Source organism: Phalacrocorax carbo, chromosome 3 (assembly GCF_963921805.1).
Source record: "Phalacrocorax carbo chromosome 3, bPhaCar2.1, whole genome shotgun sequence".
Taxonomy (NCBI): Eukaryota; Metazoa; Chordata; class Aves; order Suliformes; family Phalacrocoracidae; genus Phalacrocorax; species Phalacrocorax carbo.
In genome coordinates this window covers 128,749,424-129,225,920 of record NC_087515.1, presented here as the reverse complement: position 1 = coordinate 129,225,920, position 476,497 = coordinate 128,749,424, and the positions used below count along the sequence as shown (strand labels likewise).

At 50.3% G+C, this 476,497-nt stretch overlaps 4 protein-coding genes and 1 long non-coding RNA gene across 22 annotated transcripts; 2 read left to right on the top strand and 3 right to left on the bottom strand.

Moving 5' to 3' along the window:
* Positions 1–15,624: 15,624 nt before the first annotated feature.
* Positions 15,625–233,481, bottom strand: DTNB (dystrobrevin beta). Of its 9 annotated transcripts, XM_064448417.1 has the most exons (22): positions 233,301–233,481; positions 231,920–231,992; positions 214,732–214,799; positions 210,768–210,848; positions 208,588–208,801; positions 203,480–203,565; positions 193,631–193,785; positions 186,727–186,832; positions 172,488–172,654; positions 160,844–160,968; positions 128,810–128,887; positions 112,812–112,901; positions 106,045–106,132; positions 88,999–89,084; positions 86,953–87,066; positions 83,059–83,155; positions 76,249–76,269; positions 35,917–36,076; positions 29,440–29,529; positions 26,215–26,268; positions 22,294–22,329; positions 15,625–20,199 (listed from the first exon to the last, which is right to left on the bottom strand). In XM_064448417.1, exons 3-21 carry the CDS (start codon positions 214,796–214,798, stop codon positions 22,325–22,327), a joined length of 1,884 nt encoding a protein of 627 aa, XP_064304487.1. In that variant the 5' UTR covers position 214,799; positions 231,920–231,992; positions 233,301–233,481; the 3' UTR covers positions 15,625–20,199; positions 22,294–22,324. The 9 variants fall into 9 exon arrangements, with proteins under 9 accessions (XP_064304487.1, XP_064304479.1, XP_064304480.1 ...); XM_064448409.1 differs by lacking the exons at positions 208,588–208,801; positions 214,732–214,799 and having other exon boundaries at positions 233,301–233,480; XM_064448410.1 differs by lacking the exons at positions 208,588–208,801; positions 214,732–214,799 and having other exon boundaries at positions 26,215–26,265; positions 233,301–233,480.
* Positions 233,482–233,717: 236 nt separating this feature from the next.
* LOC135312724 (uncharacterized) lies at positions 233,718–251,503 on the top strand. 6 transcript variants are annotated; one of them, XR_010372403.1, is made up of 6 exons: positions 233,718–233,908; positions 236,451–236,544; positions 239,383–239,881; positions 242,321–242,501; positions 243,254–245,093; positions 247,455–251,503. It is a non-coding gene; the product is annotated as an uncharacterized LOC135312724 (long non-coding RNA). The 6 variants fall into 6 exon arrangements; XR_010372404.1 differs by having other exon boundaries at positions 233,719–233,908; positions 243,254–244,746; positions 244,993–251,503; XR_010372407.1 differs by lacking the exon at positions 247,455–251,503 and adding an exon at positions 237,077–237,255 and having other exon boundaries at positions 233,722–233,908; positions 243,254–243,542.
* On the bottom strand, positions 249,148–376,253 carry ASXL2 (ASXL transcriptional regulator 2). 5 transcript variants are annotated; one of them, XM_064448401.1, is made up of 12 exons: positions 376,018–376,253; positions 345,601–345,683; positions 326,390–326,498; positions 319,555–319,714; positions 287,795–287,910; positions 281,120–281,246; positions 274,345–274,485; positions 272,713–272,876; positions 269,265–269,361; positions 264,590–264,695; positions 262,125–262,842; positions 249,148–260,053 (listed from the first exon to the last, which is right to left on the bottom strand). In XM_064448401.1, exons 1-12 carry the CDS (start codon positions 376,243–376,245, stop codon positions 257,627–257,629), a joined length of 4,476 nt encoding a protein of 1,491 aa, XP_064304471.1. In that variant the 5' UTR covers positions 376,246–376,253; the 3' UTR covers positions 249,148–257,626. The 5 variants fall into 5 exon arrangements, with proteins under 5 accessions (XP_064304471.1, XP_064304472.1, XP_064304473.1 ...); XM_064448402.1 differs by lacking the exon at positions 345,601–345,683; XM_064448403.1 differs by lacking the exons at positions 326,390–326,498; positions 345,601–345,683; positions 376,018–376,253 and adding an exon at positions 325,359–325,560.
* A 21,542-nt stretch (positions 376,254–397,795) lies between these two features.
* KIF3C (kinesin family member 3C) lies at positions 397,796–412,776 on the bottom strand. The gene is made up of 8 exons (XM_064448400.1): positions 411,298–412,776; positions 406,586–406,687; positions 406,363–406,485; positions 406,139–406,257; positions 403,522–403,638; positions 403,141–403,249; positions 402,046–402,221; positions 397,796–401,141 (listed from the first exon to the last, which is right to left on the bottom strand). The coding sequence occupies exons 1-8, from the start codon at positions 412,708–412,710 to the stop codon at positions 401,048–401,050; spliced, it is 2,253 nt and encodes a 750-aa protein (XP_064304470.1). The 5' UTR covers positions 412,711–412,776; the 3' UTR covers positions 397,796–401,047.
* A 13,945-nt stretch (positions 412,777–426,721) lies between these two features.
* Positions 426,722–476,297, top strand: RAB10 (RAB10, member RAS oncogene family). Its single transcript, XM_064448399.1, has 6 exons — positions 426,722–427,262; positions 454,384–454,444; positions 465,974–466,112; positions 470,539–470,628; positions 471,143–471,244; positions 473,209–476,297. The coding sequence occupies exons 1-6, from the start codon at positions 427,136–427,138 to the stop codon at positions 473,290–473,292; spliced, it is 603 nt and encodes a 200-aa protein (XP_064304469.1). The 5' UTR covers positions 426,722–427,135; the 3' UTR covers positions 473,293–476,297.
* Positions 476,298–476,497: the final 200 nt, after the last annotated feature.

Genomic DNA, 476,497 nt, shown 5'->3' with positions numbered 1-476,497 from the left:
CCGTGCCTTGCCAAGACGAACCATGCCGTGCTGTGCCAAGCCAGACCATGCTGTGCTGAGCCAAGCCAGACTGGGCCAAGCCAAGCATAGCCAAGGGCTGTGTGGTATCAAGCCACACCAGGCCAGTCTGGGCCAAGCTGAGCCCAGACAAGCCAGGCTGGGTGATGCGATGCCAAGCTGAGCTGAGCTGAGCCAGGCTAGGCCAGACTGGGTCAAGCCAATGCAGGTTCTGAGCCAGGCCAGAGCACGGCGAGCCAAAGTGCGCTGGACCAGGCCAAGCCAAGCCAAACTGAGCTGCGCCATGTCTTGCTGGGCTAAGCTGGGCTGGGCCAAGCTGGGCTGGGCCAAGCTGAGCCAAGCCCAGCAATCCCATGCAGTGCTGGGCCAAAGCCACCCTGAGCTGGGTTGAGCCCAGCATCTCTGAACCATGTTGGTGGCATGGGGTGGGTCCAAGCGGTGCCAGCCTGTGCTGAACAGTGCCATGCCGTGCCAAGCAGTGCCAAGCCTTGCTGTGCAGCACCAGGCTGTGCAGCACTGTGCAGTGCCGAGCCGGCCGTGCAGTGCCGAGCCATTGCATGCCAAGCTGAGCCGTGCCGTGCAAGGCCATGCGATAAAGACCATTGCTGAGCAAAGCGGTCTCGTGTCATACCAGGCCATGCAGGGCCAGACAGTGGTTTGCAGCGCCAACGGGAGCAGTGCTGTGCCAAGCTGTGCCATGCAGCACCGAGTGGAGTTGTGCAGTGCCAAGTCACGCACTGCTGTGCCAAGACACACCAGCTGTGTGCCGCAGTGCTGAGCCGAGCTGTGCCATGTGGAGCCAGCCGTGCAGTGCTGAGCCGGGCCAAGTTGTGCTGAGCGGTGCTGAGCTGTGCCTAGCTGTGCCGTGCTGTGCAGAGCTGTGCCAAGCTGTGCCGAGCTGTGCCAACGTGTGCCAAGTGGTGCTGAGCTGTACCAAGCTGTGCCATGCAGTGCTGAGCTGTGCCATGCAGTGCTGAGCCATGCCATGCTGTGCTGTGCGGTGCTGAGCCGTGCCAAGCTGTGCGGAGCAGCACAGAGCTGTGCCAAGCTGTGCCATGCAGTGCTGAGCAGCGCAGAGCTGGGCCAAGCTGTGCCGAGTGGTGCTGAGCCATGCCAAGCTGTGCTGTGTGGTGCTGAGCTGTGCCAAGCTGTGCTGTGTGGTGCTGAGCCATGCCAAGCTGTGCTGAGCTGCGCAGAGCTGTGCCAGGCTGTGCCAAGTCGTGCTGAGCTGTGCCAAGCTGTGCTGTGTGGTGCTGAGCCGTGCCAAGCTGTGCCATGCAGTGCTGAGCTGTGCCAAGCTGTGCTGTGTGGTGCTGAGCCGTGCCAAGCTGTGCCATGCGGTGCTGAGCTGTGCCAAGCTGTGCCATGCAGTGCTGAGCCATGCCAAGCTGTGCTGTGTGGTGCTGAGCTGTGCCAAGCTGTGCCAAGTCGTGCTGAGCCGTGCCAAGCTGTGCCATGCGGTGCTGAGCCATGCCAAGCTGTGCTGTGTGGTGCTGAGCCGTGCCAAGCTGTGCCATGCAGTGCTGAGCTGTGCCAAGCTGTGCCAAGTCGTGCTGAGCTGTGCCAAGCTGTGCTGTGTGGTGCTGAGCCGTGCCAAGCTGTGCCATGCGGTGCTGAGCCGTGCCAAGCTGTGCCGTGTGGTGCTGAGCCATGCCAAGCTGTGCCATGCGGTGCTGAGCCGTGCCAAGCTGTGCCATGCGGTGCTGAGCCGTGCCAAGCTGTGCTGTGTGGTGCTGAGCCGTGCCAAGCTGTGCCGTGCGGTGCTGAGCCGTGCCAAGCTGTGCCGTGTGGTGCTGAGCCGTGCCAAGCTGTGCCATGCGGTGCTGAGCCGTGCCAAGCTGTGCCGTGCGGTGCTGAGCCATGCCAAGCTGTGCCATGCGGTGCTGAGCTGTGCCAAGCTGTGCCATGCAGTGCTGAGCCATGCCAAGCTGTGCCGTGCGGTGCTGAGCTGTGCCAAGCTGTGCCATGCGGTGCTGAGCCGTGCCAAGCTGTGCCGTGTGGTGCTGAGCTGTGCCAAGCTGTGCCATGCAGTGCTGAGCCGTGCCATGCGGTGCTGAGCTGTGCCAAGCTGTGCCATGCAGTGATCCACAGCTGTGCCCTGTGGCGGTGACCCCCCGTGCCCGCCCTCAGTGCCCCCCCAGCAAGCCCAGTGCTCCCACCCAGGGCCAGTCCCACAACCCTCTAGCCCAGACCAGGGCACCCCTGGCCCCATCCCTTCTCCCCACACTCGTGCCAGCCATGCCCCCTCGGTCCCCTGGTGTTGGGCACTGCTGGGATGTCTCCGGCAGCTTCTACTGGCTGGGCACCCCATGCCGGCCCTATGCTTGGGGGGCCTGGATGGAGGCCGCCCCCCCATTCCTCTCCCAGCCAGGGGCTGCCGGGGGATTCCAGGGCCAAGCAGGGACCGGAGCATCCTTGGGGCACTTTCCCCTGCGAGGTGTTTGCCTTGAGAGGCTCAAAGCCCAGTGATGGGCATGGACACACCGTGAAGGTTTGGAAAGCAGCTGATGAATAAAAGGACTTGGCAATTAGGATGTCGGAGTGTCGTGACTCGTAATCACACCTGAGGTTTCCCGGGGGCTGATTCAGGTTCCTGTGGCACCGGCAGTGCTGTGGGTGCTGGGGAGGGACTGGAGAGCCGGGCACTGCCAGGGCTGACCCGCTGGTTGGCAGCAGCTCAGAGGGGAGATGGGCTCTGCTCTGGGCCGGTGGAGAAGCACCCAGAGGTTGGGGGCTTAGAGCCGGGCTATGAGGGGCAACAGAGACCTCAGAAGAGCCGTGGGTCAGCGATAGAGGAAGGGGGACCTGGGGAGCCGTGGGGAGTGCGGGGGAGGCTGCTGGGTCCCTCCAGCCGCGGTGGGTGCCCGGGAATGCTTGCACTGGTGCCCTGGCACCACACACACTGGGCACGGGCTGCACCATCAAAGCCTCTGTTTGACCGGGGCTGCACCCCAAAGCCAGCACTGAAGGGTCCTGAGGACGGGGTGACCTTGGTGGGGGGCCAGCCTGCCCCAGGGAGCAACCCGGCACCGCCTGGACGAGTGCCTGGGGTCCCAGGCTGGCATCGACGGACCCCCCCAGGGAACCCCCCAGCAGCGCCCAGCAGCCCCACTCCTGCCCCCAGTCATGCCATGCCGCTGTGCTCCACTGCGCCGGGCTGCAGCCCCGAGAGAGCCCTTCCAGGCAGGGACCCTGGCTCGCCTTCAGTGCTGGAAGGCGCCTAGTGCACATGGGGGCACTGTAAAATAAGACATTAATTAGTAATAATAATTAATGTTGCATTCCCCTGACTTAATAGGGCTGTCTCTGCTGCTGCAGGGGAAGGCTGCTCCCTCCCTCCCTCCCTCCCGCTCCATGAGCCTCTTGCAGTAGCTCTTGAGCCTGTGCTGGCGCTCTGGGCTGGCAAGGGGCTGGTGCCCACCGGGAAAGGCTGCCTGGCTCTGCCAGACGATGGCCTGCCTGCTTCTGCCGGTACCTCCCTGTGCACAGCCAGCGGCAGCACCCACGGTACCCGCTCTGCACCGGCAGCAGCGGACCTGGCGCGTGCGTTTGAGCCAGCACCCGGTTGCTCGCCGGGCTGGGATTGACCCCACTGGGTTGGCAGCAGCACCGGCTGCCGATGGCCATGTCCGTGATTGTGCGGCCCCAGCACCGTGTTGGGCATCGCCCCGCGGTGCTTCCAGAGCGAGGCTTGGGTGCAGCGAGCCGCGGCGTGCCATCGCCCAAGCATGTGAGATTAGGGATTTGCTCCCTGTCATGCCAGCGTAGCCCGGGCCCGGCGGCGGCATGGGGTGTGGGATCCCTGGGGCGAGCAGCCCTGGCAGGCTGGCACGAGGCAGGGGGTGTGCCAGGACGCTATCATCGGCTGATTAAACCCCAGCGCCTGACCAACCCCGGGATGCAGCCGCCTTGGGAGGCCGGTGAAGACCCTCACTGCGCTCTCCCCACGCTCCCCCTGCAAATGGTGCCGCAGCTCAGCCCCAGCAAAACCCATTTCTCCAGTTGCTTCATATGCCCCAGGCTGCCCTGCTATCTGGGGATGATCTTGCTGGAGCGGTATGTGCCGTGCTGACGGCAGCTGCCATCGCTCCCTCCCAGCGTGTCTCCTCCAGCGTGCTGCTGTGTCGAGCCGCAGAGCCTTCGCTCCCCCCCGGCCGGAGCAGCCGCATCCCAGTGCCTCGAGCCACCGCGCGCAAGTTGGCTCTCCCCAGCCGCACCGCGCCGGCTGCTATTTCAGGATGCTGGCACCAGTGGCGGCTGCGGTAACTGCGCGCCTGCAGCCAAACTCAGGCAAACTCAAACCCCAGCCGTACCCCCTGCATCCCCTTCTCCATGGACATCCCGCTGTCCCCCTCCGGCCACGGCGCGGGATGTGCCAGGGCTGGCAGGCCTTTCCCAGATGGCTGCCACGGCCACGGCGAGGGGTGCTCGTGACGCCGGCGTTAGCGCCCTGCTCGGGTTTGCTGCTGCTGCTGCACGTGTGCTCCTGCTCCCCGCGCCTGGCTCCGGCAGAGTCTGCCGCGCTGCAGGAATGGTTTTTTTTTTCCATATCCCCAAGCCCCAGCCTAATTGCAGTGCTGCTCGGCACGCCCGCCCTCGCACGCCGGCACAGCCGCGCTCCCGCCCTGGCGCAGCCGCCCTCGCGCCCCGGCACACGCGCGGCTCCCCGCGCCTCGTGCCGCGGCACTGCCGGTGACGGCGCCCGCGGCGCTGGCCGGCAGCCAGCCCGGCAGCAGCCCGGGCACGCACCGCTCCCGTGCAGCGCACGCTGCCCACGCCGCTCCAAGGGGCAGCGGTGCCTGCGGCACGGAGCTGCTGCGCTGGCGCGGAGGGTACGGCTGCGGGTGGGTACGCCAAAATATAGGGGATCTCTGCACGTAGGAGCGGCTGGCATGGGTACGTCTGCATGGAGGTGTAGCTGCCCGTAGGTACGGCTCCAGGTGGGCACATACGCGTGGAGGTCTAGAGCCGTAGTTACAGGTCCGTGGTAAATCCGGTGGTGTGGCTCCAGCGGAGGTGTGCACACACGGAACGAGGGCTTGATTAGGGACAGCCGCACAGGAGGTAGGTCTGTCTGTAGGTACATCTGTATGTAGGTAGGGCTGCTCATAGGAGCGTCTGCATGTAGGTACAGCTGGAGGTACGTATACCTGCATATGTGTGCGTAAGAGTACAGGTGGGTGTGGGTGGGTATGGCCGTGGGCGCATCCAGCGTGAGGGGGTATGGCATTGGGTACGTATGGCTGCGGGCTTGTTCATGGAGCTCTGGCATCTCTCCGTCTCCCGGAGTAGCCCACAGCACCGCTCAGCAGCCGGGCGCTGCTTGTCACATATGCCCAGCGGGGGACGTCCCCGGGCCATGGGGGAACCCCAGGCAGTGCCGCTGCCCAGGGAGCCACCACGGGGACCGTCAAGCACAGCGGAACCGGGGCGGGAAGCACCATGCGTGGGGCTGCACGTGGCACCGGCTGCTCCACGGCACCGGCTCTGCTGCACCCGCTGCCCGGGCAGGGCTGTCCCACCACGCTTCAGCTCCGTGCCACCAGGGTATCTTCCTACCAGGCCCACCAGAGAAGAGCCTAGGGGTCACATGCCAGGGTTGGGGGTGAAACTGATAGCTCAGCTCGAGGTCATCCACACCAATGCACGCAGCACGTGCATATTAACAACAAAAAGAGAATAAAAAAGAATCTCCATCCTCTATTGGACGTGGAGGGGAACATTGCCACCGAGGATGAGGAAAAGGCTGAAGTACTAACTGCCTTTTTTGCCTCAGTCTTTAACAGTAAAGATCAGTTATCCCCAGGGTATTCAGCCCCTGGAGCTGGAAGGCAGGGATGGGGAGCAGAATAAACCCCCCATCATCCAGGAGGAAGCAGTTTATGACCTGCTGCTCCACCTGGACACTCACAAGTCCATGGGGCCAGATGGGATCCACCTGAGACCACTGAGGGAGCTGGCAGAGGAGCTGGCCAAGCCACTCTCCATCATTTACCAGCAGTCCTGGTTAACAGGGGAGGTCCCAGATGGCTGGAGGCTTGCCAATGTGACAACCATCTACCAGAAGGGCTGGAAGGAGGATCTGGGGAAGTACAGGCCTGTCAGCCTGACCTCGGTACCGGGGAAGGTCATGGAGCAGCTCATCTTGAGTGAGCTCACTAGGGAGCTGCAGGACAGCCAGGGGATCGGGCCCAGCCAGCACAGCTTTGTGAAAGGCAGGTCCTGCCTGACCAACCTGATCTTCTATGACAGGGTGACCCACCTGGTGGGGGAGGGAAAGGCTGTGGGTGTGTCTGCCCGGGCTTTAGCAAAGCCTGTGACGCTGCCTCCCAGAGCATCCTCCTGGAGAAGCTGGCGGCTCATGGCTCGGACGGGTGGACTCTTTGTTGGGTAGAAACTGGCTGGACGGCCGAGCCCAGAGAGTTGGGGTGATGGAGCTAACCCCAGCTGGCGGCTGGTCACGAGTGGGGTTCCCCAGGGCTCAGTGTTGGGGCCGGACTTGTTTAATGTCTTTATCAATGATCTGGACGAGGGGATCGAGGGCACCCTCAGTGAGGTGCAGATGACACCAAGTTGGGTGAGTGTTGATCTGCTTGAGAGTACGAGGGCTCTGCAGAGGGACCTGGGCAGGCTGGATCGATAAACTGAGGCCAGTTGTGTGGGGTTTCACAAGGCCCAGTGCCGGGTCCTGCCCTTGGGTCACCCCAACCCCAGGCAGCGCCCCAGGCCTGGGGCAGAGGGGCTGGAGAGTGCCCGGCGGAGAAGGCCCTGGGGGTGCTGGCTGACAGCCGGCTGGGCATGAGCCAGCAGTGCCCAGGGGGCCAAGGAGGCCACCAGCCCCCGGGCTTGTGTCAGCGCTGGGGTGGCCAGCAGGGGCCGGGCAGGGATGGGGCCCCTGTGCTCGGCACTGGGGAGGCCCCACCTCGAGTGCTGGGCTCAGGTTTGGGCCCCTCGGGACAAGAAGGGCCTGGAGGGGCTGGAGCGTGTCCAGAGAAGGGCAGCGGGGCTGGGGCAGGGTCTGGAGCACAAGTGTGCTGGGGGGCGGCTGAGGGGGCTGGGGGGGTTTAGCCTGGAGAAGAGGGGGCTGAGGGGAGCCCTTCTCGCTCTCTGCAGCTGCCTGAGAGGGGCTGGAGTGAGGGGGGGGCTGGTCTCTGCTCCCAAGTCACCAGGGACAGGACGAGAGGAACCGGCCCCAGGCTGCGTCAGGGGAGGTTTAGGTTGGATGTGAGGGAAAATGCCTTCCCTGCCAGAGGGGTCAGGCCCTGGCACAGGCTGCCCAGAGAGGTGGGGGAGTCACCGTCCCTGGGGGGGTTCAAACACCGTGCAGCCGTGGCACCTGGGGCCATGGTTTGGGAGGCCTGGGGGTGTTGGGTTGGGGGTTGGCCTTGGTGATCCTGGAGGTCTTTTCCAACCTGAATGGTTCTATGATTCTATAATTCTAAATGATCAATTAACAACCTTCTCAGGTTCATATTTTTATGCTTGTTTCCCTAAAGAAAAACTTCCCTGGGACCAGCTGGGTCTCCTTAACCTGCGCCTAGGCCAGGCTTTTTGCTAAGACCAGCCTTTCTTCTGGCTAAGCAGAGGACATGGTGTTGCTTACGGCAGTGTTAATTATTGGTATAAACATGCCCGCGCCGCACCACTGGCCAGGACAGAGGGAGAGGGAGGCCGGGTTTCCCCTTCCAGACCATTATCCGTGTTTTTTCCCCGTGTTTCCCGCTGCGGTGGGTGCTGGCGGCTGGGTTGGAGCAGGGGGAAGCAGCAGCGCTGGCAACTCCCTGGGCATCTGGGCTGCAGGTGACGCAGGCTTGTTCCCCCGTCTGTCCATCCGTCTGTCTGGCAGGTGCGGTGGGATGCTTTTCATCATGGTGCTTCCTGCATCTCTCCTCTCACCCGTCAGGTTTCACCCTTGTGTCTGCTCTTGCTGACAGATTTTGGGATGGAAAACATTACCCGCCGAAAACAGAACGTTTCTTTCCCTTTTTGCTCTGAAATCCCCACTGAAAAGGAAAAGTCGATATGAAGAGCATTCGCTGGGTCTTGCCTACGCCGCTCGTTCACCGGGACAGGCACGGGGGTAGGTTGGGCTGTAAGGTGGGCTCCCACCTGGCCCGTGCCGGCGGCACCCCGCGTGTCCCCACTGCCTTGGCCCCAGTATTCCCAGTGTTGTCCCCACTCCTCCTGGCACTATCCCCTACCTTGTCCCCACTGCTCCCAGCGTTATCCCCGTTGCTCCTGGCACTGTCCCCTTGCTGTCCCATTGCTCCCAGCACTATTCCCAGTGTTGTCCTCATTGCTCCCAGTATCAATCCCCACATTATCCCCCGTGCTGGGGGACGAGTGCCGGGAAGGGGCTGCGCATCCCCGCAGAGCCCCGCGCGGAACGCCGCTGCGGCAATGCCGTCGTGCTGGCCGGGTGCCGCGTGCCGACGCTCCTCGCCGGTGGGCATCGCCGAGCCGCCTCCGCCACCGTTTCGGCGTTTGCCGAGCCTCGCTCTCGGCGACGGGAAAGCTCCGGCGGCGTGCACCCGAGCGTGCCGCCTCTCGCGGCAGCGCTGCCGGCGGGGCCGTGGCGCGCACATCCTGTTATCGCCGCTCAGGCGCCGTGCCAGGCGGGAGGAAGCCGTCGCCGACCGCCGGGAAGGAGGAAACGGCCTGGGCCGGCGTGGGGCACCGGGGACGCGCGGCCCCCGCTCGCCGAGGGACTGGCCGGCTCTTGGCCGCCTGCACAGGCCAAACCTGGGCACCTTCCCCGGGGCTGCTCGGTCACTGAAAAGCAGTGGGTTCACTGGTGGGGAGGAAGGCGGTTTTAGTGGCGGTGCTTGGCAGTGGGGAAACGGCATTTACTGATGGGAGAGGGAGGCTGGACGCCGGTGCTGGCTGGAGGCAGCTGAGTTAAATGAGGAACTGTGAAAACTGGACAGAAGATTGTTCAGGGGTGCTGGAAACTCAAGGAAAGGCTCTGTGCAGCAGCGAAGGGGATGCTGGTGGCATACGGGGAACAAGTGAAATCCTGGCAGAGGCATGGGAGCCTCCCTGGGTAACACCACTGGCAGGAGAGACGCGGCTCGTGGGCTCTTCTGCTCCGGCGAGGGGCTGGCGGTGGGCTCCGCAGAGGAGGAGGATGATGATGGCCACGGGTTGTCCATCTTCCCATGCCAGGTCTCAGTGTCTCTGCGCTCGAACACGGCCATCCTGCTCCGTGGTCCTTGCCACGGGGGAGCCGGCGCCTCCCATCCCCTCTGTGTTTTGCACCTTTGGGGGGTGTCTGCAAACCCCAAAGGCCCTTGGAGAGCCCGGGCAGCCCTGCGGCCGGGGGTGCCCCTTGCTGTGCCCAGATACCCCCGCGGCCCTTCGGCCTTTCCAGCCAGCACACCATTTCCCACGGCAGGCTGCGGCGCCCGGCGTGGTCCCGGCTGCGCTCCTCCACGGGGGCTCAGCCGGCAGCCGCGGCCGCACCGGGGAGCGCAGCGTGCTGCCTGCCCGCCTACCCGCTCCCCTGCCCCGGCAGCTCCTCCGGCAGCCGCTAACTTCGTTTCGGCTAATAGGTGCAATTATCCCTGGCTTAAATCTCTGCGTGACAGGGAGGTCAGGGCGGCTGGAGGAGGGCAGCACCTCCCGGCACGGCCATAAATCTCCAGTCCTGTGGATGGTGCAGCACTGGGGACCAGCCGGGCCCCAACCCGCTGCCTGCTCCTCCGTCTGCCGGGCTTAATGCGGCTGGAAGCGGTGCTCACCGGACTCAGCGCCCGCTCCGGCCGTGCTCCTGCTGCTGCACAGGGCACCAGCCACCCATCCTGCAGCCCCCGGTGGAGGTGGGGGTCCCCGGGGTCCCCCACGCCGAGAAGCTGCGCAGCCCATTGTGCCGCATGCCCCCGGCAGGTCGGCCTCGTCACCGAGAGGAGCGGTGGCACCACGTCCCGGTGGCAGGTGCCAACGTGGAAGGCAGCTCCCTCCGTGGCCTTGGGTGCGGGGATTGGATTAATTAATCTCGCTGAGAGGGCGGGCGCCAAATTAAGCCGGTGACACACGGTCAGCCTGTTAGTCAGCGCTGCCGCAGAGGGAGCAGCGGCTGATCCTGCCTCGGCGCGGGGGGAGCCTGTGTCGCGCGCCGGGCAGCCGCGCCGCGATGTGCCGGGCTGGCAAGTGGCCTCACCAATGCGGCGGCCCAGGGTGGGGGCATCACCGCTCCCACGGAGCCGAGGGGGTGCAAGGTTCAAGGAGCTTGACACGCTGCCCTGGCGGCGCTCACCGCAGGCTCCGGTGGCTGCGTGGGGTGATGTTGGGGTGGTGAGGGCAGCAGCGGCCATGATGGTGGGGAGGGGTCCCCCGAGAAGAGGCAGAGGCACCACGGTGGGGGCCCATGTTTGCCCCCTGCTCCTTGGCGATGCTGCCAGCCCGGCCATCACCGCGCTCGGGGTGGCTTCTGTTGCTGCCCGCACCCCGTGGGTCCCCCTGCCTCTGCTCGGGGGGGGTGGGTTTGGTCCATTTTAGAGTCCCTCTGTCTGGGTCTGAGCACCCCCAGACTAAGCAAAGCTGAGAGCCCCACTCTGCGGATGGGGACCAGCCCATGGAGCTGTGGGGACGCAGGCGTGACACCGCCATGGCCAGAGGGACCCCAAGGGATGCAGGTGTGACGCCACCATGGCCAGAGGGACCCCAAGGGGCACAGATGTGATGCCACCACAGCCAGAGGACCCCTGTGCTCGCAGCACTCCTGTGGCTGAGCATCACCAGCATCCCGTGCCGTGTCGGTGCCACTGCCGGCATGCGGCTCCCGCAGTGCCGCTCCTGTTGCCGCAGCCTCACGGCGGGGACCAGCCGCCAGCCAGTCCTTCCCCCTCCCCCCCGCCGCCTCCCGCCTGACCTTGTTTTCAGGACCGATGGCTCCTCGTTATGTAATTGCTGCCAAATTTCTGCACAAGCCCACAGAAATGGCCGATGGTCTCGGCGTCCCGATGCACGGCGGGGGGGCCAGGACTGACCCCGTGTGCCCCAGTCCCTTGCCTGGGCGTCCCCAACCCAGCGCCATGCCTGTGGCAGAAGGATGCTGGCAGGGTCTCGGAGACACCCTGCGTGGCTGCAGTGGGGCTGTGTCCCCAGGTGCCACCAGGGCTTGTGCCACCCCCTGGCACGGGGCAAGGCAGCAGGTGTGGGGCGCGGGGAGCTGGGGTGCAGGCGCTGCTGGGGCTGCCTGGGGGTGTGGGGGCACTGGTGGCACTGGGAGCACGTGGCGGTGGCCTGTCCCCAGTGGGACACAGCGTGTGTCCCATGGGGGTGTATCTGTGCAGGACACGCGTGTGCGAGGCAGCGGGTGTGTCCGTGTGCCACGGGCGGGCGCAGTGAGGAGGGGGCTCCATGGCACCCGCAGCCGCACCCCCCACGTCCCACACCGGCGCGGTGTTTGCCCTGCGATGCCCACCGATAACCGTGCTCGGCGCTCCCCTTCCTCCCCCATAAATCATGGGTGGGAGCGGGCTGTGGGGCGTGTGGGGCAGGGAGGAGGAGGAGGGCTGGGAGGAAGGGCAGGGCATGGGTCACACCAACAGCTTGTAGCAGAGTGGAGGAACCAATTCCCTCGTGATGGATGGAGCTGGAACGGCCGATGAGGCCCAGGGTGGCCATTAAATGGTGCAAACGAGGAGCAGCCCCGGCCCTTGGGTCAGGCGCTGACACCGAGGCCCCTGACACTGCGTGGGGGGAGGCAGGGTGCCCCTGACCGTGCCCCACGTCCCAGGGGACCACACTGGGGGCTGCCCTGGTGGAGGGGGCTGCAGCTGTCTGAGCCGTGTAGACGTGGGGCCAGCCACAGCTGGCCTTACCCCCCCAAATTGGGGCAGTGGCCCCCAGCTCCAGCACCCATGGGACCCCCCTGCCCACCCTGCATGCCCCGCTGCCATGCCCCTGCCCCCCGAGCAGGGCCCAGAGGGGGTCCTGTGGGGGGGGGAGAGGCACCCAGGTCTGAGCCCGGCTGTGGGGCTCACGGGTTCCCTGGGCTCTCCCTGGGGGCACATGGGGTCCCTGAGGTCTCCTTGGGGTCCACAGAGACCCTGGGGTCTCCGTGAGGCACATGGGGTCTCTGTGGGGTGCATGGATCCCTGGGGACTCCATGGGGCACATGAGATCTCTGCGGGGCGCATGGGGTCCCTGGGGTCTCCATGGGGCACATGGGGTCTCTGTGGGGTGCATGGGATCCCTAGGGTCTCCATGGGGCACATAGAGACCCTGGGGTCTCTCTGGGATGCACAGGGTCTCCCTGGGGCTGAGCCCATCTGCTGCCCCATGCTGAGCAGGAGCTGATCCCCCCCACTGGGGCTGGGAGTAATTGGGTTTAAATATGGCACTAATGAGGTGTGAAAATGGTATCACCTGTAGGACAAGCCGAGGGGCAGGGGACGGGGACAGGGACACAGGTGCCACTGCACAGGCACCCTGGCTGCAGCCTGCAAGCAGGTCCCCCGTGTCCGCACACAGCACCCGCAGCCCCCTCAGCACAGCACCCACATCTCCTTGGGAAGGGGCGCGGGGCAGGCGGGGGACCCTCCCCGCCCCCGGGGACGTGGTGTGGGGGCTGTGCCTGGCAGCAGCTCAGCGTACGCAGAGACCCCACCGTGGGTCCCCCCACCCATGCCATGCTGCCCAGCGCGGAGGCAGCTGCTGGGAGCACTGGGAAAGGACCGAAGCGGTGGCTCGGTGTCCCCAGGTGGCGGCTGGCAGGTGTGTGGGCAGCACAGGGTGGGTGCAGGCAGGGACCTGGGGACGCCGGGGATGCGGGGGCACAGGCGGCGCGGGGGAACCGGCACCGAGCACGGTGCCCTGTGTGTGCAAGAGCTCACGTGCTGCTGCACGCGTCAGTTTCGACGCGCGTCCGCGTCTGTGAACACACGTACGTGTGTGTGTGCACGCTCGTGCATGACCCCGTGGGGACCCTGCCCACGGGGGCCGTGGGACTGTGCACACACGAGGGCCAGCTGTGAGCGTGCACAGGCCTGACGGCGCGGGTGGGTGAGCTCACGGCGCGTGGGTGAGCGTGCAGGCACACGTGCGCACACAGGCACGCAGACGAGCGGGCCGGCAGTGCGTGGGGGAGCGTGAGCACTCCACGAGTGAGCAGGGGCTGACGCAGCCCTTGTGCCACGTCCTACCTTGGGCTCCCCGTGCCCGCAGGCAGCCGCCGTGCAGGCGGGGCTCAGCCCGGCAGCGTGGGGTCCCTGGGTGGGGGTCCCAGGGCTGTGGGGCTGGTCCCTGCGAGTGGGAGGTGGTGGGTGATAGGGACCTTCCTTGGTGGGGGCTTCGTGGGAGAAGGGGGGATGTGGGGAATGAGGTAAAAAAATCCTCTCCGCCGCAAGCAGGGACAATGTTCCAAGCGCACCGGCTGTGCTCTTGGGGTCTCTGAGGGGTGCCAGACAGGGTGGGGGTGCACCTGTTCCCCCTCCCCCCCCGGGGGGGATGGTGATGGACAGTTAAATACAGCTATTTAGGGCAAGGGGTGTGCTGCCTCCATGCCCCCCCCAGTGCAGGGTGGGAGGGAGCAGTTGGTGGGGGACAGGGAAGGGGACATGAATGGCACCAGCACACTGCCACCAAAAGCCACCTCTGTCTCTGGGTGGTCCTGGGCACTGCTGATGGGTTTGGGGGACACAGCACCCATTGGTGTCTCCCCACACTTGACCAGGGATGGGAAACAGAGGCACCCCAGGGCTGTGGGATGGGGAGCAGAGGCATCCCAGGGCTGTGGGATGGGAAGCAGAGGCATCTCAGGGCTGTGGGATGGGGAGCAGAGCTGCCCCGGGGCTGTGGGATGGGGAGCAGAGGCATCCCAGGGCTGTGGGATGGGGAGCAGAGCTGCCCCGGGGCTGTGGGATGGGAAGCAGAGGCACCCTGGGGCTGTGGGATGGGGAGCAGAGGCATCCCATGGCTCTGGGATGGGGAGCAGAGGCATTCCAGGGCTGTGGGATGGGGAGCAGAGCTGCCCCGGGGCTGTGGGATGGGAAGCAGAGGCATCCCAGGGCTGTGGGATGGGGAGCAGAGGCATCTCAGGGCTGTGGGATGGGGAGCAGAGGCATCCCATGGCTCTGGGATGGGGAGCAGAGCTGCCCCGGGGCTGTGGGATGGGGAGCAGAGCTGCCCCGGGGCTGTGGGATGGGAAGCAGAGGCATCCCAGGGCTGTGGGATGGGGAGCAGAGCTGCCCCGGGGCTGTGGGATGGGGAGCAGAGGCATCCCAGGGCTGTGGGATGGGGAGCAGAGGCATCCCAGGGCTGTGGGATGGGGAGCAGAGGCATTCCATGGCTCTGGGATGGGGAGCAGAGGCATCCCAGGGCTGTGGGATGGGGAGCAGAGCTGCCCCGGGGCTGTGGGATGGGGAGCAGAGCTGGTAACACATCCTGTGCCACAGTTGGCAGTCGCCAGGTCTCTGCTGGAGGTCGGTGCCGCTGCCCGGCATGGCCGGCGAGGTGCTGGCCGTGGCCAGGCAGGAGCTCTGCCGGGGCTGGTGCCCGTCCTGGGCCCGGGCAGCTGCCCGCAGGCCGAGCCCAGCAGCGTGCTTGTGCGGGGGCAGCGGAGCGGGGCGTGCGGCAGCGCCCCTGCGAAGCTGCGCTGGGGTCTTGGGGGTTTCTCACTCGCGCTCTTCCCTCGCACTAGGCTGAGGGGAGCACGAAGCCGCCCCAGCCCTGACAGCCCCCTCTGCTATGGGAAGGGTCTGTGTCTTTCCCACCAAGACACCTAATCCCTAAGACAAATGAGTGCCTGGAGCTGGGCGGCACCATGCCAAATTGGGGCCGGGAAGTGGAGGGGATGCATCTGTGCCCATAAAGCCGCGGATTCCTGGGGCTAAGGTTTCCTCTCCACATGCGGAGCCTGGCCTCCACCACTGGCGGCTCTGCCCGGGGACGGCAGGAGCCGGGGGATCCCTCAGCAGAGGGTCCGGGCGTGGGTGCGAGGCATCGCCGTCGGGGCCGGCAGCACCAGGGCATCCCTGTGGGAGAGCCCGTGTGGGCTGCGAGCCACCGCCAACCCAGCGCACCGGGGCTGGATGGGGCGTGAGCCTCCCTCCATCACCGGCTCCGTGTCTGGGGGGAGCAGGGGTGATGACAGCCCAACCATGGCAGGGGCGTTTTGGGGGGGGTCTGGCACCTGGTACCCCAAACCCCACCTCCCCCAGTAGAGATTTTAACGCTGTGTTGGGAGGGGATGGGGGCTCCAGTGCGGATGCTCCCACCCCGGTGCCTGCCCGCCCTCCGAGCCTGGCCCTCGCCCTTTCTGCCTCCACCAGATGTGCTCGCAGGGTTTGCAGTGAGGGGGAACATCTGGCGGGGCGGGGGCAGTGGGGATGGGGCGCCGGCGCCGCGCTGATGGCACAGATGTGGCGGGCGCCGCGGCCCCGAACACAGGCAGCTCTGTCTGCTCCCAGTGACCTGCGGCCATGACAAATGTGGGTAATCTCCTGGCTCTGCCGCTCCGTATGGACCCGCGGCAAAGCGCCGGCAGCTGCGCTCGTGCTGCACCCTGCTTTGGACCAGTCGTTTGCTATTAAAACCGATTTTTTTTGCTTTTTCATGAACATCTCTCCTTTTTTTCACGTGGTGAAGGGACAAGGCGCTGCATAGGGATGAGATGAATTTATTAAATATTTGGCAGATGACAGAACATGGCTTCCAGTTTACAGGTTTCTGTTAGAGACATTCCCCATGCTTCCAGCATCGGCTCCAGCACGGGTTTGCCAACCGCTCCCCGGGATGCTCCCGCTCGCTCCCGTGCTCACCCCGGGGCACCGCCCGGGCTCGGGGAGCCTCCGAGCAGCCAAAGCCACCGCCCTCCTTTCGCACACCGCCGACAGACCAGCCGGCTGTGGGACGTACTGCACCCCACCCCACGAGAACTGGGGGTTCCCCTCTCCTGGCATTAACCCCAGCACCACGGCACCGGCTGGGGATGCCAACGCAGGGACATGGCTCTGTCCGGGTAAGTTTCCCATGAGAAAACATTTTTAGGTGGCGTTTTGCTTTTTCGCTCAGGCGGGTTTTGCCCTAAGGAAAAGGCAAAGTTTCATCGCAACCCAAATCTGATGGGGGCTGCCGGCCAGCCCTGCCCGGTGGGACAAGGCACCGTGAGCCCCACAGCTCTGCCCCAGCCCGTGCTCAGCCCGAGTGGGAATTGAAGAGGAGGTTTAATTACAGCCGCCGTGGCTACGCCGCAGCGCCGGCAGGCCTTCCCATCACCACCGAGGCAGCGGCCCCGCGCTGGGGACCGGCCGCCCCCGGGAGCGGAGTCTTTCTCCCAGGAAAACCCGGGCGAGGCGGCTGCGGAAGCGGTGCCGGACCCAGCAGCGTCGCAGGCTGTCGGGGCGACAGCAGGCGGTTTGGTCAGTGCTGGCGAGGGAATTACAGCGCAGACAGGGCAAAGTCACCGGAGAGCAATCAGCAGCGCTTCCCCTACGGCCTGTCTCAGCGCCCTGTCCCCAGGATTCAGCAGCAATGCCCGACACCACGGCCCCTGCCCTGCCTGTACCGGCACAGCTCTGGCAGCACCGTGCCCGGCGGGGCTCTGCACGGGGCCTTGCCATCCTCCCCGGGCTCTGGATACGGCCCCGCTCTTTGCTGGTGACTCCCATTGCTGGCTCGTAACAAAAAATGACCATCCGGTTGCATAAAATAAACCCCCAAATTTGAAAGGAAAGAACCGTATCTGTGGTTATTTATTTTTTACCGGCAGCCTCAGGGCTGTGGGCAGACGCGGGGCAGCGGAGACGGGCAGGGAGGCTCCAGCAGGCGTGCTGGGACCCAGCAGATCTCCCGAGAGCAGCCCCGGCACGCCACACGCTGCCTGCAGTGTCTGTGGGTGCTTACACACGCACGTGCACACGTGCACACGTGCACGCACATGGCTCTGACCCCGGCACATTTCCCCGGCAGCCTCCGGGATGCAGCTGAGCAAGGGCTGGGGCGAGCGGCCGGTCCTTCCAGCACGGTGCCACCGGCCTCGGGAACCCCCGCGCACGCTGGGGCTGGGCCAGGACACAGCCTGGGGACACATATTAAAGCCTGAACTCTTCCTCCCGGGGGGGTTTAAGGCGATTATTCCAAAGGCAAACAAAAGTTCATAAGCAGGTTTCAAAGTTACCCTTAGGCAAGCTGGGGTGGGGGGTGGATTTTCCCCTACACAATGCCCCAGCCTGTTACTGGAGGAGGTGCCTGGTGTTACTGGGGTGCAAAATGGTCCCGGGCATCCCGCCTGGCACAGGAACCCCCTTGACGGCCACGGCACAGCTCGGACCCCATAATCCGCGCTTGTCCCGGTGCTTCCCAGGCCCCGCTGGACCAGCCCGTGCCCCAAGCCCTGCTCTGAGCCCGCGCTGCCTACCCCAGCGCCAGACTGGTGCACGGCGAGGGCAGCCGCCGGGGCAGCCAGACAGCCTGCGCCGGCTGGGCTGCACCAACAGGGTCTGGGGACCGGTGGTGGCCTCCCTAAACGACACCCTTGGGTGACATGTCGCCACAGCCCGCCCAGGGCACCGCCAGCCCCGCTAACCACGCTCTCCTGGGCATCGCCGCGCCCCGCCGCGGGGACCCTGCGGCGTCGCTCCCGTAACCTCGGAGCCGACGGCAGAGCGACGCCACGGGCAGCAGGCTGACGAGGACAAGCGCAATTAAGCTCAGGCCTTGGCGATGCACGCAAGCAGCCCGGCCCCGGCCAGCGGCTGCCCTCGCTCCCCATCGCTCCCCACCGCTCCCGGCGCCTGGGTGCTCTTGCTGGCTGCAGGGTGCACGTTACCAAAGCCGAGCCGGCAGGACCACGGCCTTTCCAGAACCCTCTACATCGGGGCGGCACAGGTTCCTCTCGTGCCAGCGGCAGCTTGCCGGGCGAATGCCGTCCTCCCGGCAGCAGCCAACACCAACCTGCAGCCCCAGCCTTGCAACAATACAAAGCATCTGTGAAAACACTTTCCCAGATAAAATAAATGGCACCGTGGGTGAGGTAATGCAGAGCTTTGGTGCGCAGGGTCACATCTAACACGCACAGACGATATCCCGGCTGCCTCAGTACAAAACCCCGCCGGGTTTTCCGAACCGAGCCCAGACGCCCCCCGGGCTGTCGCCGTCCCTGCGACCGGCACCGCTGGCTGCAAGAGCCCCGCGGGGTGGGCGTCCCCGGCGCCTGCCCTCCGAGTGCCCGGCCAGCCGGAGCGGCCGTGGCAGGTCCCGGCGGTGCCACCCGCGCCTCCTCCAGCTGCGGCCGGACCGCAGGCTCGCAGAGATGCTCGCGGCCGAGGTGGCGGCTGCGGCAGGAGGCTTTGCCTCCCGGCAATCGTGGTAGCAAAAGTGAGAAAGGAAAGTCGCAGGGTGAGTAATAACAGGAAAAAAGCAGCAAACGTGATGCTCCCCTGTGATCCAGGCTTCGTGAGCAACGTGCTTCCCCGGCGGCTACAGGAGATGTGAATTCATCCCTTCCTTCCCGCTCTGTGCCATGTTTTGGGCACTGGCACCTCTCTGGAGGCAACGATTTGCACCCCGCCATCCCACAGGCTGCCAGGGGCTCTCCCGCCACCGCGCCGGGGTGCCCGCGGCGCCTCCCCCCACCTCCGGCACCGCCGCCCGTGCAGACGCCCAGTCCCCGGAGGACACCCGCAGCTCTGACGCCGGACCCGGGGGGGCTCGGCTGGGCACCCCCAGGTTCTTGGCCGCACGAGGTGCCAGGAGATCCCGCCGGCGCGACGCAAGCCTCGCCGTGCGCGCTCGCCTCTGGTCAGCGGGAAGACCCCGATGCCCGCGCAGCCGTAATGCCACCAGCTGCCGACGGCCTTCGCCGCCCCAGCGGGTCCCTGAGCACTGCCATCCGCAAGACATTCCTATTTTCAGTGCTCGAACCCGCCCGTAGCCGCAGCCAAAGCCGCTGCAGGTCCTAATTCAGCAAATTCAGCCGAAAAACGCACATGAAGCCTTCCCCATCCCTGCGAGCGCGCTGTGTTTGGCAGGCTAAAGCTAACACGCTGCACCAGGTTATCATCACTTTCCTTTCCTTCTTGACAGCTCATTCACAATATTTATATTCAACTAAATCTGTGGCCACCACGTGTGTTTATTTTCTCTCTCCCCAAGGGCTGTAGGTGCCCAGTGAGCACTTTCCACCGAGAACCGAGGCCGCGTATCGGTTCAGACAGGAAGAAAAGCTGAGGGCTGGCTTCAGGGTTTATCGCTCCTTTCCATTCATCACCCTTGATAAATATTTATAGATGCATTAGGGCACTCAGCTCCCTCCACTAAAAATAACATTCCTAAACACCAAGGAAAAAAAAAATCGCAAGTGATTGGAACTGATTACAATATTTTCTAAGCAGCTATGGAAGAAAAGCCTAGCAAGGATCAGAGAGCGGTGAGCCGCCAGCCCCAGACAAACAACTTGCTTATTTCGCTTGATTTTAAACAAAACTGCAGTCGCCTCCTGAAAACGAATGCAGAGGTGCTAACCTAAGCCTAGCAATGGCCGTCCCTGAATTCCCTGCTTGTAAAGGGGAATGTTTTAATGGCCTGAAGAGACGCAGAGCCAGGAACACCGGGAGGCGGCGGCTGGTGGCCCGGCCCTGCTGCCGCTGGGACGCCCCTCCTGGCGGGGCACCCCCCGCCCGTGACGCGCCTTGCCGCTCACCCCCAGGACGACAGGCGACGTCACGCACGATGGCAACCAGACACTGATAGACAGCGGTGTTTTGAGAAGGTGGGTTTTTTGAAGGCGGAATCCCCTCCGTGGCACACGCGAGGGGACCCCGGAGCCTCTGCACCCATTATTTCATGCAAACCGAGGGGCATCAGAGGAAACAATCAGCGTGTGACGCGACGATGACACCATTTGGGAGGCAATCAGAAAAGATCAGCACACTTAGCAGGAGCGGGGAGTATTGGCTTTCCCTTCGTGTCTCTTTTTTTTTTGTCAAACCTCCCATAAATTGCCGAGTTTGGTGGGGCACTGTCTGATTATTGACACACGGAGGAAAATAGTACATGCAATGACCTAAGAGGCAAATGCCCACGGGGAGAGCCCTCCAGGCGGTTCAGAGAAAGTCGCTTTCGTCAGCGGGTGGTTGAGGTCGGTCACAGTTGCACGATGGTGAATGTATCAGCTGAAACGTGCCTCTTCCAAAGGATGGGGAGATGTCTCTCGATCGTAAGCGCAACCCTCCGTGCCTGCGCCATTGGAAACACACAACACGCGTCAGCACCTGCGGAGAGCAGCGCTCCAGCCTGCCTGTTCATGGTTTTGGAGACCAGCTCGCCCACGGTCGCCGGCCAGGAGCCAAGCTCCTCTGCTGGGACCTCCCGAAACTGCTGGTGGGGGCTGTGCACCTCTGGGGCCACCCCCACATGCTCGGAGAGGACCAAATGTGCAGCGCCCCACCGTCCCTGGGGGGGTTCAAACACCGTGCAGCCGTGGCACTTGGGGCCATGGTTTGGGAGGCCTTGGGGTGTTGGGTTGGCGGTTGGACTTGATGATCCTGGAGGTCTTTTCCAACCTTGATGATTCTATGACCATCAAGTGTCCTGCTGACCCCAGAGCTCCTCACCTTGGACCCCAGACAACGTGGAAACGTGAGCTCCTGAGTCAATGACACCAGGACACCAGGACCATGGTGCCGTGGCAGGTGTCCCCAGGTCCTGCCAGCGAGGGCCCATGAGGTGACATGCCTGACTTTGCAAGGCGAGGTTGGTGCTGGGCATTTTTCCCCCCGAACAGCCAAGATCTGCTAACAGAAAGGCCCTGATGGTGCCTCCCACCCCAGCCCCCTCCATGACCAGTGGGCGGCCCGAGCCACCGGCCGCCTTGGCCGAGCCCTGCCATCAGCAAGGCTCAGGAGGACCCAAGGTCCTGGCACCACAAACGGGAATGTGAAAAACTTGAAGATGAAACACCACAGTTTAAAGGATTTTTCTCTTTCACGGACATGTCTTTTTTCGTTCTTTCTGAAGGATAAAGAAACCTGAAGGTAGTTTGTCTCTCTCATTTTTTCCGTTGTCTCTAATTTAGCCCCAATCACCGCCAGTCCTTGCTTTGTTGGAGGCACTGCTGGGCTTCTCAGAGAACAGGGAGCTGCCCATCTCCAGATGAGTGGCTATGGGGTGACCAGGGTCAAAGCCATCCTTTTCTCCAAAGCCATTAGAGTTAAAGGGACATTAAGAAAAAGCCACACACAGCCAGTATAAACAGCTCTCCGTTGCTGGCTTCCTCTCTAATGGTATAATTTCACTCCTTCTTAAGTTACCAGATTGTTTCCCAGATGAGGCAGGACTTGAATTTCTAATGTAAAAAACTATCAGAAAAACTCTCAAGCCACTTGTGGGTTATCTCTACCCAGCACTAAAATGGCAGGGAGGGCAAACTCCCTTTTTTCTCCTTTGCAAATTACGGCTAGAGGATAACCGTGGTGGTTTTTATCATGCAAAACTGTGTTTCAGATCCATCACGCCTAATTCATCTGGCCCACTATCACCGCGGGCTGGGTCCCAGCTGGTAAGTTAAAGATAAACGACTTTCTCCTGTCTGGTTTCTACAGGTAACTGACCTGCGGTGTAAAGGACAAGGTCCTGGAAAGACGGTCACCTACCACGCCCGTCCCCATCCCCTTCTGGCTAATTACGTGTGTGTCCACGCCACGTTTTTGTGCCAGGAAAACCTTCTCCCCACCGGGAATGGTGAAAGATGGGCATTGTGGCCAAGACAAAGATCCAGCGAGTGTATGGGGAGTGTGGAAACCTGATCCGGTGCCCTCCTACAGGCTTTTCACGTGGGCAGAGATAAGGGTCTTATTCAGGTCCTTCAGAGGCATTGTCACCACCGGGCTCGGGCTTTCTCCCGCACGGCTGTCTCTGCTCTCCAACCACCTGTTTGTCTGTTGTGCCTTATTATAACCCACAGCGCGGGCTCTTTCAGGGTGGAGATTGTATTTTTAGTACATCTGGAGAGTGTCCACCACAATAGGGTCCTACTTCCCGGCTGAGACCTCCCAGTATAGAAGCAATACTAATAAAATAGGAGATAATGCTGCTCTCTCTGAAGTTATTGACGTTTTCCCCACTGTCTGCAGCAGGAGCGGAATTGTGACAAGAAAAAAACTCAACATCCTTTTGAATGGAGCCATGGGCAGGCGGGGAACCCTCCTTGCGCAGGACCAGGGGATAAAGGACAAGGGCAGGAGGCGACCATGCTCTCGGTCCTACGCATTGCAGCGCCGCATGCAGAGCAGTGCTGCTGGAGAGGGCAAGAAAAAAGATATCCGTCCTTACCTGAATTACTGTACAGCCTTCAGTCGTCTGTCTAACCTGCAACACAGGGGGAAAGGCACGTTTAGAAAGTAGGTAATTTTATTCCCTGCACAATGAAAAATCTACCCTCCCCGTCTGTTGCCGCTCTAAGGGGTAACTCTGCAAACTGCAAACAGCTTTACCGGCATCGGGATAGGTGGCGAGTCCTCTGAAATACAAGGTAGGTAGAAAAGTGCCCCTGAACCCCAGAAATCCCATCGTCGCTGGGATCACCCAGTCCAACCCCCCACTCAAAGCAGGGTCAGGCCCCGCAGGCTGCCCCGGACCTTGACCCATCAGGCTTTGAGTATCTCCAAGGACAGAGACCCCACAACCTCTCTGGGCAACCTTGTGCCAGTGTTTGACCAGCCGCACGGTAAAAAAGTATTTTTTATGTTCCAACAGAACTTCCTGTATTTTGATGGGTGCCCGTTGCCTCTTGTCTTCCCTGGGCACCACTGGGAGGGCTCTGGCTCAGTTTTCCTTACTCTTTTCCATCAGTTATTTACACACGGTGATTTGATCCCAGCTCTCCCAGCCTCTCCTCATGTGATGGATGCTTCAATGCCCCAATCACTGCCATGGCCCCTCGCTGGGCTCTCCCCAGCCTGTCCACGTCCCTCCTGTACTGGGGAGCCCAGCTCCGGACCCAGCACTCCCCGTATGGCCTCCCCAGCGCTGAGCAGAGGGGAAGGGTCCCCTCCCTCGACCGCAATGCCTTGCCTAATGCAGTCCAGGATGCCGTTCGCGTTCGCTGCACATTGCTGGCTCGTGGTCGACTCGGTGTCCACCAGGCTGTGGACAGGGCTGGGCGCAGGTGGCCTCCAGCCTGTGCTGGGGACTGGGCTTGTGCCCAGGACTCTGCACTTCTCCTTGTGGAACTGCAAGAGGCTCCTGCCGGCCCGTTTCTCCAGCTTTCTGAGGTGCCCCTGGATGGCAGCACGACCCTCTGGGGTATCAGCTGCTCCTCCCGGTTCGGTCTCATCTGCAAACCTGCCGAGGATGGACTCTGTCCTACCCCCGCGAACAGATGCCTGCGCGGACTCCAGTCCTCATCGGTACGGGCAGGTGTATTTCAAGCTGGATATTTCTGCCTAACAAATTGTATGGGGCTGCAAACCATGCCCTTCCTTCCGGCAGTTTGAGAGAGCAGATCATGGCACTTTAGTCCCTTTTCTAGCAGTTTGGGGGTTATAAATTCCAAATGGCCAACACATGGAGGGACCAGCTCACGGAGAGTCTCGTTTTGGGTGATACTGTCATGGGTCCATCTCTTGGTGACCAAGAGGAGCACGCTGTCCTGGAGAAAGGCAGCAGCACCACGGCAAACGGTGGCGGCGGGACAGCCCTGCCCAAGCAGGCGTCCGACCCGAGACATGTTTGGCGCACGTGCAATCCATGGCTACGTCACGCCAGGCTTCAAGGAGGGGTAGCGCAAAGACAGCGTGGAGGCTGGCTGAGCTGCCGCCGGGTGATGTCTAACGTGACTGGATGGACGCGGCTTGGCCAGCTCCAGACTGTGCTCTTCTGTGCCTGGAAACCCGTGTACACATCTTCTCTGGAGATCCTGCTTAATTTGTAATCCTAACCACAAAAGACGCAGCCAACTTGGAGTCTTCCCGAATGATTTCATCCTGCTAAAGCCGTACCACGCCGCTGCTATATTGAGCGTACGAATGCAAGGCTCTCCAGCGGGGAAGCGAGCTCTGAGGTTGATTAATTGGGACACAGAGAAATATGAAATAACTTTGCGAAGAAACTTGTGAGGAAGCCCAAGGGCAACGCTGTCCCTAGGAAACACGTCGCAGCAGTGTCCCCGCGAGGACCGGCGTCTACGCTGGTGCAGGAGTTGGGGAATACACGAGCTATAAGTAACTTTAACTCTTGTCCGCTGAGGATGGGAAGAAGTAACGGGCTGGCGCGGCAGCTGGGGAGGGCTTTGCCGAGATGGGGATGCACGCCCAGACGCTGTGCAAGGGATGAAGTCGGGGCAGGTGGGGCTCGGTGTGGGCATGGGGCGCTGCCGGCCAGCCCCGTCAGACCCTGCGGCCACGGGTCCCTGCAGGTGACGGGGCAGCGAGCAAGCGCTGCCGCAACGCCCGGCCTCCACGTAGCCCGCACGAAGCCCGACTCCCCGTCGCCACCGCGCTTGGGTGCCTGGAGGAGCTCCCATCGTGTACGCGCTCCGCGGGAAGGCTGCAGTTTATGTATTGATCGTTCCTTGATTTTTCTGCCAGATTTTTATCTCACCAACTTTGTGACACGAGGAAATCGCTTACTCTCTGGCAGAGACAATATTTACATTCCACACAAAGGCTCTTGGGCCAAGTTCTGCTTTTGGTTACACGTTTCTGTCCGCCCCCCCCCAACTCCAATGATGCTGCATTGAGTAACAGAGCTGAATGTGTCTTACTACATCTCCGCTACCATACATCATACTTCAGCTCCTCAAAATCCCCCTTTCCCTACTTCCCATGCAAGATACAATGCACATTTGGAAAAAAGCTGAAGGGTCATCTGCTAAGCATCTAAAATATTTAACTGAAGAGGAATGTTCTAGGGCAAAGACAGCCCTGTGATTTAGAGCCAATGCGATTCTGCTTTGAAAACTCCTGTTTTAGCTAAAATCAAACTCACTGCAAAGTAAAGCGCAAAAGCAAAGCAAAGTATAAGCTCTTCCTACACACTTATAACATCTAACGGTGATGCGCTTCTTCATGCAAACTCAAGATGTCTAATACTGATGGCCAAACCGCCAGGAAGCGGAGCGTTTCCAAACACCCGAATGCTTTGCAGAACTCGCTGGACAGGAAAGCTCAGGAAAACAAGCTCTTTCGGTGAGAAACGTGAGCCCTGTCACTTCAGCTTAGCCAGAAGGAGAATGTGCGCACAACAAAAAAAAAAAGGATAAAAAGTTCCAGTTTGTTGATGCTGAAATTAGTTTTGGCTCAAGCGAGACAGAAATGCTCGGGCTGATTCAAACCTGCCCAAGTCTGTTTCTCGCGCTTCGGTTTAAAACGCAGAAAGCAAAGCTCAAGAGGCCCCGCGCAAGGTCCCTTCCCGAGGAGGCTCTGGGAGGTGCTCTTTTGTTCGCTTGTGCAGCGCAACATGAGGAACAGATCTCCCGCAGACCCCTCCAACTCAACCGTACGCTGCACGGTTGTTTGCAAGTCTCGGGGCCGCGTTCCACGCCTGCGATGATCGCTTCCAGCCCCGGGAGCAACTGCTAGCACGTGTTACGGATTCACTCGCGCCGAAGGAAGACGTGGTCTGGGGTGGGGGGGGGTTAGTATCTAGACCTGCGATCCGGGGGTAGCGGAGATGAAAGGGGCGTCCCGTGAAACCCCGCTCCGCCGACGGCGCTGCCTACACGGGACTGCCATCAGCAGAGCAGTGCTGCTCATTTGTCCCGCCAAGGCCACGGGAGGCAGTGGCCCAGCAGATGACGGTCCCACCGCTCAGGAACTTCACTGGTATCCAGCCCGCGCTTTGGTTCTTTTCTAACACATTCATCTGAACTGGATTTCTCGCAGCACTCAAAGCAACTCCTCCTCCTCTTACCCATTTCAAAGATCCGTGCACGACCCTTGCTGAAAGAAAAACATTCTTGAACGCTGACTACACGCGCTGAAGAAACCCTGGCCATGAGGTCGTCTCAAGCCGCGGCAGATGTTGGAGAGAGCGACCTGGCGGCGTGGCGATGGCCGGCGCGGGCAGCTAAAGCTGTGCCGTGCCTGCAGGTGACGGGAGAGCAGCGGCGGCTCCGCGGGCTGCTCCCACCCGGGGCCGTCTGCCCTCAGAGCCCTCTCCTGGGGCTCCAAGCGGAGACGCCGAACCGATCTCCTGCAGAGGAGGAAATCAGAGCGTGCTCTACGGCTCAGAGACCGTAGTCTGTCCCCTTACCTCGGTCCTTCCCATTCTGCATTTTTGCTGTTTCTTCTTCATCTTCTTCCTCTGCTTCAAAAAAACAAAAAAAGAAAAACAAAGCGCACATGAGACAAGGTGAGAGAACAGGTACTCGGGGAACTTTTCTGCAGCAAAGGAAGAACCGGCTTTTCAGGCAGCGCTGATTTGGAGGGGAAGGAGGACGAGCGTTCAGGCTCCCGCGGAGGTCCTGGGTGGAAGCACCACCGTCCTCTCTATGGCACGGCGCCTGTTGGCTGCTGGTGCCAGAACAGGCCCCACTTCATCCTGGTCGGGTGATGAGAGGCTGTAGGGTGCTAGCTGGAAGCAGCGTCTACGCTGTCCCAACGAGTGCACCGCTGGTGGACTGCTGCCTGGCCCAGGGAGCGTTAGGACCAAAGTCCCTTGTGCACGCTTATTTTAGCACTGTAAGAAACCAAGAACTGCACGATATACACCGTGGGAAGGAAGGCAGGGCTTCTAGGCTGAGGTCAGATCTAAGGAAGCAAAATGGAAATGGTGCAGGAGAGGTGGAAAGCCGGGAGGGTCCCTGGCGGCGCTGCAGGGTTTGCCCACGCGAGGCGGTCGGTGGCGGCCAGGCTCTCGGGGGGCAAAGCCACGTAACCGGGGACAGGCTGTGCCCCCGGGGACGGGCGCTCCTTTTCCACCTGAGAGCTGGCGGTTCCTTATATTTAACTCCAGTTACGCTGAAGAGAGTTTATGGCCAGGCTCTTATTTATGTAGCAGAGAGCGGGAGCAGAAGGTCACATTCTTCTGCAGATGGTGGCTCATATCTCTCTGCGCAACATTTCAATGAGACCTGTGTAAACAGGTAACAGTTATTATGAGCAGCGGTATCACTTCTGCCTACTTCACATGCTGCTGAGAGCAAAGAAAGGGAGAAAAACCCTGCAATAAAAGGCACAATTTGGAAAACTGAAGCATTTCGAATTGATCTGATCAAAGGGGGTTTTATAAATATTTGCTCTCGCTGTTGCTTTGACAGCAGGACCGATGAGACATGTGGGAGCCGCAGCCTCTGCCAGCTCAGCGATGGCTACCGACGAGTCCTTAATGCGAGATCACTGACAAAACCAAACGCATTTTTAATAACAAGAGACGTGCCCTGGAGCTCGGCAGCCGCTTCGGGTCCTGAGCGCGCCCCCCGTTCGGCAGCGTTGCAGGGCAGGGGCTGAGCCACCGCCAGCAGCACCGCGCCTGGTCCCGGGGGCTCCGCAGCGCGCGTCGTTTTAAGCTCAGTCGGGGCAAAAATGGTATCGGTGTTCCCTCGGCAGCACCGGGAGCGTGAGGCTACCAGCACGGGAGAAGGCGGACGGGGGGCACGATCAGAGCACCTCTGGCGGCCCGTTTGGAAGGGGTAACCCTGGGCAGCGTTGCCTTTCCAAAGGGTTCTGTCTCCCGAGCTCGTGCAAAGGTGCGGAGAGGCAAACAGGGGCGTGGGTGGTGCACGCACCAGAGTCTCACAAAAACGCTCACAACACAATGCCTGCAGCTATATCGGGCGAGCCTGGGGCTGGAGGAGGTGTCTACTCTCACAGCTTACCTCCGGGACAATATGTGTTAAATCCCACTGACTCTCATCAGCTGAGGATAACTCATGCTTTTCCTAATTTACACAAATGAAATGATTTCAGACACTTTCAAGGGAGCCTCTGCATATCCTCAAGTAGGAGACTGTAATTAATTCCATTTTCACTCCCTTGTGAACCATAACTGCTTTGCACGATCCCTGACAAGCCTGAAAGGGCCGTCGATAGCGCAAACCTGGGCTGTTTGCATTTGCCAAGCTCTCAGGGATTTCAGAGGAGGGCGGGAGAGCCGCGGGTCCAGGCGACGCTTCAGCTCTGCCGCCAGCCCCGGACCAGATCCTGAGCTCAGCCTTAGCGCTGCAAATGCGCTCTTCTATTAAAAGCAAAAAAATAAATTACTGCAGACATCTGTTTTGGGCAGAGGGTCTGTTCACCGGGTTTCAGGCTAGAGGGAAGAGAGCTGTGTGCCTTGAGCATGGTGATTTATTGAAGAAACACAGGGCCCGTCCCTGCAATGGCACCAGCGATGCTGCTGTCATACATGAAAGACTTTATTAACTCACAGCTGCCTTTGCAGCCAAGACACAGGTTTTAGACCGGGTGAATTTACTGCTTAGCAGTAAAATATCAACCTGGTTTATAACTGTGGCTTCTCCTTTAAGGGCAGTGGGAACAAAAAGCCTAACTGGTTTTAATACAGAGCTTGATAAGTTTATGGGGGGGGATTATGTGATGGAACTACCGGACACAGCAAGGGGCTGGGGGAAGTGCAAAGCAGAAACCATGAGGTTCACTCTGAAGACAGAACGCCTTACTTCTTTCTTAAAAGAGAAGGCAGCCCACAAACAAGCTGCTGGAATCCCAAATGATCGTATACTCCGTCGCCGACAAAGCTCGAGGGCCACGGGACGCGTCCCTGGACTAGAGCAGAAGCTGCTCCAGCCCCACCAGGGTGTTCACCTCCACCGGCACAGTAGAAAGGCACGAAGGGAATAATTACCTTTTCCCACATCGCTGTTTAATCCTTTGTCGCAATCGGCCTCACGCAATTGGCCTCTCTCTCTATATACATGATATATATTTACCATGTGTTTGTGGTTGTGGCATCTGACGGGGATTCACTGCAGCGGAGCCTCGGCTGCTGCCCCAGGATCGCCGCCACTAAGCAGTAGTTTGGGGGGGGCTCACTCAGATCTGCCCTGGCTTGTGACTTGCCGGCTTGTGTCGTTAAGGAGCTCTGCCCTCCAGGCGTGGGGCTGGGCAGTGGCGCTTCTCCTGCCTGGTAGGTGGTGCAGGACGTGCCTGCAGGGCGCTCTGGAAGAGCCACTCGGTGCCGAGGCACGGATCGATACGCGCAGAAGCGCGGGAGCTAGATCTGAGTCTGCTTCATGAATCAGCAGCGGTGCCGTCAGCCAGGTTTGTGTCTGCACAGTAATGCCTTAACTATCAGCGATAAAATCAATGGAAAGCCTGTTCAGAAGGTATCTGGAGTTCTCAGTGATGTTAGCTATAAAAATTATTTTTCGTTTTATCGTTGGAAAAAAATGAACACAAAATCTCGCATTACGCTTTAAACAGTTGCCATAAAAAATAAAAGGTGAAGACAAATCTCCAACTTGTGGCTTCGAGCTCTCCTTTCCCTGCTGCGCGCGCGCGTCGCTAAATCGACTCTTACCTGAATGAAGCTCCTTCACCAGCGATGACATGGTGTTGGTGATGGAGTCGGCCGCTACCAGCAGGTCGTTGCGGAGGTTCCTCCTCGTACCTGGGAGCGGAGCAGACACACAAACAGCAGGAATCGCACGTGCCGCGCTGCCACTGCCCAGCCTCCTCGTGCCACGATGCTCGGCCACGCGTCCCTCACCGGCCCCCAGCAGGGCCCCCCCGCACCCCAACCCGGGGCAGAGCCGGGGCGCCCCGGCGTACGGCCGGGCCCCACCAGAGCTTCGCGAGAGGTGGTGATTTGCTCTGGAACGGCCCCGTTCTGCTTGGCCGCCTGTCTGGCTAATTAGCTATCACACCGCTCTGCCCCCGACAAGGACGGCGCGCGCGCGGCAGCTCCAGGGCAGACGCTTCTCCCCGGGACCGGAGTCGCTGGGTGCTGGCGGTGGCGCAGATGACCCACGCTCTTTGTGCAGAGTCGTTATCGCTGCCGGCTTCCCTGTTGCGATCGCTGTCGCTGAGGTTTGAGGGGAATAAAAGATAACTGAATTCTCACTGCGCCGCTGGAGGAAGCAGTCCTCTCCCTCGGTGTGCCACCCAGCCGGGGAGCACGGCACTTCTTGCGCCACGGACACTTGTCTTGTGCCATCCTCTGCTCGAGGGACCCGCTCGCCCCATGGGCATCTTGAACACCTGCCACGGCCCCACAAGAGCGACGGGGACCGGCGCGGGGCCACCGCGCTCTGCAAAGGGGCCGTCAGACCGGCTGCTGCTCGCGAAGGAGAGGAGCGAGGGCAGCGGGAGCTGCCGCCTGTCGGGGATGGCGCTTGCTGCCTTTCGCTGACGCTGGGAGCACAGCGATATAATTCGCCATCTACTCCGGTTCCCCGAGCCGGTCCCTCCGGCAGAGCCAGCCGTATTCTCGAGGCAGGGCACCCTGCCGACCGCAGACCGATTTTGCAGCGCCCCAGCGCCCGGAGACGCCGCGGACGTGACTCCCCGCCCTCGCTGAGCCCCCTTTCCTCCCGCACCTCCCTGCGCTGCGCTGTTTCGGTTTTATTCGGAGGCTTTGGACAGCGTGGGGTCATGTTTTCTGCCCCGGCAGGCGGTCTGTAGCCGTGGTTTCTCAGGTTGCCGAGCCGATGGCCCTGAGCTGAAGCTTTGCCTGGAGCAGGTCCCTGCGAGGGTTCAGGGGCCCCACCTCAGCCGTCCCCAAGCTTTAGCTGCTCACAGAAGATGGCTTTAGGCGGCCTGTTAGCCCACGCAGGCACCAGATGTCCGCGCTGGTGCAGCCTCCAGGAGCACCGCTTTGATGCCGAGTGCCTGACAGGGCTCTAAGATCCCGGCGTTTGGGATCCCGTCCTGCCATTTACTGCAGCAAGGGCATGAAGACAACACATGTGGACTCTCCGGAGACATTTGATGTGGCATTCTGCAGCTGCACTGCGCTCTGGTAATGACAACTGTACATTACACGTTTACTTTTGTTTGAAGTCGCGCGTCTCTCTCATTCCAGACGTGCCGCTTTAATCTCCCAAATGCTGTGCTGGCTTTTCCTCCGCCCTTGGCGGGGCTGCTGCCGGAGCGCCTGCTCTTACATTCTGCCTAAGGATTTTAGTGCTGTTTGAGCGCTGCCAGAGCGCGTTACCCAGCTGACGTGCTTTCCATCAGCATCTTCCTCCTCCAGGTTAGGTTGCCAACCGACCAGCACCGCTCCCGAGGCAGCAGCAAGGCACTGGGCGATCCCGTGCGTGCACAGCCGGCAGTTCCCGGGAGAAAAATGCAGATTGTGGCCAACAAGTCTGGGACCTGTGGCTTCAGGGGGATCCTCTGCACCTCTTGCATGACGGAGGCTACTTCACCCAGGTCTCTAGGAGTCCTGAGCCCTGTCGCTGCACGTGACGGTGAAGCGCGGCCGCCGCCCTGCCCGCCGTTCGGGAGTGGAAGGGTATAAAACACCGGCCTATCTCCGCTGTGAAACAGATGGATAATGTTAAGGAGCTCGTCTGGACATCTACGTGCAGAAGCCACCCGAAGACCTCCTGGCTGGTGGCATTAAATTATTTTATTATGTGAAAACATAGAAATTTAATCCTGTTTCCTGTGTTCTCCACTTGCCTTGGATTTGCCTGATTTTGCATGATTAATATGAAATGGCACTAATTGTGCAGACTGGCTTTCCGGAAGGATCATTCCAGGAAACTTATTACGGAGCCTGTTGGCCATTTTTTTTTTTCTTGCAAAAATTTTTCTAGTAGTTGAAAGGAATAAGCCATCACTGTGGTTACCCCGAAAGGAACTTCCACCTTTCTGTTGGCAGCGGTGGATCGTGTTCGCATCCGAGAAATCCTGAGGGACTGTTTTGTTCTCTTTCAAGACAATAAACAGCAGCATTAGTTTTCCAATTAGACAGTGACCGCTGTATCTGACTATTTCAACGGAGCACCATCAGGGAATTTTATTCTAATACCGTATTACTGCGTTCTCCCTCCGGCCAAGTGAAAGATCAAGACATCACCTACGGAGGAAACTTATCTGATCTTAAGACTATATAAGCAAGACCACTGAGAGTCAGCTCTTTGAAGGTTTCCTCCTCCAGACCTCCCCGCACTGAGGGAAGCTCGCAGAAGGCTCGTGCCCTGGGAGGAAGGACAAGACGCTGGCATTCCTGCCCGCTCCCAGGTGGCGGCAGCAAGAGGCGGAACCGCACCGCGATCTCCACTCCCTTTTCCTCTCCTCTCCCACCACGACATCTTATAAGAAGCTGGTGGACATGCAAAAATTAGCAAAAAATAAATGTGTTTGTTAAAAAAACAACAATAAAATACGTGTCCTGCAGGCATTGCCTACAGATTTTTCCTTCTGGGGAGTCACCACCACTGACACCGGGCTGTTGTGATGCAGGCGCTGCACAAGCCCTCAGCCCAGCCCTGAACAGTTTTATACAACACCTGGTTCATTGCGACATGTACCTGAGATGCTGTCAGGTGTTAAAAACCTCTAAAAAACCCGCGTTTTTCACTTTCGGCAATCTCAACAGGTCCTGACGAAGACGATCCCCTTATGAACCAGTCCTTCAGGTAAAAGGCATGAATGGGCCCTTGATTAATTACATCAGCTTCTAGCAGAGCCAGGAGTTTGAGGAAGACAGCTCTAATCACTGTGAACCATGCAGAGGGAAGTTTGCTTTGTCATGGCTTTTGCCTGTATCTCCGAAGAAAAAAGCAGATGGATGGAGAGCAAATTCGGATGCCAAAGCAACACTGTAAAATGAAAAAAAATCAAGTAGGACTGTTAATGTACTACTCTAATCATGTGCTCATTACTCCTAGCAGCGGAAAGGAGATCATTTCATCTCTTTGTGCTTTCCTAATTAAAAAAGGAAAGGGGAAAATGATGAAGCAGATAGAGCAGATTTTCCCAGTAACTGGTAGGACTCATTGCGCTGCTGTTCCACTTTACGCAGCCTGGAAAAAGAAAGCCAATCTGCAGAGGGGGGAAGGAGAGGCAGCTGCCAAAGAAATCAGTTGAGAGCTCTCGGCTGTACCATCAAACTTGTTGTAGAGATGAAGAGGAGGCGACTGGACCACCCACAGCAACAGATGGAGTGTTGTGCCTCTGGTATTTGGCATCTTGCCTCCCTGGAAATGCCTGCTTCTGCTGTCGTTTCTGGAAGTGTTTAGAGAGATGAGGAGCTTGTTCCTACCGATGGGATCGGAAAAAGACATATCCTTCTCACAGATGGGCGGTAGAGGCTCGGTGTTTTCAGACGGACGCGCTCCATCACCTGACCTCTTCACCGGCTGAAGTTCTGGAGAACAAGTAAGAGCCCTTCCCTCTCTCGGCTACGCTGGGGGCCAAGGGCTCGCACTCCTTGCTGTGGCACTCCGGCGTTAAACACCAAAGAAGAGTATTCACTGCTGCTTCCTGCTCCTCTGCTGCCATTTTGTAGCCTCTTCCCTCACCTCCTTCTGGCAGCAGCTTATTTAGGCAAGGACGATTGCTCTAGAAGGTTCTTTCCAGTGATCAGGTGACAAACGCAAATTGCTATTTAAAGTCTGTTTGTTTTTGAGATACATCATCAGTTCTGCGAAGTTTGTTTTCATGTTTTCTTTGTTTTGAAAAGGACATCCATCTGACGGAGGTATCTGACACTAATATTCACGATCTTCCCTACCCAGAACGAGAAAACACCACCTCCAGTTTTGTGACTCCATATGATACAACTTGTCATCTTTTAAAGAAGTAAACAACCTGGCCTCTGCAGCAAGCCGAGGGCTCGCTTACGGCAGAGGACCAACGCGCAAGAGAGGCTGCAGCACCCGGGTGCCTCCGGCTCCAGGACACCCACACCCAGTGGGATTCCCCATGGAGTACCAGGAGGTCCATAGGAAGAGCTGCTGCCCGTTGGTCGTCTCTGCCCGCAGACAGCCGAAGCCCTTGCCGGTGCATTAGGGAGAGGTGGACTCTCTGTCTTTCTTTTATCGTCATTAAGAGTGGATGTCCTTCTCCAGAAACGTGGATCATGTCCAGACACAACTTCCAGAGGTACCCAGGACCAGGTCCTGCTGCTGTTTTTCTCACAGCTCTACATCCCAGGATGTTTCTGGAGTACTAAAGATGATGAGTTCTGGACCAAAATGGGCAAAAGAGAAGAAAAGAGCACATAAAACACGAGTGACACCGCTCCTGAGAAATACAGAGTATGGGGACCCGTTCCTGCTGGGGATGGCTTCCTTCGCCATGAGCAGAGCTGGAGTAGGTAGGACTGAAGGACAACCAATTTCCCCCTGCTCTGCAGTGAGATGGCCCCTGAGGGTAAAAAAATATTTGCCAGGTTTCTTGACCTCAGACTGACAGTTGTGTCTTCGCTTGCCGCCTTCCGACATCGCCAGATAGCCCAGCCTCCTCAGTACTGGAGGAAGAAGCAGTCGTCTCCAGTGGGCTGAACAAGTTTCCATTTCACCTGGTTGTCTTCAAATTTTGGAGTCCTTCTTGAGCCGGCAATGGCTTTGACATGGAAAAGTTTGACTTTTTTGAAACGCGTGACTGTAAAACTTTTTTTTTTTAAAAAAAAGCAACAGCGGCTAAGTATAAACTCACACTACCTACAGAAGTTGGGGGATAAAAATACGTATGTCAACTGCTGCCCTGATTTTCTACAAAGCACGATAAGCTGTATTATTCACAAATGGACAGCTTACCCATTCGATCCAACCACACCGATTTTACCACAGAACTGGAAGAGAAGGTGGGCAGGGAGGAACGCGGCTGAAACTACCTGATAATCCAGCACTTCTGGTGCCTACTTATGGAGCAGTTGGCAGCAATGAGTTTAGGCCAGAAAGTGGTATTTTTCTCAAATGCATATGTAGAAAAAGTGCAAAAAAAGGAGCTCCGACCATTGGAGCAAGAAGTTCATTGTCCTGTGTATCCTTCTGCTTCTTCATTATGGTCTCTTCTCTTCTCTTCTCTTCTCTTCTCTTCTCTTCTCTTCTCTTCTCTTCTCTTCTCTTCTCTTCTCTTCTCTTCTCTTCTCTTCTCTTCTCTTCTCTTCTCTTCTCTTCTCTTCTCTTCTCTTCTCTTCTCTTCTCTTCTCTTCTCTTCTCTTCTCTTCTCCTTTCTCTTCTCCTTTCTCCTCTCCTCTCCTCTCCTCTCCTCTCTTTTCTTCTTCTCTCTCTCTCCACTTCTCACGTCCAGCACTTTTCCCTTCTCCCCACAGGGCTGCTGCACGTCTCCGGCAGAGCGCGCAAGCCATTTTGCAGGTGTGCGCGGCAGCCAGCGGCTCCATTAGGGACACCGAGTTGGGCTGCAAAATTTCATCTTCCTTTCGGCCTCACCACCGGCAGAGCGGCGAGTAGCTGTTGGCTGAACGCTCTGGATAACAGGGCTGCTTCTTTTCCTGGTTTTGCTCATTAGACTGTTGTTTTCCCTTTTGCAAATCATAGCACAGTTCAACCACCACATATGTAAATACGACCAGTTTTTAATGCCTAGCTGTTAAACCCCTTGCGGGCGTAACTTTCTGGGATGGAAGATCCCTTCCCTGGAGGGAGGATCATCATCACAGAAATAATTTCATTAAGTTAAAAAGATTAAAAATGTGCCCCAATCAATTTTGGTCCAGAGCACAGGAAAGGGGTTCGTAATTATTGTCTCAATATTGGTGAGTTATGCTCCTGTTGCACACAGGATCATCGAATCACAGAAGGGTTTGGGTGGGGAGGGACGTTTAGAGGCCACCCAGCCCAACCCCCTGCCGTGAGCAGGGACACCTTCAGCCAGAGCAGGTTGCTCAGAGCCCCGTCCAGCCTGGCCTTGGGTGTTCCCAGGGATGGGGCATCGACCACCTCTCGGGGCAGCCTGGGCCAGGCTTTCACCACCCTCAGCGTGAACAATTCCTTCCTTCTCTCTAGTCTGAATCTCCCCTCCTTTACACGGCGATGGCAGGATTAACACCAGCTGTGGCCCTGCTTTCTGCGATACTCACCTTGTGTGAAAGCTTCCTGCACCTCTCCCCCGACACCTGCGAGCGAGTCCTGCGGGACGTGAGTTGGGGTAGAGCCGGCGGAGGTGGATCTGACGGGCATGGGCATGGGGCGGCTGCCTCCGTGGGTGGGCGAGGAGTGTGCCGAGCCTGCTGCTTGCGCCTGCACGGGAGACACGAGACACAGTTTTCACATTTTTAACTTTCTTTTGGGTCAATGTCTGAAGATAATTCTGTAAACAACAACAACAACAACAAAACCTTAAGGAAAGACCCTTCACCAAAACACCCAACTTGAGTAACGTGATGACGACCGGTGCCGAGGGAGGACCCCGCAGCGGTGGCACGCTGGGCGCGGCGCAGCACGCGTCGGGCTGCGTGTGGCATCACAGCTACGCCGACCCACGGCCTCCGCACCATGCGCGTACCCTGTCTCTGGTCAAACACCAGTTGGAGAAACCCCAGGAAGGAACCGGGTGACCTTCCCGGCCGCGTGCTCTGGAAGGACCCGACAACCGCTTTGCACCTGCTCATCCTTCCGCAGGCGGCAGTGAGGAGACCCCCCGAGCTCTGCGGTGCCACCGAGGCGCTGCTCTAGGTCCATCCCCTTTTAAAATCTATTTGAATATATTTTTAATATATTTTACGTATTTTTATTTATATTTTATATTTATATTTATATTTTTTTCTTTTATTTTACATTTTATTCCAGCCAAACCCGCCCTCTCTGCTGCGCTGCTCGGAGGGCCTTGCGAGCAGCTCCGCGTCGCGGGTGCCGGTGCCTTCCCAGAGGAAACTTCTGGAGCTCCCCTACAGCTCTCCACGGGTGGCGAGTGACGGTACCAAGGGTCTTTCAGGCACCGCCTACCTACTCAAAGTCTGCTGAATTTCGTAGCAAATCGCGAACAAATAGAATGGTTTTTTCCCTGCGGTTTGAAGGCTCAGAGAAAACTGTTGCAATATTCACTTGGGCAAAACCCCCCTGCCTTCAAAGATGACGCTGCCCCAGCAAAGCCTCTGGAGCACAACCTGAGGTTGACGAGCAGGGAAAGGAGGGGGACTGACGAACGTAGGAAGAGGAGATAAATATAGGTACTTACTGACATGCACTTATTGGCTCCCTGTTTTCAAAAAAACCATCTCACTGAAGTACTCGGTGCATGGTGCCAGCAGGGGCGAGAGCAAGGGGACATCGACCGAGTGATGCCCCTCGCTGGGTGTTTAAGGACATCCGCAGAGAGCTCGGTTCCCGTCTCCTTCCTCCGGCCACCCGTGGCAGAGGGTCTGCGCAGCCCAGGCCCCTCGCCCCGGGCGCCGCTCGCTCCCCCCGCACCCACCCTCGCTGCCCGGGAGGCAAAGACATCACCCTTCTCCGGAGCATCAGCCGTTACTCACGAGAGCTTTGACTGTGCACGGTGCTGCTTTACTGTTAATAATCTGGTTGTTCTCTGCAGCCACTCGTGTCTGTCAACAACCTCTGAACCCTCTTGCTCAGCTGCAAAGTTATTAGTGATCAGTTTTGTCTGGCTTTGCCGGCGAGGGTTTATGATCTGTGACTGTATTTATATTTAAGCACGGTCCCTACGCTGCCGTTGATTAAAGGAAAGCTACTCATAAATAATTGCCCACTAAGGGCATTAAAACCACACAACCCCTCTGAGCAAATACCTGGTTTGTTTGTGCCGTTTGCCTTGTCGCCTTTTTTTAAGCCTGTTCATCGTTTGCTCCCTTTGACGTGCATCAGTTACCGGGGCAACCCGGCCGGCGCAGCGGCGATGCCGCGCGGTGACACCGCCGGCGGCACGGCCAGCACCCGGTGCAGCCGGCCCTTGCGCCGCTGCAGGGCGCAGCACCCGTGACCGGCACGTTTCCCCCACGCTCGCATCAAGTGCTGGTCCTGCTCTCAGGTGCTGCCGGGTCCTGCTTCCCGCGGGAGCGCCAGGAGCGGGACGCTGGCTGGGGCCGCGCGGGGACGGCTGCAGCTCCGGCTAATCCCGGCCTCCCTGGCAGCCTGAAGTTGATGTTCTTATTAATACAAAAACCTAGTCATGTGTAAAATTGTCATTTTGAAACTGTATTAATAATAGGGGGATTCAAAGAAGTGAATAAAATGTTCTTGCGGCACGGGTGTCTGCAGGGGAGAGGGCTGCGGGAGGGAAATGACATCTTTCGAAGATAAAATCATTAGAAAACGCACATGCCACACCAGCAACTTCACTTCCCTGCACCAAAACCTCAAAAAAAACCCCAACACCTTAAAAGAAGACCTGAACGTGCACAGAAACAGGCAGGAGGGTCTGAATTCGCATAAATTTGTGGCAAAAGATGCGCGCCCGCTGCTCGGCGCTCCCAGCCCGGCACGCGGGACGCGGTCACCCATCCCACGGCTTTGGTTCGGAGGAACCTGCCCGTGGCCTCTCTCGCCCCCAGCCCGAGCGCCAGCCCCAGCAGCCGCTCAGGCGAGGAGGCACAGCCCGCGGCAGCGCAGGGCTAAGCCCCGCGGCGGAGGCAGGGGCGAGGAGCCGGGGCTCGCCCTGCCCCAGCAGGGAGCGAGCGGAGCGTTTGGTGCGCTGAAGCGTGTTCCCCAGGTTGCACCTCGGGAGCCCGGCACGGGGTGCTGTTACCCACCCGAGGCCCACCGACAGCGAGGGAGCGCCGATGAAAAGCCGCCTAGAGGTTGTGTTGCTTGGAGAAGCAAGAGTTCAATTAATAGAGTAAAACCCCACCGCTGAGCTCCTCCCCCCAAAACACATTCGCCTAAACTGCGAGGGGACAGATTTTACCCTGCGTGGCAAACTCGACCCGTCCCTCCCGTCTCCACATCTGGCTCCCGGCGGCTTCGCAGATGTGCTTGGGCCAAGGGGACACCTCGAGCCCCAAAACGCCGCTGGGCCGGCAGTGCAAGCCCGGAGAGCGGCACCCAGACACCCTTCGCCTCGGCGGGGAAGGAAACCTTTTTCTCACCTTCATTCTTCTTTGAGACACGCTGCCTACATTTATATTCTTAGAGTAAGTGCCCGAGGACTTGATTTCTTTTTTTAAAATTTTTTTTAACCGCTGGGCACGCAGATGGGCCGTGCTGATTTGCATAGCGCAGCCACCGGCGCAGAGGGGCTGGGAATGCCCCTCATCCGCGCGATGATGCGGTTCCTGGAAAACTTAGTGATTTTGAGAACAGCTCGTGAGGTCACACGTAGATGACGTATCTCGGCAGGGAGCAGTTACAGGGCAGAGCTGCGTTTCCCTGCTGCCCCTGTCCCCATGCCCACGCCGCCGCGCTCGGCGACCCCCAGCGATGCACCCCACAGCACTCAGTACTTGGAGGAGGATCTGAAAGTTTTCGGTTCAGTGAAGGCTTGAAAGTCACCTTTGCAAATAAATAAAAAACCCCACTGCCTGCTGGAAACACGGCTGCTGCTCAGGGACCACAGGGCTGCAGTTCCCAGGCTGCTGGTGCTCCCAGAGCTGCACTGGGACCCCCTCGTGGGCTCCAGAAGCTGCAGTGGGACCCCCCGCGGGCTCCAGAAGCTGCAGTGGGACCTCCTTGTGGGCTCCAGAAGCTGCAGTGGGACCCCCCGCGGGCTCCAGAAGCTGCAGTGGGACCTCCTCGTGGGCTCCAGAAGCTGCACTGGGACCTCCTCGTGGGCTCCAGAAGCTGCACTGGGACCCCCCGCGGGCTCCAGAAGCTGCAGTGGGACCCCCACGGGCTCCAGAAGCTGCAGTGGGACCTCCTCGTGGGCTCCAGAAGCTGCAGTGGGACCCCCCGCGGGCTCCAGAAGCTGCAGTGGGACCCCCCGTGGGCTCCAGAAGCTGCAGTGGGACCCTCCGCAGGCTCCAGAAGCTCCACTGGGACCCCCCACGGGCTCCAGAAGCTGCAGTGGGACCTCCTCGTGGGCTCCAGAAGCTGCACTGGGACCCCCTCGTGGGCTCCAGAAGCTGCAGTGGGACCCCCCGTGGGCTCCAGAAGCTGCAGTGGGACCCCCCGTGGGCTCCAGAAGCTGCAGTGGGACGCCCCACGGGCTCCAGAAGCTGCGCTGGTGGGTTGGCCCCAGCCAGCAGCTGAGCACCCACCAGCCGCTCGTGACCTCCCCACCAGTGGGATGGGGGGAGAAGTGGCAAAGCGAAAGCAAGGCGAGCTCGTGGATCGGCCTGGGATGGATCTCCTAGCCAAGGAGGGACGGCCGCTCGCTCCTGATGCAGCAGATGAATGAAAAAGCAGCTCGTGGCCAACACCGACACCAGCCCTTCTCGTGCAGCGTCTGCCAGGAGACAGGTGGGACGCGCCGTGGCCTGAGCTACACCTGCACAAGGCCCTCCAAGGTCACGCCTCTCGGAGGAAAGAACAACTCTCTCTGAGGCCACCGTCCCCATGGGGTGGCCGTTCCCTTCCTGAGCGGCAACGACACCTGAGCGGGTCCAGAACGGGAGGGGAGACCTGCAGGCGCCCCTCTGGGCACCGCTGCGGGATGCGGGCTCCTTTCTGCTCACGGCAGAACCCGGCGCAGCCTGAGCACCGGCGGAGCTCTCCCATCGCACGCCAGGCATCAAAGGCACGGAGAAAAGCAGCAGCCACCTCTGCAGGACCCGAGAGCCAGAAGCAGCACCGACGTCGTGGACGCAGCGGGCAGAAGGTTTGGGAAAGAAGAGAGATTGAGCCCAAAGCAAACCTGTAACGATGCATTCACCGAGTTACAGGCTAATTAATGCCAATTCAACCTCAGCGACGGCCTCAGGGTGCGCGTGGGGCGTTCCCTGCTGGCTTGGGTAAGGCTCGCTGAGGTACCCTGCGGGAAACGCTGGAGCCAAAACCTGCTCTCTGCAGTGGGTGGTTGTACTGCCAGCTTGAGCTTACACATAAACCAGTACCTGCAGGAGAGGGAATGGGTGCTTCTCAGCCTCAGGGCTGCATGTGGTTCTCTAGCACTTGTTAATATCTGGTTTTGTCTAATTCCAGATAAAACAAAACAAAACAAAACACAGTAAAATACAATACAATACAATACAATAAACTAAAATAAAGTAAACTAAACTAAACTAAATCTATTTCACATATTGATCTCTCTCTTGCACTTTATGCACATAGCACGTGTACGTAAAGCACATGTAGCCTTAACGTGCTTGTGTGCTTTCCCTCTGCAGCGAATGATGAATCCTGTGGAAAAACGATGCACGTGGAAAAATGGTACGTGACCTTTGACTGTGATGTATATACATACAGAAAGCAGAAATAAGAACGTATGAGCTGGCGTTTCCTAACCGTGAGCAACGCTTGTGCCACCCTCAGCCCACGGCTCTCGGGCAGCCTCCGGGACCCCGACGGCATCTGCAGCCACGAGCTCGAGGTGGACCCAGAGGAAGACGCTTGAGGACACGAGTCGGAGCCAAGGACGCTGACGGTGACAGGGAGCCTCACCAACAGCTGGGCTCACACTGCACAGCGTGAAACCAGCCCTGTCCTAGAAAGCACTTTATCTGCTGAGAAAGCAAGAACGGCACCTGGGGCGGGGGCAGAGGGAGCGGCACAGAGCCCTGCCAGCGGAGGCAGCCGCCCCGCAGCCCGCGGGCGCTACGGTGCGGTGCCGGCGCTTGGCCCGCGGCAGAGGAAGCCGTGGGAGGACGTGGTGGGTGCAGCTGCGCCTCTGCAGGCGCGGGAAGTGAAGCGGGACAGCCCGGAGGCGGCACGCGGCCGCCAACGGGTGCGCTCGGGGACGGCTCCCAGGGCCGAACGAGCTGCGCCCAGGGGGGTCAATAAATCACTCTCGCAACCTTCTCCAGCGGGCTGAAGGCAAAGGGAGTTATGGAAGGGATGACGCAAGGCCCAATAAATATTGGGGTTGAGGCTATCCCTGTCGCTTTTGAAGCTGGGGCTGTTGTTTCAGTGTCCCTGTCCCCCAGCACAGGCTTCTGCAGCTTCGCCTGGTGAAGAGACGGGTCTAGTGAGGAGCCGTGCACGGCTCCGCTCCCGCAGGGCCACCGCCGCAGAGCTCACATGATGGGAAACTCCGGGATGCCTTTTGTAAACAGAGCGGAGGCAGACTGGAAAAGGTTTGTAAGCTCCTCTCTGACTCTGTTGGAGTTGCAGCCTTAGAAAATCCCGGGACTTGTTGGCTCGTTGCATGTTCTTCCAGGAAACTGCACCAGGGAGGACACAGAAGATGGATTTCGATTTAGAAAAACAATGAAGGAAACCTCTGACCCAGCTCCTGAAATGTTTGGGAGCTGACTTTGATTTATTGGTCCCAGCTTATCAAGTCTTGTATACAAGAGTTCTGAGGTTTAACTGAAAAAACTCTTAATATTTCCTGAAGAAAAGAGGCAGAGCTCCGGCCTGCGCACCAAACCCACGTCAACGGAGGTGCGGGAAGCAGTGACCATAGTAGCTTTCAGCAGGTATACAAAATGCTGCTGCTCCATCACCCCGCCCATCCCAGCAGTTTAACTGGAGGTCCCCCACCTCTCTGGTGACCTGCTGTCAAATTTCCTACAACCACCATGAAAAAGGAGAGTTTTAAAGGAGAACGGGATGAAAAAAAAAACAAACCACTGAAAAATTCAGGTTGGAAGGAGCCTCAGAGGGTGTCCAGACCAACCTCCTCTTCTGAGCAAGGTCAACTTCAAAGCGTTGCTCAGGGTCTTCTTCAGCTGGTCTTTGAACATCCCCCCAGAATGCCCCTGCCACCGCTCTGGGCAGCTCACTCCAGAGTTTAACCACTCTCCTCGGAATTTCTTTCCCAAATCCAGCCGGAACCCCCCAGCCGACTTGTGGTCATCACCTCTTGCCCTCTCCACGCACCTCTGGGAAGGCTCTGGCTCTCCTTCCTGCTCGGGCGCCCGTTAGGAGACACACGATTACAGCTGGATTTCCCTTTTGCCTCCTCTTCTCCAGGCTGAACACAACCAGCTCGGATGTCACCAGAGGGTTTTGTAGGACAGGGACATTAGGAAAAGCTTCTTCCCGGGGAGCTCACCAGAGAGGTAAGGGACGTCCATCCTCAGGGGTCTTCAGAGCTTGCCTACATGAAGCCAGAACTATCTTGAAGCCAGAACGTGATCCAGTGCCAGCGGCAGGCCTGCTTCAAGCAGAAAGTTGAGCTAAAGACCCCGCAAAGGCCCTATATCTCCGTGATCAGAACATCTACAGATGTTCACCGAGCAACTAAGAAATCTTGCTTTGCATGAAGCATACATTGATTTGAATTCATTAGCATATTCCTATGAATAGATTAAAATAAAAAGGGACCATTTATTTTAAAACAAAACCGAAGAGCTAACAGGTTTTAGGTAAGTGATTTAGACAACTAAACATCTCATCATGCCCCAAATAACTAACGCCAGCAAACACGGCAGAAACAGAACAAAAACCGAGAATACGAACACATGGTCTACAACTCCCATGTTGCGTTCTGCGCCCTTGCTGGAAGAGATGAAGCAAGCCAGAGGATGTCAAAAGGCATCCAAGGAAAAGCAGGGGTCTTCATTAGAAAGTGAAATGACAACGGGTTTTTTCTTCTGCATATCATGCACATTCAGTGTCTAATTCACATTTACCGTGCTTTTCTTTGTCTTTACTTAAGAATGATGAAATGGCTCTTGAGCCCAGCTTCCCCACGTCAAGTGTCATGGGGCTCAAGCTGAAGAGCTTTTATAACACTCGCTGTAAGTAATTGGAGCTCTTCTCCATGCTGCAGGGGCTTTCTCGGAAACAAAAGCCCCTCTCTTCTCACCCAGGTGTTCTCCCCATGTCAAGGGCTGGGGGGGCACGGCGAACCGAGCCCCCCACAGCTGACGCTGCCCGTGGCTTTCTCTGCAGCTCTCTTCTTGTTCAGCCCCTCAGGCCCTCTGTATCCCCGCGTTTTCAAATACCATTGACATCACCCTGCTTGAATTGGCAGAGCAACCTCTGCTGATGTTATCGCATGCACCGTGGCCACAAAGCGTTATGTAGCAGGGAAGAAAAAACACGCTTTCTGCATATTTCACCCCAAAACTGTCAAGTAGGAAATCAAGCTATTCTTTCCATGGATGTATAGGTCACCCGCCTAGCCTGCATCATCTGTGTTTGAAATCTCATGCGTATATACAACCCGAAAGCCGCAGTGCCCTTGCATTCCTCTGCTCATTTTGGGGCTGAGCCAACTCAATAAATAGCATCGAGAAGCCTGAAAAACAACAAGCCGAGACACTCCTTGCGCTGAGGTTAATTTTGTTTAGCAACGTCTTGAAATATTGGGGAAATTTATGAGTCCTGAAGAGTGCAAATATTTTACGGCACAGAACCCGACGGAGTGCCGCAGGCAGGTGGGGCAGATGGCAACCCCCGGCCAGCGACCGCTCAGACAGGCCAACAAATGCAGCAGTTTTTATCGACGGGGAATAAATGACACAAGCACAGCGGATGTCGGGCAAGTTGGTTTTGCTGAAAACAGGCCTTGCCAAATAACACTTGATTTCCTTCCTTGAGAAGATGATGAGTTTTATTGACGGGGATAATTATGGAGAAATAATATCCTTCGTAAGGCATTTGATTCAGTAATGTGTGACTTTCTGATGAAAAAAGTGAGCAGTAGGCAGCAGCAGCAAAGTGCATCCTGCACGGATTACGCAAAAGATGACTGTCAGAAAATGCACCACCGAAGGGCACGTCCCATGGAAGGCGGCTTGGGTCTGGCCTTCAGCGTAATGCGTCGCCCCAGCCCTGCCGGACTCTCCCGCCACAGCCACGTGCTGTGCCTCGGCGCCTCCACCCCGACCGCTCGCTGGATCGCTTTCCCCATTCGTTTTTTCAGTTCTCATGTACACATCGACGCCCCACCGCTGAAGCAGGAGCGAGCCCTTTGCGCGCGCGGCCGTCCCCAGCATGGACGTGGAGAACCTCCTGCGTTAGAGTCTGTCTATTGTAGAACCAACCTACTGGAAAGCTACAGAAAGCTTTGCAACTGAAGTAGCAAAACTAACCTGAGAATACTCTATTTTCAGGTATTTTTTCTGCAGTCAAGATAGTGGAATCTGCTGTTTACAGAGGTGTGGTGCAGCGAAAGGGCGCTATTTGCTGACCCAGAAATGAACAGTATCATAGGAAAACACAGCTGTAAGAAAACACCTCGTCCACCCCTGTGCACCGCAGCTGCACCCGCTCTTCATAATCCCCTCCTGACAGATGTTTATCCCACATGCTCTTAAAAACCTCTTCATTCAGATTTTCCTAAAGTCTAAGTGAATCGGCTAAACGACATTTTCAGCGAGCGGAGCCCGCGGCACGGCCCAGCCCCGTGGGGCAGGGACAGCCGCTCTCCCCTCCTCTGTGCAGCGATCTTTTCGGTGCCTGAAGCCTTCTGAACCTGCTCCCACTCCCCTCTCCCCCAGGTAAACAACTCTGGTCCTTCAGCCCTGCCGGCTGAGCCAAGGCGCGCTTCCTCACCGGCCTCCTCCCGGCTTGCCGCGTCTTTTTGTTGGGGGTCGGTGGAGTAGGAGGCTGGTTTGTGGGTCTAGCGAACCCCCAAGTCATCTCTAGTCTTTTTTTCTTTAGTACGGTGACAGCACTGACCTTGGCACCCACCACGCCCCCGGTGCTCCTCCGCAGAATGGCTGCTCTCCTCCCAGCTGCTTCGCGTGTCATAGGCATGCAGCTGACTCTCCCGCGCACGTACCGCATGCACTCCTTCGTACGTACTGAAAGCCAGTGTTTTGTTTCCCTCCAAATATTCCCGCAATTTTCCAGGATAATTTCGAATTCTCATCCCCTTCTCTAAAGCCCCAGCAATCTCCTCCTGCTTGATGTCAGGAGCAAATCCAAGTCCCTTGCAGGAAGGCTGAATAGTAATTAATTCGGGGCAGAAATAATGAACTATAGCGGAATTTCAATTTACACGTCTTTCTATTTTAACAGAAACCCCTTGACAACTGATCTTGGGGAAAACTTTCCCAACCAAATTGATGACTGCTTTGCATGAGGCTCGGCTAAGCCTACGCTGCTCCAGCTCCGCGGGAGGGAACGCGGCGTTTGCTCTGGAGTGGGGCTGCAGAGGAGAGCTGCAAAGGGGATGCTCACTGCTGGCTGCTTCTTCCTAATAGGCATCCATCTGAATCGCTTGAACCTGTGATAAAAATTGGAATGCTGCTCAGCCGGTTTGGTGTAAAACCGTTTGGTCTTGTCCTTACGCCTCCTGCAGAGGAGTCGGGGAGGTGCCAGAAGCGCAGCTCGCAGGTACCAAACCCTGTTTTCCTGGGGCACCCCCGGAGCCGCCCTCCCCGCTCCTGCCCCGCAGCCCCTCGTGCAACTGAATATTGCGGCTGCAGTCACCGGGGATGTACTTTTCCTGCAAGGTATTTCTACAGAATTTGGGCCTGCGTCGCCATTCGCGGTTTTCCTTTTTACCAGTAATTTAAAAATTGTTTGTGTCAACCAGCAACGGAGGAGAAAAATCCTTTCAGTGCTGCAAATGGAACTATCGCTGTTGCTGCCTGAATAATTCCAGCTCGATCGAAGTGTGTGCTAAAAATAATTCAACGCCCTCTCCGCAAATAACTCTTTGAGGAAAATATTTAAAACAGAAAATAAGGTCAGTAAATCAGACCCCCACCGGTTCGTCTGGGTGACCTTATTCGTGCAGGAAAATTGAATTTTACTGTCCTCTGTGGCACATCAGCCGGGGCTATCGGCTCCAGCAGGCCTCACGCTGCCTGCCACTCTTCTCCAAGAACAATCGCGTCAAGGAATACATAAAAGGCTTATTACTCGGGTAGGCTAATAACCTTTCTGAAGCGTTAATAAAATCCCACGACTAAAACCTAACACAGGGCTGTTTTCACGGCAACGGAGGGAGAGAGGTGCGACGCCCGCTCCCCCGGGGCCCCCCGCTCCCCCGGGTCCCCCCGCTCCCCCCGGCGCAGGGTGGCTCACCGGGACAAGGACCTCCATCCCGCTGCAGCCTGTTGCAACGCGTCATGCTCCGGGTTTGCAGAGGCACACGCTGCTCTGAAACACGGCGTGAGAGAAGTGGCCTGCACGGACCGAGTGTGCTGCTGGCACCCCGACACCCATCTGCGCACCTATGCCCCTATCTATATAAAATAAACATACACGGTCATGGAGAGGGCTTGCGGGGGTGTGCGTTACACACACACAAACACCGACCCCCGAGCCAAGGCTGCCGGGTTCCGCACCCCCGCTGACGCCAACCCAGCGACGCCGACGGCCTCACCCAGCGGCGCGGTGCAGCGGCCAGGCAGGGTCGACGGGATTATTAGACGGCACATCGCCTGTCGCACCAAAAGGTTTGCTTTTAATTGTTCAAAAAAACCCCCCACGTAATTAGATCAGATACACAAAACCACCCAGCAATACCGCGGGGGCTGTGAGACAGGCAATCTGTCGGGGAGGCTGAGCGTGCCGGGGGGGGCCGTGCACAGGGGAGGAGAGGGGGCCAAGACTGCACGTGGAGCAGCCTTTTTTTTTTTAAATCACGGTGTTAATTAACAGCTAGTTTGCTTGGGAAGAAGGTGGCTCTCCCCTCCTGACCGCAGCTCCAGCCCTCGCTGCAGGCGAGAGCCGTGCGCGGGGCTGGGGGCTGCGGACAGGCGGGCGAAACCCCCGCGCCACCCGAGGCCGCGTCGCAGAGGCCGAGACCACGGGGCCGCACCGCAGCGACGATCGTCAGTGCTAAATTAGAATCGCTTTGCCAGAGTCCCCCCTCCCCGTCCCAAGGGCAGGGCCCCGTGGCCGTCGCCCCCGTCCAGGCAGCGCCCCGGGAGCCGGCAGAGCCTCCAGCGGCGCGAGCAGCTAATCCTGCGGCAGCCAGGCAGGGCTCAGCGCATCCTTCTGCCAAACTGGGAGACATCGAGCCTCAGCGATATTTCCACTGCTGTTCTGGCAACCGTCTTGTATTACTCAGCTCTTTTTACAATTTGCTTTTTCAGCTTTAATTCTAACGCCCGGATAACCCGTGGCTTCGGGACAGCTATTTTATGCAACGTCGCTGGCGCTGCTTTGGGAGGTGAGTATTTCCAACGCGTGTTACCCGCCGAGCCGGGGGAGCTGCTTCGCGGCGCTGCTGAACGCGCCGGCCGCCCTGCCGCCTCCCTGCGCATCAGGCAGGGCGAGCCGCGTAGCAGCGCCATGCACGCGCCTTGCAGAACTCAACACCGGCTCTTATACAGGAGAAGAGCGACGAGGATGATTCTCCCTGGATTGTGATAGAGAAAAGGGGGAGAAAGCAGAGAAACGTCCACTTGACTTTTCCATGGGTCACGTTTAGAAGAACCCGCGTTTTCCAGCAGTCACCGCTGAGCAACCAAGTCCTGTGATCAGTATCGGCAGCTCCTGCCTTTTTCACGGCAGTTACCGCCCTGAGGATGCCCTCCCTGTGCGCTGCTATCGCTTGGCTTTTTCCGAGGGGGAGAAAAAAGAAGAAACCCCGCCTTCTGCGGAGCCCAGCCGCCGCTCCGAGACCCCCACCGAAACAGGTCTGCCCCGTCCCCAGCTCCGCCGAGTGCGAGATAGCTGTTTGAACCCCTCCATTCATGAAATGTTGTTTGTTTTCATTCCTCTCTATCCCTCCAGCTGTGGGATATAGAGCAGGGATCAGGAAACAATAAAATCTTGGTTACCACACAGAATGCCTCCTTTTTCCTAGCTCCTTTCAAAGCCTGACATTTTTGCTTTCATCCGCCATTTCCACAGTTATGGGGCATGTGCTGCCGCCCCTTCCAGCGGGGCCTCATGTGGGGATCCCATAACTGTGCTCAATATGTACCAGATCGCTCCCCTCCCCGCTCCAGCATCGCCTCCCACCCCGCCGCTCTGCGCTCTCACTTGCAGCCGTTCCCAGGACTCCTACAGTTTCAATTCCCATCCGATTCCCTGACCGACTTGCATTACAAAGGCTAAAAGCAAGTGTTATCTTTCAAAATCATCCGAGTTTTGTTTTCAGGCTTCTCAGCTGGCACTTTTATCCCTTTAACGCATCAGCATCACCAACGCGGCTGGAAAGCCTTCCGCCGCGCCTGCCGAGGCGAGCAGCGCCGCTGCCGTGCAGGAGGGGTGGAGGGGCCTCCCCAGGCCCCCCGTCCTGCAGCACCAGCCCTGGGGGGCTGCACCGGGACAGGGCGAAATGTCTTAGTTCTGGGAGCATCCGGACCAACCACCGGAGCCACTGTCTGCGGCGGCGGCTCCGGGATTTCTCAGATCTGCAGGCGTTACTGGGGAACACGTGAAGTGCCTCGAGTCCGATTTCCCGCCCGTTACAAAAACAGCTAGAAAAGCTCTCCCAGAAGGCGGATCCGCTCCACCAGCCGTATGAAGGTGATCTGTAACTCTGCCTCTCGGCATGGCTACACCCTGGCAGCAGGGTAGCGAGGGTGTACCCGTTACTGCCATTCGGGCACGGCAGAGAAGCCGCCTCCCCTAGGAAACATCAAAAGCTTCTACTGGGGCCTCGTGCTGAACCAAGCAGGTTGTTGAGAGCACACCTCTTGCAGCTCTGGCTCCACGCCCACCTCTCCACGGCCACGCCAGCCTGATCAGTGTCGCTCGTCGTCTGAGCAAGCGGCCACGGACCGGCCCAACCGCTCCAACGCGCTGCGCCGCCGCCGCGCGGCCGGCGGGGACAAACCGGAGGCTACGCGGCACAACGCTCGTCTCTGACGTCTTCCTTCCCGAGATCAAGCTGCTTCTCCCTCCGCACAAGCAGAACTGCTCTTAAGGAGGGAGAAGCGTCGCTCGTGGTGGCTCTTGGGCAGGAGACAGGTACTAGGATGGTGGAAGTCACCCAGTTAAAGAGCTCACGGGTTCTTATCCAACCACAACTAATGGGTCTCTGAACAGATCCAGCGCGATGAAAGTCTTCCTTGGCAATAAGAGCATGAAGCTAAAAAAGGCAGTGTATGAACAAGTTTGCACATGAGCTTCTAAGCCGGCAGGGGCATGTGAATTGCAAGAAAGTTGGACAGGAACCACAGCTCTGTCTAAATGCGTGACAGGCGCTGACAACAAAGAAGCACCTCTGTAACCCTGGATGAGCCCTGCTCCCTTTCCACAGACCAGAAAAAAACACCTTCCAAAGCTCGCAGCTCCTGGGGGCCACACCAGACAACAAGATACACATCTAGAAGCACAAGCTGTAACACCGCAGCCAAAGGATAAAGGCCTTTTGGCTAGCCTGACGTGATAACTGTTGCCAAAGACACAACAAAGAGAAAGATAAGGGAAAAAAAGAGTGTGAGAAGCTGAAAAGACAGAGTGTCTGACTTGTGTCCATGAGACAGAAGCTTGAAATCTTCAAGCCAGAACACAGAGTCCTTCGACGATGCTCAGAAAATAAACTACCGAGGAATCTGCCCCAGGCACCACACAATAACAGGCTACAGGAGATAAACCTGGTATTTGGTTTTGTTCTCTGAAACAGTTGTCAGCACAGGTCAACGAGCAAAGCAGGGTTGTGATTTGTGGCTCTATATTGCCGTAAATGCGAGAAGAAAATGGGTTCTGCTGAAAGACAACCTGCAGGCTGGAGGATGCACGAGGAATTCCTCAGGGATTCATCTATTTAATATTCTAATTACGTGCACAAAAATAACTGCACTCTAATGAAACTTCCTGATGACACAAAGGTTAGGATGACTCATTAATACAGAGGCAGAGCAGAATATTACACACGAACCAGAGGCTCGGAAGGATGGAAATGGCGTGGGGTACACTCACGCCCAACAGAGCAAGGGCTTCTGATGCCCACAGGATGACAACTAGTGACTCGTTACCAGGCGAGTGCGAGTTCCTGGTTGCTCATTCCAAGGTAAGGACTAGTTAGAGGACAGCGTAGTCACCTACGCAGCCCAGGGCACACTCTGCAGGCATTGCCACTCGCGCTCACGCCGGCCCCAGCCGCCCACGGGGCAGCCCGCAGAGCGGCGCGCAGGGCCCGGCTGGTCCTGCTCCAGACAGAGGAGTTTGAAACGGAAAAGGAGAGAAGCGGGGGAGACACAAACTCTGCCTTCTGTCTTCGCAAAAGTAAAAGTACTCCCGGCACCCAGGAAAACTCAGACTGTGAAGCTGTGCTGTGAAAACTCAGACGTAAGAACACAGATAGTTCTCTGGTTACCCGAAAGTCCAAAGAAGAAGCAAAAAAACCCCCCAGAAATCGTGGTTAGCGGGTCGGCAGGAACCGATGGCGCTGACACCGCGATCACAGAGAGCTTGCGCGCTTGGCCTCTTGAAATCCAACTTTTTCCTGTTCAGGAAAGGTGAAGAACGTGAAGAGGAAAAGACGGGCGGGGGTGGCAGCACACCTTCTCAGGTATTTTTCCTTTCGATGTATCGTTAACCCAGAACTCCAGATCTTGAACGCAGCGGGTCCGTGAGGAAGCTGATAGGGACGGAGAGCGCTGATGGGTTTCAGTGTCACAGCAAGCGAGGGAGCAGGACGAGCTCTTCCTTAAGCACCTACTCGCAAAGTGAAGCTGCACGGTTTGGGAGGATTTAAATTTGAGACGGGTCTGCGAGAGTTGCCCTAGGAACCCTCCTAGAGTTTAGAACGGTTAGAAACCACAGTTTTCTTCCACCAAGTGCACCGTCCCCAACAGCAGACCGCTGCCTGGACGTCAGGGTGGCGAACAAAGACAAAATAATTGATGCTGGGGAAACCTGTTGTTGTTCTGGGACCAGATTTTGACTTGGTCGCAGCACGGTATTTCAGTATTCAGCACACTGTTCTCTGAAAATACTGGTTTTTAAAGGCAGCAGGCTGGATAACTCGAACCTAAGAGTCCCTGAAGAGTTGCTTGAAGAGTGTTTTGGCCTACTGATATCCATTTTTAATAAATCTTGAAGTAACAGGGAAATTCCAGGCGGTACATTAGCATTTTCCTGGATAATAATAAAAAGAAAAAGCAGAATGATTGGGTAGCTAAGGCCAGTTAGCCTAATGTTAAAAACAGGCAAAATAATAGGAAAAAGCTGACAGGAGATTATAATCAACAAAAAATTGAAGGACTGTAACTGACGACCATTAACAGGACCTTTCAGTTGGCTGCTGCGGCAGAAGAGAAGGGCAGCCAGTGAGTACCGAGGGTGCCAATGGTGACGATTCTGGAACACCGGAGCAAAAGACTTTTAGAGTATTTTAGAATATCTATTCAGAGTATCTACTTTTCAGAGACCACATCGTAAAACAGAGAGTGAGGAGGAGAAGGTGCTCACCAGAAAAAAGCCAAGCAGGGGCATTAGCTAAAGATTTGAAAAGACTAGCAGACATCTGCCTTCTCAGGTTATCCAAAAGATAACTAAGCGCTGACTTTATCTGAACAGGTAGATACATTCACAGGATGAAAATACAGCGCATCAGAGATGTTTAATCAAGCAAGGAAAGGTAAAACCAAACCCAGCTGAAGCCAGACAGGCGCATCCAGCAACGGAGACATGCTTTTCAACACCGTGTGATGCAGCAGTGGGGAAACTTGCATGGCCAACCAACGGTCCTTTGTACCGGCACGTTTTCGCAGTCACGTTAGAGACATTTCTGGCTCAACAATTTAATACAGAATGGCATTTTACCGGATTCAAAACCTGAATTAACCAGGTGTTCTGTGATAGAAAGGACATCAGACTAGCTGGTCAAATGGTCGCTCGCCTGCAGGGGTCCATGACCTGCTCAGGCTGGTTTCCAAGATGGGCACCTGGACTTTTGGGCAAGAAACAAGTGCCATGGGAGAGTCTCCTGGTTTCGGCTGGAGTAGAGTTAATGTTCCCCCTAGTAGCTGGTGCAGCGCTGTGTTTTGGATTTAGTATGAGAACAATGTTGATAACACGCCGATGTTTTAGTTGTTGCTAAGTAGTGTTTACACTAGTCAAGGACTTTTCAGCCTCCCATGCTCTGCCAGGTGCACAAGGAGCTGGGAGGGGACACAGCCGGGACAGCTGAGCCCAACTGGCCCAGGGGACATCCCACACCATATGACATCATGCCCAGTATATCACTGGGGGGGAGCTGGCTGGGGGGCAGCGACCGCGGCTCGGGGACGGGCTGGGCATCGGTCGGCGCGTGGTGAGCAATTGCGTTGTGCGTCGCTTACTTTGTATATTCTTTCATCGTTTTTATTATTTTCTCTTCCTTTGCTGTCCTATTAAACTGTCTTTATCTCAGCCCCAGGGTTTTACTCTTTTCCCCCTATCCTCTCCCTCACCCAACCAGGGAGGGGGAGAGCGAGCGAGCGGCTGTGCGGTGCTTAGTTGCCAATGGGTTAAACTACGACAGGGAGCCTGCAAGGGTCCATGCCAGTCTGAGAAGGAAGCCAGGGGGTAACACCGCCAACGCTTCCCTAAGGAGCAGCCAGAGAGCCCGGGGGCTTCCGGATAGGGACCCCAGTGCACCGAAAAGCCGTGCTGGTCCTCCGCCTCCCGGGGGTTTGCGTGGCTCTGGGGCAGCGCGGCCGTGCAGGTGGTCACCCACCGCGGCAAGCACGGGCTTGGGAAGGGGGGAGCTCGTGGCGCAAGCAAACCCCGCTCTCACACACTCTCTGTGCCACGCACTGCCTACCGTCTGATCCTTAGGAGCAGGTGAGGCACATTAACCTAAGAGCACCGTGAAATCTGTGCGTGCGACATAATTTTGACATTTCTGAATATTTGAGAACCTTTGCTATGCAAATGTGAATGTCTTCTGAACATAAACGTGCTCACTGAAAGGTGAAGTTCCTAGCCTTGGGGACTTCTTCAAACAAACCCCCCCATTTTCTACATTTAGGCAACACAAACTTGAAGGAGGGCACGAAAAACAGTGGTAGGGGAACAGTAGGCTTCCCAAGGAATTGAAACGTTTCAGTCACTTTAAAAAGGCTGCTTTGAGCAAGAAACACCTGCTTCATGGAAAAGATAAATGACACAAACGTATCAACAGAATCTTGTTACTTTCAAAAGAGAAAACGGTTTCTTACAGTACCATGCAATTACTGAAAAATCTGGTTTCTCTGAGCTTGCAACTGTTGTGTTACTCAGTAAAGCTTGAAGGAAGCCATCCAGAGAGGAGACTTCTCAGCCAAAACTCTTCTTTTAGACCCAATAAACACCTACATTTGCTTCATGGTTTGGATCAGACTTTATCTGACCCGTCTGACAACAGCACGAGATACTCCATATTCCAGAGCAATATGTCTCTCCAGGAGGGCATGTTCCTCTTGATGTGTGCAAGGTGCCCATCACCAGAACGCTATTCCTCCTGGGCTATTTGTTTTACTGCACTTATTTCATATACTACTCACTACAGACTAATGCTATGTGGAGTGAACAAATGTATTTGCCATAGGGGAAGAAGCCCAAGGCTGGGCTCCCAGCCTCCCCGACACGTCGCTGCCCATCCAGGAAGGACGCGGAAGGCGCAAGGCGAGCCCCGTGGGTGAGGAGCCAGCAGCGCGCCTTCACAGCAAAGGGCAGCCACCTCCTGGGGTGTGTTAGCAGTCAGCAGGGCCAGGGAAGGGAGCCGCCCTCCCCGCTCAGCACGTGCGGGTCATGGAATCGTAGAATCATGGACTCATGGAATCACTGAGGTTGGAAAAGACCTCCAGGATCACCGAGCCCAACCCCCAACCCAGCACCCCCAGGCCTCCCAAACCATGGCCCCAGGTGCCACGGCTGCACGGTGTTTGAACCCCCCCAGGGACGGTGACTCCCCCACCTCTCTGGGCAGCCTGTGCCAGGGCCTGACCCCTCTGGCAGGGAAGGCATTTTCCCTCACACCCAACCTAAACCTCCCCTGACGCAGCCTGGGGCCGGTTCCTCTCATCCTGTCCCTGGTGACTTGGGAGCAGAGACCAGCCCCCCCCCCACTCCAGCCCCTCTCAGGAGGCCCTCTTCCAGCGGGACCTGCTCCGGGCAGGAGGCTGGACTGGGGACGTCCAGAGATCCTCCCACCTACAGGAGCATCATCCCGAGGAGATCTTCAGAGCCAGCTCATGAGTGAGGAGGGAGAACCATTAGCAGTTTGCAACGGGGATCGCCACTTGCCAGGAGGGCCGTGTAACTGCTGCAAGTCACTGGGTGTAAACGCCCATAAAGAGACCCACAGTGGCCATGGGGTGGAGGAGGAGAACGGTAATTCTGGTTCCAGATTGAGCCCTTGAGACCTTACTGACGTATGCAGAGGAAAAAAGGTATAGAGTCGTCCCAAGGGGAGGCTGATGTGGGGTAGTGATGGAAACAATTACTAACTGCATCTGAGAGTTAATCGTTAACTAATGATAAGGCTTCAGATGCTGAAAAGGGACAAAACACTGGATGGGTTTACAAGGTCTTTCGTCTGCTGTTTAAATCCGTGGCTGTCAGGTCAGAGAGGAAGCGCAAAAGCAACAGAGCACTCGATGTTTTTGCAGGACCTCAAAAAACGTGGCTCAAGGTTTGAGTCTGTTGGCAAAAAGGAGAGGAAGCCAGTGAAGACAGAATGTGGGCGAGGACAGAAAACTCAGGAAAATATTTAAATTCTTCATGGCTTCCATCATTTCCTGGAACACTCTCCCGATATTTTATGCAGTCCTCAAGGACACTGGAGGCTGTGCTTGGGAAGTTCTGCGTTGGTGACAAACACTGCCAAGGCAGGTGTTGCTGTAGCCTAATCTGCCGCCAAAAAGTCCGCACAGAGCTGTGCCATGGAAATGGCTGGAACAGGCGTGATTAATTTAGAAATACAGGCTGTAGCCCCACGTATATGTTCCAGTGTTGGCCCCGAAACAGAGGCGCTCGGGCCAGCAGGAGCAGGGAGCACACGAAGGCTCTGCAACACGCTGCTTGCAGGGCAGGGACTCGGAGCCGCCTGGAATGTGAAAAAATACGGCATTTTTCACGAGGGAGATGGTCTGCAACCAACAGCGCTGACAGGCTGCAGGGACTGGCCAGGAAGGTTACTATGCCTACTCGGGCTCCAACAGTCAAGACATAAACAATGAAATGTGGCCCTGCTTTGGCTAGCTGTCCCTAGCTGAATCTGTGAAGTCCTCAAGTCTCACCTTTTGGGGTTTTATGTGAAGCTTTATGCAATTGAAACAGCCAGAAGTTAACACTGGTGGAGCAGGGACAGAGCCTCCGTGCTGCTTCGCGTAACTGAAGCAGCGTCATCAACATCAGGGTACGGAGATGACTGCTGCAGAGTCCACGAAGGGTGACTAAGAAAAGCCACGTGCTCCTTCGGTGTTCCCAAGAACTGCGCACAAAGTTTTCGCTTTTTCATCCACTCTTCTTCTGAAAACCTTCTATGTGCTGAAAATCGAGAGAGAGATGAAAACTACTTGTCAATGGACTATAAATAGAGACCCTGCTGAGCGCTGGGGGAGGCAGGGCTTTTCGCAAAGTCTAGTTTCGCTTAGCGGGGCCGACCTCCTGAGGCCATGCTGAAGTCAACGGTGCGAGGGACAGCATCCTCCGGAAGGTGATTCAGAGCAGGGTGCTGGTTCAGCCTCTCTGGCCTGCTCTTCGGGGGACCACTGACTGCAGAGAGTCAGCAGCAGCAGCCTCGTCAGCCAAACTTAGCGCTGGGAATGCCGCTCGTGTTCTCCGAGAAGCACCGGCGTGATGCTGCGGGGAATGTGGCAATTCCCAACGTCCACGGTCTCTGGCGGTTTCAGTGTTTGTGCTGGGCTGTGCCGCAGGTCGGACGCTGAACTTCCTCTGCACCTCCTCACCCTGAGCTTCTCCCAGTCTAAAGACCTAAATCCTCAGAGAGCCACGCTCTGGGTTGTTTTCAGTTGTGAAAACGTGTATAGATGGAAAAATATTATTCCCCTCTTCCAGTTAAAATGAATTAGACCTGCTCACAGTGCTCTTATCCCTGGGTAACGAGAATACAGCGAGGACCAACCTGCGTTTCTCCAAGACATGGACGGGGAATGGGCTGCACTGAGACCAACCTACACGTATTACATGAAAGGATCAAGGGCCTAGAAGTTGCCAGATGCTGTGCCTCAGCCCTAGGCTCCTTCCCCTGCGATGCCTCGGCGGTTCAACCACCCGGGAACACCCCGCAGGTACTGCAGGCTCTGAAGGCGCGTGAGCAGGACCACGAATCGCTCCGTGCAGCGAGAGAGAGGGTCCCACAGCGTCCGGGCGCTGCCACCGCCATGGCCGAGGGCGCTGAGCTCTTTTCCAGGCTCTTTATTCTCTCTTGTTCCTGGAGAAGGATTCGTCCTTTCCTCTCTACTGTCCACATCCTAACGCTCCTCCTGAAAGACAGGTGTCAGACGCGGAGCTTAGGTGTCACAGAAACAAGGAAACCTCTCTGGCCACAAACTCTCTCAGAAAACGTTACTTTTACGAAGACAGTGACCACGACGCGCTCGGTCCCGCGCAGCGGCGCCGGAGCCAGTGCCATCGGTTTCGCTCTTCCAGCGAGACACTGCTCGAGTCTCTGCCTTCTCCTCCAAGACGAGGAGAGCTCGCTACATGGCGGCGGGGTGTGCCTACAGCCGATGTACACAGCCAGGCACTCGGAGGGAAGATTGTTAGGACGATGTGTCTTTCACTGACGGCAGACTGGCGCAATAAATAGTCTTGACAAGGATTCAGAAATGCCTATTTCTGAATAAACTTAAATCTAACCACTGAATAATGAAAAACGCGCACGGTTTGATTTCTATATCTGAATGTTTTCTCTGAATAGCTGTAAAGTGGTTAAAATAGATTAAAAGATAAATGAAGTGTTTGATGAGAAGGCTACAATACAACCAGGAACACAGCTTAAGGAAAGCATATCGCGTTGCTAATGCAGCTTTGTGAATTTCTGTAGAAACTGATCAAAGTACACTTTTAAAACCCATTTCAGGAATACTGTGATTACGAATAGATATTTATTTTAGGACTGAGCAAAATTGCTGCGCTACAGTGAAATTTGTAGTTCTTTGGATAAATACACCTATGCTTTATGCAGAAAATGGAAGGCTTACAGTGCTCTTAACTAGTCATTTCCACACTCTTTGAAGCCACGGTCTTATAAATTTTCATAGGTAAGTAGCAGCTGGTTACTTAGCAACTTTCACTACTTTTCTGAAGCGTGCTACCTATAAAATTCTCAAGGATTTGTCATCCTTTTTTAAGGATGGCTTTTAACAGAATCAATAACAAATGCAGATCAGTTGTCTGTAGGGCTTGTCGTGCAAGGATGCTGCAAACACTTTGCAAGTGAATAACCTCATCCGTTTGAGTAACCAAACGCTCTGCGCGTGAAGGTACTCCTCGGTCTGTGCCTCCACAGGCAGTGGCCTACACAGAGACCAGGAAAGCGAAGGGGGTGCCATAGGAAACAGCCAGTGAAGCTGCTTAGTCACTGAGCCTGCAGTACAAACCTCATTTCTCCTCCTCCTCCTCCCTCCCAGCAATATTAGCGATGCTCAGCGGCTTGGTAAGCACGGCCACGCTGGCCGCCTGGCTTCGGGCAGGCAGCATCCCCGAACGAAGAAGAGAGGATGGTCACTTACCTACCGAAAGCGCCACGTAGGGAGGCCGGATCTCGGGCGGGTGTTTAGGTGCCCCTCGTGCATGAGCTGGGAGGAATCTTCTCTCGGCTCCGCGGGAGCCGGCGCAAGCCCGGGCTCCCTCTGCTCCTCGGCACGGGCACGGCTGCACCCGGGACGGCTGAGACGCCGCTCCTGGCACGGGGCAGACGCCCGCATTAGCTGCGGGCTTAGGAAATGAGCAATAGGAGGGATGCTCGTGGGATTCACCCTGGTCCAACAGCCCTGTGAGGGCAGGATAAGCACTGGCTCCTTTCTTCGGAGGGTGTGGCAGCGCGAATCCCGCGAGCGTGCGCTCCTGGACCCATAAAAAGTAAACTGGACTTGCACCTTTAGTAAAAGGTGGAAGATTTACTAGATCTAAGAGAAATCTGAGGCAGCAGAATCCACTTTAGATGGTGTCAGCAGCATCAGCTGCTATGTGAATTTGAGCTTGAAGAACTGCTCCCCCCAAGTGTGCTGAGACCCAAACCAAGGACCGCACGTTCAGCAAAAGGCAGTAGGCTGCTCCATTGCCTTACAGCTGCTGGAGGCATGTTTTTAAAAGCAACCTCCTCGTGGCCTGGCAAAGCTCCTTTGATCTTTGGAAGGAGTGGCTCATGAGCTAATTAATAACACACGGACACGGAACATGACGCGTCACGAGAGGCTCTGATGCGATGCCTTGGTCTTCCGGTGAGCTGCAAATAGCCACGAAAGGAAGGGAGATAATCTGAAAGGCATCGTCCTGTCGCTGTAAGAGAGCGAGGCCCAAGGAATGGCCTGTGCAGCTTCTCTCCTCCCTCTCTGGAGTGTGTTTTCTGATGGAGAACTCCCAGCTGGTCACCTAGATGGTCACACCAAGCACGATGTGCGTGCTGGTGTATCACCCTGTGTCCCAGGCACAGAACGCGCACTGACGAGGGGGTCAAACCTAGGTGTTGTGCCTCTGATAGGAAATTTCTTGCCGATTGAGAGCAGACCAGTCCCTGTATATTTTGTTCCCTAAGACGATATCATCTGTTCCTCACATTCTCCAGGAGCTTACACAGGAAAATAAGAATAGGGCATATTCTGGCCATATCACTTCTGAGCTGGAGGACAGCAAGGAGCAAAGCGAGCATTACCATCCTGAACCTCAGACAGAGGCACCTTTTTTTTTTTGCATCTTCTTGGGTCAAGCATCAGAAAAAAAAAAGCTCTCTTCCTTCTTTGAAAGAAAAAACCACTGGGAATAAAACCCGTCGTTAGCTCCTATCTACAGCACCAAGCATATGCTGCTTTGTAACAAGCGCGTGTAACAAGCATCACTTGAGAGAAGAAGGATCACGAGAAGCGCAGACTGGCACGCAAATGGAGACGGGAGGCACAGGCAACGGCTTCTGCCCCTTCGTGTCTGATGCCACGGGCAGAGCGGTGAAGTTTCTTAAATTTCATGCTCCCTTATTCTCAGATGGTTCACAAAACCAGCATCAGATTCACAGAGCTGTCAGCTGAGCGGCATGCGCGGTTGCGGATGACACAGACTGATGATCTCTGCTGTATTTTGGGTTTTTCCCTGTGGGTCGAGCAGCAGTTGCCTACGACGCTGTGAGAGCAACGGCTGCCGTGGCTGGGCTGGTGGCCCGCAGGGCTTGCAGCAGGGAGCTGAGATGTCGGCGAGGCAGTGCACATGGCAGCGCACACATCCACCCGATAAACACCAACTCTAGACTTTTCCTCTTACTCCCTTTCCAAGGGAAACCCAATGATTGCATCCCTGGTGTTCTCCATCATCATTCCATGCTGCTCTTGGTTTCTGAGATGCCTCCTGCTGTCTGACCCAGCTGCCTCGATAGCTCCCCTGCATCCCTCATTACCACCTCAGAGTCTTAAGAGGAAGAGAATCACCCTGCTCCAGTTTAAATAAAAGCTGGGCTTGGCTCTTGTGGTCTGGCAGCTTGCAGGCGGGGACGCAGAAGAACTCGGGCCTTTGCAGCCACCAGCCTTTAGAGGCGCCCCTCAGCAAATGGGTTTCCCTGCAGTACGGACACATCCAGGGAGCGAGAACGGGGACGGGATAAGGTACACAAACCCTGGCAGCCGGGCTTAGCGCTGACCTCCAACCATTTGAACGTGGGTGCCTTGAAGGCCAGTACTGCGGCGTGGCTGAACATCATCCACATTATCAAATCTCTTAAGAGGTTTCACTGACGATGACCAGGGCCGTGATCAATAGAGTCTCTAGAACTCATGAATTCTTCTAATAATCTTCAGCTGCCTGCTGTTTTTTAGGGTAGTACAGAGCTGGGAAAGACTTTCTAGACATCAAGCCTGACCCTCTCTCATCATGTATAACCACCTCACGTAATTGTTCTATAAAGCTATGAAGAGCTTTGGCAATGGCTTCCCTGGTAGGGAGGCTGGGCAGGATGGAGCTCAGCGCTTTGCCAAAGGCCACTCCTGCGGTCCCAGGAGGCGATGAGCCCAGAAGGCATCTCCTAATGTCACGGGTGACGTGTTGTCTGCAACCGTTCTTGACAATGAAAGTAAGTCTTTGGATCTGAAACGGGTGGTGAATATTCCTGATATCCTTGCTATCAAGATGATGTTGTTCTTGATATTGGCCAATCTCAGCAGTGGGAGATCTGGGGACCAGAGGTTTCCAGTCTCCTACACTGAGGAGGAAGAGGGATATGTAAAGGGATATCTGCTTTAGCCTGGAGAAGAGGGGGCTGAGGGGAGCCCTTCTCGCTCTCTGCAGCTGCCTGAGAGGGGCTGGAGTGAGGGGGGGGCTGGTCTCTGCTCCCAAGTCACCAGTGACAGGACGAGAGGAACCGGCCCGAGGCTGCATCAGGGGAGGTTTAGGTTGGGTGTGAGGGAAATGCCTTCCCTGCCAGAGGGGTCAGGCCCTGGCACAGGCTGCCCAGAGAGGTGGGGGAGTCACCGTCCCTGGGGGGGTTCAAACACCGTGCAGCCGTGGCACTTGGGGCCATGGTTTGGGAGGCCTGGGGGTGTTGGGTTGGGGTTGGACTTGGTGATCCTGGAGGTCTTTTCCAACCTGAATGGTTCTGTGATCCTGTGATTTGAAGATAGAGGCTGGGCTGGAGTGACCCTGAGTGTCAGCATCCAGCCCAAACAGGTCAACGCCAACTACTGAAGCTGTACATCAATGGATGAGAGGGACTGCAGAAATCTTTGAGAGCAGTAGCTGGAGCTAAGAACTTGCCAATCCGACCCCACCAAGGGCAGTACTGACCGAGGCTGCCACGATCGCTCCGGCCACGCGCAGACAGGGCGCACCCGATATCTGGATGCGCAGCAACGCTCAGCAGAGTCCGACCTTGACACGCATGAGTGCCAAGAGCATTCATAATGGCGTAACCCAACTTACAAGATGTAAATCTTCTGGAATTCTGTATTTTATTTAATCTGATGAACTCATTAATGTTGTCAGAAGCAGGATTAAACTGCCAATGATCTGGAGAACGGCGGCTGCTAGAAGCAAACATGTAATGTTTTCAAATGAGCACAGACGATGGGGTTTGACTGTACCACGGGTGCACTGCTGCTTTGTTTTTTTCAGTCCCAGGAGGCTACTGGGATTCAGATCTTTCTTAAAGCAAGCACCCCCCCTCACCTCCACTTGGTGAAACTATTTCAACAGAGAAAGGTTCAGAGAAAAGAAAATTAATATTCACGTGAGCAGGGTTTTTCCGAACGACATCAGTTAGAATAGCGAGATTTTCTATTTCTCTGTTGTTTTAATTCTCTGTGGATTTAAGCACATCTGCTTTAGGCTTGCAAAACTGTACGGGTATTTACAGTAGGCAGACTAAATCACAAATACAATACAAGCATTTCTTTCTAAACCCAATTTGGATTACATGACGATTTTAGTAGTTAGAACAACTTTCATTTCACTTTGATAAGTAAAACCCCCAAGAGGTTTCAGTCTGAAAGCATCGTGAAAGGCCAAATCTACAGCTGGAACAGATATTTCATACAGTCAGGCTCTTAGGTAAGACTATTCTGAGCTAGCACTACAGATAAATTGATTGCAGGTATGGTTTTTTTTTTCATTTCTGTAGTACAGTGTAATATTTACACCAGTGTTTGATGATTTGAAGTTTTTTGATAGCTAGGTTGTAAATACATGTTGTTGCAGTGCAGTAGCCATCACCGTACAAGAGGAAGCTATCATGATAATGGCTAACATAACATCTGAGTAAGGAAATATTGAACCTCATCGTTTCCAAGGTCTTGAATTCATAATATTTCTTTAATACTAAACAGCACTGCATCTGTATTTTCCAGGTTCTTTACCTTCCTTCTAGCATGCTTCACATCAGCTGTAACTACAAAAAAAAAAAAAAAAGGTAAAGCGAAACCACACAGCTCAAAGGTTTTACCCTTTCAGGAGCACCACAAACGGTCCCGTTTGGCAACTAGCTCCACGGCCGGCCAGCAGGCCACCCAGCCACCTTCCAGCCAACCCTCGAACAAGCTAGAGCAAGCCCTGCAAAGATCTCCTCTCAGCCGCTCCACCAGGGACGCTTTTCACGGGCAACCGAATCAAGACCGACGTGACAACAGCCAGGTCGCCGCCAAAATGAAAAGGCAACCCCCCCTCTATAGGTGTTACGCGCTCGTCAAAAGCAGGCTCGCTGGCACGCAGCTCGCCGGGGCACGTGATCGAGTTAGGCTCCCGTGACACGCGCGCTGGTGTGAGACCGCGCGTTGTGTCCACAGTTACGGGGCTGAGGCTTCTCAAAGCCCTTTCGCTCGCTCCAAGCCGGGAGTGCAAAAGTGTACTTGTGGGCTGGGGAAATAAAGAACAAATTGGAGCGAGGCCAGTACCTCAGAAGAAACTACCAACTTCAAAAAGATAAAAGTTTACAACACAGTTAGTAAAAGAGTGATTTATGCTCAGAGGGATCATTTTGTCGTATCAGACCATTCCTAAGCCCTTGTGCTGCATATAACATGCTTTAACAAGATGTTTCAGGACTCCCTTTGAAAAAGACAACCCTTATAAAGAGACAAGGTGGAAAAAGGGATAGCTCCTTACAAAGGAAAGGGCCGAAGTGGAGCAATAAAGCCTGTGTAACAGATGATGAAACGAGCCCCAAATTGCTGCCATCTGTTAGCAACCTTTGCCCAGTGAAATGAATTTCATGTGAGGTCAAGAAATCCCAAACTGCCATTTCCTCATTACTATTAATAAGGGCCAGGTGCCATATAAACCAACACTGGATCCAGATGTCCTTCATGTGGCTTTGATTACCCTTCTAGGCTTGGATGATGATAGGAGGGAAAGTATTACAGATGCACACAGAGGAACACGTTTAGTATTAATTTCTGTGCAATCAAATTACTGGGCATTAACAGCATTACACACCTTCCACCCTACTGAACGTCTGCAGGTCAGCTACGTGGACGGACGGCGCTCCTGCAAGGCGTACAGCCGGCAGTGCTTCGGGATGCAGTTACGGCATCCGCGGCTCCAACGCGGGCTTCTGCCGTATTTTCCATGATTGCGTATGAGAAGCAATCCTTTCTAGAAGTGACAGCCAGGATACAGGCAACTGCTCTCATTTGAATTTCATCAACATCTTGTTGGAGAGTCTTGAATGTCTAAGAAAGCATCAGCTTTCCCTGCCTCTGAAATGGACACACTCAACTGAATCCAGAGAGATGTGAAAATGTACGGCTACGTAGCTTGGTTAAGATTGACACGCTGTGGGAAAGCGAAGCGTATCCCCTATTTATGGCATCAATCCGCTGTATTTGGGTGCCAACCCAGTGCTGCAGCACAGTAGAAGGAGTCAGTAATTGCAGAGAATTAAGTGTTAGGCTGGGTCGTATCCTGAAGGAGGGGGGCGCACGCGCTGTCTGCACTTAAGCTTATTTACATACTAGAGCAGGTCCTCGGCTACAAAGTGAAGGAAAAATTGTTTTTTCAAAGAGTCAGCATGGCTATGAAATTCAGCAGGGAAGCAATACATGTTTCACATCCTGGACTCTATAGGGTAATCGTTTAACCAGTTACAGTCCATGCTCAAAGAAAACAGGGTTAAATTTTTTCAGAATTCTGTCTTCTAGCTTTCAGTCTTGCCAAACTCATCATCAGCATCGCATTTCTTAGGGACCAAACAAACACCAAGCGAAATTATATCTTGCCAAAACAAATGCAAATCCTTGTCGTACATCTCCCCAGTCATCCTAATGGTATCTCCGCAACGGAAACACAACATCTTTAGGCTCATGAACATCTATCCCAAAATGTGGCAACAAATGCTTTGGTGGAAACATCTATGTGAAACGAAAAATACCACCAACACACCACTCAATTCTCATGAACAAGTGAGAAAGGCCAGAAACACCCATGATGTGGGAGAAAGTCTTCAACAAAAAAACCAACCCACTCTGACCTTGTATACGAGCTCTTTAATGGTGACCGATGAAATATTCCTACAGGATAAGCTTAAGCACTGAATTCCTGGTTCTAAATAATCACCGACTCTGGACAGACATTGCTCGTCACCCTTTATCACCTTCTTGATCCTGATCCTACAAACTATCCTTTTCTCTTGCTGCTCCGAAGGGGCACGTACCTTACCACGTCCGTCGCTGCACCTCCCGAACCGCAGGTGCTCACTGCCTGTTTGGTACCATGGGGTTTAAACGATTGCCACAAAAAGGTCAACCTCAGGAATGGCATCCAGCCTCTTCCAGCCCGGGTCAGTAGTCCTCAGAGGTCAATGAAGGTGTAGTTACGAGAGCTCCTGGCTTCATCTTTTTTCTAGGGATGCTGTTTTCAAGTAGGGCAGTTTCAGCGCTCTGATTTGTACCGTGGCCCTTAAAAACTGCATGGACATAATTGCTGGAGTGGTGAACACCGGCGCAGGAAAAGGAATGTTTCAAGCTGACTTTGCTGTCTAGGACAGCTTATTGTAAAGCTGAACCCTGGGCATTTGGCAAGCATATCTGGGTATTTGAAACGTATTAGTAAACTGCCAAGAAGCAAGATTTCTCATAGAAGCGACTCGCAGAATAAAGCCGTTGTTAGTACGCCCCAAACCGAGAGCCCGTGCTCGGACACTGTTCTTACTCTGCGGTCTCTGGGCCATCGTCCCGACTACGGCTTGGTCATGTCACCCATGCGGAGACAGCTCAGATCGGGCGGTGGTTATGAGCTCGAGCACCGCTGCCATGCACCTCTGCATCCAAGGCAAGTTTAGGCTTGTAGAGATGACGCTCTTGCGTGCTGACCGCTGCTTTGGATTCACTCTGGTTGAGTCCAGCCTGGGAGCCCTGGTGCGGAGCTCCCAGAGCTGGGTGCTGTGCGGTGGTGCTTGCGGTTCTGCAGCAAGCAGCTGGGGTCTAATGCATTATTAGTCCCAGCAGGTCAGACCCAAGCTAAGTCTGAGCAAAGCCACAGTTTCTGCAGCAGCTCCCCCGATCTCCACGTTTATCTGCTGGGGCGCATCGCGATGCCTGAGCTGGCTCCTGTGCTAGGCTGGTGCGAAAGGAGCCCCTGCGAGCCTGGGCTTCCCGGGGAGTGCAGGAGCACCCCAGGAGCTCTGCTGGAGCTCGCCCGCAGCCGGCAGGACGGGCGCTGGACCTGCACTGGGGAGGGCGGCACAGTGCTAGGGCACGGGGCTGCCTCCGCACCACCTCCCCGTTGCAAGACCTGGGCTCTTCTGGTGCCCGGGGCGCCCCAGGGTCCACTGCAGAAATAAGGGAGAACTGGCTGTATTTAGCTGTCCTGAAGAACATGGGGGTCGGACTAGATGACCTCTAAAGGTCCCTTCCAACCCAAACCGTTCTATGGTTCTAAGAAACCCACAAAACAGGCGCTACATTATATACTACATTATATATTACATATTCACCCTCTTTCCTACACACCACCTCCCTCCAAAGCTGTGCCCCGAGCCCCCGCTCCCTGGGGCAGAGGGTCTCTTGGGATGGGACGGCTTTCCCATTTCTGCAACGGCGCAGGAGCCTGTGGGTGGGAACAGCAACCAAAGCGGGGTGTGAACCAGCCACTCCGCCCCAGTGAAACGCACCTCAACACCCTCCCGTCTGCCACGCGGCGGCGGCACGGCCAGCGGCCAGCAGCGCTGCCGTGCCCAGGGCGGTACGACGTGCCTCCTCAAAGCAAGGGCCTCTCCTGCAGCCGCCGCGTTTCAAATTTATTAACATCAAAATGGGACATCAGAGGGAGGGGAGAATATTCTGAATGCAGAAAAAAGCTCTTGGGGCTCCTGGAGCCCCTCTGAGCACGTGGCACACGACCAAGCCTTGACTTTCCTTACAACCGCCCACGATAAATCTATCGGAACTGCTGCGTGCGAGTACCGCGCGCCCTGGTGTAAACGCTCCAACGGCGCTTCATTTCTAATCCTCTTTTCACAAATAACGCACATTAAAACAAACGAGTATGCAAACAAACAGAAACCTCCAGAAGGTAAGAACTGAAAAATTTTCACGCTGGGCGGCTCCTTGACAGAGGATCTGTTTAGAAAATAAACCCACCCCCTTCAGCTGGCGTTGCAGTACGTTAGAGCGGATAAGCATATCTTTCCTCCACGTCGAAAGCAAGTGTAGCTGCAAAGCTTTTGCGCAGAGCTTTGTTAAAAATGGTAGCGGCTTAAAAGCTGCGACTTGGCACATGTGCCTCTCCCAGCGAAGGCTTGGAAGACAAGAAACTGAACAAACTCCTGCCTGTTTCTAGCTGTGCAATCCAAAACGTGATTAAGTAGAGAGGAATGCGATTCAGGGAAGGCATGAATGGAGCGGGACTCTGCAGAGCCACTCTGCCTCACGGCCGTTACCTCGCCACGGGACAGCGGGAGCACAGGGAAAACCACCCTTCTCCCCGACAACTTTCCTAGCTGCTGTTTTGGAAAACATCTCTGGTTACTACAATTCAGGATTCAAAACATCTACGTGCTCTCTACTGTTTTAGTTTGTGTTTGACAGCACTTACCCCCTCGTGCTCTTTGTGAGCCCTCCAAAATGGGACAGAATGACCAGATCCCCTCTGGACTGATGGCAACAGGCCGTCGTGTCCCCCGCCGAGCGTGAGGAGCGGCTCCCGCACCTCTCCACTGCCCCCCTCCAGCAGCAGGCTTATGCCAAGCCACCAGACCCAACCACTGCAGGTCTGTGTCAATTCGGGAAGGCTCTGGCAGGCTTCCGCAGGGTTTGGCCTCCGCCGTCCACTAGACACAGCGTTAGAAACACAAGCAGCAGCCCCCTTTCCTCTGCTGCTGACCGAGCCGCGCTCGGTCCTGTTAGCTCTGCCCGCTGAGCTCGGCGCGGATGGCAAAGGGCGGCAGGGGAGGGCCGCGTGAGCCCCGAGGAACTCGCCAACGCTCCGCTGGTGTGGGGAGAGGGATTTTCCTTCACCTCAGGCAGAACCCGGGTCTTCCGCAGACACCAGCCCCACACCTCGGTCTACATTTCAGTGCGTTCATCCCACGGCGAGAGGAAGCACCACCGCGTCAGCCAGGGATTTGTCTCTCACCTGACGCTCAGCCGCCACAGGACAGCGTGATCCATCAGAGCAGAGAGACTTCCAAGAAAGTAACCCATGGCTGTTCCCTGCCAAGCCTTCCTCCTCGTACCCGAAAAAGTCAACTGCTAGGGGCAGCGCTGCCAACTGAAGAGCAGGGAGAGGTCTTCTTCACCTCCAACAGCTGGTGTCAGCACAGGCCCAGCCTTCCCTTCCGAAATGTCTACTGACAGATAAACGCCCTGGGTACAGAGGTCTGGTTCCCTACATGACTTTAAATCTTTAACATCTAAATGGCTCCTTCAGCAGCCTTTCTAGGTTTGATACCCTCCAGGAGGTCCATGAACATGGCTCTTAGTGAGGAGGCACCAACTCAAGGCTTAGTCTAAAGCTATCTCTCTCTATATTAGTGAGTTGAACCATACCCAGGAGTGTTTCTGGCACTGGGACACGGTAATTTACAGTACCTGGGTGTTAGAACGCTCCCTGGCACGGTTATGACCCATCTCAGCCGTCGCATCCCCAGCAGTTCCAGGCGCACCGCTCCCAACACTGCACGCAGCCACCAGGTCCTGGAGGCCAAGCAAATCTGCTAGCACGGAGGCAGGCATCCTCATGCCGGTTGCCCTCAGCGTTGGAGAACCCTTCCATGTGCATTTACTAGCACAGACAGAGCCTGCACGCTGCAAAACTTGTCAGCTTAACCAGAGAAGGCATTTAGGGCGGCCAGCGAGGTGGGTAACCAGACTTAGTCCCTTCCTTAAATTTATCCTGAATAGGCAGTTTTGTCTTATTCTGTATTATGCTACTTGGGCTGTCCACTCCCACCCTCCAGAAGGTGGTCCTCCACGTACTTCAGAGAAGTTTTCCAGTTATGAGTATAAATGACTGTCATTCAAGCGGGTCGGGTCACGTTAGCGCTAGAGCCGGCGGACACGAGCCGTCAGTGCTGAGTTTGCGAATCACCCGCAGAGTCCAGAGGCTCACCCTGCAGATGAACGAGGCCATGCGGCGTGAGCAGCTGACTGCGGTGTCGAGGCACTAGGAGGAATTCCTCCTATCTTTGTTAAAATGCATGATGTTAACGTGCATGTAAAGTGATCTTAAAATGCATGATGTTAAAATGCGTGATGGTGGGAGTCACCCAGACATAGCATCACAGAATCACACAGAATCACAGTGGCCCACCCCGGAGAGGCGTACAGGACCTCTGGCTGATGCAGAAATGGATGCAGAACTGAACAGCAGCCTCAGATTCGGATATCAACACGATGAGACTTCTTCAGCTGTTACAGGGCTCTTCGCCGTTGGGAATTCCCCACTCCGTGTCTGCATCTCTCGGGAAGAGACGCAGGTATCACCTTAGCTTGCTGCCTGGGCCCAGCTTCGCCGCCGCCGTTGGGTAAGAGGCTCGCCTCATTAAAGGTACGTGCGCTGCTGCCCCTGCTCTGCTCAGGCTGAGCGAAAGGTATCATCTCTACTCTCCATCTGAACGACGGCAGGAAAGCAGGAACTCCTGACTCCCTCTCCATGGGGTTAAGGAGCAACCCTCCCACGATTTCCATGACTTCACAAGGATTGCTGGGTGGGAGCGTGTCCACTTCTTCTGATTGGTAACATAACCTCGAAATTCATGAGCTGAATCTGCTCTGCTATCCGTATGGTTCCCACCATCTTCTGAAAGGAAAAGATTTCCATTTCAGTGTTTAAACGCTCCCATGTGAGCTCCTCTGCTGTGAAGCCATTTCTGTGCCTGTTTGGCATTAGAGGAGGTCTCTTGTGCTGGAGTATGAGCGCTTGACGCTCTTCTGGATCTGTTATATGAATTGTACTACATGCCAAAGACATCATACATGTGATGTACATCTTTGTGAATTCCTTTAACGTTCTTCCGAATATTGAAGAGTGCAGCTCCAATGGCTGCTCATTTGTGTTAAAACAAAGACGTTTTAACATTTAGCAGATTATTTAAGCCTCTCACCAGCTGTGACATGAAAATGGTCCTGTTGTAAATTAGGATCTACGCTGGCAAAGATCTTTATTAGCTGGGACTCAACAGCCTTAGCAGTAGTAGAGAATAGCGTGGTGGACTATGAATAACATGTGGCTTAATACTCCATTACTGGAATAATACCTCTACACAATGCACTGTTCCTCAGGGGTGTGACCAGGACTGGCCCCACTGATCCCAAGGGATGGTCCTGCAAAGGCAAAGACAGGGCAGAAACGTTCAAACCGGTGACAGGAGACCAGCTCTGGACACGGGGCACAGAAGTTATTGGACTTTCTTGTAAATATCACGATCAAAAATAGTGGCTCTCTCCTGATACAAATCCCTTACAGCTTGCCATGGTTTTCTAACCAAGACTGGCCAAGAGACACTAGGCCTAGCTTCTAGGCCTTCTGAGGACATTTTTGTGACCGGAGTCTGGTCTCTCAGATGTCACTGTGCTCACCTAGTCGCTTGCTGGAGATGCCAGTTTTCTGTAGGCACTTGGTGGTAACCTCAGCAGCCAAGTCACGCCTCACCAGCCTCCCACGAGCAGCACCGATCTCTACTCAAAGCTTAGCGCCGCAATCACTCCCCACCAGGTTCAGTGCCTGCTGCTCTGGGTGCAAAGCTGGCTGGCGATGACAGTCAAGGCGTTCGAAACGGCCGTGCTACCCTGGACACCTTCGCCCCTGGAACACAGCCTGCGTTGTCTCAGCTAAATGCAGAACGAATGAGATGGCAGTACTGGGTTTGCGTGGAAGGGTTTGGCAGCCGGGGGACTGTGGGGGTGGCTTCTGTGAGAAGCTGCCAGAAGCTTCCCCCATCGCCAATAGGGCCAATGCCAGCCGGCTCCAAGACGGACCCGCTGCTGGCCAAGGCCGAGCCCATCAGTGATGGTGGTGGCACCTCTGGGGTAACAGATTTAAGAAGGGGGAAAACCCCTGCGGAATTGCAGCCGGAGAGAGGAGTGAGAGGAACAACCCCGCAGGCACCGAGGCCAGGGACGAAGGAGGCGGAGGGGGTGCTCCAGGTGTCAGAGCAGAGATTCCCCTGCAGCCCCGGTGAAGACCATTGTGAGGCAGGCTGTGCCCCTGCAGCCCGTGGGGGTTAGCAGCGGGGCAGATATCCCCCCACAGCCCGTGGGGGTTAGCGGTGGGGCAGATATCCCCCACACAGCCCATGGGGATTACCGGGGGGGCAGATGTCCCCCCGCGGCCCGTGGGGTTAGCGGTGGGGCAGATATCCCCCCGCGGCCCGTGGGGTTAGCGGTGGGGCAGATATCCCCCTGCGGCCCGTGGGGATTACCGGGGGGGGGCAGATATTCCCCCCACAGCCCGTGGGGGTTAGCGGTGGGGCAGATATCCCCCCGCGGCCCGTGGGGTTAGCGGTGGGGCAGATGTCCCCCCACAGCCCGTGGGGGTTAGCGGTGGGGCAGATGTCCCCCCACAGCCCATGGGGGTTAGCGGTGGGGCAGATATCCCCCACACAGCCCGTGGGGGTTAGCGGTGGGGCAGATATCCCCCCCACAGCCTGTGGGGGTTAGCGGTGGGGCAGATATCCCCCACACAGCCCGTGGGGGTTAGCGGTGGGGCAGATGTCCCCCCACAGCCCGTGGAGGTTAGCGGTGGGGCAGATGTCCCCCCACAGCCCGTGGGGGTTAGCGGTGGGGCAGATATCCCCCCCACAGCCCGTGGGGGTTAGCGGTGGGGCAGATGTCCCCCCGCAGCCCGTGGGGGTTAGCGGGGGGGGCAGATGTCCCCCCGCAGCCCGTGGGGGTTAGCGGTGGGGCAGATATCCCCCCACAGCCCGTGGGGGTTAGCGGTGGGGCAGATATCCCCCCCACAGCCCGTGGGGGTTAGCGGGGGGGGCAGATGTCCCCCCGCAGCCCGTGGGGGTTAGCGGTGGGGCAGATGTCCCCCCACAGCCCGTGGGGGTTAGCGGGGGGGGCAGATGTCCCCCCGCAGCCCGTGGGGGTTAGCGGTGGGGCAGATATCCCCCCACAGCCCGTGGGGGTTAGCGGTGGGGCAGATACCCCCCCCACAGCCCGTGGGGGTTAGCGGTGGGGCAGATGTCCCCCCGCAGCCCGTGGGGGTTAGCGGTGGGGCAGATATCCCCCCCACAGCCCGTGGGGGTTAGCGGTGGGGCAGATATCCCCCCCACAGCCCGTGGGGGTTAGCGGTGGGGCAGATATCCCTCCGCAGCCCGTGGGGGTTAGCGGTGGGGCAGATATCCCCCCCACAGCCCGTGGGGGTTAGCGGTGGGGCAGATGTCCCCCCCACAGCCCGTGGGGTTAGCGGTGGGGCAGATATCCCCCCACAGCCCGTGGAGGTTAGCGGTGGGGCAGATGTCCCCCCGCAGCCCGTGGGGGTTAGCGGTGGGGCAGATGTCCCCCCACAGCCCGTGGGGTTAGCGGTGGAGACCCCACACCGGAGCAGGTGGATGCCCAAAGGAGGCTGCGACCCCGTGGGAAGCCCATGCTGGATCAGGCTCCTGGCAGGAGCTGTGGCCCCATGGAGAGAGGAGGCAGGCTGGAGCAGGGGAAGAGTGTGAGTGTAAGGAGTCCTCTCCCTGAAGAGGAAGGAGCAGCAGAGATGACATGTGATGGACTGACCGCAACCCCCATTCCCCATCCCCCTGCGCCACTGGGGAGGATGAGGTAGAGAAATTGGGAGTGAAGTTAAGCCTGGGAAGAAGGGAGGAGTGGGGGGAAGGGGTTTTAAGATTTGGTTTTATTTCTCATTACCTCACTCTGATTTGATTGGTAATAAATTAAACTAATTTCCCCAAGATGAGTCTGTTTTGCCCATGACGGTAATTGGTGAGTGATCTCTCCTTGTCCTTATCTCGACCCATGAGCCTTTTGTTATATTTTCTCTCCCCTGCCCAGCTCAGCCAAGAAAGCTGATCCTCTTTGACCCATCTCTGTAAATCTTACTATCAAGATGGAGAAGGTGGAATGGGACTTGCAGCCTTAGCAGTGAAGGGAAATCAGGAATTTCTACCGTGGATGCTGACACTACTGCTCGATGTGCTGCCAGTCCTGACTCAGCGATCGTTATCCTACCCGTTATTTACCCTAACCCTTCGTGTAAATTCATGTTGCCGCCACACAACCAATCCATCTCATCAGGGACTGAGAGGATCATCACTTTAGATCACTAAGACACTTGGGCCTTCTCTTCCACAGGACCCAGATGGTGCTCCACATGTTCCCTCGTATGTGGTCCTGCTGTTCCTGGACTAGCCTGTAGACCTTTGTGAGGTTCTAACCAGACTGGGCCCTTCTCCTCTAACTTCTTTTTCCTAGCCAGATGCTTGTAGACACGAGGATGGGGCTGGCTGAGCACACAGTAGACCCTTTCCTAGCTACTGTAGTGTTTTATACACTTGTAGAGTGTATAAACGACACTAGAGCCACCAACACTGGTCTCAAGGTTCTCAAGAACAAAGGGATGTTTGATAATATTTTTCAAGTTCTTCACTTGGCTGTGTTTCTTTAACTGTCACAGACATTCAGCCCTTTATCAAGTATTTCTGTTATTGGAGTACATGGATGATCATGAACTCCTGAAGACATTTGGAAGCCAGTGCATGGTCCAATGAGTTCTGGACTTCAAGCTGGAGATATGCCATTACCTCCCTCCCAGAACAGGGCAGATACCAACACGGTGTGTGATGGGTAGGGTTGTTACCCACCACATGAAGCCCAGCTGGAGGCAATCGCCGGTGGTGTGCCCCAAGGTTTGATAGAGGAGCCAGTAGTGTTTAACATCTTCAGTAATGACCGGGCTGACAGGGCAGCACGCACGCTCAACAAGTCTGCAGGCAGCACAGAACTGGGAGGAGTGGTCGATACACCAGATGGTTGCGCTGTCATTCAGAGGGATTTTGAAGCTGGAGAAACGGGCAGATAGGGACCTCATCAAGTTCAACACAGGGGCTAAGTCCTGCTCCTGGGAAGGGATAACTCTGCATTAAGTGCACTCTGGGGCTGACTGGCTGGAAAGCAGCTTGGCAGAAAAAGACGCTCGGGTCCTGCAGAGAAGCTGAACACGAGCCAGCAGTGTACCCTTCCAGCAAAGAAAGCCAACAGCATCCTGGGCTGTGTCGGGAAGAGCGTTGGCAGCAGGTCGAGGGAGGTGATCCTTCCCCTCAGCTCAGCACTGGTGAGGCTGCATCTGGAGTGTTGGGTCCAGTTCTGGACAACCCAGTACAAGAAAGATTTGGAGAAAGGCTGGAGCAAGTCCAAGGAAGAGCCAAAAAGATGATTAAGGAACCAGTGTATCCACCATATGAGGAGAGGATGAAGGACCTGTGACTGTTTAGCTTCAAGAAGAGGAGGCTCAAGGGAATCATATCAATGCACACAAAGCCCTGGTGGAAGAGGGTAAAAAACCAGAGCCAGACCCTTCTCGGTGGTATTCAGTGAAAGGACAAGAGGCAATGGAATGGAAATACAGACAACGAACGGAGATATAGGATATTCTGCTTTAAAATAAAGAAAAACATTTCTTATGGAGAGGGTGGTGAAGCACTAGAACCAGTTGCCTACTGAGGCTGTGGAGTCTCCATCTTTGGAGATACTCAAAACCTGATGGGACAAGTTCCTGAGCCGCCTGCTCTGAGCACGGGGGGGTGGACTAGCTGATCTCCAGAGCCGCCTTCCCACCTCAGCTCTTCTGTGATTTCTGTGACTGTATGCTTCTCGGCCAAGTGGAGCATTGTATCCTGGGACTTCCAGCTTTTTCAGGCGGCACCTTTGTAGTTAAGGGGAGAGCAATTTCAAGCTACTTCAGCCCGTGCAAACGTAAGGATGTAAAGTTTCCATTCTTACACATCAGTAATGTCTCCTTTGGTTGGTCAAAACCTGCCTTCTTGAGGCTCAAATCCTTTTTGGCTCATTCACCATTGATTCCAACAGACTGGGATGGGGCCATGAAACAATGTGTTGACATTATTTTAGCAGTCAGTTTTGGCTCTCCTATCCTCCTACTAGCACAGCATTCCAGGGAAAGAAGGGAGGTAAAATTGGGCAAATTCTTCCTTTGATCTCGTATTTACCCTTTTTCTTTACCCACAATCAAGATGAACGTCACAGCACAGGAAAAACGACCGTAATATAATGCTGCATTTCCACACAGATGATTATTCGTAGCAGTGACGCTGGGTGAGAGAACGATACACGGCACAGCATTCCACTTGCACAGTTAGACGTTGGAGGACAGGGGTGGTGGTGTCTTGTTTTCCTTCCTTCCTCCAGGAAATTCCTGGAAGATCGCTGCCACATGCTGCAACCTGGTCCCTTCACTAAGCCAAGGAATTTCTGCAAGGTGCCTTAGCAAACCCGGGGATAAATCTTCACTGGCAGCATCCACTAAGGGTGCGCCGCGCTCCAACACAAGACGCACACTTACCACCATCTTCTTTTTCAATTGATGACAGGAGTCACCAAAAGCCAATTTCAGCACACGTAGCACTGACGCATTTTCAGCAATAGAAGTTACCCAGAAATAGATATTTCCTTACAAAAACTAAGCCACCAGAATTTCCAATTCATGTATCCAATATCCAGTTTGGGGCTCTGATAAACAACATGTAAAAACCCTCCAACAATGGGAAACACACGATTAATCTTCATTAAAGCTTTGTGTATAAAGAAAACCGTGTTCGAAAATGCTGAAAAATTTGTTCTGCTGGAGAGAAGACATTGAACATCTGGCTATTTCCGAGAAAAGCAAAAGGGCTCCCTCTGGAGTGGATTCCGAAATTAACACAGGATTCAGATTTTCACAGGCGGGCAGAGAAAATGAAAATCAGGAACAAAGCAAATGCGTTCTTGTCTCTTGTTAGTTTACTCATCCTGTTTACAATGAGCATACTGGGACTAATTCAAGGAGACCATATCATGACTGAATGATATGGATCCATGCCCAGAATATTAAGTCATTAATTAGTTTTCATGCATGGACTTGTATGTGGCAAGGAGGCAAATTAAAAGATTCCTGAAGAGACAAGAAAGCTTTCTTAGCATGTAAAATACTCCAAAGAATTTCCAGCAAAATAAATTATGAAGCCAGCTGAGAATCCACATTTTCAACCCTGGATGGCCATGCACAATTCTATGAAAACCTAATGAATACAGCCACCAGTTGTGTACCCATAGCAATAAACTTAATTTGAAAGGCAGAGAGAATATCTTTAAGGACATATACAAAAACATGCTCTACTGCAAACTGATGAAGGCTGCTTTCAAATTTACAAGTGAGACAGACCCCACATCCCCATGGTTTGTTCACGTACAAGCCAATTAACAGGAAATTGTTTGCATGCAGAAAGAAAAAAGAGTTAGATCACCTACAAAGTGAAGCCAACTTACTGCCTGCTTTTGCTCTTCTTCCTATAAACGTTGGCAAAAGAAAAAGGTGAAGAGAGAAACAGGATAGATTAATTATCATATGAAAAGGAAACATACAGACACAAAATACACAACAGACCCCACGGAAGAACAGAACATGGCAAATTGTAGAAACATCTGCAGGCACGAAAGGAAACAAGGATGTTAGACACAGTGGCCGTGGGGGGGGGGAGCAAAGGCGTCATCTCTTCCAGTCTCAAAAGAAGACTCTTGCCTAAAATGGCCTTCAGCGTTGGCGAAAGTCGACCGGACGGGATGGATACCACAGCACGGACAGCTCGGTTATCACGTAGGATAGCCAGTGGGTATCTTTTCTTTCATGCAGAACCTTTGCTGGCTTCTCGTCCTACGCCAGCTCGGGCGTGCCTGCCTAGCTGTCCCCAAGGCAAGAAGCATCAGCCTACCATCCTCTGAGGTCTGGAAATACCCCCTGCAGTGGGCAACCGGGGCACGGCATTCGGCTCCCCGTGGGCACAAATCTGCCGTCACAGAGACCCAAACTGTCATAACCCGAGAGGCAAAATGGCTCCTTTCTGGGCAAAACATGTCCGTTACCACCGGCCCTGCCGGGACCTCTGCAGGTGGGCTTCAAAAGGGCAAATCAACGAGCGGTGGGCAACCGGGTCTGGAACGGGAGGGGAGAAGCTGGGAGGCAAAAGCACCAAAGGCGCGGAGCAAGGACAAAGATGCAGAGAAACGAATTCCTGGGTTGCAGTGCAACGTCTGTCTGTACGGATCACTACTAATTTGGAAGACCCAAAAAGGTGGAATATGGATGAATTTATCTTCTTTTGAATCAGAGAAACATGCACTGTGATCCTGCCGGGCAGTGGGGTGACGTTCTGACTATACGAGCGTCCCTGGGAATGAGCAAAACATCACGTAGTCAAGAGTTTTTTTTCATAATTCAAAAGTTTTCATGGATTTTGCCCTCGCATCTATAACAACCATCACGAGTCCTGCGGGCTGGGCCGTCTGTGGGCTCGGCTGTGTGGAGGAGCTGTGGTGCGGGTAGCAACACCGTGCATTAAAAGAGAGGCTGGCAGCATGTTTTTGGTGACTCTCACATACACAAAAAGAGCAACTACAGCTTTTCCTGGGCACCAGTGTATGTTCCCTCCAACGGTGGCCTTGCGTGGCCTGCCAGTGCAGAGGGCAGCACGACCACTGGTAAGCACATCTCCCCAGAAATTCAGGTCATGGAATTAAAATTCATGGAATAAAAGCTCCTTCTGGCCTTGAAATCCATGAACTCATTTATTCATCTTCCCGCATTTATTTCCAGTCTGAGCAGGATTAACCTGAACCTGCCCCATAAGTTAGAGCTGATTCTTCTCACTGACCACCGTACTAAAAGGGATTTTCCTACCTGTGCAAGGGGGCCCTACAGAGGCATCTGGGAATGAGTGCAGAGAAGCCCAAGCTTCCAAGCAGGTATTTTTGGTTTTTTTCTCCCAAGACTTGGTGTTCCTTCAGGTGTGTGTTTCGGCACTGAGGTAGCAGAGGTAGGGTACGGCCCCACCGAACCACGGCTCAGCATCAGCTGCGGAGGCCAGCGCTGCCCTCCCCACACCCCCACGTGTTCCCAGTTCCTCCAGCCGGCACCGGGGCTCGCAGGCCCGGATGGTAAGCCAGGCCCGGGAAAAGATCTTAAACGATCTCCACTCTACAAAAAAAGTTGTTAGTTTGAAAAATGAGGCTTTAGCATTAACTACAGATGTGAAAAAAAAATCTCAGGAGGCGTGGAGCTTTGCTAGAAGGACTGAGCAGTTATTAGATAAATCATCAAATCAGCTAGTGCGGAAATTACCATTGAGGAAATGGAAAAAGTGAAATGGGATACGGCTGCCAAATATCCGTGTACTGAAAGCAAAAGCTGCAAGAAGGCAGACGATCAGCACTGCCGACTACTTATTAGAAGAATGTCAGCTAATGGCACTGGGTGTCTTATAGAAGGCTTCAGGAGAAAAGGGAAAGCCAAGCCAACCGCCTGGATGAGGAAAAGAAGATAAAAAATCTTGGAAGAAAGTCACTGATGACAGTACTGACGGGTCAGTGGGCACCGCTCCGCCCAGACGGACAGCCCGCCTCTTGCGTGCAAGGGGCTCCATCTGCTTAACTGAAGACCAGCAGCCGGGAGGCCGAGAGATTAGCAGCCAGCGGGAGCCCTACGGCGGCCACTGCAGCAGCCCTGCAGACTCGGAGGCTACAGAATTAAGCGAAATTGTGCAAGGGCCTGTTCTCTGGCATGATCTGCACACATCCTCGCTGTTAAAAACCCTTGTCACCCCGATCAGGGTGCCCTTATCCAAACTGCCGGCCCTGGAACGGGTCTGGGTGCCTGACAACCACCTGGGTGGTGGATGGAGATGGTTTGGGAAAGCTCTGATCCAAAGGCACGTCAGCGACCACACCACCAGCAGAGCGGGTACGGGTGGGTCCTGCCCAAGGAACGCTGCCGGGCACTAACGGGCTCGCCCGGACAGATACAGCCGGGGCCTCGCAAGTGCGTGGGACGCCATGGCAGAAGATGACAATGACAGCACTTAGTGAAGAGATGAAGGACCAGAACTTCTCCTTCGGGGAAACCCACCATCAAATTCCTGTAACTGAAACCTCCTGCAGGAGCGTCAACACACGTTGGCAGTAAGGTGTGGAAGGACACTCGCCGCAAAAGCCAACCTTGACTCTATATTCCGACGGCGTGGGTAGGTCACCGTGAGGGCTGACAGACATCAGGACACTGACCACAGGGTTTTGACTGCCCCTGCACTAGCAACAAACAGTCGGGGGCCTTTCTCTGCTCTGAGGCCAACTATCACAGCACGGCTCGCCCTGGGAACAGCCTCCAGAGAACAGCCACGTCCTTCCAAATATAGGCTTTCGTCTCTCTCTGTTATTTCGCAGAGGGGGCTGAGGTACCAAACTTCCAGATAACTGAAGTTAGGTAAGCTGAATCCAGCTCTAAACGGTGAAGGCAGCATTAAAAATGTAAAAAATACTGCATAAGAAAATGGAAAAAACCATAAAAGCTTAACAGCTGATATAAATTATAAATGAAAATTTTTGAAGTGCACCCAATGATGAGAGAAGCTAAAACCTTGCGGGAAAAATTCATGTCTGGCAGGGCTAAAGCCACCAAAAACGAGACTTTGAGATGAACGCAAATATCAGAAACAGAACAAAGCCTTGAGGTGGCGTACACTGCTTCTTGACAGTCATGGCAAAATTCTTAATATGGGAGGAGGAATCAGTATTTCTGTTCTGTGTTTGACTAACAGTACTTTCCCCTTGTAGTTTCTATCAGGAAACGGTGAACTACTTTCCACTAATAATGAGAAAAGGTGTTAAAAGGTATCTATGAGAAAAAGTATTTTTAGATCAGCAGGCCTGGGTATCTTGTGGCTGGGATTCTTAAAATAATTACATGAGGAGTTATCCGGTCCAGTGAAGGTAATTTTTAATAGATCTTGGAATACCCAGGACTGGAATGTGCTGTATTGCGCCGATATTCAGAAAGGGAGGTGAGACGACTTAAATAAGCATAAGCGTCTTACCCTGTCATTAATTTATTCAAAGTAACAGAAATGCTGATATAAGACTCAACTAATAAGTGATATATGAAGCATTATAACTTCACGGAAAAGAGGTCTTGCCAAATAAATCTGATTTTGTTATTTGGATGTATTTCAAGTTTGGCCTCTAAAGGACTGGCACAGATGAAGTATATTTTCATATCTGCGGTTTCTTTAGAGGCCAAACTTGTAACACATTGTCATTAACCCGTTAGAGCTGTACGAAATAAATAAAGCCCTTGACAGGGAGTAAGATCCGCATAACCGACAGCTTTCAAAAAGCACTCACCGGCGCAGAACGGCACAAAAAGGAAAATAGTGATGAAGAGCAATGAAACTCCTCCTGTAACTCCCCGTGCAGCATTGCTAAGATTCAGAGAAGAATTCAACATAGGGTTTGGTTTTTTCCCAATTTAAAAAAAATTGTATTAAAAATCTGGAGAAAGCAAAGAAATCAACCACAAAAAAACCCCCCCAACTTTAGTACAGTATTGTGACAAGCTCAGAAAAGCTCTACCTGTTTAACTGATTTAGCAAAGAAGATTGAGAAGTGCCTTCACTGAGATGAGTAAGTAGCTGCGTAGGAAAAAAACCAGGGGTGCTAAAGTACTCCTTAATTTAATGGAGGGAGAACCACATGTACCAAAGCCAATGGGCGTAAACTGAAGCTAAATACATTAAAACTGAAAATGAGGCATAAATTTTGATCTGTGCAAGCAAATTTGCATTGGCAGTGAATTTTCCATTTTTGATTTCTTCAGTTTAAGAACAGATGTCTTTCTGGAAGATGCTTTAATCAAAGGGAAGCTGCCAGGCTCCATAGAAAGCTAAGAAGGGGAAAAGCAAAGAGCCATATTATGCAACATGTAGAACCAAATAATCACGCGGTCGCGGGCTCACAGGATAATTCTGGTTGGAAGAGACCTCAGGCGGTGTCAAGTCCAGAGCAGGGTCAAGTGAATCTCAGAGCAGGTTTCTTTGAGGCCCATCCAGTTGGGTCTTGAAAACCTCCAAGGATGGAGGTGCAGCCTCTCTGGGCCCCTGCTCTGTGGCCTGAGCATCCTCATGGGGAAGAAGCGTCTCCTTATATGCAGTCCTATTTGCCCGTAGGGCTTTGAAACAATTTCAAGAACTGGGGGAGTTAACTAAAAGACGCTAGATTTATAAATGAAAAGTCTAGTAAGAGCCACCTTCTCAACTAACCTTCTGTATAAGAAGCCTAGAAGATGTCATTAAAGCTTATGTCAAGCTCAGGATTGAACTGCATGATTCAACTCAGCGAATGGTTCCTAAAAACATTAGTTTATCACATGTGAGTCAGTTGTGGCTCCCTTCCCGCTGCTGCAATCCTCCCGCCTCCCCCCTACGTCTCCCCAGTCGCAGCCGCTGCCGCTCGTGCTCGTGCGCTCTTCCCCTGCGATGTCCCGCGGCACCCTCCGCGCTCTCCTCGGTGTGTTCCTGGCGCCGACGTCCTCCGCTGCGCCGCGCAACGCCACGCTCACGCGTCCAGCCAGTCGGGCAAGAGGCTCCACACGCGCTTTGGGCAGCTGGGAGAGGAGCATGACGGCCAAGCGGGCAGAAGAGGCCGGCGTGCCGCCCGCCCGCGTCTCGCCCCGGGGAGGGCAAAGCTCTGCGGGTTGCTCTGGAGCCCGCACGTTGCACGGGCCCACGGTAGCGGGCTTCTGAGGAAGAAGAGCAGAAAGCCAGGCCAGCCGAGAGAACAGCCGTTCGCCCTAACGCGATGACAGCGCTTACGTCAGGTCGAGTTTGGGAGAATTAATTTGTAAAGGCTTGCGAGTGCTCTCAGTATAATAGGGTCTACGGAAGACTCCCATCAGAGCTTGTCACCACATTAAAGCAGATGTCCAAACCAATTCTGTTATAAAGGGGCTCCTCAAATGTGTGCGAGAAAAATGCTCAGACTGGTCATCTGAACCACAAAGAAACAAACTGGCTCTGACGCAACAACTTTTTCTACTTTCCTAAATGTGTAATTCAGTCTTGGATGCCCATTTTCAGAGACTTAGAAGGACTTAAAAGGACACCTCAACTTAGGGTTTCAGAGACTTAGAAGGACTTAGAAGGACACTTCAACTTAGACTTAGTGTCTGAAGAAATCCAGGTGAATTTAGCAAGTGATTGTCTTCAAATTTTTAGGAGACAGACATTAACAGGCTGAACAGGAAAACAATTACCGTGTGCAGAACCACTGGCTTAAAAAAAAGTACTTCCCAAACATGGATCCTAGCGATGTGCCAGGGGAACTAAATAAAAAACAGGCACCTCTGAGGAGTATTTGATCATAGCCTCTTGCAGATACATTCCTACTCCAGAACCCAAGCCTAATCTGAAGAGCGACTGCACTTCAGACTTACGAGCGATGTGAATTCATTATCACTTTCAAGTGCCGACAGCTCTGAATTTTTCTGGAACTATCAAGTTGTGCCTGTAGCTGATCTACAACCCCCCGCGCTGCTCCTGCAGGTGTCATTGCTGCGATCGCTCTCCCGCTTCTTCCACTGCCTATAGTACCGTCGCTGCACCTTGTCTCAGACCAAAACCTCTTTGACTAAGGACCATGTTTTGCCATTTGCTTCATAAAGAGGCTCTTGCCCAATTTAAAGATTGGAAAGAATCTTTAAATAGTATACACATCATAGTATTTCAGACTATAGTCATCAACCATGAGCTCAGCTCTACCAGGGCTCCATAAAAAGTAATAACGCTCTCACCAGGAACCCGAACAGCAACGCACGTTACAGATCGGCGCCGCCGCCACGCTCAAGCACAACGCGCCACAGACATTGCAGGGTCAGCGAAACACCGCGCCGCGCCGCCGGGCGCTCGCGATCCGCCCTGCACTAGCTAGAGTTTCCAGTTCAAGTTGGAAGAACTGAATTGGTACCCAGAACAGCACGCAGCTGATTACCAAATCTCACACCTCCTTAAAGCTTTCCAAATCTGACGGGTTCTTGATATTTTAACCAAAGCAGCGGCCTATGAACCTGAAAACCCGTTAACCATCTGCACCGACGCACAGAGCCAGACTGGAAATGACTTTTTGCAGATTCCTTCTGCTCCTCGTGAAGTGTTTATACCGGTGCGACAGCGAAGCGGGCGTCTCAGAGCAGCACCAGTGAATCCCAGACCTGGGGAAGAGAAGGACGGGCTACATTTCTGACAGGAGGTGGCTTACTTTGAGCAGTTTCATCAGCCCTTCCAGCTGCACCATCAGTTCTCTTCTGCTTTCTTGCAGTGCAGACATCCTCTGCTCCAATTCATCCTTCCTCTGTCTGTTCAAGGTACATGAAAGAAAGAGTCAGAAAATAAACTTTGGGTATTTCAAAACCCCTTCAGGAAGTTCACCTGTACAACCGTGCCTTTGGTTTTCATCACTGCCCCCTGCTTCCAGCTTAAGAAAAATAGAGCAAAGCACTGACCAGGAAACCTATACATAACAAGCAGGCTTTTCACTTGAAACCCAGAAATCTGCACTCAGCACCTTGGCAGCAGGAAGCCCTTTTCACGAGCACTGCGTTTTGAGGGAAAAGAGCCCACTTTTTTCTTCGTTTTAAGACCTCACTTAACGTCAGGCCCAGGCATCCTGCAGAGCTTTCAGACAAGCCAGAATGACCTACGGGAGGACAGACGGGGAGAGGGAAAAAACCAAAAAAGAGAGAAAAGGCTGCAGACGTTTGGAAAGGAAAAGCTATCACCTGCCTGGGTGGAGGCTCGGCAGAGCTATTTCTGTCCACCAACGTGACGTTTAATCTTTGACATATTTGCTGTTCCAGAACCCAGGTAACAAGAAAAGGAGACAGTAAGTGACCTTCCCTCTCCTTGGCATCAGAAAACCCCTGTATTTCTACAGATGCCTATCTCTGAAATATTTAAGGGACTATGACTCTTTGGTTTTATTTTAGATTAAAAAAAAATAAAGAGGTGACTAATACAAGGAGAATATAAGGAGAAATTCATACACCCCAAGCAGAAAACTGCTGAGACTACATAACAGACTTGGCTTGGTTTTATACTGGTTCTTAAAAGGCTGTGAAGTATTAACTATCTTGGGTATTTCTTTCAACACCTTTTTGTATTTTGAAGGATGTGGTTATTAAACGCTGAAACACACCACAAAAATAAGGGAATAAAGAGAAGATTACGCATGCCTGGTCACCTAGGACGTGTTAAAAATCCACCACAGACACAGCTTCACCTGTCTACACGGTCCTTTTGCTCTCTCTAGGTCAGTTCAAAGTCTGTGGCTTTTATTCTACAGTTATTTAATATAACATTCTGGCTAACAACTACAAACAATGTGAAAACCAACATATAAAGAAGTACAGCCCTCCAAATGTAGCTGTTCATGACGAATCAACCTCAGTGCGTACGTCTGACTTCGGCTGACGCGATTCGATTTCTTTTGCAGTGACCTCCCGTGAAGAACGAGGAGGTTCTGCTTGGCAGTGAGAGAGGGTGCCCGGTGTCTGCGGAGAAGACGACAGGAGAGCGCCCAGGGACACGGGGCGAGGCGCAGCGCGAGGCCCGCGGGGCCGGCGGCAGCGGGGCCTCGGCACCTGCGCACGGACCAGCGCAGAGCCACAGCGCGGGGTGGGTCGGAAGGGACCTTCGGAGGTCGCCTACTCCAGCCAAGCGTGCCGCCCCGGCCGCAGCACCCCGCGGACGCGCGCGCAGAGGCCGAGCGCGCCTGCGTGACAAGGCGGGGACCTGCAAGGACGACGGATCCAGCCGGGCTTCCTCCAAGGCTACATTTGCCAGCAGCGTGGTAGAGCTGACTCATCTCTACGGGCCGCAGATTTTTAAACCCGGGACGCGTTAATTTTCCATGGATTATCTTTCTGGTGCTTTCACAGCCTCAATTCTACACAGCAGCTGAGACCATGTGGTAACGTGCGCTTCCATACACGCAAAGGCAAGGTCTCCACGTACTGCTCGCGCAGGCCTGGGGAACGTCTCCTCGTCAGCCGTGGCTTCGTGAAGTGCTTTCGCGTCGCAGGCGACCTGCTCCTTGTGAGCTTCCAGCGCGGTGCTACGCAGCCAGGAAAATGAACGTGCGCTCCGAATTTACTAATGAGAGTGACGTCTGGTGGCAGGAGAGCTAACGCTAGGTCCGTCTACATCACCAGTGAGACTACGCCTGAGGCAGCGCAGCCGGCATGCTCCAGCCTACAGCGAGGCGAGATGCAGAGGGCTTAGAGAGCCCTTGGCAGCGAGCTAAAGGGAGAGCTGGAGATGTGGCAAACCTGCTTTATGGAGAAACTGAAGAAGTTCAACCTGTTTATGCAAGATGAGGTTAAGAGGGGAAGGAATCAAAAAATCACTAAATACTCACACACAAAAAGGAATTTTGAAAAAGACCTTTTTAGCCCAGTAGGCAAAAACATGGGGAAAGACAAGGTTTGGCAAACGGCGCTAGGCTTACGAAGGTTAGCAGTAACGGCCACCGAGCACAGGCACGGGAATTAACCAAAGATCGCATTAGCAGTGTCGGGGCCGTGGTACTCTTCCCATATCCAAAATGACAGCGTGAACGCCTGCCTCACGCGGCTGCTGTAGCCCAGTCAAGAAGGGATCTGCCCGAGGCTGCAGGGAGAAATTTCCCAGCTTGTGTTTCACAGAAGGCCAGGCTGGACAATCGGGATGACTTGACAGGCGTTACATGCTTCATTCAACCTTTTTTTTGTTTTCGTAACTCTTCTATTTGCCAGTTTTGTCCAGAAACGGCTACAACGATCGTTCAGCTTTCTTCTTCTTTTTTTTTTTAGCAAAATCCAGGCCGTGTAATCCCTCCTGGTGAGCTCTGGTTTGCTCCCAGTAACCTGTATTTTTGCAAAAACATCTTCAGGAAAAATGTGTAGGGACTGAAGACTCTATCGCTGCTCTTGCGATTATTGCCTCGCTTTAAAAAGCACATGCTTTATTTGTGATCCGAATGTGGCTGGTCTCTAGTTTAAGCTCTTGGTTCTTACACCTTTCTCTGCTGGGTCAAACACACATCAAGTTGCCCCGCAACCTCTTTTTTTCTCCACCTCTTGCATAACATTTGTGGCAATCTTCCGCACCCTCTCCAGTTTTTTAAACATTTTTAAAAACTATACACAGCTACGTAAAGCATAAAGCTAGAAAACCTATGAGCTATTAGCATTAGGCAATAGAAGGAAAACTATCAGTTACCAAAATGTGTATGATATAGCTAATTCTGTACTAAAAGGTAACGGACGAAGCTGAAAGCCTTAGATTTTGCAATAGGGGGCTGGATTATCCCTTGCAGACGCTGCCTGCTGTTGCAGCAGTTCCATCCCAAGAGCTCCGCACTCCATGGCGAACCTTTGCGCGCCCCTGGGAAGCACAACAACCGTGCCATTTCCTACGTGGGCAGGAAAAGTTGACCGCAACGAGCGAAATCCAGCAAAGAGCTGCTGCTGCTGCCAAGAGCTTAAATTTCAGGACCTGCTTTAGATTACAGATGGCATTTTTGAAGTTTGAGCTCTGAATCAACTAGTAATAGAAGATGAAATAAAATATAGCTGGGGAACGCCCTTGTGACTACCCAAGCTAAGCCACTTTATTCTATAAATACTGACAGTTTTCCCCCCGTCACTTCAAAATGCAAAGCTAATCAAAGAGGCTTTGAAGCCTGCTCCCCACCTCTGGATGTATGCCTGACTATCTGTAGGTATGAACTTTTGGAGTTTCACTGACTGATCAAATAACTGACATTTATCTTCACCTCCACTCCTTTGGACAATAAATGATAAGCAGTTAATGCCATTTCTGCTCGTTTTTCCTATCCGTTTCTTCGTTACAAACAGTTTTCTGAACTATACAAATAGAATTCATTTTAAGAGACCGTTTTATTTACTTCTAAGCCCATTTTAAAACAGGCAAATTGCAATATGCTGTCAGGCTTCAGAATCCAGCACTTTAAAGAACGCTTTAAGGTCAGCGGGGACAGGCGGGTGTTACCCTCTCCCCAGTAACAGCCGGCGCTGTCTGGGCCGCAGGGCCGACCCCACGGGCTGGCTGGGCTACGCACGCAATGCACACGAGCTCTAGGTATTTCTCTCACCGTAGCAGCCGGAGTTCAGCCAATAAAGTTGGGTTCTGCTGGGCTTTCTCCGGGGTGGGTTGCGAGGCTTGTTCGTGTTCCAGCCTGAGACGCTGAATTTCTTGGAGTATCTCTCTATAGAAACGACAGAGGGAAGATTAAAGAGGAGAAAGGTCAGCTTCTGCACTGCTCTTAAGTACTGTCACAGCCCTTCGAGCACTCTCTCTGTCGGTCCCCGGCCTAAGCATGGCAGTTTTGTTCACGTATGACTGGCACGGACTCAAACCCAAGACAGGTAAGTTAGCACAGTCCTATGAATTGCTGTAATACACACAGAATATTTATTACTTAATAAGAAGTATGAAATCACTTATGTGCCATAGGCTGGCAATGTCTCTCCGAAACCTTTCATGCAGACTGGGCTAGAAGACTCTTCCAAGAAGAAAAAAGTTCCATCTTCAGCATAATCTGCATCGCACACGCTGTAGGAAGGGCTCTGAGGCGGCACCACCAGCATCCGCAGCCGTGCTGGCACCGGTTCGCTTCCCACTCACCTTTCCAAGGGCCCCCGGCAGGTCAGCAGGAATCAGGAAAATCACAGCTCATAGTAATAGAGACAAACTTGCAGGTCTCACAAAGGGAAGGTGATCAGCCAGCAGCCCAATTAAGGCTGTTGTGTTCTGCGTAGCTGGAGGTGAGGGAACATAGCACTGACAGCCAAGGATTCACTTATTGAAATGGAAATGAAATCCTTCTGAGAGTGAAGATTACAATCTCTCATTCTCCCCTTGCTCTTTTCTAAAACTGCTGAGCTGCTCTCCTTGCAAGGGTTCATACCAGCACTGATTGAGATCTCCCTTATCAGTGATCCTGATGAATAATTTCAAATACCTGCGAGGTCTCCTGGTAGCGTAGTGAAGCTACGAGGCTCCCACGGTGCAGGGATCGAGCTGTTCCCGTGCTCTCCAGGAACCCGTTCTCCTCCAAGCTAACCTTAAGAAGCCTTTTTACCGGGCGTGCTGAGGGTGCCTTGGCGAGGGGCCGCGCAGGCAGCAAGCGCACGCGCGCCAGCGGAGGCGCAGCTGGCGCACCGGGCGGCCCGAGCGTGGCTACGAGGCCAGCGCGCCATCGGGCCCCGGAGAGGCTCGCGGGCCGCCTGCGGGCGGCCGGCGCCGTACGGCACGCGGGGTTCGCAGCTGCTCAATGCCCTGCTCTGCACAGCTGCACCCGCGCAGCTTCTCTTAGCCAGAGAAACATGAACTCGAGCCGTGGGTGCTGATGAAGCAGGTAAGTGCGAATACAATATTATGATAGAAACCAGAGAGATCTCTTCTTAACTGTCCCTCTGGAAAGAAGAACCATTGAATCATGTTGGGTTTGGGTGGGGAGGGACCACTAGAGGCCACCCAGCCCAACCCCCTGCCGTGAGCAGGGACACCTTCAGCCAGAGCAGGTTGCTCAGAGCCCCGTCCAGCCTGGCCTTGGGTGTTCCCAGGGATGGGGCATCGACCACCTCTCGGGGCAGCCTGGGCCAGGCTTTCACCGCCCTCAGCGTGAACAATTCCTTCCTTCTCTCTAGTCTGAATCTCCCCTCCTTTAGTTTAAACCCATCTCCCCTTGTCCTGTCGCTGCAGGCCCTGCTAAAACGTCTGTCCCACCTTTCTTATCAGCCCCTTCAAGCCCTGAGAGGCCGCAATAAGGTCTCCCCGCAGCCTCCCCTTTATTCTCCTGCTGCCACCTGAATGGCTTGCCCTGCCGCGAGCAGTTTGCTGGGTTTGCAGGTAGCAATACCAGAGAGCAACGCAGCTCCTGACGCTCAGCATCAGTGAAGATGATTTTAAGAAGATCAGTGAAGATCAACCCGCTCCCTGGGGAATCAGGGCACCGCAGCTGCATCCACACTGAGCTAATTGGTTAATGAGGCAGCTACACCTTCCGACAAAAGATCTAGGAAAACAATCTGGTTAATATAATACAAAAGGTTAAAAACAACAAAGCACAGGACTGACGGCTCTTCTCTCCGCAAATGTTGTTCCTAAAACAATACTGATCAAAGCTTCTTTTTACCTGTTTTTGTTTTCCAGCTCTGCGATCAGCTGTCTTTGCTGTTTATTGGCATCAAAGCTGAAACCCAGGTCTGTGGGTGGGCGAGGCTGGTGGATGAGGAACAGAGAAAAATTAGACAAGATATTAATTACCTGTTACCACATATGACACAGTCTGGATCCGGCCCCGTACTCCCTGAATGCCGTGGTACAATACGTACAGCCCAGGCTGCAAGACTATGGAAACAGCTGTGCTGAGACGGGCTACGGGGGCCCATCGAGATGTGGTGTTACAGCGGCCTTGGTCTGATCTCAGGGTGGGTGGCTGCTGAAAGGGCCACCTGGCTCATCAGCCTCGCTATCCGCCTGGAGGACTTAATTCGCCTTTTCTTTTTAAAGACCTTCAGAAGAAAATACATCATACCTATCTGTTCCTAAAGCACTGACAGAGTTCCCTGGGAGGAGATGCAGCTATACCTTTTATCATAAAGCCTTCTAGTGAAACACTAACCTTCTCATACATCATCTGGTGAAGAAAAGATAGAATAACTTATAGCTTAGGAACAGGATTATTCAGACATTAAATTTAAGCATGATCACTGCCTCTGCAAAATTTGATTCTTCTCAACTCCTCAAAAGCATCAGTTGAAGGGAGATTGCTGAATAAATGCATTTTACCAGTGAGCCCTGACCTTTGTGACCCTTGCATGTGGCACTTTTCACCAGCAGCCATCACCCCTACTGAGCAATTAAACAAGAACCTGTAGTTTCTGGGAGAGCTGGGCTGGATGGTGAAGCAGCCAGTTAGATGGAGCAAGAATCATGGAATCATTAAGGTTGGAAAAGATCACCAAGTCCATCCCCAACCCAACACCCCCAGGCCTCCCAAACCATGGCCCCCAGTGCCACGGCTGCACGGTGTTTGAACCCCCCCAGGGACGGTGACGCCCCCCCCTCTCTGGGCAGCCTGTGCCAGGGCCTGACCCCTCTGGCAGGGAAGGCATTTTCCCTCACACCCAACCTAAACCTCCCCTGACGCAGCCTGGGGCCGGTTCCTCTCGTCCTGTCACTGGTGCCTTGGGAGCAGAGACCAGCCCCCCCATCACTCCAGCCCCTCTCAGGCAGCTGCAGAGAGCGAGAAGGGCTCCCCTCAGCCCCCTCTTCTCCAGGCTAAACCCCCCCAGCCCCCTCAGCCGCCCCCCAGCACACTTGTGCTCCAGACCCTGCCCCAGCCCCGCTGCCCTTCTCTGGACACGCTCCAGCCCCTCAAGGTCCCTCTTAGGAAGAAAGAGAGGGAAAAATTACAGGGTCTTGTACTGTTCAGTGCATTTTTCCAGTGGAATCCTAAAGGGCTGCTGAGGAGGTCTAGTACAGCCCAGAACCATCCTTCTGGCCATCAGTCACAAGAAGTTGTGTGCTTGGAGCTGGGGAGACTTCTTTTATCATGGACAGGTCTCCTTGGCTAAGAAAAGCCTGAGGAATGAGATGGTGGGTAGGGTCTGCTTCTCCCACCAGGTCACTGCAGAGTCACAGAATGGTGGAAGGCACCTCTGGAGGTCTCCTGCTCCACCCAGAGCCGGTTGCCCAGCGCAGTGTCCCGGCAGCTTCTGAGTATCTCCAAGGCGGGAGACCCCACAACATCCCCGGGCAACCTGTGCCAGCACTCGGGTACCCTCACACTGAGAAGCATTTCCTAACGCTCAGAGGGACCCTCCCGTGGCCCGGTTTGTGCCCGTGGCCTCTGGTGCTGGCACTGGGCACCACTGGGAGAGCCTGGCTCTGTCCCCTTGACACGGGTTCGATCCCCCTGAGCCCTCCCTGCGCCAGGCTGAGCAGCCCCAGCTCCCTCGGCCTCTCCCCACAGCACAGATGCTCCAGCCCCCAGATTAGTTTTCCTTATTCTGGCGGTCGCGGGGTCCCGTGCAGAGAGGCTGTGTTCATATCGCCAGCGCAGATGATTAAGGCCGTGGTGCCTCTGCCTCGCACCGTGTCCTTGAGAAACGGCGTGTTTTCTGACACAGCAGAGCACTTCTGTGCTCAGCTTCTGTTGTTTTGTTCTCATCTGATCTCAAGATTGCACAGATTTTTACCACAACATTTTCGGAAGGACCTCAGATTGGGATCCTCGTTTGAGAAGACACTTTCACAACCGTTTTTTGGAAACTATTTGGGTAGAAAAACAGAAACCGGATGGGAGAGCCTGGTATCCACCAGTGCTCCTGGAGACAGAGTGGAGAGTGACAGACCCAGGACGAAGGGGACAGACACCGCGTCGGTTTCAGTTTTGTTTCGCTGTGGGTGTCTAGAGCCAACCCTGCCTGGAGTCAGGCTTCAAGTGCAGATAGCACTTCTCTTCTTCGGGCCAAACCCACACGGTGCGTGGGTTTGCACGGGGCAGCTGCGCCTTGCCTGACCGACGCCTGCAGGCTGCGGTTCTGTGGCCTCCTGGGTGACCCGAGGGCCGCTTCGGGCGTCTCCTAATGATGTGGAAATTGCCTGTGTAAAAACTGCTTGGTAAGGGAGGTCCCAGGCAAGAAGAAACAAAACAGCTTGGGAGTTAAAATGAACAGTGTGAAAACCAAAAATAAATCAACCAAGAAACTGAAGTGCAGAAACACTGTTTGTTGCAGAAGGGTCAGAAAACCCCCTCTCCCCCCAGGCAGCGGGGGGGAGCTGACGGCGCTGGGTGGGCTCTGCTCTCGCACCGAGGAACGGGGCTGAGTGGGCGAGGAGCTGGGATGGACCTGCCGAGGCAGCTGGGGCAAACCCCCAGTTCTCATCTCATCTCATCTCATCTCATCTCATCTCATCTCATCTCATCTCATCTCATCTCATCTCATCTCATCTCATCTCATCTCATCTCATCTCTCATCTCACCTCACCTCAACATTCGGGGTAGGCGCGCAGCGTAGGCAGCAGCACTGCCACCACTCTCTCCATCTCGGGGTGACCTGAACAGTCTTGGTGTAGCTAACACTGACATCATAGAATCATCAAATCATAGGATGATTTGGGTTGGAAGGGACCCTCAAAGATCACCTAGTTCCACCCCGCTGCCATGGTGAGGGACACCTTCCACCAGACCGGGTTGCTCAAAGCCCCGTCCAGCCTGGCCTTGAGCACTGCCAGGGATGGGGCATCCACAGCTTCCCCGGGCAGCCTGTGCCAGAGCCTCACCACCCCCAGGGTCAATATGAGTCAGTCATACGGGCTCCCCCGAAACAGCGCGTCACAAAGCCGAGGCCCCACGGTCTCTCCCTGCGTCCTGGTACGATCAGCTACGAGGGCAAGTGCAGGTGAGATGTTTCACCTGCGGCCTCAGGAGGTTGCTGAGGGTCTGGGGCTCTTGGGGCTCCCCCTGAAGCATGTGAACCTTTGTTCTGCTGCGAAGTAGGACTGTGCTATAAAAACACAATCTTATCCTTAATCTCTTTCTTCAGAAATCCCGTCCAAAGCCTGAAATCACCCTCATGACCTAAAGTACTCGAGTCCTCGGGAGCAAAGATAACACTGCAGAGAACTTAGAGGAGACACATCCCTCACGCTGCTCACTTTCAAACATCGCTAGTCAAGGGGACTTTCTGAAACTGTACAGTGGCTATGTCGTACGACCACTGAATGTTCTCTTATTTGTTCTATTGCTTCCAAGAGCCTGTTTCATTTTTTATCGTAACTCAGAATCAGAGAGTTGTTGGGGTTGGAAGGGGCCTTTTGGGACGGTCTGATCCAAAACCCCTGCTCAAAGCAACGTCAAGTACAGCGGGTTGCTCGGGACATTGTCCGGGTAGATTCTGAATATCTCCAAGGATGATGATTCCACAGCTTGCTGGGGTGACTCGTTCCAGTGTTTGAGCACTTACACCATAAGAAAGCTTTTTCTTTTGTTTAAATGGAAGCGAGCCAGTGCCCACTGCCTCTCGTTCTGCCACAGCACCACCGAAGAGAGCCTGGCTCCAGCGTCTTGCCTGCAACCACCACATGTTAATACACAAAATGACCCTCACTAGTCTTCTCAAGGCTAAACAAACCCAGAAAAAAAAATTGAGGCTGCCGATCCTCCACCAACACCTAAACCCTCCAGGTTCTTAAGCTTAAAGGGCACCTGACGCTCAGCCTGAAAGATCACAAAGGGGATGCCTACGTGGGTGAAATAAAAAGCACCAGGCAGAGGCACTGGAATTTGGTCACCCATATTGTCAGATACTTAGTATGGCCCCTGCCTTAATTTTAGCTCAGACTAACCAGCTCTCTCAAGCAATTCTCAGCATGGTCTGGGATTTACCCTAAGCTGAGAACTATCTGCAGCAGGTGGTTTGTCCGCAGCTGCCCTGTTCCGGAGGGTGAGAGCGCTCAATATTATAGATGAGGGCACCAGAACGTTTAATGACTGCTGTACACAAAGCCTGGGTGCCTGCCGTACACTTGGCTATTGAGAAACAGCACTTATCTCCCACCTGACCTATTTGACAGCGTGGACTCGGGAGGAGAGGTGTCTAAACTCCTGCATATTCAAAAGCGTATCACAGAGTCACCTGAGACAGCACTGAGCCTGCTGAAAATACAACAGAGGTACGTGTCTAATTGCTACTGCACTTGTCCAGAAAATATCTGACACCCGTTCTAGATATATCTGACCTTGAACGGGTAATAAGACACAGCCCCTGTGCCGCATTCCCCACCAAAGAGGCATCCTGGGAGGCAGCGGCTCCATCCTTCCTGCCAAAGCCCAGCCGCAGGCGGCAGCGGCGGTCAGGAGGCAGCCCTGGGATTCTGGTTTGTGCTCTCTGGGTTAGGTTTTATTAAAAAAAAAATCTAATAGTGGTCTAATATTAAAAAATATTAACTTCCCAGGTCATGGAATTTACAGCCTTGGGGTAAAAACTCAGATTAGAAAAGAGAAAACAGACTGAAGACAACATAGACAGATGTTTCCAGTAGCCGGGGCATGAGGAAATTCATCAGCTCTTGGGACGTAAATAAACCTGAGGCGATCTCAGAGCTTTTGTGTTCATCTCTGAGAGCACTAAGTTTTATAAGGTGACGCTCCAGACACTAGAAGAGGCTATCCATGAAGCTTACACCTAGAAACAGTGTAAGAAGGAACCGGCAACTACAGCCCAGTCAGCTTAACCTCAGTGCCTGGGGGAAAAATGCAAAATAAAACCACTTGTAAATACTTAGAAAACAGGCTAAGTAATAGTCTCATGGAGTTTTTAAGAACAAACCATGCCAAAGCAAACTACTCTCCTTCCATAGTAAAAAACCAGATCCTATGTATAGGAGAGAAGCTATTAACACAATCCACTTTCACCACAGCAATGCTTTTGACATCCTCTTGTGGGGTTTTACAGCTTTTCTCTTAGATTTAGTACCATTCAACATTTTCATTAACATAATGGATGATGGAATAAACTATTTACTTCTTACAGCCGCAGACTGTATCACTCTGTGGCGAGCTCCCACTGCTTTATTGGACGAGAGAAAATACAACATATACTAAAATACAAAATTATTTGAGAAATTGGAGAAATGGTTTGAAAAAATAGGTTGCATTCTATTAAGACAAGCACAAACTCTCATATTTACTTTCAGCATGTCAACTACGTAAACACCCAATGGACGAGGCAGCAGTTCTGCAAAAACGGGCTTGCAAATGAGGTCAGTTCACAGCCCAAACATGCGTCGATAACCTCACGCTGTCGCAGAGGCCAGGAACGATGTGTCTGAAGCAGGGTATGCGATGTGCTACAGCGCATGACCTACCCCTGGTCTCCGGCTCAGGCAAGCTACCATCTCCAGCCTGAGCATTACAATTTAAAAGAAGCTAAGGGTCAAATGGAGAAAGAGGATGAAGAAGAGGAATGATCAGAGGTCTGTAAATCATGACAATGAGGAGAGACTAAAAGAATGAAGAGAATAGAAGAATGAGAGGGGTCAACGTAAGAAACTTCAAATACAACACTTGTTGCAAAGAGGCAAGTAATATATTGCTTTCCATATCCCCTGAGACAGGAGAACGAGTAGTGGGCTCAAACCGAGCAAGGAGGCATTAGAATCATAGAATCACAGAATCATTCAGGTTGGAAAAGACCTCCAGGATCATCAAGTCCAACCCCCAACCCAACACCCCCAGGCCTCCCAAACCACGGCCCCAAGGGCCACGGCTGCACGGTGTTTGAACCCCCCCAGGGACGGTGACTCCCCCACCTCCCTGGGCAGCCTGTGCCAGGGCCTGACCCCTCTGGCAGGGAAGGCATTTTCCCTCACACCCAACCTAAACCTCCCCTGACGCAGCCTGGGGCCAGTTCCTCTCGTCCTGTCCCTGGTGACTTGGGAGAAGATTATGTTAGGATTCAGGGAAAACTTTTTATTGGTAGATGAATTTACACATTGGACCAAATTTCCTTGATGGATTCCAGCTGGAGTGGACTCCATCCATTGAGGTTTTTTTAAAAATAATTTGATAAGCATCTGCCCAAGAACGGTTTATGCGTAGCTGAGCTGACCTACAGCGGCAAATGCTTGTCGGTAGGTCGTAGCTGTCCTGTCGTCATTCGGAACCAGGGAAACCCCTCAAGTGTCAGGGCACTCCAGCTTTGATAACGCGGGCGCAGGCTGCATGTAGGGTATTTACATTTATACCAATCTATCACTTGCAAAGAGATAAGGCATATGATCAACTATTCAGAAGTGATGGCCACCTTTAACTTTCACGCTGCAGAGAGCAATGCTGTTTGTCTGGCCATTTCCAGCCTCTGCCCGTTCCTCAGAGGTCACTGTTCCTCTCAAAGAACATAAGGGAGAACCTGCCTCTAATTGATAATCAAAGCTAGGCGGCTTTCTTCTCTCTCGTTAGATCCGGTGTCACCTTCTGGTTCCATAGCTGAAACTTCCCCTGAGGTAAACAGCAATGTCTCAGAACACTTCATCCCCCCTCCCCCCCCCCTTTCAAAAAAGTAATCTTTCCTCTAAAATACACTCAGAATGTCCTGTAACTCATATTTCTACCAAATCTAAAGATATTAGAGACCTTTACTGTTTTCAGACTTGTGAACTAGATACGTAGTTATTTGAATCAACAACTTCCCATCTCTTCTGTTTTGACTGAAGGAATTTTTTCTTTTATCCTTTAAAGCCCCCCAAATCTGACTCCCTTCTACCACCTTTCTGCTCCCTTCACTTCTCAAGCTCTTTGATTAGGTTTTCTCCATCACTCTTCCTTTTTTGTTTTATCATTCTCATTACTGGTCTTCATTCATTTGCTTCATAAACCTCTAGAGACCTGTGAGAAACCCCAGAGTATTTCATAGAAACTTAGGAAGTAACTGACCATCGCGTTCTCAATAACAAAAAAGTAAGATTAGCCAAGAACTCAGATTTTTTTTTCTTTTTTGGTTCTTTTGTTGATGGGAGGAAGTCTTTGCATTTATGCTGCGTGTTCAGGTGGCTTTTCTAGTAGCTCAAGCATTGCATTTATTTCAAACTGGCTTTTCTTCTCCAACTACAAGGCCCGGCAGTCTTACACAGCACAATCGTGCCGCACTGGTACAAAATCTGACATCCTGCCACGAAGCCACACCTGAGCCCAGGCGTCGAGCGTGCTGGGCATCTGTACGCGCTTCCCACACATGGGAGGTCATTTCGGTGGCTGAAAATTCCTGATCAGTTACTTTGCTCACAGGATCAGTAGCCCTAATCTTTCCTTGGCTGATCGTTGATCACTAATCCCCCAAGCTCCTTTACAACCCAACTGTGAGATATAAGTATTTTCTCTGTGACAGGCAAGTATCTTGCTGAGCCTGTATATAAATAGAACGTCACAGTGAAGGAGTTTGTCGCTGCCTTTCTCAAGCCCAGATGACCACAGGCTGTTTTATGGCGTAGACAGTTTAAGGAACCCTGGTTCATCCTTCGCAGTGATCTCAGGATGCCCTTACTCTTCTGGAAACATCAGATCTCATGGGTGAGAGGAAGTATTGCCCGGGGTAAAGCAATTCTGAGGAATGACTGAGAAGCTGCTGGACACAGTGTGGGACCTGTTATTGATCCAGGTGTTTCAGATTAAATTCATATGGGTATCGCATTCTCTCTTGTGGATGCGAGGATTTCAGAGGCACCTTCTAAATACGACTATTTGGAGATAATGGTAAAGTATGAGGTATCATTGAAATGTGCAAATACCATTCTGGGCTTCAGGTGGGACACTGGTAGGACACCCCGTATTCCTTTAGTGAATGAACTCCTCTGGCACCCACAGAAGGAAGCCTAACTATAGTCACTGCTCTCACTTCTGCCCAGCATTTTATTAACACCAAATTCTTACTGTTTTGGGTGTATGGTATAGGATCGCCATGGCAAATGCTATTCTCACAAATCCAGGGAGACAGAATTCGTTAGAGCATTTGCGTGCTACTCTTTACTCTGATGAGACGTACCTATCCTCTCTGTGAAGTTATAGGCGGTTCTTAAAGCCTCTGCACTTAAAAGAAAAACACACCAACCCAAATCATTCATTTACTAGTCAGCACTCTTAGGTTTGCACTCCATCTTGCTGGACAGGTATGAATGACTTGTGTCTCTCAAGATTTATTGCTGTAATTCCTTCCTTTAAAAAGCCTAGCAGGTTCGGCTCCGTACCAGGGGATGCAGCCCCTTTCTACTCAACTCCTGCAAAGGCTTTTTACTACAGACAGCAAAGACCTGGTGGGAGTCAACAGCGTAAGATGTAAGGCCTTCAAAAGTACTACACCCCCCCTCCCATTTTTGCATGTGTGTGAGAAAATGAATAGAGTTTATATTATAATTTTGTCCCCTGTAGCTTTCCTTCTCAGTAAGGAATAAATATCTCAGGAAGAGAATAATCCCATTACAGCATAGAAGCAACATGGGGATCTTTTCATGGCCCTGTTAGATGCAGCTCCCAATTTTCTGACAACAACATAGTATGACCAAACTCCCAAACATGATCGATCCCTGCAGAACCAACCCACAAGGGCTTTGCAATATGGTGGAGCTTGAAAAGGAAACAGACTTTTTGACAGTGAATTGTAACATAGGTCTCTTGTTTTGTACCAAACAGCAGCAAGACCAAAGCTGGAGCCTTTCAAGCTGAGGACTAACAATTTCAAAGCTAAAATGTTGAAGTTTAAAAGCTAAGCGAACTCTCCCACACAGCTGAAGGTACGATTACCGTTGTCTTCTGCCTTCCTGGTGCTCAGCAGCAAGGCTGGAGCCTCAACAGTTCTAAGATCATCCAAATGGCAAGCCTTGTTTTTTCTCAGCAAGAAAATTCATAAGATGATGATCATAAAATCTACTTAAAATCCTTAATATCACATAGGAAGAGTAAAACCTTCTAGCACTGTAATTTAGTTTTCCTGTGAATGGGCCGTTAAACCTGAGAGAGCACCACGCTGGAGCTTCAAGTCACAGAATCACAGAATATCTCAAGCTGGAAGGGACCTGTAAGGACCATCGAGTCCAACTCCCTGTCGGACTGGTATTTGTAAGAAGGAGCATGCAGCCCTCACCTGCAGTATCCCTTTTCTGGGTGACGGAAGAGGATTTAACGGTAGTGTTTAACCAAGCCCCACAAAGCCAGCGTGGCAAGCCATCGCACTCCTCCATCCCCCGATTTGGAAGAAACTGTCAAAGAATGGTAAAGCTTGCGTCTCATGGGCATCAGATGCCAGGTTCCTTGGTGCAAGGACCTCATAGTGTCATGGAAAGCCTGAACCAGTACTTCACCTGCCTATCCCCCTGGTATCGGTGTTCTTTATGATCCACAGACAAAGAACAGGAAACAAATAACAAAAATGGTTCATATAACTGGTGTATGCAGAAGAAATGGCCCAAACCCAAGCTGCAGATTCACCCTGCAAAGATGTACAGCAGGAAATCTCGTTTACTTGTTTGTTATTTATTTAAAAAATACTTACTAAATAATGCTAGAAGCCTAAAAGTTACATGAAGGGAACATTACAAATATTATTTAGGCTGTAGGTAGCTTTAATGAGATGAGATGATGATAGGCTTTTAGCAGCGCTTAATGCTGAAGGAAGAAGAGCAACCACACAGTTTTCAAAAAAGAGCAACGTGGGCAAGAACCTAATTATTGTAACTCATCCACATAACTCAACCTAATTATCCACTCATCCATAATTGAGTATTATATTTATCAGGTGCTCCTGCTTTTCCTAGCAGCAAGGCTGCGTAGGTCAGCAGAGCCCTGCCAAGAGTCCCTGTGGACCCCTGCCCCTGCCGAGAGCCACGGGCTGCACGTGGTGGGGCACCCTCCATCAGAAGTCACTGGGAAGCAGCAGGCGCGTGCGGCTCACAGACCAGGTACCGACCTGTGCTTGTACGAACCGCCTGCCCGCGTGTGTCAGCCGGAACGCCGGAGGATCTGGGAGTGCGCTAACAGCAGAAAAAGGGGGCGGAAAAAGAGTTGAGGTAGAGGAGGTGGGAGAGGAGATGAAGGAGGTATTGGCTTGGAGAAAGGGAGGTGTTGAGTAGGACACTGACAACAGAGGGCCTAGGGTTGCTTTATATATATGGCTGTATATACATATATATATGTGAGCCAGCAGTGCCCAGGTGGCCAAGGAGGCCACCAGCCCCCGGGCTTGTGTCAGCACTGGTGCGGCCAGCAGGGGCCGGGCAGGGATGGGGCCCCTGTACTCGGCCCTGGGGAGGCCCCACCTCGAATGCTGGGCTCAGGTTTGGGCCCCTCGGGACAAGAAGGGCCTGGAGGGGCTGGAGCGTGTCCAGAGAAGGGCAGCGGGGCTGGGGCAGGGTCTGGAGCACAAGTGTGCTGGGGGGCGGCTGGGGGGGCTGGGGGGGTTTAGCCTGGAGAAGGGGGGGCTGAGGGGAGCCCTTCTCGCTCTCTGCAGCTGCCTGAGAGGGGCTGGAGTGAGGGGGGGGCTGGTCTCTGCTCCCAAGTCACCAGTGACAGGACGAGAGGAACCGGCCCCAGGCTGCGTCAGGGGAGGTTTGGGTTGGGTGTGAGGGAAAATGCCTTCCCTGCCAGAGGGGTCAGGCCCTGGCACAGGCTGCCCAGAGAGGTGGGGGAGTCACCGTCCCTGGGGGGGTTCAAACACCGTGCAGCCGTGGCACTTGGGGCCATGGTTTGGGAGGCCTGGGGGTGTTGGGTTGGCGGTTGGACTTGATGATATTTTCCAACCTTAACGATTCTGTGATTCTATTCTATATTCACCTAAAATACAAGCAATGGTCCCTTCAAGCAATGGCCCCTTCTTTTCGAAGTTTGCCGTCGCCTTGCATGCAGGATTACCTATATTCAAGTAAAAGGGCAGTGTTGAGGCAGGATCTGATATTTATGTGGAAGGGGTTTTGTAAGGGAAAGCAGGCAAGAGGGCTGAGGACGTGGACACAGGATATCGTTTCCAGTCCACGATTTTATCAAAAAGCTGATGCTTTGTAGGAAATACCAGAGTATTTCTTACCTCAGACTGATAATCTGAACAGATCAGCAGAGGGAGACAAACAGATCAAACAGTTGTGATCTTGAAAGTTGTGGTTTAAACGAAGTTTGGCTTGTTTTCCATTAATTACTTCACTTTACTCCTCCAGCCTCCTTTTCTCTCTTTTGCTTTCTAGCTAACTGGTCTAGCAGAGCCAGCCAACAGCTATTTTAATGCACAGCACTCTGCTGTGACCAAACCGGCAGGCCAAGCATAGCCCTGAGCAACTTACATGCAATAAAAGGGATTTTGTCTTCTGACAACTGGCTTGAAGAAAACAAGAGTAGCCCAGTCAGAGCTTGTTTGAGCGAAGACAGACTGAGCTGCTGTCTAGCAGTGCGTAATTGCACTGGTTGCATGCCATCAGCCTCTCCCGCACTACGGAGCAACTCACATGGATCAAGTGACAAATGATGCATTCTCCTTCCTTCTCCTCCCTCCCCATTTATTTTTCTTCTTTAAGAAGAAACAGGCTTGGATTCCAAGAATTAACTCTGAGATATGCCTCAAACTCTTTTGTCCCAGTAAGACTTCAAGCAAAGGCATTTCCCCTAAAAATGTTAAGGGACTGTATTTGCATTCACATGGCGAATGACGTTCATTACAGCAACAAGCCTGCAGAAGGCACTTCTAACTTTTTATCTAATTTGAGAAAAAGCAGGCACTGACGGCCCGAGTCAGACCCATTGCTGCACAGCGTCCAATGTCCAGCAGTGACCACTGCCAAGTACTTCAACGAATAGAGTATGCAGCTTAGCACGAGGCTGTTGTAGCACGAACAGTCTGTATCTGGGATCCTCTTCGTTTCTAGCAGTCAGCATGTTAAAAATGAAGCACATTACATCCAAGAGGTAGGGCTGGAGAGGACAAGAAGAAATAATTTTGCTCACATCAGTCTCTCTCAAGTATTCCCAGCAGATACTGGTCTATGTTGGTTTGACAATCTCCATTGACAAATATTCCATAACTCCTTTGGATGGTTTTTTTCCCCATTCTCCACTTTCATTAAGGCCCAGATTCATAGAGAATATAGGTGGGAAGGAACCTCTGGAGGTTTCTAGTCTATGTGTTGCTCAAAGCAGGGCCAATTCAGAGCAGGTTGCTCAAGAACTTGTCTAGTTGAGCTCTGAATGACTCCAGGGAGGAAGATTCCAGTTCTCTGGACAACCTCTTGGACAACAATATTTGACCATTATCATGGCGAAAAAGTTTTGTTAATATATAGTTGGCATTTCCCTTCCCTCCTCCCTTTTACCTGTTTCTGTTGCTTCTTGTCCTTTCAGTGTGCACCTCTGCGGTGGGTTGACCCTGGCTGGTGGGTTGACCTTGGCTGGCCAACAGACCCCCGTAAGTCTGGCTCATCAAGTGGCTACAGACAGCAGTGAGATCCAAATCCCAAATTTCAAATCCTTTGAAAGCAAAGGATTTACTTTCTCTTCTGCATCCTGAACATACCAGGCTCTCCTCAGATGTCAGGTACTACAGCCACCAACCAGCTCAGTGGCCTCTGCTGGGCTTGCTCCAATACCTTTCCCGCACTGCGGAGCCCCAGACCAGGCACAGTACTGCTGATGCGGGCTCGCCGGCTCTGACTGGAGGAGGAAGGTCTCTTCCCTCGGCCAGCGCCCCTCACTCTCCTGGCTGCACGCTTGCCAGTGGTGGGCAGCCTTGCTGCAGGGGCACCCTCCTGACTCCTGCTTCCCACCAAGATGCCCGGCTCCTCTTCCGCAAAGCTGCCCGTGGGCGCTCAGCCCGCGCTGCTGCACGCTGTTACCCTGTCCCAGATGCAGGACTGGCGCTGGGCTGTGCTGAACTTCATTATAATCGTCAGCTCATTCCTCAGCCTGTCAAAGACTCCCAAGCTAATGCCACACGGCTGCAGCGACTATGTGTTCCCTCGTTTAGAAGTGAGGCCACCAAAATGCTCCGAGGGCTGGAGCCCCCCTGCTGCGGGGCCGGGCTGGGAGAGCTGGGGTTGTGCAGCCGGAGAAGGGGAGGCTGCGGGGAGACCTTATTGCGGCCTCTCAGGGTGGGGACAGACGTTTTAGCAGGGCCTGCAGCGACAGGACAAGGGGTGATGGGTTTAAACTAAAGGAGGGGAGATTCAGACTAGAGAGAAGGAAGGAATTGTTCACGCTGAGGGCGGTGAAAGCCTGGCCCAGGCTGTCCCGAGAGGCGGTCGATGCCCCATCCCTGGGAACACCCAAGGCCAGGCTGGACGGGGCTCTGAGCAACCTGCTCTGGCTGAAGGTGTCCCTGCTCACGGCAGGGGGTTGGGCTGGGTGGCCTCTAAAGGTCCCTTCCCACCCAAACTGTTCCATGATTCGATGATTCTATGATTTATTTTGAACAGATCTGACTCCTCCAATGTACCTGCTATAAAGAATACATTACATGATGCGCCTCCAGCAGTGAAGACTGATGCAGGCAACTCATTGGGCTTCCTTGCTATGGTCTTTTAAATCCTGACTACTCTTTTGTACCCCTTGATCACCAAAAAGTCTTACTGATTCCCTAGTTAGACTCCTACTTTTGATGGAATTGGAAATCTTTCTACCATAGACTTCAGCATCCCTTGTGAAGTGCTCTTCAGTTTCTTTTCCCACCTCTGAATTTCCTGTTAACGTTTAAGCAGCTGTATTTATAGGCTTTCTTCTTCTTTCCATTTGGGCAAGCTCTCCATTTCTTGAACACCTCCTTTCCCTGGGGTATCCTCCGTATTGACCCATGAAAAGAGTTTTTTTATGGTTTTGTTTTCCTTTTGGATTTTGACACATAGATTTCCTGAGCTCTAATACAGGATTTTTAACAGCCTCCAGGCAGCTTACAGGCTTCCTGCTCTTTGGACTGATCCTTTTAGGACTTTTTCTAATAGTTTCATTTTTACATAGTTCTCTTTCTTGAAACTGAATATCTGCATACGGGATTTACTTGGCGTGCTCTCTCCTGCCGGTAAAGCTAAGTGTGTGACGGCTGCTACTACAGATCAGCCAGCACAGTCCACGCCGCTCGAACTCGCCCCAGTGCACCACTCAGGACCAAATCCTGGAGCCCAGCTTTCTGTGGGTTTTGCGGGTTCTAAAACTAGTTTTTCAAAGGAGCCTCTCCCTCGAAAAGGCATTGATTTAGCCTCTTTGTGGGTAGCCAAAATCTCTCATTGTTACTTACCTGCCCTGAATTCGCAGCTTATCTTATCTCACTCAACATTTCCTGATCACCACCATCATCTAATCAGGGGGGCGGTATTTCTTTTCTGTTATTAAGAAGTTGGAATTTCAACCCACTAGGATTCTGCAGCTTTCCTCTTTTTCTGTCATATTTTTATGCCGTCACACTGTGTGTTTCCTTGATGCACAACACCATTCCCTTGCCTGCACGTCCCCCTGTGCCGCTCCTGTAAGGCTGGTAGCCTGGCCCCATATACTCGATGAGCACCTTTATCCTACTGCATCTCTGAGATTTTATTATATTGGGGTTTTCATTTGATGTCCCCCATTTTAATTCCATACAGGAAGAAAAAATTGTTCCTTCTGTTTTGGTTTTGAATTTCCCACCCTCTAATTTACTCCTGTCTCTCTGTTTTAACGTTATAAGAAGAGTATTTTAAAAAATGGCTGTGGCTGACAAATCTCAGCCGTTCCATTTCCCACACAGGGCACACCCTCAGAAGCGAGCCCCGCAGACACGGCCACTTGGACACTAGTCGTACAACGTGCTGGCGAGGGAAGGGGGAACTCCTGTTGGCAAGAAATAATTAGAACCTGCCACGAAGCAGAGCACTTTAAACTCAGATTCCTTCAGAATATGAAAAATATATCCATTTCAGCTGATTAATATTTCTGGACCGTGAATATTTCTGGGCTGTGGACACAGTAAATAACCTTTACACCCCTTGCTGCCAAGCTTCGGTCGCAATGGAAACACACTATTATTACCCTCACATCCTTCCTCCACTGCACTTCAGTCCCTGGCAGCGCTTTGACATCGACCCTATGATGTAACTTACTTGGATGAAAAGAAAGCAGCAATTTGTCACGGGTCTTTGAAAAGTCTCAGTAAACTCTTAAATGCTGCTTTCTTTACATCCAAATAAGTTGCTTCATTTTTGACCTCTTGCAGAACTACGAAGCACACAGACAGGTTGAGGTGGTTTACAGATTTTTAAACAACCAAGTTCTTTCAGAACCAACACGGTGACTCTTTAGTTTTCATGATACTTCTTTATTACCACCAGAAAAAGTCAAGTCATGAGTCAGAATTCTTCCACATTCTTTCAGAGTGAAACTGATTCAGCACTTACTACCTCAATAACTTTAATTTTATACGATTACATAGAAATCCCCTCCTTTTCCATCTAAACCAGGAAGTTTCACTGTATTGCTTTTGTATTTCAACACGAACGTAGATCTAGCGAACTGAATGACTTCAGAAATGCAAATACACCGTTTGACCGAGATAATGGGAACTGACAGCTAAAAGCGTTTGAAAAGCATAATCCTTTTTCATTAAAGTTTCACGAAAGGGGAATATCCGCAGGACAAAGTCAGATCGTTGGCTGAACACGCACGAGGAGGCACAAGCCTACCTTGCTGGGAGGCACTTGGAAGTATTTATACGACAAATACGTAATGAAAAGGAGAATGAGGACACTGCCGTTGAGGCGCCTCTCTAGCCACGCTACCGCGCTAAGATGCTTAGGAGGGGTCGTCGCCGCTGCTGGCGGCCGGGGAAGAGCAGGGCTGCATCTGAAACGGCGCATGGCTCATAACGTGCTTTGCAATAGCGATCACGCAGAGCAGCAGCGAGGGAGCGGCGCTGGTGCAGCCTGCTCAGAGCCGCTGCAGCAGGCCTAAGGACGTGCACCTTCGACAGACGGGAAGCACAGCCAGGTTTGTGAGCACGTGCTAAGCCAAGCTGCTTCTAAGCAGCAACACTTGGTGGAAATGCGGTAAACGGCAGCCCTGTATCGAGGGAGACCAGGAGCGTGGCAGATTGCTCCTGCAAACACCGCTCTCCTTTCGTACGGCTAAACCAGCAAACACAGGCGTCTCCCCTCCAGCTAGACTGCAGTTATTCTATGGAATTTCAGTAAAGCCTTCACTGCCATGATCTCCTATAGCAATTTTCTCTTAAAGCAGCATTTATTTTTACCAATTTAAAACTGGTTGGGTGTTGCCTTAATTTCTTCTATTATAAGAAACTGCAAACATAAAAAATACCTTCCTTTCCCTCTCAGGCTCCTTCCCTCTGGAATAAATATTTTCCATAACGTTTGTGCCATGAGTTGTTTTCCTCAGGTATCTATGCATTTATCTCCTCTCTAGACTAAGTGGGACTAATCTGCTTATTCTCGTCTCCTCTGACCTCATTTCTAATCACTTCTGTTGTCATTCCCTGCTCTTCCCCCGCTGCCTGAGGACGCAGTAGTTCTGCTGGAAATGAGGAAAGCGTACCGCTCTTTCGCATCAGCTGAATAAACAAAAAATGACAAATTCACGCAGCTATTAGCATTAAGCCACTAATTAGACTCTGAAAAACACCTTCCATATTCCACGGTCGGTAAGGAGGGACGAATATTCACTTACTGCATTTCCAGCTTCGGCAGCCAGCCGGGCGGCGTATCTGGCAATCAGCCTGTGCTCCTCGTCCAGCCTGCCGGGGCTGTCCAGGACACTGCCGGGGAAAAGCCAAAACACCCCGTCAGTATCCGCCGCCTCTAGGTATTACTCATACCGGGGGATGACAGAGAAAAGGATGTATTATTGCAAAGGGATGGTGATGGGAAATAGAAGAGTCACGCTGGAAATAATCTAGATCGTTCCCTTTTTTATTCCGCTTCCAAAGCGGGGGCTCCTCTCAAGACTCTCTGCCTAGCAGCATTTTCTCCAGGATTCACATATTCCAGTTCTAAATGATTAAAATGATTTGTGTTCAACAATTCATAAATACGTATCATTAGGAACAAATTTATTTGTTTCTGAGGAGCTTTTCTGCACACCCTTTTGGTTCGCTCAAGGTAAAAAGGGGCAAATAGCTGAATGACGAAGGAGAAAAGCTTTGTCCGCAGGAGATGTGGGATGACAAGTGTCAAAGTCAGGATGATTTACAGGAGGAAGAGCAGGGGGAAACATGCTGACCTGAGAAGATCAGACTCTAACAACATCGACTTAAATGCAAATAGTACTTTGCAAGTCAGCCCGACTTACACCTGACTTAGTACCACCTTACAACACCCAAACGTGGCAATCTGAGACATGGTCCTTCACACCTCAGCTAGCAGAGTTCTGGCTGCCTCCCGTGGCCTCGTGCAGACAGGGCTTAGCTGTCTTGAAAATGTTGCCGAAAGAAGTATTAAAAAATATTTCCAATCAGCAGCAGCAGCGGCGACAGCACCAGGAGGTGAGAGCAGAAAGGGACATGGAATTTTGAAACAGGAAAAGTAGAGACGGCAAACGGGACGGATCCCCAAGATTAGGAGGTGAAATGCAGCACCTGGATCTTCCTAACGCTTAACACCAGCATCATCCCCTCTGGCATCTAGTCTGGTAACCCAGTTAGGGCCTGGAGTGCTGAATCGGTTTCCACTAATCACAAATAATTGTCTTTTTAACTAGAAACACACAGTGGGGACAAACGATAATTTTCAGGCTGTATTAGTTGAAACCGGCCGACGTTAAGACCTATTACCAGCTCAGTCTGGGTGGCACGCTGGCCTGGCCACAGCGAACCAGCAGGGGAAAGCCAATGAAAGAGCAACTTCCTAAGTCAACACCCACCCGAACGGTTCCGTAGTTGCTCGTTGTCTTACTGCTGCACAAAGAGTTCTCATCACAGCCTCCCTTCCAAAGGGAAGCCACTGAATTAGTTACAAAAACCAGAGCATCATGAACCAAAACCAGCCAGGGTTCCTGGGGAAAAGAGCAGAGCGCTCCGTGTTGCAGCACAGCCTTCCTAACGCTACCCTCGCCGGTCCGGGTGGGGATCACAAAACCCACGCTGGCTGCCGTCAGTCGCACAGCGCCGTACCTGTACGCGCTTACGCGGCAGTTCAGGGTCAGGAGCACGCCACGGACGGCAGCAAAGGCAAGGAGACACATAGCTAAAGAATTTCCATTTCTCTCAACTTAATTTCACAGATTTATGTTTGCATTATTTAAATTTCACAGATTTATGTTTACCTTATTTCAAGAACCAAATTTATAGCGCATACATGATGTTTATTTTAAAACGTAGGTGTAATTTCTTTTTTGTAATGCCAAATTTAACAGCTGGATCTCTTTTAAGACTGTGAAAGTCTGCCAGATGATGTGTTGGAGATGGCACAGAAACACTGGACTGAATTTAACAGATGTACGGCTACGGTTGACACAGATGGGCCTACGATGAGTATAAACTGCACCGTTATGTCTCTGCGTTTGGCCTGCTGGATTAAGGCCTGAAGATACCGAACTAAGCAGCGCAAAGGAAGGAGCTGGCAAAAGGTAGGCTAAAAAAAGTGGGAAAACAGATTTGAGAGAAGAAAAATGAGAGTCTTTACACTAGGCTTGACGGACTTCTCACACGCCTTCATGCTAATTCATTTTCTGATTTTTTTTTTTTTGTTGGAGGAGAACAAACTTTCCCATCCCACTTTCTGAATTTGATATGGGCTTTGTTCAGCTTTCCTCTGCAATTTTGTCTGTACATGGCTTTTTTTCTGCTTTTATAAGAATACAGATCATTCCATCCCTTCTACCCGTTCCATAACTGGTATCTCCTAACGCCTCTCCCAGCTCCTGGAACTATGACCTCTAGAAAATAGTAGTTTTAATTTCTGTGGAGACATTGCAGGGATTCCTACCCTGGAAACCTTTCCTTGCCAGGAGTCCTGCGGAGCTCCCCGTCCTTTGGGACAGCAGCCGCACCGCAAACCGTGAGCCTTCCCCCGGCTGAGCGAGTCCCATCGGTATCCAGTGCTGCCTGTGCGGAAAGGTCCCGGAGCGGCAGCCGGCACAACCTCCAGGACAGCAGCTCAAGAAGAACAGGAAAGGCAGCAAGGGGGAAGAATAAGCCTGGCTTAAGCCCCGAGCTCAGAAGGCAGGAGGGTACGTGGGTGAGAGTGCAGAGATTTTCACAGCAGCAGAATTGTGGAAAGGTAATATTACAGATTTCCCTGTCATAAAAATCCTGTGCCAGGTGGTTTGGTCTGTTTTGACAATGTCGTGCTACTTATAGAGCACCGATGAGTCAATCTGTGAGCTCTCCCGCTTCTTCCTTCGGAGACGCAGGTTAGAGCTGGCACACGGACAACACGGACGGACAGGTCTGACTAGGGGAGGCTTTGGCACGCACACGGACGCGCCATCCTCGGGACAGCCCGCGTCTGCCGCAGAGGCTCGGAGAGAATGAGACAGATTCAAACTGACTGGAGCCACAGAACATGAGCGTGAGGGGGGGGGCGGGGAGGGTGAAGCGATGCTGATTTTTAGGTGTCAGTAGAAACGTTTGAGGCAACGTGGCAAACGCACACAGCAGGCATTGCTTCTGCAGTGCCTCCGAGCTGACCCAAATGCGGGCAGGCACCGAGAGCGATGCTCGCAGCCTCTGCCCTCCACTGCTGCGCCGGCAGTAGTGTCGGGGCACCGTGAGGAGCCAGCGAAGGAAATTGAATTGGCTTGAGAGCGGCCTGACAAAACAATAACTTGTTTTCTGCCAGGGCAGTTCCCCGAGCCAGCTCAGCAGGCGGCTGCGTAAACGCGGGAGGTAACGCGAAGGCGGGAGCGGGCGCACGGCAGGATGAACGGGGTGGGGGAGAAAAGGGGGAAAATCAGCACCCCGCGCTTCGGTCGGCTTGAGACTCTCGTGAAACCATGCCCAGCTGTGCTGGTTTTGGCTGCGAAAGAGTTACTGGGGGCAAATGCAAGCTGTAAAGAGAAAGTCGAGATGCCAGCGCCCTGCTGTCAAATACTAACACAAAAATGAGCTTGGACAACTGAAGCATTGGCAAGGGATGGGCAATCAGTAAAGGATGTAAGAGATGATACATCATGGGAGAAGGTTTGAGATCTTCAGCTCCTTCCAAAACTGCTTAGGCAGAGGACAGCAAAAGAAAGCACAGCTTATTCTTGCAGCGCTGACCTGAAGGGCCACACGTCCCAGGTGTCAACTGATGGTGAACCACGAGTAAGGATCTTGGGGACAGAATATCTTTAAGAAAAGTGACTTTTTCCTTTCATTCTCCTTTAAAATCAGGAGTGCTGCAGAAAAGTGCCGTTTTGGAGAGTCAGGAATTTAAAGGAAACCAAGTCAAACGAGCCAAGCAGCTAACCACCCATCCACCCACCTAGCTCAACCGACCAACAGTGAAACGCCCCAGTCCTGTGGCCAGCTGTCTTCTGCAGGAAATGCAGAACACGTAATACATAAAAATAATGACATTCCAGGTAGGGCTACTTAATTTTTCTGGTGAAAATTGGAGCTCAAACACAGGCTTCACAGGGACTGGGGAAAAGCAGGCTTGCTGAATGATGTGGAACGTAAGTTATGAATGCTGAGCTTAACAAACATGTAACAAATAACTGTCCAAGTAATAAAGCACAACTCATCAGCTCCGTAAGCTTTCTGGCTGAATTCGGTATAACTTGCTGCGCTCTGCAGCTGTCTTTGCCTGCAGCACATCCTCTAGGGTGGGGATTTTCTATTATTTCTTTGAAAAGCACTTAACCAATTTGGCTTGCTACCACAATAATGCAGTAGGTAAAAAAAAAATATTGTAAGAAAGATAAATGAAATCCACTGAGCTCTGTTTGCTATATTCGTTATGTAGCTTGGATGGACTTTTTGGCTGGAGGATATCAGTGAATTAAGTAATTTTTAATATGATGAAAAATCTCAGGGGTCCAGCTAGCCATGTCTTAAAGGCTCTCAAAGTTTGGCTGGAAGACATGAAAAGAGGCTGGGCGATAAAGAGCACAGGTAAGTATACACAAAATCAGTGACTGGAAGATAGAGAAGTTCAAATTTGAAGTAGGACTCTTTTTTTAAAAGAACCAGCACAATTAATCACTGGGACAGATTGTCAAGGAACTGAGCAGCTTCTCCATCATGGTGTCTCTGAAAGCAACACCTTTAGAGACACAAGGTATTAGGTTCAGCACAGGGGTGGACAGGGGAGATGGGTTTAAACTAAAGGAGGGGAGATTCAGACTAGAGAGAAGGAAGGAATTGTTCACGCTGAGGGCGGTGAAAGCCTGGCCCAGGCTGCCCCGAGAGGTGGTCGATGCCCCATCCCTGGGAACACCCAAGGCCAGGCTGGACGGGGCTCTGAGCAACCTGCTCTGGCTGAAGGTGTCCCTGCTCACGGCAGGGTGTTGGGCTGGGTGGCCTCTAAAGGTCCCTTCCCACCCAACCTACTCTACGGTTATATGAATAGGGCAGGGGAGGATGGGCTGGGGTAGGGTAGACTATTTCAGTTGGAAGGGACCTACAACAATCATCCAGCCCAACTGACTGATCACTTCAGGGGTGACCAAAAGTTAAAGCCTGTTATTAAGGGCATTGTCCAAATGCCCCTTAAATGTCCCAATGCCTGGCCACTGGTGTGAGATGACAGAGGAGATGCTCTAATGGTCTCTTCTGCTCCTGAAGGCTGCACCGCCCTGACAGGAGCGGGGCCGTGAGGAGCATGAGAGCAGCAGCTGGGCCAGAGGAGCAGTCCTGTACCTTCCCTCCAACAGCAGCCAAGAGCAGATGCCAACAGGAGAACAGAGGCGGGAAAGCAAGCGGTGGTTATGACTGGAAATGCTGTCCGTGAGATTTACTGTTATCTCAATCAGTCAGAAACAGAGACGGCCGGCAAGGGCTGGCTGGAGCACACTGAGGATCTCCACACAGCCTGCCAAAAGCAGAGATATACTTTTATGTGAGATCTGGGGGGGGGGGGGAGTGAGGGGTGAAGATCAAAAGAAGTGGCAGCGGAGCATGGATTTAATCAGGCTCTCATGCTGACTTGGAAGACACTCCCATGCACAGTGAAAGTAGGATTTAAATAATTTTCTTTGCGTTTGGATCCTTCCAGGAGTACACTGCTACTCTGGTAACAGCACCGAGTGATGTTTTTTTCATTTAAAGACCTAAAAGACTGAGAACCTCTACTCAACTGGTTGTAACATGGCAGCTATGAGCTACGTACAATATCTCAATCTGTCATGTCTTCTTCAAGATGCACTCCTTTGTATCTCAAAATCCTATGATTACAGTAATTGAGGGAAGGTGAGAGTCTGAAATTCCTTGGGTTTTATTGTCTTGTGGACAATATTATGGGCTTTCAGTTGATAGCAGGTGATAGCAGACAGCAGTGATTCACTAGCAAGAAAAAAACTGACTTTCCCCCGAGATCTAGATGGCCAGAATGCACTTCACCAATAACAGCAGTGGAATACAAATTTCTTCATGAGAGAATAATGAAATCAGACTCTAAAAATATTATTCAGAGGACGGCAACATGGATAGAGCAAGGCCTTTACAAATAGCCTCCAGACCACTAAGACTCCTTTTCCTTTCCTGCACAGCTCTGGCTCTGTAAAGGCACAATTTAATTAGGTCCAAAAGTGGAATATGGAAAACCTCCCGGCTACGTCCTGTGATGAAATGGGAGAGCTGTGTTTTGGGGCTTTAGGGTAAAATTTCTCCACATAGACACAGATGTGAAATATAAATGCGCACAAATACTAAAGCTGAGATAAAAGACACTAATTCTTCAAGGCATTAACAGTTTTTGGAAAGGCACAGAAAGAAACAGCCGTGTTAAGCAGGTCGTGGTGAGGGGACTGAAAGCGCTTGCTTGTTTAGCCCAGGAGGCAAAGATGGTGACAGGATGGGACACCTGCCTGCGACCGCGTTCGGGGCAGAGGGGTAAAAGCAATAGGAGAAAGAAGAGCAGTTGGCGTTATAGGGCCACGTTGGCATGAGAACTAATGGGTATGAGCTGGCTGTGAAAAAAATTTAAGGTGGAAATTAGGCAGCTTCCTAGTGGTGAAAAATGAGATTCTAGAATGGTCATGGAGAGAAAAATCATCTAACCCGTTTGGAACGATGTTAATCCGTTCAGGTGAGGGACTCTGTAACACGGTGACTGCGACAGGGCGGGACTGGACACAAACCGATCCCTTCCCGCGTGACGTTTTCCCCCTGCGCGCACCTGTGCGTGCACGCACACGTATTTGTCTGTTTTCAGAAGATTCCGGAGAAAACTAAATACATTTCCCTCTGTTTGCCAACGGAGGCCAAATACCTTTGACTGGAACACCTCTCCCCAGAGGAAGCAGCGTTACTGTACCCGTCCCTGCTCCAGGAACGCCTTCCTAACACTAACCGTGCACCACTCTGCAGCCGGTTCACATAGGTTGCTATCAGTGCATGCTCGTCTGCTAACGGGCCGGCAGTGTCCGGGTTGCACTGTAACCTAGCAGCGATGAAGGCAAAAGAGAGCAAACAAAACATAACATGAATACAAAGCAAATAATTAATGAATGTTAACGAAACAAACAGTTAAAAATTAAGGCAAACTGATGAGCAATTAAAAATGTAAACATGTTTCCGCAAGTCACGGGAAAAGGATACCTTCCACAGTTAAAGATTAAAACACAGATTAGAGGAACATTTGGGTGCCTAAACGTGCAACGAATAGAGCTGTGGAGCTTCCCCGCGCTGCTGCCCCCGGGGAGAGCGGGCCCGCCCTGAGCACCGCGCCATCGAACGCGCCAGGCAGCCTCCGCTGCGGCGGCGACACTTCCAGCGGGATCCGCGGTCTTCGGGGAGCCGCCGGGAACCGAGGGCTGGGCACAGCCCGAGCCAGCTGCCCCGGGGGTCTGGAGCCTCCGACCTGACCAGAACTTACCCTTCTGCTCTCACACAGCTCCAAAAGTAACCCAAACCACATCGGGTTGCAGCTTTGTTACTATGGCCAAGATCAGAACCGAAAGCATCTTCTCTCTCTCTCATAATAATAAATGAAAATATGAAGGAAGTGATAAAAACAAAAAAAATCAGAGGTTGGTATCAACAGAACTACCCTCTGGCAGGGATTCATTAAATACCATCGTATTTTTTTTTGTTTTGAGGACTCATAAAAATAAACCTACTAGAGTTTTGAATATTTCTACGGATGGAGATTGAACGCAATAAATATTTGTCAGAAGTAATCCCACACAGATAACTGTCTGTCTGTACGGCCCCATTAAAACGTGCTGGGCTCCACCGCGCTTGCGACAGCAGCGTCTCCAAACCCCTGAGGGAATACATCAAAACGGCTCTGGTTTTACCGCAGGCATCGCACACCAGGGCAGCCACGCTTTCTCCTCCCTCCCAAAGGCGGGAACACCCGTGCCGCGACGCTGGCGCTCCTCGGCTCCACCGCGTGAAACGGTGCACGTGTGTCGCCCCGCTCCCTGCTGGGAGACGAGAGGTCCCGTGCAGGTATGAGATCAGGCTGTCACCTAAAAAATGGTTCTCGAGCATATATCACTCTTATTTTACCATAATACGTATTTCTTCCTCAAACACAAGTGTACGAGAAATTCCGTTTTCCATTTCTACATCGGGTATTCAAGCCGCTCTTTCCATTTATAAAGCGCAGTTAATTCCTTCTCCACACGTGTCCAGGAAGCGTGTGTCTCAGAAGCTTTTATAAACATGGTATTTATTGCTTTCAGCATCAATATACTGATACTATGAAAACAGAATCCTCATTTTTCAGACGTACAAACTCTTCTCTTCTCTCTTACGTGCAGCAACATGTCAGAGAAGTCTGCCAGAAGCAGAATAAGACCTTATAAAAAAAGAGGCAAAACGGAATTACCCACACCAACCCCCCAGGCAATGAGCAACCTTCATAATAATGGGCTTGTAATAAGAGAATTTGCATTAACCACTGCATAGAAGGATTCTTAAGCAACCTACACCTCGTGAAGCCTGACCACCGGCAAGTGCGGAAAAGCTTTACCTTAGGTACGGTTTATAGCGGGCACATCGCCACAACCACAACAATTAAGATTCCAAGACCTTTTTCATTATAAATCATTACACACGCTCTTCTGAAGAGGAAGAAGCCCAGCAGAAATGACCACATTTGTACCTCAAAATGGGAATAGCCGTAAGAGCGATTAGCAGTCCTCGTTTTGGAAGAAAAGTGAGCGTTAGATTAAATTAACGTGTGTCTGAACACCGTTCCTAGCACGTGTCTGATTCTTCCTTCACACCTGTGAACGCGGGGACGCCTGCCCGGCGGCAGCCCAGCCCCCTCCGGACCACGGCCCCACGCCTCAGGAAGCCACGGAAGGCAGGATTTAGGAGCACGCTGGCAACCCCCCTCCGCTCCCCCCAGGATGGCGCTGAAAGAGGGCCACCGGCGGGGGCCGCCCTCTGCCCCTGATCAATCTGCCACCACGAGCAGCAGGTGCATGGCGGGACGCATTCGCCGCCGCGCTGGGCAGGCTGAGCCGACTGCAGCGCACAGGTATCGTCTCGTCGAGGGGAATATCCGAGTGTGGTGGGCAGGAGAAGGCGCAGGGCTTAGCGGCATTCTGCGGCGTGCACCGGGGGACTGTGGAAATCTTGTAGGTATGCGAGCTGCTTTCACGGAGCGAAAGAAGCATCTGAATATAAAAGCCGGCGTAGGTAGTCCTGATCTGCAAAACTCACATAAACAGAGGCTTCGTGGTTCAGAAGAAAGTACTGAACTCGTATGTGCCGTCCCAGTGCCTTCCTGGCTGAACGTGCCGCTGTATTTTCAACTGCTGTTGCACCCACATAACAGCAGTTTCAACCAGTCCACATTTACCTAGTTTATTTATGAAAATACCGTATGGGACAGTGTCAGAAGCTTTATGAGTCAATACATTTTAAATTAGTCCTTCCCCCTCCTTCCCGAGGCCACCCACCCAGGCAGAACCACCCAATTTCCATTCTTTGACACGATTTGTTCTCGACATAGATATGTCAGCCCTTTTTATTCCCTACCCCTCTACCTGGGCACGGACCGATTGTTTTATAACGTTTCAGGAATCTGAAGGCATCCCTTCGACATCCAGACACGTATTTCAGCAAAAACACTTCTCGATGTAGCCTGAGAGCAGAGACGCAGCCACGTTCTCTCTCGACACAACGCCACCCCTTGTCCTTCCTCCTTTTTCTTCCCTGATTAAAATACAGCTGCATCGGTTCCTTGACTGAAGGGCAAAAGGCCGATGGCCCGCGGTGCCTGTGCCACTGACGGCGGCTGGCGGGGACGGGGACGCTTCGGGGTGGTTCTGCTGCAGGCGCAGCCACAGCTCTATTTGCGCCTCCCTGAGATCGCCTTTGAAACCTCAAGTCTGGGAAAGTTCATTGTTGAAAAAACACCTTCAGAAAGTAACTTTCTATTTAACCGGCGCTTTGAGTCATATCCACATCTTCGAAGAAAACCTTTCAGAATCATGTGGCCTGAATTCGGACAGGGGTCAGACACGCTGACCTGTGGGCTGAGCGTTTGTTTCACTCTCCTTTTAAAAAGAGTTACTACATCACTGGTAGGGAAACTGAGAACTATACTATTACCACAGAACCTTTTAGATTTCAGAAGATGGTATCAAAGACAAAATACCACCTCCTCCCCCCAAATTAGCCACACGCTGTAGCTGAATTCTTTAAGGCAGCATTAAAATGCAATTTTATGGTGGGTTTCCCACACTTTTTGTATAACAACAGCCACCATACGCAAAACCAGCTTACACCATGCAAAGGGAAGGTGAAAACACAGCAAGAAATAACGTTAACCATGCTCCTTCTGAGGAAAGAAGGGAAGCAGTATAAAGTAGGCAGAGAAAAAAGAGGTCAGAGGAATCTGCCCAGAGCTGCAGGACGCTCCTCCTCGTCCTGCTTCCCAGCGGTGATGGGTGAAGGTTTGGGCCTGGGTGCTCGGACACGTAACTGCACATCTGTGAGAACGGGGTTTGAAAGGTTCGTTGGCTCCTGCCCCAGTTTTCACACCCTAAGACTTGGCTCTGCAGCTTTATAAGCAACTCAATAAATTACTCAGGTATTTAAACGGTGCTTTTGGTGTCTTAAAATTAATTTCTGTTCTGAAAATCTACTGGGAAAGCCAAGTAAAATAGAGAATTTATTTAAAATCCTGTAATTTAAAGCAAGAAATCCCTGCAAATTTCTATTATGCTGGCTCGCAACTTTAGAAATCTTTGCAAAATTGCGCACTGCTGCTCTGGCTACTGAGGAGGGAAAGAGCTTTTGAAAGGGCTGCCAGGACATAATCTAGAGGGATCTCTTGTTTTCTGTCACATTACTTTCCCCCATGATTGATTTAAATAGCTGTTAAGGTCAAAAAGGATAACCACCACCATTCTCTGCGTAATACAGACTGTGAAATTTAGCACAGTAATTTCTGAATCAAAGCCGTGCTTCCGACTGACCTGCAGTGCTCTGGGCAGACAGCGATGTCATCGGGCTTAGGCTTAAAGTCATGGGGAAGCCACCCCTTTCCTTGAACTCTCTAAACAACCTTCGTAATTTCTGCAGACCCCCACCTCCAGCTGTCGTACGCAGGAAGGACAGCGGGCGGGTATCCCGGCTGAAAATCACACGGTATCACTGTACGGGGAAACGCGATGCAGTCCAACAGCAGCGGCATGTGGATGGTCATCATTAAATAGAGAATCCAGGGGAAAAACATGATCTTGTAACACTTGCATTTTAGGAGACACAGGACAGGGAAGAATGAAGAGCCAGCAGAGTGGCTGCAGAAGGACAGCAGTGATAAAAGCTGTTGGAGTGTGTATGTTGCTGTTCAGTTACTTGAAAAAAAAAAAAAAAATCTTAATCAGGAAATTTATAGAAAACATGTGGAAGTGTAAAAACAGACGACTTGAACAAAACCGAAGGTATCGGCATCGCAGCACTGCCAGGAGGTGGAGGGAGGGGACCCTTCCCCTCTGCTCAGCGCTGGGGAGGCCATACTGGGAGTGCTGGGTCCGGTGCTGGGCTCCCCAGTACAGGAGGGACATGGACAGGCTGGGGAGAGCCCAGCGAGGGGCCACCACGATGGGGAGGGACTGGAGCATCTGTGCTGTGGGGAGAGGCTGAGGGAGCTGGGGCTGCTCAGCCTGGCGCAGGGAGGGCTCAGGGGGATCGAACCCGTGTCAAGGGGACAGAGCCAGGCTCTCCCAGTGGTGCCCAGTGCCAGCACCAGAGGCCACGGGCGCAAAGTAAAAAATTCCACCTGAACACAAAACCCCCACATTTTACTATGAGGGTGGTCAGACACCGGCACAGGTTGCCCAGAGAGGCCGCAGAGTCTCTGCCCGTGGAGGTATTGAAAACCCGACCAGGCAACCTCCTCTGACTGACCCTGCTTGAGCAGGGGTTGGACCAGGCAATCCCAAGGGGTCCCTCCCAACCTAAACCGGCCCGTGATTTCTGTGGCTTTGTTATAGAAACATTGAGGTGAACTAGGCTGACAAATCTCAGCGCACACAAAGATCAGGTAGCTAGGGAAAAAACAAAAGCGTAGGCAAAATGGAGTAAAAAAGAACTAAAGAAGAAACTAAGTGTTTGAACGTGATGAGAAAGGCGATAGAGAGCAAATCCAAATTCTCAAATACTCGGGTGTGCACAGCCCGCAGGGTGCTTGTGATGGGCAGCCTTGCCCCCCGTTCCCTTCCCGGCCGGCAGGGCGTTCTTGTCACCACTGCTCTGCTGGACCCAACAGCCCTGGGACAGCAGTTGGATAGCAGTGAAGCCGTTGGGAAACCCGTCATGAACCGCAGGAAGAGCTGGAATGAGTGAGAAATGTTACATCAGCAGCAGCACAAAGATAAACTGAAGCAGCACTACTGGAAAAAGGGAAAAAACTACAGAAAAGGTGGAAGTAGCTGATGTGAGAAGTGGTGTAAAGGTAGACCAAAGCTTTCACGACAGAAGCAGGTTAGAAGATACCATCACAGCAGCCGTAGGATTAAGCACAGCTGCCTTGCCCGCAGGTGCTGTGCCTCGTGCTCCGACCCCGCGGTCCCTCGAGGCGCTGGCTGGCCGCAGGACGGGACGGCACAGCGCCGTGCCCGCACGCCCTCCCAGCTCTGCGCTGCCCCCAGACCGTCTGCGTGCCAACAGCACGAGGGGAACACCCTTCCCATCTAGGTTCCAAACCCAGGATTTTTTTTATATTTTATTCACATATTTTCCTCTTGATCTCGAACCTTACAGCCACTTAAGAGCAGTGTACACATCCCCCGACTGTTCCCCTTGCTGATGCTTTTTGACCGCATTTTTCTCCCCATCAAACCCTCCACGCTCTCACCTAACGCATCTCCCTCACAACCCACATCCCACAGACTCACCATCGCACCTGCAGGACTTTAAAGCACAAGTTAAAACCAAATACCTATAGGCATCTAGGTATCAGTTTAAATAATAAGTACTAAAACACAGATTTTTTTGTTTGAAATTGTTAGTCTGATTCCTTACGCTGACCTTTCTCCTCACCCTTCCTTCCTCCTCGCTGTCCCCTTCTCCTTCACCCCCCATTGCGCAAGGTTACACGTGAGCTGGGATCTCCCTTGCCTCTAGACAAAGCCATATTTTATCCTTTTTCCAGAAATAAAGTCTGTCTGGTGTTAGGCAGGCATATACGTGGTGTTATGGAGCAAGCCCGCGCCTATAGCAGCAATCCAGACGGTGCCAGCTGCCACAACCCACCCAGGCTCATGCTATTGAACTCTCTCCCCCCAAAACCTTGCTGCGGCTGAAGCTATGGCTAAAATGGATCTGGGATCGCTAGAGGTCACACAGGTCTAAGAAGCAGAATATAAGAAAAGGAATGTACTCCACCTGTCTCAAAGAAAAACGGCGGAGCGGACAATAACAGTGGTTTCAGTCACTTTCGGGTGGAATTGGTGACTGGGCAGCTAGAAGGAAATGTCAGAGAGATGAATGTGGACACGGCAACAGGGGAGAAAAAAGGCACATTGGAAATTGTCAGAAGATAAATTAAGCTAGCCAAGCAAATGAAAATCGCTTTGGGTTACAGAACTTAAAAAAACCAAGGGGCAGCATCAATGACATAGACACGGACTATATCAACGCAGAGCTGATGGCAGAGGAAGGTTTCTGCAGGTCTGATCAAAAAGCGGGAAACTACCCAGTCACGCGTACGTTAGCAAAGCCAGAGAAGGGCAGGGCTCGGGCGGGGGGTAACCAACGGTGCCGGAGACAGCAGTTAAACAAGGACGAGCAAGAATAAAGGCAGGAGGAGTATGAGGGACTAGGCAGAGCAGGGGATCAGTGGCAGTAGGAGCAGAAGGCTGAAAAAAAATCCAAGCTAGTGGAAATAAAGCCTCTCACATAGGAAAAAAGAAAGGTTTTGGATATTGTCTAGGCAGGTGACATCATATCCCTCCCTTTCAGCCTCAGTTCTTAACTTGCAAATAAGGTTTTTTTAGGCTGTAAGAACATGCTTCACCTGACCAAATGCTACATCTCTAGTCTCCAGGCTCCTTAGAAATCAGGAAAAAAAGAATGCAATACTGTGTTGGATTGCAGGTAGCAAATACGGTGACTGCTTTTACAGGCTAGGTTGTTGAAAAGGACTTCTATTTTAAAGACCTTTATCAGTCCAAGGGAGAAACTTTTGCCTCCCTGAGCACACATTACTAGAGGCTTCTAAATACGAGCTCGCTGTCTGCGCTCCCTTTACAGGCAAGAAAACTGGCATTGCCAGGCTGTTCTCATCTCAAAGCGGACGTCAAAATCAGATCTGCTCTGTCCCACTCCAGAAGCGTTTATTTATCCGCATGAACCACGCAGGGCGCCTGCTGCAGCTAGCGTGGGGGGGAACAACGCTGCAGACAACCGAGCGGTTGAGATGGTTGTCGCTCTTACGCTTTATAGGACCCATAACGGCAACAGCGACGTATGGAAGCCTTGTAGGAGAAAACAGAGCATGATCCATCCACCTTTTCAAATATCATGTACATTAACAAGACCGAAATACAGCGCATTTGAATTCTAACGTGGATCTGCACGAAGCTGCGTAACCTACAGACTGACCACGGCTGCTGAGAACACGAATGATGTAAAAGGGTATTCAAAGAGGGAAATACACGTCATTAACCTAATTGAGGACAGGTTGTCTTTGGGAACAGAATTACTGGAAGAAGAATAGTGCGCATTGACCACAACAGCAGGAAAAAATCTATTCCCGAAGTAATTTAAAATAAATTAGCTAAAACAAATAACATTTAATGGGCTTGGCCTAGTCTTACAGAACAGACATAATGACCTCCATTTATTTAGAAAGACTCGTTGGCTGTAAAGATCGGAGAAGTACTGTGTTTTGTTGTATCATAGGTAACAAACGTAGGCTAGGTTGCCTTAAAGTTTCCCCTTTATGTCTCAATAAATGCACGGGACAATGCAAACATGCCACTGTATCCACTGGCCTTTTTAATTTGGAAACTTACATTTTGCAAGATGAAAAATACCAAAATTGTAATGTTATGTATGTAAATGTGAAAAAAATCCACAGCTGAGCATGGCCTTGGCTATGGTTCTGTTCCCAGAACTCCCTGCTTACGAGAAAAAACGTTCTCTGGCCTCATTCTGTCTACAGCATTTTAGAGACGACAGAAAGCTCCCTGCCTTGTGCAAAATACAGTTATGGAATGGTGGGATCTGAGGAGTTCATTGCCCCTCTGAATATTTCCCCACTGAAAGGGGAGGATGAGGAGGCTGGAAAAAACAGAGGTTCCTCTGAGAGATGTGCCTGGACTGAAGAGGAGCACTGATGAGGGCTCCTTTGGTTTGTTCGTTTTTCACTTTCTAGTTCACAAAAAAAGGGAGCTCAGGCATTAAAATCCTGTTCTTTCAGCTCAGTCTTATTCCCAACAAGACGGTTGTCAAAGGGAGGTTATTTTTATATTTTTAACAGCGGGAAGTCACAAAAAGAGGTTTCCATCCTGCCCTGCCCCTGAATGGCGGCGTCCGCTGCGTCCTGGAAGAGTGAGAAGCTCCGCGGCACAGCTGGTCCCGTCTGGTCTTTGGCAGCCCTCGTGCAACGAATGGATGCAGCCCCAACATGAATCACAGAAGGGTTTGGGTGGGAAGGGACCTTTAGAGGCCACCCAGCCCAACCCCCTGCCGTGAGCAGGGACACCTTCAGCCAGAGCAGGTTGCTCAGAGCCCCGTCCAGCCTGGCCTTGGGTGTTCCCAGGGATGGGGCATCGACCGCCTCTCAGGGCAGCCTGGGCCAGGCTTTCACCGCCCTCAGCGTGAACAATTCCTTCCTTCTCTCTAGTCTGAATCTCCCCTCCTTTAGTTTAAACCCATCACCCCTTGTCCTGTCGCTGCAGGCCCTGCTAAAGTCTGTCCCCACCTTTCTTATCAGCCCCATCTTTCTTATCAGCCCCCTTTATATATTTAAATATATAAAAACCACAATAAGATCTCCCCGCAGCCTCCCCTTCCCCGGCTGCACAACCCCAGCTCTCCCAGCCCGGCCTCGCAGCAGAGGGGCTCCAGCCCTCGGAGCATTTCTGTGCCCCCTCTGGCCCCGCTCCAACAGCCCCGTGTCTGTCCCGTGCTGAGGAGCCCCGAGCTGGAGGCGGCGCTGCAGGGGGGTCTCACAGAGCGGGGCAGGGGGGCAGCACCCCCTCCCTCGCCCTGCTGGCCACAGCCTTTCTTCCCCAGGGACGGCCTGGACCGAGGACTGCCTACTCCACCTCCAGGAGCCAAATCGGTGCCTCAGTTTCTCGAGGCCAGAGCTTTGGAGCACAAGCTAGAGAAATCTCTCTTTCTCCCACAGCAAGAGTTACCGATTCCAGCCTCTCTTCCACGGGTGATAACGTATTTTCTGGCCGCAGACTGGCTTAACTCTTTTTGCGGAGGTCAGTATGGAGGAGCCGTGGCACAGAGCCGAGCTCTGACCGGCTCTGGCCGCAGAGAAGCCTGGGGATGAAGCAGAAACCCCCTGTGCCTCCTAGAGAGACCCAAACCCCCACGTGCGCATCTGTGACGAACAGATTAAGACTGGAGTGAGGCTGGTTTTCACAAATAATTTAGTGCAATCCACAATTCTCGCTAAATTCCTTCTCTTATTAAAAACATTACTAGGAAGCACATGAAAAAGGCTTTTCAAACTACATACATCAATCAGTACGGACTTGCACTGAGGTCCTGCATTAGCTATACCTACCCAGACAGCTCTATCTAGCTATATCTGTATCTGCAGGCACCCTGTGAACAGCAACTTCTTAACAGTATGGGTGCAACAAAAAAATTGCAGAAGCACTTCTCTTTTTTCCAGCAAAATCATGTCCAGGTATCCATTTACTATTCCTTCCAACTTCCAAATGTTATTGTGCTTTGCTGATGCCCTTTTCATGTTTTTCCAGTGCTGAGGTCATTCAAAGACAGGCTGAGCCCTCTCTCTCCTGTTTTCAGGATGAATTTTTTTGTCCACAGACAGGCAAACGTGTAACTTCTAACATTTTCATCCACTTCTTATTCCAGGTATATAAAATAAAGGCAATTTTAGGAACAAATTTGGCTTTCAAAAAGAAGGCAAGCCACTGAGAAGTGCCCAGTTTGAACAGCTTCGGCACATTAAAATGCGGATCCGAACCCCATCCAGCTCACACAGAACAACCTCGGCGACCCTGCCATCTTTATTTCATGCTGCCAAGATGTGAGAGCGCCTCCAGCTAGGGAAATGAGGCCCTTAATTTTAGTCAGTGATGGTCTTTTACATCATGGATTAACCTAGAGCAATAGTAACTGTAATAAATCTTGGGGAAAACACTGCAATCAGACATATGTGAACCGACAAAATAGAAAGACAAGAAATCTTCAAGGGGGAAAAACCTGTTTCTCCTGCCTTACCTCACTCTATTATTAACTGCCTGCACCTGAACATTTTCCAGGCTTAAAGAGATGAAGGACACAAAGACAACACTGACGTGCGCTTCTACGCCCCTGACAACTAGATGACAGATGAACCAATAATGCTTCAATGTATTCAGCGGTTCAGTCAGTGAACTGAAACTCGAAAAAATCGGAAATACTTCATGATATACGGGTGGGCATCTGCTGAGACAAATACAGAGCCCCCGAGGCAAGAGCCAAGTATTTTAGCTTTTGTGCTTACTACTAAACACACGGACTCTGGAACCACCCAGGTTGACTGGCCGTATGCCGAGGCTATGCAGAAGCTAGTGGACCTTGAAATGCCCTTCTAGGCAAGGCTAAAAACCCCTGCTACTGGACGTATCGCCACGTACAAATATTGGTAACCTAGCTAGCAAATCACACCTCTGCCTTCCTTAATACACTAAACAGGCAGTGCTCCTTCAGCATCACATTTCCAGCTTTCAGAGATATCTCTAGCTCCCTCTCAAGTAATTTTGAAGTGTCTCCATATTCTTTTTTGAATATGTATACTTGACCTGAGCCAAAGTTTTAGCAATATCAAGTAAGAGCTTGGTAATGGTTTTTGGTGTGGTAATGCAGCATTTCCTTGGTGTGTGTGGACACAGCCTGGTTAAGATAATCTATGCTACTCTGGAAGTACTTTTCAGTGTAGTTTGACTCGGTAATGCCAGCAAGCAAGCCTTGCAGCGACGGAAACAGCTTGGATCATACAAACGCTATCATCTGAAATGGCTTTCACTGATCGCTCCTTGCAGACCCTCAGCTGAACAAACAGAGAAGCTCTGATAAAGACCTGTATTTCTCACTATTATGCGATTAAAACCAACCCAACCCTGATTAGACTTGGTCAGGTGCACGTAGCCACCACAACTAGGTAGTTTGCAAAGAACAAAGGCAGGAAGCAGAGTCCGAATGACAATACCTTTCCAGAGATGTGTCTGGGTCCCACTGCGAGCCTCAGGTACATCCCCAGGGGCTTGTTGAGTGGTTATGGAGAAGTGTGCATTCTGCAAGCTGAGAGCCTGGGGAGCTGGAATGATGGAGGCAAACATTACTACCTGAACCTGAGGCAGCCGGTCCGTACCCCCCAGGTCCAGGAAAAGATAAATACCCCATTCCTTCTCTGGAATAAGTAAGTATAGAGAGAAGAAGCCTCTTCCCATGAATTCTTGCAGAATCTGCTAGATGATGTAACCTTTCCTAACAGAAAGTGGGATCCTTGAAGAGGGATGAGCCAGGACCTTGGTAAGAGGCAGGTACTCACACGGGTATGGTGGTCACAGATGATGGCATCTACCACGTATTTGCTGCCTGTGATCTGTCATGATGTCTGACAGAAGATGACACTGGAAAGTAAGATGATTTCACCTTTCTAAAGATATGTTCTGGACTGGTCTGCCGCCATTCTGCACTTGTGTGAATGCCTCGCCTCTCGGGAAGAGCAAACTGTGGACAAAGGATGATGCAACGATCATTTTGCAGAATCACATTGTTTCTCTGGTGTTTATTCCGTGTTTATTCCATCTTCTTTTCTTAGCCTTTGCTGGGGACAGTATCTGTGAAGTATATGTACTATAGAGGTCTTCATCCTGAATTACCCCAGTGCAGCCTTTGAACTGCTGAGGAAATGGCTCATTTATCAGGGTACAGTAAAGTTCTGTGCTTTTAAAGGGGAAGTCACCTATAGTTACTTGCATGCTTTTCAAAACACGAGCTGCTCGCAGTCAACTGGACGTTGTTCAGTAATAACTGTGATCCAGGATCGGCCCCAACGGCTGAAGGAGCCTATCTTGACATTTTTGTTACCACACAGCTTTCTTGACGATCTCACTCCGCTCCCTTCTACAGATGTGAGAGGTCTGAGTTAGCAAGTGATAACTGCTTCTCATGAGGAACTTCTTCAGCAAGTCTTGGGGGTTGACAATCGCAGGGTGTGCAGAGGCAGATGACAAGTCATGTGTCCAAACAGCTCTGATTGCTCAAGTCTTTACTTCTGAATTATTGTTGGTCTACCTGATCTTGCCTTGGACAACAGACAGCAACAGACAGAGACCTTGCTCCTCTATAAATACAAAAATGCTCCAAGCCAAAGGGCGTTGCTGATTCTGAAGCCCTGTTGCTGATTCTGTCATGTCCTCACTAGTCAAAATACTAATCGTAGTAGCACTTTGAAGAGCTATTCATGTTTCCCTTAATCACTGCAGCTTCTACATCCAGTATTTCTGGGATTCTTGTGATCAACTCCAGATCTACGCATACCCTTGCCCACATCAGAGAAGAGAAAGATTTCTTTCATTGCTCACAAAATCCCTGTGATTCACACAAGCAGAAGAATATGGGACTGGAACACTAAAGTGGGCTCAGATCTGACTCTTAGGTGCAGTTCTGGTCATGCCACATCAAAAAAGAAATGTGGAAGAAGGAGAGGTACTGATAAGGACAATGAGCCTGATCCAAATTACAGATTACCTTCTGTGCAAGGAAAAATTAAGTAGATAAGGACTCGTAGGCTAGAAGCAGGTGGGATATATACAGCCTTCAATGGCATGAAGAAGGTGAATTTTAGAACAAAAAAGGAAGAGCTTTCTTAAACAGGTCATAATTGTAGAACTCACTTGTGGATGCTGCACTTATGAAGCAGCGGCCTCTATAAATACTGCAAATCAGGAAGTAAACTGATGAGTGCTGCGAGATGGGAGCGAGTGCAAAAGCCAAGAGCAATTTTGACTTACTGACTTGACTTAATGACTTACTGCTTATAATCTTAGCTAAGCATCTGCTACTTGTCATCACGGGTGACAGGATACAATATCAGCATGAAATTCTTGTGCCCTTAAAACCCCCGACAATGTAGGCCTTGTCACAATCTAATTACTGTTCACCTTCAACAGTACTTTATCTACTAATATCTACTTACCATAAGCTGTTGATTTTCTTTCCCTTCATTATCCCAGACAAAAATGCTGTTCTGCTATCCCTTATCTCAACAGTGTACTGTAAGGTCTACGTAGCCAAGAAAACAAGTTGAAGAGTCACGTCGTAGTATCCAGCCCTCTTCTTATTTTGGATTAGTGTTTGCTATGGTATTTTCCTAGCATTTTCTGTGGTGCCCCCCCTCAAATTAAGGCAATAGGTAGCCTAGGCCCTGCTCACAGAAGAACAGAAGCATACCTGGCAGATTATGATCTGAAAGACGTATCCAGAACAAGTTTCTGGATGTTGACATGAAAAAAAAAAAAAGAAAAAAAAAAGTGTTTCCTTAGGTAAAAGTACTTAAGGATCAATGCTGGTACTTGGCAATAAAGCCAACATTCGTTTCATCTTCTCATTTGCTCTTTTAGCAATAAAGCATTTGTTCCCATGTGCTTGAACTAGATCAGCAGCTGAAAGGCACATCTGTGGAGGATTGCTCCACCCCCCATCAGAGACCATCCTGCAGAATATTCGGTGCTAACCCTGTATTTTGCATGAGTTGTGGTATTTTGCAAGGCAAGGAACACAGAGATACTTGCTGTGGATAATCTTGCCTCAAGTTTCACTCTGTCTTCTTCCAGATCAGACGTGATTTTTATAGATAACACAGCAGGCACGCTCTGAGAAAGAAAGAAATCACCAAGTGGAAAGGAGAGGAATTAATAGTTCCTGGGACTACGTTATTCCATGAGAGAAAAAGGCACCTACCATGCCCACTGACCATAACAGAAACCAGTCACGTACTGGAAAGAGGCAAAATGTTAGTGAGCCAGGACACGACAGGATGGCATCAGGAAGCTCTCTACCAGACAGGTGAGTTGGTCTTGGTGACTGTGGAATTACAGATTTTTAAAATGTGAATTACCCAGTTTGGATTAAGGAAATGGGAAAAGCTGGTTAAACAAAGAAGTAGAAACTAAGGAACTAGGTGAGCCCTACCCAAATGAACTGCTGCTCCTCAGTCAGATGGACAGAGGGTCGCACCCTTCCATTCCGTAAGAGCTTTGCGCAAGAGGAGGCTGCAGGAGAGCCCTGCAGGCGTTGCTACTCAGGCGGTGTTTCAAGTCTGTGTGCACAGAGGACATGCGTGCCTAAAGCAGGATCTTCTCTGATAGAGATTTGAAGGCGACTGTTGTCTGCACTACGGTGAACAAACGTGGACCCCAAAGCAGCGACAATGCAGAAGAGCTTGCCCACAAGGTTGCTTGCAATGCAATAAGCGAGATGTTATGGGTCATGTGCTTAAGGACAGCCTGCACGAATACCCTGCAAAGCACTGGCTTTGGGAATTGTCTGCTCTCGCAGCCTCCTCGCTTCTAATTCAGCAAAAGGCGTATTTCATAGAATAGGGTGTATCTCACAGAATCATAGAACAGCCCAGGTTGGAACAGACCTCACAAGGTCACCTGGCCCAGCCTCCACGGGAAAGGTAGCCTAGGTAAGATTACCTGGCACCTTGTCCAACCGTGTCTAGAAAACCTCCAGTGATGGGGACTCCACCACACCTCATATTTGGAGTCATCCCGTGTACTGCATGGTGTAGTGCTTGCAGACACCACATGGGATGGTTTCCACGCGGAGTCTGAAATAATGTTAACGTAGCCAGTTCAAAACTGCACACACAACTGATTTTTTTTTTTTTTTTGTCTTGGAAAGTAGAAGGAAAGTACATGGATCTTTGCTTAGTTCTGTTTGAAGGGCTGCTGCTGAAAATGAGGGATCTGGCTTGCCTCTTGAGTACCACTTTGTCACTAAAATAGCGACAGTTCAGCTCCTCTTTCCCTGCGGGGAACTTTTATTCATTCACGGCTTCGGACAAGTGAAGTCTCCAGTGAACCACCTTGCTATGCTCCCTAGCGTATCTTAACAGGCAAGAAAAGCACAAATACGTGATTCAACTAGTTTTCTGTATGTTTACATACATACATCCATACGGTAATTTATATATATCTAACTAAGTAAATGTAAACCCAAATTCAACTCAAACCCAAATGCCTCTAGTAGACATGGGCAACCTGAAAGCATTTCGGCAGCTCAGCTGTGTTTGGTGCGGGGAGCAAGTGCTGACGATGGCAACGCAGTACGCTTGTTACGTGAAATGTCTCCAGCAGAACGGAATAATCCCTTGTAAGCGGGGGAGCCTATGATACAACAAGACCAGCCTTTCTCAGAACAGCTTTGGAAGTAATGCTCTATTTAAAAAGAAAAACAAAAACCTCTTTAGCTCAGTTTGGTTACGCTCGTAACAACATCCATTCCAATAAAAGAAGATCACTCTTCAGAGAGAACAAAATGAAGCACCACGAACAATTCCTTATACTATGAATGCTGCGTACACGCTTTGAAGTGGCGTTATCTGAAAGCAATACTCTGCGTTTTTTTTACCTCTCATGGAAATAAGCAACCAATATTGCAAGGCACGCATACCTTTTTGTGGGTGTAGGTGCTCCAGAGGACATGTGGGTCACCATGGTGTCATTCATGTTAGTCAGAGGCCGAGGAGGACTAAAATGGAAATGTTTACTCCAGTTAGTGATTTAAAAAAATAAACAAAAAGGAAACAAAACCAACACTAGGGAAAAGGACATCGCTGTGCACAAAGGTACTTGAAGAGCTTCGTCTACTCTGGTCTAGTTGCTTTTTCACAGTTCATGCGTTACACCAAAATGAAGATAAAACTAACGCTTGTGATTACATAACTGACCTTCGGCATTGTCTAGCAGTTCAAGCAAATGTAGGAACCTTTCAAATTAGGGAAATTATTTGAAATGTTTAAAGAAATTAAGCAAAGAGTTATTATAACAAGCAATCATTTATACAGTGACCACATACACCATCGGCTTCGGTTTTGTTTTAGGAAGTTAAAGTTAGTTGGAAAAAACAAATCGATAGAGCCTCGTGCTCCTTACTGCCCTATAAAATACAACCATGGACTGATGCTCCCATGACTTGCTTTTTTAAACCCTGAAAGTTTCCCAGTGCCACAGCGCCGCGGCCACCCAGGCTTTGTGTGCTTGTGGCTGTGCAGGGAGCGGGAGGACATGAGGAGCCCACACGGGGCGTCCCCAGAAAGCTCTGCTGCTGGATTCAAGCCGCTGGGAGAGAACTACAGCAGCAACTATCACAGCATCAATATTTGCCTACGTTTACCCTCCAGTGATATCCAAATACATCCATCACCCTTTAAAATGAGACTTGCGAAGACGCGCAGCGTTGTCTGTGCACAGGTGAAAGCTCAGCTTGCACGTCAGGCAGCACAGGGCTTGTGCAGACCCTAACGGAGAAAAATGCCACGCTTCCCCCCGTGCTTTCGTGGAACATGGATTAAATTCTTCACAGGTTTGTATTTGCCATCATCGCAGCATTCACTTTCAGTAAGATTTACTGCAATAGTACTGACATCAATTCTTACCAACTTCAGCTTCCTACAGGACAGCGGTGCAGAAGGCGTTTGACCCGACGGCGTTCGCAGCTTCTGCCCTCCCTGACACCCCCAGTGCGGCCGCACGGAGCCTGCGCCTCTCTCGGGTGTGTGAGCACCAGGAGTCGCCTTAAGACTCATTAGCTTATTTCATTCAACAATTTTCAGAGCCCAGTAGTCCGGAGAATCAAACAACCATTAAAAACGTCACCTGGATGTCAAACACGTAAAATCACAAAGAATATATATTCCCTGTGTGTCTTACTGCTTTCCTTCTCCACGTAGGATTTGAGTGCAAAAGCGCTTCAGTGCTCAGTCCTTGCTCAGGAGAGATTTGCACAGAAATAATTACGCTGCGTGTTTAAAGTTAATGTTGCTCTAAATATAACATTACACCAAGAAATGACTTGGTCATAGGACATTTAATAAACATGCTCCTTTGGAAAAGGAACTTCTTGCTGTACAAAAAAAGCAGAAATAGGATTATAATGCACTGGAAGGCTGACAGACGTGCCACGCCGCGGCACGTTCAGGCGCCGTTAATATTGCTCATGAACGTACAAATACATCCTGTGGTAACGAGCAGTTAATTAACAGTGCTTTCCCTCTGCCCCTTTATCTCCCTACTTATTTCTTCTTCACCGAACGCAAGGAATGCTCTGTCCACATCCACACTGCAAAACTCCCCTCTTTCCCTGAAGATTCAGTTGTCGGCTTTGCATTCCCCTGACACGCACACCACAGAACCGTACGTGCAGCTGTGAGAGAACAGCTGCAAGAAGCAGCAGCTTTTGCAACCCAAACCATATTTTTCAGCAACAACTCATTTCAGCGTTTCTGTGTGCATTAGCTGTTTTTTTTCCTTTTTGGGGAGGACAAACGGTTTCCTTAAACACTGTGCTCTTAGAAACAACAAACACCACCTCAGTATTCCTTATAGAATCACAGAATCATGGAATCACTAAGGTTGGAAAAGACCTCCAGGATCACCAAGGCCAACCCCCAACCCAACACCCCCAGGCCTCCCAAACCATGGCCCCCAGTGCCACGGCTGCACGGTGTTTGAACCCCCCCAGGGACGGTGACTCCCCCACCTCTCTGGGCAGCCTGTGCCAGGGCCTGACCCCTCTGGCAGGGAAGGCATTTTCCCTCACACCCAACCTAACCCTCCCCTGACGCAGCCTGGGGCCGGTTCCTCTCGTCCTGTCACTGGTGACTTGGGAGCAGAGACCAGCCCCCCCCTCACTCCAGCCCCTCTCAGGCAGCTGCAGAGAGCGAGAAGGGCCCCCCTCAGCCCCCTCTTCTCCAGGCTAAACCCCCCCAGCCCCCTCAGCCGCCCCCCAGCACACTTGTGCTCCAGACCCTGCCCCAGCCCCGCTGCCCTTCTCTGGACACGCTCCAGCAAATAATTTTAGGGTAAGCGGATAATAATTCCAGGGGAAGCGAATTCCATCGCAGGGTGCCGCGTGTGGAGGGGGCGAAGCGAGCCCAGGGCAGAGCGGGGCTGACCCCGAAGGGCAGGTGCTGCCCGCGGCCGGCCTTCATCGCCTGCGCGGGGGCTGGACGGGGCGCGCGGGCCTCGGAGGAGGGCACCCGCACACTCACCGTCCATGAGACACACGCGGCAGCACGAGCTTTCACAGAATTCCTTTTAGTTTAAGTAACAAATTGAACACAAGGGCGCGTTTTCCATTACCGCGCAGAAGCTCACCTACGTGGGTCTGCTGTTTTGAGTGAAGGGTAATTATTTTATTACAATATTGCTTTTACATGACTCTTCTAATAAGAATCTCGATGTAATTCACCATTTACAATCTGGTTTTAGTATCATTACGAGACATTTCCACAAGTTCATTCCAGTTCTGTAAATACCAGCGTCCTCGATTTTCCAGCTAAATCCTTGCTAGCAGTGATAAAGGCAAAGAAAAAAATTAAAGACGAACATCTGGCTAAAAGATGTTCTAGTAGCACAGTTCTGTCTTCTTTATTACGTACAATAAAGCCCTTTACAGTCCAGGGAATTTTTGAGGCCATTTATATGTTTTTTTAGGGAATATCTTTTCAAAACTCTGTAACCCTGTCAAGGCGGCGCTACACCGCCTTGTATAACCGTGACAGAAGAATCGTATTGTTCACAAAACCAGGAGGACGCCGTAGCCGCGTGCACAACACCACTGGAGTAACAGGAGCTGCTTTCATGAACCTGGGACTTTCAGCGCAGGTCAACCTTATTTTACCCAAACTTCTCGTTTAAAGGCAACGTAAGTGAATTCCCCTTCTGAGATGCTCATGACAGTTGGCATCTGCTACGGCCTACCAACCTAACAGAAAAGAAGACAAATATTCTTGGCTCAGCTACTGAGGAGCGATTTTTCTGCCTTGATAATCTCACTGGAAAATGGAACTGTCCAGACGCATCCAGAGGAGCAATCCCCAAAGCATCGTGGCAGAGAAACTCCGAGGATGCACTCAGGAGAAGTAACTCCTCCCCCGCTCACAATGTAGCTGAGACACTAAAACTAAGGGACTTGGACGTAGATCAGGAACAGCTCACAACTTCCTTTCAAAATTTCTCTTTTGTTAGGTTAAAATTCTCAGCTTTAACTTATCTGGCGTTTAAGGTGTATTTAATCAGCCAAGGGTGCTCTTGGGAAGGAAAGCACCTAAAAATAAACAGTGAACTAAGAGACCTCTTTCATACCTGGCAGCTGGGACAAACGTGGCAGCCATAGAAGCTGAGAAATCAGACTCCTTAAACTCTCTTTTTTTCATGATGCTTACAAGGAGTGACGTTAGCCGAGCAGCTGGGAGGTCAGAGATCAGCCTACGCCAGAGAGCATAGATCAAGACATTGGGAATCTTTATTCCCATTCCACGCGTGAGGTCCACGATCTACGTTGCACAAACCTTTAGTAGCTTGAAAAACGCGACAGTGTCCTTTGCAAGACTAGGATGTTTTTTTTTACTTAGCCGGTTGCTGGTTAGCACAGAAGCAGGTGCTAACCCGAGACATCTGAAATGCATCCCTCTCCACGTAACCAGGCCTAGAAATAACTGAGGAAACTGCAGCACTGTAGGCTCAAAGCCAGGACAAGGACTCATCCTGACAACTGTACCGGGGGAAGCAGCTCATGACAGGGCTGCTCCTTTGGCCGGGGCTACGCAGAAGAAAACTCACAGCTCTGGGCGCTTCCAGCACGGTCTCCTTGTGTTTAACGTATTCAGACTCTGACGAGGGACCGTACACTTCCATGTACCGAAGCGTCATATAGCAGTGGCAGATGCTATCAGAACACAAAGAAGTAGCAGAAATTTGTGGAGGGCTTGAAAACAGGGGTCATGAGAGTCCTCCGCATTCGTTTGGGAAGGAAGGAATAAAGACTGGACAGAACATCGCGGGTATGCCATCACTTCGGAGCCATTGTAAGCAATGTACCCACCTAATTCCGTTTTACACAAATGTCACAAAGTTAATTCTGAAGCTAAAATACCTTAAATTGTCTTTATAGAAGGTATCACAGGTTTGAGCTTTCAGCCCCAGCACTTGTTTATTTTTTCAAAGCATATTTCTGTATGAATATTACCTCCGGCTCTTCTGCCATGAGCAGCTCCCTCCCTAAGCGGCCAGTTTTGGCTACTCCTGGAAACAAGATACTGGACTAGACAGCTTTTTGGTCTAACCAGGATGGATGATGGATGATATTCTGTTCTTAGATTTCTCCATCATCTTCCTAAACATGTCAACAAGCTTTTATGAGTAATTGCCATAATTCTAATAAAATTAACAAAGATCTTGACTTATCTCTATTGTTAGCATTTACTTTTACTAACTACTGTCTCCTACCTGTAGTAAAACCTACGAGATCCAGATGTACCTGAGGTTGCTGCCACATCTATTCTCAGTAATCTTGTCTAAATATGAGAGTAATCTCGCCTAAAAATGAGAAATAGATTAGTCACTGCTATTTTGTATGAACAGTTTTCCTAAGTAGGAGAATCAATAATTATGCATTCTGAAGAAAAGCAAAATTAAGCCTAGGTCTAATTACTCGCTTGTCTTCTTTTGGACTTGGTTGATGAAGGTCTAGGACAATTCTGAGACCTCACAAGTCTAAAACCTCAACAAATAAAAGGAACTAAGTCTTGAGACTTTTTGCTGTGCTGGACAATCACCCTGTACAGGGACCTTTACAAAAAAGCGACAGTAAACAATATGTTACGCAAACAAACCAGTTCTCCTACCTGAGACTGCTGATGCGCAGCAAGGCAACATTCATCTGCTTCCAACAGAGTGCAGAGACTCGGAGATTGCCGAGCTCAGGAAAGGCAATGTGTACTGGAGGGTTAAGGGCTGTCACAGCAGCCGATCGAAAAAAGAACCAGAAGGAATGCTCATCGGATCTGGAACTGATGAGTCTGAAGCCGATGACTGACACCTGAAACTCTGAAATCTGAAAAGATTTGACATGGAAAAATCCATGTCAAAAGTGTAACGGATACCATTTCCTACCTTTATTCAATGTTTTGTGCGTAAGAACCAGTGTGTGTGTCACATATAACAAACAAAGGCAGCGTTTTCCAGGTGAAATGATTGGCACTGTAATAAATGCCAGTATTTGGTTAATTACCATATAATAATTCCTGGAATTAAGCTGCTTTTTAATTAGGGATGGAATTAGTGGGGATCACTGAATCATAGAGTGGTTTGGGTGGGAAGGGACCTCTAAAGACCGACCAGTCCAACCCCCTGCAGTGAGCAGGGACATCTTCAACCAGGTGATGTTGATAACAGCATGGTGTCCGTCAGCCTTGTTATCTTTGTCTAATACCGTAGCTATTGCGTTTATATGGCTACCAACCGAACAGCTACGCATTTGCTACCTTTAGAGCTGAGTTTTGCTCTATAACCTGAAAAGTTCTAAACTGGTAAGATTTTATAACATATATTATCAGTCTTCTTGACACTGCTTAGGAACCCTGCTCACAGTTCAGGCTGTTTCTTCGTGCAAAGACAGTTACAAAGAATTACAACTAAAACTGCACCGACACAGGAAGGTAAGCACAAACCAAAGGTAGGTAGATATATTAGATATATGAAACTGAAAAATCATACTGACAGTACATCACACTACAGAGAGTGGCTGACCATAGTCTATTATTGTGGCTGTTGTCATTACTTTACAGGCATGCTGACGGACTTTGAAGGAGAGATTTAAAGGAAAACAGAGAGTTTTGTGGATGTCTGCAGGTAAAGGTTAACTTAAAGCATTTCTAGGTGCCAGGCACGCTGGCATCACAGGTAGCAGACACTGAAGTCAAGACCTCGATACTGTAAGAGAGATTTGCATGAACTTAAACACAGAGATTGTAACCAAGGAATAGCAACCAAATCCATAGGGAATCCCAGTCTCTTTATTAACTGAAAACTCCACCATAAATGTAAATAACAGCTGATGAAACATAGATGCATAAAACTGTAAGAATAAAAACACCCCAGCTGGCATGACAGTCTGTTCACTTTTCTCAGATGAGGTGTAGACGGGAATCACGGAATCACAGAATCATCAAGGTTGGAAAAGACCTCCAGGATCATCAAGTCCAACCCCAACCCAACACCCCCAGGCCTCCCAAACCATGTCCCCAGGTGCCACGTCTGCACGTTTTTTGAACACAAAAGCAATAAGCAATAGGAAAAATCAATAAGGTGAGATCGATTCCTTTTCTGGGAACTTTATGATTTCTCACATAGCAGTTTGGGAGGTACAAGTCATTAGAATTCATTAGAACTGTTTGCTCCTAACAACGCATGCACTATTAACCTTTTTGCTTAGTACGTCCCTCCAGGTGAGAAAGACACTGACTACAAAGTGCAACCTGATTTAATATAATTCTTGCTTCCTTGCATGGCATTTGCACAGAAGCAAAGAAATGCCTTAACAGCTCTCTCGAAGTCTGGTGGGAGGCTCCAATGAACAACCATGTAAAAACTAATCTCTTTCTATCATAACGTATCAGGAAGGATTCAAAGCAACAGAAGCGTGACCGGCTTTTCTTACATCGTATTCTTGGAAGAACTATGTCAATACATTTTGATAATAATGTTACCTGCGCTGTCTTAGCTTTTGTTCTCAGGAGAGACCAAAATGATTCCTCCAAAGAATAGTCACGACTAAGTTACCTACAGTAAGTACATCCCCCGTCTGTTTGCAGTGCCACCCAGTTCTCCCAGAAAGACAAATGCTGTGATGGGTTGAAGTGACAGAAGCAAGGCTGCGCCCCCAAGAACATACTCTTTCTTTCCTGTTTCTGTCTTTCCTGACAGCTGATTTAAGAAAAGAGATTACCTCTCCCTTGCCACTCCTTAGAAAACAAGGCTGCTTGCTGGTAACCTCAGTTAGGCAACTCCATATACAAGGTTTCCATTATTTAAACTTAGGGTTGCAAAAGCAGATGTTGCTCAGTACATACACACGCAGATACATGACGTACCACAGAAACTGTGAGCCCAATCGTGATGCACCCTTACCTTCGCCTACAGGCGTTAGCGATCTGTATGTGACTGCGGTCAAACTTGTACTGACATTTGCTCGAGGAATGCTGTTGGCATTTGGAGGGAGCACACTCTAGCCCCTAAACTCTCACGAGCCAACAGCTCTCGACAAGAAGGCCCTGGAGGGGCTGGAGCGTGTCCAGAGAAGGGCAGCGGGGCTGGGGCAGGGTCTGGAGCACAAGTGTGCTGGGGGGCGGCTGAGGGGGCTGGGGGGGTTTAGCCTGGAGAAGAGGGGGCTGAGGGGAGCCCTTCTCGCTCTCTGCAGCTGCCTGAGAGGGGCTGGAGTGAGGGGGGGGTCATGTAGGCATGGTGCATGGTTTAGTTGTGGACTTGGCAGTGTTGGGTTAATGGTTGGACTCTATGATCTTAAGGGTCTTTTCCAACCTAAATGATTCTATGATTCTATGAACTGCATCCACGTCTGAGGCCATGTTGCTGAGGACGCCACACCAGTTTATCCTACTGACAATAGCTCAGACCAAATTTCAGTAATCCTGGACTACTACCTACTGCTATCACAACCTCCTTTCCTCACAACAACCTGAATACTGTGGGCATGAACACACTGTGCTATACCACATCGAGGACTGCGTGTATGTGAAACTAATGTTTTTCCCAAGAATATCACCTGAAATCTTGAAGTGCAGACATGTACAGAGCCCGTTCTCCTGGCCATGCCTCCCTCCTTTATTTTGCAAGCTCAGTGCTAACGCCGATAGGAATGTGCATCACCGTTCTTACATCATCACCAGCTCAAGCCATGCTCGGACTTGTGCTACAGTGTGTTGTGGCAGAAAATGCTTGTTTTCTATGGGATCCTCCGCTCTTCACGTGTTAATGCACGTGGCTGAGGAACTTCAGGACCGGTGCTCCTTCCCTGTACCTGCTTCACGCACAGCCAAACCACAGGTGATCCACAACTGCTTATTCTGACTTAATGATGGTCCTACTGTTGCAGAAGGACTGAGAAAGACTCAGCAATGTGATGAACAGTGCTTCAGCAGCAATTCCTGGTCACTGGCAGGCAGGGATGGCTCCTGAAGGGGGCTTCACAGGGTGGAGACGTCTTACAGCTGCTGTTACTAAGGGTTTGTGTGCGAGGACTGTAAGTTCTAGACCAGGACTAGAAAGGACAGCCTAATGTGGAAGAATCCCATTGTGACACCAAGCTGGAAGAGGCAATGGCAATGCCAGTACCCTCACAAGAAGAGAGTGTTGTGCAGAGATGTACGAACAGATTATCTTGCCCCTTCATTATCCGGAAACAAATAAGGATGAGGCAGTGTCACTTCTGAAGCAGGTTGATATTCCCACCAGGAGCCAGCTCTCGTACTGCTACTGCCTCGTGGCACACCAGCGTGGTGACTGCAGCTCCACTGAGGCTGTTACAGTACTGATATATGAGACACTATAACCTTTTTAAGATGATATTTAGTACATTTAACAAAACAGATAACGCGTTTTTGATACACAAAGCTTGCTGGTTTGTTTGCCAGAAGGCGCGCGTGCACACTTCCTTCAGAAAGGCTGTCGTTCTGTCGCTGGGCACAGACTGGTAGGTTCATCAACGCCAGCAAAGGCATTATTATGCTTGATGCTGGGATGATATGCCATTTATTTTACTGGGAAAACATGGACATTATTCACACCGAAGATGATTAGTGGGCTGCCTGTGCTTCCTGTTATTCTAGCAGTCTTGTTTATCTTTAAGATGATGAGATACAGGATCTATTGCTACTGTTTTGTTTTTAAGCTTCCTTTCTGGCCAATTTTTCTCTGTAATAATCCACAAGCCAAAACTGGACATACTCTTCCAGGCTACAGTGTATAAAGGTGATTGATCCTGTGTTTTGCCAGTTGACTGACGACCCTACCAAGCAGTGGCAAAGGAAGACAGATACAGAGACAAACACTTGAAATGTACTTTGCCTGAGAATCTCCCTTCTCCTCTTTGAAGTCTTCCCACCTGTCACAAGTAAGACAAGACTTGGTTTATGCTCGATGCAGTACAAGGACATTGGGTCGCTCCAAGGAGAACAGTGTCTCTCCCCTACCTGGTATGATGCCAGACACTGCAATCAGACAAAAAGGCACAAGCCACAACCATGAAAAGAAAGTGTATCCCGGCCATTGAGGTCCGTGCCAGCAACTCTGGGACCCTGCTCACTCTGGCAAAGGGATCGTTGGATCTAAATGACCAAAAGGAAGGGTGTTAAGGTGGGGAGAAGGTTCAAGGGAGCAAGTAAATGGTTAGCTTCCTCCCTCACTGAAAGAGGATGAAGTCATTTTACTCTACACAAAATGCTCTATAAGAATGATACAACCGAAATCTTCCTCCCTTGCATTATAAATTCTCCAAAAACAATGCTAACAATGGGAGACACCATTTACCGAGTTACAGATTTAGAGCCCGCTCCAGCACGCCCCATTTTTGAACTGTTCCTATGGTTTATGTCCCACAAATCTTGAAGAACATAGTCTGATGGCCTGATCCAGAGCCAGTTTGGCCCCACTTATATTAGTAAATGAAACAGTGCCAGGAAGTCTTCCAATATCCTGGACCGGGATCGTCTGCACGTTTAATTGTTAGCAGACCCTGGCGCAGTTCTGGCTTGAGTCAAATAGCTCTCTCCCAAACAGTTCCTGGGAGTAGTTTGGGAGTTAGCAGGAGCCAGGAATGACTCCCAGGAAGCAGTTCAGATGTGGCCAGATCCTTTTGGAAGGTGAGAAAGATTAATTGCATGGATGAGACGATTCAGAGCCAGCTGGCTTCACTGGCAAAGAATGGTTCCAGGCACATTCGAATTACCAGCAGACGCAGTGCTGTGACTTGATCAAGGGCTTATTCCTTTGACTTTGCATCCTCAGTGTTTCCTCTGATATCAAAGCCACCCAGCATTTAATCAGAAATCTGCCAGTGGATGGTGTTTGATCAGCAGCGATGACCCAGGCAAACCCCTCCCGTCAGCAGTAGCACACAGGGAACGGACAATCACGAGCTAACCGATGATCTCTGGCACTGCTTGATCACCAGCTTGGAACTGGTTCCTGCCCTTGGGTATTTCAGGTGACAGGTTCATTGAGGTTGGAACGGACCTTTTGAGATCACCTTGTCCAACCTCCCCGTCCAAGCTGGACCAGCCAGAGCAGGTTGCCCAGTCAGGTTCTTAGTATCTCCAAGGACAGAGACTCCATCACCCCTCTGACCAACCTATGCCAGTGTTCAACTACCCTCACACACTTCATCGAAAACCAGGCAGTTTTCCCATCTTACATCAGAGGTTTTGATCTGACTGATGTGGGACGATCTGCAGAAGCAGAGCAGTCTGCACCAAGGCACTCACTAACACCAAAGGACTTGGAGTTGATGATCCTTATGGGTCTCTTCCAACTTGAGATGTTCTAGGATTCCGTGATTATGAGTCTACATGTGCTCAGGGGGCAAGTGGTGAGTCAGCAGCTGGGGAGACCAGAACATATGAGGTTCATGCACTTTGTAATGGCCTTTCAGGCCTGACTTTACACCAGCTCTAGCTATTATCTATCCAAAATAGGTATAAGTTAAAGAATGTCTTAAACCCATGCTAGGCAAGAGAACATAGTTTCAATGAACACATCGATACGTATTTCAGAGCTCTGTGTGCGAATGGCAAGGACTCTGGGGTGGACAATGTACATAGCACGGGCTAACTGTGCAATTCAGACATTCATTAAATTCAGAGGAGGGCTGGCATGAGCAGACTGGGATATTGCGGAACGCGGTGGGACACTGAAGCTTCAGCAGTAGTCCGCAGAGCCACTTTTAAATAGGATTAGGTGCAAATGGTTTCAGACCTCGTACCTAAACATTGTCCTTGCTGTTCCACTCTATGTGCCTGAAGAGTTCAACGATTACTTGAAATGCTTCTGGAAGTTCATTGCGTCAGATACCTACTTGCTTTGAAATTCATCATTCCGGCATTAGTAGGTCACACCATACGCTTGGTAACGGTGAGCGCTAGATGGGTGAATTTTCTGTCCAGCGTTCTCTCTACTGAACAAATTTGTTCTACTGTTTCAGAGGGTGATTCTTTTAGTGCTGTATGAACTCTTCCTTTGCTCTATGAACTCTTCCTTTGCTGTATGAACTCTTATCCTCTAATTACTCAAAAACTATCATTAAGTGGGCGGAAATGAAAGAATGACTTCTTTTGTTCAGTGTATTATATATAATCAAAACCATAAATAAGGCCCATTATTTATTATTAAAACCTAAATAATGATCTCCTGCTGCCTTTTCCCTCTGACTACATGCCTGAGTAAGCAGAATATAAGATCAATACATCTGTTCGACAGGAGGCACTGAAGGCAGGCCAATGAGGAAAAGGAAAACCCGTTTGAAAATGCAACAGCTGATAATAAAAAATAAAAGTTCACATCCAGAAGCAAAGAAAGGGGTGCAAGAATTACCCCTTTTCACAGAATGAGCAGACTGGGGACGCAAACAGGCTTCATCCTGGGAAACCGACTGCAAAGGGCGCGAGGGTCGGCGGCAGGCAGCTAAAGGAGCGCCCTGGTGAGACGCTGGAGCGACCAGCCAAACGCAGTGACCACGTGCAGAAGTAGGCGAGCGGTTTCTGGGAACTGCGGGCTTTCTGTTGCGCTTGGCTCTGCCAGGGTACTGATGGAATTACAGTCAGGCTTAGGAGCTACAGTTCAAGAGATGGTTCAGCAAAGAAACACAGGAACAACTAAAAGCTGGAAAACATGCTTTTCACAGAGAGAACCGTAATTGCAAACCTCCTACTTAGCAGACGATTATATGGCGATTTGATGGCAACCTACATATAAATTTGATTTATTTCTAATAAAACCAAACCGCAGTACACAAGCAAAGACAGAACAAAATCCAAAGAGCAGAAACTCCAATGAACGAAGCGCAACAAAGCACATGAACTACTCCCATGGCTGCGGCACCCGCTTCCTGCTGGAAACTTTAAAGCTTTTTATAAAATACCTGATTTTTTACTTTGCACAGGAAGTAATTCAAAGAAATCTTCTGATCTCTGTTGTATTTGTGGTTCAGGTTAAACGTCTGTGATGATTCACTTGGCCTTCATGAACACTGAGTTAGGAAATAATTGCAGTAACATCTGTGTATACAGTTTGAGCTCTTTCGCCCAAAAACATGAGGGAAAAACCTCACAGCAGGGAAAGTTTTGGAAACATTTGTTTGCCATATATATATGTGTGTGAGATTGCCTACAGTGATTGAAGACAAATCTATGACACAAACCCCCATCAGACCCAAATGTACGAATCACCAGCCAAATTCAAGAGGCGAACATGCGAATTCAGAATTACGCATTGGCGGGCAGCTACGGCCCGTGTTCTCAAACAGCGAAACCAGGAGGTGCTGCAAGGGCGCAGGTCCCTTCCAAATGACACACCAACGCAATACGCTGCCTGTTGTTCTCCCTCTCATTGTACTCTCTCTTCATTCAATACACTGCATGATAACATCTCAGAAAGCCTGAATTTGCATGGTCACACCATACGGTTTGAACAATGCAGTGGGAAGATGCTGCAGAGATGCAAAACAGACCTCAGAAATAAAATCACTGTATTTTAAGAAGGGTTTGTTGTTCTTCTTTTGGGCTTTCTTTCCTTTTCACCATCTGTACATCAAAACCTCACGGCCAGGTCTGCAGCCGAGCTTGCCGCAGTCTTTGTCACCCCACAGAATTCCCATGGAGCAACTCTGGCTGACGCCGGGCAGCCAGATTTAGCCCCTCGGGCAGCTGACTCTGGATCCTGCACCATGCACAGCTCGGCTGGACTCCAGGATCAAGGCCAAGGTTTCTGATTTCTCTTGGCAGAAGGACTTAGGAGGCAATATCTCAAAATGCTGACTGCACTCCAGCTGTGGGCTGAAAACTGAGCTGTGACACTACTTACACCTAGAAAACGGAGGAGGGTTTCTGGCTGCTTTTGTAGGAGAATATTGGATAATAATAAATGGGTTTTTTTAGAGGTACTACACACAAACCAGAAATATGTTAAATCTTTCCTTAGTGGGTTTTCTGAATTTTTTAAATCTTGGGTAGGGGTATGGACTAAGACACAAGAAACTACCTCCTCCCTCCCTATAAAGAAGGGAAGGAGGTGAAGGTTGGAAAGTAGCAAGCGATAGGACAAGAGAAAACGGCCTCAAGTTGCACCAGGGAAGGTTTAGACTGGATATTAGGAACAATTTCTTCACCAAAAGGGCCATCAAGCACTGTCACAGGCTGCCCAGGGCAGTGGTGGAGTCACCGTCCCTGGAGGTATGTAAAAGATGTGGTGCTGAGGGATGTGGTTTAGTGGTGGCCTTGGCAGTGCTGGGTTTACAGTAGGACTCGATGATCTTAAAGGTCTTTTCCAACCTAAATGAATCTATGCTTCTATAAATAGTTTAAAAGTCTTACTGTGCTTTACTTCAGGAAACCCTGATAATTAAAATATGCCGCTAAAAAGAGGACATTTTAGAGAGAGTTGAACTGCCAGAGCTCTATTTCTATTCTCAGGCTATTTCAGATTAGATTTCTTCAATTTCAGATGAAAAGGGCATTCTGTCACGCAGGCAGGCAAGACTCGGAACCAAGGCTTCTCAGCGTTGTCCGACTTGTGCTCTTGCAGAGACCGGCTCTACCTTTAGGGACAGCGGCACAACCGTTTTCTCCAGCGAGTGCGTGCCACTGCTGGGCTGGTAGAGATGCACGAGCCACAGCAGAATACGGCTCACTCTTCTGCAAAAGCAATGGCTGTGGCAAACTAAGAGGAGTAAAGGACTTATTTCTGTTGAAATGAGCAGACACAGCTGTACCGCGCTGGGAGCTATGAGTACATGAAGGGAGCAACAAGGCTGAAGGCACAGACTTGGAGTACACAAGGCTGTGTTATGGACATGGAAACGAGCAGGCCGTGCATCGGAAACGCCAGGAAAAAAACCCAGACTCTGCACTGGAAAAACAGACATTTAAAAGTGCAACAGATTTAGCTCCAGTTTCCCCAAAGGAAATTTGCCACTGCTGAAACAGAGCTAAATTGCACTTGGGAATTACATGATGCAGCTCTTCAAAAAATCGGGTGGCTTGACTTGGCCGCAGGTGAACGGGTTGATGAAACCACGTCCTCAGGAGCGGCCCCAGACCAGGCGCCGAGACTTTACACAGCTGCGTTGGGGGTAAAGCTCGGCCGGCTCGGCGCACAGCTCCCAGACATTCGCGGCACTTCCTACCTCCTCTCTATTCAAGCGCTTGCTTTATCTCATCGGGGAGCCACGGAGGGAGCTGGTCAGGGCCAGTCTTGAGCTTTGATGTCACCTTTGAGATCCCACAATAAAATACCAGAAAACTCCAGCAAAAAGTGGGGAATTGTTACCTGTTGTTTCTACTGTTAAATCAAAAAGAAAGTCTGTTTCAAGTCAAAGTGCACTTTCAGCACAGAAGAGAGGCCTAAGCTTCTGGTACTTAGTTTGTTTTCTGAGCAGGGAGCAAAAAAACCCCAAATCGGGGCAACTTGACTTAACAGGACATGCAAACCAATTAACTGTGCAGATGAAACAAACCGGAGAATGGCAACGCACTCGTGGCTGTCCCTGAACGGCAGAGAACCGGATTTAAAATTCCCTGTAGCCCTTTAGCTGTTCCTTAAACTAGCCAGGCTACAGCGTTGTTTAAAGATTTCTAAAGAATTATTGCATTGTAATTGACGTCACGTATCGGACTGCAGCTTCAGGACGGCACCGAACACTTACTCTGCACAAACTTTTGTAAAATTCCAAGCACCAGATGACTGTCAGCAGTCCCTGACTGGAACATACTGCCTTCTGACAGGGCATTTATAAGCAAAAATTAGGAATTGTTTAAAAATAGCTGCTAACACTTTTCCAATGAGAGCACCAAGGGCAAATACATCCCTGGCTATGCTGAGCCAACGCTTTTCTTCCTATAAAAAGGGAACCTAACAGCCATAGTATTAAATTGCATCTCACCAACCCATTCCGGTGCAAATCATGTGAGCAACTTTCAAGAAAATTTGCGCCTATATATTACAGATTAATTTCTCCCTTGTTCTTGTTGCTACTTTAAACAGTAGAAAACAGCCAGTTCCTGTTCTTATACTATTCAAGAGTGGTTTTTTTATTTGTGGACTAAGAACGAGAAACAGGTTCTCTGCTTCCCTTTAAAATTCTGAGCTAAGTTTTTTATGTGTCTTTATGGAGCTTTTACATCTCTTTTTTTAACTGTGACTAATCATCCTAATGCCACTTAGCAGTGAACCAGCCAAAGGCTATCTTCGTGCAAAGGGAAGCAGAAAAAAAACCTAACAATGTGTAATCCAACAACAATTTAGGTTAAAAATGTATAAGCCAAAAATAGCAGCCCAAATATTTGCCGAAGGGAAACATTTTAGACATGTTTGGATACGATAATGCTTCCCTACCTGACTCTCTGCTAAAGCTGGGGTAACAACCTCCTGTCACTGAGCCTGGCTTTGCACGCGCTGGGCGAGGGGACTCCAGGATTTCAGCCTTTTGCTCTCTCCTCTGGAAATCTGCACATTCGGGTTGTCTGAGCAGCAGGAATGATGAACAGGAGGTTTTGATTTTACAGGGTTTGTAGGAATTTTTAAAATAGTTTAAGATGTATGCTTCTGGCAAGAGCATCAGAAACAAATGAAAGGTGCTAAGAAGTTAAGAAACCAATCACAAGCCTGAAAATATGCACAGATATTTGAGATTTTTACAAAAAGATGAGTACCAAGGAAAATAAATCCCTGAGCACTATAACACCACCTCCTGAAAATGTATACAATGTATTGCTTGTGAGCAATTTTAAAATGAAGTCTTCACTGGTTTTTTATGTAATAGCCAATTTATCTGCATGCAGCCTCTCTAACAAAAACATTAAAGAGCGTTCTTCAGCTGGCTGCTGTCTCTAGCACATAAATGGAAGAGCAGTAACTGTTCAGAGACACCGACACAAATACGAGTTCCTTATTATGCCTATTTATTTCCACTAATTTGCAATACGCGTATTACTTGTCATGACAAAATGCCGTGGTAAACTCGGCTGTTTTCCACTAAAATGTCACAGGGGTATGCATGAGCTATTAATAATAATTCTTATTGCAAACAAGGCATCAAGTGAGATATTACTTCATAATGACTTTGTTCTTGCCCTGTTCAAAAATTACTAACAGGAAAGATGGAAATGAAGCATTCAGCAAGTTACCCCTTGCAGGCTGTTCCCTAAGACGCCCCGTGCCGCGTCCCTCTCCGAGCTGCTCCTACGACCTGTTTATGACAGCCAGAAACAAATAAAACCTGACAGCGCGGTCACGCTACCGCTCCTCGCTGGCATCCCTCGCGCTGGTCCGTCACAGCTCCCCGCAAACCACCGCAAACAAACAGGGTTACATTTCAAGCAGCATCCAGGGAAGTTAAGTCTGCCTTAACGATGCGCTCCTGCATCCCGACGGCAGGCTAAGACCTGGCTAGCATTTTCATGCTAAAGCAGCGAGGAATGCAAATCCCGCAAACCTTTGTGGTCGTGGCGAACGCCTCCCCGGTCCTCCACCGAGCTGGCATCCCGATGCATCCTGATGCGCGGCCGTCTCTAAGGAAACGCAGCCGCCACGTGACCCGGCACCTCCCGGGCACACGGTATGTTATCCGACAAAACGTTTTTAGGCTGGGTAAGGCAGTCAAGGATGAATTGTCCAGCCACAAAAGGACTGGGGATTTTTTGTTTTTTAAATTCTTTTTTTTTTTTAAATCTAACCCATTTTGACCCGTTCAGAGGTGAAGGGACAGACGTGCCCTCTCAGCCAGAAGCAGCACACCGGCGCCTATGCAAACTTTTTTACCAAACACCTTATATTTCACTACACTCTTCCCCTTGAATAAATTAATATAAAAGCACAAAACTTAACTCTTCAAAATACAATCTTCACCGAGAGAAACACAAACGTAACAAAGGAAATGCCACGCTGAGACTAAAAGGCCGGCTTTTGGAGGAAGAACATTGTCGTGGCTCGCTAACGGGGCTGCTCGCATCAGCTACGGCACGTCCCACGTGGATTAAAGAGAGTACAGAGGAGTTTCTCTCTCTGTGAAATTCTAGGTCCCCAGTTATTTGCCGTATAGACGTTTGTGATTTTAAAGCCTTCAGCGGACCAGACTTCCTATTTCAACAGAATCCCAGGCTTCAGCGGCATCAGGAAACCCGGGGCTGTTTAGTGCTGGCAGCGCTGGTGAGGGCTCTGCCGCCCGCAGGTGCGGGGTAGAGCGGAGCTGCCGCCACCACGTCCTCGGCAACGCTGAGCAGCTACAGAAGCTTCAGCGGAAGGAAGGAAGCAAGAGAGGAAAGAGCAGCAGAGAGGAAGGCCACAAATAAAGACCGACTAGAATATAAGCACAGGTCTAACCAATATACACACATTAAAATGCAAACTCCGGTACATTTTGACCTAAAAGAAAAATGAATATGTGACCCATAAATTGTAAGTATAATAGAGGTTGCTCTGCCATGCAATCTGACCTTCTGCACACAAAAACAAAAGCCCTGCCTACATTTCACCCACTACTCCAGCACTGAGACAAGTTATTTAGGTTTGTCTAAAGCCTAATTTCAACAAGTCTCGATCTAAGGCGTCAAAGGGAAAAAGCCACAGCAGCTTGCCTTGGTTGTTTATTCCACTCCTATCTTGATCATAAAAAGCAGATTCTTAAATGAAATTTGTTTGGCTTCAGCATCAATAGCTTAAGCATTAAAAAAAATCTCAGCTCCTTTTTCAAGTATAAAAGGAACTATAACCAATGCTCTGTATTCTGCCCCAGAATGACAGCATTATTTCCAGAACCATGGCTGTGAATACGTCTATTATAAGATAAATATTGACCATACTCCATAACGTGATGGCAGAACATAGTACCTTGACAACACCGCATTGTCCAGGAACAGGTGAGAGCTGCTTACAGCCACTGTAAAAAGATCATGACAAGACTGACATACCATATGTATAAAAAGGAATTAAAAAACAAAAGCCAAGATTATAACCCCGCCACTTTGAGGTTTCTATTCATTTGCTGGATAATGTCATAATAACCTTCTACCAGCCTGAAACCAAGAAGAGACTTCTCTTAGCCAGCAAAAAAAAATGTACTTGCAGCCAACCATGGAAACAAACAAAAAGTATTCAAAATAAAGAAAAATTGTGTTCGGCCATGGAGAACAAGGGCAGCTGCAGTCCAGATGAGCAACCCAGCCAAGCCTTTCTACTCTGAACTCTCCAACTACAACAGTGGCCAAAATGCTTCAGGAAGAGCCAGAAAAACCCGCAGTAAGAACCGATACCTGCTATGGGGCCATTAGGCTGCGAGGGACGCCGGCCCAGGATTAAAGGCTGCTACAAAATCCGGTGGAGCGCCGCTTCGTGTGACCCAGAAGAGCACGGCGCCTGCGCAGAGCAGCAAAATGGTTTATGAACCAAACACTGGGAAATTGCTGCATCCTTCAGGAACAGCTGGCTCTGAAGAAGAGCACGTAAATCCAGCAAGAACCCCTCGCCCGGCGTGGCACCCGGAGCTCCCGCACGCGAGGCAGCTCTTCAGCAGTCTGCAGTCCAACGGCCATGCACCCTGGGACCGACTTTATGTCTAGGTCTATTAAGAAAACGTGCATGGGGTATCAGTCAAACCAAAATGTGGAGATAGCTAAAAACATCTTAATTCTGAAGCAGTAGTGATCAGGACGACTACAGAAAATACAGAAACGAGCCTCCTTCGCTGGGAAATGAAGGAAAAATCAATGTAGCAGCTGGTGAATTCAAAGGCATACCGAAGAGAATATAAAAATAAAGGAAAATATGCATTTCAAACATGCTTACCTTTATGATCCTTTTATAAAAAAAACAAAGATGTCATCTGTCTCCTGTTAAACATCTTTACATTTTTTAAATGTATATTCATGTAATTTTGGTAAAAAATGCCTGTAACGTGACAGAAGCAGACATCATTCCTCAGCAGTGACAGAATGAGCATGGAAGTTAAAAATAAGCCATCGTATTGCAGCAAAATAAATTAATACTGAATGCTTATGCAGATCTTAGGAAAATAGAGCAATTCTCAAAAAATGCAAACAGAAAAAACAACAGGATGCCGAGACCTCACAACTCTGTGCAAGCACCTAATCAGTGACGGTAATTACGATCTGCTTTTCAGTGCCTCGCATCACAGAATCATGGAATCATTTAGGTTGGAAAAGACCCTTAAGATCACAGAGTCCAACCATTAACCCAACACTGCCAAGTCCACAACTAAACCATGGCCCCAGGTGCCACGGCTGCACGGTGGTTGAACCCCCCCAGGGACGGTGACTCCCCCACCTCTCTGGGCAGCCTGTGCCAGGGCCTGACCCCTCTGGCAGGGAAGGCATTTTCCCTCACACCCAACCTAAACCTCCCCTGACGCAGCCTGGGGCCGGTTCCTCTCGTCCTGTCACTGGTGACTTGGGAGCAGAGACCAGCCCCCCCCTCACTCCAGCCCCTCTCAGGCAGCTGCAGAGAGCGAGAAGGGCTCCCCTCAGCCTCCTCTTCTCCAGGCTAAACCCCCCCCAGCTCCCCCAGCTGCCCCCCAGCACACTTGTGCTCCAGACCCTGCCCCAGCCCCGCTGCCCTTCTCTGGACACGCTCCAGCCCCTCCAGGCCCTTCTTGTCCCGAGGGGCCCAAACCTGAGCCCAGCACTCGAGGTGGGGCCTCCCCAGGGCCGAGCACAGGGGCCCCATCCCTGCCCGGCCCCTGCTGGCCACCCCAGTGCTGACACAAGCCCGGGGGCTGGTGGCCTCCTTGGCCACCCGGGCACTGCTGGCTCATGCCCAGCCGGCTGTCAGCCAGCACCCCCAGGGCCTTCTCCGCCGGGCACTTCCCAGCCCCTCTGCCCCAGGCCTGGGGCGCTGCCTGGGGCTGGGGTGACCCAAGGGCAGGACCCGGCACTGGGCCTTGTGAAACCCCACACAACTGGCCTCAGTTTATCGATCCAGCCTGCCCAGGTCCCTCTGCAGAGCCCTCGTACTCTCAAGCAGATCAACACTCACCCAACTTGGTGTCATCTGCACCTCACTGAGGGTGCCCTCGATCCCCTCGTCCAGATCACGGATAAAGACATTAAACAAGACCGGCCCCAACACTGAGCCCTGGGGAACCCCACTCGTGACCAGCCGCCAGCTGGGGTTAGCTCCATCACCACAACTCTCTGGGCTCGGCCATCCAGCCATTTTTTTACTCGGCGAAGGGTCCACCCGTCCGAGCCATGAGCCGCCAGCTTCTCCAGGAGGATGCTCTGGGAGGCAGCGCCACAGGCTTTGCTAAAGCCCGGGCAGACACACCCACAGCCTTTCCCTCCCCCACCAGGTGGGTCACCCTGTCATAGAAGATCAGGTTGGTCAGGCAGGACCTGCCTTCCACAAAGCCGTGCTGGCTGGGCCCGATCCCCTGGCTGTCCCGCACAGATCGTGGTGGCATCGGTGCAAGCGTGGAAGGGCACTTGCTGGGCGCACGCAGCAGGCGCAGGTGGGCTCCCCACGGCGGGGCTCTCTGACCTCTCCCTCAAGCGGGTAATGCCACGTGGGTGTTTGCACACCAGGCTGCTCGGCCACGGCAGGGGAACTTTGAGCTCCTCAACCTGCTGGGTGGAAACACGCAACTCCTTGCTCCGCGGGAGCCTGGCTGTTGCTATTAGTCACGTGTACCGCCAGAAACGGTGGCCGTGAAGGATGGGGATGGGAATCGCTCCCAGTATAAAGGTTCAGGGGACAAAAGAAAGCGGTGACACGGACTTGTGGGTTTGTGCACACACACCACGCGGCTTCACCTCCGTGTGTGCATGCACGCAGACACGCAGCAGTGCAACGATAAAGCCTCCGAGCTCCCAGTGCAGAAAGCCAAAGTTTCTCTTGGCTGTTCCCGATTACAACCTGTACCGACGGAGAAGGAAGGCCCTTGCACAGCTCCCAGTCTTAGTGCTCTCCCTTTTTCACATAACTCCCACTTCAGATGAGAGAGAAAATCCTCTCAGTTACCTGGTTTATCTTTTTCTCATCCGTTAAGCACAGAAGGGTAACTGGGTGCTCTCTCTCCTGTTCCTGGTAATCGAAGGGAACTGTCCGCCAATAATTTACATGCTGCCGGTTCAAAACTCTGAGCCCTGTACAAGAGGAATCTCCTCGCCCTTGCCTCCTTGGCCAAGGAGGAGCTTGTGTCTGTCCTTTGCTGCTGCTGCCAAGAGCCGCACCGAGGGATCATCGAATCACAGAAGGGTTTGGGTGGGAAGGGACCGCTAAAGGCCACCCAGCCCAACCCCCCTGCCGTGAGCAGGGACACCTTCAGCCAGAGCAGGTTGCTCAGAGCCCCGTCCAGCCTGGCCTTGGGTGTTCCCAGGGATGGGGCATCGACCGCCTCTCGGGGCAGCCTGGGCCAGGCTTTCACCACCCACAGCGCGAACAATTTCTTCCGTATATCTAGTCTGAATCTATCTGACGCAGGGTGCTGCTGCACCCCCGAACACACCGCCCCAACACCCCATGAGTGAGGGAATGAGAGACCGAGGAGCTCTGACGAGCGAGTGGCTGCTCCCTCGGCCCTGCCCTCGCCCTCCCTCCTCTCTTCCCATCCCCACAAGATGCCTGCAGGACTCTTCCCTGGCACACCATCCCAGCCACCGCCGCGCTGGAGCTGCTCCAGCCTCCTCCGGCTGGCGTGGCCGCAGCAGCATCATGGCTACACTCAGGGTGCTGAAGCATCACAGGGAGGGTGGGCAAGCTTTCACCTACCTTTTGTAAGGGAAAAATGCCTTAAGCCCAGAACCCTGTAGCGCTGCTAGCTCTTACCTCACAGCCACGGCAGTCTCCCGGCGCAGCCGTGCTCCCGCTGCGGCGAGGGCACCGCTTCCGACAGCCCAGCCGGCAAAGGCAGCGCTCGGGAGGCTGCTGTAGATCCGAGCAAGCTCCGGCTGCTTCACCTGACGCCGGAGGCTTCGACAGCTCCCTAGTGCAACTTCAGGGGTCGGATTCCACAACAACAGCTTCACCAATTCTGCTGCCCACCCTGAGCCTCCCGCTTTATGAACCACCTTTTACCCGGGCTCTGCTGCCCGTCCGAAGTACGACACACCACTGCTGCCGCACCCGCTGACCAAAGGTGCCGGAGTTTGCCATAAAGTTTGTGGCTTACTGCTACAAAACTGAAAATATGAACTACGTAATATCAACACAGGCTTTTAAAATGGATTCAGGACTGTTAGATCTCAAAAACATCTGTCAGTTTGTCATCCTTGAAATAAAATGATCTTAGTGGTTTTTCACAGCTGCTCTAGAAGATTTGAGACTTCAAATTATGGGTTCAAAGCACACAAAAAATGAGCCTTGATAAACTGTATGTCAATACTTTGTTTTAATGTTATACTGTACTTAAATAAGGCCAAATGTAAAATTATACATCTAGGACATAAAATGGCAGAGTAGGTTCAGAGAATAGCGCTCTATCTCCAAAAGCAGTGGCTACAAAAAAGGATTACAGACCACAGTGGACAGTGCAATTCACTGGAAGCCGGGCTCACCTGATCCTCCAACACATATACATGGAAATGTGCTAGTGTTTAAGTAGAGAAACAAAAACAGAACAAGGGCTGGAAACAGAACATCGTGTAAGAGGGAAAAAAATGGAAATAAACCACAAGTACGAAACAGGAAGGAAGACTGGCCTTTCAAACAAGCCACTATTTGAGAAACTGGGCATTTATAACCTCTAGAATTCAAGAGTGAGTGCCTTTATGGAGGGTAACCTTTCCCCAGTACAAATTACTGGGCTCAGGAGAGAAGGAAGGTGGTGACATTTAATGATCAGTATGATATGGGAGGTGAAACAGGCTGATTTAACGTTTTCTGACCTTGAGTTCCATAAAAAGTCACCTTTGATGTATGTTTGCAAAAAATACTGTCAACCTAAGCATATTTCTCCTTTTCCTTTGTGTTCATCTAGATTTTATTTAATACATCTAAGAAGCCGATCTAGATCAGCAACCCTTGATTCTAGGCGAAAGGATCTATATTTTCTTGGAGGTTCTGGAGACCACGAAGCTTTTACAGAAAACTTCCCCAGCTGGAAGAAGACCTGTGATTTGTTCGCAGTTATCACAGACATTCTGCAGCCGGACAGACAAGCCTCCTGGCAAGGATAGAGGAGTATAAAAACATTGCTGATCACATCAGCCTCTGCTCCGATCCAGGGCGAGGTGGTTTCCGCAGCGAAGTGGTCTGTAACGTTCCACAAACCTGCTCTCCAGAAGACACCAGCCCTGCTGCACCACCCACCTGAGGCAGCCACCCCCGCCTAGTCCCTCAGGGTCTGCTTAGGGACCCTCCTCCTCCTGGAAAATTGACCATTAACCTCCACTTTTTGCTTCCCTAACCTTTAGTGCTTCTCAGTACCTCCAAAGACCTTTTTTCCAATCCCACGGTACCTTCATATCTTTAATAGCCTTTGACAAATTATCCATTCGAAGGCTTTTTGAAAATCCAAATACATGAAATCCACTCAATTCCCTTTATCCGAGGTCCTCCGCAGAGGACTGCCACTGCCGAAGCAGCCCGGTCACCGAGCGAGGCAGATTTCATTGAGAGGGGCTGGAAACCCTAAGGAATCGTGACTGCCATTTACAAGAGTTGTTATAAAACAGGGCGGGGCTGGGCTCCTGAGGGTTTCCACGCAGGAAACAATAGCGAAGCATTTTGCTTTGCTCTATAACCTACTGCAATGGGCACGTCCGGCAGTTACGTGCAGCTAATCAAAACCCAGCACGTTATCCTCTTGCTGGGAGCATTGCTTTTTGAGACGTTTCAAACAGAGTGGTTTATAAGGACGACCAGACGTAGAGCAGCGCACAAGACATTAACCCGACAGCCAAAGAGCACGCGGTAGCTGACCGATGCCCAGGGACGGGGGGCCTCGAGCCCCAGCGGCCAGCGTCACCGGTGCACATCCCTCTCCCTTCTCCCCTGGGGAAAGAGCACGAGGGCAGCTCACAAGCGCGTCGCCTTTGAGCCACGTGAGCGTCTCCGATGTACCGCACCTCAGACACGAGGTGTCTCGGCACCTCTGAGCCCCAGAGCCTTTTGGCAGCTGCAAGAAGAAGAGACGATTTCCACCAGAAGCAGACCCACTAAATTAGCCAGCGGCGTTTAAGCCCCACTGTTAAACTCTGCAGAGGCAATAGGCAGCCTGGGCTAGGAAACAGGCAGTTTTGAAAGCTTATCGGTTTTTGGTTTCCACTGTAATTCACGTATTTTTCAAGCTTTTTCAGTAGAGCTGTCCATAGCAGCAGCAGCAGATAAAGGGATATGATTTTTGACAGGTCACTGCTCCCTCCAGGGTTTTGAGCTGCAGCAACAAAAGAGACCCAAAGCCCTTGCTGCCTGAGAAAGGGTTCGTGGGGAAAAGAAGGGAACAGTCAATAAATACTTCATTAATTGTCAAACAAGATAAAACTTCTGGCCACGTATACCTGATGCTCCAGAACCACCTTTGTGACCTGCACACCGCTGCTCTTAGCACGACTCTTCACAAAGATATGACAAAATTTATTTTCACGTGCAAATGCAAACCTTTTACGCATTATCATTGCAAAAATTTCTGGGAGGAAATATATTCAGTGCCAAACCCGAACCTCTTCCCAAGTCAGTCATACCACTGCTGGCAGGGAACAAAAAGGTCACCGTGATTTCTTACGGGAAGCAAGCGATGCAGAACCGTGCTCCATTTTAAATTCAGCAATTTCTGCCTTTCTCAGAGAGTGACGCCTATTGTCTCGGTCTTTTGAACTCAGGTAAATCTATGAAGTGTCACTTTGCTAGGAACAGGATCTAAGGCACATTCTAACTTAACGTGATGTGTAAATAAAATAACGTACCAGGGAAGAACAAGGAGGCAGTCCATCGGCAGTTTTCCCCGTTTAGACCCCACTGCTACACCACTCTTCCATAGTAACGAGAAATTGTACTTTCTTAACAGCCAGGGCACGGCTACATTGCACTGTATGCAATAGATACAATTGTATATATATTTATTTTTATATATATATAAAAATACAACATGTACGACAATGCTGGCTAGCATGTGTCAGCCACATCATCTTCTATGCAGACAGAGCAGAGTATTTCCCCCCTCTTCACTGTACTGAAGTAAATATCAGCTGTATTAGTAAATCCCACTGATGCCGTTACACATCCCCCGTGACCCGGCAGCTCTCCGAAGGGCTGAGCCCAGGCCTGACTGCAGCAGCCGTGTCCGGGAGGCGCCGGTGGCAACGCAGGGCCGGCCCCGCTGCCCTGACGGCTGCAAATCCCCGAGCTCCGGCGCGCATCGCCAGCTCGGCCGGGGGTGGCGAGGGCTCGCCCGAGGGAACCAGCTACGGCTCCGCAGCCCCAGCCGCCTGCTGCGCTCTGCAGCAGCTTGTAGCCGCAGGACTTGCCAGCTGAGCCGGGGCGATCGACAGAACTCACGTGCCCCCAGCTTCCCTTCCGGGGCGGCAACTTCCACACACCTGGGGTCACCTCTCCCCTGGGATGCTGGCCTTGGCCGACCACAAGGAAGGCACGCTAACGTAAGCACGATAAGGCCCCTGACTTATTTTTTTGTCAGCCCTGCCAGCAGGGGCATGAACACTCTGTGAATCCCTACAAATGCCTCCTTATCCCGTTTTTCCTGATCTGCTGAAGGGCTTAAAGAAGCCTCTCCAGTCCTCTAACACAAGAAAGTTGATCTGAAGTAATCCGCAGTCCTTCATCTCTCTGTGGCTTCACATATTTGTCGCCTGGAGAGACTCGCAGCGCAGAGAGCCCCTTTCTGTGAGCCACCGGAGTGGGACGCGCGTTTCCTCAGCTGCCAGCGGCCGCGGCACCGCTCGCTGGCACGAACCCACCCTCGCTGGTGTCACGCCGAACTCCCCCGAGCTGCGGGGAGGAGCGGCTGCGGAGGTGACACACGCCACGTCGTGCCGCCTCTCCCGCGAAGACAGCGATTTCTCGCCGCTCGGGGCGGCGGCTGCCGTGGCCGAGCGCGACGCAGCCCGTCCGTCACGGTGGCAGCAGCCGCGCCGCCGAGGACGCCTGAGCTCAGCAACGGCGCAAGGACACCCTAAGCGCTGCAGTGTTTGCTGGAGGACGGTACCGGCAGCGGGAGCTTTTGCTGGCACGCTTATTTCAGTTAAGAACGGCGATGTTTCGCGTCCTGTGCAACAGGGTTGTGTCACCGAAAGGATCTGTCTCAGATATTTTAAAATCAAGGCTTTAATGGGAAGGGTTTGCGTTTGATGGGTCCAGAGCCAGGGGAAAATGATCAAGTTCTACCCTGAAATAACACCGCAGCGAAGGAAAACTTGAAATGATTTCTCCCAGGAAAAATGATTCACATCAAATACACTCTCTCCTTTATCAAATATAAACTAAGAAGAGTTTTTTACTGCCTCTTCATTTTTTTTCCCCATCATACAGTTTGTAATTCCTTAGAAAAAGGGGGAGCCTCTGGAGCCTGTGGGTTCCCGCAATCATATCCAGAAAACCGACACCTAAAAAAGAGCATGACTCACACAGAATTACTCTACAGCAGCCAGGAAACTCCCACCTGGACACAGCTTACACCCTGGAGGAGGATGCAGGGAGAGAGGCACAGAATGCACAGAAATAGCAGGAAAGAGCATAATTTGCATTTTTTGTATTACTGACCCAGCACAGCTGCAGGGATGCAGGTGAAGAGAGGTAGAGGGCGTTTCAGAAACACGCACTGATTTTTTAAACGTAATTAAAGCAAATCACAATTGCCTTGTGGGGCACATGTAGGGAGCTCTAGCAGCGGGTTCTGTAGAATTCCCGACTCGGAGGCTGCACTACAAATTTTGTCTGCATTTTTCACATCTCACAAAGCTATAAGGAAACACTGCAATAATTGAGCTCCTGTCAAACACAGAACATAAGACTGACTGGAATTCTTATTTGATTTAAAAATGCTCTCCTCTTGGTTTTAAAGTTTCAGTGGTGGAAATTCCATCACCAGTTTTGATTTCGGTGATCTATTCTAACAATTATTTACTTACATTCACCTTTAGAACCATATTTCTTATTTTTATTCTGAATTTGCCTAGCTTCAACTTCTGGTCTGTGTCTTTTGTTAAGCCCATCTGCTAAGGCTCCCTGGGATTATATTTAATTTCTCTAGGATAGATATTTTTAGAAATATCAAATCATTCCTTCACCTCTGTGTGTTACACTTATATCACTTGAGCCTTTGGATGTAAAGCTATGCGTCTTCCCACATCTATTTGCAGCCCTTTAATCACTTTCATTGCCCTTCTCAAAGCCTCTGGTCTCTCACCATTCGCCTTGACTGCAGGTGCTGTAACTACAGAGTTTTCTGACATGGATCCTGCCGCCACCACGCACGAGGGCTAAACTCGCCTCTCGGCGCTCTCAGATCCCGCCAGCATCCTCGGTTACAAAATCACCCGTATTCAGCCAGCTGCATCCTCCAAAACTGCTCTGGAGTCATTCTGCCCTTCGGGTCTCCTTCGTTCTGCCAATGTTTTTCTCATTTGCCTACCTAGCCCGTCAGAGTGATTTTATATGTTCTCCTCCTGGCCATGACAACGAAGGCCAATGGCTCAGGAGCTTGGCTTGACCACTGCAGGACTCCGCTTGACAACCCGCCCTGTTCAGCAACCTTCTTCCTGCAGATATAGTGAGGACAAACAGCTAAACAATTTTTTTTCCAATCTGCTGTATATGTGCTGTATTAATTATTGTTTTCTAAATCATTCAATGCTCATAAATGCATTATGCCAACAATATCACTTTATTAATAAAAATTAATCTCACAATAAAGATACAAGCTGAGCCTGACTACACCAAATTGCCAAAAGCCTACGCTTGATTGGCACGAGTTACCTTTTTATTGACTGATCAACAAAACAGCTTATCTACTGCTCAATTATTTTATTCACCATCAAAGTCGTGTTGGTAAACAGGACGTGTCAGAGATTGCCCTGTCTGACTTCATCCCCCGCCGCCTTGGAAAAAAGAAGTGAGATCATCTGAATTTTCTTCCCGTGCCCTGGGAACTTTCCAGTGCTCCAAGAAATATCAACGATCCGCAGCCAGTATCCAAATTAAGAAATTCTTTCAAAATGTAGCTTGGACTGAAAACGTAGACGATGCAATTCGACATCCTTCCGGATTATCTCTGCAAGGTAAGTATGCATTACCTCTGGAAGGCAAGTGCCGTGCCATCAGCTCAGGGCACAGCTGCTGCCCCCCTGCCAAAGTGCAACCTGAAAACTATTCTCCAATAGCTTTTAAACCATTAGTTTACCTCCTTTGCCACCAATTTTTGCCTTTCCTCCTTCCCTTGACAAGTGTAGCTGGTTTTTGTTTCCCTTCCAAGCCTGGTTTTCCCTGGAACATTTGGCCAAATACTCTTAAGCTGTTCCTAGTTATTAATATTTTTACATTCACATTATTTACTCAGCTGAAGTTGATTTTAGCGTTGCGAGACAGTCTCCTCTAAAGCATTTGTTAGATGCTGATGTGCACCTCATTTACATGAAAAAAATGTAATCAGGTCACGATCACTGACACCTAAGTAACGACTCACTGTGGCCCTGAGCAATTCCTCTTTATAAGTTGAGTTTTATCAAAGAATCTCCGCTGGCTATGTCACTTTTCACACTTAAAAACTCGGGGGGGGGGGGGGGGGGAAGGGTTTGTATGCTCTTTTTTTTTGGTAATTTTTTTTTTATTTCAGTGGTATCACTAACACAGAAACCCCCAAAGGTCTTATATCGCTTACATAAAAAACCCAGGAGGTCTTTTTAGTCCTACGCTCGTATTATTCTCCTGTGATTTAGTGTTTGATATAGATCACCCACTGACATCACTCTTACACCAGGCCGTTACCTGTTGTTCTGCAGTCGCCCCTCTAGCACCAGGCACTATTTCCCAACACCTCGGCTTCTTGGGGCACACTTTCCTTTTAATGAAAGCGGCGGCACAGAGCAGATGTCTCCGAGCTGCCTTGCTGCTGCCAAGAGCGCCTGGGCAGCGGTCCCGGTGGCTGCAGAAGGTGCCGTGCCCCCACCCACGCGTCCCCAGGGCCGGGCGCTCCTGCCAGGCTGCCCCAGCACCCTCCTGCCCCCCTCCTCACAGCCAGCATCTCCCCCGCTGGCTGCTGCGGCAGGCAACGGCCTCAGGAAAAGGGCAATGCCGTGTTTGTAAGCTGACCTACGGCCTCTTCCTAACGGGAAGCAAAAAGCAAGCCTGGAGGAACTTCTCTACCAGCACCTTCCATGGGTCACGTATTACAAATACGAAACCCAAAAGCAAGCCACCCACTCCTGCCTTTACTGTTCTTCGTCGAGCTGAGGACCGAGACTTTTTCGATCCACTACCAAATCGGTGAGTCCTAGCAAAAGACAGAAGTCATTCATCAAACTCGGCAATCCCTGTCAGAAGTAAAACTTCGGCTTGTGATTTTGGGACCGGTTTCCACAGCCTTCCTTCACGCCGGCAGTCACACCACCACTGCTCCGATCATTTACATACACTGTACCTATGCAATTACATAGTCTTTTAGTTTTTATAGAAGCATTACATTGTAAGCTACTCATTTTCTCTTGTGCATGTTAGTGCACTTTAACACAGAAGCAGCACAGAGGAAAATCTAGAAAGAAAAATGTGAACGGATTCATGATCTGGTAAGGTTTTAAACAGGAAATTGTTTTCCATGAGGCTGAGCAGCACCCTTACTGCCGAAGTGACAGCTCCACGAAACATCCCTGCCAAGGCATGGAGGCAATTCCGTGGACAATGTACAACCTTGTCCTTGCGGGTCTGAGAAGCCGCTCACTGAGGAGAGCACAGACTTCACCTCCGAACTGAACAGCAGCATAACAGACTGGGTGTTTTATTTTGTTGTTTTGGGTTTTTTTTAATGTTGAGTGCAATTTCACAGAGAAAATCAGAACAATTATATTTCATTAAGTCAGATCAACTCCCCTCACCGCACAGGACTAAAGCAAGCATTGTAGAAGTCGGTAAATACTCAGTGATGCAAGGACCACAAAAGCCAGTCATGCAGCTAAGCCGAAATTGGTAAAGCTCAGAACCAGGCTGTTAAGGAGTCCTGCATCGCAACTACTCTTCCACGTCACGTTACGGATCTTCTGTGCTTTTCACAGAAGAAAGCCACAGGAGTGTTTTACCACACTACGAAAAGCTCCATGAGTCTCTCGTTTCCAACACTTTGACCAGCTTCTTCTTACCGGCTGCCACAGCTGTTAAAGGGAGCGCAGAGGAGAGCCAGGCCACCGACACCACGCGGCACCAGGAGGGGCCAAAGCAGCACATCCTAACAGTGAGCTGCCAGAGGCTTTAGCACATTCAGATTCGAATACCTTTGTTCTCCATTCAGGAATTGTGACAGAGAACACAGTTCACGAGGAATCTGGTATTTATGATGTCAAAAGATGACCAGGGGAGCATAGATTCCGCTTACTGCAAATTACTCAATACTCATGAAAATGGGAGTCCTCCACTTCACATGAAGTACATCCTTTTGCTTTGCTCCTCTCTTCTCGCTCTTCTCTATAGCACGTGCTTAAATTTAGACATAGGAGAAGGCTGAGACTTTTTCTCAGCTGTAGAACATTAAAACAGATCCATTTAGAAGCCTAGTTTATTATACATATTCTGTAACAGCATTTGTTTGGGTCTTTTTGGTCTCAGGTTTTACTGCTGACGTGAATACTGGCAAACTGGGGAAGCAGCCCGATCTCAAACCGGTTCAAACCAACACCGGTACAACAGTATTTCGTTACAATCATTCCATCGGTTCGACAACAAGGTCAGGATGAAAGGGTAACAACAACGCACTGAGCAGAGACGCGCAGCAAACCTCTCAGCGAGGCAGATGAGAACGTAAAGCCAACGCTGCCAGGCAGCAGCAACAAGCCAAACCCCGCTACTGCTAATATTGGGCAATGTTAACTTGCAAGTAAATACGTTTAACGTTGGTTTGTTTATATAATTTAAATCTACGATAAATATGAAAACAGAGTCTGATCCAATACGGAGACGTGCAAAAGACCGACGAGCGCTTCGACGTGCTGATAGGTGCAAGCAGAACACACAGTCAGGCCTTGGTCTAACTGCACGCAAACGCGCGCTCTCTCTCCTTCCTTGTTAACAAAGCAATACATTTCAAGCAGTTTTTCAGAGCAACACTTATAACAGTTACAGCACCGCAACTTCATAATTCGAACCTAAGGGCTCCGTTCCGCTAGCCCGTGCCAAAGTCAAACGCAGCCACAAACACCCTGCTCTGGATCTGCGATTAAGCGAAAAACAGACCGAAACAGATACTCACACTATATGTGCAAGATCAAGTGGCTTCTCTGGCTGCTCAGGGAATACGGGACGAGGCGGTTCTCTGCTTGGTACGCAGCCCAGCGATTTACTAATTGCATGGCTCAGCTTCTTCGCAGGCGATTTCTGTGTTTGAAAAGAATGACAAAAATGAGCTGACCGTTACGAAGAGCAGGGCAATACGTGCCATCAGATAAGGAGAAGTGTAAAAAAATGCACAGCGCTAGAATATTCAGAAACGTCCAGTTACATTATGCCATGCCTGAGAAATGAGCGCAGACACTACCTAGGTGAACAAGTTTTGGGGGTTTTTTTTGTACTCCAGACTGAAAAATGAAAGTCATTTAACACAAGTAAGATGAGGAATAAACCAATTATCTGGTGCTTCCACCAGGAATTAAATCAAGGGGTAATCATACCCAATTAAGGGATTTCTTATACTTACTCACGACGCCTCCTGGACACAGGCGTTGTGTTTCGGGGGGAGGGCAGGGGGAGAACGAAGGGCCTGGCGCATGAGCAGGTAAATAACCTGCACGCAGACTTTCCAACCGCCAGCACCCCCTTCATGTCCCATCTACGGAATCCATGCGGAGCTGGCGCCCTGCGCCCTCCCTCCGTCCTCAGCAACGACATTGCTTTTGAAAGACAAGTTTTGAATTTTTTGTTCATTATGGGCAAAGCCAAGGGGAAACACAGTGCTAAGACAGGTATAAACGACCGGTTTCTTTACTTCCTCTGACACATTCACTTGGTTGTGCTAACTGATCTCGCAGGAACAGCTATCCTGGGATCATCCAAGGAAGACCGAAGGGCTGGCGGCAAGCGTTGCCAAACACACAAGAATGGATAGCTGGCCTGAGTCATGCGCTTAAAATGCGTTCTAAGTCCAATGTTGACTTACAAAATGAAGCCTTAAAATGTAATTACACCCACCGAACTCACGCCAGTGATGTGGGAGGCCAGATAATGCTTTTATGAGAGCTCAGAAGGAACCCATCAGCTCTGTTTTTCTGATCTAACTCACTAACAGCCCATGTATGTGTAACCTAGTGGCTAATTACTCCGATGTAATTTTTTTACTACTCCTGTAAGACATCCCAAAGAGGAATTAGGACCAATTCTCAAGGCACATGCAATTAAAATTCAGATTAACAGATTTATATAGGAGACAAGGCTACTCAGGACAGGAGTTGCACATATAGTTGCAGCTAATATAAATTAGTAACTAGCAATTACTAACAATTACTAATATTTACTAACAATGAAATAAAAAATTAGAAATTAGTAAACCAGTGAGAATCTTCAACTCTGAGCCTCTTAGCTTTAGCAATATAAAACAGGCAATAAAGGCTTTTCTGAGTGAGGAACCTATGTGTGAGGAATTGCTCCCCCTCTGGATTGACATGGTTTGTAGTACGCTGGGACGTGTTTTCAGTATAAAGTAAAATACTAATATCACTGGAAAACAATGAAAAGAAAAATTCCATTCAAATTAGAGAAGGAGGATGAGCTGGATGCCTGTGAGAACATATTAGGATAGCTGGTTCTTAGCTGAAGATTTATTATCCTCCTTCAATTACCTTACAACTCAATTTCAATGTTAACCGAGAACTCTAAAAACCATGATGGAGGCTGCCTCTGAATTCGTGATGAATGTAGTCTTGAGGAACAGCAGAATTACTTGTGACCGCATTCTTCCCTGGAGCACACGTAGAGAAGATTCAAGTGGTGGCCTCAGTCAAATTCCATCGGCACCTAACACTGCTTCCCAATGCGTACTCTGGCCTGGTCGCCGTGTTAAGACTGTACTGCTTCACAATTTAATCTAATTATTCAATAGGTTTAAACCAATTATTCAATATGTTGTAGCCTAATTCCTTTCAGATTCTGGAATTTTTATTCATCAGCCCACAGATCCGACCTGTGAAGCAGCAGAATGCATGAAGGCCACGGAGAGCAAGTCATCTCACCACCCTCAATACCAGGTGACGTGGGCAATTGATCTTCCCAAGGTATTATCTTTGGCTCTTGCAGACAGAAAGTCTTGGCCCTACCAAAGCGCCCCTGCAACAATCTTGTGACGGGTATAAGATTCTTGTCTCCTCTCACCAAGAAAGGCTTCAGTAGGAAGGATGTCAAGATAATTAACTGCCTCGGGTGAGTCTCCTATAGGGTGCTCTGTAAAACAGCACGTTCAGAAGCACTTCAGCTTACTAATTCACTAAATAGTAAGTGCTAAAAAGACTTACTGATGGTAAGCTGATGGGCGCCTTTTTTCTTTTACTTTTTTTTTTTAATGTGTTGAGAAAACCTGGTAGATTGCAACAGTGGATGATCCTTGCAAACAGTGTTGAAGTGCTTGGCACTCTCGCTACGTCAGGTTCTACAGATGGTCATCAGCCTTTATTTATTTTGAAATCCTACGAAAAACACAATCCAATCTCTGTGTTACTTCTCACTAAGTCCACAGTAACATGTAAATTATGCACACAAACATGATGATACCCGAAGTAAAATTCTAGTTTTCCTAAATGAATTCTTCCACATGTTGAAAATTTCCACACCTCTTTGTCTCTCAGTTTGTTCCCCACTCCTCCTTTTAGAGTATTTCCTACTTTACTCTTTACCCTGTTCATCTCTTGTTTTCTGCAGAGACCATCCATTCTCAGCGTGCCTTTTCTGCGACCTTTTGCAGTATTTCTAGGCTATTTTAAAGGGTTTTTTTTCCATTGTGGTAACAAACACTACAGCCTATTGTGCTACCCCCCCATTTATTTTGTCAAACAAACGCAGTGCTGTCTAGAATGCTTTACAATCGAGCCACTACTGCAGCTTCACTTTCCAAAAATTATAGGGGAAAGATAATTTCCATTGATCCCAACTTGTTGATGATGCTTCTCAGTGCAGCTGACAGTGAAAAGAGCACAGCAGCCGGAACGGGCACGCTATTTCACAGGCAAGTATACCTCTTATGGGCATCCCGTTTCCCTGAGAAGTAGCTATTTATTTTTTTTTCTCAATTAGCTGAGTTCTACTTGAGAAATTTCTAATCAGAACCACCTCTCTCTCATCGAGTGTCGCTAATCTTGGCCTCCTGCCTGTTCGACGTCGCCCATGAGCACCTCTGCAGTCTGCAAACATGGAACACTCTCCCCTTCGAAAAAGCAGAAGGCACAAACAGAAAGCCCCGGAGAACATAACCCTCTCGCCCAGCACCACCACTGCAAACCCCCAGACAGCACAGTCCCTTCCCCATCACGGACACCGCCGCTGCAGACCTCCCCAGGTAACGCCCCTACGTGCCCATCACTGGTGCTACTGCATTTTTACGACCTTCTTCCTCCCCAGCTGTTCATCTTGGTTCTTCTCGACTTCAATCTATGTTTGTAAATAGCTGGGGGCAAACTACGTTTTAGGAAGTATCTGTAAGTTATGTTACAGCAGGACCTCGGCCGGCTCGGATCTCGGATGTACTGCTGCCAAATCCCCAGGATTAATAAATCTCAACTCCAAAGAAGCAGTTACAACTAATAAAGAATTTCAGACTTTGAAAAGTGTTTCACACTTCCTAGAGTCCAGTTTATGGTCTTATTTATCTTCAGGTTTAGATGGGAAAAGAGTCTGGTGTGCCTTTATTTTCAAAGGCTTTCAACCACTTAACATTCCCTTCTGCTACAGAAGCGTAACTGTAGAAACCAGACGACGACGTGCTGCTCTACCTCCGGCTTCATCCCCAGCTCCCCTGGGACAGGCTAGCAGGCAACCCATTTTGTTTTACTTCCGAAGCGGGCACGGTACGTGACTCGGCAGGACCTGCACTGCTGCGGCCATTGTACCAGTCTGATGGTAAGTGTGGTTGACGATCCAAAAACAGTCAGGCGTAAATGAAATACGTGCTCTTTATCTGGCCACGACGTTTCAGCGACCTTCCCGGACCCAGGCGTTCACGTTTTTGGTTTTCCTCCATACAGCAGTTTTTTCTTTCCCCTTTTACTGATCACCTTATCGCCAAGACATTCACGAGAGGTTTCTTCTCTGCATTACTCCAAAGGGTTCACGAGGCGCAGGTATCGGTTTTGCTCCAGCAACATGCCAGTAGAACTTTGCAGTTCTGAGGCTGTTACCAAGGAACAACTGCAGCGCTTCCTCTTGCAGAATTCCTGCTTTTCAGCACAACAAATCTTTTTAAGTTTTATAGCCTTTCTGAGACTCCATCTTCAACAAACTCAGCCTTTGACATATTTAGACATATCAGTGGAGGATACTTACCTTCTTCCCAAGTCTATCAATAAATATTCATAAGAAAGAGTTTCTGCTTCTTTCTCATCATGCACAGAATAATTAAACTACCTTGTGAGAAACAATTTCCACCAGTTACTGTTTGCGGAATCAACGGGGCTTCTACGTAGCCACAGCTCAGCAAGTGGTTACTAGACTTCCCAATGGATCCCCTTCTTTTTGAGCCGGTTATCCGAGATATGCACGTTCAGGTTTCCTGCCCTCTGAAACACCACCTAGTTCAGAGTCAGAGGCGACTACTGAATTACGTACGAATCCAGGTATTCCAGCACTGCTTCTGTAACACCACTCCCACCGCCACTTTCTAGATGATACCTTTTATTAGATTTTTCAACCGAACAAGCAGCTGAGGTCAGAACAGGTCGGACGACTGCTATAAAAGCCGCCTTCCTCCAGGCACGGCGCTGGCTGCCGCGCACGCTTTCTGCAGCTACTGCAGTGCTGAGCTGCAGAACTGCATTCCTCAGTGGTGCGAGTTCATAAGTAGCCGCAGTCAAACACAGTTTGCGTGATCCAAAACAGGGTCCACCTACCAGAAAGCACATCTGGCTTCTCCAGCTTCCAGAGAAAGCTCAAATAAAGTAAAATAAATACTTCTGAGAGGCTGGAATGTTTGTTCCCTTTGTAACATAGGAAGTTGAAGGAGACCCTGCTCTGTGCTGTACACTCTCCGGCGACCTGGCATTCCACTTGCACAGCCACAAGGTAAGGTTAAAACACCTTTCCTATTAAGCACTGAATCTCTCCCTCTGGCATTCATCCTCAGTTTTTATCAAACGCAAACCAAACACTCGGGGTTTGGTTACTTCAGTTAATGTATCATTGATACATCGGTCAAGGACTGGCCTGGATTCTACATTTTTATTTAATAAATGATCACAGAATCACAGAGTGCCCTGGGCTGGGAGGGACCCACAAGGACCATCGAGCCCAGCTCCTGTCCCTGCACAGGACACCCCAAATTCACACCGTGTCTCTGGGGGCCTTGGCCAAGTGCTGCTTGAATATCGCCAGGCTGGTGCCGTGATGCCTCCCTGGGGAGCCTGTGCCAGGGCTCCACCACCCTCTGGGGGAAGGACCTTCCCCTAATGCCCAGCCTCACCCTCCCCTGGCCCATCTCCCTGCCGTTCCCTCGGGGCCTGGCGTTGGTCACCAGAGAGCAGAGACCAGCCCTGCCCCTCCTCCTGCCCTCGGGAGGGAGCTGCAGAGCGCCATGAGGCTGCCCTCGGCCCCCTCTGCTCCAGCTGAACAACCCAAGGGACTCCAGCCGCTCCTCGTACGGTTTCCCCTCTAAACCCTTCCCCAGCTCCGTGGCCTCCTCTGGACACTCTCCAGTAGCTTTATATCCTTAATGTACTATCATGTTTTATCCAATTTAGTTATATATACAGCATGAAAAATATAACTTATGCAGCGATGCCTGTGTAAGTGTGCAACTCATCTGTAAATAAAAGTAATTTTAAGTACTAGGAACAACTATTCAACTAACTTTTCCCAGCGAGGCGGAGGCAGAGGTGTGAGCACGGAGCGGGCAGCCACGCACGCTGCTCGCAGCTGGAAGCGCTGCCCCGCGGCCGCGCGCGTATCGCCAGCGTTCGCTCGCCATCCCGGGAGGTTAGGAAATCGCTGCAAAGGGACCTCCCACAATAACGTGGCAAGTGCTGAGCGTGTGCGTCCTTAACCCCGTCTGGACAAAAGCGAGTTGCGCCTGTGTCCGGACAAGGGCTACCCTTGGAGCCGTCTGGATCTACACAATCAAACATGGCTGATGCGCATCGAACGCAAACGGACTGACCACCTTCTGCTGGGAAAACCAACGTGGTTTTGACAGTTATCACTGAAAAACTGCGCTATATGTGCAAAAGATGTGAGAAATCATCAGTTAAATGCAATTGTGATATTCCATGTGTTTGGAAACCCGTCGCATCTGTACTGTGTATCGCCAGATCCTTTTCATTTCAGAAAGGTTTCTAGATCCTGTCTCTGTTCCCCTGCCTTCCTGTCAAAGGCTACATCTGTTAAAAAATAATACTTCATTGTGAAATTAAAAAGCCAGAAACTACAAACTACGCTACCAAAAGTTATCTTTCCACCTTTTTCTAATTGTCTATTTATAAACCACATCCACCTCTACCAAAAGGGTCTGGCAAACACTCGTTACAGCGGGCTCAGAAATTCGTAGGCAATAAAAACTGAATTGAAACTTGGTTGGCAAGAACGCTTGTTTGAAAACTGAGGTTTTCAAGTTATCTGTTCTCTCCCTCTCTCCCCCCACCCCCCACGCCCTCCAGTATCTGCCTCCTTTTACTGGTATTACTTGTAATATCAGAACTGTAAACTACACGGGGTGTAAACACGAAGTAAGGCAGCGTATCCACCCTCCTCTACTGAACACGGGTAAGCGAGCAGAAAAACTTTCCGGGTCAGTGCACAGAGGACTTTCCCCCTTCTCCCAGGAGAGGAGCGGCGCTACGCAGCCAAGTGGACTGAGCAGAAAGAAGCCAACAGGGTAGGCGGATAAATTAATTTATTATTATTAATTAATTAATGAATCATTTATTAATACCTACACGGAAGCGGTTGGCAGAAGGAAGCTGAAGCACCCAGACCTGCCTCCAGCTCTCCGCAGGGAAGGTGCGGGGTCGCCCAGCGCCAGGGCCTGTCACCTGCCTGTGCGCGAGGGCGGCGTGCCCTCTGCTGGAAAACGCAGCATGAGGGAAGGAGGCTTTTCCACGTCATTTGAAAATAGGAGCCCATGTGATGGTGGAAGTCCACACACAGACAGCAACATGACAGGGATGCAGAGCACGTTATTTAATACCGTGTTCCTTTTCGGCTTGTTTCTGGGGGACCGAATAAAAACACATTCAAAAATTTGTAATAACTTTAAGGTAGTCTAAACGGGAAATTAAATGAACCAGAAATATGAGAGATGTCATTTTGAGAGGAAAATCTTATTAACGGCTACTTACAGTATTGTTAGACCATAACTCGGTAGATGAAAGGGTCTGGTTTAGATTCGATTAGTACCCACTGTAATGACTTCCCAACGGAAGCCATAGATATCATCACTATAGAAACAACTAAACATTTGTTCGGGTTGTGATACACACTCCAAAGCCACCACCTCAAGGGTGGTTATAAATAACAAACATTCCATTATTTATAGCAGGAAGGGCATTCTAACTCAGCTACAGTTGATAACAGGCCATCAAAACTTACAGCCCAGGGTATAAGCCTGCAGGGTAATTTGGCTATTTTAACATTTTACCTGAAATTTATAGCTGACAGAGACTGCTGAAGTTTAGCAGGCTACACAAAAACCAAACAAACAGCATGAACAATGACTAATCTACACACTTTCCAAATGAACAATTTGATTTGCAGTTCTGCTGCGCGTACGTAACTAAACGAATCAGTGTTTAAAGCCATTTAATAAAAACAAAATTGAAATAGGCCAGAAGGACAAATTTGGGAAGTGTTTGAAGCTTCCCCCCCCCACCCCAGAGAGGCCCCAACAAGCAGTGTCTTCATGCGGGAAGCTTCCTCTTTCAAAAAAGGCTCCTACCTGAACATACACATACATATAATCACTATAGCAATATATAGTAATATATATATATAATCACTTAATTACATGAGTTATAGTATCAAAAAATTATCAAAGGCACTTCAGAATTTCAGGAAAAAAAGAACCTTATGAAAATACTTATCATGAATTCTGGGTCTTAAGGCTCCAAGACTGAAACTACACCATACAAGACTAAACTAGATCTGGCTCGATTGAAAACCCAGGAAAAATAAACTTTTTTTATTGTATCAGAGTACCAGCTAATCTCTGCAGATCTGGTCAGCAGGGGTCTTTGGGTCTTCACTCAAGAAAGTACTACTGAGTAAACACTTGAGTAGGTCATGCTATTTCAGCTGAAGCCGCACCATTGCTGAGCAGAACGAGAGTTATTGTGCGCGTTTTGCAGTCACGTCTTCCTTCCTAGACACCAATATAGCTTTTTCACAACAGTCTGACATTGCTGATGCAGGTTTGGGTCATAAGCAACCATCTTCCCCAAGCTGCCTTCTGCAGACCTGCTCCCCAGCCACGCATCCTCCATGAAACTTTGCGGGTGCTTAGTTCCACCTGGCAGCCTGGCAATTTTCTGTACTGAATCCCAGACTGGTGGGGGTTGGAAGGGCCCTCTGGAGCTCACCCCGTCCCACCCCTGCTGGAGCAGGCACCCCCAGAGCAGGGGCACAGGGCCGCGTCCAGGCGGGGGGTGAATGTCTCCAGGGAAGGGACCCCACAGCCTCTCTGGGCAGCCTGTGCCCCTGCTCTGGCACCCGCACAGGGAAGGGGTTTGTCCTCATGTTCAGGGGGAGCTTCCCGTGTTCCAGCTTGTGCCCGTGGCCCCTTGGCCTGGCGTTGGGCACCGCTGAAAAGAGCCCGGCCCCATCCCCCTGACACCCGCCCTTCAGGTATTTATAGGCACTGATGAGATCCCCCCTCAGCCTTCTCTTCTCCAGGCTGAACAGACCCAGGTCTCTCAGCCTTTCCTCACCAGGGAGATGCTCCAGCCCCTGATCCCCTTGGCAGCTCTGCGCTGGCCTTGCTCCAGCAGTTCCCTGCCCTTCTTGCACTGGGGGGCCCAGAACTGGCCGCAGCCCCCCAGATGTGGCCTCACTGGGGCAGAGCAGAGGGGGAGGAGAACCTCCCTCGCCCTGCTGCCCACACTCCTTTCCATGCCCCCCAGGACACCGCTGGCCCCCTTGGCCCCAAGGGCCCGGTGCTGGCTACCAAACTGCATCTTTTTTTAAAATGTAAGTGATCCAGAACAGACGCCTTCAAATTCATTCCCTTTGCTGGATGTCCTTCATCTTTTTATCAGGTTCAGCTTCGCCCCTGTACCAGCAGTACTGGTTACCCGGCTGGAGAAGGCAGAAGTGTCCGACTGGAGACTGTCGTAAAAAAGGCTCTTCAGATTCCCTGACCTCACCAACTGATGGATTTCCTTGTCTGTCATTTACCTGGCAGTAATAGAGTCCAAATCCCAAACTAAGATATATTTTAAAAAATTAAGACTAATTTTCAATTTTCAGAAAATCAAAACACAAGACTTGCACAAGTTAAAAGGATTTAGAAAAAAATATGTAAGAGACCTCTCTCTTAAAAGATTCCTCTTCCTTGCTCAGTTTATAGGAGACAACCCAGCCTGTAGTAGTATTTTATATATCCCTGAATTTTTTAGTCTATTTAAAACACTTTGTTGCTTAAAGAACACAGGAAACTGTTAAAAAGGCTCAGAAATAAGTTTTCAGAGCTAGAGCCAGAGATATTACTTTAGACTACAGGAACATAAATGCTCCTGATGATTGCCTTACTGTTTACTGAAATCCCTCAAATTTCTCCATTTTTGTCCTTGATTTCCTTCTTTTGTCTTTGCTTCACCTTCAGGCAACCTTTAGCCTCTTAATTTCATCTGTCTTCGATTTGCATTCTGACTACGCCGAACAAGAAACGTAAATACCTCCCGCACTCTTTGTGCCTTTTATTCTTTCGGCTCAGGCCCAGGCACAACCCCACGGCCGTACGGCACCACCTCCTGCACACGTACCGGATTTACGAAGCACAGCTCTGAACAGCGCTCCTTCCACTTCACCAGCGGCTGCACCTTCCTACTAGTACGAGCTACACCTTGCTTCTCTTCAAGTCAGCCAAATTGGCTGCTGCTAGAATTCCTCTACAGACTTCGGGACCCACTGTATTTATGTATCAGTGTTTTCATTGCATAAGATATTAAAATCTAGTCTCTTTTGAGGTTACCAACTATCATTACTTTCTTAAATTCTTTCCTTTTGTCTTGTATAAACTCTGTTTCCAGTAATCACCTGCTTCCAGTTCTGCGCTTTGTTCAGTGTTGTTTCTCTATGTGCAATTCCCCCTCATTCTTTGACACGAAGAGTACGGAAGGAAGGAGTTCCAGGGCCGCTACCTGGTCCTGACGGCCGATAATCTGAATTCTCCATCTCCAAAGCAAGGTGGCTGCACCCAGCTGTCCGGCAGGCGTGGTTCCTCGCCTGCGTCAACTCCTAAACCTGACCTTAGGGGCTGCTTGGGAGCGTGCTGCTTGGTCCACGCTGAAACTAGGGATTGCTCTGACAGTCCTGCACTTCGGGTCACGCAACCGCCTGCACCGCCGCGTTTACCAGAAGAGCGATAGTCCGAATATCCTCCTCCTCTGTTTATATAACTTCCCGCTCCTCCAATTCAGAATTACATCTTAAAACCCACCCATTCTGTACAGCCTAGTAAGAATCAAAGTTAATACTGAAAGACGACGGGCTGGAAGATTCACAGATCCTAGTACCAGAACGGGGCACGGTCCGGCTGACCTGGCTCGCTGCAAGCACGGGCCAGCGGCTTCAGAAGGGAACAGCTACACTAGAGTCAGTCGTACTATTTAGATATGCCTTTGTGCTAAAAAACGCAGGCTGGGTTTATGTATACTGAAGGGGCTAATAACCTACCCGTAGTTCAGATTAAACATTCCAGAACTTTATTACCCACAGAGTTAATAAAAGGACAATATTTAAGTCTGAATTTTCCTATCTTTGCCTTCCAAGTACTGAATGGCATTAAGCCCCAATTTTCTAAATTAAACAGTAATACTATAATGACGCTTCCTCATGAAGATAATTACTAATTATAATCCAATCATCATCTGAACTTCTCTTTGAATAAGTAAAAGGTTGGGCTTAATCTTTTGTCATAAAATAGGTTTTTATATCTAAAATTGCCTATTATTTCTTGAGATGTGATTATCATATAGTCACCTAACAATGCTATTTCTCATATAATTTAAGGGTTTTTAGTTAAGAATTTTCAATGCATATATTTACAGTTGTCAGGACATGACAATACTAAACTTTTCTCTTAAAGAAACACTGTCCTTAGAGATGCCACTTGGATAAGGCTCCCGGCTAAGCACAGCATTCCTGCTAACTGGTTTACCTTTCTGGGGAGGAGAGGTATTGCAACCTTTACGTCTTTCTAGGCTAGAAGAGAGGAAAACATAAGAAAAGTAGGACTGATGCGAAGAGGGGAAGAAACCACGTGTTAAGGTCCTGAGAAGGATTGCGCCGTCTTGTGTGCTTTAAACAGCGTGGAATACAATGACAACCATCAACAAATTAACAACATCATTTGCAATAAAAACAGTACAGTTCACCTATTTATATACTTTTGCTATTTGAAAACCTTTAAAAGCCCTACCGTACAGTTCTGCTATAAAAACTTTAACTTCCAGAATAAATCAGTTGTTTCAGCATGATAAACAAAGGTGAGTTACCCAAGAGGAATGCTCCTTCATCTGATGCTGGTTGCTATGAGGACCATTTGCATGGCCACGCCAAAAACAGTTCTGACAGAGCTGGTAGTTGTGGCACTGCTGGCATCGGTACCGGAAACCCATCATGCTCTCGCAGCGGCAGTACGAACATTCCACGGGATGGAAGACTTGGGGGAGATGGGGAAGGGGGGGAGGGGGGGAAAAAAAAAAAAGTAATAAGCGAACTTTAGGAAAACCTCAACCATCACATTTCATTGGAGCTTCCAAAACCCGCCCCCAGGTTCTTAACCACAAACCACCTTGTTGTTCTGGGCAGGCCATGGATTTTAAGTGCAGAGCAGGTAATTTCGGTAAGGTTAACTGTAAATTTCACTTGTCGATAACACAGCAGTTCCATCTGACAATATTTCAGATGGAATATTTCCAATCCAATGTAAGTCCAATATTTTTTCTTCAGATTTCTCCCTCCTCAGATACGGTCAGCCCCAGAAGTCTCCACAGAAGGCCAGCACCCCTGAGAATACTTATGAGTGGACAGGGAAAGCAGAAAGGCTACATTCACAAAGGCTGATTTCTGCCCAAGGAGACGGCTTTGCCCTGGGTCAGCTGAGAGAGCTCTTCACAGAAGAGGCAAATTCAGACCACCGCGATGGGCTTCTGCTCCGAATCACTTCTCTGCGAGGCACCTCCCTCGCTCTTCCCCGACGCTGAGCTGCCTCTTGCACCTCTACAGCTTAAACTGAAGAAATCCCCAACCTGCTTCTAAATCTTAACATCTCGAGAACTAGAAAATTAAATTAGGTGTGACCTGCAGAGCCACCATCAGAAGCAGGCAAAAAAAAAAGCTTCTACCCATGAACAAACAATCACAGACTCACTCCGTTTAATAAGTCTTCAGAATAAGCAAGAGAGGAACGTGAGAATGAGGTAAAGGAGATATCCTACTGTGTCAAATGCATCTTAAAAGGTGAGGCACGGGAAACAGCATGGAAAGGATGAAGGTGGAGGTGAATTACAGGAGCACATAGCTTAGCATCGCTGTGGGTCTACTGCGTAAGTAGTTACAGGCAGGTACAAACAACTGTGCTTTGGAGAAGACCACAGGAAAGAAGAGCAGCTGAAATTTCAGCCCGTCAGCTGAAATTCTTAGACATGGCTATCAGAAACTCCTGAAAGATGGAAGAGAAATAATTCGAAAGAGTCTGAAGTTTTGATCTATGATAAAGGTTTTGACTTAGCTGTTCTAACGGAGGCGTGGTGCAATACCGCACGGGGCAGTAAAGTCAATGCAGAGAGATACAGCTCCTCCGGGAAGGTTTGGCCAGGTAAACAGTGCAGAAGTGCCTGGTACCTCAAGAGCGGATGCACATGCCAAAACCGCTGAAAACACATGGGTGACAATTAAAACAAAGACATCTTGAGCCTTGACCTGGTCAGGACCGAGACGATCAGGCGGATGATGCTTTACTGCAGCACGTAGCAAGGCTGTATAAGGCAAAGGACCTGACCGAGGTAGGTGATTTCAATATACAAGTTCCCAGTAGGAATGGACTGTAGAGGAACTGGTGACTTTTTTTTTTTTTAAATAGAAAACTGAGAAAAAGCACTGAAAAGGAAGGCTTCTAGATTTGTATCAAACAGTAGAAAACAACTGGTTGAAAAAGATGACAAGTGACCTGAAGCCAACATGCCAACAGAGTAATTTTGCAAACTTCAGGAAGCAGAGGGGAGAGAAAGTGACTTCAGTGCAGACCGTTTCAGTAAACTCCTGAGAATTAGTGGTAAGCTACAGGAAGAAACAGCTCAACAGGAAAACTGAGTTAAAAGAACTGCCAGTTCCTTAAAGAAACGATGCTAAAGAAACAAGCATAAACTATCTCAGTGCAGAGAAAAGAGCAGACTCTAGTAAAAGACCAATGTGGCTAAAACAAAGAGTTCCTCAACATCCTAAAATTCAAGAGGAAGCCTACAGAAGCAAAACCTGGGACAAATTATTAATGAGGGTTAAACAAATAATTCAAATATTCAGAGACAAAGTCAGAAAAACGGAACGAGAGAAAACTACCAGGGGATTTAAAAGGGATGTTACAAGAATTGTAAATAGGATCCTTAAAAGGGTGTGAAATCATACATATGTAACCACTGACTTCTCTTGTTATTTTAACTTGTAGAATACATACTGGAACAAATAATAAAGCCAAGTACTGTAAGCACCTGAAGGACAGAGAAATGAGCCATGGACATTTGCCAAATCAACCTAATGTCTTTCCGTGACAGAGTAATTGACCTTGAAATAGGAAAGAGGCATCAAACGCTATCAATTTGTCATTTTACTTCAGCAATTCTTACAAAACTGGTCTCCCATGACATTCTCGTGACAGGAGAAACACAGAATAGATGAAAAGACTGGAACTTGGATGTGAATCTCATTGGAAAAAGACCAGAGAGCAGTTAATTGTCAAAACGGAAAGATCGAATAAGCAAAGGGCTTTATTCCAGGTCACGCACTGGTCAATATTTTTCACGAACATGTTGAACGATCATCAAAAATGTCCAAATTGGGGCATCACAATTCCAGGAAGGTGTGGGTTAATTATATGTACGGGGAAAGCAATATAATTGTCTGAACAACAACATCTCAGCTAGGAGCAGGCTGGGAGAAGGTGTCAGCGAACATGCAAGAGGTGCTCACATAACCAGCAACACGTTCTCCAGAGCCAGTGGCCAAACCCGAGGTGCTGAAGGGTTTAAGCTGCAGTAGGAAAACACTCGTGCAAGAATATTAGGGAAAAACTTTCTCATCCTAAGGCTATTCAAACAGTGACCTCACCCCAGCTTCAAGTGCAAGGAGGTGTTGAAACTTTTTGACAGAGGATTTCAAGAAGCAACGAGGCAGATCTCTCAAGACTGTTTACACACATTCCTGTTTGCCTTTGCAAAGAGAGACGGATGAAGTCACAGGTTCCCAGAGCACCCCCCTCCCCCAGTACCCCTTCTGCTCGTGGCAGGGGTGCCGTCTCCTGCTAAGCTGCCGCATTAGGTCACCTCCTCGATGAAAGCCGATATAACGGCATCAGCCGATTGCAGCACATTCTGTCTACCTCTGCGTACCACTTGATCTTGCCTCCTCCCCACCTTTACAAAAACATCTCTTATCTCCTCTGGCTCTATGCCTTTAAAAGAGATAACTATTGATGAAACAGGGACAAGAGTCCTGAACCAAAGAATCAAAAGCTTGAAACTGATATGCTTGATTTAGGAAAGCAATAACAACATCCTGATAAAACACAACAAGAAGCAAAATAATAACGGTGACAGCACTCGGTGTGCTGCAAAAACCTCGCTCTAAGAATGATTGGTAAAGGGAAGACTGAAACAATCAGTATCAGAGATTATTAGATCATGGGCAAGGTATCTGGCTGCCAAGATAGAAACCAAAGAGCTGCGCTTTTTGTTTGTTTGGGGGGTGTGTGTGTGTGTGTGTGTTTTTTCTTTTTCCAAAAGTGACACAGTCGAGCTATGGGTGGGAACCAAGGAAGTGAAGTGGGATGGCAAGCTTCCTCCCAGTACCAACCTGCTGTCCTCCCCTTCTCGGCTTACTGGCAGGTGGTATGCCATGATCAAATGCAGAAATTACTCTCTTCCATTTTTTTTTTCTTCATTTCTGAATGCCATAAAATATGGTGTTGCAAGCTTTATTTCTCTTCCCTCCTGTTCTGATCACTTTCCACGCTCCCGTCTGCATAAATCCAACTGGACTGAAGCTGCCATGAAGAGGTCAATTGAAAATGTTTTTCACATCGTTGACATGCCCAACTCCAAGTCACACTTGAACCACCATGACCCTCCTGCCTGTGGACTGTAAGAGATCACCTCATGTCCCGATCCATTTTCCCTCTCTCCTTCCTGCTCTTCCTTTCCTTCCTGAAATGCTTGCTCTAATCAAAATGCTCATGCTTCATTTTCTCTGCCTCAGTGATCTGAACATTTTTGTTGTTGACACCTTCTCTCTTGAAGGTGTCCCATTACCCAAAGCTCCCTGCCACATATGGGAGTGGGAGTTTTAAGCTTCTTTCCACCTCTCACTGCAGCCAAGTCTTCAGTCATTCCCTTTGCTGGCTGCCAGTACTCCAGACTCAACCTTCCTGCTGGGTTTTTCTTGAGAGAGACAAGTGCTCCTGCCTCCCCTCACTCCGCCAGCTGACCAGTTCCCTACGGAAGGTGCAGGAAGGGCAGGAGAGGGAAGCAGCTCGAGAGACTGGACCATGAACCCAATTCTCCAGTCTGGCTTTTCCTGACTCCCAATCATTTATCTGCAGTCAGCAAGTTTTTGCTTTGCCTTCTTTTTTTCAACTGATACAGTCAGTGACTGTCACTGTATTTCAGTCTCTCCCAAGTGTTCTGCCCCTGTGGGACACATCCTTCTACTTCCCACCCCACCGGACCCACCTAACTCTGCTCAGGCTCCTGCACTGCAGTGTGACCCTGAAAGAAATCTTGTCACCAAACTAACCTCCCCCATCAAAGCTTGGAAATTCTTCCAGATGAAAAATGGAAGAAAGTGATGTGTCCTCCCTCCTCTATCACACAGATACTTCTAGGTGGCTTTCTTCTACAAACACCTAATTTGTTCAAAGATCTTGTGCCATCTTGTGATTTATCTCCGACTCCTCATAGCCATTCCTTCTTTATTATTTGCTTTGGTCTGCTCCCCTTCTCTCCAGCATCAAAACATGCACATGATTCAGGTTTTCAGATTCCAGAGGCAGAAACCAATTGCCTGTATTTTCTTCTCTAACTCCAAGCTCCCTTTGTCTCTGAGCTTCCTGAATACACGCTTACTGTCTGATACTCTCCTTCAGTTCTGATCTTAAGAAATCCCTCTGCCTCTCATGTTTCCACATAAGCTGTTGTGGTCAGAATCCCTTTTTGCTGTTTCGCACCCAAATGTAGGTATCATTGCCCCACCTCCAGTTTTTGAGCTGCAAACCCCAAATCCCATATTCACCCTTGTCTTGAAATCTCCATATACTGCCCTGGCTCTGTGTACTCATATTTTATCTTATATTTTGCCTCCTGATGCCAAAAACCAGTCTTTGCTCTGTCTGAACAATGCCCTTCCCACAGAGGCATATGATTAGGGCTTCCAAAATCTCATAGCAATGTAAGTAATACACTGCTAAAATAAAACAATGCAGAAGAGTTTTAGAGGAAAATTGTGGATCCATATTTTGGATCCACAAGTTTGTTTCAAAGTACTTTAATTTTAAGGTACATGAGAGAGGTAGGAGAGATGCAGGACTGCAGGACCACAGACTGGTCTGGAACTGCAGAGCCTGATATCCATGTTGTTTGCTTATGCGTGACAGAGGATTTCCATAGGAAGAACGGTATCGGTAACAGGACGTAGATAGAAATAAGTAGGGGGAAAGAAGAGAATCTTTATTAAATTGTGTAGGAGAAATACCCAAAGACATCAAAAAACTAGCAGTTAAAGGCAAATGGAAATATGACAGCTGCAAAACGCAAGAAAAGAAATCAAAGAGGAGGTAATAAAAGTAGAAAGCTAAAGCAGGATGAAGATGTAATAATTTGACATTCTTCGCACACAAATGTTTCAAGGAAGACCTGGAAAACCCCCCACTGTTCAAAACCCTGGCTAAGACAGAATTAACGTTGGAGGAGAAATGCTTTGAAGAACCGGCCATGACTATAAATACAAACTTCTATTATAGTATTCTCTTACATGTGGAACTAATAACTACAGCCGTAAACAAGACATCCTGCTACAAGGTTTCGTTTTGTCCCCGTGGACACAGGCCAGCAACACTGATGGGCGCATCCGTAACGTCTAAATCCTATCGCTCCGATGCCCGGTGCAAACGACACTGTTGGCTATGAGGCGGAAGCGCAGCCATCTGCTTAACTGCGCAACACCCACCACAGAAAGGCAAAGGCTGCAAATACTGCAGCCCTTACAAAGCTGTATGCAGCTTCACCACAGAAATCACGTCTAGCGTACAACGGACGCCCAAGCTCCAGGCTTCAACTCTGGCTTTCAGATTTTACCATGGAAACTATTCAAATGAGCGGAAGGAGAACGCTTCCAGGAGGTTAACGTCCGTAGCTAAATGCAATGACTAGAGGCCTGCTTAGGCGGCAGCTGAGAGCGGGGATCTATACCTTCCTAACGACTAACGCAGGAACCTGGCTTCCTCGGTCTAAATTAACAGTGGTGAACACACCCAAACCCTCCCTGGTCCTGCACCCCCCGCTGCCAAATCTCTGAACAAAACCTGATCTCTGGGCCTAAACGCGCCCTGCTCCGCTCCTCGCAATGGAACACCACTCTACCACCTGCGATCTGCGGACCACGTGGAGCTGATGGACTACTTCCCCGGCATCAGCTGGTTATGATGACCAGAAGCAGTCTGGCATGTGCTATGCAGCAGCCTACGTAAAAGGACCTTTCAAAACAACCCACGTTCCACCGGAAAGCTTAGGGACCAGCAAAACAGAAACGACTGAAGCGCATTGCAGAAGTTTTATCTGGAAAAGAAACGATGGGCTGAGAACCTCACCGAATGCTACCGGTGAGGCACGCTCCTGGCTGCCAAGTGAGATGACGGCTCTAACCAGGGCACGGAAAAACACAAGTGTATCACAAGACCCAGCTTAAGTTGTGCAAAGACTCTGCTGAGCAGTAGCTTAACACCCTCCTGTACTCTGTAAAAATGCTACAGGGAATTACTGACTTAAGCTACCCAAGTTATCACGGGCAGGCACTAACACACCAGGGCAGCACGGACTGAAAGAGCTTTGCCAAGGCTTCGTTTTGAAACGTGCTTCCAGACATTTGTCATCCCTCGGACGCACAAGCAACACCGTGCCTCTCAGAGGGGTATCAGCCTTCCCCCCGACAAGGAGGTCTCCAGCAGTCTGTAGCTTCCTTTTCCTTTCTTTAAAGCAATTGTCTGGAGAACTGGTCTTTAAGGATGAGAGTCCACAATCAGAAGAGTCTTTCTTGATGACAACTTACAACTCGGGCAGTGCAGGAAATCACCTACTGCTGGTACAGAAGATTTTAATGCCACATTTTTCTTACTGAGCCTATTTTTATTTCACCTACTGACAGCCCAAGGACAATGCAGACCTCCACGCAAATATCCAGATCCTCTACAGCAGACTGAAAAAGTTTTGGCTCCCGAGTATTCGTAAAACATTGTGCCAAAATCACACTAAGGGAGAAAGAAACACTAGTTTCTCAATGGATGTCAGCGATATATTCAGGGCAGGAAAGGACAGGCTGAATCAAAAGCACGGGTTTCTGTCACCAGAACTCTTTTACCACTGTCAGGATAACTCCGAAATAATTCTGAGTATGTTTGTAAACTTATATTGCATTTCTTAAAGGAAGCTGGAATTCACAGAAACCTGGGGAAGCACAGAACAAGAGAAAACGGTGAAGATAAGGCAGTTTTGCTTCTGGAAAGGCAGAGAAATGGCAACAGAAGCCGGCAAGACACTCAGAACACTGCTCGGCCGCTGCCCTGCCCGCCTGGAAGCAAAGGGGGGGCAAAGGCAAAGGGGGAAGCGATGGGGCACAGACACCGAGGGGTGTCGGAGCCCTGCAGCAACCGAGCGTGACCTCAGCCGGCCGCCGCTCGCCTGCCCACAAGGGGAATATTGTTGGCACAGGGAAGTTTAAAGGTGGTCCGTACCCTTCAACATCCCCATCAAAACACCAGCACGGCTGGCAAAGCTTCCTAGGAAATCACGTTCAAGAAATGTGAAAAAGCCAAAAACAAAAAATGGCATTATCAGCACCGTTCTGTGCCCTTTTTAGTGTCCCGTGTCCCCCCTCCCCCCCCCCCTTTTTTCAAAGGAAAGTAGGAAATTAATTCCTCTGCAAGGCTCTCTCTTTCCACGTGAAAAGTAGAAGATTTACCCCAGATGAGGCTGCTTAGGAGCTGCTAAACAGGAATTTTGTCACTTTCGGAAAGGTAGAAATTCTCAATCCTATTCAGAAATTATTGAAGTTATTTTGATCTTCTGGGAAAGTTCAAGCTTCATTTGTCACAGAAGGTGGCGAAAGCTTGAGTTATAACACCTGACTGAAGAATGACCTGGAACAGTTGGAAAAAAATGTTATAGAACATTTTTTAATTGGGAGCCCCTCAAGAGGAACTGCTTTCTCCCCACCACACGCATCTGGGTTTTAAAATCTGTTGCACTCCAGATAAGATACAACCCTTACCCTGGAGAGTCCACGAGCTAGCCATGCGTTTCTACAAACGTTAATATAAGCTTAAGATAACAGCCGTGGCAAGTTTAAAAGCTAGATATTCCTTTCTATATTTTCCCTTCGTTGTAAATGGGAGGAAGAAAAAACCCCACAGCCTGAAGGCTTCTTCCACTTGCATTTACAAAGGATGTTACTTCTACAAAAGCATAACTAAACAGATTAGGATGCCTGCACAAAAGCGTGCTGTCATTATGCTGCATATTAGCATGCAAATTGAGATTATGGCTCTCAAAAATAGCATGCTGCCTATTTGTTTAGATCAATACTAGCAATCCAGTGTTTATTTGATGCCTTGAGAAAGATGTTTTTTTTAACCTGCAAATGTTATTTCTCCAATAAAACAAGCTCAGTTCAGAGCTTAATTGCCTTTTGCTTATATCCGAGTTGAAAAGACAGCTAAAGAAATTGCAGGATTTTTTTTTTAAAGGTGTCAACCAAAGCGTTCAAGTGCGTCTGAAGTAACTCAGCAGCAATCGCCAGAGTAATTAATGAGAATATTTACAAGCTGTGAAGGAGACAAACATCTGGCTGGGAGGAAGAGGCAGGGAACAAAAGCACTGCTCTGTTGAGGTGCGATCCAGAGAAACGAACTTGCAGCGGACATCAGCGACTGACTCCAGAGCAAGGCTACCGCTGAATGCTGCAGGAAATGCCCTCAAGGCAGCAGTAGCAAAGACACAAACTTCAAGGATGGATCTTTAAGGAGCGAGCCGTTTTATCAGCTAAGCAGTGCGTACAGACCCGTGGTGGAAGAAGAGAACTTCAGGGAACGATGTAATGGCAATCACAGCTAGAGTCACAAAGTGACTCGACAGCCGAGGCTGGAAGGGCCCCGGAGATCCGCAGGGTCACCCGGAGCGGGCTGCTCAGGCCATCGTCCAGCCGGTTCTGAACATCTCTAGGGATGGACACTGCACAACCTGATGCAGAGCTTGACCAACCTCACAACAAAAGAAATTTCTTCTTGTGCTTAAGCAGAATTTCCTGTATTTCCATTTTGCCCTGCCACTGGGTACCACCAAGAAGCCTGTAGCTCTGTCTTCCCCCCCAGGTATCTGCAGACATTGATAAGGTCCCCCCGAGCCGTCTCCTCTCGCGGCTAGGCAGTCCCACCTCTCAGCCCATCCTCGCAGCACACGCTGCAGTCCCTTATTCATCTTTGTGGCCCTTTGCGGGACCCTCTCCATAAGCCCACGTCTCCCTTGCTCTGCAGAGCCCCAGTGGCTGCAGTGTTCCAGATGTGGTCTCACCAGTGCTGAACAGAGGGCAACAGGTGTCTCCCTCGAGCTGCTAGCTACGCTCTTCCTAAGGCAGCCCCGGACACTGTTGGCCTTTTCTGCTTCAAGGTGGCATTGCTGGCTGATGTTCAACTTGGTGCCCACTGGGGCCCCCAGGTCCTTTCCCACCAAATTGTTTTCCAGCCCGTCAGCCCCCAGTGCACACTCGTGCATGGGGTTATTCCTTCCCAGGTGCTGGACTTTGCAATTCCTGGTGTTGAACTTTGTGAGGCTCATGAGGAAAGAGATGAGCAAAATTATTTTTAAGGCCTCAATTTCTCATGAATCTGCAGTTGGAGAATCACCTGATACACGTCAGAACACTCAACTTACAGCCTTGCAAGCTGGGTCTGGAGAAACAGTTCAGCACCTCTAGTAAGGCACCTGCAGTGGAAAGAGAAAACCAAACCTGCGTAACACTAGAGAGCGAAGTTTACCTTGAGCAGGGAGGTGAATGATCACGAGCTGTTCTTTTGTCCAAGTTTTGCCTCAACCTGAAGGACCCGCCTTTATAATTTCCACTAGTAAAAAGGTGGAAAGGTGTCACAGTTCTCACCACTTCTGGTATTGGATCACAACATAAAAGAGGTTCATCAACTAGCGAGACCTTCACTAGCAACCCTCGTAAAGCAAGCTCCAGCATCGGGGCGGGTATCAGTTACCCTCCCTGCGTGACGGCTGCAGATTTTAGTTTACGCTGGATGTGACAACCTGCCACCAAGAAGTCGCACAGTGCTGAAACACAGGTGCCAGCTGCAGCTTAAAATTTATCAACTGACTGTACCAAATTCATTAAGGACCCAAATCAATGTCTGAAATTTAAGCCCTTTTAATAATTGTGGAGCACTATGAAGCAAGTGCAGTGTTTCGTCTGGGAACTTAATGTCTCCCATTTCAGCTCACCGTAGGGAGATGCCAATTCCTACCCCGTCCAGCGCTGCAGTTACCACGCTGCCAGGCGCGGAACAGAGCAGTCCGACACACACCACTGAACGGCTGGTCAGGAATAGAATCATAGAATCGTTCGGGTTGGAAAAGACCCTTCAGATCATCGCGTCCGACCACTAAACTATCACTGCCAAGCCCACCACTAAACCATATCCTCAAGCACCACGTCTACCCTTCTTTTAAATACCCCCAGGGACGGTGACTCCCCCACCTCTCTGGGCAGCCTGTGACAGTGCTTGACCGCTCTGGCAGGGAAGGCATTTTCCCTCACACCCAACCTAAACCTCCCCTGACGCAGCCTGGGGCCGGTTCCTCTCGTCCTGTCACTGGTGCCTTGGGAGCAGAGACCAGCCCCCCCCTCACTCCAGCCCCTCTCAGGCAGCTGCAGAGAGCGAGAAGGGCTCCCCTCAGCCCCCTCTTCTCCAGGCTAAACCCCCCCAGCCCCCTCAGCCGCCCCCCAGCACACTTGTGCTCCAGACCCTGCCCCAGCCCCGCTGCCCTTCTCTGGACACGCTCCAGCCCCTCCAGGCCCTTCTTGTCCCGAGGGGCCCAAACCTGAGCCCAGCACTCGAGGTGGGGCCTCCCCAGGGCCGAGCACAGGGGCCCCATCCCTGCCCGGCTCCTGCTGGCCACACTAGAAGCGGAGGCCGTGTCTCAGTGATGTACCTCCTTGGGGCAGCAGCCTAGGACTAGGGGAATCTTTGTGGCCACCTCTTTGAGGATTGGTTTTGGCTGGCTCGTAAGGCTGACAATAATCTGACCAAAAGCATTAGTACAACATACCACCACACCCAAATAACAAATGATCCTGTTCTAAACCAGCATTAATCTCTGCTTCTTTCATGGTTTTGCCTATGTTCTGGACAAGTTTTCAACTGAGACAGGCATTCCTATAAACTCCTACAAGCATTTATTTCAACAAAATTTATGTTTTTTTAAATATATGCAGATACAAAAACATACACAACCCTTGTAAGTATCTTCATATTAATTTAGTCACAGAATCCACAGCAGTAGCCATTGTCAGCACAAGCTTCACATCTTCCATCTTCTGCCTTTTAAACATTGAAAATGACCATTTGATAGGAGATATTCAATCCAGTTCCATGGCGACAATGAACTCTTGCCTATGTCCTGTCCCAGCCTAAACTGTCAAAGCCTCTGGCTTGTTTTTCATTTTGCAGGCACAGCTGTAATCAGAGCTGTGTCTTCCCTCAACATTGCTTTCCCTACCACATGTCCGAGTAACCCCAAGCTTGTTCCTTCTACTGTCTCTATCCTTCAGATTTGCTATTTTTACTTTCCCGTAGCCAGGCCCCCAACACCAAGCCTCCCTTAACTTCTTCTACTGTAGGGACATAATCCAGACTTGACCTCCCCCACCTGCCAAGCCTGCTGTGGCTTGCCACATACCTCTGTACAGCAGCTGTAATGGTTTCTCATCAACGCTTAAGCAGAGAAACTGCTGCCTGATCTGGGGCAAAAATACCACTTGCAACACAATAAGGGTTTCTGAGGAAGAAAAACTGTGGTAACTTGGAGGGCAAGAACACTGGCATGAATTATTGGTGGTAACGTAATTCAGCAAGCAGCTTGGGAGGTATCTGTACAAGAGACTGATAAGAATTAGAAACATAATAAACATTAGAAGTTATCCTGTCAAGTTATCTGAATGCTAAACCTACATGTAACAGGACTCCTGTGTGGAATGTCGGATTAAATCTGGAGACTGGCTGGCAGAACAGACGGATGGGGAGAATCTCTGGCTGCCTGGAAGAAAGCGTCAGGAAAAGGGGCGCTTATGCAACTGCTCCCAGTGAAGACGGTTAGGCTGGGATCTGCGTGTTCTAGCGCAGCCACGTCCCACAGTGAGGGCAACAGAAGCTGTCAGATAGTACAGGAACGCATGCACTAACCCACAAGGATGTATTACTCTGGGTAGCAATTTCCTCCCAGTACTTTCAAGCAGAAGAAAGGTCAGATTATGGATTATCTCCAGATCTTTCCACCATTTCGCTTCTGCCCAGACACTATGTTTAAACATTTTACCCTTGCCTAGGAAGCTCTGAGCGGTTCTATCCTGACCTGTAAGTCATATAAACACTTTTTGCTGCCTGCTCCCTTACTGTATTTACTCCACCCTGAGCGCTCTTCTTGGAGTAGAAGTCTATACGGATGAGAGGACAGAGGAAGAAGCAAGCAAAAAGTCGCTGCTGCTCTTCCATTAGTGCAACCTGTTACAGAAGGATGGGAAAGACACTGTAGTTTACCTAATACTTAATTAGATGAAGCTGCCCACCTTTTTCTTAAGTTTTCCCATAAGCTTTGTCTCCATGTAATTGTTCCCCTCAAAATTCTTTTTTAAAAAAATCACTTTTTTTTTTTAATGAGACACGCAGTTGTCAGGAAATGCCTGTGAACATATAGAACAATTGGGAAATTCACCTTCTCGTGCTGCAATAAAGAAGGAAAGGCCCATTGAGCACCGCAGTTCCAATCTTGTTCACTGCTGAACAAATGCAGATTAAATTCACGACCAGATACGCGTTGCAAGAGGATCGAGAGGAGACAGTGAAAGAAATGCCAAAAGCCAGCATCTCAAAATCACAGCAGTACTTAACCATGTCACAGGCATAAATGTCAAGAAACAGAGAATGGAATATAAATCACGCAAACGTCACTAGAGACAGACTGCCAAGCTGTGCCTGGGAACGGCTGGGCAAAACCAGGAGCCTAGAGCTTATCTACCTATGTCTTAAAAGGAGATTATACACCTTGCAATGACTGTAAATGCGCTACATGGAAAAAGAGGCAGCAACAGTAGGGCAGGGGTTCTGAAGGATGATAACGTGATTCTACTCTGTGGGGAAGGAAACAAAAGATGAAGTTTAGTTTATGGGTGAAGAAAAAAAAAGTTCTGTTTTTTTTTTTTCTCTAGAATTCACATACAAAACATCATACACATACACTGTGTGCAGCTGTACAGTAAATTAAACACACCACCTTTCTGGCCACTAAAAACAACAAATAGTTTCGATACACTTGCACAACCTTCTGCAGGAAACCTTTTTGCTTCCCTGAACTCCACAAAGTCCTCTCAGCCAGACAACTCCTTCGTCACCCTTTATCTCTGTTATTCTTCAGTTTTCCATCCTTTATTGCTCCTGAAATACTTCCCATAGGCAGTAAACCCAGGAGATTTTAGCTAAGAAAGGTCTGGAAGTGAGAGGAGCTCAGCAGGTACCTCCCGTTGGGAGCACTGAAGTGACTCATGTGCTCAAATGCTACCCAAGACAGACGTTTGAATGGGTACCAAAATCTTTGGGAGTTCGCACTTGAAAGCATGTATCAAAGCACAGCTCAAGTGAAGTTTTTTAGAAGTTTCAGAATAAACATGAACATTTAGAGAACATTGTTTTTCTGCTGCCTGCTTTTCCGTCTTCCCCTACCAGTGACGCTAGAACTCAAACTAATCTTGTTCTGCATTGCTGCTGATGACTTCACAGCGTCAGTCTTCATCCCAGGAACGCAGAACGCTTCTCACTCCAACACAAGTCTGGGCTTAAGTGCTCTGGGACTAAGACCGCTGGAGTGTGAACGATGAAAGCATTAAGTGCTTTGTTACGTGAGAAAGGATGGCATATTTACATCTGTTCACCAGAAACCCTGCTCTGACCAGGTGTTTTGAACAAGAAAATATTCCGTTTACCATTTTCAACGTGGGCAAGTCTGTGCATGAGAGGCAGCCACACAAGGCACTGAGGAGGTGGATCAGCCATCAATGTGTCTAAAAACATGTTTAGCATGATCTTTTTCTGCAAAAAAAATAAAAAAATACAACTTAATTATAAGAAAAATTTCAAATTTTTAATACCAAAAACTACTTCAGCCTTAAAAATCTCTCTCTGACACAACTTCTGTCTACCAGGAATACTCCATACGCTACAGAGAGAAAGACCACACTTCTTCGCAAAGGGAGTTTCAATCTATGTTAGGCAAACAGTAACAACACAAAGAAGGTACTGGTATAGACAGAACATCATCATGCAAAAATAAATAAGCAGATGGACAGGGAACTCCAGAAAATGGAGGGCTGGTCAGTCAGGACGGGTTCCCAAGCTGCAGTTAGAGATTCTTATTTCAAAGAGACTTACCACAAATGAGAGCGGGGGTTATTTAGCGACATAGAAAATGCTATTTCACATATACAGACAACGCTGAAAAAAGCAGACACACGCACAAAAAGGGTAGTTACAACTAATGTCCACACACAAACCCTATGGTAAACGTGGGTGGGTTTTTTTTAAAGGCAAAATAAGGCAAAAAAGAGGCAAGGGGAGAACTAAGATTCTAAGATTTTAGAAACCTGTCAGTGAAAAAGAGGTTGAAATCGTTAGGAGAAGGAAGCCAGCCATGTTAAGGGTAATATTTTCTACAGTTTCAAATTCAAGTGCGCAAGAGAAAGTTTCTGCTGCAAATACAAACAGATGGAGATAACTGGTAAGAAAACCAGCTACGAATGTTATGGATACAAAGAAAGACTACGTTGGCTTTCGCATACAATAAGCTAGATGCTTAAGGACTTCTCACAGGCAGAGGAGCAGCTGGTCAGGCGGCCCTTTCTTCTCACCTTAGCATATGGCACTGTTACTCCAAAACACATCCACGCCAGGGAGGGTAAGCAGAGCTAGGGGAAAGCCAGGCTGGTTTTCCGGGAGCTGCGAAATTAACCGTAGCTTCCACTTGTAACTACAGTGACAGAAGTTAAGGTGTTTTTGTCTGGTTTGGGGTGTTTGTTTTTTTTTTAATCAAAAGAGAAGGTTTATATTTAAAGCATCAACAGTTTGTGATTAGAGGCAAATATATACCTCTAATACCTCTGCAGCCTACTACCCTGGAGAAATAATATGGAATTGTAATTACCTATCCCAGTTATCATTAAGTAAAACTCCAAGAAATATTTAATCTCACTTCCTCCAACTTCTATAAGGTGCCCTTGTTCCGGCCTCTCTACTTAGTACATGAAAAGCTTTGCCTGAATAGTTAACTGCTGCCACAGCGAGTCCAAGAATTTCCTTTGCCAGACACGGCATCAGATGCGCAACCTGGAAGAAACTGGGTGCCTGGATCTCACCTGGCACTGCCAGCCTTCCCTCCACCACAAAGCCGAGTCCTCCTTCGGGCTGTTAATAACAACACACAGTCAACCTGCCTTCTCCTCTCCCTGGGGGTGAAGACGTGCAAAGCCTTAACGCACACACATCTTGGTACGGCCACGAAACACTCTAAATATACCAGACCAAGCCTTCTGATAGAAGGAGAACCACAACTTTTAACTGGGAATTAACTGATCGCGGTATGCGATGTCTGAGACCAGACCAGGCAGCTCGGGTAGCCGGGAACCACCGTGCCAAGGATGTTACGATGGCAGCAGCACCTGTAACTGATGCGCAGTTATGTTTCAAACCTTAACATAACCTCCTAGTTGCTTACTTGTACAGGTACTGAATAACTTCATAAATATGCCTCCAAGGCTCCCAGTTTTGACTCGGCTCTCATCTCTCATACTGCTTCATATACAAGAGTATGAAGGTTACTCCAAATACGAAATACTGCTCACGGACAGACAGGTTTTCTGGAGACAAGCCTCAGGACCCATTAGACATCACACCCATTTTTAAAAAGGGTAAAAGGAGGACCCTGGGAACCACCAGTGAGCCTCACCTCCACGCATGTTGGGATCACGCGCAGATCCTCCTGGAAAACACGTTGAAACATATGGAAGACGGGGAGGCGACCGGAGACAGCCAGCGTGGCTTCGTGAAGCACAGCTTGGGCCTGGCCAATCTAGCGGCCTGCTGTGACGTGACTGCACCAGGTGTGACCGAGAACAGAAGAGCTACGGATGGCACGTACCCGGACTTCCGTAAGGCCATCGATAGGGTTCAACACAACTTTCTGGCCACAATATCGGTGATGTACGAGTTTGATGGATGGACTGTTAGGTGGGTAAGGAATTGGCTGGATGGCTGCATGCGAAGAGTCACAGTTAAACTCCAAGTGGAAACCAGTAGCAAGTGGTGTCTCTCAAGGGTCTGTACCGGGACCAGTACTATTTACTGTCTTCACCAACGACAGACAGTGGGATTGAGTGCGCCTTCAGCAAGTTTGCAGATGACAGAGCTGAGCGGTGCAGTCGATTTGCTGGAGGGAAGGGCTGCCACCCAGAGGGACCTGGACAAGCTGGAGAGGTGGGCCCGTGTGAAGTGCAAGACCCTGCATCTGGGTCGGGGCAGCCCCAGGGATCAGCCCAGCCCGGGGGATGGGGGGATGGGGAGCAGCCCTGCCCAGAAGGACTTGGGGGTGCTGGGGGGTGAAAAGCTGGACACGAGCCGGCAGCGTGCGCTCGCAGCCCAGACCCCCAGCCGTGCCCTGGGCTGCATCCCCAGCAGCGCGGGCAGCCGGGCGAGGGAGGGGGCTCTGCCCCTCTGCCCCGCTCTGTGAGACCCCCCTGCAGCGCCGCCTCCAGCTCGGGGCTCCTCAGCACGGGACAGACACGGGGCTGCTGGAGCGGGGCCAGAGGGGGCACAGAAATGCTCCGGGGGGCTGGAGCCCCCCTGCTGCGAGGCCGGGCTGGGAGAGCTGGGGTTGTGCAGCTGGGGAAGGGGAGGCTGCGGGGAGACCTTATTGCGGCCTTTTGGGGCTTGAAGGTGCTGATAAGAAAGGTGGGACAGACTTCTATAGACAAGGATATTCCTCAAAGGGAAAAAGCTGGCTCCCTTTTAAGCAGTGAGAACCTTATGAGTTGTTAAAGCCTGTGCACGGAGTGATGCAACTTCCATGGAGTTCACAAGAGGGCAGCAGGGACACAGGCTTTGAGTTGGGTTTTTTTTCCCCCTACCTATACAGGTAGGATATTTTGCAACCAATTGTCCAAGGAGAATCATGCAGCATTATCAGTACCACATCTTGTCTGTCTGGGCATAGGCAATCTCTGTAATGGCTGAGTTGACGGGAAGGCAAACAGCAGTCCCCATCTCCTGGAAATTAGGAGTGTGTCAGAGAAGGAGGCTAGATAAAGCCCTTTCTTGTGGCTGGTCTAACATTTCCTACTGGGTTCAAAACCCAACCATGGAGCAACCACAGAAACAACACTCAGTCACCATCTGCGATGCAAACCCAGCCAAATAATCCGCCAGCAGGTTCCAAACTCCAAGAACGTAAACGGAACATTAGTAAATGTGAAGGCACAACCAGTCACGAGGGTCAAATGCTCCCCAGGAGAACAAACGCTCTTCTGCGCAGATACCTCCTGAAATCCCCTGCTTACTCTATCCTATTGTAATAGCTGTTTTTACCAATGGCTGTTAGCGTACCTACTTGTCTTAATAGCTCTGTAGTCTCAGGTCTTCCTGCAGGTGGGCGCAGCGGCAGGTTGTACCTGTGCTATTCTTATATTTAGAAGACTACCATAGGCAAAAACTGAGCCAGTTTTATTGTTACCCTGCCAACATGCTTGTTCCAACAAGATGTTAATGCACATATTTCCCCCACGAAATACTGGCACAAACCCACGTCCCCGAGCCAACACAGAAATATGTGATTTTTAACTCTCCAGTGATCAAAACAAGTTACACTGACCTAGGCAGCTGTGTATTAGACCCCACCTGTACCTCTAACTGTCCTGCATCCTGTGCTTAAACTGCAAACCCATCGGAGTATATTTACACCATCTTTTGCACACAAGACCACCTTGTCCTTAATAAAGATATCTGTATTACTCTAACAAGACTGCACATCCTGAGCATCCTTCCGACACTGTTAGGCTTGTGCAGTCAGTTCGGCTCTCAGCCTTACCATCCACAAAGTCTAAGTCAGCCGACGCTGTGGCAAAGCTCTTGAGTAACATATGCACAAATCAACGCCTGGCTAGGCCTGCTTGTATAGTTTGTGCTGCTGAGTTTCAACAGAATAACATGCAGTTTGGCTCTACAGAAGCCATGCTCCTGGCTCCCAAGTCTCTGAAGTAAACTTCTCAGCTCAGTAGAAAGGCTGCAATCAAACTGCTCTGTAAATGAGATATAACACAGACACGCCTCTGCAGTGACAGGGCAGGCTGTGCCATGAACACAGAGCGATTCTGACTCAGGCAGGGAATGTCATGGGGATACAAGATCTCTATGACAAATAGATGCACTGTAGCCAAGTGAACAAGGCTTAAGGGAAGTATGACATGATACCTTACATCTGTGGAAGCCCCCGCTTGACCAGAATAGTAAATTATTACTGGAAGCATTTTATACATCTGGAAGCCATCACAAAGAATACAGCTCCTGCCAAATGCATCCCAGTAAACTCCATTTTGTGTGGGCAATAAGTTAGAATTATTCCATCTGTGACCCAAGAAATGAAACAGAGTCATGGAGTGTATACAACCGCTGACACTTCTTTGCCTATCTGTCCTTTCACCACTCAAACAGCAGTAAATTATTAGCCTTTTGCACCTCTAAGTGGCGGCTCCCAGAACCAGGACCTCCATGAATGGCCAGGAACCACAGCTGGCCAGGAAGGATTTGTCCCTTGGTAGTTGAAGTAACACCAGGGAAGGTTCCCAGCACTGAAACTCAATCATGCATGCTTTTATGTTATTAAGCCTGTGCCTGGTTTAACCACTCACTCTCCCAAATGATTCCAGCATCCCGATCATGTGCTAATATCAGCTAGGAATCATTTTAATAAACAGTTTCCATGTAACCGCCCTGCTTGAGGGAATAAGAGAGTTGAATAGTATGGAAGTGGTTAGACCATTCCAGCTGGCCGTAGGACCACAAAACGCCCCTGGCACTGTTTCGTTAACTAGCACAGATGTAGCTTATATGTCCGTCAGGTAACTGCCAAAGTCTGAAACCCCGCAGCTTTACCAATGCCATCTGGAGAGAATTTCAGCAAAATGGTAGGCTGTAAGAGGAGGCTATCACAGAAGTACCTCCAGGAAGCTTTTTTCCAAACCTGGGAGGCATAAGAAAATGAAATTAAATCTAAGACAGATTATCTATCTACTTGCCAGGACCTGTTTGTTTCAATGCTCTCAAATAAATGAAAGAACTGTCCTGGGGTACAACGTATATTGGGATGAATTAAAAAACCATTACCGCTCTCTACAAACCTGGTCTTACACTAGGGATTTTCTTTTGCTGAATAAAGTTAGAGCAAAGGCATTTCTGAAAGCGAATCAATATGAAGAATTAGCTTTCTTGTTCGTGAGAGCCGAAGTCCAAGAGTGCCAAGGCGTGCTGCAGGCAGGCCACGTGCAAACGGGCAGGTACGACACCTCGCTTGGCCCCACCACAGTATTTACATCAAGAATCGTAGAAGTGTCAGTCAACTGTCAAGGTCCAGCTCCTACACTGGCCTCTCTTCATGGGTAAGAGAGAAACGGTCACTTCCAGAGCACAGGCCTCGAACGCAACGCGAATGCCAGCTCCGTTGCCTTTGCAGACATCGGAAAGGGCACGCAGAGCCTGGAATGCCGCGGCTGACTCTGAGAGCTCCGAAGCAAGGCTGTGGTTCTACGTTCAACAGCGGCGCCACTTACGTGACGCCTGGTTTGATCGGATCAGTCCCCCTACGTGCGCTGACATATCAGAAAGGGTGGCACATCTGTGGGAACGAGTATGGCCCACAAACGCCATGTATTGAAACAGAAAAAGTATTTATTAATTACACTGGTAGTAGAACAAAACTCCGTCCTCAGCAGGTCACAGAGGAGCCGGAGCCCTCATCATTTCCTACATCAAAGGCTGTTTCCTACTGTGCTGTATTTCAAATATACTAATTGCTAATTAACTTATATTTAGCAAAAGTGACTACAAATTCTAAATCTAAATACTTCAGAAATATTTCTTCCGGAACATAATCATGACCAGAATCTAACCATTTCGTTTCAGGCCTAAGATTCTAGGTTTGTGTTTACAGTTGATGTAAGGATCATTTATACTATTTACATTATCTCAAATTAGGAACAAATCCGTGGAACAATTAAATTACAACTAAAACATATAAAGAAATAAAACGCTCTTTTAAGATCATTACTATAACATCTACTCTAAACATTACACGCAATAGAAATAATTCAGGAAAATACAGCTATACCAATAAGCACAACAGGGAGACTGATTTAAAAATAAACTATGTGTACACAAGGTATTTATTTTGTACAGACCCAAGCAACCAGCAAGGGATTTGTTGAAACAAATGCTCTTAGCACAATGAGAAAGCTTAAAAAAGAAAAAAAGATCAAGGGAAAAGAGTAAAAATGCCATGTTTCATGTTTTAGAGAAGAAACAGGTCACCCTTGCTATTCTGATGGGGAACAGAAGTGTCCCTTCATGGAGGGGGAACAAACTAAAATTGCGCAAAATCCTTTAATTGCCTAAAACCTAGACACGCTAGTGTAAATATCCAGACTTTCTTAAAACTGCGTAGGTTATATAGCGTACGTTACCGGCCCCCCTCCCTCCAAACCCACCGAACTACAACGAAAGCAGCCGGAGGCCTTCAGAGGAGAGCGCTGTATTAACGAGCAACACAAATCCGGTTTTGTTAACCCTTACTTGCTGCGGGAAACAGGTCCGTACGGAATGCTCCGTGTATCCGAAGGAAGGCCCCTCAAACACAGCCGTTGGAAGTTTTAGAACTTCTTTCAAAAACTGATCAAACTTTGTAAATATCATTAGTCCGTTTGAATCTGATATTTGGGAGAAAATATCTGTAAAAAAAATATAATGAAACGCTACAGTTAATACATGCTTACTACCTAAAAGAAGAAAATTTATTTCAATCCATTTAAACCCAAGAAGTTTCTTTGTTTTATCCTGAACATAATTTCTTATCACTTGCTAACAAGACAAAACTTATAAATGAACATATTCGAACATGCCATGACATAGATCCTTCCGTTTCCTCCATCCCAGTCAAAACTGGCAGAACGCTCGGTAAATGCGGCGCGCGCCAGTGGCACGCTGGGTTTAAGTAACAGGGCAGTGAGAGAGCGCATGGGAAGCAAAGCAGCGGGAAGCCGGGGTGCGAGGACTGCCACCTCCAGGGGGACAGCCCGCGGGTCATGCGGCCGAGAAACGGGCAAGAGGAAACCCCACCTCATTTTATATCAGAGATGCTGCGCACGCTGCAGAGCTAGAATGGGAACTCCCGGCCTTGGCACAAGAAAAATGTTTATGATGAGGTGAGGTGTGCTTTTTAGTTAGCTGTGTGGGGCTAAAGAGATTTCTGAAACCAAAAAGAGGAGCGAGCAAGATGTTCAGCAATCTTGTGGATATATGGAAAAAGAAAGGTAAGGGAGGGGGGTCCCAGCCACTCCATGTGACCAGCCCCAAGCTCCCAGCTCCCATGGCTCAGGGAAGGTAAAAATATAGGAGAAGATGTGCAGATGGCACTGTAAGAAATTGATGTCATATAAAATAGGAGGACAGCTGTCTACAGATCAAGCAGAGCTGTCCTGGGATCAAAAAATCTCTTTGGAAAAGACAAATCTCTCAAACAGCAAAACTAGGTCTCCGATATCCTCGCAGTCAGACTGCTCTACAGAGGAAGATTTCTCTAATAAGAGCACTAATATTAGTAAGACCTGAATTTTCCGAGATGTGACAGACACCAGAATTCTTCACTGAACAGCCACTGAATCATCTATGAGGTTATTTAAGACAACATCAGTAATTAAACATCAAAAAGGGTATGCTGACAGAAAATAAGCTTAAATTAAGTGATCAAAATAGGTCCGTATAAAAAAAATTTTAAAAAGACTCTTTCAGAAAGGCATATTTCTAGTAAACTAGAGAAATGACTCCAGTCTGAATGAACGAGCTCATGAAGAAGCCTACAGTTTCGAAGGTAAGGGTGATCGAACTACCTGGCATTTGTATCACTGGCTGAACAGACAAGCTCGAAGTGAAGGTCTGAAGCCCGGCTGAATAATCTTATACGGCATATTAGGAATAAATATAGGGGAATTACATAAATATAGGGGGAATAAAAAAAAAAAAGGAAAAAAGAAGATAAATGGGGGTTGGGGAGGAATGCTGTATTTTAGAAAATTAAGCCAAGTGGAAAAATTAAATTTTACCTGAAAATTGAATGTAGAAGAAAAGTCAAGATCAAAATGCACACAGATGAAAACTATGGAAACAACTAAAACTAATGAGAGCCAAACTTCCAGAATCCTAATCCATCCCAGATCAGAATCACTCCAGAACAGGCAGATGCACAAAACCTGAAGGTCTAGTAATAAACCTATCACGGCGGGACTGGTAGAATATGACTGGAACATGACAGTACTTGTATTTAAAAAAAAGGACAGAAATCTTCTGGGTAAATACAGTCTATTAATCTGAACTCAGGAGTATGCAAGATCTAAATGATTTTATGGAGAAAGTTAATTAAAGCTACGGAAATAAATTGAAAATGAGCTAAAATAGAACAGGCTATATCAAGGGTAAATGGAAAAAGAAAACCAAACCAAACACCAAAGCCCAAACCCCACTAACCTACATGTTACGGTCGTAAAAATGTGGCTTTATAGTCGAAGTAAAGTTGAACCCATTTATGTGGGAAACTTTCACATGGGAAATTACCAGTGAAATTGGAAAAGATAAAGATTAGTAGGATATAATTACACAGCCACGTGGCCTCCTAAGGGGCAGTAAATTACCCTCAAAGAGAAAACCTCAAGCTGAACAGCGGCTAACAGTGTAACTTCTCAGGAGCTCACCTCAGGGTCCCAACAGGCATGTGCTAATAAAGTGCAAGGCATTGCACTTCAATTTTTCTACAAAATTTCAGTCCAAAGCTTCTATGCTATAAACACTTTTTGTAACCAGAGAGAATAAAAAGTTTAGAACGACAAAAACCACTGCTCAGTCCCCAAAACGCCAGTGTGAAATGGTACTTGTGCAACTCGCGATCTCCTTTTTCAAACGCTTAAAGTAAACGTTTTACTACAAAACCAGAGCTCACAATATAATCTATTAAGCCTGCCCAACAGCTCCCTCGAGAGCCTCTCTCCAGCTGCTTATACCTGCCAAAACGGACCGTTCTGCGTTTCCCAGCCGAGGCACCTGCCTGATGCTGCGTACAGTTTCAGCTGAAGGCTCTCCCATTTCTCTGAGCAAGTTAAAGCAACAAAAACCTGGCACCCTCATTCTCTAGGGTCTTGACCTTGGGTGTATCCCGCATCTCACAATTCCTATGAAGTTGTCAATTTTTATCATACAAGTTCATAAAATATTTGTTAAATACTAGCTTTAATATCAGTAAAAGCCAAGAAAATAAATTTATCAGATTACTCAGTTTGACTGTGCTTGTCTGTGTGTGCGCGCGCATGCAGTGTTTTCGGCATTAAACCAAAATATGTACTAAGGTCAAAAGGACAATCCCAGGAAGTACAGGCCAGCCGGTTCCTGGGAAAGTCATGGAACAAATCCTGGCATACTGTCCTGGTTGCTGACTGGGGCTAAACCACGACACACACGTTCCTGGACACAGAAAAGGTGACTGCGATCTGTCAGCATGGATCCACTGAGGCTAAACTCAGCACTTGTTAGACCTCCTCCAGGGACTGTGTCCAGTTCTGGGACCCCCCAGAATCAGAGGGCTGTTGAGAATCACAGAATATGAGAGACAAACTGAAGTGAGCTCTGTAGAGGGCTACGAGGATGGTCAGCATGCTGGAGCACTTACCTTGCGAGGACAGGCAGAGGAAACAGCAAGATAAGAGAGATCTGGAGAAGATAAGACACTGAGAAGGCCTAACAACACCACCCAAGCACCTACACGGAGATGTATGAAGATGCTTTTGGAGGAAAATTTAGTGATTGGGGTTTGAGAGCTAGGACAGATACTGGAGAGACGAGAGGATCTAAAGAGGCTCCAAGGACCAGCTCCTAGATGGATGAGCATCTAAGGCCAGGCACTGGAGGGATCCGTGTTGTACAGGCATATACATATATGCCTATATGCCACTAACGGACTTTCATCCTGATCAGGCCAAGGTGGGAACAGAACGAGGTCACTGGTGCTGCTCGTGTTCACATGGGTATTTTCCGTCTGCGTTGATCCGCGCCACTGCGTGCGTGTGCTCCTGCTGGGAGCGCATGCCCACCCTCCCCACCCACGGGCTGGGGACATGGCAATGCCACAGCCTCTCCTCTATCAGATCAGATGTTGCGGCACCTCCCACCATGTGTTGTAAAGTAGCGAGATGTAAGAAAGCCTGTATAAAATCAGGCGCTGAGCTTGTTCAGTTGGAATAGATGGGATACCACAACAAACCACGTATTACCACTACTACTACTTTGGTCCACTGATTAGGACCACAACAAATAACTCCCCTTTCATCCCCGCTCCTCCAAAACCCAAAATACCCTCTCCGCAAAATCAAACCCCCAATCAGGCCAATTCATCTACAGCAGATTAACTTTCAGGACACCTTTATTAGGTGAAACCTAGTATTTAGCACACATTCTTGTATGACTTTCTAGGGTGAACTTCAGTGAGCACTAAAGGCTTATCAGAGCCAGATGGTGAGAGGGAAAAAGTAGCTAGTGAGGCGAGGGAGCCAAGGAGCACCATGCAGGTAGAGCCAGTCGTCAGAAGTCAGACCGCCCTTAAAACGAGCAGGACAGAGTCTTGATGTACTTGAAGTTCTGTTTGCAATTTACTTGCAGAAATGACATGGAAGGAAGCACTAATTACTTCACAATGAATCTACTTCAATGCCAAAATGAAGTCATCCAGATCCACAACATGTGACATTTTTATATGGCATTTCTTGGGCTTAAAAAAGCTATGACAAAAATAGCGTCCATAGTAGTAGGCTGGGTTTACAACCCCTACCTTGCACACCACGGACAGGAACTCCTTTGCAAGGAGTACCATGTCGCAGGAAACAATATTTTCCAGAGACAGCAAAGTGGTATCACTGAACAACTCCCGTGTCATATGTGCTGTCAGACACTGTATGGACTGAAAAACAGTCTGAAAAACAGACTGAAAAACATTTGTTCACATTTTCAGAATTTTAAAAAATAAGCCTGTACATATGGAAGCACAGAGACCAAGTTACTATCATTCATATAAATTATGAGATGAGGAAAAAAAAAATATTAACAGCTTCCAGGATTTCCAAATAGCCTCATGTCCCAGCTGAGCCGGAGCTGACAGCCTGCTTAGGGAAGGCAGTGCAGGAGTGGGGGGTGGAATCAGGGGAACAAGGAAACTGGAAACAGAAGTTCGGTGATGAAATGGGTCAGTCATCAGAGAGACAGGTTGGAAAGACAGGAAAGGGAAAAAAACAAGACAGCATATTCATAATGATCAGAAGAAGAAATAAAGAATATGAGAACAGCTGAGGCAGATCAGATCAGAAGTCTGTTTATCCCAACAGCAGATGGCTCAGGCAAGCGCATTCCCCAGCACATTCCTCCGCTTGCTGGGAGCATCTTCGTGTTCAGCAACCTTTGATGAATTTGCCTTCAGTGAAATTGGCTCAAGGAGTAACCAAGTGGTGTAAATGGTCGATACCAAGAACGCCCTCTGGCAGAGTTTAAAGAAGTATTGTTTTTTGTTGTTTCAGTCTGTCACTGCTGATTTCAGCTACTGCCCTCTAGTTCTTGACTGCAAGGGGGAAGGAACAGCTGTTTTCTAGTCACCACTAACACATTGCTCATGGTTTTGTAGAACGCTATTCTTTCACCACCATTTTTCTTTCCAGGTTGCAGAATCCCGCTCCACCTAGTTGTTCTTTGTACAGAAAACTTTCTCTACCTTTGATGATCTTTGTTGTTCTCAGAAAAGATCTATCAGAACTGGCGAGGGCAGAGTACCAGCCAGGGCTGGTACAAGAGCAGCACTTATTCAAAGCCTGAAGACACCACAGATTTACACAGTGCCTTCATCTCTCCACTTTGCTCTTCACGTCCTTCCCCTCTGTAGCATTTCATAGGTTTTTAGCTGTCACTAAGCAGAGCGTCAACATCTCCATCGAAGTACAGCTCCAAGATCTCTCATCTGAGCAACAACTTTCCCAGCTCACTTCTCCGTGCATCGCGCTAGGACTGTGCTTCCCTCCTCCAGCACACGCCACTCTACATATATTCACACGAATTTCACCTACGTTTTTATTCCACAGTAACTCAGCATTGTCAGACGATGCTTCAACTCTTCGGTCTATTTTAGCTTTTAGTAAGCTGATTTACTTAGTATCAAATTGTCACCTTTGACTGTATTTTCCAGATCATTTATGACAGTGCCAAAAGCAGTTCAGGTCCAGCACTATCCACCAATCTCAATATACAGAAAGGATCTTCATTGCTCTTTTTTTGGTTCCTTTTAGCTGATCTTCTACCCATGCAAAGGCCCCACCCATCATCCCTTTCATCAAACTCTTACATGTCTTTAAGTGTTTGATAAGGGACCTTCCTCAATGCCTTTCAGAAATCCGAGAAGTCTGCATCAGCCAGAACTCCTTTGCCCATCTTTTTTTTTTCCTCCTTTAATGAACTCCTGTGGTTTTATAGGGCATCCCTTCACAAAAAACATTTCCCCCAACAACAAAATCTCATTTATCTACATGTCAACTAATTCTGTGCTTTATTACCTGCAGCTTGCCCAGAAGGCATGTCAGGTATACAGCCCTGCAGCTCCCCACGTCTTGCCTCCCAAACTTCACATGACCTTTTCTTCTTCCCATTCCCTTGCCCCTTAGAAAGTTTTTGGAAAGACAGGTAACCAAGAGCTAATAGCTCAGCTATTTTATTACCTCTCTTCAGTTCTGGTGATACTCAGAAACTTACTCTGCTAACAATACGACGCACTTCCCCTCTTCTCTGCCCCCGGAAGGTTTACAAAGGTTTAAATTCTAAATCTCAGATTTGCTCCCGCATCCAGGTAAAGCTACCCTACGACCTTGTCTGAGAAGTCAACAGCCTAATTCTATCCTGGCTTAAAGCTCTTCCCTCCTGCACAGATTTCCTATACTCCTAAAATCTCAATTCCAAATTAGCCCAAATCCCCTTTTCCGGGACAATTTTGTTAATTGCGTGCCAAGACTCCGCCTGTGTCTAACCTTCCACATGGCGCTGTGAGCGTTTTAGAGAATAATAGTGAGCTGGTTCCAGTCTTTAACTTTGTCTCCAACTAAGCAGAGACAACAACGAGCACACGAGGGGGGCAGAGGAGTGTCCACGGCAGATGGTGCACATGAAGGAAGTGCCTTGACCATACAGAGCAGTGGCAAATCAGCATTACTGTTACAGTTACAGATAAAGACATTTTCCTTTCCCAGTTCACTTGTAAGATAGCATACCTGACAGAACAACAACAAAGTCTCACCAAAACCAGGTGTTAAAGAGGTGTGGTTAACAGTTAGAACTAGTTAGAACAGACATAAGAACTAGCCCAGAAACCTCAAATGGTGGTAAGTCTGTGTGGGTTATATCTGAAAAGGCAAGGAGAAGAACCGAGATTTAACACTGAATTAAAAAAAAAAAGCCCTACTGTCTAAGCACGTAAAATACAAAGTCACATGCTCTTTGAAAATGATGCTCCACATCCAAACAAAAGTGCACCAAGAAAAAAGGGGCAGCAGATATCTGGTTTCCTCTCCCCCAACCATTTCTGGTCACGAGTGGGGTTCCCCAGGGCTCAGTGTTGGGGCCAGTTTGTTTTAATGTCTTTAACAGTGATCTGGATGAGGGGATCGAGGGCACCCTCAGTGAGGTGCAGATGACACCAAGTTGGGTGACAGTGTCAATCTGCTTGAAGGCAGGAAGGCTCTGCAGAGGGACCTGGACAGGCTGGATCGATGGGCCGAGGCCAGTTGTGTGGGGTTTCACAAGGCCCAGTGCCGGGTCCTGCCCTTGGGTCACACCAACCCCAGGCAGCGCCCCAGGCCTGGGGCAGAGGGGCTGGGAAGTGCCCGGCGGAGAAGGCCCTGGGGGTGCTGGCTGACAGCCGGCTGGGCATGAGCCAGCAGTGCCCGGGTGGCCAAGGAGGCCACCAGCCCCCGGGCTTGTGTCAGCCCTGGTGTGGCCAGCAGGGGCCGGGCAGGGATGGGGCCCCTGTGCTCGGCCCTGGGGAGGCCCCACCTCGAGTGCTGGGCTCAGGTTTGGGCCCCTCGGGACAAGAAGGGCCTGGAGGGGCTGGAGCGTGTCCAGAGAAGGGCAGCGGGGCTGGGGCAGGGTCTGGAGCACAAGTGTGCTGGGGGGCGGCTGAGGGGGCTGGGGGGGTTTAGCCTGGAGAAGGGGGGGCTGAGGGGAGCCCTTCTCGCTCTCTGCAGCTGCCTGAGAGGGGCTGGAGTGAGGGGGGGGCTGGTCTCTGCTCCCAAGTCACCAGTGACAGGACGAGAGGAACCGGCCCCAGGCTGCGTCAGGGGAGGGTTAGGTTGGGTGTGAGGGAAAATGCCTTCCCTGCCAGAGGGGTCAGGCCCTGGCACAGGCTGCCCAGAGAGGTGGGGGAGTCACCGTCCCTGGGGGGGTTCAAACACCGTGCAGCCGTGGCACCTGGGGCCATGGTTTGGGAGGCCTGGGGGTGTTGGGTTGGCGGTTGGACTTGATGATCTTAGAATCATTTAGGTTGGAAAAGACCTCTGTGATTCTATACCAGAGGAAAGATGCCAGATGTACAATGCAAACTAAAGGTCAGCTGATAAGATACAACAAAGAATAAGTAAAAGGCATGACAACTGGCATATAGCAAAGGTGTAAGAAGCAGCACTGTTCAGTGACAATGGTCAAAATCCTTTCCTCCAAAGTATATGAACATCAATCAGGAATTTTCATAAAGATGAAAGTTACAGTGGCAAAGGAAACAAGAGCCAATAGATTAAGGAAAAAGAAAGAGGAAGCTTCAAACGCTATGAAGAAAAGCGGACAGTATGAAAAGACAGAAAGAGAACATTTGTGCATTTAATGTAGTGTTAAGTTTTAAGACCAGACACACCTGTTAAATAGGACTATTAAATGAGGTGTCCTTAAGGTGAAAGCGTCTTAACCAGCCACCTTTTGAATCAATAACTCGGGGCTTAGTATCCACAATGATATCTAGCTCTTTGTCTGAAAACATCACAAGTTTATCAATTCCTATAGCATATAATTCCAGTGGTTAATTGCCTTTTCCACTAAAAGGTCACATTGCCATTCTCTTGATGTGTTCCCATATTGTCTTGCTAATTCTAGAAATAATGCTCCTTTCCTGTCCCAGACCTGTGCCAAACTGCTCATCTGCCATGACCTCCACAAATCTTATCCGAATTAAATCCAAAACGTAATCTTTTACTGAGAAGATACAGTCTCTAGCTTCCCCCCCCCCCCACCTGTTCCTGCATAGTTTATAGAGGTAATGCATTTGGTAAAAGTGCTTAAGAAGTCTGAAATATCCTCTGTCATATATGCCTGCGACCTTCATTTAACACTAATCGTCAGTCACCTGCAGCTTTGTTTTTCATCGGAGAGTTTTATAGTTAGTACCAGATTAAAAAACAGCATTTCCTGGTGCTGAAACATGTGTGGCCTTAATGTAAATACATGCATGCAACGATTTCTCACTACCTGTTTTTCAGACCTTGTCATATAGTTTAATTCAGCACACTAGCATTTCACATTGCTAGTTTTAAAGCAAATAAAATAACACAGCTTGACGATGTAGAAAAGCCTAAAGAATTATTTACAGCGAACGACAACCATGGAGATTAGGAGGCATGAATTATTACACGCTAACTTTCATAAAGGGAACTTAGGGTGAGGTGAAAATGACAAGACCTGAGCAGTAAAATCTAGCACCAAGAGCAAGATTAACTTCCCAGCTTCTCAGGGTGGGACTGAAAAGAAAAAATACCATAACGACAGCACCCGGTGCCACTGAGGAAGACAGAAGAGCAAGAGCCGCTACTAAAGGACAAAAACAATGCTTATGGAGACCGCTGATTCTCTGCTGATACAGCAGAAGGCTCATGGAAACAAGAAAAAAGGAAGTAAGATTGATGAAAAGAGAGTAAGAGTTAAAAAATAAGAAGTGAGCAGCTGGAATTACAGAATGAGAGATGCAGAGAGCGCCTCACATGAAGCAGAAGATACACAGAACCCCCCCAACATCCTCAAAACAGGAGAAAGGGCAACAATTTTGACATTACTCTCAGAAAAATCAGACCTGGAGTTTTACATTTAAAACATGCCCAAACATTTCAAAATAAACCAATGTACTTGTAAAACCTATTCAGTACCAAACTCGGCATGTTTTATGGCCAGCAGATGGCACACGTAACAAAAGCATTAACACAGCAAGTTCGCTTCAGTATAAAGATCGCTGAATAAGCAAAAAAGTTAGCTTTTCAGAACTCCATGCAATAAAACACATGTGGCCAGTGATGGTTTGATTTGCTCGAAAATACTTACATCTTAGCTTGTCCAGTATTTTACCGCCGCACATTGTAGCTAACATAGCTTTCACTGAAAATACCGTCAACTTCCCATGGCCCTCACTGTGAAAAAAAATTACATGGTAAGTCATTACTACACAGGATGATGAGTAACAAAAATACTTGAGGCCTTGGAAGGAAACGCATAAGTGCCCTCCATTAACTATTAAGATCTACCAAAACTATTTAATGTAACATTAAACCAATGATAACACTAGTGGTTTTAGTATATTGGAAGAGTTAACAAGTGTCTAATCACAAATCAATTTCCTTGCAGAATTAGGAAAAATGCACAGACAAAGAGACTATCATTTGTCTTCTTCCTCCCATAACTGTCCTATTAAAAAAGTAACATGTTAATTTTTTCCATTAAAGCAATTTGTTAACTGGTAAAACATCTCACTTTTTTCTCCGCTACCCTTTGTTAGTTAAATATTTACTCCTTGATTTAAAGTCTGATGTTCAAAAACACATCACATTCTAAAAACAGCACGTAACTGACAGCTAGTGAAGTCCTATGATATCCTGAATGTGATGCGTAGAAAAGGAATAACGCGAACAATGTTTTATTCTAATTTAAGTTAATAAAGCTGCTGTGCTATCAGGACAGATAGCACATTTGGGGAATCATTCTCTAATATCAGCAAGAGAAAATGAATCTGTCTCTACGGAGAGTGTGAAAAAGCCCGTTCAGCACGGTAAGGCACGTCGCAACAGCCACGTGTCTGATCCCTGGTACTAGAAAGAAAGACAAGGATGTAATTATGAGGGAAGCAAGTGACCAGGAACACAGCTAAGGCTTGCTGGGTAAAGCACAGCAGATGCCAGCTCACGGTTTCTCCCAGCCCAGTGCTGGCCCAGAAGGCAGGCACCCCACATCCCGTGCCCCCGTCACCTGAATTTCTCCATCACCTTTCATAGTAGTAAAGGCGGGAGTCCGAGAACTTCCAGTGTACGATAGACAGCCACGGTGTGGCCATCTCGGGGTAAATCCACTGTCACTGTGAAGTTGGTAGAATGTTAGTTTAGTGGTGCTTAGGGCACAAGGAGTGTGTGTAAACGTGGGTCAAAGCTGTTGGAATTCTGAGCAACTTACTGCCAGACAGAAATGTATTGAGTCGTCGCCCTTAACTCTAAACGGCGACAGTGGTATGGACTGATGAACCGAGAGAGTTAGTCACACACAGAAGGAGAAAAAGAATTCAAATACGTGCAAGTAACTGTAATTAAATGGCAGATAATTTGTACTATCATCAGAAATACAATGATGGGGAAAATACCGGATGAGCGTTAGAAGAGAAACACTCGGATGCTTCTCAGCATAAACGAGATGTTTATTTAACAACCGCACTTGGAAGACTGGCACTTGGAAAGCGTTAAGAGTAAAGTTCTTTGAAGTAAATATTGGCTTGTGGTGCTGAAGTAGTGACTAGGTCTGATGTCAATGGCAGACGAGCGACCAGATGGAGACAGCAGGAAGTGGCCAAATCACTTTTTTCCCCTCCCACGCTCAGCGTTAATACGCACACATCCGGTTACACGCGCCCCATGGAGAGGTAAAGGCTCTCAACCTTTCTCAGACTGAGTCGCATCTGAAATATAATATACAATTTCTCTAATACAGACTCAGGGTATCTTTCAGATACGCCCTCTGCAGAAGAGGGGTAATCTCTTCTAGAGCTACAGCTGCAGGAAGATCTCTGGAGACGAATGGAGACTCAAGGCCATCACTTTGTTGATATCTAGCACCCTTTTAACTGCTGTTGAAAGAAACTAAACATGCTAGGTATTTATTTCAAGCTATATAAAGGTTATAAAGGTAATACCACAGGAAAGTTCTCAGCTATCCTACTTTGTATTTTCTCTTAAATAGCTTTCTCACAGGAATTAGTTGGCACTCTGTGTGTAAAAAAAACCAAACCACTTGACTGCATCTGAAACTGATGGTCTGAAAAGTTCATCCTCTTCAAGCTATGACCTCCACTTCTACCTGAGCAAATCTGACTAACCAATTCAAGTTTCCCTAAGTTACAGTCTCAGCCCCTCTCCCCCTTTTCTTTTCAGTAGACAATCATTTTCTCTCTCTCTCCCTCTCCTTGTAATACAGAGAGAGAGAGAGAGAGTGTTCAGCTTTGAATTAATTTCCAGAAAAAACAAGTCACTAGAGCCATCAATTTCTCCTCACAGGACGCAATCCTATCCTTGGAAAGATATCTTATGGTGCCTTCGGATGTCAGGCCTGCTTCTGCTGACAATCTGTTTATGAATCAAGAAAACCCCAAACCCCTCCTCCTGCAATCTGCTGGAGGTGTAGTTATTAAGCCAATTGCCAAAATCTATTTCTGTACCAATGCTATGCAATCTGCTGAACTCCCAAAGGGAAAAAGGGCAAAACTTTCAATATGATTTTGAAACTCCTGTAACAATCAGTTCTCAGGGCTGGAAACAGAACTGGCGGACTTGTTTAGAAAAGACTGGGTCTGTGTACACAGGGCTTCTTCCAGCTGTCTGAAGAAAGCCCATCCTCTATGCCCTCCTAAGCAGGCGGTCTGTGGCAGATGCCCACAGCAGTGATGGCCATGCCAGCCCGCCCACTGCTCCTGCCTCCAACCCGCCGCAGCCTCATCACCAGCCCCAGGCAGAGCTCCACGCGCTCCAGCCGCCCTCTCACGTGAAGAGCGACTAACTCCCCTCCTCGTCCGTCCCTCCTGAAGCACTCCAGCCGTGCCAGCCCTCCCACCGCGTCCTCTCCAGAGGAGTCAGGCCTCTCGTTCCTCCCGTTTGTCCCCCGTGCCGCACGCATTCCCGTGCGGCCACTTCGCAGGGGCACCCACTCACGCTCCTTTCCCAGAAAGGGCCGGAGCGCTTTCCGCGCAAGGCTGGCCTGTGGGCATTGCCTTACGTACACACCCGGGCCCCTTCCAGCTCCACCGTGCTGACTGTGAGGCACCTCCTCACCACGTCAGCCTGCACTCTGCTTGCCAGCTCACTGCCTCATTTGTTTGCTGGTCATCTTCTCCCTCCCCCTTACTGTACGCTCGTTTATTGCCAGCACACAGTGTGGTTTGATACCTATATTTTTAAAAGGAAAAGTAAGTTGGAGCAACTAAATTCACTGTGAAATCAAATGTGACTTCTAGAAATGATGAAATAAAAACCTGACTGCTCTGAAACAGTAAGTGCCAGAGCCGGTACTCTGGGGTGCCAGTAATGGGTCAGGGATTTTGGAAAGCCATGAGAGGCTACTGGGAAAAGCAGGCTAGAAAAAAAAACTTTCCAACACTGATGCAAAGCTCTGTGGAAGAAAGCAGTGAAGAACATCCCACCAAAGCCGTTCCTCCTCAGGACTCACTACTGATGCAGTATGAGCCAGCATTTCTGCACCATGATCAGCACAGCTCTACAGGTCCCAGCGAAGCGTTCTGTGTCAGCATCTTTCATACTTACCTAACACAAGCTCTAACTTAAGTATTTCCATGGGGAAGACACGAGTCAGATCTTTGATTCCTGTACCTGTTTGGTGGAATGCTGATGACTTTGCAATGCTGCCACCTGCACCACCTTGTAGAACATACCGGACCATGTGCATTCAGGCAACCTCACAGCTAACCCAATGGTGCAATTCCAGCACAGATGTGTATTTTTTTTTTTAAAAAAAAAAAGTCTGCCATGTTGATGAACTCCTGGAGAGGGAGCCTCAGCTCTGCCTCTCCTCTCACTCTTGGCTCTCCCGCTGCACAACGAAGCGCAGCATCCCAGCTTCTCTCTCGATCCCACGTGCCAGGCAGAGGAGGCCAAAGAGAAGCTGTGCACTGTGCTTGGGTTCCAGAAAAGGCAGAATTTGCAGGGCTGGGGGCAGCGGGGAAAAGAAACACGTCTCTAACTAAAGCCTCAATCTTTTCAGCCAGCCCCCAGAAACATGACCATTTCTATTTTTCAAGTCTCTATTTTCCTAGTATGATCTGTCTCAGAATAACTAAACCCATGAGCTCACTCTTACAACTCATCGCACAAGTAATACCAAATCAGAACTAAACAGGAAAATACACGCTTGATTCTGCTGTCATTCCTGCTTCTGTCTTCCTGCTCTGAGCTTGGTGTTGCTTTTATCTGTCCTTAGCAAGACAGGGACTGTTCTGAACTCTTGGACTTTTTCTGTGGGGAGACCTAGCTTCTGTTTGGTGACAGTAAGAAGTAGTCACGTTAGGAAAGGATCAAAGACTGGACATTACAAGCAGAACAACTATTTGGCATATTCAGTGCTGCAGACTGTCTTGGGTAAAACTCCTCAGTGTCTGTGACAGCTTTCTGGCTGCAAGCAGTTCTCTACTGCTAGGGGAGAGGGCAAAAGCAGAAGGAAGAGAAGACTGAAATAACAGCCGATGGTGAGAAAGATAAGGCGAAAAGTCAGAAGTGCTAAACAACAGTGAAAGATTTGCAGTTGCTACCCAGAGAGCCCAGAGGCCCGTCTACTCAAGATTAGCAGACCGAACCCCGAAGGCAGAGGCTGTGAAAGAAACTCATAAAACTGGCCCCAAGGAAATGCCTAGACAGTGCCCTGGACAAGAAATCAAGCTTCTCCCAGTCAAGAAATGAGAATTAGCCTTCATGGGGTCACAGCATGTTAGAACAGGATCCAAGCTGACTGTCAAAACAAGACAGCGTTATAAAACGGTCTTGTTGATCAAGACTCACTAGAACACTTTCACTTTTTAAAACAGCGCTATACCACCAGGAGGTTCACGTTATGTTCTATAGCAGCCTGCAGAGCACAGTTGCACTTCACCTTCAGTTCAGATACACGGCTTACAGCAGTCTGCCAGTTCCAGAAGGCACTAACTCATCTTCTGAAGAAAGCAATTTTTAAGACAAAGCATTGCTGCTGTGGCAACGCAAATCTCCGCAGGCACGGCTACGATATTAAATACACGTGCGTGTGTGTGTGTGTGTATGCGCAACACACAATTTCATGAACTTGTGAAATAGCATGCGGACAGTTTGCCAGAGACTCATGCAGTTGTTGGTCGCATTTGTCTAACTAAAAGAGAAAATTAGTTTAAGAATACAACTGGAGGAGTTACTAGCCTGTCATACGCTGCTATCATGAAGTTGAGGAGGAGGCTGATGGATTGCTCTACACTGATTTGGTGAGTAGAAGGAAGGCGTTTGTTTAGCTGGTAGTAGATGGATGAAATGATTGTTTCTAGTCGAGACACGTTGATCTCTGTGTTATGATCCAAAGTGTTAAGGCCATTATCTCGGAAGGCTTCAATCATATTCCAGATATCAACAAGATGAACTAAAAATAAAGGAAAAAAAATTAACTTCTATTCTGTAATGCATGCAAGCTTACTTTTATGGTACTGTTTCTGAACACTAGGTTAGCTTTTATTTTGGAATGAACAGTTACTTATTTGTATTCAAAGTGAGAGACAGATTCTTCATATTTATAACCAGTTTGTGTCAGCTAGTTTAAAGTAACAGAGCAGTGCCCAGCCATCTTTTATCCCACCCTTCAACATCTGGGTGCTCTGACAGAAAAATATAGAAAGGAGTAAAGGGATCTTCTGTCATCATGCAGTGCGTTTTAGCAGTTAGATATTTTCATTTGAGAGAGACATCGGCAATATTCTTAATCCACTACAGACTGGTTACAATAATTTTAAACATCCTTATGCTGACTAGTAGTCGAGTATTGAAGGAGGAACTTGATGTTCCAGTTAAACTATGGCTGTTTCCAGTTGATCCAGTTGCCAAATCCAGAGCATAATACTTTGTAAACACAGGTCTAGAGCTCCAAAGTGTTTCCCTAAATTACCCTGCCATATCTTAGTGCATCTCTAAGAAGTGTTAACAACGTAGAGAAAAAGCTTTCCAAAACCACAGTAAGAGATCTGCAGAACCACATTAAATAATATTTTTAAATGCTGCAAAGCCTGAAAGGTATGCATGACGGTGGAGGAGACATCCAAGGATCAACAGCAATCCATCAGTCAAAACTGGACGTGATCCAATAGTTACAAAAAGATAGACTTATTTGCTAACTGCACAGCTTCTGTTATCTTCCTTAACTTATGAAAAAAGGGTCTGAAGTAAGAGTGGTCTTTAATGTTTCTCACATAAAATTCATCTCCATATATCTCACATAAAAAACAGAGGATGATAAAGCCGAGCTGCCTATTCACACCAAGCATATGCCCCGGATCACCCTGTGGTCCAGACAAAGATCATAAATGCACAGACTCATCTATACATACACGTATGGTAAAGGTTACTCAAGGCATATGCATGGCATCAGTGAACTGGGCCCAAAGTGTGCAATGGACTATGTAATTAGCATTTCTTAATACCCCTCTACTGATTAAGAGAGATTTTTAATTCAAAAGCATGAATTAGCGACAAGAACTAACACTTTCCCAGGAACGACAAAGCAGTAAGCCGTCCATCAGGCTGAAGGCACTGCGGGTACTGCCACAACAGCCCTAAGAGACACACGCACACCCCCCGGGGTCAGCTGCGCTACGGGGGAGCTCCGGCTTGCAGCGTGCAGCTGCACACGTCCTCTGCCGGCCTCCTCAGCTCTCCTCCTGCCCTCTTCCACACCAGGCACACCAGTTCCACCTCACTGGGAGGAGGGACCTTTTCCTGCATACGTGAGTCTCTTCTGCTTTTTGCTTTGCCCAGTTCAAGGCTGGTGGCAGGACGCAAAGTAATAATCCAAGGGCGAATAGGTGATAATCTGTGCTTTGTGGTGAGCTGTCAAAGGACCATGGAAGAGACCAAGAAAACTTACACTGCCGAGTATGGTACGGGCTTAAAGAATTCTTTACGGTTGCTACATTTCATGTGTGCCACCACAATCAGATCCAGACACTCTCACGCTAGCGACTGTGTCGTGCACCACCAAGCCCCTCCCTGTGCCTAGCTGCCAGGCGGTCTGCGGCACACCGTGATGGAACAGGAGCTCCAGTAGCTCCACACTGCCTGCATCCAACACCTCGGGCAACTGAGATACGCCAAGCTGGCCCACAGCTTTCAAATTTTTGAAACGTTAAAGAATAAAACTGAAGATGGTGTAGAGTATTGGTCAGAGATGGCTGCCCGTTTATAATTATATACTTAGTCTCCGTTTAGTTTAAGTAACAACTACCATTGTCTGATAAAATGCTTGCTTACTTTTGCTATACTTAAAATTCACATGGGTAGAATATTTGAAACAATCATGCATGAGAAATTTTTGAAGATAAAGAGTAATTATAACTTACGATTACATCTTTTTTGTACAAACCGCAGTTTACAGGCTGTTCGATACGTTGAAAGTCTGATGACATCAAAATTCTGTGCTCCTATGAATAAAAAAAAGTTTGTGTTTTTCTTTCCTCTATTACATTCAGCTTATCCGAGAGAATCACTTCAAAAACGGTATGAGTGTTTCTTCACACACACCATCTTCGTCACATGAACACGACAAAGATTTTCATTAGGCATCTCGCAGTAAAGTGATTTTCAGCAGTGTATTATAAACTGACCTAAGCCTGGGGCTGATATGAGTAGCTTAAAAGGAAGCAAGAGTTAAGTGGTGAGTGCGTAAGGAAGAGGATTGCACTGATGTTGGAAGACACGTACACAGAAGATCAGAGACAAGGAAAAGGGGGGTTGGTACTCCTACCACCATCTGCTTTGCAGCCCCATCAGGACCTTGCTTTTGGTCTCCCAGATAGATCCAAATCAGGTAAGCAGCAGAAGAAAAAGCACAGGGGGCAGAGTAAAAAAATCTTCACCAACAACCTCCCACTTCAAGATGTGCAAGTGTTAGACCTTCAACCACCACCACACCACAAAAGACTTGAATGCTATTACCTATCACTTCTCTGCACCACATCTACCAGTTCCAGCAATACTCTGAACATTACAAACCTGAGCGATTTCAGGAAGTTGTGTCAACCCTCTGCCAAAGAGACCCGCACACCCCCTATACTGACCAAAGATGATAAATGATGTGGGGATGATGAGTGATACTGGTTTGAAGTCCAGTATCGATCATTTCTAATTTGGAAGCAGCCAGCAAGTCAAGTCTCAAAAATCCCATTAATCATAAACCAAAATGCCTTTTAAATGTCTCACATTTCAACAGCGTTAGTGGCTACATCCTATAATCAATATAGTTCTAAGGCATAGCCTGAAACAACCCAGCTGCACGTGGGCAATGGTGTGGGCGCACACGGCTCCTGCACCTCTCGCGTTCTCACAGGAGTGCCCAGAAGCAGGATCTGCCACAGCCTTCCATACTTCTCTCAAAAGCCAGAGCCCAGATGAATAGAGAACTGAGAAACGGGGATAACTGTAACTTCTAGAATCCAGAGTTCTAAAAGATACTTAAAAACAAAACCCAAAAACCAAACCCACATACTCCCAAAGAAGGCATCTGATTGCTGTATCGGGGGGGTCTTGCTCAAAGGTGATAACATATTCCCTCCCACATGCTGAATTCAGAAACCAACTTGCAAATACCTCATTTGAATTACCTTTGTGTTGGCACCCACTGACTCACAGTTGCAAATTTAAGAAAGTATTCTTATCTTTTAGGTATTTCATTACAATTTCGCAAACACAATGCCAAAGCATCTGCTTGTTCTTAGAGGCCTGGGTACTGTGTCTTGAAAGGGACATACAAGGATCATTTCTCTTCATCACCGACGTGGAACATGAGGTGAAGAGACACTCACGAGATCAGCGAGGCGGCTGACCAGCTTCCCAACCCAAGGCTCCCCATGATGGCTTACCTAAGAGTGGCACTAGACTAGCCAACATCTGAGGAGCCTTCTGCCTCACAGCACAGTGCAACAGACTTAAGTGGATTATTTCACAATATCATCTTCAGAAAACTAGCCTCTGACGTATTTCAGGGAAGTACTTGGCCAAGCAACGTAAACTGGAGCATTCAGATCAACGGCTACAACAAAACAGCTCCTTTTGTGCTTTCTATGCAATTTTATTTCAAAGCTCTCAGGGTGCATGCTTCTGTCTTTCAACCACAGAAAGCACTTCCACAGACCATGAAACTTCACAGAATGTTTTTCTATATAAAATGTATGTATCTAAATGTATGTAAAATATACACATCTCTGTGTGTGTGTGTGTATCTATCTAAAAGGTCATTTAACAGCTACATGCAAAAACAAGAACAAGAAGTCATCCATTTTCCGTTCCTGTCTTCCTGTGTCACATTACCACAAAAGCTTCAAGAAGATCATTCTTCTAAACTATCTGAAGGTAAAACGGGATGTGTTTTCAAGACAATCCACATAGCTCAGAATCACAGAATAGCTGAGGCTGGAAGGACCTGCTGGAGATCATCTAGTCCAACCTCCCTGCTCAAGCAGGGTCAGCTACAGCAATGTGTCCAAGACCCTGTTCAGTTGAGTTTTGAATATCTGCAAGGATGGAGACTCCACAACTTCGCTCGGCCAGTGCTCAACCACCCTCACAGTAAAAACGTCTCTTCTCACATTCAGACAGAATTTGCTGTGTTTCAGTTTGTGCCCATTGCCTTGTATCCTGCGCCTGGGCTGAGAAAACTCTGGCTCCACCTTCTTTACACCCTTCCATGAGATAAACTCTGTATGCATTCTGCAGTTCAGAGAAATTTGAACCGCTTGCACAGAATTCTTGCCTGTCAGACATCTCCATGAGTACCACAGACCCAACAAACACGTCCTTGGGTAGCATGTCCAGGGTGGGTGAATGTCAAGGTCTCCTCTTGTTCACATGAGCAATTATCTAAACGCTTCGGCAAGTCTGTGTGTTGACCAACAAGTGGTCACTGAAAGCATCCGTTTTACACATCGCATATCTACCCTGTGTGTGAAGCTCACCTAGAAAGGAGAACATCCATGTGTTCGCTTTATAGTGGAATATTCTACTGCAGGACCAGTGAAGCTTGAAGACCTTACACTTCTCATACTGGTATGCTAAAGAGCCTTACAAACTGAAAGGCAGTTTGGAACACCTACACACCGGTGCTTTCGCTGACGATGAACAGCAAGAACCACAGCTGCAGAAAGAGACACCCTATATAAAGATAATCAGAAGGATTCTGAATATTTTTCACAATTTAGCCAAAGCTAATAACTAGCAAGTTGATTTCTGTGCTAAATGATCCCAAGATGACTACAAAGCTTTAAAGCGATGAGACAAACGTAATACTCTGGTGCACCAGCCAAAGCATTTCTAGTGCAGAAGTACGACTGTCACTTTAAAAGGTTCTAATGGGATTTCATCCAGGATATCACACACAATTCAGTCGCCTTTGCTCAAGTAAAACTGAAGAGAGGCAGAGGAGAACAGGAGGTGAGGTGTACAGCAGGGAGACTACAGGAGCTAGCTTGTGCCGACTGTTGAACAAGCCAAAAAGGGACACAACGATAAACTGAAAGGCAAAGCAAGCAAGGAAGGTGGGGAGAAATACTGTCCAAGACAGGTCTCAGATGAGAGGAAGCAGAGAGAAATTGGCCAGGATTGAAACTGGTCCTGAAACTGTGAGATGCTTATAACCACAGTAAGCATGTTACTCTCCAACAAAATAGGACAAATATACTATTTGTTTCAAGACAGGCCTTCATCAGCCTGTAACTGGAATTATAGGACATGCTCGCCTAGCCTAGGCATTTCATTCAGTCCTGTGTTCCTGTAGCAAAGAAAAACACGATGATATGCAAACACATTATCTTTTACTTCTAACTGCACTCACCCTTTTAAAAGGCTATGTCTCATTCCTTTAAATGACATTATTTCTGGGGAGGCATGTGATTTCTAGTAACAATTACAGCCCCTCTTTCAGAGAATGGTCCCGTATAAAAAAAACACACCCCAAACTGCCTCTCTCTGGGTCACACTGGCACTGCGGTGCAATTTTTTTTTTTAAGGTAAAAGGTGATCTGTCTGTTGTCATTACTTATTGTAATTGTTGTCCACAAACTCTAGATATTGCCGTATATGAGAAATGTGAACATTCCTTAGAAAGGGAGCTTCACAGAACCTAGCAATGAATGACCTTCTCGGCAGCTGTGACCCTCTGCTTGCAGTCTCCTCCTGACGAGCACCCAGGAGCTTTTCACTACATGAGGCACTGGTCTCGTGGAAACAAGATGTAAATGATCTGGTAACACTATCAAAGCCAAGATCTCAGCAAAGAATAAATGACATTATGTCTTCCAATTTCTTACTTACTCATTTCCATGAACAGCTGTCTCTTCTCTGCCATTGTCCTCCTCCTCTTCCCACTCTCCTCAATCATTCTGAAGACAAAAACGGCAAACACTGTTTGTGCTAGAATTTCTGTTACAAGTGCAACTCACTGAGAACAACATTATTTTAGCCCTCAACTGAAACAGTTTGATTATATCTTGTAAATGAAAAGACCGATAGAAGACAGACATTTCCTCACAACGATCGTATTCCGTAACAGAGACACACTCTAGGCTTGTTAACACCTTTTGAAGTGGTGCACAATACAGGAAACATTAATTCTAAGCATTTTAGTTGCTAATCTTAAGTTTGCAAAACTCAGAGCTGCATACATACATATGTAACACTATCATGTAAAGAATCCCCTTCTGTTCTAAGAGATCTTGTTTGCAAATTACAAAGCGAGCAAGACCTCTCCACGAGCAGTCGAGCCGCTGAAGTGCAGAGCCCTACGGATTGCGCCTTAGACTCTGCAGCCCAAAAGGAGAAGGCACATTACATTCCCTTCCTGGGCTGGCAGAGATAAATAACACTCCTCTTCCCTGCCTAGGGTTTTTGTGGGGACCTTGGGTTTGGGGGTGAGGGATTGTGTTGTCCTTAAACAAAACTTTTAAGAATTCATTTAACTTTGAAACCCGATGCCCGAGGTCAAACCCCATGATTTGTCAGGGAAGTAACAGTCTTAAATATAATTAAGGTGGAAATTAAAAAACTGTACAGTTTGGTCACAGAGGCCTGCCTTTCTTTGGAAAACAGGTTAAAGAAGTGACAGCAACACAGTGGAACTTACTCCTCAGGGTAAGGAGGCACAGAGGCAGTTTAGTACCTCTTATGGCTTACTTCACTACGCAGTCCTAAAAGACAGGTGCTATATTTCAGTCAACTCCAGGGAAAAAAAGCCACTTAATTCAGTATCGGTGTAAAATTTCCATTACAATTACTACATTATGTTATTCTTTTGTTACCAGATTCACCAACTCACTAAATATGTTTTTTGAATATCTTTAAAAAAAAAAAGGGGTGGGGGGCAAAAATACCAAGCAATTATTCTCCAGTTAGACCAGAATCTAACTCTAAGGGAGTTAGTCAGCTCACCCTCATGCAGCATGGCAGGACAGATTTCATTAGGCTTAAATGTCAACCAAGGAAAAGAAAGTCATGTCTTGGCACTTCATACACTCTCTGATTAACAGTTTCCCTCAGCAGTTGTCCATTGCCTGTTAATTATCCTCTGGTGAAGCTCTCACAACACATTCGTCTTGAAAGCCACCAAAACCTTCTTCCTTAACTGTTCATAAAAGGAAAATAAGCGTACGGTGGTATAAAGTAATCTACAAATACATGTTATTTCCTTACTTTTTCCTACTTTAGAAAACCCTAGACTCAGAATCAACGTGCGTCTGTATTTTCTTTTGTTAAAGGAAAAAGCTCAACGGCATTTCTGCAGATATGTAAAGGTGGGGTTTTTTCAGCTTCCTAAAATAAATTAATTTTATTAAGCTAAATAAATGTATGCAGACGGACTGCCTTATCTCCTCAACCAAGGTTTGTCACAATGCATTATCTCGAGCTGTGCTCCACTGGAGACTGAAGCAAGGGTTCCAAGAGCCGGGCGCTGGGAAGCTTTGCCTGTGCGATTCGTTTGTTCTCCCCCAGGTCCCAGTGATCCTCATACACTGGCCCCAGCTTACGAGTTTTTGGAACTAATTACTATTCTCTTATTTCTTCATCACATGAAACACGCATGTCATCTTGAAGAATGCCAGTTACTGTACCAGTAATTAGCTTTATTTCAAGTGCTAGCGCCTCTCTAAATTCCACAACAGATGGACTCCAAGGGGTAGATTAGTTATTTGATCTTTTAATTTGTTTTTAGTAGAGACTATTTTATCAAGACATAAGGGACAATACCACTTGAATTTTCCGCAACACCAAAAAAAATAATCATGATAATGTTAGAACTTCCTGTCCTTGGGCTTTGGGTGCATGTGTCCCTCATTCCACCTTCCCAACCCCCTGCTTCCAAGGCAATCTCATTTTTCCGCTAAGCTGGAACCAGTCCCTGGGGAACTTGCCTCACATCAGAGCAGCAAGATGGAGCGATGCTAGAGATACCATAACTGTCATTTCTCCTCTCAATTACCCTCCGCAGCCCATGGATTACAGCTAAACCCACGAGACAGGCTTCCTACCGCGCTTTCACAGAAGGCACAGAGGCGTACTACTGACGGGCAGAAAAAGCATATGGCAACGCCAGACGCTCCCGTTCACCACCACCACTCGAGAGGCTGTGCAGGTAGCACAGGCAGGGCTGGGGCAGGGACTAAAGGCGGAGATGAAGCAGGGTATGACACTAATCCTGTATACTCAGGGCTGCAATTAATTTTGCTGCTGTCTGGTAACACGTACATTTAAAGTCCTGACATTACAAGGACATCAATCTCCTTCCCTACAGACACTGTATTGCCTTGCAGGTGTTAGGATTTGAGTTTTTTAAGAGGTCATTCAGGCTGCATCACAATCATAGAACACTATCATACGCAGTTCACAGCTAAATAGGTTAGACTGACCAAAATATACACTTTTAAATTTTTCGAGGAGCTAGTATTACCCTTCGTGCTCTTTGCAAGGCAAACGAGTGAGCTACCTGTTCAGCAATGTCCTTGAAATGAGATCTGAATAAGCAACTGCTCTCTCCATGATTATGAAGTGCTGCAGGGCCATTGCAACAAAGCCTGGCTGATCTATAGCTCAAGAATTATCTCATACAGAAAAACCATGTCCTAGGGAATGTTGTCTCAGGTCCTCCTCCAAGTCTCTTACCTTTCTTGCAGGGATCAAAAGACTTGAAATTTTTGTTAGATGAACAGCTCAACAATCCTGTGCCTGCTCACCAAAAATAATCAAATGCTACTAATTAGATTCACAAGCTCTCCTTGCCGGTTCTTTCCTGCTCTTATCTGTGAGGGGACAAACATCTAGGAAGTGATCTTCCTGGGCCAGTCAGTTACACGTTCTAAAGACAAATAGTCCAGAGTGGAGAGAGAAGAGACAAAGTGGCAGATATTTGGAAAAGTTGTGGAAATTACATTGGTCACATGGGATCTACTAGAATAACTGACAAACCCGTTCTGAAAGCCTGAACAATCAGATATAGAAGGATCCCTTACTGATGAAGCTGGAAAGAAGGAAGATGGAAGGCCTATATTCACCCTTGCACTTTAAACTTATCTCAAGTTCCAAACAGGAACGAACTAAAACCAGAAGAGCTGCAAGTACGCTAAGGATGCAAATTACAGTGCTCAACGTCAGAAAGCAAGAAAGGTAAACTGCAGTTTGCTCCGCACTGGGTTTTTTGTTTGGTTGGGTTTGTTTGAAGGGGGTGGGGGGCCGGTTTGGTTGTCTGGTGGGGAATTTTTTGGTGGGTTTTTTTTGTTTGTTTCTTTGGCTGGTTGCGTGTTTGTTTTCTTTGTTTGGTTGTTTTGGTCTTTGTTTAACATTTGTGGCAAAATGCATGAGAAAAGTGCCAAGAAACGTGCATGGATTGTAATGACAAGGCAGGCAAAAATTCTCAAGATGGATGCTCACCTTATAATGGATGTATCTGGAGAAAAAACACTCAACTATCCTTAGGTACCAACAGAGAACAATGTGAATGCGCTGGGGATTCTCCAGTACCACACGACATGTTTAAACAGGTACTTACAAGGGGGTTTTCATCCAGCTTTGTCCTTCACATTCTGCAATGAGCTGCTTCTACACACTTGGTATCTACTTAATCATTCTTTAACCCACCAACAAACCAGCAATGCTTGAGATAAGCAGCACACATAGACCAGTGCCTACCTTAGAGAACAGTACTGCATTTTTTACGCCCTCTTTAGCATGTGCTACCATTTTAGTACGTGCTAACAATATAGCATTCACTATATAATCACTCTATGCTGAAGAAGTCCCAAAGCCCTGCCTACAGTAACCAGACACTGTATTGCTACAGACAGGACAGCAGCAACATGCATCAAACTGTCAGCACTTTACACTGTCAAGAGAAGAAAGTTCTTATACATTCACAAAGCATCAGCTTTGGACCTGAAGACTTCCATAACAGTAACCCAGATCGTGTTTGTTGGACTTGAGTCATAAAAAGAACTCAGATGAAATGCTAGAGAGGGATTCAGAAGAAGAAACATGCTTTGTTGTGTTTAAAAGCCTCAAGTGTTCTATTGCAAAGTTCTACTAAGAGAATAATGGCATGCTACTAGGCCGAATCCAGCTTGCCAATGCAGTATCGCGTCTCCAAAAGGAGCCCAAAGTGGATGTGCAGGGAAGAATGCAAGAGTGGGGCAAGCACACAGTAAACTTCCCAAAAAGTCCCTTTCAAGTTCCAAAAGTTTGCAATGCCAAGGCTTCTGAGCCAAAGTCATTCTCCATGTTCAGTAGCCATCTCTTTCCCCGCCCTAAGCCTGTGCGCCCGTCGCTGTGCCACCCATAAACTGTTGACATTCACACCACTCTGCAGCAAGAATTCCCGAACCATGAAATCCACAGGTCAACACATCACCTCCCCAGACGTTCTGCACCTGCCTTTCCCTATCAGATTCCCAAGGCTCCTAGTTCTTCTACCAAGAGATATGGAACAGTCAACCACCATCCACCCTCTCCACAACATTCAGGATTTTACAGACCTCCCACATACCTTCTCCCCTGCTGCATCTCCTCCACACAGAGGGATCGCAGCTTATTTTGTCATTCCTTGTACCAAATGCACTTTGCACTCCTATGAGTCCAAACCAACACCCGCCTACCAAGAAAGCTGAGCAGCCAAGGAAAGGTCAAAAGAAGAGGGGTAACTAAAGCAATTAACGTGCACGTAGCTAGGAAAAGCCTAGGATGGAAAACCACAATAGACTGAACAAGGAGGTGGGAAGTAAAGATGAACCGGGATCATGGCTTTGCACAGGAATGACTGGAATGGCCGTGAGCAGCAGAGCAGAACGCACAGAATGTTGTTTGACTTGGGCAAACTGCAAGATGAGAGGTAAGGATCACAGCTGCTACAGGCAGCAGAAAAAAACCCTACCTTTTCCAAAATAAAGTGACTCTGAATTTCAGTCTTCCTCTATCAATGAAATTTAATAATAAAATGTGTTTCATTTTCCTGAAGCTTTTGGTACATGTACTTGAAGGTGCAAATGCCTACAAACATTAGAACTTGCAGATGAAGAACTGTCGTGGTTTAGCCCCAGTCAGCGACTAAACACCACGCAGCCACTCGCTCACTGCCCCCTGGTGGGACGGGGAGAGAATCGGAAGAGTAAAAGTGAGGTAACTCATGGTTTGAGATAAAGAGAGTTTAACAGGTAAAGCAAAAGCTGCACGTGGAAGCAAAGCAAAACAAGGAGTTCGTTCGCTCCTTCCCATGGGCAGGCAGGCGCTCAGCCGTCTCCGGGAAAGCAGGGCTCCATCACGCATAACGGTTACTTGGGAAGACAAACGCCATCGCTCCAAACATCCCCCTCTTCCTTCCTTCTTCCCCAGCTTTATATACTGAGCATGATGTCATATGGTACGGAATACCCCGTGGGTCACTTCGGGTCAGCTGTCCCGGCTGTGCCCCCTCCCAGCCTCTTGTGCACCCGGCAGAGCACGGGGAGCTGAAAAAGGCCTTGACCAGTGTAAGTCCTACTTAGCAACAGCCAAAACACCTCCACTTTATCACCGTTTCTAGCAAAAATCCAAAACATAGCCCCATACAAGCTACCACGAAGAAATTTAACTCTATCCCAGCTGAAACCAGGACAAGAACCCATGTGGGAATCCATATGGATTGAGAAAATGAAACAAGGAAGGAGTTTTAATATAAAACTACCTTAAGTATTAATCAGACTTTTATAAAGTAAACAGTAAACACTGTATCTTAGTGCATGTAGTTGAAGGGAAATGGCCAAGACTGGAAAGGGGGTGGTAAATCCCAACGTCAGTGTTTCTTTAAGTATAGTCTTAAATTGCATACACAAATACCAAAAATGCCAGATAGCTTTCTGTGGTTTTGGCCATCCATGCCTGACCTCCATCCAGTCTGAGACTTCCTAATGCCAGACAGTACCACTGTTTTCTATAGACTAGGCCTAATGATTTCTTCCTCCCTCACGCTTCCTGCCATCTACCCTTTGAGTGTTTCAAAGGTAAACTTCATCAGAAGAGTCTGTGCATTAAGATACCAAGTCTTGGGATTAGTAGCGTTTAATTAAAGAATCTGCCTTCTTCCTTCCCCAGCTCTAAATCAACACTTAGCCCCAGCGTAATCACACAGAACAGCAAGGTTCCCCAAAAGGTCCTTGCAGCTCAAAAAGTCTCACTTGCCAGCAGAGATACTTCAGCTTCTTGAAAGCCAAGCATTTTGAGATCCAGACAATACTGCCTGCTGTTTGTATAAAGCTAGAAATCAGACTCCTCTGAATTTCACAGAAAACTCTAAAAACATTTCTAATTGGGCTTAGAGATGTTATGCTTTAATTATTCTGAAAGGGCTGGAATTTTCTTTAAGATCAGGGTTGAGACTGTAGTACTGAACCCTGTCTTCTCTATGGTTCTTCTGTGTGATTGAGAAACCTGTAAAATTCCATTCTGCACTCTTGGAAATTTGTAGGGGTGTGGGTCTTGTTTCTTTATTTTAAACAGAAACATAAGAATGACCATACTGTGTCAGACCAAAAGCATGGTCCCTCATCATCTTTCTGCCTCTTTTAGGCTCATTACTGGGTAGCTCCATTTTTTGCTTCCTCCTGCCCCCACCCATTTCCATATCAGACAAGACATGACCAATCCTCGGACGTCATCTCTCTCCTAGGCAGAAGAATCTGCAGACTAGCTGCTTCTTGCACAGAAATCACTCATGGTTTATCTTTATCATCTTCTACCATCCCTTTTCTTGTTCCATCATCTGCTCTCAGAGATGAAGGAGAAGCAGCACAGAGAACTCCATATGTAAGCACCCCACTGCTCTATAAAGCAGCAATAACAAAAAAAAATAAAAAAAGCCAAGAATGTTAAAAGACTCAATATTCTATCAGCTTTTTTTTTTTTTTTTTTGATCACGACCGAGCATTGGTCTGAAGGTTTCACAGAACTCTACTAAAGCATTGGGATCCTATTCCTGAGGCTAGTTCAGAGCCTCATTCAGCAGACTTATTCACCTAGGACTGCCTCTATCCTCTCCCTTCTCTCACCCCTTTATTTGCATGACTTGACATGCCTCTACGCTGGACAGATAACAGAAGAGATTAAATTCAACTGCTAACAGAGTCCTTCTAATGAATTGGTTTGATTTTTTAAATGTGATTTCATTCAGCGGACACCTCGCTGTTCACCCTCTGGTCACTCACCACTTGTGATTATACACTGTTTTTTATGATAGAGTGAACCTGGAAATGCGAGATACAAGGAACTGATCTTAGACTCTTTAGCTCTATGTGTCTTCCACCCAAAAATGCAGCCTTGCTTTTAGACTAGAAGGATATGTTTTTCTAACCTCTGCCCTATCCTGAGGCATTCTTAGCAGTAAGATAATGTGTTAATCTGGTTTTGTTTTCCTCTCCCTTTCCCCACACCAGCGTTTTCCAAATTAGACATCTATATTTTGTGATATAAAACAAACCTATCTTCTCTCTTGCTAAAAAGACGCAGAAGTGATGGCCAAAGTAAATACTATACTCACAATTGAATTGGAAAAAAAACAACCAAAATCATCAGAGGTCCACAGATTGCTCCAAGTGCTAAGTGGGACTTGGCAGGTTTTCAAAGCATACAGAATTGATGCATGTACAGCTAACTGAAGAATAACACTAGGTTTTAACTTCTTTAGCTTTAATAACTCTCAATTCAACAAAAGACTGAAGCTTCCAGTACTTAAAGAAATGTGCCTGGACACAAACCATCTGTGCTGCCCCCAGTCTTTATCATAGGGGAAGAAATCTAAAATCTGATAAAGGCGTGAATTTCACACACTGAGGTGTTTCATGATGAACATCCTGTTTTGCTATTCTAGCAAAAGCAGTATCATCAAATACTCCGCTTCCAGTCGTGGTGATGTGACAGCGAGTCTACATTGTCTGCCCTAGATGATTTCCACAGGTATTTCTTCCTCAGAAAGCTTTTCGTAACCTTTAGCAACCTGGAGGGGACACCTGCATTATGCCAGCGCTTGGTTCACTTAAGAATAAGGACTAAGAGCAGGTTCAACCTACTGCATTTTTCCTTAAAGGCTGTTAAAACCAGCTGCAGCTGAATTTGCATGCCAGAGCCAATCTCTTCTGGCTGGATGTCTCCCAAACTTTCAAGGATCCTGATAAGCACGGAGAGCTGGGAGTAAATGTCAGTTCCACAGGTTTTGGTCTTCCCATCAGTTCTTGCTCTGACAGCATGGGCTAAATTTACACTCACCACCTAAGGTGGAAGTACAGAAAACTTGCAGGAGCGCACCAGCACTCTGCTCAAGTCTGACTCAGAGCGATACAGAATTTCCTCCCTGCAGCAACAGAACAGTGCTTGAATTTAAAGTAAGAATGGTGCTGGTTCTGGAGCACAGGTCTGCTTTATGCCAAGAGGCAGCAACTTTGTTTAAGGAAGATCTGAAATCAGTGCGATGAACCCAGGATCAGCAAAAAGTTTATCTTTTATGTGCCAGCAAAGTCAGCAGAGGTGCTAACACAGACTGCAGTCTAGAAGTCTCAGCAGCCAAGTACGCTTAAGTGAATCGGAAACGGAAGCTTAAGAGTTGCAGCTTCTGCTGCAGCCAGCACCTGACGCCGTGCAGGTTGCGATGTGATTCAACTTCAGAGATAGCGAAAGTAAGCCGCAACCTGCCCCAGTTCCAACTAGTTCTGTCACAACACATGTGCTCAACTCACTTCTCTAAGTATTCAGGTTAGAGGCTGTTGAAAATTACTGAGACATCGTAATTTTATAATTATAATTTATTTTTACTATATATAAGTATGTGTATATATATATATATGTATGTCTATATACATATATAAAAAAGGATTTTTTCTCCTACAATGGGAGTACTAACCTCAAGTCCCATGGGAGATTTTGGGTCAAGATGCCTATTATTTAGAGACGTAATGTTGAGCATCAGCAAGGAATGATCTGTACTGCAGTAAAATATTCACTAAAGAAACTTATTGTAATCATTACTAAATAATATTAGAAAAATCATAACATGCTGAGTTATTTGTATACACTTGTTGCAAAGTAATGTTCACCCTAAAGCACAAAAATTGTGTAAGATATAGTACCTTACAAAACTAGATGTTTGATGCAAGCCTTCAAGAAGTTTACTGTTTCCCTTTACGCATTCACCTTCTCCCTCTTTCAGTAGCTACAATAAGACTGATTGATTGCTTCATGAGCAACCTCTGTGATAGAGTTAATATAAAAGCTAATTTACATTCCATACCACTAAATGTGGAGAATTCTACAGTCAGTCACCATCTAAAATATCTTCAATAGCACCATAAACTCAAACATGTCTCTTATTTCTCTTGATTTTTATTTTTTTTTTTCCTCCTTTTCCTGTATACATTCCATTCTTCTGTTTCACAGTTGTCCCTTCCCCTTACCTTTAAAACCTCTCTCCCGCACCCACCACACACACATGCATTATATACGTGCACCTGGCTGGATGAAACCCAGCGATATAGAGTAAAACCTAATGACTGTTTTCCCTTTCGCTTGCCCTAACAGGTTCGGCCACTGATGACTCCGGACCACATGTTCCTGTGGTCCTTGGTCCCGCCAGCAGTCGAACACAAAACGGACCCAAGTGAGCCGCTCTCATATTGTTAGGCCAATACTACAGGACCTATATTAAAAGGTTTCGCTCTTCTTGGAGCTCATCAGCTGTAGGTAACGGCCTAAACAAGCAGTTTTTCCTCTCCAAATCAAAGGATAAGAGAGAGACTATATAATTAATCTCAGCTAATAGAGCAGCCTTTAGGCTGCTCTAACCATAGACCCCACCTAAGAAGTCACACTTCTGTTCCTCCCCAAGCACTGTTGTATTGACTTCCTTCTACATCCAAGACTATGAACCTAAACTTTAGCATTTGGGTTCCCTCTCTGCAATTCCGGTCCTTCCTCACTGCTTTTTGGTGACACTAATTTTGTCACTAAGTCAGTTAATTAGCTAGAGAATTTTTTTGTTTGTTTGCTTTAAAGTCAATTTTGGTTTACTCTGTATTTCCACCTTTAAGACGTACTCCAAAGGAAATTCCGATCTTTCTGATTTGATAACCATTTCCAGACATTGGTTTGCACTGAAACGCAGCCTCATCAGCCAAACAGAAGATCACAGAAATACAAGTTAATTTATGAATTTTTAAATTTTAGTTTTTTCAGATTCTTGGTGTTGCATTTTACTAGCAGAAATAATTTGCTATTACTGATAAGACAACTGCAGTTGCTCTGTGAGTGTAAAACTGTGCTTATACCTATTTATGTTGAGAAATAACTTGAAATTAAAAAAAAAATCAGAATACCAGTTTGGGGCATATGTTGATCTTAAATGTACCTGATATGCAGTGAAGGAAGTTTAGTAACTTTCTGCCAATTTTCTGATTAGAAGGAATGCATCCTCATGGGTGGTTTAGAGAAAAGCTTTCATCCCTTGTCAGTTCACTCGCTTTTAAAAGTATGAATGAACCCGTCATTGAGATGAAGATATTGAATAAAAATTCAGGGCCTAACTGTACTCGCAGAGAAAGTTATTGCTGTCACATCTCGTTTAGCACTTCATTTGTTTTGGGCTTCTAAACTTGTGTGTCTTCAACTGTCATTTAATTTAATTAATTTCAAATAATTTCTAAATTGCCATAAATGCTTTGTTAATTTTAAAGTATAAACATAAATAAATTTATGATATAAAAGTGCTTACATTTATTCATCTTGGACAGATTTCAGTAAAAAGATACTGAAGGATTTTTACTTCTTCTTTACTAAGAATTTGAACAAAAAACCCACAAAGATTGATTTCATTCCCTCATCTCCCTCTCTGCCTATCCAAAATACCTGATGCTGCCTTACCCGTTTCTTTGTTCCTCATCCTCTCTTGCTTCATATTCCCATCTCCCTTTCATCAGCAAACGTTAATACATATAATTGATTAAAAGTATTCCTTCGTTCCCCTATGCCTCTTACCAGGAAAAGAAAGCGATCCACAAGTTATTTCAGGTGGACACATCTAAGCCACTTAGACCAAAACCCAGGAAGATAAAAGCCTTTTATACTTCTGCAAGCAGACTGACAATCTCTTCTTTTGAAGTATATTTTAACCATTTCTGATAATCCTCCTAGTTTAACTTAAAACTCCAATTCTGTTCCCATCACTGTATGGGATAAGGACCTGAAGCATAAGCAATTCTGCACAAAAGTGCAGACTTCAAAACGTTACTTCCGTGCCCACAGCAACAGAAGTAACAGAGCATCTCTGAGAAATAATGCGCACCTTCTAGTAGCATAGTTTCCTAAAAACTTAAAGGTCAGGATCTCCGGCAGATTTTTAAGATAAAGCTTTCGTACAAGTATTGGACTCAAATGCTTGCAGAAGAGCTTTACAAGTCAACACTGACTTCAGTCTAGAAGTAAGGCGTAAGTGAAAAAACCCACTAGACCAAGAAAACGCACTGTAACGTCGCAGTGAAACTCTATAGAAGTCAGCGGTTCCTTTTTCTATTTTTTTTTAATACAGTGGATCAAGCTACTCCTAAAGAAGATTTTGCAAAAACATGCACATATTATATAGCAAACTTTCTTGAAAATGATCAAGCAGTTTAGGAAAAAAATCTAGTACTAAGAACTAACCACTTCCCTACTCCGTGCCTTGCCATTTCTGTTTAAACTGAAGGCTTTTTTCGAGGCATAAAATGCCATCTGTTTTGTCTGTACAGGACATTGCATGCAGCAACACATCCTCTGCCAGGCCCTCCTGCTTTAGCTTTCTGTTACGGAAAACCACCATAGCATTGATCTAAGCCCCAGTACAAGACCAGCAGTCTTACCTTCCCACCTAGTAAGCAACTGATAAAGGTTTTACTAGACACAAGTTAAACAAAGATGGAACAAGTAACAATATTTAATCACAGGTTTCTCTAAAAACCTTCAAAAGCTTTTAGTGCAATTTTAAAAGAAGCTAGAATTACCTCGAGACGAAATAGAAAAAATTCACATCCAGGCAGAGTTCCCAACCATCTGAACTACCGTAACACAACCAGATTGGACCTCACGTATGTGACTGCTTGTTCAATGCCCAGAGCAGAAAGAAGTCCCTGCCCGAAGGTATGTCTGGGTCAGCGCAGGGCTAAGGCTGATGAGACCGACAGTAGGCACTGCATGTTAGCAGCCTACTTCTTGTGAAGTCTAGGTCACAAAGCCAAAGAAAGCTTTAGAAGAATATTACAAGGTGTCATTTTAGGTACACAGCAATACATATTCATTTTTAGTAAACAGGGAATTGTTAAGCACGGGGAACAGGAAAACTGCAAGCTATGAAGGACAACGCTGCGAGCTGGAACACATGCTGCACAGACAGATCTGTTCTCCAGAAATCTAAAGAGAGGATGCACAGACGTCAGGACACAAAGTGCCTAGCATACAAAAATGATGTTCCTGAATATCCAGAGAGCCATCCCAAATTCCTGGTCTTGTTCATTGCCCAAAAGCCTGAGGAATAGAAATGGGTTTTTACAACCTGCCCTGTTGATTTTTGAGGCTGAAGGTAAAGTCTAAACATAAGATTTACCATAAGCCTGCAGACAAGAGCAAATTGTGAAGAGAATTAACCCCTTCTCAGCCAAAACCAGCACAGCAGTTAAAACTGTTTCCTTAAAATAAAGCAGTGTTAATGTCAGATAAGATAAATGAAATATTACACCACCATTTTCAAGCAATAAGAAGTTGGAAATACCCTAATTAACAGCTCACCTCTCCCTCTCAGGAAAGGAAGACTCGTCTTCTTTGTAACACTGGAGGGGATTTCTGTGCAATCTGTGCTTCCCAGCTTTTCCAACGGGAATCTTACAAAACCCTTTCTAGCCATTTTAATCTGCAGGTTCCCGGCACTGCTTGCTAGAGCACAAGAGAGAATTCTAAAATTGCCTCTTCACCAAAATGAAAAAGCTATTAGGAAATGTTTTGAGTTACATTTTTGCCCCTTTGTCTGTTAACCGAGACTAACAGATCAAGCATGGAGGGAGCGAGGAACGTACGTGAACACGGACAGAATGCAAGCTAACCCTGATCTCGGGTGGGCGGATGACAGCACAGAGCATGAACACTACTGTCCTCACAAGTCATCAACATCAGGAGAAGATAATACCACTTTCAGTACTGTCATCACCTCCAGTTCCCTATCACCTGCTACCATCTTCACCAATCACTAGCAATCCACACAAGAGCTTCCCTTCCCACCTCACTTCAGCTGTATTCACTTTTGTTCTAAGGTTTCAGCACACCAGAAGAAGTCCACACAAATGGCTCCTTTGGCACACCTCCAGAGACGGTAAATTCCCCTCAAAGGGGCAGCGACAAACACCTGGAAACATGAACTACGTTCACTCTCAGAACTGAATTAGGGGGGAAAAGTGCTTACCCAAGCTTAATTCTTTACACAAGGATAGTTTTGTCTCCTACATGAATTTAAAATGTAAAAGCATTTTCACCAACTTCACAGGTCTACAAAGTTATTTTTTTTGAAAAGTGTTAAAAGTTATTAATGTAAGAGTATAGAATATGGAATTTATATTAAACCTAAAAGTATATCTGCCATTTGCCACAGTCAATGGGACTAAATGTATGTTCACTTTCCCAGGTACAAGAAAACTTCAGCTTTGCCTGAGCTGCCAGAAACATGCCCGACCTCCTTCAAAAGCCTGGCTGTACCCAGGCGAGTTGTCAAAACCACCAGTGCCTCCCTACTGCCTTTGATGTGATCATTCTGTTAAAATACAAACAAATAAAAGAATAACACACAATAATTAAAAGATAAGATTTCATAAGCACTGCAAAAAAGTGTAATATAAATAAACAAACTCAAAGAATACAGTTGTGCTTGCTGCAGGGTATTCTGTCTGTCCCCAGAGCACCCCCTCCCTGGCTGTAACCACTGTGCCTACGCAGGCAGGTCGCTCCGCTCTGCGGTCCCAGCCAAGCCTCTCAGGGCTTGCAGGCTTGCTCACACTGCAAGGTATTAACAAAAAGAAAAAACAAATCTCAGACCGTATTTTGGTTGCATCCACGAGGTAACCAGGGCAAGAAACATTTTAACGTGCGTGCTTCATAGCACACCTACTTCCATATAATTTGCTTGTCTGCTCTGCCATCCAACCTGTAGGATCACAGAGCACCTTAACTGATACTATCACCCGGTCAAGTTGTCTTAATGCTTACTGCTGTGCGTAAGTTTCTTCTCACAGTTTATTCAGCTGTTCTAAAAAACTGCCCTACAAGCATTAACACAAAACACATTAAGTGCAACTGGGGGCTTCAGCCCCACCCTGCCTCCCGTCTAGCTCCTCTTTGTGGACTATATTCAAAAAAATCCCTTTCAGAATACTCAGTCCTTTCAGCTCTACACGCTCTTCGATTGCTCTTCTCACATCCATTACACACGCAGAACTCCGTCAGCTTCTTTTCTAATCATCTGCAGTTCAACGGCATTCCAAATACCTGACCAACTGCAGGCACAAGAAAGGAAAACCAAAATACAGCCACCTTAATTGATCGTGCTTGCCATTGTCTTCTGTAAAACTCAGAGCTTTTATCCCTTCGCTCTTAAATTCCTTTAAAAACAGGAAAAGTGACAATTAGGGACTAGGCTCCCTCCCAGTTTGCTTTATGGCAAAACACCCGCCTCGTTCCTCCACCTCTTAAACAAAGTGAAAAGCTGCACCTGAAAGCAGCAAAACTGATAAAGACTAAAAAAAATACCTCACACTTGCAGTCAGTCAGTAGCTACTTAGCATTATTATGATTTAAGTGTTTTGTAACTACAGTACACACTTTCTACATCCTATCTTTTAAAAATTTAGATATGAATTGGTTCCCGCTGTCATACTTCCACTCATTTTCAAAGAGATACAACTAACCAATAAAATTCCACAACAGATACCCCATTATAAGATCTCCTACCATTTCTTCCAGATTTAGGTTGCCTAAAAATCTTCACTAGTCTAAGTATTTTTATAATCTGTATTACTCAAGGACAGCTGAGAAGTTAAAATACTTTAATTCCTTCTAGTAGTCCTTGAAAGCCCAGAGGGCTGGAAGAGACCCATGAAACTAAGTTTAGCCACAGTTTATCAGTAGAAACCTGTTCAAACACTAAACCAGACATACACAGGACAATCATGAGTTCTCCTCCCTGGTAGTCAAGGGCAGAGTGGGGGGGAAGGAGTAACAACTTAATACAAATATTATGAATTAAAATCCTTATCACCAGATAACATAACCCTGAAACCACAGAGTGAAAGGCACGTGGCAGTGACAGATAACAGTAAGAGAATCAGGCTGTGCTGTGAGTGGAATGCTGAAAGCTTCACACCCACGGGGAAACTGTCTCCGTCTCCTCCAGGTGACGGACGTATTCTGTAACTACAAGGGTAGCATCAGCACTACAGGCTACCGTGACTGAACTAAGAGAATTATTTACCTTTCCTTTTAAAAGAAGGTCTAGGAAATAATCTGCAAAAAGTGCCTTACCTGAATACATCAGGTAGGTCCTATAAAAGCCACACGAAGCCAGACTCTCTGAAGTTGGCACACAGAGCATGTGCTGGGCACTCAGTAAATGCACCAACTAATCCCAGAGTTGTTGGTTTAAACTTCAAGACTTTACTTTCTCCCTCTTCAAAAACTGTCAGCTTGCACAAGATACCATAGATAACGTATGGCCACAACTACAGAAAGTTGTAAGTTGTCACTCCTAACACCACCCTGTGCTACCCAGTGCATAATAACATTAAATGATAAGGAGCAGAAACCCAAACAGGATTTAAATAGGCCAATACGGCCAAGGCAAGGACCTAAGCCTGACCAACGCTCTGGGGTAGCATCCTGGACAGACAAAAGCACAGCACAAATTTAAGGGGCAAAGGAATGATGTTGCTGGTAACACAGCATGAATTGACTAGTCTGGAAAAGAACAGGAGAGGCTGCAGCACAGGCCATGGACAGCCCTCACAAAATGTACGTGTGCCGGTGAGAGAGGTTACCGCTCACCCTGCCCTACGCTGTCCAGAGCGATCCACTCTCCTCTGTCCAGCTCCCCTAAAAAGGAAGTCTTCAGGTCAGTAGCATCTTTGCCCTTTTATCTAAATTCCCCATTCATCCAAAATAGCCTTTGGAGAAGAGGAAACACAAAAAGCAACAGCCTTAAGCCAACGCTTTCAGGTTACCTCCTTTCCTTTGAGCGTACTTTACGATAGTATAACCTACCTACCCGGGGAAGGGAGAAAAACCCCCATTCTTCAGTCCAGAATCTCCCAACTTTTAAAACCTGGAACTAAGCCCTCTGACTTTTTGAGCCTATGCTTTGGCACTGGGCAGCCACACCAGACGGAGCATCAGAATACGCAGGCAGTTTTAGGAACCAGAGTAAGAAAAGAAAACTGAAAGTACAAAGCACTCTTAAAGGGCAGTCATGCACAACTATTGACCAAATTCTAACTTTAAGAACTCAGATTTTGTTGGACATGGATTTTCAAGAAGCACGGTAACAACTTTTAAAGCATTCTTGTGCTGTCCAGCCCATTCTCGGTGGTGCACCAATCCCCTCTGAAATTAAAACATACTACACAGGTGCTCTGCCTACCACTGCAGGCCTCCTGGGTCCCCATAGGAATATCCAACAGCTTCACCTTCCCCATCTAAGGCATCTGTTGCACAAGAATCCAATTGCGTGGGCGTTTTTTAAATACAAGATAGCACCTCACACAGGACTATTTTTACATGCCCAACACCTAAAATGCAGAAAACACTACTTCAGACTGGGAGTTTGTCACAGACAAAGAGTTTCAATGTAAGTTATGTGAATGTGAACAAACACGCGACTGAAATCAGTGACGTCACACAAATTAAGTTCAACACCACAGGTAGTCACAACAGATCACGTTACCTGAATTACACTGAGAAGCCTCTCAGGGCAACTTTCCTGGGCTCAGTTCCTTCTTCAAACATTTAAAGACAATCTAAAAAGATTGAGGGAGAAAAAAACACAAGTTTTTTCCCAAAGAAAGACATGGTTTTCCAGAGACAAATAACACCACCTATTTTGCAGTTATGACTATGATTATGCTGCTTTTGCCCTGATTGTGTCTCCGTTTAATTACAAAGAAGCGAAGTCTGCAGATTCTGCATCTAGGCGAGCATCTGTCTGCTACAACATGAAACGATAAGACACAGCCAAAACCGCTTGGGTGCCAGGAACGCTCCTGCTGCCAGCCAACAGGCTCCACAAAGAGAACAGTGAGGAGGGAGAATGGGGCAGGTAAACCTGCAAGGCTGTCTCCATGGTATCTGGGGCCCCTTTATAAAATCATAGAATCATTAAGGTTGGAAAAGACCTCTAGGATCAAGTCCAACCCCCCAGTGCAACACCCCCAGGCCTCCTAAACCATGGCCCCAAGTGCCACGGCTGCACGGTGGTTGAACCCCCCCAGGGACGGTGACGCCCCCACCTCTCTGGGCAGCCTGTGCCAGGGCCTGACCCCTCTGGCAGGGAAGGCATTTTCCCTCACACCCAACCTAACCCTCCCCTGACGCAGCCTGAGGCCGGTTCCTCTCGTCCTGTCACTGGTGCCTTGGGAGCAGAGACCAGCCCCCCCCTCACTCCAGCCCCTCTCAGGCAGCTGCAGAGAGCGAGAAGGGCTCCCCTCAGCCCCCTCTTCTCCAGGCTAAACCCCCCCAGCCCCCCCAGCACACTTGTGCTCCAGACCCTGCCCCAGCCCCGCTGCCCTTCTCTGGACACGCTCCAGCCCCTCAAGGCCCTTCTTGTCCCGAGGGGCCCAAACCTGAGCCCAGCATTCGAGGTGGGGCCTCCCCAGGGCCGAGCACAGGGACCCCATCCCTGCCCGGCTCCTGCTGGCCACAGCAGTGCTGACACAAGGCTGGTGGCCTCCTTGGCCACCTGGGCACTGCTGGCTCATGCCCAGCCGGCTGTCAGCCAGCACCCCCAGGGCCTCTGCCGATGTCAGGAGCACCGAGGCGGCAGCGCCGCTCTCCTCCCCCAGGCCTCCCGCAGGGTGCTCCGCTGGGCGATCCCTCCGCTCCAGGCCCGCAGCCCTGCGCAGCTCGGCAAACCCCGCCACCCGCGGCCCCCGTCGCTGAGGCGAGGGGCTCCGGCTCGGCGCCGACGGCAAGCCCCGGCCGGCGGAAAGGGTGCGTCCTGGGCCCACCGGTGCCCGCCCCCCGCCCGGCCAGCGCGCCTCCGGGGAACCCTCCTCCCCGCAGGGCCCCGCGCCCCCCCCGGCGCCTGGTCCGTCCCGCCGAGCACGCACCTCTGCCGGGGCGGCGGTCGGGGGTCCCGGGAGCGGGAGGCTACGTTCGGGCTCCGGGCTGCGGCCGCCGCCTCAGCGGACACGGACAGCCAAACGCCTCAGCCTCCCCGCTCCAACGGTCCCCGGCCGCCTCGCGGCACCCAGCCAATCCGAGCACGCCTCCGCAGGGGCGCGCGCACACTCGCCAATCCCAGCCCGCACCTCCCTCACCCCCGTCTCCGCCCCCACCAGCCAATCAGCAGCCGAGGCCACCAGCCCCGCCCTCCTCCCTCTCCGTGCGCCAATCGCGAGGCAGACGCTGCTCCTGCGGCGGACGTGCGTGTGCTCACCCCCCGCGCTCCCCCCCTTTCCCTCAGCCAATCGGCGGCCGGCGCCGTCGCAGCGCGCTCCCGCCTCCGCCACAGCGCGCGTCTCCGCCTGAGTGCGCAGTGGCAGCGCGCATGCGCAGTGCGCGGCGCGGCGGGGACGGTCTGGCCGCGGTGGTGGGACGCCCTGAGGGGAACCATGAGGGGAGCTGGGGCTGTCGCCGGCTCCGGGGCTGCCCGCCGTGCTTCCAGAGCTGTGTGGAGCGTGGAGGCGGCTTCTGAAAGCCATTTAAAGGTCTGGAGGTAACTGTGGAAACGCCGTTCTGAGCCTGAGGCCGACCTGTCGGCGGGACAGGGAGGCCCGGCACGGCTGGGCTCTGGTGGAGCGCTCCGTTGTGTTGCTGTGACTCCAAAAAGCAAAGTCTGGGGGGTGTGTGTGTATGCATCTATATCTGTATCAAACCCCAACAGAACCAGGCGGTCTGGTGCCACTCAGCAGGCGCTCCTATGCGCTGAGCTGTGGCCTCTCTTGCCCTCATCAGTGTGCGTCAAAATCCTGTGGATTTTGTCCACAGGAGCGTTGGTGAGTTTGGGATTGGGCTGAGGCTCCGCATTAGAAAAGGCCCAGGGCCAGGGAGGGAGGTAAAGGCGTGGGATGGAACCTGCAGCAGTCAGCTCACAGCCGGCCCCTCAGCAGCCATCGCCAAAGCAGTCCGCAGGATCCTCCGCTGAAGGTCAGACGCTGCTGTAGTGCCTCAGCTCTGCCAGTATGTCTTGCTGTGATTATACCTTCAGCAGCCTTCGTGGGCTGGGAGGGCGGCTTTGGCTTGTAAGGACACGCGCGCTTCAAGGATGTGTCACTTGTACACAAAGGGAGTTTACTAAAATCACCCTGCTGTGTCTCACAGCTTCCCCCACCAGAGGAACAGCAAGTTTCTCAAATGACAGTCTCCCCTGCTCCATTCTTTGACCATCTGTCCCTGGCTGGATAATGCTATTGCATAGCAATCGGCTGTGTTACAGCTTGGCTTGCTGGCGGCCGATCGCAGTACAAACAGGCACAGCGATGACTGGGATGTGAGCGTGTTCTGAGGAAGATTGGAGAGGATGGGCATCTGCTCCAGGCTGTGCGTGCAGTCTCCCTCCGAGCAGTTTCCCTGTGCGCAAATGCCAGGATTCCTTCTGCAAAATGTTTTCTGTGCCTGTGGGAAAGGAACAGGATTGTTACGCTGTGTGTGGAGAGGAGGGACTACTAACATTTTGCATGTGTGGGAGGGAGATATTTTGTCATGAGGAAACAGGAAAATGAGGAAAAAAGTGCTGCTTAGATGTTCTAGCTAGTGCTGCGTTAATGTTTATTCTGAGCTGTATGTGTGCAAATGATAGTACATGGGGTTTTTTTTCCCCGAATCCTGAACTCAGGCCCACTAGCAGCAGTGGAACCAGATTAGCCAGATGTGGTCTGGAGGGGTTTTTTCTGCTGGCTGCATCTATGCTAGTAAATTAAGTAGCAGTAGGATGTAGGCATTGGCACTGGAATTTGATGGTACTGTTTAACTGTTGGAACAGCTAAGCAACCAGTGTATTTCAGTGTGTATATATAAGCTCCAGCCCAATTACTATTCTCCCAAACATCCTGCAGGCAATCCTGGGCGTCTTGCATGGGGTAGGGGCCATTCCTGGTAGGCACTTTGGGTAGAATCAGCCTTTTGTGCAGTCGGACAGGTTTCAGTAGCATGGCTGCAGCCCATTCCGTGCCATTTGGTCTCACGCCTGTGCATGACCCTGGGGCAGGCTTCACACACTGGTCTGAGTGCAGGTGCTGAATTCACTCAATATGGAGTGGTTTACCCGACAGTTTTTGCAGGGTGTGCAGTGCAGGAATCGTAACCTCTCCTTCTGTGACAGTGCCTTTTTTTTTTGTGGCTTTTTGCTGGACTGACACTAGTACATCCATGCCTTTATTGTACTGGGGAACCCAGAGCTGAACACGTTACGTCAACTGTGATCTCACCAGTCTCGCCTTTCCTACTGCTGATATTTAATTGCATACACTCACCAGTGCTGAGAGAGAGGAAGGATTGCTCCCCTCAATCTGCTGGTTACACTCTGCTTAGTGCAGCCCAGGATGCTGCTGACCTCCTTTGCCCCGAGGGCACGCTGCTGGCCACCAGGACCCCAGGGCCTTTTCTGCCAAGTTCTCTTCCAGCCAGTCATCCACCAGCCTGTGCTGGTACATGGGGTTGTTCCCGCACATGGAGTGTGGGACTTGGCATCACCCTTTGAACTTGAAGAGGTTCCTCTCTGCCTGTTGAGGACGCCTAAATGCTGGCACAGTCATCTGGATGATCAACTGTTTGTGTCCTCTGCAGACTGCTGAGGTTGTACACTGTCCCTTCATCTAGGATCACTGATAAAGGTGTTAAACATCTGGACCCAATACTGAGCCTCAGGGAACACCACTAGGACAAGAGGAACCGGCCCCAGGCTGCGTCAGGGGAGGTTTAGGTTGGGTGTGAGGGAAAATGCCTTCCCTGCCAGAGGGGTCAGGCCCTGGCACAGGCTGCCCAGAGAGGTGGGGGCGTCACCGTCCCTGGGGGGGTTCAAACACCGTGCAGACGTGGCACCTGGGGCCATGGTTTAGGAGGCCTGGGGGTGTTGCGCTGGGGGGTTGGACTTGATGATCCTAGAGGTCTTTTCCAACCTTAATGATTCTATGATTCTGTGATTCTGTGACTGGCCTCCAACTGGACTTTGTGCCACTGATCATAACCTGCTGAGTCTGGCAGTTCAGCCAGGGTTCTGTGCACCTCACTGTCCCCTTATCTAGTTCGTACTTCACCAGTTTCTTCAGGAATATTTTATGGGAGAGACTGAAAGGCTGTGCTGAAGTCCAGGTGAACACCTGCTGCTCCTCCCTCAACACAGATGCCTATCAGGTTGGTCATTTCACTGCAGACGGCTACAAGGTTGGCCAGGCATGATTTTGTCTTCACAGACTACTCCTAATCACCGTCTTGCCTTTCATATGTTTCAAAATGGTTTCCAGTCCTCCAGACTTATAGCAAATACCACTTTGCCAGGAATGGAGGTGAGGCTGGGTCTGCCTTGCCCTTCCTGATTATAGAAGTGACATTTGCTTTTGCCCAGTCCTCGGGAACATCCCTCCATGATGTTCCAGACATAGCTGGGAATGGCCTGGAGCTGGCATCAGCCCTCAGTCCTCCCGAGCGGGCACCAGCGGGGGCAGAACAGGCTGTTCTCTTGCCTTCTGAAGTGCTGTGGGTTGCTCAGTGTAGGTAGGACAATATAGTCACGCTAGCATGTACTTAGTCGCTTGGCTTAAAACCTTTCCTTGACAAAGGGGAAACCAAGCCTGGGCTGGGGCCCAAACCAAAGTCACTGCCTGGGAGGGGAGATTAATGGATATGGTTTGCACAAAACTCTTTCCATTCCTTCGTGGTCTTGCAGCACAGTTGCTTCCAAGATGCCAACATCCGTCTGCCCAGTATTGCTCTGTTCTCAGTGACAGCCTCTCCAAGCCATTCCAGGGGAAAAAGTAAAACAACAAAAAAAGAGGATCCACAGCAATAGCACACAGGATATTTATGCAGCTAAAGAAAAACAGCAGCGGGAAGTGTGCAGAGAGGGTCCGTCCTTATGTAGCGTAGTCCCAAGAAAGTGAGCTGACAGCATGAATGCTGTGTGCAAGAGCGCCCTGTGTTATGGAGGCGCAAGGGCTGAAGCCACAGGTGCAGCGCTCCAGAGCACCCCGGGCAATGTGCTGTGTAGGATCTTAGACCTAGCATGCTGTGGACACAAAGCTTTTTCTTCTGCTTCACCTGGGGACCAGGAGCCGCTTTCTAACATGGATTAGGAAGAATTTAGTCCATTATATAAGATAAAAATGTAAGCACCTGCAGGGTTGGAGGAAGGGTTTGTGAGCGTTAACAGTGCCCTCGTGATGGACTTTGGTGAATAGAGAGACATGTAAATGCCTGCATCTTCTTTGGGAATCTAGCCCCTTGAGCAGGGTTCATATCATCTGACTTGAGAAATCTAAAAATGAGATAAGTCTGATGGACACCTGGGGTCCCTTCACAGTCGAGTAAACAGGTCCCTTAAGACAGCAGTTTATTTGACCTGCCTCAAGCACCTGTCTTGGTGACTGACTTGCCCTCTGAATTCAGTCTGCGTTAACAGCATTCATAACTAGCTCAGGTTTGGACATCTAAATGAAAGATGCCAAAGTTAAGGCAAATTAATCCCATCTCACGTTTCTGCCATGGTATCAGCAGCTAGTGCACGCCACAGCCTCACCCTTACAGGGAACAATTTCTAAAGGAGTGCAGCAGGTACAGCTGTGACTTCCTGAATTGAGATTCCCCAGATTTTTTTTTTTCCCCTGCTGTGTTGAATTTCGATATCCTGCAGTTAACTGAAGAGCTCTGTAAAATGTTGCACTGTGCAGCACTATGTTCAGTCAAGGCCTCTAACATAAGGAAGATGTCAGAAACCAGGAATGAGCTCAGATGAGGGCCACCGTGATGCTTGGGGGGTGCAGCACTTGCCCTGTGAGGAGAGGCTGAAGGACCAGGGCTTGTTCAGGCTGGAGAAGAAAAGGCTGAGGGGGACGTGATAGCCACCACCTTGCTCCTACAGGGAGGCTGTCGGGAAGACGTAGTCACAGGAGGATATTCGTCACGGTGGTGTGTTGCACAAGGATGAGAGAAAATGGGTCTCAGTCAGATGGGACGTAAGGAAAAACTTTATTCCCGCAAGGACAGAGAGGTTGCGTCATCTCCAACCTCGGCTGGCCAGAGCCGTGAGCAACCTGGTGGAGGCCAAGCTGCCCCTGCGCTGAGCAGGAGGATGGACCGGAGACCTCATGAGGTCCCTTTCAGCCTGAATTATCCTGTCGTCCTCTGACGCGCGTGTGCTGCTCTGCAGTCCTTACATCCAATGGGCCACAGTAATTTAGGTTAGAAGGGGCCTCTGGAGGTCATTCTTGTTCAATCCATTACTCAGCTGAGGACCAGATCCACAGAGACTGCTTTAAAGTTAGATTGGACTGTTTCAGTTAGTTTTTTAAATAGTTTTCTCCCTCCAGAGATTCTGGTTTATTTAAGTTATATATTTAAATTTAAAACTTGAATTCAGCTAATGGAGTAGGGGAGCAGCTGTTTATGACGTTTGTCATTCTTTAGCATTTTATTAGAAAATGATAATTTCTTTTTTGGCGGATGGATTTTTCTTAAAAAACCCTCTGGCTTCTTTCAATAATAAAGCAATTTGGTCATCTCTCATTCAGAATTGAAGGAGATACTGTTTCCCAGTGACATATCTTTCTGTTTCATGTTCTTATAATGAAACCTAATTTCCCGCTTCCTTAGGAAAAAATAGGAACAGGAATGTATTCCCATTTTTAAGTGTAGTGCTGGAAAATGAGATTAATTTGTTGATTCTGAGCAGTGGCATAACGCATAGTGTTCCAGCGTCTTTTGCCATGTCTAGGGAGGTCAGGCCCTTGGTATCTCAGCACGTGCAGGACCTGGCCCGTCCATAGGTCTAGTAAAGTACAAACGTGCCTCCTTGCTTTTCTCTGTGAAAGGGGCTGGCAACCCAGAGTAAGTGGAATCTAGCATTACCACTTACACTTAGTGAAATATGCTTAGAAACATCCAATATGACTGAGAATTAAATTTATCATCACCGGTGTAAAATTTATGATTTTTCAGTTAATTGCTTTTTCCTGATGCTGCTGCTTTGTTTTCTAGATGAGGAATAAAGCATAGTTGGAGAACCTGTTTACATCACATCTATGTACTAACTTACTGGTCCGACTGTGTGAGAGACAGAAAATGCCGTACTCAGGAAATAAATATGAAGAAAGTCCCAATGCTTAGAAGCACCCCACTGTCATTTTCAACTGCTCCCCATTGTTACAGCATAGAAATACCGGCGCGTAGAAGCTAAGTATTAAAAAAATCGATTTTCCTGTCAGTTTGTGTACATCCAAATTCTCTTTGGATGTGGGCAGTTGTGTGCATCAAGAGGAGAGTAAAACCCTACAGATACGTCTGAATTCCAAGTGTCATTTTCTTTAAACGGAGAATAAGTGGATTGGAGCTGGTAATATCAAGCAGCTCTTGCAAGCCCTCAACGTTCCTCTTTTGGATGCAGAAAGAGCTCCACAAAAAAGCAGAAGAGGCTGAAGACATTCTTCCGTAGGAGTATGCTTTGATGATACAATTCTGACAGAAGTTTTTGTCACAGGTATGTACTTAGCATTCCAGAGTAGTGGTACTAGTTTAAAAATAGCATGAAATTCGGCATAGGAAATATTTTCCTTCTTGTTGATATCTTCAGTGTCGTCGTACGCCATTTTGTCCAATTGGGAGCAAAGCACAGAAATAAAAGGAAACGTCAGATGGTGTCGCCCCAGATCTGAGCACAAGACTGAATTTGCATTTCGGGGCTGTCACAAAGCGTTACGAGGAACAAAAGCAGACCCAAATGTAGATGACTGTAGATGTAGATGGTTTATAACATTCTTTACTTTTGTGTTCTAGAAGAAGAGTGTCCTGCTTGCTTGGAATACAGTGTTCATGGTGCACAGGAATAAATGGTTCTGAGATTCTGGGATTCTGTGAAGTCTTGAATGGACCTCTTTCTGTCCCGTGGAAAGACAAACATGCCCATTGTGCTTGACTCGTAACGTGGAACATGTGCCCATGACACATACTTGTCAAACCTGGCTTAAAACGCTTCTGGCAATGGGAATCACCGAATCCCAGAATCCCAGGTGGGAAGGGACCTCAGGGACCATCTAGTCCAACCTCTCTAGGCAGAGCACAGCCTAGACAAGATGGCCCAGCACCCTGTCCAGATGACTCTTAAAGGTGTCCCAACGTGGCCGAGCCAACCCCTTCCCTGGGGAGATTATTCCAGTGGTGACTGTCCTCACTGTGAAAAATTTCCCTCTGGTGTCCAATGGGAATCTCCCCAAGGGCAACTTGTGTCCATCCCCCCTTGTCCTCTACGTGGGACTCTGTGTAAAAAGGGAGTCTCTGTCTCCTTTGTAGCTGCCCCCTAAGTACCAGTACACGGTGATGAGATCCCCTCTGAGCCTCCTTTTCTGAAGGCTGAACAAACCCAGCTCTCCCAGCCTATCCTCGTATGGCAGCTTCCCAGTCCTTTGGTCATCTTGGTGGCCCTTCTCTGGGCCCCTTCCAGCCTGGCCACATCTTTTTTGTACAGCGGGGACCAGAACTGCACACAGTGAAATTCACACTCTCCCTAGGCAACCGAGGGCAGTGTGAAATTAGCCTTCCCATTAGAGAGTTCTGTCTGCGCTACTCTTTGTCCTTCCTCCTTTGCATATTGAGCAAGTTGACTCCCATCCTCTTTACAGTTATTTCTAGATTGCTGTGATGTTCCTCAAGCTTTCTCTTCTCACATTTATACAGCAGCCCTCCTTGCAGGGCATGCTTTCTATGCAGAAGTATTCAGCTGCTTTCCTCTGGACTCTTGTCCAGCCGGCCCGCTCAGCCTCGAGCTGTTTCATTTCATTTTTGTGAACCATGGTTCCCAAAACCAGATACATTACCTCAGGCCGGTGCCATCCTGGTACTGTGCTCAGGAAAGAACCTCTTCACTGGTCTCACAAATAATACTGCTCTTTAAGCAGCCCAGTATTCTGATTTCCTTTTTCTTGAGTACGATGTTTGAAACAACTCCTGCATCTTCTTACACAGCACTGCCGCCTGTCCTGTCCTGCTGCCGTAGGCGTGCGGGCGCGTGTTGGTACGTGCACGCACCTGTCTGTGCTGACTGCCGCTGCTACGCGTTTCCTACTGTTCCTTTAAAAACTGCTCAGCACAGATTGGAAGAGGAATCAGAAGATACATCAGCATCTCTTTGCTCTAATGCAGTGTCCCAGCATGTTTTGGAACATGCCCATAACTTCAGTTTAAAAGCCTCTATTCAGAGGCCTCCAGCAGAGAATCGGCTGTTCCGTTTTGTTTTCCATTACTAAATATTCAGCACTAAATGGAATTTTTAAAACAAAATGCCTATTAGGGCCATTCTACTCAGTTCCCCCACGCTCACGATTTAAGAAGCTGTCCCTTGGACCAGCTTCAGGCACAATAGGAGAAGGTTTTCAGTAGCCGTGATGGGGCAGGGCTAAACCAAATCTAACAGAGGTGAAGAAGAAATGGAAACAGAAAAAAGCATTCGAGTTGGTTAAGCTTTGTGTGGGGAAAGGTTGAAGGATTTGCAACGTCAGTAATAATAGAAGTTGCGTAGCATGTAAATAGCTTACTTTTTCCATTATTCTGAAGTAAAAAGAAGTCTTTTCCACAGGCTCTATTTGTCTTCTGTGTGGTTTTCTCAGCAGTACAAGAGTATTAAGGCTTCTGTCTAAAAGAACCGCAAAGAGACAAGACAAGGGGGGCAGTAGGAGCTGCCCACTACAACACTGAGTAATCGGCAGTGAAATCTCAACTAATGCTGAGGCAGCAAACCCAAACCAGAGTCACTGCAAGGGCAGATGTTTTCTCGAAGATAAATTGTGCAAAATATGGAAAAAATTGTGGGGCGGGGGTGGGGAAGAGACAGTGGCACAATCCTTTTATGTCCTTCCCCTTTTACAGCTGTTGCTTTCTTAGCAAAGCGGCAAAATGGCAAAATTTGCTTACAATTCATTTGCAGCCCCTCACGTCTTGAAACAGAGATGTTTCAGAAGATAACCAGTGAATTTAAGATCTTCAGCCGATACTTGGTTTTGATCCAGTCGTTGCCTGAAAATTGCCTGTCTGTTAAACTTGTGAAATCGATGGTGGAGAAAGAAGTTGGTAAGGGGTGACTCAAAAGCGGCACGTTCCACCAGTGGGTGAGTTGGACCCTCTTATTTCTGTGACATCTCCAAATGTGACATAGTGTGCAAAGCTTATTTAATTATTAGAAACACAGAACTGGAAAGAATCTCTTGGATCAAGAACAGCTCCTTGATGCCACTAGTGACATGTCTATAATTCACTTCATGAATTTATAAGGTTTAAAAACTGTTGGATTTGCTACTCGCCCATCAATTAGAAGTCCCCAAATCCTACTTTTGTGCAGATGGAAGCCATTTTCTAACTTTCATTCGGATTTATTCACTGTTCAGAGCACTCCAGTCCTATGCTGGTGTTTCTTTAGTTCCAGCAGTTTTTTCTTTTTTTTTTTTTAATGACGAGCAATAGGATCTACCATAGTTTTGTTTAATTTCTGTCTGGCAGAGTCTCTGTTGCCCTGGTTAGACTAAAAAGCTTCCACGGACCCTGCTGCACCATGAATTCGTGTTCTTCGTTGTGGCTGATCAGGGCTGTGCACTGCACTCTGCACAGGCACGCTTAAATGTGCTAGTACTAGTTACATTTACTTATTTACCAGTTATTTATGTCAAAAATTCTAAAAATAAAACTTACTGGTGGCTAATTTCTAGCTCATTCTGTAGTTTTTTATAGCCTCTGCAGGTAAGGAGCTCTAAATCACCCTTCTGTCATCAGCCGATTTGACAGTGCAGGGTTTAATTCTTCTTCCAGATGGCTTAAACCAACCTTGTCTCAGGTTTGTTTTTCTTTCTTCTCTGTTTTAAAACAGGTATACCACCCAGAACACTCTAAATGTGTATAGCATCCCGGCTTGGCAGCGTGCTGGTGCGTGCCAAATCAGTGGCCTTTTCTGAGGGGACGCGGCGATTACTGGTATGATCAGCTCTCGAGCGTCAGCGAGGGCTCAGTGCTCGTACAAGACAGAAGACCCCGACCCCGTCCCCTGGGCCTGGGTGAGCAGAGCCTCTGCCAAGTCCAGCCGACGATTTGGATGCGAGGCTGACTGTGGCCTGCTAAAACGCCCAGTGATTATATGGAATTAAAGGCTACTCAGCGTACTCGGGTCCTCGTTTCTTACATGCTTCCAAGGTGGTAACCGCCTGCCGACAGATTATGGCTCCTTCCATTAACTTGTCATTAAGCATCCATATTTTGAAATGCTTTCCTCAACTTGGACTCATCTATTTGACATTCTTTTGTGGTGTTGGTCTCAAATAGTTTAACCTTTCTGAATTCCTTTCATAGTTTTTATATAATTTCTCCCGATGAAAGCTGAAATTCCTCTTTGAACGTTGGCTCACTTTTAATTTTATGCTGTATCCCACTGTCGTTAGAAATTATGGCTGATTACCAGATCTGAGTCCAGGAAAAAGCACTTTTAGTACTTTTTTTTTTACTTTAAAAAGAAACTTCTCTACGCTGTTTGTGTAGGTCCCAGTCTACCTTGTAGTCCGTATTACTTTGCTGGATTCCTGAATGATGTGGAAGGCAAAGTCAAGAGTGTTTGGTCTGGTGCTGCCGGGAAATGTCTTATGAAGCACAAAACAGCCCTCCCCTGTTCTGGCAGTTCCCCATTGCTAGTCTTCCATTTCTTCGTTCTTCCCTTTTTCTCTTCTTCCCTCTTCGTTCATGTAGGAGCTGGGTGTTAATTCTGTGTTAAATCCTAAACACGCATATTCACTGTTGATGGCTTTCAGTGTTTCCTGTTTCCTTTAACTAATTTCAACTTGAAGAGCGTGGTTTTGCTCCGTGCCTTTCACCGTTACAGAGCCCACATTTACACGTTAAGGACCCTTTTGAGGCCCGTGCCCTCAGCCTCAGTGTCGTGTTTGCCTTTTCACCATTCCTGGTGTTTTATCTGCAAACTGGTGGTAACTCTTGTTACTTCTGCATGGTTTGTAGTAGATTATATGACTGCTCTACACTTTTTTAACACTATAATCTTCTTGTATCCTTCCTAATTTTGAGCAATTAGCTGATTATCTTCCACAGCCAAGCTGCTACATTTGCCCTTCCTCATTTTTCCTTTTCCTCTCAAGCAGCAACGACAGTGCTTTGTGAACCTCCCAGAGCAGTCAAGCGCCTGTGCTGTCGCTTGTGCGTGATCTCTGGGCACGCAGCGCCATCTGAAGAAGTCTTCAGCAGTCCGAAGGCTCTGCATTTACATCCTCATGTCAACTTTCCTCAACTTTTACGTGAAGTTTTGCTGTACCTGGCTGTAAAGAGAATGTAGTGCAGCCCAGAACAAGTATGACTAAAAGGGTGAGGTTGAGAATGTCCGCGCTGAGAAACTGACTAATGTTTTTGCTATCCTTCTATTTCTATTTACATAATCATGTCAGAATTTTAAATTCTGAATGCAAAATTTTGCACTTCAGCATCGCTCCTAAGCGCCAGAGAAGGGCCTTGTAGCCCCTGTGTATCTGCATCTCCAGCTGCTGGCGCAGCACCCGGTATTTGTGGTCATGCAGTTACCCGCGTGTCACAAGCTGCTCTTCCATCTCTCAGGTACTCCCAGTTAGCACCACCACGGCAACGGAGATAAAGTGGAGGCTGAGCTCAGGAGAGAGGAAACAATCTCTTCTTCTGTTCCTCTTCCGTGTGACAAGGTAATTACCTTGCTCGAGCCCTAAGCATGTTCCTTATCTATCTTTAGAAATGGATTCTGCGGCTTTTCCTTCACTTACAAATTTTTAAAGGCAATTTGGCAGAGAACAGAACAAGCCAGACGATGATTGTGAAATTGAAGCAGATCCTGTTAAAATACAGGTGAAATGTCTAAGTTCAATAGGACGTCCTGTGTATGGCTCCCTCCCTGGGCACAGAACTGTTCACAGCTGACTCATGACTGCAGAGGTATTTGGGGAGCTGAAAGAAAACGGACATGGGAAGGTACGGAGCTCTTAGAATAGAAGTACGAGAGGAAACAGCCCCAAGTTGCACCTGGGGAGGTTTAGATTGGATATTAGGAACAATTTCTTCACAAAAGGGTTGTCAGGCACTGGCACAGGCTGCCCAGGGCAGTGGTGCAGTCGCCATCCCTGGGGGCGTTAAAAGACATGTAGACGTGGTGCTGAGGGACGTGGTTTAGTGGTGGGCTTGGCAGTGCTGGGTTTATCGTTGGACTTGACAACTTGAAAGGTCTTTTCCAACCTAAACGAGTCTATGGTTGGTTCTATGACTGTATCTACCATTTACAAGCAGGCTCCAAAGTCGATGCAGTGGAGGGCGTGCACCCTGCATAACACCACCCTGTCTCCCCAGCAGTGAATAGCCAAATCAGCATTTGGAGAGTCAGTTTGCCATGCGGTCTGCAGGGAGAAGTTCTGAAACCTAGAAAAACAGCAGATGGTGACTGGCTTTATTTATTTATGCCTTCAACTCTTTAAGAGTTCAGGCTTCGCTGTTTCGTAACTGTGGGTTGTGGCCATCCTCTTTCTTCCCACGGGTCACAGGGGAGATCTACAGGGCTAAAAAAAGATTAGAGTCTTATTTTTTATTTAACAAGATATAGCAATTGATTAGTTACATGGATTAAAAAAGAGAAGACTAAAACTCAAGCAAATAAAGCCCAGTGATGACACTGAGCTGAGCGGTGCAGTCGATTTGCTGGAGGGAAGGGCTGCCACCCAGAGGGACCTGGACAAGCTGGAGAAGTGGGCCCATGTGAACCTCCCAAGCTTCAACAAGGCCAAGTGCAGGGCCCTGCACAGGGGCCGGGGCAGCCCCCGGGATCAATCCAGGCTGGGGGATGGAGGGGTGGGGAGCAGCCCTGCCCAGAAGGACTTGGGGGTGCTGGGGGGTGAAAAGATGGACACGAGCCGGCAGCGTGCGCTCTCAGCCCAGACCCCCAGCCGTGCCCCGGGCTGCATCCCCAGCAGCGCGGGCAGCCGGGCGAGGGAGGGGGTGCTGCCCCTCTGCCCCGCTCTGTGAGACCCCCCTGCAGCGCCGCCTCCAGCTCGGGGCTCCTCAGCACGGGACAGACACGGGGCTGTGGGAGCGGGGCCAGGGGGGGCACAGAAATGCTCCGAGGGCTGGAGCCCCTCTGCTGCGAGGCCGGGCTGGGAGAGCTGGGGTTGTGCAGCCAGAGAAGGGGAGGCTGCGGGGAGACCTTATTGCAGCCTTCCAGTACCTGAAGGGGGGGCCGTAGGAAGGATGAGGATGGATCCTTTATCAGGGAGTGTAGGGATGGGATGAGGGGTGATGGTTTTAAACTGAAAGCCAGTAGGTTTAGATTAGATATTAAGAAGAAATTCTTTACTGTGAGGGCGGTGAAAGCCTGGCCCAGGCTGCCCCGAGAGGCGGTCGATGCCCCATCCCTGGGAACACCCAAGGCCAGGCTGGACGGGGCTCTGAGCAACCTGCTCTGGCTGAAGGTGTCCCTGCTCACGGCAGGGGGTTGGGCTGGGTGGCCTCTAAAGGTCCCTTCCCACCCAACTTCCAACCCCTTCTGTGACTGAGCTGGAACAGCAATAATGTGAATAATGAATAGAACACAGTAGATGAAAAAGCAGTGCCAAGGACATGACATCACTTCTAACACAGCCATAACAATGAAAGGAATAGTTTAAAATATTCATAAATATTATGGAGCTCTAAAATCAAGTGTTTTATTCACGAACACTATCTGGACACTCCTGATGTCTGAAAAAAAAAAAAAATTTAAAAGTCTTATTTAGGAAAAGGGGACCATCAGGGGCTCCCTGGAGCATGAAGCCCAACACATCAGTAGCGACAGACCACCCCTGTAGCTCCGTGTATTCTCTGCTGGTTTACATTTTGTCACACAGCCGCTGTCTCCCAAGGTCTAGCAAGGCTTATCCACAGCTCGTGCGGCCCCATTGTCCTTGCACCAGTGCTGAGCAGCTGCTTTGCCCCCTTAATAGTTGTCCTGGTGACAGACAGCCTTTTACCTTTCGGTTTTTAACTCGGGCTTCTCACCACGTCGGAGCCTCTCCCTGATTATTCAGCAGCCTTTCAGTGCCCTTGTTCCAGCGTGGCTAGCCTGCCCTGCCCGCGGGCGAGTGGCACCACGCGGCGCATCTGCCTGCCCTCACGGAGTTCGTCGCTGCTGGCAGTACCGCACTTCCAGAACTGCTTCTCCTTCCCAGGGCTGACTCAGACCGACGGCTTACGATCACAGGGTAAGACTGATTAATACACCCAGGGCCTTCTCTCCCCGCCCCAGTTACTGCGCACCCACTCCCAGAGCAGAAGCTTGTGTTAGTTGTCCCTGAACACCTTGAGACGTGGGTGCGCATGGCTGAATGTCACGTCACGGCTTGCTTGAGCTGGGCTTTCCCACGTCCGCATGCACGTGTAGCCCAAGTTTGTGTCATCGGCTCAGTGTGCTGGGATACTCCCAGCTTTTGGGGCAAGTGTCACTGATGAAAGGCCTTAGAAAGATGCACGTCCAGACCGGCCCCTGAGGGATTCCACGAGGCTTCTCCATCCAACCTGGTACCCTCCTTTCAGCGCTACCTGTTAAGCCCCTTTGAACCAGTTCTTTTACTTTATATTTATCTCCTCAAGTTTTATTACTGATTTCCCACATAACTGTTTCTTGTATCATTTTTACTACTGAAGATACCCCTTATTTTATCTGATGAGAAACGATTTATCGTGCCACGCACCGAATTAGTCTGCACACCCCTTGGGCGGGAGCGCGTGGCTTTGTGTCCCACTTAGCAGCACGACTTCAGCATCAGAACTGCCGGGGCCTCGCGTACGACTGATGTAAGCGCCTCTCAAATGCCGGCAGCGCCGTGCGGCACAGGCTGCCACAGCTCTCCTGACGCTGCCGGTACCTGAGCTGCGGCGCCTCTGTCGGCCCTTTCAAAAAGCCATCGCCTGGTTGCGGCGGTGCGAGTAACGGCATCCTCAGTGAGCACAGGAGGAGTATTACTGCTGCTTTGGGCGGGGTTTGGGCCGCGCCTGAAGAGTATCGCTAATCATCGTTTCTTCTTTTCCTCTTTTTGCGGTCTGTCTCTACGTGAGGTGGTAGAATTGAGGGGGGGTGTCTGCTAACGCTACGTCAAACTCAGCGGGACGTCTTGTAGTCGCTCTTTGCAGGACGCAGATTTCTTTATGGCTCTTTGCTTCTCCATTTTACGGTCACTCTTTACGCTCCTGACATGATTATTCCCACGGGCAGGTTCACAGCCCCGTCACGGTACCTTTCCACACTTGAAATAGAGATTGTTGCTAGTTCTAATATATTCCGAGAAAAGAAATCCCAGGCTTCCTACACATTCCCAGGCGCCTCAGTCCCGCTGATTTTACTGACGTTAAGTGCAGTCAGCGTTTACCTGTCAGAAATCCACAGAGCCGGCTACAGAGCTATTTCTCCGAGTCCCTCCGTGTGAGAGAAACCACGGTGCCACCACCTGGCACAGGTCTCTGCCTGTTCCTCTCTTTCTCCCAAACCTACGGTTCAACGCCCCGAAACGCTTCAGGGCCCCAAGACGTGAGGCTCGAGGGAACTGCAGTGTTTGTTAAGGCTTTGTATTAAACCAAAGTTTTCCCCTCGAAATGTGTCGAAAAAATTTTCCAGATGTCCTCAGCTAATAAAGCCAGAAAAATGTAGTTTGTTGTCATTTATCAGGGCCCCATGAGAGACAAAGGTAATCGTTGGAAAATCAACATTAGCAGTACTAGCGACCATAAAATCATATGCTTTTTATTTAACATAAAATGAAACATTAGGAGAAAATACACATTTGTCCATGTGCTGAAGAACTACTGTATTTTACATTCATTTATAAAGCAGGTAGTTTTACATGACAAAAATAAGTGAGAGGAAGAGGAACAGAATCCGCAATAAGACGGAAGCCACAGGGCAGGCTTTTGCTTGTCAAAGTGCTATCTCCTAAGGGCACACAGATCTTCAAGTGACAGGTTAGGAACGGGCTGGTTTTAGCGCTCCTCAGATCCCTCGTAATGCTGGTGAGAAGCTAAGGTGGAATCTTATACAGCAAAATGAGTGGAAAAACTCGTTGACAAATCGCCCTTTGCCAAAATGCATAGCTGCAGCACGGCGGACCGCGTTCGTCCCTGCTGTATTGCGCCTTTGCTCGAACCGGCCCGTGAGGTTTTCTTAAATGCCTAAAAGTTACGTTACTGAACTACAATTGCTTCTTTTTTTAATTATTGTTTTCCCCTTACAAACCTCGCCACGGTTCTTATTTCAGTGTGACTTTGCGAACGGGCTGCGATAGGGTTTGGGCTTACAGTCGCGCAGAAGATTTGCGGCAACGGAAGGTGCTGCGAATCCAGCGAAGGCGGCTCTCTGTGGGGGTGCCCTTGGCACGCCTCTAGACGCCAGAGCGCGAAAAACCCGACTGAACGCTCTGCCCCTGAGGCTCGGGGCCACGCCTGGCCCGCCCAGCTGCAGGTGGGCTAAGAGCACCCGCACAGACGGGACAGTTCAAGTCGCGTCAGTCGGGAAACAGTCCCGCGGCAAGCTGCCGTAGCTGTGTGGTACTTACGTGTTTCCAGGCCCGCCGTGCCTGCGGGGCCACGCTCCTGGCCTCTGGGCTGCGGGGAGCCTGCAGGCCCGGCCTCCGCACGTTACAGCCCCGGCCTCCACGCGTTACAGCCCCAGCCTCCGCATGTTACAGCCCGGCCTCCGCACGTTACAGCCCCGGCCTCCACACGTTACACCCCAGCCTCCACGTGTCACACCCCGGCCTCCACACGTCACACCCCGGCCTCCGCATGTTACAGCCTGGCCTCCACGTGTTACAGCCCTGGCCTCCACACGTCACACCCCAGCCTCCACACGTCACACCCCGGCCTCCACGTGTTACAGCCCGGCCCGGCTCTTCCAATACAAAATCTATAACGCAGCATCCGAGAAGTCTTAACTGAAAGGTACGGGAGACAGTCGGTTTTACGTTTTAAGTCGGGACGGGAAGGAATGGGAGATGCAGCAGTACCAGGGGAATAAGGAATGTTTTTTCATTTTAAAAAAGTGCAGCAGATCAAAACACGTTGCTATTATATATTTTGTCTAACCCATATACCTTAAATACGAAAACAAATACAAAAGCTGTTAATTCTCAGGCCTGTGGTGACTTTGCAAGGTGAAACGCCACCAGAAGACCGAGGTGAAGCTGGTCTTGCTATGTACACTTCCTACCCAAGCGCCAGCCGTGCGTCGGTGCGCGCACGCGCACACGCAGCTGCGCCGCCCCCGCCCCCACGCATACGCGCCCCCAGGCCGCGGGCTTTCTCATAGTGCAACTGTTTATAGAGCGAAAGCCCCGCTCCGCGGGCCGGCGGCAAGTTTTGACCAAGTATCGGGTGCCACGGTCTGTTTTTTCTCAAGAGATTCCTATAACAATTGTAGCAGTATAAAAATACCAGTGGCCTGCCTTTTCACGGTTCGGATTTGTACTTTTAGACCGTGACTCATTAATGCGTCTTCTTTCCCCACATTCAGTTTCCTTCCCTGTAAGTCCCAGCAACAGAGAGCCGCTGTAAACACCTCCAATTTACAGACAGGATTCCTGCAATCGCTTGCTGGAGGAAGTGGAATAGCGTAAATGTCATCTGAGACTCGTCCGAGCCAAAGGGGGCATCACAGAGAAGGGGCCGCACCGTGCCGCCCGCCCCGGGGGCCCCTTCGCCTCCCTGCGCGCTCTGGGCGCACAACCGGGGCCAGCAATGGCAGGGCGGCCCATCTCCTCGGCTTTCAGAAACGGGGATGTACAGAAGGAGCCGTTACTTGTTGTTTGCTCTAATATAGTTCCGCGACGCCGCGCCAGGAGGCCGGGGTGTCTCAGCTTCACCTGAAAGCGCCGCTGCCTCCCCACCTGCACCCCTTCGGAGCCCGGCCCGCCCTGCGGCCGCCCGGTGCTGCCTGCGCCTATCAGATAGTGGCGGCTCAAGCAGGGCACCTCTAGGATCCCGTTCCTCATAAGCACTCGCTCCGTTTCTAGTAGCTGCAAAGATGTATCATCCTCTATGGTGCGGCTTTCGCCAAAATTCCTGCAAAGTAAAAAAAAAACAAACCAAACTCTGCTTTGATAGTGTTTCCTTGAAATCACTGGACTTTTGGTGTATTGTTTGCATTCCCAAGAGCGCCGTAAGATGCTCACACGAGAAATCCAGCTATTTATGAAAATTTCAGTGGCACAGCAAAACTGAGTAGCTTCTGGTTTGGTTTTGGTTGAGTAGCTTCTGTCCCAGTCTGTCTCTTTGGCTATAAAGGCAGCATTGCGTGTATAAAAGATCCACCTCACCGTCTTGTCCTCCCACCATAGATTATTCCGGGTGGGTACGAGGCGCAAGGGACGAATCTTAACGGAAACACAAACAGGACACAGGACTGAAAACGGTCAGTACGCGCTACCTGAAACCGCCGAACTCTTCGGGAAGTCATTTGCTCCTGAACCTCTGGCTCCTCCGCTACCCTGCAGCTGCTCGCCGCAGCTATGCCGTGGCGCGGCGCTCGCGCCCTCTCCCTCTGTCCTTTTCCTTTGTTCCTAAACACCAGTACATGCTCAAATCCAACCAGCTCAAATGCTTTTTAATACATTGAAAATGTAAAATAAAGAATATATGAAGTACATACAGTGTATATATACATATTTCAAATACTTAAAATTCTTATGTAAAATACGATTCTTCTATATCATTTGTGTAAAAATACATTTTAAAATGGTGTTGACTCGATTTTTCTGTACATACTCTCTATTCCAATTTAAGTCCCTTTTAGAAAGGCAAAAGACAGACAAAGGTTCCGTATCTCCTAAGCTGTGGTTACAGGCCTGTCGCCAAGACAAGAAAAGCACGTGGTAAACGGTATTGGATTTCTTCTTTTTAAGAATTCCCATTTTTATTGCATTAATGGAAAAAAACGGAATCTTTTCAGTTCTCCTCCTAGTAAAACTGCTCTGGGCCTTGCTGAGGAACTACATACTCCCGATACCCTGTTTATCTAGTTCATAAATCATCCTTTGTCAATTTTTTTTTTTTACAGATACTAAAATATATATTACTTAAAATATATTACTGTAAGCTCTTAAAACCGATCTTCAGTTATATCAAATGTATAGCATTAATTAAAAAAAAAAACAACCAAAAAACAAAAAACCCAACCTAGGTAACACAGAGAGTTCTGGATGTCATCATCCTCGCGAACGCTCCCGCTCTTCGCCCCGGGCGGCAAAGAGCCCCGACGCCCGCAGGGACGCGGCCGGCCGGGCCGCCTCCGCGGCAGCCGGTTAGCGGCGGGCGCTCCCCCACGCCAGCCGCAGCAGCGGCCCGGCCCCGCGGCCGCTGAGCCCCGCAACGCCGGGAGGCGGTTTGGGCGCACGTGCCGTCCCGTCCCTCCTTCCGCCGCTGCACCCACGTGGGATTTTGTGACGTGGGAGCCTGGAAGCTCAGAGCAGCGCCAGCCTGGTCGGCCCTGGCCGGGGAGAGCGGAGCAGCCTCCCCCGCTGTGCCCGAAAGCAGCAGAGCCAGCGGGGGCGAAGCCAGGCGCTCAGGGCCAGGGCCGGCTTTCAAGAGACTGAGCCTAAGTAAAACTGCCAAGTCAAGAAGTTCCCCCAGCGCTTCAAGCGCTCCTGGTGAGGCAGCTCCAACGCGGAAAACTACGGGAGACGGTTCCAATGAAGAAAACTGCCGGCCTTTCTGGGGAAAAGACCCCAGCCCGCTTTTCTCCAAGCCACGGTGCTTTCAGACACTCAAGCACGCTCTGCCCCAGCCCCGCCACCGGCCGCGCGCTCCTACCGCCTCTCCCGCCACCGGCACGGCACGTCCGCGTGGCTGCGCGGCGCTGAAGACTGACCGCCTCCGGAGGACGCCCGGGCTGGGCCGGTGCTCGCGGGTCGGTGGCCCCCCACCTTCCACCGGTTTAAACGAGCCGTCAGACCGAGCCTCCCCGCAGGAGGGAAGCTGGAGCCTCCCAACGCCACCCCCTCCTGCGGCCTGCCCGCCCGGCAGGGCCCGGCCCCGGGATGGCCTTTGCCGCCGCTGACACGGTGCGAACGCCCCGAGGACCCCGCCTGGCTGCTGACCTGACCGGGAACCTGCTGCCCATCGGCCATCTCTTACTACCGTAAAAAAGTTACAACTCCGCTGACCAGCGTTAACTGTTAAGCATCTTGGTTTTTCCTTTTGATTTAAGAAGGGACAACTTCACACCTAATTCCTTCCCCGTGCTACCAATCCCTCAGAACCCGAACGCGCTCGGAGCCGCCTTCGCTCCTCCGTTGCAACAACTTGTACGTGGGGGCGTTTGCACTGGGGAGACAAGCTCCGCTGATCAGTCTGTGCTTCTAGTTCTCGTGCTGCAGGACTCAGATGTGGCCCCAAAGGGACAGTTTAAATCTGAGGGTCTTTTCTTACTCAAGTTGCTTTTACTGCCGCAAACGTGGTTTTTGACATTAGGCTTTGAAAACATTTTATCTCGGATTTTTTTTTAATGACAGCGTTTACCATAGTGCTACTAATTTAATACCCGCGGAACTAAAGTCTAGCTTTAAACTACGTCACGACATCCCTTCTGTTGGTAAATCCAGTGTGAAGGCAGGTTTATCGTCTTGCTGGAGGGACAGCGGGGAGGGCAGATGATGGGAAGAGTGGGGACTGCCGGGAGGAGCCCCAGCAGTAAGGCAGCGGCAGGCTGATCCCGCGCAGCTCCTCTACAGGCTGCAGGATTTCCCCCTTCTAAAAGACATTATTCGATAACCAGCACCGTAAAACAGGCAAAGCTTTCGAGGTTTTCTGTCGACCTGTACTTATAGTGATTATTAAACTGAGCCCCATTATTTCTAATGATTTCCTAACTACTTAATGCCCTCTTGCAAACCTGTGGAGATTGTTCCATCAAGTTGCACCTAGTAGCTCGTAGCGTATGTTAAAATCAAAGACATGCAGTTAAAAGAATTTGATTTCTTAAAAAGAAATAGAATAAAAGTAGCCCAAGAAAAGTGCTGATCTGTTAAAATACAACTAAGGCACTGAACAGAGTTGTAAACTTCCAAGGCACCACGGGAGACGCCTACGCATCCCGACGCGCGCCTGGAGCCACGGGGATCCTCCCGCTCACCGAGCACCCCAACCCGGTCGGCCTCGGCTCGGCTCGCCTCGCGACGGCCGGGCAGGCGTGCTTCCTGCAGGGCCGCTCGGCAGCGGCAGCTTCTCGCGTTCCCGAAGGAGGCTCGCAAGAGGCGTGGGCGGCACAGGAAGCCGAACCCACGCGCGCCAGCAGACGCCCGTCGGATTCAAAGGGAGAACCAAGCTGGAACCGTGCTCGGGGCCGGCGACTGTTCTACAAAATGCCGAGAGGAGCAACGACACAGCCTTTCCCAGCAGCGGCGCAGCGGGCTGCAAAGCCCGCGAGCGCTAGGAGCAAGACGGCCGATCACAGCCCGCTGCTCCCTCATCATCTCCTCCTTCCCCGCCTTAAGCAGCCTCGTCAGCCTAGAGAAATGACACCGATCAAAGCCACGGTGTGACCGGAGCGGATCCAATTTTGCCAGCGAAACCTCTTTGCTCTTATTTGAGGCAAGAATGAATTTTTCAGTTTAATTTGCAACTAGCAACAATCTTTAAACGGGATTATACTGGGGGATCTGTCTTAGGCGGGCACGCGTGTCTGAGGACAGCACCGCTGTAACCTCTTCCGTGTCTAGGCAAGGCTCGAGTTAACACGGAGCAGACAGACCCTGCTCTCAGCACCCGGCTCCCCAGCGGACGCAGCTTGGGGCCGCTTCAAACCCATCCCGAGATCTAAAAAAACGGCAGAAATTCCTCTTGCGGAACAAGAGGTGGGAGCAGGCAGGGCCGGGCGCTGCCCCGAGCGGTGCCGAGGGACGAGGTTACCCTGTCCAGCGTCGGGGGACGTAACGGGAGAAGCCACCCACGTCACCGCTCTGCCCCTCTGCGCCGACGGCAGCGGGTTCCCGCACGCCGGGGGGCGGTTCTGGGGCTACGACCACCGCCAACGCGCGCGCGGTATGCACGAGAGAGCAATTTTTTGTGTAATTTCTTTGAGATTTCAGTTTTGGATTAAAAAAGATGGACTTTATTTCTAATACTTAAATCCTCTTCGCCACTGGATGTCTGAGCAGCGATGCATAATTAGAAAGCAGGGGTCACGGCTCCCCGCTAAACGTGAGATGAGCAAAACAGAGACCGAGATCCGCTGCAGCTCTCGCGAACTCCCGCGCGCTCATCCTGCCGTGGAGGACGCCACGCTGTGCTGGACAGGGAAGGAAACGCTTCTGTTATGACGTGATTAAGTCTGCGACTCTCTTTTCTTTGTCGCTACCAAAGAAATCACCTCCCGCTCCTTGGAAAAACGCACTGCTTCACAGGCAATTATTTCTGGTCTTTACCGAGAGCCGGGCTCCCAGGCGAGGAGAGGGGAAAGCAGCCGTGTAGCCAAACGGTGAGAAGAAAGGAAGGCTGAGGACCCCAGCTCGCAAACCAGCTGTCCCTCCCACCTATTTTGTTAATATTGCTTCATCGTAAAAAGGCCTTTGGATTCAAAGTGAATTCAGTGCTTTTCCATCAAAAAGATACATAGATCTGTTCCCTGACCGAGATGCAGTATGGCCCCCCCGCCCCGAACAGCGACAACATGGGACTGGACGTGGTTAGTGAACGCGATGCTCTTCGTTGCGCAAGAGGAGTGACACAGAGATCCTGGATGCGACGCGGGCGTGCTGCAATTCGTCAAAATGCGGGTGGGCGCGTGCTTCGCTAGCCAGCCTGTCGTCAACTCCTCTTGTTGAAAACAGAGTACCTTTTGTAACTGCTTTAATTCGGATTAATCGAAATGAATGAATGCACGAACAGCGAGGATGAGCGTCGCTAGCTGCGTCCTGCCGTCAGGAACGAGGGGTGCGGTGCAGCCCCCCTGCCCCAGCCCCCCCGCCCGTCTGCCCCAGCCCCAACACAACCCCGGACCTCAACTGAGCAAAATCCAAGCTGAGCCAAGCCTGATTTGGTATTTATAACACAAAGAGACACCCACAGCGGGCTAATGGTGAGGCCCAACAAGACACTTGTTCTCCTTTCCCTACACTTAGCTAAATATAAAATCTTCTATAGAAATTAGACACATCTGACTATCGTGGAGGTCTGAGTGAGCACAGTAAGCTTCCTAGGAAACAGCAGGACCGAGGGTGACACCTAGTGCACTTCGCTTGCGTCGTGTGCCGTAACGGCCGACGGCGCGTGACTGCGGGCTGGCGCTTTCCCGCTCACTCAAAAAGCCTCAGAAAAAAAAGCAGGTTTCTGCCGAGTCCTGACAGTCCAGAAACAAAACGCGGTTCGGCACATATTTGTGACCTCTGCTTTAAATGGTTCCTGGGATTACCGATAATCACGGTTACTGAGTTGCTTTAGTGATTTAAATTCTTGAATCCTATGGTTAGTACAGTTGCCTTTTCCTGTATTCACCAGTAGCAAATCGAGACACTACCTTCCTTAAAACAAGGTTACTGCAACTGAGTCCTCCTTGAAGAGGAGAGGATATGCAAATCAAAAACGCCAGCCAATATTGCACAACCCAGTATGCCTTCTGGAGACTGCCAGGTCACGAGTGAAAGGCAATTGCTTGGAAGGCCGGAACGACGTTAATTAATGCCTTCCCATTCTGAAAAAAAAACTGAACTAAAATTCAGAGCAGCAAAGCGAGCCCCGTTCCGGGGTTCCCGCTTCGGTGCTCCGTGATCAGTCAGTACAAACGCTTAGCTTCTTGATTATCCAGTTCTTCTCTTTGTCCAGAGAAGACCAACAGGCTATGGTTTTGCGGGGGGTTCGTTCCCCCATCTAGAGCAGAGCTCAGCAAACATGCTGGAGAGCAGGCTGGGGTTAATGAAACTGCAGTACAAGTCAAACACTATCTCCTAAAAGATTGAAAAAATATTTTTAAACAAAATAATGTGACATATTTACATAATTCCTTAAGTGCAAACTCTTGTCACAATTCACGTAGTTGAGCTCAATTTCGACTCACTGTACAAGAAGGTGCTCTTTCTTTAATGAAAGAAGGACTCTACTCTGTATTCCTGATTCAGTAACGTGTCTCTTGTGCAAGGCAGTAAATTTCCTGTTTCTTCCCAACATACTTCCGAAAGCTAAACCGAACCCGAGCCATCCTCTTCCCCGCTTCCCCTCCCGGTTACCGCACGACGAGGCAGGAGACACAGAGCTTAGAGGGGCCAATGCAATCATCATGGCAGAAGGCGCCGCAGCCCTTGCACATGATCATGGCTTTCAACCTGCAGTAACATTTGGAAGGGGAATCCTCCATGCTGTTGTCTTCAGCGAAGGCTTGAACGGGGATGGTCTGAGCGTGGGTGCCAGCGCTCATGGCCTGGCTGGTGGGAATGGTGGTTACCGTCACAGAAAAGGACATGACGTTCCCCATGCTGCTGGACAACTGGTTGCATTCAGAGAGCCCGCTCATAAGGGACCCTTGGTTCACGTCCGGGGAGGTGGAGACGTTTATCGTCCCGCTGTAACTGGGCCCAAGGAGCTGCGCTGCGGTGTTTCCAGACAGCTTTGGAGCGTGCGAAGGAGAAAGCAGCGGAGGCTGCTGCTGCGCAGAGTCCAAGGACGGTACGGAAGTACTGAAGAGCTCCGGACCGCTGTGCATTTTCCCCCTCATTGCGTGTGCCATTTGCTCTTGAGCGGCTTGAATGAAATCTCGCGCTAGCGTAGTGCCGTCAAATGCCTGAACGCTCTCCTTGCTGCCTGCCGCTTGCTGAGACGCGGCTGCTTCCGTCTGCACGGCCTTTTTAGCAAGGGTGCTGTAATCCGAAGAATTTGCGCCGTGTGACACCCGTTCTTTCTCACACTGAGCAGGAACCTGGGCAGCCTGGGGCTCCTCTTTTACGCTGACACGTTCCCGTTCGTCGCCAGTACTCTCGTCATCCACATCTCCTTCATCGCTGCTGCTGCCGTGGCCGGCTACCTCCTCACATTCCCCAAACTCTGTTTTGGGAGCGTCAGCAGGACTGTTCAGACACAAGCGGTTTTCAGGGTTCAGGGAGAAGCCTCTCCTCAAGCTCTCTGAACCACGACCGTAGGTGGAAATGTTGAGCAGATAATGACCAGACATAGCAGGCTTGGATGTCCTTCTGCCCGTGAAACCCAGCATAAATCTCTGGCTGGTGGAGCTGTTTTCTAACTGGAAACCTGAGTGAGTGAGGTTCAGTTGTGAAGGCTGAAGGACTGGCAACAAATTCTGCCTCTGGACCCTCTTGATGAGGGTCTGAAGGATCTGCTCCTGGGTTGTTTTGCTGAGCGCCTCGTGGCACTGGTGCTGGTCAAGACCGGGGTCCTTTCCCGAGGGGAGCGGAAAGGTCCTTGGAATGTGAGGCAGAGGCCTGTTCTGGGAAAAGATCTTCCCAAGCTGTTGTGTGGGTAAACCCGATTGTCTTTCGGCACCCTCGGCCCCAGTGCCGTTCCCCGCTACGCTTGTAGCGCTGGGCGCCGCTGCTGCCCCTTTTTCTTCATGAGAAGCTAACGGGACCGTTTTCATCTCCGCTTTGGTGAGAGGCTTCGGCAGGATTTGCTCCAGAGGGACGCTCTTGCCTTGAAGAAGCTGAGTGACCAGAGGGTTGTTAGCAGGAATACTGGAGCTTGGTTTTGGGAGAGCCCCACTTGAGCTCAAACTTGCGTGAGTTTTAAGGCTAGGCGCGACTGACGAAGCGTGGGAGGGGGGGACAGACGTAGCAGATGGGACCACACCTCCAGCCTGGGCTTCCGAGCGCGAGGACGTTAGCGAGGGCGTCAGAGGGGAAGGAGATTTGCCTTTAGGAACATCTAAGCTGGTCCCACCTAAGGCCGTAGGTGCTACCTTAGTTACGTTTGTGTTGGTATCTGCTGCCGACACCGTGACACAGACTGTTCCATCCCTGACGGCTGGTGCCCCGCAGGCCTGGCTTGGACCTGCCGGAGCAGAAGGTGCTTTCTCTTGTTTGTCACTGCTACCAGCATGTGGGGGGCCGGCGGCCTGACCGACCGTCACACCCGGGGGGCTCTGTTTTATTCTGTTGGTTTTCTCTAATGCCGATAGCGCGGAGGAGGAGGAGGAGGAGGAGGAGCTGGTGCCTGTACTGCTGGCTGCAGTTCTGGACGGCAGCGTGGAAGTTTGCTGTAGTTGTGCTCTAGAAGGACTGTGAGGTGGGGCCTGGTCCGCGGCCTGGGTCTCCATTTGGGTATGGGCCCCTGGGCAATGGGGAAGGAACCTTCTCGAACTTCCCCCGCTTCCAGTTCCTGCCAGTTCCAGTGCGTTCCCTCGAATTCCAGTTTCGTTGGTTCCGCCTGTTGCTGCGTTACCCTTCTCTCCTCCCCCGCCCGGCGGGCCCCCGCCACCGCCTGGGCCCGGCCCGGGGACGGCCCCCCCCGCCGAGGCGGCAGCGGCAGCGGCTGCGGCGGCGGCGGCTGCCCTCTGAGCCTTGGCCTGCTGGGCTTTTGCCTTGATGTCTGCCAAAGTTCTGGCCCCGGTTCTTCCCGGACTGGTGAGCGAGAGTGGGAAACGTGCCCTGGGAGAGACCTGGCCCGCAGGAAATGGCATCGGGGAGATTCTGGAAACAGGAATCTGGAAGAGAGGAGGAGAAAAGCACAACTGAGGTGTGGGGAACACTTAACACACGTACAGGTGTAGTCCTAGAGAAACAGTCATCGTTCTGGAGAAACCCCTCACCTCCCTCACTTGAGATAAGTACTGCAAGACGCGTACGATCTCTCGATGTCCGACACACCTATTTTAAGCCTGTTACAGCCTCAGTGCTGCAGGCGGGAAGCTCATCCCCTGCAGCCGCAGGCCGGTACATCGCACGCCGTTACTCAAAATCCAATCAAGCTCCCTCGGAAAAAGCTGCGAGGTGCTTCAGAACTCAACACCTGGCATCCCTTATCTAAGCTTCATACTTTTTTCATGTCATTTATACCCTTTTCAAGGTTTGTATTAACATTCTGCTTGATTTTGTGTTGCTTTCCCCCCCTGCGTATTTACACTTGTCTCCTCAGTGCAATAATACTCTCTCCACTGTGTCTCTGTAGATGAAAGGCCAATATTTCAGTCCTTTCTTCTAAAACAGGTTCTCCACTCCCCTCCTCACGCCACTTTACTTTCTGTGGGTTTGTTCTCTCTAGAATGTAAGCGATGAGAACGGGGCACTAACGTCAGTGCTCTTCGCTCTCCATCGCCAAGATTCAAGGTATTTCGGGGTGACATTTGTTTGCACAATACCTCGCTGCCTCCCACTCATCCTCCATTAGCCAGCGCAACACTTCTTTCTTTTCTGAGGAATGGCGTGTCTTCTACCTTACAGGGGTAACTATTTTTGATCGCCCTTAAATCCACCCTATTATTAAATCAAATCCCATGTTTTTGACACCAGAAGGCCAACCATTCTTCCTGTGTGATACCTCAGGTCTCCTCTATTGACAGGTTTCCCCCAGTTTTGTGTCACTAACCAATTTTATTAACGCTTTCCTACCTTTGGGCTACGCTCGTTAACTCAGGGAGAATAATGAGCCTTTTTTGAAATGCTGTGTTCGTACACTTCCTAGGGTAAAGGAATCTTCATAGGAGAGGAGGATTCTCGGGACATACAGAAATACAGAAATGAAGCTGTTTCCTTTTACAGCTTCTGCTGAAGGTCCCGAACCAGGGAGCTGAACTTCAGCCAGAGCAAATTCTGGCAGAAGAAGCCCAGGCCCTATTCTATGGAAACCAAACTTCTCTATTCATACAGTCACACACGGTGGTAAAAAATGTTCCTGTGCTGGTGCATCCGCTTGTATCTACTGCCGAGCCCAGCGTCACTGAAGAAAGGCTCAGTGTCACCTGCATGCTCGTTACTTACCGGCAGGGCAGCTCTGGCAGCCTCGCAGCTGGTGTGCGCTCCCGGCACCTGGACCTCAAGCGCCCGAGGGCTGCGCTGTCCAGGCCAAAGTGCAGCATCTCTTTGGTGCGTCCTCTCCACCTGCCCTACCCCCGTGGGGATGCACCCTGCTTCCTCTCCTGGGCACGTTCTCGCTAAGACCCAGCAGCCAAAGGGCGTTTGGAGTTGAGATGCTCCCTGGAATAGCCTTTCCCTGCTACCTAGTCTGGCACTGCACCGCATTCAGCGGGTACGAACGAGAGCTGCAGTACTTCTACACGGGTTTTTTTTTAACACAGGTAAATAATTTAGCTTCTAGATGTGATATAACAGAGGAAGCAGCTGGTAGCATTCTTTCTGGAGCTGTTACTGTACTGCTGGGGATACTCTCACAAAGTTCTGTGCGCTCCTGGGCTACAAACTTGCTCTGTTGTTAGAGTCCCACAGTTCCTCCGCAGCTCTCCCCACCATGAACTACAGCACTCCCTGGTACACCCGGGCTTGGGCTTCCACACAAGTGTTTGAGCCCATGAGACCTTTTAACAGACGCATGCGTACAAGAGAGACCTAACTGGAGTTACCTTGATTGGCCAGCCAGCAGGTCCTCTCTAGCAAACAGCTGAGCTTTTACCGTTTTGGATCAAATATTTCCACGGCTATAAGGAGGAGGCAACACGATTTACATGCACAACTAGAACTGACAAAGCGTTTCTGTGAGAGCCACCAGCTGCACTGACCCGTGTAAGGCCACGCTGCGGATCTGCCTCCGTTTCTCTTTACCTTGAGTGGGGGTACCCGCGGCACCGGGGTCCCCGCGGCGGGAAAGGACTGCGGCTGGGCCCGAAATGCCTGGTGGTGCTGACAGTTCTCCACCATCCGTGGCTTTTTCTCAGGAGTGGTTAGAGCTTCCTCGCGACTCTCCAACTTCCTCTTAGGGGCTTCCACGCTGATTTCCATTTCCTCATTTACAGGAGGCTTCTTTCCTGGTGCCTCTGGAGTCGTCGCTGGACTCTTCACGTTTGCTACCACTTCCCCTGCCTCGGGGCTCTTTGGTTTACTCGGGGCCGAAACTGAGGTACTGACAGTCTCTTTCACTAGCGCCTCCTTTGATGCGGCGTGCTTTCTCTCGTCTTCTGGCTTTTGACTAACAGCAGTTTGTGGTTTCTCGTGAACAGATTCTCCTTGGACTCTCTCTTTCACAGGGGGAGAACGGTCACTAGGTTTCTCTGCGCACCCACCCGGGGAAACCAAGGCCTCTGCAGGGTTGGCTGGTCTCGGCTGCACATCCTCTCTTCTCTCTTCTCCCCCTTTTTTCATCGCTGGTGCTTCCTGGACTGCTTGTGCTTTAGGCTCTAACGGAGGAGTAATCTCCTCTTTGAGTGGTGCCAGAGCCACCGGCGTGCATTTTGGCTGTTCGGCTGCTGGATTTTCAGTCTCCGTCTCGGCAGGGCTGGTGTTCGCTGTCAGTCTCTTGGACTCTTCAGGACTTAGTCCAGAGCTATCAATAAAACAAAAATTTTTATGTTGTAAAGCATTTATGCAAAAACATACCATCCTTATGAAAACAGAAGATTCTTTACACACCGCACCCTAAATAAGTCTCTCTCACACGTCTAATTCTATGCCGCGATCTTTGAAAACCTCCCGTACCGTTAATACTTCCACATGAAACAGAACTTAAAGTTTAAAACCAGCTAAATGAAATCCACGGAACACAGGTTAGATCTAGTCCTCTAGCTGGATGCTAATTTTCTAGGCTGCAAATCAAATTAATTTGGCCAACAGTAAATATTCCCTTCATTGGCCACGGCAGGCATCCCTCTGCGGCCTGAACCACCCCCGCAGGCTCCATCCGACTTCAGCTCAAACGGTGACGCATGCGGGAAGGCACCCTGAAGCGCCCCACCATTTTTTGCGGAGGCACAGCCAGTGCGAGCACCACTGCCCCAGCCCGAGCTGAGAACTGACGCCGCTGCCCTCCTCCGTCAGCAGAGAGCCGGGGCTATTTCCCTGTGTTATTCATCCATCTTTATTTGTGAAAGAAATGAACGAGCTGGGAATCTAATTCCCAGCGGGACGTCTGATCTAGGATTGGCTTCACCCATCCCTCGTAACGAAATACCAAATTTGGGATTTTTGCCCATACACATACCCACAGAGTCTGCTGAAGCCAGCCTGAGGACTCTACGGGATTGATTTCTGCCAGCCAAGTTCTTAGGAGCTAGAGGGAACTCAAGTCCTGCTGTTGTGTATGTCCTGCTGCCCCCCTAAAGCTTCAGGAATACGGCTGCCGCCTCTTCTCCTCCAGCGCAGAGCTCTATGCGCGTTTACATCCTGGATTTCAGCGCTGGGAGGATGGGGTGCGTTACCTGAGCAAAGCTCTCTGCCGGCACCACTAGGTCACCTGCATCCCCAGCCCGGCCTATCCCTTTGCAGGGTACTGCAGCCCGCTGTAGGCCTGTGCCCACACCCTGGCCCCCTCCTCACCCCTGAAACCCCAACCTGTCAGACCCTGGAATGATAAAAATAGAGTTTGCAATAAGCCAAGTGCTCTAGAGGGGTAAAACACCAGAGACAAATGGGAGGGACTGGCTGATGGTGCGAGGACAAGCATAAAGGCTGACTGTCAGGATGCAGGATAACAAATTCCTTATTAGTTATTTCTATGCATCTGTTCCTTTCCAAGTTTCTTAGTACAGTCATTTGCACAGAAACCTGACATCCTCTCCAGAGCCCAAAAGGACGGGAAAATCTTGAAGCAAAAAGAAACCCAGAGCAAAAGACTTGCAGACTCGGGAGTTTTACCAAACACGTGTCTGAGCAGACATGGGGGGAAACACAAGATTTCACGTCGCAGGTGGCTACTGCAAGGCAGAGTTCGCTGCAGCGCCACGTACCCGCGGCTCTCCGAATCCTGACACTAGAAGAACCCTAAGAGAGGAACGTCTCAAAGTATCGTAGCAAGCAGTGGGAACAGTTAAGATGTGAAGTCTAAAGGAGATCCCCGCCTAAGGAAAACAGCACTGCACTGGTCAAAGCGTCAGAAATGACGAGAGCAAACGCTCTGGCCCCGGTCACTCAGGCATCGCCTCAGCTCGGCGCAGTGAGGTGGAGCCAGCGGCCTTCTCCAGGCAGCAGGACTAATGAAAAGCCCCGTTTATCGACGGACAGCGCGCTACAAACGCAGCAGCAGGTACACCTGGGCAGGCGATGTGGGATTAAAAACAGACAGTTGAATGTCTTACCTCTGGCCATAGTAGCTCTCAAAAAAATGTTCCTTCCACAGCTCGACCTTCTTTTCCTTTTCTATTTCTTGACGTATTCTCAGCTGCATTTCTGGGGTAAACTCACCTGCAAAACACGATAAAGGGTATCGTCAAAAAGAGCTACGGAGAGACTGACTCAGCATAACCACAGGAGCCTTCACGCTTGCAGGCGAGCGCGCTATCGCACACGAGCCCCCTTCGCGGCTGGCGACACTGCAGCCGTGCCTGCGGCACCGCAGCCTTTCTCTCGAGCTGCAACGTGCTTCCCTGCTGCCGGTGCCTTGCAGGGGAGGGCAACAGCTCTATGCCTGACAGTCCCAGCTCCTTTCCCTGTCCGCGTCCACCCTGGCTGCCGATAGGAAACGAAATCTATACAGGAGCGTACGTTGTACGTATGCTGGCACTGCGTAACTGCTATTTTTTGAAGGACCTGAAGACATTGCCTATGCAGATGGCAAAGCAATATGGCACCTTGAAACGACAGCCGCGGGTGGCTGCGGTGAAATACGCACGCGAGAACATCAGAGGCTTCTTGCCCAGCACAAATGACAGAAAATATTCCTGGCAGCAGATGCTGCTCTGTCAGAGGCAGGTGGGAAACAACAGAAACCCCCCTTGCACAGATCTGAAGCGCACATTTCGCATGCACACGTACTGTGGTTTGTAAGAACTGCTTCCCAATGTTGGGTCTGAACCCTCCCGACGCGGCTTTGAACGACAAAGGCTTGTCAGACCATATGTTCATGTTTTAGGAGTTCATCATTAGGCAACAAGACAGCTTGGGGTTCTGTGCTCTGACGACAGGTACATGACCCTCAGCCCTCATTCATTCTCCAGGTTTATTCTAGTTCGTGCAGCATTTTGTTTGTGCTCTTTAGCACCAGAGCAAACAGTCACTAGAATCGGACCTTTTCCAACGCTGCAGTTACCAAGGAGAGGAGGTTCCTTAAAGAGATGAGCAGAAATTGGGTACTTCCATCACTGCACAGTTTGTTTCTCAACAATTCTCTCCCCTCAAATAAGGGGATCGTAACAAATTCTTGCCGAGTTTGCTCTCCGTGCAGATATCAAAGTTTGTCCAAAGGAAACTATGAGTGCGTCCCTTTTTAGCCCACTGTTACTTGTCAGTACTAAACGGCAACAGTCAGCTTTTTGTTGCAGCGAGTACAGAGAGCCCAAACCATCTCTGGTGCTTCAACTTTCTTCTCTATTTTTGTATAAACTTTGTCAGGTAAATAACAACAGAAAGTCTGCTGCATCGAAAACACCTGAATGCCTGCCTTTACTTAAGAGTCATTTAGCAACAAGGTATAAATTCTGACTTCTCCAAGGCCTTTGATACAGTCCCCCAGAGCCTCCTCCTGGAGAAATTAATGCGTTATGGCCTAGACAAGGGGTCTGTGCAGTGCGTGGGGAACTGGCTGACAGGCCGCACCCACAGGGTGGTGGTAAACAGCTCCTTTTCCAAGTGGCACCCTGTCACTAGTGGGGTCCCCCAGGGATCAATATTGGGCCCAATGTTATTCAACATCTTCGTAAGTGATCTGCATAACGGGATCAAGTGTAGCCTGATGAAGTTTCCAGATGACACCAAGTTGAGTGGGGAAGCAGACACTCCAGAAGGGAGAGCTGCTCTGCAGGGAGATCTGGATAGGCTGGAGGAGTGGGCCAGCAAGAACCTTAGGAAGTTCAACAAGGACAAGTGTAAGGTCTTGCACCTGGGAAAACATAATCTGGGAGTGCAGCACAGACTGGGATCCCCCTGGCTGGAGAGCAGCTCTGTCAAAAGGGACCTGGCGGTCCCAGTGGGCAGGAAGCTCAACATGACCGAATGGTGGCTGCTGTGGCCAAGAAGGCCAACAGGATGCTGGGTTGCATCAAAAAGGGCATCACCAGCAGAGAGAAAGAAGTCATCACCCCGCTCTACTCAGCGCTGGCCAGGCCACACCTGGAGTGCTGTGTGCAGTTCTGGTCCCCGCTGTACAAAAAGGATGTGGCCAGGCTGGAAGGGGCCCAGAGAAGGGCCACCAAGATGATCAAAGGACTGGGAAGCTGCCATACGAGGGTAGGCTGGGAGAGCTGGGTTTGTGCAGCCTTGAGAAAAGGAGGCTCAGAGGGGATCTCATCACTGTGTACTGGTACTTAGGGGGCAGCTACAAAGAAGATGGAGACTCCCTTTTTACACAGAGTCCCACGTAGAGGACAAGGGGGGATGGACACAAGTTGCCCTTGGGGAGATTCCAATTGGACACGAGAGGGAAATTTTTCACAGTGAGGACAGTCACCACTGGAATAATCTCCCCAGGGAAGGGGTTGGCTCGGCCACGTTGGGACACCTTTAAGAGTCGTCTGGACAGGGTGCTGGGCCATCGTGTCTAGGCTGTGCTCTTCCTAGAGAGGTTGGACTAGATGGTCCCTGAGGTCCCTTTGCACCTGGGATTCTGGAATTCAGTGATTCTGTGAAATTAACTGAATTTTTGGATTTCCATTGCTGTGGTTATGCCACCTTGGCCTCCCAGCTGGGAGATTTCATCAGTCTGCATCAGCCTAGGCCGGCACTGAGCGCAAGGCGCGGTGAAAACCTATGCAGTCGCTTGCAGTCAAGTGGAAGTAATTTACTTGTGAGCATCTACCTGAAGGCTGATGGGGACCCCGGCAGGTCTCCAGTGCGACGCCCAGCTCCAAGCAGGGGCAGCCTGGCCTCCAGCACTCACCCAGGGCTCTGGCCAGCCGGGTCTCGCAAACCTCCAAGGATGAGGTGGCACCACATCCCTGGGCCCCTGCTCCATTGCAGACTGTCCTCATGGGGAGAAAAGCTTCTCAAAGTATCCCATCTGTCTCATGCCTGTTTTCTCCCTTCCTGCCTTGTGCCACTGTGACAAGCCTGGCTCCATCCTCCTGATGCCTCCCTGGGCGTACAAGGGGGCTGCCCTCAGGGCCCCCCTCCCCAGCCTGTATCGCTTCTGGGGTGGGATCGGCCTGTCTCTGGCCTGCCTCGGTCCTGCTGGACAGCAGCCCTGCCCTCGGTGTAACAACTGGTCCCCCAGTTTCGTGTCCTCCACAAGCTCCCCCAGGGTCTCTGATCAAAAAGGCAAACAGGACAGTTGCGGAGAGCCCCCTGCAGCACCCGTTTGGCGCCAGCCTCCAGCCACGAACTGTGACTCCAGGCTTGACCGTCTAAGCAGCTCGTCGCCCATCTGGTTGTCCACCTGTCGAGACCCAGCCTCCCACTCGGGCACAAGAGCACTGTGGGAGAGGCTTATCAAAAGCTTTGCTTAGGCTGAGGTAACTGATGCACACTGCTTATCCCTTGTTCACAAATTCAGTAATTTTTAATGCAGCCAAGCTCTTCAGGTACAATTTACCCTCGGTAAAACCACACTGACTGTTTCTAATCACCTTCTTCTTCAGGTGCCCAGAGGTGTGCTCCAGGAGGGCTTGCTCCATGATGTCCCCAGCGACGACACTGAGGCCAACCAGGCACGTTAAATACCATTGTGGGTGACCCCAAACAGCACTGTAGGCATCGTCAGTACCCTGAGGAGCAGCTGAAGAAAGCCTACGAACTGCTCCGCCCACGGGGGCATCGTGCTTTATCACCTGAGCAGGGGTACGGTGCTCAGTGAGGATGCCAGCGGAGATCGGCAGGCTTCACCCTCGTCGCTGCAAGCTTTATCACTGCAGCGGGTTCTGCGGCAGTTTTCCTCTGGTGAGAGTCTTTGTGTACAGGTAGCTGCACCCGCTGGACGTGAGGGCATGAATGAACAGAAGGTCTTCTAAGAAACATTAAAGGGAAAGCACTAATGATGGTGGCTAAAACCGGGGGTGGTTTTAACAATTGAAGGGATTGGACAGCTGAGTTCTACACCTTCCTGCTTACTGGCACAGATACGCCTGTTATTCATATGGAATTGGATACATTTTCTATCGAAAAGCCTCATAAAAGTCAATCATCCAGGCATGAGTAAATGATATTCCCATCTTCTTAAAGTGAGCCATGACTGCGGCTATACCCTTCACGAAAGCTCCGTGGCAGGCTGCGTGGTTCAATTCTGCCGAGCAACGAGCGAGCGCACTTCTGGCGACATGACCTCATCAAATCACGGAACTAAGCACCTCTAAGCTCAAGGTGTCGATGACTGCTGAAGGTGCCAGAGCCCTCTAGATTAGTAAATGGCTGACTTTATGTTATATAAAAGGTTGTGGCTCAAAGGCCTGACCACACCGACCGTGGCCAGACAACTTCGCTGATGGCACCAAAGTGCATTACCATGGGAATATAATTTACCTTCTCTGCTCAGCGTGGCTGTGGCCTATATTCAGCTACCACAACTTGAGAATTACAGAGCTCTACTGCCATTGCAACGAGATTTTAAACACAGTTCTCCTTCTTTTCTTATCTTTTCCAGAGACTTGCTCGTTTTTCCACATGTGAAGTTCAAAAGCGAACTCACTGCAGCCCCGCCGTGACCTTGAGGCTACATAGCCCTAGGCTTGCACTTGCTCTCGCGGGCTGTCCTGACTACAGCTGTCTCCACCCAGGAAGTCACTCCAGTGCTTCAACTTCTCCATAAAATATCTTTTCTCTATCCCCAGCGCATTCACTAGCTGAAAGCCGCCCAGAGTTTTGCTCCGTTGTCTGGGGAAGTTTTACCTTCTGACAACCTCTCCTTCCAGCCTTGGGCAGCCGAAGTGAAGAACTCGTTGTTGAGCGCAGAGCCACTGAGCTTCATCAAGCCATCTGCCCCAACCTGCAACACAGGACAAAGCAAACAGCATTAACTAGCCGGAGAGACAAATGTCACATGTTGTCACATGGGGTCTGAAAACAGAGCAAGAGTCCCTGAAAAAGTCTCTCTGGAATTCACCTTCCACTCACTCACAAGAAAATAAACAGCCTTCTTAAGGCTGCGCCTAGCCAAGCCTGGGATCTAGGAGTGGTATATTTTCCTCATTTATATGTGGTATATTTTCCTCATCCTTGCTTCAGCCCAATCCTCTGTAGTCCTGCTGCTGCACAAACACACAGGAGCAGCAGATGGTGCAGGTGGCGAGGAGGAGGGCAAGGAAACAAACAGCGTAGCCTCTGAAAAGCTTCTGCAGATGCCTTTTGCCCTGCAAAATGGAGGCAAGATATCGCCTGACCTACCGTCCAAAGCAACAGCTTGGTCTTCTGCAAAGATAAGAAAGTGCACAAAGGAAAAGCGAGGACATAAAAGGTATCACATAAAAGTAACTTTGAAATGTGCGTAATGGTAATGATGGATGCTTCAGGAAAGAGGGATAAATGAAGCTCAAAACCCATTCCGCCTTTGAAATATGGTTAACCAAATCGGGCAGTCATGCTAATGAGTGGGATCTAAATGAGAAAGCACAGGGCTAAGGCTGGAACACACCACAGTGGGGAATTAAAACCAGGGTAATAAAACATCTACGAGGCTTGCTTTTGCTCTTTATCCCGCCGAAGTAAACGTGGAATTTCTCTACCAGGAACACAAAAACACCTGTATCATTCGGTGAGTTGCAAGAACTTGCAGCGGGCAAAACTGACGTGCTTCCATTTCTTGCATGAGTAATAAACCAGAAATCCACGCAAAATCCAAGCGTCCAAACGGAGGATACATCGCTGATGCCGGGAGATCCGTGCAGCAGCCCTTCAACGAGCAGGGTTTGATAAAGGGAAATGCTGCTGTTCCTGTGGCAGCATTTGCGACGCAGGTAATTAAAATGATGGAAGCAACCTGACAGAAGGCTTTGGGGGTGAGATTTAGTTAGCTTGAAGTTAGGAGCAGCCTTTACAGTGATGACAAAAGCAGAGGTTTATTTGCGAGTCCAAATCTCTGCTGACTGACTACGGGGAGCAGGGTTCACAAGCATCCCCCGCTGCACCGACGGCACTGCCGGCTCCCTGTGCTGTAGGACGGGCAGCTACGCAGGGCCGACGGGGCCGTGCCTCGAAGTGCCACTTTCTCTTCTACAGAAGCACCGGCTGCAACAGCTCGGACTGAGACACTGCCACACAGAACACACAGAAACGTGACCTTTCACAACTGGCGTGCCCAACGCCGCCACCTCTTCTCCTCTTTTCTACAGCAAAGCCTGGCATTTCTTAAAGCACGCATCACCACTCGACGTGGTGGGCTGCTCTAGGAGACTTACCACAGTGAAGTGCAGAACTTGGCCTCTCAGCGGCCAAGTGATGTTATTTAGTTAGTCAAAACTTGTTCTCAGTCAAATTCTCATTCAATTTAAGGACAATTAAACTTAAAAACTGGGACAGAAATGTCTTACCATCTGCTCTGAGGTTCTTGCCAGTAAACTCCAGCTGCAAACTCCATCACATCATATTCTGACACATACCTAATTATTACAAAGGCCACAGGACTTATAAAACAATTCTTTCAAATATTTATTGGATCAGCCTTGGACTAACGTGTCCCCGATGAATGCTGATTGAAGATGAGAATTTATGAGACAACACAGAGCGTTAGAAGCCCTCCTAACTCCAAACGACCCCCTGTAAGGCAGGCCACAGCGCAGGTGCCAGATCCGCAGGCGTTATTAACGTTCTGTGAGAACCAAATGAGCAGCACAGCTGTGAAGATGGATGTAACTTCACTAAACACGGATGGAACTGGCCGAGATGCGGACTCCTGGGGGGTGACCAAGGTGTGCAAACACAGGTGTCCAGTGCTGCTCTGGCCACCCAGAAGAGTACCCTCAAGGGGCTGGCAGACCTGAGACAGGACACAGAGGAGATGTCCCTCTGGAGTGGCGCCCTGAGGCCAGCTTTGGTATCCAAAGAACATTTAAAATGGCTCGAGGCACATACGTTAAGGCATCTGAATGAACAGCCCTACAGCTGAAGGGGAAGCATAGCGCAGAATCCCACTTTGCCCTGAAGCTCCCAGCCAGCAGGGTAGGAATGCTGAAGACAAACATGAGACAGAAGGTAAAAGGAAGGAAGCCTCCATGTTCTGTCTACAACTTTTCTGCCTTTGAGCATGAACAGACCGAACTTCACTTCCTCAACTCATTGTGTTTTTCCTCCTTTTACATACAAGTGCAACATTTGTTCTTTTCTGGTCTCTCGGTATCACCTCTGCCTTCCGCAAGTTGCTGCAGAAAACTGCTATAATGCTGAGATCACTTCAGGCGGTTCTTTCACGTACCCCTTTGGATGAAATCTGTCAGATCCAGCTGAGATAAGATAACTATCTTATCAAAAGATTCTCTGAGCTGCTCTTTCAATCCCAAAGGCTGAGTTCTGACCCCCGTCACTCACGTTAATTGTTCCAGTTATCACCAACTGTTCAGTGCTCAGTGAAAACCTTCACCTTTCTCCTGCGCCACTCCCAGAGCAAATAAACCCGTTCCTTCCCACCGAGTACTTTCCTGCTTCTCCAAATTCCTCTCTTCACGCATAAAGAGATCTTAGACAGACGAGCCACTAAAATAAACTGCCTTCACAGCCAACTCGTGCTGCAGGCTTGGCACCGTTAGCCGATGCGTGTTTCGGGTCAGGACACGAGCTCTGGAGCAGGTCAGGTCCACTCTGCAATCTGGACAGTGTGAATATGCGACCGAAAACTCATTCGGTTTTCACTTCACCGCATTCAGAATTTGACAGCGGTGACACAAGGTCATCAGAAGCCGAAGAGGCTGGAACTAGTTTATGGCAGGATCTCCTTCGGTGCTCTGTCTAAAAGGCTGCGGGGTTAATCCTGTACTGGAGAGTCTGGGAGAGGACAGGAGAGAGGAAGATGCTGGAACCTCTGCATTCCCATCGCTCCTGGCCCTCTTCAAGGCCAATGTACCAGACACATTGCTCTCGCTGCCGCTGGGAACATGGAGTTGATTAAACAAAATTAAGCCACTCTTTTATCAGCCCTGAATTCTTTTTTCTGGTAGCAACAGAGACCCAAACGCATCCCTGAAGAATTTTCCTTTTTTTTTTTTTCCCCCACTGTGCACAGAAGGAAAAGCCTACCCCATCAGACATAACAACAGCAGCTGGATGTCTGGCCTGAACGGCTTCTGGAGATGCTCCCCACTGACACCGAGGAGCCTGGCTTCTCTCCAGAACAGAAATCACAACCTACCTGCCTGTCCACCTCCGGCAGCAGCAGCAGCAGGCGCTGCTGGCATTCTGTCGGCAGAACAGAGAACGTGTGCTTGTTGATCAGCGCCCGCAGGTTCGTGTTCACGAGGATGGAGTCGGGAGTTTCCACATCGATTTCGGCGCACTTTGTTCTCTTCAGCTGCCCTGCAATGAACCACAAAGACGTAAGCACCACCTCGCCCCAGAGAGGGCGAACTGCTCCTCGGGACTTCACTCCACCTGAGATTTTCCAAATGCCAGCTTAGCGATCCATTTCAAACCCTGACTTGAAATATATGTTCTACCTTTGCACAGTCAGTTAAAAACAAAATGTGGGAGATCCTTTCCAACACGGAAAACATCTATACCTAGCATACTGTGGCCTGCATCAGCTCACCTGACTTTTGTCGGAATCCCGGCTATCTGGGGACTGGCAAGGAGTCGTTTTCAGGAGGTTTCTAGAACTGCTTTTAGCCACATCAATTTTCTATTTTAAGCCTCTAGTTAAGGTCAGTCTGCTCCCCAGCATTTCTTGTTGGACTTTCCTACTTTGCTCTCAGCAAAAGCATTTCAGAAAAATTCATCAGCTCGTTGTGCTTGCGTGGAAACCTCTACAGAGAACGCAGTGGAAATGCGCAACTGTTCTTCTGTGTTTGAAAGCCAGCGAGCCCAGCGTTAACCCTTGCGCTGCAGCCAGCTTCACGGGCGTGCTGCAGATTCAGGGCAGAATACTGAAGATGGCATTTGTGCTGCCTACTCTATTGCCTTTGGATTCATCCACTGCCTAGTAACAGCGAAACACCACGCGGCTCAGACTGAAAGTGGGTTATTAGCAAAATGGGTCATATTCAGAGAGACACCGCTCCCCCGGACTCCAGGGGTGACAGCCGCTATTTTTAGGGTAACAGCACCTAACGGAATCAACACCACGGAGGCTCGTTGCATTAGGGGAAGTTGGCTCTATTAGAAGTCATTTGGAAAATGGCTCTGCAGGTTTATAAGCTACATAAGTTGCAGAATTTCCTAATTACAGGGGACAAATGAAACGTGCCCTGGAAAGTGCTTCTTTTCACCAGTGATAACAGAAATCTAGGATGATTAGCATAGAGAGAGGCCTCGGAGCACTCCTAAGTTCACCGAGGTCAATTCCACCGTCGGTGTATGTGAAAGAAGCCACAAAAGGTCAGGAGGACTGGGAAAGTCCTAACCTCAGTGAATGGGAAGAAAGCCAAGTAACAGTGGGGTCTGAGGCACGGAGGTCTGGGAAGGGATGAGTCTGGGTCTGGGAATGGATAATGGATCTGGGAATGGATAATGGAGGGTCTGGGAATGGATAAGTCCATTACAAAGACTGCTAAATAATGCAAGCCCGTTTTTGCTTCGCAAACAGCAAGCTGCAAATTCACAGGTAGAAACCGCTGACGCTAAGGAATGAGAAAAGACTTATTTGCAGGTGTCAGGTTTGAGTTATTTATCCCAATTAGCACAGCGCACTAGCAGTACCTTCCAGGGTTGTCCAGAAGTCACTTTAGCAATGGAATTAATTACACATTTTATTCAATTTTGCTATTTAGGCTTTTATTCTGTCATCAGAGCAACCAAATCTCTGTAAGCAGAAAAATAAATCTCTTACTTGCATGGAGCCTGTCAGATCTCTGGAACGGTTTCTTCCCCAAGCCTGGCAAGGAGTTATCAAGCTTAACAGAGGGAGAGGAACTGGAGGTGGAGTTCTGAGGGCTGCTCGACTGTCCATCTGACTGCTTTCCTTCCCAAGCTGCACAGGAAATTGAAACATTTAAACACAGAGATGTACAAAGAAATATTACACGAGACATCTGTTTGGCCTGAAATAAAGATTCTTTAACGTGCATACCCTAATCCCAGCAGCCCTGGGGCAAGCACTTCTAGGATACTTATAGTCCTTTATTCTTGCAGCACTTACTTCCCAACAGGGCGAAAGTAGAAGCCCCCTGCGTAGGTATCGGACTATCACAAAATAAAGGGACAGAAGGACAGCCGTTTCATTATGGTTTGAGTCTATTTCCCAGTTAGTCCCATTGCATATATCCAATCCAGTGACGATCTTGTTAAAATTCCTTCCAGAGGCAGCTTTAGTTTCTGTTAGGATTCACTGTGAGGGAAAGTACCCTCATGCTTTATGTGTACGTTCTAGATTGTAACCTACTCCTGTAGCTTTTGTTCTTTCAGATGACCCTCAGAAATTCCTCCTCCTCTTCCACATACTCACGAGATATTTTCATGTCCCCCTCCAAAATCACCGCTTAGCCACACGAGGAAGATTTCACCACTACAATTTCTCCTTACAAATCACTGCCACCCACATGCTCTTTTGTATAGCAGCATTTTTTTCTGCCGGTGGGAAGAGCTTCTTCCCTAGATTCTCCCTGCCTCCCTTTCCCTCCTCGTTTTGACTGAGGTGAATTAGGAACAGGAGCTGGTCTTCCCTCTGCTCTCTTTAGGTCTGTGTGTGATAACAGGTACTCACTCAAGGGAAGTCCCACACCTCGAAACTCCACGACACAAGTGATCAAGTCACAGACTAAACGAATGCTGGCTCTGATTAATGACCTGCACTAATCAATTCCTTCACCCCATCTGCGCCAGCTTTGTTCCCCATCTGCCTCTCTTACTCGCCTCTCTGCCTGGTTCCTTTCCCCTTCCCTCTCTTCCTTACACCAGCTGTTCCAGTTCTGACTAAATACATCCCTGAAATTGTGGAATCGGTGTGTTGCTTTCTCTGAGAATATCACTCCCTCTCCACTTGTACGTTTAAGTTACTTCTCCGCCTCAATATCTCCCACTGCCCCGGTCGTGGGCTATTTCTGCGTACTCCCACACGGACAGGAGGGGAGAAAAGGACTCCACAGATGCTGATGAAAAACCTACAAAAGCCACTCGTGTTGCAGTAACATTCAAAGGCTTTTACAGTGCTCAGTCTAACTGGGGGCTGCAAAAACACACACTCTTCCTACACTAAATCAGTCAAATAAGGCCACAGCAAAAGCCGAGGAATGCAGCATTCCTGAGACCACATGGGAAATGAGTTCGATCCTTGACCTCTTCCTGTCCCTCACAGTCTTTCATGCAGGAAGGCTCTCGTGGCTGGATGCTGGCATGGATAGATATAACCCTTCAGGAAAGACGGGCAAGGAAGATGCATCAAGAAGGTTGTCTCTACCCACACAAGCCTGTGGGACAACAGGAGTTGAGTCCAAAGGTCCTGTGGGAGCCCACCAGTGCCCTTACAGGGCTTCTCTCCACCATCTTTGAAAAGAAGTGAAGATCGTGGGAGAACCCCCCACAACTAAGAAAGGCAAATGTCGCACCCACCTTCAGAAAAGGCCCAAAAGGCAATCTGAGAAAACACAGACTGGTCAGCCTCACGCTTCTCCCTGGGAAAATCGTGGAGCAACTCCTCTGGGAGCACGTTTCTGGTCACACAAAGGAGGCAATGATGACTGGAAGCAGTCAGTACGGATCTACCATGGGTAGATCATGCCTGACCAGCCTGATGGCCTTCTGTCATCAAACGGAAGAGAGGTGGGTGCCATTCACCTTGACTTCAGTGAGGCATTCAACACTGTGTCCCGCAATACCGTACGCGAGCTGGGACATGTGGGTCTGGACGGGTGGGCGTCCGGGTAAGCAGCGGGTGAGGTGGCCAGGCGTGGAGAGTCACACTCCGTACTCTGCCTGGAGCCTGGTAACGCGCGAGTGTCTCAGGGCTCCCATCCTGGTTCACGTTTTTGTTTGGGGAAGACAGCGGAGCACTTGCTCAGGTTTGCAGGTAACGCCAGACCCGCGAGGAGCAGAGGCTCTGCTCGGGGGCAGAGCTGCCGGCAGCGGGACCGAGCCGGGCTGGAGGAAGGGGCCAGCAGGAACCGCACAGGGACAAAGGCAAAGTCCTGCCCCGAGCAGGCGGAGCCCCGGCAGCGACAGGGGCTGGGGGCGGCTCCGCGGGAAGGGCGAGTGCTGGAGGCCAGGCTGCCCCTGCTCGGAGCTGGGTGTCGCACTGGAGACCTCCCGAGATCCCTGCCAACACCAATGGTCCTGTGAGCCTAACATACTTTCAGAGCAGTACTAGATAGGCTGGAGAAGTTGACACGCAGAAGCTTGCAACCGTAATGTAGCAGCAAAATATGGGGAAGTCGGAGGAAAAAAAACGGGTAACAAAAATTAAAGAGATGCTGGAAGAAAATAGTTCACCCATGACTGAGCAGATGTGGCAATAGTTTGGGAAGTGTGAAGCCAAAGTAAGGAGAGAAACTGATATGCCATGAGCTCCTGCCGCGGCCGGACACACAGTGCCTGGGAAGGCCAGACGGCAGGCCGCCAGCGGCAGGATCCTGCCCATACCCAGGGAAGGCAAAAGCTCATTAGATTCACAAAAAATGAAGACACCAAACAATACTTCAAGTACTCTAAGTAACACATGTTTGGAATACTTACTGCACTAGTCTATTTTAATAATTACTCCATGCTAGCTAATAATCTGACAAAATATCCTACCTATTTCAGTCCCTCCTAGGTCTCCCCTGCTCCTACTTCCCAAGTGAAGATGTGATTCCTCCTGGAGCGGGACAGGGTCCTGCAGGAACAGCATCTGCCTGTTGTGCTAATGAACCACTCAGGCTTAATCCTAGGCAGCAGAGGAATTGCAAATGGCTTTTAAACTCTCCTTTTACGCTAAAGACTTCATCCCCCCCCATTTTCTTAATACTGTTGCGGGAAATGGGTCATTTTTTGCTGGATTAGTTGTGGCTTCCTTCCTAGACCACGCCAGCCCAGGTGTAAAGGGCACAGGCACGGCTTAGGGCTGAATTTCAAACAAGATGATATTAACCTTCTTCCCCTCAACCTTTTTGAAAGGGTCTGAACTATAAAGCTGCCTGGGAACAACAGGCAACCTCATCAACTATCAAATACTTACTCTGCTATTAAATGATGCATGAAGTACAGCTGATGAATATGCCTGTTCAATTGGATGTATGGCCCAGAGCTGCAACCTTGCATATGTCTGAACAGATGTTACAAGAAACATTCCAGTGGTATATAACCAGCAAGCCAGGACAGATTGGTCTGGTTTTTGGTTTGGATTTGTTTAGAGCTGTTTGGAAAGGGAGAGTAAACAAACACGCTAAAACACAGAAAGAAGTTTATACTAAAAGAAAATCAGCATGAGACAAGATGACGTCTCCAGTAATGTAAAAGGTGGTAGGGAGAAGAAATCAAACAACCTGCACAGTGTGTCCATGGTGGATAGGACCGGAAATCTTGGGTTTAAACCCAAGGAAGCATGAAAACATCCTGATTAGAGGCCAAGAAAAATATTTTAAGGATAAAGTTAACAAGAAAGGTCTTGGGTTTTTGGTCTCTGCATGAATGGCATCCCTCAGAACAGACTGAAGAGAACATCCATCAGAAATGCATCACAGCTCCTGCTCTGAGGAAAGGCTATGGACTTGATGACCTCTCAGGGGTATTCCTAGGCCTAGTTTCTGATGGCTCTGTGAATTTTCTTAACATGACCAGTGAATTTCAGGTAAACATTCACATAATTACAGCAAGAATATCCAAGAGAAAAAAGCTTTGCAAGCTAATACTGTCTTACTGGTCTTGTATGACCCTCTCTGGCTACTTCCACACCAGTAAACAGGCTGGTGATGTTGGGAATTCCCCTGGCCCCGAGAACAACTGGCACAAACTGGCTGTGGTCGCGTCCCTATGCCTTCTGCCCCGCCAGGCGGGGCTGGTGCGTTCAGACTGCCTGCAGGGAACGATGTTTGGCCTGTGCTGAACACCAAGCTGTGCCAAGGACTGCCCAGGAGACTGCTGGTTTGCCCTGGGCCAAAGCTACGTCAGGGAATGCAGCAGAATGGATTGGCTGAGTTCCAGCTCTTGTGCCCAGCACTTTGGCAGGGATCAATTCAGTAGCAGAGACGCAGCTTCGTTCTCCACATACAGTTGTTTCTTGTTCTAAGCAGAGGCTTGTTGGCTGAAGGACTGACTGTTTGGAAGGGGAAGGAGTTTTGGGACTGGAATCAGGTTAACAGATGCTATAAGGATAATGAAGGTGCACCTTCTTTCTGTAAGGCAACGGTTTGGTATTATCCACATTATCAGGCTTTACCAAAAAGTCGTTTTAAGAAGACTGCAAATAGCTTAGGATTTGGGATTGGAGATGTAATTTTGTTGTGATCTCATTGCTTTCTCTCCCTTTTTTTGGGCAAGCCTCATGAGTGCCAGACTGAGCCAGTCTATCTGTGAGAGGACACCTGACAGAAGCCTTTCAGAGTGAGTGTTCGTGCTGCATCTTCCTCAACGGCTACATTTTAACGATCACCATCTTTCTGAGATGAATCAGGACCAGTCAAGTAAATCAAGGGTGAAGGATGGAAAAACAGAGTAATTATTGAGGGGGAGGGAATTTCCATCTCATAGAAGTGTCTGAGTTTGACAGACAGCATGGCATTTTACGCACGATAATCAGCCTGGCAGATGGAGTATAAGGGCAGGGACTTCAGAGGCGCACACCACTTAGGGACTGCGCATGCGCTACAGAAGATGGCGAAGCAGGCTCAGAACCAGCAGGACTGTGAAGCAGAGGAGATCATTGTTTTTCGGAAGAAATCTCAGCCTCAAAAAGCCAGCCCTCTTTTCTTCTTGTACACGTACTGCCTCTCCCTGCTCCGTACTAACACTGTGTACATAAACTCTCTCTATTTCTTAGGTCCCAACACCCCCCTCGCCGTTACGGCTGCACAAGGACTTAATGATAACAAATGGCTGAGTGATACAAGAACAGACACGATTCACTGTACAGAAACATGAAGTGATGTACAAAAAGAACTCCTGTAACCCTACACACATGCTGTTGGGCCCTAAAATAGAAAATGACAACTCAGGAAAGAGTCTCAGAATCTCTACAGTTCTGGGAAAATGCCTGCTCTTGGCTGGGTAAAAAAAAAAGCAAACTGAATGCTAGGAATCATTAAGAAAAGATGAACAAAATAGAGAGTACCAAAATGATGCTGTGCAGATTCAGAATGCTTCTATGCCCTGAATACTGGGCGCAGTTCTCATTCTCTACAGCAAAAAGCATATAGCTTTCCATACGAGGAACGAGAAAATACAGTAGGACTCTTCAGACTGAAAAAGAGGTGCCTACAGAAGTCATGAGTGGCAAGAAGTTGTTGAATAAACAATAGTTGTTCACTGCCCCTTTGATAATTAGAATGAATCCAATAAAGGTATAAAGAGCCTGTCTCAAAACGAACAAAAATGAGCAGTTTTTACCGTGCGCTGTTTGCCACCAGGCATTTGCAGAGTCAACATTCCCACCCTCCAGGTTAGGAAGGAAATCCCACTGAGCCCATGAAATAAAGACACCTCCTCTTGCTTTGGAGGTCCCCGAGCACAACACGCCTCGCTCTGGGAGAGCACAGCCACACGCCTGCCCTGCTGGTACACACTTCTTCATGTACGTGCTTTCAGCAGTCATGGACACGGGTCACCAGGCCAAACGGTTTTGATTTGATTTGATTTGAGAGCCCCCACTGCTCCAATTTCTGCCCTAAGCACAGGCAGGAGCAGAGTGGTGCTCAGTGGTCGGGGAGAAGGTACAGAGCCACCACCGGTGAGGTTTACAGATGACAAGCTGTGGATGGATGAAATAAAGACGGTTTTAGTCTACAAAGCTATTTACTTGTACAACATGAAAATCAGTCTGTAAAAACACAGAGGCATTTCTTGCATCTACAGGAAAACAACTCGAGTCACGCTCACAGAACCAGGAGCTTGTACTGGAAATCAGTTACCCTGAAAAGAATTTAGAGAAAACTAGAAGTAACTACCAAGAATTCACGATAACTCGCCAAATGCTGCTGCCGGTAAGGGAGCTAACGCATCGTTGAATGAACAAGAGAAGAGCAGTGATATCATTAATTTCTAATGCAGCCTAAACGCCGGAAACCTCCTGGGGCTGTTTCAGGTCAGAAGGTACGTCTTTGGAACAAGACATGAAAGCCACACTACAGAGTGAGAAGCTGCTTTGGAAAAAAAATAAATGCTAAGAGAAACACCACCTAATTTGCTCAGCCATGAGAAGGACGTGACCAGCGCACAGGCAACTATAGGGGAAGACATTTATCACAGAAAGCAGCTTTTCAACCAGACAATGGCACAATAAGATCTATTCAAGATCTATTCTTAACTGAATGCATTCCTAATAAAATCAAACCCAGGAAAATAGAAGCTAGACTATTTCAGAAACAAAAAGAATGCCATATGAAAAGAGCATTTTCTTCTCTCATCCCCCAAGAACAATACAAGGCAAGTTAAAGAGACACGACAGCAAAAGAACACGCAGGAGCATCGCTGCCACGTACCAGACTTTGCAGGTGCGGAGTCACTGGCTGCCTTGACGGCCTTCAGAAGGACGTGCTGGTTCGACGACACGGGCATGCCTGCTCTGCATTGCTGCTGCTGTTGCTTTTGCTGCTGCTGTTTCAAGGCCTGGGGAAGAGGACAGAAGAACATGACAGATGAGAAATTAAAAATATTCTCAGAAATTCTTAGCACACAGCACAAACCGCTCGTTTTACAGCAACCGACTGGTGGGTTCGTGATTCTAACTACGTCAAAAGTCCAAAATTACTTCTGCAGCACCTGCAGCTCACACTGGACATTGACACTGTCTATTTAAATGCACTACTACAAGTAGGAAGGTTTTCTGCCTTGCACCTAAAGCAAAAAGTTAATGGCTGCAGAGCACCTTAAGTTGTGTTGTTTCATGAAGAATGATCTCTAGAGAACACAAAGAGAAAGGATTCCAAATCTGGAGTTGCTTCAAGAAGTAGTTATATAAATGACTTCAAAGTAAAAGTACCATAACGTAATTCATTTCCGTCTCCTGGAGAAGCAAGAAGCAACTCACTAAAATCCTTCAACAGAGGCGCTACCCATTCAGAAAGACTTTTTCAATTAGGAGAGTAACAAAGATTAAAACACTGAAAGGAAGCAAATGAAATCCTTTGTTTCAGAAAAGACTGTTAAAGCAACCCTAACACAGCCAAAAAGGCATGAATAACTAAGACAAGGAAGCAAAAGGGCAATTTGGTGAAACTGCAGCATTTGTCCAAACCAAAGCATCTGTCCTCAAAAAAAGAAAGCCAAACCCAAATAGACTGAACAGCAGAATAAACTATGACAGATCGGGTGTACGGTGGAACTGCAAAATAGGAAGTAACGGGAAGTGTCATGCTGCACGTATACAAATGAGTGGGACTGTTAGCTAGCGATCACCACTATCTTTAATAATAATAATTAATAATGATGATGATGATAGAACTAGGAGAGAGAATCTGCAGGATTCTGCAGAGTCTGCCACATGAGAAAAACAGAACACAGACTGACGTTTAGTCTGTAAAGACACACGAAGGAGACTGACAACAAAAGGATACAGATAATGAACAGACATGTTAAATTCCTATTTTCCAATTTATTAAATAGTTCCTATTTAGCTGCTTCTACCACAGGTTAAAAAAAAAAGACATTCAGCCTAACTGAAACACATCGAAGTTGGAAATCAGTAAGAGGAAGTATCCCCTGCAACGCACAATTAACATCCTGTTATTCAGGTCAACAACTTTTGAGAAAAAGAAAGGTAAAAAGAGAGACCTGGCATTCATACGAGTAGCAAAAATCCATGAACAAGTTCAAGATAGCTTTTTTAAGTTCTTTGGTTGGAGATGAGCTGCAAGCAACAGCGAACGTCAAGGAAGTACTAGGCTATGAAGACCACTAGTACGTTCAGGGAGTTGTGCGAATCCCATACTTCCATTATGCAAATGGATTTCAAATATCTAAGGGTTTGTATCTTCACCTATTCTGTATGCCATTTAATTGCTGCGTTTCTCTTGGCTTAGGTAAAACAATTCTGCTTTTGTTCATCGTGTCACCTCAGTTCTCCGCCATGCAGCGCCTGAGGGGCCCACGCCAACGGTGGCGGAGGCATGTGTGGGAAGAGGAGGAAACAATTATTCATCAGATACCTCTTTTTGCATTCCATGTCAACTTCGTGCTCTGTTATAAACATTTGGGGGTTTCTTTAATGTATCTGCATTTATACTGAGTCCTGCCACAATCACAGGATAATTCTGGTGGGAAAGGACCTCGGGAGGTCTCCAGTGTGACGCCCAGCTCTGAGCAGGGGCAGCCTGGCCTCCAGCACTCGCTCAGGGCTCTGGCCAGACGGGTCTCGCAAACCTCCAAGGACTGAGGAGGCAGAACCAGCCTGAGCCAGGGGCACCACTGCTGGACTCTCCTCCTGGGGAAATGCTCTTCTTTATGTCCTGTTTTTCCTTATACCATTCAACTTTGCTTTTGCTCCTCACCACCCCGCTTCCCTCACCGTACTGTGGCAAGCCTGGCTCTGCCTTCTCAATTACCTCCGTGTATGTACTGGGGGGGGGAAGAAGGGGAGAGGCCCAGAGGCCCGGCTCCCCACAACACCCCACACCATGCAGAGCTCCCCACAACACCCCACACCAGGCCCGGCTCCCCACAACACCCCACACCATGCAGAGCTCCCCACAACACATCACACCAGGCCCGGCTCCCCACAACACCCCACACCAGGCCCGGCTCCCCACAACACCCCACACCAGGCCCGGCTCCCCACAACAGCCAATCAGGAAAGCGCTAACTGCCCCACGCCCACCAATCAGGAGGCAGCCTTCAGGCTGCAGCGGTGGCGGGTCTCTCAGGGCCTCCCCACAGCGACGCCCTCGCCCGCACCAGCCCGCCCGCACCAGCCCGCCCGCTCTCCCCCGACCTCCCAGCCTCCCTCCCACACGTTCTTCGGGCTTCGTTTGCCTTCAGGCTGTCCATTGCTCTCCCCAGGGCGCTGTGCCGCCCTCCACGGAAGGCAGATGTTCCTCAGCGCACGCAGGTGCGTTTGCACACAGGGCAGCTCTGAGGTAAACCCTGCCGTCGAGGGCAGAAACCGCCCCGTTATTCTAGAAAATCGAAAAAGAGCGCAATTCAAAATGGCGCCAATCAGTCGGGATCATCAGTACCTCCTTTAATCGCAATTTAAACAAAGACCTTGTGTCAGCAGCACGCTCCTGTCAGCTCCGCTGCGGCTGACAGCGGTGATGGCAGCAGGACCAGGAGCTGCTCCGAAGGACCCACTTCTTGCTCTGGACCTGCCTACGGTCACTGGTTAAAAACCCACGGGGACGCACCTAATGGGGGAAAAACCTGTATTGTACGGCTCCCTCCTTCACACAAAAGGTGACAAAGCGACTGTTCCCTGACAGGAGAGCTTTTGTAGGGTGTAGCCCAGCCCAGTCCCTGGCCTTATTCATTCTGTATACATGGCAACGAATAAAGGATAAAGATGAAAGCCAACGGTATAAACTTTATCAGAGCAGAGGGTGTAATTTCTAATCTTAAAACACCACAATGAGATCTGGATCGAGGGAGGGGACCCTTCCCCTCTGCTCAGCGCTGGTGAGGCCATACTGGGAGTGCTGGGTCCGGTGCTGGGCTCCCCAGTACAGGAGGGACATGGACAGGCTGGGGAGAGCCCAGCGAGGGGCCACCAAGATGGGGAGGGACTGGAGCATCTGTGCTGTGGGGAGAGGCTGAGGGAGCTGGGGCTGCTCAGCCTGGCGCAGGGAGGGCTCAGGGGGATCGAACCCGTGTCAAGGGGACAGAGCCAGGCTCTCCCAGTGGTGCCCAGTGCCAGCACCAGAGGCCACAGGTGCAAAGTAAAAAATTCCACCTGAATTCAAGATACACTTTTACTACAAGGGCGACTGAGCACTGGCACAGGTTGCTCAGAGGAGCGGTGGAGTCTCCCTCCTTGGAGCTATTCAGAAGCCATCTGAACACCGCCCCGGGCAACCGGCTCTGGGTGACCCTGCTCAAGCAGGGGGCTGGAGCAGAGGGGCCCCAGAGGCTCCCTCCAACCCCAACCACTCTGGGTTTCTGCGATTCTGTGAATTCTGATGGCGCTGGGGTGGCCGCCCAAGCTAGGCAAGGATGAGATGGAGGTCACTGGATTGGAGAGGATCAGAGGACAGAACTAGAGGAGTACCTGCATTTTCCAGCGACAGGTGAAAAACCACCCATCTTTCTAGATCTGGATTATAAATTTCAGAGTCTCAATGTGGTGGTTTTTCGTATCAGCACACACTCACAGTAACAAAGGGGGGTTCTCCCCATGATCGCTTCATTTTTCCAGCGAGATGAGCACTGACATGTCTCTGCCAAATTAGACTCAGATATTGCAGACCTCCAACTCAGGACTTTTCTGAATGGTTGTAAAGAATGCAGCCACCTGTGTGCTTATGCCACAACAGTGCACACGATATTATTTGGCTGTATTTTACAGTTTTAACTTTATATGTTTATGAATGAAATCCTGACCCATATTTCTTAAAGGACCTGATCCTTATTTTCAGGATAGCGGCAGCGTGGTGTTCCGAGGTTGAAAGTTCTCTCTTAGAAATCTGCTTTTTTCCCCTCAGTAATATTATAACTACTTAGCAGTTAAGAGAGGAGGGCTGAATGCAGCCAGCTGTCCTCCTCAGTGCACGTGGTCGAATAATGTGGGTCACAGACATAATTAAAAATATGAAAGCTTTCTTTAATTCTTGTTTCCCTCAATATCTTATCTTTTTTCCTACCACTCTACTCATAGCACCGCTGTCTCCTTCCTGCTATCTGGATTTGCTCCTTTTACCTACTTTTTATAACTTTTTCTGACCACAGTGGCAACTGTGTTTAGGAAGAGGTAGAAGATGCAATATTGGGTCAAAATGGCAGAATTCCAGTGGAACTAAAATTAGGTGAAGGATTAGACGTGCAATGTTCTTCATTTTACCCAAAGCTAGAGCAAACCTCGGACAGGTAAAATAGAGTGACTCAACGGTTATGGTGTTCTTTAGGCACACCTTTTTTGTCCTGTGTGCCTACAAGGCGAGTTATCTGCTAAGCTACGATTTGATGCTCTACTCGGGGCCATGAGAGCTGAGTTCAGGGAGAAGAGCTGTTGTGGGGGAAGGGGATGACCATCAGGAGCAGCTTTTTGCCTTGCAGAGAGCTGCAGAACTGTTACGTACGAACAGGGACGCTACGCGGGCATCGAGGCCTCCATGCAGTTCCCCTTTTCTCTTTCAGGGTTTCTGACTTTTTTCCCCCAAACCCATGAGATTAACCCTGAAACTGAGAACACTGTCTCAGTCTTGGAACTCACTGGCTCTGACATATTTCGTTACATTTGGCGACAGTGCTGGACCAAGGATGCTCGGGAAGTAGTCACCTCGGAATAAGGAAGCTGGGGGGTGGAAGAGGGAGAGAGCAGAGACAGAGGGGAATGTATTTACAGGTGGGGGAAGGCTGGTGGGAGCAGGAGCATGGGAAATTCAGAGATGAAAAGTAGAAAATTATTAGGTGTGTAAGGACAGAGGCTGGGGAGAGAGGAGAAAAGTAGATGGGGCATAGGTTTGGAAATGGTGTAATGTTTGGAAGTGGAGTGTGGGTTTGCCCAGAGGTCCCTTCCAACCTGTGATTCTGTGAAACTGACCTAGAGACCAGAGAGAGTGCTGAGCACGAGAGGGGAAAGAGGGCTGTTTATAACAAACCCTGAGTCTGTTTGAGCACTCCCTTAAAAGAGAAAAGCCTTTGAGGATGTTGGAGAAATGATTGCCAACCAGGCTTAAAGAAGGATGAGGAAGGGAAGGCAAAGACTAAAATTAATATCTTGCCGAATTAGTGAGAAGCAATTTTCTGAGGATTCACATGAAAGTGGAAGCTTGACTCTGAACTGCAGAAGAAAATCTACCTGAAGTGACAACACAATCTCACTTCTTTATTGCGGCTGTCAGCAGTGAGCAACATCACAGTAACACTGATGCTTCTGTCGAGAACCAGCCAAGTGGGAAAAGAAAGCAGAGAGAAGATTTCCTTAAGCTGCCATCTCATTCTGACACCGACTCTTGCTGGAAATAAAGCTCTGGTTTATCCAGTTGCCTCATCTTCCCCCGTAATATACTCCTCAATAATATGCCCTAATTAGGCCCTTGGCTCTCACTGCAGATCCTCTCCCAGGGCCACAGGCTCTCTCTCAGCTGAATGCCATCCTGAGTGCTGCTTCTCAGCTGGAAACAGTCAGGAAAGCAGGCTGGGCTGGAAAAGGTAAATCCTATCTGCAACACATCATGACTTCATCCGTCTGTGCCAAGCTTCCGTAATCCCTGGACTAGCACCTCCTCTGCAACCTGATTCCTAAATCCTTACAGATTTTTACTTTACTAAGGAGTAAATCTAACGCTGATAAAGCATTTCCTTTCTAAGGATCATGGGAAAATGAAACAATGCAGTTGGGGAAACACCTGCAAAGACGACGCTCAGAGGAGTAATTCATCTTGCGTTTTTCATTAGGACAAACAAATCATTTGAAGTACAAACACTCACCCGTTCCATCCTGCGTGCACACAATTAACACTCGACACAACTGTCACTCCCCAAGCATCGAAAATCATCAGCCCTCCTCCTTCTCTCGTAACACCCGGCAGAGGTGCAACGCAAAGTCAGTGTGCTCGCCTTCCTCTCCTTCCCTCCAGACACACATACACCCTGCACCCACAGGACTCCTTGGAAGGGAAAGTACGCCGCTAACTAGGGGAAGAAGGCAGTGGATTTGTTTCTTTTCCCCAAAAGGCCTTCCATTTACTAAAACAGCCTGTAGAACACTCATCAAAAGGTTGGGAGAAAAGAAATAACATCTTATACCCGTGCTCTAACAACAATAATTTGAAAAAAAAATCCAGATGCTTCTTTAGGGAAAAAGCAAAGAAGTAAATGGCACAATATTTGGAACCACCTTTAAGAGAGGGATGTTTTAGCAAAACCCTGTTTGCTATGAGACGGCCAGGAAGTCCTGACTGACTCCCCTGCAGAGCACAGTTTCACTGAGAAAGACGATTTACCAGAGAAACACAATTACTGCCGTGATCCCTGCACTAAAGTGGGTTTCGAACTAGGCTGCTTACCTGTTTGAGCGCCTTCTTGCTGTGCTTCTGGGATGAGGAGATGACTTTGCCTGTCTGGATGGAAGGTGATGGGCAGCCTGACTGAGGGGAGGACGTCTGTGACAGTCTAGATGACACTACAAGACAAAAAAAACCCATGACATATACATAACCCGACCTTTACACATTTGCCTGCAGCGCGTTAGCCAGACCTCGCCATTTCAGATCATCTCATGAGGCTCATGAAAACTGCACCTCCTGCAAATGCTAGTTTTTGCATGAAGAATCATTTCTATTTCCTCCCCACCACCCAGGCAGCTGTTTTCCTCTGAAAGCCAACAGCAGTTCCTGTGACCAGCTTCAGATTTCTCATCTCTTGTCCATCTCTGCTATTAATCTTATAAATAGCTGCTATCAAACAACACTGCAGCTTGAGAAAACCTTCAGGTTCACACAGGTTTAGCCAATTCAAATCTAACTGGAAATACAGACGCAGGCAACAGTTTTCTTCATGTGGAGTGCCCTGTGGTCAGACACCTAATTGATCAGTTTCTGATCAGATTAAATCTGAATCCCACACAAGAGCGGGAAGATAAATGACGTGCAAAGGAAGCAAAACATCGCTTGCTCCTTTCTAAAAAGAAATGTGGGAATATACAGGATATCCCAGTAAATGAGCACATATTCTCAGCGGATGAGCCTAGACGCTGAAGGGAATCTAGGCCTAGCTATGTGGAGTCTAAAGCAAGGCTTAGAGTTTCAGATGATTCAGACTTTTAAATGGCCTCATTATAACTAACAAACCGGGGCTGGGAATTAAATGACAGCTGGTCACATAGCTCGAATATACCTGTTTGGCACAGGATACTCAAGCTACTCTGCTCCGGCAGCAGTGCGGGGATGGATACGTGGCCGGCCAGGGAACGCATTCAGTTCCAGTCTCTCAGAATCACAGTTCTGCCTCTGTTGTCTCAGCAAATATATAGTCTAGGGGCCAGCAGCCAAGGTTAACCCACCACACGTACTGATATAAAAGCCAACCATCAGCACACCAGGGCTAGTCAAAGCTGTTTAGCTGCTGAGACCAAAACAGTACAACAAAATAACAGAGAAAAGCAAAATGCCGTTAACTGGGAAGCCTTACATTGCATGATGGCCGTAACTAAACAAACACCGTGCAGGCACAGCCGAGAACGCCAATGAGATACGGCCGCACCCGCAATGAACTCTGAAGGTAAATGGGTGAGACTGGCCATGGAGGCAGGCAGTTAAAAAGAAAACAAGGTGAGTTAGGAAATGCATGGTCTGCGCCTATATCTGCACATCAGCTTGTACAGACGGTCATGCCCACCGTCAGATCAAGGCAACAAAACGAAGGGTAAGAGAACCCCGGCCGTAAAGGATAATAAACAGACTCACAGGTAAACTATTTAAATTATTGCTTCCTGAGACAATTAGTTTTAGAATCTGCGAGGCTGGTCCTTCTGCAACTGTAAGGAGTTAAGCGATAACGACAACAGCCCTTCATTAACAATAGCACTGCGTGATCCCGCTCGGTGCCCAGAGAGAAGGGAAGCTCCCGAAAACATCGCAGCGACAGTAAGCATCAGAAAGCAACATTTCAATAAAACACAGAGAATTAGAGCAACAAATTATAAAAAGTAAAATTCGCACTGCGTGGCGCAGATGTTAAATGAAAGGAGCGAGTTTTTTAGAAGGCGCACGCAACGGAGATGAGGTAATACCAGATTCTGAAATGTCACTAAACCAGCAACAATGAAAGGGAATGGTAGGAAACTGGCAATTTAAAAGTCGCTGGCCGGACAACCGTACCCAGATGATACATGCACGTGATAAAAGATGACACGGTTGCACAGCAAGCACAACTACCACTTCAAAGGCAAAAAAACCCACCGATGTTATACCAAGAGCTGGAAAGCAAAGGTTATATCTGTACTTTGAAAGAGCAGTAAGAATGTTTGCAAACTTGCATTTGTCTCTCAGAGTGGTTGAAATTGCAGTTCAAGAGGAATAAGATGATGCTGGAAAGGTCATAGTCTGGATCAGCACCTGGAGCGGAAAAGCGGATCTCACAAACCCATCAGAATTCTTTGAACGCATCGATAAAGAGAAGTGGAAGAAAATAAGAGTTCACTCGCACTTCCAGAGATTTTCAACAAAAGGCTTCTAAAAATCATTTGGCTATTGTTTAAAAAACAAAGAATTGGCGTAACTCTGATGCTGGATGGGAGAGAAGGCAAAGAACAGAATCAAATGGTAATCAGGCAAGAAATTAGCAAAAATCCTGCAAGGTCACGTACTAAGTAGGGAGCATTTTAGTGCTTAGTGCTAGACTGGAAGGCAGGAGATGGTAAAATATTAAATATTCAGTTCAGTTAAGATCAGAGGGAATTGGGTGGAAACTCAGAGAACTATAATCCAGAGAACAAAAGACCAAAAATATCAAGTAAAACATCAAAAAAGGAGTAAGCAAATTTTTGGAGGAGAAAAAAAACCCCAAGATACTCATAGAACCTGTAATAATCTAAATGAACTATGTCATCTCGGGACAGGGATCCACTACGGCTGCCGGGTGTATGAGGACGGCCAGCAAGATGATGCAGTGTGTAAAGATGGGAAGGCGGCGTAGCTGCGATTCTTACAGCGCATTCTTCCCCTTGACTGTCTCACATACTGTACTGCTGATCACACACCGCCAGCAAAATTTGATGGGATTCAGGGAAGTCAAGAAAATGGTTAACGACGCAACAAAAACTAGGGATATTGAGGGATTTGATATTATTCTCAAAGGAAGGGCCATGAGCGAAGCTTACAAAACGAGACGATGCAGCTTCGCGCCGGGGCGCCCCGTTTCTGCGGGGAAAGCACCGTGCTCGCCGCCAGCGGGCCGCTGTCGTCACCCGCGGAGCCTGGGCTCGGCAGAGCCGTCGGCCTCACTCTCACACTAAGCAGGCAGGCGCCCAGTCCACCACCGCCGCAAACGCAACCCTCGGCCGGCCAAACGCTGCGCCCCCGTCCTCGTAACTAATCCTTGCTCGTTGTTGTTAAATACAAAGAAAACACAAGTTTGGTTTAACATTTAAAACCCAGGCAGAGAAACAGATTGACTGTTACTGGGGTTTTGAGACATCTGAATAGCACGAACATAAACCACATCCTCTTTGAAGCCTATCGCTGCTGAAACTACAAGTTCTGTGTGAAGTAGAAACATTAAGCCAAATACAGGCTACCCTTCTCCAGCCTCATATTCTATTCACATTTTCATTTTTATGCTGTCTTGGAACAAAAACTAATCTTTTCAAACCAGGAATGGCAGCACAGGCTAAAACCCACACCTGGGAAGACAACTCATCCCCGGAGCAGATAAAATAAAGCCGCATGATGATATTCCGCACATCCTCTGGCTGTAAAAGCCCTCAGTGCCACAACGGCTGCTGTGCTGGACTGACAGCTGTAACCACAACAGATTCTCAAGAACAAACAGGAGAACTTGAGAAAGCCGACCAAGGCGCAGCTGCTGAGCTCAGCTTTGAGCCCCCCAAGTGAAGGGGGATGGATGGGAGCATAGACCTGTGGGAACACAGCCCTGGGTCCTCGGGCCCCGGAGCTCTCAGAAAGGTTACATCCTTTTAAACCCTTTTCACGCTGCCAAGCAGAGGGATAACACAGAGACCCGCACATGTAGGGAAATATTCAGGCTCCTGTAAGGACAAGGCTTGACAAGCTGAGTTTGTTTCCTTTAGATTCGAAGAGAATGTCAGTAAAATTAGTTCTGTCTTCACTTCAGGCTTTCTTATAATTTGAGCAATACGTGGAGCTGAGGTTTTACTTCTCGATGCTCTTAAATCCTAAGAGCTGCAGAAATAATTACAGAATGTGAAGCGACACCTGGGAAAGCAGTGCATCCAGTAGGGCGCTCCAATTTTAAAATGCTCAGTGAGTTGCTTTGCGCTGTTTTTCGGTAAATAAGGATTTCCTTGCTCAGCTGAAGGTTAGGGAGGACTGTGGGCCAGGATCTGACAGAAACAAATTTCAGCAGATTTTGGAAATTAGAAACAGCAAACAGGATCCCCTCACCTCAAAGAGGCGTACGAGGGAGGGGATGGAGACGTCACCTTGGTACTAAGTGGTAAGGACAGAAACGGGACTAAAGGGCAGTGACAAAACACCCTCGGGTATTTGAGCGTGCTGGCTTGGAGAAGCAATCGAACACACGCATCCGTAGCCAGGAGAGCTGCAACCAAACAGCTCTGCACGCCTGGCCCGAAGTCACCGCGCCAGCTGGTTCATTCACGAGGTTTTTGCTTCCTGCTGTTGGTTTGGCTGGGAGAGGAGTTTGCCAGGTGAAATGTTAACAGTTCTCTGAGATTAAAGTAGATGAGATAAAGCGAACCTGTGTCAGCCAAACCTCACAACCCCTGATTCGCTAGATAAACTAAGAATGGATCCAATAGAGTCCCATGTTCTAGCTGCAAGAATAAACACCGGGGGACGACCCGTCTGCCGTCAATTACAGCTGTAATGCGGGGGGCAGAGACTCCTTTACGCTTCAGACTTGCCTGAAATGTCATTGACACAAGAGCATTTCTTCTAAGAAATGAAATTATAACAGAACTTTGATTATGTTAAAGGTCAATTCAATTAGAAGTTTCAGTCTGGTGCGATCTGATGACATGTTACAAGGCGTTGGGTTCCCTTAAGATTTGCAAACCCCAAACCATCGGTCAATCAATTCTCTTTCGTACATCTATAAACAAACTGCGCTAACAGCAGCAAAGAGACGTAGTAAGACTTTTTTAACAAGAATTTATTGAAGATGAGTGGTTAATTCTTTTAGAAAAATTGCAGTAAATTGCTGCAAACATTACACACAGGATGCAGACCAGGGATCCCTTCTAACAGAAACAGTAAGACAGTTTCATCAAGACACTGCTTCGTGCCTTTCCTTTTAGAGCCCCGACCTCAGCTAACACCAAGGACTTTCTGCTTCACCCTCATGGATAAAGGAATGTGATTAAGCACAGCCTCAAAGTGCACAACGAGGTACGATGTGACCACACGTCCGTTGTAAAAGCGTGCCACGCCACGTGTTTTCCCCGTGTTTCCAAAGGCAATGGTGGAAGCCTCCTGGCACCCTGGTACTTTGATCCCACCACGCGCTCTCCGCTGTCACCACCCAGCGTGAGACTGGCCTGCTGAAACCAGCTGAAGTCCATCCTACCACCAAGGACGCACTAAGACTCATAATTCCCACCCGGTGCTAGGTACCAGCACAGCTCTGTGCACTACATGAGACTGAAAATAACAGGAAGGTGAAGATGCTCAAAATAGTCTTACTTTTTAAATTTTTCTTGGATGTCTCATCTTGCACAGGTCATTTACCTTTTAGGGTGTGAAAGTAGCGGGATATTTGTTTGAGATCCCGCTGGCTTCCAGTACTCATCTTCTGACTTGGCTAAGATGATATTTAATAATAATATTCTGGCTAATGTTTGTTTTTCACAAACAGCATCAGACAAACAACAATGAGAAAATACGTGGACATAGCTGATCCTGCTCTGGGGCAGCAAAACTGGCTGTACAACTGGAACGTCCCTTTAAGCTCAACATGGCTATTAGACAGAACTACAGAGATCTTGGCTCACTCAGCCAATAATTTACTGTTTGATTTATTGCCTTATCCTGCCTTGTCAGCACACCGAGCGTGGCCGGCTGCAGGACGGGGCTGCTCAGAGCAGAGTGGTTCAAGCCAGTGCAGGACAACACCTGGAGCGGTCCTGAGCCACAACACAGAGGGAGGTCTTACAGCGAAACAACGGGGATGATGACAGAACGCATACTTCTTTGGCAGGCACTCAGGCAATTCCTAAATCAAGATTAAGATTTTCTTAAACTGATGTACCAGAAATGACTGCTGGGTTTCTCGGGCTTGTTTCAGAAGAGCTGCAGAGGACAAGCGAGCAAGCATGAAGAATGACCTTGCATTTATACAACCGTTTTATTTCAGTGGCTCCAAAAGAAAATTACTCTTGGGGTCATTCGGCTTAAGGTCAACCTCGGCAGTTCACTCCACCAGCTACTGGCATAGGGATACCTGGACTAACATGCTCCCTGTTAAACAGCGTGAAACAAAATAAAACCATTTAAAAAAGCACTATAAGTAAAGGAAAAATACGTCTGCAATTGTCGGGAGAATTTGGGAGTCATACTGCTTTCAAATCAGAAGGAAAAAAGGTACAACAATTTGCAAAACCAAAATTAACCTGACAAGAAAAGTCCTTTGTTTGAGCTACAGCCAAAGGCAACCAAAACCATCCTGCCCAAATACTGCTAGCATAAAACCACTGCAGGGACCCTGTATTTTGACACTGCAACAGGCTCGGTGATGTAAGCAAAGGGCACGGCCTTCTGACCCGCTCACACAACGGTTCCAGGAACGGTGGGGTTTTACGGGGTCTCTCAGCCTTCATCTTTTAAAGATCAGGGCTAATTATAGTTTCAGGTATACTATGCAACAGAAGAAACTCTCATCTTTTGGTAAGTAAATCAAACTACTTTGGAGCAACGAAATTGCTCTGCTAAATTAATACTCAGAGCATTAGATTAAAAAGATCTACCAGGAATAAAACGCCTTTTGCTGGACAACCGCTCGGTGAGCATCACCTAACAAACTGCTCTGGCTGCAAGCGCTGCAGAAACCAATGCCATCTCATGAAAGGGTAACACACCCTGGTAATTCGTTCCACCCATTAGGAGTCTGAAATCTGTAATCCCGCTGCCGGTGTAAATTTGATTTATCACCTGGCACAGAAGCAGCGCTCTTCTGTACACTCTTTGGGCATGAGATATTTACTCTTTGCCTTTAAAAGGACCAAAATGCAGCATGCCCCAGACACAAGACGTGTCCCACAGGCAGGTGCTGCCGCCAGCCCTGCGCCTGCTCTCGTCCCTCTTGCAGCAGAGCTCGGTGCAAAGCCACGTGGGCTCACGGACTAGGTACTCACTTCTGCGTCCCGGCCCGAGCTCAGGAGGAGGAGCTCTACTGGGGTTTTGTCTCTGGTTTTGTTTGGGCTTGGGAGAGTGTAATATGAAAAGAAGTTAAAATAGTAGATCCAGAGTTCCTGCTTGAGGGTTTTGCATGCATTTCCATGGGGTTGTCTGCCTCGAAATCTACCCATTCAGAAAGAAAAGGCTGCACTTTACTCATTTGGAAAGAAAGTACAGTCAAGCTGAACTAAAAATACAATACCCCCCCTTCAACTATGTGCAGTCATAAGCTTAAAATAACCCAATTTTAAACAGCTAATGGGATCCAGATGTATTACATGAAAAACTTCTAGTGAAAGCCGTTAAAACACAGTTTGAGAAGCACAGAAATGACTCTGGTTAATCCAACGCTCTTCTTTTCTACAGGTAAGCAGTTTATCAGAATGAGGATGGGAACTCGACCTTGAATTCATATCAAAACAGTATCATACTTACAAGCGAGACAACCATTTCAGTAGAGTTCTCCCCCACATGACTGTTCCGTGCTAAAATAAAGGAAGAAATAATGCCCAAGAATACTGTCCAACTGCAACTTCCCACAACTCCCCCTCCTGCACTTACCCGGGTAAAGATGAAACTTGTACTGCCCTGACGGGGACTACGCGTTCCTGTTACCAGACTGTGCTTTTATAAACATAAAAAAAGATCAACTCTTTGCTTCGTATAGAGAGACTGGAGTGTATCTTGCACTGACAGCTCTGAGAAAACAAGCTGAAGTACTGAACAAGCCTGCGTCTGATCACTCATACGCCTCCATGCTCCGGGGAGCCCACCTAAGCTCTCTGCCTTCTTTCTCTCCCAATTTAGAGCTTTCTTAAGAGTAAATTTATTCATATACCTGCTTTCTTGGTTACCCTGGGCAATTCCTCCACTCTGGGAAAGGACATCAATTCAATACTAACACACCCACAAGAAAGAGGGGGAAAGAGAAAAGGAAAGATACAGATCTCTGCTCTAGGGAAGAAATAAAGTTGGCGCCAGGCAGCTCTCCCTATGCAGCTTGACACCACGAAGAGAATATCGGATCACTTAGAAAGGTCTGAACCTGAGCCACCAACAGTGGCCAAACATTCTGCATCAAACACTGGACAGACTGCCACCAAACCCTGCTCTGTGTGTCCATGGCGGCTCTTCACCAGAGGGACGGGTCAATGCAGAGCTCTTTGGGATGCAGGACCGACCAAGCACGGCTCTTCAGGCTGGCCGTGGTACTCTGAAGCCCGGGCACGGGAACATCCATCAGCATTATAAACGTTTCAGACATCATCTCTGTCATAAAGCCTTATCAGCTACGGAGATCTCCCAGTTAGCAAACCCCAGGCTTACCCAAATGACCTAAAAGGTTTCACCCCAGGCATGGGGAGGGCACACGGTTACATCTATTACTCACAGCATGCAGCACATCTAGGAACAGCAGCCACCGACTAGAAGACCCTGCTGCAGACAGTAGGTGTGCAAAAGGAATGAGAAGTCCCCAACGCAGCATATGCAGAATCTCATTATAAACCAAATTAAACTAACAGAAACAGTAAGAAGAAATGCTCAGTAATTTCTACCCCTACCGCTTCCTAAGCTTAAGCATTTTCAGGTTTTCTTGAGGACACACGGTGATGACAAAGGCAGGAAAGATGCAGCTCCCTGGGTGTTCAAGAAGTCAAGCACAACCATCAAAACATTCTGAATTTAGAGAGATTTCACTGATCCAAACAACATTTTTCCAGCTGTCATACTGGAAGGAAGAAGAGAAATAAAGGATTGTACATAAGCTCATTAAAAAATGACAGCTATAAGTGCTAATTACCTCAGATGACATCAAATTAGCCAACATCAATGAGGAGTTCTGTTGTTTGGTGGGCCTTTTTGTTTAAAAAAAACATTATAGCAAATGTGTGCCTTTAGGAAAAAGCCAAGACTGTAAGGGTGAGTGATGAACCCGAGTTACTCGCGATACGCACTATGGAGGCCCAGGTGGTTGGCTGAAGCAATCGTTCATTCCCCTCGTTGATAAACACCCAACACTCGCTGAAAGCCATTTGACAACCGACCTTGGCAACTGCCACTGCCTGGTCTCAGTACGTAACTGCAATGATTTCAGTGTTTGCTTTTTACTTTCCCTAAAATACAAGTTTCCATGTCAAGAACAATTCCCTCTTCCCTAAAAAAATACCTTTGGGGCTCAAGGAACTTGGCAGTTCATCTAAACTTCTCTCCTCTTAGACTCTGAGAAGCAGAAGTGAAATAATTCAGGTCAAGGCCAGTTGTGTAAAACCAAGAACTGAATCTCACGGTCCATCCCATCAACACTTACTGCTACAGAAAAGTCAGGTGTTTGTGTTTTTGGTGACAGCACCCATGTACTTCAGGCCTGTCCCTGCAGCTCACCACAAAGGCAGCAGAGACAACCCATCCCAAATTCGTAAACAATACCTGTAGCGCTTCATGGTAAGACCAAAAGAGAGAAATCAGGCTGCAAATAACAGCACTGATGAAGAACAGAGTTACCCTGGCATGGTGGCAGCACTGCCTTCTTCACAGCCACCCATCTGATGACAAAAGGCAGCCAAGTGGCTCCTGCTGTGAGGTTGGTGCACAGACAGATCACAGAGAGACTTAGAAACATAGAACCATTTAGGTTGGAAAAGACCTCCGGGATCACCAAGTCCAACCGCCAACCCAACACCCCCAGGCCTCCCAAACCATGGCCCCAGGTGCCACGGCTGCACGGTGGTTGAACCCCCCCAGGGACGGTGACTCCCCCACCTCTCTGGGCAGCCTGTGCCAGGGCCTGACCCCTCTGGCAGGGAAGGCATTTTCCCTCACACCCAACCCAAACCTCCCCTGACGCAGCCTGGGGCCGGTTCCTCTCGTCCTGTCCCTGGTGACTTGGGAGCAGAGACCAGCCCCCCCCTCACTCCAGCCCCTCTCAGGCAGCTGCAGAGAGCGAGAAGGGCTCCCCTCAGCCCCCCCTTCTCCAGGCTAAACCCCCCCAGCCCCCTCAGCCGCCCCCCAGCACACTTGTGCTCCAGACCCTGCCCCAGCCCCGCTGCCCTTCTCTGGACACGCTCCAGCCCCTCAAGGGCCTCCTTGTCCCGAGGGGCCCAAACCTGAGCCCAGCATTCGAGGTGGGGCCTCCCCAGGGCCGAGCACAGGGGCCCCATCCCTGCCCAGCTCCTGCTGGACTTCTGCACTCCATCCGCGCGCTTGACACCAAGAGCCGATGACGGCCTCGAAATGGAGAGTGAGGAGGATGTGTTGCCCCACAAGGGAAAAATCTTGTTATGTGGGTGGTTTACATGTTGATACAAAAGTGGGGAGAACGTCTATGTTAAAGCAAGGGAAGACAGGAGAATCTTCTGTGCATACCAGTGTAATAATTATTTTGAGAAAGGCCAATATTTTACACTCTCACACCAGAAAAGCTTCTGGCACTGACATTCAACTACTACAACAGCCCGTTTTGATGTGTCCAATACCCAACTGAGAGTGTCCACGTTCCTGGTATCGTTCTGTTGCTCAGTTTGAACACGGCACCTGCCCTGAGGAGCCTCTGAAATGACCCTTGTCATTCCTTGCAGGTGGTCTCTTTCCCTGGATCTCAGCTGATGTGCAGTAGCCAGAGAAATGGTGTCATTTCAATAGGCTGTTCCTTGACTTCTGTGTTCCTTAGGAGGAAAATTTACAACCTGCAGAACAGGCATCGAGTTGAATAACTGCAGGACAGGCAGGACCTGGACTTTGCCATGCCAGCACCTCCTGCTGTCACGCAGGGATGCATATAAGGGCAGAAGCAGCAGCGCATCTCTTCTCCCTCACTTTTCAGGCATTTAATTAAGAAAGGAGCACAAAAAGTATTTCTGTATCGCATGTGTGAAGAAGGAGTGAGATTAATTGTGCAACAGTACACCCACTCAGCGGGTTCGCTCTGGCTGTCACGGCCTGCAAGAGGAAATGCGGGCAGGTCACGGCCACCTCTGGCACACGAAGCATTTGGCAGCTCTACAGACACGGTCACTCAAAACCCGGCATCCTGTGCACACAAGATACAGGCTTCAGTAAGACTTTTGGTACTTACTCAAAAGCAGGGATGTGAATTTAAGCACAGCGTCAATAAGGCACCATGGGAGCAGAAACCGAGGCAGATCTACCAAGAAGCACGAACGAGCACAAATGCAGCACTTGTCCTTCTAAAACGTTCACTTTGCAACACAGTTCAACAGTTTGGCTCAGCAACAGCAACACCAAATTAACACCAAGAGAACACAAACTCGTTTGTTCACACAGAACTGTACCAGTGCATTTGCATGCGCTCGTCACTGCATTCCTAGGAATGCATGGTTTAAAAAAAAACAAAACAAAACCCAAAAAACCCCAAAACCCAGAAACTGCAGCACAAATGGCACCAATGGCACTTCCCATTGAGTATGTTTCTGAGCAGTGCCACCTCCCTGAAGAGCTCATCAGAACCCAAAGCTTTACCTCATGGCACCAAGCATGAGATGCCCACAAACCTCAAGAGAACTTCTGCCGACTGTCCTGACTAGTATCATTGTATTCTTAGTAACAATTTATTTCTAAAAGAATCCAATCGCCACATAACTCATTCTGTATGGGAGTATTTGCTCTGAAGAAGTAACACACCTGCAACCGAAATACACCCCATACAACTTTGTTCCTTGTAAAGCCACCCCCTTCGGGCAGCATACTGTTGTGAAAAAACACTTGTAAGTTATAGTGAAGGTTCTTATTATGCTTTTCACAGAATCCTCGAGCAAAATATCTTCTTTTTTGAGTAGTACTTGTGCCTGCCTACTAATACCACAGCATACTGAAGGCACGGGCGTTCCTGAGCCAGAACAATACAGAATCATAGAATCATTTAGGTTGGAAAAGACCTCTAGGATCATCAAGTCCAACCATCAACCCAACACTACCATGTCTCCTAAACCATGCCCTGAAGTGCCATGTCTACACGTCTTTTAAATACCTCCAGGGACGGTGACGCCCCCACCCCTCTGGGCAGCCTGTGCCAGGGCCTGACCCCTCTGGCAGTAAGGAATTTTTTCCTAATATCCAATCTAAACCTCCCCTGACATCTGGGGCACAGCAAGTTTCTTAAGGTACACGAGCAAACGAACTGATCTAATGGTTTGCTATCATCAAAAGGAGGTCTTACACCTCCCACCCCAGATGAGCAGCCCCATCCCTTCCATCAGACTGTCCCGGCATGCATCAGGTCCCTGCATGAGCTGATTCAAATTGCTCCTCATGCACAAGGCTGCCAGTCTTTTTATTGATAGCCTCGCTGTCGTAGGGCTACCGAGGCGTGCTGGCTCACAGCAGGGTCCCCATGGCTGCCCAAGCCCACCCAGGGTGAGTCAAGTGAGGGCACAGACCGGTGTCCTGGGCAGAAAGAGCCTTCCGAGCAGCTCCGCTGACCCTCGGCACCTCTCTACTGCAGACTCTTAGAGGCCAGCGCAAGCATGACATTATGCTTCAGATGCTTTGTTTTGGGGTAACAGAACACGTTTCCAGGTTGCTGACTCAAACACAGAGCAGATTAGAGGTGGCCAAACATGAACCATATAGGAAGTTAACGTAGGCGTTCGAAGAGGGGAAGATGTGGTCACGTTTCTCTGAACTCCCCTCCAGGCTCCTGCAACACACATCGCCTCTGCGTGACTGCATCGGGGCAGCACGGCTGCTCTCCTCCTCCAGTCTGAAGAGCTACTTACAACAAACTCATTAGCTCTCAGTTCTCTTTGATCATTGATGCTGCAGCTTGACTCTGCCAATATACATCTTAAGAGAAGAAAATAAGCCGTTTAAAAATCCTGTATCCTGATCATGGAGGATCTCCAAGCCAGCCATGCAGCTGGAACCTGCGGAGGTTTGCACATCGCTCTCCCAGCTACCGCCTCACCTGTGCCTGCAAAGAGTCTCACCGACTACTCCGCTTAGCGAGGGTTTGTTGCCAAGATACACGTGCCCGAAAACAAGCCTCCAAGGACAGCCAAGGGCCTGCGGGAGGATGATTTGAGTATAGAATCACAGAATCAGAGAGTGGTTGGAAGTTGGGTGGGAAGGGACTACTAGAGGCCACCCAGCCCAACCCCCTGCCGTGAGCAGGGGCACCTTCAGCCAGAGCAGGTTGCTCAGAGCCCCGTCCAGCCTGGCCTTGGGTGTTCCCAGGGATGGGGCATCGACCGCCTCTCGGGGCAGCCTGGGCCAGGCTTTCACCGCCCTCAGCGTGAACAATTCCTTCCTTCTCTCTAGTCTGAATCTCCCCTCCTTTAGTTTAAACCCATCACCCCTTGTCCTGTCGCTGCAGGCCCTGCTAAAACGTCTGTCCCCACCCCGAAAGGCCGCAATAAGGTCTCCCCGCAGCCTCCCCTTCTCCGGCTGCACAACCCCAGCTCTCCCAGCCTGGCCTCGCAGCAGGGGGGCTCCAGCCCTCGGAGCATTTTGGTGGCCCTATTGTGTGTTTCAGGAGCACACGAGAGCAACAAGCAGTTATGCCCGGACTGGAACAGCGGTGATGCCAACGCATTTACTGCTGAGATGGCCCTAGCGCAAGGGTTTCATTCTTTTGAGAACCGTGAGTCACCCACGGCACTGAAACTTCCTGATTTTCACCTCGTGAAGAAGCATTTTTCTTCATTGGTAAAATCACACAGTTGACCTGGAAACAGTTAATTCAGACAATTTAGGAATTCACCAAATAACTTTTCTGCAGAGAAACTGATGAAGATAATATGATCACATTTAATACCAGCTATAGGGCACTTAGCTGAGATGTAGGCCTGTGGCTTGGAGTCCTAAATTAGGGGTCAAAGTATAGCCAGTAGAGATGAACTGAACTGTTCCCCTGCATTCCCTTCTCTGCTTTCACCTACTGTCCCTTCAGTGGCGTGACTGCAAGGTCCCCGGGGCAGGAATCCTGCCTACAGCACCCAGCACGACAGCGTTCTGATCCAGGAGCCGTGCTAAAACAGAGCTGTAACGCGTCCAGCCAAAGCTTTGCTGTCGGAGAGCAGGAAACGCAGCTAAGATTAAATTCAGTTTCTTCTCTGCTGTTGAGAGACCAGTTTCTAGAGACCACTGTCAAAAAATATCAAAACGAAGCTATTACGGCTCTTCCTCACACAGTTGTTTGTGATTAACTCTTCCTGATTCACTCCATATGGGAACAATCGCTCAGGAACAGCGAGGTCCGCATGCGGAGTTAATTGTCAGCAGCACTTCCAACTCACACCCCAGACTAATTTTCATTAATTTGCAAACGTACATTAAAAATAACTGAGAAACATTAAATCTTGTCAGCTGCAGCCCAAGCGCGCATCGGGCCCGTCGGCAGCTGGAGCCACCCAAGGGCCGCTGCGGCGGGGCCAGCCAAAAAAGCAACTCCCGCTTTTTGACAATGGATTCCACAACCCTGAACCGAAAACAGAGGAAGAGCCAAGCTCAGATACTTACAGTTCTGGTGAAAAACGAACAGTGCTTGAAAACTTGCCTCTCTGTCGACCCCAGGACCGCACTCCCTGTTCCTGTTGTTCTGACCTGTGCCCTCGCCCGCTGCCACAAACCGGCTAAACCGAGAGTCTCGGACGCTCAGAAATGCAGGCGCAATGTCGTGGAAACAAAAAATTGTTGGGTTGTTTTGTTTTCAGCAAGAAACTACGCAGTCAGATTTAAAGTCCTGGGCTGAGGCACTGCCATGGCAGTGTATTATACTGGCTTTTAATTGGACAAAAAAAAAATAAAATCTATTTCCCTACACTTTATTCTCAGCAGCAGTTGAAGAGATCCTGCTGATGTTAAAAGACACTCCCCCTTCCCCAGACAACCAAGCCCCAAAATTAAAGTTTGGCAAGCGAAAAAGGTGTTTTAAAGATTGCTGGGCAGCCTTAGCTACAGGCACTCCCTCTCCCACTGCCTCCCAACGGCACCGAGGAGATCCTGCTGCTTGCCGAGGGAAGGGGCAAGTCTCCCTGCGCCCGTCGGCTGCCACCAGCACTGCTAGGACCAGCGCCAGGAGGACAGAACAGAGAGGCAGAGCAAGCATCCTCATCACATGCAGCCCTCTGCCTCGCACGCACCGAGACCCGAGGGATCAGCTGCTTGGGAATCGATGCGGTAACCAGAGGGTAAACCTCATACATCTGCCTATAATATACGGAAAGAAACTGCAAAGTCTTAAAGACATCACCTTGTGCAGCCTTATGAGACCCTAGGCAAAAGCTTTAACGCTTCCAAAAATTAGGAGGCGGGCCGTGTTTGGAGGGGAGAATTAATACTGAACCAGAAGACGGCAAACTGCTGAGGGCGCTGGGAGCGTGGCCGTCTTGTCGGTAAGGACAGAGACAAGTCTGAAGCGCTAAGACACGTACTTCATTTTAAAAGACCTGATTTCCCACAAGTGACAAAAGCACGAGCGAATCCGACCAGTAAGAAAAACATTGCCAAGAAAGCGCGACTGAAAACTGGAGATCCTTACAGAGACATTCATTGCCAAGTCACAGGTAATCGCATTACTCAGTGGAAATACGGAATAGGAAAATTCTTCTCCTAGAAGAGAGGTGAAGGAAGCAATTAAAACCAAAAATGTACTCTGTATTGCTACGAGTCCTTCACAGTTGAAGATGACTACCAAGCTGCTAGTAATCACTGCCAGTTGGAACATTGCTACTACTAACGCTGAAAACACGAAGAGGCAATCCTGTGGCCAATACTTTTTTGAAAAGCAAAGCGCAGGAGCAATGACAGCTCCCCTGTGGTGAGCACAGGGCAGTGCTACCCAGCTGGGACTTTTAGAGTACATGTTACCCATTTCTTAAAAACTAAATTTCATTATTTTCATTTTCAGTAATTTCATTTTTATCCCCTATCGGACGTTTTCAGGGCAAACACTGTACAATACCCACGTTATGAAGACTCCTCACATCCCTACTTTTCAACAGTGTGTGTATATACATACAGTTTATACATGGTTGGACAGGAAATTCAACCAAATTCAGTGCGCTCATGACAAACACCGTACCACGGTCAAGTCCCATTAGAGACGCATGATTTGCATGGAGCTGGCGCTGCTACCGAAGCTTGACGTGCTAGTGGCAGCGCGCTTCCCAGCTGCGACGCCTAGCTGAAATACAAATGCTCTCAGCTGCCTAAAATACACCTCGTGCTATGTAAATAAACAGAGCTCTCAAAGGGTGGCGAGGTCTGCCCCAAACACGAGACAGTGCGACTGCTCCGTCAACATGGTTTTCATTGGCACGGGCAACTCTTTTGCGTGAGACTGTTCATCTTGAAAGACTGACCTGAGAAAGTGACGCTACACTCGGTCCTCTAATCACCAACGTGTAGTTTCACCTGGTTTCGCTCCAGCATTTCTGAGTTACGCCGTGGTATGTGTCATTAGCATGACTCTCTGGAAACTTTTTTTGTTCCTAATGGTTTCTGCAATAGTGAAAGAAGGAAGCAGAGTCTGAAGATGTCACGGTCAGCCTGCCTGGCCGAGTGCCACCAGACCCAACTGCTGCATGCCGCGTGCTCCAGCTGCTCCCCGTGAGACCTATTCGGCAGCCAGGTATTACACAGGTAGAGCAAAAACGTGTCTGACAGCAAAGAAGAGCAGAAGATTGCCATGATATCCAAGCATCATATTCATAAATTCAATGGAAAAGTAAGCGAACAGTGAAGTTGCAAAGTTTGCTGATGACACCAAGTTATTCAGGAAAAAACACACCGGCTGATGGACAACTTGTAGGAGAGGGAACAATGGCCACAGAGAAATGTTATCTTAGTATTGTAACAAATACTTGTACAAAGGCCTCAGGCCACCAGTGGTCAAAGCAAGCAGAGTGCTAGGAATTACCAGGAAAGAAATACGGAAAGAAACAAAACATACACGCGCCTCCTTCTTGAAGACTGGTTGCCGTGTTCATATTGGCTCTAAACACACCCAGATGAGCTCAAAAAGCCCAACAAGGACGGAACGGCCCTTAAACGAGGAATGGTGAGGGCCATTGAGCCTGGAAGAGATAGCTGACCAGTGATACAATGAGGGTCTGTAAAATCCTGAATGGCACAGTAAAGCGAACGGACCAACGGTTCAGGCTCAAATACAAGAGCTGGAGACTCCTGGATGACGTGGAAGAAAAAAACCCCAACCCATCCTAGCAAGGTTTCCTCTGCATGCAGACACGGAAGACACGCAACCTCAGTACCGCAGTACACATAGTTGGAAAAAACCCCAGCACTGATTTGATACAGAACAAGTTTAAGATTAAAGAGAATAAGGAAAAAAATAGATGTAGAGAGGTCAAAGGAGGATCCCATCATACTGGTGAAACAAGAAATTCAGGCTTTACTCAGAAATGGCCTCACACGCAGAGAGATCAAACATCTCCGGATCATGTGTTTTGCTTTTTAGAGCGAAGCGGGTCCTTGGCTGGCAGGACGGGCACCGACCGCGGTGCCAACCACACAAGCGCCGTGGGCTGGGAGGCCAGGACCCCTCAGCCCCTCACTCTCAAAGCAGGAATTCCTGCTGCGTTTTTCCAGCGCGCGGCCCACGAGCCTCTCCGATGACGTGACAGCGAAGGGCGCGCCTGCGGCACGCAGATGCCTGGCTCCCGCACCGCTTTCCCGTGACCCGCAGAAACGCCCAGGTTGGCTGGGGCCTCGAAAGATCGTCCGGTCCAACCTTTTGTGGGTGAGGAAGGACAGATGAGATTATCTGGCACCTTGTTCAACCGCATCTTGAAAACCTCCAGCGATGGGGACTCCACCACGTCCCTGGGGACGTTGTTCCAGTGAATGATCGCTCTTACTGTAAAAGATTTCTTACATCAGGATGAAACCTCTCCCAGTGCAACTTGGACCCGATGCCCCTCGTCTTCTCCACGTAGCTCCTTGCACAGAGAAGTTTGTATTCTCAAGTTTGTCTCCCCTTTCTCCTGTGACACAGAGCTCAGAGGAGCCGCAGGTCACAGGCAACCTTTCTTCTAAGGAGGAAGAGCACCTGGCATACATTTTTGTGGGTAAAAATTGAACATGACGCGGTATGCGAGGCTGAAAGGCAAAGCCACCGAGGTTTTGTTTGACGTGGAACGACAGAATGAACTGACAAAATCTCAAAGGCAAGTCAGAGACGCTGAAGTAACAAAGGAAAAAAAATAACCCAGATGAGAAAGTTCACTGACAAAGCAGCCCCTTCCCTCAGACAGGGCTGCTTCGTGTACCCACGTACCGCTGGTGACACAAGCCGGGATGTGAGCCTGTCTTCTGCAGGTACCGCATGGCAAAACCTTCCCTGCTCCACATGAAAGCTTGCACGACCAACTTCTGTATGTCCTCAGGCTGTCACTGAGAGGAGACGTTATCACCTCCAACGACAGCATTTCCATCGCGTCAGGGCTCCGGAGGCCGGAGCGGGCTGCGCCTCAAAGCCGGCCAGCGTTCAGCTCCTGTCAGCTGGAGACCTACGGCGTGCAGAGAAACGCTCGGGCGCGTTCCTGCCCCGGCCCTCGCTGCAGAGCCTGCTGTCGGGCTTGGCAAAAATACTTCTAATTGTAATGCAATATAGTTGGAAAGTCTGAATTAAATGGAACAATACATCGATACTCGGTGACTCTTCACAAACATGCGTACACTGGGTTTTCCTAAGCCTCCAGCTCAGAGAAGCATCGGAGAAACCCGCTGAATGCAATCAGAAAGCTTTAGGACAGCAAAGTTCAGGACTGAGAAGCAGTTTTACTGCTCCTCTGCTCGCCCTGCGCAGCTGCAGCCACACGCAATGGCTTTCAGTTCCTCTTTGCTCTCCAGCTCCAGCTCTTCGGCCGAATCCTTGCAGCTCCTCACGCCTCCAGCGCAAGTGGATGTCCCCGAGGGCACGAGGACGGCGCTGAGCATGGGGGACCACCGCCAGAGGACCACGCACCCTCCCAGATACCGCATGCACGTGGAGCCCCAAGTGGCACCTTTGGGGGCCAAACAGCATCTGCCTGGGGCGACGAGAATCCCTGAGAAAACCGGCTTTGTCCGAAAAATGCTCGCTGTAGAAAATGGCTGCCCACTCCTCAGTTTGCTGCAAAACCAATTAGGGACTTACAAATCACATTTCCCTGCATTTCAGTGGAAGTATTTTGGGGCCATACAGTACCTTAGAAATACTGTGCTTGTGGCATAACCACCCCAAAACGGCCGCGCTCCCCACATCGGTCGGGGACGCAGGGCGGGAGTGATGCTCAAGGCTTCTCCGGTTCACGCACCGAACAGCGGCACCATGCCGCCGACCCAGGTGTCACAACAGTAGCTACAGCCTCTGGCCGGCTCCCCTCCTCACAGCGAGGCCGGGGAGCTGGGATGAGCTCCGCAGCGAGGCAGCGCAGGGGGCGAGCAGCAGGCTGGCGTGTAAAACGGGCTCTGAGCGCGGCTCGGTCGGGCCAAGACCGTAAGCTGAGAGTTTGTTCCAGGGCTGGGAAAGGATCGCAAAAGTTCACTTGGTAGAAGCACAGATTGAAGGTGTCCTGCGGAAAACTGGTCTGTCATTCCTTCAGTAGGGCTTCAGTAAAGATTAATTCAGTAAGCGTTTTTGGTTGCTGAGGAAAATTCATGCAAAAAATCATCTACTGCAGATTTTAACTTTATAACCCATTTTTCTACATGTCTAAAATTCCTGTCAAACACAGAGCCGCGTGTAAGTGCCCGTGACCGCAGCCTGCTGACTGCTGCTCGTGCAACTTAAAAAATACGGTACTTGCTGCGAAGTCTAATGGAAATACAACTTCTTGACTGCTCGAGAGTAAGCCCTCAGAGGCTGTATAGCCCGTTATGAAAACCTACAGCTCGCTCAGAACCTGGATACTGTGATAAACTAGCTGAAATAGAAGAATCACTCACTTAAGTAAAAGAAAGAGGAACATTTTTTGGGTTCATATCTGCAGATTCCTTGGTAAGTTGCATAATGTGATATTTGGGAACCGGCTTCCTCATGAGTCACGAGCACAAGCAGGAATTGGCTGTATTTAGAAAAGCTGATATTTCTACCAAATCTTCAGCAGGAAGAAACAAAAATGACATAACCCAAACAGAATTCTTTTTTTAAATTTTTTTTTGGCAGCTATTATGGGCACGCAGGAGCAAAGCGCGCCCCGAAGGCAGTGCTGTGATCAGGCCACGGGTGTTAACGAAGGAAGCTGAGGGCCACCGCCACAGCAAAGCTCTTCTAGTGAAGGCAGGTCATGCCCTCCAGCTGTGAACTCGTGTTTCTGTGCGTCCTGACTCCCAAGGTTTTCCTCTACACTAAAAAATAATGCACAAAGTTTCAGACATAGAACATTATACCCATTTTCCTAAGCCATTGGCATTGAACATAGTGTAAAAGTTTAATTACTCCAGATATTTTCCCTTCACCACCCTATTTAAGAAGAGTTTACGGTGACATCCTATTTTAACCTTACTAAAATCATTTAATCTGTTTCCAGTAAGCGACATTTTGCCAAACACGGTTACTTTTCACTTTGAACACTGATCTGGTCGAACAAAATTCTGACTGCCTGGGGGCCACGAGGGACCCACCAGTACGTGTTTGTGGTATAAAAATGCAAGACAAGCTGATCACGAGCTAATGGAGAAGGATTCCCGGTAACCCTGCCCAGTTTGTTTGCCCCTTTTCTCTTACAGTTCACTTTACCATCCAATTTCCGCCCCCAGCCACACATACACACACCCACCCCTTTTTATTTTTCCTTTTAATAGAGCAAACTTAGGTTGGGTTTTGCTGGAGGAGAGACCTGTTACTGCAATGGCTCTCATAGAAGGGCTCGGTTATAGAACCTAAACCAGACCCTTCTCTTTCAGGACGACTCTGATTAGAAAGGGTACACCAGGGACACGGCAGAAATTGCAGGAAAACCCAATTTTGACAGCCATTTTCATTGTCAGAAGCCAGGAAAGCCTGAGCAGCTCTACACTGGAACCAAATGCCTTTCATTTGTTTGTACCAGCTTGCAAAGCCAGGTGTAGGCACCGATCGCGGTTCCACTCCAGTCAGCTGAAGCGTTGCAGCCGACCACAGAAACAGGGCAAAAGTTACAGGGTTTATTTCCAGACGCCACGAGGACAGACTGTATCAGTACCCTCGAGCTCAGAAACGACCCTAGGCGTGCCGACAGGCACTGACTCCGAGCAGCTGCATTTCACGTCCGCCGGGCGCATTACGACAAACCACTCGCAAGTTGTCCCGCAAAACCCAGCGCAGCGAAATGGTGAGAAAAGCAGGCGCAACTGAGGCGTTTACCCTCTACGTTTCAGGATGACTTAAAACAAGACAGAACCCAAGGAGCCTTGGCAGTATCCTTTTACAAGGACCGCATCCAAGACAAGCTTTGTTTTTATCATCAAACTCCGAAGACGAGAGCCGAGTAGCTGCCTCGAAGCCGACGAAAGGTGTCTGCCTCACCTCTGATCGGCACAGAGGGGGCCCGGCCAGAAAAGCGCCCGCTCCGTTCCCAAAAGTGAAAACCCTCCGCGGCTGCCTGCTGAAACACCCGCACCTTACCTTCGACGGGAATTGCATAAAGCTGCTCCATGAACATTGCTGCTGCTTCTCAGGCTCTGAAAATCAACGCTGCTCCCGGCTTCCTCCCGCCTTCTGCTCACGCACAGATGTACAGGCACTAATGCACGGGGCTTGTTTTTAAACTTCTTCCCCTGTGCTCCTGATTGGTCCCGTGTAATGCCCATGTGGCTCTACAAATGCACAAAGGTTTCTATCCTTTCTAAAATCAAAGTGTCAGTTTTGCTGCTGTCAGAGCACTTTATTTTTGTACATATAAGGAAGTGGCTGTTGATGTTATCTGAATGCGCTTCCTGTTTTATATGTATATGAGCAAAAATAATGTCACATTAAGCTGAACTGCAGGCTCAAAGAGCTCAAGTCAAAGCCTCTGAGCAAGATAATATGAGCACAGCTCATCTGTTTGCCGTCCACCCCGGTTTGCATTCACTGCACTGATTTTTATTAGAATTCCGTATTCTCACAATAAAAACTATCCTCCCCAGTCCTTGCAAAAAAAAAAAAAACCACACAAAAAAAGAATCCGTACCCTGTACTAGCGCCACTTCCTCCCGAGACCCTCGGGATCAGCCGAGTTACGCAGGGCTCGGTGCATGCTGACAACCCTATCTCAAACGTCGCGCAGGTGGTAACGTGGCCAGCGGCCGAGCAATGCCACCAGACGATTCTAGCTCAAATCTGGGCTGTTCTTCAATTTGAGCGAGGCGATTTTTCTTCTTTTTTTTAAACCGAGGAAGGAGGCTTTTGTGTTTCACGCACGCACGGACACTCCAGGAAGAGGCCGTGTAGGAGTGCTGCATTCCAGAGCTGATGCTACACAGCTCAAGGCTGAAGGAATCTTTCTAATTGGAATTCAGTGCCTTTCTGGTTATTTTGAAGAGCAGCAAACAAACGTAGCAACTAAAAATAAAACTCATCGTGAAGCAGAAGCTCTACGACGCTTGCAGAAGGGAAGAGCAGTAAAAGGCACGGAGGCACCAAGGAGGAGGGCTGCCAGCATCAGCGCCACGTCCTCTTATCCCCCGAAGTCAGAGCTGCCGCTGCCGGGAGGTCCCGCGAGGCGCAGATTCGTTCACTTCCACTTTCAAACGTTCCTGGTTGCAGAATTCGGAGACGAACCGCGGCTGGGAGGGAGCCGAGGCCGTTTGCACTTTCTACTTTCATTATGCTTCTCACGGCGGCTCCTCGGACGTTAAATGCGAGTTAGTTTTTGTACGCAGCAAGATTACGAAACTTTGGGTTTTGCTGGAGGAAACCAAAAGAATCTTTTCTGATGTATAAAGTAAATGCAATACTAAAAGCGAAAGAAAATTTTCTTCCCCGTGGACTTCATGGCCCAACTCTTTTTATACACATCCCTGAGACTCTCAGCTCTCCGAGTACAGCTGGTCTGCGCTTTGGGAAACTTAAACTGAGGAGTGTGGGCTCCACTGCGTGAAAATCACTGTCTCTAACATAAAAGAGAGTTACAGCGTGTGACCTAGGAAAGATGCCTTACAAACTTTAGAATTTAAAAATGTCTCATGTAAAGATTTTTTAACCACTTACCATCGTAGTACCTTATTTTACCTCATTAAACAGCTTTAGATCATTTAATCTGGGGGCAAAGCTATGTTACAGCCAAGAAACGGAGCCGGGAAGATAAAGCAGGCGTCTTATGTGGTGACAGAAGACTGAGAGCGATCACAGCAAAGTTAAGTAACGAGATCTAGAACTAGCGGAGTCCAATTTGCTGCACATTTGTGTCCTGGCATCGGTTGATCTGAATGTCTGCAAACAGGCGAGCTTCAGAAGTTTCCCCTGCATCTGGGGCAGCTGCATCGCCCTCGTGTATCCTCGCACGTCTGCTACAGCACGAGTTCAGCTACAGCCTTTGCACCGCTGGAGCAGCTACGGTGCCTCTTCTCCCTTCCCAGCGCCAACTGTTGTGAAAAGCAGGAATGTAACGAGCTTTGTAACCCCTCCAGCTACTCCCTGAGGTTTGGATGAAATTAGTTTTAAAAGCTACAGTTCAGAAACAGACAAAAATCAAGAGCCAAGCCTTGTTTCCAAACGTAAATGAAGACAATATCATAGGCGCACCCAACTCTGGACACGCTACTTGACCAGCGTGGTGGAAGCACGCCGGCTTCTGCAGCCAGCGACAGAAGATGATACGATCAGCCTCACGTTCAGCCTCCTTTAACTGCCCAGAACAAATGAGCAGGTCCCCATTTGCTCTCTGATCAGGGATGGCTTTTACTCAGAACCCCTAACCGGGCTCTCGCCCGCGTTTCAGGCATCCTCACAGCCCCCCACCCCCCCGCATGCCACAGCTGCACCAGATATCAAACAAGCTTCCTGAGAAAGGAGGAATCAATCCAGATTATAATTATTTAAATCTGTTGCCACTAAGCATCCTTCAGGAACTATTTCCCTTCGGCAGCCTCCCAGCACCAAGCTCTGCTAGGAAAGCCTCCACCCCTGCCGTGAGCACGGGAGCCTTGACTCTGCCGGCACCTCCCCTCCCGCGGTCATACCCTGGAAGGGAAAAGGGCACCGTAAATTTGTAGGGTTTTTTGGAAGGTTAGTGTATGTTCCCTTTTTTTTTGAAGACATTATTTTGCAAAGAAGTCTCTTGTTTCTGTCCTTCATTATGTATTTCTAAAATCCCTCCTGAAACACGTGGACTGACAGAGACCTGTAACGTCCAAGTGTCTCACACTGAGCGTGTTCAAAATGAACATGAGACATCTGATGGCATTTGTTTATTCGAGTGCACCAAACGTGCCTAATTCTTTCAGCTTTTGTGGTTTTGTTTTAAATCTCCAAAGAAAACCTGTGTTGTGGGGGGGGAAAGAAAGCAGAGGTTGAGATGCCATTCCTCCTGCTTCTTCTGGAGTTTTTTTACATTCGGAAAGGTGCTCGTCAGATGTGCTTTGGAGTACTGGAGCTTGATGGGCACGTGAGTGGCAGCAAGTCTGAACTACTGCACTTTAAAAAAAAAAAAGTATATAAACTGCTGTCTTCTTGGGTACCAAACTGCTATGGTCATCAGCAATAAGCACTGCAGGAGTCCCTGGGGGTCTCTGAAGCCCCCCGGAGCCTCCCATCGAGCAGGGGGCCGGAGGTGGCACCTGGGGACAGCCAAGGCAGCACATCACCGCTGCCCTCCAGCCTCCCCGACAGAGCGAGACGAGAAAGAGGAAAGGGAGAATAACAGAGAAAGGAAATACATGCTGCAAAACAAAAGCGCAAGAAACGGCTAGCGCAGCAAAAAGCCCGTGGGGAAAGCCCCCGGTGCGGTCGCTCCCTTCCTACAGCGAGTCCCTGACACAGCAGCATCAACAGGCACCGACAGGGCACATCTGCCGGTGCGGGTGGATTTGCCCCTGTGCAGAGGCACGAGGCACAGTCACAACGCACAAACCCGTTTTCTTCTTTTGCTGTAAGAAGGAGCTTATCAGGAAACGCCAACAGCGCACGTGTCTCGAAGCGAGCTAAGCTCCGCGGCTTCGGGGGGCTCTGCCAGCCGCGCTGGATGCCCCGGCTGCTCCTGCCTGCACCTCTGCTCCCCCCACGGGCCCTCCTGCCCGCTGGGGCAGGCTCACCCCAGTCCAGCTGGGCTCCAACCCGCAACAGGAGAGGAGGAGGGGTGCCCGGGACTGGCAGGACCGAACCTTTCCTTCATGAAATTCAGCTCATATCCCGAGCAAAATCCAAGCTCTGCATGTGTGTAATGCAAAACCAGCCATCCACGGGTTAAGAGAAAAAAGAGATTGTATTTTAGATGAGAGCAGCCCGTTTAGCTAGGAGCTATGCAAAGGGTACATATGTATTTCTGTCCTCCCCCCTGCAAAGCGAAATCTCAATATTCACCCACATCCAAAGGTCACGCCAGAATCCACGAGCAGAGTTCAGCAGGACAGCCTAACATCGTTGTCCTACAACACTGCACAAAAGCAAAAGGTTGCTCACCTCCTCTCATAATTTTATAGTACAATGTACTTATAACTTCAGTCTTTGCCAAATTGCTTGAAAAAAACCCCAAGTCCCCCATATCAAAACTTTAATGAGCAAAGTAACAGGCAACTTATTTATTTATGCCTTTGAATGTTCTTTTGTGCAATATAGGCGAGAAACTTTTATTCTTGTGTGAAGCTTCTGGTTTCTAGCTAGACTAAGTAGTTTTGGTTTGGGGGTTTTGTTTCTTGCTTTTTTTAAATAAAGAAAACATATCTACAAGGAAATTTCTAAACGAACGTCATACGTGGTGTCACAGCAATGCTCAACTTCATCAAAAGGAGAACCACACTGAAACACAGCAACAGGTTAAAAAGAAATTAAAAGGAGCACCCGAAAGGGAGAAACACGTGCCAGTGGCCAAGGCATAATTTAAATGAACCATAACAGATTCCCAGAGAAAGTGGTTGTCACGTATCAAATATGACTCAAGAGTTAGAAATAATCTTGCCTGGTTTAGGAACAGAGTAAAGGAGACCACTTTGAGTCCCGCGGATCTTTAAATCCTGCAGGTTAATAACAAACTAAATTTAACAGGAGGCCGAACCAGCGAGGTTTCCCCATGGCGGGGGGTGCTGGTGGGGTGTCCAAGGAAGCGAGTACCCCCCATGCCATCCAACATACCCGACCCCCGATGAGACCCGGCTTGCAGGCAGGCCTAACAAGTTGTTCTGCATAACAAAAGATTAAACCGGGCTGCAGACAACTGCGAAAGGAGCTCAGGATGCCACGGGGAGGGGCACTCAAACAGCAGAAAGAACTCAGTGAAGATAAAAGGCAACATAACGACCAAGGGCAAGAGCAACTCTGAAACAGCTATTGCTGCTCAGGAAATATTCCTGCTATGGCCCCAAGCTGCGTCAGGGGAGGTTTAGGTTGGAGATGAGGGAAAATGCCTTCCCTGCCAGAGGGGTCAGGCCCTGGCACAGGCTGCCCAGAGAGGTGGGGGAGTCACCGTCCCTGGGGGGGTTCAAACACCGTGCAGCCGTGGCACTTGGGGCCATGGTTTGGGAGGCCTGGGGGCGTTGGGTTGGGGGTTGGACTTGGTGATCCTGGAGGTCTTTTCCAACCTTAATGATTCCATGATTCTATGAAAAGGATCTCAGAGTCACCACAGATGAAAACATCAACTCAGTGCTCATCAACAGTCAAAAAAGCGAAGACTTAGAATATAGTGGAAAGGAATAAGCAAAAAACTCAAGAACTGTTAGAAGATAAACTAAAAGAGATGGCGGCATCACCCTCTGTATTCATGGAACGTGTGCTTTGAAGCGTATGGGCATTTCCACCCATCAATCTCAAAAAAGATACAGTATAACTGAAAAAGATTCAGAATGTGAAATAAGGATAACCGAGATCGTCTGTGAGTCCTGGCTGTCGTCCCAAAGCCTTGCACCGACTCTCCTGCGGGGCTCCTCACGGGTCCTGCTACGCCACCTGGCTCCCCAGTGCTGTGGGAGCTGCTGCGGCTGAGCGCTGAGCACTGCTGGCACGTGCACAAAGGCAGCATTGCTCTGCAACAAGCCTCCAAATATTGTTTTCTCTAGAAAAGCACCCGTTTTCACCACAGTCACAACTGCAGCTCTTAAAAGCCATTCACGCAGCTTAAATAAGAGAAGTGTCACGGCTAGTAATGAAGTCAGGCTTGCTCTAAGATGTGAGGCACATCCTGCTCCAACCAGAGTATTTATTTTATTGTCATCTTCTAGGTAGTCTCGGGAGCCCCCAAGAGAATAGAAAAGAAAAATCAGGGTAATGCTGAAACGCAACGTGGTATATGGTACGATACAAACATCTCCTACTGTCCATCGTATTTTTCTTGTTTGGGATGGCCTCTACCTCTTAGTATTTAAAAGAAGGCACTTCCTTTTAACTAGAAACACGAGGAAAGTTGACTGCAAAGAAAAGAAGGTTCATCTCAGCTCTAGTAATCTGCATTCAAATAAATCCTGAATTTGTTCCCTCTGGATCAGCTTAGCTCACTACTCCTAAGAGATATTACGCCAAGGAGGAGTAAGTCATTATATGCCTCTCATTAGACGTGCAAACATGGCATCTTGTCTGGAGAAGGCAACGTGGAGCAGGACACGCAGTTACAGTACGTTAGTGCATGAAGAAAAGTGTTAATTTTACTAGGGAATGGTCAGCGCAAAGCAACTCATGGTTGATTTCTGTTCTGAAGCATGAAATTCATGTCTGTCATCTTTGGCAACTAAGCTTTGAGACATAAATACATCCAAAAACATTGCTTTACCTTCCCAGTGCGACGTGGGAAAGTATATTTTAACCACCCATTTCTTGATCCTCTTGCGAACCAAGACCGACGAAGGTGGATGCCGAGCCGCGCTGCGGCGGACGACCTCCGACGACGTGAGGGTAACGTCCTGCCCACGGGCACCGACTGCAGCACTGAGCACAACGCCTTGGTTTGTTTGTTAAAGATACATTCTGACTTCCGCCACACAAGAACCATCCTTTGAGGTGCTCCAGCGTAACGTGTACCCCTGCTTTTGACCCGCTCCCCACTATAAAGGTACATTTCACTCTGGGAGAACCCTGACAGCTGGAACCTGGCACTCCGGCAGGTAGCGAGGTGAGCAGTCCTGTCACAGAATCATGGAATCATTAAGGCTGGAAAAGACCCTTCCACCACTAAACCATATCCTCAAGCACCACATCTACCCTTCTTTTTTGGCCCCTCACTACAAGAAGGCCCTTGAGGGGCTGGAGCGTGTCCAGAGAAGGGCAGCGGGGCTGGGGCAGGGTCTGGAGCACAAGTGTGCTGGGGGGCGGCTGAGGGGGCTGGGGGGGTTTAGCCTGGAGAAGGGGGGGCTGAGGGGAGCCCTTCTCGCTCTCTGCAGCTGCCTGAGAGGGGCTGGAGTGAGGGGGGGGCTGGTCTCTGCTCCCAAGTCACCAGGGACAGGACGAGAGGAACCGGCCCCAGGCTGCGTCAGGGGAGGTTTAGGTTGGGTGTGAGGGAAAATGCCTTCCCTGCCAGAGGGGTCAGGCCCTGGCACAGGCTGCCCAGAGAGGTGGGGGTATTTAAAAGAAGGGTAGACGTGGTGCTTGAGGATACAGTTTAGTGGTGGACTTGGCAGTGATAGGTTAGCAGTTGGACTTGATGATCTTAAGGGTCTTTTCCAACCTTAATGATTCTATGATTCTGTGACAGGACTTTGCTTGTGTACAACCAGGCTGCTAAAATCCTGTCTCATAACTCACAACCAGCTCACCTCTGCCAGCAGCAGCAAAGGTGACAGCTCAGGGGACAGGAGAGTTCAGAATCATAGAACAGAATCACAGAATCATTAAGGTTGGAAAAGACCTCCAGGATCATCAAGCCCAACCGCCAACACAACACCCCCAGGCCTCCTAAGTTTAGTGCCTGGGCAGGTAAAACAACAAGGTACTACACATACCCTGGCACCTGCCTGTCTCACCAGGATCCACCGCAGCTACTCGCCCTCGTGTAACTGTAAGAAACGAAGCACAGGGGCAATGAAAATGCCCGGCGAGGTGGAGCAGCTCTGCTAGTGTTCACTACAGACCCCGCAGCGCCGACGTACGGGATGCGCTTCCCAGGCAGCAGCCGGTGGCACGCACGGGCTGGGGAAGGTCTACTGCCGGCCAGCTCGCCGGATTTAATCTGAGTTGTAAATACAGAAAGGACATGCTTCAGCTGCCAATCCTGTCATACCCTACCGGTACGGGTGAAATCCGGGCAGCTGAAGGCTCTGCTGAACCCCTCTTAGCCCAGAAGCAGCTCCATAAATTCATCGCCCAGAAACGCCATCCCTGCTTTAGCAAACAAGAGCTCTGTTTTTCACAAGTTTCTTAAAGGGAAGCTTAAGGAGAAAGCCGTTTCCCCGCACAGCCTGGTGACGCCGCGGTGTGACACCGAGCGGTATGCTCGTTAATAATTATGAGCTGCTCAGAGGAACGCCATCCTCGAGGGAGGGCGTTTGAACAGGAGGAAAACAGTCAGTAACTCCCCTGACCAGAATTACTTCTCTCATTTACCGACCATTTCTAATTTACTCATCACTGGAAGGTCATGACTTTAAGTGCGTTAAAACCTACGAAAACATGACCTTTATGCTAAAGGTTGAAATGCCACTCCTAAGAAAAGTCATCAGCGCCAGACAACAAAAGAGGACCAAAATCCCTTTTTCTGTATTTATACTGAAACCACTACCTTCACGCTGCCTGCTTTTGAGTCTTGGGTACCTTCTGCAGCCCTTACGGGGTCAGATTTCCCTTCCTTGGGTTCCTAAACCACACTCGCCCTCCTGCCTTTTCAGCCCTTTGGTAACGTAGTATATAAAACCTTCCATATCAAATGCATACATGTATTTCTACATCAAGATCTCACTGAAAGATACGTGTTTCCTTTGCAGGTTCTTACATCATATCATAACTTTGGAGGTTTAGGCAAAGTAGCAAAAAAAAACCCCAAACCAACCCTTACTGACCAAATATTTGAAGAGCATTTGTTAGAAATGAAAATATTTTGGCCAGACTTTCTACAGCTTCCCTTTCAAAGGATGAATCAGGTTTTACTTCTAAGTGTTTTCCACAATTCGCTCTTTCACAGTGCTTTAAATGCTTAAAATTCTACATAATACTTCTACTCTTGTGATGTGGGGTGTGACTCCAGGGAAAGCTCCAGGCCAGGTCTGGTCCACGCGAGCCTCACGCACCTGTACGGTAAGCGCACATTCTCGTGCAGTGACTCCCTTCCCCGCCACGGGTGGGTTTCGGCAGACCCCATCGGTTATCACAAGTCTTTAACCACTTCAGACAACCCCACCACGTGCTTCCGCACAGGTATCCTATTGCATTGGAAGTAAGTTTTAAATAATATTTAATTCCAGCCAAGAAATTCTGTGCATGACTGAGGAGGAAAGGAAAAAGGAAAGGATCGGATTGAAGGGTAAAGTTACGGCATCAGCAGCTGCGCAACAGCTCTCCAGGAGCACCCGGAGCTGCACCCTGCTTCCTCTGCCTGAAGGGGAGACTTCGTGCCTCTCCACAAAGCCCCGCGCTAGGAAGCATGCTTACTTTTGACAGAGAAAATAACAAGACCAGAGCGAACAGACTCTCCCCAACTCAGAGAACAACGTACGTCGCATCCTCACATTTTATTGCGGCTTTTTTTAACTAATTCAGCTCATAGCGTCTAAGCAGAGATCCGAGCAAAATCTTGAAGGAGGAAAAAATTCAGACAACGCTGGTCAAATGAACGGGTGCTGAAACTAGAGGTGGGCAAGATGGCGCTTCGGTTTATTACTAACACAGGATGTAAATATTATAACGCGTGATTTCCGCTGCTCCCGAAGGCAGCGCGATATGGCAGTATCTGACAAGATACGTTCCCTCCTCGGAGCGGCAAAGACGTCAGGATTCAAAACAGAGGGAAATCCACTATTTCCTCCGCTTGGTGCTCTTGCACTACTTCTGTTGGACATCCAGAATCTAGAAATCCTCGGCACGTCGCTGAACCAGCCAACTTCAGCAACCACCCGGATACAGCAGCGGAGCAAAAACCAGCACTTCACTCAATTGGCTAAGGTTGTTAATTATTTAATATTCAACAGTATTGAGTAACTAAATATCGCCTGGTTTGTGAGGGAAAGGAGTCCAGGACAGGACAGAAGAAAAGAGCGCAGCGGCTCAAGCCCAGGCCCTACGGGACCCGTCAGGTCACATAACAGGCTTTAACCTCAGAGGTTCTGGGCTCATTCCTAGTCGGTGTTATATCCAAAAGCATCAAAAGAGGCCAGAAGTAAAAGGTGTGATCTCCTTGGGAAAGCTGGGGAATGGCAGAGAAAACCTGGAGGCAAGAGATGGGCCGTTCCTGGGTGTGAAACACAGCGCGCTGGGCTGCGATTTATGTTATGGCCTTAAACATGGACGCTTTATCACAGACACCTTCTCCCCTTCAGCTCCCGCCACAGTAAACCAGCACGTGCGTCACCAGTTCAGTCCACGAGCACAAATGGAAAAGGCAGATTTTTGGCTGCCGTAACAGCCTGTCTTTATAAGGCAACGGATGTGACGGATAAAAACCTCTAAGGCCTCCACGCACACAGACCATGTTAAAACCAGCACTCCTGAAAAGGAAAATTACCTTTCCTTTTCCATCTGCTTTTCTTCCCATCTTTGTTACTGCACCTGTCGCTGCTGCTGCTGCTGCTGCTGCTGTTCTCGGAGCTCTGAGAGTCGGACTGGGCATCGCTGCTCTCCTCTGAGCCGTCGGAGAGCTCCTTCAACCCGTCTGGAACATCCTTCTGCAAACAGAAGGAACAGACACAGTTACTCACTCCACAATAAACTCTCCCAATTAACAAAATTCTTAAAAGTAATGGTTTTCTATATTCACCAAGCAGTGATTTAGGGTTTTTTTTTTTAATGCTTCAGAGCAACGTCAGGACTGCTACGCCACCGGCCTCAAACACGCTCGCTGCCTTCTGCCAGTCCATATAAAATACTTAACACGGCCCCAGCTGGCACGTCCTTTACACCGCCCTCGCCATCCCTTCGCAGGTATGCTCTTCCTCAACTCCTTCTCCATCCCGAACCTCTAACTTCAGGAGAAATCCCGTCAGTTTTTGAACCTCATGACAGAAGAGCAACGCCCTGAGGGCTCAGCGCCCCACGGCCCCAGGTAACGCTGTTTTCCAAGGGGGGCCTGCGGGCACAGGTCCTTGCAAAACCGGGCCCGGCAGGTGTTTCTGTGCGGTGAAACGCCAAAGGCCGCGGCGGTGGGTTCACGTGCCTTCGCCTCCGTGCTTTTGTGCCGGTAACAGCCAGCAGAGAAGCGGCAGCGGTTCCCACCCTGTCCACACCTAAAGCCAGAGTGCCCTCTAGTGATTATCCCGCCGGGTTCAGGTTTTAACCTACACTGCAGATAAGAGCTAATTAGTGATAACAACCCGTTTTCTGCTGATGAGGCCAGTAATGGCACCGCTGACCAACCACCCCAAACCGCTCCAGGCGCCTCACGGGGCGCTAGGCCGAGAAGGGCAGGGCAGCGGCCGGAGGCACCAGCCCGCCCGGCCACCCTCACCCCGCTCCTCCGCCTCTGTCCCATCACCTCGGCCGAGCCACAGGACATACCCCAAATTAGGCCATTGACCTGAATTCCTCATTAGTAACTTAAGTGAAACTGTAGAGCTTTCCTGTACAAGGCAAGCAGGACCGCGGCCGTAAGAGCTGGACAAACGAACAGGTCTGCGTGCGTCAGACAGCACAGTCCTTCGCTAATCCCCACCGGGAAGAGCGACTCAGAACACCTCTCCCTTCAACTGGAGACAATCGATTCCTTCTCCTTTGTCTGAAATTAGCTCTGTGACGATTTCCACACGTAAGGCAGAAAAGTACTTCAGATGACACAAGTGTTATCGATTTAATTAATCCCAGGTTCCTTCCATCAGCCAGGTGAACTAATAGGTTCAGGTATTCAGTTGTATTTTCATCCAGCACTTCAGAAATAAAGTTTTAACTGCATGTTAAAAGCTACTTGTAAGCCACAGCGGAAGAGAAGGTATCACCAAAGCAGGGGAAAAAAACCCTTTCTATTTATACCAAGTGTCACCAAGCTGACAATGATGAAGCTCGTGTACCGCTAATGCTGCCACCCTCCCTTATAGCTTAACCTCTGGAAAGATAATTTCGTCACCTGAGATGCAGTAATTACACATTTATCTATTCCAGCTTTTTCAAGATGTCTCTTTCGAAGTCTTCTGCTGCGAGACGAGGAAGCCGCGGCGTGGGGAGCCTTCACCTCCTGCCAGGGGAGGGGGGACACGCGAGCAGCTGACTAGCCTGGACTTCTTGGCTTTTCCCGACTTGGCGTTTCTGGTGGGAGAAGGCAAAGACAACGGAGCCAGAGCCTTCTCAGTGGCGCCCAGAGAAAGGGCGAGAGGCAACAGGCACAAACTGAAATACAAACTCCACTTCCACAGGAGACACTTCTTTCCTTTACTGCAAGAACAATGAAATGCCAGAACAGGCTCCCAGAGAAGCTGGGGAGTCTCCATTCTTGTAGGAATTCAAGACTAAACCATGACTGGACATGGTCCCGAGCTGCCTGCTCTAGCTGCCTGCATTAAGCAGCGGGTTGGACCAGAAACCTCCAGAGGTGCCTTCCCACCACCACCCCCCTGCGATCCCAGCCCCGCCTTGCCTCCGCAGCCAACAGCCCCGCTAGCTCACAAAGCCAACGGCTCTCCTTCCACCGGGGCCTCTTCCTGCCAGCGAGAGGTTTTCACCAGTATCTTCTGATGCCATGTCCAGTCCGCACCGTGGATCTTGCGTTCTCTCGAAACTTCCACGCAGACGTCAGTGTCAGATCTCCATGAACATCAACCTGCACGCACCTGCAGCTCACCCTATCGCAAGTTCTGCTTTCGAAGCAGAAGCGAGCTCTCAACTGCAGAATCTGCTCCACACTGTACTTGTTCTTCTTTCAGTAAGTGAACTTACTCCTTTTAGCAAACTGTACTCAACAGTCAAATAAAACTTGGTCTCTCAGCTATCAGTCCTATAAATGCGCCTGGTAAGAAGGTGTGCACTGGTTTTAGTGTCTGTGGTTAAAAGCTGAACTAGTCAGACTTCTCCAAATAGCAAATAGTGAAAGATATTCCTCCAGACTGGAACCTTCCAGGCTGCTGGTGAACGGCAAATCCACCACAGAGCGTGGAAAAATGCAAAGGCAAACGCGCAAGGGCAGAACTACAACAGGGAAGGATGCCAGTTTGTATTCAACATCAGCAATGAATTTGGGACCCACAAACCTGAAGATGGCAGGCAGAAACACACCTGGAAATCACCAGCATACACACACGTTGGGGTGAGACGTCTACGTGAAGGTCAGTGAACCGACGGCACGGCTGGTGGTGGCTGGGATAAAGGCAAACCCCAGTGCAAATCCCAGAGAGAAACACAGGCACCCAGAGGCGAAAAAGGTCTAAGACAAATATACACAACGTGTGCATGCCTCGCAAACAGGTTTTGTTTAGACTTCTCTATTGTACTTTTTACTTCTTTGATCTTTTCTCTCTCAACCTCCTGCCAAAACGACTCCAGTTTCTCAGCGTCAGCATATCAATCTTCAGTCTAAGTCCTACAAGCGTACATGGAAGGTGGGAGCATCGGCTTCACTAACAGTACCCAGCCATGGGTCTTTCCAATGAAAAGTAGGTGGGGAAGCAATAAATAAAAACATAGAGACACACAAACGGGATGAGCAGGGGGTACCACAGTCAGTGCTGACGACCAAGAGCAACAGGACGAGAGGAACCGGCCTCAGGCTGCGCCAGGGGAGGTTTGGGTTGGGTGTGAGGGAAAATGCCTTCCCTGCCAGAGGGGTCAGGCCCTGGCACAGGCTGCCCAGAGAGGTGGGGGAGTCACCGTCCCTGGGGGGGTTCAACCACCGTGCAGCCGTGGCACCTGGGGCCATGGTTTGGGAGGCCTGGGGGTGTTGGGTTGGGGGTTGGCCTTGGTGATCCTGGAGGTCTTTTCCAACCTTAGTGATTTGATGATTCTAAGAGGCTCCAGTCACTAACTGATGGGCCCCAGGACCCACGAGGCAGCTCCAGAGAGGGCCAGCATGAACTTTGTGAGTAACATGACGGGGAAACAGAGGAAAATGAGGGTTTGGGATACTGGGGGGGGGACTGAGGGAAGATGCAAAGCTTATAAAGGGAAGATGAGGGGAAGGGGATAGGGGAGGATCCAAGTGGGGGAACAAAACTAAACCATCCCCCCAAAGCTCATGCCACACACACAGCCTTCGCAAACCATGAAAAAAAACACGTTACAAGAAACTCAAATACCAGGAGTTACCAGAAGTTCAGCACTTCTGCTGCAAGTATTTAAGGGCCACGGTAATTTGTTTTATTCTGTAGTATTTAGGAGTACTGGAAGTTACTTTCCCCCTGGGACCAAGCAGACTGCTCAGGCTGCATGAGAAGCGACCAAGACATCCTCACCAGGGCCAGAGCAGCTCGCCTCGAGATTCAGAGCTGCCCCAGCAGCGCACCGCTGCCTGACCTGGGGTGTTACACGTCCCTTCAGCAGCAGGGCCAGTCCGGAGCGGCTAAGCATTATTATAGAGATTAAATGTTATTCTTTGCTTCCCCCTCCCCGTGCAAAGCTCGGCTATTACCTCTAGGCTGGTGAAAGAGTCAGTTTGGGATTCAGCGTGCTGTTTGTATCGCTCCTGTCAAGCATGAGCGTTTCCAAAGCTGTACACCCGCCACATCCACCCTGCTTCCTGCTGCCAAAAATACAGGGCGCCTAGCAAGAGAAGCCTGTGCATCAGCTCGGCTCCCGACCACACCAGTCCTTAAACTGACCTTTGCAGTCGCGTTCCTTGAGAAGCGCAAACCGCGCCCCGTGCGCTCGGCTTCAGGGGCGTACCTGTCCACCACCGTGAACAGACTCGTCGCCGAGACACGCGGCGCTCGGCGCGTTGCAAATCACTTCTGACTGCTTTAATTAGACAAGGTTTGGGGGAGGGAGATGATTGGGTACTTGGAAACAAAGGGACCAAAAAGAGGAACAATAAAATCACATTAATAAAAATTAATGTGAAATTTAGCTGAATTGCTAGCTGCCACTAGGAATTTTCCTCCGGAGCATCTCCTGGCCATCGGCGTTAAGGAAACACCTCCAGAAACACCTAATCCTTTGAACATTATTTCACAGAGCTGACGTACAGCTCGGTTATGATTCTCTGGTCTGTTTTACATATCCTTATGGTCAAGCCTAACAAAAAAAAGCAACGGAAGACCCTGCGGCCTGCCAGTCTCCTTACTGAAAAGTTCAAGGATGCACAATCCAGTTCAGTGAGCGAGCGCGGCTTTGCTTCACTCACCAAATATTTTCCTGTAAGCTTTCTCTTTAGGCAGTGTGATTTACCGGACACCTGGCTCTCCTCCTCCCCACTGCGGTGTAACAACGCATGGCTGGGGGAATGGTCAGCCCTGTTCTTCAAAGCTTTCCAGTTCTACTTGCTACCTAAGCCATCATCATGTTTTGTTAATCACGGATCCTCCAGAGGATTTCTCTCTTGGCACATCATCTTCGCAATTCCCAGGCAGCTCCTGATGCTGCGCTGGGACTAAACGTGGCAAAGGGGGCCTGGGATCGGTGCAGCGGGGCTCAACATCTCCCTCCTTCCCAGCATTCCCGGTTTCTCGCTGCTCCGTGGAAGATACCGCCTCCAGACTGCACAGCCCCAGGGAAGGCAAGCTGACAACAAAACTGCTACGGTTTTAGATGTGCAGGACACAATATGCCTTTGGAATAACTCAGCAGCTAGCCTAGCCTCCTAGTTAATACAAATCATTACCTTTAATCAACTTACTCCTACACTGACTTAAATGATACCGGAGTTTTGCTGAAGCTTAACATTAGGAAATAGACTCAGTCGTAACTCGCAGATCTCATGAGCAAAACAAACTGAAGGACCACAGTAACTCTGACAGTCTGTTTTGTTGTTCAAATGCATCCTTAAACTTGACTTTGCATAGATTTAATCTCTAGGCATTGAGTTTGCCTGGGATCTACCCCACTAACAACGTGCCCACAATCTTTCAAAAGGACTTTTTTGGGTTTTTTACACCTTGAATTGTATTGTTCTTCTGTGAAACTCTTCAGCACAGCTTTGCCACGCCACGCCACAGAATTCACCGACAATGACTCAATTACTTGTCTAGTACCAGATCTAAACTTTTTCCTGAGTCACAACGTTCTGACAAAACACTGCTTTCCCAGCCTGGATTTAGGCTCTGCATTCTTTATTCCTAAGATGTAGAACTTCACACTTCTCCGTAGCGACACAAAAGGTGCAAGAACAAGTCCAGTTTACCAGCAGAAGACAACTACCTTGCCTTCGTTGCTGGTTAGATCTCCGACAGCCCCTACCTTAAACGCACACATTATCAGAACGGTGGTTTATGTACTTTCACTTAGATGCGCTGAAATCAGGTCAGCCTGTGCTCGGTACGACGACGTTCGAAGAAGTTTACCGGATGTCCTGCAGCGGCATTTTTGGAAGCTCCGACGCCGTCTCGCTCTGGCGGGGCGGCGGCGCCGATGCCCTGCTCCCAGAGCGACGTCCTCCCTCGTCACGTTCCATGCAAGGACTCAGGGAACAACGTGCTTTCCCAGTGTGACGGGAGGAGACAGCGAGAATGGGATTCGGCTCAGCTAGATTTTTGACCGTGAGGACATCTTTTTCTGGGCAATTCTTAGTTGATTCCCTTGGTAAACTAACCGGCCCTTTTAAAGCAGTTCCTCATATACCTGGACTATTTTAGGATGAAACGAATGTCACCTTAGCAGTTATTTCCCTCTATCGAGCGTGGAGTGAGACGAGGAAAGCGGTCCCAGCACAGACTCCTGCACTGGAGAGGTCTATGTGCAGGGAGAGGAATCCTGTCTTACGGCACAATCTTCAGAGTCAAATTTACAGAAAATGAAGAACAGCGTGAGCGGGCTTCATTCTAGCAGTTTAACCGGGGGAAAAGGTTTCCAATAAACATTGTTTTTAAATACGCCAATCAGATAAATCAAGGAATCTTCACGTCTTCCCTAGAAGTGCTCTCCACCTACTAGTCACAGACTGAGGATAAGGGAATTTTTCACTTCTAGATACAAGCTGAGATCAGTGAAGATGAAGTTACCCTTTTAGGGCTAAAATTTCATTACAATTTTAATTGCTCTTTCATTTCTGCGATAGAAATGTGAATAAAAGCCAGCACCTTCAGTCATACTTTAAGCACACAGGTTAGCTAGCACGAAGGCTTAGGGTCTGCATTTGGAGGGAAAGTTTACGCTACGTTCATGCTATTGAGGACCGGTTCCCTCTTCAGGATTATCCCAATCCAACCTATTTTTAAATGGATAAAAATCACCTGAGCGTTCAAACAAGATTCCCCAGCCGAGCCACTTACCTTCAGCGTGTACACTCCCATGCGCCCCGGGACCTTATAGAAAATGCCCTCTTCCCCTCGGGAGTTTGTATGTAACATAGCATTCAGGCATGCAAGAGGAGAAGTCCCACTGAAAACAAAAACACAAGGTTAATGTTCGAATATGTTCGGTCCGTGTTCATCTTCTACTGGGAGACCATCACGGCCCCTCGCCTGACCGTCACGCGTGCAGAGGCAGGAAGATTTCAGATCCAACTTCTATTCCCAAGGAGAATACAAGTTGAAGCTGCCGTAATGAGCAACAGCAAAACCAGCCCACGCACCCACGCTCCAGTTCCAGAAAAGGAAGGGGGGGTGAAAAAAAGCAAACAAAGCAGCCCCCAAGTTCAGGCTCCCCGATGCTTCTCTGCCGAACATCAAAACGTCGTTAAAGCTCTGGATATTCAGCGTTGCTCATCTGAACCTCAGAGCAGGTTTGCTGTGAGCTAACTACCGACTGCAGAGGTATTTCAATTTGGGGTTGTTTTTTGTTTTTTTTTTAAAGAAAACCCACAGCCCACTGAAATGAGAGCTGTGGGATACAGAACGGAAACCAAATACGCAATTTCCCCTGAAAGGAGAGGAGATCTTCGATCCCAGCCAGGGGAACCGAGACAGAAGATCCATCTTTGCACCGGTGCTGGTGGGGGTTTCTTTGTTTGGTTTTTTTTAAACCCATCCCGCTGTAGACAAGAAGGAAAATCAGGTGGACACGGCAAGACAGGCGACTTTTGTTCCCACTGCAGGGTCAAGCTGATCACACCCTCTCCTAAATAGGTGTCCTTGCTCAGAAAGCGTATTGATATCGAGCACAACCCCTGAACAGAAATTAAGGGAGAGGTTTTCACCTCCTTGACAGAAAGACTGGAACGAGAACCATCAAATTGACTGAAATCCTAAACGTGTGTCTGACTAACTGAAATCCCCGAGCAGGAGACAGAGCTGTTTGTCTGCGCTGTTTTGCCTTGAACGTTCAAACAAGCCTGCATCAAACGCAGTGAAATAAGCCCTGGGAGGAAAGGGAAATAAAGGCAAGGACGAGCACGGCCCCCCAACGATTCAGGCAGGGCACGTGCACCCCAAGTTCTGCCTAAGAGCAGCAAAACAGCTCAGCTGAGTTACTGATGTACAGGGAGAAACCAACACCCTGAGACAGGTCCGGTCTCCTGGGCCCCGGTGTGTATGAGCTAACGGGGAGGAGACCCCACAAGGGGTACTGGGCAGACATGGTGGCGTGCAGTCGTCCCCCACCGGCAGAGATCTCCGTGGGGTTGCAGCCCATGGTCAGACCAGATGACCTCCCTCAAACCTACGTTACTCCATGCGAAGGGTCAGAACACAGCCTCTACAGCATCTCTGCTCTGCAGGATCTTGTGCTTTCTGAGTTTTTGCCAGCGTTATTTGTTAATAAATACTAGTGAAAATGGCGATGAGGAGGGAATTTTCGAAACCCCAGCCCAAAGTTCATCTGACCGCCTTGGCAGACAGCTCAGCCTGATGCTCAAGCACAAACCAGCGGCGCTGGAGGCAGCAGCTGAGCCTCAGGCGTGCCAGGGACGACCGCTCCTCCTGCTTGGGTTCTTACATGGCGAAACTCAGTTTCTTTCAGATACTCTTACTCCGACCCAGCAATGCCTCTGGCTAGCGCATGCCCTTCAGGGAGACAGCCTACCACGGTGCAACAGAGAAATACGTAACGTGAGCATCTCGCTTCGACCCCTGCCGAGAGCTCGTGCCCACCTTCAGACGTGGCGTGTCTAGGCTGACGTTCCAGCCACAATCCCTTCTGCTGAATATAAGCTTCTCCTAAATACGTTTGCCCACAGCAGGCAACCCCTCCTCATCACCTCCTCAGCTCCCCCCACCAAAACCAGCCTCAGCTCATCACTCCCTGCCGCTCCCACGGCTTTTGTGTGCCCTCACCAGTGGTGCAGCAGCTCCCACGGACGTGAGCACCACGACTGGGAGCAACTCTCCTCACACGAGCTTCACCAAGGCTCTCTGCTGACTTCACGAGGCTCATCCTCATCTCCAGAAAGCCCCACGGTCTCCCTGGAAGCTGTAATTTGGTGTGATTTCCTACAGCAACCCCAAATTCCTTCCAAAGGCATTGCTCCCCGGGGTATACCCTTCCTCTCTCTGCTCCCGGATGCAATTTCCGCACGCAAGTACCATGCAAGAACTGCATGCCAGCATATTTTATACAGGCCCAGCTCTATCTGGCAGCATAAACAATGTCCTTCTCCCATCAACGTTCATAATCACCCCTCCTATCACTGCATCTCGAAAACTGTCATTTTTATACTTCTTTCCAGGTCACTACTAGCACGTTGCATCGCACTGAAGACAGCGAAGTACTCCCGTGTTCATGTTCAGGAAGCTCTGGGGCAGCGAGGAGAGCTCTGCCACGTACCTGACCTTTAGCTCACGGAGTACATTCTTTTTAAAAGCTGTATCAGAGCAGAATACCAATGTTAAGCCAAGCGTCTAACAAAGTCTAGGCAGAGCTGCGCTTTGGAAGCTCACCAAGGAATGAAGCTTTGGCAGGACCTATCTTTAGAAAAGCTGCACTGGTCTGGCATCTACGCTGCTCCTTCTGACGTGGTTCCATTGTGTAACCGCTTATCCACCATTTTTGCTGTATTTTTTTCTCATGTTTACCCATCTATAGTTACATGCCTTCCTCTACAGGCTCTTCTAGAAAGCTGGCACAAATGTGACACTATTCTAGCCTTTCATACAGCTTATTGTGAAAATTTTAGAAGCTAAAAATCAGTTGACAAGTGACAAGTTCCCCCCCTACTTTCAAAAACAAGACAAAAAACCTGGGGGCGGTTCGATTTGGGTATGAGATGCACGGTCTTTGCGTCATATTACATCCCTTCTGCCTCTACGATCGAGTACTCAGGCCAACCCTTCCTACCCTCGTGACCACCCTGGTTTCAGGCGAGGCCACCAGGCGGGTGCAGGGGGACAGGCCATGCCTCTGAGCAGGCGCCCCCGGCGCAGCTGCAGGACGGGAGAGCGGCGGCTGCGGCTGCAGGGTTACGCGAGCCGCCTGACCAGCAGCCTCCAGCTCCACCAACCCAGATCTTGGGTCGACATAAACACCTCCAAAGTGAGAAAAAATAAAAACATATCCAAAAAAAAGAGATCTGAAAACAAGCGGGGAGGCTCACCCCGGAATTCGGATGACGCCCGACCTGCCTGCATCCCACGGGAAAGCGCGTCGATGAAGGGTGCTGCTGCGTTACTGCAACCCCCGGCCCACAGCTCTGACGCTCTGCTGACAAACACGCAGGGAGGCTGGGGTTACGTTTATTTTTGGAGGTGAAAACTTGCTCCCCTCTGAGTGGGAAGATTGCACCCCTCGCTTGTTCTTTGCTGCCCCTGTGCTCAGAATCCCCCAATAGTCACTTAATAATTTTTCCAAGTACCTGTTTTGCATCCAGCCTACCTTTTGTTATTTTAAATGCAATTACTGCCTAAAAATAGCCTTAGGAACCAGATGCTATAATGCCATTTATTTTATTGCTGCTTTTGTTTGGGGTTTTGTTTGTTTGGGGGTTTTTTTGCTAATAACGAAGGCCATCTCCATTTGCCAGGAACACACACCGGCTCATCAGCCGCGCCTGACAGTTCCTGTCATTCCTCCTCAAAACCAGTACTTTGAGAAGCAGGTGAAGCGAGGGATGAGTTCCTGCCCACTCCAGATTCATCGTTACCCCCCGTTTCAGCGCAATCCCTCCCCTCCCACCCAACTCCCTACTGCTCTGCAGGCAGGGCCACGGCCAGCCGGCGGCACTGCCGACCACCAGCTTCCACGAACGTGACTGCTAACGGGCCCGTCCTTCTGGAGGATTTTGGAGGAATCGAATCAGGATCCATCCTTCAGAAACGATTAAATGGAGCTCAGCAAGACTACGACATGACTAGCTCGTAACTGCCGTGCTCCTTCACGTCCCCTCTAGTGGATCTGCCAGACGTCAAGCCCCTGCCTCGATTTCTAAAACCTCCGAAGAGAAACACCCTCCAGCTTTGTGATCACAGTCATCAACCGCCCCGGGCTCTGTGTAAGCTCAGGCTGTGGTTCTTGGCTCGGAGACGAGGGGTTTGAGGTGCGGATGCACAAACCTCCTCGGTTCGCAGGGGCAGGAATTGCTCCTCCCTTTGAGGAGAGCCTGGCAGCAACCCAGCTCACCAGCTTGCTGCAGGACGGACAGACAGCACGGGCACGGTTATGGTGGAAGGAAGAAGGGGCATCCATGCTCATTAACTTCTCATTCTCCCAAAGAAACCTGAACAAACACCATCCCTCCACAGCGGCTGCTTTGCCCCTCCTGCCCCCTCTCCATGTAGGGCTATTTTCACTGAATTGTGTAATTAAGGATCTTCAAAATTAGCTAAATCCTATTATTATTTCCCTCCTTGTGTTAAATTCCTGTACTCCCTTGTTCTCACAGGCTGCCCCGCTTTCACCCAACACTAACAGCTCCAGAGGGGCTGTGGGCAGCAAAGGGCTCCCACCCCCACAGCTGAAGGCGAGGGCAGAAGCCTTGTCCAGACACTGCCGATTTGGTGCAAATGACCACTAAAAGCACAGCTATTTCATCCGCCGGCAGTTCAGGAACAGAGGTTCCGTTTGGATGCAGGCAGCGCGGCACCCTACCACCCCACCAGGGCTTCCTTCGGTGCTACACGTAGGGTGCAGGTTTGGGGCTTTTGTTTGGATTTGGAAACCGGGGAAAGCTTCCGAATCAAAGCTGCCTTTTCTTCTGCTAACTGGGCTCGCGACGCTGCTGTCGGGGACACGCTGCCTGACAACGCAGCGGGTGAACTCCAAACGCAGTTTTACGGCGCCCACCTAGAAGTTTTCTGTATAAACCACTGCACTTACGATGTTTTCTCTAGGTAAGGCACACAGGATTTTATTGGACTGCCAGGGTTTCCCCCAAAAACTAGCTTCTGGATGAAGAGTTAGACGTGATGTTTTATTAAAATTAAAACATTGTGTCACACCCTGTATTTTTACAGCTAATTAAAGAGAGTTCCAGTGCTCATTCCAGCCAGTTTTTCAACCCAGGTAAATATTTTTTACATCACACCTACTAACAAATAGTGTGGGAAAACCCCATTATCTGCAGAATTGAGAGGCAGGATAAGAATTACTGAGGTGGCAGGTTTTGTGAAGAGCTGGTGGGGGGTTCACGGCTCCGTCTCTGCCCAGGGAAAGCGCCGGCGTGAGCCGGTCTGTGCTCGTGCTGCTCCCGCCGCCGGAGAGCTGGGGTGGCTGCTTTCAGCTCCCGCTTTATTCCCTGCTTCAGTGAGGGGAAAAGCAAAATTTAAGTTTTCCAGACCCTGCCTCCCTTGTAACTCGGCTCGTGCCAACCGCAGAGGGACTCCGCCTGCACGAGCTCGATCTGCCTGGACTGTTTTCACCCTGAATCTCATTTATGCACTGAAAATAGATCACATAATCAAGATACTGTAACTTTATCCAACTGTCAAGTAATGGAAGCCCTTTTCAAAGATATTTGGATATTTCGGTAGCTTATGTCAGTAATGGAATTCTGTTTCGTCAGGCCGCTTTGCTGACCACAGCAGCGTTTTCCTGGTAAAACCAGGATAAATTCCCGATATAGGAAATAACTGATTCTGACATCCTCCACCTCCAGAGCGTTACTGGGGCCTCTAATGCTTCTAACAGTCATTTCTGACAACAGCTCCGGCAGGCGCGTTCCTGCTGCGGTTCGTCATGACGGCACGAACGCCGGCCCAAGTACAGCGGGGGGGAACGACCGGGGCTAAGGTGCTCGGCCTCTCAAGGAGGCAGCGCGCTGCTGCCTTCCCCATGCAAATATTTTCCAGAATTTTACATTTTAGGTGCACTGCACGCATGAGCTCCATTTGTGCCTCTGTGAGCGGAAAGGATTTTTAGTTGTATTTTCGTTTACGCACTCACAGCGATGTATTACCTCAGCTCCTTATTCCGACAGGGAATAGCACGTTAGCCGAGAGCTACAGCAAACAGGCAAACCTATAGGGACTGTTGTGATAACGAACGGGATGCCCACCTCCACCAGTTACCCGGTGCCAGCCCAGACAAGTAAACAGCACCCCCGGGAGCTGGACGGCCCTGTGGTTACACCGGCTCGCGCCTCAGCCTCTTGGGGCGGCTCACATCGGAACAGCGGCTCAGGCTGATAAATTCACCTGACGCTAACAGTCAACTCCAGGCTTTGTTCATTGAAATGAGCTTGCCTTAAAGTAAAAAATATGCTTTTGCAACAGTTTAGAAGATGCAATGGTAACTACAACAACATTTGCCAGGATTCATTTGGTTTCCACAGCATCACAAGTCCGTACTGAAACTTCCTAGTTTTCAGTTCTCGAAAAGCTAAAAACAGCACGGCCTTTCTGTAAATCTGCCAAAATCTGGGCAGCAAGCTCAGCACAAACTGGACTCCTGGTGCTGGTGCAAGGGGCACAATCCAAGCTCTCGTGCCCAGACTTAAGACCTGATTCATTAAAACCAGGAAGCACCGATTTGTTCACTGTTCCAAGTTTTAGATCATTTTACTTCGCCATACCTTATGCTTTATCCTCGCTCACAGTATGTTTCGGCTTGAGAAAAAAACCTAGGGAGTAACACATCCACCCATTCAAAGCTGCCTTTATCAAAAGCAAAAGAAACAGTTTAAGTGCTGACACAGGTTTCAAACTGCAGCACCAAGAACATTTTCATTTACAGGTGCTGTTTAAGAGAGGTCGGACATAAATACCCATCAGTACTTACCAGGGGACACCCAGCGAACGGGCTGAGCAAAGACACAAACTCCGATATGAGCAGAGCAGGCACCAACTTTTTAGCCACGCAGCACCTTCGGCAACAGGGTCTTAACTCTACTTATTTTGTCGGCCAAAAGCGTGGTACCTTGTGAGCCTCCGCCTGAAGCATTTCAAGCGTGCTGCGCTGGGGCAAGTATTAAGTGCCTGTGAAGTGGCTGCTCCGGTTACGAGTTCAGCTCCCAGCCGCTCTGCTGCTACTGCTGCCTTCCGCTGAAAGTGGGGTTGTGGCAGTCACCCCCTTCTGGCACGGGCTTCCCAGTTAAAAACAAGCAAGATTTACTGGAACTTACAAACCTGTTCATACTTACAAACCTATGACCGCTACATAAACTCAACTTTTTTTTTTGTTACACTGTTGACCAAACAAGGGGGTTTGGTAGCTTCTAAATATCTATTCTAGTTTTAAAATGAATATTTTTCACCTCTGCACTTCCATTTCATTAACGCATCGGAGTATCGACCTCAAAGTGATCAACAGCAAGCGACACCCCTCCGCCTGCGGAAGGGGCACGCTCTTTACCTGTTTTATCGGACTGGTGAAAGGGCAACACAGCGTAGCACTAGCTTTTGTAGTTAAAAGGCAGTTGTAAAGCCAGTCAGTGGCGTCAGAAAAAAAATACGTATTCTGAGCTCTGCCCCCCCCCGAGAATGTCTCTAAGCTACTTGATATTTCAGACACTTACATACCAAATTTTCCTTCTGAGAATTGCCAAATTTAAGCCATCCTTAAATCCTGGCATTTTAAACTCCCCATTAAATTCAAAGCTTCTTCAGACTGAGCAGGGAAAAAAGGGGTTTGAGAGTGGTAAATGTACACAAGGTTAAGGTGAGGACTCTACTCCGAGCAGCTGCCTGTCGAAGGGGAGGAAGAAGGGGGAGCGTTTCTTCCCACAATTTTTCAATTTCCCCCCCCATTTTCAATCCCCCTGCAGCATCCCTTCCTTCCCATCAGCCCGGCTCCCGAGACCTCAGGGACCGAGCTGACTTACTCTGATTTGAAAACAAACCTTGACCAAAACATTTTTGTTCAGTCGCTGGACTGAAATTTTTCAATTGTGCAGTATTTGAACTTAAAAACCTTGCCCTCATAGCATGAGGCAAGGTGTATTTACCTCTCAAAAGGCTACTTTATATTAAAGCTCCATTTTTAATTTGGTTCACAGGGTGTAGAGTGTTTCTGCACACATGCACAAGGGCACGGGCTGCAGCGTGGCGGAGCCGGCAGAGCCCCTGCCGCAGGACCACCGCCCCCGGGCTCCAGCGGGTCCTGCAGACAGAGGAGCACCTGCTGACGCTGCCGGGCACAGAAACACCTCTCGGAATCCACTGGTTTCACACCAGGTAGGTGCCGTGGCGCTCAGCACCCTCAACACCAGGGAAGAGTTAATTATTGCCTTCTACCCTCAATGGAAGCTTAATATAAAGCGCATCTGACAGCGTCTTCATTTCACATCCTCGCTGCACATGCACATAAGTGGGTAAGGACGCCCAGAGGGACTGGGCTGTGCTTAAGGGTGAGGGTTTTTCCCCATATTTTTTCTTTTGAGCATCCCCTTCTTCCGCACTTCCCATTTGAATCAGACATTTGCACAAATAGCTTTTTGTTTATTAGTATATTAAAATATGACGTTTTTAAAAAAAACAATTGTTTTAGATCTACGGAAGCATCAGAGCAGAGGTATCGTAAGCAGAAACCACTGTACCAACTTCAAGCTTGTTAAACAAATTTATGATTTAGAAAAGCAGCTCATTTCACATGTTAACCTTTGCTTAACCCAATACGCAGTGCCAAACGTCCCCGAGACAAAAGACGCACAAAAAACACATCATGCAGATCAAGCACCCCCCTCCCCACAAATTCAGGTTTGCAGGCAGCAGGGTTAATCTGTGAGAGACCAAGCATTCACGTGCTATTAGCCCGACATTTTGCACAGACTATACACACGGTGAGATTTCAAGTTTGCATCGCACAGAAGCGCTAATGCAAACGGCATGCAGGAAAGGTAGATTAAGGTAACAGAAGCATTGACACCAGATAAACTGCCGTTACTTGGTTTCTAAGTCTGTGTGAAACAAGCAGTTGCTCTTATAATTAAGGCTTTTGCAGCTTGCGTTAATAGAGAAGAGTAGCTTTAGAACAATCAGCAGTGGTTCTTACCTTCTGGAATTGGAGTGCAACCCAAAAAAAGGAGAGAAACACCCCTTTAAAAACTTGAGCAAAACAATTTTCTAATCATTAATATGAACACTCCCTCCCCCCCATCCACCAGAACCAAATTTAAAAGCTTTCGGGCAGATCTGCAATAATGCTCAGACTGGGTCATACCAGACGTGGGGGGAAGGGGTAGACCTGTCAGATTTTTTCAGTCTATTTTCAAAGAAGCTGGCATACAGCTGCCAGCCTCAGGCAACTCCCAGATGCGTTATTTTCAACTTCCATCAGTTAATGAACTTTTTAGAGAAGTCAGGTGGACCCTTTGAAAATCTCACATGCAGGCAGACAGCGGTACAGGAATTTACTTAGTCTTTCACACCCCACCAGTGCTACCCACAGCTCACAATGCTGGGTAAAACAGCAGCCCTGCAACCCAGGGGAGCAGGATAGACACTGATAGCAGCTCAGTGAAGCCAATAGTTATGGTGCGGGAATGAGCACGTACCGCTTCGTCACCTCCATGGGTCACCCATGGTCTCGCCAAGTCATTAATGCAAACTAATACACCACTGGCCTCATTTAAATATTTCCACAGTAGTGGGGCCGGGGGCAGGTAAAACATTTCGTGTTAGCACAGCGTAACGAGGGCACGGGAGGCACTTGTGGATGAGGATCCGCCTGGAGGGCACTATAAAGCTCTCAGGCACACACTGAGGTTGGACTTTGGTTATAGCTTTAATTAATGGTTTATCATGACAAGTGAATCCGACCTGTGGGAACATCAGTGGACCCTGATACCATACACTGAGTCCTGGATAAGATTAAGAACCATTGTAGAAGTCATCTGACTTTCTCAGACATTGTTTCCAGGCCTAAGTAATGCCTTCAGGTTTGCAGCACTGGATTAGTTCCACCTTAACAGAGTGTCCACAGGTAGGATATCTATTCATGTGCTGTTCACATCCTTGAGGGACCATGCAGAACTACCATTTTCTGATTTTTAGGAAGGAATCCAGACAGAAGTACCTTCCTCTATGACTTCTGGGACACAGAGTTAAAATTTCAATGTTTTGGGGTTCCCCCCACTTTGTATCTCTGCTACAGAACCACCAGCCAGTTCATACTGAAGATAAACCCTAAATCTAGGCATTTTTTGAGACCTCAGCTCTAGCGTTTCCTAGAAGGGAGTCAACCTTTTAGATTCCTGCAGCGTTAATCGGTCACCCCACGTTTCTCCTTGCAACAGGCAATGTAGTCTCTCCCACGATGAAAGCCGATATGCAATTGCATTTTGAGGAGCCAGCAAAAGCTGCTACTCCCGCAGCCTCAGTAAAGACTAGAAAAGCGGAGTATTTTGTTAAGTTATGGATTTGATAACTTTATATAAGGGATATGGGAAGAGTCACCTTGCCAGAGTTTCTCCTACATATAATGAATATATTTAACACCCCCTGATCATGGTAATGACAAGATCTTTATAATTTTTCAAACCAACATTTTCCTCTATGTGTATTTTTTATGGCATCCACTAACTTATCCCCATGCTTTTGCAGCCACCGAGTGGCACAGAAACCTGGGGCTACTTCAACTTTTAGCTGAATTAATGCTAATTAAGGGGAAAAAAATATGCCCTGTGAGGGTTTGCTGTATCCCTCAAGATCAGCTTTTCATCCTGTGGTCTACAGGGAAGCAAAGCAGGCTCCCGATGAAGTCTGGGCGCTATCTGCGGACAAAGGCCCGTGATACAGGACCGCAGGCGAGGCGGCCCGGAGCTGGCGGTGTTCAAAGGGCAGAAGTGGCCTCTGCCTGGTTCACAGCAGAAAATCCTGAACAACGGGATAGTCGTGAGCGCCCAGCAGAGGCACTCACCGAACATACCACTAAACTCATTAAATATTAATCTGTAACTGCCACTATGTAACTGTCACATAACTATGACTAATACTCCACAGCCGTTTGACCAAAAATAGCTTTAACCTGTACTTTACACACAAATTCCACTTAGATATAAAGACATCCTGAAGGTCTCAAAGAGAACACTGTGTCCTCGAGGTCTTCAGTTAGAAATGTAAGTTGATAACTCTTTATCTTCTCCAGAAAATGCCAAATCCAACTTTTAGCTGCCTAAGGGGAAAAAATTGCAAGAACTTGCTGCTGCAGCCTTTATCGGCCTTTGCTGTTGCCGGCCCCTTCTCCTGAAGGCTTCCAGTGATCAAAGCGAAGCTGTAGAGTCTTGCAATTAAAGTGTGCATGCCTGGAAGGCTGGCCCTAAGGCACCTGCTCCCAACAAATTCCCCTTTCCCAGCAGTAGAACATCAGGAAAAAGCCCCAGAATCCCAGCTGTGAGGAACAAGTCCTGCACGTGACAACCTCAAGAGGTCTGTAATACTTATATGGAAGATGCCCATATAACACCCATCAATACTCATCTTCCAGCAGAATGAAAAAAAAAATCTAACTAGATAGAACGATTTGAGGTAACCCGACCCTGGTGGTTCTTAAATAAGAGGTGCGGGTGCCCCTGTCCTACCACACACATGCTCAACCCGATCAATATCAGATCCAACAGACTTGACCTCAAGGTGTTCCAGCTCATTTGAAGACTACCTTTAAAGAAGCTGCGGATTAAAGAATGCGTGAAGTTATTTAAATGTTTGTCAGCTGACGGCTTCAGCGAGCAACGGCGCCTTCCAAGCCAGCTCATAATTCGCAACTTCACACCCTGAGAGGGGAGAAAACCAAAGCCGGTTTGTACTAACAGAGCATGACCCGTGTGACATACTGTACCCCAGCTGCACGCACTAGAAGCAGCCCTTTCACTGTACGCCCTTGCCCACGGATAAGCCTATTAAGGCTTCAAGGTACTGCAGTGACTCGCAATCTTACAAAAGGCACTGCAGCCAAAAGGCCACTTCGCCAAGGAACATGAGGCTGGGATCCATGGCTCTGAGTCATTTAGGTGGGGATGAACCCCAGAAGGTCACCAGTCCAACCTCCAGCTCAAGGCAGGAGCAACTACACCAGGTATCTCAAGGCTTTGTCCAGGCCAACTCTGAATATCTGTTATCGCCCTTATGGCGAAAAAAATTCTCCCCTCATACCTCATCAGGATTTCCCACCTTGCAGTCTGCTTTCATTGCCTCTCAGTCTACCACTGTGTACCACCACCAGAAGCCTGGCTGTTCTATAGAAGCTATTCATAGAAGTGAATGCTCACCAGGAACGCCAGCCACCAGGCTATGAGAAGCAGTTTTGGATACAGCAGCTTTTAGACGTACTGTTGTACAAAGAGCTTGAGCAGGAGGGCCCTACTGGGCAAGATAAAGAATTAACGGGATCAATCACTGGGGTGATTTCTGCAGCTGCCTGAGAGGGGCTGGAGTGAGGGGGGGGCTGGTCTCTGCTCCCAAGTCACCAGTGACAGGGCGAGAGGAACCGGCCCCAGGCTGCGTCAGGGGAGGTTTAGGTTGGAGATGAGGGAAAATGCCTTCCCTGCCAGAGGGGTCAGGCCCTGGCACAGGCTGCCCAGAGAGGTGGGGGAGTCACCGTCCCTGGGGGGGTTCAAACACCGTGCAGCCGTGGCACTTGGGGGCTATGGTTTGGGAGGCCTGGGGGTGCTGGGTTGGCAGTTGGAGTTGATGATCCCAGAGGTCTTTTCCCACCTTAATGATTCTATGTTTTTAAGTTTCCTAGAACAGTTAACTAAGGACAGCCAGAGCAATGAGTAGTTTCAAGGACTCTAGACCAGTCTACACTGAAAGATTTTTTTTGGCAAAAATTGTGTTACCTGACCTCCTCACTGTGGGACGTCACAGCTAGCACCAGGCATATTTGATCATACATATCTTCAGAAGTTCTGAGAAGCTTTATTTGAATAAATTAACACTGTAAACAAACCAAGACTGTCAACTGTGCTGCCTGCCAGCCCTCGACGGCTGCAAGGACAACTCCTTCCAGCATCCCCTCCTGCCAGGGTCCTGCAGCACAGGGCAGGGACCGCAATGCCTAGGCGTCAGCTGCTGTCACCAAAATAATTCATCTTGCCCTCAGTGAAGACAGAGGCCTTTAGGGAAGACTGTACGGGTACATGGGACAAGCTGAAAGGAGTCCCTGGCAGAGTTTTCCCTGCAGTTCCCTTGAGGACAAGCCCCACAGCATAGAGCGCTCGCTGCCCACACCTCCAAACACCTCCTGTACAGAACGCGTGCGCAGAAAAGCCTGCTTATTGACACAAGGATGCTACGTATCAGTCTTTGCCGCTAGAAGAGAGTTAGTGTCCTGCTGGACTGGTATTCAAGAAGCTACGTGGTTAGCCAAGGTCAGAGAACACTACAGGATCCCAAGCGTCCTCTCGAGGATGCTTTGCTGTAGGGCCATGCTGAAGCACCTCTAGCAGGTCCTTCTAGCTGTTCCCACCTCCTCCACCCCACTCCTGCCAGGGTCCCAACACAGCAGTGCCAGCAAAAGCAGCTTCAAATGAGCTTTCTTTCTTCAGCACATTATTTCCCAGCCCCATGCTGTCACGAGGAATCAGGTCCTGCCTGACTCGGGATTTTTCAGCCACAAGCTGAGATGATCAGAGGACACTGAGGAAACACTAAAGATGAGCTCATCAGCATGTCAGGTGGCCTGAAAGCACTTTAAGAGCAGTACCATAAAGGTTGCTCTGACCTGTGCCAGCCGCCTCCGTCAAAATTTGGGCTCTCAGTAACACTTAGCTCAGCAGTAAAAATACATCTTGTTCAATATATAGACAATTTCAAGCTGCCAATGCACAAATACTCGCTAAAAGGAGACGGCAAGCAGGCTGCACAGCAAGAAGTTGTTTCCTCAGCATTTTGACTGCCAGCATCACGGGTTAAGGCAAAAGTCTGGACACGCTTACGCCACAAGAAATTGTCAAGTGGACCATCAAATATTCTATCAGGATAATTCTGTGTATTAGTCAAGTACACCTAAAAGGTAGGCAGTGGCCTATGTGTGCCCCTCAAGTATAACGTCATAACCAGGATCAGATCGAGCTGATGAAAATTCCTCCATTTCTCAAAAGCAAATAACAGTGTCCAGAGCCATTATGGCATTTGCTGAAGGGTTCAGCCTACACTCAGTAGCCTCTGGACTTGTGAAAACACCAAAGAGCTGGAGCATTGACAGAGGAAGTAAGTTAGAAGATCTACTTTTGGGGAGGTAAAACTACGCTAGCAGACTCAAATCCAAGATTTGCAGCCTCACAGTAGACTCAGACCAGCAAATCTTCAGGCTGTGTTTTGTACGGCTGCCTTTCCAGGCAGGGGGAAGAGCACGGCTCGGACTCCACGTGCAACACAGCCAGCCAGCAGCAAGAGGCTTGCCTGCTACCTGCCCGACACAGGGTGCATGTCTCTTCCATTGTTGGAGGGTGTCAGTTTTCCCATTTTCCTAATATTTTTTAAGACAGAGAAATGAGAAATCTTTCCCCCCCCCGGAAGAGCCTTTTATTGTAAGCTCACCATGGCTTTAAAGAGCGGCTTTTACAGAGAGTCTAACAGTTTTGATACAGGCAGCTTTTCAAAGGGAGGGGAAACTTTTTTAAGAGATCATCTATCTCCACGCCCAGCGTCAGTGGCATCCATCAGGAACACCATCCTCTTCAAAATAATAAGATCCCTGCACCCTTTTGAAAGCCCCCCCTTCCACCCCTGCCCTGTGGAGGGTGTTGGGTTCATTCTGCTTTTGGAGGGGAGTTATGCTGGAGGAAGAATTTCCTATATCAATTTGAAGAAACAACCGCCCTGAGGATCAAGGCACAGAGGAGCATGCAACTTAGCTCCCCCGACCCTGTCTTATTACCTTGCTCTGCAGCAGAAGATAAGGAAATCGAAGTACTGAAGAACAGCTGGGAGGTATTTTAAAGGAAAAGCCTTCTGCCAGGAGTGAGGAGAGATCACTTTGTTGCTCCGTAACTCAGACTGAGATGCAAGAACACCCTCCAGCAGCAAGCAGCTTCCCTCTTCCTACAGTTTGCACCTAAGCCTGTCCTTTGCTTGTATTTCTGAGGCAAGTCAACTAGAGACCTGTTTGCCTTTTACGTTCATCCTCTCTCCTCTTGCAAGGGAGTGACCAAGTACAGAGCTTTTCCCCGGCTCAGGCAAATTCCTCCTTCCACAGCACACGAGCTACTGCAGAGTAATATACATGCAGCGCTGCTCTGAACCACACAGAAGCTAAAAGCCCTGGGTTTTCTTTCCAGATGAGGGCCATCAGTATCGCTGTAGTTCCTCATCGCTCAGGAAGACAGGCTGTTCACATTACCAGGCTCACAGAGGACAAGCTAAGCACAGAAATACAGCAGGCTTCTCATTTTCAGCCAGCAAAGTGAGAAGAAATATAGGAAACCAGTTAAGAATCCTTATGGGAGCCTGAAGTTGCTGTGCTGGCAGCTCATTTATATGAGCATCAGAGCGAGCAGCTCCAGCCCTGATCACATAACCATCTCCTTGCCTGGAAGCAAGTCACCTCCTCGAGGAAGCTCCGAGCTCGATTTGCAGAGCATCTTGCAAGGAATTCGGAAGGACCAACTTGCCAGTGAGAAGCAGAAATTCACTGCTGCCTGGGGGGCAGCTAAAACTTGAAACCATCATCTCTAGCCCAAATATGGCTAGTGAAAAGGGGACTTTGGCTTCTATACTCACACACACCCCCAAAGTGGTTTAAGAGTTTGTTTTGGTTTATGATAGAAATTCCATGAATACCTGAAACAAAAGTAGCCAGAGCATCGTGTCTGTTTTCATTTTGATTGAGATTGAGCTACTGCTTAGATGTATTTTCTTTCTTAATTAGTATTTGGGCAAAAAAGTCACGGTGTTTGGACAGAGGTTCACAAGCTCGGATTTTACACAGTGTCCCCTACAAAAATCCAAGAAAGATAACATTCGTGGCTATGAAAGGTATCTTTCAAAGATGCTAGCTCTTCAGATACCGATTTTAGCATACCCAAGGAGATTAGTGAACTCAAATGACAGGTTAACAGTTTTGGTTTTAAAAGCTACGTGTCATCAAACAAATGGGATCCTCTGTGGCTAACTCTTGGTGCCCGTCTATCCCACACGTTCCGGTTTAGGGAACTTTCACGCCTGGTGTTCTTGGGTTAACACCATTATCCCGGGCATCTCCAAAGCCTTGTCTGAAAGCGTAAGTGTTACAACACGCTCAGACTTCGCCAGGCTGCGCTGCCAGAGATTAGGCAATACAGGACACCGGACAAATCTTAGAGCCAGACACGTTTACGCTGCCAATGCGCCAAATTTTTACCCACGCGTATTTTCATTTTGCAGTTTCCTACCTGTAGGTAGGAAAGGATCGCATAGGATTAGTGCAGCCTGTCAAAACAGGCAAATCAAGAAAATTAGGATGACAGATCACTCAAGAAGTATGGTTCTGGCTTCAGGATGCCTTAGGTCTCCAAAACTGACACCTCAGAGTACTGGTCCCAGGTTGACCTTTAAAAATCTCATGATTGAAATTGCTTATTTGAGTACTAGGATAAAATTATAAACACAGATAAGATAATCAGCCAATATCACCCAAGGTTTCTGTGTTGCTACAAAAAAATGCCTGTCTTATGAAAGAAGCAGCCTTGTCCAAAAAAATAGCTTGTCCCGCACATTGCGGAAATCACCGCTCGACTGCCACCCTGCTTCCCTGCAACTCCAAATGCTCTACAGCAGTGCCAGGCCTTCCAGCCCTCAACTCTTTCATCGCACCCTCAAGCTTCCCGCAAGCAGCTGGCCAAGCGGCAGCACGAGCCAGGGCTCACGAGAGCAAGAGGGAGACGGACTGGCTGTGCGGCCAGAGAAGCGACCGCTGGAGGCTAGCTGGCCTCCCCAGCCTCTGCCTCATTTCAGCACATCTGTAGGAAAGTCGTTTGTCACTTCTAAAACTATTTTCTTTCTAGAATCAGGTATTTTTAAAGAGTTACAGATGTATCTAAGGGTTTGAGGCAATAGGTGCTGAATTGAAAGAAAAAAACCAAACACTGCAGTCAAAACTGACAGAGTTTAAAGATTCTGTGGTTTTGTTTACTACCAAAGAGATTTGCATTTTTGTTTATTAAAAGCAAATCCTACGGAGAAACAACTCCAAACGCATGCCCTGATGCACACGCTAACAGGAGAGCCCGTGTCCTGCCTGCAGACGCAGGCACGTTTTACCAAGCCGGGAGTCTCGCAGCCGCCGGCTGCCTCAAGGCAACCCAGTACAGGGAAACTGCTGTAATCTGCTGTCAAAGGCTTCGCCGTGGTTTCCTGCCAAAACCTCCACATAAGAGGACTCAGAATGTGGTGAGCTCAACGTGCTCATCCGACAGCTTTTATACCTTCTCTAACATGATTTTTCCTATAATAAATGTTGGTTTGTGTTAAACCCATCTTGTCACAGGCTATGACTGATCAGAACCCAACCCAGCCGCAACACGTGACTGGCGCTAACCAGAATTGAATTCCTGAAGAACTGACCGCGTTCTAGGTCTCAACCTAAATAAAGCTTTATTACATCAACCTAACATTTAAGGGGAAAGACCACCACGCAGCATCCAAGGGTGCCTAAGTCAGGAAGGTGGACAGTTGAACCGGAGATACTGAGTTTCACATCTGACTGCTCCTACAGACATCTGCTGGGATTTAAGATACCAAGGAGTTTGTGCTGTCCTGAAGCTCAGCAGCAGCTCCTTCTAAGAGGAAAACAACGTACTCATCAGCTCAGGCTAAATCCCCAAATCAGCTCTAAAAGAAGGACGTGAGGTTGAGGATTATATGGCTCCATGGCATTTCTGTCCTGCTTTTTTTTTGCCTGTTTGGTCCAAAGATTGGCCTGGCCAGCCAGAGACTGCATCTTGCATGCCACAGCTGAGGCCCTGCCTAAGGCTCTGCCCCAAAAAGAGCACTCTGAATTGCTAAAAAGGTTCACTGTCCAAGTGCCTGGATGTTTGCTGGACTTGTGCTTTGCCATCAGCGAGCCCACCAGTACAGACATCTGCATTCCTGCCCTCGGGAGCGCCCAAGGGGCTGACGAGCGCTGTTGCTGTTTGCAGACATGCAGCTGAGGGATTAACAGTATTTAACACAATCCTGAAGCTGCCCTAAGGCTGGTACACCTTTGATCTGACTGAACATACTGCCCCAAAGCAAAGCCTGGGGTCAGGGCAGGAACTAAGCCCCACTCTTGACACCTCCCTAAATGAGTATATTTGGTTTCCTTACTTTTAGATAAACAGACATTTCCAAAAAGCAAACCACCTTTGTGCCATCCACAACTGCAGTGGAAGATCTTGTTATCAACAGAATTTCTGCACTCAGGCCCTTGAATGTATTTCTGGCAAAGCAGATGGATTGCTGTACTCAGCTGGCAAAGCGGAGTGGGGAACAGAGTTAAGTCAAATTTAGGATGGCTATTTCATTCCAAGATAGAGGAACTGGCACATCCCATCATCTCCCCCGCCTTTTTCTTTGCTCTTAGAAAACAGAAGTATAAATACTTTTACTTCATGTGGACAGTTGTTCCCTATCTCGGCAACTAAAGCTGCCCATCTCTGGGAAATGGCTGAGAATTTGCCTATGCTAACAGCAGCTCAGGAGCCGACACCTGCTTTGTTTTTCTACAGCAGATCCGTATCACCTGAGCTGGTGCCCTCCTTCACCCAGCACACTGAACACTCCGCCTGCTCCCTGGGGGGGAAGGGAAGATCCCTAAAGCAGAACCACACACCACCCCAGATAATAAAGAAAATAGCATGAGGCATAAAGTTTTCTAAATAAGGATTTGTAAGTGAGGCTGCTTTTTTACTTCCTGGAGAGCTTTAACTTTTGTTTCAGGTCATTTCAATTAAGCTTTTTTTTTTTTTTAAGATTGAACAAAAAATAGTTAAGTTCACTTCAGTACCTGGAGTCTGAACTACCAGGTCAGGTCCAGCCTACCTCATACAGCAGCTGCAGACCAGAGTCATGCATACCTGGAAATTAAGGACAACCCTTGCTTCTCGGTGAAAAGTGCCAGTGACTTGAGAGCTCGTTTGCCAATGGGACCTAGACTCCAATTGTGCAGGCATTTAACATTTCAGTCCCCAAAATACTTATCAGATAGGGGTTAATAGTAAACTAAGCTAAACTGGAACCCAAGTATGAATGTGTTTTACTGTTACGGGTACTTAACTCACCTGATTTCTTTAAGTCCTTCTTTCTGGATAACTTGAAGGATCTCTTTATGGCTCATAGGGGTATTAGGATATTTCTCCAGGACCTGGCAAGCAAAAGTAGATGGAGAGGAAGTTACTCATTTGCATTTTCACTTTAACTGCACAGAAAACCACATTTAATGGTTTCAACATCCCCAAAGATACAACCGAGGAAGAACTGCTGGCCTGCTCGCATCTCATTACCACCCATTCCGTCAGAAGAAGATAAGAAGCAAAGAGGCTCCAGAAGAGTGGGTGGAGGAGTTATTTTAGTGCAATTCCCAAATTTTATTTCAAACGCGGTGCCCGCAGATAACTCTCCTTGGAGAATTAAATGCTCCACAGTAACAGGGTGGCTTCACAGCCATCAGCTTCACTTGGGAGCACTTCAGGAACTGTCGAGGTCCCTCAGGTATAAAACTTCCAAAACCCAAATCCTTAATGCTTTCTAAGCTGAAACAACTACTGGTCAGTTTGGTAAGTGTTAAAGTAGCAAAAGGAAATTTGGGGTTTAACACTCTTAGGGTTCTTTGAAAATCTCTGCGTACGGTCTAGGAAAACCCTTCCTGCGCGAGGCTGCCCAACACCCTCGCTGCCCTCCCCGCGCACGCTCCAGCGCCTACGGCCGCTCACCTCCCTTTCAGGGGGGCTAAGATGCAAAAGACTAATTCAAAACAGCGACAGAGATGCTGAAGACTTCTGAAGGGAGATGCCTGTTACTGCAAGTCATTTGGATATTTTAAGCAACATTTGTGCTGGGGGGATGGGCAGGAAATGCCTCGTTTCCTTCTTAGTCATCTGCTTTTGACCCATGCCCGGCACATCAAGCTATCAGTCCGTCTTCAACCAGAAAATAAACCAGCAGTATGTGAAGTATAAGAACCTACAAGTGACCCTGCAGAAGGAAATCACCAGTTTTAATTACATTTCTCTGCTCAACAGCTGTGCCGAATACATGGCTTCACCTAAAGCCCCGCACCCGATTCCCTCCAGGGCCACTGAAGTTCTCCTGGCGGCTCCTTAGCTCTCTTTGGAAAGGACTTTGAAAAGACCTCCCCGAACTGCAGCATCCCCCGCCTTAGGGAAACAAAGACCGACGTTCAGCACCCCCTTTAGCGTTGGAAGCCCTAGCTGATGCCCTCACCGTGTTCAAGTCTCTTGTTAAGTTATGTTAAAGCCTGACTTTCACAGCAAGTTCAGCCATTTCCAAAGCCGGTGCGAGACTTTTGCCGGGGCTGGCGGCTGCGGCGATGCCTACTCCGAAGCACAGCTCCGAACACCAGCACAGCATTTCGGCGTTAGTGACTCCCTGAACAGCAGAGTGGCACATATATATATAAAAAAAACCCGAGTTTAAACCACATTTAAGTGGGATTTGTTTACACTCACTCTCGTATCAGCCTCTGACTCATTCCATTTCACTTCTAGCTGCGTTATAACTAAGGATGCCCACAGCAAAAGTATACGAAATTAAGGTCGTTGAAAAGTGATTTAAGTCAGAGCACTGCAGCTTATAGATTTCTATCAGCTCCCAGCTCGTGTTTTCTCAGCATCGCCAAGGAGTCGGTATACTTCTATACCATCAACTTGGAACAAAATCTGAAAGCTTGCTCTGCACAGCGTGCTAAAAGCCCGCGGAGGGCAAGAAGAGTTAAGGTTATCTCAATTTCCATCTGTGGTATCAACTTTTTCACTGCAGCTAGCAAAACAGATTAGGAGAAAAATACAGTAGTGCTATGATTGCGTTACCAAGGAACTTCAGGGCATTTGCCATCCCTCACACACAAAAATTAAAGGTGCATTTCTCCTCTTGGGCACTGTATTTCCCCCTTGACTTTCGCTACACGGGTGTGCTCTTGGCAAGTCCCCTCTCGCTCACACGGAGAGAGGCAACACCACTTTTCATTAATATTTCACTAGGCACAGCCGCAACGCAAGCTAACACTGTCTTTGACCAGAATATCTCAACATTAAGAGCAGAAAGGAAGAAAAGCTTTTCTAATTATATCCTTGCGTGCCCACGGGATGCTTCTACGCATTTCTCCAAGGTAACCTGTCCCCACGTCTTCCTTCCATAGGGCTTTTTCCTGTAGTTGCGCTCAGCAAGATGATCAGTCTGGCCTCCTGCCACACCTGCTCGGCTTCCTGCAAATCGTGATGGACCACTCTTGTGCTCCGAGAAGCTTGTTCTTGAGGATCAACCAGCTCTCCTGGGCTTCTCTGCTCTACAGGAGACATTCCTGTAGGATCCCATGTACCAGTTCTCTGAACAAGCTGGTATTTTTATCCTTCTACTTACTTTCTTCATTTCCCACAGGATCTTAAACTCTCATTTCCCAGTCACTGAAACCAAAGGTGCCCCTGTGCACCACTGTATTCCTGTCAGCTTTCTTCACTCTGCTAGATCTCCTCTATCCAGTTTGTCCAGCACCTGGCTCAAGAAGTTGTCCTCAAGCAATTCCAGAAGTCTCCTTGGCAGGTTGTGCCCTGTATCACCTTGTGCTTCCAGCAGATGCCAGGTCAGAGTCAGAACCAACTCTCCATTCGTAAAGCTTATTCCAGTGGTCAAGAGGGTTCATCATCTTCTCGGTCAGCTGGTCTGCAGCAATCACCCACCGTGATGTCCCTGTGTCACCCTCCCCTCTGAACTCAACTAAGATAAGCTCCCAACTGCGTCATCACCGGTTCCACAGCACGGCTCTGCACATTTCTAAAGCCGTTCCTTAGCACAGCAGGCAAACCCATCTTCATTTTCCATGTCTCTCCCTCCACCTAAAGCACTCCAGTCATCCATCCACCCCTCCACGAGTTTAATCTCACCAATACCCAGGCTCTGCACGCGATGAGAGCTCATCAAGAGGGAACTAAGCTACTGGTATCAAAACTGCACACAGGCCTTTAACTCCTTACAGCCTGTGCTGAGCACATTTACATACCAGCACCTTGGGCTGGCCCAAGGGTGTGCTGGGGAGGTGCAAGAGATTCTCTGGAGAAGCAGAAGAGGCTCCCTTGTCACAGACACCCAAGTGCCTCTCTTCAGCCTATACTTCTCTTCTGGTTTTCAGTCTCCATCCCACAACAAGCCTAGTTTAAAGCCCTCCACGCTGTTAGCAACTGTGTTGGCAAAGATGCTTTTGCCCAACTTTATCAGATGGATCCCACCTCTTGCCATGAGTCCTCATTCTTTAATGAGTCCCATGGTCACAAAAAACCCACCCCGTCTATACCCACTGTGCAGGCAGAAGCTGATGCTCATACATCATCTGCCTCCCCTCCACGCCTTTCCCATTCACCAGCAGCACCTAGACCACCACCTGAATGCCCAGGCCTCTGAAACTTGCTCCCAAGGCCTGGCATTGACCTTTTATCTGCTCAAGGTCTCCCTTGGGAGATCTTATTCCGTTTCCAATATAGGGATGATGCTGATGAATCGGGGCGAAAGGAAGGATATTAGCAGCAGGCCCCAAGATGCTCAGGGGACTAGACCACTTCCCCTGGAAAACAAAGGACTAGAGAGCTCCTGAGGCCTCTTCCAACCAGATTATCCTATGATCCTACCAGTGCCCACATGCATGAGTGACAAGGGGCAGCAGCAGTCCACGGACCAGAAGAACATGAACCAGAAGAACTTCTCCACAACATCCTGGATCCAGTCTCCTGGCAAGCAAAAAACTTCCTGAGACAGCAAATCTGCTCAGTGGATGGGCACCTCAACCCTTCATTGAAGGAAGTCTCCAGCCATTATCACCAGCTGCTTCCTCTCGGTGGCACCGAGTCATACCCACAGACCAGGCACAACCAGCCCAAAATGTGCCAGTCTGTCAGAACTGACTGCTCCTCTTGTGTTGCCAGAACCTTGTATTTGTTCTCCATCCAAACATCTGCATGTAGAGGAAGGCTTTTTGCTGCTGAAAGTAATAAAAACTTCCATTTTCAACACTGCCCCTGACAAGGTAATGCAACTTTATCATCTCCTGAGTAGAGCCTGGACCGTCACACTGCAGTATCTCTCAAATGAAAGCTACATCTGCAAATAACCAGTTAATCTCCCATTTGTGCCCCCTAGTGCTGCACAGTCTGCTCACCTCTTCCTACAAGTGGGTCACTCAGGAGCTCAAGCAGAGCCCACACTCCACTGGTGAATCACAGAATCACAGAGTATCTCAAGTTGGAATGGTCCCATGAGGAGCACAAGTCCAACTCCCTGCTCCTCGCAGGACTACCTAAAACTAAACCATATGACTAAGAGCATCATCCAGCAGCTCCTTCAACTCTGACAGGCTTGGTGCCATGATCACTTCCCTGGGGACCCTGTTCCAGGGACGGACCACCCTCCCAGTGAAGAACCTTTTCCTAATGTCCAATCTGACCTTCCCCTCACACAGCTTCACTCCATTTCCTCCTGTCCTATCGCTGGTCACCAGGAGATCAGCACCTCCCGCCATGAGGTCGCCCCCTCCCGCCATGAGGTCGCCCCCTCCCGCCATGAGGTCGCCCCCTCCCGCCATGAGGTCACCCCCTCCCGCCATGAGGTCACCCCCTCCCGCCATGAGGTCACCCCCTCCCGCCATGAGGTCACCCCCTCCCGCCATGAGGTCACCCCCTCCCGCCATGAGGTCACCCCCTCCCGCCATGAGGTCACCCCCTCCCGCCATGAGGTCACCCCCTCCCGCCATGAGGTCACCCCCTCCCGCCATGAGGTCACCCCCTCCCGCCATGAGGTCACCCCCTCCCGCCATGAGGTCACCCCCTCCCGCCATGAGGTCACCCCCTCCCGCCATGAGGTCACCCCTCAGCCATGAGGTCACCCCTCAGCCATGAGGTCACCCCTCAGCCATGAGGTCACCCCTCAGCCTTCTCTTCTCCAGGCTGAACAAGCCAAGTGACCTCAGCTCCCAACAGCTAGACCCTTCATTGACCCTTGACCCCAGGCAGTCAACAGAAGGAGGAGAAACTTTACTTTGCCGCTCTCCCCACCCCACAATACACCAATAAAGACAAACCGCATGAAATTGATGCTGCTAACAATGCAGTTTGAGACTTCTAAGGTGTTGCTTTGCTTACAAAAAACCAAACACACAACTTTGGCCACCTCTACTGAGGAAAGACGTTTAAATAGCCTTCAAAGGCATGATCGCCTGCTATCAGATTATATGCTACTTGGCAATTAGTAGTTAAAAAACCATTAGGGTTGGTGTTGGGTCCAAGACTGTTTGCCCAGGACAGAGAGCACCCTCAACAAGTCCACGAACAGTACAACAGCAGGAGGAATGGCTGATGCACAAGGTGGCTGTGCAGCTGTTCAGAGGGACCTTGACGGGACGGACAAACAGGCAGACAGAACCTCACCTCAAGTCCACAGGGAAATGCCCAGTCCTGCACCCGGGGAGGAACAACCCCTTGCTGACCATGAGCCTGCAGTGTACCCTCGAGGCGAGGAAGGCCGCCAGCACCCTGGGCTGTGTGAGGCAGAGCGCTGACGGCAGGTCCACGGAGGTGACCCTTCCCCTCCACTCAGCACTGGTAAGGCACTACCTGAAGTGCTGTGTCCACTCCTGGGCTCCTCAGCTCAAGACAGACTCGGACAGACTCAGGAACTCCAGCAAATAGCAACAAAGACCATTTTAAGGGACTGGAGCATCTTTGGGGTGGGGGGGGGGGGGCGGGGGCTGAGAGATGAGTTTGGGGATGCTTGGGGCTTTTCCTGTTGGTGTTTTTTTCTTTTAATTAATATTCTGACAGTGGTCAAACACTGGAAAAAGGTGCATATGGTAGCAGTGGAGTCTCCACCCTTGGACTGGACAATGTCCTAGGAACCTCGCTTTCAGCAGAGAGTTTGGACTAGACAATCTCCAGAGCTCCCTTTCAACCGCAATTATCCTGTGATTCTATGATATAGACCTTCCTCAAGTGATCAAAAGAAGCTGATTTACTCACTAAAGGACTGAGGTTGAGTACCACCACATAATTCCACATTCCCCATGCTTTCTAGCTGACCAGGGTAAGCCCACAGGAGGCATTTCACAAGCCAAGCTGCGAACTGCTTTCCACGGGCTACGTGAGCGCTGAACAATGCACGGCAAGCTACGGGAACCTCACAGAGGACGTTAATACAAAGTCAACACCTTTGGTTTAGGAACTTCACCCAAAGACAGCTGCGAGAGTATTTTGAGGGGAAAAAAAAACAAACCAAAACCATGAATCAATCCACTTGCCTTTTTTTTTTTTTAAGAGAATTTTCCTTGGCTATCTGTTATTATCTATAATCAAACTCACCACAATAGTCTTGACAAGACAATACAGCCAGTCTTAAAATGATACAAACAGCTTTCAGAAAGTATCTATGGAAGTAGTGATCCATGTAATCTGGCCAGCTACACAGCAAGAAGGGATCTCAGACTCTCACAATAACTAGAAACATGGGAAGGAGGATGCAAAAGGGGGAAAAATATGCCAAAAGCTTAGCATTCTCATTCTTCAACTCAAAAGACTGGAAAAACTAGCACATGAAGTTCCAAGTCTAACAAAATAAAGTAAGTTACGGTCAGGAAGAGAAGTAGAGATTCGAAGATTCATGGTTTTTAGTCTGAATGGCTACCTGTAACTTCGACATGTGAGGCGTAACTGCAGGAAAAGCTCCTCAGGTGGACTATTCCTATCCCATAAAATGGGCATTGAAAACCCTTTCATCATCTGCAAGTTCAAGAAGGCATCTAACAAGTAAAAATAAACACTGCCATTACTGCAGGAGCATGAACAGGTCATTGTCTAAAGGCTTCTGGGTCACTGAAAACATTTTATCTGGTGAATACTGAGCAATTAGGAATGGTTTAAATAGAACAAAATCATGGGAAAGGTCCAAGATTTGGGAAACACGCACAATACTTAAACTCAGTCTAGACAAGCTCATCTGGAAAAACAACTCTTCTGGCTGAGCAGCCATGGCTGCTTCTAACAGCAGAAAGTTTGCACAAGAATTGAGAGACTTGTTTACAGTGGTCAGATGCTTCCCTGAAACCTCAAAGCAGACACATCCTCCTGCACAGCGCGATCCCGACCACATCTAAGGACAAACCAGAAGAGGTTGGACAACCCACCCCGAGAGCGGTCAGGGGACTCTGAGTCACCAGTCCCGTCTTTTCCGAAGGCATGCAGCCCCCCGTCAGATACCTTCAAGCAGCACACCAGGCTCCGCAAGTATCCCAGAGAGGGGCAAGGGACATTTCAATCCGCACGAGCCACAGCACCGCAGGACTGCTGCACATACCGAAACACGGCTGGCACGCTTTTACCCGTGACCGCCTTTCAGGCAGGCGTGCAGACGCCAACAGCCCAGCGGCGTTAACCCAGAGCGTTCGATCCACGGCCATTTTGGCTCACGGTGGCTAATCCTGCACTGCAGGATCAAAGTTTCTTGTGTTGGGCAACCACCGCCACAGGTAAAACCGATAAAACTACTAGCTTTGGCTACACAGGACCAGGATTAATTTGCACTATCCTGATCACAGGTGTCATCTCAAGCTTTTTAAGAACCTTGTTTACTACCAACTCTCAGCCTACTTAGATAAGCAAAGCAGCTCACACCTTCAGATGCAGTAATAACTCTGTGCTGCTCTACAAGCTGAGCCAGAAGAACCAGGTACAAGATTAAAAAAAAATAAATACACCTTAAGTACCCTCTCCTCTCTTCTGCCCTTTTAATCCCATATCAGATCTTTCAGTTGAGTCCTTTTTTAGTTACTGTGTGTAAATAAACAAACACTACTGTCTGCAATAGAGCTGGATTTGAGGGGCATTTTAAAATTAGGAGTCCGGATTTATAAGCTGCCTTCGTACTATGCTCAGCATTAGCCAAGACGGATCCAAAGAACAAACCAGCAAGTGCCAAACCTGGATGCTGAAAAAGCCTCACTACTCGAGCCTAGCTATTAATACCGAACAGCGTCAGTGTTCGATATAGCTGAGCCATCTACCTGAGATGGTGTCGCTGATGCTCAAACTATGCTGCCTTAACTGTTGAAATACTCCAGTTGGCTCGTTGTTCACAAAAGCCATTAAGAGAGTTATCTATTTTCTAGAACGCGTTGCTTTGTGCCCTGAAGCTGTCCTGCTTTCTGCAAAGTTTTCTTATAAAAGAGGATCGTCAGAAGAAAAGGTACTTACTAATTTCACATCTTGGAAGAAAGGCAGCTTTCTTACTCTTACAGTATTTACAGTGTGAGAAATTTATTCACACCACCGGCAATTAAATTTAAAGCATTACATTTCAGAAGCGAGGCAGGCAGCTACATCGAGCAGACCCAGAAAAGCGGGTCCTCTGCAAACACCAGCCTACCACACCGGAACAAAGCCTCCAACAACACGTATCAAAATCCTCTGCTCTTCGAAGCAGCTCACTTTTTCCAGGTTTCCCAGATACCACTGATTTACAGGCATTGGCAAGAGGGGAAGGTCATGTCGCATCTCAAATCCACTGCAGAATAAGCAAAACCACGTTTTACCCGAGTTGTTTACAGAACAAGGAAACAAGAGGCAATTGCAGCCAAGCTGTGGAAGCAGATATCCGACGTGTTTCTTTAGCTAAGGGGAGAGAACTGCAGGGCGGTTTAGGTGTGACACACACCAAACAACGTAAGAGAATCATAAGAGTTGGGGCTCTCGCTGCACGAAATCCTTGTCATTACAGTATCCCTTTAAAATAGAGGGGCAATTCTGGAACATGTGATAAAAACAGGGAAACACCCGAGTGGAAGATGGTTCAAGGCAAGAGATACTATAAAAGAAACGCAGATCTGACAGTACAGTAACCTCAAGGCTTGTATCTCTTATTATGGTTTTGCTGAACTCAGGCTCAAAGTCCACATTCTGGTTCCAGGTTGAGCTATTGCAACATGACCCAGAGGAACCCTCCGCTCCGCCCGTGCTGCCTACCAGCGGTCCTGACTTCGAGAACAAAAAGCAAAGACTCAAGGATTCCCAGCACGGAAAGCTGCATTTCCAGCATCTCTCTGGACAACAAGGATTCACCCATAAGCCAGGGTCCTCTTAACCTTAAAGGAAAAATATTTCTACTATGAATCTGAACTTGCTGCTCGAGTCAGTGGTGAGAACATCCAGGTCCCACCCAACAGGACAGAGGAGGAAGAAGGATGGGGGTGAGGAGGAGGATGGGGTTGGAAGCACAGATGAAGGGGGGCTTAGAATCAGAATCGTTAAGGTTGGAAAAGACCCTTAAGATCGAGTCCAACCGCTAACCTGTCACTGCCAAGCCCACCACTAAACCATACCCAAGCACCACATCTACCCTTCTTTTAAACACCTCCACGGATGGAGACTCCACCACCTCCCCGGGCAGCCTGTTCCAAAGCCTGACAACCCTTTCAGTGAAGAAGTTTTTCCTAATATCCAACCTAAACTTCCCCTGGCGCAGCTTGAGGCCGTTTCCTCTCATCCTTTCGCTTGTTACTAGGGTGAACAGACCGACCCCTTTCCTTCTTTCAGGCAGTTGCAGAGAGCGATAAGGTCTCCCCTCAGCCTCCTCTTCTCCAGACTAAACAACCCAATGCCCTGAGCCAACATGCATCTTCTCGCAGGTGGCCCAGCCCACGGTTGAGAGCAGGCCCCACCTCGGATGCCAGACCTCAGAGAGGGCCTGCGGTGAGCAGCAGCGATGCCTTCGGTAAGGCTGGCATCCCCAGCGCAAGGCACAGAGCTGCAGGACAGAAACTATCAAAATCAAAAGGCTCACGTAATAAAAGTTTACAAGAATCCGTGTGCCAATGCATCAGCTTTAAGTGCAAATAGGAGGGGTTTAAAAGTTAAACACAAACCAAGCAGCCTCTAAACATGATTATTCAAGGGTTGGCTGCTTTGGGAGTAGCTTGGCATGTGTTTTCTAGCATTGTTAACCCCAAAACCAAAAGAATCTCATCTCTACATCAAAGCTTTCACCTCATTTTTAGAAATCTTTTTAAAGGAAATCAACAACCCTTCTCGCCCTAAGCCCCATGTAACAGCAGCCTGGTCTCTGCGGGAACGCCCCAAAGCCGCGGCGATTCCCCGGCGCTGCACTGCCCGAGCTGCAAGGTAACAGACACCTCTGACCGACACACAGGCTGAGCAAGAGGGGTGACTGTCCACACCATTAAATTTTTGGTACCGGACATTGCTAAAGCCAAGGTTTTGCTCGGAAAATACACCACACACTGACCCGCACGTCACAGACAAACTGAGCAGTGTTACCAATGCTATTTAAATCACCACAGTAAAGAGAAATCGAAGTGTCCTGAGCCACTACGTCTGCAAAAAGCAGGATGTGTGCCGCCTCTGAACTGCACCTCAAGTCCCTCTGCTGAGTAGAAACCCTTGGTTACACAGTTAAAACTGTTACAGTATCTTCTCATACAACACTAGACCAACCAAATAATCTCATTTTGGATTTCATGCCTTTCTTCAACCCTTTGACAGAAGAGGAGGGAAACCACAGGAAGATAATCTTAAAGCACAAGAACAAGACAAAGGGCCAGGATTATATTGATCAACTGATGATTAACTGAAAACAGCTTAGGAAAAAAGCAGTGAGAACCCCAGCTCTTACAACTTTGTGTTTAGTCTGCAGTTGCCAAAACCAAAGTTGCTAACCTGGAGCTGTAGTTTGAAGCTGAAGACCCAATCTTAGCTTTGGAGGGATTTCCACATCTACAATTTCATTGAGATCCTTTCTAAAGAGATGCAGACTAGGTTTACGGTTCCTTACATTAGTCATTCTTCTATAGCTTCTTACTAGGAAAAGTAAAATTACTCTTCCTTTAGAGCTCATAAAGACATTGCATTGAAGCCCCTTGTGCTAACAACAGATGAGAATTAACTAAGCCCACCCTGGTCTTCCCCTGCCCAGTTCCACCCGCTGCCAGCTCTAACTGCTCGACACGAACAAAGCTCTGATTAGCGGGGATTTCCACCCAGAAAGCTGGACCATCACATAGCTACTAACACTCTGCTCTCCTGATGTTTCAATACACCACAATAACCCGAATAGGACCAAGTTGTTGGGAATCAGACACTTCTTCCCAGTGAAATACTGGAATACGTCACCTGACTTTAGCATTACTGCCAAAGGTGCTTCTCAAACATTTATCCCCAGCCTGACTATCAAAAGAAAGCCCACCACCAAAGACGCACCTGCTTACGAGAGCAGCTAAGCACCCTTCTGCAGGCACTCCTTGCGGAACACACCACATTTGCAGAAAGAAGCTTTATGCGAACTCGCCACGGGAAGCCTGACAAGCGAAACGCCCCGGGAGCTCCCGCCCGCCGCTGCCCCTCGCTCAGCTGAACCCCGCTCGCTGAGGGCTGGCGTCAGCATCTTGATGATCCTGGAGGTCTTTTCCAGCCTTAATGATTTTATGTTTCCAAGTGCAAGCGAGCCCGGGCGACTCGGAGCAAATCCACGGAGTATGGCCTGCCTTTTCCTGAAGCAAGATTAGTGGGGAGGGAAGGACAGAAGTAGTAGTTTAACTTTTAAGAATTAAGAGAAATCGTTCTGATTGAATTTAAGAAAAACTCAACTGTGATAAAGCGAGCGGCTTTACCACCTGGGCGCTGGTCAGAAAGGCGGTGTTACTGCCGCATCGGCCTGTGCTTGACAAGCTTGCCAAACACCCAAGCGAAGACCTCAGCGCCTTCACAGCACAAGGAGCTTCTACTGTTCCCTCGCCTGGCACGCACGACGTTTTGTGGCTCACTCCGTAGCACGAACGCGGATGCAGACAACGCAATACCGGCTGGCTTTCGTCCTACCAGCGTGCCTGACGGGAATCGAAGGGCAGAAAATGCACTTTCTAGGAACACCCCACCTATGTTCACATCACCTCTTCTTTGCGTAAGGGAAAGCTCAACAAAATCAGAGGGTACCTTAGGGACGCCCGTGGGGGGAGTCGCTCACCTTATGCATTAGCCAATTCTTAGGCCTGTGGTGCATCATTTGCAGAAAGTTCTGCCAAGCAGAGTATTGACGTGGGAGGAGGGCTTTCGTTATTAGTATTTCCAACAGTTAAGTGAAGCTTCCTGAAGAAAAGGTATCTGTATCACTCAACTCCACCTAAAAGGTCTGTGCTCCAGCAAAGTGCCACAGCACCGCTGCTCCCCTGTCACGGCACAGGCAACTTGCCCGGACCAAGCTTTCCTGATGCCGACTGCCCATTCACTCCTCCCTAAAGCCGCTGGATTGGAATTAGGCTAAACCTGATGCAGAAGCAATCTACGATTCCTAATTATCTGTTTCACATCGCAAGACCTAGAATTTTACTGAGAATTAAACTGTAGCATGTGGGAATCTGACCATCTACTAAGCAGGAACAGCAGAGCAAAAAAAAGCAGTTCTGGCAAAGCCACTTCAATCCCATCTGTCAGCAAGTCTTCCCCCTTGCCTTTTAATATCTTTGCCGCCTTGCCTAGCTATTTGTGGCTCCCGAAAGTTGGAAGAATAGGATCTTCTCAATTCAGCTCAGCTTTCAACACTCTTCCGTATGAAGAATTTCTCCCGTTCTCATTATGGTTTGGAATTTTACTGACAAAACAGAAACATGACGTTTCAGAAGTACTAACAGCACCCATATTCAGTTTTGTCGAAGCAGCACACGGCCATTGCCCCCACCCCAGAAGTGTCACACCACCAAGTTATCCGCCTGTCTCCATTACATACATCGCTATCCTTCCATCTCCAAATACGCAAATGAAAAAAAGCTAGACAGAAAACTAAAATGCTACTGTTCGGAAGTACAAGCTGGAAGCAAGGCTGTGAACACTTCCACTGCTGTGTCTTTCCCAGCAGATTACATCAGGAACGAGATCTTTCCAGTTTCAACTCCAGGTCTTCAGGAAATTTAGCAACCGCTGAACAAAACCGACTCAGCCCTGATTACTAGGCAGAGAAGGATGAACACCATGACAGGACACCCACTCCTTTATCACATGAAATGAATCAACACCTCCATTCATACATACCCAGGTTCCAGGCTAGTTAATAGCTTCGGAGCATTCTCAGGGCACCAAATTAGCATGCACCTCACTGAAATGCAGTTACACCACAGGCTCCTTAGAAGGCTGCAATGAATCATTCATGAATACCGGCCCTGAAACCCTTGTTATAGGAATTAAAAAAAAAGACGTCCCCTCCCCCAGACCTGTCCAGCACAAAATGACTCTCACTGGGTGATACTGCTTGGTTTTCCTTTATAGCTCAGCCTTTGGCAGAAGTCAGAGCTGGCCGTACTTCTCAATTTAAGAAAGCTCCAAGTGATCAGAGTAAGTTCTGCCCACGTAACTCTGGCAGCGTATCACGCCAGGATTCAGAATCACCTAGGATAAAAGCCTCATGGAAACTCATGTTTGAAGTGGTTGGGCTTTTCTGTTTGTTTTTTGTTGTGCGTTTTTGTTTGCGTTGGTTTTTTTGTTTGCTTGTTTATGTTTTGGGTTTTTTACTGCGATATGTCCATCAAGGTTTAAGCAAGAGATTCTCCGATACTGGATACGAAAGAGCACCGTAGTCCATTAATGTTTTCAGCAAGCTTTGGTAAAAATACACTTTGGCATTCTTACTATTCCCTTATGTAAAGGAGGAACTAAAATTGTGCAACCTAATGCTGTAAACGTAATCATCACTTACACTTGGGCTTCTTCCTGGAAATAGAATTTAAACTTCATAAAAGCCACGAATCCACAGCAACCTGAAGCGTTATTAGCTCCATCCCCTGCATGCTCTGGAGGGCCAGGCAGCGATGCCTGCTCATTCGGTTACATCTCAGCCTGATATCTAACAGGGACCTCTCTCCTCCTAGAAAGGAATGGCCAGGAGGTGAATTCCAGCTGCAGCTACCGAAGCCAGCAGTATCTGCAAATTTCCTTATACGCTCCTTCAGCAAGAAATAATTTTTATGCAATGCAAACCTTTTACAGAGAAGTGGGTCAGCTATAAAAAACATCCCAGAGTGTACATGGAATTCCTTTTCAGCCAGTCACTACAGGACTGAGGGCTGGGCAGAGGCAGCAACCAAAGCACCCTTCTGCTCTGGCAGTGGCGAGAGGAGCGGCGATGGGGGCTGAAGGACTTGACCTAGATTGCAGTGTCTTTTCTACTCATCCAATTAGCCAAATGCTATTCAAGGTTTTAACCAGAAATGAGGTCAAGAAGGAAGGGACAATTCCATGTTACTGGAAACCAAGTGCCATTAAATGCCAGCACATGTTATCATTTTATGCCGCATCGGAGACTGTTGTGTGCCACTCCATTTCTCAATGTGCCCGAACAGCAGCGTGAAGAGTTGAGATCTACGAGCCACGTTTCGCCTCGAGGACACGGTGAGGCAAGCGCACAACTCTGAGCTCAACAGGAACTTTGGGGAGGGCACGGGGGGACACTAGGCTACGCTGCCGCAGCAGCTCCATGGAAGCTCACTGCTTGTTTCTGCTAAGATACGCAACTGGAGAGGCGAGGCGGAATAGGGACACAGGTCTAAGAAGTTGTACACCACTTCTCAGCAGAGACAGGAACCTGGCTCCAAAACTGCCCGTATTTTTGAACATTTCGTTCTGAGGATACAGCCAAGGGAAAGCTGAAGTGCTGCTTCAAATAAACCATTTCTGGATGTGTGAAAAACTTGTCTAAGGAAAGACGTGGCCATTCTGCAGATACCCTGTGCTCCCACCAGACTCCTAAACTCCCACCCAGATGCTTGATAAGCTCAGATTTAAGTGGAGAAAGAACAGTTTGAAGGAAGCTCAACAGGATTGTATCAACCTCAACTCCTGGTAGAAGTTTGATGTCTAGAATGGGCAAAACCCAGAAGCGACCATCCCTACAAAACATTCTGGACTTAGAGCTTGCATTGCTGGATTTAGAAAACCACAAAGTGGAATCGCACCTCTGCGGTGCTGTCGGCAGTAACGAGCGTACGAGACGGGAGAGGGGCAGAAGTCCCTCAGTGGGGACCCTTTTCCAAAAAGAAAAAAACCCAACCCCAAGCCCCTCTGCATTATCTCTCAAGGTTTGGGAAGGCTGAGGAGTTATACAGTAGTAATCTGAAAGCGATATGAGGTGGTCACAATTAGCAAGAGGCTATTATTAAGCAAAACTTGCCGAACTGCTCCTGGATGGGCATTTTGGCTCCCCCATTCAGCGCAAGAGCTCAGAATTCGGCTGCAAAATACTACAGCGTTGTCATCTTTGCACATATATGCTTTTTTCAAGCGTAAGTGGTCTTAAGCTCCCAATCAGTATTTGTGGAAACAAAATTAACAAGTTTAAGCCCTGTAGTTGTGCCTGCATTTAGCTATGCGAGGAGAGCATGGGACAGGCAGCAAGGTGGTGCAGGTCACCAGTTCCCAACATGAAAATAAATGGCAACGCAACTGGAGAGCAAACACTGAAGAGGTCAGAGTCCCAGAGCCCGTGGCGTGGCAGCCCAACAAGGAAGTCTCAAAAACAAACAGTCCTCAGACAGCCACCCTGCGCGGGGCAAAGAGCTAAACCGAAGCCAGCTCTTGCTTGAATACCAGGGCTACGAGGAGGAGTTTTCAGTATTTGTACATGAAAGCATGGGCATGTTATAGCCAACACAACCAGCTACTAAACTTAGACAAGTTATTTCACTTAACTTACTGCCAAGAAACCTCATTTGTCTCAAATGACTGAATGTCCTATTAAAACCCCAAACTTCTGCGAGCTGAAGTGTCCACACTGATGCTGAAAGATGGGCCTGCACCTTTGGCACGTCTCCCTTCCTCCAGGCTGCACAACCACGCGTGCTGGCAAGGCGGTAAACAAGATCAGGGATCTAATCCGAGCTAAAAATAATTTTACCTTTAAAAAAAACAAACCCACCCAGACTAGTTTTACGATTCGATTTGCCCAGCAGCTTCACACACTCATGGGACACTAGAAAAAGAGGCCAGTGCAAGGGCAGAGCTGGCACACACCTCCCACCTGGCAGTGGCGGCAGCTCAAACAGTTTATAACCCAGCCTTGGACTTGCAAATATCACATGGGCCCCGCAGGAAGCAGGTAAGTGCATCTCCTGTGGGCGCCAGCCTGGGATCCTGCCCAGGTTCATCCTGCTACTAAGGTAAGGAGAGTCCAAAGAGGAAAATAGGAAACAAACATTCACGATGGGACATGGCACAGACAAAATCGTCAAGGTTCCTGGTGCACTTTTATGCCTTTGTTAACCTTTACTTCGAACGCTACTTCTCTGTAGGTTTTACCATTTGATGCAATAACCTTTGAGCACAAGATCACTATGCAACGCCTCACGCAGACGTTTGCAGGCTGGTTTTCAAACGCGAGGAGCACGCTGCGAGCCAAAGCCACTGCAGCTATTTTTACCCCCTGCGTTAGGCCTCGGGTGCTTGTGCTATGATGGACGGAGTCAACAAGTTCACATTAAGGATGATCTGGAAAGATCAACCTGACCCGTGCTCCTGGTCGCCAGAGGTGAGACAGCAAGCCTTTTAGCCACACCACTGACGACAGCCGCCACAGATCGCTCCTGCTGGGCAGGCATTTACAAAACGTCCAGCCGAAAAGAGCCATGATCATTATTGCACTGACAATACTTAGGGTGGTTTAAAAGCACCAGCTTAACTGAAGTCACCAAAACTGAAGTCACCAATTGAGCAACATTTATTACCAATGATGAGAAAAACCTTATTTAAAATATCATTTAAGAACTCCACCTTCTTCTAATTATTAAGAGTGTTTAAATAAAACAAATCCGATTACCAGAAGAATATCAAAGCTAATTCAACTTCTAAAATTTGTCCTCCAATAATTAAAGCCAGGATAGGATTATCAACCTTTCTTCCTGCAGTAAAGCAGTTACCATTTTTTATGTTCCTTTACCTTTGCTGGAAGAAGGGTTCTCTCATTTTGGCTTTCACATCAGTCAGGAAGCTGAAGCAGAGACACTCTGGGAAATTAGTCGCCTACTGACCTGACGTGAGAACTAACGTTAAGGACCTTCACTCGAATGTGGAGTTGATGAAGCTATTCATCTAGCTCATCGTCTCTTCTGAAGAGAAATCCCTCAGAACCAAGGCTCCCACAGCTGCTCACAATCTCAGTCTAATGCAGTTTGGCAGACCTTGAAATGCAGAAGTCTCTCTTGTTCCCCTAAGAGAGAGTTGTTGAGTGCTGGCAAGATATTCACGCTGCCTGGCAGCAAACCCCAGTGGCTGCTCTGAAGTCAGTGCTCAGGCATGTCTAGCTTACCCCAAAACCGCTGCTGCGTACCTTCCCACCGGCTGCCAGAGCCAGCAACGCGAGAGGTAAAGTTGCTGAGCTACGCCGGGGGTTTTTGGTTTGTTTTAAACACTGCAACCAAGGCTTTGCGTTTCATTTCATCCATGTTGCCGCTGGTAGAGAAGGCAGGCGGCAGAAATGCTTCTCGCCAAATCCTGCGTGACAGCACTGGTGACACAGAGTGGGGAGCGCTCTGAAACAGAGCGGAGGTTTAAATACAGCTTTAAAAAAAAAGGGAGATGCATAGCAGGTAGCAGCAAACTTCTGAATCTGTCAGCACAGGAGGCAGCTTCTTCCCATCCAATAACTCCCAGTTCCAACAAGCCATGAACATAGTGGTTTTGTAAGTCGCTACTCCAAGCTTCCAAACGAAGCGATGTTTTATACCAAGAAATTGATCTCTCCCACCTTTCCATTCTTCTGTATTCCTGTACGAGTAGCACATAGACACCCATGCTCTCCACGTGTGTTGGCACAAGTCTTTCACATTTTTAACCCCTCCCCAGCACCCGGTGCAGAACGAGCAGACCACCCAGGACCCCATGTGTCCTATTCACACGTGTTTTAGGGCAGCATCAGCACAAAACCCAGACAGCTACAAGGCATTATTCAGACTGCACAGCTCCACGACGTTCCTTCGGTTACACAGCAAAAAGTGTGGCAGAAGTACAGAGAAAACTCAAGATAAGGTGTACAAGAGGTTTCCTGGTGAAGGAAACGGAGGGATAAGCAGGTTTCACACCAGACACCGATCTCTCAAAAGCCTTCGCCAAAAAGGCCAAGGGGTGGGAAGCCCACAGGGACAGAAGGCAGAAGACAAGGAGCCATCACTCACTTCCACGCAGATGTAGTGGAAAACAGTAAGGTCGCTGCAGCTCCAGCTTTTGAAATACCCACAAAACAAGACACTAAAAAGATGAAAGATGACCCTGAAAGGCAGGGCTAACTGGGGCCACTGGATTTCCACGTTCAAGTAACCACAGGAGATACAGGTAGATAACTTGAACCAGGGCGGCTTGTTTGGAGGATATTGTTTCTCCACATTCCTTTCCCTAGAGCAGAGGGGAAACCTTAACGCTCCTTCCTTCCTTTTAAGACTAGAGAACATTCAGCTGTATACAGCTCTAGAAGAGACGTATGGTCAAAGATGGGCAGGAAGTCTCAGCGGCCCAAAACATCAAAGTAAAAGGCATTTGAAGTAGATTAGCTGCTTGGTGAAGGGAAGTACAGTATTTAGAGAACTGTGTAAATAAAAAGTTTGTTACTGGAGTTAAGTGCTCATCTACAACTCGAGCTTTGTCAGAAAAAAATAGCTTTTTTTGCAGAATTCATATTTGCAGAGCAAGGAGGTGAAAATCCCCAGCAGAAGTAAGATAAGGTAAGGTAACCCCCTGCAAACACTTTCAGCATATGGAAATTAAGAAAAAACAACATTTTGAGCGTGTTTCAGGTGGCACTCCAAGATTTAAGACAGCCACTGATAACAGCCAGGGCTCTACGTGCACTTTGCCACGTGGTTTTTGGGTTGGTAATTCACCGTACGTCCCAAAGCAAGGAGGCCAAATGCAAAGATGTGGGTGTTTTACTTCAGCTGCCCTTCCAAAACAGATGTTTACTTAGCGAAAGAAAAACCATCCAAGTTCAGGCATGAATGAAAATCTTGCCGACTAAGGGTAAGCCCATTACTGCAACAACACTGCTGATGAGACAATTTTCTTTGCCATTTTCTGAACAGCTCTGGTGTTGGAAGGTTGAACAAGAAGGTCAGATGGAAATGGCTGCAAGGAGGCGAGCAAAGACCCTGAAGACCTTAGCTGCCTATTAAAGATTTCACGAGACAGAAGGAGACTTCAAGTGACGGTGTGCGTTAATACTTTAAAACAGAGATGATCTAGCTCAGCGAGACTTTAATCTTGGGTGAAACCTTTAAACCTTACTATTCTAATGGCAGACAAGTCATTCATACAACCTGCACCCAAAGCGTTTCATGTTTTCCTTCCCACTAGCTCCTGAAAGTTAAATTAAGTGATGTTATGACAGTATGACGACTTTTTCATGGCAGTAAGGATGGGATCAAACCTTCAATGCGGGTTAAGGAGAGCTGAATTAATTCTGGCTGATATCCACGCTTGGGTGAGGGCAAAGACTGTGCCATTTAATTTCCATGACAAAGCACATCAGAAGTCATTTGCTGACCCTCTGCCACCAGAGGAGCTATGCCCACATCGCATAAAGGCTAAGTAGGCTTCAGATGCAGCATTTCCAGAAGTACACTGACATTTAGTATGACTGTATAGGAGAAAGTGGAACTACATTTATACGGCACATACTTTAAAGAAGGACTGCTGCAGGAGCCCCTCGACACTCACTCGGTCCGATGGTGGGCTGCTAACAAGAAAGAAATGCTGAAGACAGACATGAGGTAAACCCTGGCAACTGAAGCGGACGTAATCCAAATCCAAGCCTTTCAAAGTGTTTGCACCGTGCACCGAGTCCTTGGCTGGAGCCGACTCCGGAGGAACCCTGCTTAGAAGCCTGTGGACTCCCAAGACGACAGCGATGAGCCATTTTCAACCCTTCCCCTTGCTCTGTGGATTATTTCTGCAGAAGTCACTGGAAGCAGCGGTAAGACAGGGTTGTGGCAATGCCCAAATCCAGGCAGGCCTGTTCCAAGGGCAGCTCGAGAATCACAGGCTCTAGAGCTGATGCCCCGGGTGACAGCGGAGCAAAGTCCTCAGAGGTGTATGGGGACACCGTATTCCACTGGATGGACAGTGCACGAGCCCAGCTCGTGCTCCCAGCTCCAGCAGGGAGACTCCATCCATCTGACGCATCATCTGCCAGCTCTGCTAAAAGCTTCATGTTTGAAATGCTTCTTTAATGAAGAAGTGACTGTCATTTTCCAACATGGCTCAGCTGAAGCGCCCACCACCTGCCAGAGGTGAACAGGATCAGCGTAGTCGGTGCTCTGCGAGTATTACTGGCCATTTACTTGCTAAAGTCTTTTTTGATTGCACAAGCCACCGCTGCCAGGAACACCAGCCTACCGCAGCTTTTCAGCGGCCACAAATCGCCCAACACGAGCCGCTTGTGCATCTCGTGCCAGAAAGTGCAGGGGAAAAGAGGAGTAAAGGAGTTTTGTTGATCTCGGGGGATGCTCTGTTGGGACAGAGGCAGACCGAGCTCAGAAAAAGCTTCTGAATGGCAAAACTGCAAGTCATAAGAGATAATGTTTATTGCTGCATCTTATAAGAGGTTTAAGAGCAAATTCAAGTTTCCCCACATGAGAAGCAGGGAAGAAAGAACTCTTCCCAGCAGAACACTAATTGCATGACTCGCCAGAAGAAGAATATGGACATTTTTACATAGTGATCTTATCAAATCAATTCTGAATCCTGAATCCAGTAAAACACAAGTCAGTGCACTCAGACTCCAGCAGAGCCAGCACAGTGATTAGAAGGAAAGACAGTGCCTAATATCCATACAGCCACTGAAAAGTTTTAGAAGAACACTGAGCTCCCAGCCATGCCATTGCAGCACTTTGTGCTCTTGAAAATAGTTTTAATCTGCCCAAAGAGAGAAGTTCAGAAGCTCAGTTCCTGCCCCAAAGTTGCATCATTGCAATGACATCAGTAGGGTTTCCTGGTTGGAAGTGACCAGTGGTCACATCAGTTTGGCCTAGAGTGAACAAAAATGCATGTAAGCAAGGATTCCTTTCGATGTTCTTACCTGGAACTACTGCAGAACCACGTGCAATCAAATTATTGTCCTTATGCGAGGCAATGTTTATGCTCGCAAAGGTACAGCTGTGGCCCTTAGCTTGACCGAGCTCTCTTATGCTCTCAGGTTCTTACAGTTAAACTTTCCTGAAGATAAAAAAGCATACTGAACCCATGGGAGAGCTGACAAACAGACCCTAAGCCTGTTGCTACTGATTTTTTTTAATATACTGCAGCGGGGGGGAAAAAAGGCAAATTCTTTTATTTTAAACAAAGTTCATGTAAGTACATCACCCATCTGGCTGAATAATTCCACGCACACTTCCTGAAGCTGCAGAGTCTATAGGTACATACTTGGCTTTAACCAGGCAAATAAATCCACGCTAAGTTGAGAAGAATCAGGAAGTTTATTGTGCACATTTATAATCACACCGTACACTTCTTTAGAAGAGCCAACACTAAACTCTTACAAAATTAGATCACATTTCAGTGTCTAAAAGATACCCAGCTCTAAAACAACTGCCTTAGCAGGGCTGCCATTTCCCCTCTAAGGGAATATGATAGAGTCACAGCCACTTTGTAAGCATTTAAACATGTTACACTACGGCTGCAACAGGCAACACAGAAATACTTCTGCGGGAGAAGAGCAACCCAAACCACACTTTGCAACACTGGACATACGACTTTCCTGGTTTGTTCTAAAATGCGGAGGAAGGACAATAAACACGACCACCCACAGACAGTTATCTAAGTCACCGAGCCCCGATGACTGGATTTGGGTTCCAGCCATTACAACAGGGACCTTTGGTACACATCCGACCGCCGACACGAGGCATTGGCTCAGTATCAGCCTCGGCACCACCACCGATACGCGGCAGCCCGCGGACCTCTGCAAGACTATTCAGACCTTGGTGCTCGGCCATCCCGTCAGTTTAGCATTGACCTCGTCACCTGCTTATCCAGCCTGTGTCTCACCAGCTTGGTCACAAGGATATGAGGGGAAAAATCACACCAAAAGCCATGTTAAAGGCAAGACAAACACCATCCCCTGCTCTGTCCTCCACCAGAGCCAGCCACCTCACCACCTTACCTTTGGAAAGCCCACACTGGATGTCCCAAACAAAATATTCCTCTCCTACATGCAAAAGGAGGCAGCTTCCAGGAGCATTTGTTCCATACCTTCCCAAGGACCCAAATAAGGATGACCAGGCCTATTTGCCCACATCCTCCTTCTCACCCTTTTGAATATAAGCCTTATGTTGTCCCTCTTCCACTCACAAGCTTTCCCCAGTCACCACAGCCCTTCATAGACAATAAAGAATCAACTTGCAATCACGTTGGCCCGTTCCTTCAGCACACCAGGAAATTCTTTTGTTTACACAGAAAAGCAGGAAACTCTTCTAGCGGCCTGAAGTTGAAGTAAATACTTAACACCAATCCACACCAGGCCGTATTGGGTCTTGGTGGGCCTTCTGTGCGAGTAGCTAGCATCCCAACATCCCAGGAGGCAGCTCTCCCATTCTCCATGCTGCTTGGCACTTCCAAAATAAGAGGAGTTTCCACGTATTTAGTAACCCACAACAGATTTCTGCAAGCCTTCAGCATCCACAACATCCTGCAAAAGCAAGTTCCACAGCTTACAGCTCCCGCCACGCTCTCCGAACACGAGGCTGGCACATGGCACTTGCCACCCCTTGGCTTCTGCACTGAAACGGAGCGAACATCGCACCACTGGAGGGTTTTCTTTAAAAAAACAGGTATAATCTTACTGCCATAGCTATCAAGTGATAAGCTTACATGCTTAGTCCTCCAAATCTGCATCTCTAGTCAACCCACAACAGCAGTACTGCTCTACTTCTCTCTAAAGCAGAGTTTCATAGCGTCTGCAGGACACAAGCGGTAGGCACGACTATCCAATTTCACACGTTTTATTTGAACAGCTATTCAGTAACAGTGAGAGTATTTTTGGTACATCCTACTGAAGCTGCCTCATTTGGCACATGAATTCAGATCAGACCTCTGAGAAGATCCCACAGCTGGTTACAGCAGAGATGTTTTAGAGGCACAGCAAGAATTAGACCTAATGTTTTGGCTTTTCTTGGCCCTCTATTTTTACTCCTCCAAACAAACAGTTTAAGCTAGCCACATAAGCAGAAAACCTCACAACCATATTAAAAAAAAAAAAATCAACCCAGATATATCAAGCATCTGCTTTGGGTGTGTTTTAACACCCATTGTTGGCAATGGATGCACACACAGAACTGAACCCAAAAGCCACAGGACGAGCTTCATTCAGCACTGGCATATTTGGGCGGTAACACCCACCTCTCGCACCCACGTTATCATAGTTTGAACTCTGCTCAGGAGAGCGCTCGCGGTGCTGGCTCTCGGGTGCCTCCGCTTGCTGTGCTCACCCTCCAGAGCAGCTAGTGGAAAAGGCAACAGATTCTCTTTGGACGAGGCCAGAGGAGCACCTTTTAGTTCAGAGCACATCCAAGTACGCAACAGGCAGTAGCTAAAGTTCAGCCCTGAGGATCAAACCCGAGCCGCCCCGATGCTGCAGCACGCACAGCACCGGTATCAACCCCTCCTCACCACCGATTTCCCTCCGCAGGGTGATTTTATCACTCCACGCTTCTTGCTAATGCGAAGAGCGCTTGGTGCACGAAAAGACAGACTGTGCATCACGGGTTTTGAACACAAAGTATTTGAATCTCCCCTTTTTTGTAGAAAAAGCTTACAGGATATCCAGAATCCAACTACATTTTCGTAAAGGATTATTCTTCCATTTCTTTAGGACGCTTGACAGTGTGCTGGTAACTACACAGTGGTTAGGTTCATTTTCACCATCTTCTGCAGATGCTGCAAAGACCATATCCGGGAAACAAAACTGGCTTTTGTTCTTTAACAGTCTCATTTGGAAAAGCCTTGTACAAGAAATGCTCAAGTCGTGCTTGCACATCTATGTGTCTCAGCTGATTTGAAAGCAGACCACAACTTTTGCAGAAAAGCCATTTCAGTGCTCTTGCAGCTTTAGAGTTGAGCTCAGTCAAGGAAGCCTGCACAATACCTTTAAATCCCTCCATGCTAAAGTAATGTTAACAAGAGACCAAGCAAAAGCATATCTAAGCTGTGCAGGAGTATCAATACCTAAACTGCAGTTATTGTTTTAAATAAGAACAGAAATAAAACACATCTGAGAGCCTTCAGTAGCACTGAGTTTTTCTACTGGAACAGAGAACAAGGTGAACAGTTGCCCGAACCGCCGGCGCTGAGCGGCACTCGCGGCGGGGCCGCGATGCTCTGCAGCTGGCGGGGGTTCCCCGCCTGGCACCGCCGCTCTCCGTTTCCTCTTCTGGGTCGCACGGCTGCGCTGGGTGCTCACGCATCTGCCAGCGCCCTGCTTTGCGGGGGGGAAACAACACTCCAAGATTTTACCAAGGGTTTACCAAAGATGGTTTGGGACAGACGGACTCCGCTGCCCTCAAGCCAAGAGCCAGCTCCCTCAGGTATCTTTTAAAAAAAAAAGTTGTACTAATACCAGTAAAATTAGCCACGCCTTAGCACAGCATTGCATCGTCAGCCCTGTGGCCCAGCTACGAGCTCGCTGAACTCCAGCCACGGCGAGCACAACTGCACATCCAAAGCAGCAGGTCAGTCTATGTGCAATAACTCGCAGGGATTTTGATGCCTTTAAGAGGTTAAAGTTCCTGGCAGGAACACAGGCTTGGAAATTAGTTTTTAAAATGGCAGGCAAATAATTGGATTACCGTGACTGGAAGAAGGGCAGATCCTGTAGTCTGCTGGTTTGCTACAGCTATTACAGTGGATTACTCTGCCACCTCATCCTTTCCAAATTCTATTGCCATATCAGAAGAAATTTTTTAAGCCTCCGTTTGCCTCTTACAGATTCCCAAGAGGAGTTTAAGGCAACTTTCAGTTCACTAGAAGTTCTAGCATCCAGAAGGGTAGATACCAAGAGGATACAACCAACGCTGGGCCAAAACTGAGTTCACGGTTGCAGAGCAATTGCTGACTTTACAGTAAAGTCCTTATTAAAAAAAAAACAAACTTGAAAAAATGCAGGAAAAATACATCCAAGTGCTGTGGTCAGTAAGAGATGTGTATAAGTAGCAAAGAAAACTGCAGCTCTCTGTTAACACACGACAACGTTTGTGCCAACTTTTGTTCAGTCTTGTGCAGCCACGAGTCTGTTTCTCTAGAAACACTGCTAAGGTATTTTCCTGGCTAGCAGGCACGTAGAGACGTCACGTGGCAGAAGGACGCCGTGCAACAGCTTGGTCACCAGAGCGGTGGCTCCCCACCGCACTACGCCTGTCCCGCAGGAGGCTCTGTGAAAGCATTCAACAGACTGACCTTAGCCACGGCTTCTTGTCCTCAGTGGGAGCAGGTCTGGTACCTGGACACAGGCTGAGAACGGGGAAGGAAGCTGTGATGATACTCCAGGGATTAAAAAACAAGAAAACCACCACCAAAAAAGCCTAACACACAGCCACAAACCACCCCCTCAAAAAAAACCAAAAAACAAGAAACCTCCCAGCTTCAGCTACCAGTTCATTTCACAAGACTTGATTAATCATTTAACCTTCTACAGCACTACCTTGCTGAAAAAAAGCCAGTTCTCAGATTCCCCAGGAAAGGCCTGCTGTGCTCCAAATCATCCTCCACAATTTTTCCAACTGAGCGCTCAGACCTCTGAAGGACTGGCGAAATGAAGAAATCTATCTCAGACATCACGTGCGGTTTTTTGTGCGCAGTCAAACCAAGCACCGCTCTTCTCTCGAAGAACACTCTGCGAGCGCACGCAGTTCAGCTCCGCCTGCGAGGGGGCACTTGAAATACGTCGTAGCAAACAGTCAGAGCCGCGTCTGCTGGGCTGATCAGTCCCTCAAACTGATATTTCACTGAATCCTCTAAATTTCTGCATATTTTTGCAGCAGTCTTGGAAAGCTTGCGTATACCTTTGGGTATACGGCTGAGCAAAGGGACTCAGGGACTTGTAGGCAAGCACGCTACTTCTACAGTTTGGATCTTCCCATCCTCTTTTCTGCATCCATCTTAAACAGAAAGCAGGGAACACAGCATCCCTCAGATTCCTACTTCATCTCCCCCAGAAAACAGCACCTTAATAAAAAGCACAGTCTTAATAAAGCCAGCTTGCAAACGCATGCCGTTTGTTTCCCTAACAACCTTTCTATTTGATTTCGCCTTTTGACCCGACTACATTGTCTTCTGACACAGCAGAGGGGCCTGCAAACGCCAGATCGCATCGCATGTTCTGCGCTATCAGTTTCAGAGGCAGAACGTCTTTTCATTTTAATTCTTCAGTCGACAACAGCGATGGAAACAAACCCCTGCAGCAAGAGAGAAACCGGGGTTCACATCACAAGAGCTGCACAGTAACTGCCAGCACCATGACAAGACTCATACTTGGACATCTACGCCTTCCGAGACGCCTACCACAACACGCTTAGCGTCCGTCAGCTTTCCCAAGGGCGTTCTCGCACTGGATTTCCACCCTCCAAAGTCAACAAAGTCGGTTTGGCCCAACAGGAAATCAGCACACAGGAAAAACCGCGGCTGCTGCAGCTCCCTCACACGAACAGGCAGCATAAAAGATTGCATTTTGTGATCCTAGATGACGGGGCAAAGGAGCATTTACAGAGATCACCTCCAGCAGCAGCACTCAGCCCACGCTCACACGGCCCCCATGCCTCGGTACGCAGAGGCTCTATGGCAGAAGACTGTTTTGTCAGGTCACACACGGGGATTTCCCATGAAAAACAAACACCAAATTTCTTCAAACTTGGCACATGACAGCATACATAAACAAAGCACAAAGACAGCCCGTTTGTGGCTCCTATCCAGCAACAGGACTTCTGGTCCGGATCTAAACAGGCCACTAACGCACCGCGACAGCCTGTTTGCCACAGCACTCCATCGCGCAGCAGAGCGCAGGACGGCAGCAGGAAGGCGTGCAGAGCATTGGGCTGTTCTCTGGTTCCCCCCCCGTTCTAGAAAGCTGCATCACAAGGAGCGTGTTAAACATAAGCAAGAAGAATAGCAACAACTGAGACCTCAGCAGTCAAAACAAGGCGCAGAACCTCCCCGCTGCACAACCAAAGCCCCGTTGCCGCATGCACGGCAGCGCCTGCCCCCGTCAACCGCAGCATCAATTCTGTACTACAAGGGTAACGCTCACCCAAATCAGACTAAAGCAAGTGCTACCAAACATTTGCTCTCATCTGCCTGTGCCAGCTTAACAGCCATCAGCAACAGTTTTCTGATAACCACCGGACCGCCACAGCCATGCATTTAAGCTTGGCCCACTCAGGGCATTGCAGGCACCAGCCCCGCTGCCCACGCCATTCAGTTAGCGTGAGGTTCCTGGCACAGATCTGTAAGCAAGATTACGAGTTGAGCCCGGATGCCAGTTTACCATGCAGTTCAAGAGTTAGCTCAGGCCGGCCTGACAAAGGCAGCCTGAACACAGTCATCCGGCTTGGAGGAGAGAGGTTGAGCAGCAGGGACACACACAGACTCTCTGAGATGCCCTTGGGGCCAGAAAACAAGCCCTAAAACTCAAGTTTACCAGTACACATGTAATCTGCCTGGTCTAGTCTTCAGCAGACTAGGCAAATCACGGCTTTTCTTTAGACACTGTCCCATTGGTGTGTCTCTGCAGTTTCGTTGCCCCACCACTGCATCTGAAGGGTATACACCACGTTAGGGACAAATACTGTGTATTTATCTTAAAGTTCTGTACTATTATCTTAAATTCCTGTACTATATAGTATCAGCTTCTCACCTTAATGAAGCTTTTTACTTTAACTGCAGGGACACCCAGCTACTGTCCCAAGAAAAGTCACAAGTTAACAGTCATCTGCAGCTGCAAATTTACTGAATGAGCCAGGAAATAAGAAAAAGGTTGTTTATCAACAGTAACTTCCTCCCTCAACGCGCTGCCCGCATGGGGCACCCTTTCCTTACTTCACACTGCAATTCTGCTCCAATTAGCAGTCCATTTGCTTGAGTCCCAGCAAATCCACCTTATCCATATACCTACCATGGTCCTCCTATCAAACAGGAAGGCCATGCTTCTGCTGCTTATCACCCTGCTTCCAGCTAAGGCAGAACTGCTGCAAAAGATTAAGCTAACTCAAGTAGATATTACTTTGGTGCTCTCCCCTCCCCACATTCCCATCACCTCCCTTGCACTGGAGGACACCTAATCCCAAATACCTGGGTAGGAAGACGAAACTGGCATGAAGCCAGATCAGCACCATAATAACAACGATGGTTTTTCACTGGTTTAGCTCCTTGAATGACCTGCGAGCGGTCATGGGACAGAGAGAGTGAGGAGGCAGCGGGGCAGGGGGAGGGGGGATGGGTGACAAAATTGCCACAGAACCATCAGCTGCGATGACGTTACGCCACTGTTTGGGGACCGCCGCAGCGCGGTTTGCCAGGACAAGCAGGTCTACGGCCAGCTGCCGTCAAAACCTGCAACCCTGATCCCCTTCCCCTGCAGCTCTGTGCTGACCTGCAACTCTCGGGGCTCGCTCCACCGCTCAGCGAGCAAACTAGCTCTGCAAAAGAGCACGGAGACGCAACGCTGCGCTGAAGACAAAATGGAAGGTTTCTCAAGCCTGAGGAAAGTTTTATGTTACCTTTTGGGAGCAGAAGAACATGGTACCCGAGAGCTGCCACGTTTCTTAATGCGGTTTTATAATATACCCTACAAACTTCAACCACCGGCAGCTGAGAAGCCAATACGAGCACACAAGCTAGGACAAGAATCAAAAGACATTATTTCAAACCAAAAACGCAGGGAAACTTTCTGAAGACTGGAGTTTGGCCAGAATATTTTAACACTCCCACTGAATACACAAATAGAAAAAATTGCCAAAAGCGACGTTTTGGCAAGCATTTACTCATCTTTTCCTAGTTTTGGCTGCCTCTTCATGAATCTAGGTGTGCAACCCAGGGGAACGTGTAACCTTCGGTTCTGATAGTTTTCAGTGCAGCTTTTCTAAATATGTCTTTTAGCCTTTAAGTAGATTTTGGAAGAGATCAATGGATGAACAGCAGCACGCTTAGGCTGGAAAAGGCCTGGCCACATTTATACGCTACACTGGAGATTCCTCCACTCTTTCTTCAAAGGAAATTATTTTTTAAAAGGATACACAAAAACATATAGACAAGTACTACTGTGTTCTCCTGTGGGATAGGATCTTATATTCTTAAAATGGTTAACTGCATCATATCTCTTGGAAGAGAGGCAGCTATTTTGATGCCTTTCAAACTGTAAATACACGGTCCAAATAAATTACTATTTATTAAAACAGTTCCTGCAAGTCTCAGCCGCAAATCCCTATTTACATATGCATTTCAGTCAGACTTTTCAAGTCTTGTTTTAACAGATACCTCTTTCAAAATGCTTATGATAGAACTCGAACTCCTCCCCCTCCCCATGAGGTGGATTTGAATCTGCACTGCAAACACGGATCTCTCGGAAGCACGTGCTGTACTCTCACAGCTCAACCCTCCTCTTCAGCTCCTGCAGGTTGCATTTGGCTGGCTTCCCCTCTCCCACGTTTGTCCCACTGCTCAACTTCCCTTTTCTTTTATCCACTCTCTAACAGGCCTGCCCCACAGAGAAACTATCAGTCAATAAATGTCAGATAAACACTAGCCAGTCCGACTTCAAAACAGAGGACTAACAGTCAGACTGGGAAACCAGAAGATAAAAATTCTCCTTTTAGGGTTCGCAGCTCGCTGCCCGAGCCGAGGCGATGCAGCAGCTCCTACCGCAACAAGTTCTGCTGCGTGAGAGACACCGATACACCGAGAACGGCGAAGAAAGCCCCCTCTGTGCGTGCCACTTGTTTGCTAATTTACACCTTCGTTAATCCGAGCATTTCGCAAATAAGAGGTAATCCCTCCCCCACAAAGCTTCCCCTGTACAGTTGTGCCTAGAAACATTAAGAAACTGGAGAACAGGTCAAGATTTTAAAAAATATAATAATAAAAAAACCCTGCCTACGCAAGTGGGCGGCGCTGGGACAAAGTTGCGGGGAGAGACAGGGCAGCAGCTGCACAGACCGTGCGGCGCTTCGCCCCTCCGCTCCGCACCGGGCCCCCCCCGCCCCCCGGGGCCTCACCCCCCCGCCCCCCGGGGCCTCACCCCCCCGCCCCCCGGGGCCTCACCCCCCCGCCACCCCCGCCGCCATCGGGGCCGCCCCCCGCGCCGGCAGCCCCCGCCACCCCGCAGGAGGGAACCCGCAGGGCCCGGAGCGGCCGCGAGGCCTCCGACCCGCCGCCGCGGCCTCCAGCTCCCCCCCGCCGCAGGGCCCCGCGTACCGTCCGGGCGGCCTCTGCCCAGGTCCTGCCCTTCTTCCTGCGACCCTTCTCCCTCATGTCGGACGCGGCGGGGAGCAGCTGACTCCGAGACACCCTGGGGACTCCTCCCAGGCGGGGAGGAAGAGGAGCGGCAGCGGCCCTACGTGCGGGCGGCCCCGAGCGCGGCGGCCCCTGCGCCCGCCGCCGCGGCTGCCATATTGGGCTCCTACTGTAAAGGGCCCCGGTCATGTGACCTCGCCCGCGTGACTCCACCTACTGTACGGGACGCCGGGACGGGGGAGGAGCTTCTCGGCAGAGCCACGCCCCCCTGAGCCGCGCGTGCGCGCTGCCCCGCCCAGCGCGCCTCTGCGCACTGCCTGAGGCGGCGGCGGGGTTTCGTCATGGCGGTCGCGTCCCGCCGCTCGCCCGGAGGCACGGCAGTGCCTGCAGTCAGTCATGCGATCATGGAATCGCCGGGGTTCGAAAGGGCTTCCAGGATCACCAAGTCCAACCCCAACCCAACACCCCCAGGCCTCCCAAACCATGGCCCCAGGTGCCACGGCTGCACGGTGTTTGAACCCCCCCAGGGACGGTGACTCCCCCACCTCTCGGGGCAGCCTGTGCCAGGGCCTGACCCCTCTGGCAGGGAAGGCATTTTCCCTCACACCCAACCCAAACCTCCCCTGACTCAGCCTGGGGCCGGTTCCTCTCGTCCTGTCCCTGGTGCCTTGGGAGCAGAGACCAGCCCCCCCCTCACTCCAGCCCCTCTCAGGCAGCTGCAGAGAGCGAGAAGGGCTCCCCTCAGCCCCCCCTTCTCCAGGCTAAACCCCCCCAGCCCCCCCAGCCGCCCCCCAGCACACTTGTGCTCCAGACCCTGCCCCAGCCCCGCTGCCCTTCTCTGGACACGCTCCAGCCCCTCCAGGCCCTGCTTGTCCCGAGGGGCCCAAACCTGAGCCCAGCACTCGAGGTGGGGCCTCCCCAGGGCCGAGCACAGGGGCCCCATCCCTGCCCGGCTCCTGCTGGCCACACTTGCCGATTCAGTTGCCATGGGGTGACCACCAGCCCACACTGTCCCCCACCTCCCTGTCCCAACAGCCACTAAGAGCCACTGGACCCCCACAGGACCCCCACGCCTGCCCCAGCTTGCCCCCCGGACTCCCAAGCTCAGTCCCTCACCAACCACTGCTTCACAGCTGCGGCATCCACCTACCCGTGTCCCTTCCCTTGCTGCTCACCACCACCCAGCCATAGACTCATAGAGTCATTAAGGTTGGAAAAGACCTCTAAGATGATCAAGTCCAACCGCCAACCATGCACCATTCTGGTGCTACCAAGTACATCTCAACTAACCACACACCTCGCAGCCAGCTGCCACCTAATTGCCATCCCCATTCCTCTCCCCAACACCGGCACCTGCAGTCAGAGCCACTGTCCCCATCCTCTGGCATCAAGCTCCCTCTGCTCACGGTTAACCAGCATCGCAGGTGCGATCTTCCTCCATCAGCACATCCACTCTGCACGCCTCCACTTGCACGGCTGCTACCCTGAGCCGCGGCTCCCCTTGCTCCCTCATCACCCAGCCTGCTGCCCACCAACTAACCTTCTCCTTCACCAACACACTTACCAGGTCTCAGCTGCACTTCTGGCTGTCCCAGCTGACAGCCGTTCTCCCGCAATGCTGCTCCGGATGCTCCCAGTCCCCTTTTCAGCACAGCTGTCCTCCCATCCCACCTCATTGAATCATAGAATCATTAAGGTTGGAAAAAACCTCTAGGATCATCAAGTCCAACCGTAAACCATTGGGGGTCATAAACCTCGTCCTCCAGAGTTATAATCTACTCCCATCTTCTCTCAACCAAAAGCCACTTCAGCCCTTGGAAGCCCCAGGGGACGGTCCCACCCCACCCAGACTTGTGATTTTATTTCCATCTTCTCTCCTGTTAAAGGAGGGATGTCACTGACTGGATAGAAAAACCCCAAAGGATGTACGTCCATGCAGCATCTCAAATAGCTGCTCTTTCCATATCACAGTTTCATAGAAAAATGAGCAGTTTCTCACAGTGTGCAGCATCGTATGTTTCTGTTTCTATGGGATGAGAATGTGGAAAATCGCAGTATGCGCCTGTCTGGGAAAGCCACCATCAGTGAGTACTGTGCCAGGGATAAAAGAAAGTTAAGGCTGGTGTCCTTAAAGGTGTTTGTACACCTTAATTCTCGCAGCACCTTCAGCAGGTTGCAAGGTTGTCTATGACGGCTCTACAGCCAAGCCAAGAGTCATGGGCATAAATGTACAGCATAAATGGTCGTATAGATGACATTGAACTGAGCATCGATGGAAAGGAGCGAGTTCTTGTTATGTCTCTGGAGAAAAAAAAAACAGTTACCGAGGCTGTGGAAGAGGTAAGCCAGTCCAGGATCTGGAATTAAAGACCACTTCTCCACCTCCTAAGTGAATCTCAAACTGACTCGCAGAATTATAGCTTGCTTATTTTACTAAAATGCGATACGGTGCATGCTCCACCCCGTGATGGCAGAGTGGCCCTCAGGACGTACGTTGTGAGCCATAAATTCGTAGAGGTGTTGGCTGGAAGAGACATTAGGAGGTCTCTAGATCAACCTCACCTGAAGCAGCGCTGCCAGCAGCATTGGTTGGATAAAGCCATGTCCAGAAATCATCCAAGCCTGGAGATTCCCCCGCCTGCCTGGGTAATACATGCCCACCTACACCTTCTCAAGGGGTTTTTCCTGCTGCCCAACCTGAACCTCTGAACTGCGGTTTGAGCCGCTGCCCCTCATCACACCCCCGCACCGAGAGCAGTTTGGCTTCACGGCCGTCCTTCACGCAGTAACGGGCTGCTCCTACGGGCCCCGCTTCTCACCTGGCCAAACAAGCCCCAGCCTCTCCTCGTGCGTCGCGTGCCCCAGGACCTCGAGCATCTCGGTAGCCCTGCGCTGGCTGTCTCCAGTTTGTCCCCATCCCTCTTGAACTGGGGGGATCACATATTGAAACTTTATTCAAAGCAAGGCCCCAACAGTGCCAAATACAGGAGAAACAGTAATTTCCCTCTGTCTACCAGTGATGCTTCTCCTCCCGTAGCCAGCATGTGACTTGTCTGATTTGTGGTGAGGTCGCACCATTGGCTCATGCCCAACTATCTGACCTTCTTCTCTGGGCTCCTCAAGTCCGTAACTGTGAACTTGCCGGGGAGATGAGTTAGGAGGGGGACTGTGCTAACATCGATTCAGCTGTCTATCTGTAATTCACTCTAACTTCCAGGGTTTTAAGAGAGAAAAAGTGCACATTTTGGATAAAGTAAGAACAGACGTTCATCCAGTGAGCTAAGGAAACATTTGCGGAGTAAGATAATCACCTATTAATTGATTCATCTTAAGTATGCGAGCCGCCTTGTTATTCCGCTCAGGATTTACATTAAGCCTGGAGTTCGGAACCTTCAGTTTCCATCTGAAGGTCAGTTAATTTCCAAACTGGAAGTCAGACAAGCTGGAAGATATTAATTGGTGGCTTTTTGATTGACAAATGACGTGGCCACAGCCCCAAGCAGCCCTATCTGATAGCAACTGACCGCAGGAAAGGGCAGAGTAGGAATATAAACATTTTCTGCAAAATTATACAGAAAATGCAAAGTTTTTAAGAGGATAGGTGAGGGGGGCACTTACCCCAATTATGTAAACACAACTTTAAAATCTTTATTTAAGAGGTTTTAGGTTATGACCGTTTTACTCCTTCTGCAAATCAGTAGCTGGGGGCTGTCAGCAGGAACCATCTCTGTCAGTTTTAGATGTTCTGCCCTCTTGCTGTGGATTAACAACAAAAATTATTGCAAGTCCTTTAATTCTTAGCAAATCACCTGGCCGTTAGAGCATACAAGTGAGGTTTGGGTACCAAAATGTCTTTAAAAACCAGAATGATTTCACAGGCCCATTTAGGGCTTTCTCTGCTCTGACAAAGAGGCCAGATTCAATTAACTCTAGTTAGAATTAGACTAAAAACTTAGGTAAAAAGTAAGTTAACTCCAGCCTCGTCTCCACGTTGCCTTGACTATAGACAACATCTTCAAGTGTAGGGCAACCTGGTCCAAGTCAGGCTCCTGTCATCCCCTCCTATCCTCCCACCTCCTGAAACCAGACCAAAGATACGAGATGAGATATGCGGCCAGAGCACAGAAACAAATACTGAGATCATACTGTCATAAATAGTCACTCGTTACAAACAAATCAGGTACATGGTACTTCATTTACTTAGCTATGGCTGGCACACATCACTGTTTTTATGAATTGCTTTTATTTAACCTAAACAACCAAATAATTAAATAAAAAGAAAACCACAACCTGCACATGCTTCAAAAGCTCAACACACCATTAGTTCTAACTCTTGTCTTTTGAGAGTACCCCTGACGTTTCCAGTCTACTAAACCCCGTTCAGCTGCAGCCATTTGGAACACTACTCAAGAGCCTTGGGCAAGAATCCTGTATCTGGCTAAAAATGCTTGAGAAATTAGTTCTAGTGACAAAGTGTCCTTTGCAACTTACCAGGTCATTGAATTCAGTATTTCTGGGGGACCGATCCCCCTACACTATCAAGTTCTTCAAGTAAAGTACGTCAGCCAGTACGGCCGTCCTCTGAATGGGTTGAATCTATACGTCACGCTGGGACACAGAGCCCTGGCCCCAGTTCTCCCCTCCTCATTTGAACCCTACTTGTGGTGACCATTTACAAGTTCAAAGATGGCTTCTGAGCAGGACAGAGTCTGTTTTGCACCTTTGCTGTCAGAACACACCGATGCAGAGACTTTATGTCAGCAGATTCTCAGCACAGCAGAACTATACCATGGGATATAGCACCTGCATCAGGAAGGTCGGTAGTGGGTGTGTAAAATATCTAATATAGCAGCTTTCCTCTCGAGCAAACAGAAATCTCATCCAGGCTGTCACATACTGTACCTCAGCATCCTTCCCCAATGCAGTCATGCCCTGATTATATCCATCCATTTTCGTTTCATCCTTTTCTAGTCCAGAATTACTCTTCCCTGTGTAGCTCTTCACTGGCTCTTCTCACATCAGAAATAAGATCCCTCTCTTCATTTTCAAAAGCTTTCACATCCTACCCTACTTATAACCCTAACATTCACATATATTCCCAAATCCACTCGACTTCTAATGCCAGCCTCCACTGTCCACTTGACTGATTTTCAAACCAGCATATTTCTGCTCCTTAAAAGGCTGCCTCTGTCTCCTACGGCTATCTGTTTTCTTTCCTTTTAGGCTTAGATAGTCGTTGCCCCCTGAACGCGTGCTGTATTTCCGAGGTCACAGGGCAACTCTGCTCTACAAACAAGAGGTCCGAGTTCTATGGCGTGAGTAGCAAATACTTATTGTTTGAGATGGAGCATTAGAAAGCCAGCCCTCAGTTCATGTTTCTTACAGCACAGAGTTGCCATATCCAGCAAATTCATGTCCTGCTTTTCAGTCAGCTGAAAGCTGGACATTGCTGAGCCAAGACTTCATCAATTTTCTCCTGCACTAGTCCCAGTGCAGGGTCTGTAAAGTTCATATGATCCTCCTCTCATCCTGATCAGTTCCTGTGATGGAACAAATCTACATTTTTCAAACACCAGGACAAATGGGATCAGGCATCAAAACTCCTTTCAGAAGACTCTGTTTCTTCTTGTAAGTCATAAAAGCACAACTCCTACAGCTGTGGTCTACCACATTCCCCACATTATTCCCCTTAAAGTATAAAATCAAGGCTAAGTTTGCATGTTGCCCTGTTTACATCCCCCCCATTGGCGCCTCGTGATACATACGAGTTGAAGCAAAGCTAGGCTTTAACATGATTCTTTAGCCTTGTATCTGAGGTGGGAATGTACCTCCAGGAAGAGAATATACTGTATAACTCAGTGGCCATGGCCTGTGCTGCACCCTGGAGCCTGAAAGCTCACCTCCCGAAGTAAAAATAAGTATAAACAGGCACGACTCACCAAGGCATATCTTTTATTATTATCATTATTATTATTACTACTACATCTACTGTACCACAGTTTCCTTGTTCAGAGGAGCATGTAAAGCACACACACACTGCACTGGTACAGGCTGGAGGGGACCTGCTGGAGAGCGGCTCTGCTGAGAGGCCCTGGGGGTGCTGGGGGGCAGCGAGGTGACCCTGAGCCAGCACCGGGCCCTTGGGGCCAAGGGGGCCAGCGGTGCCCTGGGGGGCATGGAAAGGCGTGTGGGCAGCAGGGCGAGGGAGGTTCTCCTCCCCCTCTGCTCTGCCCCAGTGAGGCCACATCTGGGGGGCTGCGGCCAGTTCTGGGCCCCCCAGTGCAAGAAGGGCAGGGAACTGCTGGAGCAAGGCCAGCGCAGAGCTGCCAAGGGGATCAGGGGCTGGAGCATCTCCCTCGTGAGGAAAGGCTGGGAGACCTGGGTCTGTTCAGCCTGGAGAAGAGAAGGCTGAGGGGGGATCTCATCAGTGCCTATAAATATCTGAAGGGCGGGTGTCAGGGGGATGGGGTCGGGCTCTTTTCAGTGGTGCCCAACGCCAGGCCAAGGGGCCACGGGCACAAGCTGGAACACGGGAAGTTCCCCCTGAACATGAGGACAAACCCCTTCCCTGTGCGGGTGCCAGAGCAGGGGCACAGGCTGCCCAGAGAGGCTGTGGGGTCCCTTCCCTGGAGACATTCACCCCCCGCCTGGACGCGGCCCTGTGCCCCTGCTCTGGGGGTGCCTGCTCCAGCAGGGGGTGGGACGGGGTGAGCTCCAGAGGGCCCTTCCAGCCCCTACTGTTCTGTGATCCTGTGATTCTGTGATAAAGCCAAGGCACATAAAGCTGGTTTTAGAAGTAAAGCCGGTAGCTGTTATGAGGAGATAAAGTTAAAAAAAACCCCAACAACCCAGAATGAAAAACCCCAGACCAACCCCTGGTCAGCAAGTAAAGAGGGGAACTTGCTGCCCAGGAAGTCTCAGCACATCACCAGGACAGAAGAGCTCTCTGTGCTCCCCAGGGAGCATCTACAGCTGCACAGAGGAACTCCTGCTCCGCCGCCTGCGCAGAAGTGCCCGCTCACAGCTGATACCGAGTGCTGTCGGGAGCAAAATGAGTCTGCCCTTCAAATGCTTCCGCTGAGGCTTGAATAAAACTACCCAAGACTTTCCTGGGGAAAATAATTTGCTCCACCAGCTTTCTTAACTGTGAAGACTCCCCTCTCACTCTTCCCACTCAAAAGAGATTACCACAAGGATTTATGTGTTAAAAAAAAAACCCCAAGAGGGTCATTGATTCGACTCGGAGCCTGTTAGATAAAATTCTGCCCCTCAAAGTATCTTGATATTTACCATCTCCTTACGGCTTCAGTCAACAGGATAACATGTTCTAGCATTCACCATTCACACTCTTTTGTACCCGGGTAACGGTTTGCTGTATGGGTGTGGTGAAACCCACCATTTTTAGCTCTTCCAAGAAAAATCTGCTTAGGGCATGACTGTGTCCAGCCGGGTAAAAGATTGACAGGAGCTGGGCACTGGGAGCCACAGCTGCAGCCGCGATGAGATCATCAGTTTCAGCCAGCTGAAAACTGCCTTTGCTTTATTCTATTGCTTTAGCGTAATGCTCCAAACATGCTCAGAAACCCCAAATCTGCCAGTCGAACAAAAGCTCTTCCAAAGAATTTTGTTTCTTTGCTCCTACCCAAAGATCAGTATCACGTTTCCCTGACAGTTTATCATAGCGCTAGGCAACGCCTACAGGCTGACAGGAGCCCGGTTTGATACTGCTCGAAGGTCAGAGGACTGATACCAGTTGTTTTGGCTTCTTTTACCTGAACGCCTGCACTCTGCCGGTTTGCTAGTGTGCCTTGGTGCGGTATGGCCGTACCTGCAGACTCTTCCAGGAGCAGGACGCTCTTCACCCACCTTGCTTTCCTTCTAATACATTGTTTGACTCCCACCTGCTTTTAATGACACGCATGCGGACGACGTTAGCTAAAAAAGCCTGTTCCGATGACAGTCGTTAAGATCTTTGCATACAATGCGCTCATCTGAAAGCGTGGCTTGCCCTGGATTTGCACCTGTGCCAAGCTGAGCGTAAAACACCACCAAATCAAGAGTTTGCCTTTCTAGAGGCGAATGGTGTACCAGCAGGGGCGCCGGGAAAAAGCTAACAACAGACAGACAAAAACCCCAGCAGCCTGCTAAAAATGAAACAAGGCTACAATTTATTGTTTGTGAAGTTTTAAGATGTGCTTTGGGCATTTTTCAACTCCGTTTCTGTTATTTCAAGGGGTATAAAATTATTTCCATGTAAGATAAAATATTGAAGCTCAAATTATTATCCAGCCTTATTCTTCATGACCATGGCTTTTAGCAGGGTATCTCAATGTTGCAAGACTTAGAATCAGTTCGTGATTAGCAGATTAATTTTTAGATGTCACTTTTTCACAAGTACTAGCAAAAGGCAGTAGAAATCGAGAATCTTTTTTGCTCCTTATCCATTTTTTGTTGCTTCCTCTTACTTGTTGGAGAGCCTCCAGAGAGGCTGACTCGCTAGCCTTGCTTCCCTGCCGTGCGATAATGCAACAGTAAGGTGGTGGTGATCCGAAGTTCAGAAGACGTTGAGTGTGCTCTCGAAGGTACTTGCTCCCTGTAGGGACAAAATGAGTTTGACACTAAAGCTGTCCTGCAAAGGACAGCCCTGCTCTCCCCCGTCCCCCAGGGGCTGCGTGGTCAGCAGAAGTTAGACCCGACCACGACAGGGCTGCACCAGCAGCGCTGGTAGCCCCGGTACCGCCCTGTGCTGACAAGGCTACCCGGTTCCAAACCTACCAGGGCAATTGTGAGCTCAGGCAATGCCGCATCACGCCTCTGTGCGCCATAGACATACCTGACAGCCTCTCAGAGACCTGAGGAGGCCTTTACCAGAGAAAAGCAGGTTTCTTTGTGCTGTTTCCAGTATTATCACCCAGTATTCTTCTTCCTGCACCTGGAGAGCCCCACGCGGAGAAGTCCCTACGTGGCAGATATGCTGAACGCCCAGCCAGGGGGTTTGTCTGCCGCGTGCGAGGGCTGTTCTCTAGTCCTGGCATGTCAGGAAACGGGGCAAAGCTCTAGAAGCCAAGCAGGAGCTGCACTTGACTGGATGCTTCTAGAGAGGACATGCTACCCTGCACACCAGCACCTCCAGGGACCCATGCCCAGGGTCTTGCAAAAGCAGCTGCGCAAGCCACAGAACTGAACTGCTGGCATTTATTTCAAAATAATATCCCTCAATCCTTTCAATTCATCATGTACCTAGCTCCCAGCGTAGCAAAAATTATAATGGCTGGTACAAATTACAGCTTATTAGAGATGTTTCGGAGCAAGTGGCTCGGCCGGCCAGCTGCTTTCAGGGGTCAGTCTGCTCAGATCTAATTTTATCTCTTGAAGCTGTATAGGGGGAAGTGAAGCATAGTTTGTTGCAAGGGGATCGGTTCATCCCTGACAGTAAAAGGAAGGACTGACCTTATTATATATGAACCCAGCTCTATCCCTTAGATTTAAGCTTAAATAATTCATATTTATTAAACAGGAGTTAATGCTAAAGCAGAATTTTTGGTCAATTTAAATCCTATTTCTAAACTCAGATTCAAAACAGGCAGTGAGCTGGTTGGAGGCTGATACTTCCAGCCAGGAAAAAGAATATGCAAATGTCAGATTGCTGAGCTAAAACAACGAGCAGATGGCCTTTCTGGTGGGGGAGGGTTATGGGGCTACAGCTTTACAATAATTATTTTAAGTTCTGAAAATGATACGAAAACCAGGAACCCAAATCTTTGTGCAAATCCATGATTTCAACCTTGAATGAAAACAAAAAACAGCACACGGACACTTCACGAGAGAGCGGTGGATTGTCTTCTTGACTCTTGTTATCCATTGGCAGGATGTCTGGGCTGCTGGGAATGTGATACCAGACCCAGGGTTATACAGAGCCAACTCGGGTCCTGCAGGACTTCTTTGGCCAGGCAAAGCATTAGCCCCATGAAATCCAAGCAGGCCTGTTGCAGAATCAGCTCAGAAATCTCTGCACGCTGCTCAACAGTTGTGTTATGAAATCTGATGTACGTGTGATTGGATGAACCACATTGCTTCAATCCACGTGCTGCTTCTGGGCTTGAGCTGGCACTTTGTATTTTCTGGAAGAATGAAATAGGAGGGAGTATGGTGCAGCGGCAATCAAGCTAAATATTTAGGAGCCAGTTTTGCTGCAGAAGAAATACCTGTAATTACATATGTAGATCATAGAATCCCAGAATCCAAGGTTGGAAGGGACTCAGGAACCATCTAGTCCAACCTCTCTAGGAAGAGCACAGCCTAGGCAAGACGGCCCAGCTCCCTGTCCAGCCGACTCCTGAAGGTGCCCGATGTGGCCGAGCCAACCCCTTCCCTGGGGAGATTATTCCAGTGGTGACTGGCCTCACTGTGAAAAATTTCCCTCTGGTGTCCAATCGGAATGTCCCCAAGGGCAACTTGTGTCCATCCCCCCTTGTCCTCTCCATGGGACTCCGTGTAAAAAGGGAGTCTCCATCTCCTTTGTAGCTGCCCCTTAAGTACTGGTACACGGTGACGAGATCCCGTCTGAGCCTCCTTTTCTCAAGGCTGAACAAACCCAGCTCTCCCAGCCTACCCTCGTATGGCAGCTTCCCAGTCCTCTGATCATCTTGGTGGCCCTTCTCTGGGCCCCTTCCAGCCTGGCCACATCCTTCTTGTACAGTGGGGACCAGAACTGGACACAGCACTCCAGGTGTGGCCTGGCCAGCGCTGAGTAGAGCGGGATGGTGACTTCTTTCTCTCTGCTGGCGATGCCCTTTTTGATGCAACCCAGCAGCCTGTTGGCCTTCTTGGCCACAGCAGCCACTGTTCGCTCATGTTGAGCTTCCCCTCACCAGGACCCCCAGGTCCCTTTCCACAGAGCTGCCCTCCAGCCAGGTGGAGCCCAGTCTGTGCTGCACTCCCGGATTATGTTTTCCCAGGTGCAAGACCTTACACTTGTGGCACTTAGGGACATGGTTCAGTGGTGGAGTTGGCAGTGCTGGTTGGACTCAATGATCTTAAAGGTCTTTTCCAACCTAAACGAATCTCTGGTTCTATAATTCTACTTTGCATTTGTCACTATTTGTTTCCTCACCTTCCATTACTTTTGGTGGTGAAGAACTGATTTTTCTTCCTAGGCTCACTGGAAGAGCTCTGGCAGCGTTTCCCTGTTGGTCCGGGATAAGAGTGCGGCTGACTTCTTGCTGACACGAGGTATGTCTGCAGAACTCCCACCCCAGACACAACTGTATCAGCAAAACCGTACTTCTTGCTTGAGAAAGCAAATGTTCCTGTGTCAGGAACTGCAGCCTGCAGGTGGTGGGGAGATTAAGTCCTTAGTCTTTCCAGTGGCCCTAGCCACTTTGAGAGAGGCTCATCAGAGCTCCAAAATACTGCTTTGAGTTGTGCCAAGGCAGGGCAAAAGACAAGCTCCTGAAGCCTGGACCTTCCTCCCCACATTTGGTCTGCTCAGTGAATCCCAGACTACTGTGCTGATATGTATGACCGGCCCTGGTGCTGCCCACAGAGCATCCCCCTTTAGGCCCACGCTCAGCCCAGTGAGGCTTTTGTAGGTCACTGTCGCCTGGCGGCATCCCTTAAGGCTCCTTTGCCACTTCTTTCCAAAAGGTTCCCCTCCTCGCTGTGAGGGGTGGTGCTGGTGTCCTCAGTGCATCGTCGCTCCTGAAACCTGCGCTACCGGCAGAGTCATCAGGAAAAAGAACCACAAAACCAGGATCAGCGGCCTTGCATTTTCCACCAGTTCTACCTCGGCAGACACACAGAGAGGCACCTTCTGTCTCCCAACGGGTGCCTGTGGAAGGTATCTTCGGACCATACGCAGCCTTGTAACGCAGTTAGAGGCTTTCCTTGGCTTCAGTCCTCCCGCTTGCCTGGAGATACATAGAAAGAAAAGGAGTGTTCCCTTTGAAGGGAACACTTTCTTTAGTGCTACTGCAGGAGAGTTTGCTAGCTCAGCTTTGAACTTGCAGGCTATCTTATGATCCTCTGGGCTCCTCCCTTTACCTTGCAGACTTCTCAGCCTATCTATCTCCATTGTTCACAAAACCCCCTATACCTTTCCCTGCCTCTCAGCATGCGCCAGGAGCTCCCGAAGGCATCGCACCGTCGACAAGTGGTGTAGTGGCAAATGGGCCCATTCCTTCGGTACCTCAGCTCCTCTGAAGCAACAATGAAGTTACGCCAAGGGTGTAAACTGTTGCTTTCAGGTGAAAGTAATTTATTCCAAGAAGTTACAGAATTATTATCTCTTTATTTCAGGAGAAAAGAGTCTTGCTACAGGCCATTTCCTTATATAGCAGCGAACAGCAGTTGGAGGTGGATTCTGGCCTTAGGGACGCTGAGCTTCTTTGTTTAGAAAGTCAAGGGCAGAGCGGTGACACAACTTGGGGCACAGGAGGAGACATATGAGAAGAAATGCAAAAGGATGAAGCAAAGAAGACACATGGAAGGCAGCATTACTGGGGACACAGCTGGAGACGCACTCTTGGAAAGTGGCACTTTGTGCCAGAGGAGGACCTCTGACAGGTCTGTGTCGTGTGGATAAGCCACCCGGAGCAAGGGCACCCCCAAAGGGACTGCAGCTCCACACCAGAGCAGAGGAGGTGTGAGAAGCAAGAAGCAGCAGCAGAAAAGAGTAAGAAGCAAGGAGCGGTAGGCAGAAACCAGTAAGCACTGACCCCAACCTCCTGCGCTGCCCATTGCCTCACCAAAGAGAGTGGGTGCGGTGTGCAGCGAAAAGGTGGGGAGCTGAGATTAGCAGGGAGAAAAGCTGTTGGGCTGAAGTTCAGCCTGCGGCAGGGCAGAAAAAGAATTTCCTTAAGTGTTTGTGGAATTGCTTGTTTCCTAGTTTTTCCCAATGCCTAAACCAGCAATGAAAAATTTATGTTAGTTGACAATATATTAAACAAAGTGAAATTCCCTGAGTTGAGACCGTTTTGCCGATGACAACAAATTGACGTGCAAGATGTTTGCTCCCTCTGTCGGGATTTATCTTCCCTTCAGTGTGTGGCTGATACAACATCCTGCAATTTTGTCTATTCGCGGTGTCAAAGATTCCAAAACTCATGGAACTGACCACGACCTGAGAAAGGGGGATCGATGATTCCCATCGGGCAAGACAATAGATTAACAAAACACCCTCCCTAGACCGACCGCCAGGTGCTTTGGGACTCACCCGAGATCTCCTGAACGTGGTGACATCTTGGTGAGTATGCAGAAATGCCAATTTCTTCCCCCAGCTACGTCTCTGTAGCTGCTCTCCTGGATTCATCCTTGGACAGGGTTTTGCTACTGCAGAAGTTGTTCCATGTTTGTTTGGAATCATGGCTCAGTCAGACGTGCACCTAGCGATGGGACTGATCAATAAACTCCTACAATGGAAGAAGGCTCAGGGGAGAAGGGTGAGGGCTCATGAAGCCCAGGGGAGGGAGGAGTGACTGAGCACACCTGTTGCAAATAAACCCGAACTGATCTCAACACAAAGGAAACTGGAGAGTAGCCTTTGTTTTCATCAGCTGGCTAGATCAGCTGAGCGGACCAAGCGGTTGTGTAAATGTTTGTCCCTGAAGTTAATCAAAAGGGTTTGAATGCCTTCCTGAGTTAGCCAGACCAGCAACGGGGGAGCATATCCATGGCTCAGCCCCACAGAGAGTGTAAAACCTGGACGACAGGCAACAAGAGCTCTGGAGAGAGCAACGGGCCTGAGCTGGTCTCAACCTATGTATTCCTTTGCAGGGAGCAGGGATGCTCAGGGTCACGATGGTGAGCGTGTTACGGAGACTGGTAATGGGAATCGTGCTTGTGCTGGCATTCAAGGTGTACTGCAATCGCTGTTTCCTGCTACCTGTCATTTGTACTTGTATTGTGGTTTCGGTTCATTGCTGTACCACTCTGCTTAGTCAAAATCACATGTAATATCAGATATCTTCAAATAAGTAAATTTGGTATTAAACATTAAACCCTCCGTGTGTGGAATATCTGTAAGATCCTCCTCAGAGAGTATGGGGCTCTGACAGGCTATAGGTGAAAAACATGGGAGTCCTGAGGCACTGAACTGCCTGGATCCGTATGATTCCTCAGGATAGACTTTACCTGATCACCACAAGTGTCACTGTTCAGTATAATTGTCTAAACATCATTTAGCAACCACATGCCCCTTCAGGCAATCACAACTGCCTTTGCTGAGCACAAGTCTAGAACTAGATATGCAACAGAATGACTTTCAGTGCGCTCCCACAATCCGAAATGACAGTGAAATGTGCCTTCACACTTGGGCATGAGTTCATTTCCAAGAGCGTAAAAGCCCAGAGTTGGTGATCTCACCTGTCAAACAAGATGCATGAGCATCCTCGAAATCAGGGAGCGATGACAGCAGGCCTGGCGTTTCGCTCATGCACGCAGGATTGTCATACACGATAACGAACAATAAGATCACTTTGTTCTATTGCCACAAAAAGGATGCAAGCTTCATTTCCCTTTCCTTGGGAAGTGATGCACTAAGCACCAGGTGCAGCCTTCCGCAGCCTGGAGTCTGGAGCATGTTAGCGGATGGGTCGTTTCGCGCAGCTGGATCGCGGGGCCTGTCTTCTGCAGCCGGAGTTTTCCTGTCCACCTTCACCACGAGCAGAAAGAGGAAGGGCAGTCGCCAGAGCCAGGCTCCACAGGCCTCCCAGGGGTGTTGTTTCTCCCTTTGTAGGGGAAGTTGATGTACTGCTTTTCTCTTCTGTTCCAAATTTAGCCAAAGGATAAGGCAGGGAGAAATGTGACTAATCGTTTTGGTCTCTGATGGCCTGACATCGTCACTGTACCAGGAACTCCACTAACTGGCTGCTCTGCTCATCTCTCATCTCATCTCATCTCATCTCATCTCATCTCATCTCATCTCATCTCATCTCATCTCATCACTCTTGGTTCGGCTACATCTTCTGACAGCTCGCAGCAGGGTGCCACATGCTTTTTTGAGCAGAAAACATGCCAGCGGACATCTAACCAGAGGGGCTGGAATTATTTCCCGATGAACAGCCACACCAGTGGCCTCCATTCAATTTATTCCACCTAACGTTTTAAACTACTGCTGGGGCTGAAGTACTCTGAGATCTTCACTAGCCTCTTGTAATATGTTTGGTGGCTGCATCTGCCCCCACGCCCAGGAGGAACACTTCTCTCTTTTTTCCATGCTTACAAGTTTGATATTCCTTCAAAGGTTGCCCCTCATTACACACTAAATTCCTTGGCGGTCTTTGAGCCTCGGCTCGTTTCCTCAGCAGTGCTGTCATGCAAGCCTTCAGCCATCCACATCATCTTTCAATAAAGACAGGCTTTCTGGTGGCTATCACCACGGACAAGCTGAAGAGGATGACCAAAATCTGTAAGATTGACTCTTCCTCCATTGCTTTCATTTGGGACAATAGTAATGATAGAATTCAACCTCGCTTTTCATCCAAGGTTTAGTCTGAATCTCACCGTGTCAGAATATCGACTATTCTTTCCCCCTAAACTGTGTACACCCAGGTCTGATGTTTTCCCCATGTGTTACGCAGGAGTCTCTGTTCTGTAGCGGGGCCACCTCAAGCTCTGGCCACATGTTAACGGCACCTAATCTCATTCATGAGGTCTCTGGGTACGTTGCTGTTGTTGGAAGGCTGGTCCTCTGACACCTCTGATGCTCTCATCCTAATATTTTGCCGCTGAAAACTCTGCTGCTCTCTGCCAGCTCTTTGGTGGTTTTTGGGAGGTTCTGCTTGCATTCACAGTGCGAATTCAAATGGAGGTGAGCGCTCATAGGAGAAAGAAAGTTTAACTCCTGCTTCTTCTCTTCCTTTAATAGTTCTTCTGAGAATGAGGGAAACTAAGAGGGAAAGTACTTCCCGAGTACAGACAAGTGTGGAATGGCATGGAAAGCCAGTGGCTGCTGTGTGCCCCCTCCAACATTGCTCTTCAAGGATCAGTGCTTGACTGTGAGTACACCCACAACATAAATAAGCATATAGGCAACATATTTTAAGGCAGAACATGAAATAATTAATATATCCTTCTGCTGGCATATAAGTTGGGACCGAGGAGACAAAGGACAAGTATATTTTCCAGACAGAGTCTAAATCTGGGGCAATTCACGGTGGAGGATGTCTCAAATCACCATAGTCCCGGCGGACAGATCACTTGGAACATCTGAGACCTGCTGCAGCACGGCGAGATGTGCTGTGGAGCACGCTTGGTCACGGAGAGGTCTACGTCACTCCACCATCGCATCGCAAAACAACAAATGTTAGCAAGGCAGCAATGCGCAGGACCGGTGTGTGCCAAATACCATGGGTGACATGGCTCCCTTGCTAAAAGCCATTAAAGGCTCAGTTAACAGCCTGAAGGAAAAAAGTCACTGGAGAAAAATGTAGGGAAATGGAGTAGAAGAGTCACTGGGGAGAAAATGAATGAAATTCTCGGGTCTTCGCACAGCTACAGCAGTACAGAGAAAAGTCCACAGGGTGTCATCAGAGCGTCAAGGAATAGCAAAAAAAAACACCAAACCCCAAAACCTCTCTGGATAAAGGCTTCCTGCACAGCTCCTGTCCTGGGAAGTCCATGCAATGCATTTATAGTGGCTGTAGTCACCTTCATGCTGAAATACTTCAAAATATACTCAGTTGTAAACACATTTAGCTCATTTGCAGCTTTTTATAACAAGTAAATCTCAAAGTACCTTACGAAGATGATAATAAGCTTTAACACTGCTGTAGCAATGGGACAGTCGGGATTCGGAGCAGCTTGCTCATCGCGGCCCAGGAGCAGGGCCAGGAGGAGAGACGAGCTCTCCTGACAGCCGGGAGTCCTGATGGTCTCTGTCTCCCCTCTGTCCGTGCTCCTGGGGCAGGCGTGCGAGAGCAGCGGAACCTCCACCACCACCATCAGGAGCGGCAGGGTAGGACTGGAAGAGAAGCAGGGCTCAGTGCCAGCAAATGATTCCAGTTTTCTGGAACGAGACAGATAGGAAGCACTTGGTAAACCTTGCTTTGAGCTACCCTAGTGTATCTTCACCGCACCTCCTCATGAGGTTTCAGAGACAAGTTGCTGTCTGGGTGGCTCATTCTTCACACACAAGAGGAGAGCAAGAAGAAGAAGAACCAAAGGCTGTATAAATTTCCCCGAACACATTCTTCTGTCTGTGGTGTGGGAGACTGAGGGGTGGCCCTGTGACTCCCGCCACCTTTCCCAGCACAGACGCTGTTGTGATGACTCTGGCTCTAGCACCCAGTTCCACTTCAGCCACAGAGTCCTGAATTCACATCACTGACCACATGGACGTCGTTGCTCTGAGAGTGAATCTGGTCCAGAGACTGACACGTCTATTAGCGGCTCCGCAGCCATCCAGTTACAGCAGTCACGGCCCAGGAGCGACCCAACGCGTTTCTTGCAGAGTTCTCCGCTCCAAACCTCCCACCACGTCGTACTCCGCTGGGAGCAGCTATGGCTCTGCAACCAATTACCCCTGCCCGGTGGGTCTGGCCCTCATAAAACCACCTTCTAACAATTTGAACGCGGAGCTGGATGTTCTTCAGGGAGATGTAATTACCTGTAGGCTGTGGACCTTGCCTTGGTAGCCATCTGCCTTCCTCCCATCACACCCACCCTCTGTTTGAGACACACAAGCTTCTTGCTGGTTCTTCTGCAGCTCTTTCAACCCGTGTCTTCAAAGGGATTTCCACCTCCAAGACAATCTGAATGCTGGGGGTTATGCCAGGATTTAAGTTATAGGAGGCTACTCTACTTCTGTGGGTCCCTGATCTTCACAATGAACTGGCCACCCAAGTGTATATGGCGTATGTTGTGTCTTTGCTAGTTCAGCTTCTGCCTCTCTTCATCCTCCAGTTTGTGTCACGCTTGTGGCTCCTGGGCCCCTCACACTTGTACCTTCCTGCGTTGTACCTGGACACGGCAGCCGCGGAGGGGCAAGAAGCCTCCGTGGGCATTTTTCTTCAGAGGTGGGGTGTAGGTGTTTGGCCCCTTTAAAATGTCCGCTTCAGTTCGTCATTGAAAATGTAAATATTGGCATATAGAACCACACAGATCTTGGGAATACGTCTTAGATTCATAGCAGAAAAAGTCCTGTGAATTGTAGTAGGAAAGAAACCAAAATTGTTATAGTGAACTCACCCTAAATTTTATACATTTCAATTAAAAATTATAACCTGGTTTGAACTGGCAGTAGGTGGGACATAGCTCTTTAAAGTCGAGTTTCTACAACCTGGTTCAGTATTCCCGCAAAAGCTGCAGGGTTCTGTGCAATCCTGTAGGACTGCAAGGGACGGTTGCTCCAGGGAAGCAGAGGGATCTTGAACCTGGGAAAAGACTCCCCCTCGCTGCTAAAGCCGCTCAATGTCGTCATCAAAGAAATTGCGGCCGTTTGTAAAAAGGCAAACCAACGCCGACGACCGAGCGAACCAAATCACCAAACCAAACCAGGCTCAGCTGGGAAACGTAGGCGCTCCCGGGTATTTTCTGCATTGCCAATGTGATGAACTCGGGTGATCAATATTCATGAAATGCAGCAGCTGAGGGCACCCAAGCGCCGCGCAAAGCCTGCGCACGCCCTGCAGGTGCTCGCGCCCTCCTGCCGCTGCCTGCGCGCGGGCGCAAAGGCGGAGGGAACGTTCGCGTTCGTGAAGCCGCACCTGCAGCTGCTCTCCTGGCTGCCGCTCCGCCGCTGCCGTGGGGAACACCGAACAGCCCCGAGACTGCAACGCCGCAAACCACCCGCTGCAGACTTTGCAAGGACAGAGTATTTTTGGTGAGTCGAGCGCTCCTGCCCGAAGTCACCCTGTCCTGGGGGATCTACCACGTGCATCGCCAAAGCTGACGTCTCAGAATGGTTTTGGCAGTTATACTTGGCGCGGAAAAATCCTTTGCCCTTCTGTGCACCTTTCATGTGTGATTTCTGAACTCCTCTGGAGTAAGTGGCGCTCCTGATCGCATGGCAATGCTTACAACTTGACGTTTCCCTCCTTTTAGTCTCTCTGCGCTACCTAGGGACCTCGCTCCCTGGTCTGCTCGCAGGCTGCCTTGGGTGGCAGCAGAGAGATAAACCCGACTTCCTCCCTTCCTTGCCTCATCCCAGTTCTTCCAGCTCTGTCCAGGGTTCGGCTGTCCTCCCCGACACGCAGACTGCAGCCTTGCAGTAATTTCAAACCACGGAATCATAGAAACTAGGATTGGCGGAGGTGGTCAGGGGTTACCCCATCACCCTTTGCCCTCCAGCGTGATTAAGTGCCTCTTAAACAGTTCTTGACAGCTGCCAGTCTAATCTGCTTTTAAAAGTCTCCAGTGGAAGCGATTCTGTATCACACGTGCGTGAACTATTCTAGTGCGTTATTATCCTTGGGGGCTTACAAAGGGTTTCCTAAATTCTAACCTAAATCTTTCTTGCTGTGTTTTAAGACCAGAAATTCCTGTCCTGCCTCCTTTCGGTAGCTGAAACAGGACCACCTCCTCCTTTTGCAGCAGTCTTTTCCAGTATTTGAAGATGATGATTACCTCTCTCCTCAGCCTTCTAGCCCTGGGTGGAAACAGCCCTGTTTCTTTCAATCTTTCATGTTTTCACATCATTCCCCTTGATTTCTTGCAAAGTCTTTGCAAATGGTCCCGTTCTTGGCTGATCAGCGGTGCCCGGCGTGGCTCCCCCTTGGAAGGGCTGGCCTGAAGGAGAGCAAAGCACAGTTCTGTCTCTGCCTCCCTACAGCCTGTTTCTTCTGGAAAAATCTGCTGCCGGTAACTCCGCTTCAGCCTCCCATCAGTGAGCGTGTCAGAGTTTCACCAAAACCTCTCAGTTTGTCACAGTTCGTGCCTCCTCCGTAGCGGCAAGGCCTCTTAGCAGAAGATTAGCTTGGTTTGATGTGATTCGCTTTGGACCAAACCACGCTGGCTGTTACTTCTCACCTTGTTCCCCTGTCGATACAGACGGATTTTGTTGACCCATTCAATGTCTTTTCAGGAGCTGAAGTTAGGTTGACTATATAATTCCCCGAGTCCTCTTTTCCCCCATTTTAAACCCATTCTTTATGTTTGTTCTGTTCCTGTTTGGACACTTTGCTTGTTCTTTATGAGTCCTCAAACCCCCTCGCTCGCAGCTCCGAGGCTGCTTTACCAACCTCCCCGCGTACATCAGTACAAATTAAATCAGACGCAGCCAATTTGGAAACAACCAGCATGTGTAAGAAATCTGTAACCTATTGTACTCTTATTTTAGCCTGAGTCCTCAACCCTTTTTCGCTGACATTTATTGCCAGCCATCTGATTGCAGCTGACCTTTTAAATGAAGACTGAAGTAAAAAAAAAAAATGATTGCATGCTTAGTTCTTTCCTCCAATATTATCACTCACTCCCCAGCACGTAGTGAAGGTCCTTCTTTCGTTTTACTTTTACTGCTAATGCACCTACGGATTGCCTTCTTGTTCCCCTTCCTCCTCCTCCCCGTTGTGCGCCTTGTCCCTCCCTGTGCCCACGTCCTCGCCCCTGTGCCCGCGGGCACCCAGGCTACCCGTGGGACGAGCGTAGGAGGCAGCGCACAAGGGAAGGCCGGTGTTAAAACAAGCTGGGGAGCAGAGGGAGCCGCGACGGGGCCGCGAGCGACACCCGGCATGAGCTGCCTGCGCTTCTGGAGTGCCTTCTGGGTGCCAGCACCGGTCAGACTGCCGAGGACAATCCTGAAGCATGGGAGTTCGGTGCCTTTGCAGTGTTTTCTTAGTAAGAGCTTCGTTAATACGTAAGGCGTGGGAATTTTCCCCATTTCCCAATGGCATGGGAAAAATGCAGTGGCATGTGGGAGGAGAGGTGACCAGCCTCTTCCCTGCTCACTGTTGCTGCTCCCTCCTCACTGTTTCAGCTACCAAAAAAACCCATTTACATCTGTGGTTCTGATTCCCTTGAATGTCCGCAGATCCTTCCTTGCCCTCCCCGTGGGCTCTAACTGTCCCCGTTTAACCTCGTTTCCCTTATTTTGCCTTTACCCACAGGCTCTTCACTCCTTTGCAAGAGCCACCCTCACCGGGTGCGCGCCCTGCGGGTGCTCCCGGCCAGCCCTCCCGCCCGGCTCCAGCCTCCCCCTTTGCCTTCGTGCCGCGCCTAATGCAGGCTGCGGGCCTCACTGGATCGATGCCGACAACCCAGACTGTGCTGGGACCCGTCCCTGGCATCAGCGCCACTAAGCTGGCAGGAACTAGGCGAGCCTCAAAATCAACTTAGCTTTTGCCGCTTAGACCTTGTCCTAGTGAAATTCCTGCAGATTACAGCTGTTTTAGTACAAATGCTCCATCTGATACGAAGCAGGAGGAATACACGGAGAAATCCAGGCGGGCAGACAGCGATGCCCCCGCTCGCGCCGCAGCAGGAGCCCAAATCCCAGATCCTTGTCTCAAACCACACGGCCCGTGAGGCTCCCCCCGAGCTGGGTGCGCGATGTGGAGCTGCGCTTAGCTCGGGTTAAGGCGCCGTGGTGCCGGCGGGTTCCGGCCGGCGGGAGCTGCGGATGAACGAGGCTGCAGACGCCCTTTGCAATGATGCTCATTCCTTTATTGGTGTCACTGCCAGTTTTCTGAAGGGTGCTGGCGCTTTCTGGTCGTTCCCAGCACTGGGTCAAAGCTACATTACAGCGTATCGAAGAGGCGTCCATCCAAAGCCAGAGGGGGTGTGAGATTAATGACCTCTCTCCATACAGTATGTATAATATATATATATTTATAATATGTCCTGTATATTCATATGTATAGAGTGACAAGGATGGGCCACCATACAGTAAACTTTTGATTTCTAAATAAATCACCAGAGCAACAGGCACAAAAATTTGGTCCTAATCAAGGCCCTCACCTTGTTAATCGATCCGAAACAGACCCAAACCCACCCCCTCGCAAAAAAAAAAACCATGTCCAAACCTGAAACCCAAAATAACTAAACAATTAAACAACAGAAAAAGCGCCCCAGCCCAGCCCCGTACCCCCTCTGGGAGGTGCCCCCTGTACAGTCACTCACATTGACGGTAAATAGATCCCTTGGCTACACGCGCGCGCGCGCCCACGCACACCTACACACGCTCATATGTAAATACACACGCACCAACATACAAAGACCAAAGAACATTACAAATATACATCCGAGGTTGCTGCAGCGATGCAGAGAGGCTGCGGAGGCACCCGAGGCAGAGGGGAAAAAGCCGCCGCAAGCTCGCCCGGCCCCAGCTCAAATCACCAGCATCTGCTTACAACCTTCCTCGGGGTTTGTGCTAAGGAGGTTGGGAGGTCGTCGGCAGCGGTGGAGAGAGACGGGGCGAGTCCTCGGGAGACTGCCCCGGGCCCACGCGCACGACAGATGCGATACGAGCGGCACTTGGATGTCGAAAGCGGCTCCACCCGTCCCCAGCACCGGGTGCTGGTACGCCTGTGCTGTGCTTTGCTGGAGGGGCTTCCACGCGGATCCCGCCGGACCTGGACCTGTCCTTCGCCGTGACACGGATGAGGTTCAGCGTGTGCCATGGGAGACCGGTGAGGCACAAATCCGCCCTTCAACGTGATGCTCCGTGGCCGGGGGCAAGCTGGGGGGAATGAGGGGGCACCATCAGCTCTTGAGCTGGGTAGTGAAGGGAGGGGAAAGGCTGGTTCACCGCCTCAGGGCTCCACGAGCTGCTGATCCGGCTGAAGAGGAACTTGGGGCAATTAGAAAACAAGGAAGGGAGGAAAACATATTCCTGCAGGCCGCCCTGCAGACAGCTTCTCCCCTTTCTGAGGCCTGTGCTGCCTGACCCTGACTCCCAGATGCCATCTGGAAAACTAAATAAAGAACCGGGTCTCTCATCCGCCCTGTTCCACGGGGCCAGGGCCAGCTTGCTCTGGGGGATGCACACGGACCAGCTCCTGGCTGCTGGTGGGACCCGCGGGCACTCGGCCCTCACCCCAAGCCAGCTCTCACTCCTGAAATGCCCTTCCTCCTGCACCCTCCTCCCCAGGCTGAGCACAGACCAGACCCGGCTGCTGCTCGAAGGGGGCGAGCTCAGTCCTGGGAGCGACCTACAGCTTCCAAAACCGCCTACGAGCCAGCCGCTGGGGTGGGGGAGAAGGGGGCAACGATTTCAGAGAGGCAGAAGGTGTTATGGGGCACAGGTGGGGAAGAGAAGATGGTGGCAGAGGGCAACGATCAAGAACACGAGGCAAGACAATGTTACAGGGGATGGGGAGAAGCCACCCCGAGCAGGGGATGTGTCAGGAGGTGGGTGGGAAGCTCTGTGGATGCCCCAGCCTGGCCACAAGCAGCGTGTTGGTGGGACGTGCTCTGCTCTGAAGTTTGCTGATGTTTCTGCTCCATGTCTGCGCCTCGTTCCCTCTCCCTCCCTCACCCCGGTCCTGGGTGCAGGAGTCATCGAGGTGAGCAGTCCTCCAGCAGAAGAAACTCTCTTCATCGCCAGAAGTCAGTCCCTACCTGCAGCCTTCTCAGTCCTGCCTTCCCAGGGCCTGGCCTCGGCGCACGCCCATTTGAAGACCCGAATCCTCCCACGTGAACCAGGGGTCGCTCCCTCGTTCGTTAGGATCTCGTCAAACAACCGGATCTCCCCCACCTCCGCGCATCTGGAAGCCACCCCAGGGAGACCACAGCCGCTGGCCTGGCTCTGCCAGGAGGATCCTCAGCAAGGACCCACCTCCCCTTGACTGACTTGCTGAAAGCCAAGTCGCTCAGGAACACCGAGCGATGTCCCGGCACCTACGTGTGCTGCTGCCTGGGACGGGTTCCAGATCGCCAGAGTGGCCTCAAGGCTCGCCCCCTCGTATCCATTACCCGTTTCACGTCCACCCCTCCATGACCCACACAACCCCCAGGAAATTTCTCCCATGTGCGAGGTGACGTCCACACGGTGTCACCCAGCCCGGAGGAGAGCGATGTTGGCATCGCTCCTCCAGGCATCACCATCTCGTCCTGCATTTCTTCACTGCCTTTAGTTGCCAGGACGGTGGGTGCTCTGGTGCCACCCAGGCAGCACTTCCCCCCAGCCTGTGTCTTTGGAGGGGGATGGAGATTTCCATCTCCTGTTCTTGCTGTAAGGAGTTGGTCGCCCACTTGCGCAGGGATGGGAGCAAGCTGGGTGTCAGGCAACCGAAGAGGACAGGGCCAGCCGTCGCAGAGCGTGGCACAGGAGGACAAAGTCCCGGCACCACCGGGACTGACTTGGTTTGGTTAATCTGCAAGCCCTGTCTGTGGCTGGAGCTGGCGTTCCTGAAGTGACAGCCATGCCCAGAAGTCAATGAGATGTCCTTGCTGCCACCAGTGTTGATGCAGGCTGGAGAGTCCCTCCGGGCCTCTGACAAGCCCAGTGCGAGGTGCTGCCACCACGAAGTCTCCAAATCCTTGTAGAAATCACCAAATTCCCTGGGATCCAGCAAAGCAAACCCAGCACCAGAGTCCGGGGCTGCCTCACCTTCTGCCGATGCCACCAGAGTGGGGCACGTGCCCTCTCCCGCCTGCTCCGTGGAGCAGGGAGGGGAGCAGGACGCCGGTGATGCCCGCCCCGGCGGTGCCCCCCTGCCCCAGCCCTGCGCGGGGGCTGCGGCGGCGGCGTGGGGAGGGGTGGGAGCTCAGCGTACCCCAGCAGCGGTCGGCGTGGTGCCCACTGCCAGCCTTGGGTGTCCTCCAGTCCGAACGCGCCTCCTGACTCCGTGCGTCAACCACTCCATAAATAAATACGTTAAATAAATAAAGTGACAGATCCAGATGGGGAGGGGGGACAGAAGGAAGGAGGGGGCAGCTCCCCTCGCCCCGGGGGCTGTTCGTGAGCGTCCCACACAAACACGCGCACACAAAGTAGCTGAAGACAAAGACGAACTGGGACCAGTGGAGGTGCTGCCGGCTGGGGCTCCTTCCTCGGCCGTCGGCAGGGCACAGTCCTCGCTGCGAGGCGGTGCGGGGGACGAGGGGGTCCAGGACATCACTCCTGAGCTGGCATCGTGGCGGCGCGCGGGGAGCTGGAGGTGAGGGACACATGCGTTGTGGAGGACGGCAGCGACCGCGGCGTCTGGCACCTGGACGGGGAGGCGGACTGAGAAAAACTGGTTTCTTCTCCTTCCCCTTCCCCTGCATCCCGCTGTCCCCGAAATCCAGCCACTTCCTCAGTCACTTGCAATGCAGGGAGAACCAAGGGACACCCGGAGTTGGGCAGGATGATACCTTGTGTCTTATCATCCGGGATATACGCGTATCATAGAGTCAGAGAACGGTTTGGGTGGGGAGGGACCGTTAGAGGCCACCCAGCCCAACCCCCTGCCGTGAGCAGGGACACCTTCAGCCAGAGCAGGTTGCTCAGAGCCCCGTCCAGCCTGGCCTTGGGTGTTCCCAGGGATGGGGCATCGACCACCTCTCGGGGCAGCCTGGGCCAGGCTTTCACCGCCCTCACAGTAAAGAATTTCTTCTTAATATCTAATCTAAACCTACTGGCTTTCAGTTTAAAACCATCACCCCTCATCCCATCCCTACACTCCCTGATAAAGGGTCCATCCTCATCCTTCCTACGGCCCCCCTTCAAGCCCCGAAAGGCCGCAATAAGGTCTCCCCGCAGCCTCCCCTTCCCCGGCTGCACAACCCCAGCTCTCCCAGCCCGGCCTCGCAGCAGAGGGGCTCCAGCCCTCGGAGCATTTCTGTGCCCCCTCTGGCCCCGCTCCAACAGCCCCGTGTCTGCCCCGTGCTGAGATGTATATGACGACCTACGACATCATCACCCTGTTTTTAATACTTATCCAACAATCGTTACCAAAGCAATGTCACCCATATTTTAGAATCTGCTCACACCCCAACAACTCAAGGCCAGTTTCAACCCCAAAAGGAATGGGGGGGGCTCGCAGCTCTGCTGAGACTCCTCCGTCTGCCCCACACGGAGCATCCCGGCTGCACCGCAGCCCCCATGCATCCCCCCCACACGCCGGCGCTTACCAGGAGCGGGACTTCCTCACCCGGGAGGCTGCCGGCCTCTCCAGGAGGCTGTCCAGGTGCATCAGCCTCTCCAGGTGCAGAGCCCGAGGGTCCTGCTCTGCCAGGTCCCTGCTCCGCTCAAACTCGAAGATGGCCGGAGGGGAGAGGTCCAGCTCCAAGAACATGATGTTCTCAGCCTGCAGCATGAGAGGGCAAAGGGAAAACCAACGCGAGGAGTCACCGTGTGGAAAAACACGGCTACTGCTCCGGCAAGTTCACACTACCAAGAGAAGCTGACGGGGATGCCAGCGAGCAGGACCCTCCTCTGGCTGCCACAGCCACAAGGCAAGCTCAAAACTGGAGCCCAGGCTCCCTGCCCTGCTCAGGATCTTCTGGTCTTTCCTGGGGCTGAGCCCAGCAGGGAAGGCTGAAAGGCCCCGTCCCTTCAAACGGCCGCAGCTGCTGGTGAGCCAGAGCTCAAGGACCGGCTGGGAGCACGGCCACCGGTCCTGCCAAGTGGGAGGATAAAGCTGGGAGCCTGAACTGGCGTATCCCAAATCATCGGGAGCTTGTTTGCTCCGTCTTCTCTCCCACTGGTTATCCACCCACCCATATATCCGCTCAACCATCCACCCATCCAACAACCCCTGCACCCACCCACCCACCCACCCACCCACCCACCCACCCACCCATCCATCCATCCATCCATCCATCCATCCATCCATCCATCCATCCATCCATCCATCCATCCATCCATCCATCCATCCGTCCATCCATCCATCCATCCACCCATCCGTCCATCTGTCCATCCATCCATCCATCTGCCCATCCACCATCCCTCCCTCCCTCCATCCATCCATCTGTCCATCCACCCGTCTGTCCATCCACCTGTCTGTCCATCCCTCCATCATCCATCCCTCCATCCACCCATCCCCCCCTCCATCCATCCATCCATCCATCCACCCGTCAACCCATCTGTCCTTCCACCCATCCCTCCCTCCATCCCTCCATCCATCCATCCCTCCATCCATCCGTCTGTCCGTCCGTCCACCCACCCACCCCATTTATCCAGTGACTTCTTGCCCCCCCAGCAGGCACCAGGGCCCTCTGGCTTACCCGGTACCGAGGATGAGACCCCATGGCCATGGCCACGCGGGCGTACTGGCTGATGGGTCTCTTGTACCCCACCGCAGAGGTAGGCCGCTTCTTCATTTGGCTGCTGTTTCTAAAAATAGAGAGGCAAGTTCATTAGAGAACATAAATTCCTACTGAAAATGCATCCAAAGAGTGACCAGTCGAGCTCGTCTACAGTGCGTGAAGGGTGGCCCTTCCTGCTGGGGCTTGGCTTGGAGAGGATTTCCACCTGTAGGCACCTGTAAGCGTCCCGGGGTCCCCGCTGCCCCCCAGCCCGGGGACATCCCTGCCCTGCAAGCACAGGCTTCGTGCCCGCGGGCCGGCAGCGCTGGGGCAGAGCGTGGGTCGGGGCCGGGGACGTACCCTCCGGTGGGCACCAGCGGCTGGAACTTCCACTGGTCCTCCTCGCCATCGAAGTACAGCCGGTTCATGATCTTGTTCTTCTCTTCTGGTGGGATGAAGTTCTCGATGATCAAGTACCTGAGCAAGTGACCGGCCGAGAGAGACGGAGCGGGAGCAAGGGGGTGGGAAGGAGTAGGAGGGGAAGGAGTTAATGTGACAAGTGACAGAAAACAGGTCGGAAACGGAGAGGAAAGGGATGCCAGGAAGCGGGGGAGACACAAGGAAATGGGAAAACATCCAGAAGATGGAAACACGATGGAGATGGCGAGGTTGAAGCAACAGATGCGGCCAGTGGAGAGGCGACAGAGGCAGGAGAGGGAGGGCAGAGGAAGACGGTGGTCAGAGAGGAGCAAAGACACTGGGGCAGCTCCGCAAGCTTCCTCCAGGCAGGAGCCCCCCACCTCCCCTCCGCTCCCGCCCGCTCCCCCGGCTGCCTGACCAGAAAATAAAGGAAAGCTCAATGATGCAAAATAGACCCCAAAGGGAATCTTTTTTTCCCACATTTTTGGGGTCAAATTGAGCGGCTGCAGGAAATTGTTTCGGGTCAATGAGTTGCTCCATCGAGTCTCCGGCTTTTAAAAGGTCTGAATCACTTTCGAAGGGAAAGGTAGCAAAATCTGAGATTAATTTCTGTTTCTAGTAAAAGTATAAATACCTTGAAAATGCTAAAGTACTTATATACGTTGGGGTGTGTGTTTTTTAAGGATACTGAATAAGATTGTTGCTCAAAGTGAAAACAAACCCACCAGAGGTGGTGGACCAGCAGCCGCATCTCCTGCTGGGAGGTTGCTGGAGGGAAAATGCTGCCCGGCCTCACCGGGTGCCACCGCCGTGCCGGGGGCTCCCACGGGGCTGGGGCTCACGCCGAGTCCCCCCAAGGCTCTCTCCCTCCGAGGGCTGCGCTGGGGCTGCAGCAGGTCTCCCGCCGCCCTCGGGGGACACTTACCGCCGGCTCCCACCGTCCACAGCCCGCACTGCTGCTGCGCCGCCCTCTCTGCTCGTGTATTTTCTGGTTTTTCACCTTTCCCAGCAACTTTTTATAACTCTCGTGTGCAACTCACCCGGCTCAAGAGGTTTAATATGTTTTACACCTTCTGCCACCGCTGACAGGGCAGGAAGCGCTCCGTTGTCCCTGTCAGCAGGTGTATCGCTGCCTCCAGCTGAGCACCCCGGCTTTGCTCTGACACCCCAGCTCTGCTCTGGGCACCCCAGCTCTGCTCTGGGCACCCCAGCTCTGCTCTGGCACCCCAGCTCTGCTCTGGGCACCCCAGCTCTGCTCTGCGCACCCCAGCTCTGCTCTGGGCACCCCAGCTCTGCTCTGGCACCCCAGCTCTGCTCTGGGCACCCCGGCTTTGCTCTGGCACCCCAGCTCTGCTCTGGGCACCCCAGCTCTGCTCTGGCACCCCAGCTCTGCTCTGGGCACCCCAACTTTGCTCTGGCACCCCAGCTCTGCTCTGGGCACCCCAGCTCTGCTCTGGCACCCCAGCTTTGCTCTGCACACCCCAGTTCTGCTCTGGGCACCCCAGTTCTGCTCTGGGCACCCCAGCTCTGCTCTGCGCACCCCAGTTCTGCTCTGGGCACCCCAGCTCTCCTGTCTGCACACCCCAGCTCTGCTCTGGCACCCCAGCTCTGCTCTGGGCACCCCAGTTCTGCTCTGGGCACCCCAGCTCTGCTCTGGGCACCCCAACTTTGCTCTGCGCACCCCAGCTCTACTCTGGCACCCCAGCTTTGCTCTGCACACCCCAGCTCTGCTCAGCGCACCCCAGCTCTGCTCTGGGCACCCCAACTTTGCTCTAGCACCCCAGCTCTGCTCTGGCACCCCAGCTCTGCTCTGGGCACCCTGGCTTTGCTCTGACACCCCAGCTCTGCTCTGCGCACCCCAGCTCTGCTCTGGGCACCCCGGCTTTGCTCTGGCACCCCAGCTCTGCTCTGGGCACCCCAGCTCTGCTCTGCGCACCCCAGCTCTGCTCTGGGCACCCTGGCTTTGCTCTGACACCCCAGCTCTGCTCTGCGCACCCCAGCTCTGCTCTGGGCACCCCGGCTTTGCTCTGGCACCCCAGCTCTGCTCTGGGCACCCCAGCTCTGCTCTGCGCACCCCAGCTCTGCTCTGGGCACCCCAGCTCTGCTCTGGCACCCCAGCTCTGCTCTGGGCCCCCCAGCTCTCCTGTCTGCGCACCCCAGCTCTGCTCTGGCACCCCAGCTCTGCTCTGGGCACCCCAGCTCTGCTCTGCGCACCCCGGCTCTGCTCTGGGCACCCCAGCTCTGCTCTGGGCCCCCCAGCTCTCCTGTCTGCGCACCCCAGCTCTGCTCTGGCACCCCAGCTCTGCTCTGGCACCCCAGCTCTGCTCTGGGCCCCCCAGCTCTGCTCTGGCACCCCAGCTCTGCTCTGGGCCCCCCAGCTCTGCTCTGGCACCCCAGCTCTGCTCTGCGCACCCCAGCTCTGCTCTGGGCACCCCAGCTCTGCTCTGGCACCCCAGCTCTGCTCTGGGCCCCCCAGCTCTCCTGTCTGCGCACCCCAGCTCTGCCCTACACGCCCGACGGGGCTGCGCCCGGGCGCGAGGGACGCACAACCACCTACTTGAGCTTCAGCTCCCGCGTCTGCTCGTTCTGCGCCTCCTCCAGGTCCTGGCGCACGCGGATGTACTCGTCGTGCTGGTCCTGGATCTCCGCCTTCACGGCCTGCAGCTTGGCGTACAGCTGGGGGAGAGGAGCAGCCCCTCAGCCCCACGGCTCGGGGGCTGCGGCGAGCCCCGGGGCTCCGGCGGCCGGAGGGACGGCCGTCCCTGCCTGCCACGCTCTCACCTTCTTCAGCTTCTTGGTTTTGATCTCCACCTCCTGCTGCAGGGAGGTGTAAGTCTCCCGCAGCTCCATGGTCTCCTCGTCCCGCAGCAACATCTCCTGCTGCATCTCCCGCTCCCGGCGTTTCTGCAGCGCAGGGGGAAACGCTCAGAGCCGGGAGGGGGGTCCGGCCCCCCGCGACGGCCCCGTCGCCCGCTTAGGCCGGGTCAGGCCCCCGCGCCGGTACCTGCTCGGCTATCTCCTGCCGCTTCAGCTCCAGCATCTTCTGCTGCTCGTTGGTGTGGTCCACGATGGTCCTGCCGCCGATGAGCAGCTTGCTCTCCATCGCCTGGGGGGTGCAGAGCAGGCTGGGGGTCAGGGCATGGCCCCCTGGGGTTTGCCCCAGGCCATCCTCGCCGCGTGAACACCCCGTGTCCCTGAACACCCCGTGTCCCTGGCCACCGTCCTGGGCTCCCTGTCCTCACCCCTGGTTTCAGGGAGGTGCCACCTTCAGTGCAGGACATGCCTTGGTCCCCAGCTGACGGGCACCGAGGAGCGAGGGGCTGGTTCAGGGCAGCGGCGGGGGCTGGAGCGGGGGGTGCGAGGGACGTGCCCCCTCCGCAGGGACATGGCGTGGGGCCCCTGGCGACGAGCCCGGGCTGGTTCGGGTCCCGCTTCCTTCCGCACAGCTGCGACCCTGCAGGATGCTGCGGACGTGCAGCAGCTGCCGGCAGCGGGACCCGGCCCCAGCCGAGCCGAGCCGGGCGGGGGGCTCTGCCCCGAGGCCCCCGGGACCTGTGGGGGGGGGGACGCCGCAGGGAAACCACCCGCAGCGGCACTTCCCGCAGCTCAGCCGGGCGCTGGGACTGCGCGTATGCACCCCATTGCACCCCCCCAACCCCACCCCGTCACCCCCACCCCACCCCAGCTGCTCTTCTCTCTGCCTCCCCGGGGAACGGGGCTCCCCCGTCCCACCGCTGCACCCCCACGCATCTATCGGTGTCCGTGCACGCGTCCGTGTACGCACACGCCTGCGCGCGGTCACGCCCCCGCACACAAACACACGCTCGTACACCCGCGCGTGTGCGTGTGCATTTCTACACGCGTGCTCAAGCATGCAGCTGTTCACGCTCGCACACGCGCACGCTCTCCTTTGCCCCCTGCACGCACACGCTTGCGTGCAGCCCCCCACGCACCCACGTGAGTACACACACGCACCCCTGCGTGCCCATGCACGCGCAGGTTGGTACACTCACGCGTGCCCACGTGTGTGCACGGGCACAGGGGTGTGCACACACGTGCCGGGTGCGTGCGCCCCCGGCGGACACGCGTGCACACACGTGTCGGTGTGTGTACAAGCGCCGGGTGCCTGTGCACACCCACGCATGAGGTGGGCACGCTACGCAGCGGGTGTCTGCACGCCCGTGCAAGACGCGTGTGCGCAGGGTGCGTGCACGCCCGCAGCCGTGTCACCGTGTCAGGGTGTCAGTGGGACAGCGCGGCTGGCGCCGGGGAGGGAGGGGACACCCTGCGCCCCCCACGGCTGCGGCTCAGGGCCACGAGCAGGGATGGGGCCAGACGTCCCCGTGCCACCGCGCCGCCGCACACGGCTTTAAAAATTAATCACCGAGACAGCGCCAGCGCCACTCGCCGCCATCCCCGGGGTGTCCCTGCCAGACGCCGACCGCCACCGCGCGCCTGCCCTCGCCCGCGGGCACGCCTGCTCGGGGTCCCTCTGCACCCCCTGAATGGAGAGCCCCAAATGCAAAGCTCCCCCCCTGATCCTTACCGTGCCTGGACCCCCGGGATCCCCCCGCCGCCACAGCCAAGGCCCTGCCAGGCAGGAGGGCCGGGACGCCACGCCGAGGGGGGACGCTGGCACTGGGGGGACACACGTGGCCTTCATCGGTGCCACCAGCACCTGCCCCTGGGCAGGGCTCTCCCAGGGGGTGCTGTGCCCCCCCAGCAGTACTGTGCCCCCCCAGCCGCACCCCAGCACCACCTTGGGCACAGAGGTGGGGGCTCAGGCAAACCGCAGACCCCTGTTCACACCGACAGCTCTTTGGGGTGATATTCTATTATTTCCCCTATTTTTCCACTACTTTTTCCCCTTCCTGGCCCTACGTGGGACAGACATGGGGGCGCATGGCGTGGCGTAGGATTTTAGGAGGAGCAAGCAGCCCCCCCAGCACCCGTAGGACAACCCCTGCGTCCGTACCACCAGTTCCCACCTTCCCCCAGCCCCGCGAGACCCTCACAGCTGTTTGGTCCCACAGGTGCCCCATGCAGCCCCCCCAACCCTGCTTTACTCCCCCAGACCCCGACACTGGGGATTCCTCCTTCCTCCTGGCCCTGCCGCCTTCACTAGGGTGCCGATGGCCGGGTGCTTTGCCGGGAAGCCACCGGGTTGCCATGGTGGGGGGCTGAGACCCCCAAGGGCAGCCCCCCCCTGCCCAGCCCCATGCCATCCCCTGCCAAGGTGGGCTGGGGGGACTGGGGCTCTATGGGCCCCTTGCCCCTCACACCTCCTCCTCCAAAGCCAGTTCTGGGCTGGTCCCAGTTGCACCCTGTGCTGGGGAGTGTCCCCTGTGCCCTGCCAGGGCACGTCCTGCCCCAGCAGCATTGGGGGGGACCGGGTGGGTGCTGGGAAGATGCTCAGCCAGGGCAGCGTGCTGCCACCCCTCCCACGGCGCTCACCGCCGGCTCCCACCTTTGCCGTGGGATTACGGGGTTTCTTAGCGCTGCCGTTTTCTCCCTGCCAAAGCCTTTATTCCCTCTAACGAAGACGACTCCCAATCTTCTTTAGCGCATGGGACAGATTGAACGCTAAGCCTCTCATGGGAACTCATTTCCGGCACCCAAATAACTTCCCCGGTACTTTCTCACCCACTGACCCCGACCTCAGCACCCGGCAGAGCATCAGACGAGAGGCCCGGAGCCCTGGCCAAGCCGGGGCAGAGGCTCCGCTGCAGCCGGCTGCTGCGGCACAGCCCGTCGGCTGGGTGCCGCGGTGCACATCTGGGTGCCGCGGTGCACATCTGGGTGCCGCGGTGCACATCTGCTGGGCAGGCTGGCCCCTGCCTCGCCGAGCTCGATGCCACCCACGTGTCGCAGCCGGATGGTGGGGCCGGGCCCCGGCTGTGCCAGAGGTCAGAGGCAGAGCCCGCCTCCACGAGCGTGACGGCAAGACGGGGTCCAGCGTGCCCAGCCCGTGTGTGCGCAGGGCACCCGACCCCCCAGTCACCGCAGCTGCCTCTGCCACGGTCACTCCGGAGGCCTGAAACACATGAGCAGGACACAGGGCTCTTTTCAGACCGGTGCCTCCGTGCCTGGCCCTGCTGCGTGCCAGAGCTGCCCACGGGTGCCGGGAAGCCACCCAGTGCCCCCCGCAATGTCCCCCCCCGGCTCTGCCCAGCGGGGTGAGCATCGCAGCAGGCTCTGCCCCTCCATCGCTGGCACGGCGGGGGGTTTTGCCCCCTGGGGTGACACCTCTCTGCGGTGACCGTACGGTACCCCCATGGCCAGAGGGTCCCGGTGTGCAGAGCAGCTCTGACGGCCACCGAAGGGGATGCGGCGTCATCTCGCCTCCGGCCCTGCCTTGTTACTCAGCAGTTACAGGACACACGGTGGCCCCGAGCCAGCCTTGCTGCACCGTGCCGGATGAGGAGGCCGTGCGGGACGGCTGCCAGCGACAATCTGCACTCCACGGCAGCGGGGGGCACGGGCTGTGAGGCACCCACCCCTGCACCAAGCATCCCGCTCTGCCGGGCCACCCATCACGGGACATCCGTCATGCCAGCCGGGGACCGGCATCCCCGCCACGGCTCTGTCCCGGTGGCACGTCCCAGTGTGAGCCCACGGGTCTCTGTGCAGGCATCCAGGCATGGCCACGCGTCCCTGGGCATGGCCGTGCATCCCTGGGCATGGCCGTGCATCCCTGGGGCTGCAACAAACACGGCTCTGGCCATGGAGGGGGGCCGGAGGGCATCCCCCTGCTCAGCCCCCGAATTCACAGGCAGGGACGGACACCCCGCGCGTCCCCGCCTGGAGGGCTCCGTGCTCGGTCGCCAGCCCGGCCACCGCATCCGGGCCACCGCGGTGATGGAGGGGCTGTGCCGGAGCGTGACGCGGCGGGGTCAGGGTGCTGGGGCTCCTTCCCTGCCGCCGTGCCTGTTTTCCCAGCCCCGCGCTCATGCCGGCCCCGCAGCAGCCGCGGGTGGGTGGGAGGGGGTCAGGACCCCCCAGTCTCACCGGGAACAGAAGCAGGGCTTCTAGGGGGAACAGTGGTGCAGCCCCAGACCCCCGGCACGGCTGCCTGGGGCTGGGCTGGGGCTGCTGCGGCCCCTCTCACACTCAGCCCAGCATCCCCTGAGCCGGTGGCATGCCACGCCTGGAGGGTGCTGATAACATGCCCCCACCCACCCCGCTCCATCTCGGGGGTGCCAGGAAGGTTCTGAGGTGGGGAGGGGGTTCCCTGCAGAGCTGCCAGGCCCTGCCTGTGGGCTCACAGCCCTGCCCATCCCCAGCAGAGCCCTGGCGGATCTGAGGCGGGAGCCATGGGGTGGGACAGGCTGGGGGAGCAGGCGGGGGGCCGGCTGAGTCGTGCCCCCAGCCTCAGCCCTGGGCGTGTTCCTGGGGCCACCGGGGATGAACGTGCAGCGTCACCCCCCCACCCCGCCCGCAGCAAGATGCTTTGTTGCGCCGAGGTGGACGAGACCCGAGCGCAGCAACCTCGTGCCTCTGGTGATCGGCCCCCTCGCGGCCCTTCCCGCCCCGCGGCCCCAGGAGCTCTCACGCGAGGTCCCCACACAGGTCCGTGCCCAAGGGCAACCCCTGCCCACCACCCGCAGGAGGACGGGGCTGCCCTTGGGGACCCTGCTTGGGCACCCCACGAGGGGCTGGACCTGCCACGCGGGTCGTGCCCCAGCATGGCTCGCAACGGTGCGTGGCAATACGCACCTTGTACTTGGTGGCCAGCAGCTCCGTGGCCTCCTGCTCCTTCCGCAGATCCTCTATCATCTTCTCCTTCTCCTGCAGCAGCTTCTGCTTCTCCTCGCTCACCAGGCTGTGGTCATCCTGAATAGCAGCTTTCTCCTCTTCCAGCCTCTCCTTCTGCTCCTTCAAGTAATTCTCCATGTTCTTCTCCAGGCCGTCCTCATTGTCGTCCTCCCCTTCGTTCTCCGTGGCACTTTCTCCGTCCACGGCTTTCTTCCTCCGGCTGCTCCTTCTCCTCTTCTTCCCCAGCATGCCGCGTTTCTCCAGCTGGGCTTTCAGCCGGACAATCTCCTCCTGGAACTCCCGCAGCAAGGTGTCCTTGGGGTCCTCGTTCACCCGGGGCTTGTTCTTGATGTTCTTGGCCCTGTTGGCGAACCTGAGGGTGGAGAGGCTCTCGTCGTAGCTGTGGGAGGCCGGGCCCAAGGTGGCCACCATGATCGTCTTGGCGTTGCCCCCGAGGGAGTCCTGCAGCAGGCGGGTCAGCTTGGAGTCCCGGTAGGGGATATGCGTGCTCTTGCCGTCCACAAGGGCGGAGATGACGTTGCCCAGGGCGGAGAGGGAGAGGTTGATCTTGGACGCTTCCTTGGGGCGCTCGCCATGGGCCCCCATTTTGCTCTGGCGCTCGCTGCCGGCCAGGTCCACCAGGTTGAGCTTGCCCACGCGGATGTGCTCCTCGCCGTCCGGCCCCGTCTCGCTGCACTCGATGGTGATGAGGAAGATGGCGTGGGAGCGGGAGCTGTGCTCGTTCATGTTGGTGCTGCCCACGGACCGCGTCTGGCTCCCCAGGTTCATCACGTGCTCGATCTCCTTGACGTTCTTGGTCACGAAGGAGGAGAGGTCCTTGATGTACACCCCCGTCTCGGGGTTCTCCTTCAGCTCCAGCTTCTTGCTCTGGTCCTTGGCGAGGAGGTCCCTGATCTCCTCCTGGTAGATCTCCAGGTACGAGGCCCTCACCAGGTACTGCTGGTTCTGCGAGCGGGAGATGTGGGTGAAGATGTGCTCGAAGGAGATGGGGATGATGCCCCGCTTCTCCGGCTCCGCCCAGGCCCCCTGCATGGTGTAGGTCTTGCCGGTGCCGGTCTGGCCGTAGGCGAAGATGGTGCCGTTGAAGCCCTGCAGCACGGAGTCGATCAGCGGCCGGACCGTCTCGTCGTAGAGATCCGCTTGCTTGGAGCTGGCGTCGTAGACGGCGTCGAAGGTGAAGGTCTTGGGCAGCTCGCCGGGGGCGGCGCGGGGGTTTCGGATGCTCACCTGCCCCAGCTTCACGTCCAGCTCCAGGACGCGCTCGTAGCCCGCCGCCTCCTCTTTCCTGCTCATGGGGCGGCAGCGGGCCACCACCTTCAGCGCCTCGCAGCCGCTGCGGGACTTACCGGCCATGGCGGCGGCGGGCGGGGCCGGGCGGCGGCGGCGGCGGCGGCGGCGGCGGCGGCGGCGGGGCGCGGGGGGGGGGGCTCAGCCGCGCCGCCCCCGCAGCATCCCCCGGGCCGGGAGCGGGGCCGGGCGGGGGCCGCGGTCGCAGGCGGGGAGCGGGGTGCGGGGGGCCGGGGGGCGGCGGGGCGGCCCCGCCGGGCGTTCGCTCATGGCAGCGCGGCCGCTGCGCCCCGGCCGTGTGCGGGGCCGGGCGGGACGGGCAGGGCGGGCAGCGCGGCTGATTCGCTGCCGCCCCGCAGACGGGCACACGCACGGAGCCACGCACGGGCCCACGCACAGGCAGGGACGCGGGAGGGAGGGAGCGCTGCCGGCCCCGGCCCCCGCCCGGGCACGCCGGGAGCTGTAGTCCCGGCTTTGTGCTGGGCCGGGGCGGGGGGCGAGGGGAGGGAGCGGGGCGGGGGGCGGGGGCGGGGGGTGTGCGAAGGCAGGACTGGGGGGGGCGGGATGGAGGGTAGAGAATGCGGGATCAGGATGCAGGATTGGGATGGGGGGTGCAGGATGCAGGACTGGGATGCAGGACTGGGATGGGGGATGAAGGATGCAGGACTGGGATGCAGGACTGGGATGGGGGGTGAAGGATGCAGGAGCAGGACTGGGATGGGGGATGAAGAATGCAGGACTGGGATGGGGGATGAAAGATGCAGGACTGGGATGCAGGACTGGGATGGGGGATGAAAGATGCAGGAGCAGGACTGGGATGGGGGATGAAGGGTGCAGGACTGGGATGGGGGATGAAAGATGCAGGAGCAGGACTGGGATGGGGGATGAAGGATGCAGGTCTGGGATGCAGAACTGGGATGGGGGGTGAAGGATGCAGGACTGGGATGCAGGACTGGGATGGGGGATGAAGGATGCAGGACTGGGATGCAGGACTGGGATGGGGGATGAAGGATGCAGGACTGGGATGCAGGACTGGGACGGGGGATGAAGGATGCAGGACTGGGATGGGGGATGAAGGATGCAGGACTGGGATGCAGGACTGGGGTGGGGGATGAAAGATGCAGGACTGGGATGCAGGACTGGGATGGGGGATGAAGGATGCAGGACTGGGATGCAGAACTGGGATGGGGGATGAAGGATGCAGGACTGGGATGCAGGACTGGGATGGGGGATGAAAGATGCAGGAGCAGGACTGGGATGGGGGATAAAGGATGCAGGTCTGGGATGCAGAACTGGGATGGGGGGTGAAGGATGCAGGACTGGGATGCAGGACTGGGATGGGGGATGAAGGATGCAGGACTGGGATGCAGGACTGGGATGGGGGATGAAAGATGCAGGAGCAGAACTGGGATGGGGGATGAAGGATGCAGGTCTGGGATGCAGAACTGGGATGGGGGATGAAGGATGCAGGTCTGGGATGCAGAACTGGGATGGGGGGTGAAGGATGCAGGTCTGGGGTGCAGGACTGGGATGGGGGATGAAGGATGCAGGTCTGGGATGCAGAACTGGGATGGGGGGTGAAGGATGCAGGACTGGGATGCAGGACTGGGATGGGGGATGAAGGATGCAGGACTGGGATGCAGGACTGGGACGGGGGATGAAGGATGCAGGACTGGGATGGGGGATGAAGGATGCAGGACTGGGATGCAGGACTGGGATGGGGGGTGAAAGATGCAGGAGCAGAACTGGGATGGGGGATGAAGGATGCAGGTCTGGGGTGCAGGACTGGGATGGGGGGTGAAGGATGCAGGTCTGGGGTGCAGGACTGGGATGGGGGATGAAGGATGCAGGACTGGGATGCAGGACTGGGATGGGGGATGAAAGATGCAGGAGCAGGACTGGGATGGGGGATGAAGTATGCAGGTCTGGGATGCAGAACTGGGATGGGGGGTGAAGGATGCAGGACTGGGATGCAGGACTGGGATGGGGGATGAAGGATGCAGGACTGGGATGCAGGACTGGGATGGGGGATGAAGGATGCAGGACTGGGATGCAGGACTGGGACGGGGGATGAAGGATGCAGGACTGGGATGGGGGATGAAGGATGCAGGACTGGGATGCAGGACTGGGATGGGGGGTGAAAGATGCAGGAGCAGAACTGGGATGGGGGATGAAGGATGCAGGTCTGGGATGCAGAACTGGGATGGGGGATGAAGGATGCAGGTCTGGGGTGCAGGACTGGGATGGGGGATGAAGGATGCAGGACTGGGATGCAGGACTGGGATGGGGGATGAAAGATGCAGGAGCAGGACTGGGATGGGGGATGAAGTATGCAGGTCTGGGATGCAGAACTGGGATGGGGGGTGAAGGATGCAGGACTGGGATGGGGGATGAAGGATGCAGGACTGGGATGCAGGACTGGGATGGGGGATGAAGGATGCAGGACTGGGATGGGGGATGAAACATGCAGGAGCAGAACTGGTATGGGGGATGAAGGATGCAGGTCTGGGATGCAGGACTGGGATGGGGGGTGAAGGAGGCAGGACTGGGATGCAGGACTGGGATGGGGGATGAAGGATGCAGGACTGGGATGCAGAACTGGGATGGGGGATGAAGGATGCAGGACTGGGATGCAGGACTGGGATGTGAGATGCAGGATGCAGGACTGGGATGCCTTACGGCGGGTACAAGATGTGGGATACACGTTCAGTACTGGGATGCGGGATGCCAGGTACAGGATGTGGGTTGCAGGATGCGGGATGCAGGATTTGTATGTGGGATGCAGAGTAATTTTGTAGGATCCAGGATTGCGATGAGCAATACAGGGTACAGGGTGTGGGATATGGATTCAGGACTGGGGTGCGGGATGCAGGGTACATGATGTGGGATAAGGGATGCAGGATGCGGGGTGCAGGGGGCATGATGTGGGATAAGGGACACAGGACTGGGATGCAGGGTGCGGGATGGAGGACAGCAGAGGCAGGAGAGGGCAGGGGAGGTGCCCAGCCCCAGCAGCCCAGCAGACAAAGCTCTTTCCTTGGGCCTGGCACTGCAACAGGGATATTCCCCTCAGCCCATCTCCTGTGGGGCCAGGGCAGCGTCACCCTCGCCAGGCGATTCATTTCAGGGTCACAGGCTGCACATGGCCCTCATGGCAGCAACCCCTGGCCTCCCAGTCCCCATCCCGGGTCCTGTCCCTCTGCCAGCCCCGGTATGGCTGGTGGGTCCCTGCACCGGCTCGCTTGCAGCCGGCAGCAATAATCCCCGGCGCCTTACGGGAGAGGCAGCGCGAGGCTTTGGTGGGAGATTAAACATTCTTGTGGTTAATCGAGTCTCAGCAGCCGCCTGTTCTCCGGAACCAGAGATTATCCCATAATTAATTAATTAGGGTATTCGCTGCCATACGCAGGATTGCCTGGTGCAATCCAAGTCCCCTGTCTCCAGGAGGAGCTTTTGGGGCGGACACGGCCCCCTCCCCAAAGGCACAGCCCCAGCCACGGAGGACAATGGAGGGCAGAATGGGGGGTGTGGAAGGGGGATGCAGCAGGGATGGAGGGGAGATGGAAGTGGGAAGGGGGGATAACGGAGGGCGGATGCAGCCGGGGGCGGGTGGTGAAGGCAATGGGAGGGCGGTGGAGGAGGGATGGAGGGGGATGGAAGCTTCATGGGAGGGCATGATGGAGGGGGGCGGAAGGGGGGATGCAGCAGCGATGGAGGGGGGCGGAAGGGGGATGGGAGGGACGATGCAGGGGGGTGGAGGCCATGGTGGAGGCGGATGGGGATGATGGGGAGGGTGGGGAAACAGAGGGGCAATGGAGGGGATGGGGGGTCTGTGAAAGGGGGATAGAGAAGGGATGGAGGGGGCGATGGGAGATGGAGGGGGGAAGGAAGGAGGGCTGAGCGGGGGATGGTGGGGGCTGTGGAGGGGTTGACTGCTGGGGCTGGGGCTGCCCCCACCCCAGTGCTGGAGGAGGAGGACGGGGCACTGCAGGCTGGGGTTCACGCCGCGCCAGGCTGCGGAGAGGGGCCGGGCAGCACCGTACCCAACGCGTGGGTCCAGGGCAGCCGTGGCTCCGCGCTCCCCCTCGCCTCGGCCTCTGGCAGCGCCCCATAGCACCACCGCAGCCTCCGGGGATGATGCAGGGCAGGACGGGGGTCTGCACAAGGGGAAGGGGCTGCCCACGGGACTCTGCAGATGCCCCACACCGTGGGCATGGCATCAGCCCCGCCATAGGGCCAGCACAGGCCTGATTATCCCGTCCCTGCTGCAGCCCCCAAGTCCTGGCCCCCTCCCAAATCCCCGTGCCACGGGGCAGGGACCCTGGTGCTGCCCGGCTCTGCCTGTGGCACTGGCCCGGCATCCCCACAGTGGATGGGTTCAAGGGCGCTGTAGCCCCGAGCCCCCGGCAGCCCCCAGGCATGGTGCCCCCGCCCCTAATGCCCCACAGGACCCTGCTGCGGTGTCGGGTAGGTGACACGTACGGAGGGGGTGACATTTAGGCAGGGCACGACATAAGGGCAAAGTGACACAGAGGGACAGGGTGACATGTCGGGAGGGGGTGACAGGTAGGGGCAGAAGGGTGCGGAGGGACACAGTGCCATGTAGGGCAGGGTGACATGTAGGGACGGTCCCTCGCCCGCAGGTGTCAGCACCGGACTGGAGCCTGATGCTGGTGGCCAGTGGCCTCTGGCCTGACCTTGGGGCTGGCCTTTAGGGTAGCCCAGGGCTGTCCCCACAGCGGTGGGGCTGGGGGGACAGTGGACCCTCACTGTGCCTGTCCTGGGCCATCCCTGGGGTGTGAGGGCAGGGCCGCGGGGCCACCCACCCCTTAGAAGCCCCCAAAGCAGCCAGGGCAGAGCCGTGACCCCTCCCGCTGCCCCCTGCCCTCTGCTCCACAGGGGGATACAGGGCATATGGGGGGGCCACACCGTGGGCCCCCCATCACCAGCTTTATCCCACCCACGTGTGAGGAGGGGGTGTGGGCTGGGGGACCCTGGGGCAGCCCTGGCTGGGTGGGGGTCCCTGTGGACACCCCATGGCTGATGACGTCCCCCGTGTGTGGGACAGCGCGTGGGTGGCCGAGCGCCCGTAAGGGTGGATTGCTGAGCCCTGAGTCACGGGGTGGGGTGCAGGGTGAGTCCTGGGGCAGAGGGAGACACACAGTGACTCATGGCCCGCTGGCCCCCCTGGCGGGTCCCTGTACAGGGTGAGGGGGGCACTGCCCTGCTCCCACACAGACCCCAGGGTCTGAGGGCCTCTATGGCCCCCCAGGGATGCTACACCCTCCCTCGTTCACCGTGGGTACCATACCAGTGTCAGTGTCACGGTGGGGTCGAGCATCCCAGGGGTGACACTGGGCTGGCTGGGACAGGGGACATGGTCCGGGTGCCACACAGGGGGTTGGGTGCTATTCAAGGCCTGACTGTGAGCCTGGGTCAGCCCCAAAACACTGCTGCGACTGCAGTGGGGCTGGGGGTGCCGGTTCCGCAGCCTTGCCTCTCCTGTTCCTCCTGATCCTATGTCCTTCTGTCCCACGGCCACCCGGGACATCGCAGCCACCCCTCGGGCTTCGTGGCTACTGTTGGGACAATGCAGACGCCCCTGAGAGACCATATCCATCCCTTAGAAACCTGGCTGGCTTTGGGTGCCACAGCCACCCTGGGACATCACAGTCACCCCCAGGACACCGCTGCCATCCCTGGGGTACTGTGGCCACCCCTGAGGCACCACTGCCAGCACCACGATCACCTCTGGGCCTCCAAGGCTCTCCCTGGGACAGCAGAGTCACCCCTGGCACACTGTGGCTGACCCCGGGATATCATGGCCATCCCTGGGACACCACGGTCACCCCAGGTCACCACAGCCATACCTGGGACACCGTGACCATCCCTGGGACACTATGGTCACGCCCGGGACACCACAGCTATCTCTGGGACACCGTGGCACCCCTGGGACACTGCCGCCACCCCTGGGACACCACAGCTGTCTCTGGGACACGGTGGCACCCCTGGGACACTGTGACAACCCCGGGAAATTGTGGCCATCTCTGGGACACCGTGCCTGCCCGCTGTCCCTCGCTGTGCCCCATCCCAGCCATTGGTGACCCCCGGCCCCCTAGGGTGCTGAGCAGAGGGGCACTGGGCCAGGTGCCCCCTTGGGTTTCTCCCCACCCCACTGCCTCCTGGGGCCCCCCGGCCCTGCCCATGCCAGGTCCCCGGCACTGCCGTGGGGCGAGGCGGGGGCTGCCCAGGTGGCCGGCGGCAGGGACCCCGGCATGGGCGGCTGTTGCCCTTGCCCTGGCTCTGCCGGTGGTTGGCACGGGATGGGATGGGAAGGGGCTATGGCCCCCTGAGCCCGCCACGCTCCCTTGGAAACACAGCCAAGCTTTGCTCCAGGGAGAGGCTCCGTGATGGAAAAAATGCTGGAAAATGCCAAACGAGCCAATTCCCAGCCCTCGCGGGTGGTCCAGGGGAGCCGGGGGGGGCTGTGGCCCTGTGTACCCCTAGCCGTTGGGACACCCAGCACCCTCTGCCCTGGGGCAGCCCCCCCAGGGTGAGGCATCTCCCGGGGCTGGGGGGGTCCGGGGCTGCCCAGACTTGGCAAAGCCGTGGGGCCGGAGTCATTAAGGAATTCATGGGGAGCAGGAGGGAAGCCCTGCCAAGCCGGGCAGGTTTCCGCCAGCGGCTCCAGCCAAATCACGCCAGCGTCACTCGTAGCGAGGCCGGAGGCTCTGCCGGTGAGAGGGGCAGTGATGGAGAGCCCTCCAGCTCGACATCCACGGCACGGCAACAGCGAGGACAGACGGACAGACGGGCAGCTGGGCGGGGTGCAGGCCACCTTGTGGTGCCTTTCCCACGGTGTGCCCCAGCCTCTTGGTTTATAGGAAAAATGGGTCTCAAAAGTAGCCCATGTGTATGAAAGAGTTGGGGGAGCGTCTAATGCTATAAAGCCAAAGCCTCGCCTGCGTATGTAAGTGAGGATGCAAAAATAATGCATTTCTACTTCATGTTAGTAACTTGTATTCGCTTGCTGCCTCCGGGCAGGGTCCTGCCATAGCTGGCGGGGTCACAGGAGGCACCACCGTCCCCAGGGGGGACCTCATCGCTCTGCGGATACTGCTGTGGGGACACAGAGAAGCACACAGGCTGGGAGCAGGGACAAGTGTCACTGCTGGCGGTGTTGGGTGACGTTCCTCAGGCTTTTTCCTGAGGTTTGACTAACTGGTATTGGCGTTGGCCAGACCAGCCCGGGAGGAAAGGGCTTTTTTCTTGCTGGAGGAAAGCGGCTCTGCTGAGAAGGCCCTGGGGGTGCTGGGGGGCAGCGGGGTGACCCTGAGCCAGCACCGGGCCCTTGGGGCCAAGGGGGCCAGCGGTGCCCTGGGGGGCATGGAAAGGCGTGTGGGCAGCAGGGCGAGGGAGGTTCTCCTCCCCCTCTGCTCTGCCCCAGTGAGGCCACATCTGCGGGGCTGCGGCCAGTTCTGGGCCCCCCAGTGCAAGAAGGGCAGGGAACTGCTGGAGCAAGGCCAGGGCAGAGCTGCCAAGGGGATCAGGGGCTGGAGCATCTCCCTTGGGAGGAAAGGCTGAGAGACCTGGGTCTGTTCAGCCTGGAGAAGAGAAGGCTGAGGGGGGATCTCATCAGTGCCTATAAATATCTGAAGGGCGGGTGTCAGGGGGATGGGGCCGGACTCTTTTCAGTGGTGCCCAGCGCCAGGTCAAGGGGCCACGGGCACAAGCTGGAACACGGGAAGCTCCCCCTGAACATGAGGACAAACCCCTTCCCTGTGCGGGTGCCAGAGCAGGGGCACAGGCTGCCCAGAGAGGCTGTGGGGTCCCTTCCCTGGAGACATTCACCCCCCGCCTGGACGCGGCCCTGTGCCCCTGCTCTGGGGGTGCCTGCTCCAGCAGGGGTGGGACGGGGTGAGCTCCAGAGGGCCCTTCCAACCCCCACCAGTCTGGGATTCTGTGATTCTCTGAAAAGCCCGTCCTCCCTGATGGGGAGAGGATACATCCCTGCATGATACCGTCCCAGCTCGGGCAGCAGCTGACAGAGTGGATCCTCTCCCTTGCCCCACACTGATGGCCCTTCTTGCTCTCAGCTTTCTTCTCTTGGCTTCTACGGTGGGAAAGGGACCCTGGGGGTCTGACAGGCATTTGGCTACTTTCCCCGCAAACCAGCTCACCAGCATTCCCAGAGATCCACCAGGTTTATTTCCCTGTTTCCCTCCTCTGCGGCAGTTATGGGGTTCAGTTCGGCCACATCACGTCTGCTTCAGTCAGTCCCCGCGACACACGCTCCCGGCTTCCCTCGTGCTCTCCCTCCTTCCACATGCGGGGTCACTGGCAGGGGAGCTGGTAAAGCAGCAGAGTCTCTCCGGCTGCTTCTCTGGCACTGCCAGGGCGTGTGGAGGGTGCCCGAGGAGCTCCCCGTCCCAAATCCCGGGGCGAGCTGCCTCCCAGTGTCCCCATCCCACAGCTGAGCAGCCAGAGCTGGGGGATGCTCGGCTGTTTGCCAAGAGCTGCCTGGTGCTTGAACTGGCTGATGTTTGCCTGCTCTCTTCTGCTCAGGACCTGGAGCTGCTCTGGCCGCCCACCATAGCCTCTCGGAGAGCAAAGGCCATCCTGCTCTGGGGTCCCCCGGCTTCTGCTAAACCCTCCCAACCTTTGCTGCAAACACCTCCTCCTCTCCCCAGACACCCCATACCCTGCCAGCCACGTTCCCTGGACGGGGCTCGGAGGAAGAAATGCCTCCCGGTCATCATCCCTGATGGACCCTGCGGGCAGGACCGGGCTGCCTCCTCCTCCTCCTCCTCCTCCCAACGCCTGCGGAAAGAGGCAGCGCAAGCAGAGGCTGGCGCAGGGCGGGCTGGGGGAGCCAGGGCACGGCAGGCTCTGCTGAGGGGGACTGCGGGGGGCTGCCGTGAGCACCCCTGCTGCTGACTGGCTGTGGCCTCAGCCTCCAGCCATCCTTTGGTCTGAAATCAGAGGTTTTCTGGCTTTTTTGGTCCACAACTGGAGCGTTCATAGAGCAGCAGAGACTGCCCAGGTGTGGCATGGGAGGGCAAGGAAAGGGGAGCTCCCACAGCCACCCGGGAAGGTGGCAAGGGAATCACTCCAGTGCAAGACTCACCTCATATTGGAATGGGGGGGGGGGGGAGTTGGAGGGGCAAGCGCAACTCGTACTAAGCCTGGATTAAGGATGGATCAGTTTCCCGGCAGCTGACTCCTCTATAATTAGATGGCAGCCGTGATACGGGAGCCAGCTCGGGGCGCAGAGCTCCATCTCCCCATCCACAGGCGTGTCGTTAAAGGAAACTGCCCATTTTCCAAATGACCCCCAGACCCTTAAAGCAGCCGGGTGAGCGATGAGCTGCGTCTCCCAATGAAGAGGAGGCGAGGAATAAAAGCTACTGCAAAGTGCTGCCTCTCCTGCAGGCCCTCGGGCTGCCCTCGAGAGCTGAGAGGGGAAAAGGGACGGCTGGCAAACTCGTGGGAGGCTCCAGGCTTTTATCTCGGATCCGGGTTTTCAACAGATGTGGTATGAGCAATGTCTGTAAGGCAACTAGATCAGCATCATTGCTCAGAGATTAAAGGACTTAATAATCTGCTGGCAAGATGTAATTGAAAGAGGCAGAGCTTGGGTTGTACGGCACTCAACAAACGCACCGGGGCGTTCCCACGCTCCCCCCCCCGAGATCCCTCCAAACCCTCCCGTAAACAGGATAAATCCCCAGTGCGTGTGGGGCAGGCCCTTTTCCTCACTGATCCAGGGACTAACGCGTCGTTTTCCTTTGTAGGTAATGACTTATTTATCGTTAACGTGGTGCTAGGGAGCCCTTCCTTCTGTGACCTCAAGCTGCTCCACAAAGAATAAGGACTCGGAGGCGGCGCTGCCTCTGCACCAGGTACACGGTGAGTCCCCGGGAGCCGGTGGGGGAAGCTGCCGCTTGCCAGAGGTCAAAGCACCATTCAGCGGCAGTGGGGAGCCGGCAATCGCCACTTCTCAGTCCCTTGTTCTAATCGCTGCTCTGCTCCCTGGTGAAAAAAACCTTAGAAAACAAGGCAGTGACTGGCTCTGCAAAGCACTGACGACAACAATGCGGAGCTTCTTCCCCCGCTCGCCGGCAGCGTGGGATCGTGACCCAGCATAAGCAAGCGATGCTACGGCCAGAGGACAGAAACGTTTGGCAGCAGACAGAGGGGCTGAACCTCTGGGAGGGAGGCGGCAGGCCTCCGGGGGGGCAGAGGCACGGGTAGACGGAGGCCCAGAGCTGGACTGGGCAGCAGCGAGGGGCAGAAAGCTCCTCAGAGGTGTCCAAGCATGCTGCCCGCAGCTGGGCAGAGCCCTGCTGAGCCGCCCGTGCTGGCGCTGCCTCGCCAGAAGACGAGCCGAGGTGACTGTGCAGAAATAAGAGATGTGCCCGGCACACAGAGCCCTCTGCCAAAGGCGTGCTGGGCTCTGCTCGGCGTGACCTTTGCGTCCTCCCCGCGCCTGGAAGTGCTGACCAAGTCCTTCTGCTCTTGACAGGGTGGTGCCAGCTGGAACAGAAAACAGGGGAGATGGTCCCCGTTTCAGGGACGGGGAGCTGCCTTTCTTGTTCCTCTTATCCTCTGGCTGTCCACTACAGCCCTGCCTGGGAGGCAGATGGGGTTAGAGGCAGGGACGTGCGATCCCAGGTGGTGAAAGCCGGACCCTGCCAGCAGCGGTGGTAGGAGCCACTCCGAACACCGGGATCCTGCCACTGGCAAAACGGCCTTATTGGAAGCTGCTCTGTCTGGCTGTGCAGATCAGCTGGAGGCAGGAGGGAGGCCAGGAAGCCTGGTGAGACCCAACACCACATATGCAAGTATTTGCAAAAGAGAAAAGCAGTGGGGGGGAACCCTCCTTGCACTGCTTTTACTTCCCCACCTCAGGAATTCATCTTTCTGATGAAGCTTATTTCTTACAGAATCCCAGACTGGTGGGGGTTGGAAGGGCCTCTGGAGACCACCCCGGCCCACCCCTGCTGGAGCAGGCACCCCCAGAGCAGGGGCACAGGGCCGCGTCCAGGCGGGGGGTGAATGTCTCCAGGGAAGGGACCCCACAGCCTCTCTGGGCAGCCTGTGCCCCTGCTCTGGCACCCGCACAGGGAAGGGGTTTGGCCTCATGTTCAGGGGGAGCTTCCCGTGTTCCAGCTTGTGCCCGTGGCCCCTTGGCCTGGCGCTGGGCACCGCTGAAAAGAGCCCGGCCCCATCCCCCTGACACCCACCCTTCAGATATTTAGAGGCACTGATGAGATCCCCCCTCAGCCTTCTCTTCTCCAGGCTGAACAGACCCAGGTCTCTCAGCCTTTCCTCACCAGGGAGATGCTCCAGCCCCTGATCCCCTTGGCAGCTCTGCCCTGGCCTTGCTCCAGCAGTTCCCTGCCCTTCTTGCACTGGGGGGCCCAGAACTGGACGCAGCCCTGCAGCTGTGGCCTCACTGGGGCAGAGCAGAGGGGGAGGAGAACCTCCCTCGCCCTGCTGGCCACGCTCCTTTCCATGCACCCCAGGACACCGCTGGCCTTCTTGGCTTCTTTTGCTGAAGCAGTGGGAGCTGCAGGTGATCGAGGCGCTGTGCTGGAGGGCTGCGTGAGAGCTCATCCCTCAAGGTGAGCGACCAGAAATGGTGGGACCATAAGTTCCTCAGCTGGCCCGACCCATGCCTGTGGCTGAGCAGCGGAGTCCCTGTCCCTGCCTTGGCTGGGGGAGGAGCTGGAGAAAACAAAGCTGCTTTTCGCTGTGGTGGTGGGGCTGCTGATGCCTCCCGGATGACAAAGACCTTTTCCATCCCTGTGCATGCCAAGGGCTGGGCCCTGCTTTGTGAGAGGATTTGGGTAAGTAAGCAGGACACCAGGAAGCCTAGCATGTCACTGCTCCTCTCAAGCAAACCTCCCCAAACTTAAATACTGTTGCACAACTTGCTGGTGATTCACTTTTTCCCTCCCCATGGCGAGATCTGGAGGGCACTCATCTGTGGCGTGGTGTTGCAACCCCCGCGGCTCAGCTCTTCCTGGCAAGTGAGCTCGGGGAAGCCAGATAAAGCCAGGGAGAGGCTGCCGGCTCCTGCTGGCGCTCCTCTGCCACCACATTCCTCCTGATTTGGTGATTACCCCTCCTCAGATCAGATCAGTGCAGAGGGTCCTTGGGAGGATGTGCGGTAGGGAGAGCTGGGAGATGCGTTTTGCCTCTCCCTAGACATCCCCAAACCTACCAGCCCTGCAGTGATGGTTTCCTGACCGGGGCTCACCGAGCAACCAAGAGCAAGGGTGTCCTTGTCCCTGGTGGGGTATCTCCTGTGGGACCCACTCCCTTAGGGGGTAACGTTTAAGATCAGGGCCAGGCTTAGACGTCAGACGGAAAATACCCTGTCTTGTTGGCAGTGGGATATGTGAAACTTTGTATTGCTTCCTCTCTAGGATCCTAAAAGATAAACTTCTTTGAAGTCCATTAACAAACTCTCCAGGACAAAAGGTTATTGTAAACACTAGAGTGAACATCCAGCGATGCGCTGCTGCTGATAAACCTTTGAAGACTGAGTGGAAGCCGCCTGCCCGCAGGTCCCCAGTCGCTATCTGGAGCAGCGCCTTCCCTGCGCAGCTCTCCACGGATGCCGGTGTTTTTCTCCTCATCTGCTCAGCCATAGTCAGGAAGCGTTTCGTACGGTGCCCTTAAACTGATCTAGCAAAGCACTAAAAATAAACCTTCTTTGCGAAGCCGCAAAACTCTTGCCCCATCTGCTGTGTCAGCTCCTGGAGAGAAACTGCTGTGAGAGCTCATGGTTTCTTGAGGCAGAGGCTTGTCCCCGGCTCACTGCGGGGGACGCGTGCCTGCAGGCCGGAGCTGCGAAGGCCGAGAAATCAAAACACAAAGGATAGAAACCCGAGTGTCGCTCTGGAAGAGGCCGGGTGGGAGGGATACGACTCGTATTAAACCTTTTGAGGTAACTCATCCTGCAAACAGTGGGGAATGACTGATTGCAGAATAGTTCATTACACGAGTGAGCTGCAACCGGCAGCGTGCTGGGTCGCGCGGCGGGACGGCTCGGGTTCGAACGCGTGCGAGCTGCTCGCGTGTTTGGAAAGGGCCGCTCCCCTCCACACTGAAGCGACGGGGTCTCCAGCAGCCCCCCTCTGTGACGGGGCGTTTCGGGTGGCTCTGGCGGTGACCCTGCAGCTGGGCTCTTACGGGATGGTTCGCTCTCCCGGCCGAGAAGAGCTGAGCTGCGGCCCAACGCCCCGAGAGCCGCCGGGATTATCCCCGCTCCCGCCGGCGGCGTGAGCCGGTGCTGGCTCCACTGCGAGCGCACCATGTGCGGGACGTACCCGGGCTCCCGCCTTGGCCCAGTCCCGCCCCTGTGTCTGGGTTTTGCTCCCCGTTTCTGGCACAGCCCGCACGAAGCCGCCCGGGGATTCCTCTCAATGCGGGGCCGGGCTCCAGCTGTTCCCGGGAGCGCAGGGCCCTCGGTGCGCCCTCCGGTGCCCGGCCCCAGCCAGCGCTGGGCTCAGGCCGGTTCTCGGCGGTCGCGGCAGGGCTGCGGTGACCGGCCCCTGCCTCCCCGGGGCGGCGGGGGGCGGTCTGGGGCCCAGGCCCTGCGGCCCGGGCCCGGCGGCCGCAGCCCGAGCAGTGAAGGCTCGGGGCTGGGAAGGCCGCCGGCTGCAGCAGAGGGTCCCTGAGGGGGCCGGTGGCGGCGGCGGGGGCCGGCAGAGCCCGGGGACACCGCGGAGGGGCCGCTGGGCCTGGGGAAGGAGGGGATATAGGGCGACACCGGCGGGTCCCTGGGAGGGAGCGGAGGACCGCGCTCCCGCCGGGGCGGGAGGGCGTGACTGACAGGCGGGCGTACCCAATGGGAGCCCGGGGGGGCGAGGCGGGGAGGCGGGACTTCAGCCGGCGTCCAGTCGAGTGGAAAGGGTGGGAAGGCGGGAACCACCCTCAGGCCCCGCCCCGGCGCGCGAGCGCGGGTAGCGTCATCACGCCGGCGTTCTGCGGCGGGCCTCCCCCGTTGCTGTCTGGGGGTGGGGGTTGGTGTGCGCGCGCGCGCGCGCGCCTGTGCGTGCTGACGTCAGGGCGTGCGCGCCCCCGCCCGCAGGCCTGCGCCGTTACCGAGCGGCGCGCGCAGCCTCGGCAGCGCCTGCGAGGAGCCGGGCCGAGCCGAGCCTAGCCGAGCAGAGCCTAGCCTAGCCGAACCGAGGGGTTATGAGGCCGGGCGCCGCCGTCTCCCCGTGAGGAGCAGCGGGCCCGTGGGGGTGCGGGGAGCAGCGCGAAGCGCCGGGGCCGCCCCGCGACAGGAAGCCATTTTGTGGGCCCCCTCCTCCTTCCTCCTCCTCCTCCTCCTCCGCCGCCGCCGCCTTTTTGGCGAGGCCGGTGCTGCCGGCCGGGGCGGGCGGGCGGACCCGCGGAGAGGGCGCCCGGTGAAGGGGGGCGGCGGAGGCGAGCGGGGGCCCGGAGCGGGCGGCGGCGGCCGCCGCGCCTCCCCATGGCGAAGAAAACCTACGACCTGCTCTTCAAGCTGCTCCTCATCGGGGATTCGGGGGTCGGCAAGACCTGCGTGCTCTTCCGCTTCTCCGACGATGCCTTCAACACCACCTTCATCTCCACCATCGGTCAGTGCCTCCCCTCCGGGGGTCCCCAGCCCCCCTTTTCCGCGGGGGGGGGGTCCTCAGCCCCTCTCGGGGGTCCTTCGGCCGGGCCCCCACAGCGGACCCCCCGCTCCCACCCCATTCCCACTGCCCTGGGCTCCTGCAGCCCCCCTCTCCGCCCAGCCTCGCAGCTTTTGGTCATCTTTTCTTCTGTGTCAGCACCCGCGCCCGAGTGTCCCCAGGGACCCCCCGTCCCCCCCTCCCCACCCCTTCCTCCTTGCTTTGGCTGTCGCCATGAAACGCTGGGAGCACCGGCCGCCCTGGTCACACCCGGCACCGGCTTCGCCTCTGCTGCAGGGAGGAATGGTTTGGTTTCTCTCCGCAGTCGGGCGCAGCAGTTTTCTCCGGTGTCGGTGACCCTGAGTGACCCTCTCTTTCCCTCCCTTGGGGGCTGTGCTGGCAGGTGTCCCCCGCACCCTCTGCCAGCTCCAGCCAGAGCCCACCTGGCTCCTTCTGTCAGTGGTTAATCTCTAGCCCCCTGCACGCATGAGGGAGGTGGGGTTGCCATCCCTGCCCAGTAGCTTCCCTGCTATTGATGTGGCTTAGCAGAAATGATTACACTCGTGGGTGGGGTCTGTTTTCTCACCCAACAAAGCTGTCCTTCCCTCGCCGGTGAGCCAGCCACCGGGCTCCTGGCAAAGCTGACTTTAGCCTTTCGTTGGCATGCAGCTCCTGGCTCCTTCGGCACCATAAAGGAGAGCTGTGTGTTTTCCTAGGCTTTCCTCTTTCTGCTTAATCTGTGCTGGGAGACAGGCCTTGTACCTAACATCCTTTCTCCCTAGGTTTATCAGAGAGTTTTGTTTTCCTTCCCCTGAGCACAGCCTTGTTTTGCAGATGAAGAGTTCAGGTCAGCAGCTTCTCACCCTCTTGGTGTGACTGACTGGCAATTTAAGAGAATTCATGCTTCCGCTCTTTCTTGCAGTACCCGCTGGTGTAAAGTGTGCAGATACCCATGCACATCTGGAAAAAAGAAAGTAATTTTTTTTTTTGGGGGGGGGTGGGGGTGGGATGGGGTGTGCTTGAATTGGATCTGGCTTTTTGTGCCTGATATAAATCCCTTAAATGACTGGCCGCACAGGTGTTCACCAAGGGCAGGAGAACACAGTATCAGTGTCAATCATAGTGCTAGGTGTAAGTGTGCGCCTGCGTACTTCCTCATCAGTGTCGAAACATCACCCTAAAAATTGCAGCTCAGACTACAAGACATAAAAAGACGCTCTTAAGCAGGGCTTGGCTAATTTCAAGTGGAAGAAAGCATATTTGGGACAACTAAGTGGCAAGGCAGAGTTGTTACCTAAAAGCTCTTAGGGCCTCAACCTGGGGTTTTGCTTAATTGTTCTGGGGGGCCTGTGCATGGCAGTCACTTTATCTTCTCTCTTAACATCACATACCTTGACTATTGAAGGCTGTATTTATTTTGCTGCTGTGGCCATAGCGTGGTTCTGCACTGCCTGGCAAATTCTTGCCTGGATCACATGGCGTTTGTTGCTTTCTGAGTTTGCTGGGAAGGTTTATTTCAATTCTCAAGGTTAAAAATAGTCAATGTCTTAGTTAAGAAGTCAGCGGATATATGGTGCCTCTTGCTCCAGAGAACTTGTGCATTATTAGTGATTCTAGTGATGAGTTCTTTGTCTATCACTGCAGTTTTTGAGCGTTCAAGCTCTAGAGTATCGTTAGATTTAGTAGCAAGTGTGCACGTGTGGAGTTTGGAAGCATTTCTCAACAGTCAAAGCGATTTAAACCAGTAGGTGTTTCTGGAGTACCTAAAAGAAGCGGTACGGGAAGGCGAACGAGTTGTATTTCTTAAACTCTGAACTCAACGCCTGGGTATGGAAGCTGTGAACACCACCTGATGACTGGCCGCTCTGTCAGAACATGTCAGACTTGCATCTTCACAGTGGAATTTAGCAGATTTTGGGGTACAAAGAGATTTTTTTTCTGTGTGGTGCTGGATTCCAGATGCTTAACTGCCCAAAGATGTCTTAAATGTATTGTTTCCTTAGCTGTTCTGTAAGTAATTGGTTAATGAGGAAACTTGGTGGGAGGGTGTCTGTGTAAGCAGTGTCGGTCAGAAGGGAAGCCTCTACATTAGCACCTTCTAAAAAGCAGCCCATACATGAAGGAAAAAGCTCTTAACTGGGTTAAAACACCTGTTCGCTTGCTTGTCCTCTGCATTATTACAACAAAGCGATTGAGTAATCCATCTGAAGATATGTTATGTCAAATTGCCACTGGTAACCACAGCTTTCTAGACTTTCTCAGGTCTTCCTGTGCTGCAGCAGTGGCAATCCAGGAGGGTAACGTGGAGCCTGAAGAGGTGCATTGCCTGGTGGTATCTGCCGCAATAAATCCCACCGCGGTAGCTGCACAGCTTGGGCTGGTTTTGCAGCCGGAAGAGGAGAGTTTCAGGAAAAACCTGAGATGGAGTCTTTGACCTGTAGCAACAAGGAAATACGGTTTCCAAAGCACTTGTGTACACAGCAGGTGACATTGAAGGTGACTGGCTTGTTGGCTGGATCTCCCCTTATTTAAAAAAAAAAAACAACTTGGTAGGTGGTTAGCTCTTCTGTGTTTACGCTGAGCTCCACTGAGAGTGTGAGATAGTCAAGGATGTAAAATGCACGGTAGTACTGATGGCTGTAAGCAGGGACTGGTTCGGTCCTTCTCGTCTTTACAGGAGAAGATGGGTCTTGATGAATATTGAAACTAGCTGGTGTATATAAAAGACGAGTGGGGAGGAAGTGTTCTAATGCTATAAAACCAAAGGCTCGCCTGCGTATGTAAGTGAAGATGCAATAATAATGCATTTCTAGTTCACGTTAGTAACTTGTATTCACTTACTTTCATCTTCGCACATTTTAAGGACTGATTAAGCGTGATCCATGATGGCAGTAAATTGGGTACAATTTACTGTACGGTTAACTCTGTATACTCTCTTTAACATTTGACTTTGAATCACTTCAATCTAGTATTTCCTGCTAAAACAGCAGTTAAGCTTTTGGACGTGATGAGGTGCCTGTGTGAATGATTTCATTACCCTGTCTAGAGGTTCTATAAATAATCCAGATGGCTCTTCTGCAAGAATCCCTAAGTCATCGTAACCTCCCCGGAGAGAGCAGGGGCCTTGTCCTCAAATGCTGTGTTGCTGTTTTCAGGTAGAAAGGGAATAAATTATAGAAGACTTAGTCTATCACAAACCCTTCTTATTTTTAATAGCTCTTCAGTAATTATCCAGTGCAAGAATAATTTTTATGGTATCTTTTTTTTTTGAGAAATTGTGGTGACTTTTTGGTTGTGCTTTGTGGTTGGGTCAGGTCTGTCAGTGGTAGCTGTTCCTCTGGGCAGGAACGTACTGGAGGCTTCTCTTAAACAGACCGTTACCTGGTCTCCCCTCTCCCCAAATGCTCCTAATTTTAGTGCTTTCTCTGCTGCCACGCATGCTACCAGCACATTGTCTTTATTTTTAGTGTTAAAAATATTAGTATAAGTAACTTCCAGTCAATGTATACCCGAGATCTTTATTTTCTTTAGTCATCTTTTATTGGCATTAAATGTGTCGATGACAGCTTGAAGTGAACCATCGAAAAATGATCGGTGGGAGCTCTGCGGGCGTGCTGCCTGAAGCCGTGCAGGGTCAGCAGGTAGAGCGCAGGCCTTTGCTGCCTGGGCGTACACAGGTAGAGAGGGCTGTTCTTGCAAGGATGCCTGCCTGAAAATTTGAATGTCAAAACTGAACTCGAGCTTGTAATTGCTATTGTTTGACGAAGTAAAAATGCAAATTAAGATGAGTCACAAAAAATGTTTTCCCATGAAATCTGCCTACCTCTGGTAATGTGCTCGAGAGAGCAAAGCGTGTGCAATCATTGTCAGATTCCCTCTAAATGCTACTGATGCAGGTAAAGCTTTCGTGGACCTTAACCTGTACCGAAGATGCAGTTGTGTTCTGTACTTCTGGTCTTTGCTCGCGCTGACTGCAGCTCCACAAATCCAGAGAGGGGGAGGAAAAGCAGTGCGATTTCTTCTGAAGTTTGTTCACCCCGTATTTTATTTTGAGCACAGCAAGGTCTTGAGGCCAAAGCTGTGCTAGGAGTGTGCAAAACTGCTCTTCTAAATGCAAAGGTAGCTGAAAACTGCTTTCTGATGAAATCTTTCTTCCAGGTTTTTAAATTTCTTTGGCCTTTATTAGAAACTATTTTGAGTTGCTGAGCACTTGCTTTGGCATCGCTGCAGATTGGTACATTTAAGCAGTGAAATCTTTTAAAATCAGTCCTCAGATATCAAAAATAGTTAATATAACAGGTTTCTTTGGACATCTTATGAGGATTTGTTTGCCCATGATTGTGTGATATATTAATACTGGCAAGGAAGGAGCCCCACGTAGAGAAGGGGGAAAAACTTGGTAGATTGTGGGAAAGCAAGCTAGGTGCAAATTATGTTTTGAATTGTGAAAATGCTTTTGGCTGCATGGAAGTTGCAATGAAGTTGGAAAAACAAGTAGTTTCTGGGGTCCAAAAAGAGACTATTACTAGAGCAGTTAGAAGTAGTGGCTTGCTTTTGCCTTGGAGTCCTTTTCTGTCTCACAATTATAGCTTGGCTTGCAGGAGCAGCAGCCAGCTTTGAGTCTGGCTTGTGCCCAGGCTGTGGGTTCGGTCCGTGTCTGACTCCTGGCATGGGCAGGTGAATTAGGGGAAAAAAAGCCAAACCCAAAACAAGAAGCCACCCCCCCAACAAGACCCCACCCCAACTCTTGTTCAGCCATTTCCAAGAGATGTGGTCCAGAAATCATCAGGCAGCAAGAGATGCAAAAATCATTTCTATGCATAGGTAATTGAGCTGTAAAACTTGGTGTCATGGGAAGTTTTGCAGGGGAAAATATAAATGGGTTCAGAATGAAAGTAGAAAATTGAAGTGGTACATCGGTGGCCGTTAGACGTGATGGTCTGGATGCGGTATTGAGCTTGGGAATCCCCTCGCCTTTTGGTTGCTGGAGGTGGAATGAGTATTCTTGGGCCTGGAGAGAGTGGTTTTCTCTTCCCCCCGTCTGCTGGGGCGCCAGGGAGAAGGGTTACAGAGCGAATTGGACCTGTGGTACAGTAGGGTATGATTGAGGGTGTTTGGGTTTTTGGTTTCTTGGTTTTCTTCTTTTAATCTGGAGCCACAGGTGATGAGCAGCAGTTTTGCTGTGCCTGCCTTGCAGCGCCGATAAGTGTGTTGATAGCTGTATGAAGAGCTGAGGAACCGAGCTGGCTGGAAACTTTTTTTTTATTTTAACATAGCTATTTTTTTCAGCTGAGCTGGATCGGTTCCCTGATCCCGGTGTCTTCTGTTACCGTATAAATCTGTGCTGGCAGAGTGCATAGGGCACCTGGGGACATGGAAACACTGGAATAGATGGTACCTATACCGAGAGGTTACTTGTGAAAATTCACTTTAGGGCTGCTGTTCATGCCTACAAAGCGCTTGGCAGCAGCGCCAGTGGGGTGTTCCCTCCTCCCTGCCCCCAGTATGAAACAAACCCTAAACTGGGCTTGCTTCTCTCCCTGTGCTTCTGCTGTCGCCGCCTCAGGGCAAAAGCAGTTGGCGAAGGTTGGGAACGCTGCTGAACTCCTTACTCGGGCACATACCTGTGCTGTGGCAGCGCAGGACACGTAGCCCTGCTGCTCCTTTTCCCGCTTGTCCTTGCGCTGACACGCTATTTATGTTCAACTGAAACCAACAGGCAGCTGTTACCTAAATGTGCTAAGTATGATCGGAAGATGTGGAGACGAATGGGAAGGACGGTGTGGAGGTTGGCTGCTCCAGTTAAGCCACTGCCGTGTCCGGGAGGAGGCTGAACTGTCGCTTCGACAGCAAGGGGCAAAGATAAAGAGTGGATGAAGTTGCTAACATTTTCTAGGGTGAAATGTCTCAGATTTGGAGCGCAGGCCTGTAGCTTGTGGCAGGCTGTCTGAATAATCACACAGAATCCCAGACTGGCGGGGGTTGGAAGGGCCCTCTGGAGCTCATCCCGTCCCACCCCTGCTGGAGCAGGCACCCCCAGAGCAGGGGCACAGGGCCGCGTCCAGGCGGGGGGTGAATGTCTCCAGGGAAGGGACTCCACAGCCTCTCTGGGTTGCTCTTGAATTTTACAAGACCAAATGAAATGCCTGCTGACGTTGGTAGAAAACTTGCTTGGGAACTGATAAGCAGGGATGCAGCCTTCATTTTAGACATCAAGGACTGTTTTTTAGTGCCTTGTTGAGTGATAAGCACAACTGAGGGGGGGCAGCGGCAGCGCAGAAAAGTGACGCCCTCTTGATTTCTTGATTTACCTCTTCCGAAAGAAGAATCCATTACTCCGTTCTCTTTATCCTGAGAAAAGGCTTAATCTTTTCTACCCTTAAAGTTAATATTGATATTTAATTAGCAAATCGGTTGAGTGTCTATTGATGAATACTTCATCAAGAGGTAGAGAAAAATTAATCCTAAGTTGAAGGGTGTTTGTTTTTTTCAGCTTGTGCTAAGCAGATGTTGCTGCCTGTAGTCCAGCGGTGCTGCGGGTGTGGGGTTTTGTCTCGGCAGGCCGCGGGAGCAGGGTGTGGGCCACCTCCACTGTCTGCGTGGCGACAGCTTGCTCTCCTCCTCCTCCTTTCTGGAGCTGTGGAAGGGCAGCGTGTTCCTGCTTGTTCTTAGCCGTGTTGTGGAGGAAGGAGCAGGAAAATCTCGGGATGGATGGCAGCTGGGGGTGGCCTGCTCCTGCCAGGACACTTCGTCCCGCCTGGGACTGAGAGATGCCCAGGAAAGACCTTGGATGAGAGCAGATTGCACAGAATCTCCTGACAGCAGCAGCCGGTGCCTGTTTTGCTACGTGACCTTCCAATGAACACGGAGAAGGGTTTTGTGTAACCCTTGCAAGGGGGTAAGGTCCTTCAGAAACGCTGTGTGGAGAATGGGCTTGTCAAATTCCCAGCGCTTTGGGAATCCCCTGTCTGGCCCTGTGGAAACAGGAGAGGGACCAGAGCTGCTGCTGCTCCAAGCCTTCCTGAATGTTTAGTGTTTCCATACAACTTAACTGTGTGGGTTTTTCTTTTCTGCGTGGGTTTAACTAGAAGTCTTGTGTGGGTTTAACTAGAAATCTCTGCATGTTTTTGTTCTTTTCTGTAGATAAAACAACTCGAGGCTTTCTTCCCCATGGGGATTGTGACTGTTTCACACTGCATGACCTGGAGAAATACCCGTTTGTGTCTTGCATTTCCAAAATCTGACTCAGTGCTCCCTGAGATAGGCCTGCTTGCTTCATTGCTGTTAAGCGCAGAACACCGACACTGACATCCATACCTGTACAGCTTTTTCCTCAAGGACGCTTTTCAAAATCGTGTGTTTTCATATTTGGGCTAATGGTGAGCTGTACAGATACCAGATATGCTGAAGCAGTTGTTGGACTGGGGAGTGCTGGAAACAGTCTCTTCACGATAACGTGGGTCTGGTGTGGCGTGCTGCTTTGTGTACTGGGAGTTCCTTTATACCACAGTCTGACAGGGCTGTGATCAGTGTCATTGAATCTCGGAACCGTTTGGGTTAGCAGGTCCCTCTGCATGGCATCCTGTCCCTCAGGCGTGTCAGCCACATCACTCAGCTCCATGTCACCTGCAACCTCACTGAGAGCACACTTGGTCCCACTGTGCATGTTGTTGACGATATGCTCAGTAGGAGGCCGTCTTGGCCCAAGATCTGAGCTCCAGAATCCTTAAAAGATGTGGCTATGTGGACAGGTAGCACTGTGATAACTTCAGGTGTTTACCCATTTTAGGTCAGGGTTATGGTACCACTTACTTGCCTGTCCTTAGATTTACGAGCCTGTCAGAAGGTTACTTAAGGCCAGTCTGGTCAAGTTGTGTCATCTGAGGCTTGTGAGATCAAACTCCTGTGTGTCTTCTGTGGCAACATTCACAGAACAGTATGTACCTGGTCCCCAATAAACAGTTACTCTGCCCTCTGAAATGGTTATGTCGTGGTCTCACCAGCAGTTTAGTCTTCTAGACTAAAAGCGATTTCACATTTTAATTCAGATGTTCAGTTATTGACTTCAGGCATATGAAATTAACGTATTGATGTGCCAAGTGTCATATCTCCTGCCCTTCTAACCATGGGCATGTTACCTGTTGTTCCTCGCCACCGAACCTCCCTGGCAGCTGACTTCTCTGTAGGTAACTAACTCGACTGCACTTCTTAAACTATTTTACTGTTGCAGATCTACAGTAAATGACTGAACTTTGATAATTTAAAGAGCTGAAAATGTTGGTAGCAATACTTAGGTGTTTCCAGTTCCTTAGGTATCAATCTTAATTTCACACCTTCCAAGGCTTGCTCTAGTCTGTGTCTTACCCTCTTCTCTTCCTGTTCTGAAATGGGATTTCTCTAGCATACCTGGCTTGTTAAAGGCTGAGCTGTCAGCATGAGCTGGCTGTCTAGGCTCCTTCTGTAATCGGGTGAAGGAAAATAAGAAACTCCATCCATTTGAACATGGCAGTACATACACCTCTCACCTTAGAGGAAGCTTAGATGTGTAGCTTAAATATAGCTGTCTAATTGTTGGTTAAGTGAATCCCACCAGCAGTTCTGTTTCATTAAGCATACTGTGCAGTGCTTTCATCTCAGCATAACTTTTTGATCTTGCCGGTAAACAACAAAATGATTTTATTTTTTGTTTTAGCTACTCAAGTTTCTGGCAAGACCAAAGATCCTTCAGGCTAGTCCTTTCAGTTTTGTGCTGCATCTTGGCATGTCTGGGACAGCAGGGAACAGAAATGTGAATTCTGTGAGAAATCTGATGCTTCTTATTCCTACTGCAGCGAGCAGGACTAGTGAACCGCACCGCTGGTGGCTTGCATGGAAGGGGTTCTGAGACCCCAGCGCTAGTGTCTGCTCAGTCGTGGTGGCTGTGTGCCGTGGGGCGCGTGTCCTGGTGCTGGCTGCAGCGGCTGCCCCAGTGTGCTTGAGACCTTGACCCAGCAGGAGAAGCAGGAGGATGCGGCCACCTGACACATGCTGCGGTGCTGCCTGAGGCGGCTCCTGAGGGCAAGATGCAGTGGATGTGTGTCGCAACAGGGAAAATTCAACCTGGGTCTTAAGAAAAAATTGTTATGAGGCTGGTCTGCGACTGGAACAGAAATGCAGAGAGCTGATGGGACTCCTGTCCTTGGGATAACGGAAGTATTTCTAGAAGAGACCCCCAGGCAACCCGAGTTAACGTGGCCCTGCTGTGGGGTGTGACAAGCAGGTGCTCCACAGCCTGCCTTAGTCTCGCTGTTGGTCCTGGGTGCCAGGACAGGAGCTGTATTGAGGGTCCAAATTCCCAGTGTGTGTTGGAACTGCTGCTGGGTACGATCAAAAGCACTACAGTCTGGAGAGATTCCTGCTGGAGGCCTCCTTTTGATCTTCAGAGCATTAGATAAGGCCACCAGCTTTGAAAAGAGCTTCTGACAAAGTGGTTTTTAAGAGGGTAGGAGAAACAGCTGATAAAGAAGGCATGTGATGTCTTGCTTAGAGCAAGTTCAGGTGCTCCTGATCTAGCTTTTGCAGGAGCTTCAGCGCTGCTGCTGCCGAGCTCTGAGCAGGCACCTCCTTGGTCAGAGCTGCTGTCAGTGTTGTGCTTTCTCACCCTGTAACTTACAGTGCGGCTGGTCCAGCTATTGGGAAAACTCTTTAACCCCAGTTCTTTCCTGATGTCCTTTTTGAACATAGTCCCTTTCAATATCGTAGTCAGATGCTTAGTTGCAGAATGGATGTGGGATATGGGAAGCTGAAGTAGGACCTTTGGGGAGGCAGGGCGGCTGACTGCGACCGCTCCTGGCTCCCTTCAGTGCAAAGGGAAATGGGTTTATTCCCTGAGAATTGAAACCAGGAGTCTCTCTGGTTGCCTTGCAAGTGAGCATCTATTTCCACTGTCTTGAGGCATGATGCCTTTTCATTGGAGTTGAGAGCTGGCGAGGCACTAGCTTGAGGCTTTTTTCTTCTGGTACGTGAGGTGTAGCCAATGTACAGCAAACTAAAGAATCCAATCAAGTCTTACGGCCTCTGGTGCTGCCTTGCGAGAGGCTGATGGTTTGGGGTATCAATAACTTCTGATTCTAGGCGTGTCGTCTGACATTATTCCAGCTATTTCCACCCTTTCAACTGTACATAATTCCTGTTTCTCAGGCTCTTTCTGTGCCTTCAATTTGAGTGTTGCAGCAATAGCTAAAAGAGGTGGTAACGCGTACTGACAAGTATGATGCTTCTGGGCAGTATTGTAGCAATAGGCCTTTTTTCTTCAATCTTTTTTCTTGCTAATAGCTTGACAACACTGCTGTTTATCTCCGCACTCACTGGAGAACTCAGAGGTTGGGTGGTATATGTGATCTCCAAGAGCAGGGAGATGGAGGAACCCTCATGGTCACACTGCGCCATATAGCTCTGGTGCTCGCGGTGTGGAAGTTGTCTGCAGATTCCTAGAACTTGGTGTAAACCAGAGATAAATACCTGCTGCTGTGTTCTGACTCTGTGAAGTCTGTTTCTTGATGCTGAAGGGTTCATAAATTAAAGCTTTTTACTCCCATACCCAAGGTTCATATATGTTTAAGTTGATACTCAGTAACCAAAAACATCCTAGATTGTACGGCAACTGCTTCAGTTAAGTATGGATTAAATCGCACAGATGTAGCGCAAGCAGTGGAGCTTCAAAACTGAACATGCTATATTTAACACTAGGCACAATGCCGGTCTTTGGAGTCTGTGTAGGAAATAATAGGTGTGTCCTTACCCAGTGATTCTGTATTGAAAATTCTACATAGAAAAGATGGGGTCCCAGCCTATCTCCAACCCTCTTGTTAATGGGAATGATGCGGAGACAGCATCTTAGACTGCACTGCTTGGTGCTTTAGCAATGTCAGTGTGTGTCTGATGCCAACGAGGACAAAACTTGCTGCTGTGGTGTTGTCTAGGTAGCTTGAGGTGGGGTACTTCCATAAATAATGGCAGTATTTTCTGTTTGTAATGAAAGAAACCTGGTTTTCCAGCAATAAGTAGTCACTTACAAGCACATGTATTCTTTTCAGTGAGTTGTAAAATGCAGCTCGTAGTCTGTATCACCAGAGAAAACACAAGTCCAAGGGCAGTGACTACCTGGCCCTCATAAAGCTGCACTGACTTTGAGGGACTCCAGGCATAGTGTGAAGCGTGTAAAGCACTACAAGCTTTCATTTCTCCAATAGTGATGGTGACTGCATCATGCAAACAAACGTCAATCTGTGTGAAAACAACTGGAGAATCAGTGACTCTGCGGTTTTGCTGTTAAAAGTCTGAAACCCTTGCGTGGTACCGGTGGGGGGGGGTTCTGGTGCATTTTGTGCCTTTCATCTGCCGGCGTGGCTGAAACTAATCAAATGTAGGTCAGTGGGTTCAGCAGAAGGTGTGCGTTCCAGTGAGTCGCCTGGTCGGAAAACTAAGTGATGGCCTTTCTTCAGTAGTTCTAGCAGTAAGGAGTTTTAATTATTGAAAGAAGTAACTGATCTGAGTTTCTGCACTGCAGAAGTCCTCATTTCGGAAGTTGGGAAGGCAGAGAGCTTCTGGGCTCCTCTTGAGCTTCTGACCGTTTGTAACGGTTTGACTGGCTGAACCTTTTTAATGACCTGCCTCTTCAACAAAGAATGAATCTGCTTCCCTTCATTTATGTATTATCTGTCTTGTCAATCTGATGAGTATAAATCAGCCAGGGTAAGTGCCAACTTGAATTTTATTTTTATGCAACTTGAGGACAAAATTACTGTTACAGCAAGTAGCGACAAATTTTCTCTTTTATAAATAGAAGCAGTTTATGTGAAAGCAGGTTCAAGTACTGTAGTTACTTTTTAGCGAACAAATACAGCATAAGTAGGCTAAGACATGTATGAAAACTGATTTAACCGACTGTAATTGAACTTGAAGGTACTTTGCACACATGTTTGGTGGTTCAGGGTAGAATTCCAATTAGTGGTGAGTTTTTGTGGGGGCTGTCAGCTTGCTGGAGTCCAGACCTTTCCCTGCCATGATTTTAGGTACGGGCCCTAACGGGCTTCGCTGATGGAGGGATTCGCAGGGAGATGTGGCTGCTCCGTGTGATGCCCTCTCTCAAAACACATGCCGGTAAAGGTGGCTGGCAGAACTCTGCTAGCTGGGCCAGGAGTTTGAGTATATTAGAAAACGAAAGATGTGATGGCAGAGAATTAAATCAGCCCTTGAACCTGGAATTAACTGGCACTAAGCAGAGATGATTGCTGCATGGGAGCAACTCTGAAGTAAGTACTGTTTTTTGCTAGAGCTTAATTTCCTTTACTTCCCTTCCCCCCCACTACCTTATGAATAAAAACCTTACGGACTCTTGTCTCTCAGTATGCATAAAACATTGCTGAAATAGTTCCTTTGTTCATTTTCTTTTTTTGTTTTGTTTGTGGGGAGCCTTGTGTAAGGTTTAACTGCTGGAATAACAATGATAAAAGTTTTTTTTCTGCAAGAAGTGACTGCTTGAGCTGAAACTGCATGGTCTCACAGACCTAAGTGGCAGCGTAGGTGGTGTCAACAGGAAGCTTTGGTTTTCTTTCTGAGCAGTTTTTTTACATGTAAATTTGAACTGCACTTTCACATGACTTCTGAAAATCCTTCATTGAAAGGACTATGGTTAAGTGCAGAGAGAGCCTGTGGGTCCCTCGCTGCTCGGGCTGCTTGCTTTCTGTGGCCACCTCAGATCTTTCCGCACAGCGTGGTGTATCGAGGACTGCCTAACCCTGAGCGTTATAGGCTGTATGTAGTTAGACTGCACTAGACCAAAGTTGCACTAATGCTTATAAATGAGATGAAGGCAGCTGAGGAGGAGGAGATGAGAAGGCTTCACGACTGGTTCTGACCTGCGAAATGGCTTCTGTCCCTGCTGTAGGTGACAGCTTACGTGTGCACCGTAGTGAGACGCTCTGAACCTTCGCCATTGCCTGGGATCTCAATTTTAGTTTGCTTGGCGTGAATGGCAGGTAGACTCCCTGCACCCAGAGTTCATGGCAGCAGTGCTTTGAACACGTCTGCTGACTTGATGCTTAAGTGAAACGTGCCAGATTCCTAACCGTTGGAAACGGCTCTCGCTTGATGTCCGGAACCTGGCGTCTGCATCCATTTTATTGGGAAATGGTCCTTGCCCTGGTTATCTCCTGAACTTTGCCCAGGCCCTGATATGGAGAGTGCTAGCTCCCAAATCAAAACCATGAGATCAAAACTGCCACGAACACGTAGCCCACTGGCTGAAGTTCTTGGTCCTGGGAACATCCCTTGCCATCAGCTGACTCTCTGCTGGATGTGGCCGTAGCGTGCTCTTCGGTGCACAGTACCCTGAGGGTCTGGTGGGCCAGGATTCATAGGGTGAGCTGCAGCAGTTGATAGAATCATGGAACAGTTTGGGTGGGAAGGGACCGCTAAAGGCCACCCAGCCCAACCCCCTGCCGTGAGCAGGGACACCTTCAGCCAGAGCAGGTTGCTCAGAGCCCCGTCCAGCCTGGCCTTGGGTGTTCCCAGGGATGGGGCATCGACCGCCTCTCGGGGCAGCCTGGGCCAGGCTTTCACCGCCCTCAGCGTGAACAATTCCTTCCTTCTCTCTAGTCTGAATCTCCCCTCCTTTAGTTTAAACCCATCTCCCCTTGTCCTGTCGCTGCAGGCCCTGCTAAAATGTCTGTCCCCTCCTTTCTTATCAGCCCCTTCAGGCCCTGAGAGGCCGCAATAAGGTCTCCCCGCAGCCTCCCCTTCCCCGGCTGCACAACCCCAGCTCTCCCAGCCCGGCCTCGCAGCAGGGGGGCTCCAGCCCTCGGAGCATTTCTGTGCCCCCTCTGGCCCCGCTCCAACAGCCCCGTGTCTGTCCCGTGCTGAGGAGCCCCGAGCTGGAGGCGGCGCTGCAGGGGGGTCTCACAGAGCGGGGCAGAGGGGCAGAGCCCCCTCCCTCGCCCTGCTGCCCGCCCTGCTGGGGATGCAGCCCGGGGCACGGCTGGGGGTCTGGGCTGCGAGCGCACGCTGCCGGCTCGTGTCCATCTTTTCACCCCCCAGCACCCCCAAGTCCTTCCGGGCAGGGCTGCTCCCCACCCCTCCATCCCCCAGCCTGGATTGATCCCGGGGGCTGCCCCGACCCCTGTGCAGGGCCCTGCACTTGGCCTTGTTGAAGCTTGGGAGGTTCACATGGGCCCACCTCTCCAGCTTGTCCAGGTCCCTCAGTTAAAGAGCTCCCCCAAAGTCTGCTCCCCTGTTGCTTTGCCAGAGGTAGAAACCCACATTGTTCTTTTCTGCTGCGGTCAATTTAAATCACCAGTGGTGCATCTGTTAACCACCCAAAAGTGTGGCTTGAATTGCTAAGGCATGAATGCATGTGCCGTTGTCACTCCCTTTGAATGAGGAGGAGGACATGATACTTCTCAAGGAAGGGTTACTAGAAGCAGTCTTGATCTGAACTCTTGTAGCTTTATCTTTAGTTCAGCAAGACACCTTTCCTTACAGACGTCCAGTCAGGCACCTCTAATTAGTTGTTTTAATGTCATGTATCTTAGTTCCTCCCTTGGCAGAGTCGTCATCCTCATTTTACAGGAATGTTGTGTTTCGTACTAATCTTTGCAAATAAACTTCATTACTGGCTTTTTGTTTACGTGTCGGTTTTTATACATATGCAGCAGATGAAGTAAGGGAGCTGGAGCTTGAGATATATGGAAAATCCGTGGTAAGCCACTGTCTGTGTCATTGTTGAACAAGGCAGTGCCGTTTTAAAATGCCTTCCAAGTGGGTGCATGTGATGGCACCTCAACCCTGACCACGTCCTGAATGGTACTGGTGCCTTTCTTACCTTGTGATTATTTAGCTTTGCTGTTTTAATTCCAGGTATGGGGATGAACAGCACTTCACGTTGTAATCAATCTGTTAAACATCTGAACAGTGCCACTCGAGGAGAAGCAGCTTCATGGAATTCTTGACTTGTTACTACTGCTTGCTTCCTTACAGCCTTGTGGCTTCTGGACCTAAATGTGTGGACATGATGTGTGGAAAAAGAATCTTGTCCTTGTGTTCCAGTTTATATAAAGATTTATGTCTGCAGGTACCCAGTGCATAAGAGTAAAGGATTTCCATACATTGGAGGGGAGTAAAGTAGAATAAAAGAGGTGTCAAGATTTGTTTCTGAAGATGATTAATTTTTAAAATATAGGTGACAAGAATAGTGGAGGGGTATAAGGTCACAGTTCATGGAATAGAATCATGGACTCATTTAGGTTGGAAAAGACCTCCAGGATCACCAAGTCCAACCGCCAACCCAACACCCCCAGGCCTCCCAAACCATGGCCCCAGGTGCCACGGCTGCACGGTGTTTGAACCCCCCCAGGGACGGTGACGCCCCCACCTCTCTGGGCAGCCTGTGCCAGGGCCTGACCCCTCTGGCAGGGAAGGCATTTTCCCTCACACCCAACCTAACCCTCCCCTGGCGCAGCTTGGGGCCGGTTCCTCTCGTCCTGTCACTGGTGACTTGGGAGCAGAGACCAGCCCCCCCCTCACTCCAGCCCCTCTCAGGCAGCTGCAGAGAGCGAGAAGGGCTCCCCTCAGCCCCCCCTTCTCCAGGCTAACCCCCCTCAGCCACTCAGTTCCTATGTAGGTGCAGCAACCTGGGGTACAGAGAACAGGCAATTCACAATACCTCTGTCTCCTTGGTAATTTGAGTTTTATTTATTGATTAATATTGCCCCCAAGTGCTCTTAAAGAGTTTCTGGTAGCAACCTTGTCTTTTGTAATTATTTCCTCCAGAATTAACATGTAGGTGTTAATCTGTGATCTTAATATAAATCTCCGAAGAACGATCAAGTGGTTTCAAGTGAGGCTAGCAGTGAGAGAAAAATATTGGTGCACTAGAAGGCTGTAGTCTTGACCTACATTTAATATACATCCTTGAAACGATCTGATGCACAAAGGAAGCTTGCACTCCTGCAGCCTGCCTGCCGCTTTGAAGGGGAACAGGAACACTTCAAGAAGAATTTCAGGTTGGGAAAGCGGCCTTCACTCTCGTCGTTCTGAATCTCGTAGCTCTGAACGGTGGTGTTCATCTCTGCGCTGGCCGGCGGCTGCGGGGGGGAGGCAGCAGTGCCGTGTGAGGGTCCCCCGTTTTCTGCAAGCGGGGACGTGAATGACTCGCGCTCCATGACCTTTCCCAGATAAAAGGTCAGGCTGGGTAACAATGGCCTTCTGTTGTGTGGGGGGGATTAAGCCAGATGTTTGGGGGGATATAAGGCAAAGGGCTGGATTTGTCACCAAAATGAACATTCAGCCGAGTCCCCCGTATCGGTCAGTGTTGATATCTCAAATATCCCTGCAAAGCTGAGCCCTATTGCAGTTGCTTGTTTGTTCCGTGATGTGTGACAGCATGTGAAAGCACAACAAATGCAGGCATCTAGAATGGAAGAATGTAGGTCATACCGAGAGGCTGCTGCCTCACACAATTGTCATCTGCTTCGTTAAGAATAGATTAATTGGTAGGAGATGATCTGGCCTGAGTTCTCCCTTACGTTACCAACTCTGTACTGACATGGTATTAGTGAAACTTAGTCTGTAAAGACAGTTTTATAAAGATACTGTAAAATTGTACTGAAAAAGTGAAGATTCAGGAAAGAGCCATGGCAGGTCCCTAGGAGAGGCTGGTAGGGCTTGATGATCAGCCTATTGAGAAGGAAATAACACTCTTATTTTTTTTAAATAATCTCTAGTTTAGCAAATTTTGTGTTAAAAGCTAAAGGTAGGTGGATTGTTTGGATTTTGAGAGTCTGCTGCGTTCCTAAAAACAGATGCTAGAATTAAACAAGTGGTTTATTGACATACACCCCATCACATGAGCAACTATCACCGGTTAAGAATCTTCAGCTTGTCTTTACGGAGAGAGGGGTGTGGTCGTAATTACTTTTCTTGGTACCTGCTTTACAAAAATACTGCTTTTCAGGCTACTTCAGGTACTGTGGGTCCCTCGCAGTCAAAGATACAGCTGTTCCCCCGGTAGCTTCTCTGCTTGTTACTATGAATGTTACAAAGAAAACCCGCTCTGTGTAGCTGTTGCTATCGAGGGGGTATGGATTGAGGCTGCCACCTCGCCGTAAAGGGGGGAGCGTTTATCCAAGTGGTAGTTTATAAGGGTGCTAAAACCAAGTATGTGATGGGTTGTTTGGTGAATGGGTGACTAATAGAGCTCTTGGGGAAGATCCTTTGGGAAAGGAGAGGCCTCTGACAGATCCAGCCTGAGGGTGGGAGGGATGACACCGGCGGCTGGATGTGTGCGAAAGAGGAGCGGAAAAAATGTAACACTGATCACATCATCGTTTGCGGCTGGTGGAATTAAAGTAATTAAATCACTTGTTTCTGTTACCATTGTCCTCCTGTGCCCAGCTCCATCAAACCCAGGCTCTCAAACAGGACACTTCCCTTTGTGGATGTCTTCTCTTGCCCAATTGTTGCAAAACTTTTTTAGACTACTAGAATTAACTAAGTGTGCGTTTCCTGAAGTTTCATTTAAGGTACGTGTTACTTTATTTAGATGCAACTTCTGGTGCTCTGTAAAGGCTGAATTGTCACGACTTGAAACCTTGCAGAGCCGGAAGAGTGAGTTCATGTTGCTGCTCTAGTTTGCGCCCTCTGCACTAGGAAAGCCTTAGTGCAGAGAAGTTTAAACACTGAAGCATGTGAATTCATTGGATTTTATGTTTTACTACCACATAAAACCGTAGTCTGCTCATATCTTGAGTACTTTGTTATGCTTCTGGTCACTGTACATCAAAAAAGATGGAATTAAAGGCTTAGAAGAGGACAGCAAAGACAGCCAAGAGGCCGTTTCAGTGTCACCTGCTCTGTGATTCCTGATACCCTCTGTGCTGGTCCTGGGGGGGCTGCTGCTGGTTCTCCCCATAGCCTTCTCCAGGTGGTGGCACTGGGAGTCCTGCGCTGCCTCGATTCATTTTCTGGGGCCCCTCTGCTCTGACTCGCCGGTCCTGGTACCAGGTTGCTGTCTGAACAAGTTACAAAGGTGCTCCTTCGCCTGCGGATATATCGAGTCCTGAGTCACTGTAACTTTGGAGACTGCAAAGAAACACTGTCGTGTAAGTTTGCATCATGAACAACTGCAGTCTTTTTTTGGTAGGTGTTCATTTCAGGTCGGACCAGTGCGGTGGTAGCCTTTAGTTAAAATGGCTGGGAATCCGCAACACGGTCTCAGGTAGCCGCTAAGTGTTGGCTGTCGTCGGGGTGCAGTGGGTGCCCCGCGCTATTTTTAACGTACTTTGTTTTGCAGCAGTTTACCCGTTTGCCTCCTCTGTCCTCCATCCATGCCTGGCTGTGTTGTTCACTAACCAGAACAGGCAGGTTCAGAAACATCCTGTTAGTTTTTGAAGAAAGTTCTATTAATCAATACATTTACTACTAATTTACTTTTATATGGGTGCCTGATTTTTGCTTTCTCTTCCAGCAGTGCTTGCTTGTAGCGGTAACGTCCCTTCAGCTTTTGGAGTGGCCTGCAGGAGTTGGTGTGCTGGCAGGTTTTAGTGTGAGGTCAGGAAAAATGAGACAGAAGGGAAAGTCTTGCTGGAGAGCGTAGCTTGCTCCAAGCAGCAATCTTGAGCTGTTGTCTTAACTGCGTTTATTGAAATGAAGATAATAAAACAGACCTGAGACACGTAAGTAACTTGCCCCGGTTTTTGTAAGGGGAGGAGCTGGCGCTGGGGTTGCAGTTGTTCTGCTGACCAGGACACGTACGCCTGGCTGTGCAGAGCTTTGCTTCTGGCCCTGCAACTCCTTCCTTTCACCCCACTGTTCCCCAGCTCCCCACCTGCAGGTGGAGAACGCAGCACGGGCAAGCACCAGGGTGAAACCTGAGGTGCCTGGCTCCGAAAGGAGCTGCCTAAAGGTGGTCCAGACCCGAGGCCTCCATAGCCCGCGGGGGCTGTCTGACCCAACCGTGCGTCCTGCGGTAGGTTGGTGCTGTGGTGGGTGATCCATGACCGACTGTAGCTCTCCGGGAGAGCTACGAGAGGTTGGTGGGGTTGGGACACTAAGGGGGCCACGAGGACTAGCAATACTGATTTTTCTATTTCTTCAAAGAATTTGTTGCCGCACATAAGTGTTGAAAATACACAGACAGGTACTGATATACATGCAAGTGTGTAAACATGGGGGCTGGAGATACGTCCGTGTATAAACAAAATGCACGTGAAGAGAGTTTTCTCCTGAAAGAGGAAGACTAGCTGTCTTATTTACTTAGTTACTATCTTGTTTACTCATGAGATTAAATGTATTTGAAAGCTGGAGAGGAGGGCAGGTTCAGTACTGTAAAACCAAGAGGTGTGGAGCTGCCATGACAACTGTTTGTACATCCTCCTACGAAAGCACAAGCAAAATTAGTATTGCCCGCTAAGCGTAGACTAAGGGCACTGTGTTTGCATCTTGCCAGACTCTCAAGCATCGATGGGCTTCTCGTTCTGATTCAATCACTCGTGTTTTGTTGCTGGTCATTCTGTCTTTCCCTCCTCCCACTCTGTTACTTCCCAAGTAGCTGACCATGCTACATGTGATCAGGGCTGAAGACAAGGAGGAGTTCAAGTGCAATGTAATCCCTCTCTCCTGATGAATAAACATCCTGTTAGAGAAAGAAGTTATGACCTAAAGTATCACTTCCTTACCTGGATCTGCAGTTTCCCAATACTGCTTAAGAGAAGCTAAGTAGTCCAGGTTTTCAGGCTTCCTGGTTGTCTCTGTCTGATAATCTCATTCAGACTTGTCTTAGTGAGGAAGAGTTTGAGAATTTGTCTAGTGACTCCTTTTATTGTTTTATGACAATTTTGTCCGGAGAAAGAAGATGCCCCAGAGATCCACCTGTTAGAGAAGTATATGTGAGGCCTAAGCTACAAGCAACAGGGGAGGAAAACGTGGGTTCTGGCCCCTTTTAGAGACCAGTTACTAGAGTTATCTCTCCTCTGTAGTTGAATGCCATGCTTTCCTGCCAAAGGTAGCAAATCTGTACTTCAGAAAGAATTGCCATGACTGTAGAGGCGTGTCCCAGCTGGCCTAAGGCTTCCTCCTGTTCCTTGCCGTGTCAGCCGAACTTTGCTCTCTCTGATAAAACTTAACGCTTTCACTCAAGCTCTTGCCAAAGGATGAGACCGTGAATAGCTTGAGTTTCATTTCGAGAGCAGTCTGAATCTATGAAAAAGTTGTGGGTCTTACAAGTGGCACGTTGTGACAGTTGCCTATTCCTTTCGTATCTCCCGTGGACAAGCGAAAGGAGACATGCCAGGGAGCTGTAGAGGCTGCTCCTGCGGGCCCCGCAGCTGCCGCCCTGGCAGCCCTTGCTAAGGCAGAACTGCAGCCGGTCCAGCACGGGGAGAAGCCCGGCTGCAGGCGAGGGGAGAGACCGCCTGGGAAGAGCGGTCCTTGGATTTCCTTCTGAGGAATGGGAATTGGGATTAACACCGCATAACCTAATCTGTAAATTTGTCAACTGTAAATGAACTGCTTTTAAGAAGTCACAGCAGTATTGAAGTTCAGTTTAGGTTTTGCTAAGGAGCAAGTTCGGTTTTCTTGGGTTTTTTTAATTTGCTTTTATATATGATGTGGAGTTTAAGTCTCTTAAAACAGGTTTGTCTATGTTTGCGTAATCCATGTGTGCTGGCAGAGGTCTCTGTAGAGCTGGAATCAAGCAGTGCCAGCGAGCCTAGGCACAAAATGATCAGCTGGCATGGGGCTCCTCCGAAATAAACTCTTCTGGCTGAATCTTGTGCTTCGAACGCCTTTCACACCAAGCGCAGAGGGTTGTCTCGGCAGAGCCCCACGTGCCAGTGTTCGGTGCGACACCTGCAAAACCCAGTGCTGAGACTTTGTTCGGTGCTGAAGGTGTGAAGGAGGCAGAGACGCTTTAGAAATCTAATTTGTATAAAGCCTCTGAAAAAGAGTATTTGTACTTAAAATGTTGAGTGTGGTTGGGGATGTTGTATGTTCATACTGTGTAGGTATGATACCTTGCAGAATAAATATTATGAAAGACCTAAGTAGTAACTGAGATAACTAAGAGCTTAATTAAAACCAGAACTCTCGTCTCTTGCCTGATACGCTTGGGCTGGGCTTACTTTGGAAGGAGAAAGTATATTTACAACTGAAGCTGTCTCACAAAATATTTGATCTTAACTACTTCGTTGATAACAGATGTTAATGGCTGTATTCTTAGTAAAACAACTTTCTGAAGTGTTCAAGCTTGTATGTGGGATGTACGTCGACTTCGGAGAGCTTGTAATTCTGGACTTGCAAACCTCGGAGATGTTGTTACGGGAAGGGGTTAGAGGAATTGCCTTTTTATTAGTGTTATGCTCTAGATGTATCTGGGTTAAGAGTTTGTTTCAGCAGTCATCATCTGCATTAAGACATTAAGCTGAAGAAAGTCTTGCAGTATTACAGATCTGTCCCGAGAACTGAGGGATCTCATAATCAGGTAGCTGTATAAAAAGACTAGGCAAAGCTCGGCACAGGTCTCTGGCCCAAAGTTAATTCTGTGGTTTTAAAAGCTTCCAGGCTTAGTTATTGCTGTATCCTCCTGCTGTTGATAAGTCTTCTTTTATTGCATTTTTGTTTTTTAAATAAAAAAGTTTTAAAAAGAAGTTTTTAATATAATATAATATATAAGAATACAATAAATATAATTTTGTGATACATAAAATATATAGATATAATAGTATTTTTAAGTAAAAACATTTAGGGCTGTTTATTGGGCCCCACTGTAAGCTGCAAACGTACCTGAAGGATGTGGATTTTCTCTGTGCTCCTGTGATGGTGTTCTTGCGCTAACTAGGTACGTTAGAGCGTTAGCTCTTTGTGTTGAAGTGTCATATGCCGTGAGGCCACGTTCCTTCTGACTTGGTGAATTTGGAAGTTGTTAACTCAAAGAAAGACGGCAGATTTCTTTCTGCCTGGTCAGTCTCTCTCTTTACTTACGCTGGAATTTCCAAAGGCTGTAAAGGTGGGCGGTAAAGATAAGACTTACCTCCTTATTGAAGTGCTCGCAAGAGCTCCGCCTTGCCTTAGTTGTTTGAAGCGGCTTGGCGTGGGGGGTGTTCGGGCTCACCTTCCAACCCTTGGGGCAAGCGCTGTAGCCCAGGCTGCGAAGCCCTGCCGCCTCCAGGACTGCTGACCGCGGGAGGGATGTGGGCGAAGGGGGCCATCCCGCTGCTCGTCTGGAAGCGTGAGCGTGGGTCGAGTTCTGCTGCGTGAGTGGGAGCGTTGACAGCTGCGGTTTAAGTGCGCCGTTGAGGATACTGGCTGTTGCCAAAGCCTGTAGCACACAGGTGGGCAGCTTGAAGAGACGAGACTTGAGTATGAATTTATGCCCATTTGCTTTTCTTTCCTGAATTGAAAAGACATAGCGCTGTTAAAGTACATTTGCAAAGCAGTTACAAACAAATGAAATACGAAATGCGCCGATTTATATGCTGCTTACGGGTGGTGATCTGACGTGCAGGTTGACCGCCAGGCTCCCGGCGCTGCGGCGTTGCCCCTCTCTTGCCCTACATTCCGCTTCCTACCGCCCAGTGTCCTCATGGAGCTGAATAGCGTCTTTGTTTGGAAAGAATGCAAACAAAATTCGTGCTGTCTGAAAAGGGCTAGCTCATCATTTGTAGCTCTGAAATGGACTGGAAAATAGCTTTTTCCCCCTCCCTCTTGTGGCATTCTGTCTTTCACTTTTCAAGAACAGTTGGTTTGTGATTTAGCGGCAGCAGAGTGATCTTTACAAAACCTTGGCAGGGGCTTGAGAAGGTGTAAAGTGATACAGAACTGTTTGGCTGCAGCGATTATGCATTTAAAACACACTGTTGTGCTGACGCAAGTCCTGGTTCTTCATTAATGTCTTTTGTCTGAGAGCAAGGGAAACTCAAAACCGTTGAGCAAATAGTCCTGTGTTCACCGAGACATTGAGATATTTACACAGACACAGCCAGAATGCTTTGTCGGGAGCCATTGACAATAACCTCTGATGTAGGGACAGAAGAGCTTGACTTCGGTGGCCTGATGCTCAAGTCTGACCTTCCAGCTTCTGAAACTCCTCTTGATCTGCATCTTCACAGTGACTAGGCAGAAGTGACTCCCAATGGTTGTGTAAGGGCAGATCTTGTTTGCACGTGCCGTGAGATCAACTAATGGTACCTCTTAAGCCTTGATACTCAAGGACCAGTAACCTAAAGAGTCCATAAATAAAACAAGTTCTGCCTTTTTTAAAGCCGTGAGTTCAGTTTTTGGGCCCGTGTATTGCTCTAAGCAACTGGTACAAGACTTGAAACTGGGAGGAACCCCACAAGTGAGCCAGAAACCAGGGACGATCTGCCTGTAAGACTTTGTTGCTGAACTGCAACAAAGCTGAAGCATACTGAAGCGTAACAAACATTTCCAGATTTTTATTTGAAAGCATGGGGTTATATTAAGTGTTTAATAGGCTGGCAGTATACTTCGGTTTTTCCATGAATTCCAGTTAGTCCTATGAAGTTCGTGAATATCTTATCGACACTTAATGAGGGAGTAATTTTATGCTCGCCTTTAATTCATTGGTTCTGTCATTATCCTCCTCTGATAGCCCTACGTCCTCACGGCATGCCATTCAATTGTTATGCCCATTACCCTCTTAAACTCTGTCCTGAACTTAACGTTACTGGGAGCCCCCCATACCTGTAATCTCTTCTCTCCGAAGCCTTTGTGTTTCTGCCGGCATGATGTCGCTGGCGGCTTCTTTGGAAAGGCCTAGAATGGAGTGGGCATTTTAGCCGTGCAGGAGTCTATTTTGTCCAGTCTGTAACAGTGCTTTGAAAGTATTTAGAGGCAAATGGTCGTTTGGTCGTTGCTATTTATAACAATCTTTCTGTTACGAAGGCTGAACTAGTATTATATTGTAATTGGAATGGAAGCTGAGTATAACATGGGATTAGAGACTTATTTTATCCCCAAATACTAGAGTTAGCTAAATCCCTCTCCGTGCAGAGAAGAGTTAATTTCCTTGGCTGGGTTAATAGCTTGCTTTATCTTGCATAAAACACGGCTGTCAAACATCCTGCTTTATCTGGGCAGAACCTAGAAGTAAGTGTCGCTGTATAAAATACTTTTATTTATGATCTTTTGGTAAATGCTGCGTTCGTTTGATAGCGTTGCTGTGGAGCACTACGTCACAGCAAACTACTTGGTTAAATGCTACAAAATGTAGGGGTAGTTTTGGGCGTTTGGGAGAGTTTTGTGTGTTGGCTGTTAATCATTCAGTGGGTTTCTTTTTCAAACCACATGCATGTGTTACTGGCTATATTGATTCATAAATTTAACTTAACGTGAGTGAAGAAGTACTGCTTTGGCTAACTGGGGAAAAAAATGGAGCGTTGACCTGAAACTGAGGTCTGAAGGTCCCAAGCTGACGTCCTAGAATGAGTGGACAACCCTGGCCTTTAGTCGCTGTACTGCATTAAATCCTTGGAAATGGGGAATTTTGCCCCTTTACGCTCTGCATGTTTATGAAATACTTGTAACCGTAAGAGGCTCTGTGGGGGGCTGCAGTTGTTATTCATTTAAGGGTTTTTCTCCATTTTCCTTTCTGGCCGCATGTGCGGTAGGTGTCCATCTAGCAAGTGCCGTCCACTGCACGACACGGGCCTGTGGGGAGGGGGATTCTTGTCCCCGCCACCTAAAATTGTGTAGCCTTTCCCAGAGAGGCTCTGGTAGCCTGATTTTTATGTAAAAAGATTTTATTAATTTAATATTTCTACGTTAAAATGAAGTGGTGTGTGCGAGATATAGAGCTAAAAGGAGTCAGACTTGGCGGTGTTTACAGCAGGCTTCCCATGCAGACGTCTTACATAAGAGTGTGTTTCATAAATTCTATTTAATCTTGCTTGGTATAAAATGACCTTGTAGATTTAGGGGGAAAGTTTGTGATTGCAGCTGCTGCCTTTTTAAAAAGTCTAAATATAAACAGATTTGTGGAAAGCATGAAAAATTATCAGCGGTGTTTCTCTGATTTTAATTGAAAGCCAGAACTCTGGCATCTAATCAGGGTCAGAGCAATTTGAGAAGGTGGCTTGTAGTGTTCCTGCCCTGCTGCTAGTAATTCTCGTAGGCAAGTTTGGGAAGAGAAGGTTGAAACAAGACGTGGTGCTCAAGCCTCTTCTGCTGCGGAGGAGCTGCTGGCGGGGTCCTCATCCTGGCTTGTCTCACCCGGCGTCTGTTTTGGTCTGAGCCCATCTCTTCTGAGGAAGAGCGATTCGTCTGTACGCGTTGCACAAATGAGGTTTCACCATGGTCTTGCACAAGGGTGCTCGTATGGAATTTTTGTGGAAATTTCTCGCCAGGTGCCTGCAAGATCGTCTTTGCCTATTCTAGGGTTGCCTCTCCCTTGGGTTGTAGTTACTCTGTGAAAGTAAACGGTTGTCTCTCAGCCTTCGGTCTGCCGCCTTTGTCGTGTGAAAACGGCTGCTGGTTCACAGGAGGAATTCTTGGGCAACAGGCATGTAATGTTGCAGTCTGTACTGCTGACATCCATCCTTGTTTTTATTCTGTCTTCAAGATTATCAGTTGCGTGTTTTAATCATCCTTTGTACGGTGCCTCTCACTTTTGTGAGCAGTAGACTTCAGATAGGACAACTTATTACAGAATCCCAGAATGGCGGGGGTTGGAAGGGGCCTCTGGAGATCATCTTGCCCAACCCCCTGCTTGAGCAGGCACACCCAGAGCAGAAAACCAGAATTAATAATGAAGATATTAAATACTGGTGTTGGTATTGGTCTTGGCTAAGGATCTGTCTTCGGTTTGATAGTTTCTTCTTTCCCAAGTCTTCTCAGGACAGCTCTCCTTCATCTCCTCTTCAGTCAGTCCTTGCAAATCCCATGGTTAACTAACTCCCTTGCAATACCGTTTCAGCTTTGCCACAAATTAACACGTGAGTTATTTTGTATTAGTTGGTAAATTAATTAAAAACAAAAACCTCGCTCATGCTCTGTCTATTGAGTTTTGAGAGCGGCGGTTACGCACTCCCATGAAGTCGTGACTTTGCTCGTACCACGCCAGAGGCCGGAGCGGGGACGGACGTGAACGCAGGGACGTGGCGGTTGGGTGCCAGCTTATGCTGAGAACTTGCCTTTTATTGCTGGCGGAAAACTTCGTGTTGCTTAAACCCTTCTGCTTACGTTATTGAAGCTTGAGGTTGGCCGCCTATAAACCGTGGGTGCCTGTGTTTAGCTCAAGAGGCAATTTAGGGCTTCTGCTGCTTGTTGCAGCAGTGCGAAAAGGGAGGTGACTGCTTTTAATCATCTGGAGTCTCGTCACGCTCTGGTGTAGGCTCTCGCACTGACTGCTTTGAGTTACGTTAAACAGGTAATGAGCGTTAATGTTTCTGTAGTTAATGTTATTCTTACAGGTGGATTACTTGAACAAGATGAAAGGAAAGGAGAGTCTTGGGGAAAAGAGGCCTTTTTATTCCTTGAGAGGTTTCTGAAACAGTGGTATTGCAAGGATTAAGCGTAAGAGTGAAAAAAAAAAAAAAAATTTCACCGTGATATTTCACGTAGCTTTCCAGCATGTGCAAAATATTGTGGTTTAATAATTTTGGGGGAAAGGATCTTTTTTAAAAAGAAGAGCACTTGCTTTTTTGTTTAGGGTGTTTAAATTTATACCCAAACTCCCAAATTTCTTCTATTTGGAAGTTCCCCAGAAAAATTGCAAAAACCTGCTATTTTTCAGTCTTAAAAATAAGCAAGAAACTTAAAAGCTTCTGCAAACCAGATCGTCTTAACCGTGTTACCTGAAGGCGTCCGCTGGTGGATCGTAGACCCTTCGAGGCCCTGCTTGCTTCGGTAGCCACGCTCCTCTCGCGTTCTGGCTTACGCAGATGGTCCTGGGTTTGTGTGATGGTTCAGTAAAAGAAGGAAAGAAAAAAAAAAAAGCTGCTGTTCTGTCTGCAGCAATTCTGAGTGGATGTGGAATTGCTTTTTTTTCTGTAAATAAATACTAATTACTTATTTATGTGTTTGCTTATTTTAGGGATAGACTTCAAGATTAAAACTGTTGAATTACAAGGAAAGAAGATCAAGCTACAGATATGGTGAGTAATGGGCCCAAGAAGCTCGGGGTGGCATCCTTCTGGAAGGCTTCTTTCAGAAGCAGGTTTTCGGGAGAAGAGTTCCTCTCTCTGAGATTCCATTCAGGTACCTAATTTTGTGTTTTCAGTAGTGGCAAAGCTCCATGTGTATTCCCCTACATGTTTTTTTAGGAAATGGGGGAAGAGATCTGCGTGTTGTGTTTATAACCAGTCAGTGGCTGCTCCCTTGGACAGGCTGTTGGCAGATCTCCTGTTTGGGAGGACAGGATCCTCGCAGTCTGTGATTTAGTGGGAAGTGTTTTAAAACAGGAATTTTTAAATTAGGAGTTGCCTCGAATCTGTGACTATAAATTGACTGGTAGCCTTGCTTTGTCTCAGCAAGAAAGTGGAATCCACGTCCGCACTTTACATTTTTCCATGGTAAATGGGAGAGTTTCTCAGCTGGCTGAAAACATGGGTGCTTTTCTGTTGGAAAGTCTAACGTGAGGCAAACCAAACTTTTTTCTTTTAGCTTGCTGCGTGTGTCTAACTAGAGATTTTTCTCCTGTTTTAATAGCCCTGGAACAAGTCGGGTCAGGAGAGGTAGCGGCTTTTCCTAGCCTGCATGTTTGTTTAGGCTCCCTCTACCACCACGGGTGCGTAGTGGTGGTGCCTTCTCCAGCTTTACCGAGAGTTCAGAATTTAAATTTGTTTAGAACTTGCATTTGCCGATTTCATCCCCCACGGATAAAAATCTTATATGGCTTGATAATATTAACATTTGTACATGCAGATGGATGGGTTCTGGTTAGAAGAAAGCACCGGTCTTCCTCTGTCTGAGGGGAACTGGCTGAATGATTCTCCCTCCTAAGGAATGTATTCTTGAATCCTCCTCGTTGCCATCCCTCTGAGCATCCACCTTGTGCCTCAGTTGTTTCCCAGTCCTGCAAGCAGAAGTTGGTCAGTTTATTTACTTTGGTTTGTGCCCTGCAAGGGAAAGAGCTGTGGAGTTAATTTTGTTGCGTAAACTGCATAGCCGGTCGATAAAGAAGCACTCGGACGACGAAGGAACCAGCGCGCTGGAATGCTTCAGCGGGGAGCCGCAAAGGGTAACCTTCTTCATAAGAGCAATGTTTTAGTTGGAGCTGCCTGAGCAAGGATGAGTATAGCTCAGCTGGGAACCGAAAGCAGAGCAGGGGAAGGGAAGGGACTGGGCTGAAGAGGCGTTCAGGTGCAGTGCAGCTTCAGTGGTTGACTCACCGGGCAGGAGTTCACCAAACTGTTAACGTTCAGATTTTCAACCCAGATCAAACCGTAACTTTTAACAGTTGTTTTGTGTCTTATTTTTTACCCCAACAGAGTAGGGGCTGTGAATGACAGTGGGATAGAAGGGTAAAACAAAATGTTCTACTGGGATCAGCCCAGACTGGGGGATGGAGAGATGGGGAGCAGCCCTGCCCAGAAGGACTTGGGGGTGCTGGGGGTGAAAAGCTGGACACGAGCCGGCAGCGTGCGCTCGCAGCCCAGACCCCCAGCCGTGCCCCGGGCTGCATCCCCAGCAGCGTGGGCAGCCGGGCAAGGGAGGGGGTGCTGCCCCCCTGCCCCGCTCTGTGAGACCCCCCTGCAGCGCCGCCTCCAGCTCGGGGCTCCTCAGCACGGGACAGACACGGGGCTGTGGGAGCGGGGCCAGGGGGGGCACAGAAATGCTCCGAGGGCTGGAGCCCCCCTGCTGCGAGGCCGGGCTGGGAGAGCTGGGGTTGTGCAGCCGGGGAAGGGGAGGCTGCGGGGAGACCTTATTGCGGCCTCTCAGGGCCTGAAGGGGCTGATAAGAAAGGTGGGACAGATGTTTTAGCAGGGCCTGCAGCGACAGGACAAGGGGAGATGGGTTTAAACTAAAGGAGGGGAGATTCAGACTAGAGAGAAGGAAGGAATTGTTCACGCTGAGGGCGGTGAAAGCCTGGCCCAGGCTGCCCCGAGAGGCGGTCGATGCCCCATCCCTGGGAACACCCAAGGCCAGGCTGGACGGGGCTCTGAGCAACCTGCTCTGGCTGAAGGTGTCCCTGCTCACGGCAGGGGGTTGGGCTGGGTGGCCTTTAGCGGTCCCTTCCCACCCAAACCCTTCTGTGATTCGATGATTGGAGTGCCTTAAAGGAATTGTTAGATTAAACTTAGGGCAAAGTCATCATGAAATGTAGAAACTGAAAATACGGAGCACTGAGGACATTTAACGTGCATATAGACAAAGAAGCAAGCCGAAACGAACGCAGCTGTATGCGCTGTGGGTTTTAGTGGCTTAGGGAAATGAAGAGGCGTTTGGGTGAGCAGAGTTTTACGAAATTGCAACTTTTAAACGTTGCGAAGCTGGGAGGTCGTTGCCTGAATTTGCTTCTTGCTCCTCCCAGTTTGAAGTGTCACGTTTGAAATGAAACTTGGAAAGCGGAAAATGAAGTTCCTACGGCATGCGCGTTTGATGAGGGAAGAAAAAATCTAGGCTTTGTAGTTGCAGCTTTTCCTGTACAAGTTTTGCCCAGCAGTGGTTTGGTGGCTAGAACAGCAGTGTCTTTTGGTGAAAATGTTTTGTGCAATGCATCTATATTTAACCACCGCTTCCTGCATTTAAACTCACCCTGTACTTCTAGGAGTTGTGTAACATATTTCCAGAGTTACCCTTTACTGCCGCTGCAGCAGTTCAGTAAGGAAGGGATGCATTTAGTGGAACATTTCCCTTGTAAACCTGGCGCTGTTCTTGTAGCTTTTCCTGCGTCCGGAGTGTGGGCTGTGCTTTCACAACCGAAGTAGACACACAGGAGCTAACGTAGCTGCATCAACACAATGTCTCCTGAGTCGTAGGTAGCACTCCCACCGGGACACAGCTCCACACCCGACTGAGCTGATCAGAAGGTAAGGAAAGATGGGTTTTGAAGTGAAAACAGCATTTTAGGACAGGGGATTTAAGAATTTTAAGGACAGGAGACGAACCCCTCGGCGCTGGCATGCTTTCAGTTAGTACTGCATTCATGGAGCACATCCGTGCTCAGCATTTAGAGGAGGAATGACCGCCGTTTCATTTACGGGTTCCCCCCATCTGAAAACTATCATCCCGTCTGTGAGGTTGCCTGTCGGCCCTGCGCCGTGCACGTGCCTCTGAGCTGCTGCTGGCCGCTTGCAGAGACGCCGGCCCAGCCCACGGGTGTAAGTCCGGCCGCGGCTCTCCAAAGTGCCACCGTATCTTTGTCCAGCCTTTCATAATGCCATTTTCTTGCTTCCTGTCAGTCCCTTTTATTGTTAGAAGCAAAGGCAGTTCTGCCTTGTCATTGTTGCAACCATTATTATTATTAATATTGGTGCTTATTCAGATTGAAACCTCTTTTTTTTTTTCCAGAATAGTGACGTTCAGCTGTTTACGAAATGAGAGATGGTGACAGAATTTTGTACCTTAAAGTATGTGTTAGCCCTTTCCCAAGCATGACGGAAGCTCCTTGTAGAGTTGCTCAGCGTTTAAGAAGGAGCTGTGTTCAGCGAGCCATCGTTGGCGAATGCGGTGGCTGAACAAATGTGCCACAGAATAAGGTTTCTACACCAGCGGGAGTGATTGTGTGTTTGATTATGTAGCATTTGTTATTTACATAGGTGAAAAGTGTTATTTATTTTCACACAGAGAAAGCAATAGGAATAAACTGTTCCTCAGTTTAAAATTACCATATTGACCTCTGCCTCTTGCTGGTCCATGTAATCCTCCATCACCCACATATTAAATCTTTCTCGTGCTGCAGTCCCGGTGTAGGAGTCGCTCTCTGGCTGCCTGCAAAGCTGTGTGGCTGCGCTTTGCTGCGGCTAGCACTGGCTTTTGTGCTCCTTGGGGCGGGCGGGCGGGCGGTCTCAGTGGGCAGTTAGCTTTACAGAAAACAGATAAAATTCGCCCTTTCTAATACAGCTCTGCTCCCTTCCTACAGAACAGGGTAGCTACCTACCTCTTCCTGGGTATGGAAAATGAGCAGACGTGGCAGCATCTCAGTCATGCCCCGACCTCTAAATTATATATATATATAAGAGTAAAGCAAGAATACAAAGGTCAAGCTGAGTTAAACCTTGCCAGAAGTGATAAGCAACTTGATACTTCATAGCTATTAAAAACTGGGGTCGCTGTTGAGTAAGGATCAAGCTAGGATTAAAGCGTTTTGGGATTGCTTCGAATGTAAATGCGCCTGTTGCAAAACGATGTTGGAATGGGGAGAGGGGAGGCTGGGCCTAGAGGAAGCGGAGAGCGGTGGGGTTGGGCCGGGTCGCAAGCGGGACTATGTCTGTGTGCAGGGTGCTTCTGGAGAGCCTCGGCTAGGCTGGGCAAGGCCGATGTGGTGCATGGGCTGCAAGCGAGGAGGAGGATGGGACACAGCTCCTGGGACTGGCCTTCTGAAGGAGTGAGCTTGTTGAGGGCAGATCCATCGGGGGAGTGCTGCTATGTCAGATTCTGGGTGGAAGCACGTAGAAGAATCGAGTGTCTTCTTGGTTAGGTTATTGTGCTACTTGGCTGGTTAGAAAATTCATTGATGCGACAGTACACGACACAATGCCATGTGGAAAGTCACTGGTGGTGGGCACAGGATCTGGGGGAAGGGAGTTAAAGATCTGGGAGTAGAAATATTCGTGAAGGGTGGGACCTGGGAGGGTTGATACTGATGAACGTCTTGAAAAATATTAATACAGTAATGCTGACAGCACAGAGAAGGGAGGGAGAATAAAAGAACCAAGATGAGAAGTTATTGCTCCAGGAAAAGATGGTGTTATCATTGCAAAAGCGATGAAGTGGAATAGAGTGGTAGAGCTAAAAATTCAGCTATGAAGAGTGTAATATCATACACTGCAGGAACTCGGAATTGCTTTGAAATGGAAACCAAAAGGCTTAGGCATCCTGTAATTCACTAAACTTATTAGCATAATGTAGCAACTGAAAAATTAAGTGTGATTTTTCTGCTACCGTGGGTGCCACCATTTCCCGTGGGCAGGGAAGTAAGTGTCGCAGTGGAGCGTAATACACAATTTTGCTTAGCCTGCCCTAGAAACAAAGGGGCAAGTAGGGTGATCAGAGGGATGTAACAGCTATTTTAGGAGGAACAACTGGAGAGATTAGGATCCTTCAGGATGTCGGAGAAGAGACCAAAGCGCATTTTTAAAGTCACGGGTATGCTGGAAAAGGTAGGTAGGGATTGACATGCCGCATTGCCTTTTCCAGTAGCAGGACATTAGTTGTAGCATAAGGCTAGGAGGTGGCACGTGTGAAACACAAGGCAATGAAGTTAAGCTGTGAAACTCTTCATCGTAAGATGTTGCGATAGCAGCGGACGTACGTGGGTTCACAAGGGAATTCACAAAGGAACAGTCTATTTTGAACTGTTAAATACGCAGATGTGATCTCTGGCTCCAGAAGTCCTTGAACTCAAAGAAGTGGAAGCTGGGAAACCTCTGGCCTGACCAGGTACGGCTCTTACGTGCTTATGAGAACGCACAGAAGTCAGATCTAGGTTTTTCATCCTGGTGAAGCGAAGGCTGAAACAAAATATTCCTGTCATATGAAAAATACATAGTGGTAACAGACACGGAAGAGAAGGAAGAAGTGTTGTGGCTCAAGGACTGTGGAAATCAAAGCTGCTGGAAATCCACCAGCAGGAGTGGGAGACTCTGGGAGAAGCTCTAGTTCAGCATAACAGAAAAGAAATAGAGAAAGGGGAATGTGGAGGGGAAAAAAAACCCAGGTGGGCCAGGTGTTTCAGGCTGGAACTTGATGGCTGGTCAGGGAGCTGGGCCATCTTGTCTAGACTGTGCTCTTCCTAGAAAGGTTGGACTAGATGGTCCCTGAGGTCCCTTCCAACGTGGGATTCTGTGAAATAAGAGGATCACGATGTATCCTGTTATGCTGTTGCAGAAGAACTTACCCCAGGAGCCCTCTTCCCATTTATTCAAGAATATTCTATGAAAATTGGTTGCAGAACACCCAGCCACTCTCTGGTCTCTCCGTTCACAGACTCTGCAGTCTGGGGAGACAACTAGGAACCGTGAGAGGAGATCCTGTAGGTGGATTTACAGGATGTTGATATTGGGAGAGTGAATACAAAACAAAAAAAAAACCACCCCAAACATCCTTATGCTGACTGGAATGCTGGAGGGACGGGGTAGGGCAGAAAGACGTTCAAGAAACAACTGCAGTATTTGGGAGTAGGTTTCTAGGGACTATAAACAGAGCAGGGTTATGTGAACAGCGAGTGAGCGATTCGCCTTTTCAGGAGGTCAGTATTTGCTTTTCCGGGTCAGAGCGGTAAGTAATCCCAAGTTGCCCTAAACAGCCACGAGGTGTATACGTGTCTGGTCTTAAACTAGTCTTAAACTGATCTTAAGGAGTAACCAGACTATATGGTTAGAGCTGTACAAAGAGTTAGTTTTGCCGGGGTTCGTGGGGACTGACAGTTGTTCTTTCCTGACTTGTGAATTTTCCATTTACCAGTTTTCCTGCAGATTGCTTTCCTGGCAGCGGGCAGTGCGTATTGTCAAGCCAGGGCAAGGAACGCTGATAGACTCGGGTGGATGACAGTAGCTACATGTTAGTGAAGTGCTGGATTCTTGTGCCTGGGACGGGCTTGTTTGCGGAACCGCTGCCCCAGCAGTGTCTGCGCAGGCTTGTTGCAAGGCGGTGGCTTCTCAGAATCGCCGAATAGTAGGGGTTGCATCGTTAAGGCTAGAAAGTTGAGATCTAAAACATTAGACCCTGCAGAGCTTCCAGAGCTGGGTAAGGCAAATGATCCGCTTCTCTTCAGTCGTGTATGAAATAACCACACTTGACAGGGCATTAGCATGGAAGCAGTACGATGACAAAAAATTGCTTCTGTAGTAAACTGAAAAACCCTTAATTCAGAGAACAAAGACATTTAGACTTTTTTTTTTTCCTACTTAGCTACTCTGACCCTCCTGTCTCTACATGAAATTTGTGTGCCAGCCTGTGTTCCTGCAGCCTTGTTGACTGATTCCAAATTTTAGAAACAGCCTTATTTATTTCAGCGCGCAGCTCTTAACTGCGCAGAAGACCACAAAGTGCCATTTTTCTGGCGGCGCATCTTTGCTGGGAGCGCTTTGACGTGGCCAGAAAAGCGTCCTCAGAATTTTGTTTTATGCAGCAATGAGCTTGTTGCAAAAATAACGGCCTGACCTGCAACACCTGTCCAGGTGAGAGAGATGTGCAGCAGCGGAGCTATCCGAAATAGTTACACGTGTGGGAATGCCCCGTTACGTGCAAGTTCTTGCATTTAATAAGGATGGCGGTGGACAGCCAAGGCTGCGGACAGCACCGCTGATCAGTCTGGTTAATGATCAGTCTCACTAATTTTTGCAATTACCCTAGGAATATCTAGAAGTTAACTCTTGCTGCTGAGTCCTTTGGAGGCTTCACCATGTGCGTAGCGCGAGGTGGAAGAGGCTCTTTTGGCGTGTCAGTCCGACTTACTATAAAACAATTAGATACTTCACTCGTTATAGACTTTTTTTTTTCCTGGATGAATCTTTTTTCAGAAAAGCTGAAATTTGCCGGTCATCTTACAGATGTGCCTTTGTGAAGGAAAGTCTTCGACCCAGTCGCTGGAGCTTCCCGCGTGTGCCTGATGTCAGCAGTACCGTATTCTGCTGCATAGCTTTAACAATATTATAAGAAGAAACAGTGGGACAGTAGTAAAATTCTTAGGATTATTTTGCTAGGAGTTGTTTGGTTTAATATGCAAAAGACCTTTATTTTGGACTATATGCGGACTGGAAGGATCTTCACAGATCATTAGATGCAATTTCTTCTTGTTGCATCCCTGTAAATCTTTCATAAACAAATCACAGTACATTTTAAGATGTCTTCAGTCTCTGCTAGGTCAGCCGGAAAGCTGTCCCAGAAACTCCTTTCTCTGTTGGTTAAACCTCTAACATGATATAGCTTATGCATACTTTAATGTTGGCACGAGAATAATTTAAATAGATTTTTCACTTTCCTTGTGCTTCTCCTTTACCCAATCCCACAGGACGACCTTCTTTGTCTTCATTTTGCAGCCAAACAAACCAAGTTCCCTCGGTTTCCTCCTGTGCAGTAGGGCCTCATTTTCCGTGGCTATCTTAATAGTCCTTGTCTACATTTATTTTAGCTTGGAGAGCTAGCTAGTTTCCACAAATGTTTTTGCCTGCGTCAAGGATTTATTGCACGCCCAGAGCTTTGGAGCTTATTCTTACATGCCAGAGGTTTGAACAAAAGCATGGAAAGCCAGGGCAGTAAACAAGACATGTGGTCTGTGCTTGTCTTGTGCCATTTGCTCAGGGTGGATTCATCAGTCGTAGGCAGTTTGAAAACCATAACTCATTTCCTCTGTTTGCTTCAGTCAGTTCTCTAATCTCACGTCCATTAAGAGTTATCTCTGAATAATGAATGGAGAATCCATTAAGAAGGGGAAAGGGCAAATATAGTATGTACTTAAAAAAAAAAAAAACCAACCAAAAAAAACCCAACCCACTCCAGGTTCTTTGCTTTTTCCCTCCCCAGCTTTCTTTCCATCCATTAGCTTAGCTTCAGCTGCCAGAAAAAACACTGGAGGAGTTAACTGAGCAAGTTAGTTGTAGGCACATAGGACGTGACAAGCAGTGAGTAACAACTCCGTGTTGCCGGTGCCAAGTTGTGTAAAATCAAGCTGAATTCTTACCATGACGGCTGCGGGCCTTGTCAGGAGGGGAGAAATTGCAGATGCCGTATGTCGTGATGGTTTTGTTGAGGCTTTTCTGACACTGTCCTGCTTCATATAAGCAAGGTAGGGGGAAATGGCCTGGGTGCAGGTGCTATCATGTGGATGCAAAACTCATGACGAGAGAAAATAAATGACGTGTGAGGGTTCTGTTGAGATATTTTGCAGGAGCCTGTCCTGAATTTCACGATAGGCGATGTTTTCTTTAATGGTTGGGATAAAGGAATAGAGAGTATCGTTCTTATATTTAAGCTTAAGCAGGACGGGATTGTAACTGGGATTGCTTTGGACCGATTGGAGAAATGTCACTGGAAAAAGTCCCGTGAAATTCGGTAGAGACCAATACAGAGTTATCGAGGTCAGTACGCGTAATCAGTTACTCGGATGTCAGAAAAATCTGCTTCGTCCAGAGGAAAGGGAGTGGGATGCGTAAACTGGCGTGCCCAGGTCTGCTGGAAAACATTCCTGCATGAGGCTGGTAGGAGTTCAGCTGGAGCAGTGTCCCGGCTTTGCTGAGGCATGGGCAGACTGGAGGGAGTCCAGAGAGTAAGCGAGGCTGCGTATCTTAGACCTTGGGCTGATGAATAAGGCCTAAACAACTTGAGGTGGCTTGAGAAAATTCAGAGAAGGTCCAAGCTGTGTTTGTGCAACAAGTAGTTGTAGAAAGAAGGGAAATGAACTCCTCTAGTTACCTGTGAAAGGTAAGACAGGGATTGTCAGCCTTAATTTCCGCTTAGGAAAACTCCAGTGTGCCATCAGGAGAAACTTTCAAATGGAACAGAAAGGAAAAGAGTGAGGGGGATTCAAGCCAGCAATCACCAGAGGTCTTCAGCAGAACATGCTTCAGGAATAATGCCGGTATCCGTCAGCAGTTGGTAGAGCCAGGGAATGGACTAGATTGCCTCTCGAGGCTGCCGCCGGCGAGCAAGACCTCTACGCGGCGTGGCCTGTTAGAGCATCTCTGAACAAAGCGGTGCTCCCATTTAGGACCTGCCCCTGTTCCTCTTCCTGGGTTCTGTCGTCTCCTAGGAGGAGATAAAGGACTGGGAGCAATCGGCCTCTCGGGTGGCTCTGCTGTGTGCTAAAACTGATCTGAGGTCCAAAGAGAGCCAATAAGACCCTTTGAGAAGAAACCTTGTGGAGCATTTCCCCTGCGTCTCAGGAAATTTCCCTCCACGGCATCTTCAGATTTCAGGGCTTTCAATTTATTCCGCATTTGCCAGCTGGTACTTGGCCAGAAATCTGACGTGCGCGTAAACAAATTGATTTGGTGACTACAGTCAGTGTTGGTTCAACTGTAGGTGACGGGGTGGTGGGGGGAGCCGAGTTTTCCCAGGGCCCGGTGCCTGGTGGTGTCCGTGTTCTGCCAAGGCGTTTGCTGTGGCCGCAGGAATGGCTGAGAGGGAGATGGGTTGAGGTAGTTCAGCTCCAGGCCATGATCTTTTCTGAGGTTCCTGATTTGTGAGCAAGGAAATGTGGGTCCGTGGGTCGGCAGGGGGGAGCGCTGTGTCTTTCTGAAGGTCAATAGGGAATGTTTAATCTCAGTTTAGACCAATTTGAATTGGAGACACCTTTGATTCTACCTTGTGTTAATAGTGCCACTGAAAACTGAATGTGAACACATAATCTGTTAGGTTTATGTCCTTTGAAAGACACTGAAATGCACAGTTAACTCTTAATTCTCTACTTAAAGGCATGTGAGTTTGTTTAACCAAATCTCGTGCGTACCATCAAAGATCTCAAAGTTAGATGGGAAAATACACACTGTCCTTAATCTTGCATGACCAATTTTCAGCATATCACTTGTAGAAATAGACAATTTACGTCTTCTAGATTTACTTTTCATATGCTTTGACCTAAAATTTCAGGAATATAAATTTGTATGGTCACATTTAAGCTTATAAAACTGATCTGAAAACGGAATTCTTCTCTGTTTTAATTCTGAGTTCTAGAAAATACTGAGTGATTGTCTTCGTGGCTCAGCAGCTGCTGTAATGGAGAGGGATCTTCTTGGGCATCGTGGTGGTGTTGACTGGGTCAGGTCATCGCTGGTTGCAGTTCCCGGCTCCGCTGCCTTTGACAGCGGCACTGCTAAGCAACCTACAACATTTTGGGAACTTCCTACTGAAACTTGAGTACTGAGTCAGGTGGTTTGTGCAGTGTCTAATGGGCCGGTCAGCGGTCACGGTCTGTAACTTAAAAATTGTAGATGGATTTTTTAAAGCGGCTTATTTTTACATTCCTTTGGGTGCAAGTTTCAAGTTGTCAATTAAATGACAAAGGTTAAAATTAACACGTTTCTGCCATGACTCGATACTGGGTTTATTTGTTGTGGTAAGATACCAGAAGACCTGCTGCAAATTACCACTTTGCTGTTCAACAGATAGCTTCACCTTCTGCCGCCTTAGTTGTGTACGCCCAGCAAAGCAGTCCAGTGTCTTTTGTCTCTGCCTTATAGTTGACTCTGCAATGTGTTTTTTTTTAAAAAAAGTCCCCTTTAAAATAAAATCCAGAAGAGAAACTTCAAGCCCAAAGTTTCTGTAGCTTCATGAGCCTGGCTTACTGAAGCTAGCCCTTTTTGAGTGTTCAGCTGTGTCTGGGAGGGAATGGGCCTTCGCCTTCCCTGAAGCTGCTGCTGCTGCACGCTGGAGCGTCTCCTACCGCGCTCTGAAAACACCACGCATCCCTCGGGAGCGGTGCGATGAGCACGTACCGAGCCACGCGCACCTGCCGAATAGATACACTGTGCTGGTTTCTTCAGAGCTCGCCTCTGATGTGTACTCTTGTCTGTTTTCCGCAGGGACACAGCAGGGCAGGAGCGATTTCACACCATCACCACCTCCTATTACAGAGGTGCCATGGGGATCATGCTAGTATATGACATCACCAATGCCAAGAGCTTTGAAAACATCAGCAAGTGGCTCAGAAACATAGACGAGGTGAGTAACGTCTGTAAGGTCCCGGAATTAGAGCTGTTTGTTGTGACCCGCAGAGCCACGTGATGAGTCCCACAGAACTCAGCTTCTGCTTCTACCCCGGCAGCAGGTGTAGTGCGTGAATTAACACCGGGGTTTGGGTGCTGTTCTTAGGCTGGCCTATGTTCTGTCCCTCAACTCTCCCTCCAGCAATGGCATGAAGGATCACAACATTACACAGGGGCAAGTGGTGTCCTAAAACACCAAATTCATACACGAGCAAACTTTGTTTCTGTGCTGGTGAATACTTGGAGGTAAGGAACGCATCTCGTGGTAGCTGGGAGTTGCAGTTCTCGGGAGAAGCTGCCACCACAAGGTGGTGTGCAGAGGAGCAGCACGAAGCCATAAGCGGTAGAGTAGCTATAGAATATGTCACTTCTAGTACTGACCTATTTTATAAGGATGACCCTGTAAATCCGCAAAGATAATTAACCGTGGTCACCTCCACTCCCTCAACATTGACATCATGAAATATTTGCAAGTGTACCATGGCTGTTAGTGTGGCAGACTGCTGTTGTTGAATGTTAGCAAGCTACTCAAACCCACATAGCTGATTTTTCTGTCGTAGTTAAAGGAGCACCAAACGAGGAGGCTGGTAAAATTTCAAGGAAGGTCAAGTGAAGCAGAAGAGACTGATGTGGAAACATTAAGTGCCTGGATCCCCAAGAGCTCATTCTCTGGGAGTCCTGAGATGTTAGAGAGCAGCACAACCATTAGTTCTTGCTGTTGTTGTGCTCTTCCTAAATGGAATAAATGTTTGGATTTTCCAGCTTCATTATTTTCCTAGAAAGCATGAAGATGGCCCTGTAGAACTGAGCGTCAGCAGACGGGTGCTGTCAGGCGTTGCTAGTTGAAGCATTGAGGCTGGTGAAAGGTTCCTGCGGAGCACAAATGTGATACTGGGACTTCAGTTTCCTAGCGTGAGAAATGGGAAACGGTACTGTTTATGGGAAGGTACAGAAGGGGGGCAGCAGGGGGGAGTGAGGCAGCGCAGGAAGAGACTCAGCGGCGAGCTGAATATAAAATTGAAACTAAGGCCTTTAGCTTCAGCAGTCGTGTTATTTAAAGAAATTTAGTAGTATCCAGGAAGCTGAGTAATGGATGACATTCATACCATTGTGTCTGAGAAGCGAGTGTTTTTGCTGACCTCGTGTTTTCAAATCCGTGTCACACAAACCTTTGCAGCCGATTTCAGGTGCATTGTGAAGGCTGCGTGGTTACGGCAGTTTTATAAGGGATGTTTGACACCATAGGAAGCTTTTCATATTGGGGAAGAAGCTCACTAACGGAGTGCATTTGCAGAAATGATGGGTGCGGTCATCCTCTGAGGCTCCAGGTGCAGTGTTGAGGCTTCTTGCCAAAACGTGTGGCTGGGGTATCCACTCGTGTGCCGGATTATTGCAAATGAGAAATGTGAACGAACTAGCCAAATGCTTTGGTTTTACAAGGACTTAATATTGACAAGGATATTCTCTCAATGAGGGGAATTTTCAATAGGCAAGCTGCTGTTCTGAATTGCTATTCTGTGTGAGGCTCTTCTACAGGATGCTGCAGCCTTGATTTAGAAATAGCCGGGAAACCTGGAGATGTTACACCTCCATCCTTGCAAAATACTTAATTATTTAAAGGTCACACATTCTGCAGAGGTGTACTATGCCATGCGCTTCTGCTTTGGGCTGGTAGGAATTAGCAGAGTTGCTCAAGTGCACAGTTTTGTACGTTGGAGCTGGCTGTATTTGAAAGAAGTCTGTTGCTGCGTAAGCAGTTCTCTGTGTGTGCACGAAAAGTCAACATTTTCAGAGTCTTACTCTATGCGGTATCTTAATCTTTGCTGTCTGATTGCTCTTCCTCCTTGTGACCCGAAAGGAAAAAACCTGGGTGTGATTCTCCTGAGGAATGTTATTAATGTAAGCAGGAGTACTGGGTACGTGGGTCTCTTGCCTCTGTAGTTCTAGTAGTAATTCTCCCGCAAAGTAGTATCAAGACTGTTAGCGTGCAAGTAAATTCAGGTTAGACTTTCTCATGGGGGGTTTCAAAGTACTTTGTAGAATCGTGGAATGGTTTGGGTTGGGCGGGATCTTAAAGATCATCTGGTCCAACCCCCCGGCCATGGGCAGGCACACTCTCCACTAGACCAGGTTGCTCAAAGCCCCATCCAACCTGGCCTTGAACACTTCTAGAGATGGGGTGTCTGCAGCTTCTCTGGGCAACCTGTTCCAGTGCCTCACCACCCTCAGAGTGAAGAATTTCCTCCTTATATCTGATCTAAGTCTACCCTCTTTCAGTTTGAAAGCCATCACCCCTTGTCCTATCACTGCATGCCCTTGTAAAAAGTCCTCTCCAGCCAGTAGGCCCCCTTCAGCTACTGGAGGGCTGCTCTAAGGTCTCCCTGGAGCCTCTTCTCTTATCGAAGCTGAACAACCGCAACTCTCGCGGCCTGTCTTCACAGGAGAGATGCTCCAGCCCTCTGATCATCTTCATGGCCGTCCTCTGGGCTCGCTCCAACGGGTCCATGTCCTTCTGATATTGGGGGCCCCAGAGCTGATGCAACACTCTAGGGGGGTTCTCATGAGAGAAGAGTAGAAGGGGAGAACCCCCTCCCCCGCCCTGCTGCCCACGCTGCTGGGGATGCAGCCCAGGGCATGGCTGGTTTTCTGGGCTGCCAATGCACATCGCCAGATCATGTTGGCTTCTCATGAACCAACACCCCCAAGTCCTTCTTCTCACAGCTGCCCTCCATCCATTCTCCACCCAGCCTGTGTTTGTGCTGGGGATTGCCCCGCCCCAGGTGCAGGACCTTGCACTTGGCCGTGTTGAACTTCATGACGTTTGCACAGGCTCTCAAGCCTGTCAGGGTCCCCCTGGCTGGCATCCCTTCCCTCCAGCGTGTTGACCACACCATGCAGCTTGGCGTCGTTGGCAAACTTGCTGAGGGCGCACTCGATCCCACTGTCCATGTGGCCAGCAAAGATGTTAAACAGCGCCGGTCCCAATACCGACCCCTCAGGAACGGCCCTTGTCATTGGTCTCCACTTGGACATCGAGCTGTTGACCGCAACTCTTTGAGTGCAGCCATCCAGCCAGTTCCTTATCCACCGAGTGGTCCGTGCGCCAAATCCATGTCTCATTTAGAGACCAGGATGTTGTGCGGGACAGCGTCAAATGCTTTGCACGAGTCCAGCTGGATGATGTCAGTTGCTCTTCCCTTACCCACCAATGCTGTAACCCTGTTGTAGAAGGCCACCAGCTTTGTCAGGCACGATTTGCCCTTAGTGAAGCCACGTTGGCTGTCACCAGTCACCTCCTTATTTTCCATGTGCCTTAACATAGTTTCCAGGAGGACCTGCTCCATGATCTTGCTGGGCACAGAGCTGAGACTGACTGGCCTGTAGTTCCCCGGGTCTTCCTTTTTGGTTGGACTTGATGATCTTTTCCAACCTTAACGATTCCACGATTAGCGCGGCGCTCACTTCAGTTTTCCCTTTGAGATGGCCTGTTCCACGTTCGCTTGGTGTATAGCCTGCGTGCCATTCCACCGCATGAGTTTCTCACCTTCTGTGTGAAGTGCTTAGCAGATCGAGCTGAAGCACAAAGGTGACACGAAGTCTTGCTCTGATGATCGTGACATGATGCTAGAGAGCTGTAATTTCCCTCTGTTGGTTAACTCGGTAACTCCTCTAAAAACAAAATGACAGGCAAAAGGGGTTTTTACTAAATTCCTGGTCATTTGGCTTTGTGGTGGCTAAAAGCTTAGCTGCAATTGGTAAGGAGACGTAACTGTCTACAAGAAAACTATGCAAAGGACCCTTTAAACACCAAAAAAGTAGTAGCGTCAGCTGGAGCCATTCCTGTGCCTGAAGCCTGGTTGTCGGCAGCTGTAGAGACAGGGTGGTTCTTGTCCTGTAATGTTTGTAGCGTCGTATCTGTACACGCGCTTGTCTAGCACACGCAAAAGCCGACACCTCCAGGTGCCAGGCAGGAAGCTGATTCTCTTCCCACATCACTGAATGCAAACTTAGCGAAGATCTGGTAGGCTGGTGTCATTAACTAGAAGGATCTGGGCTGCAGATCTTTTTCCGAAAGGAAATCTTCACACTTAAACTACAGAAATAAAAAGGAAGGGGGATAATAATTGGCATTGGGTGGTGACAGAGCTGTGTCACACCTGTAGCTGTGGTTTCATTCCACTTCCAGGTGATATGAACAGTTCAGTTCGGGCACTGGCTGAGGAATGACTTCTAGCGGTCGTTGTTGTGACTCAGGGAAACGCAGGACGCCAAGACCTCTGAACGTTAGCCTGGACTTCAGACAGCCTGGAAATACAAAAGCGAAGCAGATATTTACTGCTTGTTGGGGGAGACGTGTAAACCTGCCTCTTGTCTCGTTTTAGCATGCCAACGAAGATGTGGAGAGGATGCTGTTAGGAAACAAGTGTGACATGGAAGACAAAAGAGTTGTCCCTAAAGCAAAAGGCGAACAGGTAAGTGCTGGATGGAAGCCTCCGTGCTGACCTAAGCAAATCCGTGCCAAAGCTCCCGCCGTCTCTGGGTGGTCGAGGTGCCGCGACGGGACGCGCCAGGGAACGAACAAGGCGCTGCGCTCGCTAACGGCTTGCAAGGCACGGGAGTGTTTTCTCGGAAGCTGCGTTGGCAACAACTGCCGGGAGTGGAATGAGTTCAGCTGCAGTTTCTGCTTTCCTTGAGAACTAAAAATTTTCAGGCATCCTTTGTTAAGTTACTTACCGTGTGACAGGCTTCTAGGGGATCTGTCGTCTTCTGTTCAGACATTGACTTGTGATTTAATACACTTTAATTGCTGTTTCTGAATCGTTAAGTTCCAAATCTTTTGTGATGTCTCGCCTCGCTAGTACTTCTGATGCCTGCTACGGCTGAAAGAATATTACATGCTTATAAATGCCGCTAATCCCGAAGTTATAGCAGCACCGCGTGAGTAACTACCGTAACGCTAACCACCTTCTTTCTTTTTTGGTTTAGATTGCTAGGGAGCACGGTATTAGGTTTTTCGAAACTAGTGCAAAAGCAAATATAAACATTGAGAAGGCATTCCTCACATTAGCAGAAGACATTCTTCGAAAGGTAGGTGCTTCCAGGGTTCGTTTGAAAAAAAAAATAATTAAGTAATCCTAAGATTTCAGCTCCTGTTGCTTTTGATGTTTACCTGAACTGTTGCAGCTTTTGGCTTCGGCGTGCTACGACAAACGAGCCCCTGGAGGAGGGGTATTGTACACCTGAAGCTTCTAAAGCTTGTTTGATGTAGAGGGAGTTGCATATATCAAAGAGCCAAGGAACGTAAACTCGTAGTTGTTTGGCCCTTAAGCTCATGCCTGTGTCGTACACGTGCTTGGAGTTAACACGTTTCAGCTGCCACGGAAGAGAATTGTCCTTTCCCTGCCACCATCTCCATCAGTACGCCACGATGTCTAAGATCTGTTGCAAAGAGTTTAGATGTGGCTGATGGAGCAGATGAAAGCTCTGTCACGTCCTACCTTGTGTCCCAGCCCTCTCAGCCTCTGCCTCTCGCTGGAGGTTTTACTGGGCGGTTTTGTCGCAGCTGAGGGAGGAAGGTGGATCACCGGTTCATCCCGATGGTTGGCTCCCCTTCCTGAAGCGTGCGGCGTACCCTAAAGGTCTTTTCTGTGGCCTGCACCCAGCTCTTTGTATGCCCAGCGCTACAGGGTGCTGCTGCGCTTGTATCCCCGGTACCTTTCATCAGGAGAAAATGCATCGGCTTCCCACAGGAGCCGCCGCTTTGCTGCGGGATTGAGCTGGGCTGGGTGCGCGGGTGGCTCCGGGGCTGGTCCCAGTTAGCTGATGTACTCCCATAGCCCAGGACTTGATTCCCCCCCAGTGACCCCTGTGCTAGCACGTTCCTGCTTCCGATCAGGTCGTGCAGCGCTGAAACCTGTGGAGCTCAAGAAACATGGGCTTTTGCTCCTAAACAAATGACCCTACGTGGTTTTTCTGTGCTCCGGCTTAGCGGTAGGGCCGGCCCCGTAGTGAGGCTGCCTTCGGCCCCGTCCCCCGCCGCTCTCCTGCCTGAGCGCCGTAATGTCACCCCAGTCAGTCGCTCAGAAATTGAGCGCACGGTCAGTGACGGATCTTTTCACCACCCTTTGAAATACACGTCTGCCCGACGACGTCTGGCTCGCCGTGGTGGTGCCGAGTTGTTTCCTAATCGGGCTTTGACAAGCTTTATGTGAGAAACGGGGTGAAAATTTGTTGGAAAAATTGTTTGGAAAACAAAGGGGGTGGCCTTTGGCGAGCGGGAGGTCAGGCTGGCCAGCCGTACTGACCCTTTTGACCTTTAAATTTTTATTTTTTGGCCTCGGTGTATTCATCTGAAGAACGGGACGGGTTGCTTTTGCAAGGCTGGGCCAAAGAGGATAATAAAAGGAACAGAGAGATGAAACTGCAGTATTCTCGTGAACGTTTGGGTTCGTTTCTAAACAGATGTTTAGGAAGTAGCTGTTAGCATCTGATCAAAACCACCGCACTTTGATTTTTTTTGCTTTGGTCTAACCGAGTTTACATGCCGTGACACAGGCGAGCCCGCTTTGTCCGCTGCCTCGGAAGCTGGCGTCCTGGTTAACTGGAAGGCAGATGCTTTTGAACAACCCCTCTTTATCCATAAATTACTCTGTGGTTTTTTAAGGTCATTAGTTCGCATAATTTAACTGAGCCGTACGCTCTCATTTACTTACTCCACCAAAGTCCCAGTGTCCGCTCTAAGAGCAGGATCTAGACGACAGTTTTAGTTTACTTTGGGGTGGTCCAAGTCCAAAAGATTTGGGTTTTTTTCCCAGTTCTTGTTTATTTAAAACATAACAAACCGACCCAGAACTGGTTTTCCCTACTTCTGCTGGCAAGGGCAGGAGGGTTCCCTACGTTTCTGCGGAGCCTTTTGTCCATAATTTATTCATAATATTATTTGGTGATTAAGCCTTTGTACGCCGCTGTCTCTTCAGCTCCGAACGCTTGATTTCAGAATGTCTAAGAGTCATCTAACGACTTTTTTTTTTTTCCCACTTGTTTCATTGCAGACCCCTGTAAAAGAGCCCAACAGTGAAAATGTAGATATCAGCAGCGGAGGTGGGGTGACGGGCTGGAAGAGCAAGTGTTGCTGAACCTTCTCCTCTATCACCAATCGGCATCCACCGCCCCTTTTTTCTCGCTGCAAAACAAACCACTCTGCCCGTTTTTAACCTTAAACCAATGTTTTGTTCCTCATCTTAACAAGCTCCCGCCTCCCCTTCTTTAGGACAGCTTGCCTATTATAATTTTCTTGACAACGTGTATAGGAAAATCATCTCCGTGACTTCATTCTTCTTTTTTTTTTTTCATGCACCTGCTCAACTTACCACTACGTTTTGGTTGTATTATAGTCCCGTTCCTCCTGACATTAAAACATAGAGCAATCATACTCAACTCTATTCCGCAAATTGTATAAGAATAAAAGTTAGAATTAACAATTTATTTTGTACAACAGTGGAATCTTCTGTCATGGATAACGTGCTTTAGTCACCGTATTCTCTAGATGCATCAGCAAAAGAGCCAGGAAAACACTCATTTTCGCCTTGAGTATGTGAGTGGGGTTTATTTTGTCCTGTGCCTTATGTGGAAAGGAACTTTTGTTTTCATTCTTTTTTTGTTGTTTTTATTGATTTCTGGTGGAAGCATGTGCAGGAGACATACCATCCATACTTGACCATTTTAAAGTACTGAACTCTTTCCGTGATTGCTTTCTGTAACCGTTGGTGTAATGCATCGAGGACAAAGGGTGGTGCAAAAAAAAAAAAAAAACAAACAAAAAAACCACAAACTACATTTAATCTGCTGTGTCTCCTTTCTGGTGATCTAGCCATTCGGAACTGTTCCTGCTGCCATCCCCCCCCCCCTCACTTGCAGCTCTTTCCTTTTGCCTGCATGCTGCTTTTATTTGCATTTCTTCATGGTGTGACGTGTTAATTAAAAGGATGGCAACGTGGTATGTTCGCCAAAAACTTAATACAAAGCACTGATTTAGCTTTCAAGGTAAAAATGTTGAAGATACCTACTAATTTCCCTCTAGGCGATGTCAGTCCACTAGTATATCTCCTCTCTCCTCCTGCATAGCCGTTGGGTTTTATGATATGGAAGAGTTATTTGCATGCACTAGTTTTCTATGGAGGGTGATGTGGTTGTCTACTTTATGTGTATGAATAGAACATGCGATTCCCAAACTGACAGCAGTTCACGCGAACTTTTAAGTTCTCTCTTACCGTTAGCCGCTCCAACAAGCTGTTCGGTAGCCTGGCAAAAGGCTGAGCGAGACTAGATTTAAAGGAAAAAAAAAAGAAAGAAAAAAAAAAGGAATAAATAAAAAAAAAGAAGTTGGCAGTTTAATTTATTACCTCGCTGAAAACTTTCCATTTTCCGGTGTTAAAAGCTGAGTCGCTGGCGCGTGGGTCAGCCTTGCCCCTCTCCCGCTGTGGGAAGGCGGCGGCGGGCGACCCCGGCAGGGCTGCCGAGCCCCCCGCCCCGGGCCGGGCTGCGCTGTCACCGCCGCCTCCCTCGCTTCTCAAAGGCAGCGGGTTAAGGACTGCCGGGGCCGGGCTGGCTCCGTCGGCCGCTCCTGCCCAGCCCAGGCAGCCCTGCGGGCCTCGCATTCAAAACACCGCCTAGAAGAGCTGCCCCAGCCAAGGACGAAAGGAGACTTTGAATAGACGCTTCTCCCCCAGGCCTCACCTTCTCCTTTAGCGCTGGACACGCCTGTGCCCCGCTCGCCTTCCGGACTGCCTCCGGTAAATAACTAAAGTAGTAAATAGCGCTGATTTAATTTTAATGAAACGGCGGTGTTCTAACGTTTAACGTCTAGTTTTGAGCGGCTTCCCCCGTAGTGACGCGACCGAGGTGTCTCCCTCTTCCTCCGTATCTCGGCGTTTTGTCTCGGTGTGTGTTAACCCTTCGCAGGCGAGTGGCTGTCGGGGTCGGGCAGGGCCCCGCGGCGGGCGCGTGAACCGCCCGGTCAGCGCTGTAAATAAGAGTACGGCTACCTTTTGGTTACACCTGCACTTTCTAACGTTATCAAAAAGGGAAAAAAAAAAAAATAATGGAGAATTATACATCAAGGGGTTGTTTGGTTGTTTGTTTTTTTTTTTTTTCTAAATAATCCTTGTTTTAAACATGAGCTTTTTATTTGCTGCCAGGGGCTTGGCTCCCTCTGTGTAAATCCCTCGGGATCCTTTGTAGACGCTGTGTTCGTTGCGAGCCAACAGGTAGAGGACAGGCCACTCGCTGGTACTACTAGCTACCGCCTCCGTTGCGTATTCTCCTTACCGAGTTAATAAACTGCAATATTTCTAGACGGTCTACTTCTGTTCCTATGAAAACCATGAATTTTAACCGCGTGGCTTGGCTTTGGTTTGTGTTGTGGAGCGCAAGGCCCAGCCGAGGAGGAGTGAGCAACAAGAGTCGATGCAGATGCTTAAAAGGAAACAAAAAATTAATAATAATCATGTTGGAGGAATTTGCAGTAACTTTATTTCTGCCGGTATCTAAACTTCCTGCTAGCTAGCGAACTAACTGCTTGTGAAACCTCTACTTGGAAGACACCCCCCTCCCCAGCCCTGCACGTGGAATAAAGCCTAAGGCCAGCCTAAAAAAGGGTGCGAAAGCAGCTTTGCCCGGCGCCGGCGGGAGGCTTTGGCCGACCCGGCCAGCGGAGGAAGGCTCAGCGCTACCTTTTGTCACGGCAAAAAAAAAAAAACCAAAACAAAACAAATCAAAACACCAACCAAACAAAAATACGTAAACGATTAAATTGGTCGTGATAAACCAAAACCCGAGGTTGAATCCATCCTACGAGGGCGTTACCGCTTTCTGTTGGTGCCCCGGCGCTGCGGGGCGGGGGTGAGAGCGGCGCTTCGTGCTCTCGGACTCGGACGGTGGAAAAACAGCATCAACTTAAGGTCTAGGATTAATTCCCATGCCTACGATTTTTTACGTAATCTTTTAATATTTTTGCTACTCCACTCTGGCTTTTTATTTAAAACACATTCTTTTGTACCACTTACTGTATCAAATTGTATAAAAGATCACTGTCCCATTCTTGGTCGTACCAAGAGCAAATAAAAGCTTTTATAAACTTGCATTGGTTACTTCCTCGGCCCCGTTAAATTCCCTCTCGCCGAGCCCTGCCCGCGGTGCCGGGGGGAGAGGGCCGAGCTCCGGCCCCGCTGGCGGCTGCCGGTCGGAGGAGGTGGGCGCCGGGGCTGGGACCGAACCCCCCCGAGCTCGGGGCCGAAGGGAAGCTGTGCACCCAGGCTGTAGCTGCTCGTCGGCCCGGCAGCT

What these genes read in the sequence shown, in the direction of transcription:
- KIF3C (XM_064448400.1), bottom strand. Translation starts at nt 412,710, where the DNA reads ATGGCCGGTAAGTCCCGCAGCGGCTGCGAGGCGCTGAAGGTGGTGGCC. An exon ending in TGCTGGCCACCAAGTACAAG is followed by an intron (nt 406,688 to 411,297) that starts GTGCGTATTGCC and finishes TGCACCCCCCAG; the next exon opens with GCGATGGAGAGCAAGCTGCT. An exon ending in GGCAGGAGATAGCCGAGCAG is followed by an intron (nt 406,486 to 406,585) that starts GTACCGGCGCGG and finishes CCTGCGCTGCAG; the next exon opens with AAACGCCGGGAGCGGGAGAT.
- RAB10 (XM_064448399.1), top strand. Translation starts at nt 427,136, where the DNA reads ATGGCGAAGAAAACCTACGACCTGCTCTTCAAGCTGCTCCTCATCGGG. An exon ending in AAGATCAAGCTACAGATATG is followed by an intron (nt 454,445 to 465,973) that starts GTGAGTAATGGG and finishes TGTTTTCCGCAG; the next exon opens with GGACACAGCAGGGCAGGAGC. An exon ending in CTAAAGCAAAAGGCGAACAG is followed by an intron (nt 470,629 to 471,142) that starts GTAAGTGCTGGA and finishes TTTTTGGTTTAG; the next exon opens with ATTGCTAGGGAGCACGGTAT.
- ASXL2 (XM_064448401.1), bottom strand. Translation starts at nt 376,245, where the DNA reads ATGACCGGGGCCCTTTACAGTAGGAGCCCAATATGGCAGCCGCGGCGG. An exon ending in GAAGGAGAGGTTGTCAGAAG is followed by an intron (nt 264,696 to 269,264) that starts GTAAAACTTCCC and finishes CGTGTTTTGCAG; the next exon opens with GTGAGTTTACCCCAGAAATG. An exon ending in GAGAGCTACTATGGCCAGAG is followed by an intron (nt 262,843 to 264,589) that starts GTAAGACATTCA and finishes TTTTATTGATAG; the next exon opens with CTCTGGACTAAGTCCTGAAG.
- DTNB (XM_064448417.1), bottom strand. Translation starts at nt 214,798, where the DNA reads ATGATTGAGGAGAGTGGGAAGAGGAGGAGGACAATGGCAGAGAAGAGA. An exon ending in ATGATAGCAGCGTATGACAG is followed by an intron (nt 203,566 to 208,587) that starts GCTAGTAACTCC and finishes TTTTTTTCACAG; the next exon opens with TGAGGGCCATGGGAAGTTGA. An exon ending in GGTGAAGGAGCTTCATTCAG is followed by an intron (nt 26,269 to 29,439) that starts GTAAGAGTCGAT and finishes GTTTTTTTGAAG; the next exon opens with CAGAGGAAGAAGATGAAGAA.